At 42.9% G+C, this 520,765-nt stretch overlaps 4 protein-coding genes and 2 long non-coding RNA genes across 8 annotated transcripts; 4 read left to right on the plus strand and 2 right to left on the minus strand.

The window, feature by feature from the left end:
- Window positions 1-60,502: 60,502 nt before the first annotated feature.
- Window positions 60,503-176,236, plus strand: Far2 (fatty acyl-CoA reductase 2). Of its 2 annotated transcripts, none has more exons than XM_052719105.1 (12): window positions 60,503-60,997; window positions 137,008-137,235; window positions 150,871-151,046; window positions 154,616-154,795; window positions 160,350-160,527; window positions 160,839-160,883; window positions 161,850-161,968; window positions 162,607-162,674; window positions 169,797-169,968; window positions 171,307-171,436; window positions 172,732-172,859; window positions 174,478-176,236. In XM_052719105.1, the coding sequence occupies exons 2-12, from the start codon at window positions 137,047-137,049 to the stop codon at window positions 174,638-174,640; spliced, it is 1,548 nt and encodes a 515-aa protein (XP_052575065.1). In that variant the 5' UTR covers window positions 60,503-60,997; window positions 137,008-137,046; the 3' UTR covers window positions 174,641-176,236. The 2 variants fall into 2 exon arrangements, with proteins under 2 accessions (XP_052575065.1, XP_052575064.1); XM_052719104.1 differs by having other exon boundaries at window positions 60,504-61,023.
- Window positions 176,237-181,291: 5,055 nt separating this feature from the next.
- On the minus strand, window positions 181,292-214,594 carry Ergic2 (ERGIC and golgi 2). 2 transcript variants are annotated; one of them, XM_052719106.1, is made up of 14 exons: window positions 214,481-214,594; window positions 207,759-207,901; window positions 206,074-206,182; window positions 203,815-203,861; window positions 203,238-203,308; window positions 200,815-200,855; window positions 197,319-197,420; window positions 196,510-196,605; window positions 190,055-190,110; window positions 188,636-188,734; window positions 186,442-186,539; window positions 183,349-183,511; window positions 181,989-182,071; window positions 181,292-181,844 (listed from the first exon to the last, which is right to left on the minus strand). In XM_052719106.1, exons 2-14 carry the CDS (start codon window positions 207,862-207,864, stop codon window positions 181,782-181,784), a joined length of 1,134 nt encoding a protein of 377 aa, XP_052575066.1. In that variant the 5' UTR covers window positions 207,865-207,901; window positions 214,481-214,594; the 3' UTR covers window positions 181,292-181,781. The 2 variants fall into 2 exon arrangements, with proteins under 2 accessions (XP_052575066.1, XP_052575067.1); XM_052719107.1 differs by lacking the exon at window positions 214,481-214,594 and adding an exon at window positions 213,951-214,065.
- Window positions 214,595-214,711: 117 nt separating this feature from the next.
- LOC128098245 (uncharacterized) lies at window positions 214,712-234,912 on the plus strand. The gene is made up of 3 exons (XR_008214176.1): window positions 214,712-214,850; window positions 218,262-218,328; window positions 234,817-234,912. It is a non-coding gene; the product is annotated as an uncharacterized LOC128098245 (long non-coding RNA).
- Window positions 234,913-249,335: 14,423 nt separating this feature from the next.
- Window positions 249,336-474,902, minus strand: Tmtc1 (transmembrane O-mannosyltransferase targeting cadherins 1). Its single transcript, XM_052719103.1, is given in 21 exon segments — window positions 249,336-255,090; window positions 261,104-261,181; window positions 262,717-262,839; window positions 264,266-264,403; window positions 265,312-265,456; window positions 265,942-266,077; window positions 268,044-268,146; window positions 280,840-280,948; window positions 296,513-296,656; window positions 315,889-316,002; window positions 324,370-324,537; window positions 334,587-334,708; window positions 351,921-352,110; window positions 367,827-367,930; window positions 368,454-368,535; window positions 442,773-442,903; window positions 442,905-442,977; window positions 444,366-444,542; window positions 448,082-448,155; window positions 457,043-457,220; window positions 474,589-474,902. Coding segments are annotated over 21 exon segments (2,829 nt in total). The 5' UTR covers window positions 474,888-474,902; the 3' UTR covers window positions 249,336-254,949.
- Window positions 384,392-385,387, plus strand: LOC128098243 (40S ribosomal protein S4, X isoform-like). The gene has a single exon (XM_052719108.1). It carries the CDS (start codon window positions 384,407-384,409, stop codon window positions 385,286-385,288), a length of 882 nt encoding a protein of 293 aa, XP_052575068.1. The 5' UTR covers window positions 384,392-384,406; the 3' UTR covers window positions 385,289-385,387.
- Window positions 469,239-486,617, plus strand: LOC128098244 (uncharacterized). Its single transcript, XR_008214175.1, has 4 exons — window positions 469,239-473,428; window positions 477,106-477,282; window positions 480,658-480,849; window positions 483,203-486,617. It is a non-coding gene; the product is annotated as an uncharacterized LOC128098244 (long non-coding RNA).
- Window positions 486,618-520,765: the final 34,148 nt, after the last annotated feature.

Consider the following 520,765-nt stretch of genomic DNA (forward strand, 5'->3'; position numbering starts at 1 on the left):
TTCCTGTTCCCTCCTCAGTGCTCTGTACTTGATATCCCTTCTCTACTTCAGCCACTGAAGTAGGCATTCTACTATTTGCAGCAAAAATTTACTACCATCTGGCAATCTATGGGCTTTCCTTTCTGACAACTCTATGGCTTATGAATACTCCAGTCATTTTGCTGTGCAATTTAAGAGTTCGTTCAACAAACTTTAAGAGGAAACCAGAAACTGGACAATGGTTCACTTAACAAAGGAGTGGAAGTGGGCATGGCATAAGGTGTTGTGCAAGGGTATCTTGATCAGATTTGTATTTTAAATGGATATTTATGTCACTCCTATGCAGAATAACTTAATCTCTATTTTACAAATGAGAAATTTTACCATTTGGAAACTCGGGTAAACTGAAGTGTCTAAGGAAGGGAAGCCATAATCCCTAATTCCTAACTTCCACCTCAGAATAATCACTGATTCTCAGAAAGGAAGGAACTTTCTTAGACTAAATTTTTGTTTGTTATTAAATGGTTTATTCATAAAATACAAAAATGCCTATTGTATGTTTTGCTAGGTTCTGGGAGTATAAAACTAACACCCACTGGGCCTGCCTGCCTTAGAGTTCAGTCATGTGTATCACCTCTAATCTGATCCCCAGTAAGCATCCATTTACCTAACTGGATCTTGTCTTTCCCCTCCCACTCTTCCCTGGTATGAAGGGTTAGGTTGATGAGGCACAAAGTTGGCTTTGTATGGAAATTGCCCATGTTTTAGTTTTAGAGAAGCCCGGCCATTCTTGTGGTGTCTAAATTGGGTTGGTAGACAAATAGGAAATTGACCGATACTTCCACTTGACGTTGTTTCTACCTCATGAGCAAGGATTCCATTACATGCCCCATCACAAAGTTTCCACAAGGGAAACGGGACCAGTGAAACTAGGAACCTTGCTGTAAAGGAGAGCTCACACAAAACACCCAATGGCTTCTCGAGCATTAAAATGAAGGAAAAGACATTTATATGTTATCAGGGGTTTAAACATTTTTATACTGCATCATCTCTAAAACTATTACATTGACCCCAGGGATAATAATGACAGTGTAGGCTTAAGAATTATTTTGACTAATCGAAAGATGATCTTCCACTATAAATAGCACTGGACCTTGCAACAGATGCATAAGAAATTCAGCAATGGAAAATCATGATTAATAGCACTAAACACTTAAGTAGCGTTTAGCTTTCTCAGACCACATTCATTTTAACCTTGTAAGAACTCTGTGGTTAAACGGGTGGCAGATACCCAGGCGACAGACAAAGAAACTAAAGCACAGGAGGCTAATAACTCATTTAAAGTATTGATGGGTACACGGGGATGAAAAGCCGTGACTCTACACTTCCAATCTCCATCCTTTTCATTAAATTCTGCTCATGTGGCAGGCAGGGCTTGGAGCTCAGTTGGTAGAGTGCGTGTCTAGCATGCAGGAAGTCCTGGGTTTTTGATCCCCAGCCTAAACTAGGGATGGTGATGCAGGTCCATCCTGCCAACACTCAGGGAGTAGACAAGAGGACCCTGTCTCTCTCTCTCTCTCTTCTCTCTCTCTCTCTCTCTCTCTCTCTTTCTCTCTCTCTCTCTCTCTCTCACACACACACACACACACACACACATACACACACACACACGGAGAAGTCCGCCTCAGGAAACTACCTAGTGAAGTATACTATTATGTTATTTGAGGGAGGCTCTTGGCACTGTTAAAATGTGTGTCATGAGAATCCAGGGCATAAACATGAAGAATGTACTCATACCTCCTTGATCTGTTCAGGCCAAATCTCAAATGCATACAAAGACTTGCCTCTTTGCCCATTCATTATTGTGATTTCATGGGTCTCAGCTATCCAGTTCACAATACGCCCCTCAAACTTCCCTGATGCAACTTTCTTGGTGCCCCTTGACATTGGCTTTCTGTAGTACCCAGTAGGACAACAGAAGCTGCTTCTCAAATGAGGTGTTTTCAGCTACCCAAAACATGGTTGTTTTCTGTACCCCTGAAGATAGAGACTACAAGTCTCTCATTGGGGCTTGACAAAGACGCCACACTTCTATATACATGTGAGACTTTATTCTAGTCCTTGCCATTTGCTATACAGAAAAATACCTCAAAACTCATCTAAAGTTCTTTCCAGCTATAATATATTTTAAGTCAAACACCCTGACTTATGGTGGTATGTGTTAATTTCTCCATACCACCAAAAGCAGTAATAGTCCTGCTGATGTATTTGGCTTTACTCATCCTCATTTAAATGGGTTGAGATCTGACAAACAGACAAGGAGCTCTCTTGCCCACTAAGTAGTAATCATTAGCCACTATGTGGTCAAGTTTATTTCCTGTGGTCTAGGAAGTTCTGCAGCTGCTCTTTACAGGTGTGAATCCAACAGGTTTAACACTTGTCCCTGAAGCATATTGTAGGTGTTGGGTTAACTCCAAGAAACTCCTTCATATCTAGAACCAGAGAAAACATTCAGGAATAACCCCAAGTGACCCCAGGACATCAAGCATGGCTGAGCAGTCATAAGAGTGTTGGCCATAGTTCCCTACGGAACTCCCTCACTCCACCATCAGTGAAGGAGTTCAATTCCATAACAATATTCTCACAGGTATCCCATTTTCTCTTTTTACAGCATGCTGATATGCATCGTGGATGTTTTTTAATAACTAAAGACAGCCCTTCCAAAAGACCTGGGCTCTATTACCAGCACCCACATGAAAGGTCATGAAGGTCTCTAACTCTAGTCCCAGGGATCCAATGCCACATCTGGCCTCAGAATGTAGGTGGTACACAGACATACATACAGGTCAAATGCTGATACACAAAATAACATAAATTTAAAATATTATATGTGCTTAATTTCTTTTGATAGGAACACTGTTTGCTAAACAAAATGCAAAAATTTAATCTTGATTGTCTTATGACTAGGCTTTCTTTAATTTTGCCAAAGTAACTAAGCAATAACAACACTTTTCTATTTTGATATCAACCTATGTATTTCTCTTAATCCGCTTGCTATTCCCTGAGATCCAAACTTACCATCTCTGGACACTAGTAGCAAGTTTTCTCCACACCATGGATCACGAAGATTTTGGATTTAAGACAACGGATGAGTTGTGGTCATTTAGACAGGAAAAGGTCGTTTGAATTTGTTCCTATTATAGTCTCTTTTTTCTCCCTCAAAACCAATCCAAATCATCTCTCTATAAAAGAAACTAGGCATCTTTTCCAGCAATGCTACTTCAGATACCAACAACACTAACTGCTCCTGTGGCAGGGGCCTTTCATAGGAGTTGTTTATGGTTGCACACTCCAGCATATAACAACCTCCAGAATTGGGACTCATAGGTGATGTTACAGCCAATGCAGAGTGATAAACCTAAAACATATCCAAGGCATGTTACAATACTAAACAACCCCAACAGGTGGCTACCTTCTTTCCACAAACAACTTTCAGAGCATAGGTTGCAAAACACCATTATCTCAGTTACTACATTCTGGAGCTTTGGTCAAGGGTCAGTACCATGCTTCTGGTAACAGTCCAGCTCAGCATGCAATCAATGGATCCAGTCTAGCCGGGTTTAACCTATGCAATATGCTAGAAGTAAAAAAATGTCCATGAGGAAACAGAACATACATATGTGACTTTTGAGGATATAGATAGTCTGCATTTCAAATACCAAATTCTATTTTTGCTAGAAAGCAGCATGGACAATTCTTAAATAAAGCTATCTGTGTTTCAATAAAATTTTAACCATAAATTAAGTAGTGGCCCATAGTTTACAGCAAGCTAATTCCTACTACAGATTACAGTTTCTCTGTGTAGCTCCATCTCCTCCAAAGGCAGTGCTGGTAAATGCATTAGCAATTAAAATAAAGCAGTGAGCCCACAGTTAGAGTTTACTGCCCACTACCCAGAGACCATCATGACCTTTCATGTGGGTGCTGGTAATAGAGCCCAGGTCTTTTGGAAGGGCTGTCTTTAGTTATTAAAAAACATCCACAATGCATATCAGCATGCTGTAAAAAGAGAAAATGGGATACCTGTGAGAATTTTGTTATGAAATTGAACTCCTTCACTGATGGTGGAGTAAGTGAGTTCTGTAGGGAACTATGGCCAACACTCTTGTGACTGCTCAGCCATGCTTGATGTCTTGGGGTCACTTGGGGTTATTCCTGAATGTTTTCTCTGGTTCTAGATATGGAGAAGTTTCTTGGAGTGCTCACTAGCACAACAGTGAGGGAATTTCTGCTCCTAACTGGTAAGAGAACAAATTCTAAAATCCGGTTCTAACTGGCTTCTGGGAACCAGCCCTATGGCAACCTGGTTTGCATCCCTTAAAAACAGACAGAACATCATGAGATGAGGTGAGAATATCATGGATATGGTCCCAGGAGAAAAGAGCAAAGGAATAAGGAAAGGAGGATGAGGGAGCAAGAAAGGAAAACAAGCAGACCACCTCAGCTAGCTCTGTCCCCATGTGTGGACAGTTACTGAACTCTCTGAAATTTCTGAGTTTCTTCAAGGACCAAGCAGGATTGTGAAGGCCCCTGAGGAGCTTAGAAATCTCTGAGGGGAAAATAGATGTAAAGACACAAGGCATATTTTTAAAGTGGGATGCTGTCATTACTAGGTAATTCTATGGTTGGTTGAATTATCAGCCTCATTGTGGCTGGAACCTGACATGGGCCAACAGTAGTTACTCAGGATGCCAGAGGTATGGTTAAAGGGACAAAGGATACCTAAAGAAAAAGTATTTCATGTCTGGAGATTATGCCTCAGCAGTTTAGAGAATGTACTGTTCGTGAAAAGACCCAGGTTCAGTTCCCAGCCTGATGTGGGTCATCAGGCCATTTACAACTGCTTGTACCTCCAGGGATCTGGCACCCTATTCTGGCCTCCAAGGCAGCACCTGCACCCACATAGTAAACCTATGTATGCATATATACACATAAATATTTTAATATATTAAGTATAATATTTTAATACATATTAAATATGAAACAATATATTACTATAATATGTTGTTATTTTATATTTAATAAGGTATATTAAATATAAAACAGATATTAAATATATAACTAATATTTAAATATATAATATTAAATTATATAACACAATTTAATTTATGCATATATATTAAATATGTAATATATAAATTTATATGTGACTATTAAATATGGTCATTTATATATATTTAATATAGATGGCTCTGTAGTTGAGAGCACATAGCCCCAGGAGATCCAGTACCTTCTTCTGGCCTTCTCATATACCACACATACACATGATGCATACACATGCATGAAGACAAACTAACGCACATAAATTTTTTTAAAGAACTAAAATGTATTATTAGTGTGAAAAAAGAGCTGTTGAAATGTGTACAAGCTCCAGGGTGCTGAGCAGAACAGTAGAGGAGCCTCACAAACAATTGCACAAAAAAGAAAAACCTGCATGCTGTGGTGGGGTACGCACTGCTGGCTTGTACTTTCCATGTCACAATTACATTCCAAAGAGTGGTCTGAAGTTTGAGCTGTTTGAGCCCAGGGAAAATCCTGAGAGTTTCCACCTCTGTATGAAAAATGAGAAGAGCTTTACAAGCCATTCAGCTGTCTCCATGCAGACCTGCCCTTCTCCAGAGGACTCTGACCCTGAGCAACACCAAGAAAGCCAGCCTTGAGATGCCATCAGCCTCCTCCTGCCTTGTTCCGTTTAACCAGTAAACTCCTGCTTAGAGAACCAGAAATTCAAGACTGTACTCATTTGAGTTCTACTCTCTAGCATCTTCAGCATAAATATTAAGTGAAATGAAGTGGAAGTTATGAAATTTCTCTTGGCTGGGCAGTGGTGGCGCAGGTCTTTAATCCCAGCACTCAGGAAGCAGAGGCAAGTGGAGCTCTGTGAATTTGAGAACACCCTGGTCTACAAGAGCGAGTTCCAGGACAGCCAGGGCTACACAGAGAAACCCTGTCTTTAAAAAAGAAGAAGGAAAAGAATTAAACATACCAAAAGTGAATAGTCTGTTTTCTGTTCACTAGGGGCCTGACCCTCTTATTCAAGGCCACCCAAGAACACTGTGATGAGATGGAAGGACAGTGTTTTCAACATGGTCCCACAGAAACGAGAGCCCAGGTCTCCAGCTGGTGGATTCACAGGCTCATAGGCCCCTGTATTAAAAACTCAGGATGTCAGCAGATTGCAGATGAGAGGAGCACAAAGCTTGGTATAATTCAGACCAAGGACTTCTGAAGGACCCTGGCCCAGAGAGTGTTTGTGGTGCATAACGGATGGTAGTGTAGGAACAGGAAGATTTGCTGCTCTTGGGGATGATGGGGGAAAACAGGAATGCCCTTCAGTACAGACACATAAGTAATACATTCTTTCATAACATAGGAATGCAGCTAGCTGTGACTAATGTCTTGTGGTTCTTTCTAGTATAATAAAATATAATAATGTCTATGGAGTTTGCCTGCAAAATCATTTTAGTCTATTTCAGAAGCAAAGTCTTGGACAATATACTGATATTCTGACAAAAGGAGACCATTCTCCTGGTCAGTACCTCAGTCTCCAGCAAGCAAGGAGTCAAGACTCAGGGTTCCATAGGTATAATTGCAGACAGCATCACAGATTTGAGAGGAACCTCAGCCCAAGCAAAAGGCATCATGGCTTCAAGGCTTATCCTCTTTGTGGGACCAGATTTTGGGACAAGATTGGATGGAAAATGTTGTGACTGGAGATTGTAATTGCTGGTATGGCAGTGAATTCTGGAAGATTTCTAGGATGCCTCTCCCTTACTGTCTTTTTCCAGATTTCTACTCTCAAGCTGTCCACAGTCTCAGGAACACCTGAAGTGTCAGAAGGTGAAAATTGGAGCCCCACACCTCTGAAGTTATGTCTGGCATCCCCTTAGTTCAATAATATTTTTAGACTTTGGTTGAAAATTTAGCAATTATTTCATTCCGGGGCTGCTTCTGCTTATGAGATCACAGGATTCCTAGGTCTGTGAGTAAGAAAGTTCTGGGTCAGAAGCAACACAGAAAGGACCTGTTTGTTCTTTATGTAAAGTATGGGGCACCTGAAACTGGAATTTTCAGGATTGATATACTACTCACAGGGAAGAAAACTGGGCTATGGTGCTCACACCTGCAATCCAAGAATAATTCCAGATTAGGCTACAGAGTGAGTTCCAGGCCAGTCCAGGCTACATGAAATCTTGGTTCAAAAATAAAGAAACGAATAAAAAAATAAGTAGAAACCACTATTTATATTAATAGTAACAATTCTGTCTTCTTCCCGATGTATTTGTTCATAAGGATTTGATCAGAGTGCCTGCCGTGTGGTAGTACCCAGTGATGAACTCAGAATACTCTTACCTTGCGCTACCCACAGCCACTGAAAAACCTTTTTCTTTGGTTAATAGTCTCCCATCTTTCAACAGATATACTCACCTCTTAGTTGTTGCACTGTTTGGAGTTAATTTCCAGAGACAAGCAGGCAACTATCTGTGAATCTCCTTGCCTGGAGCAAATGACTTATCAGGAAAAAAACTGTGACATATTTTTAACATTATGAAGAGGCACCACAGTTTTATTAAGTCATCCACTCACTTGGCAAGGGATGGAGCGCCTAGCTCAGCTGGTGGGTATCATTGGATGGAACGGTTGCTACAACAGAAGGGCAAACACCAGTCATCACAAGTAACCAAGGTGAGCCGCTGAGTTCATAAAACAAAAGAAAATCACTGGAGTAGATCACTGGTCATCAGATTTCTTCTGTGTATGAAATACTCAGAATTCTTGTTTTCTGTCTATTCCAGTGAATATTATATCTCTTCATTTGTTCCTCTCAATCAGGTTTCTAGGATATAACAACAACTCAAACACAGGTTGTCAAATCTGAGCTCTTCAAAAAATAGGCAATTGCTGGTACTGGGATTAGAAGACTTTCAAGTTGTTCAGACCAAGAATATTTCAAGCCACCATGTATGATTTCTATTATTCAATTGCTCGAGAAATCAGTTCTATTACAAATAGAATATAAAACTCAACAAATACGGAAAAATTTAAGCACCTATAATGTGAAAGTCTTTGCACTAGGCACTGTGGAGACTGTCATTCTCTAAGATAAAAGATGCTGTGGATTAATGAAGATATAACTCAACATTTAACATACCAAGCAGCTCATGATAGATAACATGACATTCTACTGAAATATTTTGAAATAAATGAGCAAAGAAATGAGTATTTGAAGATGTCACTGGACAGTAGGCAGGATTTTTTTAGTGGGCAGGGATGGCATCCTGAATGGGAGGCACACTGAATAATACTAAAAACAACTGTGGCGAGGAAGGGCCACTTGTTTTCACCAGAATAGTAACAAGATAAACTGGGATATGAGCTCATACATGGACACCCTCTGGAAAAAAGCAGCAAAGAATCCAACTCAACCAGTGGCTGCCATAGGTCTAGGCAATTAATAGACCATTACGGTCAATTACAAATAAGGATGAGTTCAGACAAAATTGTGATTATGATGAGGAGGAAATCTTTCATTCCCATATTCAACCCTCTTCATTGTCATAATGCATCTTTCAGTTTTAAAATGTCTTCTTGCAAGAAATTGTAAAATCCTGGTTGCCCCCTTCAACTGTTACTTTTAAACAGTTCTGTACATTTTAAAACTATAAATAATGGCCAATGAATAGAGAAACTAGACATTTAAGCATAAATCAATAGCTAATTACAGAAGACTGAGATAATTAGTCTTCTCAGGTTTCTAAAGCCAGTTATGACATGCACAGTTAAAGTGGACTCTAATAGTTTGTACCTTAAAGTCCCAGGTACTAACTTTTCTCTCACATCATGTAAACACTGCTAATAAAATTTTAACTGTGGAAATGCCTCATGAAAGAGACAGTTCTAAGTATCTGGTAACAGGACCTATAGCACTATTGCTGATCACTTAGACAGCAACCTATGAACTAACCTTGCTCCTTTCTCATCTCTGACACAGAAGTTGAAAAACCTAAAATGATTTATCTAGCTTCCCCTGAAGATACATATGAACATGTTCCATCTTTCTGGCCAAAGTAACTGGAATAGAATTCTGATAGGCAACTTCTAGAAAACTTTCATTCACTTATAAAAGAAGTGGTCACAGTCAGAATTGCCTCTTCATGGCTAGAATATACCTGGTCTCTGAAATATAGGAAGTATGGTATGAAAATAAATGTCAAGGGAATTTCAGAGACACAAAATTGCTTATCTACAAGCTGCTGAACCAATACTAATTTCCACATACATCTTGTTACATAATAACCATTTTAAAATCAAAGCCACTATTGACTGGGTTTTCTGTTATTGATAGTGAAAAACCCTAACAACAAAAATTAGATACTAGAATCAATTGACAATTTCTACTTAAATATATTTGCCTTAAATGTGAAAATCAGAAGGGAGTGAGAGTAACACACAATTCCATATTGTGTGGTTTAATTGCTCTATATCAAATACCCTTTCCTCTCTTTGGAATAATCTGAAGTTATCACAAGGACAATGGAATCCTGGGGCAGTCCTAAAATAAGACATGACAATCAGTGGAATAGAACAGATAATCCAGAAATAAATTTGCACATGAATGGTCAACTGGTCTACCTTCTAGTACAGTGGTTTCTCTTCTAATTGATCTCTTCTGTAGTTGAACTCTCTGAATTCAATAATTCAGTATTCTACTGTGCTGTGACAGGGTTTGAACACTTTCTCTTTCATAAAACCTGTAGTATACTTTTGCATTGCTGACCTGATCATGGCAAGCATCTTGGTGGCTGTTATTTTGAAATCCATATCAGGTAACCCACATATCTACATTTCACTAGGGTTGATTTATGGATATGTATTTTTCTTTTATTTGCAGCATGTTTCCCTGTGTCTTCATTTTTGCTTGACTCTCTGTATTTTATTCAGAGACAACAATTTCTTCAGTCCTGTCTGATTGACCTCATGTAGAAAGAACTTACCAATCAGTCCAAGCAGTGATGCTAAGTCATCACAAGATCTGTGTTTATCCACACTGTTATCTGTTCTTAGTAGCTTCCAGTAGATTGGGACATGTCAAACCCTATCAAGTGGTGATTTAGGTGAAGCAGAAACAGATCTCCAGATGTGATGACTGGAAAGATCAAGGTGTTCTGTGCGTGCTTCAGTTTCTATGTTCAATGGAAAGTTGAGGACAAGTGTTTATCCACTTCCTACTCTGTCTGTATTAAGCTAGGAACGTCTGTGGCAAACATCTGTACTGGTTCCCACTAGCTCCTCACCAGTCTTGATGAGGTTTCAGCCATAGTGAAACACAGTGAATGGCCGGGCGGTGGTGGCGCACGCCTTTAATCCCAGCACTCGGGAGGCAGAGCCAGGCGGATCTCTGTGAGTTCGAGGCCAGCCTGGACTACCAAGTGAGTTCCAGGAAAGGCGCAAAGCTACACAGAGAAACCCTGTCTCGAAAAACCAAAAAAAAAAAAAAAAAAAAAAAAAAACACAGTGAATGTCACCTCTGTGTTTTAGAGATCTAGGGTGTCTCAGGCATGTAGAACCTAATTCTCTGAGCTAGGAGGTTAAGGAGCTCACCTCTTGGGTGGCAGCTGTACAAATTGTGGTGCCTGACAAAAATCAGCAAGTCTGACTTTACTGTTGCAACAAGCTGAGACGAAGCTTAGGAAACCCTGAGCTCTGGAGCCCCTTCTCAGGTGACAGAGGCCTATTTTCTTGACTCCCGAAAGGAGTCAGTTACAAGCTGGGCAATCAAGAAGACCCTAGAGTTTTACCTCTGAGGGGAAACTGGGATCCTGGCTATTCAGTCCCTGTTCACAGTGCTTCCTTGTGGTCTAGCCTAGGGAAGTTTTTAGGACTTCATTTAAAACCGTCTCTTAGTGCTAGTTCTACGGAGATCTGTGTCTGCTCTCCTTTACTTCCAGAGCTAGGAATTTTAAGATACAGTGCCTCTAGTGGGCACTATGAAAATTAGAGAACCCAATACCAGTATGTGAAAATACTTTTTCTAAGAAGAATTTGTAGCCATGTGAGATTCTTCTGCTGAGAATTCTCTGTTAAGCTCTGTAACCCATTTTTTAATTGGCTTGTTCAATATTTTGATGTCTAGCTTTTTGAGTTCTTTATATATTTTGGAGATCAGATGACCCCCACCTTGGCAATGGTTGAGAGGGTGTCTGGACTGGTCTACTCAGGTGACCAGTCTAGTGAATACCCTAACTGCCATCATAGAGCCTTTGTCCAGTGACTGATGGAAGCAGATGCAGAGATCCACAGCCGGGTGCCAAGCTGAGCTCCGGGAATTCAATCAATGAGAGAGAGGAGGGATTCTGTGGGCAGGGGATGTCAAGATCATGGTAGGAAAACATGCAGAGATGACCAGCCACACTAGTGGAAACCCATGAACTGTGGACCAATAGCTATGGAGCCCCCATAGGACTAGACTAAACCCTCTGGATACAGGAGACAGTTGTTTAGCTCGAACTGTTTCGGGGGCCCCCAGGCAAGGGGATCAGGATCCATTCTGGTGCATGGGTGGGCTTTTTGGAGCCCAGTGCCTAGGGTGTGACACCTTGCACAACCTTGGTGCAGTGGGGAGGGGCCTGGACCTACCTCAGCTGAGTGTGCCAGGCTCCGCTGACTCCCCATAGGAGACCTTGATTTGAAAAATGTGGGGATGGGGGGGTGGGTTGGAGGAGAAGGCTGGGGGTGGGAAGAAGGACAAGGGGGGATCTGTGGTTAGTATATAAAGTAAATAGAAAATTTCTTAATAAAAAAATGAAAAAAAGAAAAAATGTGATAATACTTTCCACCTTACAGTCTTACTTGGGATAGTTAATGAAGGATTGTAGATGGACCAGAATTTAATGTATAGAAAATGATAAATAAATGTTATTTTTAAAACAAAAAGTAAAAAAAGAATTTGTAGACCTAGATTTATCTCTGGGATGTGTAGGGAAGAATTCACAGGAAGTGCTGAGTTTTTATTCAGGATTGAAGATCCCTAGAGATTTTGGGTTTTGATAATTCCTTCATTTATACTAAGTAGAAGTTTAATTCTCAGCAGCAAGTGCATATACATGTAAGCCCCTCTGGTGAGATACATGGAACTGTGCTTTTTAATGCCCACTATGCACTATACCTGGGTATGTAACCCCAGGAGGCATTCTAAATTAATGATATTATTATTGTTATTATTATATATTACTACTACTACTATTACTATTACTACTTTGGAGACAATGTCTCCCTTATCTCAGGCTATCCTCAAACTCACTGTGTGGCTGAAGCTGGCTGTGAACTGCTAATACTCCTATCTCAGCCTCTGTAGTGCTAGGTGTGTCCCAGCACACCAACGACCCTTTGTACTATGGTCTCAGGAGATCCATGATGTCTAGTCCTATTTCCTTCAAGAAAAAAAAATCACCAGTCCTGTATTTGTTCCTGGGAGGTGCTGAGGAAGGAGGTCTGGAAGGGTTTGGTTCCCATTCAGGTGTCCAGGCTCCAGGAAATCTAATATTTGTGCTATTAATTCCAGGTACAGTTTGGTTAGAGGCCCTACTGTCCATCAGCACTGTGGAAAGGTGTACAGGAAAGTTGCTAAGAGAAAATGGAGGCTGTGCTTTTAAACTCTTTCTCTGCATCCTAAGGGTGTGAGGTCTAACGAAGACCCTGTGCACCTGTTGAAAATCAACCCTCAGAAGATAACATGTGCCTAGTTGTTTCTGTTCCAAATAAAGTGAAGTAAAACTCCTTCCAGAAGGGACTAGATTTACAGGAGTGATACAGGGGAGAAATCTCAGGAAATGAAAAACTCACTTTCAGGATAAAGAAGTCTATAGTTCTCTGAGCATCAAGTCCCTGGTGAAGGCTGAATCCAAGCTCAGTGGTCAGCAGCCCAGTGGGGAAAACGCCTGCCATGCAGAACCTGGAGACTTGAAAACTAGCTCACTCTTCCCTGGCCCCAACGTAAGAGAGTCCTGGAAGATCTTGCTTAGCTGAAGAAAGTGATTTGTTGAGTGCCTTAGCTCTTTCTACCTGGGTAAGCTGGGTACTCTCTCAGCTGCCCCGTGTGGCAGTGTCTCTTGACTTGTTCACTTTCTTAAAGAGAACTGACTGATGCATGAGCATTCAGTGCACCTGCCAGAGTAGGAAGGCAGGGTCCTCTGCCAGCAGTTAACACTCCCCAGCTTCTTGGCTCATTACACGGGCAGCATTTCACTTTCTACATGTCACCCAGCATGTGAAATGGACACAAATATTCACAGAAATTTCATTCATAATCCTGAAGAGATGGGAAAAGATTCAAATGTCTTTCAAATGTTATTACAGCCAGGAGTTCTTAAACAACAGAATATTCCTCAGGAACAGAAGACAAGAGATTATTGATCCCCTCCAATATGGGTGATGTCCACACTCATTGTGCTTCATGACATAAGCCAAATGCTACATACAGTGGTGCTGTGGCAACCTGACAGAGCCACGGGATAAACAGTGTGCATTTAACTATTGATAAATTACTCCCTATAAATCTAAAGCTATAGGATTTCTAGAAGACACATAGGAAAATGCCTCTGAAAGTTTAAGGTAGGCAAACAATGATTAGTCCTAGATCACAGTAATGCCTAAAATGCAATATACTAGACTTCATCAGATTACAAACTTGTCCTCATCAAAAGACATCTTTAGGAAAATCATTATGCAAGTCAGAGATGAAAGGAAATACACTCATCACATTCTCCTGATAAAGGATTTAGAATCAAGTAATTATAAAAGCAGAAACCCAGGAGCTAGAGAGTTGGCTTAGTTAGTAGTGAACTGGGCACACAAGCGTGAAGGCCTGAGTCCCCCAGCACCCACGTAAAAAGCTGGGCTTGGTGGTGTGCGCCAGTAAACCCCATTCTGAAGAGGTAGAGACAGAAGAGTGTCTGGGGCTTGCTGGTGAGGTAATCTTTCCCAATCAGTGAACTCCAGGTTCAATGAGAGACCCTGGCTCAAAAAATAAGGTAGAGAGAGATAGAGAGATGATGGGTGATGTCGCTCTGTATCTGTGAATGTGTTGCTCTGATTGGTTGATAAATAAAATGCTGATTGGCCAGTAGCCAGGCAGGAAGTATAGGCGGGATAAGAGACAAGGAGAATTCTGGGAAGAGAAAGGCTGAGTCAAGAGTCACCAGCCAGACACAGAGGAAACAAGATGTGAAGGCAGAACTGAAAAAAGGTACCAAGCCACATGACTAAACATAGATAAGAATTATGGGTTAATTTAAGTGTAAGAGCTAGTCAGTAATAAGCTTGAGCTAATGGCCATACATTTCATAAATAATTTAAGCTTCTGTGTGTTTACTTGGGGGACATGAGTGGGAGAGATTTGTCCCAACTGCTGGCCAGGCAGGACACAGGAAAACTTCAGCTACAAATGGCACCAAAATGTGGGGCAAGAGTTTCCACCTAATACCTGAAAAGCTTTAAAAAAAGATTCTAAAATGGAGCTAAGAACAGCTTTCCAGTTGTCTCTTTCAGGCCAGCCCCAGACTGCAGGCTTGAGCTACTCTATGGTGGGTTCATGGCGTGCAAGCTTGACCTGCAGCATGGTGGATTCCCATGCCAAACATTATGCTGCATGGTGAATTTAGCCTTTGCTAGTACAGACAAAAAAAAAAAAACAGGTTTTTGGACTACACACTGCTGAATGGAAGCATACACCCACTGCCTCCCAGAGTCGGTGGAGAGCATGGTTCCCCAGAGCTGGCAGTAAACTTAGTTCTGCCATGTTGGAAATCCAAAGTTGCCATTTCAGCCCTAGTAATGCAGTTTAAAGCAATAGATTTACAATAAGACAGATTCAGATGGGAAAAAAACAAACAGTTTACAGTGTGTGTAAAAATGTACATAGGCTTGGAAGAGAGAGGAAAAGGAATATAGACAGTTATAGAAATACAAAGTTTTAAAAAATAAAGTCTTTAAAGAGACAGTAAAGGTAATATAAAAAATAAGCCACGTAAAGATGGATATTACACAGAGAGTCTGGATTATATTGTGCTTGGGATTTTTAACTGCAGAAAGACATTTGATTATAAAGGCTACTCAGTTAAACTAATATGTATATTTTAAAGGTATCTTGACTTCAAAACTTGGATCTCAGGATATGCTGCTTTGGAAAGGAGGCTCTGCTTTTGTTTCCACAGGAATCCAAGAGGCTATGGATTTGTTCCAGGTTAGGATGGATCAGATTTGATCAAGTGAGACCTCCTGAACCTTAGGAGATGGTACCTATCTACAAAGGGTATAGCCAGTCTTCCCAGGACTTGACCATTATCTTGAATTTTCTAAGGATCCCCATAGGACTACCAGCACCCCTATCAGCAGGGAGTAGCCTAGAACACTATGCCCACATTCCCAAAAAATGGATTATGGGTGTTTGTCTTTGTTTAGATTGTTGGCCATAGTCAATCTCTTTCTAAAAGAAGAAAAGGGGATATAATACAGAAACGTAGGATATAGATGTGATAGGATAAAAGGGTAGATTATTGATTCTACTTTTAAAGAGCAACAACTTATTTTAAATGTTTTATATTGCTATGGATTTTAGTTTACTGATAAAAATTTAAAGTTAATTTTGTTATACTGTATGTATATTTCTACTCTTGTTTAAGGTATTCTGGTTATGTAACTCATTTAAATTATAATGAATAATTAAGAAATGCAGATTAATAATTAGTCATCTATGATAATCATACTTGTAGTCATGTTAGTTTAGTTTTCTAGATATACATAGATATATTTCATAGGTAGGTAATCTTCAAACACTTCAAAGACCTATGGAATATGGCATTTAAAATGTTTGAAAAACTTAGACTCTTCTGGACAATGAGACACATCTGCTCTTGGCAGCACCAAATACTTCAAGAAAGATAATGGGCATTGAAGAAACTCATTATGGAGTTTTCTTTCTTTGTGGCAAAAGTTAGCCCACTGGGTAAAAAAGTGCCCTTGTGTCGACTGACTGACAATATGTTATATAAACTGAACATGCAGGACCCATAGGAAGGTGACCACTGAACTTTGCAAGATGAAATGGTCCTTCAGGTTTCTGCTTCACAGAGGAGACTGCCAGATATTCTACAGGACACATGGAGAAGTGACTAAAAAACTCTAGGCCTAGAAGCTGAAGATGGATGCCCCAATGTTGCAGAGGAACTTTGGATGACTGTCCAGGCAACCAGCTGTCTCTGTCATTCTAGATTTTTGGAAGTTGCTTACAATGCACTTCTTATTTACTTAGGGAATATTATATCCTTCTGGAATGTTTGATGTAGTTAAAGACTGATAATTATAATTATGGTTTTCTTCAGTTATGCTAAGAGATAAAGTAAATATGAAACCTTAGACTCACAAATATAGGATAAGTGTAAGAGCTAGTCAGTAATAAGCTTGAGCTAATGGCCATATAGTTTATAATTAATATAAGCCTCTGTGTGTTTACTTGGAGGATACAAGTGGGAGAGATTTGTCCTGACCACTGGCTGGGCGGGACACAGGAAACCTTCTGACTACAGGGAGATAGCTCAAGGGGTAAGGTGCTTGACACCAAGCCTGACAACCCAAGTTCAATCCCCAGGGCTCACATGTTAAAAGGAGAGACCCAATCCCCACAAGTTGTCCTCTGACTTATGTATGTATGCAAGTACACACACATACACACACACACACACACACACACACACACACACACACACACACACACACATAAATGTACAAACACTAAATAAATAAAATTTTAAAAAGAAGAAAGAAAGATGAGGTTGTATAGTGGTTTGAACAAAAATGGCCCCCATAGGCACATAGAAAGTGAGTGGTACTATTAGAAGATGTGGCCTTGCTGGAGGAAGTGTGTCACTAGGAGGGTGGGCTTTGAGGTTCCAGAAGCTCAAGCCAGGCCTAGTGCCACACTGTCTCTTCCTGCTGCCTGTGGATCTGGTTGTCGAACTCTCAGCTCCTCTCCAGCACCATGTCTGCCTACATGCCACCATACTCCCCACCCAAGGTGATATGGACTAAACCTCTGAACTGTAAACCAGTCCCAACTAAATGTTTTCCTTTACAAGAGTTGTAGTCATGGTGTCTCTTCACAGCAGTGAAACCCTGAGACAGAAAACTGAGGAAGGCATCTAATATTGACATCTATCTGGCCTACAGACACACATGCAAACACACCTTTACATACATGAACATGTATATACATACACCACACATACATAAACACAAAAATATCCTCAATAACAGGATAATAAACAGAAAATAATATACATAATTAAAGAACTCACATTTTAAATTAGCCAGTGTCATATGTGAACACTTATTTCAAAGAGATGTATAAGCGGCTAATAAACACATGGGAAATGCTGTGCACTGTCAGAAGCCAGGGAATGGATTTCAAAAGGGCTGAACCCCTGAAGACTTGTATAAGAGTGTCTCTAGATGCTTCAGCCACAGCATCTCCAGCTGAACTGTCCAGAGTTCAGTGACAGGATACAAGCTGGCTTGTCCCCACAATGTGCTACTACTTAGCAGTGGAAATTGTGCTTGTGCTGACACATGCAGCATGTGAACTGGCCCTAAAGATGGTTCATTTGTGTAAAATTTCTGAAGGTGCAAAACTATCCTACAATTAAAAACAAACCCTGCATAGTGAGTAAGTGGAGAACAACAGGACAAGAAGGACTAGAGGACTTGCAGCTGATGGGGATGGTCTCTCCATCAGCCCTATGTCCATCAGCCCTGTGTCCATCAACCCTGTGTTCATCAACCCTGTGTTCATCAGCCATGTGTCCATCAGCCCTGCTTGGACATGAGGATCTTCACAGTTCACTGTATCTAAACTATACTCCATCTCACTTTAATTGATTAGGAAAAAAAAGACACCAAGTTAGGGATTTTGCTCTTCCGCTGGGTACGGTTTACTTTCCCTTGCTAAAATAGCAATTAAGTGACAACAAGAAATTTTTCTTTCAGCTACTGCCATGTTCATTTAGAACAATGCCCAGGACAAGTTGGGTTTCTTTAAGCAACTGTTTGTAGACTATTACTTGTGTTACTTGGAACTCTTAAGCCATCTGGGATCCATGCCTGCAAAGCCAAAGGCAGGCAGAGAGAATGATAGGGGCAGGGGAGAAGAAAGGAGGGAGGGAGGAAGAGAAAGGGAAGGGAGGGGAGGGAGGGAGGGAGGACTTGAAACAGTAGGACCATTGCATTACACAACTTGAAATTTGTCCTACACCAAGTTTTCTGTTAATATAAGATGAGGAATTTTATTTCTCTGTTGTTTGATTGATTTCAGTTGCTCTCAGAACTACAACATTGGCTTCATATATTTGTTGAGAAGAGTAAAGGCTATTATAAATATAAAATGTTGTATGTAGAGGAAAGGCCATCCATGCAAACTTAGGACACCCTATAGTAACTATTTGTCATAAGGTAGCACGTCTTCTTGAAACAGTATGGCAAATTATGCAATTCAGACATCGTGTGGAGAGATAAGAAAGTTGGGTAATTTCATTTCCTTTAATTTACAAGCTTGCTGGCTACTGTCTGTGTCCAACTTTCAGACACACAAATATCAGAACATTTCACTGAATTCAACCCTGAAGTCTCCTGCAGTGAAAATCATCCCCAGTTATACTGCCCAGGGAATGCCCGCCATTGCTCAACCTTGTGAACCCAGGACCATCTGCAGTGGCACTCACAAGAGTGTCAGGGTATGAGATTGGCCAATGTCCTGTGGCCTCCAACACTGTCTGACACACAGGCTGCTGGCTCACTGCTGGATGCTGGCTGAAGACATCTGGAAAGGAGAATATCAAATGATTCCTATTTTCCAAGAATTAAAGCAAGGTGGAACATTTCCGAATGGAGCCTGGATGTTGTTCCTAAAATCTGGGCCACATAAGGTTAGAGGCATATTGATTTTCAGTTTCAGGATAAATTGGCCATCTTTGGCCTTTCAGGAAAACAACCACAATTTTAGGTGATGAAGAACAGATGGCACAATCTGAAGCCTCCATTAGAAAGCTCCAAGCAGGCTTAATTGTCAAGGTAGCCACAACCACTGTGTCCTGCCACAGATTGACGGAGGAATGACAAATGCTTTAATGTGGTGAGGATGAGTCCAGCTGCTTCTCAGGGGCAAAGAGTTGAAGCAATTGCACTTGCCACATTCCAGGGCGGCCTCAAATCTGAGCAATTTCATGTTGGAATCAGGTTCAAGAAGAAAAAAAAATATTTTTAAAAGTTTTCTTAGAAGAATTGCTTTATGGTAATGTCCATGCCTAGCGGACCTGAAAGGATGAGTGTAGATCTGCCTTGGTGAGGTCTTCTGCCCTCCCTCTCTGGACCTCTCCCCTTTTTTTGGTAGCTTGTTTCAAACCACAGCCCCAAAGCTATGTCCTCCTAATTAAAACATGACTTCCTGTAGGGATGAAGGAGACTATTAAGAGCCAGTAAGCTACTGAAACTCAGAGGGTTCAGTAAGTGTGCAAGGCTGTCATGGAAAGGTTAAAAAGCTAAGTTCATGGGATTCTTCCTGGTATCATGTAAGCAGGAAGTCATCCTAAGAAAGAGGAAATTCTTCAGTGGAGCTGCCTAAAGCTGTGTAAAAGCTCTGGAGTTCATCTTTCAGAAATTATCAACTACACTAGGAAGGGGAATTTTGGTTTTAAACCACTTGAGATTCACCTGCATGCCTTGTAACTGTCCCTTTAAGCATGGTCCTTTAAGCAAACAAATTAAGCTTATCGGTTCACCAAGATAGACTTGGGTGAGACCATTTCTTTAGTCTGTCATTGGTGTCCTATGTGCAGGGGGGAGATATTGGCTCTTACCTCCCTAGGAAATGTATGTTTATTATTATATGTACATAAATCCATACTAAGTAACCAGTAATAATGGGCTGTTGGACTATTTGTCATACAGATAAATGATGCTTAAGTTTGGGACATGCACCACTCACTGATGGTTGAATTTCAGGCATATATGACAGGTTGGACAGATACATTCAGCTCAAAGTAGCTTGTTCTTATAGTAGCTACTAATGTCCTCTCTTTGAGCATCCTTCCTTCTATAAGTAGTGATGAAATTTAGGTCAAGACTCTTGCCTTCCAGTTACAATATACACACAAATAGTTGTTCAATAGCTGATATCCATTGTTTCAAAGGAATATATACAGGCTCCTACTCTCTCCTAGATGTTTAGGGAATGCAACTCGGACTTCCAAATCATGGGTCCATAGAAGACTTAGTGGGCTCAATGCATGAAGTTAGAACAAAGAAGACAATCTGACATTGGTCATCATCAGAGAATGTGCCAACTTACATCGGGCTTCTGCAGAACACTGACAAACAGAAATGATAATTTTGGAACAAGCCACAATTTCCTACAAGGTTTTCTTTTTTTTTTTTCCTTCAGTGCTGTGGATTGATCCCAGGACTTAACACACACTAGGCAGGTATCTTCCACTAAGCCACACCCCAGTCTTCCTGTTCTGTTCTTCATTCTCTTGTTTTTTCATATAAAGCTCAAAATAGACTGGGAGCAAGCCATGCCTATGTGCTGTGTGAGTTATGTTTTAAGTGCAGCAGCGGCCCTGGGAGACTCTAGCTTTGTTCAGCTTTCTTTCTCCTTGCTGCAGTAAGATTAAATTCTGTCCACTCCCACTGGGGTTATCTGGCACTTTGCTTTATTTCTTTAATAAAGTAAAAAGTGCTGCCCATAACTGCAGCCTCAACAGAGTCTCCAGGGATTATCCCCACAACACTTCTGCTTCCAAGCATTTCTGAGCTTATTTTCATAATAAAGTAGTTCAGCAACATCTCTGTGTCTGTAGAGGATGCGCTTCAAGTCCTCAGTAAATACCCCAAACAGTGGATGGCACCAAACTCTACATATAATATAGTTTTGTCCTCTAAATTCATACTTAGGGTAGAGTTGGATTTATAAGTTAGATAAAAAAACAAGGTTAACCATAATGTTCATCAATTGTAGCAGCCTCAACATACATTTTTTTCTTTCCTTATTAAGTCAAGAATGTTTAGGTTTTCATGGAAAAGATGCACCATTACCTTCTCTTTAGTGTGCCTGAATGTGTGGCATCACCACCCTTGCACTAATGTTGAACAAGCACTGTGATGTCTATAGTCATATAGCCAAGGTGCTTCCATGTAACTAATGGGGGATAACACACACAACATGGATACACTGAACAAAGGAGGCATCGCACACCAGACGAGATGGAAAAGAACAACGATAGATTTTATCATACTGTGCAAAAAAGCATCCCATATACAGTTTGTGAATTGTTTAGTTCTGGAATTTTCCAAATATTTTTAGACCATGATTGACAATGATTACCTAAAACCAGGGAAAATTAAAGTACAGATGAATGGGCAGAGGACCATACTGGTAAACATTCACAATCTCATGAATTAACAACTTTTGAATAATCTGGCCTTGACATAGGTGTATGAAAATTAATTTACAATTAGTATCACTAACCACACTTCACTGATTGCCTTAAATTATTAACTGTTTCTTTAAATGTTGATTTCCTATTTGTGTGTCAAGAATTTAGAAATGTTTCCCCTCCTCAAATGGATACAGAAATATGGGAAATCTCTTGAGAAAGTCATTATTATTGGTATTACTAGTACCTCTGGAAACTTCCATGAATCACTATATGTAAGACCGCTATGAAGGAAGAACTCATTTGCTGTGTAAAGTGCCACTCCCAGGATATGTGAGTCTTCCTGGCCCACACATGTGGGCCCCGCATGCCAGGATGGGCGCAGGTGGACTAGAAGGAAAACAATTGATGTTGGCATCAGACACTCACTAGATGCTTGACCTTTGGAAAGTGACCTCATTTCTCCGAATCTCAGTGTTCTTGAATGCAAAGTTGAGTCACTAGACTGTGAATCACAAACACATCACCCAGTGTCAGGTGATGCACTTTATGTACACATTTGGAGATGTTTTTCACTTTGTGGAAGAAAAATAGAAAGGACTAAACATGGTTCTTACGAAAGGAATCATCTTTGCCTTTCCAGAATTCCACACATGAAAAGGTGCTGCTTCCTCTGCATGGTGGTATTAGTGTTCCACCAAATACTACTGTTTACTGACCCTTATCTTCATTGATTTTCAAAAATCATTAATAATCGTTCAAAACTTTCTAAAATGCTTCTAAATGCTTCTATCTTCTGGGACAACTTTCTTGTTTGTTTGCTTGCTTGCGTTTTGAGACTGGGTTTCTCTGTGTAGCCCTGGTTGTCCTGGAACTTGTAGACCAAACTCAGAGACCCACCTCCCTCTCCTCCCGAGTGCTGATATTAAAGGCGTGCACCACCACCACTTGACTTGGCTTTTATCTTCTCACATAATACTTTTGTCTTTGTTTTGTTTTTTCCTAACAAAATATTTATGAAAGAGAACTTCAGACTTACCCAAACCAATTCATCAGATTGGTTTGGAGTCTCCCTTTTGCACTCTGATGAATGTCAGCTAATAATCATCTCTCCAATGTTCCCTCCTAGACTGACGTGTTGTACATGTGCCAAATGCAGTCATTTTCTTCAAAATCTATATTTATTATAGCATCAGAACTTAATGATATATTTGAAAAATATATAAACCATGAATGAGAAAATAAAGCTAGTATTTCTGTGAAAATTACATGTTTTGGGAAGTCTCCATAAATACAAATGACAATGAATACCACAATTACTTAAATGGAGACAGATAAATGTAAGCAAATTAAGATTAATAATAATAATAATAGTAATAATAATAAATTAGGATACAACATTTACAATATTTTTAAGTTCTTTTTTCATGGCAAAGAATTGGTTAATGGAGGAACTTCCTACAATGGGACCCACTTTGCTCTATAAAAGAAAAAAAACTACATGTAAAGATCCTTTTGTGTGTTTTAGGTTAAAATAAAATATTCAACTTCACCTATGTCACCAGTTAACTAATCAATTATAATTTCAATATACTTAGTTTTGGTTTGGAAGCTTTAGTAGTTTTAGGCGCTTCAGTATTCAATGGGATTTTACAAAGTGAAGACTCAGTACTATAATGCTACATTCAGTCAATAAGGAACCCTGTAGTAGGTATTCGTTCCACCCATGACCTTGAGCTATCTGGCCTGATCGAGGTGGTGCTTCTTGGCTGCCTATGTGACCTCTTAAAAGGGAAGGTAGAGGGGGTTGTGAGCTCTCTCACTCCCTGGTAGTGTTTGGCCCAACTGGAAAATACATATATTTAAAAGTCATATAATGAATATAATCTTTGAAATTATTGGTCATTGTGTTGACTGGCCTGTATTTCTAACATTTAGTCTTTACAACCTGTATGGGAATTTTATAGCAATTTATTTTAGACAAGACAGCTGCTTAAAAAGCCCTAATCTAATTGGGGTCTGCTCTGTAGGTTTTTACTTCCTGTTAGCCCTACTGCCTCAGTCATAAGGTAGCCTTATCATCATCAAAAATAAAATTGTATTGATAAAAAGCAATCAATTAATTATTCACTAAGATTTTTTATCTAACTTGAAATATGATTGAATTGTTCAATGTTAATTTGCTGAGCATTGACAGTATTCTGCTGTCTTAAATACTATTATACTCTACTCAGTGCCTTACAATATCAGCAGACAGCCACTTCAAATAAGCAATATCAGAAAATAGAATTCAGAGGATCTGGGCTTTCCTCTTAAGGAGTTTCAGTTGAAGTGAAAGCATAAAGTCAGGGTTTTAGCTAGATATCTACAATATAAATGCATTTCCCCTCCTTTCTTTAACTCTACCCTCTCTTTTCTACTAAAACACTGAGTTCCTAGTCTCTTGGTCACTTCTCACTTAGAGCCACAAGAAAACTATGTCTTATGTGAGCAGTTACTTTGTCTCTAGCACGTAAGCGGACACTTGACCAGCTTGTGGTGTCCTAAGCTGACGTGCAGCTGTTGGGAGGGTAAGCAGCAGCGTCTGGTCACCTCGCTTTTCTGATGTTACCCTTTGAGGTTTGAACTTCACATTTTGGTCTGTGCTCCATGCTAAACTGGTTTTCATGAAGGGGACACGATCTATGCCTAAGTCCATTTTTGCATGTGTGGGTGGTCAGTTGTTGCAGAACCTTTTGTTGAAAAGACCACTGTTGCTTCCTTGTACTGCTCTCGTCAAAGACCCATTGACTCCTTGTAGTGTATTCCTAGCTTTCTAGTTTGTTCCGTTGAACTTTCTGTCTGTTCTTTCATTCTTCCTTGATTACCACAGTGTCTCATCTGGGCTTCTGGAACAAATCACTATAGCCAAAGGAGTGTCAACCACACATGTTAATTTTTCAAAGTCCTAGAAGTCCAAGAAAACAAGGTCAGAGAGAGAGCCAGTTGGTGTCTGGTGAGGGCCCTTCTTTCAGCCTGAAGACAGCCAGCCCTTCTGCTGCATTCCACACAGTGGAGAAAAAGGTCATCTCTTCATGTGGCTTCTTTTTTTCTTTCAAATAGCTTACTATTTACATAATATGGTACAGATGATTAAGGTACACAAGGAACAATGTATATTTACAAATTACAAGTAATATTTTAGGACCACCAGTTGCGTGATATGAAGGTAGCACTTTTTAGATGCAGTTCTGTCTAATTCACCCCTTTTGACCTCCCTTTCTCATCTCCCCACTCCTCTCACTTCCACTCATGTGAGAAAAAACATGTGCTATCTGCCTTTCTAGTTTTGGCTTATTTTATGTATAATGAGATGACCTCCACTTGTGTGTCTTTTCTTAAAGGAGGGTTTCACACATATGACATCATCACCACTCAAACATTCCACCTCCAGATACCCTCATCTTGGGAAAGATGCTTAATGTAGACGTTATAGAAGACATAGCCCAAAACCACACACAGCTACAGAGCCTGCTGGGCAACAGAAGTCCCCCAACTTTGTTCTTTGATATTGACTTGGCTGCTTCTTGCCTTTTCATTAAAATATCTGTTACTATCTACCAAGTAACTAGCTCGGACTTGGATAACACAGCACTGAATCCATGAATCATATTGCCGATTCTTGACTCAATACAATATTGCAGCTGCCTATCCATGACTATGAACTACCTCTCTGTCTATTTGGTTTTTCTTTAGTTTCATTCATCACAATTTTGTGGTTTTCCTCAGAAAGACCGTGTGTGTGTTGTATTAGTTTTATATCTAAGTATTACATTGGTCAAGTACTAATATAAGCAATAATGCTTTCAGTGTCCTTTTCACTTGTTTATTCCTGGTATAATATTGCTTTAAAAAGATTTTGTTATTACTATACATAATATACAATATAATATCAGACCCACTGGAAACACTCAGAAAATCACAACAGACAGCCTTTGCTTTATATATACCTATCTAAATATCATAATGTTATCTATTTCTTTCTGGGCACTGAGTTTCTGAGATGGTAACTATGAACTGATGAGATATTGATATGAATTGCTATAGTCTGTCAATATTCCAATTGTAATAATTCTGTCTATTGACAGCTAACAAATTCATTAATTTTTAAGAAATTCTTCCAATTATGACAAACTTGTATTATGCTATAAATAAGAGGATCTGAGGAAGAGCAAAGCAGAACACAGCTTTGGAGAGCTCAAGGCAAATGGTTGTTCTGGGCCTAGATGTTCTTTGGCATCCATGGGCATCAGCTATTTCTCTGTGGACATGCATCAGCATCTCTTCATTTGAACCAAAAGCTAGCACAGACCTAAGCTACCTACACACAAGGGACAGATGCAGGAGCTGACCTGGATGGATAAAGATGAAGGTTATCAGAAGGGCTGTGACTGTCTGTCAGGAACCACTGGAGATCTCTGATAAAATCAGAGAAGCTAGTTAATTGGAAGGGAAACTGTTCACAGTGAGTCTTCAGCTGCAGTGTGGTGTGGCTCTTTCAGAATATGACAACATGGTCAGAGAACAATAGGGGCAACCATGTTGACTACAGACTGGTTCCACCAGTGCTTTGTGCCAGTTGTTAAAAAAAAGTACTTGGAAGAGACAGGGTTGGAATTTAAAGTTATATAAATAATATGCAGTGCATTTGGTTTTCTTGAATCTACTTACTATATAAATAAAGATGTCAAGGTCATGTCTGTATGTCAAACATGGCTTTGTTGTCTCAGCACATTGACTAGGGTATTACTAAGTTTCTAAGGTCCTATATACTCACCTGGTGTCTGATTGCATGTCATTAGCAATTGGTGCGCATCCTGATTTGGACATAATTCATTTCAGTGCATTTGCAAAATTTAGTTTTTTTAGGATTGTGTAGATGGTTTTTTAAGACCTAGCTCCATGGTGCACCGCAATCATGCTTCCTTCCTTCCACTTTGTCTCTAGCACCCGTTCTGCATCTTCCAGAGCCATCTTCACATCTTCTCTGACAACAGAGTTCCTTGTGATGCCTTTCGTCATCTTTTAAATGACATTCTTAGTCATTTCATCTGGGGAAGAATTCTCATTGCTAGAGAAACTGAATGCACCTGAATCCAGCACTTAGGGTTAGTTATTGATCTTTCTCTTGAAAGCCCTCAAGACAACCCTTCAGTGTGATTCATTTAAGTTATCAGCAAATATCATTTTTGAATTATGTTTTAAAAGAACAGATGCAAAACCTGAAAATCTTGTGAACTATCAGAGGTAATGAGCTACCCCAGGCAAGCACAGTTCTCATTAAAAGCTCCACTCTTCCTCTCCAGGACTGAAATGCTCTGAAGAAATGTAATTTCACAATTTAAAGTGACATTGGTAGGCTAGGGAGATGCTCAGTCAGTAAAGTGCTTGCCAGGCAAGCATGAAAACCTGAATTCAATTCCTAAGATCCACATTTAAAAAAGGAAAAAGAAGCTGAGTATGGTAGTACATGCCTGTGATCCCAGCTGGGAGATGCAGGCAACAGGATTCCTGCAGCTCGTTGGCCAGAAAGCCTAGACTACTTGGTTTTGGTCAGGCCAATGAGAGACCCACTATCAAATATAAATCTGGGCAGCACTTGAGGAATAGCAAAGTCATTGTGTGGCTTCACATATACACAGACACATGTGCACACACATGAGCATGTATGGGTGCACACACTGACACTGGCTGGAGCACTCAAAAAGCATTTCTCCAAAATCTGCCTCTCTGAGAGTATCTAAATTAGGAGCTGAAGATCATGATTTGAGCCCATATTTCACTATCCCACCCTTTCTGAGGACTTTTATTCCTGCTGTTTCTCACTGAGATATCAGAGTAAGTTCAGTAATCAAAATCAAAGTAATATCACTATCAAGTAATATCAGAATAAACTAATCACAGTGATGACACAAAGCACAGAAGAAATTCAAATCCATGATAAAAAGCGTGTGCCTGTTTGTCGCAGGCACAGAAGGTGTGAGATACACTGAACATTCCAGCACACAAGAATCAATCAAAGTCCCCATGTTCAATTAGTGGCCACCAGAGTGGACAGAAGTGGACACCTCCTTAGCCCATTAAAATAGCAATACTCCTCCCTGTGTGTTCATCAAACAAATAGGGTGCTGATGTTGTGGACATGAGAGAGTCACACACTCAGTGGGAAGTAGAGGACAATGATAGAGTAGCTCTGTCCCCCCGATTCTACAGGAAAACTCTCTTTTATGGTTCATTTTAAAGTGAGTGTTATGACCCTTTGTGACACTGTGATTTCAGCTAAGAAACAGTCAGAGGCCATCAAGCTTCTGTGATGCCTGTGGGGTGAGTTACATTCATGAATGTGCCATGAGATGCCCAGATATTTGGGCAAACATTTTCCTGGGTCCAATGTTTTATGTGAGATCATGATTAAAATTGCACACAATTAAAACAAAAGCTGACCCTTCCCAAGTAACAGGGAACCACCTATCTCCTGCCTGCCTTTAAACTTGGACCTGGATTCTCTGTCTTCAGATGTGAATTGAAACCCCAGCCCTAGCATGTTTCCATGCCCACTGCCCTTCAGTCCATTTGATTCTGTCTCCAGCTTCCTGCCTCCCCCTACAGACCCTGAAGCCCTTCTGCCTCCATCAGAGCATTAACCCATTCATTCTCAAACCCCCAAATCCAGATACACACAAGCTGTCAGCTTCAATCTCTAAAGAATCCTAAGACAAGTCCATGAGGAGTAATATAATTTTTTCTTTCCCCTTCCGTTCTTCAAAATATACAGATAGTTGTATTTGTCCCCTGAACATCTCTTGAAGAGTTGATTTAACTTCTTGGGCTATTTTATTTTTTATCAAATCACTATATACAATTTTCTATAATTTGGAGGCTTATATTCTATCTCATGTATCTATCTATTTACAATCCTAAATAACTCTTTTTTTCAATAAGTAGTCCTTAAGTCATAGTACCATTCTCTTTCAATTATTGAGATGTTATTAATCCTATTATATCCCAAATCTTTATTGCTCTTCTTTTTCAGAATTATATCAGGTGTTTTTCATTCTTTTTAAAAAAATTGAGTCATAATTTTAATATACTGAAATGTATATATTTTAATATAAGCATATATTTTAATATGAATACATATTTAAATTGGCAATTTTACTTCATTGTATAGTTTACACCCATTTCACACGTTGGATTTTGTTTGCCTGTTTTGTTTTGAGTAAATAATGCCCTTTATTTTTCCGACCCAAGGCTAAGAATGGCTCTGTCTTTTACATGACCACAACTCCCTTGTGTCATTATTGGAGAGTCACCAACCTGAGCAACTGCACTGTGTTTAAAGGTGCAAAAAAAACTCTTCTATGAAGCTGTTGAAACTTGGGGGTTGGGTTGTCAGAGCAGTTAGCATTCCCTAGCTGATGCTTAGACTCAACACCAGGCAGTTTGTATCCAAGATTCCAAAGAACTTGTTAGTGTAGATGAAATTCTACGAAGTACCACTAGGTGTCCTCTAGCAATAACTCCCCAGGAGCTGCTGAAGGGCAGACAGCAGCTTAGCTTTATCTCTTCGTTGCTGTTCATCTCTTCAGCCCTGCCAACTGAACTGGCCAAGAGCTGAATAACCACTGCACCCTCCTATCATTGCTGCTAACACACAGGAAAACTCCTCAGAGGAAAAAGAACCACTTGCTCATTTTTATAAGCATAGCTGAGTGTTATCACTGGGTAAATAGTGTAGATTTTCCTCATGTTGCCACAATAACCCACTGTAGAACATATTGTGATGGACCCAAGAGAGAAGAAGACATTGGATGGTGCAGACCTGCTGTCCCCCTCTCCAATGGACAGCTTTAAACCCCACCCCCAAATAAAGGTTTGAACTACATCAGGGATACTGATCGTTACAAAGCTGCAGTGTCATAGAAACAGCAGTGATCACAGAGAACAGAGACCAACTTTAGAGCCTCATGGAAGATACAAGGAGGATGAATGAGGCAGATCATGGTGTTGTGAGGATGGAGAAGGTGCCTAGAAGTCTCCAATTCTAGTGTCTGACATTGGGCTCAATGATACCTCCTGAGATAAAAAAAATAAAAAAAAAAAAAAACTGAAGACACGGAGGAAAGAAGACATATGTTTATGCTTTTCACCATGCTGATCTATTGTGATGGTCCTGTGCACATTAAAATCATTCTAAAGAAGAATTTCAGTTAGAGAAGCTGAGGTGGGGGATTTTATGTGTGCATCTTCTCCACTGAAACTCCATGAAAAGCAAACAGCAGAAAACTACAGGGGAAGCATGACCTGCCCTCAGTGACACATGGGAAGAAGACATGACCACAAGCCAGCAGAGGTCGAGACAAAGCTAACAGTGGAATGCATGGACAGCTCAGGCTCCTGAGATGACCAGCACACAGCATCTCCCAAGTTTACACCAGCAAGAGCCTGAAAACACTTGATTAGAATGATGGGCAACAAGTAAACTATGAACTCAGGAGGCATCTCAGGGAAATCAGACAGACATCCTTTACAGGGATCCAGGGTGACGTCTCGGAATACAGGGGGTCACAATGGAAGGGTAAATCTCATTAAGTAAATAGGTATATCTACCTTGAGAGAGAGAAGGAGGTAAGTGTTGGGGAGTGTGTGAGACCAGATACAGGGGTAGGCAAGGGCAGAGACTGGGGGCAAGGCGGGGAAGACTGGGGGAAGTGGGGACAAGAAAGGAAGTTTCACAACACAGTGGTTTAGCTAGGGAGACCTGTGAAGGTACAGTGGGGAAGGAGAAAGAGAAATAGTTAAGTTTGGATGAACATAAAGGTAGTAGCTTCAAATGTAATCACCAGCCCCCCTTAACTGTACTGTGTATGCATGTATGTGTATGTTTATAAATAGCTGTCTTCTCATGCATTCATGTATGTTTATAAGTAGCTGCCTTCTCATGCATGTATGTCTATGTTTATAAGAAGTAGCTGCCTTCTCTTTAAATATGGATAGTAGCTATAAAAAGCTAATGCAAGAAAATTCTGCCCAAATGGGGCTTGAAAGATGGCTTAGTGAGTGAGAGCATGAGGACCTGAGTTCAAATCCCCAGTACCTATGTGGGAAAAAAGCTGGACATGGCTGGGGGTGCTTATTTCCCAAGCATTGGGAGCTCACTAGCCAGCCAGTCTACCCTCAATGGTAAGATTCTGATCCAGGGAGAGAGTGGGGGGAGGGGTCTCTGCAAATAGCACAGCAGCAAAGTATTAATCCACAAGAGATAAGAAGACAGTTTGGTTCAACATGACTCAATAGCTGGTATTGGTTCAAACTTCTAGTGTCTGACCCCAAGTAGTTTGTTTTAGACATATTGAAGCACACCACAATCTGGGGGAAAGTTTCCTGGTGATAATTAACTCAATCCCATGTGCACGACAAAACTTAAGACATGGCAACATCTAAACTCTTTGTAAAGTACAAGTGGCATCTTCCATAAAGATGGGTTCTATAGGTTAACTGAAAAAAGAAGGGCTCAAGGTGTGGGTCTGGGGGAGGATCTGGTGTGGACTCACCACACAGACAGCACAAAGGTCACAGGTTATTAACCACTTCAACTCCCAGCCTTCTGGGTGGAAAACAGGGTATACATCTCTCCCTTTGAAGACACAATCCTGTGTATTTAAGATTGCTTGTTTCCCTAGCGCTTATCTGTACACCAAGCTTTTTCTTTTGGGCCACCAACCAGTTCCCAAACCATGACGCAGAGACTTATTAGTTATGAGTGCCCAGTCTTATCTTAGCTATTATTTTAATCTGTTTCTCTCTATCATATTTTGCCTCGGGGCTCTTTACCTTTCTTTCTTTATATCTTACTTTCCTGCTGTTGCTGTCTCTATGTCTGGCTGGCTGGTGACTGGTTTCTGGCCCCAGGAATACGCCTCTCTTTCTCCTCATTCTCTTCTTTCTCATTCTTCTTAAGCCTAGATTTCTCCTTCTCCTATTTATGCTCTCTACCTGCCAGCCCCACCTATCCCTCTCCTGCCTAGCTATCGGCTGTTCAGCTTTTTATTAGACCAATCAGATGCCTTAGGCAGGCAAGGTGAAACAGCAACACATCTTGTCATAATTAAACAAATGAAGCATAAACAAATGTAACACATCCTTACATCATTAAACAAATACATCCAAAACAAATGTAACACACCTTTCACAGTTAAAGTAATATTCTGCAGCATAAACAAATGTAACACAACTTTACATAGTTAAATATTCCTCAACATATCCGTGAGCACGAGGGCCTACATGCCTCCCACAGGAGAGATTCTGTCTCAAGGCAGTAAGGTGGAGAAAACACCAGAGGACTCCCTGACCTCCTCCTCTGGCCTCTGCACCCACATACTCATGTGCATGGAACACACACACACACACACAGAGAGAGACAGAGACACAGAGAGAGAGAGACAGACACACACACATAGAGACAAAAAGAGGCACACACACAGAGACAGACACACACAAAGAGACACAGAGAGAGACAGATGGACAGACAGACAGACAGATGAAGAGACAGAAGAAAGAGAGAGAATGCCAAAAAGAAAAAATAATTCAAGGTAAATTTTATTATTGGGTTTTCAAGACAGGGTTTCTCTGTGTAGTTTTTGTGGCTGTCCCAGGCTGGCCTCAAACTCACAGAGCTCCGCCTACCTCTGCCTCCCGAGTGCTGGGATTAAAGGGTGCGCCACCACCGCCCTAAAGGTGTGTTTATTTAATGTGTATTGGAGGTTTGTCTGTGCACCACGGGCCATAACTGGGGTCAGTGAATAGGGCACTGGGTTCCCTGGAACTGGCATTTCAGAGGGTTGTGAGCCACCATATGGGTGTTGGGAATTGAACCTGGGACCTCTGGGAGAGCATCAAGTGTTCTTAACCACTGAGCCATCATCCCAGCCAAAATTATATGTAGGTTTATTTATTTATTTATTTATTTTGGTTTTTCGAGACAGGGTTTCTCTGTGTAGCTTTGGAGCCTTTCCTGGAACTCACTTGGTAAACCAGGCTGGCCTCGAACTCACAGAGATCCACCTGCCTCTGTGATAATTCAAGGTAAATTTTATTATTGGGTTTTCAAGACAGGGTTTCTCTGTGTAGTTTTTGTGGCTGTCCCAGGCTGGCCTCAAACTCACAGAGCTCCGCCTACCTCTGCCTCCCGAGTGCTAGGATTAAAGGCGTGCGCCACCACTGCCCGGCCAAGGTAAATTTTAAAAGTATACTCTGCCCAATTACCCATGAAAACAGGTGACGAATGCTCTGCCTGAGAGAGAGAGACCTCACGACTCCTCTTGAGAGGACATCAAACGGTGCAGGAGACTTGTCATCTGTCCTTGCTGCTTCGGCTGTGGGTCATCCACTTCCCTTCTCGGGACCCACAGGGGAATTTTATGCTGGCTGTCATTCAGTAAAATTGTTTTGGAAGACACTGACCCAGAAGAAAGAGTGCTGACTGGAGAGCTGATGCCTGGACTGAGGAAGAAACCCAATCCTGAGAAAACCATGTTGAAAACTGAGCTCTTACTTGTTCCCTTTGCTTGGGCTTGAGAATGAGGAAGGACACGTTTGAAATATCAAGGCCACCTGGAACCACGAGCCTACTAGTGTTTGTTTTATGTTTAGATACGGAGTCTTGTGATATAGCCCAGCCTGGCCTGGAACTTGCCATCCTGCCTCAGTGTCCAGAGCACTGGGATACAGCCACCGCCACCACACTCTGGCTTCAGGAGACTTCAGATAGCCTGAAGACTTTCAGAGAATAAAACAGAACTTTCCCTGCGTGCCCTAGGCTAGATTTTCAAAGAATATATTGGTAAGCCAGGGCAAAGCTATTGAGACACTGATTCTGAGTTTAATGTTTTTGTGTATGTGACCAAACCTTTCCTTGTTTAAACAAATACTGAGAGAATGGTCAGAAATTTGACTAATAAAAATGTTTGTAAACAAAGTCAGAGGAATTCTGGGTTTTATCCTGTGTTGTTTCTAGTGTCAACTGATCATGTGCTGTTTTTAATGAGCTGATCTGCTGAAGAACCTCATGATATTAAAATTTCCCATCTCATTTTACTCTGCCCAGGATAAATTCACTGGATTATAGAGGATAACCACTCATTCATTCATTCATTCATTTATTCCCCTTTGCTCAATATTCAGCTCCACTCCACCTTGGCATCAGAATGCAAAATACCTTTGTCAGACTCTTCTCCCAGGCATATGTTCAGTTTAGTGTGTGTGTGTGTGTGTGTGTGTGTGTGTGTGTGTGTGTGTGTGTGTGTAGTGTATACTTGTTTGTAGGTTTGTACATATATATATGAAGGTGTATGGGTGAATGGTAGCCAGACGTGAATGTTGAACGACTTCCTGGATCACTCTCCACCTTATTTTTTGAGATGGGATCTTTCAGTGAATCTGGGGCTCACCTGATTAGTTAGACTGGTGTGTACTGAGCACTGAGAAGCTATCCTGTATGTCTTAGTGCCAGCTTTTACAAAGGTGCTGAGAATTCAGACTCGGGTCCTCCTGCTTGTATAGCAAGCTTTTGCTGACTGAGCCATCTCCCTGACCTTCTGTCTATTTTTTCATTTTGTTACATTTATCTATCAATCATCCATCCATCTATCCATCCATCTATCTATCTATCTATCCATCTGTCATCTTTCTCTCTCTCGCTCTCTAACTTTCTCTCACCTCTCTGTATATGAAATATATGCTCTTTCAGAGCAATAAAGCCCAAAGCCCTTAAACACACATTGAATGTAAAGCTTTCACCATAGTTAGGTGGAGGTGGCAATCAAGGAGCTGACAAGAGCATTTTAAATATAAAGTTAATTATGCTGCCTTGTTCATTTGTGGAAGCTACTAAGCAAACCCCAGACACAGCCTCCATATGCAGATCAAGGCTTGCTGAACCAGCTGTCCACACACCCACGATGAGGGCCGGCCTAGGCAGGACTGACATATTAAACACTGGTCCCTTTCCTGTGTTGAGATGTGAATCTATGTGATAAGCCTCTGCTTGTTTCTTGGCACTTTGAGCATGAGGTAGAAAACTACTTTTGCATAGAAAACAACCCTGATGCAAGGCTGTGGCTGCCTCCAGCATTTCTGGGTTTGAGGAGTCAGGAAAGGAGGTCTCAGTGGATGCTCTATGGTCTTTTTCAGGTCTTTTTATCCTATGCTACTTTGATCAGGCTTCTGTCTGAAGCCAGGGTTCATACACTCCTGCAGAAGCTAAAAGGCATCTCTCTCATTCTCAAAAGTGTTTCGTAAGTTGCCTCTCACCCCCATTAACTCACCTCACTTTTCTGCAGGCAAAGCCACAGGTAGGCGGAGACCACAGACAGCTGTTTCCTGAAGCCAGTAGTCTGCCAATCCTTTGTCCACTTAATCAGGGGAGATGAAAAACTGCACAAGGAACAAAGATTTCACTGTTGTGTCTGGTTATGGATGTTACACTCACTCACAGAAATGAGAATTGGGAGTAACTGTTTCAATGCACTATTGAGCCATGTTGGTGTTGACCCAAAGGAACTGAAAGCCAGGAAACAGGTATCTGTATGTCACTAGCCATAGTAGGGATATTTACAACTATCAAACGGTGAAAGTTACCCAAAGGTCCATTGGTGGAGTAGTAGATGAATGGATAAGCTGTTGTGTTGTGGGATACTTGTACGCTGTGTGAAGATGTATTGCTGGGATTGGTGTAATAAAGAGCTGAGTGACCAATAGCTAGGCAGGAGAGACAGGTGGGACTTCCAGCAGAGAGAGGGGAAGTTAGAGGGATGAATCTAGGCATTCTGGAGATACCAACAGGATGGGAACAAGTTGGACATACAGGGCAGAGGAAAGGTAACTGAGCAATATGATAGAACATGGCTTTATTGAGCTATAAAAGCTAATTAGAAAAAAGTCTAAGCTAAGTCCAAGCTTTCATAATCAATAATAAGTCTCTGTGTCATTATTTGTGGGCTGGTGGTCCTGATGAGAAAGCTTACTACAATAAACAACATGCACTGTGTGCAAAACACACACACAGACACACACACACACACACACACACACACACACACACACACGGATATTATGTGCCTAAATATTCACTGGAGATGGATCTTAAAGGAGCTTTGCATGTGTGAGTGTCCTATGTTCAAACATTATCACCACAAGAAAGAAAGAATATTATTTGCCTAAAAAGGAAATGAAATTCTAATATATGGAGACAATGAGAAGACAAGCCACAGATTGGTGGGGGGTCAGGGGGAACACAGCACATGTATCCAAATAGCCAAGACCTCAAACAGTTGTGGAACAATTCAAATGAAAAATATCCCAACAAAAAGAACTGAGCAGGAACCTCACCAAAGAGGGACAGCTGACAATGAGAAGATTGTTAGTGTCTCTGCAGGGACTGGGATGCTAAAGCAGCAGTGAGGTACCCCTCACTGCTCCTATCAGAATGATTGAATCCTGGCAAGGCTGTAGATGGGGTGTGCTCACCATCGCAGGTGGGAATACAAAATGGTGAGGCCACCATCAGGAGACATTAGGGTTTCTGATAAGTCAGCCTGCTGGCCACCTTTCTGCACAGCGCTTAACCACAGCAGGTTTGTTGGGGATGATGGGAATGCTCTAGTCAGCAAGGTGGTAAAGAAGAGGGTCTGTTGAGATACACTGCCCACTATGTATTTTCCACAACTGTTTATTGAGTGTACTGGAATGAGACCAATGGGCTGGGTGGTGACCAGAGCACAGGATGACTGGCTTTTGTTTTGTTTTGTTTTTATTCAAGACAGGATTTCTCTGTGTAACAGCCCTGGGTGTCCTGGAACTCATCTTGTAGAAATCCACCTGCCTCTGTCTCCCAAGGGCTGGAGTTAAAGGTTCGCACCACCACTGTCCGGCCTGGCTTTTTGTTTGTTTGGTGTCAGAACCTTTGAGTTCTTCTTTGTTTTGGATGCTGATTTTGCATCTGGTCTGTGTCTGATGAAGTTGCCTCTGTGGTTATTGCATTTTCCCCCCATTCTCTTAATGCTGGTGTTGGGGTCAGAGCTTGTTGTTTTGTTTAATCTTCGAATCTTAATTCAATCTATCATTTCCATTTTTTCTTTTATCCATTATGCTTCTTGGAATCTAAGAAGTTATAAACAAACCAAGGGCCACGTGGAATGTTTTTCTGCTGCCTTCCAGGAGGTTTGTAGTTCTGTGTTTAACACTTCATTCCTTAAAGTGCTTGGTTTTTGTTATGTTTGTCCTGACATCTAAGACTTCCCAGCCAAAGCTGTTCTGGCAGGGATATTCTTACTAATTATCTTTTTACTGCCTTTTTTATTCTTTAGATGATTTTAGTCTACTCATCTAATGAAAATGAGTACTTTTTGATAGGAAAAAACTACTTCCTTTCATTTAATTGCACAATCTAAAAATAGACTACAGAGAAACTAAAATTAGAGGGAGCTATTGAGCTCATAATTATAATAGAAACACATCATGGTAAAAACGACCCATGTTAGTCATCCTTAGAAAGACTGGCAGGCTCACGCAAGGGACTGGAGAGACAGCTCGGGGCTTAGGAGCAAGTGCCACTCTTGCCTAGGACCTGAGTTCAGTTCCCAGCACCTTTGTCAGGCAGTTCACAAACAGCCATGACTCCTTCTCCAGGGATATATGACACCCTTCCTGGCCTCTGCAGGCATGGCACTCCCATGCACAGACACACAGACACACACTCATCCATAAATAAAAATAAAATGAACATGTTTTTAAAAATTACTTTGCCAGGAAGATTATAACTGCCCAGAGTTTCATTTCTAGTTAGGACAGTCAAGGCTGGGACAGGAGGACGGAAGGGGGAGGTGACAGACTGCCACAGGCAGGGACAACAGTATTATACCCCAAGCGCTCCAGAAACTTTTCATTGTGTGATGCTCTATTTCCTGCACTTTCTAAATTGTGACTATATGCAGATAAACCATTTGTGGTATATACACAAATAGAATATTAGTCAACCATAGAAAGAATGAGTTCCCTGCTGTGCGGCACCAGGGATGAAATTGCCGATCATTATGATTGACACACGCAAGGAAACAAAGAGCTTTGATCATGATGCAGCAAAGGTGCCTTGAATATTATACACACAACATATGCAAATACTGCCTTAGTAAAAAAAATACAGAAAATGTTAAATATAGCAAATCAATTAAGATTAGATACATAAGTAAGTGATTGCATAAAGTGAGCTGGCTTATGCCTGTGCTCCACACTGTTGTCATCAGCCAGACAAGGAGAGGCACAGTGTGGCCTTCAGACAGCCAGAAGGAACTGGGGTTTTATGAAGCAATCCTGGAAGCCTTTCAGTGGGGATGGGATCTGTAGCTGCTAACTGCGTCACATGTTTCTGTTATCAGTGGACATGCTGCAGACATACTGAAGCCATTTTCAGTTTAACATGAGATCATGTCAGCTATTTAATGACTCTCATTGAAATCAGAGTTGGTTAAAGTACAGTCAGGGCTTATTTTACATAAAACAACTAAATTCATTTTACCATTTTAACTCTGATGGTTTTCATCTTGTTTAGTTATTGCTTGCTAAGTCTGGCTGGAATAAAGACAATTATGGTTTTAAATTGGAAGAAGTCATGGAATTTCTCAGGAATGCTGTTATCAATGGGGCTCATCAATCCCCATGTTATCACCTACTTTTCATTCTTCTCTTCATTGTATGATAAAAATGTCCACATCTGTCAAGTGCTAAACAACTCCCGGCCAGGTTGTGTTTATCATTCCATCAAGAACTAGAGGAAGAGTTTTACCTCCATCCCAGTTTCAAATGAAATGGGGTGTGGGGGACAGTGACTTACCCAGGGTCACAGCGTGGGGCCAGAATTCAAACCCACCTCAGTAAGCTCTGGGGCCTAGTGTCATGGGGTCTCCCTATGGTGCTGTGTTTGGAGCAACCTGATACTGAGACTCAATGACTGCCATCAATATCTCCAGATTGTTCTAGATAGCCAGCTGGTTTACTGTTACTTCCTGTGCTCAGTTACTACTGTGGCTGACAAAAAGGGAAACCACTTGCCACTTCCTGCCCCAACCCATGAAATTTCCTCTATCGCCTGTAGAAAAAGATCTCAGACCTTTAGCTCAGTGCCACCCACCCTCCTGCAGATGTCTGTGTCACCCCACAGCTCTCCCTTGTGCCTTCACACTGCAGTAGAGGAGTGGCCTGTGGATCCTCACATGTCCCTCATAATCTCTCATTTTGGAAGCTCTCACACTGCTTTCTTTTCTTCATGAACTGTTCTTCCCTCACACCTTGCCAAAGCTTTGATCTTTCAGAGACACACTCCCTACTCAGTACCAATAGGGCTCCCTTCACCAAACACTCTTGCATCCTGCCCTTGTCCTGGGACGTGCTTTGAATGCACCAACTAGCTGGACCAGGAAAGCTGGATCACAGCATTGCATTATCGTTCCAATGCTGCCTCTTCTGCAAGACTTTCACAGCTTCTTTGAAATCAGAATAGACCTGTCATCCTAGACAGACATTGGATAATACAGAGACCCATTTCTCAACCTGCCCTCATGTGGTTCTTTGCTACTATTTGTGAGTCCAAATGTTTTTGAGACACTGATGCCAAGAAATCTCAGGTGTATGGTAAGGAAAGCCTTGTATCTTTATATGTCCTGACCCTAACTGGGGCCAACAGCTCCTGGTGTGTCACCAAGGTCCCTGTGTGGTTTTGCTGTAGATAGGACAGACCCTGAAAAGTGGGGCATGAAGTTTATCAATCTGAGTTTGTGATCTCTGAACAGAACCAGAGACAGGGCACTGATCTCACGTGGAATCTTTGTCTATGACTGTTAGAGAACTGTGAACTAAAAATGCTGTGCTATTTCACTTTGTGAAATACCTAGAGATAAATCCCCACACAGCAGGCTTCCTGTTCCCCCAGCAAAGCAGAGTGCTAAAGACAAAGCAACCATGTTTTGTAATATGCAGGGTCCTGTCCCCCTCCATTTCTCCTCAGGAAAAAAGTATGACAATGTCACCTACTCCCTTTTGTAAAATGAACCCAATCCCTTTCATTTATCCACTGGCCTTAACAAGTGGCTTGTTTCCATTTGTAAGCTTTCTTAGGTGGAAGACTGCCTGTCATAGAACCGCTTTGATGACTAAAAAAGAAAGTCATCTTGTGGAGGAAAAGCCTTGCTATTTTAGTTTCCTTGTAGATGTGGAGACAAACCCTGCTACTGGCATGCACTCAGCTGATTTGAATATCAATTTATCCATCCCACAAGTGAGCTTTGAGTCCTCACATATCTATTACTATAAGATAGACTGGAAGGCTTGTTTACAAAGACCTTGATAAATAATCTCCTGAGATCATCGATTTGGTTGGCAACTCAAGCCTGGTGAGTGAAGTGACTATTTGGAGTTTGAGTGTTTACTCATTTTCCTTTCTACTCTTTTGAGGAGGAAGTTGACCTTCCAGCAAGAAGTAATAGACCTGTAAGACGGCAAAGTTATGGACTCAGCCTCGGCACCCATCAACTGATGAGTAGATAAAGAAAACCAGCTATAGGTACACAGTGGAGTCCTATTCAGCCATGAGGAAGAACAAAATTGCTGTTGATGGGGAAGTAGATGGGACTCAAGATTATTATGCTAAGCAAAACGAAGTACACTCATACAGGCAAGCACTGTGTGTTTTCTCTCATATGTAAAATTTAGAGAAAAAAAAGACACAAAACTTAACAATAAGATTGCCAAGGGTGTGAGAAGAGGAAGGAAGAGGATGAGGATGAGAGAGGGTAATGGGAGAATGGATGTGATCAAGTGTATGTGTGTATGATGTCACAATGAAGCCAGTTACTCTGGAGTGTTAATGTCTTCAAATAAAAATAACAGAACAAAGATATGGATAGATGTCTCAGTTAGTAAAGTTCTTGTCAAACATAAGGACTTGAGTGCAGATTCCTAGCACCCACATAAAAATTCAGGGGTGCTGTACATGCCCATAACCCTGGTGCCATAGGTGAGTAGAAAGGAAGACCCCTGGGGTTCTTGGTCCAGAGAGTCCAGGTGAATTGGTGAGATCCAGGGGCAATGAGAGGCTCTGTCTCAAAAACTAAGATTGATCCCTCTCTGCCCCATCCTACAGACCCCCTAGCTTCTCTGGGATCTCACTTGCCTATGCTGCCTGGTAAGCACCACTCCTACCTACCCCGTAAGCACCCTGACTCCACGCCTGGCTACCTCAACCTCTGGTTGACCAAAGCTGACTCAAAGTAGGGCATTCAGGCATGGAGAAATACTACTAGAAAATGACAAAGGAGAGAACCATCCAGGGGTGTGTTGCTCCTTGAACAGTGACTTCTGGAGCAGACAATAGTAGAGGACAACTAGAGATAGAATTTGCAGATATCAATACCAATCCCAAGAGGGAAACACTGTCTCAGACCTCTTACCACTAGAAAGAAGGAAGACTGCTAACAAACTCCTTCAATTATTCAAGTCCCAATTCAGAAACAAAATTAACATGAAAAACCAGGACATGTCTCTCAAGAATCTGAATGAAATAAGGAAATCAATCCAAGATATGAAAATAGAGTCTAATTTAAGAAAAAAACAGAATTGATGAAGGAAACTTAACCTAAAATCATAAAGGAAATGAAAAGCTCAGTAATCCAAATAAAAATCTCAGTGTAAGCCTCACAAATTGAATGGATCACAAGGGAAACAGTGTCAGGACCTGAAGATAAAGTAGAATTGAATCAGTCATTAAAGATTAATGGTAAATTAAAGAAATATGACAGAACAAAGGAAAACTTTGGGACACCCTGAAAAGACCTAACCTTCAAATTATGGGCATAGAAAAAAAGAGAATGCCATAGTGAAGGCAGAGAGAATATTTCAGTAACCTAATGAAAGAAAACTTCCCAAACATAGAGGAAGAGATTCCCATCCAGATACAGGAGGCATACAGAACAAATAGACAGTACCAGAAAAGTAACTCCCCACAACATATTATAGTTACAAATACTAAAAACATAAAGTAAGAAAGGATATTGAAAGCTGTAAGAGAGCAAGCTGAAGCCACTTACAAAGGCAGAACAGTTAGAATAGCAGTAGATTGTCTTCTAGAAATTTTTAAATCCAGAAGTGCCTGGAAAGATGTATTCCAGGTTCTAAAATACCACAACTACTTATCCAAACAGTTATACCGAGCTAAACTATCTATTAAATTTGAAAGATAAGTGTGGGCTGGAGGGATGGCTTCGTTGTTAAGAGCAATAGATGCTCTTGCAGAAGACCTGGTTTGGTTACTAGCACCCACATGGTGGCTTCTAATGCCCTCTTCTGGCCTCTAGGACACCAGACATACAGGTGCTGCACATACACATCTAAATGCAGGAAAAACACACACACATAAAATAAAAATAAATGAATCTTCAAAAGTAATTAAACTTTTTGAGAGATCTCAAATTAGTAACTCATTGATATACAATAAGACCTTGAAAATCAAGGGAAAACTTGATCTTAAAAGAGTAGAAATGGAGAAAATATCAAAATCAGGGCAGATTGAAACAAAATCAATACAAAGAATCAATTAAACAAAAAGTTGGATTTTTATAAGATTAAAAAAGATTGCCAAACCCTATCTATACTAATCAAAATACAAAGGGAAAAGATACAAATTAATAAAATTAGAATTGAAAAAGAAGACATTACAACAGATACCAATGAAATTCAGAAAATCATAAGGATATATTAAAAATCTTTATTTCACCAATTTGGAAAATCTAAAGAAATTGATTAATTTCTAGATATATACAATATACCAAAATTAAACTTGGAATAAATTAATGATTTCAATAGATTCATAGCTAGCAATGAGATTGAAGAAGCAATTTAAAAAAAACTAAAAAAAAAATCCAAGGACCATATTGACTCACTGCAGGATTCTATCAGAACTTCAAACAGGAAATAACATCGTATTACTGAAATTATTCTATGAAATAGCAAAGGAAAGAAGGACCTTAAATTCTTTTTATGAAACCAGTATTACCCTGCTTCTAAAACCAGATAAAGCCAAAATACTAATGCAGAGATTTTGGAAACTAGTCCAGAAGGTCCTCGAAAACCTCAAATAGAACTACTGGCTGTACCATTCTTATACTTCATACACAAAACTCTTAATATCCTACTGCATAGACACTTGCACATTCATGTTCACTGCTGCTCTATTCAAAATAGCTAGGAAATGGAATCAACCTAGACACCCATTGACTGACAGATGGATTGTATATATGTTCCACATATATACAATGGAGCATTGCTCAACTGTAAAGAAAAACAAAACCAGAGTATTGACAGGTATGAATGAATGAAACCAGAAAAATTATACTGAGAGAAATAACCCAGGTTTAGGAAGAAAAATGCCTCATGTTTTCCCTCATAAGTAGACCCTGCTTTGAATCTTGTGTGTGTTTAACATTAAGCACATGTGGAACTCAAGTCATTAGAGACAGGGCATTGAAAGCAGATGCATTAAGGGAGGGAGATGGTAGAATACAGGTGAAATGAAAGTAGAAAGGGAGACTACTGGGGGGTAGAAAGATTCAACAGGGAAGGGGTCAGGGATGAGGAAGTGGGAGTGGAGAAGGATTAATGGAACTGAAACATATGAAAACACTGTATGGAAACCTGCTGTGGATATGGCTCTGTATAAATAAAATGCTGATTGGCCAGTGGCCAGGAAGGAAGTATAGGCAGGACAAGCAGAGAAGAGAATTCTGGGAACAGGAAGGCTGAGGCAGAGAGATGCTGCCAGCTGCCGCCATGAGTACCAACATGTAAGATACTGGTAAGCCACAAGCCATGTAGCAACTTATAGATTAATAGAAATGGGTTAATTTAAGATATAAGAACAGTTAGCAAGAAGCCTGCCACAGCCATACAGTTTGTAAGCAATATAAGTCTCTGTGTGTTCAAGGATACAGCCAGAATGGAGACACATGCCTTTAATCTCAATACCAACCATAGAAGACCTGGAGGTCTGTATAGACAGGCAGTGATGAGGAGGTCATGTGGTTGGGTTTACAACCAATGAGAAGGCAGAACAGAAAGTCAATAAAAGGACAGACACACAGGAAGTAGACCTCTTTCTGAAGGGAAGGATGACAGCAGCAGCTAAAGGTAAGAAAGGCGGTTTTATGGATCAGGCCCTCTGAATGGGTGAGACAGTTGATTGGCTTGATCTGTTTGGGAGGCATCCAGGCAGTGGGACTGGGTCCTGTGCTCATTGCATGAGTTGGCTGTTTGAAACCTGGGGCTTATGCAGGGTCGCTTCGCTCGGCCTGGGAGGAGGGGACTGGACCTGCCTGGACTGAGTCTACCAGGTTGATCTCAGTCCTCAGGGGAGGCTTTGCCCTGGAGGAGGTGGGAATGGGGGGTGGACTAGGGGGAAAGGGAGGGGGCTGGAAGGGGGAGAACAAGGGAATCTGTGGCTGATATGTAGAACTGAACTGTATTGTAAAATAAATTAAAATTTAAAAAAAAAGAAAGGCGTTTTTAAATCTCAGCTCTCAGATACTGCTCTGACCTCTTGGACTTTTAACTCTACAAAAAAAAGTTATACTATATATATATTTCTATTCTCATTTGAGGTATTATGTTTATGTAACTCATTTAGATTGTAATGGATAATTAAGAAATGCAGATTAATTAGTCTTCTATGATAGTCAAACTTGTAGCATGTTAGTTAAGTTTTCTAGGTATACATAGATATATATCAGATAGATAGGTAATCTTCAAACACTTCAAAGACCTACAGAATATGGCATTTAAAATGTTTTAAAAATTTAGACTTTCTGGACAGTGAGACATGTCTGCTCCTGGCAGCACCAGATTTACTTCAGAGAGGAGGATAGGCATCGAAGACACTCTACCTGGAGTTCATCTTCACCTTGGCAAAAATAGCCATTTGGGCAAGAAACTGTTCTTGCCTGGACTGCTTGATCAACTGGACATGCAGGACCCATAGGAAGGTGACCACTGAACTTTGTTTGACAAAATGGTCTTTCAGGTTCCTGCTTCGCAGAGGAAACTGCCAGACACTCTACAGGACACAGAGAAAAGTGATGGAGAGACTCTAGGCCTGTGGGCTGAAGACAGATGCCCCAACTTTACAGAGAACTTTGGCGGTAAATTACCACCACCATGTTGGGAAGCTGAGGTGGGCAGAGCCAGCAGCCACAGCTACTGCAGTTTAAAGCAATAGATTCACAATAAGACAGATTCAGATGTAATAGTTTACAATGTGTGTAAAATATATGTAGGCTTGAAAGAGACAAAAAAGGTGATATATACAGTTATATAAACAAATTCATAGTTTTAAAAAATAAAGTCTTTAAAGAGACAGTAAAATTAATATAAAAAATAAGCCATGTAAAGATGAATATTACACAGAGAATCTGGATTGTGTTGTCTTTGGGAATTTTAACTGCAGAAAAACATTTGATTATAAAAGCTGTTGAGTTATGCCAAAACGTATATTTTAAAGATACCTTGACTTCAAAATTTGGATATAAGGATATGTTGCTTTGGAAAGGAAACTCTGCTTTTGTTCCCACAGAAAGCCAAAGGCTATGGATTTGTTCCAGATTAAGATACATCAGGTTTGACCACCCAAGACCCCCTGAAAGGTCTCTGATGACACCAAGGCCCAGACAATTCAACATCCAGAATGGTTTGAAGGCAACTGGCTCAGACGATACAGCCTCATGGACTATTCCATAATTCTAAAATTTTCTTTGTGTCCCCATAAGATACAGCACCCCCCTCCAGCAGGAAGTAGTAAGAGAAACTACGCCTAAATTCCCAAACTATATGTAATTTTAGTTTGTTAAGGTTAAAACCTTCCTTTTTGAAAAAAAAAAAGAAAAGAAAAGAAAAGGGGAAGTGCTATGGGATGGTCTGTATGGCAAATTACTCTGATTGGTTAATAAATAAATCACTGATTGGCCATTGGCTAGGCAAGAAGTATAGGCGGGACAAGGAGGAGAATAAAGCTGGGAAGTGGAAGGCTGAGAGAGAGACACTGCCAGCCGCCACGATGAGAAATAGCATGTGAAGATGCCGGTAAGCCACGAGCCACATGGCAAGGTATAGATTAATAGAAATGGATTAATTTAAGATAAAAGAACAGTTAGCAAGAAGCCTGCCACAGCCATACAGTTTGTAACCAATATAAGTCTTTGTGTTTACTTGGTCGGGTCTGAGGGGCTGTGGGACTGGCAGGTGAGAGAGATTTGTCCTGACTGTGGGCCAGGCAGGAAAACTCTAGCTACACTGTACCATAGAAGGGATCTCATGCCAGCTCAAAAGTCCATGACTGGGAATATCACAGGCCCTTGCAGGGAACCTGCTATTGTTGTTAAGTGGTTATTTTGTAAAACTACCTTTTAATATTTATGTTTATACCTATCCATTTGTGTTGCTCTCAACTTTGGTCAGAGAAGCTTCTTTTTGCAATGTGGGTCAATACAGAGACTCACATATGATGAAAGTTCTAAATGTATGTAACCATGATGTTCAGCTGTGGATGAATAACTTGTACTAACCTTCCCATCCAGGGTTCAGGGAACATTGCAGAAGAGTGAGCAGAAAAGAATGTACGAGCTGGTGACTGAGGAGAAGAGTTGGGAAATGCTGACAACTGGACATGGTATGGCTGTTGTACACATCTGTTTACAGAAGATGAAGTTGAATGAATAAGCACGACCTGTACAAGATAAAGCCCGTATGATCCCAATATGGATAGAAGAGGAGCCCTGAGGCCCCACCGTTGGTGGAGGAGCATCCAAAGCGAGTAGATGGCTCCTAAGGGAGGAAGAGCCATGCTTCTTTGGGGACATTGTTGCTGGTTGGTTGCTCATACCCAAGTATATGGCCCCACACCTCTGCACATATGGACAGCAAAATTGTACTCAGCATTATTAGTAACCAAAGCTAAGAAGAATGTGAAGATGAGAGAATGACTGGGTGGGGCAGAAGGGAGAGTTGGAAGGAGGCAGTGGTGGGTGGATATAATCAAAATACAGTGTATAAATACATGAGATTTTCAAAGAATAAATTAAATTTTCAATAATATTAATAAGTGGAAGGTGGATCATGATGGAGGAAAATAGTATCAACCTTTTTCTGTCCTTCACAAGCGTATGTATATATGTACACATGTGCACATGTATGCATGTGCACTCTCTCTCATGTACACACACACACACACACACACACACACACACACACACACACACGCATGCACGCACGCACGCACAAAGACCTCACATCTCTTTGGGTCTGATGTCTGATATCTAGCACTCAGCGACCTCACAGTGAAAGGGGCACACTTGCTGTCAAGTGTGTCACCGCTCATTTCCTTACAGCGAAACCTCACGTGGTAAACGTCATCACAGCCAAACGTATTGAAAAAAAGAATGTAAGACCTGATTTCCAAATAAACTGAGTTCTTAATTAATTGTTCTATTATCTTATTTATGGAGTAAAAAGTTCTTATATCATTCTCTGATTGATCAGTTATTTCAAAACCTTGAAGGGAGAAAAGTAGTTTCACTTACATTCTTATCACATACATACAAAGAAACACATGTGCAAACTCACAGATACATTTACACACAGAGAGATGTGCATACATACACAGAAAAACATGTGCACACTAACAGATACATTCACACACAGAAAGACATGCATGCACTCACAGATATGTTATCACACACATACATACAGAGAAATAAATGTGCACACTCACAGATACATTCACACACAGATGTGCATACACACAGATACATTCAGAGACATAGACACACATGTACATACAAATGCATTAACACACACTTATTTTAAGTTATGAATACAACCATTCTCCACCACCACTAATTTTGAATCCTGTTTTCTAAACATGGTCTATTAATTAATCTTTTTCATTATTTCAGCTAGGAAAACCAATAATGTCTATTTCCTAAGACTGTTTTAGAATCAATGAGCAGATATGCAAAAGGGCATGGGTAAAGGCTGGGCTATACCTTCAGGGACAGACCTGGGGTGGAGGCTGGACAGATAATCTTCAGAGTATGCAACTGGGTGGAAGTTAGACCAAATACCTTCAGCAGCTGGATAGAGGTTGGACAGTTCACCTTCAGGGAATGGGGCTGGGTGGAGGTTGGACAGTTTGCTTTTAGGAACAGGAGCTGGGGTGGAGGCCAGACTGCAACCTTCAGGGGCTGGGGCTGGGTGGAGGTTGAATTGCATCTTTCAAGGGCTGGGGCTGAGATAGAGGCTAGACTGTAGCCTTCAGGCAATAGGTCTGGTGGAGTTTGGACTGGGTACCCTCATTAATATGGCACACAGCAGGTGTCATCAAGTGGTAGCTATTCTCATTCATCTGCAAGCTGTAGTCAGAAATTGGTCTTTGCCCACAGTTCAGATGACATGACAACACGGGCTGTAGGAGACCAAACCAATCTCATCAATAATGAATAGCAGTATAGGTAGTATAAAAAGAAAGTGCTTCTCCATGAAAAGATGATGCTAAAATGAGGGTAGAGCTGTCTATGTGGAACTCTTTGTGTGTAGACTATAGTCTTATCCAGGCTTAAAAGTGGAGTCTATTTGTAGGATGATTGAGATGTCCCAAACAGTAAAGGCACTTGCCATCAAGCCTGACAACATGAGTTTGATCCTCCTCAGAACCCATGTGGTAGAAGTAGAGAACTGACTCCAAGTTGACCTCCGATCTCCACACGTACTCACCCAGACATCTGAGCACACATAACAAATGAATGTTAAAAAAAAAGTATATTTGTGCTGTCTTGAAAATGAACACATGTACCATGGAGATAACATGCTAATGATATAGGTGATGTGGATTTAATGAGTCATTTGGAAGCCCTGGCCTTAGAATTAGTGTCAAAAAGCTAAGTAAGGCCAGTGAAAGAAACACAGTTTGGCTCAGATCAGAGCCATCTCTGCCCCTGGCCAACTGATCTGTGAAACCAACCAATCACCGAGCAGGAAAGTAGCACCCTGGCCCTGAAGACCAGCACCAGGGAAAGAAACACAGCCTGGGTTTGGGACCGGAGCCAGAGAAAGGAACACTTTATCCCCAAACCCAGAACAAGGAAACATGCCCTGACTCTGAAACCAGTACCAAAGTAACATCCTTGGTCCCTAGAATCAGCATCAGTGAAAGAAGTGTGCCCTGACCTTAGAATTAGTGTCAAAAAGCCAAGAAAGGCCAGTGAAAGAAACACAGTTTGCCTCTGAAATCAGGGCCATCTCTGCCCCTAGCCCACAAAACTGACCAATCCCTGGGCAGAAAAAACTAACCAATCCCTGGTTGACTCTGCCCCCAAGAAATCCTATATAAACCAACCTGCCTGGTCAGTTGTAGGCTGTTCTTTCCACCCTAATAGAGGCAGCCACCCTCCTGGACTCCTCCTTCTCAAATCTCTTTCTCAAAAGAGTTTTGGGTGTGAAGATCTTCATTCACTGACACAGAGAAGAACCTTGCTGAGACGTCCCATAGTGGACTGAGCAAGGGGGAGCTGAACAGAAAAACCTTGCTGAGATGTCCCTCAGGAGACTGAGCAAGGGGGAGCTGAAAAAGTAACACTTTTCTCTGGAGCTGGAGGAGATTGTTACATTTCTGCAGGGGTTTTCCCTTTTGCAGAGTGAAGAAAAAAAAAGGAAGATCTTAGGCTGGAGAAGAAGCAGACCTCTGCTAGGAAGCCCCCTTAAATGGAGGCTGAGCAAAGCTCAGCTGTAGTGGCTCTCCAGGAGAGGAGCAGGATTGTTATATCCTGTGGGGAGACCATCTCCCACCACACCAGGTATAGCCTGACTCCTGAACAGTCAGGATACCCTTCCCTGCTGAGCTGTCCTAACAGCTCCAGGCCTGACTTTCCCACGCAGTCAGAATACCTTCCCTTCCAGGGCTGAGCTGTCCCATTGCAGCTCCAGTTGTTAGAGCCATTCTAGCAGCTCGAGGTATCCAGGATACCTCACCCTCCAGGGCTGAGCTGTCCTAGCAGCTCGGGGTATCTGGGATACCTCGCCCTCCAGGGCTGAGCTGTCCTAGCAGCTCAGGGTATCTGGGATACCTCACCCTCCAGGGCTGAGCTGTCCCATTGCAGCTCCAGCCATCAGAGCTGTCCTAAGCAGCTTGAGGTATTCGGGATACCTACAGGGCTGAGCTGTCCTAGCAACTAGAGGTATCCAGGATACCTCACCCTCCAGGGCTGAGCTGTCCCATTGCAGCTCCAGCCATCAGAGCTGTCCTAGCAGCTCAAGGTGTTGCCTGACTCCCCAAGTAGTTAGAATACCTTTTCCCAGAGTTGCAGAACTCACATTTTGGTGCTGAAACCCGGGACCAAACCCACAGAGTTGCAACACAGTTACTTACAATTGCTCCCTTTTAATACTGAGCTGACTGTTCTCAGGTTTTGCCTTCCAGTGTAAACTTCAGAGTCAAGTTGTCAGTACCCACAAGATAATTTGTTGGTGTTTGCAGTGGTATTTCACTGAATTTATAGATTGAGTTGGAGAGAGCAGCCATCTTGAAGTGTTCCATTGCAGAAGGAAGGCTCTCATGGATGCCACCACTATGTTTCTGGATGTTCTGGCATTCAGAGCTGTAAAGAATAGATCCTCTTGCTTTATTAACTGTCAAAACTCAGGTGCTATCTGGGTGATATGTAATTATGCATTGTTTTATATTTAATATTCTCTCTATTTCCCTCCTCTCTCCCTTTCTCCTTCCCTCCCTTCTCTTCCAACTGGAGGGTCTTCACTTTATCTATTTACAGAACCATTTCTTCATTTTGTCGGCCTTTTCTGTTTCTCCATTTTAACTCACTGACTTTAATTTCTATTATTGTCTTTCCTCCCCTTATTTTGGACCTGGCTTGCTTTTCTGTTCCTTCCTAAGGAGGAAGATTGGATTATGGACTTCAAAACTTGTATGTTTTCTGCGATGGTGTGATAAATCTCTCCATAATTACTGTCTTTGCTTCATACCACACATATCATTAAGTAGTGTTTTTATTTTCACACATTTCAAAATAGGTTAATATCTCTTGATATTTCTTCTTTGACCCATGTGTTATAAGTCTGTTAATGATTTGGAGGTTTTCCAACTATATCTTTCTATTATTAGTTTCCAGTTTAATTCTCTTGTGCTCTGAGAGCCAAGTGTGATGTCTATGCTCTTTAGTTAGATGGCTATCTTGTGTGACCTAGATGTGGTCTATCACAGTAAACATTCCATGTGAGTTTGAGAATGTGGATGGTGGTCTTTCATTGGACAGAGCATACTGAAGATCCCATTTATATCCATTTTATTGATGGAGTTCCAATCTGAGTTCAACCAACTTCTGCTTCTCTTCTTCTTGCTAAATCTGCCCATTTCTGAAAAATCAGTGCTGAGATCTCCAGCTCAGGGTGATTTTTGGTATTCTTCTTTGGGTCTATCAGTTTTTGTCTCAAGTGTCTGAATATTCTATAATTTTCCCCAATCTTCACATGGTTAGGTCTTCTTTACGCACTGGCATATTATCGTTACCTGTTGCCCCCTCTGTTCCCGAGAACTTTACTCAGTCTGAGGTCTGCAGTGTGACAGGAGCAGCACAAGGGCACAGACCTTATTTTGGCTCCTAGATTAAGGGAGTCAGTCCACCACGTTGGGGAACTCATGGCTACAGGAGCATGAAGTAGTCGTGTCTTTGAGTCTACATTTTATTAGTAAACCAGTCAATGAAGTGCTTCCTGCATTCTGTGAGGTCATTAATATACTAATTAAACTCTAGGAGGGCATAATGAGTGCTCTCCCACTAGACTGTAAGGGACAACTTACTTGGAGCTTTTGTCCTATCATACAGAGAGCACTCTTGTGGACTAAGCCATTAGCACAAACGCCCTGACTTCAGCTCCAGGCAGACAGTGTCAGCACTGAATTTGAGAGCATTCTGTTGGTGTCTGCTGGAGAACTGTCTGATGTGTGGGGAGGGACATGCATGTCCCACATCAGAAATGTTGTGTTAGTGTGTGAAAACATGAAAAAGTTTCTTTTCTGTTGCTATACTGCCTTCTATATTTTGCAAGTGATTTTCCTGAAATATGGAACAAATTTTACAAACTTCACATCCATGTTCAAACATAGAACATTGACATCCATGTACAACAACACAACACAACACCAGTGCACAGATGGTGTGAAATTTATACTGACAAAATGTTCTTAATTTCTCCCTCCTGTCCATCATTTTATTGTTGCAGTTCATTTCATGTACACACAAGTATGTAAGTATATATATATATATATATATATATATATATATATATATATATATATATATATATATGCTGTGGGATGGTCTGTATGTCAAATGTGTTGCTGATTGGTCAATAAATAAATCACTGATTGGCCCGTGGCCAGGCAGGAAGTATAGGCGGGACAAGGAGGAGAATAGAGCTGGGAAGTGGAAGGCTGAGTGGGGGAGACACTGCCAGCCGCCATGATGAGAAACAGCATGTAAAGATGCCGGTAAGCCATGAGCCATGTGGCAAGGTATAGATTAATGGAAATGGATTAATTTAAGCTGTAAGAACAGTTAGCAAGAAGCCTGCCACGGCCATACAGTTTGTAACCAATATAAGTCTGTGTTTACTGGGTCAGGTCTGAGTGGCTGTGGGACTGGCAGGTGAGAGAGATTTGTCCTGACTGTGGGCCAGGCAGGAAAACTCTAGCTACAAATGGCGCCCAACGTGTTGGCAAGAGTTTCCACCTAAAACCTGAGAAAAAAGATTCTAAAATGGAGCTAAAAACAGTTCCTAGTTGTTTCTCTCAAGTTAGTGGCAGCCTGCATGTTTGAGCTACTATGGCGGGTTCCTGGCATGTGCACTCGACTTGCAGTATGGCGGGAATGAGGCCTCTGCAAGTGGCATATTAAGCTGTGTGGTGGATTTAGCCTTTGCTAGTACAAAAAAAAAATAAAGAGGTTTCTGGGCTACACACTGCTTTGATAGAAGCACAGACCCACTATTTCTGAGAGTTGATGGCTCCCAGAGCTGGCGAAAAATGTACCACCGCCATGTTGGGAAGCTGAAGTGGGCGGAGCCAGCAGCCACAGTGCCAGTGCCGTTTCAGGCTTAGAAGGCTGCAGTTTAAAGCAATAGGCTCAAGGTAATATAAAAAATAAGCCACGTAAAGATGGCTACCACACAGAGAATCTGGATTATGTTCTCTTTGATATTCATAACTGAAGAAAAACATTTGATTACAAAAGCTGTTGAGTTATACCAAAATGTATATTTTAAAGGTACCTTGACTTCAAAATTTGGATGTAAGGATATGTTGCTTTGGAAAGGAGGCTCTGCTTTTGTTTCCACAGAAAGCCAGAGGCTATGGATTTGTTCCAGATTAAGATACATCAGGTTTGACCAGCCAAGACCCCCTGAAAGGTCTCCGATGACACCATGGCCCAGATGATCCAACATCCAGAACCGTTTCAAGGCAACTGGCTCAGACGATACACCCTCATGGACTACTCCATAATCATAAAGTATTCTTGTGTCCCCATAAGATACAGCGCCCCCCTCCAGCAGGAAGTAGTAAGAGAAGCTACGCCCAAATTCCCAAACATACCAAGCTGACTTTGGAGATGTGTAAAGGTTAAAACCTTCCTTTTTAAGAAAAGAAAAGGGGAAGTGCTGTGGGATGGTCTGTATGTCAAATGTGTTGCTGATTGGTCAATAAATAAAACACTGATTGGCCAGTGGCCAGGCAGGAAGTATAGGCAGGACAAGGATGAGAATAGAGCTGGGAAGTGGAAGGCTGAGTGGGGGAGACACTGCCAGCCGCCATGATGAGAAACAGCATGTAAAGATGCCGGTAAGCCATGAGCCATGTGGCAAGGTATAGATTAATGGAAATGGATTAATTTAAGCTGTAAGAACAGTTAGCAAGAAGCCTGCCACGGCCATACAGTTTGTAACCAATATAAGTCTGTGTTTACTGGGTCGGGTCTAAGTGGCTGTGGGACTGGCAGGTGAGAGAGATTTGTCCTGACTGTGGGCCAGGCAGGAAAACTCTAGCTACATATATATATGGCTGTTGAAAACCTTACTGCTAGCATTATTGTACACGAAAATTTGTTAGACCAATTAATAAGAGAAAATGTTTTAACTTTAATTCACCAGTGGTCTTCTATTCTTTATATAGATGTACATTTCTCTCTAAAAATTTATTTTAATATTGTTTCCAAAGCAGAGCTACTGTCAATAATCACAACAAAACTCATTTATGTTTGTGTGAGAAAGGTTTTCCCCCTTTTTAAAGTTGGAGAGATTATTTTCGCCAACAATGTAAGTATTTTTCTCTACTTTTTCTTATAGCATTTCTTTGAAGATGTCAGATGGAACTCTTATCTTTGGTCCCTTCATCATACGGAGTTTTTCACCCCTTTGGCTTTGTCTGAGATTTTTATCTTCAGTGTCCTAAAGCTTAGATGTAATGTGCATAGCGATGGGTCCTCCCTGCTTTCAGTTTTTTTTTTTTTTTCATTTATCTTGCTTAAAGTTTTCTGTGCTTCATGATTCTGTAATTTGATATCTGACAATAACAGGAAGGTAGATTTCGTCACTTCTGCTTCTTTGTTCTTTTCCTGTGATTCCCATTGTGCAGGTTTCATGTGTTCCATAGTCCTGCAGTCCTTCGCGATGTTCCCGTGTTTCCTTTTCTCTGCTTTTCAGTTTTGATAGCTTCCAGAGCTGTGTTCTCTGGCTCAGAGACCCTTTCCTCGGCTGTGCTCTGCATCCTGATACAGCCTATCTGCTAATGCATCTGAAATCTCTAACACTTCGGAGATTCTTCCCTGGTCATTCCACCTCTGGCCCACAGCATCTGTATTTGCTGTCTTCTGCTTTTTCTACTGAAGCCCTTAGCATTTTACTCATACTTTAAAGTCCCTTTCAGTATGACAGTCTCAGTACTGTTGCTATGTCTGGCCCTGGTTGGAATGCTCATCCTCATCTTAAACAGTTGCCCTGTCCTATTTTTGGTTTGGTTTGTGTTTTAGTAGGCTGTACAGTCTTGGGTTGTAACACGGTCACAAAATGCCTTTTAAATGCATCTGCTTTGGCAATGTGGTGGTAATTGTGAGCTTTTGAAACTTTAAAGCTCTCCCCCAGTGACACACCTCCTCCAACAAGGCCTTGCCTCCTAATCCTTCCCACACAGTTCTACCAACTGGGGACCAAGTACTGGACAGCCAATGACTGAGCCTATGGGGGCTCTAAAATCACTGCAGTCCATATAACTATCAGCTCAGAGGTCACACAGTCAGAAAACTCAGGAACAGTCTTAGTTTGTTACATGTTCATACTTATCAATAAATTTTCAGAGAGTTATCCATGTCCCCAAGAAAAAGAAGACAAGAAAAAAAGTCGTGGAAAACATACAACTAGAGCTAGGGAGAGAGTTCAATGGTGGTTAGTGCACAAGCATGTGGACGTAAGTAAGCAGAGGCTGGGTACCCAGAACCCACGTAGATGCTGCACTGGCGTGGAGGCTTACCTGTACTACCATTTTAGGGAGGTAAGACAGAGGATCTCTGGAGAAAACTGGCTAGGGAGATTAGGGTCTGGGTTTGATTGAGGAACCCTGTCTCAATCAATAAGGTAGAAGAGTAACTGAGGAAGATTCCCAATATCAGCCTCAGATCTCTGTGTGTGCATGTGTGCGCACGCGTGTGCGTGCACACACACACACACACACACACACACACACACACAAATACACACAAATATGTACCTACACATGGATGGGTAAGCATACATGCGCATGCACGTGTGTGAACACACACACATCTCACACACATACACATTTAAAAAAAGACAAAAGAAACCTCCCCACATGTAGCTGCTTCACAAATGGTTAGGTATGAAAAATAACTTTCCTCATGCAGAAGAAAAGAAAGTCACTAATGAAAGAGAGAAGACCAGTGGGTTTCCCAGCTCCAGTGGCTGTCACCCCAAGTGACTATGGTAGGAAGAAATCTGACATGGACCAGTTTCACCCCGGCATCATCCATACCCTGGAGTGGGGTGCAACCGATGGTATGTTACACACTAAACATCAAGTTTCCAAATCAGTAGATTAGTTACTCAAAAAGGGAGATTGTCCTCAGTAAGCAGGGCTCACTGGGCATCAGCCTTAAGTGACATTTTAAGAGAGAAAGAATGAATTTTTTTTGCTGACTTTAAAGAGGCAAACAACCATGGTGGAACAGGACATAGAGCTGGGACCTGAGTATGGGCTCAACTTGGAGCACCCTTGGCCAATAGCGAGCAAGAAAATGAAGACCTCGGTCCTAGAAAAGCAGGAACTAGCTATAAATTCTACCCGCCACCAATTGGGGGAAGGCTCCCAAGAGAACTCTGAATCATAAATCACTGATGAGCTGGAGCTGAGATGGCCACCTAGGAGCAAGGACTCCAGTTACACATTACTTTACACCTGGAATGCTTGATTACCTGCAGGTCTTTGAGAGAACAAATATTCATTCCCTTAAATAGCAATGTGATGGTAGTTATTCAGCAACAGAGAACTAATACAGTCACCTTGGACAAGAAGTAAAGTCTAGTCTTACTGCTGTGAAATGAGATGGTAGACATAAGTCACCAGCTTTCTGGTTATAAAACACTACATTTTTATCGTTCTGTGTAGATAAAAATCAAAGCTGTTTTGTGATAATATCAGCGGAAACTGCATTACTGAAGCAGAAAGCACTGGGGAGTAAGATTCCTTTGGAGCACTGATTTCATCCAGATCTCAGGGTGCTGGCAGAATGATCTACCATACAATTTTATGTCTAGAACATCTTGTAGGTATTTTGCACCATAAATAAGAACCCCAGGGCAGATTTACAAAGAAGTATTTGTTTTACAGGGTTGAATGAAATAGTAAGCCATTGAGCAATGGTGATGGAGAAGGATTTGAAGGTGTAGATTAGTCAGTGTGAAATCGGTTTCTCAATGCTGGCCAGGAGCAGCATGGAGTATGAGATCAAGTCTTGCACTGTCATCTTATCAAGCTTCTGTGAAGATGAATTTGTGTTGGGAGAAATTGCATATATGTGGGTACCCAGAGCAGTGGAGCCCACTGCCCAGGCCAGCATCTTGTCTCAGACTTAGCTATTGGGAGAAGATGGTTTGCAAGAACATGACAATTTTAACATCTCTACTCGGTCCTTCAAAAGCAGATTAAGAATCTTAAGACAGCAGCTAAGAATTCCCACATAGTACTTGCACTGAGTCTTCACAAGACAAGGCCTGTCAATAATCAGACATGGACAGAGGAGGGTTTGCAGAGGGAGGGGGAAACCCCTCACTGCTGAGCTATTTGCTAATGATAGATTCACAGAGAGGCCGAGGAGGTGGGGGAGGACAATTGTTGCTTCCGGTTGTGAACCTACTTGTCACTCCACTTTGCCAATCCAATGTTCACTCAGATGTCCTTGTTCACTCAGATGTCCTTGGTTAAACTAAATGGGTGGGTCATAAAACAAACTCATAAGTGTGAATCTGGGGAAAGGACAGATAGGGATTGGAAAGGGGTTGATAGCAATGGAAAGAAGGTAAGATCAAGTGGGGAGAGAGTAGTCCCAATACATTATATACATGCATGAAACTGTCAAAGAACAGTATTAGTCAATCCAAAATAGGTAAAAGTTAGTGAACCATACAGCTTTCTTTAAAAATAAAAAGTTAATGCATAGAATTCAACCCACGAAAGTTACATGTATTAATTTCCTGGACTGACCAAAACATAAATGGCTTAAACAACAGAATTTATTCTCTCACATTTCTGGAGTTTACAAGTATGAGATTCAGAGAAAAGCCATACTACCTTCAGAAGCTGTAGGGAGGGCATTCTTTGGCTCTTTCAGCTTCCAGCAGTCCTTCGTATTTCTTGGCCTCTTTGGGATTCATGTTATGTTAATGTCAGGTATTCACTCTTCTTCCCGGGTCAGTGTATGTCTGACGACTGCTAGCCTTTCTCTCATAAGCTGACTTGCCATTCAACCTAGAGTCTCCCTGTGTAGCCTCAGGACAGTCCTACTGCACGATCTCTGGCTACCTGGGCAGAGCCTCCATTTCAAGTAAGTCAAATGCACAAGTTCCATGCATTTGCAAGACCATATGCCTTTTCTAGGCCTCCACTCAGCACACACACATGGAAATGTGTTCACCTCCTTCTCAAGTATTTGTTGAAGCTTTAACCACAGCAATCCAAAACATGACCTTCTTTGCAACAAGGTTGTTGGCAATGTCATTACTTAAATAAAATGAAGGCACTGGGGGAGATCTAACTCATTATGACCTACAAGGGGAAACTTGGATGAGGACCTGGGCACACAGAAAGTGGCACATGAAGATGAAGGCAGATGCTGGCTGTGATGGCTTGTCTTGGAGTCAACTAGACTACATCTGGAATAAACTAACATTCAAGTAGCTGGGCACACTTGTGAGGGATTTTTCTTGATTGGATCATTTGAGGTGGGAAGACTCACCCTAAATCTAGGCCACACCTTCTGGTATCATCTCACATAAAAAGACACAGAAGAAGGAAGCTTTTGCCTTTTTCCCTGCTTGCCCTCAGTCTTGCTAGCAAGTCAATCTACCTTGCTTCTGAGGCATTCCTTCACTGGTTTTAAAAACCACTTCTCCAGGATCACAACCTAGACTGAAGACTAGCAGCTCTCTTGGAATCTTCTGGGGTTCCAGCACCAGATTGTGACAGCAGAGGCCAGATTCTTGGCCTCTCCATCAGGAGACAGCCATTGTTGAACTAGCCAGATCACAGCCTGTAAGCCAGTCTAATAAACCTTCTGTGTGTGTGTGTGTGTGTGTGTGTGTGTGTGTGTGTGTGTGTGTGTTCTCTGTTCCCCTTTCTCTCTCTCCTTCACTCTGTTCCAGAGACCTCTAACACAATGCCTTTATATTTCTGCATCTCAGTATTACCAAAGATTGCCAGGAGACCACCAGAAGTATGCAAGCATCATGGAATCAACTCTCCCTCACAGCCCTCATAAGGAATTAGCCCTGCAGATGCCTTAGCCCTACAGCCTGTAAAGCAGCGCTGTGGTGATGATGTTTGCAGTTGCAAGTCACTCAGCTAGGGTACTTTACAATAGTGTTTCTTGCAGACTAACCCATCATATAGATGAGTATCATTCACATTATGATATTTAAATTATGATTTTTATTTTACAGTAATGTTGCATTCACTTATGAGCATTCCCCAGAAAGTGGCCCTTTTTATTTCCTACTTTACAGGTAACTATAATGAGCAATTGAGTCTCCACACATTTCTCATTTTGTGCATTCTTTTGGATATGCCCTAATAAATAGAAATCCTTTGTCAAAAGGTCTAGAAAAATAAAAAGGAAATGTGCTACTAAATTGCTTTTCAAAAAAAAAAACTTCCCCTTTTGTTATCTATTTGACTGGTGATTTTTGCATTTTGTATTTATTTTGTAACACTCCAGGTTGAACCTAGGGTCTCATGTGTGGTAGGCAAGAGCCTAGTATGCCCCTGAGCTACATTCTCTGCCCATTTTTTCTTTTTCTTTCTTTCTTTCCTTTTTTCTTTCTCTCTTTCTTTCATTCTTTTTACTTTTTGTGACAGGATCTTCACTTTATTAGCTAGACTGTCCGTGAACTCTCCAGGTAGCCCAGGCAGGCCTTGAACTTGCCACCCTCCTCCTGGCCCAGCATACTGAGAAGGTGGGGTTGCAGGTGAAATATTTACATACCTTGTTACCATCACTTTCCTGGATCATTTCAAGTACACTCACAGGATTTGAGTCTGAAAACACATTCAGATCTTTTTTAAGTGGGGTGTGTGTGTGTGTGTGTGTGTGTGTGTGTGTGTGTGTGTGTGTGTGTGTGAGAGAGAGAGAGAGAGAGAGAGAGAGAGAGAGAGAGAGAGAGAGAGAGAGAGAGAGAGAGAGAGGAGAGAGAGAGATCCTACCTATTTCTTTCTCTTGTTCTCACACAGTCACCTCTGAAAAACTGCCACTATCTCCAGGTTACACTTCCCTTAACACACTTAATTAAACAGAGTTCAGAAGCAGAGAATTCAAGAGAAGAGTGAATTTTTTAAAGGATGAAGTCGCTCGCTTCATTCATTTCAACTTTTCGTGATTCAAAACTGGTGTCTTTAAGTGCAAGCTAGCCTTCATAATGAGGAGAGCAACTTTGGGGTCGTATTCTTTCCCGTTTTCCTTAACTGGCTGTAAATTTGGAAGACTATCTTCCACATTGTGCAGAGAACTGAGGTGAGCATTGGCCATTTTCGCTCTCTCCCTGGTTGAGGGGGAATTCTGCTCTCCTGCCTGTCCATCATTCTCCGACTTCCTGGGCAGCTGTGGGGTTTCTGTCTAAGATTTATCAATAACTAAATATATAAAAATTTAAAATCTACCAAGAGGAGAAAGAAAACATTATCTGGGGAAGTGCCAGAGATTGCCTCTGCCTGCTTCTCCCACAGTCTGGCATCTGATCCCTGCCCACCAGATAGCTACCAGGAAGAGCTGGGTTTCTGCTATCCAAACCCGACCTGGGAAGGAGAAAATCAAGCCCCAGCCCTCCCTGCTCACCAGCCCTCCCTGCTCACCGCCCCCCTCCCCCCCCCCCCCCCCCCCCCCCCCCCCCCGCGCGCGCCTGCGCTCGCTCTACCCCCCCCACCCCCTACCCCCCCTACCCCTACCCCCCGCGCCCGTGCCCGCACCATAGGACCCCAGACTGTTTAAAAGCCCCTGAGCTGGTGGGTCCCTGCAGAGCTCCTCCACAGCCTCCATCCACCTGGAGTCTGGTGCGGAAGAGCCAGATAAATGGGATCTGGGGCGTATTTTGTCAGTGCAAAGGGGAGTGATTTTTCCTGCAATGAATCAAATCAGACTCTTTCTCTCTCTTCCCCTCCCTCCTTCCTCGGCTTTTCCAGACAGGGGCGCCCTCCCAGTCAACTTTCCCCTCACCCAGCGATGCACACCGAGGGGGAACCACCCGAACGCAGCCCAGGCGATGCCATCTTCAGGGCCTGCGCGCCCGAGGCCCCTGCACTGCTCCCGCCCCGGGCAGAGGCCGCGGCTGGGCGCCCAGAGGCGACCAGGAAGGTCGGAGGGAGGGTGCGCTCCTCCCGCCCCACACCCAGTCTCTGAGCCGGATATATAGAGAGTCACGTTTGGGAGCCCCGAGAGCAGCAGCGCGGTTCAGAACAGCTTGAGAGACTCCAGCATCCCTGGGAGGATCCTGACCACCAGCCGGTGAGCCACCAGCACTGAAGCAGCAGGTACCTAGACGCGGGCTGGGAGGCCAGGAGGCTGGGCTGGGGAACCTGAGGACTGTGGCTGCACAGCAGGCGGGTGCCAACAGAGAAATGGTGGCCCTGCAGAGTCCCTGGCTACTCATCATCCTCTGGGGTCCTGTAGGCGCGGGGCATCTGAGTCCTCCTAGGTGAGATGAGCAGCCAGTGGATAACTGGGAAAGGCTGATCAAGGTGAACATGGGGACCTCTCCAAGGGGCAGAGGCATCTGACTTGTCCCACCCAAGCCTCTCTGGTCTAGGGGCTATTCCTAGAGACAGTGTGCATTTCCAGGCCATATGTGCTATGGTCTCCTTTCTTGTCCTCCCTTGCCCCACCCCAGGCTGTGAATACCCAGACCCTCCCACTCAGACTTTCCAGGGTCAAGTACCCCAAGTTGAAAAGGACTTGGGTGGCCACGTAGGGTCTGTACCCTGTCAGAAGTTTCTGATTTCCCCAGGTGACTTGGGCATCATGGAGAGAACAAGGGGACAGGTGGCTTAAGGAAGGCTCTAGTGGGTGACATTACCCTCAGGCAATTGCAGTCAGAACAATTCATGCCCAACCTAGGATGCCTTCTACCTGCCAGGCTCCTGACCCCAGTCTCCTTCCTGTCTCCTTTTGGAATAAGATTATGAACTTTTTTGTCTTCCTTACATTATTTACTGAGTGCTGAGCCACCATGATTATCTCTTTCTCTGCAAGACTCTGACTACCCTTTGAACCTTGTTGAGGCTCTACTGTTTGTGAGCAAGGGACCAAGTGAGCAGAGAACTCAAGAGCATTGTGTGTTTCTGCTTGTTTGAGGCTGTATCCAGAGTTTGACATTGCAAATGGAAATGTAATACTCAGCCTGTAGTTCCACAACTGGTCTCTCTGCATCTCCATTTATGTGAGCTGGATATTTGACTTGGGGCCATAGTTGCTCTAAGTCACAAAGTAGGGCAAAGAAATTAAATAAAATTTAAGGCAGCTTACAAACTGTACAAGCAATCAATCTCAGGAAACTTCACATCTAGGGGTGCCAAGAGGCTTCTCCTGACCAAACTTCAAGGACAGTGATTTCATTCATAGTATTTCTGAGGGCCTGTGTCTTTACCTTACCCTTCCTTTATTTCTAAGGGCATCTTCCATGCCTGTCTTGAGACATGCCTCCTTCACTCCAAGCCATCGTGTTGGGCTGCAATTGTCTGTCAGCTAGAAGAAGCTCACAGTGAGCTGGTCAGTATCAGCACCACTGGGGGGGGGGGGGCGGATAAGTGGTGACAAACTCTCCCAGGGAACCAAAATGTGCCCCAGCTGCTGAAGAGAGATTGCTTCAGAGGGCTGAGAAGTCAATAGCTCGTCTGTGTGTATCACTTCAAGGTTTATCAAGAATATAGACATCTTGGGGGCTGCAGAGATGGTTCCGTGGTTAAGAGCACTTGCTGCCTCTCTTAGTCAGGGTTTCTATTGCTGTGAAGAGACACCATGACCATGGCAACTCTTATAAAGGAAAACATTTATTTGGGGCTGGCTTACAGGTTCAGAGGTTAAGCCCATTATCCTCATGGCAGGAAGCATGGCAGCATGCAGGCAGACATGGTACTGGAGAGGGAGCTGAGAGTTCTATATCTGGGTCAGCAGACAGCAGAAAGAGAGGGACACTGGCCTGGCTTGAGCATTTGAAACCCCAAAGCCCACTCTCAGTGACACATTTCCTCCATCAAGGCCACACTTCCTAATGCCTCTCTCTCCCTAAGCATTCAAATATGAGTCTATCCGAGCCATTCTCATTCAAACCACCACACTGCTCTTGCAGAGGACCTGAGTTTTCAGTTCCCAGCAATCACATGGGAGCTTGCAACCATCCATAACTCCAGTTCTGGGGGTATCTGATGCCCTCTTCTGGCCTACTTGGGTACCTGGTGTTATTACAATATACATGCATGCAGGCACAATGCTTATACATATAAATAAATTTAAATAAATAGAATTAACATGTTAAAAAAAGAATGCAGATACCCTGATCATATCATTTTCCTTCTTTTCCCTTGAAGATCCATATTACGTTTCTTTCTGGCAACATTTGGTCAGCCATAAGAATTCACTGTCTCAATGTATTCATTCATCCATCCATTCATTTTTGGCAGGGTCTCATGTAGCCCAGGTTGGCCTTGAACTTTCTCTATAGCTGAAAATGACGTTGAATATATAACCTTCTCGTTTCTACTTCTGGAGTGTTGAAATTATAGGCATGTATCACATGCCCAGTTTATGCAGTGCTAAGGGTGAATTCAGAACTTCTGTGTGCTAGGCAAGCACTCTTCCAACTGAACTACTCTCTAGGTCCTAAAGGCTTCACAAGTACCATCTCAGAGAATCATACCAGAGATCACTAGCCTACTTGCTCCTGCCAGCATGTTCTGATGCTGTGGGCTCTGTGGGAACATTCACTAGTGGCAAGGACACACTCTTCATGTTTTGTTTTGTTCACAGACCACTCTAGGTGTCTAATAAAGAGTTATAAAATACAAAACCAAACACACTTTTAGAAAGTCACAGCTTCCTGATGCCCAAACATCCACATTCCATATGTCTAACCACTCTTCATGGGACCGGTTTTGTGGAATTCAGACTCAAGAGTTGAGCTGAGCCCCACATCTAGAAGGTTACTTGGCTTAACCTTGGAGCTGTCACTACTGTCTTAAGAAGAGGCATCACATCTTCATTTTGCACTGGGTTCTCATTGTACCCTGACCCCAGATCAACAGCCCCGCTTTAGAGCTTATGAGTATGGTGTTTTCTCACAGCAACCCTAATTCAAGTGAGTTCCCTATAAGGGCTAAAGTTAACCTGTGGGCCCCACTTACTGAAGGACAGATGAGTTCCTGGAATGTTGGGGGATGTGGCTCTTGTGAAGTAACAAGTCATGTATTTTCACTTCAGTAACAAAGTTGCTTGCCCTAACTACATAGGATGTGCTTGATCATACTTAGGTAGGAAATATGAAGACAGGAAGTACATCATGATGGATGCTTACCCCCGATTGGACAAGGGCAGAAAGTACCATAGCCTTGTGGGGGTTTGCCTTTATGAGCACCTGACTGACCTAAATTCAGGGACCTTTCTTTGGGAATTCCAGGTATGGACCTTGCCAGTGTCCATCTTCCTGGCCAATACTAAATAACGCTTACTTCAACTTGATAATTGTGGAGTTGGTCTTTCTCCTCACGATTTTCAGGTTGAACATTTCCCACCACAGACTGAGAATTTAATTGCTTCCTTGGGTGCCTTTGAACACATCACTAAGTGTCTCTTTATCTCAATTTCTTTACTGGTATGAGTATGACAAACTATTTATCTTAAAGGTACATGAATTACCTTTGGGCAAAAAAGAGATAATTAAGCCATGCATGGTTGCATGTGCCACTAACTCCAGCACCCAGGATGTAGAGTCAGTAGGACCATGAGTTCAAGGTTATCCTCAGCTACACAGAAAGATCTAGGCCAACCTGGCTAGCTAAGAACCTGCCTTGATTGAAAGGGAGAGAGATAACAGCTGCAGATGGGCCTACTGACCTTGAATAGTTTCATGTTAATAGAGATGGAATGAATGGAGACCTGTTTACTACATTTCTTATGAGTAGCTTTAGGAATATTGATCAAGCTCTTTTAAGGGATTGTGCAACCTTTAGACCGCTTATATTTTGGTAATAAGAAAATCAAATGAAGAACAGCTACATAGTAGGGTTTGATATTTTAAATATTGACTAAATGTTATGTGTACAAGACTGGAATTGCCAGTTGAAGGTAAAGGATAACTTCTTGGAAGATACTTGCTAAGATGAACTTAGCCTGAGTGATTCTCAGACAGAGCAGAGACTGAACAGTGAGTTACTGGTAACATTTTCTTTAGTAGTGTTTCTGTCTTCTTTGGATCATTTGATTATCTAAGAGCTGTCAATCAATTCAAAGCAACTTTTCCCTTCCCAAGTTGTCCTCTGTAACTCTCATGCCTGCTAAGGAGGAACTGAGGAAACCCTCCCTTGACAACTTGTCTCTGATGTGGGACTTTTAAAAATTTCTTCCACAGAGCTTCCTGGAGCTTTGAGTCTGTTCTGGTGGGGTCCATTGAAGGCTTTTCAGCCACAGGCTCTGCTGATCTATATTTTAAGGAAGTAAATCTATGAAAAATCAATAAGGAGAAGGGGCTGGAAAATGAATGATTAGAATCAGGGAGTGTTCAAGGGGAGAGTGTTGTGAAAAAGGTAGAGAAAGCCGGGCGGTGGTGGCGCACGCCTTTAATCCCAGCACTTGGGAGGCAGAGGCAGGTGGATCTTTGTGAGTTCAAGGCCAGCCTGGTCTACAGAGCAAGATCCAGGAAAAGGCGCAAAGCTACACAGAGAAACCCTGTCTCAAAAAAAAACCAAAAAAGGTAGAGAAACTTGAGCCTTGAGTGCCATTTGCAAGTCTGAGTGAGTTAAGGGGTGAGGGACTGGAGGTGGGATGAGGTAAGAGCAGCTTGAGATTAATTCTTCTGCAGATACTTACTGCTGAGGGTTAAAGACTTCATTTACGTATTTCTATTTTTAATTGTGTGTGTGTGTGTGTGTGTGTGTGTGTGTGTTTAGGTATGCATATGAGTGCCAGTGGAAGCCAGAGCATCAGTTCCCTAGGGCTGGAATTACAGGTGGTCATGAGTTGCCCTGTCTAGGACCTGAGGACCAAACCCTGCAAGAGTAGTGCCTATTCCTCCACTGAATCTTCTCTCCCGCCAAATGCTTAAATTCAAAGCAGTGGATTCGCTGCCACTGCATTTCCAGTGCCCATAAGAACAGAAAAACAAAACAGAACTGATGATCCCTGTTAGTAACTCTGAAAAGGACACTGGCTGAACAGATAAGTGTGTAAGAAAGGAGAAAAAGGTTGCATTTCAGGCTCTTTTGCTGTTTAAATTATTTTTAAATCCACACTTGCATTTTATAATTTTTAAAGGTTATCACCACAACAGATATAGCTCCTGTTCTTCTGGCTTGAGCTTAGATGGGATATGTTATAATTTCCTAAAATGGCAAGAGCTAGGGAAGAAAGGACTGAGCCTCATCAAAGGGTTTGTTCTAGAACACTGTTCACTTACTTAAAACCCTTCTCTCCTTTCTGTCAACAGAAGTGCCCCCCAGACTGTCATTTGTAGGACAGTAGTTTCTTGGGATATTAGCAGTTAAGTAAAAGAGAAGGGGAAAAAAGCTTTGGTGGTCAGATAACTCTGAAAAAATACTTGATTTAACCCAGTTAAGAGGTTTTACTATAGGAATCCTCAGAGCCGATGATATCCTAATGAAGATTGAAAATCATCAAAGGTGAAGCATGTCTCCTGTGGTATTTCCTAAACCTATGCCCTTCAAATGCTTCTGGTGGAGCATCTAACAGAGTCAGCCTTTGAGAAATCACAGTGTGGGAAATCCTGTGGGAAGCACTGTCCTATATTAACAGATTAGTCTTTAACACCCACCACTGGATGTTAACTGTTAGCCGCTCTCTACTCTTTAATGCTTCTTCCTTGGGCAAAGCAAAGGCATGGAATCTTCCCTGTTAAGTGGGTATGAAAATACTTCCACATGAGTGAGCAGGTCCTGCAGTCTAATGAGAAGGAAACTGTTTTCTTCCAACGTTTGTTTCCAGAATCTGCTTTCCTGATGAGGCCCTGCCGGACCTTACTGAGTCTCATTTAGTCTGTTGACATTTAAGGGGAGGGACTCAGGAGTAATGAAGACTTCTCAGGCAGGGCCTTTGGTTTCTCACAGTCATGTTTTCATCTTCTGGGCCTCATCTGAGACTTAAAATCTACCAGGTTGATGTGGTGTGGGCATTTAAGCAGCAATGGCTTTTTAAGTCTTATCCCTCCCTTTCCCTATTATCTGTAATATGTTGGTGGGGGTGCAGGCAGGAGCACAGTCTGTTGACTACAGAATCTTGCAGTGGTGACAGTTCTTAAGGGGTCCATGCAGCTTTGGACCTCCAGTTTCATCTGCTCAGAACTCAAGTACTGAGCCAACAACAGCTTGGGGGGGGGGTCAAATTTGACTCCTGATTTTGTATGTCTTTCAAACTAGAAATAGTGCTTTTATTTTTTGGAAGTTAAAAATAATCACGACTATTCTGTGGTATGTGTAAATTACATGAAATTAGAGTTGATTTTAGATGAGGTCTTTTTTCCACATGCTTGTCCCCACTTCAATCTGTTCCTGGAGTTGTTGACCCTGGAGTGGGTCAGAGCACAGGCTCTCATGGGTCTAACAAGCAAGGCTTGGCAAACCATCTTCAATATGCCCAAAAAAGAGACAATAGTGGAAAGCAGAGAAGAGAGATTTAGTTAATGTGGGTGACCTGGGAAAAGGAACACGAGAGGTCATGGGATGTCTCTAAGACCCTGGCTCGGAGGTTAGGTTTAAAAGGGAAGATAGGAAGTACAGCTAAGAGGACAGCCCCAATAAGGTGTGGTCCGTCCATCCTCATTGTCCCAGTCCCAGTCTCTCCTGTAAGGTGACAGCCTGACACATTGTAAGAACTGTATGAAGTCTTTCCTTGGGAGGCAAGTTCCTCCTCTGGCTGGCACCAGGCTTCAGCCTTTTCCTTCACCCAGCATGGGATTCCTAGGGAAATTCCAATTTCTTGGAGACCATTGTTTCAATAGTCAGATAGCAAGGGGAGGGGCACCAGAGTCTGTCCAGGACATCCGCATCCCAGCCAGGATGGTTATCATTCTGCACTAGAACCAGAGCAAAGGGTGCAACGTATTTCTTTGTGTAGCCAACAACATAACTAAATAAATAATGCACACACTAGTCTTGCCTTAATTGTCAGGCACAGAGAGTCACAGTGGTTCACAGTGGTGCAGTTTCAGTCGTGGTTTATGGAATGTTTTGTTGGATGTTGCTCCCTTAATCTCTGAGTGGAGCAAAAGCATTTTCAAGCTGCAGTTGATACAATATGTCCTTTATGGCTTTAGGACTTAATACCGTTTGGGGTTTTTTTTGTTGTTGTTGTTTCAGAAACAAGTTTTATGTCATTCTTTTAATTTTTTTCATTTCTTGAGATATTTTATATATGTATCATATAAATTGTATTATATTATAAATACATTACAATAATGATTTTGAGATTGTATCATTTCCTCCTACCCTTTCCTCCTTCCAAACCCTCCCATATACCACTCCTCATTCATTCAAATTCATGGCCTGTTTTTTCATTAATTGTTGTTATATACACACATAGCACATACATGCACACACACTCACTACACACACACACATACACACACACACATACACACACACACACATACACACACACACACACACACACTCCTAAATGCATAAATACAGTCTGCTCAGTCTATGTAATGTTACTTGAATGTATGTTTACATGACTGACCATTCAGTATTGGATAACATTTGGTGTGAACTTCCCTGGGGAAGAGTATCCCTCCCACTCTTGGCATTCCTTGGTTGCCTGTAGTTATTCTGAGGCTTCATAAGCTCCCGCTATTTATGTTAGCATATCTGTGGGTATCCTCATTGCTCAGCCCATGTTTAGAAGGTAGAGTCATATTGGTGAGCATTTATAGGTGTAAACTTCTGACATTCCTAGGAGACACAATCTCAGTGAACTGGATCTGACCTGAAAGCCTCCTCCCTGAGGACCAGCTAACATGGTACCAGAAGATACCATGCAAGCTTCCAAAGGAGGGAAGCAACCAACATTCTTACTCAACTATGATGCCCATAAACCATATCAACCATATCAATGACCAGTATGGCACACTAACCCTAAGGGTGTAGTAGTGGCAAATACATATTAGTGGAAACAATATCTTTCTAATTGGATATAAGACCTGCTCAACAAGAGGGAAATCATGCTTGGTACTGGAAACCGAGCCAACTACCCAGGACTAGTGAAGTCGTGAATCTTGGAGGAGAAACCACAAGCACTACTTTACTAAACCAGCATAATCCCTAACTACATTCTAAATATCTGTCCTTATACTCACAGATAAATGTAGTCCTCATCCCTCATCAAGAATACTGTTTTTGTTTTTATGACATTTTAACTTCCCAGACTTCTCCAGAGATGACCCCTAGTATAGCACAGCAGAATCCTTAAGATGGGAAGGGTAGGCAAGGAATTCCTGGGGATTTGTTGTGAAAAAGCAAAGATATCTACTTATCCTCAGTACAACCATTGTTAGGCCTGTAACTTTACTGGATAAAAACAGGATAACCGCAGGTGGCAAAGCAAATACTCTGAGAACCAAGGGACCGGACGAAGTCATTGTGGAAATGCCCTGTGTTTTAGGTCATCTTTCTTAACGGTGCATGGTTCATCATAGGTCACTGAGAGGATGCATTCCACAAAAGTCAACACAAGCCCAGGTTTATTGAGGTCAGGATGCTTGGAAATTAGGGAGACTGTAGCTAGAGTTTTCCTGCCTGGCCCACAGTCAGGACAAATCTCTCTCACCTGCCAGTCCCACAGCTGCTCAGACCCAACCAAGTAAACACAGAGACTTATATTGGTTACAAACTGTATGGCCGTGGCAGGCTTCTTGCTAACTGTTCTTACAGCTTAAATTAATCCATTTCTATTAATCTATACCTTGCCACGTGGCTCGTGGCTTACCGGCATCTTCACATGCTGTTTGTCATCGTGGCGGCTGGCAGTGTCTCTCTGACTCAGCCTTCCACTTCCCAGCTTTATTCTCCTCCTGGAGACCATTAAATTATGTGTCCAGCTCCAATATACTTAAAACTACCTGTGCAGTTATGCCAGCAATTCATGACAACATAGTCAAGAAAACCTACAGCAGTTTCTGGTAGTCTGAAGGTGTTTGTTTCCCTCAACCAAAATGAGTGCCTTTGTTGCTGTTTCACCAGCAACTGGTGCTTGTCAATCTCTCTCCTCGGCGGGATTATGCCTTTGCCTCTTCCTTTATCCTCTGCCGCGATTTGGGTCCAGTTCTGCCCAGGCAGCAGCTATGCCGGTGCTACTGGGTGTCTGTAAGATCACAGGATCTTTGTGCTTTGGATAAATTTAGGTCTCAGCTTCTCTTAGGATGAATTGAATTTCCATGAGCCAATATTACTCTGTATCACACCCCCTTGCCTACAATACATAGCACACACTGCACATAGCTTGTCTTAGCTAATAATATTCACACCTCGAAAAGTAGATTGTTTGAGGACCATATCTTATATTTGGCTCAATTCTCTTATCTTATAGAAGAGAAAAACCTGTCTATTTAATGCGTGTGCATGTAGACTACAACGGAAATTTTGTGACTACAGAAGACAGGAGCACTCCACCCTATTCAGATATTTATTCTTTGGTAATATTTATTAAATATTTCCTGTGAGTCAGACAAGTTCCTTAGCTCTGCGTTCATGGCGAACTAGTTGTAGTACCTGCTCTCAAGTGTTAGTGCCCTCTAGTTTTGAGCCATGCTAGTCACCAGTATAAAAACACAGAACGCTGGTAGAACCTTACCTACTCTTCTTCATTCTCCTGCCTAGCATGCATGACATGCTGGCTTTGACCCCTAGTGCTGCACAAAGTGTAGTGGCAGAGATGGAGGCAGTATATCAGGAGTTCAGGGTCATCACTGGCCACATGCATAGTTGGAGCCCCGCCTAGGCTACGTGAGACTCTGTTTACAAATCAGTGAAAGGACATGATGGAAGGTAAACTAAAATACAATATGAGAAATTCCACTGGGAAGAATTCTCCTTTAACCAGAACAGATTCTGGTGGTTAATTTGCCTGGGTTCCTGTCCTCTTATCTACCCTTCCCCAGTCTCCTTTTTCTCCAAATCTGACTGACTAATACCTTGTATTCTCCAACTTCCCCCTTCATGTCTGTCTTTAAAGATAAGCACAGAAACCCTCTGTGTCTATAAGTAATTTTCTGCTAATAGTGATGGGAAAAGTGAGAGAGGAAGGACAAAATTAATGCCTGTGGGGAAGTCACAAAGCTTCTGGAATGGTGCCTTTGCACATTGGCAGAAGCTGCCCAGTGAGTGGACAAAGGGAACTCTATTACCTGAAGTCAGCCCTCTAGACTTCTGGAGACTAAACAAAAACAAATCTTCTGCCTTAAACATCCTTTCCTATATGGGCATCTGTGAAAGTTTGTATAGTATAGTCCTTAGAAGTCTTCCTCTATAAGCTAGGGGACAGCTGCTTCAGGAGCTTTGAATGAACAGATGTGGACTGGCAATACAAGGCCATGGGAGTATTTTCATCATCATTAGAGGCAGTCCACCTGCTTGAAGTATATCCCACCTAGTTCATGAAGTACAATCAGCAATTGCCCATGTTGCCCTCTTCTTTCCCCATGCTGTGGTGTAGACAGTCAAAGCCTTGGTGGGGCAGCTAGTCCACAAAGGACAGGTGTGTTCACCTTCATTGCTGACACCTACAGCCATTTTCTGGATTCCAAAGCCTCTGTCTAGATAGGCCTTGGTTTCCCCTACAAAGGGATATTTACACCGAAATCCCTGGGTTAAAGCCAGCTGCTCTTTTTAATTCCACCTCTGCCCCTTCCCCACTGGCCCTTGGTATCAGTAAGCCCTGTCCCCACACCCTATGTGGTATGTCATTGATACACACTGGCCATGAACTTCTCAAAGCTGCTTGGCAGACTCCCCGTTCAACCCTCAGGGGAAGGAGGCAGTAATTACAAGTGGTCTTGAGTAGAGGCTCAAAAGGGAGGCTGGGCAGGGGGGAGATGGAGAGGACTCCAAGCTCAGCCAGAGATCGGAGAGCAGTGCAAGTGGAAGCTGCTGAGGAGGCAGCACGGTTCAGCTGCACGACCACCACCAAGTGTGGTCAGTGTCGTGAAGGTGTAAGTGGGCACGAACTGATCCCTAACAGCTGGGAAGAAAATAGAAAAGATTTAAAGTGTGCTTCTCCTGAGGTTAAAAAAAAAAAAAAGCAGTACTCTGCTGCATTTTCTTACAAAACTGTTCCCAGCTGCTGCTAAGGGCCAACACCTATGGCCATTTGGCATATTACCAGAGCAGGAAGTGTGTCCTGGTTCCCTTTTGCTTTCTTGGTGCTGGTTTGTGAAAGACAGAAATGGTTACTACAAAGATGAACTTACCAAATGTTGCCAAGGTTATTTCCTGTGTGTTCCACATTTGAAGCCATTAACTGTTGACCTGTCCTAAGTCATGCTGTGGCCTCAAACTCATGATGTAAGTATGGTCCATCACCCTGGTGGCACATTTCACAGAAAGGAAGGAGTGGGGCTATCAGTGATTGCTGGCTAAACTCACCCCTAATGCTCAGAAAACATTCACCAAGTACATGTCATTGTGTTACAAAAAACTGTCTCCCATTAGCCCTAGAGATCCCATATTACACACATGTGATAACTAAGACCCATGAAGTTTTAAGTACAGTTACAAGACAGACATTACTATTAGAATACAGCCATTATTGAAACACTTCACCGAAGAGAGAGACTTCCAACTTAAAAATCTGCCTTGAGAGTTCTAGCATGAAGGATACCTAGGTTATTAAAACACACCAAATATATCTGGATACTATGATCATATTTACTTTTAATGTAGCTCACTGTTTCCATGAAAACTTACTCTATGTTCAGTTCTAATGAACCAACTTCTCATGGATAGAGCTATGGGTTTCTTCTTATTACTAAGAGTTTGAAAATAATCATACTAGTAGATAAAAATGTGGAACTTGGAAGAAGAAAACCAGCTCTGAGGTTAGTCTCCTTGACAAGCCCATACTTTAGATTGTCAGAGTTCTGCTGCTGTGATATGTGATGGGAAAGGAAAAAATGAAGGAAGGAAGGAAGGAAGGAAGGAAGGAAGGAAGGAAGGAAGGAAGGAAGGAAGGAAGAAAAAAGATGCACACCTTTAATCTTAGCAATAGGGAGGCAGGGGCTAGAAGATTTCTGTGAGTTTGAGGCCAGCCTGTTTTACATAGTGAGTTCCAGGAGAGCCAGGGCTATGTAAAGAGACCCTGTCTTAAAAAAAAAAAAAGAGTTGAGGGTTATCAACTGTGCAAAGTGCCCTAGGTGCTATCATATAGAAGGAACAGAAAGCTTTCTCATTACTGACAGTAGCTGGATGACTTCAGTGTCTTTCAATGAGCGAACTGGTCAGACCATAGAACATGGCAAGAGCAGAGAGAGGTGAACTAATGCATGCCTGCTAGTGCTCAGCTTACTTTCTCCACACGTGTTTGTTTGTTTGTTTGTTTTCTGAGACAGGTTTTCTCTGTGTTGTTTTTGGAGCCTGTCCTAGAACTCACTCTGTAGCCCAGGCTGGCCTCGAACTCATAGAGATCCTCCTGCCTCTGCCTTCTGCGTGCTGGGATTAAAGGTGTGTGCCACCATGGCCCAGCACACTTTCTCCATTCTTAAATAGTCCGGGGGTCTAGGTGATGGTGCCACCCACAGTGGGCAAGTCTTCCCACATCATTTAATGTAATCAAGACAATTCCCCACTGAAATGTGCGCAGCCTAGCCTGACACAGAAAATGACCCATTGAGACTCTTTTCCAAAGTGATTATAGACTGTGTCAAGTTGGCGATCATCACAGTCCCTGACCTTGTCCTCAGCCAGTCACTAAAATGTCTTCTTTTCTCAGTTTGATTGGTAAATGATAATCACATATTTTATATCCCAGGGTTCTTGTGAGAAAAGACTAAAGTGTGTACATGAAATGCATGAAAGCTTGTTAATGTAAGAGTTGCTGGTGTGCATAGGAAGTGGACCTGAGGGTGGGTGAAGGTTTGTGTGTGTGCGCACACGCACACATGCTTTACGCAGATAACAGCCACATAATCCCATGCTTCACAATCCTCCCCATTGTGACTGTGTTTTGCACTCCTTGGAGGACTTTTATGTGCACCCCAGAATATGAGTCAGGGTAGTCTTCCTTGACCATGATGCCAACACAGACTTCTGCTTTCTCTTCCAAAGGAAATCTGTTTGCTGTCAGCTGTGGCCATTCCTTGATGTTTGGTTTTCAGCTCCATTACATTCCCACTCCTGAGAGTACCCTGACAGCAAGTTCCAGAGATCCCCAGCACTGCAACCTTGCATCTCTGCCCATTTTTATTTTGAGCATTAAAGATTCCTATTTTTGGAAATCTACATGAAAGGACAGCCCTCATCTCAGCACCACTCTGCATGGTGTTCTATGAAATCTCTAAATCTGACAGTCACACTTGTGCAAGGACACTATTTTCAGATGTTTCTTTCTCACTCTGTTCTAGGTCACATACTGTCATTCATTTGACTCCTCAATACACACATAAACACATAGGCAAACACACCTCTCTCAGAACCTGAATCTTCCTATTGATCTTAGCACCCCACCCCACCCCACCTCTGTGTAGCCTACATTGTGAATCCTTCCTTAATGAGGACCCTATTCTTTTCCATTCGTTCTCTCTAAATTTGGATGTTTTAAGATTATTTATTAACTTGCATGTGTATATGCCTGTGTGAGTTTACACATAACACATAAGAGCAGGTATTGTCAGAAGTCAGAAGAAGACATCAGATCCCCTGGAGCTGGAGTTAGATGGGTGAGCTTCCTGCTATGTGAGCTAGGACCCAAACCCTGATCCTCTGCAAAAGGAGTGTTGTATATCTCGGAGCCATCACTACAGGCCCTGAATTTGGATCTTGCCAACCACCTGTATTCTCTGCTCCAACTTCATAGAAACAGTTGGGTGTTACTAGACAAAAACAGATGATATTTATTGGAGACAGAGACAGTGCAAACGCATCTTTACCCTCAGGTGGACTTCAGGCTGCTGTCAGCCTCTTCATCGGTTTCTGGCATGTTTCACATCTTGTTTGGAGAAGTTACAGACATTTACCCATCTCCAAGCTCCCTTCCTTTATCCTCAGCTCTACTGGCAATATGGGATGCTGTCCCACCCTCCACGGAAGCAGAGAGCTATGGCAGGTTCTGTTCAGTCCACACATTATTCGGCTCCCCATCAACCTCTACTTCTCTTCTTATTTGAGAGAAGAAAGTTACCTCCTCCAGTCCAAGATTGACATTTCTCTTGTTTCCTAAAGGTTGTGTGAGTGTGTGTGTGTGTGTGTGTGTGTGTGTGTGTGTGTGTGTGTGTGAGAGAGAGAGAGAGAGAGAGAGAGAGAGAGAGAGAGAGAGAGAGAGAGAGAGAGAGAGAGAAGGGGAGAGAGAAGGGGAGAGGGAGGGAGAGAGAAGACCAGAAGACAATTTTAAAATCCCAAAATGTGTTATTTTTCAGGAGCCTCCCTCCCATCATGTTTTTTTTTTCAATACAGTTCTCTTATGAGAACTTTCTTAAGTGTGCTAGTTTCTAGCCAGCAAGCCCCAAAGATCAACCTGACTCTGCTTTCCCAGCACAGGGATCACAATCATGCACCGCTGTGCTGTGGGATGTTCTGTATGGCAAATGTGTTGCTGATTGGTCAATAAATAAAGCACTGATTGGCCATTGGCTAGGCAGGAAGTGTAGGCGGGACAAGGAGGAGAATAAAGCTGGGAAGTGGAAAGCTGAGTCAGAGAGACACTGCCAGCCACCATGATGACAAACAGCATGTGAAGATGCCGGTAAGCCATGAGCCATGTGGCAAGGTATAGATTAATGGAAATGGATTAATTTAAGCTGTAAGAACAGTTAGCAAGAAGCCTGCCACGGCCATACAGTTTGTAACCAATATAAGTCTCTGTGTTTGCTTGGTTGGGTCTGAGCGGCTGTGGGACTGGCAGGTGAGAGAGATTTGTCCTGACTGTGGACCAAGCAGGAAAACCATAGCTACACCGCTGCCCTCAGATTCTTCCTCTGTGCTCTGGAAATCAAACCCAAGTCCTTGTACAAGGCAATGACTGAGCTCTCTCTAGCCCATCTTTCCCCAGCCCATCTCTCCCCAGCTGTCTCTCCCCAGCTATCTCTCTCCAGCCCATCTCCCCCCAGCCCATCTCCCCCCAGCCCATCTCTCCCCAGCCATCTCTCCCCAGCCATCTCTCCCCAGCCCATCTCTCTCCAGCCCATCTCTCCCCAGCCATCTCTCCCCAGCCCATCTCCCCCCAGCCCATCTCTCCCCAGCCATCTCCCCCCAGCCCATCTCCCCCCAGCCCATCTCTCCCCAGCTATCTCTCTCCAGCCCATCTCCCCCCAGCCCATCTCCCCCCAGCCCATCTCTCCCCAGCCCATCTCTCCCCAGCCCATCTCTCCCCAGCCCATCTCTCCCCAGCCATCTCTCCCCAGCCATCTCTCCCCAGCCATCTCTCCCCAGCCCATCTCTCCTATCATTTTACTCTGAGATTCAACAGAACCTCAGCTACTTAGTCTTCCCCCTTCTATCTTGTCTATTCATCTCAGACAATGTATAAACTCTTACATCTCATTTTACTAACAAATGACTTTCCACACACCTTTGTATCCTTTTATTCTTCTGTTGTTACCACACCACCCCACACCACTTTTCCTCCTATAGCTGAATTCTCCCAGAGGTGATTTCCTCTGGTTGTTTTGATTAAGTCATCTGTTCACAGAGTTGTCAAATAAATACCACATCCAAAATACAGCCTATGAATTATTCTAACTCTTAACATGCTGATTTATTTAGTGACTTTCCTCTACATTGACATATGTTGACTTACTCAATAAGGACATTTACTGTAGATGAGTAAGTGGACCTGATGTGTGACTGTAACCTGTGACAGGAGATAGTCAGCTTGCACATGGTTAAACTTCTTTTAGAGAGCAAGGACTGCTGGGATAGTGCTGGAAACTGGGTGAGTAATGCAGAGTTCTTGAAGAGATGACGCATCACAAAGTCGGAATCCACAAGTAGTTCTTTATGTAGGATTCCAGAAAGTACCAGAAGGTAGGATCCTGATAATTGGGTCAGTGAAGAGCAAACATAGATGTTGGGGAAGTCCCCTCCTCTGATCCTGGCTTAAGGCCAGATCTCCCAGGAGTTAGTGAACTTTGGTTCAGCTCTACGGGAGGAAAGAGTGGTTAGATGTACCCTGGATTGGTGGAGGAAAAGTACTGTGATTGAAAATACTGTGAGGGGACAAGAGGACCTTTGGCTACTGGCAGGTGGCCCTGGGGTGTCCGGGTCATCCACTTCTGGACATGGAGAATAGGATCCTGATGATGAAGTGGCCACCAAGAGACTCCCATCTTCATCCAGAGATTGTCTTAATGTCTCAGAAGCTCGGGTCAGGACTGAACAAATAGTAAGTCATCTTGATTAAAAACAATGGGATTTCCATGTTCACCCAACTGAAATCCTAGAGTGAAAATTTAAAAAATGAAACAAAATCCCAAAATGTAAAATCTAGCTAACCACGGCAACTGAAACTTTTAAATGATGGAAATTTCAAACAGGGCTTCCTAATGCTTCCTTGTTAGCTCCAAAACTGCTAAACACAGGAGGTAACTGGTTTTTAAACTTTTCTAGATCTTATGTGTATGAGTGTTTTGCCTGCATGCATGTCTTCTGTGTACTACATGCATGAAATGCCCCAGGAAGTGAGAGGAGCACATTGGATCCCCTGGAACTGGAGTTATAGGCAGTTGTGAGCTGCCATGTGGGAGCTGGGAACCGAACCCGGGTCCTCTGGAAGAATGGCCAGTGTTCTTAAGTGCTGTGCCCCATCTCCAGCCCTGAGATAATTGTTTAATATCTTCATCTCTAAAATGTCTCTCAACTACTGTTTCCCTATATGAAGCTTTGTGGGGAAGCTTAGCAAATTTGTTTAAAAGGAAGGTTTGATTCCCATTAGATAAAAAGATTTTTGGGCTTCCAGTAACAGCAAAGCAGATTACTATTACAGGAAGGAGTCCAGGGTGGGAGGGCAGTTCTATGAGTAAACCTCTTGCCACACAATCATGAAAACCCCAGCCCCCATGAATTAAAAAATGGTCATGGCAGTGCACACTTGTAATCCCAGTGTCGGAGAGGTAGAAACGGTTATCTTGTAGAGCTTCCTTGGTCAGTCACTCTAGCCGAATCAGTGAACTCCAAGTTCAGTGAGAAACCTTGTCTCAAAAAACTAGGTAGAGAGAAGCTGAGGACACCTGCTGTTGACCTCTGGCTGCTACATGCATGTGTGCTATGTGTGTGGGGGCAGGGGTTTGCACACGCGTGTGCGCTAAATACATGCCCCCAGAATAAATTTTTAAAGGAGGAAATCCTTTTGTTTTAATTTCCAGACTCTGATGTGTCTCTCAGAGTCACCTGACATTACACCCTTTGAAGCTCAGGAATCAGAATTCCAGCTGAGTTTAAACATGAATAGTGAAACACGTCATCCACCAGAGGCAATATTGGGAATAGTTTGGTGTAGTTTGCCTCATGTTTCCCAAACTTGGAAAGAGAAAACTCTTTAAGGGAAAAATAACTTATTTTCATGTAGAGAAAATAAAGTATAGGAGATCTGGCTAAGGACCCTCCTAGAAGCTGAAGTCAGAATGCTCAACTGCCCTGCTTCCCAGCTGTCATCGTGATGTCTGAAGACATTGCAGTGAACACATTTCACACGCCACAGACACGCTGGGTCCATGAGAAAACTGCTTGCCACACAAGCGTGATGTCGCTGAGACCGTTCATCTGACGTGCAAACATTGAAGCTAGTTTGCACTCTGCCCTCCCTGCTCTGTGTCCATTTGGGCTTGTTTTTTTACCCAAGAGAATGTAACTGAAAACAATGATAGAGAATGGGCATATAGGGAGAGGGGGAAAAAGAGGCAGGAAAAGATTGATTTGTCATAAATCACATTAATATTTTTTCAAAAATACAAGTGATAGGTTTGGCTATGGAAGAGGCAAAACCTATTTGTTATTATTAGTGGTTTTTTGGGTTTTTTTTTTTTTTGGAGACAGAATTCCTCTGTGTAGCTTTGTGCCTTTCCTGGAACTCACTCTGTAGCCCAGGCTGGCCTCGAACTCACAGAGATCTGCCTGGCTCTGCCTCCTGAGTGCTGGGATTGAAGGCGTGCACCACCACCACCCGGCTATTATTAGTATTATTATTTTTCCTCAGTTCTGGGGCTTGAACCCAGAGCCTGTGCAAGCAAAGCAAGTGCTCTTCTCCACTGAGTGTCTTCAATCTTTAAAGCTGTATTCTTGAACAAACTACCAGAGATCCCATTTAGCCATGCTAACCTCTTATCCTTCCTTAGTCGAGTTTTGCAAGATTGACAGGTAGCCTGTTTTATCTCACCAAATGAAGCAACAGTCCATCTTTCCTGGAACAGAGACCTTCTGAAACTAGTGACCTTACTCTACTGACCCAGGTCAAGAGCCCGAGGATCTTTGTGAGTGATGCAGCACTGAGTGAGCCAAACCATTTAGAGATAGAACTGGAGGCCTTTGGTATGAGCTGACCCAAATCTCACTCACCATATTCCAGCTGCATTGAATCTGGGTGAGGGAGCCAGGATGAGGCCTGCTGAATAAACCCAAATAATCTTCTGTAGATTACTGCTCTGTGCAAATGAGCCATCTGGCTGTGGCCATGGCCTTCACAAGAGCTTTCTAAAGTGTTCTATCCTACTCTCTGTCTTTACTAGAACAGACTATTGCACAAATGTCTTTGTGGGCAAATGAGGACAGACTCTGCCCAGGCACTGCTTACCCCAGATCCACTGGCATTTTTTAGGCTGAAAACTGGGATGTGGAGACATATCTAGTTTTCTAGCAGCCATTGTAGGAGGCCGATGGAGGAGCAGCTGCCTAGAGTTTTCTCCTACACATAGAAACTTCACAAGGCAGAGAAACAGTAAACGTGGCTTCTGGGAGGGAGACAAGAGTGCAACTGTTGTACCTAGCTCTACTATCACCAGTTCACACATGTGTATACTGGGTTTCACGGGACATTTTGGTCCTCACATCACAGATACACCATGTACAGCCATCAGCTTTGAACTGCAAACCAAACACAACAAGCCTGAAACATTCAACAGTGCCTTCTCTCCAGAAGACAGATCTTCACTATGAGCAAAAGCCATGAAGGGAAGAAGGAAGCCAGGTGTGGCAGTACACATCTGTGTTCCCATTCACTCGTCTCAGGAACCCTTCAAACAGTTGCCAGCACCTTCCATGATGCAGGCTGAAGGTCTAACCAGACTTCCTAACCTTCTGACAGTGATTCAGGCTCCGTGAGGACTTCTGGAGAGAGGTACTTGATCTAGGGAACCACGCCTTTCTTCAAGCCCCAAGATGTCCCTAAACTTGCATGAATATTTAATGAGGAGATCCACCCATCTGCCTGCCCATTAACACTATTAATATTCACAAAATATCCAGGGCTATAATCCATCCATCCATCTATTCACCAACTCCACTTACAGTCATGAAATACAAAGGTTTGCAAATGTTGGAACTTCCCGAGAAAGCATATGTGTTTTCCCTCTTACTAATCCTGTGCATAGGAACAGGATTATACCACCACCATACTTCTGGTGTGGAAGAGGGAAGAAAGTACTTGTTCTAATATTCCAGGCATTATATGTGTCTTTGTGTCTGTGTGTATATGCATATGTGAATATGTATATACATAAATATGTGTGTCTGTGTGTAAATGTGTATATGTATGCTTGTGTATTGTATGGATGGGTGTGTATGTGAATATATATGTGTGTATATATGCATGTATATGATGTGTATGTATGTATATGTTAATGTATGTATGTCTATATATGTATGTGAATGTGTGTATATGTATGTGTATATGTGAACATGTGTATGTGTATGTGTGTATGTATATGTGTATGTGTGTGTATCTGTGTATATATGTGAATGTATGTGTGCATATGTGTGTATATGTGTATGTATGTGTATTTATGAGTATATATATGAATGTATATATGTATATATGTGTGTATGTGGGTGTATATGAGTATATGTGTGGGGGTAGGCATGTATGCAAATGTGTGTATGCAAATATGTGTATGTGTGGAATGGGGGTATATATGCATGTATGTATGTGTATATGTGTGTATATAGTCTATGTATGTATATGAGGGGTAGGAGTGTATGTGAATATGTGTGAATATATGTACACATATATGCATGTGCTTGTTTTTTGTTTACTTGCCTTGAGAGAGAAAGGAGTCTTTTAAAGTCTGTATTTAAAAATCCTTTGTTGAAATTAAATTTTCTACAGTTAAGAGTATGCTCATTCCTTCTGTGTGCTCATTCACACCTGTAAATCCAGCATTCAGGGGACCAAGGCAGGGCAATAGCTATAACTTCCAGGTCAACCTAGGGTACAGTGTGAGACCCTGTCTCAAAAATCAAACTGATCTTGGATATACACACAGTGTTTTTAAGTATTACATATTTTCATTATTTCTCATGAGCTGAAGTGGAGTAGAGTTCCTCCAGAATACTGTCTTATCAACAATACCCACATTTATCTTATTACAATTCATATATCAAGTACTAAAGGCACAGTACTTCCACTTTGAACAGCTAACTTAACTCCAGAGCCTATACCAGCTCAACATTTTAGAGGAAACTTTATAAATATAAACTAACATGAACTAGTACAGAGATTTGAAAAGTGGTAAAGATGATGGCCTATGCCATTGTGAATGTACTGAGTTAACCATGCACCCTAAGGTGATATTTTATGGCATAAGAATTGACCTCAAATATCTATACCAGCACAAAGGTCAAAATATCTCCAAGAGGCAAATCCTCCTCTGTAAGGACCTTATGTAACTCCACCGGGATAATTACCTATCCAGGGCACAGAAATCAATTTGAATCTGCAGTCCTGGGGGAGATCAGGTCAGGCTTAGAGTAAAGATGCTGCGGGCAAGTTAAGCTGTTTCCACTCTTTACACTCTGCTTGCAGCCAGGGAGCTGTGCTTCTGAGCCTGTTTTCACACTGCCTGAAATTATCCACACAGACCAGAGACCCATGGTGAAGGTTAATTTGCCATCTTTGGAGAGGAAGATTTTTAACCTTGGTTGACATTTTCTGCTTTCTTCCTGCAGCCCTCAAAGTTTATGATGCTCAGTTAAAACCCTCTCCCAGCTTTTAAAGCCCTTTCCTCTGGGTTAAATCCTCAGTGCAAGTAGAAAAAGAGTGATACCAACCCAGTCACACCCTACAGTTTACTCTACCCTCTTTCTCTAAGCCTTGGAAGCTCATCCCCAAATGTGATTCTCAACTATCCTTATCTCCCTGTCTCTGGTTTCCACCTTTTTGCAATATCCCTATTTTCCACCTCATTTAGTAGGTTTCTAACCCGTATACAGCCATATTGTATACTATCACATAATGGAACTTTTCACTTCCCTTCCTACATACATAATAATTCCATCAGATAGAGCTGGGATAATGAGAATGCTCACACATTTATCTCATTTGTTTTTTGTCTGTACAAAGACTGGCTTAGGGCATTCCTCGTGAGTTATACTGTGTCAGAGGCCCATTTGAATCTTAGAACTTTGGCTTTAACAGTTGGATCTGATGTATTTGAAGTGCGGATTTTACTGAGAAACTGAGGCCCATCTCACACAGTGGTAGCTGACTTGATGTCACAGTCCTCATGGAGGCTTCCCATTTCGCTCACATCCTTTTCTCACAGATCCTGTCTGAGGGAAGGTCAGTCAGCACACCCAGTGCTGAAGAGCAGGTCCACCAGAGTGGGCATCAGAGGACCAAAGACGCTCAAGGTCAAGCTCTCCTGCAGCCTCGTTTTCCCCTTAGCTAAAACATCTGCTTTGTATAGTTTTTCAGTTCCTAACTATATGAAGTTATATAGTAATTTCTTACCCTGGTAGGATAATTCCCTGCCCTTACAAACTCCTGTTATATTGTGTTAAATGTTGTATGGATGGATCTCAAATGAATGATATATTCCACACCACATCATTGCTGACATTAAATAACACTAGGCATTTTTACTGACCCCCCCACATTTTCCTCCCTTCTTGTTGGACCCCCCAGTTCTCCCCCAAATAATCTCCTCTTTCATGTCACATGCATTCCATTATCCTGTCTTCCTCCCATAATCCCCCTTCTGCACTCAATGTCATACATATATACGTGTGTGTGTGTGTGTGTGTGTGTGTGTGTGTGTGTGTGTGTGTATAAAATGTGTATAGGTATATAATTTGGGTAATCAAATTTAAGTCTGAAATATATATGTATATATTTAAATCTAGTTTTCATCTATTAGAGTAAAACATACAATATTTGTCTTTCTGAGTCTGGCTTATTTTACCTAACACAATTATTCCAAGTTCTGTCCATCTTCCTGTTAATGTCCTAACTTCATTCTTCTTTATACCTGAGTAAAGTTCTGACGTGCACATGGAGCTCATTTTCTTTTTCCATCCATGTGTTGATGGACTTTGATGCTGGCCCATATTTTGGTTATTAAATAATAACATATTAACCCTATATATAAAAATAGTAATTTCAACATGCAGTTGATTTAACTTCTTAGTGAGATGTTTGGTGGGTTTTATCAGTGTTGAAATTTTTGAAATCTGGTGTGCATTTACATTTGACAACACATTTCAGTTCAGAGTGACAGCTGATGCTGTAGTTTTAGGAGAGCCTCTATGGTCCTCATGCTTCATGCCATAAGCATCAGGTGACAGCCACCAGATGGCCCTGAGCGCTGTTCCTGTCACCATCACAGACAGAAGAGACTGACTGCTTTGCAGAAGGAGGTCGAAGCTGTGTTCATTAGAGCTGTGTCTCTTCTGAGCATTGAGAGCTTGCAAACTGACTTCTGTAAGGAGTCACTTGAGGGTGTTCTTTGTAAATTGACCATTTTGTAATTTCAGGCTTGACTCAAAGAATATACAATCACATCTCCATTTGCCATAATCACTTTCCTCTCTCACACTGGGTGGGACCTGAACCTAGGCCTCCATGTGTCTTCTCAGAATCCCCATAGCCTTGTCCTTCTCAGAGCTGCCGTGCTTTGGAGCAGCGTTTGCCTAAATTTTTCTCTATGAAATTTGCACACATTGTCCCCTTACACCCTCCAGCAAACAGACATGCTCATGTCATTGCCCACCTTTATTGTCTGAGACTGAACCTTCCGATGGAGCCCAGCCTATCCTGGAACTTGCTATGTGGCACAGGCTAGCCTCAAACGCATGATGAACCTCTCCATTTTAGCCTCCCTGTGCTGGATTGCAGGCATCACACCAGGATTGTGTGAGGCACCATACCTGGCCCATTTTTTTACAAGAATAATTTTATATCTTAGTTCTTTCTGGTACTTCTTCACATTAGATCAAATTTTTCTTCATTTCCTTAAAGCTTATCTGAAAAATGAAAACATTTGATTTGCTGTATTCCGTAAGTCTCCCATAAATATATTTAATTTTTTATAAAAATATCTTTAACATAAGAAATACCTATATATATGTATGCATTTCTACATACACACATATATTATGTGTATTCCATTCAGACTTCAAATCTAAGGTGTTAGAACTTCAAGTCTTTAAACATAACAAGTCACAGATATTTAAGTGGTCTGAGATATAAGCATCAATGTACATTTCCAAATTATGGAGGAAAGGTGATCTTATCGCTAGTCTGAAAATCAGGGGTTTTTCTTGTGTCTATAAGGATGGTGTGTGTGGATGCATGTGGGAGGTGTGTGCACATGTGGGTGCATTCCTGTGGAGGTCAGAGGTCGACCCTGAGTGTTTTCCACACACACAGGCTTTCTTGCTGAACACCAAGCCTGGGGATTCGGCTAACCTAGCTATCCAGTTTGCCCAGGAACCCTTTGTCTCTGGGTGCTGTGAGCTGAGATTACAGGCCAGCCACCACACCCAAACTGCTTTTCCCAGAGCTCTGAGGATCTGAACTCAGGTCCTCACTCTTGCATAGTCGGTACTTCATCCACCAAGCCACCTGGTCTCTTAGGTGAAAACTTTACGGGAAACAATGTATTCTCTGTCTAGCTGGGATTTGGTGGATTTGTGTCCTGAAGGAGATACGAGATGCTCGTTCCACTCCGGGGGGTGTCCTACAGCTGTGTTTCTTCTCAATGCTGCCAATAGCACCTCTGTCTGCTCTGTGTGTTTTCTAGTGAATTTGTTGGAAAAATCCACATCACAAATATTTTAGACTCTGGCAAGTCAGTGGTTCCCTCACAGCTGCTAGGCTCTGCCTGTCACTGTTCCGTGACGGCAGCTAAGATGATATGCAAATTAATTTGTCTAGCTGTGCTCCAACCAAATTCAGAACAGCAGGCTGTGGGCGGGATCTGGCCCCTGGGCTCAATCTTGCTGGCCCTTGTTCTACATATTTCAGACTGACTCACTTCACTTTGACTTGATCCTGTCTTCTGACAGCATTGTTTCATTGACCTTTGAATATAAAGAAGGCAAACCCAGGGATTCCTCATTCTGGCCTAGTAATGAAATGTATTTATTGTCTCTGTTGTTCTTCTGCTGAGAGTATCACATGAACTGTTTACATCTCTGCTTTTAAGGCATTAAATTTATTAAAGTACTAAAATGTATTCTGAGTTGACATTGTTGTCATTTTATTATAATAGTTACATCAAGATTTCAGCTTGATTTTGGTCCAACTCCTGAATGTATGTGTGTGTGTGTGTGTGTGTGTGTGTGTGTGTGTGTGTGCGCGTGCGCGCATATGTGCATACTTGTGTGTGTGTGTGTGTGTGTGCGGGCATATGTGCATACTTGTGTGTGTGTGTGTGTGTGTGTGTGTGTGTGCGCGCGCACGCGCGCGCGCGCACGCAAAGGTCAACCATGAAGATCATTCCTCAAGAGCTATCTATTTTATTTCTTGAGCCAAAGTCTTTCCTTGGGACTTGGGTCACTCCACTTAGGATGGTTGACCAGTAAGCCTAAGGATCCTCCTGTCCCCTACTTCTCCGGTGTTGAGATTACAGGGGTGCGTTACCACAACTGGCTTTTTATATGAGTGCTAGTAATGGGACTTGGGTCTTCACACCTATATGACAAGCACTTTACCAACTAAGCCATCTCCCCAGCCCTAGCTCCTGACTTTGAACCCTTAATTTTCTAATTGTGTCCATTTGCAGAGTGGTGAACAACCCTGGATTTTCTAACTTGTGCTGTTCTGACAGCTTTCTAATCTACCAAAGACTTGTGTCAAACACTACTCCATGAACGTATAAGGATGCATCTGTGATTCTATAAACCAAAACCAACAGCTGCAATGTTGTGTATAGTTGAGGTTGACCCCATGAGAAACTGAAGTCATGATGAAAAGCTTCTGGTGGTTAAAGTTAAATAATGCTCTTAAGATGCTCACATGATGTGCCATAGACAAGTGCTTAGAACAGGAAAGCTCAGAGGTCCTGAGTGTGCCTTCCCTGGTGCCATGTTCTCCACTGTGAGGCTGCTGTGTGAAACAATCAAGATACGAGTGCTATGGGAACTCTGGCTGAAACTTGGCCTTGACATATTTACTTGTTACCATGACATAGCTTTTACAGGCAGTCACACTGAGATTCCAGGGTGTTTGCAAGGGGCTTGGTTTTTCATTTTCAAAGACACCAACTTGAACTAAAGATTGTTTGAAGAGGAGAAAAAGAGTTCAATTCATTCTTTTGGAGTCCCTAGCACTCTCAACAACTGTGTTTACTTCCCAAAACTGGCTCGTCATTGCTTTACAAAATGAGGTGATGAATTCTTGATTCCTAAAGAGACTACTCCTTTTTAAGGCTATGGTAGGCACACAGTTTATTAGAAAACTGGTCGGACTGTGTGGCTTGATTATGGCTTTGGTAAAACCTCTAGGCAGACAGATTCCTACAGTAAGAGTGATAAGTTTTTTTATACCCCGATAAGCCTCTCCACTGACACAGCAATCCAAATCAGACCGAATTAGAAAAGCCCAGGTTTAATGTGTGAAGTATTCCCAGACAGTTCTCTGGTCCCCTCAGAGAGGAGATGGGGAAGAGACACTAGAAAACCATGTGTTTGTTTACGGGGATGTAGCTTATATACCCTGTGGGAGTGGTCTTGAGCCTCGCTGGGGGAGGAGCTGTGTTTGGCAGGCTTTGAAGGGGAGAGTTTGGGGAAAGAGATGGGGGGAGGGGGGAGTTGAGGTGGATCTTTCACCAGAACAAAGAGAATAGAGGTGGCAAGTGAGAGACAACTATCATGGACTCTCACCTTCTGGGAAGGTGGCTTGGTGGTAGAGGGCTTGCCTAGCATGTGGGAGGCCCAGGATTCAGCTCTTAGCAAAACACACACACACACACACACACACACACACACACACACACAGAGAGAGAGAGAGAGAGAGAGAGAGAGAGAGAGAGAGAGAGAGAGAGAGAGAGAGAGAGAGAGAGAATAATCAAACTAATAAAGTCTGAAGTTCCTCCAATATTTTTCAGGTCCTAAAACCCAAAGGACTCAAGAAGAATTACTTAAAAAAGAAAAGAAATCCATACCTATTCAGTTTTTGCTGGGTATCAGGCATGACAATGTATGCCTTATGTATACAGTCTCCTCCAGACTCTCCCAACTAGTTAGGAGCTGATAGAGCACCCATCCAATCTACTTCTGATAACTCCAAAACCCCAGTGGTCTCTAAACACCATCTGCCTGTTTTCAGATTCCAACTGAACAACCACGTTTGTTATGTGTTTGACGATGGAGGTGTCTAAGTTTATTTAAGGGGTGAGGCCATTAACTGAGCAACAGTTTTATGGCAGTTAATGATGATAGGGGACTACTCTGACCAACATTAAAATGAAAGAGGAAATGGAAAGCAAAAAAAAAAGTCAAGACAAACACTTGGGTTTCTTCCTGGACACTGCTTTTGCATTTATAAACAAATGCACCTTGGGTTCCACATTCAGCACCTGAAGGGATTTCTTTTCACGCCATGAGAACACAGCTAAAGGCACATCTTCAAACCAAGTCCTTGCCAGGCGCCTTGCTCTTGGACTCCTGAGCCTTTGGGACTGTGAGCATTATTTCATTTGGGTTATTTGTGAATGTTTGAAAAGAGATTTATTTTTAAATTGTGGTTGAAATTCTTTGTTTTGTTTTCTGAGACAAGCTCAAACAGGTAGTTTATATTCTCATACTTCTAGCTCTGCAAGTTTTGACCTTAACATTTATAGTGTGGCAGCAAAGCTGGCCTCACAGTACACTGATTTTTAAGACTATTTGGGGGAGCAGTTTCAGGTTCACAGCAAAATTGAGTGAAAAGTACAGAAAGTTCCTACATCCAGGCTAGGGAGACACAGTCAATAAAGTTCTTGCTACACAAGGCAGAGGGCCTGAGCTCATGTCCCAGCACCCACACAGAAAGCTGGCATTATGTCTGTAATTCCAGCGCTGTAGAAGCAGAGGCAGGTGGACTCCTGGAGTACATTCAACCTAGATAAAATAGTGAGCTCCAAGTTCAGTGAAGAGCCCAAAGTCCTCCATGCTTTTTCGTGTTCTCTCCCTGATCCAGTCCAGACACTGATCTTTTCTGCCCCCCAGAGTTCTGCCTTAGGCAGTGTCACTAGCTAGACACACAGAGTTTGGTCTCTGTTACTGGCTTCCTTTTCTTTTTCATACTCTGGGATCTTTCCTCCAAATCTTTTCCTGGCTTGGAAGCTCATCCTTTTTAGTGAGGAATTCTCTTTAATCTAGATATACCATAATCTGTTTATCTATCCCTCCAATGAAAGTTTTCCTGACTACTGTTGAGTTGGGGCAACAACGAATATTTGAATATTTGTTCACAGGTTTGAGTTTGGATGTATTTTCAATCCCTTTGAGTAAACACAAGGGTTCTTATGGATGATCTATCAAGACTATGTTGAATTCTGTAGGAAACCACCAGAGAGTCTTCTCAAGTCCCTGTTCCACACGTGCTGCCTGAGCAATGCCTGAGAGTTCCTGTTGCCCCTGGGTTTTTATGGTGGTTTGTGGAGTGGCTGAGGTGAAGGCTGGAATATGTGATAAGAAATGACAGCCGGTGAAAGAGAACACCTGGCCTTTCTTATCAGCCTGCCCTGATGCAGAGAAGAAGAGGAAGAGGGAGAAATCTGGCTTAAAACAAGAGTCTGCAGTCAGACACCAAAAGCTAGAGTCATCGTGCTGGGTCTGTAAGAAAAGACAATTTGGCTAATACGCACGGAGGAAAAGAAAAAGTAGCTGGCACTCCAAACCTGGATCACAGGAGGCATGTTTCCCAAAGTCAAATCTCTGATAGATCGAGTCCCTGTGACTTCCAGAAGGCCAGGATTGTTTTTTAAGATGTATTTATTTTATGTGTATGAATGTTTTGCCTGTGTATGTTAACTGTACTGCATGCATGCCTGGTGTCTCGAGAAGCCAGAAGAGGGCATTGGATCTTCTGGAACTGGAGTTAAAGATAGTTGTGAACCACCATGTAGGTGCTGGGAACTGAACCTCAGTACTCTGTAAGAACAGCCAGTGCTTTTAACTGCTGAGCCATCTCTCCAGCCCCCAAAACCCAGGTTTTGTGTTTCTTTTTCAAAGTCTTGATTCTTCTGTTCGACTTTTTCTTTACACCTTCTTTGGCAGCAGAGACTTCAGTGGATTTCCTCACTCAGGCCTTCTCACACTTTTCACCTGGGAATTAATACATCTGTTTGGTGGTTCCCCCGAGTATCTAATCCCATCCACTGGGGGTACGGCCAGCCTGTCTGCATAGTGCTCCACCATCTACAACCACTTTCAAGTTTGTACTAAACCAAATGGCAGTCAGTATTCCTTATTACTACAGAGATCCATCCTGCATATCACACAACACTAAGACTGGCCTCTGGCTATCTTTTAAAGGGGAATAATATGCATTTGGGAAATATAGAGGGAAAAAACAAAGAAATATGAAAAAAGCTATGGATGCATTAATAATAAAGAGGTATGTCTTAGGTATTTTCTTTAATTGCTGTGAAGAGAAACCATGACCATGGCAACTCTTATAATGGGAAATACTTAATTGGGGCTGGCTTACAATTCAGAGGTTTAGTCCAATATCATCCTAGTGGGAAGAATGGTGGCATGCAGGCAGACATGGTACTGGAGATGGTAGCTGGGAGTTCTACATCTGGATTGGCAGGCAGCAGGAAGAGAGAGTGACACTGGCCTGACGAGCATTAGAAACCTCACAGCCCACCCACAGTGACACACTTCCTCCAACAAGGCCACACCTACTCCAGCAAGGCCACACTTCCCAATAGTGCCACTCCCTGGTGACCACGCATTCAAATCTATGAGCTTATTGGGTCCATTCCTATTCAAAGCACCATAAGATAATACCAAGATCAATTCAGAATGCCTGTGACCAACTCTTCTACGGATCTACAGAGGATCTAATACAAGAACACACTCAGCAGCAGGAAAGGTTGGGAAGACAATTGAAAAAAAGCTTTTCTAAAAGGGTACCATGGGAATCTCCAAACAATCCAGGCTGTTGCCAAGGCAATAGGTTGCTTTCCACAAACTGACAGCAAGGCCCCATTGCTGAAGACAACACTCACGTAACTCATTGAACATGGAGAGGTAGAGCTGGTGCCTCCATAGAACCTTTACCCCTATGTTCTAGTGTTTTGGGTATGGGAAGCTGCTTTGCAGGCTGCCAAAAGAGAAGCATATACACCAACGCATACACAAGAACTTTGATCTACAATGCTGTCCCCCCTCAAGATACGCTGGTGCAAATAGCTTGTGGGAGTAAGTAACCAATATTTGATTTGACCTACGGCCCACTCCATGAGATAGAACCCATACCCAGTACTATGTGGGTAGTCAACAACCAGAGATTAAATAGCCCAGGTACCTAGGGTAAAATCAAACACTAGTGGTCAAAAAACAACAACAACAACAAAAAAGGGGGTAACAATAAACTGATATTCTGCTATACTCATAAACCAGTGCCTTACTCAGCCAGCATCAAAATCAAAGAAGCATTCTCCTACAGAAAATGGGAACAAATACAGAAACCCACAGCCAGACATTGCAAAGAGGGAACACACAGCTTTAATTAGGAAGTCTCCACTAAATCCCTTCAGTCAGAGCTCTGGAACCCCGTCAAAGAGGAGGCAAAAAGAGCGTAAGAGCCAGAGGAAATGGAGGAGCCCAGGAAAACAAGCACTCTGAATCAACTGAGCAAGGCTCATATGAACTCACAGAGAAGGAGCACGCACAGGCCTGCACGGGTCTGCACGGGTCCTCTGTGAGTCTGTTATGGCTCTCCAATATGTGAATGGGTGGGTCTCTGATGTTTGTGCCTGCTCTTGGGCTATCTTCTTTCTGCTGTTTTGTCTTGTCCAACTTTGGTGTGAGGGTTTTTGTTTTATCTTATATTTCATTTTATTAAGGAAAGAAAAAAATTTTCCAAAATCCAAGATCCAGAGAGGAAAGCTTCCCATTAAAGGCCCCATTTGAAAATGTTTAATCTTTAAATCTGCTTTTAAGTAGACTCCACCAGTTAGATGAGTGATTCTTGCTGTGTTTGGGATCATAAGTCTATTAAGGATTGATGGACTTCCTTGGTGGAGAGAAAACTCACATAAAGGAATGTTTTCAATTGACCTGAACTGTTCACTAAGCTATTCATGCAAAACTTGTTCGAAGGAGTAAGGGGTTTTGTCACAGTCTGACTCCTTACAAGAGCCATTCCCTGCTGTTGACCATGTTCTTTTAGATTCCCGTTTATCTCTAATGGGTCCTGAGTTTCTTTACTCAAATAGCACCTGATTTCTTAAACTGAAATATTAAGGCGTGTGGTTGTATTTCTAGGACCAGACTGAGAGTGTCTCTTAGCCATGCTCCCAAGAGTTAGATATGCAGACAAAGTTAATAGCAGCGTTTGAGTGATTTACCCTGTGTGGGTACAGAAAAAGCAGTTAATCCTCCAACAACTTGACAATATGGACTTTAATCTCATTCTGTTGATAAACTAAGATTTAGGAGGGTTAAGTACCTAGCCTAAGTATTTATTAAGCAACTCTTTAAGTGGCTGGCAGTATGTAAGAGAATCCAAGTGAAGCAAATTGTGGCCTTGGTAAATTTTTACAAGCTATTGTTGGGAATAGTAATGACACTCCATGGGTAAAGTGTTTCCTGTATAAACCTGAAGACCTGAGTTCAGATCCTCAGCACCCATGTAAAAGTTGAGCAAGGTAGCACATGTCTATGACTCCATCACTGGGGAAGACAAAGACAGGTGGATCTTGGGGTCTCTGACCATTCAATCTAGCCAAGATGGCAATTTCCAGGTTCAGTGAGAGTTCTTGTCTCAAAAAATTAGGTGGAAAATGATAAAGATACACTAAGTCAATCTCTGGCTTCCACATACACACACATAGATGAGCAGAACTTCACACATGTGCGTACACACATACACACACACACACTATGCAAAATAAAATACACAAATTTGGAATGCCAGCACTCAAGAGACAATTCAAGATCACCCTCAGTTATGTAGTGAGTTTCAGGCCAGCCTGAGCTACATGAGGACCTGCATCAAAAAATAAAACAAAAACAAGCCAAAACAAAATTTGATATTTTAAAATATCTGTTTGAGATTATAAAATCAATATTTAGACTTATGATTTTATTATAAACCCCAACCTAATGATTCAGAGGTCTGGCCTCCTCCCAAACTCTGGGTGCTGACTTAAGAAATTTTGGCTCTGGGTGCTGATTTCTCAGTTTGTCTTTTTTGGATGGGTTTTTTATTCCTTGGTTTCTATTTGCTCTTTGTTCTTCTCTTCTTTGTGGTCTATGATTGAACAGGGGTTCTCATCCCAAGTTGGGGCCTTGAAATCTTGCAGTGTTACCTTTGTTCCAGCAGAGAGTTATGGTGATATTTTATTTGTATTAAAATGTTATTTGTATGTTAATAAATAAAGTTGCCCGGGGGTCAGAGCTATTAGCAAACCATAGGAAAGCAGGGCAGTGGTAGCGTACGCTTGTAATTCCAGCACTTGGTAGGCAGAGCTGGGTAAGTCTCTGTGTGTTCAGGGATACAGCCATTATTGGGTACACATGCCTTTAATCTTAATACCAATCATGGAAAACCTGGAGGCCTATACAGACAGGCTGTGAGGAGGCGGTCATGTGGTTGGGTTTACAACCAATGAGAAGGCAGGACAGGAACTCTATATAAAGACTTTAACACAGGGGTAGCTCTGGTTTGGAGAGGTAGCACCACCGCAGGAGGAAGGGTAAGGCTCTGACCTCTTGGCTTTCTTCTTTGCAAAAAAAAAAAAAAAAAAAAAGAAATGAGGCAACCATGACACCTAAGCAAAAAACATACCCTGGACACTTGAACTTGAGACAAAGCAAAGACCTGTGCACAAAACAAGAACATGTAAGAATCACAGATTTGTTTCCTGATTTGTCTGTGTAGAATGATGAACACAGCTTCCTGTGGCATTAAATGTGCCATCCATGCATCTGTCTCCACTTTCACTGTGGTGTCAATTACCCCGTGGCTAACTACAATCAGAAAACGTTGAATGGAAGGTTCCAGAAACAAACAATTCTAAAGTTTTAAACAGCATGCCTTTTTGAGAACTTGTAGTGCCCATCTGAGAGAGAACCAGCCTTACTCCTCACATTAACTCTGCATATACTGCCCATTGGTCCTTACTCTCTTAAACTTCACAATGCTTTCCTTTGACATCCATCACTAACACCCACAGCTTTTCAGAGGAGAGAAGCTTTAGAGCTTTGCTGCTTTGAAGTATATTCCCCTCTGTGAGCAGTGACAGAGGACTCTGTGATCGTACCGGCCAGGACAGAAAGAGCAGGGCAGGTTTTAGATCTGAAGATGCATTCATGTCCCAGCCTCTAGTTCCCTTCCTGTCCCACGTCCTCTTTGTCCCATCCCTCCTGATCACCCAGAGGCATTGACAGGTGTTCATTTTTCGATCTTTCCCTTCTCTTTGACCTATGCATTCATTCATCTACTTGTCAAGCATTTATTCATAGTGCCAGGTGCGAGGCAGACCGTAGAGATAGAAGGATAACATCGTACAGTACTCCTAGTCTCAGGGCATGGAAAGTCTAAAAGAAAGACAGATTTGGAAACTGTTGCCATGTTCCTGGCAAATTCAACTGTGCAGTGGAGGCTGTTGACCTAGTCCCTGCAGTGACACTGGCCCTGGTAAGGAAGGCAAAGGTGATGTGTATGACCAGAGTGTAGACTTGATTTGGGACATATTGAAGCATGCACTTGCCAGTCTGAGTAACTGTGCTTCACAGCACTGTGAGCATTTGGAGCCCATCCCACAGGTGAATTGGGGAAACTTCAGCAGGTATACATTAATTTTAGAAAGATCAGCCAGCAGCTGTGTGGAAGCCGAACAGACCAAATGGACAAAGAGAGGGTGCAGGAAATCTCAAGAGAGAAGTTAACAGGGGCAGACTCTTCAAGGCTGTAGATTGATCTTAGGTGAGGAATGAGTGATGTGGAGAGGAGTCTCATATTTCTGGGGTGAGTCACCAAGTGAATGGTGGTGGCATGGATTAGGACTGGAAGCTGGCTTACTTATGGGACATGGCAGGTGTAAGTCAAGGGTTTGGGAGAAAGACCTGGACAGTAGCTCACACAATGGAGCCAGATGATGGAATGATTGGAACATAAATGCGGTCTTAGGGCGGCACTAAAGGAAAGTGGTGCCTTCTTGGGCCAAATGCAGGAACTTGGGGTGGTGTAGTGCCTTTGCGTGCCCTTGCTAACTTCTTCACTGCCATCGTAGGAGGTCATCAGAATACCGTCTGTGCTATTTTTGTCAAATTCCATGTGAGATCCCAGGGATTTGTGGAGGCAAGGCAGTGTAAATGGTTGTGTACTTCAGAGCAAAATGACTTTGGAGGAGCTGGTGTTCTGACACACTCAGCACTTGGTATCCCAGGAAAGCAACACACAAAGTTTGTTTTCAGTTTTATCATAAAGCTCTTGTCTTTGTTTTGCACACCACCACCACTAATTCTGGTACTGGACTCAAGGCCTCACACATGCGTGTGGATCATATGCATTAGTGATTAACAAGTTACCAATAATGCACTGGTGTCACATTACGGAAAGAAATAAAAGCACTTCCCCTAGGAATCATTTAACCAAGAGAGTCCAGATTTGAATTCTTTACCTCATGCTCTCCCTGTGTCTTCCATCTCCTGCTACTTGCATCATTGAATCTGTGCCACCTCCTGTCCCTGTGTCTGTCCTTGTGTGTCTGTCTGAATGTATCAGTGTGTGCTGTGTGTCTGATCCTAACAAACAGCTTTTGCTCTTCTGTGTTTTTGGCTTTGACCAAGCAGTATACATGCATCATTCTGCATGGAAGAGTAAATAACAAGATATTGCTGTGCCTTAGTTCAGATTGTAAAAGTTGACTGTACGGGAAATCCAAGGCAAGCAAGGTTGATTGTTGCAGCTCTCTTAAGAGCAGGTTAAACAAACAGGCTGAGTACACAGTAGGATAACTGTCTTAAGTGACTTTCAGGTGTGTGATTAGCTCTGGCTGTGAGGTCCAGCAAAAGATCTAGTTTCTTAAACAGTCAGAGATATTTCCAGAACACTGAGCTACAGCCCACCCCTCCTTTTAATTTTTGAGTCAGATTTCACCAAGTTACATAGATTGGTCTCAGATTCTACCAGTAACCCTTGAGATCCACCTACCTCAGGCTTCTAAGTAGCTGGGAGCACATGATTACACCAGAATATTTCAAATATTGTAGAATATTTCAAGTCAGGAATCATTATTTTAAATCAACCCTCCCTCAAGAAAATAAAGTAGCTCTCAGTTTACAATGTATGTCTAAGCCCTGAAGAATGCTGACCTAGGAAAGGCTGGTGGACACAGTCTTTGGTTCGTGTGGAAGAATTGCTTATGAGTGACATCCCGTGTGAACCCTGATTAATGAGAAGGGTCCCAAAATCACACTGTGAGTCCTATGTAATCTTCCTCTGAGGGCATCAAAGATATTTCATCCTCACCATATTACTTCATGCGCATGAAAAACTGAGCCTCAGTATAGGAACAAAGGTCACACCTGCATAGGGTATGTGGTAACCACCAGCAACTCAAAAACTGCAGACAATTCTGAGTTCAATGTCAGAGGTAAAGTGGCATCTTTCATCAGGTCCCACAGGGAGAGGCCCTGCAAGATCAGTAACTGAGAACTTACAAAGCAGCTATTGGATACAACACCACCTTGTATCTCTCCTCCTTTCCAAAGAATAAGGTCCTAGGCAAGAGGCCTGGGTCACTAGGCATGGCAGCAAGTGAGGAACTGGCCTGCATCTAACACAGACAGGAGGGACTGGAGAGAAGGCTCAGAGATTAAGAGCATTGGTTGCTCTTATAGAGGACAGGGTGTTGGATCCATACATGTGGATCACAACCTTCAGAAACTCTAATTCCAGGAGATCTGATACCTTTTTCTAACTTCTGTGGGCACTATGCATGCACATCCATACATGCTGGCAAAAAATTCATACACACAGAGTCAGAATTAAAAACCCAAAGACCAAAGTCCATAGACACGAGTATGTTTCCCAGAGAGATACTGAAGGCTAGCTTTTCACTGTTTTTATTTTTCCTAAATGTGGATGAAGCTGACCTGAGAGAACATGATGCCCATGAGGATTTGAAGGACACAGCCCCTGTGAGGACATGGTCCCCTGAAGGGCACAGTCCTGTGAGGAAACGTGCTCTGAAGGAGGTACAGCTCCTTGAAGAAATGGTTCCCAGGAAGACACAGCTGTGTGTAGACACAGGCCTCTCACCCCTGCCCCTCAGTGAGGTCATGGCCCCACTCTCTCAGGGCTGATACTGTAATGAGGCCGCTGACAAAAATGTCATAAAAAGAAACAATGAGCATTTTATGGAGGAATTAACACACAACTGACAGATAAATGAGGACTCTCTTGTGGGATAAAAGATGTCAGAGAAGGTGTCTGGGAGTGTGATGCTCAGCTGCTGAGATCTGCAGAACAAAGTGTGAAAGAGCTTTTGATTTTTATTTTATGTGTGTAAGTGTTTTTACCTGCATGTGTGCATGTGCACCGTGTGCACAGTGCCAGCAGAGGCCAAAGAAGGCCTCAAATCCCTCAGATTGAAGTTACAGATGATTGTGAGTCATCATTTAGGTGTTGGGAAGCCAACCTTGGCCCTCTGAAAGAGCAGAGCCATCTCCAGCCTGGGGAAGAGTTTTGAAAAGCATGCACTCATTGGAGTGGTAATGCACACCTGAGGCTGAGACCCCAGGCTGGCTTGTACAAGGGACTATCTCAAGGCAAACAGAAGAGGGCCAAGTGTGTTCTTGGCAGAGGTGCAGCAGGAGCTTTGACTCTGAGGAAAAGTGGAGTTCTGTACCTAATGAGGCCACCTGCTCTTGCCAGGTCTTTCTTGACAGACACTGTCTGGTGATTTCTTAGCAGCCTAAGTAGTTACATATCGTTGTCATGTGGCTCCAAGGAGAAACCTGAGGTTCTAGGTTGAATGGGTTCATCAAACCCATTCCTGAGTCCCTACTTATTTTACTTCGTGAGAGTCTCTGGTGATTCTGAGGTGCCTTGCCTAGTGCAATCTGGTCATTGTACTATGTGTGGATAATACTTCTTTGAAGTCCTCCCCCAGACCCAAATTCTTGCAGAGGTCTTCAGAGGTTAGGGGGAAGGTCTGTAAACTAGGAATGAAATGTGCCCTCTGTTCCCAGCACAGCCTGTGCCTAGTTAGTTCCTGTTGTAAGGGTGTTATGTAAACATTGGCTCCTTCACCTACTGATTTGAAGGCACAAAGCAGCCACTTCACAGTGCTACATCAGGGAAACGTGGAAGAAGTGTGGTGCTCAGATCAATTCCCTATTCCGAGCTCTCGATGCTGTGGTCAGTATGGTCTGTCTAGATCAAGTGCAGACAAGGCTTCATGTGACCCACTAAACTTGAAAGAAAGCCAGACTGGAAGGCCCTCACACGTCCTTAAGGACTGGGAGGATCTTGGGGTCTCATCAAGTCTCAGTCCCGAATCCTGGACAACTGAGCCAAATGACTGAATGTTAAAGGAGGCCCAGATATTTAGTGTTAAAAGGATCAGAGATTAATCCTATCTCTGAAAAACATTGTTTTAAATTTTCTGATTGGAGACCACCAGGATGAAAAGTTTGATTTTCTGTTTATTTTTTTTTTTTTTTTGGAGGCAGGGTTTTGTACAACCCATCATGATACAAAATGAATACCTTGCTGAAGATGACCTACCTTCAATGTCTGATCCCTCTGCTTCCACCTCCCAAGTGCTAGAATCACAGGAGTGGACCACCATCCCCAGCCAAAAGCTTGTTTTTAAAATGTGAACTCCAATTTTGGTTAGCGGCATGGTGTTACTGATCCCATCTCTAAGGAACGAAGAGCTAAGTGGAGGCAGACATTCTGACTGGTGCTTCATGTTTCCTCACTGGGATTCCTAGTGACTCTCCAAAGCATTGCTGAGAGAGCATGCTCCCAGAGGGGTGTCTCTCCTCCTCTGTCTAGCTCATGACCCTTGTGTGGAACTGAACAATGGGCCTTTCCTTGTGCTTCAGGTTTTGTCTCACGTTGGTTTCAGTTGCTGATTGAAACATTCAGATCTTTGCTATATTCCTATGCATGTGACTTTAGGAGCAATCAGGACACTGTATCCAGAAGTGGCACCAAAGTTTACTTGACACAGGTACTTGGCTCTTCAAGGTGGATTGGGAAACTGCTGATGACTCTGAACTGTTGACTTGTACTCAACCTGGCAGGCATGCCACAGCCCCATGGAGCATGTGACTTTCCCACCAAGACTGTCCATGACTGCTTGGGTAAAATGGCGGCCTGGTTCTGCTTCAGGGCTTCTGGTCTGTTTTCAGCAATCAAAGTGCTTACTGACTCTGAACTAAATGGAAGGTACCTTGGGATACAACCTGAATATATTTTTGTTTGGTTTTGTGTGTATGTGTGTTCATGTGTGTGTACCTGTGTGGAAGTGTGCATATAATGTGTGTGCATGTACATGGGGAAGCCAGAAATCAACTTTGGGTGTCCTTCCCAATGAACTCTCTGCCTTATTTTCTGAAATAGGGTCTCACCCTGAACCTAGAGCTCACCTATTCACCAGCCTGGCTAGCCATGAAGTTTCAGGGATCCTGAAGTGTGTACCTCCCAGAGCTAGGATCACAGGTGCACATAACAGCACCTGCTTTTTACACTGGTACTGGGGATCTGGACTCGGGTCCTCATGTTCCCTTGGCAGGTGTTTTACTGACCAAGTCATCTTTCCAGCTTTGTTGAGTCTTTTTGAGACAGCGCCTTAAGAAGTAGCTCAGGTTGGCCTTGAACTCTTGACTTTATGTCAGCCTTGCTGAGGACTACAGGCATGAGCCATCACACCCAGGAGACTTCTAACTTTTCTTGGGTAACAAGCACACTGACGTTAAAGGGTGGAAAGAATAAGGCGTCTGGTGCTAAGCAAGAGCAAAAACAGAGAGAGGGAGACGTAATATAAGGAAGTTGGTAACTATGGAGAGTGCTGCCTCAGCAACAGTGGCCGCAGTGGGTGTGGCAGGAGGTGACAGCCAGTGAGGCAGAGTAGCTCATGCTCACTGTGGGCCAAGTGGGCCTGGGATAAATCCGTGATTCTCAGCCTTCTCTGGACATGAGGGCAATCTGGGGAAGGATTTTAAAATGCTAAGATGGTTTGGTTGTCTCTGTAGGATTCTCCATCATGATCTTGATTCCCCTTGCTCATAGAATCCTTCTTCCTTCTCTTCAACTGGACTCCTGGAGCTCAGTTTGGTGCTTGGCTATGGATCTCTGCATCTGCTTCCATCAGTTACTAGATGAAGGCTCTATGATGATAGTTAGGGTATTCACTGATCTGATCACTGGGGTAGGCCAGCTCAGGCACCCTCTCCACCATTGCTAGTAGTCTAAGCTGGGGTCATCCTTGTGGATTCATGAGAGACAACCAAACCAAGCTAGTGGGAACTCATAAACTTTAGACAAACAGCTGTGGAGTCTCTGTGGGACTGGACTCTGCATAATCAAGACAGTTATGTAGCTTGATCTGCTTAAGGAGCCCCCTGGCAGTAGGATCAGGATCCATCCCTGGTGCATGAGCTGGATTTTTGGAACTCACTGCCTATGGTGGGACACGCTGCACAGTTGTGATGCAGGGAGAGGGGCTTGGACCTGCCTCAGTTGAATGTACCAGGCTCTGCTGACTCCCCATGGGAGGACTTAACTTTTTGGAGGAGGGAATGGGGGACGAGTTGCAGGGGGGGAGGGGAGGGCTGGAGTGGCAGGAGGAGGGAAGAGAGATCTGTGGTTGGTATGTAAAATGAATAAAAAAATTCTTAATAAAGAAAAAAAGAAAAAGAAAAAATGCTAAGATGGGGCCACATAGCCAGGCATAGAAAAGGTGTGGTAACTTTAGGGTTACAAAGGGAAGCTCTAGAAACCAGGACTGCTTGGTTATGGTAAAAGCCTGGTATCAAGCAGAACAAGAGAAGGCAGAAGTTAGGTTTTATCTAATGGACACAAGGCCTCGCAGGCCAGACCAAGGGGTTTTGGGAACGACCTGGGCATGGACTGCCAGGGTGCCCTACTCTTCCAGCTAGAATATCCCAGACTTAATGCCTCCCACCATTCCCTTCGTCCCACTCTGCCTCCTGACTTGGAACCTCAGTTCAACAGATAATAAGTGTAGACTACTGCTAGGACCTCATTGGTTCCTTATTCTCTAATATATAGGTCCTTAGTGATAGCACAGTGATGGGACCCAGTTCAGCTGCCTGTGTAATTCCTCTAAAGGCCATGAGAGGGCACCACAAAAAGCCACCACAAGGTGAAGTGACCACCAAGCACCTTTCAGAAGAACAATGGGTCCTGGCGATGGTAACACTTCATCATCATGCCCTTTGCTACGGTGGTTTGTCTCATAGTCTCTACGTTTCTCTTCTTTTTCTTTATTTATTTTTGTTTATTTTGTGTATGAGTGTTTGCCTGTGTATATGAATGTGTACCACCTAAGTGCCTGGTGTCCCTGGAGGTCAGAAGTCAGAAGATCCCCTAGAACTGGAGTTACTAATGATTGTGAGCCACCATGTGAATGCTGGAAATTAAACCTGCAAGACCTACAAGTGCTCTTAACTCCTGAGTCATTTCTCTATCCCCCTTTTCTTTTTAATGGTGGGCCAGGGTTAAAATTCTGACTCTACTGTGGTTAACAGTGGGTTGGAGCAGCTGTGTATAGGGACGGATGGATGGTTGAGTGGAGATGTACAATGGACAGATAAAGGATAGATGTTTTAGTAGAAGGCTGTCTCTCTAGAAAGAAATTAGTCAACTGCCAACCAGCATTTTTTAAGACTGTAGATGAGATTCTGCTAAAGCTTGAAGGATATAAATTTCCCATTCCTGCCCAGCTCACCAAATTGAATACAGTACCTGGACTGTAAATCTGATTTTTATTATTTGTTTTTTGTTATTTATTTATATTATATTTATCATTTTATTTATTTGTTTATTTTTTATTTATCTGATTTCCATTTATTTGTTTATTATTTATTTTTATTTTACTGTTTATTGCATACTTATTTAATATATTTCATTATCATTATTTTTATGATGGAATTTATGTAAAACACTGCTTCAAGCTAGGTTGTGTTTTAATGGCACAAGAAGTGAACAGCCCCAGTTGAACTCTAGGCTCAGCATTTCCTGACTGTGCAAGCACATGGGCATAGTTGCAGCTCTTCAGCTGGGAGCAAACATAGCAACTGAAACTCTGCCATGCTTCCTGCTTCCTGCAGAGGCACTTCCAGAGCTCCAGGGAACACCCTGGCTCCTGCTTTCCACTCTCAGCCTTGTGATGCAGCTGTAGCCAAAGCCGCCTGCGTCTGACCACACTAACTGGTCCATGGCAGCAAGATGCGCGCATCAGAGGCTGGGAAGGATGCTCCCTCCTGATTCTGTTGTCATTGTTCTTGTCCAAGCACAGCAAAGGACTGCTGAACTGGGTCTCCACGGTGACCGCTTGATCTTACTAAAAGGCTGTTGGTGAGTTTTGTAAGGAACGTAATCCCTTGCTGATACCAAATGGGTATCAGAAAGTTTATTGAAAACGTTGGTGTTGAGCAGAGTCATAGAAAAGGAAAAATAAAGGTGTGGTTTGGACTCATCTAGTTCTGGAGACAAAATTGTGAATTCTGGAAGTCTGTGAATGCTAAGGTGAGAGGTGCTTATGACATCTGAGATTTTGGAAGGGAAGTAAATTGCCATGTGCACTAGAATGGCTGTTGGCACACTAGTGAGGTTAATTTCTTAAGAGTGGGAGGGAAATCAGCAGAACCACAGAGGAGTGTTCAGGGGAGAACTGCAGCTTCCATGTGGCAGAAGGGGAACTGAGGTGAGAAAAGTGCACAACACACTCTGGAGAAGGGTAAAGCTAGACGTACTCGGGCTGTGAGGCAGAAACTCAGGCAGGAGATGATTCAGAATGAATCGGATGAAGGAAGAGACCCGAGGACGTGCTCAGTGGGAGAGTCTGGGGATCGCAGAATGCTTGCTTCCAATTTAAAAGGTACATGGGTTCAGCGGGTGAAGGTACTTGCTATCAAGACTGACTTGAGTTCAATCTCCAGAACCTATATGACCCCTGAAAGAGTTCTTCTAACCCACACATACACGCTATGCCATTCAATATTCACACATACACAAAATAAAATGTAATATTAAAAAGGTACGTCTGAGGTCAGTTTAATAACAATGTGTCGCCATCAGCATCATGTCATTAGCATGTGTTGCCTCCAGGGCTGCCGTTGGCTTCACCGCTGTGCCCTGTGCTTCAAGCCTTTCACTAACTTTCTTTCTGTAAGTGAGGTGGATCAGGTCAAACATTATTGACTTTATCCCATGTGGGAAGAACCTAGTCCATAACGTGAATGAATGCATGTCTACCTGCCGGCACTAACCCAGGCCTCCCTCTGGAGTGTCCATTTGCTTGGTTGGGTTGTTTGTTTGTTTGCCTGTTTGGTTTGGTTTTGGGGGGGTTTTGAGACAGGGTTCCTCTGTGTAGCCCTGGCTGTCCTGGAACTCACTCTGTAGACCAGGCTGGCCTTGAACTCACAGAGATCCACCTGCCTCTGACTCCTGAGTGCTTGGATTAAAGGCATTTTAAACAACCTTGACCAATTGGTTTTTATTATTATTATTATTATTATTATTATTATTATTATTATTATTATTTCAAAGGTAAAGCCTTCCTTAATGTGCTTTATTTCTTTAACATTTAGTCAGAAAATATATTTCTTTCTTGCCAATCAAGGAAACAACATACATTCTAGATAGAATTCCCTTGTGTTCACAAATTATTTCTACCCCACCTTCAAGTAACATTGGAAAAAAAGATTCATCTTAAGACTTATGACTTATTTATACCTGTTCTACAACTCAGACTTGTCCTGTTTGATGGACAGATGTGCAAGCCCTCTGTGTCCTCCTGTGCATAATGATGCTGATCAATATACTCTTCAGTGTGTGTGTGTGTGTGTGTGTGTGTGTGTGTGTGTGTGTGATCAGTATACTTTGCAATGTATGTGTTCAATACAAATTGTGCATGTACATGTGAGTATGATCAGGATACTCTGCAGTGTGTGTTCAGTACAGATTGTGCATGTATGTGTGTGCATGTGTGTTTTCAGTATAGATTATGTATGTACATGTGTGTGTGATCAGTATACTCTGTAGTGTGTTCAGTACAGATTATGCCTGTATATGTGTGCGTGTGTGTGTTCAGTAGCAAATTCTGCATGTATGTGTATGATTTTTAGACTCTGTCTTTGTATTTGTATGTGTGTGTGTGTGTGTGTGCGTGTGTTTATTGTATGTGTATATCATGTATTTCTGTGTATGTGCTTGTGTGCGTGTGTGTATATGTGTGCATAAGCATATATATGATCTGTAGACTCTGCATGTATATAAATGTGTGCATGTGTTCATGAGTATGTGTAACAGAGAAGGAGCAAGGAGGAGGAAGATAGAGAGGGAGAGATCAATAGACTCTGGGTGTATGTTTGAATATTTCCAATGTCACCCTCTGGATTTTGATGTTATAAGAAAAGGGTTTAATTCATCTTTTGTTAGTGGCTATAGTAATAATGCAGTATCTTGTGAAATCCATCTTCTGGCTAGAAATCTATCACAGCCTAAAACTGTAACTCCATGTAAAGGAGGAAAGTACGAGTCACATTCTATTTCCATTTCCCCAATGAATTATTCAATCTCCTAAAATAACGTGGTGTCTTGGGTTAGATGTCCTATATTTAGAATGAGGAGATGACACCTCCCTTCCCAGGACTCATAGGGAGGTTAGAAGCTGATGGTATGTGTTATTAAGGTGCTCTGTGAATTAGAGTTCAGTTGTCTCAATAGTAAATAGAAATTCCCTGTCTACCAAGAAAAATCAATGTTTGAATTTTTTTCCAAATAACTTGCTTGCAAAAGATGTGTTTGGATTGCTTGAATTCTCTTATAACTTGATTTACTATCAAATTAATTTAACCATAGTTATTTTAATATGGAAATGTTTTGTGTTAGCCTTTTCTTTTTAAAATGAAACACAAAGCTTCAATTTTCTATTTAAATGTCTATTACAAATTCCAAGACAAAGCACCAAAGCCGATGTACAGACGGTTCTGCTTTAGTGACATAGAATCAAAGCACATGAATGAACTTGCTGCTCAGGCCATGGAGTGATAATGGACCTTGATTAAAGGTCCCCCCTCTGGTTTCTGTTAGAATACATACTAAACTTTCCTGAAAGATGCTAATGTGATTATGTTTTTCTAAATATCCTTAAACAAAATTGAAAGTTTTTATTGGGACATGACATAATCTATAAATCACTCAAAACCATAGAAATGTTTTTAAAAAAATCTATGCAGAGACATTTGGTAGCTATTTACTATAGCACACAGCTTGGATGGCTGTATTATATACTGTGGCATAATATGAGACTCCGTGTTCTAAAATAGTTTAACATGGTGCTTGTGGCCATATGTTATTTTGAAGGACATCCAACTTTAAATAGACTTCTCTATTATTTCCATAAATGTACTCTTGCTTTAACCAGAATACAGGCTGTGCATATTTTTCCACTTAAAATTTCAACATTTTAAAATATTATTAATTACAATACATCTGTTTTTAATAGACTTGTAACATTTCGCCTCATGACCGAACTAATTGCTTTAGTTTCCTGTTATGCATTCTGTTAGTCTTTTCCCTTGTTATAAGCAAGGCCGTGATGAACAAAGATAAAAATTTTAAGGAGAATAGAATTCTATGGCACCTGAGACAAACCCTTTATGTCTCAGGAAATGAAGAAAGAGTGTAAACCTGAGTGGAGGGAGCCCTAAAAATAAAATACTTATGAGAAAGGTACCAGGAGTGGGGTAAAAATGTAGCCTCATGCTGTACTCTTTCCCAAACCTACCCTTTATTTGTGGGGACGATTGTAGCTAGAGTTTTCCTGCCTGGCCCACAGTCAGGACAAATTTCTCTCACCCGCCAGTCCCACAGCCACTCAGACCCGACCAAGTAAACACAGAGACTTATATTGGTTACAAACTGTATGGCCATGGCAGGCTTCTTGCTAACTGTTCTTACAGCTTAAATTAATCCATTTCCATTAATCTATACCTTGCCACATGGCTCGTGGCTTACCGGCACCTTCACATGCTGTTTGTCATCGTGGCGACTGGCAGTGTCTCTCTGACTCAGCCTTCTACTTCCCAGCTTTATTCTCCTCCTTGTCCTGCCTATACTTCCTGCCTAGCCAATGGCCAATCAGTGTTTTATTTATTGACTAATCAGCAACACATTTGCCATACAGAACATCCCACAGCAGACGATGCCCTAGCTCTCACAGGAAAATGGAGAGTCATTTTCATTTGGTCTGAGTGGAAACATATTTTACAAATCTGTGGTTGACAAAACCTTTCTTTGCCTTAATGAGGAACCTTTAAGAAAAGGACATCCTAAAACATAGATGTTTAGAAATATTTTACTCTGGTTATTGAGAATATATATATTTTCATGAATTTACTGTGAATAGCAGCCTGTGATCTGATCTTGAAATAAGAAGCTAATGTCTAAAATCCATGGCTTCTACTGCTGCTTTAAAAGTAAAAGAAATGTGTTCTCTCAGGGAAAAAAAATAATTTCTAATCTAGTGCCCCATTTCCAATGCATTTTTCTGTTCCCCCTGTTCCCTGAAACCTTAATCACCATCTTTCCTTGATGGCTCCACAACATGACATGGCCTTTGTCATTATCTATTACTCTCTAGCCTTGATAATGACATATGTCATCTTCTATACACAGGGTTCCTTAGAATATCATCTACTATACACATTCCTGCTGCCCTCATATTCTGTCATGTGACAGCCCACTCATACACAGGTGACCCCAAATATGCACAAACCCCTAATTCATCCCAGATCCCAGAATCCAGTCTAAGATTCTTCCTTTTACACTTCTCAACCTGTATCCTGTAGCACGAATTCTAATATTGTCTTTTAATTAAAAATCCCAGTGCCAGATATTGGGGTAAATGCTGAAAGATCAGAGAGGCAAAGAAACAAGCCACATCTTACCTCTAGGACGCCTCAACCTGAAAAGGCCTCTAGCTTTTTCTAGAAAGGGATGCTTCTGCCAAAAAGCCTCAGCCAGTAGGCCTCTTATGATGGTATTTTCTTTGTGTACCCCAATACAGCTTATCTGAGAATCAAAGGACAAAGCCAGCCACTGTATTAAACATAGAGATCATGCAGTGGTGGCACACGCCCTTAATCCTAGCATTCGGGAGGCCAAGATCCATCCGGATCTCTGTGAGTTCAAGGCCACACTGGAAACGAAGCCGGGCATGGTGGAACACACCTTTAATCCCAGCACTAGTTAACCATAGAGGTCTGGAGGTCTGTACAGACAGACAGGAAGTGATAGAGCTGGGCAGAAAGAGGAAAGTGATGTAGCTGGACAGAGAGAGGAAGTAAGATGGCAGGGCACAGAAGGGATATAGGTGTGAGTATACAGGAAGTAGCTCTCTTTGGCTGAGGATTTGCTAGCAATAAGAATGTGGCTGGCTTCTTTCTGCTCTCTGGTCTCTCAGTTTTCACCCCAATATCTGGCTCTGGGTTTTTATTAATAAGACCTTTTAAGATTCATTTTACATCCTCTAGCCAAATAAGCTTCCTCAGTCGAAAAGGCTTCTAGTTCCTGTCTTCTCACACCTTATATACCTTTCTCCACCCACCATATCACTTCCTGTCTCAACCTCTCTAGTGCTGGATTTAAAGGCATGTGTGCTTCCCAAGCAAAGGCATGAGATCTCAAGTGCTGGGATTAAAGGTGTGTGGCTCTGTTTCTCACCTAGACTGAGTCAATTTCACATAGTCCAGGGTAGCTTTGAACTCACAGAGATCCAGACAGATCTCTGCCTCCTGAGTGCTAGGATTAAAGGTGTGTGCCACCACTGCCTGACATCTATGTTTGATCTAGTGGCTTGTTCTGGTCTCTGATCTTCAGACATATTTTATTAGGGTACACAATACATCACCACAGTACCCCTTACCAACACTAAAAATACAATATCCAGATAGTACCTTTCCCCATAACACTGCATTGCCAATGCTTGTCACCAAGGCTGCTTTTCAATCACTCTTCCCTCCTCAAGCATGACAGTCAGTTGGTATTGCCTCATGGTGAAGAAGGTACTGGCTCTGCAAGAGTCAAACTTGGGTTTGAGTCCCATCCTGCTTTCAATAGCTGAATGCCTCTAGCATGTTTTTTATGTCAGAGATCTAGTATGGATCCAAACAGCCACATGTAAGATAGCTGAATAACTGCCACACAATATACATAATGAGTAATTGTCACTTCTGCTTTGTGCTGTCATTTTTATTCATCCTTTGCTCATCCCACACAATGACAGCTGGTTTTATTTCCTTCTTTCTTGCCTAACAATGGCAATAATGTACTGATTGCTCTTTCCTTCTTGTGTCTCTTTTTCTATGTGTCATGTATATTCCATCAAATTCACCCAAAAAACATATCTGACCTATGATTCCCCTATTTGTAGTGGTATTTGATCCTCCCATGATCTTGGGCTATACGGCCCAAAGGAGGTGCTGCTTCCTGCCATTGTTTGTGACCTCTGGTTAGGAGTTGGAGAAGGGTCACATGCCCCTTCTCCCTACTCCTGTCTCCTGCTTGCAAGGTGAATTTGACGCCCTCCCCCCAACAGATCAGAGGACGACTTCTGCTGTCTACTCCATTCTGTAATCGTGAGTGTATTTCCTCAATTTATATCTTAATTAATTCTGTTACCATTTTAATAGACTCGTGTGGGTTGATCGTAATACCTATTCATGAGTATTTGATGTCCCCCTTGCAGTCTAACAAAGGCTAGAGCCCTTAGCCCCTGAATCACCATAGCTATAAACAAGCAGAAATGTCTCATGATAGTTGTTACTGGAATAGCATTTCTGTGGGTAAAACATAGAAACATAGAAACATCCAATTTTAGAAACTTATTGAACATTAACAGGAACCCAAGTTGGGGCAGATACGAACACAGGTGCACATATCCTCTACCACAGATGGCCATGGTAAACTATTCTGTCCATGAGCTATTCCCCCACACCAGCCCCTTCAATGTCTTCTACACAGCCTGTTCTCTCTCACACTAAACTATCTCCAACCTCCACATGTTAAAGGTCTTGAAATAAACCATTCATCTGACTTCACCAAGTTCTTTTCAAATAGGCCCAGGGTGGCCATGGTAGGAGTCTTCTAGAACCAACAGTCTGCAAGAAAACATCAAAGGGACTTGAATTGAAAATACATATAATACAACATTCCATTTCTTAATTACTCTTTTAAATCCTTGGCTCAGATTGTCTTGCATTGTCTTCATAAAACCATCATGTTTGAGTGTATTCAACCACATTTGAGCATAGCTCACCCTCAAGGCCATAGATTCCTGTCTCAGTATTTCAGCCTGTACTTTAAGAGACTGTTAGTCCCTACTCATAAATCCAATAGTAATGACAGAAATGATCTTCTGGTTGGTTTCGTAGTGTTATTCATATTATTTGAGAATACTCGTTCTTAATCAAATGTTGATGTAACATTTTCTCCAGTCAGACTTTAGGTCTCTTCACCAGGATTAACTAGAACCTATTATATACTATGTATACTAGAACCTATTATATACTAGGAGAAAGAGAAATCACTAATTCATTTTTTATGTCTACTGTATTCTAGGAATTGTCCAAATTGCTGAGGAAACAGGGGTCACAACAAAGTGGATGATGTTCTGCTGTAGTAAATATTACAGTATTTGGGGAGAGTTCATCTGGCAAATAAGCCAATGATAATATAAACATAAGTGATATTACAGAAGATTGTTAACAGAGTAGGGCAGACACTTATGTTTGTGTTGGCCAGAGAACATCTTCCTTCCTTGAAAAGTTGAATGTTTGAGCTAAGATTTGAATGTATAAAGAATAAACTTGCTAAAGTCTAGTGCAAGGATATTCTATTCAGAGAAGAGCAAGTTCAGAGTCCTTGAGGTGGAAATGAGCTTGGCATGCTCCAGATGACCTAGGCTGTCATTATGAAGAAGGAACAGATGTGAGACAAGATTTTTCTCATATAGGCCTTAAATTGCAATGAAGGGTTCAGAGAGATTTAAATATAAGATGTAAATACATAAAGTACAGTTAAATTTTTTTAATATATGGCTCTTACTATACTGCTTAGGAAAGGACCACAGACAAACCTGTTTATTGAAAACCAATCAAATAAGAAATATAACTGCCAAAGAAGCAAGATCTCAGGTCTTTTGGAATTATTTACTTAGATGCTAGTAAGAATGACTTGGTGACATGCACTTTCGTTTTGAGACCATCTGTAGTGACTTCTTAAAATTGCTTTTTAGTAATCATCGTGTAAGTTTTAAAATCCAAACCTAAAGTCCTGTTTGGGTTCTGTACTCGACAAGGCCTGAAACAGTCATGTTGTGCCTGTGGCTTGCAAACAGAATACATATAAAAATGTAGATGACAAGAAGTTATTACACAGCACAGACAAAGGTATATACTAATTATTTTTAAAAGTTGTTTTCCTTATATTCCTTGATCTCCAAAGATAGCATTTGATGGTTACTCCTGGCCCTGCTCATCCTCTCTGAGCACCCAGTGTTTCAGCATTCACCCCTCAGCATCCTCCTAGACGATTTGTACTGTATGCTCAAGGACTTCCTCAGCTGAGTTCTTTGTCCTTCTGAACAAGGAAGTTGTTGCTTCAGTCTTTAGCTAGTCTCCAAAACCACAAGATAGGACCTGGTGATGCCTCCAGCGTCTGAGAGTTAGGGTTCAGCTTGGAAGCATCTCTTTTCTGATGATGTTCACTTCCTGACTACTACACAGTAAGTTTCTTCATGGGGATCTTGAAGAGCACTCTCCATTAGCAATCTTACTCAGAATGCCTACTCAGTGACTGCATATCTACTTGATGTCCTCAAGTCGCCTGTCAGTATTTTTGGGTTTTATATCATCAAGAACTTCCTCCAGGCCAACACCTATTAGTGCTCTAGTGGTGCATAGTTCACTGTGTCCACATAAGGCTCTGGTGCTTTTGCAGTCTTCCATTGCTCTTGTGTGTACCAGAACAGTCATGAGACCCAAAGGGGGAAATACCTCAAGAAAATTCCACGAGAGAACACGTCTATGACTGGATGTTTTTAAACCCTGCTAATCCTACCCCATGTACTTTGCCCCCACTGCCTCACAACCACCCAAAACCAATAGGAAATGGCAGGACAGGAAACTAATAACTTCCACTTATTAGAAGTTTCATATCCTAAATTTCATACTGTACTGCATTTCAAGCTAATCCCTAGCATCTTAGTTCTTAAAACACACACAAGCATGGAAAGCTGGTGTTCCCCTACCATGATTCCAAATGACTTAAGCTCACATAACACAGGAAAGCTAGCCCTACCCAAGAGTCACAGAGCTAGCTTCTGTACAACGTGAACTACTCTTGATAGTTCCAGTAGCTTGCAGGAAGGACAGTGGAGAGCAGTTAGCAAAGTTGCCCCCTGTCTGCCATGTGTTAAAGTGGAAGGGACTGTAACATTCTGGCTAAATGAGTGTGGGGGAAATGGACACTTAAAAACATTTTTACAAAGCATTAATGAGAATAATCTAGACTGAAAACCCAGAAATGAGAAATGGAAGACACTAGTAAGCAGCAACCTTGGGTACACACACACAGAGGCAGCAGGCATGCTGCAGATGTGGCTAGACAGGTACAGAAGGGTATCCACTGACTCAAGGTACCTACGGTCCAAAGCCATACTGGAGGCAGGAGCCCATGGCACACATGGGCAGATTTACTACCAAAGATGCTCGAATCAGACAGCAGTTAAACTTACTGAAGGATCCCCTGCCTCGGTGCAGCTTGGCTCTTGGTTGGCAACCAAGTAAGGGGGCCCAGACTTGAAATCCCAGGACTCTGTACGCTGAGGTAAGAGAATTGCAGTAAGTCAGTGTTAGCCTGAGCTATAGTTTTCAAGGTCAATCTGGCTCACAGAGTGAGACCCTGTCTCAAAAGTATGAAAACAACAACGAACATCCTAACTGGGTTGATGTGAATGATCTCTTGCCAGCTGTCCAACAGAAGAGAACTGCACTGTCGTCTCTGGCAAAAACATGTCCACTGTTCGGTCTCCACGGTTCTTTTCAACACCGTGCTCCAGCACACAAAGAGTGTTAGGCAAGCCTTAGACTCTCTCCCTGGCATCCAGGTTCTGTGATTTGGGGAGTTTGCTTGCTTTTTGGCATTTCAGTAGTTTTGTTTTTTAAATTACATTTATTTACTTGTCTGTACCATGGGGGTGGTGATGGATGCGTGTGTGTGGACATCCATATTCATGCCGTAGTGCACGTGTGGAGGTCAGAAGGAACTTGTGGGAGTCGATACTCTCCTTCCACTCCATGATTCCTGGGGGTTGACTCAAGTCATCAGGCTTGGTGCCAGGCACCTTCACCTGTGGAGATAGTTCACCAGTGTTCAGGGTTAGTTTTTAATGGGTCAAAAGAAATAGCTTATAAAAGACTCAAATGGTAAAATTTATGGGCAGGCTCTTTAAAAATCAGTGCTGAAAAATGTTAAAGAAATTAAGGGAAATGAAACAAAAACGATTTAAAGTGCAGGACTCAAATAGAGAAAGAGAATTAAGAATTTGGAGAATGAGTTCTGTACCCTGATGGCAAATCTCCAAAACCAAGGTAGACTTGAGAGTGCGCCATCACAGAAGAAGAAAGGGGTGTGTAAAGCTGAAGATAAGCTAATGCCAACAGAAATTATCCAAATGGAGGAACGAGGAGAGAAAGGAGTAAAACGTGAAACTGAATGAGACTCAAGAAGCAAATTCTGAGCTATTCTAACTTGAAGTCTTGCAGTGGGGAAAGTGAGGAGCGGAAAAGAGACAGGGAAAAGAAACATTTGAACAGATGCCACTAAGAATGTGACAAGATTGATTTTTAAAATGTCAATTTACCTGCTAAAGCATCTTAGTCAAAGCCAACCAGGGTAAAGAAAAGAACCTAGAACATGGCTAGAAAACAAATATAAAGAGAGAAATCTTTAAATGAAGCTTAAGAATGAAAAGATTATACTCAGGAAAGCCATTATAGGGATAATGTGTGAATTCTCCTTAGAAACAATAGAAATCACCAGATGATGGAATGATACCTTTAAAACACTGCTATAAAATCATCCTGATTTTAAATAAAATTAACCCATTAAACTCTCATCTAGACTCTGAAGGAATGGACCTCCATCATCAGAAGTATCTGCTGTAGGAAGCATTTTTTTTCCTTCATACTTTTCTACAAGGAGAAACTACTATTATTTAAACAGCACAGCTGAAAAAATAACAAAACAGGAAAACTCCAGTAGAACCCATGCTCTGTGAGAACAGGAACCTTGGATCCCACTACACCTCAGGATCTGAACAATGATACAGATTAGCTCACTCATACCACTAATGTGGCAATGCTTTTCCAGTGGTAATTTACAGTGATGTTGTAACTCTGAACAGACTAGAAAGAAAACAAGAGAAACAATTAAACAATTAAAATTCATGGCAGTTTATCCCTTTAGGAGTCATGGTTGAGGTGGTTCCTTCGCTGGACATGAAGCTATTCATGGACCAGCTCCTGCAGAGAACAGTAAAGGCTTCTTTTGTTTTCTTCTCTTCTAAAGCCTTTACTATTTCTTACAATTCAGACACAGAAAGCTTTTCCTTTCAGAAAAATCAAATTAAAAACAGAAGCATACATGTCAGATTTAGAAACAGCTCTTTTCTCTTAGTGCTTAAGTATGTACTGCAAATCAAAAGAATATTGGAGTGAGGGGCTTGGAAGTTTCCCAGCAGGAAAAGTGGTTGCTGCACAAGTATGAAGACCTGAGTTCAGATCCCCAGCATGCATGTAAAAAGCTGGTCTTGGAAGGATGCGCCTTGAATCCCAGCACTAGGGAGACAAGAGGATCATAGGAGTTCTCTAGCAAGCTAACCCAGCCCTTTGGTGAGCTCCAGTTTCAGTGAGAGACCCTGTCTCAAAAAGATGGAGAGAAATCTAGGAAGACACACAAATTCCACCTCTGGTTTCTACACATGAATGCATGGGTGCAGGCTCCTGTACGCACACACACATGCACAGAGAGAGAGAGAGAGAGAGAGAGAGAGAGAGAGAGAGAGAGAGAGAGAGAGAGAGAGAGAGAGGAGAGGGAGAGGAGTGTGTAACAGTGAGTAGGACACTCAGAGATCATGGTAATTCCTGAGTCTTACACAAGCCTAAACTCCGCTAAGGCTGACACCCAAGCTTTCGTCCTTGGTGGAGGACGTCAGACACAGACGGAGAGAGCAGCAAGTGCAGAAGATGGTCAGGCTGGTCTCTTCCCATACGCTGAAGTTTAGCAAGCCTGGGCTAAGTGTCCTTACGCACAGAGGAGGCTTCAGTTTGTTGTGATGGGAATGAAGCTCTTCCCAAGTGTTTGCTCTGTCTCTGCTGATACAGCTGATGACTTGACATTGGTGTGGAGAACTTTCTAAGCTCCATGCCCAGGACTTTTCACCAATTACAAGTACTTCTTTCAGGAAAGCAGTGTCTTACCAATTGAAGTACTAAATGACCCAAAGGAAAATCTTTTACAGTGATTAATGTGAATCCACATTTTCATTGATATTCTCTCTCTTTCATCTTTCTTCTCCTCGCGTTCTCCTCCCTCCCCCCCCCCACTCTTTCTCTCTCTCTCTCCACCCCTATCTCCTCTCCCCCACCCCACTTTCTAACCATGATTCTTAGAATCTGAAGTATTCTGGACACAAAGGTATCATTTTCAAATGGAAAGACACAAATACCATTATTCCTTACAATCCCTTCTCCTCTAACAGATACCTCAAGCTGAGCTGAAATGCAGTTCAACTCCCTCAGGTAGTTGCTTTCTTCACAAATTAAAAAATTGTTTAAGGCAATTGATTTCCTTCAAAACGATACAATTCACAGTTTTTTCTCCCTATTCTAGGCATTATGTTGAGGGGTGGGGGGAGATAGAGGATGGAGAGAGCGAGCTCATTACATTTACCAATAGTGTTAGAAAACAAGCTTAGTCTAGGGTCAACCTGATCAATCATAAAACTTTTATTATTTTATGTTTGTGACAAAGCCTCATTGTAGTACAGGTCTTAAACTTGCTATATAGCCAAGGCTGGCTTTGAGTGCCTGATCTGTCTCCAAGCCCTTTTATTTTCTATGAGAAATACAACTGCAGATGAATGCTTGGGATACTCTACATCCCCTAGGCTGGCTGTTGTCCTCTGCCACTCTTCCCCCCATGACCCTCCAAAGAAAATCTGTCTGAACATCATAAACCCCCCTAATCAGTTTTCCCATTGCCTGTGTAGAGAATCAATCTTATTTCAGGCACACTGATATTTTGACTTTTTGATTACTAAAGGGGAATTATTCTAACACTTGTTCAGTCTTTATTCAAGACTATTAACAATAGGTGAGAGTGAATTCAAGTTCAGATAAAAATAAAGACAAGTGAGTATTTGGAGGCAGAAGGGAGGAAATGGAAGGTTAATAAAAGGGAGCTAATTGAGATATCAACAAGGATGGTATGGGAAAATGAACCTCTTTAGATGTCAAGAGTGCCTAGCAACATTTGTCGCTGAGACTAGGTTCAGAGGACCCTCACTGAAACTTGGTCAAGGGCAGAGTCTTTGAAGATTCACCCACTCCTAAGACTCACTTGATAGTAATAGCAAAGCATTAGCTGGGTAAATCACCAGGACCTGAATTCCATTCCCAGAACCCAGGATAAATATCTAGGCATGGTAGCATATGCTGTGATCCCAGCCCTGGACAAGCAGAGACAAGAGAACACTGAAGCTTGCCGGCCAGCCAGCCTAGCCTCAACAGTGAGTTCCAGGCCATGAAGAGAAATTGTCTCAAAAATCAAGGTGAGAAGCTCCTGATAAATAACAGCCAACGTTTACCTCTGGCCTCCACAGACTTTGGATACTCCTGCGAACACAGGTGCACCTGCATGCACACATTCACACAAAGAATGCAAGAGGCAGTGCACTGTTTTTTAAACTCTGGAATAGCCAGGAGGCAAGAAGCAGGGTTGATCTCTGTGAGTTCAAGGCCAGGTTTATCTACATAATGAGTTCTGGGCCAATGAGGGCTAAATACTGAGACCCTGTCTCAAATAAATAAATGAATTAAATAGATAAATTTAAACTGACAAATATAAGGTTCCTTTTTATTCATATGCTATTGTAGATGGCTGTCACCAGCTGACACCTCTGAATGAGATCTTTTAGCAGAATCTCTCTCTCTCTCTCTCTCTCTCTCTCTCTCTCTCTCTCTCTCTCTCTCTCTCTCTCTCACACACACACACACACACACACACACACACACACACACACACACACACACGTGTCCAAAGGAGACTTAGGACATCTAAACGCCAGTGGATGGCAAACATGCTTAAATATTGACATCATACTAATCATTTGCTGCCCCCTGTCCCAAACCATTCATAGAAATTGACCTCTTTAATCTTCCCAGAGTCTTTGGGTAGAAGGACTATATATTATTTTCACTTCAGGATTACAGAGAGCTGAAGCACACAACTATTACAAAGCTTGTCCATAATTACCCGATCACAACAGAGCAGGATGTGACTGAAACCCAAGATCATGTTGATTGAGAGGACTCTCAGTAGTGCCAGCGGGACTCTGTGAAAAACACACAGGACATGGAAGGGGGGAGGAGTAAAGGGAAATGGGGTGGCTTGCAAGTGTAGGTGTCTATATATTCTGTCACATTTTGAATTCCTTATCTACAAAGTCCAATATGGTATTTGATAGAGGGCAGGTTATCAGCCCCTTTTTTTAATTAACTGAATGACTGGTTGGTTGAACTCCTAAGATGACTGTATATTCTGTTCTGATCTCTAAAAAGATAGGAAGACTCTGTTTCTCAAACCTGGGTGTGCTGAAGGCCGCAATAGCAACACTAGGACCAGAAGGCACTGTCTGTGTCACAATAGAGACAGGATTGCAGGTGTCCATGGGAAGCCCAGCCCACAGAGCCTTCCAAGCTCAGCTGGGGGAGAGCCGGACCTCAGGCAGGGATATAATGGTGCAGTGAGCCATTCTTCTGGAGCCTGGTGAAAGCTGCTGCTCCTGGGATGCTGTGAGAGGCTCTCTGCTCTTTGGAGGTGATTTCAATTCTGTCACATTTCCTATTCAGCCTTAGTCTCACCTTCTGGTCTCAGAGAAACACAAAGCCAGAGGGGGAAAAAGGACAGAAAGGTAAGAGAGACCTCAGCACATGTGGAGGCTCAGAGGTTGCCACGGTCAGACTTGTAGATGTGATAAGCTGAGGCGGAAAGGACACCAGTGTCTTCCTCTCATTTGCACGTTTCCTGGCTCTCCACCATAGCACAGCAGGCCTCATTGACTAATTTTCAGTGTGACAGATGGAGCACTCCACCGTGTTCTCCACTTGTTGAAAACGAATGCTTGGTTTACCGTGTGCTGTGAAGTCTAAGCCAATTGATTGGTCGAAGGTTAAGCATTTGAATTAAAACCAAACTGGAAAGGTTTGCTATGTCTGTATGCTGCTGCGCTAATGGGGAGGGGTTCCTAGAGGAGAGGAAAGCTGTTGGCTCGAGACTATGAAATGCAGTTCTGCCATGAGAAAATGTGTGCTACCAAGGCTTCCTTTTGGCACATCTGGGCCACATTTAGAGTCTGAGGGTTTTCATGTGGGATTTAAACATAGATTAAAGAAGAGATCTAAGAGCTCCAGGGAAGAATATGATATTTCAATTTCATTTGATCATTTTATTAAATTTGCCTAGAAAAAAATCAATTAAAGGTCGAACTTAGTTTTCATACCCAAAGCACAGATTATACATTCCAGCTTGTATCTAACAATGGAATTTTTTTGTCTTTTCTTATTAATCAAGTTCAAAGTACTCAAAAGGCTGGTTGCTCATACTCTGGTGGGTATGGGGAAATCAGAACAGACTTCCACTTCATAGAAATTTCACTTATACACCATCCCACCTCTCTGTAGGACATACCTGAGTTCTATACATACCACAGTGGTAACTGAATAAACTCAACGGTAATTAATAATCTTAAGAGTCTGTCCTGGGTTTAAACTGCAGAGAAGAATTGGCATTGTGGAATGAAAGATATTTGACCATATGGGACAACTGGACTGAGGCCAGTCATTGGTCAGCTTCGTTGCCTGAGTTCCTTCACCTGTACAGATGATGCCTGCCTCAAGGGTTGTTATAGGACTAAACAGGATGGTCTGTGGATGTCTTAGCAAGGGGCTGGCACAAAATTGTCTAAGCTGCTGCTGTAAACACTAGAATTGGGGAGTGGGTTGTGCTTTTGATCAAAGATTAATTTGCAGGATAGCACCAGTTACGTAATGTTCTAAATAATTAATGTGAATCTTTATTCAATTTGAAACCTGGGTGAAGGTCACTGGGCTCTCAACAGTGCTGTTTCTTATGGGAGTCTGTCTCAAGGCAGGGGATGTAGTCAGAATCCATGGAGACCCCTGGTCTTTCTAATGACCCAATAAGATATCAAAACAAATGCTGCTGTGGAAATCCAGTGTCAGAAGTTAGCAACAGCCCTGGCAGTCCCTTAACCCACAGCTTTGCTCAACCAATATCATTTTAATGTACCTTCAGGTAACTTCAGACCTTATTTTGCTCCAATTCCAAAAGCAACTATGGTTTCTTTCGTTTCCAAACTGACTAGCCATGCATGGAGGTGAAAGTTCACACCCTTCGCCCTGCTCTCTCTGCTGTCAGACTTACACAAGGTCCTTAAGCCCTCTGGGATGAGCAGTGTCTTCTGCCACTGAAGTTACTGCAAGGATTGTATAAGACGATGATGCCATGGTGTAGGAGACATTGCGTACACCATAGCAAGAGCTCAGCAAGTGCAACTGCCCTTATTATTTCATTTTTTGGAAGATATTTGCATTGAGAAATTAGATGTCACTCTGATTTTATTATATATTTCTTTTGACTCACAGAAGAGGAACTTGGAGAAAGAATAATCTGATGCCTTATTCCAAAAATCAAGTCAAAACCTCTGTGCTTGCATTAATTTAGTAACATAGGCTCTGGAAACCTTCTTCTGGTTAAACTTCCTGTGAGAAAGAGAGAGGAGAGGAGGGAGACGGGAGAGAGGAGGGGGAAGAGAGAGCACCTGGGAGATGCACAGAGGCCAGAGATCAACAGTGTGTGTCGTCCTCTACCACACGGTGTAGCTTTCTCATCAATGGACCGGATACTCCTCACATTTACAGCATTTCCCCAGGCTTTCTGTACCATCCTTTTTCTAACAACTTCTCTCTAGCAATGTTACAACTTTTTATTTTTTTCTAGACAGTTTTTGTCTACCAGTCAATCCTTTTTCAAAAAAATAGATTTTATTAGCCAAGGAAATGTCCTAACAGCATTCACTTGGCTAGGTAGGATGTGAGCATCACCCCACTCAAGGAATTATAATGTTTCACTTAGTTTCCCACAACAATTAAAATCTGCCCTTCAGTAGACTTAAAACTAGAACAGAATAATATCCAAAACCCACATACACTTTATTGGTTCACTTCATGTTGCAGGGATAAAACACTCTGACAAAAGCAACTTAGGAGATGAAGTGTTTACTTGGCTTATACTAAGGACTATAGTCCACCACTGAGGAAGCCATGGCAGGAACACGAAGCAGAACCATGGACAAACTCTGTTTATTTGCTTGCTCTCTGGTTCTTGCTCAGCTAAGCTTTCTTACACAGCCCAAACCCACTACCTAGGGATGGTACCATCCTCAGTGGGCTGGGCCATCCCACATCAATCATCAATCATCAGCCATCAGTCATAGATATGGCCACAGGCCAACCTGATCCAGGCAATTCCTCACCTGAGATTTCCTCTTCCCAGGTGACTTCAGGTTGTATCAAGTTGATAATAAAAACTAATCAGCACAATTGGTGCACTTTGCTAAAGTCAAAAATAATTAGCTTCTTTAAAAAACCATTTTTATTACATTATTTATGTCTGTGTGTGTCATGCACATGTGACAGAGGACAACTTGGTAGAGTTGATGCTCTTTTTCTACCTTCACAAGGTTCCAGGGATTGAACGCAGGGTGCCAGGCTTCTGAGGCAACAGGAGACCTTGACCACTGAACCATTTCAGCAGCTCTCACACTTGTCCCACTTCCATTTTTTAAGTAGATATTTTTCAAAACTTACAGTTAATAGTAAGAAAAATTATTATTATACCATATATAATAAGATATACTAAGTAAATTATTACCTTCTCAGCAAAAATAGTTTCATAGTCTCACATCTGCCTTTGCTGTTGCTTGTCCAATCTCCATAAAACAAACAAAAGGATTTTTTAATCTTAAAGTATTGGGGTAATATCTTCTGGAAAATGGAATTCTCAGTATTGCATTTACTTTGAAGATCTAAATTTCAAATAAGTTATGATTTCAAGTGTTACAATATCAAAAAACTTCCTATGGAAAACCTGCTATAAAATGATTATTTTTATAATGATTCATCTCATATCATATTTAACAGTTACCAATATCACTGCAGAGATGTCTCTATCAGCATTCAGTACTAGAATGAAAACCATAAAAGAAGGACAGAAAATGCACAGAAACTATGAAAGGTTTTTTCCCCCTCCATGTACAGGTACTCTGTGATATTGTCTGTAGTTACAGTTTGACTTTCTTTGTGGGTAGATCAACACTGCTTGTTTTTATTTTTCCTTTGTGTGTGTGTGTGTGTGTGTGTGTATAGAAACGTGTGGGGGCACATGTGTGTAGGTATGTATATACATGGAGACCAGAGGTTGATGTTGAGAACCATCCATCATTCTCCCTCCTCATTAAGGTCTCACAATCAAACCAAGTTCTGGGTGATGTGGTTAGTCTGGCTAGCCAGCTTGTCCCAGGGGTCCCCATCTCCATCTTCCAAGGCTTGGATTACAGATGGGCCAGCAGAGCCATCTGACATTAATGTGGGTTTTTGGAGATACAGTCTCTAGTCTTCATGTGTGCAGAGCTCATGCTTTAACCACTAAATCACCCCTCCAGCTACAGACTGTTTCTGGAAGCATTTCCCATCCTATAAAAGAGTAAGTTCTAGAACCCATGTGATAAACTAGCTTTGGTTTATTTTACCATGGCAGACTAATTCATACACTCTCCAGCCATCATGAACTGTAGAATTTGCTTTTTGATCTTCTGATGAAGGAAAAAAAAACAAAGACAAGAGGTAAATTTCCAGAATGAGTCTAGTATTTGATTCATACAAAAACTCAGGAGTTGATTTGGAACTTTTTTCCTCTCTCTCTCTTTCTCTCTCTCTCTCTCTCTTTCAACAGGTCTCACTCTGTAGCCCTGACTGATCTGAAACTCACCATGTAGACCAGGCTGGCTTTGAACTCACAGTGATCCTCCTTCCTCTGCCTCCTGAGTGTAGTGATTTGAGCCCATCGTTTGGCACCACATCAGGTCTACGTGGTGTTGGGGATCAAGCCTTTGCCAACTGGAACACACCCCAACCTCTATTTTTCTTTGAATCCAAGTTCCTTAGACAGAAAGCAGCCAGCCTCCCTGGGCTACTCACCTGCTTACCCAGCTCCCATACCACACTTTCTTGCCCCTCTGCTCTGTGATGGCCATGTTCTCCTTTTAGTCCCTGTCTCCATTTTCTACCTGTCTGACCTACTCTTTAGTATCTATAACTTAACCAATTCTAAATTTCACACATGTTCATGTTACTGCCTTTCCTTATTCCTTTCAAGGGCACACTTAGACTCCAAGCCAGTTCATCTCTTCATGACGTGACTCACACAGTCCCAGCTATTACCTCTTACCCTTCCAAACACAATTACACACTCTGCTTTGGGGATGCCCCTATATATATACAGCCCTGCCTATCCGCTATAGTTTTTCACCATCTCTCTCAATGAGTTTCTTGTATGCCAGTTGCTCTTCACATACTGGTATATTTCACCGCAATAAGCTGAGTATGTGCTTCCCCTGGATCGAGTGTAGCAGCACTAACAACCTTCACACAAGCTCTCAGCTGCCAGCATTGTTCCGAGTGCTGTGCTTGTATTGCCCCGGTCGGTCCTCACAGCAGCCTTTGCTCAGCCTTACACGGCAGAAATCAGTCATGCTCCCCTCACTCTCGCTGCCCAGTGTCTGCTGTGTAAGGGCCTTCCATAACTGCCCCTCAAATGAATGCCTGGATGAGTGGCCACAGTCCACAAGACCTGGGAAAGATGTTTTCAGGGAATCCAGACAACAGGAGCAGGCAGAATGGAAAGACAGACTCTGAGTCACAGCGATGACATTGCAAACAATGGCTGGAGTTTTTCAAGTGCCTGTTAGAAAATCCCATCATATATGCACTGGCACACACGGGGAAGGCGCAGTTGCAGCCCTCTGTATCCTGGAAGGGTTCTCTTACGTATCTCTTGGCATTTTCTCACATTCCTTCACTTGAAGGCTATTACTGGGCTACAGCAAGAAGACAGACCAATAGAAAGTGTGCATTTTCCAGTAGTTAGCTTCTTTTCTCCTGAAATGAACCCGAAAAGCACTCCAGAGCTTCCAGCAGCCATTAGCATTTTGGGAGTGCTCTGTCTAGGAAGCATCATGCTTTTGGAGGGCCTCTGGGGAGATGTGGGTGTGAAGGGAGCAAATGAAGTAAATGCAACATTTCTTGTCAGGTGAAAAAGCACCACTGGCCAATAATATTGTTTCTCAAAAATTGCAGCAAATTCTAGGCTATGTTAAAAAGGAAGAGGCCTTCCTGGGGGAATCAGGCTTCTAGCGGAGGGCATGGCTAGTGGGACAGATCTGCCTTATGATGGTGACATTGTATAACATTCAAAAGAATTGTCCTCAATTTCTTGAAGCACCAAAGTATATCCTGAGCCAGATAACTGGGACATAAGTAGGAAAAGCAGAGATTCTGGTTCTGCTGATCACTTAGGTTTTAGTTTCTGGTTTGGGAATTACAAATTAGAAATGCCTAACATTCTGAGACAGGATATTTAGAGCAAGAGGATGCCAGCTACATTAAACTGAAGCTAGACTGTTACTTTTAGTCAAAGTTGGATCTTCTCTGATCACTAGCCCATAGAAAGAAACCTCTTTGCTGCCTTGTCTTAGTGCATTTATACCATGAAGGTTTACTTCTGTGCTTACAAGTACAATCAGCATTTCCTTCGGGTCTAAGAACACCTGAAGAGCTCTAAACACAAAAGAAAAGTACTATTAAGTTCACCATGATGGAGCTGAGGACTAGCTCAGTTGGTAGAGTGCTTGCTGAGTGTGCCCAGGAACCTTGGATTGGATACCTAGCATGATCTAAACTGACTGTGGAGGTGCACACACTGTGGAGGCAGGAAGTCCAGAAGCTCAGAGTCAGTTCTGAGCTACAGAGTGAGTTTAAAGCCAGCCTAGACGCTAGAGATCTTGTCTCAATAGCCACAAGTAGTAGCCACAAAATCTGCCCTGAACTAAGCGAGGAAGCTATTGAGACACTACCTTCAAATTGGAAGTGTGATCTGCAACTACCAGGGTAAAGACTGCTTTTGTGGATGCAGTGATAGGTTATTTGCCTTTCTTCTGGGTTGGTATTTGTGCCAACACAAAATCAGTAGCAAGGTAAAGGTTACCACAAATTGACACAATGACTCCAGGCTGCACCTGAAGTCACTGTCTGTCTATCAGAGGACTTCCCTGAAGAATGTCTTTGAAGTAGTTTAAAATAAGTATTTCTGCCATCATATCGAGCTATGATGTTACTGTTCATTGTCAAGTTGACTGAAGGTGGAATCACCAGGGAGAACAGGTCCCTAGACATCCCTGGGAGACACTACCTTTATTACCTTGACTGATGTTCACAGACTTGGGTGCCTCCTTTCTCTAGACAAGAAACACTGGACCATTTAAGGGTGGACAAAGCTAGTGGAGCTTTGCACACGTGCATGCATTCGTCCCTCTTTGCCCCTGGTTATGGCTGCCATGTGACCAACTCCCTCAAGTTTCTCCTGCTGTGAATTCCCTGCTTTGATGGACTGTAGCCAGAACTGGGAACACAAGTAGACCCTTAAGTTGTCTTTGTCAGAGCTCTCTTGTCTCACAAGACACACACAGAAAGTTTCAGCAGCATAGCAAGCTTGGATAGTCTTCCTCCGATAGTCACCCGACATAGGCCAGACCCACTTCATATGTTCTGCCAAGGATTTTTCCCGTATTTCTGAGGATTCTGGAGGTGTCGTCTCCCTCCGAATTCTGCTTCCCTGGGCTTCTTCCTCTCTCTGCTGCTTTCTTGCCCACTTCCATGACAGACCCACCCTCTTTCTCTAGAGTCCCACTGACAGAAATGTATTCTGGAAGGTATGAGGTAGCAGAGAGTGTGTACACCACAGAACGGGGACTATTTCAATTAAAATTTTGTCTTCTGTGTCCAGCCACTCCATCCACCATCAGGTTTTTCCATGAGAATAACCTGTTCCTCAGAGATGGCTTCTTCCTTTACCTTCAGGTGCCCTTGCTCCTCTCTGGGGTGAAGCTAAGCATGATGCTTATTAACTTTGCACTGTCGGAAAGGTAACAGGACTAGAGATGGCTCAGGAGTTAGGAGCACTGGCTGCTCTTGCAGAGGACCCAGGTTCAAGTCCCTGCATACACACAGCAGCTCAAAACTGTCTGTAACTCCAGTTCCAGGGGATCTGGTGCCCTCTCTGGCTTCTGAGGGCACTGCACACTTATGGTACAAATACATACATGCAGGCAGAACACTCATACACATAATAAATTTTTTTAAATGGTAATTAAAATATCATGAATCTAAAATATGTATTTATTAAGTGCTAGGAATGTCACTGTCTGTAATTATTTAACTCTGTGTATGTGGTGTATACACACATACATGTTTATTTGTGTGTGCATGCTTATATGAAGGCTGAAGGCTGACATCAGGTATGTTCCTAATCACTCTTCACCATTTTTTTTAGAAAGGCACTCCTGCTGAATCTGGAGTTCACTGGTCCAGCTGGACTGGCTGGCCTACAAACTCTAGGGAGAACTTGCTTCCCCCTCTTCCAGCCCTGAGTTTACATCTCTGTGCCTGGCTTTTTACAAGGATGCTTAGGATCTGAGTTCAGGTCATCACACTTATAGGGCCAGCACTTGACACACTGGGCCAACTTTCCAGCCCTAATTATTTCAATTTTTAACTGATATACAAAAATCATAAAAGTTTACCATGTAATGTTCATACATATATTTCCCTACATACTGCTTTTAAGCTGGTCAAATATTTATCTCTTCAAATGATGTTTGGGGCAGAAATTCTCCAATTCCTTCTGTCATTTTTGAGATGTAGTCTGTGGCCATTATCTGCAAGTCGCCCACTGTGCAGTTGTGCCCCAGAGCTTCTGCTCCTGACTACACCTTGGTGCCGACTGAGCAACTCTCCACACCCCAGCTTTCCCCGATCTCCTGAGTGTCTGGTGACCTCTTTACACTCTCACTGCTGTTAGCTCTCACCTAACGTGGGATTATGCACCTTTGGTGCCTGACTTACTTCATTTAATGGTATCTTTCTCCACTTACAGTATGGCAATGAGAGAATTTCGTTCCTTTTAGGCTCAATGATATTCCCTCATGTGTAATACCGCCATTACATTGTGTATTCATTGGTAAATGGTTGTTTCCATTTCCTGACTGTTGGGAGAGCTGTTACAGAGAATGCCAGAGTGAAGAAGCCACTTTGTCACACTGACGTCATTTCCTTCAGCTGGATCATACAATCATCCTACTTTAATATTTTCAAGAGCACCCATAAACACCTTCCACGTGTCTGTCTTGACTCACAATCCTTTTCCTCCACATCCTTGCCAACATTTGTCATTGTAGCATTTACACAATAGCTCTTTGCTGGACTCGGGTTCTATCTTGGGATTATAACTGCCATTTCTCTACTGACTAGTGATGCTCCACAACTTCTTCCTATGTCTCTGGCTATTTGTATGTCTTCTCTTGAGAACCTATCCTGTTTTGAGACTTTGAACATTTGCCTTTTTGCCCACTGTCTGTAACTGGAGAGAAACTCCAGAAACTCAGAAACCCACCAAGCCCTGGCAGACCTGCAGCCCACTTATAAAATAAACACACAGACTCTTATATTATTTAAACTGTTTGGCCTAATGGCTCAGGCTTCTTGTCATCTAGTTCTTCTATCTTAAATTAACCCATTTCTATAAATCTATAGCTTGCCACAAGGCTCTGGCTTACCAGTATCTTACATGTTGGTACTCATGGCAGTGGCTGGCAATGTCTCCTGACTCAGCCTTCCTGTTCCCAGAATTCTCTTCTCTGCTTGTCCCACCTATACTTCCTGCCTGGCTACTGGCCAATAAGCATTTTATTTATACAGAGCAATATCCACAGAAGCTGTCTACTTAAAGTCTGGTTCTGACTTCACAGTGAGGTGTGTGTGTCTACACTTCTTGCTTGTCCGGGCCCACTACGCAGGTGACTGAAGAAAAGAAAGTAAGCTCAGGGCACTGCCTCAATCACTATTCAAAAGTAACTTCAAGATGTGTAGCTTACTGGTAGGTTTTGCCTGGATAACATAGGAAGATAAAGAATTGGAGTTACACTTCTGACTTAATTAGAGCTTGTTTACTTAAGTTTGTTATTTTGTACAGTCACTCCCTAGAGCTGCTTCCTCCTATCAGAAGTGACCCTTTGTCAGCTGCTTTGAGAGCAAGTTATTTACTTAAGATAACTGAGACCACCATTCCTTTGCATCTTTGAATTTGCAAAGTTGCACAGATTAACTTGGGGTGGGAACCTAAAGACTGCCTCTGTATCAAAGCATATGTAAGATTCTCACACTGTGTAACCTGCGGAAGATCTGGTCAAGGCCAGACCCTCTTAAGCACCAGCTAGGACCAGTTACAAACTAGTGGAGTTCTATTTCTCTGAGTGTGCAGGTGAATTCCTTACTGGATTGGGTCTTTTTCCCATACGGGAGCCTTTGCCACCAAGCATGTGCGAAGTCCACCATGCATATGTGTGGCTCTGCACTGTGTCCGTGGACTACCCATGCAGTGTGAGTGCTCTGTGATGTGTAGCTGCGATTAGAATTTCTGTCTTACATTTGATAGGGAGCTACAGAGACTTTCTCATAAAGATGTGGGAATAACTTTTGGAAATTTTAAATATATCTTACTTGGACTCTGTACATCAAGGATTCCCCCTTCTTTTGTTTCCAAGATCCTCATGTCTTCTATTTCCACAACTGGAGATGGTTGCCATTTTTATGGTAGCCTGGTGATGCTCTCAATGTTTCTTTTCTTGTGGCATTCCAAGATACTTCTCCCACAAGCTGTACAAAACATAAAACCTTTCTCCTTTCTTTCTGATATCAACACTTGAAATAAGAAACAAGGCATGCACTGGCCAAGCAAACATCTCCTTTTCCCCTTGTGTATCCAGCCCCAGGTCTGGCATGGCCAGATTCTTTCTTTCCTCAGGAGATGCCTCAGCTGCTCTGGTCGGTGACCTGTCCAGAGGGAATGACTGATGGGTGTACTGAGTGCTCTGGGGGGTGTGGCAGAGCCTGAACCAACACCCCATTTTCTTCTCTAACTTCTCTCTAGAGAAATCAGTCAGTGTAGGCTGCCGCAGCTAAAGGTGGCAGCTGTGGGGTATCATGGGCTTCATGTCAGAACCTTAGCAGTCCACCCCAGTGGACATTTTCTCTTCTAGTGAAGTTTGGGACCTTTAGCTGGAACTGGTAATTTAGAGTAACTACAGCAGTCTAGGTGTCCCTGAAACAGAAAGCTCATGTTCTGAAAGTTTGTAATTTTAGTAGCTATTCTTGACCTCTGTGCAATGTCATGCGAGCAGCTTTACCTTTCTAACTCAATGTGTGCACCTGCCATGGCCTGGGGGCAGGTAAGCAGAAGCACGGGCCTGGGTGCTTGTCTGGGGCTACTGTGGGCCTTCTGTGGTTCCTGCTAAGCTGGAAGTGGGGGCAAACATTGGGAGAGCCATCAGTTACTAATAGGCAGCTAAGTATTACAGAAGTTATTGTTTTTCTTCCTGGGTTGTCACCGGCGTTAGCAGTCTGGCTTCCTGCAGTTTTAGGACAGCCAAGGTTCCTGGTTGTTTGTTATACATACATATATATATATATATATATATATATATATATATATATATATATATATGTATGTATATATATGTAGTATGTAGAATGGCTCAGTGGTGCATATGTTTTCCTGTCAGTGACTGAGTTTGAATCAAAGATACATAGATGAGCTGAGCTTGGTAGTATACATCTATAATCCCAAGTTTTCAGGAGCCTGAGGCAGAAGGACTGTGTGGACTACAGAATGACTTAAGTCAAGCCTGAGCAACTTAGAGAGGCCCTAAGAGGGAAAAGGAGGCCAGGATATAGTTTGGTGGTAGGGCCCATGCTTAGCATACAGGGGGATCTACGTTCAGTCCCAAGACCTGGAGGGGTGCAGAGAATGCTTAGATTATACAAGCACAGTTTTTTTTCCTATGATGTGCTGTGGGATGTTCTGTATGGCAAATGTGTTGCTAATTAGTCAATAAATAAAACACTGATTGGCCATTGGCCAGGCAGGAAGTGTAGGCGGGACAAGGAGGAGAATAAAGCTGGGAAGTGGAAGGCTAAGTCAGAGAGACACTGCCAGCCGCCACGATGACAAACAGCATGTGAAGATGCCGGTAAGCCACAAGCCACGTGGCAAGGTATAGATTAATGAAAATGGATTAATTTAAGCGGTAAGAACAGTTAGCAAGAAGCCTGCCATGGCCATACAGTTTGTAACCAATATAAGTCTCTGTGTTTGCTTGGTTGGGTCTGAGCGGCTGTGGGACTGGCAGGTGAGAGAGATTTGTCCTGACTGTGGGCCAGGCAGGAAAACTCTAAGCTACAATGATGTAGGTAGAGTTTTCCTAGGAAAACTCTAAGCTACAATGATGTAGGTAGAGTTTTCCTAGGAAAACTCTAAGCTACAATGATGTAGGTAGAGTTTTCCTGCCTGGCCCACAGTCAGGACAAATCTCTCTCACCTGCCAGTCCCACAGCCATTCAGACCCAACCAAGCAAACACAGAGACTTATATTGGTTACAAACTGTATGGCCGTGGCAGGATTCTTGCTAACTGTTCTTACAGATTAAATTAATCCATTTCTATAAATCTATACCTTGCCACATGGCTCGTGGCTTACCGGCATCTTCACATGCTGTTTGTCATCATGGCGGCTGGCAGTGTCTCTGACTCAGCCTTCCACTTCCCAGCTTTATTCTCCTCCTTGTCCCGCCTATACTTCCTGCCTGGCCACTGGCCAATCAGTGATTTATTTATTGACCAATCAGCAATACTTTTGACATACAGACCATCCCATAGCAGATGCCAGAGTTGGGATTGTACACTTGTCATAAGCAAAACACTATTGAATTCCTTCAGGGAAACTGAAATTTCCCATCCAGTTCACTGCATGTCTAGGAACTGTCCAAACTGGAGGAAACAATGGTCCCCAAGAAACTGGAATATTGGCAGGAATCTTACACTGGGAGAAGGAAACGGGAAGGCAGGAGTGTGGGTGTAGCCAGAGAAGGCTTGCCTCCCAGAAAGGAATTCCACACAGTGCTGACAACTTGTCAGACCATCTTACAGGAAAGACAGAGCTGAATTAGTGATGAGTGACTGATGGGCAGGACCACACCCTGACCAGGACTGCTTAGCTATGCATACCTCCTGCCCTCTGTTTAGACCTAAACTTCATGTCAGGACCCCACAGATGGACTAGAGGGAGTCCATGAATCTCTCTTTGTTTTCTTCTAAGTATGGCCTGGCTGAATCCCCTTTCTCTGATTTCCACTCTTACTTCTTTTAACTTACCAAGTGAGGGGATATATGAGCCTAGCTTATTAGGGTTGCCAGTGCCCTAACAGTGTTGACCCTAACAGCTCTTGAACATAACTCCAGAAAGGAAGTTTTACATCTTTTGTGGTATGTCCTATGAAAATTTTGAGAAAGAAGTGACTTGAAATGCAGAAGTGTAAGAAGGTATTTGGGATAGTGGATAATAGTTAAGACGTATGGTGTGTAAACTCAGCATAAAGTGTGGCCGTGAACAAAGGGAAAAGCAAGGAATCCCAGGCTAACAAAGTAGATGGCAGTAGACTGGAAAATTCAGTGCTAAAAGAGCTAGGTGTTTATGGGGGCTAGGATTCTGTGCAAAGCCAGAAGATAATGTCAGAACCCCTGGAACTAGAGTTACAGTTAGTTGTGAGCCAATCAGTGTGGTTACTAGGAACCAAACGGGTCCTCTGGAAGAGCAATGACGCTCTTAACCATTGAGCTATTGTTCCAGTCTGTGTGTCCTTCTCACCCCAAATGGCTGTATGAACCAACCAGCTTGAAATATATTTCTGTGAGATCCTTTGAATACTGAATACAGTTATTATCTGATGTGAAAATCTGGTGCCATTTCATATGGATCCTAGTGCGAGTCACCTTCATTTTCCTACCTGTTCACTGGGCAAGGATTTGCAACAGCACTTCATGGCATTGTTGTCCCAGAACTGTGACATTTCAGGGGTGAGGAAATGACCAAAAGTCATACTTGACTTTGACTGTACAATGTCTACTAGAATAGGCAATGGGAGAGGCACAGCGTCTTTCTTTAGAATATCTTACCTCCTGCCAGAGCAGTTACAATTAACTTAACACTTTCATATTTTGTATGGTTATATGTGCCATATATATATTACACACACATATAGAGAGAGACTATATTATAAATCATTGTATGTATAAATAACATTTGCAATTTTCCCTCAGAATATGTGGACTCTTCCCTGTGGGAGACAGACCTTAGAAGATAGGCAGGCATCTTAGCCTCATACATCAAGTATCACTTGAGGTGTGTTAATAGAAATAAAAAAGAAAGCAAATTGTTTATTTTCAATCAACTAAGTAAACATGGGCTCCTGCCCTAGGTATAAAACAAGATTACTGTAAACGGTATCAGCATATAAACACAGAAACAAAGACTTAAGCAATGAGTGACAGGGGTCAGATGGTGCAAGAGTGGTCCCAACATTCAATAAGAAAAGAACCCTCTCCTTGTCCACGGAACCATCCAGAAAAGGTGCATTTTATAATCTGTTCATTGCTCTGCAAAGTGTGACCACAGAGTTTATCTTAATTATCATCATAAAAGAAAGTTAAAATCAAGTTGATAGACACCCAAATAACATACTCGAGGGAAGGAAAACGTTTGTGAAAGTTAAAACATGAAGCTCTGGAAGTCTCCCCACGTAGCTCTGATGGGCTCCCTTCTCACTAATCTGCTTTGCTGTAAGAGACATTTACTTTTCTTCTCTTGTTCTAATGCCACTACCTGCAGCTCCATACAAATGGGAAGAAATGTCCCCAGATCTGTAAGTGCCTTTTCTTAAAGACAAATGTCAAACGCCCTCCTTGATTTTCTCAATAGAACTCACTGTGCCTTTTCAGAGAAGAATGGATGCTGCTGTGGCTTGCCATTTTTCTGGCAATGAATGGGGTCCCATGGAGGGAATTTTGACAGGGAAATTTCTAGCTTTGACTCAGAGCTTAGTTCTTTCTCAAGACCTAACTGTGTATTTCCAAATAGTATGCTTGTAATTTTCTGATGTTTCCTGAGAGATTGTCAGTTCATTAGCACAGGGTGTGTTCAGTAGTTTATGTTAAGAAATATGGATTTCCAGTTCACCAATTGGTATCCCTTTGCATTCAATCAACTAACTTTTGTAGTAGCCTTTTTAAAAATACAACTTCTCATGTTGATCAAAGAATAGTTGTGGCAATGGCCAAGGTCCTGGAATCTCAGTCGGACATGAAGAGACTAATGCTGTGTCTTCACTCTGAGATAGACACAGTAAATTTGTATCTAATAGTTGTCACTAATCAATTCTGACAACCTACATACTTGTGACAGAACCACTAAGACCTTTTGAGTACAGTGTCTGGCAATTTTCCAGTGACATTCTATAACTCAATAATCTTTTTGGTAGACTGAATTCATAAACCTAAATCAATATCCTTTTAATCAAGGTTTGTTATGAGATTTCACACCTACCAATGGCTTTGTTAGTCAACCTTGGATGATTAAAGGCTGAGATACAGATGTATGGACCAAGGAACTTAATATCCTCTTCTGGCCTCTGGAGGCACCACACATATGCTTGTGCATACATGCATACACACACACACACACACACACACACACACACACACACACACACACACACACACACACAAACCTGCACACATACACACAGGCACATACACATAGACAGAAGGCACAACACATGCATGCATATAGACACACAGGCACATACACATAGACAATTAAATCTTTAAAAAAAGTAAAGTGCAAATTACAGAATCTTTCCCACGTGCTTTACTAGACAGTCAAGGCAATTTCATCCCCAACATGCAATATCTAAAATCATTCTGTCTTGCTTAGACAACTTGGAATGATCCCTTCTATTTCTTTATTTGATTCTCCTGGCTATTCCTTTGATTATTAAAATCATTCTCTGTGGTCGATAGAACAGCAGGGACACTTGAGTCTCAGCATCAGGATTAGAGATTTGGTTAGTGGCCAGTTAGGACACCAGGTTTCCCAATTCCTGGAAAAATTCTTCCCAGTGTCTATGCTCCACTTCGATTTATTTTGTTGTGACTTAAGCAGAAAGAGCTTAAAATAAAATTTATTTTCATAATGAACAATTCTACTAAGAAAAATAGAAAAGAAATAGTTCCCACCTGGGGCTAGAGAGAGAAAGCTCAGTAATTAGGAGCACTTACTGCTGTTGCAGAGGACCCAGGTTCAGTTCCCAGCACCCACATAGAGGCTCACAACCACCTATAACTCCAGGTCCAGAGAATCTGAGGCCTCTCTGACCTTCATGGGTACTGCATACAAATGGTGCATATGTATACACTCAGACACACACACACACACACACACACACACACACACACACACACACACATAAAATAAAATAAATTTGTAAAACATCTACATATGTGTTTTTTGCCATAAAACAAGAATTAAGCCCTAAAGGTGTGAGGGTCATTCTTTACATGCAAATGTGTCTGCAGAAAGTAGAATTAATATTATGTGAACTTAGTTGTGCCACAGAAAGAAGCCTGAAAAGGGAACGGCTTCGTGCCTGAGGAGCCCGTGGGGCGGCTCCTGCTGTGGGGCAGACCTGGCAGTGGGCATTGCTCCTGCTGGACCCCAGGCTAGTGGCAACCCCAATGCTGGCAACACTGTTGGTGTGGTGACCACAGGGGCAAGAGGGTCAAAGCAGCCATCAGAATAACCTGACTTTCAGGAACCTGGGGTGTTGGCTAATCATCAGGATGCTCTTTTAAAAAGATTTATTTTTATCTTTATTAATGTATTCCTGTGTACATTTGTGTGAATGTCTGCTATGTGTGTGCAGTTGCTGGTAGGAACCAGGGAAGGGACCCCTGGAGCAGGCAATATAGGCAGTCTTAAACTGCCCAGTGTGGGTGCTGGGAACCCAGCTCAGGTCCTTTGGAAGAGCAGTACTTGCTAAGCCATATCTCCATCCACTCCCCCATGATGCTCTTATAAATGAATTAGGAGGTATGGCACTTGATCTGCATAGCCAGAAAAAGTTTTAGGACAACTGAATAAAAATCTAGCTACAAACATAAAACAGATCATCAAAGCCCTTCAATAAATTCTCAGGACTGCAACAATTTGTGAATGAAGGGAAGTCTGGGCCTCCTTAAGGAAGAACCCTAATACAAGACCAAAAAAATTGTTCTATTAACTTTTTTCCAGTTCCTCCCAATGTGTCCTCTGAGAAGTGTGGCTTTTTACAAGAAAACTGTGCATATCAGACACCAGCCTTGAAATGAAATACCTCTTTTGAACACGGGTTTATGGAGGTCAGGTGATTTGGCCTTTTAGCCAGGTCCTACTCACAGTGAATCAGGGCTTTTCCAGGACCAACGTGGTGATTTTCTGAGCTACAGATGCATAGTGGAATAAACACACTCCAGAACAGGCAGAAAGCTTGTCTTGCCTCACTACCTTTGAAAGAATATAATGGTAGGCAAGGCTGAGTAGAAGCCACAGGAACTCGCCTATCCATCAAATCATGTTCCCAAAGCAAGAGCATATTCCTGGAGAGATTACAGAAATTAGTGCTACCATAAAGAGTGTGAAAGATGCAGGTCATGGTTCCCACCACATCCAGATTCAGTTTATCCATTTAGTCTATTCAGAGTTCAGGTTTAGAAAATGGCAACTGATTATCCTCAACTTAACCAAGCAGGGGCCTGAACCCCGTCTGCTATATCCAATATACAACTATTGTATGTTGCTTGAGTTAATTCAGTCAGTTACCTCATGGAACAGTTATCTCAGGTTAGTACACTGCCACTGTCTCCATTACCCTTAATAAAGATGTGATAAGCAGTTTAACTTCATCTACGAAGGCCATCAATGTCCTCAGTGTCCTGCTGCAGGAACAAACCAGCTCTCCAGCCCTGCGATAAATTTAATTAGCCTGAATCTTGACTGCTTTTCCTTCCACAAGCTGTCACTCTGGTCCATTATGTTGATGACATTATGCTGGGTGGATCTTGTGAACAAGGCATGGCAAAACCTAGGGCTGCCAGAGAGCAAGTAAATGACAAAAATCCAGGGCCTTCCTGTCCGGTGAAGTCTCCAGGCACACAGTTGTTTGGGGCAGGTAAAGACATTCCGTTAAGTTAACATATAAGTTGTTCATCTAACCCCTCCTAAAACCAAAATAAGAAGTGCAATATTCTACGGGCCTCTTTGGATGTTAGGTTAGCTATAGCTCTCTGTCCGAAGTGCCTGGCTTTGAGTGAGGCCCAGAGCAAGCTGTACAATAGATACATGTACTGCACGTGCCGTTTGCCACGTGGTAATACCCAGCAGATCCAATATGCATGAGTGATCAGTGGCTGCTCTGGCGGGCCACCGCAGCCACATCACAATGGAGGCCCTTAAAACTTAGGTGCAAGAGTTAAGGAGATGGCGCAGGCAGGAAATACTTGTCATACAAGCATAAAGATCCACAACCCTTGTAAAGCTGTAATCCTAGTACCGAGGAGGGAGGCAGAGACAGGTGGGGCTGGAGTTCGGACAGCAAGCCTTGTCTAATTGGCAAGTTCCGAGCCATGGGAAGATCCTGTCACACACACACAAAAAAGTCAAAATACAAGATGGTGGACATCTGAGGAATAACATCCAAGGTGGTCTTCTGACTTCCACATACATGTGTACACATACATGCACACCAAAGGGACGGGCGCAGGGGAGAGGAGAGAAGAGAGGGGAGAGGTAGACAGACAGACCAACAGAGATTTAGGATACCATCCCTTTAAGAAATGGCTCATGGCCTCTTTCTGGGCCTTAATAGAACAATTAAGTCTGGATCGTTATCTTAACACATTCTTAACACTCATTTCTGAGTGTTGCTTGATCCACTAGATCATGAACTGGGATTATTCGTTACATGACTTTCACACTGAACTAGTGAAGGTGTAGATGGGCTTGGGCAGACCCTGCAGATACAAGTTAAAAAAAAAAAAGTAGCTCAAATTCCTATGATGCTGTTCCCACTGTACTGCCTTCTATCTCCACAGCAGGCACCTGTGGCATCATGGGGATTTGGAATGAGTCTGGCCTGGTCACAGATGCTTCTGCATGGTGTGCAGGCACTGCCCCAACGTGTGCAGCTGCAGCACGTTGTCCCTTTCTGTGTCCCTCCCATGGCAGAACTTGGAGTGCCTGGTCGATCGTTTGGCTAACTTGGAATATGAATAGAAAGTCATCTGTTTACTAAAAGATTTTCATTCTAAGCAAAGTATGAAAAGTATGTTGGTTTACGATTGATTCAGTTGGATTCCCATTCTCATTGGGTTAATAGATCAATTCTCCCTTAGTTTGTAATGTTCCTCACTTTACAAATCTCCAAATGGAAAGAGAAACACCAGGATTTACGTGTGCTTGGCTTTTTGGATGCCATGTTTGACTTTATCTTAGAGACACTGATGCCTTGCACTGTGGTTCATGCTTCAACAATAGATAGGTTTACATACTTATTCACATAAGTAGAAACTTGGTGCATTTAATCAACTATATTGAAATGAAGGCTGGAGAGATGGCTCTGTAGGTAAGATCACTGTCTTCCAGAGGACTTGGGTTCAATTCCCAGCACCAACATGGCTGTTCACAATTGTCTATAGCTATGATTCCAGCAGATCCAATGTTCTCTCTGGCCTCTGAGGGCACCAGGGACACACATGGGCTGTTGTCAGTCAGTCTCCCACTTGGGATTGAAGAGGACAAATAATTGCTCTTTTACAGTCTACAGGAGGTCTTCTCATCAGTGGCCACAGAGTCTGTGTCACCTCTGGTCCTCAGATAACTTGTCAGCTCTTTTCCTGTGCTCCTGCAAATAGTGATCCCAAATGGCCTGGGCAGCTGCCGTGCCTGCTGCTCTTTCTAGGTACCCCAAAACCAATGGTTTCAGGCTTCTCTTATAAAACTGCTCTTTATGTGTAAATGGCTGAACCCCTAGAGTGGCACATGCAGGAAATGATAGCCACCTCTTTTCAGCCCAAGGAAGAGAACAGCATATATACTTAGAAAAGGCAGTAGGACAGGAGCAGGAGCACCAGGTATCACAGCTATGTAAACCCTGGTTTCTAAAACCAAAAACACCCTTGCCTCAGCCCATGCCTGCCTTCAACTTAAAGTCACCACCTTCCAATACTACCACTGTCACCACACCTAAGTCCTCAGCGCCTGCCACCATCCCACAGCCATGGTCAGTGCTCCTGTTTTCACTGGCCACGTTGTATTTAATGGTCTCTCATTGTATCTATGTCCTGCATTAGACTGAGGGCTGTGTCACATTCAGCTTTTTTCCCATGGTCCTCAGCATAAAGCCTAGGATATAGAGAAGGTTCAGAAATGTTGACTAGGGTGCATCTTGTGGTTCTCACAATTTTTCCTCCATTCGAAACCTCTGGACATATTACAAGTGGTTGAGAATTTTAAAATTTCTGAGATTGTAGCATGTTTTTTCTCTTTTCAGGACCCTCTTCCCAGACCATATAAGAAAAACAGAGGAATCATGTCCATGATCGCAGCTTTCTACAGCAACAAGTCTGTCCTCATCACAGGGGCCACAGGCTTCCTAGGCAAGGTGCTGATGGAGAAGTTGTTCCGCACCAGCCCCCATTTGAAAGTCATTTACATCCTCGTGAGACCTAAGTCTGGACAAACACTGCAGGAGAGGGTTTTCCAGATCCTCAACAGTAAGGTATGTCCTGTGGGATACCTTGTATGACACGTATGATGGGCAAGGAGTGACTTTGTTCATGTTTCCTTACAGCTCTGTAATGTTAGTGTTAACTATCATCTTGACAGGAACTAGAGTCACCAGGAGGCAGGCCTCCAGGTACATCTGTGAGCGGTTATTTAGGTCAGTTTAGCATGCCTGTGGGGGATTATCTTAATTAGGTTATTTGAGATGGGTAGCCTCCCCATTTGCTGGGTTGGGATCCTGGACTGTATGAAGATGAGTGAGCATAAGAATGTACAGCTCTCTGCCAGGTTGTGGAACCCGTGTGACCAGTCCCTTCAAGCTAGCCCCTACTGCCTTGACTTCCTGGCTATGGTGGACTGTACTTTCAATTGTGAGCTAAAGTAAAATCTTTCACCCTCAAGTTGTTTTTTCTTGGGGGGAGGATTTTATCAAAGCAACTGTTAAAGAAACTAGACAAACTCCCAACTACATGCCAGAGCATACAGGGGACAGAAAAAAAGAAGACAGACACAACAGTGACACCTGTGTGTTCCCCAAGGAGGGCAGAGGTGCTTCAATTATAATTGGACAGGAAAGGAAATCATCTTTGTAATGGTTTGAATCTCACGTGTTCCCCACTGTTCCTGTTTTGGGTACTTGCTCTCCATTGGGGAATTTGAGAGGCTGTGGACCCAGCGAAAGTTAGGCCAGCTGGCAGAAGTGGATCAGTGGAGGGCAACCTTTGACATGGATGGCTCTATTGTCCAAGCTTGGCTCTCTCTTGGTGTCATAAATACAGTTCTGGCAGTATCCCTTTTTAATTTCTTCTTGTCTCACAGCTATTGTCCGGACGATTGATGGTTCTAGAAATCTAAGTATTCAGTAACTGGTTACTACTCCATTTAGCTCTTGAATTTGCACAGGGAATAGCATAGACAGTAGAGTAGAAAAGGCACCAAACACAGAGCCCAGCATGGAGAGCTTGCCACAGTTGCCTAACCCGGCCACATCGTGTTTATCTATACGGTGTATCAAATAACAGGATTAAATGAGATACCAATGCATAAAATATTATGTTGCATACTATAAAGATGTTATCAATGACCTCTGAGTTCTTTTACCCAGACAAGCTCTTTTGTTCATTATCCCTAAAGCCAAATCATGGATTGCCTAAACCAGTTTCACAGCCATCAAAGACACATACATTTCCACATTCTCTTCAGTTTCACAGCCATCAAAGACACATACATTTCCACATTCTCTTCAGTTTCACAGCCATCAAAGACACATACATTTCCACATTCTCTTCTGTATCAGTTTACCACGACTTTTATAAGAGGTAAAAATAGAAATGAATGAGGGACTTTTTTAATTACTATTGTGTTTGAGATGGGGTCTTGCTATATGGCCTAGACTGGTCTCAGGCTCAGAATCTACTCACTCAACCTCCCAAGGGCTGGAATTCCAGGGCTGCACCAACCATGCCAGGCTCGTAAAAATCTAAATCTCCCAGATTTCACAAACCTGTGATGTATCTGTTAACATTCACATGTGCAGCTGATCTAGCCATTGTCTCTCTAGCCTATGTGAATTAAGGGCATGTGCTGAAACAGCCCCCATCCTCCCTGAAAGCCAGCTGATAGAAGAGGCAACACACTAGCCATTTAGGATCCAAGGTGATTGATGGAGAGGTCGCCATCTGTCACACATTGCCCCCAAGCCAGTGAGGTCTCCATGGATGACATTAGCCAACTAACAATGGGGACAAAGACAGGACTGATTCTATAGGAAGACATCTGGTCTTGGCAGGAAGTAGTGCCCCTAACTCCTGTCCACACACACTCTGCAAGGCTGCCACTGGGCCACATCCCATGGCTGAGAAATACACAGGTGGGTGCCCATGAGGAAACGCCCACTGTCTTCACTTTAGGTCACAAAATTCCTTTCTGCCTTACCCTTCATGCCATTCTTGAATCAGAGTCCATGTTTCTGGGGAACAGACCATTCCTTCTTCCAAGTGCTGAGACATCAGCTTTTGGTTGGCAGTCTTTATCACTAACTGGAGGGCCAGCCTCCAGCAGTCCAGGGTATTAAAAAAAAAAATCCACGAATTCGGCAAGGGTTAGACATTTCTATCTGAAGGGAAAATAAGGAAACATACATGCTTTCTGATGGTAACTTTCTCTTTTACTTCAATCTTTAAAAAGATCCTCTGTCTGAAAATCTCAGTCTCCACATAGTTACATTCTACATTGTTATATTCTCCATACATTCTCCACACAGCCACATACCTCTTTTGCACAGTTACATCTCTTTGCTATACAGCTTCATTTTCTTTGTCTCCATACAGTTACAAATCTCCACACAGCCACAGCTATACATCTCCCTTGCATAGCTCCTTCACTATACAGCCACATCCCTTCCTGCACGTACATCTCTCCTACATACACGTTTCTCTTCTATACAGCTACATCTTCTATATCTCTCTGCCCACTCAGCTACATTTCTCTTTCAGTGTGCGCACACACACACACACACACACACACACACACACACACACACACACACTTCAACTGCCAAACTCTGGACAATTATGTTACATTTTCAGGGTCTGACCCATTCTTATAACACATGATAAGTCACATAGTTTCTCTCAGGTTAAAGATGTCACATTGACTGGCCAGTGCATAACACTTGGCTGTGCATGTAGCCTGAGTGGTCAGGGTTCTCAGACAGAAAGCGACATTGAAACCCAGGCTCTAAGCAATAAACAATTAGTTGGCTGAACCTTGAGTGGTAAGGAGTATTGCAGAGAGTCAACTGCTGAGAGAATTATGTTCTACTAAAGTTGCTTTGTGCCTGACTTTGGTTTGGTAACTTGTCCTTGTGTATTCTCTGTAGGGGCAGCTAGTCTTTTTTGAATTTGTTCTGAAGTCTAAAATTAGCTGTCTTTGTGACTGGTAATACTGTTACTTCCCTATGTCAGTTATGAAAAATATCCTAGTATTATTTCTATTCATCAGAATTATACAGCTTAAGCAGAAATCATCTTCCTGACCATCCACAGCTATATATGTGCCCAAAAGAAGGAATATTTTCCCTATCTGTTATTAGGGAAGAAATGTAGTGGCACATGAGAAAAATTGCAGACAGAAGCAACCAATCCTTTACAGCCAGCGACCTCACGGCTTTGCCAAGCGGGGCTCCCCATCAGAGAGTTGCTCATCTGGTGGGTCGGCATGCTGAGCACTGGTTGTCATCTGCTGTGCTGCAGCAGCTGCCAGCAAGCCGTATAACTCGAACTTCACATACAGCAGTAGGACAGAAACAAGGTAACTATTTAAGAAAAAAAATTAAACGAAGAAAGCTATTCAAAATGACGGGTAGCAAGACTGGGCTGTATCTATTAAGAAATATGCTTGTTAGGAACTGAGAAGACTCCTTTAGAAGATTATAGAGTGGAGTAGGAAGAGGTCTCTTACCTGATCTCTGACTGGTCTCTCTGGTAAGAGGTCTCTTTCCCATCACTTTTTGTGGACAATTACTCCACCTTCTAGAAGGTTCTTCCCTGCCCCTCTGTTGCTGTGGTGGTTGGGGAAGGTTGTCTTCTCCTTGTCTTCAAGAAGGTGGGAACCAGTGGATGTATGCAGACTTAGGGTCAAGTGTTCTTTGAATCTAGAAAGAAAAGGAAATCCCATGGTTAGTGCACACAGTAGGTCAGCCTGTCCCAAGTGAAATGCATGCATGAAACAGTTGATGAGTAAGTACAAGAAGGAATGGGAATTGTGATAAGATCCCAAACCTTAAATCCTGGAATGCCCTGAACTTCTTCATTCAACAAAGACAGGTTGAGTATCTATTGCCAGCATTGGGCTATATGTGGAGGGAAGTGAATGTTAATGAAAAGGTCTTACATCTCAAATTACAGAGGAAATATAGGGGTAATAAATGTAATAGTGGCTTTGGCAAATCCATTTGAGTAAAGGTGTAGCACTTGCCACTCTTGAAACAGCATTATTCTCACTGAGTCTTCAACTAAGAAAGCATAAAAAGAGGCTAGAGAGATGACTCAGTGGTTAAGAGCACTTGCTGATCTTACAGAGGGCCCAGGTTCAGTTCACATGGTGGCTTACAACCATCCATGCAGAGCTCCAGTTCCATGGGTTCCACTTCCCTTTTCTGGCTTCTGTGAGCACTGCATACACATGGTGCAAAGTTTGCCTCTGATTATCTATACCTAGGATTATGGTGGAGAAGAGTTCGGTTCTGTCCATCAAAACTCATATATTGCTTTCTTCTCCTTCTGTGGCATATATAGCTGCTGCCTCCCTCTTTCTGTTTTCCTGATTACAGAGAGAGACAAACTTTCAAAGAACTTTTTAATCCACTGGCCACAGAGAACCAGAAAAGACTCGTTTTCTTACTTAGAGCTCCTAATTCTTAAGTATTTTCACATTTTTTGAAATATTTTTTGAGATAGGATCTCACTGTGCAGCCCTGGCTGGCCTGGAAACTGCTACATAGACTAAGCTGTCTTTGAACTCTCAGAGATCTTCCTTCATCTGCCTCCCAAGCACTTGGACTAAAAGCATGGGCCCACATACAGCATTATGCTGTATTTTATAAGCCAAATCTGTCGTTTGGCTTGGTACATTGGACACTATGTAAGCTTCCCTGGAAAAGCAGAATTTACTCAATAAGCTTTCAATTGTCCTTGAGGCAAATGAACTTTGAAATACAGAGGATGATTGCAGGCAAGGCTTACAGCCATGACCTCAGCTCACACAACACAGCTTGATTTGAGACAATGGAAAACAATGTTTTAAGAAATACTTCATTGAGTCCTTTTATGGCTATCACTGCTCAGCAGTTCATAGACGAGACAATTAATCCCTAACAGGCATTTTAAAAATTAACTGAACAAACAAACAAAAAAATACCAACTCTGAATACACTCTAGGTACACATACTTATATGAAAATAGCTGTATATAGCCTATTATAATGAAATAAAAATGATGTATACATTTTAGAGTGGCTAAATAAAGGGATTTGACATAAAAAACACTAACTTTGAATTAAATAATGCCTGAAAATAGAAAAGTAAAATCTGACCTTGTTAATTTAGATGATTTTATAAAGAAACCAACAACATTCCCATGGTTCTCCAGCCCACCCTGAGAGCTGGGCTTTGTGACTGTCATTAATAGTTCTATTAACTCTCTCTAGATGAAACAAAGACAACTGGAAACAAGAAATTGTATTTTAAACTCTCAAAGCCCGTTTTGTCCCATTATTGCCTCACTCCTACCCAGGAAACTGTCCCACAAAAAGGGAGAGGCTTCTTGCTGGGGGTGTCACCTGATGGCAGAGTGCTGGGTGTGACGCTGGGTTCTACTTTAACACTACAGAGACAAAGGCAAGAAAGCTCTATAAATGTGAGATAACTAGAAGAAATACTAACATCACAGGAATTCCAAACATCTCATGGTTTACTGTTGGGGGACCTACCCTCACTTTTTCCCCCAGGGTACTCCTGAGCAGGGAGAAACGAGAAATATTTAGATAAAAATATAGAGGAGAGAAAGACAGTTAAAAACATAGGATAGCCTTGGGAGGGTCTGGGTCAATTCCCACCAGCCCCTTCTGTCTCTACTAAAGGACTTTTAAAGGAATGCCAAGGGGTAGAGCATAAGACTTCCCCCGCAGCACAGTCAAGTGCAGACCATCCCAATACCTGGTGACCACACATGTGGTCAAGCCATCCCCTAATGCAGCCCTGCTGTATAAAGCAAGCACAGATCTCACTAGAAAACCTTTGTGGGCTCCCACACATCCTTCCTATTAATTTTTTAAAGAGCCCCTCAGGTCCCATCAGATAGACTGAGGTCTATCTTAGGTCGTTCTCCATGATTATTTCTTCCATTATCCATCATGGAGATATGCTTTCCATCGAGCATACTCTGTCTTAGGCTGGAAGCTATCAAGAGCAAGTTGCCCATCCCTGACCCTCAGCCTCTGGCAAGAGGGGGTACTGAGTTTAATTTAGCTCTGGCCCAGGTTCCTATTGAGCTTACAACCTCCACAGTGATCTCCATAGCTGCCTCACCTCCCAGTACAGGAGTAGAGGATGATAAAGATGGCATATCTTTTTTGGAATGGATTTAAGATGTCTATAACAGCCTTAGCTGTGCCAAGCCCTTTTTAAATCAATAAACTCTTGATGCAAACCTCATCAGAGAAATATCAAACTTATATTCAAGAGGAAACTCTATAGATCTATTTTACAAACTTATATTCATAAGGAAACTATTTTACAAGATTTAGCACATATCTAGAAGAGATTTCTTAGAAGGCCTACACTAGCAAGCATCTAGAAGAGATTTCTTAACATTTAAAAGAGATTTCTTAAACTAACATTTAACAAGACAGGAAGTGTGCAAATCATTTCTAAAGTTCAGAGTTTATAGTCAGCTTTGCTATCATTCTGAAAGTTCTTGAGAGTTCTAAACAAGACCCTAATTTGGCAATGGCTCTCTCAACCCTGGGATTTAGTGAGTTCTGTCTCTATGGAGTTGTAACACTTGTTGCTAGTGGCTGTAACACTCAGAACAATGCCACTCCCCAAAAGTCACCTTTCCCGCTGGCTCTTCCAGCTGTTCCGGAACCAGCACAGATGCACTCGGTGGCAGACAGTTTCTAACTAGGGGCTGTCCCTTTACCCAACTCATTGCAGCTCCCCTGTGCCACAATTCAGACAAACATTTCTGTTACAGCAGAACTTTCAGTTTGCTCTACCGAAAAGCCTCACATCAGGGCAAGGGTAAAATTACCATATTGAGCTACCATAAAACTCTTAACCAAAACTCCTTGCACAGCTATTAGGCATTGTCTCAAATCTGCATCAATTTGCTGCTAGTCAAACAAAAGCAGTGTGGCTCCAAGCTTAACTAAGGTTAAAATAGTGGCTTTTAGACTTGACTGAGGGTAAAATGGGGTAAAATTCCCTCTTCTTGATTTTTTAAAGCTGTATTTGCCATGAGTTCTTTAACAATGCTGATGTGTCTGATAGATTTTTATTAGCCCAATATTTCTGGCAAGGTTATTTGTTCACCAAAACTGCTACTGTCAAAGGAGTCAAGAACATAGATGTTTCATGAAACACATCCTTCATTAGCTTACTCTGAGGAAGAACATTTTCATGATTTAGTATTTTCACTTCATTCATTAGCTTCTCAACCCCTGATGTGATTTCTATTAGCAGCTGTGACATACTCTGACCATGAGTTATTTAACTCAGACTGTAGTTGTAGCTTTTTAGCCTTTAGTACTTGGTACATTTTTCCTATTCTCACAAACATCAGTGCATTTACTGAGCAAACATTGATTTCTTATAGGCAACTTGCAAGTGAAGCAACTACTTTGTAAGACAGCTATATTTTCTAAAGTTTGGTCCCCTTCTACAAACCAGTTTTCCAGTGTACGGACCACTTTCCCTTGGTTTCTTAAAGTTTTCAAAGTGACTTGCTGACAAATGGTACTAGCACTTTAATTATCTCCTTAGAGGTAAGTTGTTCACCTGTTCTTAGTTCTCAGGAGGTAGGACTAAGCTTTCTAGCATTGCTTTGAAAAAAAACTTCACTTGCAGCTGAAAAAAAATACTTTTGGGGGGCAGTACCACCATTTTTAGCTGAAAACTTTGTTTCCCAGAAAGCCTTTCTCTATAGAATCATGCTATTACTACATTTCCCATGATGCCCTTTGGGTTCACCACACTCCTGTTCCTGCCTACATGGTTTGTTTTCCTGCTTTTGCTTTTTTCAATGGGTTTTTGAGTGAAGATTTTTGCTTTTTTATGACAGGAGATCAAGAAATTTCTGTTCTCTCTGAGCTGGCAATGACAGGTGTTTTTCCTTCCTGATACAGTCCCCAGAACTGAGTCATAGCCACCTGCTCACGCGTATTCAGGCAGGTCCTTTTGTGCTTGAAGCAAAATTCCTTCAGGGCTTGCTCTTCCACCTTTACCGGGTTAGTGAAAAAATGATAGTACTTAAAATAAAGCTTTTTTTCACAGCCTTTTTAGAGAGACTTTTTTCCCTGATAGGTCTTTGTTTGTCTTGTCCCCGCTTGTTCCTTCCCCCAAGATGCAGAGCCGCAGATACCTCAGCTGCGGCTCTGCTCCTGTGCTAACTGCTTCTAGCTTCTCTCCCCAATCTGCCTCAGCTTTTCCCATGCTGCCATTGCAGCTGCTGCTTGGAACTTAGACCCTGCTTTTCTGTGCTTGCAGCTTTCCCCAGGTCCTACACCTTTCGGGGAGGAATCTGTCCCCGCTCCATTGCCTGCCTGCACTCTTTCTCACCAGGCCCTTGCCTCAGGAAACTGGCCACTGTTTTTCTCTAGCTTAGAGAGACAAGGCTTAGCAGAGAGAATTTGCCTTGTTCCAAGAGGTCTTTGTTTTTTTCTTAGAGCAAACCACAGGTGATTTTCCCATAGATTTCCAGGTGAATCTATTTTTTGCCATTACAGAAAGAGAAATTTCTGAGAAGCAAAGATCTGAAAATCTTTTTAGTATTTTTAGAGAGAGATTAAGTATTTCCAAGAAAGCTTTCATTTTTTGAGGGAGAAGGACCACCAAGTTTTTCCAAGATGTCTACTCTCTAAACTTTTGGCTTCATAGTCAAGAGGAAACTAGTTCTGATGGTATGGTGTTTCCACACAGTGGCAGTGTCAGCAGAGTGAAAAGTTTTATTTTACCTGTATCTGTCTCAGGGAAAATTCTTTTCCCTGCCACCTGGGACTTAAACTGTTCACAGACCAAAAGCTTCCCACAGGAAACTTTTTCTCCCTGTATTTTCTCCTCTTTGATAATTTTTTTTCTCTGACTTTTTCCAGTTTGCGTTCATAGCCCCATAGTTCCTCCATCTTATTGTTTATCTTATCTAAGACTTCTTCCCAATATTCCTACTCTACTCTAAATTTTTTCTTATACTATATTTTTACATTCTACCTTCCTTAATTTTTATAGATAGAATTTTAAGAAAGAGAGAGAAAGAAACCTAGATAGAGAGATATCTACGCTGCAGCCTCACTTTGCAACACCGGCATTTCACCGCCTCACTATAATTCTTGAGGATAAAATCCCCCTGCCTTCACTTTCACTACAAAACCAGACAAGTCCAACTGCTTTTGGTGGGACTTTCTCCCCAAACTTTCACCAAGTCCCTGGGTCTCTGTTTCTGGCACTATCTGTGGGAGGCTTGCCCTCACTTTTCCCCCAGGGTACTCTTGAGCAGGGAGAAATGAGAAATATTTAGATAGAAATATAGAGGAGAGAGACAAACAGGATAGCCTTGGAAGGGCCTGGGTCAATTCCCACCAGCCCCTTCTGTCTCTACTAAAGGGCTTTTAAAGGATGCCAAGGGGTGGAGCATAAGACTTCCCCCCAGCACAGTCAAGTGCAGACCATCCCAAACACCTGGTAACCACACACGTGGTCAAGCCATCCCCTAATGCAGCCCTGCTGTGTGAAGCAAGCTCAGACCTCACTAGAAAACCTTTGTGGGCTCAGTTTACAAAAGCATACTTTTAAAAATGTAGCTGATCTTCAGTTAGATCTTCAACTTACATCACAGAGCTTCTTCAACACAGTGGAAGGTAGTGAGGAGAGAAGAGAAGAGAGGGAGAGGGGAGAGAGAGGAGGGGAGAGGAGAGAAGGGGAGGGGAGAAGAAAAGAGAGGAGGACTCCCAGCTTGACAACTTTGGGAAATACAGAACATTAAAATCAGAAAGAGAGTTTCCTTTGTTTTAGGGACCTATTAAGTGACGTGTGTTATGCTAAGCACTGACTTTCATTATTATATTTAATCTTAGGAATCCTTGTGACGTGTTTATTCTTATGTCATAGATGAGAAATTAATCCCAGAAAACTGTCCTCTCCCCAGGGCTGTGTTATCTGTGCAGAGGAGGTGACGAAGCAAAGCTGGAAGGCAGCTCCTCTGGGACCATACGTCCTCCGTGGCACTCTTACCTCCTCTGCAGGAAGAGCCTGATTCCTTGGTGACAAAACCATTAGGAGGTAAAGTGTTGCTGGACCCGTCTAAGTATCCATCAGCACCTTCCCTTCTTAATGGTCCTATTAGAGCCTAGAAATAATCTTATGGTTGGCCTCCATCTTCTAGCTAATGCCTTTCTGCCCACATACTTATTCTCAAAGTACACTATGGAACCTACCTTGTTGGGATAAAGAACAAAAAGGTGACTAATGAAATATGTGCCACCGTTAGTGCTGATTATAGGTTCTTATGAAAAGTGAACTGAAATTCTGACCAGTGAAAAGCTGTTCTCAAGAATAGCTTCACATATTTAATCTCTAATTCTCTAAGGTCACAGGATGATACAGTTCCATGATTGGCATTTTAAGTAAATGTGCAGAAAAGGCCCAGAGAACTTCACAACTTGTTCTTGTTACTTGAACAATAAAGAGCAGACTGGGGATTTAGCCCAACCCATTGTGATGACAGAGGATCTGATGTCTTTCCAGAATACACAGTTCTGGTACACACCTGTAGTGTGTCATTTGCCATAGTCATTACACACCTGGTACCAAGCACAGGTGCCCAAGCTGTTGATCCAGACCCTTCTATACCTTCCAGGCAGTCCTAACCACATGCTCATACCACATTGTCTTGTGGTGTTATAGCAACGGTCCTCAATGAAGCAATTAAAAACTTACAGATTGACCCTTTATAGCCTATGGGAATAGCTAGCAATGAGTAAGATCCTGATGCTTTGTGGTGTGTGTGTGTGTGTGTGTGTGTGTGTGTGTGTGTGTGTGTGTGTGTGTGAGAGAGAGAGAGAGAGAGAGAGAGAGAGAGAGAGAGAGAGAGAGAGAGAGAGAGAGAGAGAGGAGAGAGACTTTAAATTAGATGTATAAGTTCTTCAGTATGGTTTATATGGACATACTTAATTGCCCTGCACCTGAACTGGAGCTAACACCCCCCACATCTCCTGATGTACTTTTTAATTCAGCACCCTGAAAATTCCTTAGAAAATTCTTTCACTTCAGAGCTCTTGGACAGTCCACAGTCTACCCTTTAACTTAACAGACCTCACCATTTCCCCCCACAGAATCAAAGTAGTAACTAAACAAGTACTGGTGTGTTACTGGGACTAGATAGTAGAAGTCTATTTGAAGAGAGGGATTAAATAGAAGGAATAGAGAGTAAAGGCCCTCATGAAAGATTACATTCAGTGATGCCCAGAAAACAAAGCCAAACCTCCTGTGGATGCCTCCCAAATGAGGCCATGGGGGTCACCCCTTCATTGTAAGAGTCCAAATTCCAGCCCTGAACTCTTCCAAAGGCAGTGCACAGGTGTGATACATTCACTCTCCACCCAATACATGCTCCTCTCCAAAGTCAGTGTCCACAGAACCACAAACAAGTTAGTGAAGAAAATTCTACCATAGACTCAAAGATGGTTATATAAATTCAGTTACTAAAACAGGGAAATTGCAAACATTTCACACAAACTTGTACATTTGTTGTATGGCTAAAAAGAACTATCACAGGGGAAACATTTGATTGTAAAAGCAAACATTTAGCATATTTATAATTGATCAAGATTAGAACTGTTAAAGTTCTGTCTCCAAGAGCTAGAATGACCTCTTTAGTGAGATTGAATATTTTATCAACCTTATCTATCCCAGATGTCAGAACAAAACATCGAGGACCGGCCCAACCTAATTATCTTCAGAACTGTAGTGGTATCTCTTGATAGGCCAGCCCTTCCACGTAGAAAGTAGAAGCTTGGGGATGGAAGCATGGCGCGCGCTGGCTGCCTGTGGAGCTGAGGGGATGGAAGCATGGCGCGCGCTGGCTGCCTGTGGAACTGAGGGGATGGAAGCATGGCGCGCGCTGGCTGCCTGTGGAGCTGAGGGGATGGAAGCATGGCGCGCGCTGGCTGCCTGTGGAACTGAGTTCCTTCCCTAGTCATCTTCATCCAGCTCCAAGGATGTCTTTGAGCCTGCTCTTGCCTGATGCAAATAAAATATGATTTCTCTGCCTACCTGAATTTTTTGCTGTTGTTTTGTTTTTGAAATAGGGTCTCCTGCAATCCAAGCTATCCTCAAAGTGGCTAACTAGAAGAGATGACCTTGAACTTGAGTGCTGGGATTGTTGATGTGCATCACCATGCCTGGTTTTATGCAATGCTGGGGGTCAAACCAGGGCCTTGTGCATGGGAGGCAGACACGTTGCCAACTGAGCTGTATCCCAAGCCCAGATTTAATGTTTTATTACTCAACAAAAGAGCCTGCTACTATGAATCAAGTAGCACACTGTCTTCAGAGTCTGCGGACAAAGGGGCCTGTCTCTGGTATTGCCTTATGCTTAAAAAACCAAAGACAAACTTTGCCTGTTCTTAATACTTCTAAACATTTATCCCCATGGATGCTATATGGAAACTCCACCTTAACAAAATGTTTGGAAACAAGATTGTTTTCACTAAAATGGTGTTTTCAAAACAATAGAAAATGCAAATTGAATCTAAGAATCTGTGTGGTGGGGAAAGCAGAGAATCAACCCACTTGAGTAAATGTAATAAGAGCTAAAATTGTTGTTTTCATCTCTTGTCCCTTCAAAAATAAAAATGCTAAAAAAAAAAAAAACAGTTAAAATCCAGTGCAAAAGTACATGAGCTCATGTAACCCTTGACATTAACTGCCATTGATATTAGACTATGATTACATAACATTTCTGTTTTACTCATAAAATGTTTACCTAATTTTTTATTTTCCAATTACATTAGTGCTTATATCTTTGTATCTCAGCCCATTAAGCAAGTTGTTTGCTAGCTTAATGTTGTTTGCTAAAGGCCAATAACCCAGCCCTGAAAACCATTATTTCTCATATAAAAAGTAAAAACTATCCCCATGTGTAAATATGAGACTAAAGGATGAAGGGAGTCAGGTAAGGAGGAGGTGACTTAGTTATGGCTTTTGTTACTGTGATAAACACCATGACCAAAAGGAACTCGGGGAGGAAAGGGTTCATTCCACTTACACATTACTGATCATCACTGAAGAAAGTCAGGGCAGGAACCCGGAGGCAGAAAGTAACACAGAGGCCATGGAGGAGTGCTGCTTACTGGCTTGCTCTACAAGGCTTGCTTAGCCTGCTTTCTTACAGCACCCAGGATGACCGGCTCAGTTTGTACCATCCACAACGGGCTGGGCCCCCTACATCAGTCACTAATTAAGAAAATGCCCTACACACTTGCCTACAGCCCAGTCTTATGGAGGCATTTTCTCAATTGAGGTTCCCTTCTCTCAGATGACTCTAGTTGTGTCAAGTTGGCATGAAACTATCCAGTACAGTGACCATCACCCCTTCATCTCCAGGGCAGAGTTCAAAATATGCACCTGACTGATTATTAGGCATTCCTTTTTCAGATGTTCCTGGAGTTAAGAGGATCCAAATTACACCAAATGCATGTGTAAAATGCGTAGGACTCTTGACTGTGGAGACACCTTCGTTGAAAACACGAGTATTACAACTAAAACCAGGGTGTGAGTGCTATAATGAAAGACATATACACAAAGCAAGGCTTTGTGGTGTTAATGAGGCTCATGGCCTGTGAATTTCTGTTTCAGCTGTTTGAGAAAGTCAAAGAAGTCTGTCCAAATGTGCATGAGAAAATCAGACCCATCTCTGCAGACCTCAACCAGCGTGACTTCGCCATCAGCAAGGAGGACATGCAGGAACTTCTGTCTTGCACCAATATTATCTTCCACTGTGCGGCCACTGTGCGTTTTGATGCACATCTGAGGTATACTCCCTCTGTACTCTTGTGGCTTATAGCACTCTCTGTCTCTCTCTGCCTCTGCACAGTGGGATATGGAGACAGGTGTGTGTGTGTGTGTGTGTGTGTGTGTGTGTGTGTGTGTGTGTGTAAGAATCTTCATAAAAAGGAAAAAAAGAACCACAAAACATGCCAGTGAAAAGTTTAAAAAGAAACATACAAGAATCTTCAGAACGTCTCCATGTCCCACTGTGCAGAGGCAGCAGTCTATCATGGCGGGCACACACACACACACACACACACACACACACACACACACACACACACACACACACCTTTCTACCGGCTGCTGTAGTTATGCAGACATGGGCTCAACTTCAAAGAAAGGGTGTTGGAGCTCCTGTTGGGAGCATTCTGTACCCTGTCCAGTGCTGTTGGAATGACAGTGGACATGGTATTACATATTTTTCTTTATTTCTTTGATGATTAGAAAGGTTGACATGCTTAAGTGCTTATTGATATTTTATTCTTTTGTGAAATGCCTGTTCATGTTGTTTTCCTATTTCAAACTGAGTTTGTTTTTTTTTTTTTTTACTGATTACAATTTCACTTGGAAGCTTCCACATATTAACTTTAGCTTTTATAAAGCTCAACATATTTCAGCTTACCTGCATTTTTTTACTCTTTGTTACTTAATGTACATTCATAATTTCTTGGATTATTATTGTAATTTTGCTTTTATATTTAGATATTTGAAATGTCTTTATTCATTCATTATTATTTAATCATTTATTTTGAGACAGGGTCTCTCTATATAACCCTGGCTGTCTTGGAACTCACCACATTGACCAGGCTGGCCTGGAATGTACAGCTATCTGCCTGCCTCTGCCTCTTGGGTGCTGGGATTAAAGGTGTGCACCACCACAGCCAGCCCCTTTTAAATGCTTTTAACTATGAACAGGAATGGTCAGGGAAATTCTACAAAAATAGTGAGTTGGGTATGAAGACAGTAGTTTTCCTTTTCTCTAATCCTTTGAGATGGTTCATTCTCAATCAATGCTTATCAAGGGGTCTAGTTTTGAATCTATGAAACCAGATTCTTGTCCTAAATTACTAGCCCTACTTCTTCCATTGATCAGACTTTCTCAGAAAATATCACACCATTTTAAAAACTAATTTTGATTAAGCCATGAATACTCATAGAACCCTTTTAAAATAGAAATAGCACACTATTCTCATGTGGTGCTATTTATTTAAATTTAGTGTAATTTTTCCAAGTTACCTTCAATATATAGCTTCATTTAGAAAAAGCTAACATTTTAAAAATACCAATTCTTCTCATTCAATGACAATGTATTTCCACTTATTCCACTTTAATACATGAATGAAATTGATGACGTTTTATCTATCCCCTTATGATTCCTTTAAGTACAGGCGCTCATTTGAATGTGTGCCTTTAGGCCACTGTATGTTCTAGTTTTCATTTAGATATAGAATGGGATTTTAGCATTTTGCCATAATTTTTAGTAAATATTTTACTGAATGGATCCTCTGGATTCTAATTTTTAAGCTTCTTTTGCTTATTTTCCAAATACATAATTTTATATTACAGCAATTTTTGTGACTGGGTTTTCAGTGTTTTACATCTGTTTATTAATTTTGTTTTTCTTTCCAGTAACAAGGTAGTTCCTTGTAGTAACTCCAAGGACTAACTGGCAATGTCTGGAGGCATCCTTCTTACCCTTGAAAGGCAGTACTCCTATCCTCTCACCGCAAAGCATAGCTTTGGATAGAACTTGAAATGTGTGCTCTTTTATCACTTCATTAGTACATTTATTTAAATAGGAAATGGATATAAAATGTCATTTAAATTTTTTTCAAAAAAAAAAAAAGCTGGAGAGATGGCACAGAGGAGTGTGTACTGCTCTTGCAGAGGATCCTAGTTTGGTTCCTAGCACCCACAGTGGGTGGCTCACAACCACCTGTAACTCTGCTTCCAGGGTATCCAATGTCTCTGGCCTGTGTGGGTACCTACACTCAGATGCGCACATGCATACACACACACATACACACATACACATACACACACACACACACACACACACACTCACACACACACACACACACACAATAATGTATGTGGGATCATATAGTTTTCCTCCTCTTTTTGAGCTAACTTAGAGTAATGAGTTTCCTGATATTGAATAAAGCATGTGTCTCTTAAGTGAATTCTGGCCATGTAGCTTGAGAGTTTTCCTGCCTGGCCCACAGTCAGGACAAATCTCTCTCACCCACCAGTCCCACAGCCACTCAGACCCGACCAAGTAAACACAGAGACTTGTATTGCTTACAAACTGTATGGCCGTGGCAGGCTTCTTGCTAACTGTTCTTACAGCTTAAATTAATCCATTTCCATAAATCTATACCTTGCCACATGGCTCATGGCTTACCGGCATCTTCACATGCTGTTTGTCATCATGGCGGCTGGCAGTGTCTCTCTGACTCAGCCTTCCACTTCCCAGCTTTATTCTCCTCCTTGTCCCGCCTACACTTCCTGCCTAGCCAATGGCCAATCAGTGCTTTATTTATTGACTAATTAGCAACACATTTGCCATACAGAACCTCCCACAGCATGGCCATCTTACTGCTTATACTGAGTTTATATAGCTTTCTACAGTATCAGCTACAATTTAGGATTTGGCATCAATCTTCATGGCTAGCCTGGATCCTTACAACAACAACTTATATTGTTCTTTCAAATATCTACTCTTAGTTCTCTCCAAGTTATTTGTATTTTTCACCTTCTTGAGCTAGAGTCTTCATTTGTTTGGTTTTGTTTTTTCAATGGCCACTTGATCAATTCAGAGGACTGTGTTCTCTGTTTTACTGATTAGAATCATGTAACCTCTAGACACAGTACGTCCAGTGCTTCAGTGATGAGGACGAAGGACCCCACATGCCAGGAGCACATCACAATTTCAAGTGTCATAGAATTGTGCATCTAGGGACCAATTCTTTTCTTGTCTCTGATGTGCCACCAATACCTGAGCCATTTACCTATTACTGAAGTAAGTATAGTCATTGCACATACACCAGTTAAAGCTTGGTACATCCGCCACTAGGATAAGTACACTCGCAGTGTGGCACCCTCGCAGTGTGGCACCCCAGTCACTGCAGAAGGTACACTGGCAGTGTGGCACACCAGTCAATGACTGCAGGAGGTCCACTCGCAGTGTGATACACCAGCAGTCACTGCAGGAGGTACACTCGCAGTGTGGTACACCAGCAGTCACTGCAGGAGGTACACTCGCAGTGTGGTACACCAGCAGTCACTGCAGGAGGTACACTCGCAGTGTGGTACACCAGTCACTGCAGGAGGTACACTCACAGCGTGGCACACTGGTCAGTCACTGCAGGATGTACACTCGCAGTGTGGCACACCGGTCAGTCATTGCAGGATGTACACTCGCAGTGTGGCACACCGGTCAATCACTGCAGGACGTACACTCGCAGTGTGTACACCAGGTAATGGGGTAGATGTGGCAACACAGGACACTGAGTGTCTTTACTGCTTCTTTCTGCTTCGTCCTCTCCAGAGAAGCTGTGCAGCTGAATGTCATCGCCACCCAGCAGCTCCTGCTAATGGCCAGCCAGATGCCAAAGCTTGAAGCCTTCATCCACATCTCTACTGCCTTTTCTAACTGCAATCTGAGCCACATAGATGAGGTCATCTACCCATGCCCTGTGGAGCCAAGAAAGATCATTGACTCCATGGAGTAAGTTGGGTCAAATGAAGGAACTGGGTGGCAGCACGTGGCTTTCTCTACGTTTCTTTGTGATTCTTAATGAAGTTATGAGGTAGGACACTTTGAAAAAAAAAGTGCTTTGGAAAAATGCTTCACCTGTCATTACTAGTCCCTTCTTCCAGTAAGAAATATGCCCCCAGAGGGAAGGAAGATAGAAGATGCATATGTGTGTGTACTAGGAATTGACAGATAGAAGTGGAGCCAGAGCCTCTTCCACTGAGATGTATCCTCAACCCTGAAAATCCCTAAAGAAACACCTTGTTGAGGATAGGGCTGCAGAAACATTAGACCATGAATGTATTCACCTCTCAGCATCACTAAATAATACAAATGATCAGGAGAGAAATTTTGAAGTTGGACTGATGTGAGTTCAACTCATGGCTGATAACTTTCTATGTAAACTGGAACAATTGTTTTAGCCTTTCTAAACCGCCCTGATCCTTTTTTGTTACTTTTCCTTTTGCTGTGATAAAAATACCCTAACAAAAGCAACCTATGAGGAAAGGGCTCATTTGGGCTTACAGTTCTAGGGCAGTCCGTCATGACAGGGAAGCTGTGGCTGCAGGAGTGGAGAGAACTAGCCACATTGAGTCCACAGTCAAGAACCAAAAAACAGGACTCCTCCCGACCATCTTGTCATCTCCTGTTTATTTTGCTCAGGAACCAAGCAACCACCTCAGTCAACGCAGTCCACACAGCCCCTCAGATACAGGCCCAGAGGCTAACCACCACAGAGCTTACCTGACAGTTGTGACGATGAGCAAATTATATAAATCAATTACTATGGTTCTGGGGAGTAATGGTTTTTGGTGAAGAATCTAATTCTTCCAAAATCTGGCAGGGGACAGTCTGGGGACAGTATTCTGCTGATATACTTCCCTACCTTTGCTGAAGTGGTCTCCAGTCTGTTTTATCACCAGTCAACAACAACAACAACAACAAAATCACTTTCTTCATAGGATGTGGTTCTAGTTGTAGAAGTTTATTTCTGTTTTCTGCTTATTTGGCTCTAACTACTTGAGTTTTATGTCTTTTAAAGACTACATTAAAAAAAAAAAAAGGTATGGCACAAGCCTAGCAGTGGTGGCACATGCCTTTAATCCCAGTACTCAGGAGGCAGAGCCAGGAGGATCTCTGTGAGTTCGAGGTCAGCCTGGGCTACAGAGCGAGATCTGAGACAGGCTCCAAAACTACACAGAGAAACCCTGTCTCGAAAACAAACAAACAACAAAAAAATTTATAGCACAAAATGACTGTTCCATGGTGAATCTGCCAGTGTATAATTTCATGCAATACTGTAATTGCATTTAAAATATACTCCTTTTTAAAAGTTTTAGCTAAATTGGGAGCTTTTTCCCTTCATTTCTGTCTCTCCTGGCTCTGAGACTGGATGTTTTTACCTGTCACTTAAAAATCTTCAAAATGGAGGTCATTTAGAGGAACTGGCACAAGGGAGCATTCCAAGTTAACGGTTCCTCAGAAGAGCTGCAGAAAAGGCACATGAGGTTTAATGCCCAGGTCAGTTAGTTCATCTGTAGAAAGCCCGAGAGCATGTTCAGTATGAATTGATGCTTGTGACTAAGCTTCCCTCCCAGGAAAAGGGCCCACCTGCTTGATTCAAAACCAGAACTGAGTTCCCAGGGCCTCATCCACTGCCCTCCATTTTGGTGTCTGAGAGGGGACTATGCAGTTGGAAACCTCTGAGAGTTCACCACAGACAGGGGAAATAGCATTCAGCTCACCACAGTGAAGGGCTCCTCGTACCACCTCCTCCTTCCAAACTGTATGCAGATACTAAATACTCCAAGGCTAGAAGGAAGAACTTTCCTCCCAGAAAAGTGGTCAGCCTGCTGTCTTATCTGGATACATCACCAGGAAAAGTCCATAACTTACAGTCAGTAATTGGGGTGGGTGGTACTCACAACAAGCATTATGCTTAGAAATTCCTTCTTCCCTGGAAAATGTTTAAATTAACTGTGAAACAAATGCCCTAAATTGAGGGTGATTGGCTTCCACCTTTTTGTTCTCAGCACTCCACCACTGTGGCCCATGTTTTCACAATTTTGCTTCCTTCTCTATAAAAGCACCCCTTTCGTTCTTTGACATATCTCCCCACAACCCCATTTCCTTCTGAGTCCACCTGTTCTCTTGCATCTCTATCCATCCCTGCTTCCCTAAACCTTACAGAGTGTAGAAACTGACCCTCCTGAGGGCATGATGAAACATCCACTAAGGAAGCAGGGTTTCAGGACAGAAAGGTGATGAGACACATGAATAATGAGATGGAATCACTGCTCTCTGGACCACTGTCAAGAGAGAGTCAGATACATGCCAAACACATAAGCATGGTGGCTACAATAAACATAGCCTGAGTAGGGAAGATGAGAAAAGGTCATCACAGAACTCCTACCATTCACTCCCAGAAGATACATATTCCTCATTTCACTCAACTACTGTGTAGACAAGAAGCTACTAATACCATAATTAAAAAGGATAGTAAGTTAGAAGAGCCTGTGCTGTGTGTAACTGCATCAGACATACACCTACTGCTAAATCTTCAATGACTTTATGCTTCTTTTGAAGGAATTTAAGTAGAATTTTAAAATTGGAGACTCATGGAAAGAAAGTGAAGTCAAATTTGGGAGCTGGAGACTTGCAGGTTCAAAACATGTCCTTGAATATACTGCAGGACATTTAGTTGATTTCAGAAATGTATATTGATCCATGCAGTATCTTTTTTCCATGCAAATTTACAGATTTGAAGAACTAATGGGAAAGAGAATAGCAGAAATTGGTAACTGAACGCAGGAGAGGGCCTCAGGCAGCAGTGGATGGGCATTTGTCACACTGCCCTCCCCTCTGAATCCAGGAAGGGACTAGATGAAACAGGAAATGGTCAGAGGGACAGTAGAAGAAAAGTTACTTTAAAATCAACTAGGGGCTTGCTTTATTAATACAGAATACCACCACTGGCCTGGGAATAGAGTATATGCAAAGCCCTGGGTTCATTTCCTAGCACTGAAAATGAGAGAGGGATAGAGAGGTGGGAAAGAAGGAAGAGAGACTTCTGTTTTATTGGCTCACTCATAGGTGCATATATCCATGCTTGTCCTCATGATAATCCAAGAATATAAACAGATAGAACAAGCCATCTTTCCTGAGTAAAAATGGAGGGAGCAAGAACAGAATACAGGGGTACACAGATGGAACTGAGTAGTGGGGACAAGCCTTCTGCATATGCAACAAGCTCTCACACCCACATCCCTAGGAATCTACAGAGTCAATATTCTCTAAGACAAGCTAACTTTCTCCACTTTGTAGAGCCCTCAGCTATAATCCTTTGCAGTGAGCAGCTGTTCCTTGTGGTGTGGCATTGACTCCCTGTAATTTCTAGGTTCTGATGCTCCTTTTTCCTGCATCCTTGTTGAAATTAAACTTGGTTTTTATAATCTGTATTGGTGTAGGAAACTGGTCTTAGGTTAGTCAATTCACTACTTACCCACAAATGAGATCAAATGACAGTGGTGGAGCTGCCCTCTGTGTCTGTGACTTTCCATCTTTACATTCAACCAACTGCTAATCTGAGTCCTTGTTCCTGCACTGAGCCTGTACAGGCTTTTTGTCACTACTCCATAAACAATACAACAAACACTTAGACTGCATTTACATGATTCTCAGTGTTATAGGTAATTTAGATGGTTTAAAGTACACATGAGGATATGCATAGGCTATATGCAAACCAGTTCCCCTTGGATAACAAGTGGAGTCAAGGTGGGTGGGGGATCCTACCTTGTCTATTACTCTTCCAATTCCCATGTAGTCACTTAACTCTTTTTGACATGTATATGTGTGTATGGTGTACATGTATGCATGTTCACATGTGTGAACCCACAGATGTATGTACATACATGTGGGTGCATATGGAGGCTCAAAGTTGATGCCAAATGTCTACCTTTCTCAATCACTTCCATAGTATATAACAAGGTGGAATCTCTTGACTGACTTGGAGCTTGCTGATATGGTTAGTCTAGCTGGACACTTGTTCCAGGGAGTCTGTCTCTGCCTCCCCAGTGCTAGTATTATAGCTAGGACACCAAATTGGCTTATGTGGGTTCTCAAGAGCCACACTCTACTACTCAACACCTGTATGGCAAGTACTTTATACACTGAGGCATCTCCCCAGTCCTGTCTTCATATTTAATAGCCTCTATTTCTCTGTGTGTTTGGAGTTTTTTTCAATTCTAGGGAAACCCAAAGGCATTTGTGTGTCTGGGTTATATTCCGTACTGACAGAAGCCAAGGAAGGAAAATGGAGCCATCATGGCCAGTCTTCGTATTCTACACCACTATCAATGAGAGTGATTAAAATATAGTCAGGACTCTGAATAGATCTTAGCATCAGACACAGAGTTTAACAATTTATCATAGGAGTGGAGGGATAACTGCTAATGTTTTCTACAATCAAAATGGGACGGTTATGCTTTCTCCTATAAACTAGGAACAAATGCACTAAACACGTTAGTTTAAGAATCACATGAGCATGACTGGCAAGCTGACCCAGTGGATAAAAGCACTCCCCTCCAGGCCTGGTGACACATGGAGAAGGAGATGAACAGACTCTTACAGGTTGTCCTCTGTGGCAAACATGCACTCTCCAATCATAAACACAAGATGAATATAATTTTTAAATATTTTAAAAATAATTACATGAACGTATTCAGGCAGCCTAAAAATTTTAAATTATATCAACATTTAACCAAACAGCCCTGCTAACTAAAAGAAACATTACATATTTAAGTGACAATAATGCTGCTCTTAGGGAAATATCAATAAACATGGGATTATTACAATGGTTCTGGCATGTTTTTTAACTAGGCTGATACTCTGGTAATGTCTGTCACCCCAAAGTAGAGCTATTCAGTAGCTGTGCTATTGGTGCTGCCTCAGCTCTCTGGACTCACTCCACACCAGAATCCCTTGAAAGCCCTCAGCAGTCACTGAGTTGTTAGCTTAGATTCTAAAGGAATCTTCAGAATATGTTAGGATTATGTCTGCCAAATGTAGCTGCTTTATGGAGACAGTGAACTTTTAAAATTTAAAAACTACAGGTTTAAGACTGGTACAAGACAACTTGCCTTGTCTCCTGAATGAATGAAGCAGATTGGAAGAGGAGCCCCCGAGCTAGGGAGCACAGTACTGGCTTTCTCTTGGACATGGGCTCATTACTCATACACATACATGTTCAGTGGACAAATTAATGAGACTGTAGAAATAAAGATAGGGGTTCTATGTGATGCACTGAATTACATATCCATAGAAATAATCAAGTATCTGGGCGCGGGGAACAGACTTTTAACTAAGATATGAGAAGGAATGATTTGAACATACACACTTGTCCTTGTGACATTAGGATGGTTGTCTTCCAGATTCAAGCCAGGTGCAAGTTTTGTTTGACTGGCTGTGTTTTCTTGTTGTTTCTATTGTGCTGGAGATGTTGCTAGAATTTTTTTTCCTCTGCTTTCAGGTGGTTAGATGACTCTATCATTGATGAGATCACTCCCAAGCTGATTGGGGACCGACCCAATACCTATACCTATACCAAAGCCTTGGGAGAGATGGTGGTACAGCAGGAAAGTGGGAACCTGAATGTGGCCATTGTCAGGCCATCCATAGTGGGAGCAACCTGGCAGGAGCCTTTCCCGGTGAGCACCACACTTTTCCTGCTCTGCTTCAATCCAGGTGCCTTAAAAACCAGCTTCTTTCTGATTGTCCTTCTCCTCTTCTACTTTTAATGTGTTCATTCCCCCCTTCTCCCCTCTCTTCCTTTCTCCTTCTCTTTTCCTACATTCTTTATGACCAATTGGTTAGTATTATAAATGGGTGTGTGGGTGTGTACACAAACACACATATATATGCACACCCATACACCCTGCCACACACAAACAGATTGGGCTGTCTAAGGGTAACTAACAATTTTCTGAAATGTGTAACCAACAGAGATCTTTCTTTCCAGGGTTGGGTTGATAATTTAAATGGACCCAGCGGAATCATTATTGCGGTATGTACAAAGATGAGAAAGTAACCCCTTGAAATGGAGAACCAAACAGAGACCCTGGTGTCCACTTGGTGTGGTGATAAAGGAAGTAGCTTATCTAGAGTTACTAGTGGGAAGAGGAAAGCAGCAGAAAGTTGCTTTTATCATCAGGACAGACATGACTGACATGCTCAGTTGCTATTCCAGAGTTTTACTTTGGAGATGTTTGCATATCAAAAATTTTCCTTTGGTCACCACAAGGTGGAGGTATTTTCTTCTCATTGGTTTATTAATGGCTTGAACTAATGCATTTAATCAGGTTTACAGGAAAAATATTAGCCTCAAGGGCCAGGGATGCAGCTCAGCTGGTAGAATGCTTGGTCTAGCATACTTGAAACCCTGAGTTTTGACCCCCAGCACTTTATAAACTGAGTGTGTGTGGCAACTCACACCTATAATCCCAGACCTCAGACAGGCAGAAGAATCAGAACCTCAAGGCCAGCCTGTGCTACATGAGACCCTGTCTCAAAAAAAAAAAAAAAATTATCCCAAAGACTATGGAATGCTTGACATTAAAATACACAAGCTTGTGTGCACATATTGTCTTACTTTACTTTTCCAATCATCCTCTTTCTATTCCCTGACTGCTTTCATTCCCATGACAGTTTAGATGGGAATAAAAATCATGTCAACATGGGCTAGAATCAGTCTTATTACAGTGCACACCAGCACACTGACTCAAATTCCATCCACTTCACATTATATTTTTAGTAGACAAAGATGTAGCTAGACACACACAGAGACAGACAGATAGACACACACACACACACACACACACACACACACACACACACACACACACACACACACACCCCTATGGATTCTTACAACAAAAGAAGGGACCTAGTGTCCAACCCCCATACAAAGTGGCTAGTCCCAGCTGTGACTTCATACCTGATTTATATTCTATGCTCCATCTCTCCTGAGCAGGCGGGGAAAGGATTTCTTCGGTCCATAAAAGCTACTCCCATGGCAGTGGCAGACTTGATTCCAGTTGACACAGTTGTCAACCTCACCATAGCAGTAGGATGGTATACTGCAGTTCATAGGTAAGCATGCTTATGCAAACTTCTGAGAGGAGATGGGGTTTCAATCCACAAGACTCCACAGTGATAGGATGTTTGTTCCAGGATCTCAGAATTCCCGATATACCTCTCTATATAGGCAAAGGTGCATGAATACTGATTAATACTTGGTGGGTCATAAAATAATTTGCTATTAGACCACTTACCATGGAATTTTTGAATAACCAAAAAGCTTTTCTATCTATTCAGTATCTTAAAATAAGAAACTAGTCAATGAAAGGGCAGCACAGTTTATATTTTTGTTGAACTGCTGTTTCATTGCTGGTAAATGCCAAGAGATAAGACAGGAAATTTGCTGACACGAAGTAAAGGCTATGGTGCCTGTGTGACTGTGGCTCTGTTAGTAAATGCCAAGGAAAAGGACATTTTTCTCATGTGAACTCAGGCATGTGTATTCCACAGGTCACACCTATTTGATATATTGATGTGTGTACTTTTTCTTCCTTTTTTCACTTTTCCTATCAACCCAAAGAACAGAGAATCTGAAAGTGCTGTGTAGACTGCAGTAGCCACAGGAACTCTGATACCTGCCTCAGTGTTACTTCCCTTTATTTCTCATTAGTTATCAATTTGGTCATATTTATTTAACTTTTATCTTCCAGACCTAAATCAACATTAGTCTACCATTCCACATCTGGTAATCTCAATCCGTGTAATTGGTATAAAATGGGTGAGTGCCTTTAACTATGTAAGTGCATAGCTACCTGTGTTGGCCAGGGAAAAACAGTGTGTCTTGCAGCCAGGAACACGGGGCTCGGGGGAGCCAAAACAAAACCAACCTTAAAGAGAGAAAGTCTCTGCAGATTGTAAATGTGTTGTAGTCAACTAGAATGTACAGTGATTAAATAAGAAAGTGGGCTGTGGAAAAACATGCAGGATTACATGGAATGAAGTCTTACAGGAAGTTTTAAAAACAATGAAGTCAAGCAAAAGTTGGCAAGATGAACAGTACTGGTGGCAGTCAGCACCGCCGACTCACAGTGGCCGTTTCAGAAAGGTCACACAACAGTCCACCTCTGTTATCGAGCAGTGGTATTGCTCATCCATTTGTGCAGCTGCCAGCCCCCGCCCTGCCTCAACTGTGCAGCACCTGGGATGCTAAAAGTGTTCTGTTGGTAACAGGTCTCATGTATCTAGGAATCTGCCAAACCAATCAACCAATGGTGCACACCTTTGTTGACTTAGGAGTTAGTTTTCTTGCTAAAGTCTGAGATTTAAGACCCTCTAGCTGTTGTTCTAGTCTTATTCCCATGCAGAGCACGCGTGTGCGCGTGCGCACACACACACACACACACACACACACACACACACACACACACACACACACTGTGTTATTTGCACTTGCAAAGTTGCAAATGTGGAATTATCTGTGATCAAGTTCTTTTCATCATAAACGCAGTTATTTAGATCACATATCTAAATTAGAATTGATTTCAAAATAGTAAGAAATCTGTCTTTGCATCAGTAATGGGAGATATCTAAGATCCCACCCATATACATTGATAGTAACATAAGCAAATAAGATATTGGAGACTCAGGCAGGGGAGATGGCCAACAGTTGAGAGTATGTACTACTCTTGCAGAGGATCCAGTGTGGTTGCCAGCACCCACATCAGTTGGCTCACAATTGCCTCTAACTCCAGCTCCAGAGGATCTGACACCTTCTTGTGGCCTCTGCAAGCACCTATACTCAAATGCACATACCTACACACAGACACACATACATGCACATAATATTAAATGTTAAATATTAAAAATAAGACTTTTAAAAAGAGTTTGTAGGATATAGTATTTTTAAAATTTTTCTTCCTTCCTGAAAACTCTCATTTTATGGAATTAGAGATGATTACAGTTAAAAGGACCTTAAAAAGAATCTAGGGTGCTCAACTTACATGAGGCCCAGAGAGTAAATGAGCTTTTTGGATTCATAAAAGGAGCTAGTTGGTCCCTGAAATAAAAGTGAAGCCAGGTCTCGGGCTCTCTTCTGTGTGAATAACCTTTCCACTAGTAATTTATAAAAGAAAATATGTCACTTTTAAGACAAAAATAAAGCCAGAGTCCTTGGTCGAAGACCTTAGGCAGTGCCAAGGAAACATCTATGTGATTAGCAGACTTCTCAGTCTCTGCTTTAAGAAACCCACACTACACAAACTCTATTGGCTGCATCTTAGTCACTGTTCTGTTGCGATGAACAGACACCATGACCAAGGCAATTCATATAAATGAAAGCATTTGACTAGGGACTTGCTTACAGTTTCAGACGCTTAGTCCATTATCATCGGGGTGGGGAGCATGGCAGCAGACAGGCAGGCCTTGTGCTAGAAATGTAGTTAAGAAGTACATCCTGATAATCCTTCTAATCCTTTCAAATAGTGCTACTTCCTGGTGACCAAGCGTTCAAATATATAAACCTATGGGGCTATTCTTATTCAAACCACCACATTCCACTCTTCGGTCCCCATAAGCTTATACTCATATCATAATGCAAAAACACAATACAATTTCAAAGGTCTCCGTAGTCTTTCAGTCTCAACACTGTTTAAAAGTCCAAAGTTCAAAGCCTGTTCTAGGACTGATGACAATCTCTTAACTATCACCCCCTGAAAAGTCACAATGAAAAAGCTTATCACAAACTTCCAATATACAATGACACATTTCCATTCCAAAAGGGAGGGAAGGGTACATAGTGAGGAAATACTGGATCAAAGCAAGACCAAAACCCAACAGAGCAAACTCCAAATTCTACATCTCCATGTCTGATGTCAAAAGTACTCGTCAGATCTCCAACTCCTTTCAGCTATGTTGAGTACAACATACTTCTTTTCTTGGGCTGGTTCCACACTCAGTATGCATCTCTCCTTGGCAGGTTACCATGACTCTGGCATCTCTGATATCTTGGGGTCTCCAACACAATCCAGGCTTCGCCTTCACAGCTTCACACAATGGCCTCTCCAGGGCTCTATGCAGGGGCATCCCTGCCACAGGCTTGGCTCAGTGGCTTTCCTTAGATGCAGATGCAGATTCCACAACTTTTTTCTTGTATTCTTGACTCTAAAGCCAGAAACACGTGGCTGAGGCTGCCAACTTCTGCTACTTGACTGAGACTGGGACAAGGCCTCCCTCATTTAGTTTCTTTTGCATCTGCTCTCTGTTTTCCGTGGTTTCCTTCAATGCTTGCTTAAGCTTTTAATTCCTTTTCACAAGTTGGAAGCTTAGCTGGGTGGGGTCTTGCCCTGAGGTCACTGCTCCATTTAACAGCAGGCTTTTCTTTAAGCATTTCATCTCTTTGAGCACTAGACTTAGCTCCATTACATTTCTTGGTAATCCTTTTCTCCTCAAACAGTACATTTTATATTTCTCCTTGCCCCACTTGCTCCTTTTCATTGTAGATCTGCATAAAAGTGACCACTAGTAACCACATGACAGTCAATACTGGGCTGTCTTGAAACTGCCTCTGCCAATGTCATTAATCCAAAACTCTTCAATTTAGCTTCTGGCAAATTTTTAGGACAAGGGAAAAAAGCAGCCACATTCTTTACCAAAATATCACTAGAATGGTCTCGTGGCTATTTACTAATTTCTTCCCCTCTGAAACTTCTCAAGCTGGGGCCAAGCAGTTGAAATCACCCTCAGCGCTGTCGTCCATGCTTCTACTAGGAGGACCCATTAAGCCACACCTAACGTGTCCAGCCCCTTTTCTAGACAAAGACCAAAAGACTTCTGTATTCCTCCAACAAAGCAGCATGGTCAGGCCTATCACAGCAACAACCTAGTGTTTGGTAGCAACTTCTGTTTTAGTCACTGTTTGTCATGACACCATGACCAAGACAATTCTTATAAAAGAAAGCATTTAACTGGGGGCTTGCTTACAGTTTCAGAGGCTTAGTCCATTATCGCCATAGCATGGTGGTAGACATGGTGCTACAGAAGTAGTAGAGTTACATTCTGACCCACAGGCAGAGAGAGAGGAGGGGGAGAGGGAGAGGGAGGGAGGGGGAGAGAGAGAGAGAGAGAGAGAGGAGAGAGAGAGAGAGAATGTATGCATGCTTGGGCCTACCATGGGTTTTTGAAACCTCAAAGCCCACCCCCAGTGAAACACTTACTGCAACGAGACCGCACTTACTCCAGTTACACCACATCTTCTAATCCTTAAGTAGTACCACTCCCTGGTGACTAAGCATTAAAATACATGGGCCTATGGAGGCCATTCTTATTATACTAACACATATTGTCTATACACAAGGGACTATATCTATTCAATGCCCAAGACCCATGGAAAAGAATTTAAATACCTAACGATGAGACAGAAGGTTAAGGAAGACAATTTGGCTATCCTACATGGTGTGAGTTCCCAGTGACAACCTCCCTCTCTGTGTTACACAGTAATTCTATGTGCTTCAGTGGTGCTGTCTGGGGAACACTGCCACAGAACTGCCAAACCCCTGTGGCTTGTTGTATGATAGGCTGTAACTTGAGGAATGCCTTTTCAGGAATGATAAATACTTGATATACATGCTTCTCAGCCCCTGACACCACAGCAGATATGCTTAGCTGGTCATGTCCTTCATCCAGTGCCAAGCCTCTACACAAGAAGCCTAATACAGCATATTAGGACTCCACTACCCACTAATTCAAATTTGTTGAGTTTCAAACTCATTTATGCTTCATGACAGGGCTATTAGAAGTGATCCAAATGCTACTAACTGGAACCACTAGCAATGTCACCACAGGTTGAACATTTGTAGTTTCAAGTGACAATGCAGAATAATTGACAGCTGGGTGGGTGAACATGCAACATCTCTCCATTTAGTTATCTTTGTTAATGCCCTTCAAGAAAAAAATTAAATTCTTTCCATATAGTTCTTAAGAAATTTTATCAGATTTATACATAGGAACTAGGATATGTATACATTTTGTTAATAATTAATGGTATCTTTATAAAGAATACATTTTCTAATGGTTACTGGGAAGACATGAAAATGACTAGTATATTGATCTTATACCCAGTTAAACTATTACAGGTTAATCATCTAGTCTGAAAATCTGTTTTGGTGGCATGAGGTCACTGTGAAAAAAACTAAAGAGTCAAGATGGACTTAGGAAACAGAAAATTATTATGCATTAATGAAATATTCATTCAGTCCAAAAATATTCACTGAGCACCAGCTGCCTGGCAGTCACTTCTCAAGATCTAAGGAGGCACAAAAGCAAACTTACATATCAGATATGGTTAAGTGCTTTAAGAAAAATAGAGTGGGGTAAGAAGGATGCTTTCTTATATGAAGGCCAAGGAAACAGCTCTGGTAAGGTGACATCTCAGCAGAGACCTGAGGGAAGTGAAGGCCTGTCAGAAGACAGCTGAAGGAAGTCTTGTAGGCTAAAGGAACCATCAGTACAAAAACTCTATTCATATTCAAGGACAGGAAAGCCACCTTGTCTAGAGCAGACACAACCAGAGAGAGAATGGCAGTAAATGAACCCGAAGGATGGGCATGGGAGTGAGGATGCAGGAAGATCCTGCAAGGCCTTGTCCATGTTGAGCATTGTCTCTCTGTATGAGAAGATGCAGGTATTACAAGGTCTTACCAACTGGACTAAGGGTTTGGCTCCCCTCCAAATAAGAGGGTCCATCTGAGCATTTTATAAAAAAAAGAAGTAAATTCTGAGTAACATTTTCAAAGACTCATTCTAGCTGTTGTATGAGAGCAAACTACTGGGGGACAAGAGCTATAGCGGAGTCCAGTGGTGACACCATCCCAATATTCCAAGAACAGGAACAGCTCCTACCCATGGCAACAATGGACATGGTGGTGCTGGATTCTTTTCAAGGGGAAGGCCAATTACTCTGGTTTGCACTGTTATGAGAGTTGTTAAACAAAGAGGAGCATCAAGATGATTCCAATGGTTCTGGCTGACTTATTGAAAAAGACCATTATCATTTAGAGATTGAAAGTTTTTTTAAATGTGTCAGGAAAGGGCAGCTAGTAGTGGGAGTATCCAGAGGACAATTTTAGAGCTGTTAAACGTGAATGTTTATTACATTGCCAAAAGAAAATGTGGAGCAAACATGCAGATACATAGATGAGGTCAGTAATAACGTCATAATCTCCTGTGTTTGGCTTTTATTTTCTTTTTCAAGTGTAGATGCCGCTAAATTCCATGCTGTGATTTCATTTATGTTGCCTTGATAAAACACACTGACCAAAATCAACTTAGAGGAAGAAGGGGTTTATTTTGTTTACAGTCCAAGTTACAGTCCATCATTGAGAGAAGGCAGAGCAGGAACTCAAGCAGAAACTTGAAGGCAGGCCTGCTTGGTTTTCTACAGAGCATTACTTCTGACCAAGGAACCAACTCACAGTCAATGAAGCACAACAGAAATCATGGAGGAATGATGCTTGCTCATCTGTACAGGCTATGCTTAACTTTCCTATACAATTCAGAACCACCTACCCAGGTGTCTTAGTTACTGTTCTATTGCTGTGAAGAGACACCATGACCACAGCAACTCTTATAAAAAAAAAGTATTTAGGTAGGACTCGCTTACAGTTTCAAACGTTAAGTCCATTATCATCATGGCAGGAAGCATGGAGGTGTACAAACAGGAGAAGTAGCTGAGAGTTCTACATCCAGATCTGCAGACAGCAGGAAGAGAGGCACCGAACCTGGCTTGGGCTTTTGAAACCTCAAAGACCAACCCCCCACTCCTCCACCCCCATGACACACTTCCTCCAACAAAGCTATACCTAGTCCAACAAGGCCACACCTCCTATTCCTTCTCAAGTAGTGCCACTCCCTAATGACTAAGCATTCAAACATATGAGCCTATGGGGGCCATTCTTATTCAAACCACCATACAAGGGATGGCACTGGGCCCTCCTGTATCAATTAACAATCAAGGAAATCCCCTAGAAACATGCCTACAGTACACTCTAATCCAGACAATTTTTCAGTTAACTCTGAGTTAAAGCTAACCAGGAACATCTACATTTTACATGTTCATTTCCTGGTGATATATTTTGAAAAAGGTAATGATCAAATTACCACAATAACTGATAACTTCATAATTGAATAATGAACTGCATTGTTTAAAAAGATCCAATTAAGTCAAAATTGAATTTAAATGAATGCTCTAAAAGAACTATTGAATCTATAAATATTAAAAATTTAAACTAAGCTAATCTAAAAAATAGGAACATAAAAAGGCAATTATAAAAATTCTACTAGTGAAAAACTGAGTCAAATACACACATAGAAAAGCAAGACTATCAAGGCAAAAGAAGCTGTGGTATCTAAAGTGAACCACACAAAAAATCCATCCGTACACTTTTATGCAAGCCTTTGTTAAGAACATTTAACCTGCAAGGGATCCTCCCAGCCTCCATCTCTGGCCTTTCAGAGTAGACTTGAGAACCTGGAATGTAACACCCTTCTGAATAACCTGTCCTTGTATTGAACAAGAAATTTCCCCAATATGTGAGAGTAAATGTTTAAAGAAAAGGCCAGCAGTAGTGGTGGTCTACAAGGCTAGCCTGGTCTACATAATGAGTCTCAGGACAGCCAAGGCTACAATAGTGACACCCTGTCTCAACCTCCCACCCCACCAAAAAAGTATCCACTCTTAGTACAGTCATACTGCTTAACTGTGCAGATGCCACGCATAAAAATCTTCTTAGAAACAGATTCTTGATGCTATACAGCAAATACTGTCTGTCATTCTGAGCTGCAGATAGCTTGCACTTATAATGGACTTACATTCTCTGAGATTTAGTACTTCCTCTTTTTGTTCCAGGATTACAGGTCTTGGCAACCATCGAAAAGATCCCATTTGAGAGTGCTTTCAGAAGGCCAAATGCTGACTTCACCACTAACAACTTCACCACCCAGTATTGGAACGCTGTCAGTCATCGGGCCCCAGCCATCATCTACGACTTCTATCTGAGGCTCACTGGAAGGAAACCCAGGTGAGAAGTTGCAACATTGGCTTTAGTAGTGTCATTGCATGGAACCCAAAGTCCTTAATCCTCCCTACAGCTGAGGAATGAAGGAGACAAGTCTCTCTCTCTCTCTCTCTCTCTCTCTCTCTCTCTCTCTCTCTCTCACACACACACACACACACACACACACACACACACACATTTTTCTCATCTTTTTTACCTATTGTGTATGTGTGTGATCTTGAACATAACCTTTCTGTAAAGTTAATACAAATAAATTCTGACTACATCACGGTCCTAGGTGGTTTCTAGAGGAGAGCTGTTTCATGTTCTGAGCATAGAGCTAGAAAACACAGTCCATTGCAAGAAATGGACACAGGGCATTGGGACTGCAACAGCAGAGGTTCTCTGGGGTTGGTCAGAACTTCGTGGGAGTTTGAATGCTGACCCTCTAAGGTTATGAACCATATTCAGAAAAAATGTGGGCAAAGACCTACCTACAAGGCTGTTAGGAAAATCAGCAAAGATAGTATTTTCTAGAAGTGTCAATACTGTCTAACTTTAAGTCTGTCTTCCTTAGGTATGAATTACAAGCTTTTGCTTCACCAAGTGCTAATATAGTCAACACTCTGCCAAAAGTTTATATATTAAGACCTGAGACCCTATTTTTGTTTTACAAATTTAAGAACATACAATAAAAAGAAATTAGCTTTCTAAAGATCTGCCTCAAATCAGTAAAACAAAACAAAATAGTAATCCTTTCAGGCAAATAACTAGCTCAATTTTGAAATGTCTAATGAGAAAGGGATGGGTGTTTGGGTAGGGGGGTTGTAAAATGTCTGACTGTTAGCTTCATTATTTCCTTTAACAGAATTAAGATGGAAAGTGAGGAGAAATGATAATTCTAACTTTCACAGAAATTTGTAAGCCCTTCTAGTACCACAAGTAGAGCAATTTGTTAGATTTATTGCTGTCTCTCATGCACATGAAGGAAGGGGTAAGGTACTTTACAAAAGATTAAAGAGAAGCTTGATGGTAGAAACTGTTATTGTTGTTAACTAGCCAAAGGAGGAATGTCACCAAGAAACTGAAAAAAAAAAAAAAAAGCATTCTGGGAAATTGGAGGAAAGAGGGATACATTTTTGTCTTGTTTTTTTTAATACTTTTATTGAATGATCTCAGTAAGTAGCCCAGGCATATCTTGATCTCATGTGTGTCTTCCTGCCTCAGCCTCCCCAGTGCTGATATTACTGGCATGAGCCCACCAAGGTTTGCACTTCCTTGATGATACTGGGCCACCCTTCCCCGTGGAGGAAGAGGCGGTGTGCAGGGTGCACTGCACTAGCTGTCTGGTCTCTCCCTCAGGATGCTGAAGCTCATGAATCGGCTCCTGAGAACCATCTCCATGTTGGAGTATTTCATCAACCACAGTTGGGAATGGAGCACAAACAACACAGAGATGCTTCTGTCAGAGCTGAGTCCTGAAGATCAGAGAGTAAGTATGGCTCTGACTCCAAGCGCAGGGACAGTGCACTCTGGGAACTCAGGATTATGTGACAGGTTGTGGCAGGAATCCTAATTGGTCTTAATAATAAAAACCTGGAGTCAGATATGGGGTAAATGCTGAAAGATCAGAGAGACAAAACAAGCCACACCCACCACCTCTTACCTTGCCAACTCCTCAGCCTGAAAGAGATTGAGCTGTCTCCTCCTTACTTACATTCCTCTCTCTACCCAGCCATATCACTTCCTGTCTCCACCTCCCTAATGCTGGGATTGATTAAAGGCATGAGATCCCAAGTGCTGGGATCAAAGGTGTGAGCCACCACTGCCTAGCTCTGTTTCTCTTTTAAACTGGATCAATCTAGTAGCCCAGGGTAGCCTTGAACTTGGAGATCTATCTGCCTCTGTCTCCCGAGTGCTGGGATTAAAGGTACCACTGCCTGACCTCTATGGCTAACTAGTGGCTTAGCTCTGCACTCTGATCTTCAGGCAAGCTTTGTTAGATCACAAACAAAATATCACCACAACCAGTAATGCTGATGAGGAAGATGGTTTTTTTCCTAAGGAAACCAGACAATATCTGTTGTCCTTTTTTTAATGGTTGCTGCCTTTTAAGCCACAGCTGTCTGACTCAGCAACTGCAACTCTGCTGCTACCAACAGCCCTTAGTTAGGCCACAAGGACCGCACAGCTGGAGGGAAATCCATTCCCTCTGGCTCCAACTCTTGCAAAGCTATGAAGGGAACTTAACTAAACCTCTCTCCCTCTAAAGAACTCAAGATTCAAAGGTTAAGGTGGAATGCTACTCTTCAGAGAGGCTGAATAGCAAGTAGCTCACCTCCTCTCCTTGCTCGAGTCCTCCAAAAAGCCCCCATGCTTCTCCTCGACCCTCCTTATAAACCCTTTCTCGCCTGGCTCCTCTTTACCATTTCCTGTCTGCTAGTTGCTGATGCAGCCTTCTGACCGCAGGTGAATTTTATTTAATCAAACACAACTTTGTGTCATTAAACAAACATTCCAGAGCATAAACAAAAGTAACACACCTTGAAATAATATTCTACAACAAAATCAGGAAACAAGTTTACTGCAGCTACAACTAGTTTGTAGATTGTGATGAGACCTTCACTGCTGCTGGATGTAGTGGCATGCTTGGCAACCCAGTAATGGGGAGGTTGAGAGAAGTGGGGCCAGCAAGTCTAGCCATATTGATGAGCTCCGGGTACCCACACTGGACCAGGTGACAGCTCCGCAGTGCAATGCTGACAGCCCATATCTTTTGCTTCGTAGGTATTCAACTTTGATGTACGCCAGTTGAACTGGCTTGAATACATTGAAAATTATGTTTTGGGAGTTAAGAAGTATCTACTAAAAGAGGATCTGGCTGGTATCCCCAAAGCAAAGCAACACCTAAAAAGGTAGGTGCATTCCTTGGTATGTGTGAGGTGTTACTGTTGACTGACTTTACACAGGGTTCTGTATGTAAATTAAATCACCCTGCCCCCATTTATGCAGTGCCAATTGTGAGGCTGGATTCACACTTGAGCATTAGAAACCCTGCATCCACACTACCCTGTAATACACAATGTTGAATTTAGACCTCACTGCACCCCTGAAGCAGGTATTCTTTTTGTTAGCCCATTAATACAAGAAGTACTTAGTGTAGCACGAATCTTAGAAGGTCTTGTTAATGAAATCAATCCTGAGGCCAGTTATTGGGATGAATGCTGGAAGATCAGAGAAGCAGAACAAGCCACAGCTACCTCACCTTGCCAGTTCCTCAGCTGATCCTGTTTCCTCAGACTGGAAGCCTCTGAGTCCTTATCCAGAATGAATCTCAGTTGAACTGTACTGCTCAAAGCCTAAAAGCTTAACTAGGCCAAAAGCTTCTAGTTTCTGGTCTTCACGCCTTATATATCTTTCTGCTTTCTATCATCACTCCCCGGGATTCAAGGCTCACTTTCTGGGATTAAAGGCGTGAGTCACCATGCTTGGCTATATCCTTAAACACACAGAGATCCAGAGGGATTTCTGCCTCTGGAATGCTAGGATTAAAGGTGTGAGCACCACCATTTTCTAGCCTCTGTATCTAGTGGCGGTTCTGTTCTTTGACCCCAGATAAGTTTATTAGGGTGCACAATATTTTGGGGAACACAATACCACAACTTAGGGAACAAAAAAGACAATGTTGTTCATAGAAACAAATACTGGAGCCGGCTCAAGCCCAAGTTTGTTTCTTCTTGTGCACTCTATCAGTGTGACCTAAGGAATACCCAAAAAGCAGATCATGCTACATAACTTGGAAAGCCATGTAACTACTCTTCAATTCTTATAATTCCTACTTCTTTTAGTCAAAATTCCTGACAAATAAATTACAGGATTTAGGTCATGATTCCTGCAAAAACTAAGGTTTGTAGTCGAGGTGGTAACAGTGGAAAGGTAGACAGCCAAGGAGGAAGACACTTGAAAAGCAGGCTGCAAAGTTCATTATCTATCCTCTAGCCAATAAGCGGTTGAAGGCTTTTAAAAACTATGCATGGTGTGTGGATGTGCATGTCATAGCCATGTGGAGGTCAGGAAACAACTCTGTGGTCTCAATTTACATGTGGAGGTCAAAGGACAACTTTGTGGAGTCAAATTCCCTCCTTTGACCCTTACATGAGTTCCAACTCAAGTTCCAGGCTTGCTCCAAAAATGCATTTACTCAGTCATCTCAGTGGCCAGAGAAGATTTTCGATATTGAAAGGTCAGAGTGCATTCTAAAAATATTACACTCATCCATGAATCAATCATGCTTGTAAAAAGAGCTCCAAACAGAAGTAGAAGAAAGAGTAACAAACTAGGAAAACATGAAGGAAACATGATTATTCCAGAATAGGAAACGAAAGACATAAAGACCTAGGAACACCAGGCCATGCCGTGGGCTCTAAAAACTAGGTATTTGCTGGTAACAGACAGGAGGAATACATTTACACTTCAGGTAACACAGCTGGGTACAGGTGCTGTCTTAACTGTGCTTTTGTTTCTGTCCCTCAGGCTCCGGAACATTCACTACCTCTTTAACACCGCCCTGTTTCTTATCGTCTGGCGCCTCCTCATCGCAAGGTCTCAGATGGCTCGGAACATCTGGTTCTTCATTGTGAGCTTCTGTTACAAGTTCATCTCCTACTTTAGGGCCTCCAGCACACTCAAGGTCTAAGAACATTCCACCAGCCCATCATCTGGAACCTCAAGATACCTCTAAGGCAGTAAACTGTGTCTTAAACTAGGAAGTAACAAGAAGCTTCCCAAGCTTCCAGTCAAACTTGCCGTTCCATCTTCTTTTCTACTTCTTTTCACTGTATTTTTCTTAAAAATTTGGTTCAGTGAGAAGGAAAGTCAGCCTCTAACTGCATACATTTATGAAAACCTAACTTCCAGATTGTCTTTACATCATCCACTCTATACTATCACACATGAAGCATGAGAGCACCCCTCTTCCTATACTTAGCTTTCCCTTCCCTGACACAATTTCAACTTCCTGAGCACGGAAGAACACACGACAGAAGCCTAAGCAAGCTAGAGAAAGGCAGCACTAACCAGGGAGGCATGCTCAGTAGCAAGGCAAAAGCTTCCAACCATGGTGAACGGAGGAGGGCAGCTCAGCATCCTGACAATGCCACAGAAGTAGCCTACTATATTAAAAACTAGAGTCCTGGTTGAGTTGAGGGGTGGGTGATGGGAAAAATAGACTCACGTCTGCCCTGTTTCTCACTTGTGTCTGTATCTTACACCAAATATGAACTTAATCGTACATACACCAGGGAGTCTTACGTACTTAAACATTTATAGCGTCTTATGATTTTGACATCCCTTAGTCTAACTCTTTTTAATCGCCATTGTCCTGAAAACCCACTTAAGTTTCCTTCTCACTTATTGATATTGTCAAAGCCCTTCTATTTAAGTGTACTTCACTCAGACATCAGTCAGCAAGGCTGATGGGGAGAGGGAAGTTCCTAGACTAGAACCATGGAAACGCTCCAACCTTTGCCAGTGAGGAAAGCAAAATTTCAAATAAAATTTTAAGTTCTTGTTTTTGTCTTCATGTGTGGAGCTGGGAAGAGGACGTTCCTGCAGCACCTGAGGCCCCTTGGACCCCAGTCATCCCAGTCACATATTAATTGTATAATGTACAGAGCTCAAAAACAGAAAGTGAAGTTTTTGCTTAAATATTTTAAATACAAATACAAACCTTTATACATTCACAAATTCTCATATTCAAGCCATCACCCTAGTCTTGCTCATATTTGAGATTTAGACACACTGGACTGCAGGATCTCTGCATGCTAAAAACATGAAATATTCAAATAAGGTGTTTGGGACCTAAAAAGTAACCACCACACAAATTGCTGAAAACTACACACAGATAGTTAACGTGTTATGTTTATATTCTGATGGCTCAAGTGTGCCCAGTACTGAGTTCTCCTCGGCTTCATGGGGAACATGTTGAGAGGGCCCTTTCTGGTACTGTTTCTGTAAGTCAGATTCAGGTCAGGGACTACTCTCCAGGTGGAAAACTCAACTCTGAAACAAAAGCACTCATGGGTCCCCCATGTGAGACATGTGCAAGACACTTCTGAGTCATATGAAACACACCAGGTATGGATACAATAAAAATAGGAACTCAAGATACAGGATTGGATTTTTAAGTTCTAAAAAAAATGTACTACCTTTTGATCATTGTTTCATCAATCCAAGAACTCCAGGGATTTAATATTAGTTTGAACTTCTGATTAAATAAAATTCTGAATTACCAGCCTCTTCTCAGTGTTCTTTAACTGCTGACCACTTCTTCCCACTACCCCTCTCCAGGAAAAAGGAGATAAACTTAAGCTACACACTGATGCCACCTTTTCTTGCCACACCAATGGGATTGTATTTGCATAAGTGTTCTGTGGCATCAGAACTGTGGCACAAATTTATCTTGCAATGCCTAAACAGGAAAAGTAACTATGTGAAAGAAGTTCCCACCATTGAGAAATCCACCCCAGGACCAATTAACTATATGAATCCCAATATATACACAATAGGAAAAAAAAATCTACTTGGGTGCAGAGTTAAAAGTATACAGGTACATGCTTGAAAAGAAGTCCTGATAAAAAAGGAGGCTTGATTACAACCAATGTCTTCTCTACATTTGAGAAAAATGCCAACATGAACCATTGTATTTTATTCTATTAATATAGACTAGTAAAAACATACAAATAGGAAGTCTTGGGAATGTCTAGTCTGTACCCACATGGTATTTGATAGTGATCAGACAGACAGCCACTAAGGCAACTAATGCTGACACACACTTCAGAAAAACTTCATACTTTTGTATTCACCTAGTACGTCTAACTCATTTAAATAATTTACAATAGAAGTAAACAGGGAACTCCAAAGAATATTTGTCTTAAGTCACTGTTCTATTGTTGTGAAAAGACACCATGACCAAGGCAACTCTCCTATTTAATGCTTCCTTTTATACTTAAGAGGCTATTATTATCATGGCAGGGAGCATGGTGTGGGAGCAGTACCTGAGAGCTACACCCTTATCTGCAGGCAGAGACTGGGCCTGAAATGAGCTCACCCTGTTGACAAAATTCCTCCAAAGCCATACCTTCTAATCCTTTCACACTTCCACTCCCTGGTGACTAAGCATTCAAATATGAGCTTATAGGGACAATTCCTACTGAAAGCACATTATTATAACACAACCAACATAAAAATTAAGTCAGATCTACTTTCTAAAATCATCAGTAACTTTTAAAGTTCACAGGGCTCATGTGGCTACCTTTCTGAACTGTGGTCCTGCTATCTTGGAACACTGAAAAGCAGTGTTGGTCTCTTTATGTCCAGAGAAGTGTAAAAAAAAAAAATTACTGCCTACAATCAGCTTTAAAAACATGGTTAAAAAGTTAATAAAACAAGCCTAGCAATAGCTAGGTTTTGGATATTATATGACAAAGTATGGCTACTTCTATGGCAAACAGTGCTTACCTGGAATTAAGTTTAAGCAGAACCATGTATTCTGCCATGGAACGTTTTTTAGCATCTTCCCATTTTACCTAAAATACTGAGTCCTAGGGTCAGAGACATGAGGTAGAACAACATGCGTCAACTCTAGAAAAAATACACTTTAATAAAAAGCAGAGCTGGTGGCGGGGACTTCTCAGCAGCATAGGGACCCCAAATTCAACACCCAAATTGACAGGAGAAAAAACTTACAGCTATCCAAGTGACCTGTAAACAAGTGTTCTGAAAAACAAATCCAAAGAATTTCCACAGCATTACTAGTGATAGATGCAGGCCTGCTTGGCATCAAGCCTATATTAAAGGGATCTCCCTGCGCCGTATGAGTTCTTTTAAGGTATTACATAAAGTGCACAGATGAGTTACACTAAGAATTTTAGAATACTATTAGAAGACCCCAAACACTTGCTTTACTGACTGTAATCCTGTCAATTGTCTACAAACTCACTCATGGCTCATGTTTGTGCTATTAATATGTACGTGTACCGTGTGTGGAGGACAGCAGTCAACGATGGGCGTCTTCCTCCATCATTTTCCATTTATTTGTTCACACAGTGTCTCACTGAAACTGGAGCTTGTTGATTCAGCAAGACTAGCTGGCCAGAAAGCCCCAGGGACCTCCTGTCTTTGCTTCCCCAGTGCTGGGACAACAAGTGCATGCCACACCAGGAGGACAAGTGCATGCCACACCAGGAGGACAAGTGCATGTCACACCAGGAGGACAGATGCATGTCACACCAGGAGAACAAGTGCATGCCACACCAGGAGGACAAGTGCATGCCACACCAGGAGGACAAGTGCATGCCACACCAGGAGGACAGATGCATGTCACACCAGGAGGACAGATGCATGTCACACCAGGAGGACAGATGCATGTCACACCAGGAGGACAGATGCATGCCACACCAGGAGGACAGATGCATGTCACACCAGGAGGACAAGTGCATGCCACACCAGGACAAGTGCATGCCACACCAGGAGGACAGATGCATGCCACACCAGGACAAGTGCATGCCACACCAGGACAGATGCATGTCACACCAGGAGGACAAGTGCATGCCACACCAGGAGGACAGATGCATGCCACACCAGGAGGACAAGTGCATGCCACACCAGGAGGACAAGTGCATGCCACACCAGGAGGACAGATGCATGCCACACCAGGAGGACAGATGCATGCCACACCAGGACAAGTGCATGCCACACCAGGAGGACAGATGCATGCCACACCAGGAGGACAGATGCATGTCACACCAGGAGGACAAGTGCATGCCACACCAGGAGGACAGATGCATGCCACACCAGGAGGACAGATGCATGCCACACCAGGAGGACAAGTGCATGCCACACCAGGAGGACAAGTGCATGCCACACCAGGAGGACAAGTGCATGCCACACCAGGAGGACAGATGCATGCCACACCAGGAGGACAGATGCATGCCACACCAGGAGGACAAGTGCATGCCACACCAGGAGGACAAGTGCATGCCACACCAGGAGGACAGATGCATGCCACACCAGGAGGACAAGTGCATGCCACACCAGGAGGACAAGTGCATGCCACACCAGGAGGACAGATGCATGTCACACTAGGAGGACAAGTGCATGCCACACCAGGAGGACAAGTGCATACCACACCAGGACAGATGCATGCCACAGCAGGCTCTATCATTATCCTGGTAGTGTTATAAAGAATCTGAGAAGCTTATACAAGAGAAGCTACAAGATTAAATGGCATGCTGAATGCTTTAAAGATCTCAAGGTTCTGGATCATGTATTTCTTATACCAGAAAAAAAAATGTATCTAAAGTACAAGTGTAGACAGAATTTTGAAGTAAAGGAGTTACATGTAAATTTACTTCCTGGCATTTGAATGACAACACATCTATCAAAATATTACATCTTATATGCACTTTAAAGTTAAGACTGTAAGTTGTTTCAGATGACAAATTCTGATAATGAAATAGACAGCTTTTCTGTGTATCTGATAAAAAAAAGAAAACCAGAAGTGTCCAATACTCTTCTAAGTTGAGAACAAGTGGATCTGCCATTCTAATATTGAGTCAGGCTATCTCAGGAGGTAGATAGTCAAGGGTTTAAACACTTGACAGTAATTTATTCACCTAGTTATTTACTGTCTTTACAGTCAAGGTATACAAATACAAACAGTATAAAAAATACATTTCAAGTAAATGAGGCCTCAGACTTAAAAATATTAGGATTGAACACATGCATGCACACACGCATGCACGCGCACACACAGACTATCTTAAAAATATTAAAAAGACTGGATTGAACAGACACTTGGGTATCCTGGCTCCAGACTATCTTAATAAAATTAAAAAGACTGGATTGAATAGACACTTGGGTATCCTGGCTCTAGGGATCCACAGGCATAAGGAAGGCTATGGCAGGTCAGAGAGGGATATCTGGCATGGAAAAAAACCCTGGTAAGGCCAAAAGTTCTCTCCACAAATCCTAATTGTAGCTGCCTTCATCACCCAAACAGATGGTCAGAATTTTCATTCTTTTACAGACAAAAATGTGACCCTGACTATTTGAAAATCAAAGTCTTAGCTTTTAAAATGGAAATTAATGGCAAAGAAAATTTTGCTTTGAACAAATTCCTGTAGAGTCAATTTTAATGAAAAAGATACATCCCAGTAAGATTTTAACGTGGCACGTAAAAAACATGGAAACAATTAAAAATAATTTTAAATCTTTTAAAGACATTGTAATACTGAAAGTAACTCTAAATCAGTATTTTCTTCCCTGAAATCTGACTGAATTTTCTAGCAGTAGACACAGAAAAGCAACATTCCAGTTCTTACTAACAAAATTCTTCTGGAGAGATGTTCTGTTTCTAGCCCAACTATAAAATTTAAGGGAATAAACAAAACCAAACAAACAAAAAGCCACAAAGAAACAAAAACCTCAGAGAATTATCTGAAATTTCCTGGATTATTTTAAAATTTAAAACATTATTACATTATTAGTCAGTTAACCCCTAATTGTTCTTAATACTGTGTATTTTAACCAAAAATTTTATTTTCTACAAAATGCCATTTTTCATACACTTAACTGCTGCGTGCTTTGCTGCTGTCTCTCCACCTGATTGCCTACTCTCTTTCAAGAAAGCATTTTTTTTTTTAATCTGTAAAAACATTCACTTGAAAAAACAGTAATTTGTGACAGGCCACACCAGAAGCCTCCATTGTTAGTATAGTCCTGGGTCTGACAGCGACAGAAACCCAGTTTTCTCCCTCAGTCATTCATCCTCCGGAGACTAACCGATGCTTCTGCTTCTGCCCTCAAGCCTCCCAAGAGGAAAACCGGCTGGCACACAAAGCCAGCATTTTCTAACAGCACCGACAGGGCTCCCTCAAGTTGCTTTAGCTTCATTAGTTCTGCCCAGAGCCCCAAGGGCGGCACTTTGTTCCTGGTGAAGTTTTACGGTGGTGCCTATGCTGCTCAGAGCTGACAGTCTTGTACACAACACCGCCTCATCCATCTGCTAGCTATCCTTGTTTCAACTCCTCACAAGCATACTTTTCTTTCCCTCAGTCTTTTTAAACTGGGCTTTCTTCTCCCTGCAGTGTCCCATGTACAGCTGTGAGTGGTACCTGTTACATATCATAGCACTTATATACCTGCCCTTGGGAAACTTCACCTTAATCTCTAAGAATTGACTGTTAACAGTCAGGAAAGTCACCAACTGGAGTTCAAAGGAAAGCAGTCACCTCCACCAGAACCCAGTACTGGACAACATGGTCTTGTCAATATGGCTTAACATTAATATGGCTGTAACACAGGGCCAGCCCCTGTTTCCTTTATTAACCACATGAGCTGATTACAGTTTTTTAAAGTCTAGACTAGTTTTCCATATGTTTTACACATTTTATTCTGACATCTTTTAAAAACAAAAGGACGCACACGTTTGCATTTATCAATGCCCTTTTCTTTAAATACGGTCTCACTTCCGTCCTCTAGGCTCTGCTCTCCATGCTGTCCGTTTGCTGGGAGAGCATCAGAGGTGCCGTCTTCTCCTGGCACTCTGGCTGGGCCTCCAGTTAGCTGCATAATTTCTTCTAGGACATTTGTAACAGACACAACATATACAGGACGACTTCAGTTTGTTTTTTTCCTTGGCTGGTTTTTTCCTTTTTTTAAATAAGCATGTTTCCCGGTTCTCATATTTTCTTTTCTTTGAATATATTGCACAACATTTTATTATTAGAAAAGGTTTTACGTTTCAGGCAAAAAGTTTTTTTTCCACCCAGGAGGTGCTAATGCGTATTATTTTCTAAAAGAGGTAAGTGGTTGTCTGTGTGGCCATCTTCAAAGGGGACCTAAGGGGAGGAGAAGAGAAGACCAGAGTGTTAGTTCTACTCTATAAGACATCTCTATCACCAGGCTTTATGGGGGCAATCCTTTCTATTTAGACTTAAGGACAACAACATGACTAAGAGACAAACACGTGCAGTATCACTTACAGAATGGACGGGCTTGTAGGATCCAAGTCTGAAACGACAGCAAATTATTTCCACTATAAATTTTCCAATTCCATGTAACATGCCTGTAATGAGCACAATAAGTTAAAATTTTTAATTAAACAGCTTTTGAAATTGCTATGTAAGAATAAAATACTGCAGATAACTGTAGAGGAATAGGTCATGAAATGCAGCACAGCAGCCTGCAGCTGCCTCTGAGGCTCAAACCTCGAGAGGGTTGGATTTAAAAACAGATGTTTTATCAAAATTAAGTCACATACATAACTCACAACCCTGACACAACCTTTGCAAGACTTTCTCACATAACTCTGCAAATAACATAGATTTAAATGAACTAAAATAAAGCATAAAGGGACCTGCATAAGAAAAGCTGTTCACTTGTTCTAGAAATATGAATCAAAACAACACAGGGTTCGAAGAACATAAATAACTTGCTAGCTCAGACTAACCAAGGGTTGAAGATGGATCTCTAAAAAGATTCCAGAATCTTGGGCTAAACCCAAAAGCACTACTGATTTAATCAAAATGCCACACAATACGACTTCATACAGTATATAGGGAAAGAAATTTATTTACAACTGTGATGCTTTCTGGGCATTTGCTCATTTAACCCCATAGCACACTTACAAACCAGTTACATCTCAGAAAAGGTAGGGCCTGGCGGTGGTGGCGCACGCCTTTAATCCCAGCACTTGGGAGGCAGAGGCAGGAGGATCTCTGTGAGTTTGAGGTCACCCTGGTTTACAGAGCGAGTTCCAGGACAGGCTCTAAAGTTACACAGAGAAGCCCTGTCTCAAAAACAAACAAAAAAACACAAAAAAATAAAAAAAAGAAAAGGTAGGTGAACCATCTAAGGACTACCAAGTCAATGGCAGAACACGGATTCCATTCTAGCTGTGTCTGTGAATAACACCCAGGACACATGTGGCTTACCACATTATCTTCCTATATTACTGAATCTGTGAAATAGGTGTGCTTACAGGATAGGAAATATATTTTAGAGTTTTAGAATTTAAAGAAGTCTCCAAATATTAAAACATGAAAATGTGTATATTTTTTGCTGTCTTTTAATAGAGGCATTTGTGTGTGTGTGTGTGTGTGTGTGTGTGTGTGTGTGTGTGTGTTTTGGTGTGTGTGTGTTAGGCCTTCAAACGTTATGGCATACTCCATCAGTGAAATATCTTCCTAACATCTTAAGTTTAATAAACACTTTTAGAAATCAGCTAAAGAAAGCAGGGCATGGCCACCAGTGCCTACAATCCCAGTGAGAGACACATAGTAAGAGTTTATCTCAAAACAAAAAAAAAATAAAGGGAAATTAGACAAAGAAATGAATGTTAACCTGTTGTTGAAAAGATTCCTCCAATAATACCACAGAGTCTTACAAAAAACTGCCAGAAAGGCATGTGTTCCTCAGTGACTGTCACCATGAGAGAACTGAGATCATATTTCATAAATATTCCGGAGACTCCGTGGCTGCCTGCAGCATGGTTAATGATGCGTTCCTGAGAGGAAGGGGAGAGGAGGAAAGAGAAACAGAATGCATGTCACGTGGATACTAACACACATGCTTTATCAAGGTACAAATGTACACATAACACCCTACTTTCCTCAGGGTGAACAACCCTAGAATTTAAGCTCTTCAGAGACAACTACCAGTGTTCTTGGTAGGGTATGCTTTTCAAAGAATAACCTTGATCCTGGTGTGGTGTTGCACATCTGTAATCCCACACTAGGAAGCAAAAGCTGGAGAGCCATGCATGAAAGAACAAAGCACTGTTCCGAAAAGAAAACTGAACCCAGAACTGAACTATTCTTAACTATGTTTGGAAATGGTCATCTTAAACATACCAGTTTATTCATGCATTTACAACTAACCAAGCAATAAAAACCAAGTTTATATTGCAACATGCTCTTGTATTGTTTCTTTGCAATTACTTCTTGTCATCTTATTTCTACTAAGCTGAAATTAAACTGTAAGCATTAAAAACACATACACTGTGGTCAAAATCCCCTCCCTTATTACTAACACAGAGACCTTATAAATGAGCCACCAATCAAGTTTCCAACAGTGAATTCATGCAAAAATTCTGATGTTCAGTATCATGTCGAAGGCATGGAGATCCTATGACCACCTACAATAAAGCAAGCTATCTTGTGGATCAGGACATCCAATAACATTGGAGAGACTAGGAATGATTAAACTGGGCTTCCAAAACTGACAGTGGCCAGCTCCTCTCCCTTCCTGCACTGTAAAACTCAATACAATGATTAATACTTTAGTCACATATAGCAAACACCCCTTACGCAACAGACTTTTTTCTTTTTTATTTCATTTCAAATATATCCTGGAGATGATTTCACATTCAAATACTATCCTTTTTTTATAGTTGCATATCCTGCTGGGTAGATTTATAATTTGAGCTGTTTCTAGTCGTCTACCACTATAGCACCACAATGAATAACCTCATCATGCGGTTATTTTTCTTCTTTTTCCCCCACTGTATCTTGGAAAGGGGTTACTAACACAAGGATAGCTTAACAGAAGCAATGCACACACCAGTTTGAAAATGTAGCCAGATTCTCTATAGCCCACAGCAATTCTATAATCCTATACATCTGCTGGCTTTGCCCAAGGCATTGCCAAACCTACACAATGTTTCTTCCCAGGTGTCTGTCAGTACTGCTGGTGAGAAACACCTTCCTACCCTTGTAGAAATGTTGGAAAGTACAACATGTACTTACCTAGTTACTGTGCATGTGTGTACATACACATATATATATATATATATATACATATAAATACATACCTGTGTTTGTTCCCTGAACCATTTGAAAAGTTAGACACTTAACACTTGTGCTCTGAAATAACGTAATTAAGACAACTAAGGGGAACCTTGTTCCCACTGAGGCCTTAGTTATTATCAACTGCAGCATTATCACATGAAGAAGAATGGAATGGAAAGCTCTCACATGCCCTGGAATTCATTTGGACACCAGCTTTTGAGTATTACCAATTTCTTTTTTTTTTTTTTTTTTTTTTTCCAGAAGGACAGAGGCTGTGGCAGGCTGGAGAATGGCCTTCAAAGACATCCACATCCTAATTCTGGGACCATGAACATGTGACCTCTGTGGCTAAGGGACATTGCAGGCATGGTTGTCAAGGAAGATTCTAGGTTACTGAGCATAGTCTGCCACAGGGTCTTTGTGAGGAGGAGGCAGCAGGCTCGCGGAAGGGGCTCTGTGACCATGCCTGAGAACTTCCCCAAACTGATTTGCAACATTATAAATAAATATGATGGCAGGAAGTATAAATGCCTCTAGATTCTGGAAATGGCTGGGGAAGGGCCCTCTAGAATCTGTAGGGAACACAATCCACACGGACCTCCAGAACCACACCCTGGTCTATGTGCATTAGGAATTTTACACTGCCTTGATCATCACTGTGTTTCTGGCAAATGTGTCCCAGCAGCAGCACAGAACCAATACACACAGGCTGGTGCCAGCAGCTGCCCTGGTTTTGATCCGGTGGGCCGTTTCTCTGACTGACTACTGTTCCTCTTTCAGCTGGTGTGGCCCTGGCTAAAGAGTGATTGCTATAGAAGGAAGGAGGGCTCCTAAGAGCATACAAAATAGAAAGGTAGCATCTTCAGGCGTGAGAGTGGGGAGCCTTTAGTTCCTGGAAGTGAGGCAGTTCCTCTGTTCTCTCCAACCCAGCACACGTGTTGCAATGTGGTGTCCTAATCCAAACCTCTGCTGTGGGTTCCACAGTTAGGCTGGTAGGGCAGCAGAGCCACAGATGACCATGACGAAGGCATGAGCCATGGCAGTACCCCTGAGTATCAAGTGTATTTAGTGCTTCTCCAAGTCATGGCAGACGAGGGGATAGGAGTATTACCAATTTCAAATTTGATTTATAATAATGAAATACAACCTAGAACAGACACTGTTCAAACCTGCTCTTCCTCTCCATGAAACCATTAAGACCCATCTACCTGAGGCTGGAGAGCACCCTTTTAATCAGACCCAGCTGCATTGAGGGACTAGCTGAGAGCAGAGTTTGTGCACATTCAGCGAGGAACACTTACAAAAAACAACCAAGAAACCAGAAAACTTGACGATAGAGGCAGATTAGGAGCTGCTTACATCAATAAAGAAGAATATACAAATTGAAATTCATAAAGTAACTTCTGCCATCATAGTTTAATTTGTAATAAAGGCATGGTCAATATTTTTTTTTAATCTTTTTAAACTTTAGAACATGCACACTAATATCCATTTCTGGTACATTTTTGCTTAAAATGTTAATTCATTTCAAAACTTCTATAAATTTTTAAATGGGGGGGGATGCCTACTAAATTTCCAATCTTACCTTGCAATTGGGGAACCATAAAAAAAAATCCCTCCCTCAATCATCTTAGCGATTAGGACTCACCCTTTCTGTCACAGAAAACTGATGGGTGTCAGCTGAAATCTTGTATGTGTGTAGCTTTGTTGGCACAACTGTAATGAAATATTGGAACATCTGGTTGTCTATAATAAAAACAAAATATGTCTTCTCATCAATCTGGTAGCAATAGAATACTATCAAATCTACTCTTCTTTTAAATATGACAAACTTGAAATTTAATATTACCATTTGCTTTAGTATGTAGTAGATAAACAGTTTTAAAAGAAAGAAAAGCTGATGAAAACATTATACTTAGGACACAAGAAGTGAGGGGGTCCCCATGCTTGATGTAATAAGTAATTTTAAGAACTGGCCATCTCCTGTGGCCAGGCAAGACTACCAGTGGAGGGACTGGGACACCAACATAGCCACATAACCTTCGACCTACAGTCTGTCCTGCCTTTGGAATATGCTGGGGTAAGGGTGGCACAGAGATTGTGGGAGTAGCCAATCAATGACTGGTTGAGACTGAGATCCATGCCATGAGAGTGAGCCCACCTGACATTGCCTGAAGTGTCAGGACCCAGAGGCTGGATGGCCCAGAGAACCAGGATAGAACCAAACCAGACAGGAGGGGGGAAAAAAAAGTCCATACAATGATGCCTAATGATATTCTACTATACTCATAGATTTGTGCCTAGCCCAACAGTTATCAGAGAGGCTTCATCCAGCAACAGGTAGAAACAGATGCAGAGACCCACTGTCAAACATTAGGCTGAGCTCGGGGAATCCTCCTGAAGGGGGAGAGGAAGGATTGTAGGACCCAGAGGAATCAGACACAAGAAAACCCACAGATCAACTAACCTGGGCTCACAGAGACTGAACTGACAACCAGGGAGCCTGCATGGGATTGATATAGGTCCTCTGCATGTATGTGACAGTTATGTAGCTTGGACTTCTTATGGGACTCCTAATAGTGGGAGCAAGGGCTGTCTTTGACTCTTTTGCTGGTTTTGGGGATCCTATTCCTCAGACTGAGTCGCCTTGCCCAGCCTTAATACAAGGCGAGGTGCTTAGTCTTGATATGTTACGTTTTGGTGATATCCATGGGAGGCCTACCTCTTTCTGAACAGAAACAGAGGAGTGGGTAGGGGAGGAGACAGAGTGGAGGTAAGGACTGGGAGGAAAGGACAGAGGGCAAACTGCAGTCAGGATATAAAATAAATATTTTTAAAAAGTGAAGACAATACAGTCATATTTGGTAAAACAAAGCCCAAGTTAAGACATACAAGGTGTGCAGGTGCTCATATGTTCAGGCACTGACAACCATGAACGGGACGAAAGAAGGCAAAGGCAGCATCTCTTCAGAGTAGAAACATTGCTGGAACCTAGATGTCATTGCAACAGTAATCGTAGTTCTCATGTCTGCTAATCTTAAATATATCAGTAAACTGAAGTCGAATTTGCCAGATACTGAAAGTGACATTACAGCAAAAAGGTAACTAGACAAACTGTTCAGTGATTACTGTTCAATCAAAGGGTCAGTTTATGGTCACCGGGCATCACCAGGGTTAATGTAAGTTACAAAAAAAAAAAAAAAATCAATGTCCAAAACCAAACTCACATGTAACACAAGCTTGTAATCCCAGAAGGATTGCTGTGAGTTCAAGGTCATCTTGGGCTACATTGCTACTTCCAGGCCAGCCTCATCTGAACGGTAAAACACTATCTCAAAATAACAACAAAGTCACCTGAAAACAGGCTATGCACCACTTGCTATAAAACTAAGAAAATAATCCTCAGTGCTCGAGTAAGTAGAGGCTTAAAAACAAATGTACATGACTGCTGTGACACCACACACCTGATTATATACACAACACCACTCCACTCTGGAGTAACTCTAGGTTTCTTGAGTTGGTGACATTCTGCAGGGAACTTCCTACAAAAGCACACAGCATTCTAGAGCCTTGAACCTGTGACAAGAGAACTTCTTTCTCTGGTGACTGTGGAAAGGACAGTTACACCATTACCACCAACACATCAACCCTCTTGTCCTTTTAATCTTTTCAATCTGTTGTAGGACTTACTTTTTAACATTCTAATCCCATTCACTTCTACCACATACTCAGCAGCCATTTAAAGACTAGCTTCACAAGATAGGAGTAAAAACACATCAATATTAAGGTTTTAAGAGCAACTTCCTGTATGTAAATTCTAAAAGCAATTATTAAATACTCACGATCTACAGCAATCTTTTCAGTTCCATCCAAAGGATTAATAATTCCCGGAACAAGCTCTCCAAAAGACAAATGATCTATTCTGTGAGAAAAGTTGTAAGCTAAGATAAAAAGATAAAGGTGGAGAAATTATATTACTCTTTAGAGTATCATGCTACAGGTGGTTTTATACTCTCACTTACTCTCAAAGTCACCTAAAACTTCAAGCTTAATAATACTTAAAACAGCATGTTAAGAAAAACACACAAAATAAGCAAATCCAGATAAAAATGCTGCCTTAAATCTTATGGTTATATATAAATTAATTTCTATTACATGCCTTGTTTAATCCTGATGTCCAAAACATAAACTTTCTTGATTCTAATCATCGCATATAAACAAGACCATGCCAATAAAACACATAGGATGATGTTAGTCAAATAATGAAAATGATCGCAGATATTTTCAATACACACCATTACTATGACCAACTGATTTTTATAGAATTTATTTTGCTCTAAAAGCAAAGTTTAAGAAAAAAGTCTTGCTTGGTACAGAGGTACAAGCCTGTAATCCCAGCACTTGGAAGGCAGATGCAAGAGGATCAGCTGTTCTAGGTCACCCAAGGCTATCTGCAGTCTTATATTAACCAGGCCACATGAAAACATGTTTCATTCAATTCTACTCTCCAGAAACACTTAAATTTTACAATAATCATTGTACTGAAGTAATTGTAATTGTGTGTGTGTGTGTGTGTGTGTGTGTGTGTGTGTGTGTGTGTGTATGTGTGAACACGACTGTATCTGGATCTACAAACTGAGGTCAACTTCAGATATTGTCTCTTTGTTATTGGATGTGTACTGAATGACACAAAGCACTCCTGGGTTGCCCGCTAACTGCAGGGATTTCTGGGCAGTGAACAAAGAGAAGTACTGTGAATGTACCAATAGAATAGACTTGAAGCAATACTTTTAATTTTTTTCTCCTCTAGATGGATACCAAGTTTTTGTTTCTTTTTGGATATCAATTTTTAAACAGCTTACTTTATTTGTTTGGCTTTTGCTTTCTGTGACAGGGTCCTTCCATTCACTGACATGATACTCATTATGTAGCACAGGCTAACTTCAAATTCATGGCAATCCCCCTGCTTAAGCCTCCCAAGTGCTGGGGTAACAAGTGCCGACACACTTAGCTAACATTTTTATTTACTTATTTTTGAGACTGAATCTCCCTATGTAGTCCTGGTTGGCACAGAACTCACAGAAATCCACTTGCCTCTGTCTTAGGGTTGCTGGGATTAAAGGTAGAAGGTGTGTGCCATCAAGTTTACCTTTAAAGCTCTACCTTGTGTTTGCACTAAAACAAATGAAAAACACACACACAAAAATTAACTTCTCTTGAAAACTTTTCTACACTGAAACAAAATCTCAGAAATTGCTCACAATCATGGTTGACAAGTGCTGCCAAATGTGCATGCCCTCGAGGATGTGGGATTGCCCTGCAAGGAGGAAAAAACAAACACATAACCAACAAGAAAGCCAACCTTCCCTGTCAATCAGCAGCCTGTATCGAAAAGTGAGAGTAGTACATCTGGCCCATAGCTAAGCCATCTCAGCAAGGCGATAAGCTGAGAGCTGCAAAAAGCCAAGTGGAAAACATGTGAAGTATTTATGAGCCCAGATGATAGAAACCAAGGGTATTACATGGTCACATAATGAGAACACCATTTCATAAACAATTATCAATGAAACACAAAACCCTAATAATTGAGTTCATTCTGTAGCTCACGAGTGCTTTCCAGGGAAACTTCTTTGCTCACTGAGGTTTAAAGTTGGTGTTCCTAATTTCAAAAATGATCTCAAATGTGTGTGGTAATGACCTAAAACATTTCACATTTCCTCTCTGAAAACACAAATCCATAAGCATGCTTCAACTGAGCCCATTCATTCCCTTGAAGACATTTCTAGAATACTATTAAGAGTCTTCTCTTTATATTTTGTATATCACAGATCAGCAATTTCCAACTTAAGGCACTGCCACACCAACTCCAGTGTCGTCCGTGTGACATGAACAATTATGTCAATAATAGCAGACGGGAGATACGTGTCCCACGGGACTAAGCTCCCTGGAGGTCCCTGGCAGAGTGCCCGTGTTATGCTTCCTTCTTGAAGGAGACATGCTTCACGGATCATGAGCTCCCTGGGCTATGGGTTCTGTATAACTGCTTTTCTGATAATGTTCTAATTAATCTATGAAGCACAGCCAAAATTAATGAATGCTTGGGTTGTGAACTATGGAGGAAAGGGGAAGCTGGACATGGATCTTAATCAGATATAGGAGAATGAGCTATTTTTTAAGACACCAAGCTGCTAGATAAAGAAAGTATAAAGGTTCAGACACTTCTAGGGAATGAACACTCACCCACTAGGAATCCTTTAGGAATCCCAACTAAAGTGATTTATGGCAGAAAACGTTATCTCATAGGAGGCAGATGGTGGGCCCCTCTGTTGAGGAAGTTCAGCATGGGAAACTTAAGGACTACAGCAGAACCCCTTCCCCTTACAGGCAAAAAAGTACAAGAGTCCATATTCCAGCAGGTAAAAAGGTTTGATATTAGAAGAGATATGTGGTGGAGAACTAAAGAAAGACTTAGAGAGGGTCTGCAGCATCCAAATTGGCTAAGTGGGTCATGAGAACCAGAAAAGTAGAAGTGTATAATAAACTAGCAAGCGGCTGAGATAAGATGAAGGACACAGCTGCAACCGCAAGAAGTCTACACTAGGGACTGTACTAAGTTTAGAAATCACAAACTGCTCTTTGGGTCATAAAGTTCTTGTGGATGAAGGGATATGTCTAGCGCCAATTAACAATTGTGTGCTTGCTGTTTTTTAAAGATGATGTAATTGAATTATTGCCAAGCCCTTGTTGTTCCTTGTATGACTTGATAGTTTTCTTTTCTGTATATAAACTACTGATTTACAAAAGTAAAATTGCAGCAGATTCACACCACTTCTGAGTGTGTTGTCTGTCTACCCAAGCCCTGGTTCCCTTACGGTCATGGTACCCCCGATGGGCCAGTCCGTGGCAAGGCAGAATTTCCTAAACTGCCCAACAGATTTTTAAAACTTCCTTTGTACTTGCTCTGGTGTCTGACACCTGGAACCACAGTCTGAGCTGAGACATGCTAGATCTGAGACTGGAGGCCTTGATTCCCACAGCAACTTCCGCATCAGTCTGCTGAAGCTCCAAAGGCTGGAGGAGCCACGCAGAGCCACCACACCACATTACTGCAGCAACTCTGCCACACCACCAGTTTATATGTAAATACTGTTTTCCCTGATGATTTTAGGTTAAATTTATTATGAAACATTCTATCAAGCATTCACAACGTTTAATATCTAAAGCACTGAACAAAAACAAAAAATGTAATAAAACTTTGCAACCGCTCAAGCATCCAGCTGCTGTGCAGAGGCCAAACTGGAATGCTGAGCTTTTATTTTTAACAAAAGTCACAGAAATGAACAATATTAAGTTCACAAGAGCAAATGGAATGACTACTAGTTAACAATACATTTCAGCAGATGATACTTCAGGCTGTGGAACTGGAGGTCTCACTTGTTAAAACAGCCTTCTCTCAGCTATTTAACACAGACTATTTACAGACACTAATTACAGCATTATTTTCAACGAAGCACTGATTCGTCAAATCCACTAAACAACATGCAGCACCTATGCCACACAGGATCACAGGAGGCCCAGCCTGTCACCTCTTTTGCTTTTTTAAAATATGTATGTTTGATTTTTAATCATATATGTTTATGTGTCTGGATATGCATGTGAGTGCAGCACCCTTGGAGACCAGAAGAGGGTGTCAGATCCCCTGGAGCTGAAGCTACAGGTGGAGTGTGAGCTCCCCAATGTGAGTGCAGGAAAAGAAATGCATCTCTCTGTGGCAGCAGTAGGTAGCACTCTGTACCACCGAGCCATGTCTCCAGCCCTATCTTGCTTCTTGATTGACTACTGGGTACTAGGCTCACTGTCCTCAGTTGCTGAAGCACTTTCTCACTGAAGCTAATGGTCCAAGGCCAACCTGCCTATAATGAATGTGTGTCTTCAGCTGCTGCCATCAAACACACTTCACTAACCTAGAAGTACAGGATCTTTCTTGCTTGGCTCACCAGTAACACATGCAGACACTTGACTGTAACTTCATTTTTACTTAGAAATTCTACTAAACATTTTACTTCAAACTTTCTAACTTCCTGACCGCTGCTTTTCTATGAAGTTGGGACTACTGTGATGAGTGCTTGGTCAGCCTAATAGTAACAACATACATTGTGTTCTTTAAGTGCAGCCACAGTGTCACTATATTTATCACAATATTCTGTACCCAACTTAGATGATGATTTAAAAGTATGACAACTATGCCGGGCGGTGGTGGCGCACGCCTTTAATCCCAGCACTTGGGAGGCAGAGCCAGGTGGATCTCTGTGAGTTCAAGGCCAGCCTGGTCTACAGAGCAAGATCCAGGACAGGCACCAAAACTACATAGAGAAACCCTGTCTCAAAAAATTAAAAAGTATAACAACTGGAGCCTGCTGTGGGATGTTCTGTATGGCAACTGTGTTAATAAATAAAACACTGATTGGCCAGTAGCCAGACAGGAAGTATAGGTGGGTAACAGAGAGGAGAATTGAGGGAACAGGAAGGGAAGGGGGAGACTGCCTACAGCCGCCGCCAGGACAAGGAAGATGTAAGGAACCAGTAAGCCACGAGCCATGTGGCAAAGTATAGATTAATAGAAATGGGCTAAATATAAGAGTAAGAGCTAGACAATGATAGGCCTGAGCTAATGGCCAAGTAGTTTAAATAATATAAGTGTCTGTGTGTTTATTTTATAAGTGGGCTAAGGGACTGCCGGGGCTTGGCGGGACCCGGAGAGAAAATTCCAGCTACAGGAGCCTGGTTTTTACATGGTAATATAATAACTAAGTGCAGTAGTGTATGACCCTGGCACCTGCCCTGTGGTGCACCAAGCAACACCACTGCGCACTGAGACCACTACGCAGTCAGGTCAACTGCTCCACCCTCAGTATGACACTGTAACGTAAAAGGGTCCTGCAGAAACAAGTAAGAATGGCTACCTTTCAATAAACTTCATCTCTTGGGCAGTAGGGGAGTGAGACAGAAATCTCACAATGTAACTCTGGCTGGCCTGGAACTCACTATGTAGACCACACTGGCCTCAAACACAGAGATCCACCTGAGCATTGGGATTAAAAGTGTGTGCCACCAGGCCCAGCTAAAACTTCACTTTTTGAATGCAAATCTGAACTTCTCTCAATAATGAAAAAGGTAGTAGGCTGCATCTGGAATCCATGCTGTCATCTACTTACTTGTGATAAGCCTTTGTTCTCTCTCAATTTTAGCCTGTTCTTTATTCTTTTGGTACTATTAAGAATAACAACTATCCTTTCCTGCTCTTGTTTAAAAATAAAAAGTTGAAACATCACTGTGAGGATTTCCACATGCTATTCTTCATTTGTGCTTTACGCAGTAATTAATTTTAGCAACTAAAACACACACATGAAATTTTCCATAATGCACACATCTTTCCTGATTAGTAATAATGTCATTATCAAGTTCTAGTGTGCCCCAACATGTCTTAACTAGTGTCTACCTTGTTCTGCAGAACAGACACTTTGAAAAGAGGCAATGTAATGGAAATACATTACCATTCTATACAGAGCACTTCCATATTATGAGAAGGATTACTAGCTCCCTCTGGCAGTTGCCTGCACTTGGTTGAGTGCACTGAACAGACACAGTTCTGTCCCACTGATACCATCGCTTTGTGTTCCTACTGTAGGCTTCAAATTTAGGGACAGGAACTTTTCTAAATAATCAAGTAACAAACTATAACATTATGGTTGACGTCAATAGTCTCTCACAACCTAAGATCTGTGAAGAACTCAGAATTGTTTTAGATTATGTCTTCCCCTTTTTTTTAGAAAACATAAACTGAAATTTTATGGATTAGCAGCATAAGCAAGCACCTCCCTTCAAAACCACAAATGTTAAAAACGAAATTCAGTTACCCCAATGCTGATGACACTTACTAAAAATGCTTCCATTTTCCTGCCTGTTTTCTGACCTATTATCTAACCCATCGGATGGGACCCAGCAGTGGAAGGAGAAAAGTTCTGAACCTCCATAAGGTTGAAGAATGGCTTTTGGGTTGTGGCACTTACCGGTTTATGAGGTTAGGGATGCTACTGGCATCCATGAACCACAGACAGGAAACAAAACATCCTGCAGAGAACCATATCTCACACAGAGAACTCTCAGGTGCCCTCTGAAACAATGCACACATGAGAAACTACTGACCTGAGCCTCAACTCTGTTCTGCTACACAGAGGACCCATGGTTGCTTGAACATATGCTAGAAGCTTAGGAAAGATTCACTATCCTGTGTTGTTCAGTGTTCAAATGCCATCCCATCAAAAAATATGGCACTCATCATCTGAGTAGCCTGCACGTTTTACCTGGTCACAACTCTATGCCTAAATGCCAAGTATATGCATCTTCCTTCGGCATTCTGGTGTGCACATGTCCAAGCACTTACATACTGAAATTCAAACACCATACTCATGCCCTTTGAACAGCTAGGTCTGTCATTGCACTCAACAGTAATAGGATCAATACTGAGCTTGACAAAGCTAACACCAAAAAATAAAAGGTGAGTCTACGTGAGTTTATGAGACACAAACAACAAAAGCTTTTCCTCTGGGGTCTGTTATATATTAAGTTATCATCTGAAAGGTATGAAACTGGGGGAAAAAGAGCCAAAAATAAAATATAGGACATAATACATATGCTCATATTAGGTTTCCTTCTGAACTAGGACACTGTTTACATGTAAAGCTATAATGAGCACTCTCCATCAAGTGCTGCCTCATGGTGCCAAGGTTTCAAAGTCCCCAGGACCATGCTGCAGATGGGTAAATGAGCACTAAACAACAAAGTTTGAATCTGCAGGAGAAAAGCACAACAAAGAAAAAATAAAGTTTGATCTGATCATTATAGTCAATGATGTCTTTCCTGATAAAAATCTAATGTCCTCTCTATATAAACAAAAAAGCCCAAAACCACCCTTTGATCAGGTTCTTTTCTCTGACATGCTCTCCTTTACTTTATATATAAATTCCTAACTCCCCATACAATTGCAGACTATGTTACATAATTTTTCTTATTAGCTATAATCTCCTTTAAAGCCTCAATACAACTATAATTAAGTAATACCTAATGTATTTACTGGTCAAAGTTTGAATATTCCAGTAGGGCTTCAGCACCCAGGGGGAGTAAAGACTTCCCTATTTTTCCACTGTTTGATCTCCAGACTAGTCCTCTGCATACAGCAAGTATCAAAACAACGGCTTAGACAGTGAAGAACTCATCAGCTCTCCATGGAAGGAGGAAGCTGGGGAGGGGGACGCTCTTCCATGGTGAAATCTACCAAGAGCTTTTTGTGACACTCGATTATATTCAGAGGAGTAAGTGACACTTTTCCTAAGCTGCTACCTAAATTACTTCATTCTAGATACCAGTAACGTTTGACTTTTTCTAGAATTACTTAAGGACTCATTTTGATGAGAATTACCAAAGGGCTAAACAAAACAAAAACCTACTCTGAATAAATGAACACACAGATGAAGCATCTAGGGTCGGGCTCTCTGGCTACAGAAGTTACCATAAGAGGTTTTAATTCCTATTTACTCACAGACAACACTTTAAGTGCCCTTTGTGGCTACCTGTGCACTACCTGATCAGGAAAAGATATGATTTTAATCAAGCTCCAACCCCATTTAAAGAACTTCAGAAAGTGAAAAGAACATACTTGCCCACAGTTATGTGAAAATTCCCTGCTACTTTATTGACATATAGATGGCCGTGGATTCTGCACGCATCTGGAGTCAGTGATACATCATCTTCCCTGTAAAGCAAGACACATTCAGGTGTCTTAATGCACATCTGATACAAAGACCATGTACCGGTGTGAAAAGGGCACACAGGGAAAAAAAGACTCCTTAAAGACAAATTTTTAGCTAATGTCCTAAATGTCAAGATTAAAGTAGTAGTTTAAATCCACTTGAGTTGCTATACAGCTACTATATTTACATAAATACACATCATTATGTATCTTCAAATCTACCCAAAGGATTAAGTTCAATGCAGGAGAACTCTGAAAATCAAAGAAGAGTCCAACAGCAACATTCTTTTCTCATGTATTTCTGGGACTGTGGTGCAGGTGGACGGGAATGAAACTGAGGTCAGGAAAAGGCACCCAAGTGCAAACTGGGATTTCCTTCCTAAGCCAATATAAGCCTTTGCATATTTTAAACTTGAAAAATCTTCTTCATGATTATAACAACTCGTTACCTACTCTGACACAGGAGTAAAAATAAATTCTTAACCAAAATATATACAGTCTTATTTTTTCTTAAAACTAGTAGAATTTTATACAGAGATATACCACACATACAAAAGTAAAGTAACTTGATAAAAAGCTCAAAATGATAGGCTAGAATTTAAGGGCAAGATACCTTAAATGTATAAAACACTTTCAAAGAAAGAACAGCAGACCAATACTAAAACTACATCAAAGTAAATTCCTGGTAAATAACAACTTTGAAGTACCTCTCTCACCTTGGTGGCAGTGCTGTTGATGCACTTTTAAAAGCACTTTTGAATATCACGTCTTGAAGGGAATGCTCTTCTTGCAGCCTACTCTGAATCAGCTGCAGCATCCTAAATGTGACAGAACAGTAAAACACACACCAAGCCAAGACTTGTTCAACTACAACAAGGCTTCTGACTGAGAAAAACCATGCTTACTACAGGATTACATTCCAGAACAAAGTTTATCAGCTTTTCTCAGGAAAAGTGAGGACGGCACAGGTAGTCAGAAGCACCAAAAGGCGACTTTTGCTCCACTCAGTATCTAAGCTTACCTTTCACATATATTACAAAGTTTTGACTTCTGGCCAGCACTGAAGTAAATGATGTGGATATGAAGAACAAATAACTGCAGGCCATTCAGCAGGGTATTGGATTGGAGGCCGCAGATTATTGAGATACAATCCCAAGGCTTATTATAAACTAGGTCATGGCACCTTTTAATATCACCTGGTGTCTTCTTTCCCAAAAGAAGTAAACTTTATTCTACAGGACCATTCTAAGCAAATATTATAATTAGTCTTCATATAAGTTTTAAAAGAGTCAACAGGATTGTATAAAGTAAAGACTGCATTTAAGAAACAATGCTTAAGGGGATGAAAAGATGACTCAGTGGTTAAGAACATTGGCTGTTCTTCCAGAGGACCTGGATTCAATTCCCAGCACCCACATGATGGCAAACCACCATTTGTAACTCCAGTTTCAGGGCATCCAATGCCATCTTCTTGCCTCTCCAAGCACCAGACACACAGGTGGTACACACATACATGCAGACAAAACACCCATACACAGAGAGCTGGAGAAATGGCTACAATGGATAAGAGCACTTGTTATTTCAGCAGAGGTCCTAGGTTTGATTCCTAGCATCTACATGGTGTTCACAAATGCCCATAACTCCAGTTCCAGGAAGTACATGGTACACAGACATGGATTAAAACAGACACATATGAAATGAATAAATCTAAAAATTAAAAAATTTTAAAATATTCAAATATACACAGTAAAATAAATAAATTTTTTTAAAAATGGAAACAATGCTTAGATTCATCTCCTTTAACATGATCTTAAATAAGTACCGAGATATCTCAAGTCATAACTTAGCAAGCACGAAGACTACACACAGTGGAGAGAAACAATGACTAAGAGAACGTTTAGGACAATGAAACTGCTCTGAAGATACAATGGTGGATGTGTGACATCACACAACTGTCCTCTCAAGAGAGTGACCTCCCAAGTGAACTATAGACCTTGGGTAATGTTGGGGCCATGCAGTCTCATCAGTTATGACAAGTAAGCCATTCTGGTGCTTGATGCTGAAAAAGGAAAATGAGATATGGGAACTCTGTACTTTCCACTCACCTTTGCTGTGAACTTAAAACTATTCTAAAAAATATTGAACTTGAAAGCAGGAAAAAACTTACATGTAAACATATGATCTTAAAAAACACAAATATTTATCTCACAATATACCATATTTCATCACAATGGTAAAAGTATTGTATAAACATAGAAATGAGAAAATATTTATGCACTATCCATCTAGAATACTGGGTTAATGGGCCTGTTTTGTTAACATTAAAAATCAAATTTACACAGTAAACTTAGTTTGAAATAAACCTTAAATCTAGAAAGAAAAAAGCAGACATCACAAAAGGCTGTGTCCAGGTTTGAAATTTTCTTCTAGAGATATTGCAATCCTAATTATTTAAGGCAAAACACCAACTGAGAGAGCCAATTCCCAAGGTAAAGAACATTTTTGTATGTACATTGTTAGGAAGTGACAAGGCCTTGCAGCTCTCCCTCCATACTAGAATACCCATTTAGAAGCAGAACATAATTAAGAAAGATCTAAGAAATAGATCTCATCTTCAGATTTATACATCTAAAGACATAAACTTTGGAGCTAAGAGTTTGAGGAAGCTGTGAGACTTCTGCTTGGAACATACCAACCAATAGCCAAGTGTGAACTCTGTATGAAGGTATGCAGAGAGCTCAAGCATGATGGGAAAGCCCTCTCACTTAATAAAACAGTCTGTTTCCAGTCATTACTCCTCTTCAATACTTAGTAGAATCCTAGATAAAAGGAGCCATCTTGGGTCAGAAGAGATGACTCGAGGGTTAAAAGTGCTTTCTGCTCTTCCAGTAGTTCAGTTCCCAGCATCCACAGCAGACAGTTCACAACATGGCATACACAGAGGCACACATATAAATAAAAATCTTAAAATTTTAAAGAGGAGACAACTCATGTTAGTATTTCTGGGTGGGTTATTTGGTTGTTTATCTGTTTGAGCTTTTTGAGACAGGGCTTCACTATGCAGATCCGGTTCTGAACTACTGATCCTCTTGCCCCAGTCTTTTGTTTTTTTTGTTTTTTCTGAGACAGGGTTTCTCTGTGTAGCTTTGGGCCTTTCCTGGAACTCACTCTGTAGCCCAGGCTGGCCTCAAACACACAGAGATTTGCCTGCCTCTGCCTCCCGAGTGCAGGGATTAAAGGTGTGCACCACCACCACCTGGCTTGCCCTAGCCTCTCAATTACTGGGATTTACAAGTATGCACACACACCTGACTCTCACTTCAATATTTCTGGATAAAAGTAACATATTTCATTTCTAGATAGAGCTTTCTAGTAAAAATGCTAGAAACCCAGAAAGCCCAAATATTCACTGCTTTCTTCAACTATATTCAATTTCAATATTAAGATTTTTCCAGCTAGGAAAATTGGTAATTAAAACGAAAAGATTCTTCAAGTGTAGTGGGGATTAGAAAACAAAATGTCTATAAAAAGTAAACAAACAAACATTTAAGTACATTTTTGGTAATAATCGGAAATTAGGTAACCTTAAATATAAGCTATCTTGGGAACAAAGAGGGGATGGGGAAGCACTTTTTCTGAGAACAAACACCAGGAACAATCCCACCTGTCCTCCAGACAACACCAAGACAGCATACTGACAAATGAAAAACTTGGACACAAAGTTCCTAGGGAGTCACATGTGGTTCTCATCACTCATGGTTTTGCAGTTGCCAGAATGAGAAAGCTTTTCCTTTATGCTGTTTATAAAATGAACCTTTTGTCTGTTTCTGAGACAGTTTACATATTTAACCCATGTCCTGAAACTTACTATTTAGCTCAGGAAAGAGGTAAACTTAAGACGCTCCTGTTTCAGCATCCCAAATGCTGGGATTACAGGTATGTATCATCATACCTGGCTCCAAACCAAATTCTAAACAATGTTCACATATTTTCATAGTTAAAATTTTTTTAAGTTAATTAAAATTTTAAATAAAAACTAAAATTTATTTATGATTCAAAATATAATACAGGAAAGATTATATATAACTTTCCTAAGATCAGATATTTTTTGAGTTCGTAAGGATTGTTTATATACTAAAATATTTTAACATATGCATAGCTTCCACCAAAAGCGGTCTAGGTTTCTACGGTGATGACATTGTTCAACTTTACCTCTGCCATTCTCTCTGCTGGGGTGAAAGGTCAAATACTGCCTGCAAAAGAAGAGAACACAGTCACTGGCAAATAAATCCCTTGCTGTTCACATAGCACCAGTTTAAGTGTTTTTCTATGAAGAAGAAACAAACTTATAGTACTGCAAAGATATATTTATGATTTAATCTGTAATGTTTTATTCCAAGATAGCATAAAGAAGCTTTACTAATGATAACTATTTTCCTGTGTACAGTCACTAACATTTATAGGAACAAATGCAAGCTGACAATCAATCAGTAGCACAAAATGGGTATTTTAGGACTTAAAATCACTCAAGCTCACCATTACTGAAACTGAAAACTAATTAAAACTGAAAGGGCAACACTGGTGATGGGGTAGGGAGACAGGTAACAGATAAGACACAGCCTAAGTGAGAACTCGAGCACCCATAGCCCTTCCTCCTGACAGGAAATAGTCACAAAACAAAGCCACACACCTTTGCTGAAAAAGAAACCTCAAAACTTCCCCCATAAAATGAAAAACAAAAAAACACAAAATAAAGAATAGTAGCGAGGGCTGGAGAGATGGCTCAGAGGTTAAGAGCACTGGCTGCTCTTTCAGAGGTCCTGAGTTCAATTCCCAGCACCCACATGGTGGCTCACAACCATCTGTAATGAGATCTGGCACCCTCTCCTGGCCTGCAGAAATACATGCAAGCAGAACACTGTATACATAATAAATAAACCTTAAAAAAGCAAACAGTAGGGAGCAAAGGCCACAGGGGCAAGGGAGAATGCCTGCCTGGGAAAGCACTTGCCTTGCAAGCATGAAGAACTGAGTCTGATGCAAAACAGCCAAACATGCAGCATGTGTGTGTGATCCCAGCACTGAAGCAGACACAGGTGGGTTCCCCAGAGTCGCTGGCTACCTAGCCAGCTTAGCCTAATGGTTAAGTTCTAGGACAGCGAAAGAGATCCTTATCTCAAAAAACATGGTGGTCAGCACCTTTCCCAATGACACCAGAGGCTAACCTCAGGTCTCAATATGCATGCACGTGTGTAAATAAGTACACATAAACTATAAAAAAGCACTATAACTGAATATTCTGAAAACAGTATAAAATGCAAATGTCACAGTGTCCAAATGCTGGGATTTGGATCCAAATCTTCAGATCATACTCTAATATGTTGTAACAGTATCTGAATTTATAAAGTAAGTTACATTTACTTACTTCATGTAAAATACTATAAAATAAACTTTGTTGGTGGAAAAATAGAGATCAGAAGAGGGGATTACAGTAACAATAAACTATTTTTCTATCACCATTTCTACTTTAGGAATGCTTTATGGTCTGAATATTAACTATCTGCCTCAGGTTTCTAAGTAAAACCCAGGACCTCCACTAATGAATGGTACAACTGTGGAAGCCTGTAGAAACTTAAGGAAGTAAATCACTGGGCTGGTATTGACTTCAGGTGTCTTATCCTGGCCTTTTCCTGTCTCTCTTTGTCACCCGTCTGCATGGGATGAAAGCTCCTCTGTCATACATTCCAGCATCCATGATGTTCTGCCCAAGTACCAGAGGCCAAGGAACCATGGCCTGAGCCCTCTGAATCTGTAGGCCAGAACAAACAGCTCCTCCCTCAAGTTGCCTCTGACAGGGATTTTGTCACAGTGACTTAAAAGTAATGAAAACAAGCACTTATCAAAGACAAACATTATTTTCTTGCTGTAAACTAAAGTTAACTCAGGAATCAGAACTAGTCCAGAGGTTTTCTTGTTTCAACCCAGTCAATGAACTGAATTCTACTCTTGTTCCATCTTCAGTCATTATTCTGCAAGTCTGCTCAGTGACAAGAAAATGAATTTAAAAATGAACAAGTAAACTACAGGCCATGGGGCCAGTGGGCCCCATGCTTTTTCTGATGCTGTTTTAGGACTAGTTCTGATCAGCTACTATTACAAGCATACCTACCCTGTAATGTGCTATGTGGTGAGTCAGCTATGTTAAGAACAGCTTGTACTTTGAAACTAATCAAAGTATCAGCATTGGAAAAGGTAAATGCCAATGAGATTCCCTCAGACTGTGATAAGAAAGGTACAGATCAAATGTTCTTAAAGATTTAGGCTTGGTGAAAGTAGCATAGGTCATAAAGTCCTGAGATAATTAAAAAGTACAAACTTCCATTCTTATGGCAAATACAAAAGGGAATCTAATGGGAAGCAGTAACTTGAAATATAACAGACAGTAGAGGCCTATCCAAAATGCCAGCTGTAGTTATCTCAAGTATTTTATATTAGGTATAACTTTTCTTCATCACAAGTTGTTCTACAGAGAATTTAGATTACTTTTGAAATAAAAAAAATCAGACAAAACTAAGAGCAAATGTCTAAAGTATTTCCAGCACACATTTTTTAAAAACCATATAAATCAAACTTACTGGTTCATAAGATAGACCATCTGCAGATGCAACCATGGTCTCTGCTAAATCCAGTACATCTGCTCCAACATCTGCATTAAAACAAAGTTTTTACACTCTGCACTCCGATCAAAACTAACATCTGCTATAAAACAACTGAGATAACTTTCATTTGTTTAAAAGTTAAAACAGTAGTATTATGTAGCTTTTGTAGACAGTATTCTGAAATTAAAAATTATTTTATTTTTCTCCTTTTTGCTCTGAAAAAGATGACACATTGTTAAAAAAAAAAAAAGAGCTGAGGTTAATTGACTAACATGTCAAAATTAAATAGCCTCTAAGTACTAAAGATGCTGAACACAAAATCAATCATAAGAATTACTTTAAGGATTCAAAGAAATTATAAGGCAAATCTACAGAGACTTTAAAAAATAGGAAATTTTACTTTGAAAGGCTACAATTTTAATGGTATTTAAATATTCAAGTATGACATATATTGAGGATCAGTGAGAATTCAAACTGTAGTTACAATGGACTCCTTATCTCTTAAAACCACGAACAAGAACACTGAAACTGGTGGCAGCGAAGGTGTACTCACACTGACACTTCATGGCAACAGTAACGTCTATGTTGATTCTCAACTTGCTGAAAGAGAAAAGGGCAGCCATCAGTACCTAGCCATCAGCAAAACACCAGAAATGAAAACCAACACACCTATGAAAAATATGGATTTCAGACAGTAAAACACAAGTTAGAACTTGCATTCCTTAAAATCAGAACAAGAACATTAAAAAATAATTCTCTTTTGTGTAAACTACCTGATGTGGGTATGGGGAACTGAACTCTGGTCCTCTGCAAAAGCAACGTGAACTCTTAACTGCTGAGCCATCCCTCCGGCCTACTATAAGTTCCACTTTGACTATTCAAAAAACATTTCTGCTTATCCATGTTTAACAGTCATCTTTGTTAATAGTGGCTCCATAGCCAAAAATTCCAAGAAACTAAGGTTGGCCTATTTAAACTTCAGATAGAACAGTTCTTTAAGGACATGAAACCTGAATCAAACAGGAATTCCAAGTTTTTTCTTCCATTTATCATAAAAACCATACATCATACATTAAGCTGGGTATCCTTCAACGCCGTTTCTTTAACTCTGGAATGGAATTATCAAGTAGATGCTCCAGATTCAAGTATTAGTGCTCAGAGGAGCATACATGCCCAACAGAAAAACAACCACCCTTAGACCAGGCCTGGGTCAGGACAAATGAGAGCAAACCACCAGGAAAGCATCGGATGCTTATGGATTTACAGCCCTTTCACTTTGAGATAGGCTCTCACTGTGCGAGAACTTACTATGTAGATCAGGCTGGCCTTAAACTCAGAGATTCATTTGTTTCTGCCTCCAGAGTGCTGGGATTAAAAGTGTATACCACCACAGCTTGGCTTTACATGGCCTTTAAACAAGATTCAATCAATGCTTTATTTGCAAATGGCTAGCTCCTATAAAATTAACTTTCAAATACCAGAATTAATTAAGCATTATGTGGTGGTTTGAATGAGAAATGTCTCCAATAGACTTGCATATTTTCAATACTTTGTCCCAAGTTTGGTGAGATCTTGCTAGTAGAAGTACATTACTGGAGGAGGGCTTTGAGGGTTTTATGTAGCCCACACCCACTTCCTGCTCATTCTCTTGTGTTTGACAATGTGATCAGCTAGTTTCCGCTCCTGCAGGCATACTGTATCTTCTCTGGTATTATGGACTCTAACCCCTGGAGCTATAAGCCAAAAAAACTCTTTCACAAGTTATTTTTAGCCAACGTATTTTATCACATCAACAGAAAAGTCACTAATATACATTACTAACAGGAGAACAGCATAAACATTTAGTTCTGTGTTTCCTATCAAACTTTTTGCTTCTAATGATTTTTTTTTTCAACTGATTTCAATAGGAATTAAAATTTCAGAGCATCAGTCTTAAAACTGTCTGGAACTCAAACCACTCGATGTCAGTAAATGTAAAGCTCAGGGAGAGCCGAAAGAACCAGGTGGAGGCCAAGAAGACAGACTCCTGACCTACCTGAGACCACAAACAAAATCAAGTGTTTCAATGATGCTAAACACAAAGGAAGTAAGAGCATCAATAAGGTTCCGGAAAAGTAACCAGGACCTTGAATAGTAACAGATGAGTGATACTACAGGCAAAGAGACGGAGGCCGGACAAGAGTTAGGTGTATGACTAGCTCAATGTTATGCATCATCTACAAATTTCGAGTTATTTAGGTCATAAACTCATAAGAAAAGTTCTATACTTACTATTTCTATTTTACAGAACAGAAAGTCAAAGCACACACAATATAGATTTAGTGACATTGCCCAGAATTGTGTGTATGATATAGCCATTAGCAGAGCTGGGATGTAAAAGAAGAGTAAACGTATCTCTCTGTCCATTATCTGCAACCCATCAGAAACATCCAAATAAAGCAACTGAATGACTGTCAAGCTACATTTGTCTCTTAGTACTTTGTCTTCAAAGGTTTAAAAGTAATTTATATCAAAATTCAGCTTAGCTTAGACATAACAGTCACCACATCCCCAGGCTAAGGAAAAACATGTTTTTAGGTGGGTTTTTTGGGGGGAGTATGGGGCTGGGGTTTGTAAGCAAGTGCATACTAAACCTGTTTTAGAATTTAACCAGTACTTAGATTCTAAAATGCTTCAACTAATACAAGCAACTAATGACAATTTCCAGTGCTATTTCTTCAAAAATACGATAAACCAAAACAATGGATATTTTCAAAGGATGTTATTTTTTAAAATGTGAATCTAAGGGCATCAAGAAGAAAAACTTTGTTACCTAGAAAAATCTTTGTCTACTTCATATTCGTACTTCATCCACGTATCTTGATACACTGAGAATTCCATTATTGTTAATAAAGCCATAGTGGTAAATGCTATTAGAGAAACTGAGGAATCAAAAAAAAGACAAAAAGAATTAAAACAATAAAAAGTAAATAGCTATCTTAAGCAGCATTAAACGAGGGAAAGAAAAGTGTCCAATATGAACATTATTTGAATAAACAGTATAAATGATTTCTCTTAAAATGTTATCGACGTTTAAACCAGCTCAGAAATGAAAACCCAGAGCGAGCACAAACAGGAACACAAACATCTGCATACTGAGAGAGAATTACTTGTCTTCAGTGTCAACAGCGTCCATCACCAGACAGACAGCAGTTAGAGGGTAAGTAATAAAAATAAGCATGCTGACAGTGCCAACTTAAAAATATTTCCCTCATTATTAAGAAATACATGTGCTCAGAACGCAACTTAAAACAAACTAGGTCCTGAGATGCCATAACTCTGTGAGCCAGAAAATCGAATAAGCTCTCCAAGCCTCTAAAATATTTTCATCTAATTTTGCAATACCCTAAATATATTACTACATTGCAAAATAAAAACCTCATCAAAAGAATTCACTAAATAATACAAGATACAAGGCAGGCTGTGCAACAAGAACTGGCACTCTTTTCACTCACAGGGGTTAGAACTAGCAAGCCATTTTACTGCACTTTATTTTATTTACTTGGGCTTTCTGTTTGTTTGTTTTGTTTTGTTTTTTTGAGCCAGAGTCTCAAGTAGTTCAGGCTAGGCTACAACTGGCTATGTAATCAAGAATGATCTTGAAGTTGAGATCTTCCTGCTTCCACCTCCCTAGTGTTGGGATTACAGGCATGTACCACCATGCCCAGTTTATGTGGTGCTAGGGTTCAAAGCGAGGGCTCCACACATCCTAGGCAAGCACTACCAACTAAGTTATATGCACCCTACAATACACATTTTTTTTTTACCCAATGAGGTTGCAATAGCATATGAAATGTTACCTTATTAATTCATCATGGGGAAAAATAATAGGAAGTATTATTATAGGTATAGACTTTTCTTGCATATTTTATCACTTACTTTAACAAATACTTTTATTTGTACCAAGTGTTGCTCTAGGCACTTAACACATAAAAAGTTACATAATTAATACATTAACCCCTAGTAATATAAATACTAACATCCTCATTTCACAGAAGAAGTAAGACAGATAGATGTAACTCAACTAGCTCTCACTCCACTCTGGGGATCTTCTTACAGCAAGTCTTTACTGTCACCCAACACAGAACAGGAACAGGGCTGTGTCAGCAGCCTTTCCTACCTCCTCTCACTTTCAAATCCATTTATATGTAAGAATATAATATATATTATATGTAATATAATGTATGTAATATATATAATAATATATAAACACAGTAATGCACAACTGGAACAGTACCAAAATGTAAACTGTACTACTTGCTCACCAACATTTAATAAACACTGCTAAAGGCACAGAGAGACTGCCAGACGCTACAGAGAATACAGATAGTAAAGGCAGAGCAATCTGGCACAGGATGAGCAGTAGCAAAGGCACTGTAAGGCCCAGCGGTGAGCTCATCCTCATGGCCGGCACCCACATGTTGGTGATCAGTAAATCAGAGTCTGAAGCTAGCTCACCTGTTCCCCCACTGGCTGATGTCTCCACATAGCTGTCAGGAACCTTGGGAAAGGCATCTAACTCTTTCACCAAACTTAAGGTTTTTTTCCGATTCAGTCGCCTCATCTTCAGAAAAACTTTCCTCTTCCTTCATATAGTCATGCTAAGGAACAAACAGATAAGTGAAATATATGACCTATTTTCTCAGAAAGCAGTATTCCCAACTCTCCTTGACAAAAAAAAAAAAATTATTACCACTCTGACAAAATTATGAGTGAAAGACAATACACAAACACACACTAAAATGAAAAACAATCAAAAGTGGGAAACTGTCAGGAGGTGGTGGTGCACGCCTTTAATCCCAGCACTCAGGAGGCGGAGGCAGGAGGATCTCTGTGAGTTCAAGGTCAGCCTGGTCTACCGAGTAAGACCCAGGAAAGGCACAAAGCTACACAGAGAAATCCTGTCTTGAAAAACCAAAAAAAAAAAAAAAAAAAAAAAAAAAGTGGGAAACTGTCACATTTTTAACATTCAAAAAGTATTTAAATTTGAATGTTAAATTTTAACACTTAGAAATTTTATTTTGTATTAAGTTGACAAATTATATATAATTTAAGTAACACAAGCTGTGACTAAGTTCTCAGACACTTACGATATTAGGAACATGGAGAGCTGATTACACAGACAGTAAGGAAATACACAGTGCTCAAGCTATTTCCTAAGGTGGCAGACTTGCAAATGATCCCAGCACATCTTCTTCAACACATTTAAATCATCTCTAGATCACTTTCAAAACCTAAGCAGAAACCTAAGACTGGCACTGCAATCATTCAATCTCTATTCACTGTATATGACTGAGATTTGTGTTTATGTGTGTATGGTGCATACTTGTGCATCTGCCCATGCATGTACATGTGTACATGTGTATGTGGAAGCCAGAGATCAATGCTAAGCACTGTCCTCAATCTCTCCACCTTACTTTTGAGACAAGGTCTCCCACTGAACCTGGAGCTAATCAATTCAGATAAACTGGACAGCCAACAAGCCTCCAGAAGTCCTCTTGTATCTGTCTCCTCATTGCTGGGATTAGAGGTGCATGCATGCCACCACACAGCTTTTTAACATGGGCACTAAGGTCCAAACTCTTCAGGCTTGTGCAGCAAAATACTACTCTCCCCTAAACTCAATCCAAATGTAAGTACAGATCTCCTCTGATAGCACACCGACAGCCCAACTCTATATCTCATTCCTTCTCATCTCCTGACTAAACTGGCTCAGGGTTGTCATCTTTCATGGTACTAAGTCCAAGAGAAAAACTTCAAACTGTAGTTTTGTCTACAATGTATTGATATCCATATTCTCACTCTCCACCCGTGTGTGTGTGTGTTTCGTGTGTGTGTGTGTTTCGTGTGTGTGTGTGTGTGTGTGTGTGTGTGTGTGTGTGTGTGTGTGTGAGAGAGAGAGAGAGAGAGAGAGAGAGAGAGAGAGAGAGATATCATCTTCCTATGAAACAGTCTCTTACCTTGTCCTAAGAAATTCAACAAGCACCCAAATCTCAAAATCAAAAGCTGAAAAGCCAAACTGCTTCAAAACCCAAGATTTTGGAATTGGACATGATGCTCATTTTTCCAAGTGATTTCCTGATCCCTCATTTTCCATCTAGATTTGGATTCCTCCTAATCTTCATTTTCAGCTATGACCCCTCAGAAGACTATCTCCTTGCCTTCTACAATATATATTTCTTTCCCAGTCCAACACTGAAATACTTCACCACTGGTTTTCCTCCACTTTCTTGTCTTAATGATTAACAACAACAGTACACACCAAACTGCACAAGCCAGAAACACAGGTTACACCTTCAGACTTAACCTCTTCCTAAGTTTCTTTATTTGCTTTCTTCCCAGGGGCTCAGAAGTCCCTTACCTTAGTCTCCATGGCCACAATTTGTGGCACTGCTTCAATTCACTTCCCTTACTACTATGAATCAATTATTGACAGCCATCAGATTGCATATTATCTCTCCTAAAGCCCTTGAGTCACTTCCCATGACACAGTATTTAGACCATCCTAAAATGGCTTCAGAATCCTTCACAAACCAAGTCCGTCAAACCCCATGTCTTGCTGTCTGAGTTCTAGCAACACTGAAAACCTTTCAGTGTTCATTCTGCTCTCTCTGCCAGAGTTGCTTGTCCTCTCCCCCCAGTTATCATGTGACTGACTCCTCTTCTTACTCTTCTGGGCCTTGTGTGCCTAGAACTGTTTCTAGCCACTACCTGCATATTCTGTTTTCTCCACAGGACAGAGGAAAGAACCCTATCTAACATCACCTCTGCAATGCCAATGCCTCACACAGTAGGCAGATAAACACTGAGGGAAGGAAGGGAAACACCCATAGCAGCATAGACAGCAAATCCAAACTGTCATATTTGGGTAAATGAACATCTAGAAACACTATCCAGGAGGAACAATTTTGTTTTGCTCACTAGAGAATCACCAGCTCTGAACAGTAGCTGTATAACGTTGAAGAAATAACTACTTCCAAAACTTAAGTATACTTTCAAAGTAAGCTTTATAAATAAAGTTTAAATTATACTATCAAACTATGGCAAGTAGCTGTTAGTCTCACAAACTCCAAGAACAAACACAATCTATGCATTTCCCCTCCCTTGAGCCAGACAGTACAGCCCACAGGGCTACCACCAAGTCTCAGGCCTCCTCCATGACTGTTTCCTAGGATTACCATTTTAGAAGGAAGCAGGCTGCCAGTCTACTACTTCTCCTGTCCCGTTCCTGCAAACTCACTACTTCCAAGAACCCATTCCATCTCCAACACTTGACACTGTATATGCCACTGCTGTGACATGAACAAGGTATCCAATTGCTGGTCTTTATGAAATCCTACTTCTTCATCTTATAACTCCCATTCAATATTTCATTCCTAAGACTCTTGGGGTAAAAAGTTATGTGTTCTTAATCATATTTCTCATCCCACCTCTTCTCTTTGATAATAATAGCCCTAATAATAGCAGTTAAGACATACAGAACAACTAACTTTCATGTTAGGTACTACTGAATACACTTAACATATTAACTTACTCTTCTATACCACAGATGCTATTTTTATTCCTTCTTATAAATAAGAACAGTCATACATTTTTCCCCAGGAAGGTGCAAGTGGTACTATGTAGAACAGGGATTTAGTTCCAAGCAGCCTGGCTGCAAAGTCTGTTCCCAATTCCAGTGCCCCTGCCTTCAGGACTTGTTGCCAACTTCTATGGATATCTAGGTATATTCATAACTTCCCCATAGCTTCTGTACCTGGATCAGTAAGTACTTGTTTTTTCTCCCCTTATTCCACCATTATCTGATGTCTCCAAAGAAATCATGCACAGTATGGTGTATGCATGTATGGTGTATACGCATACACATAGGCAAAATACCCATACCCATAAAATAAAAATAAAAGAAGAGATACAGTAGATAACATAGGGTTTTTTGCTTTGGATATCCTTATTTAATAAAATTAACACTGTAATTTTATCTATTTCCATCTTCAAACCCAGCCTTCACTGGCATTATTCTTGTATCTATTTCCATATTGTTCTACAAAATCCAAAGACTAAGGAGTCTCTGCATGATGTTTCTGTTCACCGGTAGACACTGTATGTACACTTTAGTGATCTCTAATACCACTTCTGCTTTCTTTGCTGTCTCCCCTAAACTGTCCTTTAAAAAAAGTAACAAAAATTAAACCTCAAGGATGTGCTGATAGCAACTAAGACAAGACTTGACCAACTGCTTAAGAAATAATAAACCTCTTCCTGTTGAAATAGACACCAACACTCCTGAAAGCAGTATATAGTCTCCTTTATCATATCAATTTGAATATAGTGAGATAAAATACAGAACTCAAGAAACTTTATTATATAGTCTGCTCAATTATTTTAATTACATTTATCGGGGAGGAGCATCTGTGCCATGGCACACATGTAGATGTTAGAGAACAATTTGTAACAATCAGTCCTCTCCTTCTACCATATGGGTCCTGGGGATGAAAAGCAAGCACCAGGCTCAGTGGCAAGCACCTGTACCACACGAGCCATCTCATTAGCACAAGAATATATCTTCTGTTACCAATGTTTTATGAATTACCTGCTATTTATAATGTATACTGCTCAATGAGAAATAGTTAAATGATTAGCATACCACTACAATATGGATTAAACTATGTCTTCAAAGAGATATTCGGAAGTCCTAGGCCTTGGTATTTGTGAATAAATCTTATATGGAAATATCTGGAACCTTATTTGGAAATCACAGTGGATTAGAGTGATCCAAAAAAGGACTGGTGTCCTTTCAAGACCACATGGTGAAGGCCCCAATACTGAGTGGAGAATGTCATGCAAAGACTGAGTGTAGAGTGATGTGTTTACATGGATTGTTCAGAAGCCAGGAAAGCAAGGAAACATTCTGTCTCAAACCTTCAGACAAAGCAGGACGCTTCTTGGTTTTGGACTTTGACGCTTGAAAACTGAAAAGAATAAATTTTCACTACTTTAGGCTCCCTAGTTTATAGTAAATAGGTTTAATCCCATAAGTTTCTTAATGATAAAAAGTTCACTGGAGAGACAAGTAATATGCTGTGCAAGTTTTGTGATCTGAAAAACCAACCAACCAACCAACCAACCAACCAAACTACCTTCTAGGAACTTACTAGTTGTTACAACAAATGTGAAGATCTTCAACTTCTCAGAATTCCTTACATATTGTTATCTAAGAAAGTAGTACATATGGGCTACACCAGGTATTAATCAAAATAGAAGTGAGGTATTGAGTAAACGTTAAAAGAGACGACCGACAAGTGTCATTCCAACAGGAGTCTGGAAGTAAGGACAGGAAGTAAGGACAACAGTAGCTACTCAAACAAAGTTCCTAAGACTAAAATAAGGACATACAACTAGAAAAGGTCAAGAGCACATGAAATAATCTACAATGTAAATGTTCTGCAGGAGCAAGAGAATAGGTTAGCCGGGCAGTGGTGGCGCACGCCTTTAATCCCAGCACTTGGGAGGCAGAGCCAGGTGGATCTCTGTGAGTTCGAGGCCAGCCTGGGCTACCAAGTGAGTTCCAAGAAAAGGCGCAAAGCTACACAGAGAAACCCTGTCTCGAAAAACCAAAAAAAAAAAACCAAACAAAAAAAAAAAAAAGGAGAGAATAGGTTAATGAAGAAGTCAGAGAGCATTACTGATATAAACACGACTGGAAGGAGCCACAGAAAGACAAATGTGTGCATTACTAATTAAGAGGGCAGCAGTTTTCCAAATCGAGGAAGACAAGTGTTTAGAGTTTTCCTATTACCCATACCCTTCAAGTGTTTAATCAATTTTAGGGGTTAGAAAGAAACTATTTTTTCAAGGATCTTCTTCAGTCTCTATTGTGCCTAAGTAGCCAAGCCACAGGAAACTTCAGAAGCCAAAACATGACAAGTAACAAAAGCTTAAGAGCAGTATGGTAGGCACTGTTCTAAATACTTCTATTATCTGAAATACGTACTCTTCCCAACTTTTTATGAGATAAGTATTACCTCATTATTCTCTTTTTATTGATGAGAAAACTAGTACGCAAAAGTTAACTGATAAGCTCTCTGGCATTAAAACAAATAATTAAAATCTAGGAAAACTACTAAATAGAACTTGTAGCACACAAAAACCAACTTCTGCTTAAAAAATGAATTATTTAAACGACTAACCCCGGTGAAAATAAACTTGTTAATTTTTTTCTAAATCTTTGTTGTTCTTGTTCTAGAATACAGTAACTTCCTTTCAGAGATCTCTTATCTTGCCATATTTCTGTAACATGTACCACGAAGCTGTTACAATACTCAGTAACGTACTGAAGTTTACTATCAGAAAAAAAGTTTCTCCTCCTCCCAACCCTCACTATAAAAACATGAAACTTCTACTTCTCAGGATCTTCCTCTACAAAGTGAAAAACTAAAAATAACTTAAGGTAACTAATAAATAAGGTAGGCAATAATCCCTCCTCAAACCAGCAGACTCGTTTCTTTAGTTATGTACGCTGGAGTTCTACATATTAGGTTGAAGAACTGAAATTTGGAATTACAACTTCAAGCCAATGAACAAAGCCTATTTTAACTGTCTTTAATTGCTTCCGAAAACCTATCTCGCAACATCGGAACAGCTGTTACTTGCCTATAGTCTGCAGGGCACTAAATTCCACACTTGAAGTTAATGAAACGTTTGCTCACGGAGCTGTCAGATCCAGTCTATGGGTACCCATGGAAGTCCTGGAGCAGGAGCTGAGCCATCCCCTCCCGAGAGGGTCAGCAATTGACGACAGGACACACACCACTTGTCTTGGCGTCCGCGCCTGGCCCGGCCCCTCTCTCGGCCTGATTTTTAATTTAAAAGACAGCAAGAGTAAGCACGGTGCTGGCGAGGCCGCCACTGTCCACGACAGCCTGGACAAGACAACGGAAGGCGCGGCCGGCCAGCGAGGAGCCGTGCAGCGGAGCTCCGGGCCGCGGTGCGCGGACGCCGGCGACACTCGGCAGGAACGCCCCCAGGCAGCGGAGCGGCTCCGCAGCCAGCTGCTCCCCGCAGAGCCACGGAGGTCCCAAGCTGAGCCAGCGCCGGGACTGTGAGCCCTTCGACCGCGCCCACGTCCCCATCCGCCCGGAACTACCGAAGAAAACGGCCCCAGCGGGGTTTCGGCGTCTTACCTAGTGCTACGGTCCCAGCCCACCGCCATGTTTCACAGAAGCCCGGGTCGCCCGAGCCCGGCGTCCACGAAAATATCGCGAGAATAAAAGTAATTCTCACAGCTGATCGAGTTCGAAGGGAGCGCAAGTGGAGACCTCGCGATATTTCCTGTGTTGATGGCGTGTGATGTAATCAAACGGCGCGGTAAACCTGAAAGGGGCGTGGCTACGTAGAAATGAAGTGAAACCACGAGGTCTGTCCTTTTCCAGGAAGGGAAAAGTTAACCTTCCGACTGACGACGTGAGGAAACAGAATAGAAAGGTTCTCAACTCTTCGGACCGGAAGTGGTCATGATCCACCTTAAGGCATCGGCAGCGCTTTCTATTTCAGGTGGTTAAGTGGCCTTTGTCTTTGCGTTTTCATTTTTCCTAGTCAAGAACACCTAAACACCCCTTGTTAGGGAACGGTTTGAATTAAACAGTCAGTGTGCTTAATGTTTTCCTAAATCTTAGACCGTAAGAAAACAAGACACCGTTGCTCGTGATCCTTCTCCAAACACTTCATCTTCTCCTGTTCCTTCACAGCACAGGACGTAATAGAGGGGCTTTGGGAAAGAGGCTGACGCGCAACAGTTAGAGAGGGAGCCCATTCCAGCTCCCTTTTCATCCGTCTGCTACCAATTTCAGTCATGTGTTGTCATTTAAAAATGAGGATTGCCCAAAGGAAAGCAGAGAACAGTTATAACAAAGGCGTGTTTATGACGAATGCTTAAACAGAGAGCAGTTTTAAACATTTCTGTCTCATTTAATCCTAACATTATTATTGCAAAATGATACCATTATTTGCTTGCTTAGTAGGCGAGGAATTTTAGTTTTAAGAGGGGAGTAAGGAGTAGCTAAGGAAGAACTGCCAAAGCGAAACAGGCTGGGAAGTCTTGACTACAGTACTAAACCTTACACTATGTGAACAACAGCCCAGCCTCTAGCCTCTATGCAAGTAAGAGCCTGTAAACTCAGACCTGGGGAAGGGACAGGGACCAGGAATGTCTGTTGATGCCTTTATGGCCAAGATTATAGCTAAGATAAAGTTGCGTTTTAGACACGTATTAACTCGACACATTATTATGCCCACTTTACAGAACGGTACACCACCTATTCAAATTACAGTGTTTTACTTTGTGAATACCCTTTACTGAGAAAGGAAATCTCATATACCCCAAACCAAGAACAGATACAGGCCCTCTGACAGCAACTTAATTTCCAGACTTTCAAGATTACTCCAATTAATTGAAAGTTCCCAGTTGACTTACTTAAGAAACATAGTTGAATGGATATAAACACAGTCTCTGAAGCCAGGATTTCCTAGGTTAAAAATCCAGTCTGACATCTTAATAGCATGTGACTTGGAGCATATTTCATTTCTTTGTATCTCCATTCCCTCATCTGAAAAATGGACATAATAATGTGTTAATATGTATCTAAAATGCACCTTTATCTCAGCTATAATCTTGGCCATAAAGGCACCAACGGACATTCCTTGTCCCTGTCCCTTCCCCAGGTCTGAGCGTACAGGCTCTTATTTGCATAGAGGCTGGGTTGTTGTTCACATAGTTACACCTGATCCTTAGTCTCCAGAGTAAGTTTCTTTTGTGGTAATAACTATCCCCCCAAGAGTTAGCTTTCACAATATAGAAAAACTAACTAATTCACTCCTACTATTTTTAAAAAGCCACAGTTCTCAAAGCTAATATGAACATAAAAATAAATTTCCCCCAAAGAATGAAACTTGTTAATCAATCGATCGTCTTTCTTTGTTGTTTTTTGTTTGGTTCTTGAGATCAAACTTGGGGCCTATACAAGTTAGGCTGCACCACTGAGCTACACTGCCAGTGCAACTTGCCTAATTTTATAGGTTAATTTCCATGTAATTGGTGGTGTTATACCTGGAAAAAAATCTGCTTTTGAGAAAATCCATCCCATTTTGTTTCACTTATTGAACACAGGTTTTAGTGTAGGTAAACAACTGGTTCAAAACAACCTGTATTCAGTGAAAATGCTCAAAGTAAATTTTCAGGCCATCGTTTTGCTGCTCTGTAGTTTGGGTATGAGCTTTAGCAAGTAAATAACAAAAGTAAGAGAAAATGATATTTCTTTACTATACAACGGCTCACATGTCTCTCAAAAGGATTTTGTGTTTTATTCCTAGCCCAAATCTATTCCTTCTCTATATAGAAAAATAAACATCACCACCAACCTCAAATGTGATTGGATTATAGTCTGTGTTCCCTTCCTCTCCCTAGCTGCCAATCCCAGTGGTCAGTTTGTTCATGAAACTCTTGCCAGCTCCTCAGCTGTACACCAGCGCTCCCTTTTCATGTGCTTCAACTGTAGGTGATTGCTAGTTTTCTACTCAAATTCTGAGTAGAAACTATGTGAACAACAACCCAGCCTCTATGCAATAAGAGCCTGTACACTCTATCAACTAGCTTTTGTTTGCTGAGACAGACTTGACCTGTATCCCAGGCTGGTCTTGAACTTGGGACAGATCTTCTGCCTCAGCCTCCCCAGTGCTGGGATTAGAGGTGTGAGCCACCATACTTAGCTGTGTGTACATTTTCAGACAATGTAGATTATGTACTTCTGTCATTTTTCCATGTACCGATTTGGAACTTGAAAATCTGAGTTTACTTATTTATATGAGTACATATGTCCAGCTAGGTCCCATCATCTGTTTGTTTGGTTTGTTGTTGTTGTTTGTTTGTTTTTTAGTGTTTATGCTAAATATCTGGATGCTGTCTGCACCATGCTTACAATACTATAGTGTCCTGAGTGTGCATCATATTCACTCTTACCTTGTTTTACAGTCTTGTGTTTTCCTTCTTTTCTTTCCCTTCCTTCCCCTCCTTTATTTCTCTGCTTCTCTACCCTCTTTGACATGATTTCTTGTAGGCCAGGCCGGCATTGAACTTGCTATGTGTAACCTTGAACTCCTGACCCTGCTGCATCCACCTCCTAAGTGCTAGGAGCACAGCTGTCCTGTGCTCTTAGAATGCTTTAATTTCTGCTTCAGTCTGAAGAACTTCCTTTAGCATTACTTCTAGAACAGGTCTAGACAGATGCACTTGGCTTTGATCTGGGAATGTCATTATCTGTTCATTTTTACAGAATAGTTTGCTGGCAGGTATTGTTCTTCTTTACCATGGAATCTCACAGCACTCCCAGCTCTGCTGGGAAGTGTACTGTTAGGTGAATTGGGTCTCCCCTGCGTGTTCTTTCTTGTTCCTTACAGCCTTAGGGATCTTCTGCCTTCCACCTGTAAGAGCTTGCTTGATTATACCATTGTGGGGTAGACTTTGTTGACTTAAATTTGATCGGTGACTTTTGCCTTTTCTATAAGATTTTTCTGTCCTCCAGGTTTGGGAACTTTCCTATTATTATTTCTGTGAATCGACTTTCTTCTTCTTTGGCATTCACAGATCCTTCTTGCACCCCAACATACTTGTTCTTTCAGTAGTTCCCAGTCTTCCCATCGCTTTTTCCCTTTCTCATTCTTTTTCTCTCCAGCAGTGCATTTTAAGTTCACATCTTCAAGTTCACAGACTCTGATTAACCCACTTGCTTTTGATGCCTTCCATGAGATTCTCAATTTCACTGTGAATATTGTTTACATTGGGAACTTTTTAATTGCTTTCAGCTTGATGAGTTCCTCTGTTAGGATATTGAAATGTTTCTGTTCCCTTAAGCTCATCAAATTTTCTTAAAACAGTAATTTCAGCTTCTCACTGAGACTTCTCCCGTGCAGGTTACTGCCTGAGTCCTACATGAGCCCAGCATTGGTGCGAGCTGGTGTGATGTGTGAGCATCCAAGGGTAAGGTGTTTACTCTAGTCCGACTTCCACTGCACCTGTCTGTTCCCAGGGAGGCTGATTTTCTCTGAGCTTGTTGTCACTTCCCGTGTTTTAGCACTAGATGGCACCCTGGTGCAAATTTGCTGGGGTTCTGCTATGGGTGTCTTGTCAATGTTGCAGTTTTAGATGGGAATCTAAGCCCAGGTTTGTTCCTATACAGTCTTGGAGTACTGTTGAAAAAGAAATTAGAGATCTAGGAATAGCCTGCCTCCTAGAAATGATTCAAGATTCTCTCTGGTACCAGGTTAGGGTAAGATGCCTCTTCCACAGTTACTGGCCTGTGGTTAGTCTCCTGGCTGGATTAGCCCTCGTCCGGGCAGACTCACCTCCCTCTCCTGTGTCACATATGTAGCCACCACTTCCACCAAGCTGTGTGATACACCGAACCCACAGCCTGACAAGATCAGTACAATGATTGAGTTAGGACACAGACTCTCACTGCTGAGATGGATTTGTATGGTGATATTTTATTTGTGCTGAAATGTGATTTTAATTGTATGTTATTAAATAAAGTTGCCTGGAGATCAGAGGTCAAAGCAAGCCATGAGCAGAGTCAGGCGGTGGTAGCACACGCCCTTAATCCGATCACATGGCAGGCAGAATCTCTGTGTGTTCAAGGACACAGCCATGTGTGGTGACATAACCTTTAATCCCAGTACCAACCATAGAGACCTGGAGGTCTGTATAGACAGGCAGTGACGAGGAAGTCATGTGGTTGGGTTTAGAGCCAATGAGAAGGCAAAACAGAAAGGCAATAAAACGACAAGTCAGACAGGAAGAAGCTGTCTGGGGAAGCTACTTCTGGTGGTAAGCTAAAGTTTGGCTGTTGCTCTGATCTCTGGCTATTTCCTCTGTATTTGGCTCTGTGTTTCTTATTTACTAAGACTATTTAGAAATTCGTCTACAGATTTGTGGCCCATGACCATTGGAAATAAACACAGGCTAAAGTAGCTGGCCTGGCAGTCCAACAGACTTAGGGTGCATGTCCTCCCTGGGTCTGCTGCTGTTCCAGAGGCTTTATTGGCAGGCAGATCTGGTGTCTGTGTGTGGAGGGGGTGGTTTTCAGGGTCTTCCCAGTGTTGAGATTTATCAGCACTGCACTAAGTTACAAGGCAGTCTCATGCTTACAATCTTGCCCCAACACTAACAAATAGACGTAGGCGCAAGTTTCTGTCCCGCCTTCCAGTTTCCAAATAGCTGACACAGAAGCTTAATATTAATTATAAATGTTCAGCTGATAACTCAGGCATATTACTAACTAGCTCTTACAAATTAAATTAACTCATAATTCTTATCTTTGTATTGTCACATGGCTCGTGGCTTTACCTGCCCTCTAGCATGTCTTGCTCCCTCTGTGTCTCCTGGCAACTCCCCTGACTCTGCCCTCCTTCCTCCCAGCATTCTCAGTTTGGCTGTCCTGCCCATACTTCCTGCATGGTTACCAGCCGGTCAGTTCTTTATTAACTGATGAGAATAATATATATTTAAGTGTACAGAAAGATTATTCCATAGCAGATAGGTCTCAGGCTGTGCTGTTCTATCCCAGCTTGGGACAGCAGCACTCTCCCAAGAAGACACTCTGGGCCACCTATGCTAGGGCTAAGCTGGGTCATGCCTGAGTCTCACTGCCATAAGTACTTAGTCTTACAGACACACTGGGGTCACACCACAGCTGGCTGTGATGCAGGCCAAAACAAGTCTGTCTACTGGGACAAGGTCTACTGACACCAGAGAAGTTCCAAAGCCTGACACATGAGTACTGGTGATAACTGTGCTACCAAGTTGGGAGACTGGCTGTGAGGGAAACTACTAAGACAGGACACACCAGAGTCTTAAAATCTCCAGGGCGTAAACTGTTTGGGAAGGGAAGTGTGTGCCTCAGCTCCACTCCAAAGCTGAAAGTGCTAAGACCAAAACTCCAATTTGTGTACCAGCTCACAGGCCTCTGCTTGATGTCAGAACCAGGCTAAAGACTCCATCTCTGAGCTCTGACCTGCACCCAGAACCTCCTATTCCTCCCAGGTGCCCCGGCTCTCTGTGGCAGACCTAGCACTGGGCTCTAGTATAAATTCCTGTTCCTTTTGTGTTCCATGTGTCACTGCTAGAGGCTTGAGCCCTGCTTTGCTGGCATAGGTTTCAGGAAATGGTAGAACCAAAGAGCATCTACCAAAAGAAGTTAAGCAGCTCAGTCTACTGGAGTGACCTAGAAGTAGGGACCACAGAGCTCTCCATAGCGCTAGGTCTCACTGGTTACAAGTCTGAGCCCAAGTCTTTCTTTCTCTCCTGAGTGGAAGGTATCTCTGCGGCAGGCTGTGTGGAGCCTGAAGCAGGATGACATGGCAACTTCTTCCCACCTTATTCAGCTGCCTGCTCATCTGTTTCAGTAAGCACAGGTACTGTGCACACTTACCTGATGCCCTTAGGTGCTGTGAGCTAGTTTGGTGGGAGAACTGCTGTCCAGTACTGTGTCAGCCACCGTCGTGCTCTGCCACTAATCCTTAGTGGGAATTTTGAGAAGAATAATTAAAAAAAGGAATTGGAGACATGTGAACTGAGCAATCAGAAAGATGTCCTGAATTCTTGAACAGTGCTGCTTAATATATTCAAAGCAATTTAACCCAGTAACAAAAGACAGTTTGATTCCTAGACATAACAATCTTAATGTAAAATATTTATTGCCTGGAAATGTAAGAGTTATAGTTGATTCTTCTCATCCAGAGGAAAAAAAAACTGCTAATAAAAGCTCTGTAACTATTTCAAAAATTGAATTAAAATTTTATACCTATAAAACAAACCCATTGAAAGCACAACCCAATGATTTTAGTAAAATTGTAGCTGTGTAATCATATCGAAGTTTAGGACTTTCTCACAAGGTTATATATATTTGTGATTCAAGCTGTAGCTTTCAGCGTGTAAGTGCCAGCCTGAAGCAAGACATGCTTTTCTCCAAGGTAAGTCACAGAAACGGATCATCACCTTTCTGAATGGAGCAACATAAGTCCCCATTTCAGAAGGGATCCTGCTCCATTTCCAGGAAGAAAAAAAGTACTGTACAGAAAGGTCATCGTGTGTGTATGTGTGTGTGTGTACCATATGTAAATGAAATATTCTAAACATTAAAAAGGCAAAATAAAGTAGAAGGATTTAAACAAGAAAATATAAAATGAATTGATGAGTGGTTTGGCTGAAAAGGAAAAAGAACTAGCCAACAAAATAGAATACAGATGCAAACTATCATTTTTATATTCTCAAAGTTGGCAAAAGAAGGGGCAAATGTGAGAGCAAAAAACACAAAGAAAAAGGAGCTGTGTGGACTGCTGCTGGGAAGCTGTGATTAGGGACCCTGGCTTTGGGTAACTCAACCACAGTGAATTGGAGACATCAGAGTACTTAGACTCAACTATTTCTCTGGATATATACCCTAGAGCATTGTTTTTGAGATGACTGTAATTAAGTGTAAATATCTGGGGTAAATTTAAAGTCCTATGTGATTCTAAGCTGCAAAGAGGATAGACCAATATCACAGAAGAAAATGATTTAACCATTAGACTGAGATATATATATATATATATATATATATATATATATATATATATATATAAACATTAATATCTGCAAAAATCTGTGATTCCAAATATTCACTACAGAAACACGGAGAACAAATATAAAATACTCCACAGCAGTGAAACACAATAGCCCATAAGCTTTTTGGGTGAATCTTTAAAACAATGCTGAGTTTACAAAGCAAGTTAGACTCGATACCAGAAATAAATACAGTAAAATGTTTTGTTTAGGCTGAAAAAGGGTACCTGGTGGGATGGGAACTTGCCATGTAGCCAGGCTGGCATGACTATCTTCCTGACCCTGTTTCCAAAGTGACGGACTGCAGGTTTGTACCACACCTGGCTATTGCTCCCTTTTAATTGGTTTACTTAGATTTTTTATTTTTACAGTTTGTTTGGAGTTACTTATATATTCTAGATATTAACTCTTCATCAGGTAAATATCAACAGGCATTCTCTTTCATTGTGTTGTCTTTTTGTTCTGTTGATTATTTTCTTTGTTGTACATAAGGGTTTTTTTTTTTACATTAGTTTTGTATAATTGTATCTGTCAGTTTTGCTGTTTTATGTGTATCTAGGGAGCAGCCAGAAAACAGCCAGCTGTGCCAACCTCTTGACAGTTCCTCCATGGCTTCCCAGTGGTCCCCAGAACTTCAGGTCTTACCTTAATGTCTTTTATCCATGTGCTATAGGCTGAGCTGCTGGTCTCAGAGGGCCATCTCCCCACTACCCCCGTTCTGGTGGACAGGGCTCCCTTCCCCTACAGTGCAAAGCAGTCTGTGGGTTGACTCATTGCCACTCTGCTGAGCCAAATATGGTTCACAGTCTCTGCCATTTTTTAAAAATCTGTGGCCTTGGGCACATTCCTTAACCTCCTGCTCTGCCTTGGTTTTCTTTTACATATTTTTTTGAGATTATAATGTAATATAATACTTAAAGGGGATTAAACCAATTGATGTTTACAATGAATCATAAGTATTTGTTGGATAAAAGTAAACTTCAGCAAAATGTAAAAGCCAAGTGTTAGGCAGATGGATTTTTCAATACTAGAAGGGCTCAGTGGTCGTGAGAAGCCAGCACAAGATCCTTAACATGCCACATTAAATTAACCTAATTTCATTTTTAGAAGATTTAATTACAAGGTGGCTAGGGGAAATAGGATTAAGTTAATGAATTCCAACTTGAGTGAAACACTTAATAAATGTCTCATGATGCCTGTGTAAGCAAAGAGAAAATAGTAAGTAGATAATTATATGGCTGGGAAGTCTATTAACTACCAGATGATTAAGTAGCCATATAAGAAATGTTAACCTGGGGGGAGTGTCTTTTTTTTTTTAAGATTTATTTTTATTTTTTAAGGGGAGAACTCGAATGCAGTCCCCCTCCACCACCATCACAAGCCGTACAGTTGAGTTTCTTAAGTTTGGGGAACTCTCAATGGGCCAGTACATCCAAGCACCACAGATGAGCCTCACCCTAGGAAACTCCCTCCTGATCACAGCACACGCGCACGCGTGCGTATACACACACACACACACACACACACACACACACACACACACACACACTCAGACACACAGGAAATGGGGGGACCATTTAGGAGGTGCAACCTTATAGAAGAAATCAGAGCCTGGTCCCACCACCTTGCCCTCATACAAGGATCCACCACAGGCCCAAAGGGACCCTGGCCTCTAAAACTAAGAGCCATATTCGATCCTTTTTCCTTTTTTCCTGTTCATCTCAGGTATTTTGTCAGAGGAATGGAATGATGGCTAATGAAGTTTCCTTCTTATCCTGCTGGATAGTTACAGTCGCTCTTAGTTTTTAAAATAGATTTCTTCCTGCTAGTGGACGGGGGGGGGGGGGGGGGGGGGGGGGGCACCCCAGAACCACCAGAAGTGAGTGTTTTGAAACCTCTCAACCTGCTTTAGTGACTCGAGGGACCATCCAGACTCCCCTTTTCCCACACACCCACCTGTATAGGATACCTTTTTAACCGTCAACACAAGAGTTTGTGGCTTCAGTATTAAGTAAAAATCCCAACTTTCTCTTTAGATATATCAAAGATAACCCAGGGTTTCTTGAAAAAATCAAGGCTGTGTTAAAAGGAACCGGGCAGACTCTTGGCCTTGTCAATCTTCACTTTCTGTAGAAGAAACTGATAGAAGTCATATATACCTGCTCCCTCCCTATCCTGGGGACTTTGAGAATTCCTTTTTCCAGTGTTGCTGCTCACAAAACACACTGGTTCATCCCAGCTCTGCTGGTGACTGGGAGACCTCATGCCAGGGCCCTGGGGCACTCGCCTGTAATGGTCCCCTTCTTTCTTCATCACAGTTATCTGGAATGTACTGGAAGGAGACTCCCAAGGGGGACCTCATTGCCTTCCATTCTGTGGCTGCAGCTTCAAAGCCATCTCCTCCGTTTGAGGAAGTTTAGCTTCTAGGCCCACACTCAGAAGCTCTGGATATCAGAAGCATGATGGGGCATGAAGGCTGAGAAGAACCTTCATCTTGATAAACATTCAGTGTTGCCCTGTCTTTTGGTCATTCTACTTCAAGACAAAAGTCTCCCTTTAGTCCATGGTCCTTCCTCGTCCAAAGCCTCATACTTACAACCTTCTTCATGGCTTTCTTTCTCTTTATTGATTCTTTCCTTGTCATCCCCTTAAATCTACATTTTGAAACAATCTCTATTCTTTGTATACAGAATTAAAGGTATTATTTAGAATGTTACCTCTTAGTGTTCTTGCTTGTTAATGAAGACAAGGAAGAAAGCAATCTTGAACTGTTTCATCGTATGCCAAGAATTGGTATAAACACATGACTAGACCCAAATACAATGCTTTTTATAGGATTTACATAGCCAAGAATATATAGGCTTTTGTTTCACATTACTTGAAAATAAGTGTAACCCAACTGCTTTATCTCTGTCTCATGAAGCATATACTGATAAACATTTGCTTACATTTACCAAACCTGTTTTAATACTTATTCCTAGATTACCCGCAAAAACTAAAAAAAAACCAGATAAGTACAATCAACATCTCAGGCTGTTTTCTTGTTAAAATTTTTCCTTGTTCATTGTTTATTCTGAGTTTGTTTGTTTTAATGCTGTTGTGAATCAGATTGTTCTCCTCACCTTCTTTCAGCATGTTTGTTACTAGTATGTAAGGGGAAAAGCCGCTGATAACAGTATATTGATTTTGTAACTGCTACTTTTCTGAAAGCATTTATCAGATCTGAGAGTTTTCTGATGGAGCACTTCACATCTTTTAAGTATAGGATGAGCCTCTTTACTTTTTTGTACCAGGAAACGTCTATATCCCCACAGGAAAGACTCCTCTTTGCACGCAGGGGCAGCTCATTCATGAGCATGCTCAGTGCATGGGCATGTGTTGCCTGTTCAGAAACATGGGGGCTAATGAAATGGCCGAATGGAGAGTTTATTATAGTAAACAGGGCTTACTCCAAGTCACCTGAAATCGGGAAATTGAGGGTTCTGGTGATTCTCGATGGTTCCTTGTTTCCCTGGAGGCTCTAATCTGAGAAAAAACAACTCAAGGAAGCATTGGCTGCTACTGAAGTCTCAAGCCTCCCTGTGTCCTCATCTGTAAGCATATGTGATTTCCTCTAAATTACTTGCCTAGTGCCTAATGGCTACCAGACTTTTTTTCCTATTCAGATAAGTTAAAAAAAAGTAGGGATTTTGAATTTTCTTTACAGATTTTACACACACACACACACACACACACACACACACACACACACACACTTGTTTTTTAATGAGAGTCTCATGTAGCCCAGGCTGGTCTTGAACTCATTATGGAGCCAAAACTGGCCTTTAACTTCTGATTCTCCTGCCCCTACATCCCCAAGTCCTGGAATTACAGGCATACACCACCATGCCAAATTTATGTGGTTCTGGGGGTGGAACCCAGGATATCCTGTATGCCAGGGAAGCACTCTACCAGCTGAGCTATGTATCAGCTCATATACTTCTTTATTTTAGGAATTCTCCAATCTCCAATCTAAAAGAATTTCTAGTGTTTTATATTAGAAGTAGCTAGAGGTAGATTAAGGTCATAGTCAAGGGTGGTTTGTAGGATTGATTATTCAAATCTGCTTTTTATTGTAAGCCACTACTAAATTGATCACACCCAAGATCACACCCAGTCTTATCACAGTTTAGGGCCAATGATCCTATTACAGGAACATTTTGACCTTGTGAACAGACAGGCAGAGGATCAATCTCATTGCAACAAGAAACAAAGTAGTCGAGGCATTTGCTTGCTTGTTTGGAGGATGCTGACTATGAAACTGAGGGCCTCCTGAATGCTGAGCAGACCACTCCCTCAGCCCAAGAGATTCAGTCTAGATTGTGTAATAACTGGTACAGAAATGCATGCTATCATCAAAAGAGGATAATAGCTAATTCTGTGAATCATTTGCTTTCAAAAGCCCTTTTAGTCAACAGTTGGCCAGCTACTGGGTAAAGAATCAAAAGATAAAAGTTTTGAGTCTCTAGTTTAACTTTAAATCTGATCAATATGATATTGATGGCATTTGGAGAATATAATCTTTATAGATTAAAGCTTTTTCAGCATAGATTTACAAACTCCCTATATGAATCATTTCAATATTTTTCAGAACTATTGAAAACCCAAGGTTTACTGGTTTAATTTTTTTCTGTTGAAGAAAAATTTTAATTACTTTAGCAATTATTGATTTTTATTTCTTTTATATAAAATAACTCACATTTTTCCATTTTTAATAACATGAAAAACATTTGCCCTTTGATCAGCTATTTTATGGTCTGCTATACCTAGTGATATGTATCTCCTCTGATGTGTTAGGACAAATGTCACCATCTCCAATATCCTTGGGCCTACCCCTTCTAGTCCATTGCCAATCACATGGCATTTCAGAAACTAGTTTCAGTTGTCACTGTTTTATAACAGGTTTTATCATGGGATGAAGCAATTCTCCTTGCTATCTAGCTGCTCACTGGCCTGGAACTTGCCAAGTAGATCTGCCTGTCTCTGCCTCTCAGCATTGGAATTACAAGTGTGTGTCCACTACACCTGGCTTTTTATGTGTGTGTTGGGGATCAAATACAGGTCGTGATGCTCGCAAGAAAGGCAGGCACTTTACAGAATGAGGTATTTCCCCAGCCTTGAAGTTATATGAAGCTTTTCCTAGAGGTATATTTCCCATGAATCTGAAGATTGAGGGTTTAACTCTTAGCTGGCTGATTTGCTCTGGACAATTTATTATCTCTGTATCAGAGTTTTTTCTTTATGTTTACATAAAAGCAAAAGGTTAAAATACGTTTTAAAAACTAACTATAGAAATGTTAGGTTGGAGCATGGCTGATGAATGTGGTGATTCTTGTCAGATGATACTTGGACCGTGTAACTGGTGCAGCCTCTTAGTTCTCAATACATACCAACCTTGGAAGGACTCGGGAGTTTCTTATAATGCTTGAGTATCATTTTATATTACATTTAAATGTCACCTATTCAGAAAGATTCTTGCTGATTTACGACATATATATCTTTGTGACCCTCATACCCTTATCTCCCCTCTGCTCACACACACACACAGCTATGGGCCCTCACTCCTGGATCCTCCCTCCCTGCTCACTCCACTCCCTTTGGTGTTTCCATCTAACATATGTTTTAATTTATCTTACAATGCCTCATCTCCTTGTTACACTTTAACCTTGGTAAGGACAGGGATTGGGGTCCATTTGGTGGTTTACTAAGTCCCTGGCCCACAGTAGATACTCCATAGATAGGGAGGGAGGGAATTATGCTGAAGAAGGAGAAAGAAGATAAGCATTCATTGGCATATTTGAGTCATTGACTTTGAAATACTAGTTGAAGAATGATAAAATATTTCCTTAAACAGTAAGAAACTAATGCTACTCTTGAATGAAATGTTAGCTCCCACAGGGAGAAACATGGCACTTTATAGTACAGGATGTTACACAGAGCATGGACGAGGTAATATTTCCATTACAGCTGTGCAGGTCTGCTAGCAATAATCTGAAGAGACAACAATTCCATAAGGTTCTAGCTGACAATTTCATATCACAGAAATGCTAGGTTAGAAAATTGCAGGGTATTTTCAGTGATACTGCCACAAAGTCAGTTTTCAATAGGCAATATAAAAAAGACATATTTCCCAGGAAACTTATTTCTGTATGAGAATCTAATATACGGAGAGTCCTATAAGTTGGCAATGGGATAGTTTTAAATTTACATTTATTTTGTGTGTGCATGTGTGTATTAGTTACTTTCTCATTGCTGTGATAAAACCCCATGGCCAAAGCATGGCGGCAGTAGGAGGAAGCTGAGAGCTCACATCTCAACTATAAAACATAGCAGAGACAGAAAACCAGAAGTGGTGCAATGCATTTCATCACAAAGCCCATCCCCAGTGATGCACTTCCCATCACAGGGCTGTGCCACTGAAACCTCCCCAAACAGGGCTACTTGTTATGAAATGGTGAGAGAGGCCTTGGTGGGTGTAGCCTAGGTGCCCCACAGAGAGTGAGAGACAGAGATGCCAAGCCTAAGCCTTGACAGCTGCCCTGAGGTTACCGTCCACCCCTCAACACACTGACATGGGGGACAAGGGAAGTCAACCATGAGACTCCATCCCACTGAGGCTCAGCCCAAGTCAGCTCCACCAGGAGCCTGCGTCAAATGCATCAGATGTAGCCTGGGGCCACTGGTCACTGTATTGCCCTGACCCTCAGCCACCCACGAGGCCATGCCCTGTCTGCCGACAGCCTGGACACTGGAGATCTGAATGCCCTGTGCAGGCTTGTCCTCTATGCCACGCCACAGAGGTCCAGCCTCACCAACACTCGCATCTGGCTTCTGACCTTTGAACTCCTAAGCCTGCTGGAGGACTGTTGGCGTCTAGACTTGGTGACTCCCATTCCTTCTCTGAGCCTGGGGTAGCACTACAGGTATTTGATAAGTCCATTAACCTTCTACTGGACTCAGGAGCTACCTACTCTGTCCTAACCTCTTCCTCAGGGCCCACAGTTCTCTCACCAATTCCTGTCACTGGGTGGATGGGACCCCCCCTTCCCATTTAAAGAAACCTGGGTGTGGCAGAAATCTTAAAAGTTCTTATTAATAAAAACAAACCTGAAGCCAGGTATTGGGGTGAATGCTGGAAGATCAGAGAAGCAGAACAAGCCACAGCTACCTCACCTTGCCAGTTTCTCAGCTGATCCTGTTTCCTCAGACTAGAAGCCTCTGAGTCCTCATATCCGAATGGATCTCAGCTGAACTGTTGCTCAAAAGCCTGAAAGCTTAACCAGCCAAATGTTTCTAGTTTCTGGTCCTCACGCCTTATATATCTTTCCTTTCTGCCATCACTCCCTGGGATTAAAGGCTCGATTTCTGGGATTAAAGGCGTGAGTCACCATGCCTGGTTGTTTCCAGTGTGGCTTTAAACTCACAGAGATCCGGATGGATCTCTGCCTCCCAAGTGATAGGATTAAAGGCGTGTGTGCCACCATTTTCTGGCCTCTATGTCTGTATAGTGGCTGTTCTGTTCTCTGACCCCAGATAAGTTTATTAGGGTGCACAGTATTTTGGGGAGCACAATATCACCACACCTGGGACTGCCTAGCTGGAAAGCTGTCTCAGTTCTGTTCACTTACTCATCCTTCTCAGATCTGATGGTGTTTGATGACCAGGATTTGTCAATCTTACAGATCTCCCTCAACCCTGGGCAGCTCATTAATAAGTTTCCTGTCAAAGGCATAGGCAGGTGTGCCTCATTCACAGACTTCATGGTTTAGGATAAAACTGGTTTCAGATATAATTTCAGAGGTTCAAAATTTTAACATTGATAAATACAGTTTTGATAAACTGATAGAGCACTGATTACAGTTTTTAAAAGTCCTTAAATTTCTGTGGATTTTACTGTTCCCAGCTTTTAGAGACAGGCTAGCACTGGAGAGAGTAGGGAAGCCTCCCTCCTCCTTCACTCACTCTACCACTTCCATTCAGTAAATTTCCTCTGGTTCTAAATTTAAAGATATGTTTCATTGGGCTGAAACCAGGCCCTAGAGAATGTTCATGCCTTTTAACCCAAAGCCATAGCTTTTGCTATGACACCAAGATGTAAATCTGTTCCAGTTGTTTTATAGACACAGGTCCCTGCACAGACCCACCCCTCTTGCCAGACTCATGCCAAGGCCAATCCACAGGGGGTCCTCCAGATACACTAGCCCCTGCACCAGCTCCGAGGATGCCAACCAGGTGAATACTGGCAGATTGATTTCACCCTCATCCCTGCTTATAAAAAGGCTCCATATCTCTTCACTCTTACTGACATGTTTATAGGATGGATACACTCCCACCTCTAGAGAAACAGCAGATGTGATAGCTCATGTGCTCCTGAAGAGCACATCATCCCTCAATTCACTGCTGGTACCACCTCTCCAGGCTTAAGCAGGTACCTACCTAGCAACTGGAACCCAGTTTTCCAAGATGTCCCAATGAAAGGCATATCTGCTCTTATGCCTCGCTCATTCACCCTTGCCTCTTCTGTATAACCAGGGCACTTCCTTGTTCATTCTTTTTGGCAGTTATCACTTTTCCCATGGCTGGCACTGATGGCCCATGATAACAATCTATTTTTCTCCTAGCAACCTGCCATCTCAGCTCCCTCAAGGAGCAAATGCCTGAGGATTCAATGATGACAGACAACTGAATGCTTCCTCACTCACACCTCCCGCCATGCATGACCCTGACTCCCAACTTCCCCTTCCCACTTTGCCCCTGTCAGCAGGAAACAGTCTTAAGAATTCAGTGCCCTTATTCCCTTTACTTGCTATCCATAACTCACCCAATTTTTTTAAAGATTTATTTATTTATTATGTATACAGTGTTCTGTTTGTATGTATGTCTGCACACCAGAAGAGGGCACCAGATCTCATTATAGATGGTTGTGAGCCACCATGTGGTTGCTGGGAATTGAACTCGGGACCTCTGGAAGAGCAGTCAGTGCTCTTAACCTCTGAGCCATCTCTCCAGCCCCTCACCTTTTTATAATAATAAAAAAGGAAGGAATGTTAGCATTCAGACCCACTTCTTGGAATTCTGGCCAACAAGCAGATAATACCCTGGCCTGCCCAGCATCCTGAGGTCATTCTACATTCCCTTTCCCTCTAAGAAAGGGTTCCTCCCCTTTCACTCTCTCTCTCTTGCCCCTCTAGCCATAAGGTAGCGTGCACCTCTCCCTCTTTCTCCCTATCTCTCTCTTTCCTGCTCCCCTCTCTCTTCCCCCCCACCAAATGAAACTCTCCACTGAGTGCTGTCTGCATGGCATCTCTGTCTCACCTGCCGTGGGGCACCTTGGCTCCACCTGCTAAGGCCTCTCTGTCACCATTTCACTACTGATTGGGGACCAAATGTTCAAATGCCCTATACTATAGAGGATATTTCTCAACCAAACCACCACATTCCACTTCCTGGTTCACATAGGCTCATGACCATATCATAATGCAAAATGTATTTAGTCCAACTTTAGAAGTCCACAAAGTCTTTCACAGTCATGACATTGATTAAAAGTCCAAATTCTAAAGTTTCTTCTGAGACTCAAAGAACTCTGAATTGTAACTCCCTGTAAAACAAAAAACTAGACAATATACTTCTAACATATGGCACAGAATATATACTTTTACCATTCCAAAAGGAAGGAATAAGGCATTGCTGTGGGATGTTCTATATGGCAAATGTGTTGCTGATTAGTCAATAAATAAAACACTGATTGGCCATTGGCTAGGCAGGAAGTATAGGCGGGACAAGGAGGAGAATAAAGCTGGGAAGTGGAAGGCTGAGTCAGAGACACTGCCAGCCGCCATGATGACAAACAGCATGTGAAGATGCTGGTAAGCCACGAGCCATGTGGCAAGGTATAGATTTATAGAAATAGATTAATTTAAGCTGTAAGAACAGTTAGCAAGAAGCCTGCCACAGCCAAACAGTTTGTAAGCAATATAAGTCTCTGTGTTTACTTGGTCGGGTCTGAGTGGCTGTGGGACTGGCAGGTGAGAGAGATTTGCCCTGACTATGGGCCAGGCAGGAAAACTCAAGCAACAAGGTATAGGAAATACTGGACCAAAGCAAGACCACAACCCATCAGGGCATACATCAAATTTTGTCACATCATGTCTAATGCCTGGGACTTTAATTTCAGATTCCTATGGCTTTGCCCTACCAGCTTTGCTGCCTGCAACAGACTTCTCTCTCTTGGATGGATCCCACTTCCTTTGTGCAGCTTTGCTTGGCAGATCTCATGGCCCTGGCATCTCTAACACCTTAGGTTCTCTACTGCAACCCAGACTTTACTTGTATAGCCTTATTCAATGGCCTCTTAGGGCCTCCTTCCCTCTCAGGGCCTTCACATAGGGACTTCCCTACTACACAGTGTCTACCAGCCTCAGTGACTCTCTGAAACCACAAAGAATCCATGACCCTTTCATGTTGGGAGCCATGTGGGGGGACCAACAGGCAGCATTGGAACTCATGGAACACAGATGGACCGTTGGCAAAGCCATGCCTGAGTGAGCCTTGGAGAGGCAAAGCCCCAAGAGTACGTGTAGCCAGAGGCTTTTCTTTGTCCTGCCCAGTCCCACAGCCACTTATAAAATAATTACTCAGAGGCTTATATTAATAGTTTGGTTGGTGACTCAGGCTTCTTATTAACTAGCACTTACAACTTAAATTAACCCATTTCTATTAGTCTATATATTGCCATGTGGCTGTTACTGGACTGCTGGCATCTTGCTCCTTGGGCAACTGGATCGTGTCTCCCTGGCTCTGCCCTTCTTCTCCTTTATCTCTGCTTGGATTTCCCACCTAGTTCTTATCCTGGCTTGCCATAGGCCAAAGCAGCTTTATTTATTAACCAATGGGAGCAACACATATTCACAGCATACAAAAAGACATCCCACAGCAACTACATGTCCTGGGGACCTCATGCTGTTACTGAGCATAGCTCTGATTGCTGCTTTCTCGGTCACCACATCTCTCATAATCTATGGGGTATATGAAAACTCTCAGAGGAATTTCTGGCCCCTCGATGGGCAGTGTCACTGGTACTTACAATAACAGTGATTGACTGTAGCTAGAGTTTTCCTGCCTGGCCCACAGTCAGGACAAATCTCTTTCACCTGCCAGTCCCACAGCCGCTCAGACCTGACCAAGTAAACACAGAGACTTATATTGGTTACAAACTGTATGGCCGTGGCAGGCTTCTTGCTAACTGTTCTTACAGCTTAAATTAATCTATTTCTATAAATCTATACCTTGCCACATGGCTCGTGGCTTACCGGCATCTTCACATGCTGTTTGTCATCATGGCGGCTGGCAGTGTCTCTGACTCAGCCTTCCACTTCCCAGCTTTATTCTCCTCCTTGTCCCGCCTATACTTCCTGCCTAGCCACTGGCCAATCAGTGTTTTATTTATTGACCAATCAGAGCAACACATTTGCCATACAGAACATCCCACAGCAATTGACTTTTTCCAAGCACTGCTGCTGAAGCAGATTAATGATTCAACCCCCACCCTTAGAAAGAATTTAGACATACAGAATTGTTAGTAAGGTTAGGTTAAGATGCTTTTGTTAATGACTTTGAGGTAGAAAATCTTAGAGAACAATTTAAAGTTTATAAAGACACACTCTTAACAGTTGAACAGTTCTTAAAGGAACTCATTGAGGTCAGGGAATAAAACAATGGCAGCCTGGCTATTGCTGGCTGATGTACCTTTCTTGCTATGATGGGTTGGTGATCAAAGGCAGTGATTAATTCCTTGTACCCACTTCTGCCCTCAGCTTCCTGATATAAAAAACTGTTGATGAGTGGTTATGCACCTGAGGATTTAAAATAGAGCTGACTAGTTGTTTTTCATATATAAAAGTTTATATTTGTGATTCCTTTAAGATTTTTTTTATAAGATCACCCTTTGAGACAAATAATAAAATAATTGATCCTTTCTTTGTAACTGCAAAATGCAGCCTGCTAACAAAATAACTGGCTGATAAAAATACCCTGCTTGCTTACACTCTGTTAATCTATAACAAGTTGCTTGGGCATGAATGTATGTGGGTTCTTGGGACAACTTGTTTTTCACCTGAAATACATAAAATGTTTAATCATGCAAGGGAGATGAAAAACATGTTTTGTTTTGTTTTGTTTTGTTTTTTTACTTGTATTCATTTTAATCATTCACTTAAAAACCAAAATGTAACCACATTGTAACTTTTATTTACTCGAAAGATTCTGCTGGGGTATATAAGCTGTAAGGGAAAAAATAAAGACAGGAGAGAAGGAGAACACCAGGTAAGATGTAGAAAGAAGACATCAGGAAGCAGCTAGAAGGAAGACATCAGGAGAGGCAGAAGGGAAACATCAGGGTAGAACAGAACAGAAAAAGAACAGTAGAACAAGCAACAGAAAGAATAATAGAATGAAGATCTAAGCTTTGGTCCTCAGAAAAGTCCTTGTGTCCGTTTGTCTGTCCAGTAGTTCGCCTGCTCTGCATTTCCTCTTCAGTTTCTCTGACCAGCTGAAGGCTTGGCATTCATCAGTACCCTAGGTGAGATTCTGACATGTGGGAGGCCGGTGTGTGTGTGTGTGTGTGTGTGTGTGTGTGTGTGTGTGTGTGTGTGTGTGTGTGTGTGTGCGTGTGTCCCTTTTTCACCAGCCCCAGAGAGTTAAGTTTTACTCCCTCAGATAGAAAAGTCAAGTTGAGTGGTTAGTTAGCTGACTGAGTGTATCACCCACTATCCCTGAGCTGCTGGAGGCTGGTCCTCATGGAAGCAATACTTTTACTCTTGTGTCTTTAAGGTGCAAGGAGATTTCAACATGTGCTCCTGTGATGAGAAGTTTTAAGTGTCATCTTACCATAACCTCGAACCATCTGAGAAGAGAGCTGCAATTGAGGAGTTGTGTAGATCATGCCTCTAAGTGTGCCTTGGGGGGTGGGGGTGGGGGTGGGGAGGATAGTCTTGATTGTTAATTGACTTGAGAAGATCCACTCTGAATATGGGCAGCACCATTTCTTGGACTGGATCCTGCACTGTGTAAGAGTAAAGAAAGCTAGCTGAGAGAAAAGCAAGCAGGCAGCATGGGTGCGTCAGTTAGTTTCTCTTACGGTCTTGATGTGTTTGTGCTTTGATTAGCTGCTGAGAGTTCCTTCCTTGACTGTCTCTCAGTAATGGACAGTGACTGAGAATTGTGAGATAAAACAAGTCCTTCCTCTCCAAAGTGACTTTTTGTCAGGGTGTTTTACTCCAGTAACAGAAACAGAACCAGGACAGCTGCTAAGGGTTTGAATGCAACAGAAGGCCTTTTCCCTAAAGCCCCAGTCAAACAGACAGCTACTTATCTTTCTGGGAGGAATGATTGGTTAAAATCTGGCAAAGGAGAATTTGTTCAACATGCTGAGACATCTGGCTTCCTTCCAAATTCCAGGGGTCTGTTCCACTGACTGCCTTCAGCGGCACTTTGATCTGATAACCTCATGCATCTGAGATCCTCCTTATTCTCCTATGCCTGTTCCTTTAGGACAGAAGTTGAGCATTTATAGGGTGAAAGCTCTGATACAGTCACACCTAACCCATTGCCTGCTGTGCTGTGTGAGAGAACTCAGTATCCAGCCTTGGGGGTGAATGGGGGTGAAATGTGTGAAAGTCTGCATACAAACAGACTTTCCTAAACAGCAGAGTGACAGTAGGCCCAAGGGAGATGAAGAGCTGCAGGGATTGAGGGTTCTACTCTAATGCCTCCCGCTGTTATTTCAGAACTCTTTTTATTTGGTTATTGTCACCCAAGCAGATATTCCTTGGTCTGTTTTGGTCTAATGGTAAATGAAATGACCCCCTAGTCTCTATTCTTATTGTACCTTGTCCTCTAGTTTGGATATGGCTAATAAAGCAAAATAAAACTAAGCAAAACAACATGTTTGTATAGATAAACATGTCTAAGTTCTCTGCCATGATTAAGAATTTCTGAGCATATACAACACAGAAACATCTGATTTACCATTTTCAATGCTAATATTTATTGACCTGAATAGAGTAACTCAAAGGACACACTAAATGACCCTTACCACCACTTACTGACCTCTGAGTGATCACACAGGAACTCAAAATCATTCATTTACTGGCCAGCCTGAGCTAGAGAGTAACATGCTGCCAAGAAAAACCAAAAAGTAAAATAAAAATAATTCATTTAACTGAGGACACAGAAATCAAGTTTAATGGGCTTTATCCATCAGATTTGTAGTCTATCTTTCCCCATCCCTAACTCATCCTCATCCTTACTTCATTCCTTCCCCATCTTAAACTGAAATAATATATCATTTTAATCACTTTTTTCCAAACTCTCTGAACTCCACTATGGCTATACCTACTTGGGAAAAACCTCCCTGTGATTAAATCCACTTTCTACTGGTTTTCGTAAGCCTCAGTGTCCCCAGGAAAGCAGACAGCTAAGTGAAGTGGGAAGTGTTTCTCTCCACATTCAGTCACTCACCTTTGAGTCTCCACACTTCTCATTGATCTTGCTCTCCTCTATCTTCTGACCCAGGCACTCTGTCATAGAGAAACGCTTCATGGTTTCTCTGTTTTCTCTTAAAATTCTCTTAAAACCTCTTTCATAAGCTCTTTCATCTTCTGAGAAGGTAGCAATCCAAAGTGAGACTCCACAGGGCTCACCCTGACCTGCCTCTGTCTAAGCACTTTGCTCCTAACACGCCATCCTTCAGCCCAGACCCTTTCTGCTACTCAAGGTTATACCAGCAAGTCTACCTTCCCTGTTTTGCATACTCTTTGGTTTGCTTTGTTTTGAGACAGGGTCTCTATGTATCTCTGGCTAACCTTGAACTTACAGTGATCCTCCTGCCTCTACCACCAGAGTTAGGGATTACATCATGTGCCACCATACCCAGCTGGCTTTTTTAGTTTTCTTCTACTCCTCCTAATCATCATCTGGAGTTGAGTGTGTGCATAGGTCAGGGAGGGGCAGAGGTGGGTGAAACACTTGTGAAACAAGGGTAGTGGACTACAGAACTTCCATTTTCCTACAAGTTTATTACAGACACCTAACCCTCCATTCACTATTAGTTACTGACTAAAATCCAAAATCCTACAAGCGAAGACAATAGAGGATTAAGAGCAGAGTTATTCTGATGACAGTCCTTGTCATTTCATACCCAGAATCTTAACCTTGAAGATACCCAGGAAGCTGAGGCCATTGCTCAGGTAGGAGTTTAAACAATTCTGTGCACTTCTCTGACAACCAAACACCTATTCACAGCTGCAAGACTTTTGCCTACAAAAGCTATGCCTCTGGACTGGAAACCATTGCTAGATGACTACAAAGACTCTCTTTTCCTCTAGCTCCTACCAACCAGAAGGAATTCACAATTTAAGGTTTTCTAAAGAAAATTAGATTTTGAGTGTTGTTTCCTGAATACTTTCTAGATAAATCAGTGGATCGCCTGAACAGTTATTTTCTCCAGAATGACAGCTCCTGTTGTTTTGCTTCTATTTTTTGTCTACATTTGGGTAGGATCTGTGTTTGGTGAAGGATGTATTTAAAACACCATGAAAAGCTGAGGACAATGTGTAGTCAGTACAAGAGCAGCCTCTATCCAAGACATGCAGGCTTGCAGTTACAGCAGCCACAGTCTGAGAGCTGCAGACCTGAGTTACTGCAGCCACTGAGAGCTGCAGACCTGAGTTACTGCAGCCACTGAGAGCTGCAGGCCTGAGTTACTGCAGCCACAGTCTGAGAGCTGCAGGCCTGAGTTACTGCAGCCACTGAGAGCTGCAGGCCTGAGTTACTGCAGCCACTGAGAGCTGCAGGCCTGAGTTACTGCAGCCACTGAGAGCTGTAGACCTGAGTTACTGCAGCCACTGAGAGCTGCAGACCTGAGTTACTGCAGCCACAGTCTGAGAGCTGCAGAGCTAAGTTACTGCAGCCACTGAGAGCTGCAGGCCTGAGTTACTGCAGCCACTGAGAGCTGCAGACCTGAGTTACTGCAGCCACTGAGAGCTGCAGGCCTGAGTTAACTGCAGCCACAGTCTGAGAGCTGCAGACCTGAGTTACTGCAGCCACTGAGAGCTGCAGGCCTGAGTTACTGCAGCCACTGAGAGCTGCAGACCTGAGTTACTGCAGCCACTGAGAGCTGTAGACCTGAGTTACTGCAGCCACTGAGAGCTGCAGGCCTGAGTTACTGCAACCACTGAGAGCTGCAGGCCTGAGTTACTGCAGCCACAGTCTGAGAGCTGCAGACCTGAGTTACTGCAGCCACTGAGAGCTGCAGGCCTGAGTTACTGCAGCCACTGAGAGCTGCAGGCCTAAGTTACTGCAGCCACTGAGAGCTGCAGGCCTGAGTTACTGCAGCCACTGTCACAGAGCTGCAGGCCTGAGTTACTGCAGCCACAGTCTGAGAGCTGCAGGCCTGAGTTACTCTGAAGCCACTGAGAGCTGCAGGCCTGAGTTACAGCATTCACACATACTCTGGATCTAGATTCTATAGCCACTTAACAAGGTGAATTTTCTAGAGCCACCCTAATTTCTACACAATGCCAAGAAAAATGAACAAGACCAAATATAAGAAGTTAGGAGCCGGGCGGTGGTGGCGCACGCCTTTAATCCCAGCACTCGGGAGGCAGAGCCAGGCGGATCTCTGTGAGTTCGAGGCCAGCCTGGGCTACCAAGTGAGTCCCAGGAAAGGCGCAAAGCTACACAGAGAAACCCTGTCTCGAAAAACCAAAAAAAAAAAAAAAAAAGAAGTTAGGAGGTGACAACTGAAATAAAGAAGAACCTCATTTCAAAGGCCATTTTAAACCCTCAGAGACACAGGACATAACTTATGAAATTTATATGCAAGATCCACTCTGTGTTAAAATGAAAAACATCAATACTCATGAGTTCTGAGACATGTTTATAAATGTTAGACTAAGGATTTTCAAGTTTCCTTTGTTCTAAAGCTTAGTTCAGATCCTAGTAGAATATATCAGAGTGACCTTGAGATGTAGAACAAGGAAGAAAGCATTTTCTCCCCTGATCATGTTTTCACCAACTCAGACATCTTGGGAAAATTTCAATTGATGTCTTTCCATGGTTCTTTCTCAAAGGATCCAAACTTTGGGCATCACCACCTACCCAGGAAGTTATCCCAGTGAAGGTCCATGGTGTGAGAAGCATGGGGGCCATGTCTTCATGTCAGCCTTTGCTCCTCTTTCTTGAGGGCCAACAATCCTGGTTCCTGGACTGTTGTATCCTTCCTTTCAGTCATGAAACGTCTTTGGAGCCCTTAATAAATACCACCAGACAACTTTTAGATTGAGAAGGAGAAAATGTAAGGCTTATTTGACAAGAGTATTAAGACTACATTGCTGTGAGATGGTCTGTATGTCAAATGTGTTGCTCTGATTGGTCAATAAATAAAACACTGATGGGCCAGTAGCCAGGCCGGAAGTATAGGTGGGACTAACAGAGAGGAGAATTGAGAGAACAGGAAGATGGAGGGAGACACTGCCAGCTGCCACCATGACAAGCAGCATGTGAAGATGCCGGTAAGCCACGAGCCACGTGGCAAGGTATAGATTTATAGAAATGGATTAATTTAAGATGTAAGAACTAGATAGCTAGAAGCCTGAGCCATTAGGCCAAATGGTTTAAATAATATGTGTCTGTGTGTTTATTTTATAAGTGGGCTGTTGGACTGCCGGGGCTTGGTGGGACCCAGAGAGAAAGCTCTCCAGCTACACTACATAAGAAAAAAACTGCATGAAAATGAGATAGCGTGTGGTCTAGGTTTGCTACTACCCAGTCGCCAAACCATGTCTGACAGGGCTGCATCTCAAGAGGGTACATTTTATCAAGTCCTAAGAACCCAGGAAGACAGGCAAAACTCACCCATGGTATTGGGACCCAGGGCACGTGGCTACTTCTAGGGGAGTGACGAGTCACAGGGGTTGATCATGCTGGGACACTTTGACTCTCGATCCAAGTGTCAGTTACATGGGTATGCACTTTGTGAAAATTACTCTACCTATAAACGTACGATTTTACCGCTTTTCATAGCATTAAAGTGATGTCAAAAACTCAAATCTACAGCTGCAGAATGTCACAGTGGCTTAGAGCACTTGCCTTGAAGAGGATCTGGTTTCAATTCCCAGCCCTGACATGGCAGCTCCCAACTCTAACTCCAGTTCCAAGGGATCTGATCCCTTCTTCTGACCTTCTAAGATAAATAAAGCAAACATGTTTTTTTGCAAACATACATACAAGCAAAGTAATCATATACACAAAATAACTAAATAAATCTTTTAAAAAGTGAAGGAATCGATATCTATTAATTTGCCATATCAAAGCCTCCAAATGAAATACCTAGGGACCGAATCCATCAACAGCCAAGCATACACTGGCACTTCTGTTTGTAGACCAACTCTTACATATTTCAAGACTGTCACTGAAGTTATTTTTCAGCACTTTATTCAAAGCAGGTTCCTGAACACAGGCAGGGATCTTGGTTCTGGCCGTAACTACCTCATTTCCATTTCTCGCATGATGACACTGACTCAGTCACGGGTTTTGAGATGCCCTTTATTTAGAGCAGTAGCACCAGTTACTGAGTGTCTTGCAGATGTTAATGTCTTCATAACCGAGGCCATTACATGGCCATTATCTGTTACACACTCTAATAAGAAGATTCAATTTTATTTTCAAAGTCACCCTTTAGATTATTGTTTGGTAGTAAAGAAACTTAGTTCTTAAGTTACGCCTTTTTATTTTTATTTTTTTAAAGACAGGTTTCTCTTGCTGTGTAGGTAGGTCAGGTTGGCCTTGAACTTGGAATCGTTTTGCCTCAGGCTCCTGCATGCTACTGGGATTACAGGTATGTTCTACCATGCCTGGCTCAATTCTTGTTTATGTACATGCGAATACACAGAAAGGCCTGAAGGTATAAGCCTGTAATCCTAGCTGCCTGGAAGCTGAGGCAGGAGTATCCCAGATTCAAGGTCTGTCTTGGCTATAGAGAGAGTTCAAACCCTCACAGGAGGTGGTTCAACACTGCTGTCTTGGAGCATCACCAACAATGCCAGCTAGTCTGGCATCTGGTGACCCTCAGTGGAAAGGGAGTCTGTAACGGTTTCTGATTCTATCTTATCTATAAACAAATGTCCCCTTTCACATGGCAAGTGAAGTCCTGGAAGCCTACAAGGTTGGTAATGTTGAGGCAGAGTGCAGCAATACTGAGCACCTGAGTTCCCACAAAGATAGACATGAATATAACAGGTCAGTTTTGTTATACGAGAATATTAAGGTGTATGGTGAAAAGATCCATCTACCTCTAGGGTTAGCTTTCAAAAACTTTCCTCTGGTTATGGAAATGAAGCAAATGATGAAAAATTTAAAAAATGAGGCACACAGACATTTCCCACAACTAAAAATACGGTTTAATGGCATATGTAAAAAAAAAAAAGTATAAAGCAGTTATGTGGTAAAACACTTGCTTAATGCCGGGCGGTGGTGGCGCACGCCTTTAATCCCAGCACTCGGGAGGCAGAGCCAGGCGGATCTCCGTGAGTTCGAGGCCAGCCTGGGCTACCAAGTGAGTCCCAGGAGAGGCGCAAAGCTACACAGAGAAACCCTGTCTCGAAAAACCAAAAAAAAAAAAAAAAAAAAAAACACTTGCTTAATATAGAGAGATGGCTCATGTTCGGGTCCCAGCACCCACATGGAAACTCACAACCATCTATATAGCTCCAGTTCTAGTAGGCCTGACACCTTCTTCTTGGGCACCAGGCATGCAGGTGGTACTCATATATAAATACAGGTAAAACACTCAAAAACATAAGACAAAATATATATATCTGAGAGGGGGGTATCAATGGTCATGAGGTCTTAGACAAGTTTATATATGCTGGCCTAAGCATTTTAAGCCATTCACAGGCTTCCTATTTTCTAAGGCTTGGTTCAGATTTTAGCATAACACATCAGAGTGCCCTCGAGATAGGGAACAAGGAAGAAGTTACCCCTGTGATCTTGTTTTGTGTGATAAAATCCATCAACTCAGATACCTTGGACAGGGGACGATGATATCCTTCCATGGTTCTTCTCAGAGGAATCAACCTTAAAGCGCAGCCCAGATGCCCAGGAAGTTATCCCAGTGAGGGTCCATGGTTCACTTCTTTCCCTACAAACCAGTGTTCCTCCAGACTCCCCCTTTTATGAGCAGAAAGAACACATGAAAATATTCACAGTTAAGTCCTGGATGTCACCAATCACATCTAAGTGTCAGCCTTAGGAGTTTGCTCCCATTCACATCTCCTACTTAATGGGAGCTAAATTCATCTTTGGCAAACAGATCCTGCTGTAAATAAAAAGAGGAACCAGTTTCAACAGGATGTGAAATGCAAAAATCACTCACACTGGGACTCATTAGATTTCCATAACTGTCACCTTACTTGATTCAGTGAGGTTGGGCACATTGTGGTCACCCTGCTCCCAACACCAAAATAAAGATACGTGAAAACAAGAATGGTACCAGAATAGGACGGAGCTCTCTCTCTCAGAGCAAGCCAACTTTCTCCATGGAAGCCATATGGAATGGATGAAGGGAAAGGAACTTTGGAAGCAGTAGCTCCCCAAAGCACCAGCCAGAGGGAAAGAAAGGCAGAGCCCAAGCTCACTGCCAGGCTGTTATATGCCAGGTCCTCAGCCATATGCTAGGTACTTAGCAGCCTTCTGGTCCCATGGGGAGGCAACACACAGCATGGTCACACCTAGAGGCAGAAGCATCAGGGCCCAGAGCACTGTCTTGCGTGCTCCACCATCCATGAGGGGAGGCTCCGAGTCTAGTGAAACGGACAAGCTTTCTGAGGCTGTAGGGAGAGCTGCAGAACTCCCACCTGTCTTTGTCAGATGAGTGGACAAGTGATTTATAGAGGACTTTTTGAAAAAGAAATTCACCCAATTTCAGTTAACAGGCAGTTGTGGCCTTTTTCAATTTCTGTGTAAATGTTTACCCAAAAGGGAAACTCGATATTTATAAAATAATGTTTTGTAAAACTCTTTATTTAGGAAAGCACAGAGCCATCTTCAAGCTCTGAGAGAATCAAAACTGTTCATATTTGAAGCATATAATATGTTTGGACATACGTATTCTTGTGAAAACGATTAACTGTCCTCAACACATTACTGTTGCTGGGGGTCAGCTCCAGAGGTGGACTGTGGTGGTATTGTGTTCCCCAAAATATTGTGTACCCTAATAAACTTACCTGGCATCAGAGACAGAACAGCCACAATATTAAACATAGAAGTTTGGCAGTGGTAGCACACACCTTTAATCCTAGCATTCCAGAGTCAGAAATCCATGTGTTCAAGGATACAGCCAAGCATGGTGACTCACATCTTTAATCCCAGAAAGCGAGCCTTTAATCCCAGGGAGTGGTGGTAGAAAGCAGAAAGGTATATAAGGCGTGAGGACCAGAAACTAGAAGCAATTTGGCTGGTTAAGCTTTTAAGTTTTGAGCAGCACAGTTCAGCTGAGAGCCATTCAGATATGAGGACACAGAGGCTTCCAGTCTGAGGAAACAAGACCAGCTGAGAAGTTGGCCAGGTGAGGTTACCTGTGGCTTGTTCTGTCTCTCTGACCATCCAGCATTTCACCCCAATAACTGGCCCTGGGTTTGATTTTATTAATAAGAACTTTTAAGATTCATGCTACAGTTGACAGGTCCTGAGAGGAGGTAAGGAGTCAGCAAGGGAAGGATGAGCCAGGCCACGGTGGTTGAAAGAATCTTATACCCTGACTAGCAGCCGGAGTGCTTTTTTATTTATACAGAATTCAGTAAGCAGAAATAGATTCATGTTGTTCCAAAACATAGGTCATATCATTTTTGGTTTTGGACATGTGTTTCACTTCCTCTTGCTCATCTTTTAGTCATTAATGATAAACTGTGACAGAATAGACTTATCTTTTCCAATCATTTCTCCTCAAGTTTTGACATCATTGATAAACAGAGTTATCTTTTATAATCATTTTTACTCATTAACCCCACAACCCAATTTTTAAGAATCTAGAGGCATATGACATCCTGTTCTCAGGGGAATAGCTTTTGTGACTTCAAGGACACTAGAGCAAAACAAAATTCCCAAGCCAGTCCGGGCATATTGCCATGCCCCAAGCAATGTATTATTAACTCTTAAGGTCACAGTGCCCAAGAAAAATCCTCAAGCCAAAGATGCTGCAGTTATTATTTAAATTCTGGCAAAATACAATGTTTACATTTTATATATTTATAGAATTTTTTATATGTCTAATCCTGGCATTCTGTTGTTCCATGGCCCTATGACACCACAGTGAGTCTGCATGTACTAACTTTCTAAGAGAGGGAGGTCCTGACATCTCATTCTTTCATCATCTTTCCACTCCATTCTTTGCTCATCAATATAAGTCTCTGTGTAGGGCAGAGGTAATTTCAGCTAATCTAACTTTGTTGCTGTATATGCCATGTAATTGCCTGAGTGTACAGTGGGAAGAGGCTAGCAATCTGATCTGTGGCCAACTCCTCTAGCCCAACGAATCTTGTTGACTTTTTAAAGTTTACTTTGTTTTGATTATCTTGCTCCTGGGTAGTGCAGGGACAGACATTTCAAGAATGTTTCATAGCCTCATAAAGAGACCTCTGGCTTCTTTATGTGCATCACAACCTACAAGGTAAAAGGATATCTCCCTAAAAGTGGGAGGGGTAGTATGTTCTGTCCTAGGGAAGCTTAGAAGCAGCATTCCTGGGAGAAGGCATAAATGATTCATAAGAAATTTTCCATCAATCCAATATCCCCAAATTGTGAAAATATTAAAAGTGCCCCAAATGTGCAGCAGGTGGAGGTGAAAACCAAAGGTGGCATGGCAGCCATCATGCGGCTCAGCTTTGCTGGATCTTTGTCAAGCAGCTGTGCTGGCCTTACGACTTTTGCCGCTCCTATCAGATATGGCTGTGCCATGGAGTGATGGTCTGTTCCCTCAGCACACCACCTATTAGGATTTACTTCAGCTGCTGTGTGTCAGTCCCCAGAACTTTTGCCTTGTATGACTGTGTGAGGCCCTGGCACTTACCCTTTACCTTTTGGTTCTTGGTTTAACTTTATAAAGCACTACAGTATTAAAGATGGAAGGGTTTCAGTTTCCTGCTTACTCTCTTAGCCTTTATGTAGCAAAATCACCGGTCTTTACTTTGTCTGACAAACCAAAACAAAATGACTGCAGCAGGGGCTGGGTGTGGTGGCGCACACCTTTAGTCCCAGCACCTGGGAGGCAGATGCAGGTAGATCTCTGAGTTCGGGGCCAGCCTGGTCTACAGAATGAGTTCCAGGACAACCAGAGGCTACACAGAGAAACCTTAACTCAAAACAACAAACCCCCTTCCCCAAAAAAAGACAGAAGCAGGAATATTGTGAACAGCCTTTTTTAACGTGTGAGACAGCTATGGGGGAGACCGCTGGCAGTCTTCACTCGGTGAACAATTAGAAAGGAAGCAAAGGATAAATTTGTTACTCAAGGGCAACACACTGCGCCTACTTTCTCTGGACATATAGAGTCCTGGAAAATGCATTAAGTACTTTTAGGGGGCTGGAGAGATGGCTCAGGAGTTAAGAGCATTGGCTGTACTTCTAGAGGATTAGGGTTCAGTTCCCAGCACCCACATGGCAACTCACAATTGCTTAACTCCAGTTCCAGGAGAACTGATGCCCTCTTCTGGCCTCTCACATACACATACATTAAATCTTTTTTTTAAAATGAGCACTTAAAAAAATAGAAAGCAATGGATGTCACTGTTCTGACCTACTATCCACCAACTATCCAGCCTTTACAGCTACTAATTCTGAGGAGTGCAGATTCCAGGCCAATTCCCCTGCTTTTCACATCAGATACCTGGATTCCACACCTCAGTGCTGCCGGAACCCACACAGGTAGCTATACTCACATACACAGCCTGTGTTTCAGACTTCACTTTGTCAAGATTTCAGCCAGATTCCCCAAGCCTGGCACGGAAGCTCTGAAGTCACTCAGCTTTAACCCCGCCCTCCCCCTTAACTTTCTTGGGATTCTTTTAAGAACACCCTACAGTGTTCAGACCCCATGCTGCCCTAACAAGAGAAGACCCAGGGCAGGAGAGAACCAGCCCTACCTCTGACACTAGATTTAGTTAGAGAACTGAGTCTGCGCTGAAGATACCAGGACCACCAGGCTCTAAGGTGGAGACACCTTAGCAGAAAGCCCCAAACTCCCAATTCAGAGCCTTTCACCAAGGCAGGCCTCCCTCTGGGAATTTCTGGGCCCATACTGGCCACAACCATAGGAAATCCAGAGCAAGCCATGGAGACGTGAGCCTCGTCTGGTGGCAGATCTAGGGGTCTTCACTCACCTAGGTTCTGGGAGTGACAGGTCAGCAGCAGCAGTCCATCCCCGGGCAGAAGCTCCACGGTTTCCATGAGATCTCTGAATTCTCCTTGCCCACAGACTGATGACACCAAGTGAGGAAGGTGAGCTGAAACTGCTGTTTTAGTTCTCTCAGGACACTATAGGACTGTATCTGTTGCAATTCCGGGTTCAGGTGTCCCTCATGATCATTCTGCTTCACTGTCACCCTGGTCATTCTAGATTTCCTAGTGCCTCCTGCTCCAATCTGGCCCTAGGAGAGGTGTCCCCATGGCAGGAGGTCCCTCTGTATGTCAAGGGCCCTGCAACAGATCTAAGGAACACTGTGGCTATTGCCTTGGAAAGCCTAATGAAATCAGCAGACTAGAGTAGGATGCAGAGATGGTGGCACTGAACCCAGGAATCCATGCCAGACGCAAGCAAGCACTTCTCAAAGCAGGAGATTCAACACTTAACTCCTGTTGAGCTTCTAAGAAACCTGCCCAAGCTCTCTACCCTCAAGAAAGTTCACATTCACTACTTTCCTGGGTTGCAGTATTTACCATCATCTTCAAAAGCCAGAGCAAATGCTGTGTGATCTGTTGTTTACGGTAAGTACAATTAATTCATTAGTAAGATACCATGTCAGTATTTTCTCCATCAATATTGTATGGCAATAAGCCTGAGAATGGGAAAGGAACAAAAACCAGACTATTAGTGAACTTATGTTTAATTAGACTCTTAAGGGCAAGCCTAAGAAGACACTCTGAATGCATTAACAATCCTGGGCTCCTCTGCCCAGGGCTCTACTGTCTCTTGGAGTTGGGAGGGCAAACAAGTGGAAGCAGACACATGTACTGGGGAGCAAAAGACACTCAAAATGGTAAGCGCAGGTGCAGGCACCCAAGACTGCTATGGGATGTCATTCTGTATGCTGTGAATGTGTGTGGCTCCCACTGGATAATAAATAAAACTGTTTTGGCCTATGGCAGGAGAGCTTATAGCTAGGTGGGAAATCCAAGTAGAGATACAGAGAGAAGGGCAGAGTCAAGAGAGACGCCAGCCACCACCAAAGGAGCAACAAGATGCCAGCAGACCAGTAACACCATGGCCACGTGGCAGCATATAGATGAATAGGAATGGGTTAATTTAGGATGAAAGAGCTAGCTAGCAGGAAGCTGAAGCCATAGATCATACAATTTGTAATTAATAATAAGCCTCTGTGTGTTTACTTGGGACGAGTGGCTGCGGGACCAGGAAGGACACAGGAAAACTTCCGACTACAAAAGAGTGTTATTTGATTTTTATGATCCAAGTCCAGAGAAATGAGGGCTGTGGCAGAGCTGGTAAAATATTCAACTTCCCAGCTTGCATCCCCTCTTGGAGCATCCCAGTGTGGACTGGTTGGCTGGTGGCCCGCTGAGTCTTTCCTCCCAGAGTTGTGCTTTCTTTCCCCAGTGTCATGAGGATCGCCCACTGGGCCCTCATGCTCACCCCAGGTGCACACTGTTTTCTAGTGAAGCTCAAAGTCCCACACAGACTCAACATTCTGTTTCAGTTAAGGGTGATATAAAACCCGCCCAAAAGCCTTTGGAGTAAAGCCATGTCGGCAGTGGGGCACCTGTGCTGTGTAGTAACTGCAGGGACACAATGATCCAGGTCTGCCCATGCCATGCAGACAGTCTCTCCAAGTGGTTCCCAGACCTTATCCCCTCACTCTCCCACATGTAGTCCACACAGCTTTGTCTATGTCCTCTGGTTCCTTCCATACAACTGGGCACAGTCTCATTCCTTGTTACTGCACAGCCTGCTTTGTTACCAGAATTGAAAGCCCTTGGTCTTATGGGAGACTTTATCCTAATGTAGAGAATTCATCCAGTGCAAGCTCACCATAACAAAGCATTTCCATTCATGGGAAAATGAATTATAATACAGAGTGGCAAGTGGCTAGTTAATTTAAGATCTACTAATAAGATAATGCATGGCAAGTAGAAATTGTCTATGGTAGTGAAGAAACAGTCCAATGATACTTAAAATAACATAACATGTAGATAAATAAAAGAAGGAAAGAACATTAGTCTCAGGGAGGGGACTGGCCTGCCCTGGGGTGAACTTGTGGCACATGGGATATCTGCCTTTGATTTTGACACGTTCCCTAGAGTAGCAGTTTGCTGTTCAAAAAGTGTGGCTGTATTCTCGCACTTTCCGAAGTTTGATTATCAGCACAAGACCAAAGTTGGGCTGCTGACATCCCACCATACAGCAGGAGGGGATCGTGATGCCCCATCCTCTCCGGGGATATAAAGGCAGTTAATGATTGCTGGGGGGCAGGAGAGACAATTTTTTCCTGTGGTATAGCTACTACTGTTGAGGTTCCCTGCCCCTGTCAACAACCCTGAGTAAACATGCCAGGTCACCAAAGAAAAAGTGTGATTGTGTGGTAGAAAAAAATGTAGCAGCTATTGATGAAATGGAGGACTAAAGGAAGGATTTTTCCTTGTTTTTGATGGAGATTGTGGTGTTTTCTCTCTCCCCTTTTGTGCTAGTGATTGAGTGCTTGTGTCTCCACCCATTAGTGAGCTTTAAGACAGTCTGTAAAAGCCAACAAATGGAGGTTAATGCAGACAACGAAGTCTTGAGCCCAGAGAGACACTTGGTCCAGGTACAGCAGTGGGTGGAGTTCAGGGTATTGGGGGGGAAAACTTGCCTTCTAACTTCCATTTGCACCATAAAGGCCCAGGGGCACCTACCAAGCAGGCAGAGTTTAGCCTGGAGGTAGAGTCTGGTGTGGGTGAGAAGTAGATAGTTATTGTATGGCCTGAAAGATGATGGACAGACCATCTTTGCTTTTGAAGCTCAGGCACACTAGCAAAATGGCTATTGGTGGATTCTAATCAGAGAACTTCAGAGACGAGGCCAGACAGAATTCTTATTGTACCATGTTTTATATAAAATAGACATTTACATAAATTTTATTTTTGAAAGACTTAGGCAAAGTATACAGTCAGACTTAAACAGAGAAATATTTTAAGCAGCATAGCAAAAATAACACAGGTGTACATTTATATATAACCAAAACAGGAACGTTGAGCAGTAGGAACAAAGGACAAAGTCCTGACAGCAAACACAGCAACTTCCACATACCCCTGGCTCCCACAGACACCTCAGTTCCCTAGGAGAAGACATTATCTTTTCTCCCAGGAAACTGACAGGGTCACCATAAGGACTTTAAGCACGACTGTAAAGTAAGAGTTACTTCTACCATGTTAACACACTTAGGCAGCCTAGTCTCCCCAAGGTTGTTGGTCTGCATGTTTCCTTGTGGTTGTTAGTAAGAACAGTCAGGAATAAGATCATTTTCTTCACAGATAAATGGTGCCTTTTAATGCATTTTGGAGGCTCATGGTATTCCTGGAAACACTGGACAGGGCAGTGCTTCATGGGTGACAAACTCCACTGAGACTCGGACTAACCTGCCCTTGTGAGGTAACTCCTTAGAGTGACACTAGAATTAGAACTCGGAAGCACTAATCTTGAACTAGTGTGTCCCCACAATGGGCGGGCCAGCAGCTAAAGGATATGCACAGCAGGAACTTCCAGACTCACTACAAATACAAACAGTTGCCCCTGACAAGGAGGTGATATCCCGGACCTCTGCATGCAGACATTTCCAGTTAGGAATGACTGGCAACCCATGTTTTCACTCAGACCAGGGCTGTGTATTATGAGGTGCTAGGTTTTTGTTTTGTTTTGTTTTGTTTTAAGTTACATGCCCTGATGGTTTTAATCGGAAGAGCCCTGGTGATGAACATTGACTATTTTAATATGAACGAATTGATGGCTCCAGATATTTTATCCATCCTGTGGTCCCACTCTAATATGAAGCCATGTTTTGTACTATGGTTACTTTATCTCCTATCTCAGAACAAAGAACTCACAGAAACAAAAAATATTAGAAGTGTTTTCAGAACTATACAACATGCTTTGCAATGAAAACTGAGAACAATGGTAAGAACTGTAATATTTCCAATACTGGTTTTTGGTTTTCTAAAGTCTTAGCTTATACAGCTGCAGTCTGAAAGAAAGGTTTGACAGCCATTACATTTTTTAAATGTAAATGGATGGCATTTAGATACTTGGGTTTTGCTGTATTTGGATGATGCCAGCCTACAATCAAAAGTGTGATTTGAAAACAAGAAAGAGAAACAGCCTACCTCTACCATAGCTACATGCTCTCGGTGTCAGTACTAATCTAAAGGTTTAGTATTCCCTTGGGTGGATCCACCACAGACAAGAGCAGGCAGTTTTGCCCATGATTCTTTTTTTTTTTTTTTTTAAAGGAGGGCTTTTTTGTTTGTTTGGTTTGGTTTTTTGAGACAGGGTCTCTCTGTGTAGCCTTGGCTATCCTAGAATTTGCTTTGTTGTAGACTAGGCTGGTCTCAAACTCAAAGATCTGCCTGTCTCTGCTTCCCAAGTGCTGGGACTAAAGGTGTGCACCACTACATTCAGCTCATCAAAAACAGGTTTTAGTAAGTGCAATCAAGAACTAAATAACAAAGCCCCAGTGTCTGTGTGCCAGGCAGAAAGAGACAAACTGTGCCATGGATACCTTCTAAGAGTAAAAAGATATCAGGTTTTTTGTTTATTTCTTATCCTTGGCATCTTGCCTGGTGTGTGCAAATGGCAAGGTGGTGCCTCTCTATTTGACACCCAAGCATTTTCTAAATAGAAGGACAAATTGTAGTCCAGTTACCACAAGCATAAAGCCACCCTACTCAGCCACCTGCTGGTCAGTCTAGGAATAATGGCCTTGACCAACCCATGGGGCAATGACTCAGCCTTTAGAATTCTTTGGCTCATTTTAGTCCAGTAGCTAGAAATAAAAATTTCATGATAATAGCCACTTCTCCTTGGTGGAGAGCCTTGTTCAAAGCAGTCATCCCTGCAGGACTTTGCTGGCACCAGAAAGCTCATCTTAGGGAGTTTGGAGGAGTCCTAGCTGTTCTCTAAGGGCAGCCAGTGCTGAGAGCCCTGTACAGGAGGGAAGGCCTCCCTCCGGCCCCTGCTCTTTGTGATCGGAAGGATGTAGACTCTCTGCTAACAATCACAAGATACGGGACATTTGCTTTCTTTTCTCCCTCGGTTCAGTCACCTTAGGTTGGATTCTACAGTGCGGCTTGGAATTTTTTATTTAGTCTTGGCTGAAAGCTGAAAAGGGCCTCTGAAATTCTGCTGCAGACTTCAGAAGAGAACCTGCATACTGATGAAGACCAGAAACCTCTTTGCTTTGTCTGGGGCTGAGATGTCTCTGGTAGCAAGTGACAGAGGGAGGGCTTGCCTGGCACATGGAGTTCTAGGCCAGAACCACAAAAGCAAACAAGGGCCCCAGCCCCTCAAAGAGCACTTCCCCCCTGAGTTCCACCACCAAATCAGGTTTTATAAAGGACATTAATAACCTGAAACATCGGAATCATTTTTGAAAAATCCTTACTAAATAATCCCCAAATTTGAAGTAAGCCACCAAAGCCATTCCCGCAGCTACTATGTCAAAGGGCACATGAATGGACTGCCACCGGGTGGATTTCATGACAAGCACTGGTCTAGGGACGATGATGGGCAGGCCTGACAGCGAATGGTGGGGGAGGGGCTCCAGGGATGTGAAGGGCTCTATGTGTAACAGAGGAAAGAACCCCAGAAACTCCATGCTGGGGGCTCAGCCCAGGCAAAGCAATTCCTGATTCATTCTTTGTCTCCTCCTTACTACCCACGGCATGTTACAGAATTCTGAGACACACACTAGACTCTTGTAAAAAATAAAACAAAACAAAACCCTAAGAATAATTTTAGCTGAGAATAGAGCTCAGTGGGAGAGAGTGCTTCCTGGTATGTACAAGGTCCTGGGTCCAATTCTAAGTACCAATGATGAGGACAATGACAATGTTAGAATTGCCAGCAGAGTATTTTCGTGCACAAAGCTAGCTCTACTCCTAGATTTCAGAAACAGCTCTCCAGTCACTCATGAAGCACAAGCCTGCTAATGACAAATCAGATGCATTTTTACATCCAGGATCTCTCTGTTTCTACTGTAATAAGGATGACTCCCACGGATTAGTCCACGTCACAAGAACCAAACAGCATGTTACAAGATACACTCAACAGCTTTGAAAACACACTTCGTAATTGATTTTTCTCCCAGGCAACATATCTACCATGGAAACTCTCTCATTGGCTCATTCAATATCCGAGCCAAAAAGCACGCTGACTTTGTTTCTCTTTTTAAACAGTGCTTATTTTTACTGCTCAGGGAGATGTCAGAGTGGGCAGACAAATGAGAAAGGAGAGGCCCCATGCAGCAGTCTCTAGACGCCATGTGGCCTTTTCTCCTTAGAAACGTCTATGTTGTAAATACCTTTTTAATTATTCCAACAAGTTTACATGGAGACCTTCTGTAGCACTTTACATAAGGCAGAATTATGTCAAACTTTGAAATTCAATCTGTCCCATTAGTTTTTAATGCACCCATTTTGGTAAATACTATTCTACAAAGTGGTACTAAGATGTGACCAAGGACCCCTGCTTTCCAAATTAGGGGCTTGGAATTACTTTATAATAAACACTTATAGTACAAAGTTTTTACCTTGGTACTAAAGATGTCTTAGATGGAAGAAGAAAATAAGATTCTGGATCAATTTATGATATGTAACACTGACAGACAATTACATACATCAGGTGACAGTGACAAATACTGGCCCCCAAAAGCAGGTGTGCACTGGGTCAAATGCCCTTTTTGGGGGGTGGGGTCTCTGTGTAGCCCTGGCTGTCCTGGAACTCACTCTGTAGATCAGGCTGGCCTTGAACTCATTGAGATCAGCCTGCCTCTACCTCCAAAGTGGTGGGATTAAAGGCGTGCGCCACCACCACCTGGCTTCAGCATGTCTTTTCAAATAAGTTTTCAGCCATTTATTTCAACTTGCAGGAAAATAGCATACAGAGGCACTGCATCCTGATGCTGGGTTGCAAGAAGCAGGGGGGCTTTCCCTCTGGCTGTGCAGGTGGACGCTTTGCTTTCCAGCTGTCGTGTGTGTCCGACAGCTGGCTCAGCATCAGGACCTGCATTTCCTGTGTCTCTGTTTCCACTGATAAGTACCAGTAGGAAGCAGGTACTCCAGCTCCTTCACTGACTACCCAGACACTGAGCTACCCCTAATTCCATTAGCTTTAAGTGGCAAATAACCAGTATTATTTGGGGAGACTGTTAAAGCTTTCTTATTTTGCAGTTTTCATATGATTGGTTTTGAGAGCTGCTATCAAAATGACTATGTACAGAGAAAAAAAACAAGACATGTGGATATATATTAAATATTTTATAAGTTATACAATAAATAACACTAAAAATAATGTCAAATTATGATTTCAACTTTGCCTTCCTCATTTTTAAATATAAATATATTTTTAAAAAATTATGAATTTAGACTTTACCCGAGAGTTTTAGAGCATTCTCCATGGAGTCTGCAAACTTACTCAGCAGACGGTCTGCTTTTGGTCACTTGTCTTTTAAGTACAGAATTCCTACTAAAACTCAAAAGTCAATAAATAGAGCTTTCTTCCCTTAACTCAATCTGTGAGGAATTCTGTAACACAATGTAAAGGTTCCTCAATGTTTCAAAAATAATAAATCTTACGACATCTTGACCTTACCAGAATAAAGGAGAGCACTTCTCTGGACTGATCCCTTAACACTTCCATGCAGAGTGCACCCTGCCGCTCCTCACCTGAGCAGCATATTTCAGAGTAGGAGTCTCCTGGTTAATGCACTGAGAAGTTTCAGCGTGGAGACACAACTCTAGTACAATCTGGAATACAATTCAAACATTTTCATAAAGAATCAAGGATGCTCAGCTCTTTTTTACTGCTCAGGGAGATTTTTCCTGTAGAAATAAAGATACCCACATACCATTCTAGAAGATCCCCTCATGTTTTAGGCACTGGAAAAGCATATATCAGAGTGGAATTTAATGTACTTCTCCAAAGGTCCTTAGTGATACTCTTGGGAGTTGTTAGACCAAGCCCAGCGATCAAGTGCCCTGTTCCTATGACATCCACAAGACTCTACCAATGCTCTTCACCACCCATTCCGGATTCTTGAGAATGAATTAGAACTTCCACAAGTAGACTTTCCCAAGAGCTGACTTCAGAGGACACATCCTTCCTTATGAACAGCTGTCTCCTCTACAGAACTCCAAGCTTCTGTGTTTCTGGGCTATAGTAAGAATGGAGTTCAGTGTCTGCATCCTGGGACCAGGGACTGACACAGAGGAACCTGTAACAGGCTATTTCCCTTCCCTACAGGTGGCCTGCTCATCTTGGCTGTTTGTCCCTTCATGGAAACAACTCAGCACAGTCCCCAGCAGCTGTCTCGCTGTGCCACCCACCAGGAGGGGACTGCCTGGCTGGCAGAGTCTGCTGTGTGTAAGCAAGACCGCCCTCACTCTGTCCTCTTCCAGCCTGCTGAGTCCCACGTGACTGTGTCCTCGGAGCTATGTTTGATCCCTTTCTCGGACTTCTTGTAACCTTCTCTCCAGGCGATCCAGCTTGGCTAGATTTTCCTTCAGCAGCTTGCTGTCTGGAACCAGCCTCAGGGCTCTCTCGTAATAGGCCCTTGCAGACACATAGCTTCCCTGAGAGGGGGTGGGTGTAGAAAAAGAGAAAGACTGCTCAGCACAACCCTCTGAGGATGGGAGAAGACCCCCTTCCTCTGACTGCCAGTTAAGTTCCCCTAAGGAAACCTTATCTGTGGATATTGTTATCCTTATCTCTTGGGGTGCTTTAGGGGAATCCATTTGTTTTAAGAACCAGACCAGCTGGAGAACATGGAGGCTGATGGCTACACCATAAGGTTCAACGGCAGAAACACAGATTACAGCTTTCTTACTACAGAGAAGGAGACTGTTATTTTGTAGTGTTCTCAGGAGGTTAGCACGGGGCTGCTGTTCTTTGTAAGCAAATAGGCTTGGGGTGGGGGTAGAGACGGAGGGAGAGCAATAATTAAACAGACATCCATTTTATCTTTAATTTGCTCTAATTTTCAACTGAAACACATAAGCAGCCTGTGCCTAATGCCAGTTTTACACAATGCATGACTTGATTAAAAGATGGACCCAGGGCTGGAGGTATGGCTCTATGGTTAAGAGCACTTGTTCTTTTAGAGGACCCTGGGGTTTGGTGCCATTCACAGCACACACATGATGGCTTACAACCATCTGTACCTCCAAGGGATCAAACACTCTCTTCTGACCTCTGTGAGCACTTCATACATGGTACATATACATATATACAGATAAAAACTTATACACATAAAGCAAATAAATCTTAAAAAAGAAATTTAAAGATGGACTCAGGTTTATCTCCTAGCCAGGGTATGTTGTGAAAAGCACCAGCCAGACACTTGCTGCAGGAGGGGAGAAGGAATGTGACCTCTGACCTGCTGAGCACACCTGCTCCCACTTCTGTCAACATTGTTTAATAACATGTGTGCCTGGGCCCAGCTGATCACTGACCACTGGTCACAGCTAGTAGCTTTTCCTATTCCCTTCTCTACGGCCTAATGCATCATCTTCCGCCTCTGGTGCAGCCTTGCACACCTGAGCTCTGCAGAGCCCCAAGACTCAGACTGCTACAGAGCTTTTGTTGTCTGTTTCCTCTGCTCACAAGGCCCAGGAAGCTCAGGAGACTTGCAGGACTCCTGAGGCCCCTCTCTGAGGTTACATAAGCAGTAAACAGTTGCTGGAAGTTGAGGAAGGAGACTCAGGTGGCTCAGACTCATGGAAGTTGGGCAGCAGCTCTGGAGACACAGCTGAGATGGGCTTTCAGTGAGTCACACACACTGCTGTGAGTAAAACAGAAACTCACTGATTTACCAAGCTGGACTTAAGCAGGACTCTTTCCTTGGTCTGCCCTATCTGAGGCATAGATGTTTGCACCTTCCCCAGGAAGCTGCCCGATTTCTTCCCATTCTAAAACAACAAATTGATTTTACGTCATCCTCAGCTGCAGCTCCCATGTGGGTGGACACAAGAGATGTTCTAAATTTCTATCACAATTCAAATTAACACCTCTCCAAGCTAGCAGCTAATGCTTACCAAGGTGTAACTATCTTCCCACGTGTGTGTGTGTGTGTGTGTGTGTGTGTGTGTGTGTGTGTGTGTGTGTCAAGAGCTTAGATGCTGCCTGACACAGTGAGACCTCAACAGAATGCTGGAGTTACCCCCATCACTGGGTAGACTGCTCAGTCTCTATGACTCACGGTCTAGTTCTCATGGTGTTTATGTGTACAGCTGGTGTAAGAGGGTGTGGAAATGCTGAAAAAAAAAGAAGGAATTGTCCACTGAGAACCCAGCACTGGCTTGTGTAGTTATATTCGACAATTAATGCTGATGAAAAAGGCCAAACTTACTTGAGGCAAGGATCTCAGTTCTGCTGCATTTCTGTTACCGCCAGCATCCTCCTCCAAGTCTCTGGTTTCCGATAAGCCCAGTGTACATCTGGGTGCCTGCACACTTATGGGTCCAAGAAATCGCAAGATACTCCACACGCAGGCCTCCAGCCGTCCTTGGAGGCTACCCTGAATCTAGGCCTCATTCTTAATCTTGGCATTGTTTCAGATCACTGGGTTTCTGCTTTTTTGCACAAAATATGTGTGCCCTCTCTCCTTCAAATTGCTCTATTCTTGATTAAACTGTAAACCCTGTTTATTTTTTAAAATTATATCCCTTGTCAACAATTCTAAGTCTATGGTATATATGAACTGTAACAATCTGATTTCTAGAACTGAATTTTCATTAATTAAGACTAGAATCCATCTATTAGTCATACCAGACAGATTTCCTGTGCCCAGTTGCTGTGGCTCCTTGACAGTGAAGATACAGAACATGCCAGAGAGCTCTACTAGACAACAATATTCTGCAAAGCATGGGTGGCCATCATGAAGCCATGCTGAAACAGAACTTTGAAATATGGCTTGGCTAACAGGAACTCATGAACTTTAGACCAACAGCTGTGGAACCTGCATGGGACTGGACTAGGCCCTCTGCACAATTGAGGCAGTTGTGTAGCTTGGTCTTTTTCAGGGGACCCTGTCAGTGGGATCAGGATCTATCCCTGGTGCATGAGCTGGCTTTTTGGAACCAATTACCTATGGTGGGACACCTTGCACAGCCTTGATGCAGGGAGAGGGGCTTGGACCTGCCTCAACTGAATTTACCAGGCTTTGCTGACTCCCCATGAGAGGAGGAGGGATGAGAGGGGGATCTGTGGTTGGTATGTAAAATGAATAAACAATTTCTTAATAAAAAAAAAAGAAATATGGCTTGGATGATGAAATCCCATTAGAGCTTGAAATTCCAGCCCATCTCCTTACTTCATCTTGTGTAAAAGTTCAGGGAACATAACTGTGAGCATCCCTCACCCCAAAATGCAAAATGTTCAAAGTCCGACACTTTCTGAACAGACAAGATACCAAAAATAGAGGATTCTGTAACTGACCTCATGGGATGGCCTACCTGTCAAACTGCAGACACACTAAAAATATCCTATACAATTACTGCAGGGGCTGCATGTAAGGGCAAAAATGTGAGAGGTGAAGTGAATTTTGCAGTTAGACTTGACTGTCTACATCTGAGGCACTTCAGGTCACAGGACTGACCTTAGACACATGGTGTGATTGTGTCCTTCCTTCCTAGGACTACCACAACCTTCAGTGTTTTTTTCCCCCATCTCCTATGCCACCTCCTTGCAAAGCCTTATTTCAACTCTTCACTTCCATAAGCCTTGGAGGCCTATACTCCCCAGGCACAGGGCAGGCAGGAGCCAGGGCCAGCATGGGTGATATTGTGATGAACACTCCTTGCAAAAGACACAGGAAGTTCAGGATTGTTCCTGCACACCCAAGCTGTGCCCACTACACACATTATTCAAATTTATCCACAGACTTGTTAAACTATGAGTATGGGAGTTTTCTAAGCTCAGGCTAATCCATGATGTCTGCAGTGACAAAGGCTGATCATTTTAATGAATGTCAATTACATTTTGCTGCAGGCCGCAGGAATATATCGTAAGAACTCAGCTGATTATGGCAAAGTCACTACCTGGAGAGATCAAGGATTTCCTCCAGAGGAAGCCAAATTCCAAGGAGCTTTTGGTGTTATTTGGCTTGTGATATATCAGCTGTATTCTGTTATGAAAATCATGTGTGCCTTCATAGTTTTCCCAATTGACTTTTCCCCAGGAAGGGCTAACAGTGTGGACTGATCACTCTCTGGACATACACATTCCAGGACTTTGGAGAACAGCCTCAGGAAAGGCTTTCTCTGGAATCAGATATCTCCCTTAGCCACTTTCAAGGACTAACAGTGATAACAGTTCACATGCTAGTCACCTGTCTTAGGGTAAATTCCACAAGGAAACACTGCCTAGGTCAGGTGGACATTAGGTAATAGCTTTACACAATGTAGCTTGGACTCTCCCTTTTTACACTGGGACTTCGAGAGAACAGGACGAAGAAGAGAAAAGAGAATGGAAGAACTAGATGGGTAAGAACTTGAGAGGAACAAACTGAGATGGGGAAGAACTAGATTGAAGGGCTAGAAGAGAGGACTAGAGGGATGAGATGGAAGATGAGGAAGAGTCAGGTGGGGAAGTACTAGCTGGGTAAGAACAAGATGAAAAGAACCTAGATGAAGCAGAATTAAGATGAGAGAATTAAGATAGAACTTAGAGGGATCAATAGATAAGTATAGAGAGAAATCAGGCAAGAAAGGAGCTAGGCACAAGAACAGAACTGAAGCTGGGTATAAAGGATGTTATGCCAGAGGAATTAAAGCAAGTGGACTATAGAGCTCGGTGTGCTGAGATTCTATTTCCCGAAAACAGTCCTCGCCGTTAGTAGTTCTCTCTCCTGAGCCCCTGGGATATATACTATTAAGGCTGGTCCCTCTAATATTATACAAGAACATTTGAAAACAATATACTCAGTAGATATCTCCAGAGCTCTGTCCTGTGAACATACAGCCTTGAGTTCAGATACATAATAATTATACTATTTTTCCTTTTGAATGCTCTTGGGTATATTCTTTCTACTTCAAATTAACAACTGAACTTTAATTTTTGTTATATTTCACCTGGGAAAGTTATACATTATTCTAAAAAACAACTGTTGAATATTTAAAATAATGCACTATTCTTAGGAAAATCCACTCTGTTTGACAGATGTTGCTGAACATCCCACAGTACTGTGGGTCTGTGACTGAGCAGCAGCTTAGATTCCCCACAACAAGGAAGACGTTGTTCCCTTACCCGAGCAGCTGCAAGCCCCTTTCACTCTGCTGTCTTTCTAAGAGTGCTCAGGTGCCGGTGGGAGGAAAACACTGGCAGGTCTCCTGGAAATTCTCATCACTACACTATCCCTCATCCCTGCAGGGTCTGATAGAAGCCTGAGAGTAAGTTGGCCCACAAGTCATACCCTGGCATCTCTGTGAAAAGTCCTTCCAGGACCCAGCTACTTGGCACAAAAACCCAAGCTCCAGGAATCGCTTTTAGGCCTCACTCTCGGGCCTCAGCATCCACCATCTCCTTTTACCTCCTCTGACCAGTCATGCTGCCTGCTTACCATTTTCCACACACACCAGCACCTTCAGCCTCAGACCTCTGCATGTGCTCTTCATCTGTCCACATGACTTGACCCCTTCAGATCCCTGCATTCTACAGGAGCCTTCTCTAAGAGCCCTGTCAGCACCCCTCTCCTTTCCTTTTTTTCTTCATACACATCTTACTATCTGACGTGTGTACATGTGTACTTATTCCCTGTCACCCCAAACTAGAGCATCAGTTCCACCAGGACAAGAGTTTCTGTCTTGTCTGATCACTGTTACATGCCCAGTATCTAGACATGCACCTGGCATACAGGATGGATGCTCAGTAGAGATGCCAGTCAGATGAATGAGTACATGCACGAATGAATCACAACACATCTTTGACTTTATTGGCTACAAACAACGCCTAGGGTCACTTTTGATCATTCTTGGCAGAAAGACTCACCCAAAGTTAACTTTAGGGGGCGGGGACCAAAGCAGACAAACATGTTTTCCACTAAGAGGTTAGGGAATAAAAAATGTTTTCAACATGGAAAATAAAGGGGCAGGAGAAATGCTTCACCAGTGAAGCATACTGCTCTTACAGAGGACCCACGTTCAGGTCTTAGCACCCATGCTGGGCGTCTTACAAAGGCCCTTAACTCCAGCTCTGGGGGCCCACCATCACCCTCTGCTGGCCTCTGAGGGCATTGCACTCATATCCCACAATCACACATAATGAAAAACAGGAAATAGTAAAGCATATTTAAATTAACAGTCTGGTAATGCTGAGGAGTTGCCAAGCTTCACAGGGTCAGTGCACACAGACCTCAGCTGCTGTCCGATAACCCTTCTTTCCACACGTGATTTTCCTTATGATCAGCAGTATAATGGAGTTAAGCTTATAAACATTTAAACAGGTCCATAATATTCATGATTCAGAAAACATAGCTCTTCTGAATTTTACTTTCAGAATGCCTATGTTTTAAGTATTCAAGTGATTTCAAACAGAAAATGAACAGTGGCTTCTAAACCAGGATGAGAACACAATGAGTGCCACTCCTACCTGGATGTGCCGGATGCCACCCATGTTCATCCACGCCTGTGCCTGGTCAGGATCCAGGGTCACAGCAGCCTCATAGCTCTGAGCGAAGAAGGAAAGCTTCATGTTAACACATGAGATGCATCTAAGACGCCACAGAACTGGACAAACCCCAGCCCACATGGAGATCACTAACAGCCACTTAGCAGCTGGCAAGTGCAGTCTGCTATTGTTTTTAGAGTTGATGGTTCTGAAGGGCCTCGGGGGCTTCTACGACAGCACATATATGGCATGCCACTGGGGAGCCAGGGATTTCTGGAACAGCTTGTTTCTCTGATTCTGCAAGAAAGCTGTGCTTGATGGTCTTCCTCATCCATAAATGAGCTGATAAGGAACACTGCTGTCAGGATTACAGAATCCAAGGAGGGTAGTTCAGTGCAGAACACAAGCTCAGCCTGTGTGAGGCCCTGGGCTCCATCCCCAGCACTCAAATATACAAACAAACAAACAAATAAGTAAATAAATTAATTAATGAAAATCAGAGAACCTGAGGTTCTCTTCTAGCCGCTCAACCATGGCCCAGCCCCTTCAACCTCCAACTTGTTGCTAAGTATCTAAAGCAGCATGCTTACATTGTTTTATAGGGGTCACGACACCTGTTTTTTTTTTTTTCTACCTTTTGGAAGCTCTTCAAAGCTGAAATGTAGTGGCACACTCCTGTAATTTTAGCTGCTCAGGGGCAAATGACTGATAACCTTAATGATGAATGTTTACATTTTTTTCTTTTGTTTTTTTGAGACCAAGTCTCTCATTATAGCCTTGTTGCCCTGGAACTCACTGGCCTTGAACTTATGATCCTATTGTCTCTGCCTCCAGATATATCACCACATCCTGCTAACACAGGAATGGTTTTAAATATTTGTGTGTATGTGTGTGTGTGTGTGTGTGTGTGTGTGTGTGTGTGTGTGTGTGTGTGTGCGCGCTCCCACACATAGGTACATGCATGTCATTGCAAACATGTGGAAGTAGAGGCCAACTTGGGAGGAGTCAGTGGTCCCAGGTGGTCAGGTTTGGAGGCAAGTGCCTTGACCCACTGAGCTATCTGGCCACCCCTGACGTGATACTCACTAAGTTTCAGAAGAAAAGTCACTGCAAGATAGATGGTCTAGAGGGGCTTCCTGGGGAAGACTGCATGACCCTATGTAAAGAGCCCTGGGAATAAGAGGAAATCCAGAGGTGATGGCAGGTGTCACAGACACATAAATGCCCAAAGCTCCTTGGGCTCCCGTCCAGCTGTGATAGAGGTTCTTGCAGACAAAACAGACAGTGTAGGTGGCTCTTCAGAATTCTAGAATATGAAATGCTTCGAATGTTTTCTAACCATGAAACTTGAAGAGATAATTCAGAGGTGTTGTGTAGGTGAGTCATCAAAAACCAGAGGCTTAAAGGAAAGGAGCCCATAGCACTGTCCGCTAATCAGAACGTCCACAAACCGCCAGTGACAAGAGCCAACTGCCCAGACTCCCTCATGGCTGCAGCATTCATTTAAACCCGGAGGGATAGCTCAGCCGTTAAAGGCTAGGCTCACAACCAAAAATATAAACCTGTACATTTAATGGCAGTTTGGCTCGTCTTACCTCAAAAGCTTTATCCAGAAGGTTCTGCTCTCTCAGCTGGTTTCCTTTTGTGAAGAAAAGTTCAGATATGACTTTTGGGTCCCTGGGCTTCAGCTGAAGAGCCCTGTCTATAGCCTCGAGCGCCTGCAGCAGGGGGAAATGTAGGAACCCTAACTTAGAGTGACATTACACCTCTGTTCATAGCCATCTGCTAGTGTGACCCATGACAAACAAAACATACTTTCTACACTCCCATTTTCTCATTGGGAATTAATGGCCCCAGAAAGATCATTCCCTGTGCCTCAGGTTCCCTATTTACAGTTGAGCAAGAATCAAACATCTTGATCAGTTTACAAGAAGGTTACACAGTTGCAGTAGGGTTTGCAGGACTACTGGCCCCTGGTTCCTGCCCCACCTTTACACACAGGCATTGCTTAGAAGTACAATCCTGCCTTGTTGTGAAGACTCCAAAGTTTATCCTAGATCAGGGATAAAGCCCATGGCCTTTCCCCAGGTGTGTGGGTCTAGTCACGTTTGCACCTTCAACCGTGTGCTCTGCCCCTCCCCCACCCTTCGTGCCTTAGGCACACCTGCTTCTGTTGTCACAGGCCCATTTTGCTTGCTGACCTCTTCTTCTCTAGACCCTTCCCTCACATCTTGCCATGTAGAGACCTGACCTCAACTAGCCAGGTGCTGATTCTCAGTGGGATGCTTGGTGTCCCTCTTTCTGATCTCACCAATCACATTTGTCTTATGATTTCTTGATCAGTGTCTGTCTCTTTCTCTAAATAAGCTTCCTTAGGCCAGAGCAGCATTTTTTTTTCCATCCTCCCTATGCCTGGAGTCTACCATAGTGTCCAACACTTTGTAGGCATTTAATAAATATTTTCTTGAGTTTAATGAATTTAATGGTTATGTGATTTTTCAACATACAAATAAAGAGTCACAGTTCTGCCTCACAGGGCTGTCCTGAGGATTGCATCAAATATTACAACTTGGAGAGCCAGAGGGCTGGGCGTGGAGGGGCTGGACATTCAGGGGCTGGGCATGCAGGGGCTGGACATAAGGGGGCTAGACATGTAGAAGCTGGACATGCAGGGGCTGGACATGCAGGGACTGGACATATAGGGGCTGGGCATGCAGGGGCTGGACATAAGGGGGCTAGACATGTAGGAGCTGGACATTTAGGGGCTGGGCATACAGGGGCTGAACATGCAGGAGCTGGGCATGCAGGGGCTGGGCATGCAGGGACTAGACATGCAGGGGCTGGACATAAGGGGGCTGGTAATGGTGAGATGAAGTATCTGAAAATCAAGGAGGAGTCAAGGATGTACTATTTCAAGATGTGTCAGGAGGTAAGAGGGTGTCTGAGAAAAGCTCCCAGTGGGTAGAATGTGCAGACCAATGCTCTCAAGACTTCGTGGCATTGTGAACATGGCGCTGGAGGATCTTTTGGCGTATGCTATTTTTCTATGTAAACCCCACATGGCTCTAAGAGCCCTTTTCTACCTCATCTTGGCATTCCCACTTGCTTTGGTGGTTGAAAGCTTGGAAGAGAGAGCTTCCTTACCTTCTCATGGTGCTCCTGCTTGCTGTAGATTGCTGATAGGAGGCGGTAGCATTCCAGGCATCTGGGTTCCTCGGACACTATGTGACTGGTCATCTTTTCAGCTTCTTTGGTCTGACCCATCACTGCTAAAACCTGTGCCTGAAAAACCACAGGGCACCAAGCTTAGAAGATACCTGGTCACTCCTTAGCAGATGAAGCAACATCTGCAGAGAGGTATGTACAAAGCATCCTAACACCCAACACAAAGCATTTTAGAGAAAGCTGAATGCCACAGCAGAGAGTCCAGCATTTGGCTGTAGTAGATTTCTGCATGCATTGGGTGCCAGTGATGGGAGTGCCATAGACACTCATCAAACAGCTTGTGACTCTCAAAAAAGGTGGCAAAACGTGCCAGGAGGTAGTTCCCTCACAGAACACAATGATGTAAGAAAATGACAGATCTGATTTAAGAAGAAAGCATGAAATTCAAAACACTGAAATTAAAATGTTGGAGGTGTTAACTGCCCTGAGTTTGATCACCACCCTGCGGGTATATGAGACAACGTCTTGACTTATGGGAATCATAGGAGCAAGTGACAGACAAAGCAGGCGATATCTACCACAAACTGTCACGCCAGGAAAAACAGGCCACATACTAGAGCATGCAGACACACCTAAACATTTGCTCGTACACACCCGTCTATTGACACTCACACACAGGAGGAGTGACAAACAAATGCATCAATGTGCCAAGTATTCCAGGCAGTTTTTGTTTGGTTTGGTGCTGGTGATAGAACCCAGGCCCTGGGCATGCTGGGAAGTCCTCTGCCAGTGCCCACAGCTCCCTTGTAGCTTGCGTTGGGAAATTTGAAGTTATTTGGAAACAAGGAGCTTCAACAGCGTCTGTGTCTTGGCCTTGTGTGACAGGTTGCCCCGGGAGTCACCTGACAAGTCACACAACAGCCCTCCAACAGTGTTTTCCTTTCAGCTCAGAGGCTCAGTGGTGTCAGCTCTCTGTTTGCAAGCTGCACTTACACCCAGTATCACTTTATCTCCTCTCTACTCACCAGTGCCAGGCGGAGATCCCTCTGGGAAGGCTGGAGTGAGACAGCTTCCCGGTACACTTCCAAAGCCTCCTTGTGTCGGCCAGTGTTGTAATAGAGTGCTCCCAAAGGTGACAGGACCTCAGCCGTGCGGGCCACCTTCAGGGCACTGCAGGGAGAAAGGCAGACAGGTGCTTCCTCTGGTGGGCACATTTCCAAGGTCTGCACTTAGGCAGTGGGAGGACTGCCCAGTTAGATACCCATTTGAATTTAGTCTGTTTATAGATCAAAGTCATCCTCTATCCTGGGTGAATGCCTCCAGTGACCCACCAACCCAGCAACTGGGTCTCAAGAGTCTGTACCAGTCATAATTGACTTGCTCAGGTTCTGACAAAGTAGCAGCCTTACACCTGTTTCTAGTATTGAAATGGCCACTTCTTCCCAACCCTGACTGAGCACTGTGGCCTCACCAGTGGGGAAGTTTCTGTGAGCACATGACTACACTGTCATGCTGTTCTGGAAGTAAGTTGCTGTCACCTGAGCCGGCCACATGTGCTCCTGTTCTGAAAGGCTGTCTGTCCCAGTAGCTAGGGAGCCCGTGAGAAACTGCTGATGGTTCCAAGAGGCTAAGAAAGCGAAAAGAAGGGACTGTACCGTTTGTACCACTCTTCTGCCATGCTGTTTTCTCCCAAGGACCTGTAGAGTCGGCCCAGATTCACCACAGCCACGTGATGGCTTGGGCTGAGCTGGATGGCCTGCTGGTAGTGAGCCACGGCCTTCTCTGGAGAGCCTATAGTATGATGGGGTGGAAAGAGAACAGACCACAGGGATGAGGGGCATGGCTACCAGTCTCCCTTCTGAGGCATGCCATTCTTTCTCAGCATGACAGCATCATAGCATCAGGTATGCAGTTTGTGATCAGCTTGATTTTGGGCCTCTTATGCTTGCCACTGCCTAATCTTGACCCGTCACTATTCACCAACACTTCCTAGGAAATTAATAAAATGTTGGCAGTGATTTTTTGTTTGTTCAAATCAGAGTCTTACCCTTTAGCTCAGGCTGGCCTTGAACTCATGGAAATCCCACAGCTTCAGTCAAGTGCTGTGATGACAGGCATGAGCCACCACAGCTGGCTGTGGTTATGTATCTAAGACATTGTTGCTTATCATTACACACAAGGTAGAACAGGCTACTGCAGAAAGAACACAGGTCTCAGTGATTTCTAAAGGTCTGTCTCAATTTTCAGGATAAAAGAGTGACAGTGCTCTTTTGAAAACCTGTAAATCACACATTTTATTGAATGGTGTGTGTGTGTGTGTGTGTGTGTGTGTGTGTGTGTGTGTGTGTGTGTGTGTTGCATATACTCTTGTGTGCATGTGTGCACAGGAAGGTCAGAATGAGATCAGTTTCTCTCCTTCCACCACACAGGTCCCAGGAATCAGGCTTAGAGGCAAGTACTCTTACCCACCGAGCCATCTTGTTGGCCTCCATGGTATGCATTTAATGAGATTTTAAACACAGCAGTTATGTCACCTTGTATTTGCCCAGTGTATATATTAAAACCTCTCTGCTCACATGGCCTCCGCAGTTGTTTAGGATCCTATTTAGCTGCCTCTTGGGATTTAAGAGGTACTTTTTTAAAACCACCAAACAAAATTATCTCTTTACAGATGTAGACACTAAAGTGCAAAGACCTTAAGGGACTGGATAACAATCCCAGGGCAAGTAAAGACAAAAGCCAGAGGGAGAATCTGGTCTCCCTGGTCTGAGAAGGGCCCCCCAGAGAAGCTTCCTAGAAACTAAATAAGTGACTGAATTTCAGAGCAGCCCAAAGTGTCACAGACTGTACCCACAGGTCCACATGATCTCCCCACTACACTCTCTTTGAACACAGGTTTATCTAGGACCATGTCAGGGGGCTATCAGTGATTTGACAGGGTTCTCTTCAGAGGCTCATGTGGGACTGTTGTTGAATTGAAAGGACAAGCTTTAGTTCAGGCAGGTGAACAGGTGCTCTTCTTACTTTAATGATGTGGTATCATGTGTCTAATGATCCAGCAGGGGGCACCACACAGCAATTTATATGCAAAAGCAGCTTGCTTTCCCTCGATGATAAAAACACAAGCTTATATTCTATTAAACAGAAAAGCTTCACACATCCTAGAAAATGAAAATCCTTTCAAGCACTTAATATTGAAAAATAATAATCAGACTGAATTCTCCTGCAGGGCAGACAGTCGCTGAGCCAATAGCACAGGGAGCCACCTTTATATTAAAGCCAAAAGTCATCACATTACTTCTGAGGATTCCCTACACATGAACAGTGTATGGGGCTCTGTATAAATCACAAAGGAAATAGAATCTGTGCCCAGTTCCACCTGTCACAGGAGGCCACTGTGTCAATTGCTAGAACGCATTTCTGAAATGTACATCAAGGAAAAAATTCCAAAGGCTTGACAAAGTCAGTTACAGACAGCAGCCACCATTTCCTGGAAGCAGGTTTGGAGGCAGGTTCTTCCCTGAGGAGGCTTTTGGCAGCACTGAGGCACAGCCCTGTGGATGTGGTGTTTAGAAAGACAAAGCTACTTCCTGCTCCGGGACTTTTCTTACAGACAGGATGCTGAGCTGAACTTGGAGATTTAGAAAAATGGCAGCCCTACAGTTCATGGGTGCAAAGTGTAAGCCGCCTGCACAGCTGATAACTGACACCAGTATGAGAGAGAAAAGGGATCTCAGCAGAGTGGCGGCTCACTCACCAGAGTCAACTAAGAAAACTGCGTAGTTGTTGTGTAAATCTGAGCTGTCTGGACAGTTCTTTATTCCAGCCTGGTAGATGTCCTCAGCTTCCTTAAATCTTTCCTTTAGCAGAGAACAAAGAAAAATAAAGTTTTATAAAACCAGCAATACAGTGAAGATTGGGAGTGAGCAGGGAAAAGAGAGAATGCTTACTGAGCCTTGATTATATACCAGGAACCAAGAAAATCGCACAAGCTTTGCCTGAATCCAAGCCAACATTAACTGCACACAAGTACAGATGTGCTTAGTTCCTCTGGTGCAAACACGCTAATACTTACGAAGATGCAGCATCTGGATGGATCCAGACCTGTATGTGGAAAAGGTCTGAGAATGATTTTTGGAATGGGGTTCCTTCTTCACCTTGGTGACTCTAATGGAAACGCTGAATATCGGTGCAGGTGTTGAGGCACAGAGGTGGTCCCTGGGCTTGGAGGCAGAGTGCTAGGGGATTGACAACTGCATTTGACAGAACAGCCCCCAAGATTTGCTAGGGGAGTTTTGCTGTGTGTGTGTGTGTGTGTGTGTGTGTGTGTGTGTGTGTGTGTGAGAGAGAGAGAGAGAGAGAGAGAGAGAGAGAGAGAGAGAGAGAGAGAGAGAGAGAGCGAGCCCTACTTGCTCTGTAATCCATGTTGACCTAACCTCATAGCCCAGGCCAGTCTCTTAACTCACTACAATCCTCCTGCCTCAGTCCCATGAGTGCTGAGATTGGGGGCAGGTTTTCAGGCAGGTGATGAGGGGCCTGGTGCAAGGGAAACAAGGGCTCTGTCTTACCCCTTCTCTTCTTGAAGTATTTTGACAGTTCACCAAACCCTGTGCTCCTTGTCTTATTAAATCTGTGCTTTTAGGGGGCAGGAAAGATGGCTCAGCAGTTAAGACCACTGGCTGCTCTTCCTGAGGAACCAGGTTCAATTCCCAGCACTCACAAGGCAGCTCACAACTGTCTGTAATTCCAGTTCTAGGGGATCTGACACCCTCACACTGTCATGAATTCAGGCAAAAATCAATGCACATAAAAATATTTTATAAGTTGGATGTCCAATATTAAAAGATTATAATTTACAAAAAATAAAATAAATCTGTGCTTTCTGAGCTGGCTTCTGCAATGGGATTATCTGTCCTCTTGAGGCATATGCCATACCAGTCACACACCTCCAATGGGTCATTTTCTAACTGCCCTCCTTCTCTATGTACCTTAACATATTTTAATTATTTACAATCTAATAACGTTTAATTCAGAACATAATAACTTATAGGTATTTTCCACAGTCATCTAAAATCATTGTATCAACCTTTCTTTTAAAATACATGGATTAAAATTATGTAAATAATCAAAGGTTCTGAGAATTATCTGAAAACTATAGTTAACTATTTTATATCCTAGTACTGCTGTTAAAGTTAGGCAAAAGAAACCAATCCAGTACAAAGCACTTTGCAACTTTTCCTTAAGATGCTAAACATTTATCATGTTATCATGACATCATCAGCAATGTGAAAATGGACACCCCAGCCTGTAAGTGAAGGTATGTGGGGTGGTCATCTTCCATGCTGCTCAGGAAGCCAAGAGACTGAGATCCAGAAGCTGGAAGGGACACCGTGGGTTCTTCACCTTATGGAACCACCAATGCTATCTGTCTGAATCTGCACCACTTCAGCACCATTGAGGAAAGGAGGATGTTTACATGTGACAAACGTTACTTATTGAATCAGACATCCATGGGCCAGCAAAAAGAGATGCACATTTCTCAAACACCTTCTCTAACTGCCACGTTCAATAAATGTCAAACTCAAAGAAGTTAAAGATGAATGAAAATCTCAAAATAGGTACTTTTGATCTTAGTAAGCCTGAAAGAAAGCTTTTGAAGACACTGTGCATTGAAAAGTCGATGAGTGGTTTGTGTGTGTGCGCGCGCGTGTGCGTGTGTGTGTTAAAGGACAGGAAGAGTGTACACTACATCAGATTCCAATCAACATTTAGAAAGTATCATAGGGCCTTTGTCCACTTATCCACAGTGTATCACGGTTGCAGCAGCTATAGGAAGGAGGGCACATCCATCAGGAATTGCCCCCTGGGGCCTGTGAGGGGCCCAGTTGGTAAAGGGGTCTGCGGCAAGCCTGACAGCCTGGGTTCAATCCCCTCAAATAGCAGAAGGAGAGAACTGATCCCCTCAAGTTGTTCTCCAGTCTCTACACCCACGTGGTGGCCAGCGCGCGCGCACGCGCGCGCGCACACACACACACACACACACACACACACACACACACACTTTTACATATATAAATAACTTCATCTTTACCTATAACGTTCTGTCATGGGTGGGAAGGGGCTTATAAGGTCTCCTCCCTTCTTGAGGAGCTGTAGGCAGTTCATGGTTGTGGGGAAGGAAGACTCTTATTCCTCAGTGATGCAGCTTATTGAAAACAATAAAGTCTAACACAAATAATGCCTTTATATAAAAAATACCTTCCAAAGCAAAAGAGGATTCTATAGTGGCATTAACTGAGATATTTATTCGATTATTCTGGTTGTGGGCATACTGGGGTCAGAATTAAGAGCCTCACACATGCTAGTTCCTGAGCTATCTCCTGGCTCCATTAAATTAACTCTTTACGGATCTCTTTGATGTTTGACCTAGTAGAGGATATCTGGATTCTCATACCTGCTTTTGTGCCAGTGCGTTTTAAGTGGTTTCTGTTATTGGTAGTTGAAGTATGAAGAAAATGTAACCTGACAAGCTGAAAAAATGGAAAGGGGGCTATCATTTTAACAGCCTTTTCTGAATTTCGGATATACCACGTGACTACAGAGAACTACTGTAAATTTACAAAAGAATGAGATCGAAAGGCAAGTTACTTTTTCATATTCGTAGGAAAACTGCATTGACCACTGTGGACCCCGGGGGGCTCCCTCAACACCACTGTAGTTGGAAACTTAGAGGACAGTCCACAGCAAGGTGTATTTAATATTTAGGAGGTGTACAGTGGGTTCTCCTAACCACAGAAAAAGTTCCCTGACACAGGCACAGGTCTGGACCCCATTCAGAAATGTGTTCATTCTAACTCTGAAGCAAAGCAGTCGCGAAGTGCCTGTTCACTGGTCCAGCACTGGGAAGCTGAGGACTCATGGATATGACACTCTGGGACACAGGGGACAGATAAGTCTAGCAGCTTTAGGAAAATGGATACCTGGAGACTAAGTTATAAGACATCCCTGGGAAGCTGGGGACTGACAACCCTGACAGCCTGTGGCTTCCTGACATCCTGCTGACTTTGCTAAGAAACTACTCAAGACACAGCAGCCCCGGAGAAGAAGACATCCAGGGGCTTCCTCGTCACTCTCACTACTGCTGTTTTCTTTACAAAACGGTGAACATTCAACTCCAAGTGATCACAGGACAATTCTGAGAAATATGCTATCAATGTCTGATGTCTCATTTTCCTTCATATCCAACTGAAATGAATCAGTGTGCTTGGTGCTCTTCCTCCCTGAGGAAATGTTGGCATTTCTAATGCTGCATGTCTTTGTCTCCCAGCAGAGTGTGAGCAATGCCTGTGTGGTAACAGAGCGAAAGAGAAACAGCCACTTCAAAGAGGAAAGCCAGAACAGGAAAACAACAATGAAGAGGACATGGTGACTGGGAGGGCTAGCAGAACACATGGATACAGAAGAAGGAGGAGGGGTACAGGGATTAAAGTGCTAGGCTGGATGGAAGCAGGGGGATGAGGTAAGGAATGGGTTAACCAAAAGTAAGGATTGTGAGAAAGCCTTATGGAAACCCACTAGTAGGCAAGACAATTTCAAAATATGATTTTAAAAAAAGTTCAGCCGGGCGGTGGTGGCGCACGCCTTTAATCCCAGCACTCGGGAGGCAGAGCCAGGCGGATCTCTGTGAGTTCGAGGCCAGCTTGGGCTACCAAGTGAGTCCCAGGAAAGGCGCAAAGCTGCACAGAGAAACCCTGTCTCGAAAAACCAAAAAAAAAAAAAAAAAAAAAAAAAAGTTCAAATGGAGGTACCATGCACAAGTGGACAATGCAGCTTCCAAGAAATTACAGAAAACATCATGAGACACCTCCCTAAGAGACAGTCGATAGCCACCCTGACTGAGGAAGAGTGGGCGGCTGATAGCTCCTGGGGAGGGAGAATCGTTCTTTTACAGAGGCTGTCCATTCTCCAGTGGAGTGTGTCCTTCCCCCCAGTGCTAACTGACTAAATAAAGAAAAAGGAGGACAGGAAAATGGGAAAGAGGTGTGTGGGGGGAATGGTGGCAGGGAGGACAGGAGAAAACAGGGATGAATATGATCATATTACATTGTATACATGTATGGAATTCTCAAGTAAATTAATACACACGCACAAAGAACGTAAGAGCACATCTCTACAGGAAAGAGGAGACCCACATGTGCGAACAACTGAAGTGTCCGATTCCCAGCCTTTCCTGTCATTTTGACCCATCCTCTACTCTTGCAGATGTAAGATCCACATGGTCTTCTAGTCTTCTGGCCAGAAAGGTTTTCCTCCTCAGCTTCATGCATTAGCTTATAGCACCCGCCACACCCTTAGCCACATCTTTTGGCTCAAGTCCCCATAACACCCTCCCTAGTAGTTGCAGGGAGCTCACTCCCTGCTTCCAACTCCCCTCTCCATGACTAGGTTTCAGGAAGGCAAGATACAGGCCTTGCTATTTGAGGGATCTGTGGTGTTTGCTGGAATTCGCATGCTCAGTCACCATGATCTAAATGATTAAATTAATACATTCTCACATTAGGGTTCACTCCAAGTTGACTTAGCCCTGAGTGTTGAGTGTGACTGACCCAATTCATGACAGCATTGCAGGAGAGACACTGAGTGTATCCTCTTACTAACTCATGTTAGGTCTCAATATTCTTTCAAGACAGGGTTTCTCTGTGTAGTTTTGGTGCCTCCCTGTAACTCACTCTGTAGATCAGGCTGGCCTCGAACTCACAGAGATCCACCTAGCTCTGCCTCCTGAGGGCTGGGATTAAAAGTGTGCACCAGCACCGCCCGGCTCAGGTCTCAATATTCTTTCACTCTGGTATTAAATAAAATCACATCCCTAAATACATGAAAGGAAAATATTTTATAAATGTTTTCATATTAATTGAGTTTTTCAATAGACTATAAACCTGAGGCTAGTGATAATTTACAATGGTCAGGATTATAAACAATGTTAATTTCATTGCCTTTACTGCTAATGTAATGCCAAGTTTTATTCTGTGATAAGAACTAGGTGGTTACAAGTTCCTACGGGCTCAGGAACTTCCAGCCCTGTCTGAGAAGCTCAGCATCCACCTCTGAAGCCAGTCTCCTGCCACCCTAAGACTCTCCCCTTCGGCTGCATGGTACACAGAGGGGTGTTTGCTTTCTCCAGTACACCTAACATTTCAGAAGCAAACGTCCAGTATTTTCCTCAGTTTCTGTCCTATTTTTGGAGCCTGAGGCTCACAGATGAGGCTGGTCAGCCAGTGAGCCTCAGGGATCCTGTTTCCACCTCCCCGGTGCTGGGATTATAAACTCAGTTCATCACACCCTGCTGTTTACATGAGTTCTGGAGATCAGACTCCGGTCCTCATGCTTGTTCAACAAGCACTTGATTGAATGAAATATCCTCCCCACCCCCACAATGCTGTTCTTTACTTCTCATTCTGAAAAATCACCTGCTCATAATATGGTTTTATTTGTTTGAAGTCCAAAGTCACTTTCCTATCCCAGGTGTCCACCCACCCATCTTATACATGTGGGATTTTCATTTACATGCTTCATGTGATTACAGGTATGCTACAACACCCAGCTCAAAATATTGTTTTTAAAAGACTGCCAGAAAGAAAAAGTTTGCTGTTATAGAAAAAGAAGGAGGAGGAAGAGAAGGAGGAAGAAAGAGAACCCAGATGACTAACAGCTGGTGCCTTAGTATGCAAACTACAACACATTATTTTTAACTAGTAAGTAGGCATTAAAATGATACTTGTAGGGAACTCTGAGTTGGCTCAGCAGGTAAGGGAGCCTGTTGCCAAGCCTGATGACCCAGAGTTCAATCCTCAGAACCCATGAGATGGAAGGAGAGAACAGATTCCCTAGGGTTGTCACCTGACCTTCACAAACATGCCATGACACATGTGCCATAATACATGTGCATCCACATACATACACAAAATAGTGTACATTGCTATTCATAAGCTAATGGCAAGGGAAAAGAACCCACTCAGACTACACACAAACCTGTGTTAACACAAATGCATATAAGAATTCTGAATGAAGCAGGATGACATTGTTTCTAGATATTATTACACTGAGTAAGGGACACATGTCATTTCTCTGATTTTAATACATCACACTCATTCCTTGTGTAATAAGATGTAGCATGAATCTTAAAAGTTCTTATTAATAAAAACAAACCTGGAGCTGGGTATTGGGATGAATGCTGGAAGATCAGAGAAGCAGAACAAACCACAGCTTCCTCACCTCGCCAATTCCTCAGCTGATCCTGTTTCCTTAGTCTGGAAGACTCTGAGTCCTCGTACGAATGGATCTCAGCTGAACTGCTGCTAAAAGCCTGAAAGCTTAATCAGCCATGTAGTTCCTCGACCTCCCACCTTAAATATCTTTCTGCCTCCTGCCATCACTTCCTGGGATTAAAGGTGTGAGTCACCATGCTTTTAATATTGTGGCTGTTCTGTTCTCTGACCCCAGATAAGTTTGTTAGAATGCACAATATTTTGGGGAACACAATACCACCACAATAAGAGAAAAGGCTGATTTCATTTTCTGCGTGAGTTTGCTTTTCTCTGGCTTCTCCATGGCTAAAAGTGGCTGGGAGTGATCTCCCTGTTCTGGAGGTGCCCTGCCGGGGTTCTGTGTCCCTGTCCTGGAGGGGTCCTGCTGGACTTCTTGTGTTTCTTTGAGACTCTCAGGCTTCTGTTCCTAAATACTTGGGTTATGAGCCTGAGCCGCTCTCCCCATCGCCATAAAGTTTTTTTTTTTTTTTGTTTTTTGGTTTTTTTTTTTAAGGACATAAACAAATAATTGAAAGTTACTGTTCTCAAATTTCCCCACTGAAATAGCTAGCTGGAAAGAGTAATTGATAACTTTAAATGGCAGAAAAGACAGGATTAAAAAGTCTTAGAAAATCAGAAATTTCAGGCAGAGACAAAGAACTTGGGTAGGAACATACCATTTTGTGTAATTTTAAAAGCCATTTTGTGTAACTTGAAATATGATACCAAGCTTGCCATCACCAGTCAGCTCTGTGAGGAGTTAGGCCTCAGAAGCAAGCCCCAGGCAGCTCAGAGAGGAGCCTAGCTCAGGACAGGCCTTGGTATACTAACCAAGTGACCCCAAGGTAGTGTTGATGTGCTAGTGAACCAGTCCCAAGCTGTGAGCTCTGAAAGCCAAAGCTACTGCCCAGTGAAATGATACAAAAGTTGTAACTTTAGAAATGGCCTCTAGGATTGCCCTGCCTTGCTCTGGAGAGCAGGCTTCTCTAGTCTCTATGTTGACACTCATCAGCAAGAAGCCTCAAAACTCTGTGTATGGCCTTGCTTGGTACTTCTGGACTGTCGCTGGTCACACACAGGCCACTAGTCAGTCCCAGCTGCTGGTCTATGCTCTCAAGGGATCCCTGACCTTCATCGGTGCCATGCTTCCTGTCTGCCACAGCTGAAGGACTTCACCGTAGACATAGGTCGAGCCTGCAAGCTTCCCAAGTGTTCTTACCAAAGAAGATTCCCCAGTGGAACCCTGTAGCAACATTTTTTTTTTTTTTTTTTGTCCAATCAACTGTTCCCGGTTTGGTAAGATGTCTGCTTAATTTTATATTAGCCTAATAGTATAAGGGATGTTTGTATGAATAAACCAAGCATATTCAAAAGACAAATCTTGTATGGACCCCCTAATTGCCAAGTGCCTTACAGCCCATAGGCTGTGCTCTCTGCAAACTTGAAATTAAATACAGATAAATGTGAATCCTTTCACATAGCCTCTGGAATCTTGGCTGCACATGGGAGATTTTATTCGATCATTATTTCTTTTAGTATGACATTGGTCCACAACCACAGTTAGCATGGGCTGTGTGTGTGGCAGATGGTAGCTCTGCTCAGGGAGAGGTGAAGGTGTCACATGTGTGTACATGCTGACTAAAGTTTAAGAATATTGCTTCTATATTTTTTGGTGTTTGAAAGGCTAGGATACTGTGAGAGTGGGGCCACCAGGAAAGGGGGGCTTCAAAGGACGTCAGGTCGGTTGATTTCTGACCTCAGAGTTCATACTGTGTGATTCAGAAACTTGTTTCTTCCCAAAAGAATTCCAGACATTCCGGTAAGATGTAGACTAGGAGAAGGGAGGGGCCCTGAGTTCCACCTAACAGCTGTCTTGTCTCTTTCAAGTTAAAACCAACTGCCCTCAGGGAGAAGAACCCTTCAGATTTTTCAGTGAGATCCTCAGATCCCAAAGCATTTCACGTACACCAATACCCTAGAGTGGGAAAAAGGCCAAAGGATGTGCCTGTCAGAAAAGATGGAGGTCTTCTCCAAAGGATGTGCCTTTTGCCTGTCAGAAAAGGTGGAGGTCTCCTGCATCATCTGTTTCTCTTCAGAACTGTTGAGCTCCAACTGTACAGAACGTGATAACTTATCACATCAGCTTGCCATATTTCCACAGAAAATAACTTAACCAGGAAATCATTTCAAATATCCCATCTGACACTCTTGAAATTCAGCTAAGGAAAAAGCATATATGTTATTCTTTTAAATTTTTTGCCTGAAAAGTGCCTTTATTTCGTTAAAACAAACAAACAAAAAAACAACAAACTACCACTTGGTGTAAGATCTGCTTACTGTACTAGTGATGTGACAGTCCTGGCGGGCTAACACGTCTCAAGGTCCCTAAACATCTTGATTACTTTTAATATCTTTTTTTTTTAAAAAAAAAAAACTTTTTATTTATTTTTATGAACATTGGTGTTTTGCCTGCATGCATGTCTGTATGAGAGTGCCAGACCCCCTGGAACTGGAGTTACAGACAGTTGTGAGCTGCCATGTCGGTGCTAGGAATCATACCCGGGTCCTTTGGAAGAGCATCCTGTGCTCTTAACTGCTGAGCCATCTCTCCAGCCCTAAGGTAGTATCTTTAACTGCACTCAGTTTAGAAAAGGAATACAGCTGAAACTTTGGGATGCCTACTAGGGACCATTATTTTTCACAGCATTAACACATCAATGTTTTATTTGCATATAAACAATAACACTAATTAGAGTAGAGCCAGACAGCAGGGGAGATATATCTAAAACATGCTTTTCCTAAAGAAACCTGTGGTCAGGGGAAGATGAGCCTGAAACACTGAAAATCAATACTTGGTTTAGGGTTTTTTTTTTTTTTTTTTTTTTTAAATGTGATGTAGTGTGCATGTGTGTGTATTCACACTTGCATGTGTATGTGAGTGCATGCACTTGTGGTGCACATGTTTATGTGCATGTGCATACACATTTGTGTGAGTGCATACATGTGGAGGCTTAAAGCTGACATTATGTGTCTTCCTCGATCATGCTCCCCTTTATGTATTGAGGCAGGTTTTCTCAAGTGAACCTAGCCTGGGGATCTGCTCTCTCTGCTTCCCAAGTGCTGGAATCACAGGCAGGAATAATGCTTGCTCCACTTTTGATGTAGGGTCTAAGGATCTGAACTTTCAGGCTTTCACAGTGAATACTTCGCCCACTCAGCTGTCTCCCTGGCCCACGTGGTTTAAATTTATCTCAGGATACTAACCCAAGAAATGAAATAAATGATGAGTTTGTATGCTGATGTCATGGCTCGGGGGTGAAAGGTCCCTTACAGGACACTCAGTTCCCAGCTGGTGCGCCCGCTCTCTAGCAGCATCTCTACATAGAGGAAGGGGGTGTTGGAAGCAAGTCTTGAGATTTATAGCTGGGCTCACTCTCTGCTTCCTGGACCACTGAGATGTGGACAAGCAGTCGTCAAATATTCCCACCACCCCAGAACCACTTGCTACCATGCCTTTCTCTCCATGACACATGGCACCCCCAAACTGTGAGCAGAATAAACCCCTCCTCTTCCTCTCTGAGCTGCTTTGTTGGGGTATCTGTTCACAATAACAGGAAAAGTGATGAACACAGAGATCTCTAGAAATATGACTCACCATAAAATGGGGAAGTGGAGAAAGTTTGGGCAGGAATTGGAAACTGAATTGTTCTGGAAGCAAGAAGGGATTTAGAAAGAAAGAAAAGATGGTCCTGAGAAAGGTGAACTATGTAAAGAGATATCAGTCTATCAAGAACTCCCAAGACAACAGGCTTGGTTATCACTTGTAGATGTAAATGGGTCATTGCTTAACGATGTGGTGTTTTTCCTTAAGAGCAATTCAGTGTCTACTGCCTGGCTGGGGAGCTGGTAAAAAAGATCTGAGCTGGAAACTATTAGTACAATCTTCACTCACACCTCATTGTTGCATAATGAAATCAAGGCAGGAACATGAACTGAATCTGAATTAAGGGAAAAAACAAAAAACAAATGTAGAAGTAAAAACAGCATAGGAGAGAAGCAGCTAATACAGTCCAGATGGTTGTCAGTTGAGGAGAAACGGAGTGGAGACAGAATTGACCTTTCCAGAAAATAAAAAATCTTCATGTACCGATTAAAAATAAAATAAAAACTTAATGTAATTTAGGAGAAACATATATAGGCTTTCTAACACTGAAACACAGATCTCTCACCCTCATGGCCTCGTAAAGACACAGTGAATGGTGTAAGGGATGGTGGCCACAGCCTCATGATTGACAGTCTGGGGTCACTATGAATAGTACCCCATGACTGCTTCTCGGACTAGTCCTCACGCAGGGCGGATCACCACACTGAGGCATGATTCAATGAGAGTCATGTGACCCCCAAGTCCAGGCCCCTGTAATGCAGGAGAACAATCTAGAACAGGCTGTGGAGTGGGCACTTCACATTCTTCAAGTTTATTTACTCACCATCTGTAATCTACTGACTGCGTGCAGCCTGGCAGGTGTGAAAAAACTTCGACAAATACAATAACCATCCTTACAGAGTCAGACATTCTGGAGGTGGGTGAGAGACCATTAACACATAAAGCGATGTTAGATGGTATAACATTGTAGGGAATGGAAAACACAGGACAAGGTGATGGGAGGCACAGCAGAAGGTAGGCAAAGGGTTATCACAGAGGACCTCAAGATATTGTGGGGGCAGAAACTAGCAAGGCAGGAGGAAATGGATCTGTGTCAGAGATGTGTGGTGGCTGAGGAAAATGCCGGCACAGAGGGTGCTTGACATGACTAGGTCACAGGCCGAGGCAGTGGGTGTGTTTCTGAAAGATGAAGGAGCCAGGGTGAAGTGAGAAGACGTGATACTAAGGGATGCAGGCCATCTTTTCTCTAGAAAACTCCTCAGTGTCGTCATTAAACATAAGTTAAAGGCTGTCCAGGACTGAAAGCATATGTCATGAAGAATCACCTTAATTTAAAACACTATATGTCAACATTCAAGAAAATCAACTACCCTGATAGACTTCCTGTCTACAGCCTGTCTATGCTGTTCAGAGGACACAGGTAACTTCTCTATCTGCAGGTTCAACAAACCTCAGATCAAACACTCAGAAAAGGGCAAGGGAGAAGGCTCACTGGGTAAGAGGATTAACTGTGTAAGCTTAGGGACCTGAGTTTGAATCCCTAGTACACACATGGCCACATGTGTCTATGACCCCAGTGACTCAGGTAAAAACAAATCCTAGAAGCTCACTGGCCAGCCAGTGTAGCCAAAAGAGTAAACTTCAGGTTCAGTGAGAGACCCTATCTCAAAGGAATAAGGCAGGAGGTAACAGAGGAAGTCATTGGATATCCTCTTCTGGACCTGGTATACACACACACACACACACACACACACATGCACGCACTCACACATGCACGTACGCACGCACACAAAGAAACAATTAGAAAACACTGTGTCTCTACTGAAGTTTCTTGTCTTTATCCCTAATCAATGCAGCATAGCAGTTATTTGCATGGCTAGTGTACACTGCACTAAGTTTAAGTAATTAAAAAAATACACACAAGAGTTATTCACCTATAATGCCATTTTATATTTGGGACCCGCAAATCCAATCTACAGATTTCTGTGTCTGAGGAAGGTTCTGCAAATGGCTGTATAAAGCATAAAAACTAAGTTTATAATTTCTGTCACTTGAATATTCATAGTCTATTCTAATTTTGCTACTTGTTGGAACTTTTGAAATGTTTAAAATGCAGATTTTACCTTCAGTAAGTGATGTGTGGGATCAAATTATCCCTTATGTTTAAGCCAAGAAGCTGCTGCAAGGCATCTCAGTTTGTTCCTTATACATCGAGAAAACTAGACTTCTGTGTTAGTCAAGTGCACCTTAGCTGACGTAAGACCCAGTGTTTGACTGGAGCTACCAATTATTAGTTATGTCATTTCTATAAAAACCTGCGATGAAGGGCTGGAGAGATGGCTCAGAGGTTAAGAGCACTGGCTGCCCTTCCAAAGATTCTGAGTTCAATTCCCAGCAACCACATGGTGGCTCACAACCATCTGTAATGGGATCTGAAACTCTCTCTTTCATGCATGCAGACAGAGTACTCATACCTAGAAAGTACATAAATAAATAAAATTGAAAACCTGTGATGATATTGGCAGATGCACTTGGCGGTATCATTTAAAGAAATGCTTGTGAAATTAAATGGAAACAATTACCTGCTCAGCCAGGAGAGAAGCCAAGCTCGAGTAGGCATCAGCAAAATCTGGACCATACTTAATGGATTCCTTCAGCAGCATGATGGCTTCTTCTGTTTTCTCCTGGGACCTGCAGACGGCATGGGAAGGACATCTTTCATTAGCACTTTAGTCCTCTGCTCAGACTTCAAATGTTCATTTCTTTTAGCAAAGATTGGGTGGTTCATTCTGGATTTTACTGTATCGGTATATATACTTGTTATGCCAGGCTGTGCCGAGGTCTAAATCTCTTCTCATGTCTGGATTCTCACTGGAAGGCACTGTGAAGGCCCCTGCCTCCTGCTGCTGTGGTTTGAATGTGGTCTGCCCCCACAGGCTCATGTATCAGAACATCACTTGGTCCCCACCAGGTGCTGTTATGGAAGGCTGTGGGTCTTGGAGCCAGGGTGGAGGATGGGGGCGGGGCATAGATCACGGGGGGGGGGGGGGGGTGGGGGTGGGGGTGGGGGTGGGTGGGTGGGTGGGGGTGGGGGTGGGGGTGGAGGTGGGGGGTGGGGCGGGGGGGGGGGGGGGGGGGCAGGCCCTGAGGTTTTACAGACCAGACTACTTCCTGTCCTTTTTACTGCTTCTTAACTGTGGATACAATGTCACCTCACACTCCTAAGGCCATGCCTTCCCTAACCAAGATGGGCTATATAACCTGTTATAATTGGGAACCTGAAGAAGCCCTTCCTCTCTTAAATTTCTGCTTGTCAGGATTTGGTCTTAGTGAGCGAGCACACCTGCCCTGCTGTGTTGGGGAGTTCTCCTGAAGAGTCTTCAAGTCTGTTAACAAGAAACACTGACCTCAGGGCAGCACTCTGGGCACGTCACCTGTTGGCTTGGACCGAGTATAAAGATGTGAAGATGGTCTGTGTCCTTTCTAACAGCACCACAAGCCAAAACCCTTTTTAAAAAGTATTTTTATGTTTATAAATGTGTATCACCATGTGCAGGTACCTACAGAGTCCAGAAGAGGGCACTGGATGCCCTGGAGCTGGAGTTACAGGTGTTATGAACCATTCAACATGGGTGCTGGGCACTCAGATCCTCTGGCAGAGCAACCAGTATTTTTAACTACTGAGCTTCACAAGCTGAATTCTTAATGGTGACTACTGGCCCAAAACATCCATCTATGGTTTATATCCAAGGAAGAAAATGTCACATACAATTTATGAAATTAGAAAACACTGTGACCACTGGCTGAAAAAGGATAGTCAATGCGCTGTTATATCCTCACTGTCTCAACTTTTATTATTCAGTCTTCTCTGGGACTTGAAGTCTGGCAATCTGCAAGTCCTAACCTTGGGTGAAAGACCTGTTTCCTGTTGGTTTGGTCCCTGGATCTCTCTGTCTTTGAAGCCAAAAAAACTCACACTTAGGCAGTAATAACTTTGTTACTGAAACAACTTCCACAGACACTGATGTTAAATGCCAGATATTATAAATGTAATAAATACAATGTAGTATGAAGAACAGGATCTCTGGAACCACAGACAGTCCATGGCCTCAAGGATCTAGGTCTAGTCCTTGGGGGCACCTTTTCCCATCAGGGACCAATACAAAGTCTGGTGCATGTGTTTTCACAACTCAACTTGGTATTAACTGTGTACCGGGCATTCTCATAAATTCTCATAGCATTATGAGTTCAGTTCTTACAGTGGCCCCATATGATAGATACTATACTCATCTTTCTAATTTAAAATTTCACATGCAGGAGAGTCAAATGGCTCTAGTTATGTTCACATCCTCTTCCAAATGCTTCTCCATTGTAACATGACCGCTTCATTTTCTTTGGGATAAGATCTAACTCTGTATGCCAGGCCACCCTTGAAATCAAATCCCTTGAGGAAAGATTCCCTATGGTGATATTTTATTTGTACTGAAATGTGATTTTAATTGTATGTTAATAAATGAAGTTGCCTGGGGGTCAGAGCTATTAGAGTCATAGCAAAAGTTGGGCGTTGGTGGTGCACACCTTTAATCCCAGAACTTGGTAGGCAGAGCTAGGTAGATCTCTGTATGTTCATGGATACAGCCAGCATTAGAGACACATGCCTTTAATCTCAATACCAACTATAGAAGACCTGGAGGTCTGTACAGACAGGCAGTGATGAGGCAGTCATGTGGTTGGGTTTACAACCAATGAGAAGGCAGAACAAAAAGTCTATATAAAGACAAACAGACAGAAAGTAGGTCTCTTTTGGAGAGGTCTCTTGGCTGAAGAGGCTAGCTGCAGCAGGCGGCTAAGGCTCTTAGCTCTGCTCTCTTGGCTTTCTTCTTTGCATTGGTTCTGTGTTTCTTATTTAATAAGACGGTTGGTTACATCTACAATTCCCGCAGGAGACCACTTTAAAATAAGACACTAGGGTCCTAACACTCTGAGTGTGTGCTCTCTGTGGCCTTTGTCTTGGATCTTATTCATCTTTTTGGTTTTTTGTTTGTTTGTTCATTTCTTTTAGCTAAGATTGGGTGGTTCGTTCTGGATTTTACTGTATCGGTATATATACATGTTATGCTAGGCTGTGTGGAGGTCTAAATCTCTTCTCAGAAGTCTACCCTCATCCCCAAGAGCTTTCTATTCAGAGTGTGATTCATGCACTAGAGTGAATGTCACCTGGCAGCTTGCTGAAAATATAGAAACTCAGGCCTCATCCATACCTCCCAGGTGATCTATGTGGGCACTGAGATCTCAGCATACCTATGCCATGTGTACTCAAGGGCTGCAAGGATCAAGGTCATTCATTCCTAATACCAGGCCTTCTCTCCTACCCCTCCGCAGGTCCAGGGTCTGTAGAATGTAGTTTCAATGCTTCAGTGACTGAAGCAGCTTGTTACCAGTCAGTTTCACCTAGAAGGTAGATTCCTATCATAGACTTGGGAGTAAAAAGTCACAGTTTTAAAAGTCCTTGGAGTTAAGGATTCAATTTGGTAGATGTGGTTTCAATGACAATGGCCTCCATAGGATCATAGAGAGTGGCATTATTTGATGTATGGCTTTGTTGGAGTAGGTATGGCTTGTTGGAAGAAGTGTGTCACTGGGGGGGTAGGATTTGGGGTTTCAAATGCTCAAGCCAGGCCCAGTGTCTCTCTCTTCCTGCTACCTGCTGATCCAGATGTAGAACTCTCAACTCCTTCTCCAGGACCATGTCTGCCTGCACACTGCCATGCTTCCTGCCATGATGATAATGGACTAAATCTCTGAAACTATGAGCCAGCACCAATTAAATGTTTTTCTTTATAAGAGTTGCTGTAGTCATGGTGTCTCTTTACAGCAAACAGAAAATCTAACTAAAGCCAGACATGGTGGTGCACACCTTTAATCCCAGCATTGGGGAGACAGAAGCAGGCAGATCTCTCTGAGTTCAAGGCCAGCCTGGTCTACAAAATGAGTTCCAGAACAGCTAAGGCTGTTACACAGAGAAACTCTGTCTCAAAAAACCAAAAAGAGCTGGGTGGTGGTGGTGCACTCCTTTAATCCCAGCATTCCAGGAAGCAGAGGCAGGCAGTTCTCTGTGAGTTCAAGGTCAGCCTCGTCTACAAAGAGAGTTCCTAGACAGCTAGGCTGTTACACAGAGAAACCCTGTCTCAAACAAAAACAAAAACAACAACAAAGAAGCCCCCACAAAACCAAAAAGAAAAAAAAAAGAAAGAAACCTTAACTAAGACAGAAGTTGGTACTAAGAGTGGGGTATTGGTATGATGGGCCTAACTCTGCTTTTGTTTGGAAGAATGTAGACTTTGGGACTTTGGATTAGGAAAACAGTTAAGTGCTTTAAATGGGGCTTAATGCACCATACTAGTAGGAACTTGGGAGACAGTGTTGCTGAGGGTGATTTGAACTGGGGAGAGCCTTACTTATGAGGTTTCAGGGGAGAAGAATATTAGTGTGTGACCTAAAGACCATTCTTGTGATATTTTGTCAAAGAATGTGGCTGCTTTTTGCCCTTATTAAAAAAAATATGCCTAAGGCTAAATTGAAGAGTTATGGATTAACAGCATTGGCATAGGAGATTTCCAGAGAGCCTAGTATAGACTGTGTTGCTAGTGGCCAGTCTTATGCAGATCTATAAGGAAAAGGAGCAAGCTGAGAAAGGAAAAATACAAAATGTACAGTTTGAGGAGAAAAGGGAAACCAGGAAAAGTTTAAAGAAAAGCCTGATGCTAAATAGAATAAAGGGAGTGGTGACCTCATGGCAAGACCCCACCCAGCTAAGCTTTCAGCTTGTGAAAAGGAATTAAAGTAAAGCTTGATGGTGCATGCCTTTAATCCCAGCACTCAGAGAAAACAGAGGCAGGCAGATCTCTGTGTTTGAGGTCAGACTGGTCTACAGATCAAGTTCCAGGACAGCTAAGCTTAGACAGTGAAGGAAACCATTGAAAACAGAAAGCTGGTGAAAAATGTATTCGCATGAAGTGGCCATGTTCTAGAACTCCCACATCAATCAATAATCAAGAAAATACCCCACAAATATGCCCACAGGTGAGTCAGATGATGGCACTTCCTAAATTAAGGTTCCTTCCCCCTGAGTGACTCTAATTTTTATCAAGTTAATTAAGCTAACCAGCAAAGGCAGATGCTGTCTACCTCTTCTCCTCACTGTGATCTGGTTAGCTCCTAATTGGCTCTCCTGCATGCATGCTCCAGACTTTGATAGCAGGGGGTTAATAGCCCAGTCCTTCAAGGACTCATCCTTGAACTGGGGCCTTAAAGATGAAAGTTATAATTCTTGTTGATTCACTTGGTCAACAAGAGTTCATGAAGGTTGTGCACTACTCTATAGAGCTTGTGAGTTTTCACACATGTATGTTCTCTCACAAACACACTAAAAGTCACTCTTCCATTTGTATATTTTTTTAAAGCAAAAATGCATTTTTTAACCCTGTAATTTGACCACTGATTTTATGGTTAGAACTCCAAAGAGTCTTCACTAAGTAGAATTTAGAAATGCTGCTTGAATCTAAGGGAACATATAGACTTATAAAATTAAGGCAGAAAATTAGTCCCTACAGGACATTATTTAGCTGGAAATTCTTCAAAATCAGCAGAGGGGGAAAAAACTACAAGAATTTTATAATAATGGGTTAGTGGCTTTCATTTGTAATAACTCATGTCAGCTAAAATGGAAACTTAGACCTTTCATAAATGAACTCAGAGAGATTAACTACCACTTAACACAGCCTATAATGTAAGTCCTCGAGGACTCCATTAATGTCCATCTGAGTGACACAGAGGAAATAGAGACATCAGGGCTTCTCCTAGGGAATTCTGCGAAGCAGTGCAACAGTAAATCCCTTGAGGAAAAACACCCACAAGGATCCTAACACCCAGAGTGTGTGCTCTATGACCTTTACTCAATTTTAAGCTCCCCTGTAAGTGGACTTTGGATCTTTGTGGTGGTTTGAATAACAATGTCCACACACATACCCCCCCCCCCCACACACACACACAACAGGCTAATAGATTTGAATGCTTGGTCACCAGGAAGAGGCACTATTAGGAGATGTAGCCCTGTTGGAGGAAGTGTGTCACTGTGGGTGGGCTTTGAGGTTTCAAGTGCTCAAGTCAGGCTCAGTGTCTCTCTTTCTTCATGCTGCCTACTGATTCAGATGTAGTACTCTCAGCAACCTCTTCTGCACCACCATATCTGTCTGTATGTTGCCATGCTTCCCATCATGACAATAATGGATGAAACATCTGCACTTGTAAGCCAGCCCCAAATTAAATAGTTTCCTTTATAAGAGTTGCTGAAGTCATGGTGTTTCTTTCCAGCAATTGAACACTGACTAAGACTAAGACAATCTTACTAATCATTTGTTGTTGTTGTTTTTAATCCCAGTCCAATGACCTGCATATATTAAAAAACCATCAAAGTCATCCCCAGTGATGGATGGATTAGAAGGAATGACAAGGGGACACTGCCACTTTCTCTACAGGAGCTCTACAAGAGTGTCCTCAACTATGAATCACATGTACCTTGCTTAGCACCATGTTATCCATGTAAACATCAAACATAAATACACACCTTTTACAACTTTGCAGTGGGACTCAACTCTCTTAAATCGCCCCTACCCCAGGAATTTCCAAGGTTCCTCAGAATGGGTTCCTGAAACCAGCAATACCCTCAGAATGGATTCCATAAGAAAAACATCAAGTGGAAATTAGATTTTGCTCAGAATGTTAAGATTTTTGCAGCTCAACATCTGTGGTTTCACAGGGTACTTCCCTCTTACTGTGCTTTCCTCTGTGTCAAGTAAAAACACTCCCATAGGCTCACTTTCCTGGCGCCATCTCAATGGTAGGTATTTAGCAGAGGCATTAAGGATTTGACATATTTTCTTTTAGTAATTAGAGATATGTTAAATTTGCTATTTTACAAAATTTTCTCGATTTCTCAACAGTCCCACATTCATCTCAACAGAAGTAACTGATTGAGTTAGGAAAAAATTGACACATGGGGTGAACTTGGAAAGTGTCAGCAGCAGATACAGAACTGGTGACTCACCAGCAGCAATGGAGTTTCTCAATAGTAGATGCTGTCTTAGTTAGAGTTTCTATTGCTGTGAAGAGACACCATGACCATGGCAACTCTTATAAAGGAAAACATTTCATTGGGGTGACTTGCATTTTCAGAGGTTTAGTCCATTATCATCATGGCGGGAAGCATGGCGGTGTACAGGTAGACATGGTGCTGTAGAAGTAACTGAGAGTCCTATATCTGGGCCTGCAGGCAACAGGAAGGGGTCTGTCTCATGGGTAGCTTAAGCATAGGAGACCTCAAAGCCTGCCTCTACAGTGACACACTCCAACAAGGCCATACCTCCTAATAGTGCTACTTCCTTTGGGGGCCATTATAACACAAATCTTAAAATGGTATTATAATGAAAAACCTAGGGCCAGATATTAGGGTAAATGCTGAAAGATCAGAGAGACAAAGGAATAAGCCACTGCCATGTCTCACCTCACCAACTCCACAAATCCTCTGACTGAAATTCTCTGAGTCCTCATCTGAAAGGCTCCAGCCAAAAAAGCCTCTAGTTTCTGTGTCCTCATGCCTTATATACCTTTCTCTGCCCAGCCATCACTTCCTGGGATTAAAGGCATGTATGCTTCCCAAGCAAAGGCATGAGATCTCAAGTACTGGAATTAAAGGCATGTGATTCCCAAGTACTGGGATTAAAGGTGTGTGCCACCACTGCCTGGCTGTTTCTCCCCTAGACTGAGTCAATCTCATGTAGTCCAGGGTGGCTTTGAACTCACAGAGATCCAGACAGATCTCTGCCTCCCGAGTGCTAGGATTAAAGGTGTACGCCACCACTGCCTGGCCTCTATGTTTAATCTAGTGGCTTGTTCTACCCTCTGATCTTCAGGTAAATTTTATTAGGGTACACAATATATCACCACAGGCCATTTTCTTTCAAACTACCACAATGGCCATCAACACACAGACCTATAACTGGTCAATGCATAGAGAATAAGAGACTTCAGAGTTCTCAACCATGAATGGGATGTCTATATCACACTCTACCCCCCAACCTCAGGGCTGTAAGAGCCAGAGGGTGGTAGATGAGTTTAAGGAAAGGGTGTTTTCCAAACACAATAGGATAGGTGCATATACGAACTCACAATGATTGTGTCAGTATGCACAAGACCTGTGCAAGCTCAAGTCAGACAAAATCCCAGCACAGGGTTTGTGGTGGTGGTGGTGGGTGGCCACAAAAATCTTATCCCCAGCTAAGGAGCTATTGGTGTTTGAATGCTGCTGGGAGAGGGACAGTCAGCTTTCTTCAATATGATACTGGATATAGGACCACAGTCCAGGGCAGCCCCTCCCATAGCAGTAGTTGGCTAATATAAACTAGAATGGATGGGTTTGGGAAAGAGGGAGAGAAAGAATGAGAAAAAAGAAAAGGAACCTCAGCCTGAGCATGGAGTGAAGGGTGGAGGCAGCAACAGGAGGTCCTCTGTGTTACTGAGCTCCTGTTAGCATATCGTTGTGCTTTGCTGTTACTGGGTCAAAACTGATGTTTCCCATAAACAAAGAAGATTTTTAGTTCTACTTTTATGGCAGGAGACATTACCAGTTCTTCAGAAGAACTGCTGTGTGAAATTCAAGCTACAGACATCTCAGGAGATGGTCTTTGTAAGCATGGGCCTCCTAGGGCTCTGCTTCCCACACAGGATGGGAAGGACTCCTGACTGCCCTGTGTAACTTCAGGATGCCTGAGTGAACTGTGGCCAAAGCAGTGTGTAAAAGCATCTGGCTGGCTGCAGTATGCACTTATTTTTCTGCTTGATTTTTATAAAATTCATGCACAACAGCCCACAAAGCACATTCTTGTTATATAACAGTGAAGATTGGAAAACTGATCAATTCAGATCACACTGCTGGGCTGGCAAGATGGCTCCATTGGTAGTCTACTGCACATGAGGACCCGAGTCTGATCCCTACCAGGCAAGTGTGATTGATATCAAACTTGTATTCCCAGCACTCAGGAGATGGAGACAGGTGGATCTTTGGGGCTCACTGGCCAGCGAGGCTAACCTACTTGGCAAGTACCAGGACAATGACAGGCTCCATCTTAAAAAAACAAAGTAGACAACCTAAGAGGTTGACCTCCGCCCTTGCCCTTCATGCTCATGCATACACATGTGTACCCACATACAGACACTCACTAGAAACAGACACATACATACAAAGAGCTACTCATGACAGCTAAAATTCAAGGACAAGATCACAGTCGTACCTCATCTCCTGTCACTGCCAGACAGAAAGTAAGGCATATGTGATGAAAAACTCAAACATGAGCATTCACAGGGCAGGAGACATGGTGGTGGACACAAAGCACAACTTCGGAAGCTTTAGTCCTGAGTCTCTCTTCACAGGTGTGGGGCAGACCTTGATGTGCTTAGCATCAGCCCTGTGAGGTCACTGCAGTGTGCCTGTGCAACAGGACACCTGTCTCCTGTGACCCTGTTCCTGCACATACAGATATGTGAAGGTGGGCTGAGGTTCTGGTGCCACCTGCTCCTGCACATACAGATATGTGAAGGTGGGCTGAGGTTAGTGCCAAACCAGTACCACATCAAGTACAAAAGCAGTCCCAAGGTAGCATGACTTGGAAACACATGCACATCCCAAGCCCTCTGGGAACTTCAAGAGGGCACAAACACAGTTCCATCGCTGGGATCTGGAGGAGAAGGTAGTTGAGAATGTCCTGGTTTAGCAAGTTGTTATCCACAGCTGGAGGCTGAGTGGATGAGTCATTGTACTGTGTCCCTGCTAGTCACTGGGCTGAGTGCTGTTTCTGTCCATTTCTGCTTCAGTTGCTGAGCAACATGGGTCAGATGTGATCCAGAACCCCTGACTGTGTGGCATCTCAGCAAAGGTGGAATGCCGTAGCAGCAAGAGAAAGTGAGTTTCCAGCTCTCTAGCTATACTTCAGTTAAGAGACTAGATGCCCTTGTCATAGGTAAGCTGCAGATGCTTATAGAGAGCTCTCTGGGACCTGTTGACCCATCTTCTACTTAAATGAAGAGATCTGGGCCCCAGCAGCTGACTGTCATCTAAGCTGTTTAACTAGTGTCATGAGTAGAGTATGACTGCCTTATTAGTGCCAAGAAGCCAAGCTTCAGATTGGACATGAAATACTACATTCCTAGGTTACAGTCACAGCTAATATCTAGTTCATCTTTATTGGGTGCTGGGTCCTATATTAAGTGCTTATATGTATTACATTTAGTACTTAAGAAAAGTGCAGTTTCTAGAATTATTTCTACTTTACACACAAACAGTTGAAGCCACAGCAAGCTAAAACTGTTCCCTGCAGTTACACAATAACCAGAGATCAGTACACGGTAGCAGCTACCCGTTTTAAGAAAGGACATGGCCTGATGTCACAGGAAGCACTGGATGTCAACGCCCTCTCTGCACTTCATTGGCATGTGATCCTGTCCTAGTCAATTATTTGTCTGGACAGGAGAGTTATGGGGGTGGTACCCAAACTGCTCCAAGTAGACAGAGTCCTAAGAAAGGAGTGAATCAACCATCATTCCTGTCAATTGGAGGAAGGTAACAGGAAGGGTGAGGGCAGAAAGCCCATGTGCTACCCAGCAGACAGGCTGGGGAGACTGGATTCTGTGGAAGGCAGAAGAGGAAGGAGCTGGCAGAACTGACAATGAGTCCCTTAGAAGGGAAGGCATCCTTAAAAACCAAGTTTCACCTCCCCAAGTGCTGCCTGGGATGGAGCCTGCAGGCCATAAGTAGGTGGGAGAACACACAGCACACACACACATGTTCCTCTTTCTGTCCTTCTTGCTTCTCTTTCTAGTGTACAAAGAGCATTTTAAAACTTGAAAGCTTTTTGATTCCTCCAACAACCCGAATACGAAATTGAGGTTTTGTGCCAAAGAGAAAGCCTGCTGGACTGACTCAAGATAAAGGAAGTGTTGGTGTCTTAAAGGATGACCGTGTCTGCAAAAGAAGTCCCCAGTGACTGGCATGTTACCTTTAGACTTTAACTGGACCATTCCTTCCTTAAGCCACCTCCCTCAGGGCCTGCCCTGTGGGGCTCAGAGCAGCTCTACTGCAAAGGCACACAGAGGAGAGTGCAGGCTGGAGGTTCTTAAAAACTCTTATACTTGACAAGGCAGTCAGGCCTGGCACATTATCTTTTCCTAGAAATATCTGTGCAGGGACAGTGAGTGACAGTCCTTCCAGAGAATGTAAACAAAGCCCTGGGCTCCTTTAAGACTGCTTCCTGTGGCACTCTGCTCTGGCCTGGACTGTGTTTATCACAGCCTGAGAACTTCACTAAAGATTTAAGAGCCAGGAATCATGGTACGAGCATAGTTGTGGGGTCAGTGTTCACAGAAGTACGGTAACGGTCTGCTGTGTTCTCAGTTAGGGGTCGTAGCACACGTTCTCATTTCCCAGATGAATCTGCTGGACAGACACTGGCTGTGAGTGGAGGAGAGTGGAAATGGGGCATATCCAGTGAACCAGAATAGAGTTAACTAAGCCTTACGAAGGGCCTTAGTCGATGTGGTCTGGCAGGTGTCTTTCACACACTGACAACTGGTCAGTATTCGCTGGGTCTGGGCTCACCAAGGACAGCAGAGTGGAAATGAGTGGTGAGCAGTAAATCCTGAATGCTGAAACATTTGGACACGGTGCCAATGCAAAGGGCACAAGTGCTCCCAAGTCCGTAGAGAAGGTGAAGAAGACTAGGTATTGGATAAAGGAGCAAAATAATGTCATACGACCTATTTAATAGAGGGCATCTAACAAAGTTGCCAACAGGCCAGCAGTAAGGGTATAAGGGGAGAACTGCGCTCATCACGGAGGCCTGATAACAGGAAAGTCTGGAAAGAAAACAACTAGAGAAGAGAGACAGAGAAGGGCTACAAGATGACAGTTCATAAAGGTCAGCAGGAGTGAAGAGAGTGGGAGAAAGGAAAGGTGCATGAGCAGAGGTAAGAGGCCAAAGGTCAAAGGTCAGAATGCAGGAACTATGGAATGGAAACACCTGCACTCTTAGAAAGTTAGTGGCACAGCCATGTTGGAAAGTACCCAAGCACAGTGGAGATGAACAGCCTTGGAGGGGAGGATGAACAGAACCTAGGGATGACAGGTACTAAAGTTCACTAATGATGGCAGCAGAGATTGTGGAACAGTGAAAACTACTGCCTGGTACTCAAGACAGGGATGACGGAAGAGTGTAGAGAATACTGTGAAGTGCAGAGATGAAGATGCAGGTGGCAGCATGAGACACTGAGCTGGGCTTTGGAAGCCGGAGAAGATCTGCAGAAAGGTAGGCATGAGTTAGGCTAACATGAGTAGGGAAAGGCATAAGGAATTAGGCTAGAGATAAAGACAGAAGTCACCTAACTACAAATAGGTAATTATGGTGGTGAATGGAGGATTTCAGGCCAAGAGGGAGAACCATAACTTGCCCACTCATAGCTGATGTGCTCACAAGGTAGCAGCAGCCAGGGAGAGTGCACCTTTACCCACTAACCTGGCATTTGGTGCTGAAGTTAAAAAGTGAAGGTTTTTGACTGAAATCCCAGCACCTAGGAGGCTGAGGCAGGAGGACTGCCATGAGTTCAAGGCCAACCTAATGTACACAGTGAAACTCCATCTCAAAAGAAAACAACGCTGAGAAGTAGAGATCTACCATCTTGTGCACATACAGATGTCCTTTCATAAAACATTGTGTGGCCAGTGAAGAGGGTGTGAGGAAGCATGCCCCAAACACTGAAGATTTTATAAAATAATAGTTATGTTTCTATGCCTTCACAGTCATTAGAAGGTCTTCATTTTGAAGGAGCTGATTAAAGAAGATAAAACACACACTGCCATTCAGTTTATCACACAGCTAGCTCCATTGATGGACGTTCTAGAACATTCTGTCATTGTTTTCATCACAGATTCAGAGAAACACTCTGGACATCCTCTAACGGCAATTGGGAGAGGTATGACATGAGTACTTACATTCTGTTTTTCATTTTAGTAACAAATACCATTATCTATTTTAATCATGCGTTCACATAAATGTTTCCCCATACCCTGATCTTAAATATTCTGTTGTGCCCTCTTGATACACTGGGGACTTCTGTAATCTTTGCCCATAAAAATCACAAGCTTTTCTTGCTTCTTTTCCTTTTTTCCTTTTACCATTTTGATATTTTAAGTCCCAAGAAAAGCCATTATTAATCAATATGAATTAGGGGCTGCTCCTCAGTATTCCACCATAATATGCTGAACAGACTCACAACTGAGAAGTTTCAAAGTATCAAGAAATGGCTCAAATGAGACCACACAGGGTGGGGAACCCTTGGAGTCTACTACTGAAGCAGGGGTCATATAATTCCAAGAATCTGAGCAGCGTGCAGTGAGCTGGCTGGCATTCTCTGACAGAGAAACTTCTCATTTTTAGACTTTCAGGCATGGACAAAGGACCTGTGTTTCCTTCAAAGTCAAGGTTATTAGTAAAAGTCAGTGTTGGCAAAGAGAGAAACCATTCCACGTGTAGTTACTGCACATTTGAAGTATAGTTGCTCTGAGATGGGCTGTGAGTGTCAAATATATATTAGATTTCACAGATTTAGTGTAAGAAAGCATGTCATCTCATTCATATCTTCAATGTTTTATGCTAAAATTTTAAACCATTGTTAAATATTAATCAAACACTAAAATAATAATTTAGACATATTAGGGTTTAACTAAAGATATGATTAAAGTTAATTTTTATATGTTTTAAAATATGACTTCCTGACATTGCATACACAGTTCTCAGACAGTTCCTATCAGGCAGTTGGTGGCCATTCTACAGAGGGCTGGCACTTTCCACATGAGCCACTAGGAGGCAGTGGTCAGGGCTGCTCAATTAAAAAGACAGAGGTTTCTCTGGTCCAAACTATAGTGTCCTCATTTATTAAATAGGAATGGTGAGTGGCTGCCTCTTAGGAACAGTCAGACCTATGCTGCTCATATGCAAAGAGTGAGCATTGCATTCTACACTACAGAAAGAAGCATGGTTTTATAAAGCAAACTGCAATAACTCAAAAGCTGAATCCAGAGAGGATCAGGGCACAGATGCTGAAGAAACAATAAATCCTGGCACTTGACCCCACATTTGCAACATTCTCACCCTTTTCTTGATTTCTACTCATTACTCCTGGCCCAGCAGCCCATTAGGGGAGCAGAGGTCAGCTCAGATCTGGTCTACATGCAGAGCAACCCTGCAGCTTTCTGCACCACCTTCCTCTGTCACTCAGCAAGCAACCTCCACATAATGAAAATAAACTGAACTGTTTCCTTCAGAAAGACTATTAGGAAGTCTACACAGGGCCAAGGCAGGCTCTTATACAGCTTTATATTATGTAATCTGAAGCTGGGGAACTATTTAGGAAAAACAGGAATGTAGCATAAACAAGACAAGGAAAGTGCAGAGTTCAGTCCTGGGTCAGTCACAAGCCTAGGTCAGGGTCACATAGCTCTTGGAGGAGCCTTGGGTTCCTTATCTGTAAAATGAGATGAAGATGGTAACCCTCTCAGCTCAGGTTGTTTTAAGAATTACATAGTATAGCTATACACACACACACACATATTACAAGTAGATTGTATATATAACTTACGTTAGTTAGAAAGTACTACACAAATGTTAGCTATTAACATGTTTTCATTCACTAGATTCTGAGACTCACACTAAGACATGGCTGCTTCTCCCTATGCATGGCACTTCTTAGAATCCCCATTTCCTCTTCTCCACTCACACTGAGGTCTCATTGGAAGAACACCATTAAAAACAAAAGGCCCCAGAAACCATTCTAGTCTTACATGGATGTAAAGCCATACTACTGATCTGGGTGATAACTTATTTACTGAGAGGGGGAAGCCTTATGCCGGTAACTCTGTAGCTTTCCTCGCTGCAAAGCAGCCATCACTACATTCTAAAGCATGCTTTCCTATAGTTTTAACTCAGACGTAATTATTGAAGAGGTCAGTGGAGACAGACTGGGTGGAAGATTAACATCTTCAGCTTGGTCCCCAGCAGGAGGAAACAGGACAGAACCACTGCCACAGAGCTATGTTGTCCAATTTGAGCACAGAACTCTGGAGAGCATTCTTGACAAGGAGTCTTACTGTGTAGGCAGCCATTCAGGTTAGCTTCTTAGGAGAAAAAAAAAAAACCTCATTGAAAAGATTTCTGAAACTAGTGCTATAGAAGCTAATTACCTAAGGAGATATCTGTGAGATTTTCTACCCACTCACTGAGCCACAAACAAAGCACACATAGACACTCTAGTAACGTTCAAACTCAAGTCCTTACAACTTCACACAAAGACACAGTGTTCACAGAGGCTCTAAAGTGAAATAAAAGTGCTGCCTGCAGCTAGTTAGCTGTCTCAGTAACTAGACTTCACCCTTCTCATGTGTTTTAATATGTTTTATTTTATTTTTTAAGATTTATTTTTATTTATGTGTATGTGTCTGTGTATGTTCACACATGTGTGGGTGCCTGTGGAATCCAGAAGATGGCGTCAGATTCCCTGGAGCTGGAGTTACAGGCAGTTATGAATTACTCAAAGTGGGGGCTGGGAACTGAACTCTGGTCCTTTGCAAGAGCAGTTCCTGCTTTTAACCAATGAGCCATCTTTCCAGCCCCTCCTGAGAATTAGTCTAACTCCAAACAAGCCTGGCTTTTTTTTTTAAACTTTAATCCACACTGAGCATGAATCCTGGTCAGGACCTTCATTTTACACTCAGAGAACTCTGCTTTCCTGGAGGTCTATTGTGGAATGTTCATCTTGGAATGGTTGTACCCCCTAGAGTCCTTCATAAAGGTTCACAAGGGACTAGAAGCATAGGAAAGCTCTTTGTAGCATCCCCTTCTTTGTAACACAGCACATGCTAAGTTTCTTTGACTTTGTAACCCTTCTCCATTCCCTGTGACAGACAACCAATCTATGGGCTGATCCCAGAAAGACATTCTGAGAAATATAGCTTTTAACTAACAAGAAATAGAATTAATTGCCAACGAAAGTGTGAAAACTATTCATCGCTAGGAAGAGGCATTGGTAGCACAATGAAACAAGTGTCTCTGGAACTCTCCAGGCCACCCAGCCAGCAGAAGCCACTCTCCTTACTTCAGGAGATTCCCCAGATTGAAGAGTGCACGGTTGTGCTGTGGATGGAGCTGCAGTGCCCTCTGGTAGTACATCTTTGCTTCTGCCATGTCCTTTGTCAGTGTCCCAAGGTTGTTCAGCGCACTTGCATGGCGTGGGTACAGCCTGGAAAATCAAAGTGTTAAACTTAGACTTCTAAACAGGTATCCCAAGCATACCACAGCCCAAATGCACCCTGAACGTTTCCTTGTAATGGGATGTCTGTGTTATATCTAAAGGCCAAGTGCTTTTGCAGCTGTAGGTATCTAAATAAATATAGCAAGAAGCAAAACCTTTTAACTCAGAGGTGTAAGTAAATAAACCCCAACACAGCAAGAGTAAATAAAATGTTAATTTATATCAATAAACACATTTCAGTCCCTCAGAAGCTGATTACACTCCTTTGCCAAAGAATCTTCCCTGCCCTGGGTGGGAACTTTCTGTTGAGGTCACACAGCTACCCTGTTCAGTGCTTTCAGCTGGTGTGGGGTCCCCCCTCAGGGAGGGAGCTTTTCAAATATCTTTGGATCAGAACCTAATAATACTGCTTCAACCAAGAAAGGATGGAACTCACATGTTTCCTCATAAAAAGAATCACTTGTTATGGAATATTAGTTAATGATGTGTTACATTCTTTTATGATGTGGAGCATTTGTTTAATGATGCAAAGATGTGTTGCATTCTTTTATGTTGCATTTATTTAACTTTGTGAATCTGTGTTACTTTGCCTGCCTAAAATACCTGATTGGTCTAATAAAGAGCTGAACAGCCAATAGCAAGGCAGGAGAGAGAAATAGGTGCGGTGGCCAGGCAGAGAGAATAAATAGAAGGAGCAAAAGAAGGAAAGGACTCCAGGGGCCAGCCAGCCACACAGAAAGAGATGGAGTAAGAAGTAAAGAAAGGTATATAGAAAGATAAAATCCCAGAGGCAAAAGATAGATGGGATAATTTAAGAAAAGCTGGGTAGAAACAAGCCAAGCTAAGGCCAGGCATTCATAAGTAAGAATAAGTCTCTGTGTATTTATTTGGAGCTGGGTGGCGGGCCCCCACAGAGTCAGAGAGTAAAAAGTAAAGAGTAAAACCAGCTGTATTTGACCTTGACCCTCTTTCTCCGTTCTCCCTCACTTTCCTTCCACTGGGCTTGATATGGTTCTTAAAATCCTGAGAACTTAAAACAGCTCAGACACAAAAATTAGCATGCAATGAAGTAAAAGCCAGCCTTCCTAAAATTCAAAAGAAACAAAAAGCAGGGTGGCATATGTATTAGCAAACTAAATTATCCATACATTAAGGGAGGGAGGGGTCAGTTCAGTCTTTCATTCAATATGGTAGAACCACCACACAGTCAGCCCTTTCTGACCAATCTGGAATGGACATACTTAGCAGGCTAGAAGACTTCCTCCACCTGTCATTTACCCATAGAGTTGACTTTTAATGCAGAAAAGCCAAGACAATGCTCACCCCAGTATGTGCTAATGCAAATGCAATTTGCAATTTTGCTAATGCAAAATTTTGAAGCATTTTCTCATATATCACCTCATTTAAAAATTCCTTGTGTAACGCTTTACCATCAAGGAAAGGAAGGCTGGGGAAAAATGAGCTAAAGCAGCAGATCTCTCTCGATCTCTCTCTCTCTCTCTCTCTCTCTCTCTCTCTCTCTCTCTCTCTCTCTCTCTCTCTCTCATACACACACACACACACACACACACACCCCAGAAACACTTGTTCTCTTAGGTGTTAAAAAGGCAAATTATTCCTGCTGATCCATTTGTTTTCCCAAATAATATACGAGTCACTCAACCCTCAGCAAATAAATGAATTGCTATGAATTAGAGCTTCTATTTAGAATATTTTTATTATTTCCTCTGAACAAGTTGTGGTGTTACTGTGTTCCCTGAAATATTGTGCACGCTAATAAACTTATCTGGGGTCACAGAACAGAACAGCCACAATATTAAACATAGAGGATAGGCAGTGGTAGCACACGCCTTTAATCCTAGCATTCCAGAGGCAGAGATCTACCTGGATCTCTGTGTGTTCAAGGATACAGCCAAGCATGGTGACTCATGCCTTTAATCCCAGAAAGTGAGCCTTTAATCCCAGGAGTGATAGCAGAAAGCAGAAAGGTATATAAGGTGTGAAGACCAGAAACTAGAAGCTTTTGGTCGGTTAAGCTTTCAGGCTTTCGAGAAGCAGTTCAGCTGAGATTCATTCTGAATGAGGACTCAGAGGGATCAGCTGAGGAATTGGCGAGGTGAGGAAGCTGTGGCCTGTTCTGTTTCTCTGATCTTCCAGCATTCACCCCAATACCTGGCTCCAGGTTTGTTTTTATTAATAAACCCCTTTAAGATTCCTACAACAGCAAGTCACTTAAATTATGACCAAAGAGGAACTAGTTCTCAGAGGGGGAAGTGAAATCAATGCAAAATGTAAGGGGATGGCTTCAAAAATACTTATTTACTACAAAATATTTGCCCGCCCCCCATCTTAAAATCATCATGACTGTTAGGTCCAAAATAAACTCCACACAAATGGCTATCTGTGGTGCTGTTAGGATACCAAGCACATGCTGGCCACCAGGCTCTATCTGTTACTGAGTCTGGTGTGGGCTATTTAATCATACTGTGACACTCTGAGACTGTTAATAAAATCAACCTTGGATCAGGTGTGGAGCCAGCGACTAGTTGACAAGAATTAGTCATAGAGAGTGTGGAGGACCCAGAAATATGGATAGGGAGACCCACAAAAAGGAGTAGGGAGGGACTTAGAGAAGAAGAGATGCTCTCTTGCTGTGTCTCCAGCCAAAAAGGAAGGTCAGTTGGTTGCTTCTCGGCTTCTCTGAGCTAGCAGTTTCTCACCCCAATATCTGACTCCTGAATCTTCTTGGTAGATAGAGTAACTTAGATAAAAATAACAGGAGTCCTTGCTGGCATCTGTGAGAACCAAAGTTACATTCTAAGTTTTAATTACAGTGCCTATGAGATCCATGAAACAAAAACACCTCTGATCTGCAAGCCTCTTGCCTAAGGACAGATACTTCCTGAAATGCTGGAGGCTGTTTTTTATGGGAGGTAACAAGGCAAGTCCATTTGACCCATCTGTGCCTCACATGCTCGATCACATGTGGGCAGGAAATACGTCAGGACGTGCGCTTACCACTGATTGGACCCCATGGGAAATGTGGTGAATCATGAGTTTTGCCTTTTTAAGCTCCAGCAAACTGTGACTTGGGGCTATATTCCAGAAACCCAGAGATAGATCTGGCCAGAAAGTCCATCAACTTGACCAATATTTAATTAAAACTTGCTTCGAATTTGGCTTTAAATTGTAGTAGTGGTCTTATTCTCCACTGGTGGGATTAACACACCCTGGCTCTTCTTGGCTCTTCTTATCCATTCCCTACCCTAAACCTCTCCAGCTCATGGGCTTCGCTTCCCTAGCGTCGCACTCCCTCATAACCCTACTGTTTTGGCCACATGCTCTCTTAGCCCCTCCTCCGTGGTCTCCTGCACCCTTATTCTCTGTCTCCCTCTCTTGTTCTTCCTCTCTCTCTCTCTCTCTCTCGTGAACAAGTCCATTTCTGCTGGCCATGTTCTGTCTGCTACTTCCTCTCCCTGCCCTGGACACCTCCAGATGGCTCTGGCTATACTCTCCTTCATGTTTACAATAAAAACCTTCCCCTCAACCATACCTTGGAGCGGTCATGTCCTCAGTTTATACCATTATCTCTTCAAGAAGCACACACTGTTTGGGAACTAGCTAGAGTCAACAACACTCAGTAGCCCATAAGAAGAGAACTCCTGCTTTATGAGTTTCTGTTTGTAAGGTTTGTATGTGTATAAGTGTGTACATGTAGGTGTGTGCATGTGTCTGTGCAGGGAGGATGCTTAGTGTCCTGCTCTATCACTCTCTGTCTGATTTCTTTGAGGCAGGGTCTCTCGCCAAACCTGGAGCTAGGCTGGTGGCCAGAAGCCCCACTAATCCAGTCTCCACCCACACAGTGCTCTGGGGTTATAGGCATAAGCAGCCATACTTGGCTTTTTGTGTGGGTCATCACCCTTGCTCCTCAAGAACTCTTGCCCACTGTGCCCTGTCTGTAAAGGCCCATAGATATAGCTGTTTGAGATTAAAGTCTGGGATTATATTTTGCTTTACTCATGTATTTTAAAATTTAAAAGTTAAAAATTTAAAGGTTTAAAAGGGTAAGTTTTACCCTTTCAGTACCTTACCAGTAATTTTATTGTTCAAATAACATTGATTTATGTGTTATAGTTTGCAACTCCCTTCCAGAGCCATACACACCTAACCAAGTGTCTGATTTTCATGCCACACATAAATTTATTTGAGGTTAACTAAGGTTGGTTGTTTATTTTCTATTTCCAGTTGAGAAAAAAATATCATAAAGGAAAACATGACTAGGAAAATCTACCTCTACAAATGAAGCTCAATTTCACTTCCCTTCAGGCATGGACAGACTGTTAATTCTGCATATTTTAAGAGCTTGGTTCCTTCTGTGCCATCAATTCAATCATCCTGTCACCAGCGGCCCTAGGTGACACTGGTGATCTTCCCAGTTGGCTTCTGACTGTATGAAATGATTACCAGCACTTAACCTGCACTGCTGCTTTCTTCTCTGACTGTATGAAATGATTACCAGCACTTAACCAGCACTTAACCTTTTTTGCACTGAGTTCCCGACCCCTTGAAGAAAGCCTTAGGGGCTGAACAGGACCTCTCACCTCCTTCACCTCAGTGACCTCAGGGCTGCTGTGGAGGGACTCCACCCAGGGGTTTGGCTGAGGCTCCTCAGAGTGAAAACATTTTCTCCAAGCTCTCAGGAAGTGAGTCACTTGTAAATGGTTGTATTGTCCTGATTCCAGAGGTTTCACTTCTAAGGGTGGGAAATCTACTGAACTAACACTTCTCTTCCCTTTTCAATAGGAATGGGTGAGAGTGATGAACTTTGGATTGAGTGGCAGAGTGAACAGGAAACTGGTCCATGGGGAAAATACTAGACTAGGGGACAGATGTCAGCAGCATGATGCTGAGTATGCGTGTGAGTAAATTGCTTCTATAAAGTTTCCGTGTGAATGAATGAGATGATGGGCATAAAAACACCCATCATCACAACTGTACTTTGAGGTCAAATGCAGGACCCTGGTGATCACATGCCAGGCTGGGGCTCTCCTTCCCTCACATCAGAAACATCACTCTCAGACTGGGGAGATAGTTAGTAAAGTCCCTGTCACACAAGCATGCCAGTCTGAGTTGGGATTCCCCAATACTCATGTAAAAGCTGGACATGGAAGCTGGGCACGCCTTTAGTCCAAGCACTCGGGAGGCAGAGGCAGGCCGATCTCTGTGAGCTCGGGGCTCTCCCGGGCTACAGAGTGAGATCCAGGAAAGGCGCAAAGCTACACAGAGAAACCCTGTCTCGAAAAACCAAAAAAAAAAAAAAAAAAAAAAAAAAAAGCTGGACATGGTTGTGCATGTCTGTAAACTTAGTCTTTGTAGAGCAGAAACAGGTATGTTCCTAAGGCTTACTGGCTGCCTACTTGATACAGTCAGTGAGCTAGCTCTATGTTCAGTAAGAGACTGTCTCAAAAAACAAAACAAAACAAACAAAACCAAGGTGAAGAGAATGGAGGAGAAAGACGCCTGACTTCAACCTCAGGCCCCCCACTCACCTGCGTGGGTGAACATACATGCATATGAAGAAACACACACCACCACTCACCCTCATCGTTGCCTCTAGGAGCCTTTGAATTGCTCCTATCAGTCAAAATAACATCTACTCTTTCTCCATCACCAGCCCAGTGAACAAACATTTAAACCAGCTCCCATACATCTGTTCTTCCTGTGCTGTGCCCTCTCAGATACTAAGGCTAAGGAACCATTTCCATTTTGAGAATATAGAGGTATCGTCAATTCTTCACAGTAGGAATAATTGATCTTCACAGGCCCAGCAGCATTTCCAAAGCTTTTCCTGTTTGCTCCACACTAAATGTAATTCTAGACTAATTTAAAGCCATATCCAAGGTCAGGGGGTCATTCAAAGTCCTGTGTGCCTTCTGAGTGACAGGTTCACATGTCCCTGGGTCTTTGCTGTAATGGCATTTCTTAGCATGAACACACACTGGCTGGGCTAACTCAGAGACAACAGTGGGCAGGAAGATATGTCTGTATTCCTAATCAACAACTTCCAGCTAAAGAGATCATGGGGTGGGGAGGGCACATATTCTGAATGTCCATCTTGAGCGTTGGGGATAATCACTGGTACACAACTGGAAGCAGGCAGGCTGGGAAGTATCTGGCAATACCCAGATCAGCCCTGTACCAGGGAGAGCTAATCTGCCCTCACTGCCCACAGCGCTCTGAAAAGCACCACTTGACGGGTCCAGAAATACAGAAATATAAAATTATAAGCTTAAGAGATTAAAAACTGACAATCATCAGCTCTAAAGGTTAGCTGCTAACAATGGCTCTCTGCTTTACAGCCAGCTCCTCTGTCAACAGCCAGGGGTTAACTTTTAATCCCTTTGCCCCTTAGAGCCAACAACTGCCTGGACCAAAGTTAACTTTTAATAGTTGTTTCTACATGACTTCTGGCATGCATCCCATACCTGATGTTCTTACATAACTCCTAGCATGCACCCCGTGCCTACACTATAAAAGGGGGGCAGTACCTGCCTCCATTGCCACAGTCTCAGAATTCCAACATTGGCTGTGGTCTCAGCTAGCTGATAAGCTTTTGTGCCCCAGTGTTTTGCTTTTTTAATTTTTCTGGAATAAAGTTTGCTTCTAGTTTAAGAGACTTTGGTGGTCTGTCCCCCATTACTGTGAGACCCCGACCCAACACACTCAGCGTGGTGGGGCTGTCACAAAGTGTCCTGTGACTGAGAAGTTATACACTGTTGTTACACAGGCTTCCTCTCTACAAGTATTTCTTTTTTTTTTTTTTTTTTTTTTTTTTTTTGTTTTTTCGAGACAGGGTTTCTCTGTGTAGCTTTGCGCCTTTCCTGGAACTCACTTGGCAGCCCAGGCTGGCCTCGAACTCACAGAGATCCGCCTGGCTCTGCCTCCCGAGTGCTGGGATTAAAGGCGTGCGCCACCACTGCCCGGCTACAAGTATTTCTTAAGCACCTACAGTGGGCCATGCTCTCTGTCAAAGGCCTAGAACAGCAAGACAACCTGCCTTTGCTTCCAGCCAGTAGGAAACAGACAGAAAAGGCGGAAACAGTGAGCTGTGGGGAGCATGGAGAACACATGCCTGGGGTCTCCGTGTTCCTTAAGGTATTCCATAGTGAAGACGGACAAGGAGTGACAGTGACGGTGGGATTGGGCCTGATGAAGGGGCAAAAGCAGGGAGAGAAAGGAAAGTACTGTGAGGGCTAGCAGTACATTGTTAAGTTTTAATTACTATGCTTAAGAGATCTAAAAACCAAATCCCTCTAACCTGTAAGGCCCACTTGCCCAGGGACAGATAACTTCCTGTGATGCTGGGGGCTGTTGTTTATGTAGGATAACAAGTCACGTTTTTCACTTCTATAAACAAGGTTGGTTGCCCCAACTGCACAGGATGTGCTTGATCACACATAGGCGGGAGGTATGCAGGCAGGAAGTAAGTCAGGATGTATGCTTGGCCCCTATTGGACGAAGGGAGGAAGTACATAGTCTTGTGAGTTTTATCTTTGCAAGTACCTGACTAACATAATTCGGGGCCATTCTCTAGGAATCCTGGGTACAGAACTGGTCAGTGTCTATATTCCTGACCAGTATTTAATAAAGCCTGCTTCAAATTTGGCTTAAAAATTGTGGTAATGGTCTTGTTCTCATCCAGTGGGATTAACAGTGTTCTGACAGAACAGTCCATGAAAGAAGCTATGTGAGAAGATTTCTGAGAGCTTGTGAGAAAACTCCAAGTAAATAAGAGCCTTGTAACCTCTGTTCCTCATGGGTTGTTCTTGGAATGTGCTTTCGTGCCCCTCCTGGGTGTAATAGTAGGATCGGGTTTACTTCAGATTACCTGTCATCTTACCCATTATTATCCAGAATGATGTTCCCAAGCACAAGTACAAGCTAAACTCATGTGACCTTGTCCTGTGACTGTATACAACTTGAACTCAAGTGAACTTTGCTCATATGACTTGGCCTAACCCTCAGAACTCCCTCAGAATATAAACGGTCCGACGCTCTGAATAAAGTTGGCTATTGCATGAGACTTTAGTCCGCCTCAGTTTTAGGCTCCACCCTCTCAGGCTCACACTGCCAACTAGAGTGGCAGCAGTGTTCCATGGAAAGGAAGTAAAGCCAAAGAACTCAGGGAATCGGTGGAAATGGGCAGGCTGCTCTGCAGAGACGGTGAGCACTGGGTGTGCAGTGCCAGAGGGAAGGATGTGGAAATGCCCTGCGGCCTGCCAGGCACATGAGGCAATAGAGGGAAGACAGGAAGTGCAGAGATACATCTAAGGGCTGAGCAGCACAAAGAGGCGAAGGGAAGCTTTCTGAAACAAAGTGAATACCCAGAAAAGAAGGAAGCCCAGCAGAAGAAAGGAGTGGGAGAACTGTTTATGAAGGGTTTTTCAAAGGAAGAAGAGTCTAAGGAAATACCAGGGAGACCAACAGCATGTATCATCATGCTCAAACCAAACCAAGTAAAGAAGAGTGTGCACTTTGAAGATAAGGAAAGTCAAATGCTCCAATAGGTGATTCCACAGGCCCATCTGCTGGGAAGCAGCTGGTGACACTGGAGAAAGCAGCCCCAGGGGTCCCAAGAAGAGGGTCTGAGGGAGCAGAAGGACACAGAGAAGAGTCTGTGGCTCTCTAGGAGATTGTGTCACTTGAGAGGCAAAAAATGAACAGACCCACTAGCCTACATGGCAGATGAAGAAGAAATAGAGACAGACTTATATGCAGGGTTGTTTAAAATTGGAGCAATTAAAGAACATTTACAGAGCAACAGGTGCCAGATGAAGGACAGTATAGTAGTTTGAATGTAACTGGCCCCCATAATCTCATAGGGAGTGGCACCGCTAGGAGGTGTGGCTTTGTTGGAGTGGGTGTGGCCTTGTTGGAGGAAGTGTGTCACTGTGTGGGCGGGCTTTGAGGATTCCTATGCTCAGGATACCACCCAGTGTGTCAGTCGACTTCCTGTTGCAAGATGCAGGACTTTCAGCTTCACCACCACATCTGCCTGCACTCTGCCATGCTCCCCGCCATGATGGTAATGGACTGAACCTCTGACACAGTAAGCGAGCCACCTCAAATAAATGTTTTCTTTATAAGAGCTGCTGTGGTCATAGTGTCTCTTCACAGCAATAAAAACCCTAACTAAAAGCCGGGCGGTGGTGGCGCACGCCTTTAATCCCAGCACTCGGGAGGCAGAGCCAGGTGGATCTCTGTGAGTTCGAGGCCAGCCTGGGCTACCAAGTGAGTCCCAGGAAAGGCACAAAGCTACATAGAGAAACCCTGTCTCGAAAAACCAAAAAACAAAACAAAACAAAAAAAAACAAACAAACAAAAAAAAAAAAACCCTAACTAAGACAGGCAGTTACAGAAACAGATTTAAAGAAAGGATTACAAGTCAGATCATTTCAACACTAGATGTGATAGGATCCTGAGCACAAAACAAGAAAGAAGTAAAGGTGTAGAGATACACTGGTGGATAAAATTCTTGCTGCTCAAGTATAACAATCAGAGTTTGGGTCTCCAGAACCCAAATAGGTGCCAAGTAAGCATGGAGAGACAGGGAGGCCTCAGTGCAAACTGGCTAGCTAGACTAGCTGTATCGATGAACCCAGGGGTCCTAGCTCAATGAGTAAGTTGGACCTTGTCTTAGTTACTTTTCTCTATGATGAGACACCACAACCAAGTCAAATTATAGAAGAAGAGTTTATTTGGAGCTTACAGTTTCAGAGAGTTAGAGTACATGACCATCATAATAGGGAGGCAGATTGACAGGTATGGTGCTGGAGCAGTAGCTGAGAGGTCACATCTTGAGACACAACCAGGAGGTAGAGAGAGAGAGAGAGAGAGAGAGAGAGAGAGAGAGAGAGAGAGAGAGAGAGAGAGAGATCAAATGACAAAAATCTTCTTGAAGCCTCAAAGCCCACCCACAGTGACACAACCTCCTCCAACAAGGCCACACCTTCTAATCCTTCCCAAACAGTTCCACCAACTGGGGTCCAAATGTTCAACTATCTGAGATTATGGGAACCATTCTCACCAAACCACCACAGACCTCAATTAAGGAAGATTCCAAACATCATCCTTGGGCCTTTACACCTGGTACACATATGTGCACATACACCTGTACAAACATATGTGTACATACATGTTCAAACACCACTCACATACATACATGCCAAAATAAGAGGGAAAAAGAACACAATCTTTGCAGAGAAGAAATTTGCTAAAGGAGTTGGCTCATTGGCTTGTGGAAGCAGTAGGAACAACTAAGTTTGAGTCCTGAGGCAGTCTTCCGGTGTGGCAATCTCTGTGAGAACCTTCAGCTCACTGAAATGAGGTTCACTCACACTATGCTGCGTCATCTGCCTGACTCAGAAGCTCTGGATTTAAGCTTGAATCTCATCTGAAGGAGATCACCTCACAGAAGCATTGATGGTAAGTTTTGAACAAGCTTCTGGACATAATGGCCCAGACAGACTGATTAAGTGTCCCCACCACAAGCCCATCTCCTGGCAGTGTGGGTCCAGGAAAAGGAGCAAAGACCTGGCGTAAATCTCAGCTGTTTGTTAGAAACTATAGGTTTTATTGATAGTTATTGCAGTCTTTTAATTTTTACACTATATTTGTTAGATTTTATAAAAATTTCACGAAATTTAGGCAGTTTAAAACACAGATATTAGCTGAGCATGGTGGTTGTGGTGGTTTGAATAAGAACGGCCTTGCTGGGCAGTGGTGGTGCATGCCCTTAATCCTGGCCTCTACAGGCTGCTCAGGCACTTGAATGTTTAGTAGGATTAGGAGGCATGGCCTTGATGGGGATGTGCTTTGCAGTTTCAAAAGCCCATGCCAGGCCCAGTGTCTGTCTCTCTGTCTCTGTCTCTCTCTCTCTCTTCCTGCTGTCTGTAGATCAGGACATAAAAACCCTCATCTCCAGGGCCATGCCTGCCTGCATACCACCATGCTCCCCACTATGTATGATAATAATGGACTAATACCATGAAACTGTAAGCAAGTCCCAAATTGAATGCTTTCTTTTATAAGAATTGCCTTGGTGACTGTGTCTCTTCACAGTAATAGAACAGTGACAAAAACAGAACTTGGTACCAGGGACTAGGGCCTTGCTTTAACAGGCCTAGTATTGACTGTGTGTGTCACGTTATTATGCAGATCTACAGTAAAAAGAAGCAAAGAAAAATACAAAGCACAGTTTGAAGAGAAAAGGAGCACATGGAAATGTAATGTTGGAGACAAGTCTAGTGCTCAAGGATATACAAAGTTTAAAGAAGGCCTGATGCTAGATGGAATAAAGGGAGTGGTGACCTCAGTGTAAGAACCCACCCAGCTAAGCTTCCAACTTGTAAAAAGGAATTAAAGAAAAGCTTAAGCAGCAAGGGAAACAGAAAGCTGACACAAATGTAATTGAATGAGGTGGCCATGTTCTAGCCCCAGAAAGCAGCAAAACTTGGCAGCTTTAGCCACATGACTCTGGCTTTAGAGTCAAGGATACAAGAGAGAGATTGTGGAATCTCCCTTCGTGGCTAAGGGAAGCTTCTGAGGCCAGGTATGCATCAGGGATGCCCCTGAATGGAGGCCTAGACCAGCCATTGTATGAAGCTATGAAGGTGAAGCCTGGATTGCCTTGGAGACCCTGGTAATATTCTGATCCTGCCCCTTGGGGCCACCCTGTGTCCTGATGTAAAAGTCTCCTTTTAAAGAAAAACTCCGCCCCTTTCTCTCACTTCTTCAGCCTTTTCCTCTCAGAGGTGTGCACCCCCTTCTCTCTTTCCCTTCCTCTCTTTCTGTCTCTCTGCCTCTTTATCTCTCTATTATAATAAACTCTCCATGTGGATGCATTGTCTGGGTTGTGTATCACTGGCCACTGCATCTGCCCAGCACGTTTCCCTGCACAAGCGGGGTACCCTGGGTGTGGGGGGGAGAGTGTTGTATAATAAATCGTAACAGACTCCAAGATGTTGGAGATGTCAGAGCTGTGGGATACCTCCTAAGAAAAGCTGTAGACTGGGTTTGGAACCAGTCTAAGAAGAGAGAAGTGTATTACAGTCAACAAAACTGAAAGGAGTTGGAGATTAAAGAGCACTTTGACATCAGACATGGAGATGCAGAGTTTGGAGTTTGCCCAGCTGGTTTTTGGTCTTGCTTTGGTCCAGTATTTCCTCATTATGCTCCCTTTTGGAATGGTAATGTATATTCTGTGCCACTGTATGTTGGAAGTATGTGATCTGTTTTTTCATTTTGATTTTACAGGGGGATTACAGTTAAGAGAATGCTTTGAGTCTCTGAAGAGGCCTTAGACTTTAAACAATGGTAAGACTGACATACATTATGGGGTCTTTTGAAGTTGGACTGAATGCATTTTACATTATGATACAGGTAACAACCTATGGAGGCCAGGGAATGAAATGTGGTGGTTTGAATAAGAATGGTCTCTTCAGGTTCATGTATTTGAATGCTTAGAAGGATTAGGAGGTGTGATCTTATTGGAGGAGGTGTGTCCTTGAAGAGGTGGGCTTTGAGGTTTCAAAAACCCGTGCCAGGCCCAGTATCTTTCTCTCTCTTCCCTTTTGTCTCCCTCCCTCCCTCCCTCCCTCCCTCCCTCCCTCCCTCCCTCCTTCTCTGCCTATAGATCAGGATGTAAAGCTCTCAGCTCCAGGGCCAGGCCTGCCTGCATGCCACCATGCTCCCTACTATGATGATAACGGACTAATAATGCTCTAAAATTTTAGGCAATTTCCCAATAAAATGCTTTCTTTTATAAGAATTGCCTTGGTCATCACGTCCCTTCACAGCAATAGAACCATGACTAAGACAGTGGCGGGCAACTATAATTCAGTAGTGGGGAGGCTAAGGCCGAAGGCTTGTTCCAAGTTCAAGGCCAGCCCGTGGTCTCGGTGACAGGAGGAACAGTAGGAGTGGTGACTATGGTTAGAATTTGTCTCTGAATGCTATGTGATGAGTGATTTGGACATTATTTTAAGCCTGCTACAGGAATAATAATGAGATCCGCCATCTGTTTGAAGTAGGTGGCAACACCATCCTCATTAACACAAAGTCAAAACTCTGTTCTGATGAAATGTGATGAACTCTGAAACATTGAAGGTCCCATACATTTTGGGTAAGAGTTACCTCTTCTGTAAAGAAGCAGTATGTGCTGTTTGGAGCACGTGCCTTCAGTTTGGAGGCACTGTTTCCAGCTGCCAGGTGTGGGTGCAACCAAGGCCTATCTCCTCTCCACCAGACACCTGGGGTGTAGTGCCTGGTGGCAAGTGGGTGTCTAGATTGATGTCTGCTCATGACTACTCTGAGGGTTCAGCCCTGCTGCAGAAGTGCTCAGGGTCAGTGAGCCTGGTGCAGTTCAGTGCATCCCCACGCCCTTGTCCATCCTGCTCTCGGCTTCCTTCCTGAGTTTATGAGAGTGCTCTGGATGGATTTCCTGTATGCAAACCTCTGAAGACTATGTCCTGGGAAGCCTCACCCAAGCTAGTCAAACGGAAGTGAGACACAGGGAGAAAAAGGCAGCCAGAAAGCACGGAACCTGCCTGAGGATAAATAATGACACTTTCATTTTGAAACTCAGTTGATAAGTTGGCCACAATTTTACTAAAATTCAGTATTTTTCTAAAGTAATGTTAATTCCTTAAACTTTATGAACATGAGACATAATAAATAACATCTACAGATGTGCATATATGTGCATACATGCATGTGTGTATCTGATATATGTGCGCGTGTGTATGTGTGTACACGTGTGTGTGCGCATGTGTATGTAGATTAAGAAGGTAATTTATTCTTAGTTCATCAGCAGGAAAAAACAAAAATAATTTCAAGCACCTACTTGTGATATTAAAAATTTCTTTAGAATTTCACAGATAAAAATGCCACACCAGCCAAAGAAACCATCTCCTCCAGGCTAAACCTGGTTAATAAACAATATTAAGATTTTAATTTTTTTCCAGAGACACAAGGCAGATAGTGTCATGGTCACAAGAAAGACATTTAAAAATGTTTCCTCAGCACAGATTGTAAAGGAGCTTTTAGAAACACTCCTGACTCCTGATTTTTAATGACCAAACTCCAGCAGCTTATAAACGGAATTTTAAAGGAATTACATGGAGCTAATGCCGACAGACTGGATGCACCAAGCACAGTAGTTAATCAGACATCTCAGGTTTCCTCAGACTCTAATGTCAACCATGGTTCTTCAGTACTCATTCCTCTAGTAGTTCGTTTTCCCACAGACACTTAGCTCAATCTAATGGGATCTCCCTGTAGAATTCCAGTCATCCCGTGAAGAGGGAAATACAAAGAACTACATCAATGGGCCCTGTTCTCCTGACGAGTCCATACACTAAGCAAACTGCAATAGATTTCAGTTCAATTCTTTCTCGTGTGTTAGCCAATCAAACAGTTCCCTTTCTTGCACCTGTGATAAAACACCTGACAGATGCAACTGAAGGGTGAAAGCCTGGGGAAAGGAGGCTGCTTACTTGTACCTGGCCCCAAAGGGTAAAGCTGGCACTTAGCCAGCTTCCTCCTGTTCCCTTTTCATTCAGTTGAAGACCCCAGCTCACAGAGTGGCCCCAGCTACGTTCAGAGTAGGTTTTCCCTCCTTGGAAACACCCTCACAGGCACACTTAGTGGTGTGCCTCAATCAGTCAACAATGGAGATCAACCATCACACTGGAGATGTCTTTTGTACAAGAGAAAATTTAGTTATCCAATAGAAAAGAGCCTGGTCCATTGTGGGAGCCTTCCTGTGGTGGTCTGAATAAGAATGGCCCCCATAGGCTCATATATTTCAATGCTTGAAGGGTTAGGAGGTGTGACATTATTGGAAGAGGTAAGTCACTGGGGTGGGCTTTCAGGTTTCAAAAGCCCATGCCATTCCCAGTTTCCTAGTTAGATTTTTTTCTGCCTTGTGTTTGTAGATCAAGGTATAAACTCTCAGCTACTGCTTCAGCACCATGCCCACCTGCCTGCTGCCATGCTCTGTATATGATGGTCTTGAACTCACCCTCTGAAACTGTAAGCACCCCCAAAGTTGTTTCTTGTATAAGCTGCCTTGGTCATTATATCTTAGCATAGCAACAGAAAAGTAACTAAGACATCTCCCTATGAGTTATTGATCAGGAAACCCCAGAGCACCCCACCAAAAAACCCAGGCTATTGGTTGCCCACTATAACTAGATGGTAAGAGCCTATTGCAGATACAACACACTTTGGTTGTAGGACACAGAGAGATCAAGCTGGAACTGATCTGAAAACTTCTTCCCTGCAGGCTAGCTTTCTAAGTGCCAGAAATGCTGTGTAGGCTATTGGGGGAGAAAAACCCACCAGTGGAATTATCCTGTGATGAACACAGCACTGTATACAACAATACTGCCTCACCTGCCAGGTCAGATGTGCACAAAGGTTATGGATATAATCAATCATTTTGGACTGACTTTAAGTCCTGTTCCACAGAAAGGGAATTCATGCTTGGTGCTATAAACCTGGTCAAAATGTCCACCTGAGTGCCTTCAGTTTGGACATCATATCACCTGACTGCATTGTTGGAATTGTGGTGGCTAAATTTTAACTGTGAGATTAAGATGAAGCCATTCTTGTAAAAAGAGTTACCTGAGTGGCAGAGGGTTGCAGTCCCTCTGTCAGCATAGAATCCTGCACATAGAATGTGTCCGGGGATGACGCATCTGAGTGAATGAAGGTTCCATGGAACTTTCCTTCCTCCCTCCCTCCCTCTCTCCTCCTACCCTTCTCCATCTCTCTTTCTATCTCTCTATCTCCCCCTCCTTTCCTCACCCCATTCTCCTTTTTTCTTTCTTTGGGGATGGGAATGAGAATTTGGGCAATTCTTCACCATGTAGCTCTCTCTGGCAGGCCTAGAACTCACTATGTAGACCAGGCTGGCTTTGAACTCCCAGCGGCACTCATGCCTTTGCCTCTCACATGCTGGGATTTCAAGTGTACATCACCTTGCTCAGCCAGAAGTCTTTCTGATTCACCAGACAAAGGCAAACTTTAGTTTCTGTTCCAGGTGCTAGTTCTTGACCAGCACAGTTTAACAACCTGAATTTAACCATGCAGCGATTTAAACAGTGAAAAGCAGATCCCATAACTATCACCTGTAGTAAGACTGCACTTCAAAAAGCCTGTTAATTATACTATCAGATCTCTAGATAGCTTCTAAACCAAGTAAATGCTAAAACTCAGATGTGTCTAATAAAGGTGGTTTTTTATTTACAGTATTCACTGCCTTGAAATATTTTACAAACAGGTAAAATATAAGTGTGGAAAGAAAACATAAGGAAAGTAGATAAAAATTAGAAATACTAAAAAAAGAGGGTTTGTTCAAAAAATTGTCACTGATTTAGATGTGAAGCAACTGTAAAAGACTGGAGGAAAATAAGACAAAATCTCAACTAGTCTACTCACATGACTGTAAGTACCTTTAACTTGTGTTCTATTCTAAAGCAACAAAACTGTAATGACTAAATATGGGCACCGTCACTGTGAAATTGAATCTGCAGGCTCTTAAGGACTTTTTGTTGTTGTTGTTGTTACTAGAAGGCTTGTGAATGAATGCACATTTGAAATTTCAAGGCAAGATAAAATACTAAGAAGTGTTCATGAGGCTGGCTGTGGTGCATACCTATAATCCCAGCTATTCAGGAGGCTGAAGCAGGAGAATTGCAATTTGAAGATCAGCCTAAGCAACTGAGACCCTGTTGCAAAATCAAATGTAAAAGGTGACTGGGGAGAGAAGGGGGGGTGGGGAAGGAGGAGAGAACAGGGAGGAAGAGGAGGGAAGGAGACCTGTTTTATGATTTTGTTTTTAACTGACTTTTACAGCTAGTCAATAAACACACAAATCACCAAGTACCCACTCTACATCTCCTGCACATTGTTCAGGCAGGGTCACCTCCTTCTTCTAGACATACTGGAGAAGGCATTGCTTGGGAGTTCTTAGGTGGGAACAGCACAGCTGGATTGTTGGGAGGTCTCTGAGCTTCCCTCCTATTACCTGCCACAAAATGGCAGGAATCTATTCCTATACAACAGAAAGTTAGAAAGCTTGGGAGGTAGACAGTAGATACACCCATGTTTTCTGGTTCTCTCAGATGAGAGTCTCAGGATTTAGTGTCAAAATTAAGTGTGAACTGGAAAGCTGCCCCTCACGGCAACACTTACATGCTTGGCATTTGTTCAAGACTTAAGGACAGGTTTCTGAGGTGGTGTGCACATGACATGAAATGGCCCCACAGACCCAGACGTTGGAACACTGGTCCTCAGGCGGAGGTGCTGTTTGAGCAACTTAGAGACTTTCTAGGAGGTACGGCCTCACTGAAGGAAGCAGGTCACTGGATGTGCTCTGAGGCTGACACCAGGCTCAGCTTCCCCTCTGCTCTCTGCTCCCTGCCAACACAGTAGGTAAATGCCACTGCCTGTGGCGTCTACATGCTCATTTCAGCAGTTAGGGGGATTGAGGAACTGATTCCAGACCCCACTGCCTTTAATTTGCTGCTTCCCTAGTCACTCTCTCCCTTGCTGTGGTAAATACAGAGATAATCTAGAGTTGAAGGAGAAGAGCCATTGGGTAGGAGACGAGTTGAGTCCCTCTTGGCAATTCCCACCAAGGAATAGCAGTATGGGAAATCTTCTATTCACCAAAGATAAACAACTGTCTCGATGATGAATGGTCTTGGGTTTTCCTTTTTTGTCTAACACGAAGAGTGACAACTTATTTTAAAATAGAAAGTAAAACACTCCTATCTGCCAAAAGTCCATGGCAGAGGAGTCCATATAAAAATGAGATTTTAAATCAGAAATGTCTAGGATCCAGGTTGAGAGCATTAAGTAACTCACTAATTTCAGCACTGGTTTTAAGCTTTGATTGTTATCCCCCATTCAGGGTGTATATTTCTTCTAGAAACAAATATTTATTTTTGTTGTTTCACAGGAAAGAAGCAGAAATAGCAAACCAGCAACTATAATTTTGTGGAATCATCTGCCAGAGGATTTCACTTCGTATAAACCCTTGGCCCAGCTGTGGATCAGGGTCAGCGTTACTTTTCTATTTGGAGCTGACAGAATTTGTAAATGTGTAGAAAGTCTTTCTCGCACCAACACTGTTGGACGGACTAACTGCCTATTTCCTCCACTCAAGAATGTATGAGAAACCACGAAACATTTACCATTAAGGCCAAAGCATACTTTATGTGTACCTGTGATGGAATATATCTTCTTTTTTTATTTTGGCCTTTTTGAGGCAGGTCTCAATGGCCGATTAGTCTCATCTAATTGGCAATTTCTAGGCTACTGAAACTGTTTCAAAGCATAGTGTACAGTGCCTAAGGAATGACATCTGAGGTGGATCCTCCATCCATATCATGTGCATACATATGCACCACCCCCAGCATCTATATACATAGAAAAGGGATGAGAGAGGTCTACAGCTTTCAATATACACACTGTTAAAAGTTCATTAGAACAAGTATTCTTCCCCAAACTTACCAGTGTATTTTTAACAAGAAACTTCTGTTTTACATATTTGTATCCAGCTGAGTTTCACTCCACTGTGTTATGTGTAGCAATGACAGTTTTATTATTATTTTTTTTACAAGATGTTGAACATGGAAGGTGTAGAGGGTAGCTGTTCCAGCTTTGACCTGAAAGCACTACCCCCATTGAGGTTTCTGGTAACTGTCACACCTACAAAGCGGGGCCGAGACAGGAGCCCTTAAGACCTGAGATCCGGATGAGATCGAGATGTGCCAGTTCTCTTGGTTCCTGGTAAGCCTGGATGTTGGATGGTAGACTGAGCAGAGTTCTCCAGAGAACACTGCTGGACTGCACTTCACCTCTCCCGGACCCTGTAACCTATCCCTTTACTTGTAAGTTACCCCCCCAAAATAAACCTCCCTTTTAACTACATGGAGTTGCCTTAATACTTCCACCAATCAGAAGGAGAAACAGCATTGAGTCCATTTGTGACAGACTTGAATACTGAGCCCAGAGACTCAGAATTCAAGAGCCTTTCTACCTCCAAGGGTGAGTTCACTGTCAAGAGAAATGACCACCCTCACACCCTGGGAGGAGAAGGGTAACGTGACCAGTCCTTGTTATAGCTTAAAGCCTTCTGTGGTGCTTACTTGAGGGCGGTTCTGTAGTGGTAGATGGCTTCCTTGTTCCGACCTTGGTCTTTTAGGAAATTGGCATAGTTGTAATGAACCTTTGCATTGTGGGGCAGAGTCTGAACTCCAGACCTACAATGGATATTAAAAAGAAAGAAAACAAGAATCATACTGTTGTCAGACCCTTTTGTATTTTACTCTCAGCTTTATGAAGCTGCCTTTGAACGTCCTCTGCTTTCATCCCAAACAGGCTTCTGCATTTTGTGAATGACATAAGTGACTACATAGGGAAGGAGTGAAGGCCTTGGCTAGGTGTGCACAACTGAATGCTCTCTGCAGGGAAGCACGGGACCCTTCTCTCTGCTAGAGACACACCTGGGGCTGGTAAGGTCGGTCAGCTTTGCTGAGGCTTTTTATTTGGGATGTAGCAGAACCCAACTACAGACATGAAGGGGAGAACACGGCCAGGACACAAAACCTCGGACTGTCCAGACCAGTCTGTCCTTCCACCTTCAGGTGCAGTGGGCAGAGGATCTGACACAGGAGGTAGCCAAGTCAGACCCTGCAGAAGGTGAGGCAGGCACTGTCCCTTGTTGAGGGATCCCAGCCCCAGGCAGGCCCTTCTCTCTCATGTCTACCTCAGGTGAAGGCTTTTTTAAATTTATGGCTAGAAAGTGACACAGCCTCAGTGATTTTGTGTGTGCAATACAAAGGTACAAGAAGGCAAGATGAGATGGATTTCATAAAGTGAGAATGCACAGCCCAATCACCAAACCGCCCTTTAAGGCACGAGGCGAGATCTGACAAGTGCTGTCCTTGCTCTGTGCCTGGGTCTAGAATGTATGGTCTGCATTAAAGGCAGCATCCCAGAAGTCTGGTGGCTTAAAACAAGTTTACAGAAGTAAATGCTACAGTCATTCAGTATCTATGTGGTGCTGCCCCAGCACCGTGCTGTGCTGGGTGTTGGAACATAAAATGGCCAGGGAGCTTGTTCTTGGGATCTTACCGGGGTGGGGACATGTGGGTAGTTAGGAAATAGAGGTAGTGAAAGAGCCTCTCATAAAGTGGGTAGGGTATCAACAAATCACCAGGAGCTTAGCTCAGAACAGAAACAGAACTGAGCAGGCAACAAAGCTGAGGCTTTGGAGATGAAGAGGAGAGCTGGGTTAGCAGCTAGAGGAAGAGGCAGTGCCATGTACTAAGCAGATGTGGTCTGAATGTGAAATGTCCCTCAGAGCTCACAGTGCTGCTGTTCTGGAAGGTTGAGGAGCCTTTAGGAGGAGGAAGGCAGCTAGAGGAAGTGGGTCACTGGGTCAAGAGTGGTGGTGAGACATGTGAGGTTTTATAGCCTGATCCACTTCCTATCTGTTCATCTGTTCTTTGTTTCCTGATGGCAGATGCAATGTGACTGGACACCTCTAGCTCCTGCTGCCATGCTTTCCTGGGCATGATGGTTTTTTTCCCTAAACAGTGAGCCAAAATAAATCCGTCCACCCTTAAGTTGCTTCTCACCAGGCATTTGATCAGGGCAACAAGCAGCCTAGAAGATGCAGGGAGATGAGAGCAGGACCACTGGGGGTAGGAGAGCTGAAATAAGAGGTACCTGATCACGAGAGACCAGACAGAGTGAGGAGAGCAACAGCCTAGTAATGGAGCAGAAAACTCTGGGCTTCATTTGCAAAGCAGTGGGGAAGTCAGGGCAGGGCTTTAAGGACAGAACTGATACCAACAATTGAGTGCTGGACAAGGAACACAGTGGCTGCCTTATGGAAATGGACTGCAGGCAGGGAAGCCTTCTGGGCAACTGCTGTGGAAATTGCAGAGGACAGAGGGAGGAAGCAGGGTGGGAAGGAGAGAGGGAGCAGAGGTTGGGTGTGGCCAGAAGGGGGAGGTAGCAGAATCTATGACAGTTTCCATTAGAGAAAACCTGTACCTACAGGTCAATTCCAGTTTTGTTTTTTTCCTTCCTTCATTCAGTTAGCCCTTCTTTTTGTTTTCTTTCTTCCTTTCTTTCAGTAATTTGAGATTGGTAAAAAAATGAATCATTCAGAGAGATGAATGTAGGCTGACATCCCTATTGATAAAATTTATCGAAATTAATATTGCCATATCAAGTCTATGCTAACTTGAATTACTGTAGGAATAATTATTCTATAATTAATGAAATGAAGATTTTGGAAGCATCAAAAGCCTTGCTTAAGCAAGTGATAAGCTGGGCAGTGGTGGCGCATGCCTTTGATCCCAGCACTTGGGAGGCAGAGGCAGGTGGGTCTCTGTGAGTTCAAGGCCAGCATGGTCTACAGATCAAGTTCCAGGACAGTCAGAGCTACAGAGAGAAACCCTGTCTCAAAAAACCAAAAACCAAACCAAACCAACAACAACAACAAAGCAAATGATAGTTTGTTCAGCCAGCCATAGTGAAACATCACAGTTTAAGTGGCTAAAACAAGAAATTTCTTTCTCTCAATTCTGGTGATTAGAGTCTAAACTCAGGTATCTGGTCAGTTCACTGTCTGGGTAGGCCCTGCTTCTGGCCTGTGGACATCTACTCTCTATGGTCAGTTCACTGTCTGGGTAGGCCCTGCTTCTGGCTTGTGGACATCTACTCTCTATGGTCAGTTCACTGTCTGGGTAGGCCCTGCTTCTGGCCTGTGGACATCTACTCTCTATGGTCAGTTCACTGTCTGGGTAGGCCTTGCTCCTGGCCTGTAGACATCTACTCTTTAGCTGTGTCCTACCATGGCCTTTCTTTGTCAGTGTGCCCAGTGAATAAGCTCTCATGTCCTCTTCCTGTAATAGCAACAGACCTTAGGTCAGGGCCCCATCTTAATGACTTCACTCATTAGCATTTCCCTCCCAGACTCCAATTCCAAATACAATAAAATGGTATGCTAAGGTGTCAACATATGAATTGAAGTTGGGGGACTCAGTCCACAAAAATCACACCGCCTTTGCTCTCAACCATAAGTACATAATGATTATCAATCAGCAGTGAGTGTGATTGGCACGTCCACATGGCTAAATACCAATGCTGAATTTCCCATTAGACACTTGCCTAGAGCTGAGATCATAGGCCCAGGGGGACCTCTAAAGGGGGATCCCCAAGCTCTGAAGACAATATAAGAAGGATGGGACCAGGAGAAAATCAGCTTGTTGTGTGCATCTGCTGCATAATTTGACTTGAAGAAGACCAGACAGCAGGTAAGTGGCAGGGAGGGGATTCAGGTACAAGGTGTTTGGGTCTGGGGCCTGTTCCTTTGCCTAAAGGGAAGTGGTGGCAGGACACTCTTGACAACAAAGTGGAGAGGGCAGAGGACTATTCAGAAAGAAAACTTCAGGGATTTATTTTGACTAAAGGAGAAAGGGAAACAGTTGATGAGAACAAGGAAGGATGACAAGATGAGAACCTGCTTTGTAGGCAACTTAATTGTACCATATCACCTCTCTTAGATGAAATTTCCATTTAATGTTTAAACACGAAGATAATATTAGTAGGAAAATTCCACGCACTGTATACAACCCACTGGGGAAATATAATAGGACCAATTTTGCCAAAATCACAGCCTCTTTTTATTTTGCCTCACTTAAAGTCTTCTGGCTGGGGCTCAAGCAACTGTAGAGAGGTCTGATGGGGCCATGGGAAGCTAGAGACCATCCATCCCAAAGGACAGGTCAGCTAGACAGAAAAGAAGCCAGATTTCCCACCCGTTGCAGGGGCACAGATACTCCAAGTATCAGTCTCACTTCCTGTGGACTTATTCAGGGACACACCCCCGGACCACACGGTGAGTCTATTTGCAATCCTTTGCCAAACTTCTATACTGTTTCTAAGGATGGCTGAACTGGTTTCCATTCCCACCCAGAATCTGCAAGGGCTCCATTTTCTTACCAAGCCCTTGACTGTACTTATTCCGGGCATGTTGGAAGCAACCGTTCTATGGAGCCCAAGCTCTCAATTCACAGTCCTGCTTTCTGATCCCAAGAACATTACACTCAGGTATAGAAGCCTTGCAGGTTCATGTAATCCCATTTCTCCATTTTTGCTTTTGTTGGCCTGTGCTTGCCCTTCATTGTGACATCTAAGAAATCATTGTCAGGGTCAGTATCAAATAGCTTTCCCCTTATTCACCATAATCAAGATATGTTAACATAAGGCTCATGAATAGATGAACAAAAAAAGAAGCTGTGACATGTATGTACAATAGAATATTATTAAGCTTTACAAATGGAGATTGTGCAATATGTGACACATGAGTAGGCCTAGAAGACATTATAAAAGCCACATATAGGAAAAATGCTGTGTGCATAAGAATTCATACCCATAGGAGCAGAGAGCAGGATGGTGATAACAGAAAGTATAGAGGGAGAAATAAACTGAGACAGAGCATTCAAGATGAAAACCCAGTTAGGTGGGGTGATCCTAGAATTTACTCTGGATACCCTTCATTAAAACACTGTAATCTTGTTTATTTTTATCATGTCAATGAAAGACTTGAGGAGCCATAAAGTTCACCAAAAATAAAGTAGTGTGGGTGTGCACATCTCCTAAGTGCTGAGATTACAGCAGCGTGCCAACCCTCAGCATTTTGTTTTATTTTTTAAGACTTATTTTTATGTGTATGTGTGTTTTGCCTTCATGTAGTCTGTGCAGTGCCCTCAGAGACCAGAAGAGGGAATCTGATCCCTTGGAATTGGAGTTACAGATGGTTGTGAGCTGTCATATGGGTGTTGGGAATCAAAAGTCCTCTGGAAAAGCATCTAGTACTCTTAACCATTGAGCCATCTCTCCAGCTCTTACCACTCAGCATTTTAACACATGCATTTCACATGACTCCCTCATGCCTCTCATTTGTAGATGACTTGAGAAGTAAAAGAAATACTAAAAAAAAAAACAAAACAAAACAAAACAACAACAAAACAGCCACCTTCATCAGATATCTCTCCTGGGGTTTAGAACATCAACTTATTTTGTTTACATTACTGAATAGCATAACTAGAGACAAAACATTAAAGCATCACAAATAGCAGCTAGCGCATCAGAGCAAAGGAAAGGAGGAGAGATCTCTCTGTTTTGAATCCTGCTTTGGTCCACGGTTTCACACTGCCACCACAGATGGTGATGTTTGCATACCACTCACCTTCAACCAAACACTGGGTCAAGTGCCCACCTACCTATGTCATCATTCATTCCAGGGCAGATGCTAACTATTGTGTCCTACACTATAGATGGAGAGGCCAGAGTCCTGATCAAGCTCATTCCTAAAGTTGGTTAGTCTGATGCTGAGACAGAGACTACCAGTAACGTTTGCTCCATGCTGGCTTCCAGACCCTCCAAGGAGTCCTTCTCTCCCAGTCTCCTTCCTCTCATTCTGGCAACCTGTGTCTTTCTCCTCTGTTATCCCAGAACACAGAACACAGTTACAATCTGAGAACTTTACACAGTGTTTACCCCACGGCGGACATTGTTGGAGGTATTTCTCAGGTACTGTTTCATTCTTACATTATACCTTGGATGATAAACACTGTTATTCTCCATTTTTCAATGAACTTTAAAAGATTTGCCCAAAAGCAGGCAATTAAACAGGTGAACTTTGCATGCAGTCAGCAAGCCCAACTCCAGATGTGACCTTCAGTCACTTACCCTGTCCTACCTCAGAAGCTGGCAGTGAAGTGTCCAAGTGAGCTCAACATCATTTCTCACAGATGAAGACACAGACATATCTAGCCTTAAAGAAAAAAGACTCTACAAGCCTCTAGCTTCTCCCAGGACTTAGACACAGTCAAAGTTTAATTTAAACTATAAGCTATTTTAATTGTACCTGACACAAAAATTCACCCAATCTTCAAAGGCCTCCCAGGCCAAAGTCCCTTCCAGCACAGATGTGGGATGGTTGTATCTTAGTAACCAACTTCCAACACACTTCCACCAAAAGGGACAGAAGGTCCGGGATGCAAAATCAGTGTGCTTTCCAGTTTTATTGTTGTTGCTGTTTTCACTTATTTTTTAACTACTGGTATTATTTGCAGAGAGTTTGAACTCTAGCTTATTATCCTTGGAGCAAATGCTGCCTCCTACCCCCACCATGTAAGTTGTTTTTTTTTTTTTTGTTTTTTTTTTTTTTTTTTGGTTTTTCGAGACAGGGTTTCTCTGTGTAGCTTTGCGCCTTTCCTGGAACTCACTTGGTAGTCCAGGCTGGCCTCGAACTCACAGAGATCCGCCTGGCTCTGCCTCCCGAGTGCTGGGATTAAAGGCGTGTGCCACCACCGCCCGGCGTAAGTTGTTTTGATTAAGCAGTAAACATCATTAGCAGATGCCATTCCCAGTGTATGGCTTTGTCCAGGAAAAGTGTTCAACACAGTAGCAGAATGGATGGGAAGTGTTTCATAAAAAATCAACCACTGAAAGTGAGAGAAAGATTAGACCAAGAGACCAGGAGGAAGTTCTGTGTCTGAACTTCAATGCTTCCAGCCTGAGGCATGGGGAAGGAGGGGCCCCTGTGTTCTATAAGGACCACAGTGAATGAGGAGGGCTGGAGCAAACCCCGAGAGTTCCAGGAGGTAGGGAGAGACTCTCTCTTCAGTGGTGTAGCATTGGATAAAGTATTTACAACCCTATAAACAAACCTTCAGCTGTCAACAGTCCTAATGGAACTCACGGTGTCACCACAAAGGGGGAGCTGGAGAGGCTCTGCAGTTCAGAGCACGGCTGCTCTTACAGAGGACCTGTGTTTGATTCCCAGCACCCACATGATGGCTCACAACCATCTGTAACGCCAGTTCTCAAGGATCTGATGCCTTCTTCTGGCCTCTATGGGCACCAGACATGTAAGTAGTGTGTAGAGATACACATAAAATAAAATAAAATAAATATCTTAAAATTTGTTTAAAAAAAGAAATGGAAGTAGACAGGTATTAGTTTGGAAGAAGGTGATCAGTGGACCCGAGACAAAAGACTGAATGGAGAGTGATTGTGGTCAAAAGCCCTTATGTTCACACAGAGTGTCAACATGAGACCCATTATTACGTCTGATAAACAAAAAGAAGTCTTGTCCTGCAGCAGTCCTTATATAGGAACCAGGGCTGCAATGACATCATGTTGATAAATGACACCCAGACAGGCACACCAAGTTAACTACATTAAAAATGTTTATATTGTTGGGTAGTAAGATTAAACACATTCTTTTCTTTTTTCTCTTTTGATACAGGGTTTCACTGTGTAGCCCTGGCTGTCCTGGAATTCTCTGTAGACCAGGATGGCCTCGAACTCAGAGATCTGCCTGCCTCTGCCTCCCAAGTGCTGGGATTAAAGACATGTACCACCATATCCAGCCTCAGACATAATTATTTTCAAAAAGTAGCGGAGTCCAGTGAGCATTTGCCTTATTTATTCATTCATTCATGCATTCATTCACTTCTTCACAACAAATACTAATATTCATACTTTGGGACAGGCTGGAAGCTATAGATGAACACATATACAGATATATGTCTATGTAAATATGCACAAACACACAATGCACATATGTACATGTGCATACATATATACACATATGTGCATATATGTATGTTTATGTATATATAAGATGTGTTTACATATTTGTAAACATGTATACACACACTCACATATATGTATATATACACATAACATATATACCTATGCACATCAATACACACAATCACATATGAATGATGTAGGGATCTAACCTAGTGTGCTTGGCAAGTGCGCTCACTACCCCTGAGCTGCTAATACCAACCCAGCAACAATGCTTGTATTCAGAAAAAAATTCCATCACAGAGGAAAAAAAAAAAAACACCAGAAAACGGAAGTCTTTTATTTTCTCACCTAAAATTAATGTTTAAAATAAACAATGATAAACACTGAGATCACAGACCATGACAATGCTCTGGAATATTCCAGAGAGATTTGCCATCTGTCTTGCTCTCCTGCTGTGTGCTCACCTTCCCCTTGCACCTGGCTGAGTGATGAAATGTGGCGTGGAGATTTTATTTGGTGACTATTTTTACAGCCCAGCTCATCAGTGGATATTTCCACCCAAATTCATAGACCCAGAATCTTCTTACTCTCACAAATCCACTTAGAGTGAATTTATATCAGATTTTTTTTTTTTTTTTTTTTTTTTTTTTTTTTTTTTTGGTTTTTCGAGACAGGGTTTCTCTGTGTAGCTTTGCGCCTTTCCTGGGACTCACTTGGTAGCCCAGGCTGGCCTCGAACTTACAGAGATCCGCCTGGCTCTGCCTCCCAAGTGCTGGGATTAAAGGCGTGCGCCACCACCGCCCGGCTTATATCAGATTTTATATATCACTTTGAAAAACCTAAAATTAAACCCCCAAATAAAATTAATATCGTTCATTTCAAATTTATTAAAAGCAATTTTCCAGGTTAATACAAACTACCACACCCATGTTACTTCATTTGGAAATAAATCTGTCGTCAGTGAAAGAGTGGGAAGAGATATACATTTACCTGCTTAATCATACCTGAATAAGGACTCTCTTGACAACCAAATTTCATTCTGCTTCACAGTTTTCCAGGAAAAAAGCAGTAGCAACAACACAGTAGACGCCATCAGGGAGGTGGCTCCACACCGGCTCAGCCCAGCGCAGAGCTTGTTCAGTCCATGCACGAAGAGAATGCAGTAGCCCATGCTGGAACACAGCAGAAGAGCAGGGTCACTGTGGGTAAGAGGTCATTGTAGGTCGGTGAGTCACTGTCTGGGGGTGGCTATGGGTAGAAGGTCACTCTGGTGGTATTGTGTTCCTTGAAATATTGTGCATGCTAATAAACTTATCTGGGGTCAGAGAACAGAACAGTCACAATATTAAACATAGAGGATAGGCAGTGGTAGCACATGCCTTTAATCCTACATTCCAGAGGCAGAGATCTACCTGGATCTCTGTGTGTTCAAGGATACAGCCAGGCATGGTGACTCATGCCTTTAATCCCAGAAAGTGAGCCTTTAATCCCAGGGAGTGATGGCAGAAAGCAGAAAGGTATATAAGGCGTGAGGACGAGGAACTAGAAGCATTTGGCTGGTTAAGCTTTTAGACTTTTGAGCAACAGTTCAGCTGAGACCCATTCAGATGAGGATTTAGGATTCAAAGGCTTCCAGTCTGAGGAAACAGGATTAGCTGAGGAGTAGGCAAGGTGAGGTGGCTGTGGCTTGTTCTGCTTCTCTGATCATTCAGCATTCACCCCAATACCTGGCTCTGGGTTTGTTTTTATTAATAAGACCTTTTAAGATTTGTGCTACAGGTCACTGTGGTGGTTTGAATAAGAATGGTCCCCATAGGCTCATGTATTTGAATGCTTTGTCACCAGAGAATGGCACTATTTGAAAGGATTAGAAGGATTAGGAGGTTGGAGAAAGTATGCCATTGGGGGGGGGGGGCGGGGGTGAGGTTTCAAAAGCCCATGCCCAGCCTAGTCTCTCTCTCTGCAAACATTTCGGGGTGTAGCTCTTGGCTACTGCTTTAGCATCCACTCTTCCCACCATGATGGTAATGGACAAAACCTTTGAAACTATAAGCAAGCTCCCAATTAAGTGCTTTGTTTCATAAGAGTTTTCTTGGTCATGGTGTCACTTTACAGCAACAGAACAATGACTAAGACCGGCACTGTGGGTTGGGGCTCGTTATGGATGGGTAGTTCCCCAAGCATGCTCTTTGGACAAGCGGGCTTGTCCTGTGCTAGAGGAACAAGTATGAATTCCCCTGTCACAGACAAATTGTCTAAGGCACTGGCTCTCACAGGATGGCTCAATACTTCTCCAGCAATGATGTGAAGCCACAGGCTCCAAGCATCAGGCATGGAAGTCCTACATGGGATCTGAGGGGATTCTCTGGCCCAGGCTTCCTCATGCCTCCATCACAAGATGTGGCAAGGTGTGTCTGAATTCAGAGCCTGGTCCACTGCAGGTCCTACCCCAGCAGCCTAGAGGATGTCTGGGACGGATAGCAGTCATCAAGAACCAGAGATGTGCCACCTACAAGGCCTCCCAACAGACCAGCTAAGGTCCCTCCATTTTCCAAATCCACCCACAGGCTGCCTCCTGAGCTGGACTAGCAAGGTTTTCTCACTGGCTCTGCCCCAGCTTTCCCAAGTTTTGGCATAGCATCACATCTCTGAAAGTACCTTTCGCCACTCACACACTCTGTCTTTCCATGGATGCTGGGGATCAAGCTCACTTGAGGGCCAGCCCTCATTCATTATAATTTACTGAATACTATGTATATAAGACTATTACAGACACCAAGAACTTATCAGTGAAAAACAAGCCTGTAATCATAATCCTAGAACACGGGGAAGAACAGTAAATGAATTAAGTAGATTAAATACAGAGCATGTGTGTTATAATATGCTGCATGAAGAAATCAAGCAATGGGAAGATGGGTATTTCAACATGGATGGTCAAATAAGAACCTGCAGACATGTGAGTGAAGACCTGAAATCCATGGAGAATATGCCATGCAGACATTTGCATTCCCAAGCTTACTCTCCTCTACATAAAGATTGCTAGGGGGTAGGGTATCTTGTGCGGCCAGCACTGTCTATATTTGACTAGGCACCATGGCTTCTCACAGAGCTACAGGAGCCATAGGCTCTATCTAGTGCACAAAGGGCCAGTGAGACTAGCCCAGGAACTCAGACCCAGCACCTTGCCCCACATGCTGCCCTGCTGTAGGGTTTTTGATGTGACAGGCTGGATCCTGTCCCACCCACTATGTCACCTATGTTCATCTTAGCTCTGTATTCACGAGACCTTCCTGGCTGTAGAAACCAGAGCTGCCTGTGACAGAACAGCAGGAAGGAAGAGGGTGGGATCCCAGGAGCTGCTGGCAGTGCACAGCAGTGTCAGCAGACAAGAATAATGAGGACAATGTCTGAAACCATTACGGTTTGTATATCCAGGTGTTCACAGGTACTTCCTCTGTGCCAGGCACTGTGCTAAGAGCATCATCTGAGCTCTCAATAGCATTTGCAGGGCAAGGATAGCACTCTGCATATGTCTTCTAACTTGAACTTCAAATCTTGTGTCATTCATGTCCTAAGCGAAGAAACTAAAAACTCAGATGAGTTCAAGAGCCCACCGACAGCCCCAAAGCTAGCACACAACAAGCCAGATATGCAGACTCTGACAGAACGCTAAAATTGAGAGGCTTGCAAACTCCTTCTCTAAAAGGCTAGGCAGTAAACAGTGCCGATGTTTTCTATATTGGGACTCACAAAACATTCCCCAAGTGCCTTGCATTTACCTGCTAGACTGGAGCAGCAGCCTCAAGGCCTCTCTGACCTTCCCCATCCCAGCCTCCTTTCTTCATGTCTCTCAATCCTATTTTCACAGAAACACACTGGGCTTTCTTTGAGTTCCCGTATCTACCTAAAGACTGGATTAGCCAAGGGGAAATGCAATTGCCTGTAAGCTCCTTAGGGAAATGACATCAACTGAGAAAGATTAAACTCTTACCATAGAAGAAGAGACTGAAAACCAATCACCTCACCCAGAGCACTGTCAGCCCACTGTCCACACCCAGAGCACTGTGTCACTGTCCACACCCAGAGAGCACTGTGTCACTGTCCACACCTAGAGCACTGTCACTGTCCACACCTAGAGCACTGTGTCAGCTCACGGTTTCTACCTAGAGTCCACCGTCTGCACCCAGAGCACTGTATCAGCGTCTACACTCAGAGCACTGTGTCAGCCCACCATCCATTCTTTGGGTCTCTCATCTCCTTTCTAGACCCACCTCTGTGCCCCACTGGCCTCTTTCCTAAGAGGAGAGTACAGAGGCTTTAGCCTTCTCTGAGCTTCTGCGTTAATGTGTTGTCCGTGAACATTAATGCATCTGTTTGCCTTTACTCCTGTTAATCTATTTACTGTCAATTCCTTTTATCAGACATAAATATCCAGACCATTGGAGAGTAGAGGGTAAGTTCCTTCACCTCTATGTAGGCCACAATGCCTCTGTCATCTCTCCTTCACTCTGTTTGTGAGAGAGCAAGCACACACCATGTAAATGCATGAGCACGTCTGTGCTCCAACAAAATTTATTTGTAAACTGTAGAGGGCTAGACCTGACTCATGGGTCACACAATTTGCTGGCCCCTGCTCTGTGAGAATGAAGGAGAACCTCTCCTTACCATTTGGCATTGATTTTTGTATCAAATAACATGATAAATTGTTTTTCCCAAAGTCCTTGAATTGACACATGGCTTCAGAAATGTTAAGCCACAGAAAGCACCCTCTGCTGGGTTTGCAGTTTCTTGGGAACCATTAAGTTCTTTCAGATACAAACACTGCAGCAAGTGGCACACTCCTCCATTCTGAAACTTCATCCTTCAACATCTGTTTTAGTGCATTCCCAGTAGCACGCAAAAGAAACATGTTCTTTCTATCGCCAGGGGCAGGATGAGGCCTCGCAGAGAAAGTGGAAAATCAAGCAAATGAGAAACTACATGCTTTTTTCTCCAGGGAGATGGAACCTGAGACTACCTTGCTCTGGTTACTCTGGTTAAGGAACCTCTGGGCTGATGATCAGAGATTTCCACACAGAGCACACAGAGGAGCCCTTATATGCCTAGCACCAGACAGCGTCTGAACCTACAGAGCCATCAGTGAAGAGCTCTAGTCATCACTAGGATTCATTTCCTCCCTCTGTCCCTTCCTTCTTTTTGTCTTGAGACACAGAGAGAGAGAGAGAGAGAGAGAGAGAGAGAGAGAGAGAGAGAGACAGAGAGAGAGACAGAGAGACAGAGAGACAGAGACAGAGAGACAGAGGCAGAAACAGAGAGAGAGAGAGAGAGTAGGTTCTTGTGGGGGTAGGTTCTCTCCTTCTACCACGTGATTTCCAGGAATCAAAATCAAGTCATCAGACTTAGGGTCATAGTCGGGTTTGACCACTCATCTTCAACAAGCCAATTAAAAGAGCTAAGTAAGTGAAAAGCAGAAGAAAGAGATTTAATTAATGTGGCAATACTAGAAAGAAAGACTGGGGGCGGGTAGCTAGGATCACAGTCCCGTACCACCAAGCACAGCTGAAGTATACCTAATATGTGAACAAGCTCCAACAATCCACTGAGATTATCTAAAAATAAAACTATTACTACGAGCCGGACATAACCCTTTAGTTGGATCACTTTTTTTTTCTTTTTTTTTTTTTTTGTTTGTTTGTTTTTTTTTTTAATTTATTTTGCAATACAATTCAGTTCTACATATCAGCCACGGATTCCCTTGTTCTCCCCGCTCCCGTCCCCCTCACCTTCCCCCCAACCCTCCCCCCCCCATTCCCATCTCCTCCAGGGCAAAGCCTTCCCCACAGACTGAGGTCAACCTGGTAGACTCAGTCCAGGTAGGTCTTGTCTGCTACTCACATCACCAGGGAGGCTACCTGGAAAACAAGACCCCAAGACAGACACGGGGATCACCCAATGACAGAGAAATGGAATGAGATCTACATGAACAGCCTGGACATGAGTGGGGGTAATGAAAGGCGAGGGTCGAGGGAAAGAGAGCTTGGGGGAGCGGGAGATCCCAGCTGGATCAACAACAGACTGCTGGCAATGGTCGAGAGACAGCCCGAACTGACCTACTCTGGTGATGGGATGGCCAAACACCCTAATTGTTGTGCTAGAAACCTCATCCAACTACTGAGGGATCTGGATGCAGAGATCCATGACTAGGCCCCGGGTGGATCTCTGGGAGTCCAATTAGCGAGAATGAGGATAGTTGGATCACTTTTAAGCACTCTCTCTCAAGGGTCTGAAGGAATGTGTCCTTTGACTTCATTTTGCTCTGCTGAGGCTTCTTCTCACAAGTTATCTCACAGTAAGCTTTTATTCCAGTTTTCTGGGTGTTATCCCCAGATGGTTCAGAAGTAAAGCCTGGGACACTCAGCTGAGAGCTGGTGGCGCTTGTGCCCCAAGCCAGTGGCGACTATTCAGAAGCTGCAGGCTGCTGTGAGCCAATACTTAAGAGCATCCTCCACTTCTGCCTTGTTTCTTCTCCATCTCAAAGACTTGATGGGAAATTCTCCAGAGGACTGAATGTATTTGGAGGTGAGAGTTTGTTTGGTAAGAAAAACATCCCAGTGGAACTGCTGGTCAGTTCCCCAGTCCCCGCATGAGGTGCTGTGCTCCTGGGCTGGGATGGACAGTCTCTTCATGTGTGAGTCTCTATGAAAGACTGCTGTGTCATTTTCCAGTGTGTCTTCAGGACAACCAGGGCAACTGTCATCGGTTCCCACTTTGATAACAGACATAGTTTTCTCTTGGGCTTTTTGCAATACAGTGCTTCCTTTTTCTTTCATAGTTCACCTAACAGCACTAAGATTTATGAGGCCTTTCCTGGTGAATAAAGCCAGTCTCTGAAGTTGGACAAAATCCTTGGTCTGTATCTCAACCCTGACACTTGTTGATTTGGGGCCAAATATTTAAATTCACACGCTCTTAATTTCTTTCCTTTCTAAAAGGACATTATTTTAGGCTGTACTATGCCCACTGTACATTAAATAATAAATAATAACATTAAGATTCTTGTGCTGTAATAATATTAGGAGTAGGTAGTTAGTTTCTGCTGAACAGAGGGGTAGGCAGGAAATCTATAACATTTGTATACGTTCCAGGTCAAAACAGTTATCTTTGCACTAGTGTCCTAAGATCTCAGGCCATTAGCAAGTAGAGGGAGTGCAGGAGTCCTAGGTGCAGACTGTCTGGAGCTTCAGGATGAAGGAAAGGGGACTCTTGAGAGATTCAAGAATCAGAAACAGTCATGAGAATCCAGCAGTTCTGTGGTCAGAGATGAGTCCTTTAACCTCCTGGAGGCTTAACTGTGTGTATTACAAGATTAATATTGCTTGCAAACTGGTTTCAAACGGTTGCATGAAAGAGTGTATGTGAGCATGTTTCATGAACTGAGTAAAATGGGAGAAGCCATGTTGCCATGCAGAGTGTTTTTGTGTTCATGAGTGCTGTATTACTCTTGGAACATGGATAAAGCATGTGATTAGAGCTATAAATAACCCAGTTTATCAAAGTCCTGCTTGAACAAGACAATTCCAAGCATTTAAAAAACACTCATGAAAAATATTCTTGAAACTACAAGCTCACTTGTACAGTAGTATTTGCTTCAAGTACTGTGTTTATCTATGATGTTTTATGGTGCAAATGTCATACAATGTAAGATAGACAGGTAATATGTGGATACATGTGGTCATGTACTTATTGGTATTTACATACCTCAGAAACAAACACATAAGCAATCTTCCCTCACACCCATTTTGATTTGGATATAAACCATTCCCACAAGTGCACATTTGAATACTCTCTAAGAGTGTGGTGTGATCTTTTTCTTCCACTCAGACTCATACCACTAAACTTCTGCCTTCTCTGACTCCTGTGGCGTCTGTCCCCCTTTCTGCTCATATAGGCTCTCCCGCAGCTGCTGGGGGTGTATTTTCTGCCCCCAGAGTGAAAAGATCTCAATTGGCATGAGGGTGAATACTCAACTGCTTTCTCTAAATTACCTAGAGCTTTCATCAACTATTTTTGCTTCATCAATTCTACAGAGTTTAGTTGTTTTTGTTTTTTCCCCTTCCAGTGTGTGTGTGTGGTTTTTTTTTATATAAAATGCAAGAAAGATAGCCATAAAATTATATGTTTCTCTTGGAGTCAGGATAAAAGAGAAAATTTTCATGGAAAGAATGATTTTAGCCCCAGACTCCCTTGCCTGCACAAATACGACATGCACAAAAGTGACATTTATCAGAGCAAGAAAATGTTATTCTATTCTATGTGTTTTGATGGTAAAACTTTGACCCCAGAAGCCAAGCAAATAGCCAAGTTCTCTCTCTTTTATCCAAAGATTTCTGGCAGCAAATAAGATAAGGGCCTTTTCTGGGTTAGGCTGGAAGGAGAGCAGAAGCCAGAAGGCTTGAGTGACGGCGTATGCATTGTTAATCACAAAGGAAGAAGATGAAAGGGCACACTCTGAGTCGGGCACAATCCGGCTTTTTCTAGTAACATAGCCAGATCAGTTCCTCCAGGCTGCTGGACCCAGGCAGGTTTCTAGGAGGCTGGCTGGATTTCTCTGTGATGTATACTGGGTAGGAAGCTCAATTTCTCCAGGAACACTGACAGCTAAGTTTCTTTCCTTCCTTCCTTCCTTCCTTCCTTCCTTCCTTCCTTCCTTCCTTCCTTCCTTCCTTCCTTCCTTCCTTCTCTGCCTTCTCCTTTCTTTTTTCTTCCCTTTCTCCTTCCCTCCCTTCTTGTAGTTACAGAGTTTCCTTTTGTGGGTCCTTAGTCCATAGGACTTGGAAGGAAACTTGAGAACAATTTTATTGGAGTTTGGAAGAAAACAAGGGGGTAAACAACCTTAAATTTCAGCAGTTGCCAGAAGGAGGGAAATAGAAAAGAGAGAGAAAATCATGTCATTTGAAAGCAGTCATATGGTAGAAGATGTGGGAGGCTTCAGACAAAGTGAGAAAGCCCAAAGTGCTCAATATTGACTATGTGTTGGATCCATTCTTCTATAGGTGCTGACCTGACCTTTAAGGGTGCAATTAGCTTTTTGCATTCTAAATTAGCATTTTCAAAAGCCAAAGATTCAACTGGTGAAAGTGTGTGCAGGCTTTGGGAAGGGAAGAAGGATAGAAAAAAGGAAAAGGGGAAGTTATACTTCTCTGAGTAACTCAGAAAAAGAGGTAAGTTTAGCAGAGCTATATGTCAGGGTTCTTGTGAGTGACTGCACAGGGCTACAGTTTCAGGGAAGGATTAATACTTTATCTCATTAAAGGGATAATTATTCCTTCCATCTCCTCACCATGGCTTTAGGTGTCACATTCTTTCTGAGGGGTGGTATCTTGGTGAGGTGATTGACAGGCCCAGCTACATTAACTTTTTTTTTTTTTAATGCTGTATTATGTCTAAAGGGAGGACACAATAATGTGTAATGTAATCTTTGGAGCAGATCAGAATGTTATGTCTCCTTGAGGGCCAGAGGTATATTCTATTCTTTTAACCAGGAGTTAATGGTTTTCCCTTCCTGGGCCTCAATAAGCCCCTGGAATCCATCTACAAAGACTCTTAAGATTGTAACAGGTCTTCAAGAGCTGAGACCCTCTCTGGGTATGATGCTACATGCCTTTATCCCCAGTACTTGGGAAAGTAGAACCAGGCAGATTTTTCTGAGTTCAAGGCCATCCTGGTCTACATGCTAAGTTCTAGGCCAGCCAGTGCTACATAGTCAGACCCTGTCTCAACAACAAAAAAAAGGAGTTGAGACCCTAAGATCATTCAGGAGATGGGTTGAAACTGGAAACTAGATATAACTTAACTCCATTGTGAAAACCCAAAGCAGTTCATCAGAAAGGATTCAAGTATCTGGACCCTCGTACCTCCAGTGCTCGTTTAGGAGAAGAAAGACAGCAAGAAGCCAGAGTCCCCTCATGGCAGTCCTCACCTCTGGCCAGGGACGTGGAAGGTGCTGCTGTGTTCTGGGTCCCTGCACTAAAGCTGCCAGATCTCTCCACCTCACGTCCTCATCAGCTCAACTCACTTACGGTTATGAAGACTAAGAACTCAAGGGAGGGCTGGAGTCCCCCGGCCTTCTATCAGTCTCAGGAACATGGCTCAAGGGCAGGAGGACAACAAACCTCTAATCAAGAGGCCTTGGCATCTGCCGAGACCATCCCTCTGCAGGGCCAGTAGCCATGCTGAGCACAATGGTGGCATGGGCAAGGTCCAACAGTCGTTGATAGGAAGGAGTGCTGCAAGGTACCCAGGCAGGGCCTCCGAGAGGAAAGGATGGTCATCTTTGGGACAAAGGCTAGGTACTGACACTGGTGTAAGACTCTTGGCTGAGTCTGACATAAGCAAACCCAGGCTGACTCCCCAAGGCAGGCATTTGCTCTGGGAAATACTGACATTTTCTTTATAGTGCAGTTTTATTTTCACCCGAATCAGATGAGCCTAAAGTAACTGGGAACTCTGAAGCCCTGTTCAGGACACAACAGCACAGGGCAGTTTGTTTTGTCTTGTGTAGCACTGGCTGCCCTTGGACTGACACTGGTCAAGGATGACCACAAACTCGGGATTGTAGATGTGTATCACCAATTTCTCCCTTTGATGTAAAAAAGCTTCGTACCTTGCTCAAGGTCACATAACTAGCAAATGTCAGAACAAGACTGTCCCCTGACTCAGTGACATTTCCAGGAAAGTGGCCCTGGGACAATGACATCGAATAAGACAGCACACAACAAGCTAAAACAAAGGGCAGATGTGCAAAGCTAAGCGACCTGGAAGCCACAGCTAAATATTTTTTGTCATTTCTGAACCATTTTCTCCAAAGATAATTTTTTTAAGTTTAATTCCTACTTTCTAAATTAAAAGGGGGGGAGGGATAAAAATAAACTGAATATAGTAATATTGGGTAAATCAACAAGTATTTAGAAATATCACAAGTATAATTATAAAACATATTTGGACAATGGCAGTTTGGTAAGCAACTGCTGCGTATATCCCTAATATTGGAAACTATAATTCCTGTCTCACTATGAAGCTTGTACCTCTAAGCCTGTGAGTCAGGGCACATGAGCAAGCCTGGTCGCTGGAGATGACAGCAGGGCTCAGAAGGATCCACTGCCTTACAAAGGACTATCTCTCTGGAGCTCTCAGGGTTCCTGTGATAGATGAAGGTAATTACCTAGGCATGTACAGGACTCTCTCGGCCACCACAAAGCCCACCCTGAAGAAGAGGTTGCTGGCTGGAATGAACGGGAACACGAGGAACAGCAAGCCGGCCAACACTTCCTTGTGCTCCAGCCTCTGAAACACACAACAGGGAAAGGACATGTGGATCTCTGTTCAACTCTGCCTCAGACAGCATGTCACCAGAGCCCTCAGGTTCTCAGTTGATAACTGACATCCTAGAGCTGAACTGACCACAGGAAGACCCAGTTAGAGGTGCTGGCTTGTCACACACCCATCTGTGCCCAATACACACCTGTCACCAGAGACATCTGACATGAGCACAGTTGGTGGTGATCACTGCCCACCACTCTGGGAAGCCTGAGAACTTTACTGCTCAGTCTGTCCCCACCCCTCTTCCATGGCCTCAGGACTGTACAGAGGGCAAAGCAGCTGGGCAGAGCCAGGCATTGAGTGGTACCCTCTCTTAAAGAAGAAGCCAAAAGGTCACTAGCAGGAGCCAAGTTTTGCATAAAAGAGATGCTGTTCTGATGGCAAAATTGAGGGTGCCCATGAGGGTCAGCTGAATTGCAGGGTTCCTGGTACCTCTCAAACTAAGGTAAAGTGGACTTTTATTATTATTTATTTATTTAATTTATTTAGAGACAAAATCTCTCTGTAGTCCTGGTTGGCCTTGACATACAACAATCCTTCTCCCAAAGCCTTCCCAGTACTGAGATCATAGGCATGGCTACCAGGACTGGCCGCAAAACTTTTTAAATTAAAAAACCACTATGAGCTGGGTGGTGGTAGCACACACTTTTAATCCCAGCACTCAGGAGGCAGAGGCAGGTGGATGTCTGTGAGTTTGAGGCCAGCCTGGTCTACAGAGTGAGTTCTAGGACAGCCAGGGGTACACAGGGAAACCCTGTCTCAAAAAACTAACAGAAAAAAAAAGAAGAAGAAGAAAAGAAAACTCACTAAATTGGTAAAGGTAAAGGTAAAAATTTTCTTAGTATTTGTAAAGATATTTTTTAGTCTTTGTGTAACTAAAATTAGTGAAAATTAACTTGTAATGGTTCTATTAACTAAAATCTCTCTCCACAGAGTTGGGAACCCCGTAGGAGAAAGAGGAGGCAGAAAGAATGTAAGATCCAGAGAGGATGGAGGACACCAAAAAAACAAGGCCCTCTTAATCAGCATGAGCAAATCTCATATGAATTCATAGAGACTGAAGCAGCAAGCACAGGGCCTGCATGGGTCTGCACCAGGCCCTCTGTGCTTATATTACGGCTTCTGGTTTAGTGTTTCTATAGAATTCCTGAGTGTGTGAGCAAGTGGGTCTCTTTTTCTTGTGCCCTCTCTTGGGCTCTTTTCCTTATGTTGGTTTGTCTTGTCTGACTTTAATGTGATAGTTTTGTTTTATCTTATTATATTTTATTTTGTATATTTTTAAAAAATGAATGAACGAACGTAAACCTAGCACTAGGGTGAAGGTTAACAACAGCACTGTTGTCTGCACCTGCTAGGAAAGAGAAATCAACTTTCTCCAGTGGAGTGGCACAACTAAAGCTGGGTGGTAGGAAGGAGGAGGAGATCTGGACAGACTTGGGGGAGGGGAAGAATACAATCAAAATACACATAAATTTAAAAATAGTTTTAAATAATAAAAATAATTTTAAAAAAGAAAAGTGGCTTTTTTATATTTACATGTTGTAATAGACACTGTAGATGGAACTGTACTTCCGTGTGTTTATATGCAACAGATGTGCTTGAAGAGTTTTAATTAAAATACACTTGAGGATATTGAATGTTGTTAGTTTAGTGGTAGACCCTGTAATCCCAGTACTCATAAGGCAGAGGTAGGAGGACTGCTGCCAGTCCCAGGCTAGCCTGTGCTGCAGAGGGAGACTGTTTCAGAAACAAACAAAAGCTTCAGAGTAGAACTTGGTCTACAGGCAGCTAATGGTTGCTAGGGGAGGAAGAGGCATTTCCATTGCTGGTATGGCCACAGGTAAGCAGCCTCTACTCCTGTAAATAAACACTCACCCAGGATCTTATAAGGAAACTGAATGAGATAAATTTTTTTTTTAAAGCATGAAAACAGAAGAGTACAAGGTGGGAAGATCAGTAGAGGGAACCGGGAAAGGAAAATGGAGGGCAAAGTGCTAAAAATACATTATATAATGTATGAAAATGCTGTAATGAAACCCATTATTATGTATAATTAACACATGCTAATAAACAACAAAGAAGGAAACCAAGTAGAACTTTCCATGTCACATACTGCATCTTTAATGACTTCCATAAATATTTAAAGTACTATATTACTTTTAATAAGTAGAAAAGAATAAGATAATATCAAAAAACATAAATAAAATTCCCTACCAGGAACTACAAATACTCTAAATATGCAAAGTAAAAGATTTGTCACCAGGATTTTATTAAAATCTTTGTCTTATTAACTATCATGTGCAGAGTAATGAAATTTCTTGGAGAGATTCCCTACGATTTGAACAGTTTCTCTCAAATGATTTCTTTCTGTTAGTAATAACCTACAGGAACCAAACTCCTTAGACGAAAAGGGATGAATGTCATTTTAGTGGCTTCCAAATCAGGTAGGCACAGAGGAATGTTATGTGTGTATGCATCATGCACATATACATACATATGTATATATTTCTAGGATCTCCCCAGATTGCCAAATAAAAATGTGAAAAAGAAGAAGAAAACGAGGAGCCAGTTGACTGTGTTTAAAAGCTACAAGCTGTCTGTTTTAGTTTTCTTTCTGTTGTTGTGATTAAACACTCTGACCAAAAGCAACCTAGAAGAAGAAAGGGTTTATTGTGCTTACACATCCAAGTCACAGTCCATCACTGGAGGAAGTCAGGGCAGGAATTTGAAGGCAGGCCTGATTGCTATTCTACATACCATTATCTCTATCCAAGGAACTTGGTTCACAACCAAAGAAGTGAGACAGGAACCAGGGTGAGGCTTGGTGGTCAGAAGGTAGGCTTATGCTCAGGTAGCTTTCTTATGCAGTTTAGGACCACTTGCCTAGGGAATGGTGTCACCTACAGTGAGTTGGGTCTCCCTACATCAATTAATAATCAAGACAACTCCTCACAGACATGCTCACAGGCCAGCCTGACCTCAGAAATTCCTTAATTAGGATTCTCTTCTTGGATAATTCCAGACAGTTAATCAGGACACTGTCATTCTCATTCGGGCAACAGTCTAAGGTTGCCAAGGGTATTTCAGTTCAAGGACCTGGACACATAGCAAACAACGAACACTCACCTCAGAATCCTGTTGTACCAGGTCAGGGATTTCTCACTAGCAAACACTGAAGATAAAGCCCAGAGTGAGTGCCTTCTCTATTCTCAGCTCCTCATTATCCTTGAATCTATACTGAGTACCTTGAAAATAATCTTTTTAATTCAGTTTTAGTTTGTAGAGATTGTTGACTTTCACTTTCAGCTCTTTGAAAGCTAACGTCCAGAAGAAATCAATCTCTGATCTCCATTTTAATAGATCTAACTCTATGATTCATTCAAAACACCACAAAAGCTGTTATGTGTAGTAATGCTTTTATGGATGGAGATAATAGACTGAGTCAGGTGGCTGAAAGACTGACCTTACCCTCAGCACTCTACTTCAGAAACCAAGAACACTGTTCCAGACTGCAATAGACCATGCTGAGGTAGATGGATCAGAGAGTCTATCTGCTCTGCACAAAGGACCTTGAATCCATTCCCCAGTGAAGCCACTGACAGTCACATTCTGGGTGGCTGTTTACATTCTTACCCTAGCAGCCTTTCTAGCCTCTACTTTTCTCTGGCAGTGACTAGCTTGCCTATCTATGGCACAGCTCCTGCCTAGAATTTTTATGTTAGTCTCTGAATACTGATTGTTCCTCCAGGCTCATGCGTGACTTAATCCCAAGGCTCATGTTCAAAGTATTAAGAGTATGAAAACTTAACTTGATAATGGCATTCAGAGGTAGAGTCCTGTAAAGTGATTAGATTTGATGTAGTCATTAGCATGAGTGAATCCTTTAGACCTTATGAAGAAGACCACACAAATGAGCGCTATATGCATACTTCCTCCATGATTATGATACAGGCAAAGAGGGACCCTCACCAAAGTCTGTGTCATGCTGTGTGGACTTTGAGCTTTCAAAACTGTAAGCCAAACAAACCTCTTTTAAAAGGAGTTAGCCTCAGATATTTTGTTATGTCAACAAAAACCAGATGAATTCATTCTCTAAGCTGCCACTCTCACCCTATGTGTCCTGCTGGGACTCGGGCTCAGGGCAGCAGGGAGAAGGCTGCAGGGACAGAAGAGAAAGCAGCTTTAAGGAAGATCAGAAGTCTGGCACAGGAGCTGGTGAGGCTGGCTCCAGAACACCCAAACATGTTCCTGTCTCCACATAGTGTTGATCACTGCTTTCCTGTTTGGCTTCAGCCCTTTGGTAAACCTCTTATTTTAAGATTAGTGAAGCTATAAACATAGCATCTAAAAACCAGAAGGATGGGGTCTGGAGAGATAGCTTAGTTGATAAAATGCTTGCCTTGTAAGCATGAGAACCTGAGTTGGATCCTAACACCCATGTGAAAAGCCAGATGTCATAGTGTCCTGTAATCTCAATGCAGGGGGAGTGGAAATGAGTAGACCCCTGGGGTTCACTAGACAGCCTGCCTGACCTACTCGATGAACGTTAGGCCAGTAAGAGACCCTGTCTCAAAAACCAAGGTGAGTTGCCAGAAGAATGACAGTCAAACTTGTTCCTTGGCCTCCACATGCTCACAGACACACAAACACAAAATTCAAAGCCAATTCCTGGGGGCTGGTTACAGTTGCCTCCCTCCTCACTCTGCACACTCAGTCAGGACCCCTGACAAAGCTCTAAGAAGGTGGGTCAAGGATAGTCTCCTAGGAGATGAGCATACTCCATATCTCAGGTTGGACTACTGTTGGTTCTCCTAGACTGATATTGGAGGGACGAGTTCAACCGTAGCAGGATGGGTTGAACACCAGTGTGGCGGCCCTGTACTCTGCCTGGCTCAGGCTGGTGGTGTCATTTCCTGACTTTCTTGAGTGCTGAGATTTCCTGGTAAATGCTCACAGAGTGAAAATATAAAGGGGGAAACGAATGGAGAGATTATACTCGCTCTGAGACAAAAGGAGAGAGCATAACTCCACGCCTTCTCTCAGCCAGTTTAAACACTGCTTTTTCCCAGCCCAGACTCCTGGCCAAGAGGCACTGCCAGATTCTCTAATGAACAGAGCCGAAGGCGGGCTGAATCACAGCATTCAAAACCGACATTTTGGATTTCTGGTCTTTGATTTTGAATCTTGGTTGTTTTTTCTGAACAAAGCTTTGTGTTTGATTTGTACTTAATTAATGGTCTGAACTTTCTTGCCAACACTGGTTCCTGAGATTTCTACTTCTTATCTCATTCAAGTGTACAATTATACAATTACACTGCAGGGTTAAATGAGGTGGAATGCTGAAGTGCTCAGAGTAAGGTAGTCTGAGCATAAGCTAATTTATAACTTTACTTGGAAATGTAAAGTCAGATTTTTACTTAAACGTGTTGTTAAATGTTTAAAGAAAAATCAAGGCAGACATCTTCAAAGGTAACTTACAGGATAATGAGTATAAAAGCATTCATTTGCTTTAAGCTAGGCAAGCACCCAAAAGGAGTTCAGAGAAGTCAGAAAAGTAGAAAATGCTGCTAAATAAATCTTCACCCAATTAGAATGAAAATATTTCAGTAATTTAGGGAGGCACGGGGGAGTCAGAAATGACTGTCTTCATTGCTAGCTTTGGTTCTGAGCAAACATGAAAACAGGGAGTAAAACCTACATATTTTTGTTTTAGAAAGGGTTAGACTGGAAGGAAGTGGCAAGATGAACCATCTTCTAAGGGTCTACTCAATTTACAAATCCCTCTGTGACCTGCTAATCCGCATTAGTGGAGGACAGGAAGAGGCAGGAACATATGCTGGGGGAAAGCTGCCATCAAATTTCAGGATGTGGCTTTTGGCAGTTACCTGTCAATCCAACCAGTGGGAAGTGAAGGTTTCAAACTCAGGCTGAAAGCTAGGCATGGCTGTGCACACCTGCCATCCCAGCACTTGGGAGTCCAACCTGGGCTACATAGTGAATCCCACCCCCCACCACCCCCCGCCCCGGCTCTGTGTGTGTGTGTGTGTGTGTGTGTGTGTGTGTGTGTGTGTGTGTATGTGAGGAAGTGTGTGCTCACCAGTAAGAGCGTGTGTGGAATCCAGAGGTCACAATGGATGTCTTTCTCTACAGTTCACTTCTTTTGAGGCAGTCATTCAGGGAACTTGAAGCTGAATACTTGGGTTATGCGGATGTCCAGTGAGCCCACAGGCTCTACCTAGTTCTGCCTCCCGGCACAGGGGTTACCAGCACATGCCACCATGCTGGACTTTTATGTAGATTCTGGGAGTTCAAATTCAAGTCTTCATAAGCACTTGACCCACCCAGCCATCTCTCCAGCCTGAGAGACTCTTAATCCTAACCACAACAAAACAAAACAAAACACCTGAGATCTGACTGACTCCAAAGCCTGTCCTTTTTTTTACAGCCAACTTCAAGTGTAGGTAGAAATGTCAGGGCAGGAACACCAACAACGGTCAGGTGCTTTCCCGTGGAGGAAGCCAGATGAGGTGCTGCATGGTCTACAAAATCTCACCCCTTCCGGCATCTAACAGAGGGCACCAGAAGAACACAAGCCCAGGTGTCCTACAGTCTACACAGCACTGTTCCTTGTCACATGTCCTGCTCGAGGGAATCAAGGAATGGTTTGAGGTGGCCATTACTCTCCGGAAACCCAACATCCGAGACCAGACACCTAACATATACATGCTCACTGACTGAAGCCAGTTAAGACGTAACATTTGGGGCCAATGAGACGGCTCCATGAATAAAGGTGCCTCCACCATGCCTGACAATCTGAGTTTGATAGCTAGGATCCATGTGGTCGAAGAAGCACACTGACTCCTACAAGCTATCCTCTGACTTCCACACACATGCATCATGCCCACAGGTACGAGCTCACGCACATGTACGCGCGCGCACACACACACACACACACACACACACACACACACACACACACACACATTTTTTTTAAAGGCAGATTTCACAGACTTTGGTTACTGAATAACAAATTATTGTTATATCTGAAAAGGACTGTAGGGCAGATAATGATTACTTTTGACATGACAAATTAAACACTATGATAGAATTGTTCTTAGCAAATCAAGTAAAAGAAATTAATTTTAGGGACCACAGAGATACAGAGTAAGCTGAGGGACAATGGCCTTCTTAAATCTAAATCTTGATCTTGCTCTAAACAATTTACAAACTGCTGAGCATGGTTCATCTAGGACTGTAATGTGATTGACAGTCAGGGTTCACTCAGACAGAAGGGACTCAGGAATGAGGAGGAATTTGGAGAAGTACCGTAGGACCTCATCAGACACCTAGACTTCAGGAAGTGGGTCACATGTGCCTAGGCTTGTTTGGTAGAATAGCAATGACCCATGATACAAGGAGTGGTATTATGTTAGTCAGATATTTGCTACTGTAACAAAATGCCCCAGAGATAATCAATGGAAAAAATAAAAAGTTTATTTTACTCACAGTTTTGGAAGCTTTAGTCCATCATTGGTTGGATTGCTGCTTTTGGTCCTATGGGAAGGTAGCCCATCACTGAAAGGTCTAAGCCCATCAGAGTGACCAAAAAGCAAAAAGAAGAGCAAGGGGAGCCAAAGCTCCAGTGGGCACACCCCTAGTGACCTAACTTCCTTCCTCTAACCTCCTACCTAAAAGCTCAACTAGGTTCCATTAGCACTTCAGGCAGGGACCATGTCGTTAATACATGACCTTTGGAGAACATTCAGATCCAAACTCGGGTAACCACAGAATCCAAGGTCAACAAACTTAGTTCACAAGAGTGTCTCAGGAATGGAGGGAAGGGGAGAACAGTCAATCATTCTTCCCTTTGTAAGGACTCATTGAGGATCAAGGATGGATTTAAATACAGCAGAGTGATGACTGGATCTGCCTCTGCTGGGGTTGAGGAGGCAGGCAGAAGAGGAGTCAGATGTGCTCTAAGTCACTTTGTCCTATGGATGGGTGTGGCTGGCAGAAATGTTTTCTTACCTACCACACTTGTGAGGGGACTTCTACTAAGCAGGCACCCCCCAATGCAGGATGCTGTCAACATCTTTCAGTGACAAGAAGCTTTTCTTGTCTCACTTGCCGAGAGCTGTGTTTCATCTACCCACATGGAACTGCCTCAGAGGATGAACACTTGTCCTGTGCTCTTCGATTAATCAGAAGGAGGAGACATAAGGAGCACATGGCTGTTCTAGTGAAGACCCGACCGGCTTACAGGAGCATCTCTTAGCAATAACTCACCCTGCTTTCTCAGACAAACTGCAGAGAAGGGTCTGGCTTACTTCAGGTCACTCTGTAAGTGGATGACAAGATTAGGAATCCTCTTTCCTAAGCACTAAAGGAAAAGGACACTGAGATTGAGGCATCATCAGGTAGATTTGGTTTCTGTCTCCAGTCAGTTTCCTCATCTAGAATCAAAATATCTTCTCTACCAAAATGCGTTACAATTCAGGGGATATGTCCTGTTTTCCTGTTTCTGGAGTATGTGATAGTGAAAGCCTGGTGGATAATTCTTTTCTCACAGAGGCAGTTAAAGTGCTCTTTTCACAAATTACTGGCCTGGCATTCTTCCCTCATTTTTCACTATGGGTTCAACTCACCACAGCTTAAATTTACTGGACTAATAACATGGGGCAAAGGATGGAAAACAGGCTTTATAATTTAAATTGGTTTCAAACACCTGTAATTTTCCAAATCCAGCCACGTACATACCAACTTTCTTTGTTTCAAAGCAAGAAAGAGACACCCATCAAAGGGCCTGTTTCTGTCAAACACCCGGCCGTTTAATGAGAGGACACTTTATCAAAAGTAAAATCTGACATCAAAGAACAAAACAGACCCACAGTCATGAGATGGGGGTCATGCTTTTCTTGGAGAATGCTTGTGATGTTCTAAGAGAAAAATATTCTCCACAGAAAAACCAAGGGTAATGTGTTTCTTTAGCAAATGTTGGTGTTCAATTATTTTCAAGTGAAGATGCTGATATGATGGGAGCCTAAATGTATAAAAACTCAAGTTTACTTGCCAGTTACTCAAATCCAAACAAGCGGTGGTGCCTGAAACAGAGGGAATTTTCAGGGCAGTGCCAAGGAGGGCAACATTAGTAAATGCTGTTTTTTTTCCCAATTAATCATTGTTCAATACCAAATGCCAGACTCCTGGGTTACAAGCCCATAGCCAGTTTGGCCCCTTGAACTGGCCAGATCCTCTTGCAAACACTAGAGGCCTCTGGCAATCAGAGCCAGATTGGTTACAGAAAAGAAAGTATGCCTTTGACAAGACTCTGCCCCAATACAATCACTTATTGGAACATGCTGGCTTCAGGAAGCTCCAGGGACTCCCTCCTCTGCCCTCCAGCTCTCCTACCAAAATCTTCCATCATCCAGGGCTGGTAACTCATGTAACTTTGTAATCTTAGCATGTGAGGGCCTAAAATCAGAAAAACCCTAGCTCCAGGATAGCCTGGGCTACATAAAACCATGTCTCAAAAAATAAGAAGAGTTTTCCAGGAAAGGTGCCCTCTGCAGTGACCATGCAGCAGGGCACTGGGGACCCTCCAGATATGCTCTAAAGCAGCAGTGAAGCAGGAGAAACAGCTTTTCCTTGTTCTGGGTGTGGTGTCCCTTTGCTCACACTTCGGAAACAGCCGCTCATAAAGAGTGGAACTGATATTGGAGTTGACATTGCCTCCCTGGACTAGTATTTAACAGATGGCTTTGTTAGCCTGGGCATATCCTGACCCCACAATCACAGCAACACTGTGACCAACACCCCTCCCCACCCCCACACTGGGGTGGGGAGGAAAGGAGGTGAGTGGTAACAGTCTGTACAGAATGAAAAACAAAATTCTGTATTGAGAAAAGGCTGAACCACAAGGCAGAAGTGAGGAGGCCAGTCAGGCCAGGGCAATAACTTAGGGCTTACACCTTGAACCAGGTAATGGCAGGAAGAGGGAGGAAAAGTGCTCACAGTGTGACTGACATGAATTAAGTAGAAATGCTGCAGTCAGGGAAGAGGAGGGAAAGAAAAAAAACACAGAGAGGAAGCTTCAAGAATTTTGGCTCAGGCCAACAGTAGAATGCTCTGGGATGGAAAAGGCTGCTGAGGAAATAGACTGATGAGTTCACTCAGCAGTTAATCAGGGATGGTGGACTTGAGACGAGATGCACACACAGACAGCCCTTTCTTCTATTAGCTTACGATAGTGAGATGCCCTAAACATGATTTCATTTATCCTTAATACACTGTAAGTGAGAAAGAAGTTCCATAGAATGTACCATGTGTAAGAACAGAGACAGAAACACTAAGACTCCTATTACAAACTTGCTTTCCAGTGCCCTCTGCTCTTTAAGCAATGTACACATAAAATGCATATTTCCCTTTTAATGAGGGGTAGCTGTTCCCACGCTGTACTCATCCATCCCGTGGGTACTATGACCCCCCCACCTTCTAAAGAACCTGATAATCCATCCCTGTCTCATATTTCCCAATTCAATAAGCAACACAACAGGCTTTTTGTTCCCAGCTTCCTGTTTCTATTACTTTTAACTCTGAAACTCATAATTTCATATTTTGTGGCTGAGAACAGATAAAAATAATGTGCTCCTTTAAATAAAACTTTATGTTCTGATAGAAACAGAAATGACTGAATGTCCCAAGGAGTTACAAAAATATATTTGACATTTTAAGTTTAAAATTATAGGAAGTGTCTTACCGCTACATGGCAACATTAGTTCCATAGACTGGTCATTCATTGAAGTAAGAGGAATAACAAGTGTTAAAAAAGAAGGTGACAGGGCTACAGAGACTGCGCAGTCATTACCTTTCAAACACTAAGTCAGGGCATTGACTGAGGACACTAAAGTTCAATGAGAATCACACAACATACAAATCAAGAAAAGCAAATCAAGCTGTTAGCAATGCATGAAAACTTCTGTTAGTAATACACACACTCTAATTCTTCTATTAAGACACTCGGTGAGTCCTCCAGCTGAGGCATAAACATCAGAGCGGTAGGTAGGCCGTTTGCCTATTAAGTAGTATGACTTGTGCGAATGTGATTGCCCTGTGAAGGCAAAGAATAAAGAAAATTATTTAATGATGTGGAAAAACTCCTGTGGGCCCAGATCAAAGGCAGAGCAGAGAGCGCCAGGAACAGGCAGACCACATCACACAGGACACCTGGAAACATGATTTGTAGGTTTCAACTCCAGAGGAAGGAGAGCAGAGGGGCTTCACAAGTGGCATAGCCATCAACCACAAACAGAAAGCCGTGGGAAAGGCTTGGCTGTTGGCCTCTGGTTTTCAGGTAGTCACTGAATAAAAAGACGTATTTCTAGTGTGTTTTCTGCTCCACTGTTTACCACAGAGGAATAGAAGACAGTCAGCAGCCGCAGTGTCTAGAGGACTGAGAAGCAGCTGCAAAAGGAAAATGAGGACTGGGCTGGAGACCAGGCCCCAGGAGACCCTGGACTCAGTCTCAGTACCCTTGCCGGGCGGTGGTGGCGGCGCACGCCTTTAATCCCAGCACTCGGGAGGCAGAGCCAGGCGGATCTCTGTGAGTTCGAGGCCAGCCTGGGCTACCAAGTGAGTCCCAGGAAAGGCGCAAAGCTACACAGAGAAACCCTGTCTCGAAAAACAAAAAAAAACAAACAAAAAAAAAGACACTTTCTTAAAATTAATTTTTGATAAAATTTCAAGTACCTTTAAAGACATTCATTACATCTCTCAAGTTTAAAGACCATAAAGATGTGACTCCAGTGTCCACCTATTTCCTGATGCTAACTGTCCTCTTCCAACTCTTGGTTAGCATTCAGCTATAACTACCAGGGTTAGCTGGTTAATGTTAGGTCTTTCAGGCTGTCCATATGTCTAGAAATGAGCTCCAACTGGGCTATAGGAGGACTTCTGGTGAAGAGATAAAAGCCAGCATTCCTCAGGAACTTGTGAAACCAGTTCCCATCTGCCAGAAGGAGTCATTTATCTTACTTCTGGCAGAAGGGACATATGGTTCCATTGATATGTACCTGTGGCTGCATATCAAAGCCCATGCTGGCCTCCAGGCTTCCTTAGCTCCTACTCACAAGTACTTGTTATACAATTTTTCCCCAAAGTCCATGATCTCATCCTGGCCCTCTTCACTTCATATCTTGCTCTCTTTATACCCTCTGTCCTTGGCTATACACGCTGTTCTCACTAGTCTCCCCGCCCCCAATTGCGATATGCTCTCTTTCTGCTATTCTCCCTTTTCTCTCGAATACAGCCCTGACCATGTCTAGTCTGCTTTCTTTTTTCTTTACTCTGGACTCTTCCAGATGCCTCTGAATATTTTCTCTCTCTTATGCACAATAAAAACCTTTCCCTTAATCATACCATGGGATGGTCATGTTGGCAGTTTCTTTACAGTGCCACCTCACATACAGTTAAACTAGTGATTTTGCTCCTGCCCTTCTGTGACATCTGAACACAGAGACTCTATACACATCTGGAGTGGTCCTGTCATACGATCTGAATTGGGAATGTCACCCACAGGTTCAAGTGTTCCAACTCAGCTATTCTGGGAAGCTGAGACTTTAGAAGGCAGAGTCCAGCTGGAGGAAGTGCTTTGCTGGGTGGAGGACTTTGGCTAATCTTCTCACCCCATCTCTGCCCCTTGATCTGTCCAGATGTGAGCAGGCAGATTTGCCTTGCTGCCACAGCTGGGCCATAATGGACTGTATATCCAAACTGTGGATTTTTTCTCCCTTAAGTTTGTCAGTGTGAAGAGAAAAGTAACCCATGTAACAATAAAGGGCAGAGAGCGGTTGTTAGAATTTAAAGATGTTCTCTTTCACTGGGGATAAAGGGAGCTGGGTAAGAGGGAGAGGGTTGATGCTCATAAATAACAATAACTTTATATACATTCTCACTGTTTGAGCAAGCATGGGTCAGTGGTTCTCTTTGTTATTAATTCTGCTGTTTATACACAGGAGCCCTTTTGTACTCCTGGAGTTGAGCTGCAACACTTTCAGGATGATGGTGACCATGACAATGACCAGACTCTGCAAATGGCTGGAATGTATTCATTGTTCCCCTGTGAGGGCTACTGTGCCGTGTCAGAGGTCGTGGGTGCCCTGGTCTGACCTCACAGCATGGTGCAGGAGGGGAGGGGAACAGACACAGGTGAGGAACAGCAAGCTCATCACCAACCCTGGCCTAGGACTTGAGGTAGCTCTCCTCTTACACCTCCAGCACAGAGGCCAGGCTTCACTTGGGCTGTGTGGCCATGAATTTAAAGTGTGATTACCATATAAAATTAGAATCACACAAGAGAAGCCACATCTTTATCACGTACGGCAACAGCAATGCAACAACATGAAATGAGGCCGGAGAGCAGCAGAGGGTCTTTGATTAAGCTCCACAGCAACACGTGTCTCTCCCCACACTGGATGAGAGGAGAGGGTAAGTTTACTTTCAAATTCATTTCAGAAAAAGGTTACAAATGAAATTCCAGGTCTGTAGTGCTGGTCCAGGGCAAATCTGGAAGATAGCTACTGAGGTAGAAACCTTCGGCCCAAGGTCAGTGTGGCCATGGTAACATGGCGGCAGAAGGAGGAGCCAGCAGAGACACAGGCCGGAAAGCTGCCCTGGCTGTGACCACTTTGGAGCTGACCTCACACATGGGACCTTGGCAGCACAGTTTAGAACCTCAACTACCAAGAGGCCCCAAACACACTATCTAGAAAGACGGAGTCCCTGTTATCCTGTGAGGACTTTCTATGAATTAAGAAAATGTGAATGGGAAGTGCTGCGTGCAGAGAATGGGAACTAAACAGATACAAGCCAATGGAGGGGAAGGAAAAAGCAGCGTGGGCGCAGACCACTCACTGTTAACGCCATCTTCATCCTCCAAGCTCACTGCTATTTTGCCACTCACTGTATTAAAACACGATGCTCAATTCATCAGGTTTTGTAAGGAACGTTCTAGAACCCAGTGATCCACGTGTCACTATAATATGATAGTCTGTTATTCTGATGAGCAAAATGCAAAATAATTTCTAGCCATCTGGAATTATGCCTAGTTCAACGGTATGGGTCTATGGTATAACAATTTTATGCCGCAGGGTTGCCTAATTTATGCTTCAAGGATAGAGTTGTGACAGATCACACGGGCAGCAACACTTCAAATATCTTGTTCCTTAAAATAGGAAAAAGCAACAGCAAGATGTGCCTTCTTTGGGGTGTGTGTGTGTGTGTGTGTGTGTGTGTGTGTGTGTGTCCACTTGACTGCTCTGAATCCTGTTCTCAATGAGGTTGGGATGTCCATGTGCAGATAACCACTTTTGTACTCTAGCCTTGCCTCCTGGTTGAGAATGGGGGCCTTGCTCAGAGACATTAGGTGGGAACCTCTGCACACTAGGTGACTACTCTCTGGGGAGTAGAGAGGTGAGGACTGTGATGTGGACTAGCAAGAAGCAAAGAAAGGCTAGGAACGGACACTAAAGGAAGTCCCAGGAGTGACTGTAGCCACCTCTTCAGGTGAGGGGTGCAGGGCTTCCCTCCCCAGTCTGCCTCCTCCAGTCCTCACTGCAGGCACTTTCACTGCTACAGGACTGCAGCTACAGTGTCATCCCCCTAAGGACCTGAGGACTAGGTTTGTTTTCCAGGACTCAGAGCTGCAGCTGTGACTTGAACTGATCTCAAGAAATCATCAGGAAACTGAGATAGATACACAAATAGGCACAAACCTATGGCCTCTTCCAGAAAAGAAAATTAAAAACCCCTAGAGGCCCATGCTCAGAGCAGGGGCAGGAGGCTGGAACCTCTACTTCATGACCAATCTTTGTCATTGTGAGGCCATCAGCCAAGCCAGGTGACCATCTTTTCTCCTCCTCCTCTTTTTATGCGGTTTTCCTTCTATAGGGATGCTGCAAGGCTGTAAAAGTCAGTAAAAGTCCTTAAAATTTCAAGAAGACCTGTGAGGATAACATGAAGAGCCCATATCAAACACATTACTCCCGAAAACCACTGGGCAGCATTTCCCATCACTCAGTGAGGCCATTTTAGAGGACAGGTCATTGGAAGGAAGTTATTGGGAGGAGGCCCAGAGGAAAGAAGCCCCCCAAACACACCATGTCAGAAGGGTGCTTTTCCGACGATGTAAAGTTTGTACAAGCCACAAAGAAAAGCCCATGATTCTCCTGGGGTAAATTCCTTCATGGATGGAACACCCTTCATCTCTCCTGTACAGACATACCTTCAGAGGGACTATCTCACCATGTGAGGGAAAATTAATAACTTTAAAATTTGTTGTTGAGGAAACCATTTTACTTTAAATTTTTGTTGGAAAGACCTTGAGCCAATGATGAAAAAATTCTAGACTGTTCTCCATATTCTGTAACAGAAGCTTGAATGTCTACCTGGAGAATACAAATACAGAGGAGGAGGAAGAAGAGGGGAAAAGGGAAGATGGGGAGAGAAGAAAGGGAGGAGAGGAGAGGGAGGAGGGAGACACAGCACTGAAGGAGGAGACACTAACGGGTGGGATATGACACAGGTCAGCCATTGCATGGGCAGGGACAGTCTGCACAAAGTTAAAAATCAAACTTTTACATGAATCAGCAATACGCCCAAGAGAAATAAAACATATGTCACTGATTGACTAGCATGTCTGACCAGCAAATCCAGGGGTCCTCCTGTCTCCATTTCCCTAGTGACAATACAACAGACACATGCCACAGCAGCCCTGGAATCCAAGCTCAGGTCTTCGTACTTTCACCGAAGGCACTATAACACCTGAGTCGTCTCCCAGCCCTGCATGTTTTGAGAATGCTGAGATTTTTGGTCAAAATTTTAAAATTGTTGCTATTGTTTCTTTGTTTTGGTTTTGGTTTCTGTGTGGATCTCTGGATATCATCTCTGCTGTGCCTGGCTGGTTTTGTGGCAGCCAATGATTTGAACAAAAATTATACAGAGATAAATCAGATTAGTGAATGTTTGCTCTCCACTGCTGAACCTATGTGCGTGGGAAGAGTTCATTCAGAATTGCCCCAAACAAGTCTCTTTCCAGAGTTTCATATTTGCATATAATGACCTAGCAGTCACCGTGAAGGCGTGGAGAGGCTTTCGGGCAGCCTTCTACAGCTTTCTCACTTATACAACCCCCCCCCTTGAATCCTAGCTGCTAGCCGTCATGGTAATACTTGCCTGTAATCCCAGGATTTAGGATATGGAGGCAGGAGGATCAGGAGCTCAAGGTCATCCACAGACAAAACAGAGTTCAAAGCCAGTTTGAGCGACATGAGTCACTGTCTCAAAGCATTGAACAAACAAAAATTCTAGGTGCTTTTGCTTTTTTCTACAGTTCAGCTACTTCCAACCAGGAGACTTGTGAATTTTTACCACCAGGTCTGGGAGGATGAGAATAACCCAGATGAGAGGCATGTCATCAATGTAGTGGCAATTTCCCATCAATCAATATTTTCTAGTTTTGATCATTTTTTAAATAATTGAAGTTAATAATTTTGTCCAGTTTTATATTTTTTTTCTGATTGAAGAAGGAACCATCAAATTTAAGTGGATATGGAGTCTCAATCATACCTTAAACATTTATAAGTATCTTATTTATTATGACATTATATCAAATAAATTCCTTCAAATATTAGCTAACCATTCCAGGAGGAAATTTTTACTGTTACAAAGTATCTAGACATAATGAAAGAAATTATACAGAGCTGGAGAAATGGCTCAGTGGCTAAGAACAACTGCTATTCTGCCAGAGGAGTAGAGTTTGGTTCCCAGCACCCAGTCAGCCAGCTCGCAACCACCTATACCTCCAGCTCCAGGGGATCTGACACCTTTTTCTGGCCGACACAGGCACCTATACACACATGGTATACCTACACAGAGACACATACATATACACATAAATAAAAATAAATCTTTTAAATAAAGACATGATAAAATTAAGATGGGCATGTTCTATTAGCCCTGCTAAAGACTTTTAAATACTTATTACCTATTAGGAAAACTTAATTTGCAAAGTTTTGTGAGTAACATGTGATTTTGACCCAGACCCCCATTACAAAAAGAAGCAATAGTGACAGAGATGGTCTGTTTTCAATATGAGAATCCATTTGCTCTTAGAGATTACCTTGAAGGCTGCCATGCAGTGTAGGCTCAGTAAGGCCATCACCACTGCCAGAAGGATAGTAGCAAGGTTCCTCACATCCCATATGGTCTCCACCAGAGGAATACTTCCCACTTGCCAGTCGTAGCACAGGGTGATGGGTGCCAGCAGAAGCCATACATTGAAGGCCAGGAGGTAGGCATAGGTAAGGAACCTATGAAGAGAACAGTTGTGAAATACAACTTCCCACATTTTGCAAACACTTGTTTACCACAGTTCTAGGAAATAGCATGTCTGTTCTGTCATTGTTTGTGGTAGAGGAAGACAGGGAAAGACATCAAACTGTCTACTAAACTGATTATCTGGGAACTTGTCTCACAGCTTCTAGCCACTGTGTTGGGTGCTGACTTCAACAGAATGCAAACAAGACATAGTTCCCATGGAAGATATTTAAACTTACCACACAAGTAAATACACAAAACATGGGATAAATGCAATAGGAAACCCTGATGAAGGTAAATGGCAAACACATTCTTGCTTTGTAGGAAACCCTGTCTCTTAGATCGTCTCATCTTGTTATTGTCCAGAATCTTACAATATATTTGAAAATATCTCATCATCTTGATAGTAGATTGATCCACATTAGACTATTTCAGAAAGTAAAGTATTTGTAGTAGAGATATTAAATCTCTTATTCACAGTTGGTAGGGTAGGGGATATAGGGGCAGGGAGACACCGGGTAGGTTCTTACCCCCACTTCCTGCCTAGGACAAGGCTCTGAGGTGAAGTAGATGGCATTCTACTTGAACATCTTCTTTGGGGTTAGAGGAAAGTGAGTTTACCCAAATTCACTTAGCCTACACAGTCATTAAGCGACACCCAAGGTTCTTGAGAACTTCAGGGCTCTCAGCACAGATACATTCAAACCTCTGCACGAGGAGGTAAGCAACTGCCACATGGCTTCTAGCTCCACAAAGCCACACCCAGAGACATCCACCACCCCAATCTCCATTAAAATGCTTGCCTGAGTTTCTGAATGGCTGAGCAGAGAATTTGTTCTTTGTTCTAGTCAACACCCAACAGGCCTCTCTAAGCATCCCTCATAGACTTTGTATAAAAGGGGTTTAGGATTTTGACTGTGTAGACCTTAAATACTGGAGTGAAGGAGACAGCTTAGCAGGCAGAATCCTTGACACACAAGCATGAAGACCCGAATTTGATCCCCAAAATCCACTTTAAAAAGTCAGGCATAGTTAATACAGGTGCTGGTGTGGTGGAAACAGGGCAATCACCAGAGCTCTATATACAGCCAGCAAAACCTAATGAGTGCAGTGAGAGACCCCCATCTCAATGGAGGTAGACAATGTTTCTAAGGTAGAAGGTGACCTCTAGCCTCCAAACACACATTTATTCCTATACCCACAGGCATATACACATGCACACATGCCTGTATTAAACAAACAAACAAACCCAGAATTATCATTCTCTAGGACCTAAGAGCCATGCTTGAAACTCCAACCAATGAGGAAGGCCAAGGCATCTGTCTCCAGTGCAGTGGGGGACAGGCTTCTCACTTAGTAACTGCCAGCAAGCAGATAAAGATGACACCTTCATGCAAATTAGAATGGACTCAAATCTTCCCCCTATTGTCAACAGTTACTAAATAAAACCTGTTCTTACCACTGTAAGTGATGGAGAACCGAGTTTGCTTATGACACCCATATGCAATTAAATGGAAACAGGTAACAAACACCTTTTCTCAAAGGACTATAAATACAATAATACAAATGATATACCCTGAAAGAACAGGGAAAAGTAAGACGAATGTCATAAGAGTACAGGGCCCAAAGAGAAGCCCTCCCCTCAGAAGGGATTCTTGGAGTGGCACAGAGGTTAGAGCAGAGTTTCTGTGTTACCTTCTGTGAACTTGACAGGATTTAGACTCCCTGGGGAGTCATGCTTGTGGATGTGTGTGAAGGACATTTCTACAGGAATTTAAATGAGGTAGTAATATGCATCTTGAATTTGGGATGTATCATTCTATGGGCTTTGGGTACCAGACTGAGTAAAAGGGAAAAATTACACTGAGCACCAGCATGCATCTCTCCCTGCTTCCTGATGATGACTGCAGGCTTACCAGCTGCCTAACAATCCTGCCACCACATCCTTCCAACCATGATGGACCATTCCCTCAAAATGTGAACCAAAACAAACCCTTCCTTCTTTCATTCCTCAAGTTTTTCTTGTCCAGTACTTTCCTCACAGCAACAGGAAAAGCAGCTAATACAAGTTCCATGGCTGTGTCACTTTAGTGTGAAACCCATCAACCCAGTCACTCCAGTTGCCTCTCCCACCACCTCTTCCATCCCTTCTTTTGCAGTGAGAAATCCCCCATGTCAATGAGGAAAAACACTCTCAGATTCTTACACAGAAACAGGTGGGAGTGGGACGGCCTCAACAGTAGTTCCCACTACTCCCCTCCCCTGTAATTCTTAATGAAATGCTAATAAACAAATAGTAAAGACCGAATCCACTTAAGTCTTGGGCTTATGTGCTGTTACCTGAGAATGCTATCTCACAGCAAACCAGCAGCATTACTGTGTACTGCTTTCTCTGCATGGGAGCACGATGCTCCTCCCTCCAGTTCAGTGGAAAGTCTCTGCATGGCTTGACTGGTGGATGCTGAGCCACACATTTCACAGACAAAGCAGTTGTCATTTACACCCTCCTCTTAAAAATTGCTTAAAATATTTTCCATTTGAAATAAATATATATAGAATAGCTATCAATGACTGCTAAGCATATTAGGTTAGTGGCACTATATGATGGAGGGATCAGGTAAGTGCCTATAGCCCCAGCACTCAAGAGGTTGAGGCAGAAAGATAGCTCTGGGTCAGAGGCCATGCTAGGGTATCTACTGAGTGAGAGACCCTGTCTCAAACAACAATAAAACTAATCAGATACATAGAGCTCACTAATTCATTTTAATGTCTTAGAGAGAGAAAGCTTATTCAGACCCATGATGAAATAATCTTGTAAAAGAAAACATGACAGAAACAAAATCTTGAATTTGAACCAGTTCTAAAGCCAACTACTAATACAGAATACATACAAGAACCATCAGAACACATTACATGACATGTTGGGGACAGAATGCCCAGGATGTGGGAGAAATCACTGCACCAATGAGCTAGTTTCTTAAACATGCATATGGTAATGGGGGGCATACATAAATTAAGAATGGCCTAAGAGACCTCCCAGAGGACAGAATCTATTTATGTACTATGATGGCTGATTGCCACTTTGACAGGATCTAAAATCACCCGAGAGAGGCCTCCAGGCATATCTGTGAGGAATTATTTAAATTAGATTAGCCCCTTGGCGTACCTTATGAGATTACCTGATAAGGTGAACTGAAGTGGGAAGACCCAATCTAATAGTGAGTATCAGCATTCCCTCGGCCTCAGACTTGGACTAAATATGAAGGAGAACTGAGGCTGAGCAGTCACAGCTCTCCACTTCCTGGTCCCAGTTTGATCAGCTGCCCCAAGCTCCAGTCACTGTTGCTTCCTCACCATAATGGACTGTACGCTGGAACTCGGAGCGGAAACAAACTTTCTCCCTTAAGTTGCTTTTGTAAGGGAATTTTAACACAGCACTAGGAAAAGTAACTGAGAAAGAGGCTTGTTCAAGGAAACCACTATTAAACTAAGCTTTTATCATATAATTGGGAAAAACTATAGTATTAATGGATAATAGTGCTGGATACAGAGACTCACCATTAGGTTTTAAAGTGTGATAATGTTATATAATGGGAAAACACCATGAGAAATAAACTAGTTGAGTTTATCAAAGTCATGGTTTAGGATTTGCTTCAATATAACTGACCAGGCACAGAAGAGAAGAAAGGGTGGATGCTAATGGACCAGACGGCTGAGGACTGTGAGTGCGCCAACCGACCACTACGTGGGTGTGGGCATACCACCTTCTCCACTTCGGTGTGTATCTGATATCTTTCATGATAAAAACCTTAAATAGAGGGAGGTGAAAGAACTGCTCCAACATCTTATTTCTAGCCCCCTTTGGCTCACAGGATGTTTGCTAACTACGGAGGGCTTCTTACTTGAAGTCCACGTTTGCTTTGCCCTGCAAGTTCCCCCCCTTGCTTGTCTTCTAGGATTGCAATGTTGTACCAACTAAAGGAAAATTAAGATTCATGTTGTTTTAAGTTATAATCTTAATGAGAACAGAGTAAATCACAGATGAGAAGCAGTCACTGATTTCCAATTTGTACGGATTCTGATCATGTAGCTAGCAAACTCTTTAAGTACTCTCTGAGATACGGACATAGCAGTGGAAAAATGTTTTGCAAATATAAGCAACAAAGAAGCCATTTGGAATCACTCCAAAAGCTAATTATCTTTTAGGGAGGGCTATTTGAGCTAACTGTGATCAACAATTACAGACTTTCTTTTTAACTCCTTCTCTGTGAATTACATTCGAACTGCTAAAAATTCAGAAATGAAATAGCCTGTGCAATATTCCTGCCCTGCTGGGTTCTCATTTTTTTTTAAAAAGGCAAGAACAAAAACAAAATGAATTATTTACCAAGTTTCTACTATAAATCCCATTAACGGTGGAAACCACAAAAATGTCTTGCCAACTCAGAGAACTGGAAATTCAATGTAAACAATTTAATGATTCATTTTTATTGAGAACCCAGTAATGATTGAAGGAGGGTTTCATAGTCAGAAGTGAGCAGCTCACGCTTATAATCCCAGAATTTGGGAAGCTGAGGCAGGAGGGTCACTGTGACTTTAAGACCAGCCTGCACGACTGTCATGGTTAACCTTAACTGCCAATTTGACACCATCTAGAGTCATCTGAAAAGGAGAAGCCTCAGCTGAGGAATTGCCCAGATCAGGACGGTCTTTGAACGTTAACTATGAGGGATTATCTTGAATCCTGGTTGATAGAACAGGACCCAGTCAACTGTGAGCACCAGGCCAGCCAGGGCTAGAGTGAGAGGCCCTGTCAAAAACACATAATGACAGAAAGAGATCATTACAGAAATGCACAGGAAGGATAAGCTTCTTGGAGAAGAGCACCCACCAAACCACCCCTACTGAAACTGTATGTAGCTCTGGAACCAAACTCTTCATTTTTGTGAGGAAAAAAATTAAAGTGATTTAAAGGCAGAAATACACATGGCTTGTGCCTTTGCCTTTGAGTGAAGAAAGAGGATGGACCCACCACACTCCTTGTTGAGACAGATGCCTGTGACTGGGACATAGGAACAAAACCACACTACAAGCAGTAGCTCTTGCTTGTTTTACGTAATGAACATTGCTGCTAGAATCATCCTCTTCTTCACCTATGGACCTTCACCCATTCTCCCTGTTAAACAACCTCCCTCCACCAAGGCACTGAATCTCCAGTAAGTGGATTTCTGGGTTGACTTTGTCTTGACTGTTAAGGATAGTACTGCTATGAACTCGGTTGAAATTAGATGCTAATATCACCTAACCACTGGGCATTTAGCCCTGTTGGACCCACTGGATTTGGGGTTCAGGGTTGTGGGTTTTGGTGATCTTTTCTGTCCCTCTACTGCAGCTGCTCACGGTCACCCTTTCAGCTCCTAATAGCTCCATTCTTGCTTCAGTAGACTGCCTCAGGTCCCTAGACCCCAGGAATGACAAGGCTCTGCAGACACAACCTGCTCAATATCATCTCTAAAACCTTTTCCAGAACATCCTAAGAAAGCCTCTTCCTATATGGCCTTTCTCAATTCACAAGAAATCTTCTCTCAAGATTCAGTAAAGGGGTTGGGGATTTAGCTCAGTGGTTGAGCGCTTGTCTAGCAAGTGCAAGGCCCTGGGTTCGGTCCTCAGCTCTGGAAAAAAAAAAAGATTCAGTAAATATTAACTCATTTTCCATGTGTATCTTAGGTGCTGAAGATGATAAGCTCTGGCCCTGATTCTCACCAGGGTCTTTATACTGCACTGGTGGTAAAAAGACAGTCATGGATTATACGGTTGAATGGCGGTATTTAAATACCAAATTTCAATAAGAGGGGTGTATGTGTCTGAGCCGGGGACAACTGGGCCCTAGACTCAATAATGTATACTGTGGGTTAACAAAATGGATGGGGGTCTGTGAGGATCTGTCAGAGACCAAACATGGACCATGGAAAAGTACTAGCTAAGCCAGAGAACAAGCCCCTACCCTAAACCAGATGCCCCCAAGATAAAGAACAGGTCAGGCAGGTCAGGTAGCATAGCAACAGAACAATGGGCCCTGACCAGTGACCTTACCACCTAGCAGTCTCACGACTTGCACGACTTGCACATAGTCCTTCACCTGCACGTCCCCCTTCACCTGCATGTACGGCACATCGTGTACCCCTTCCCTCCTCCCCTCCCCCTCCCGTGCTATATAAGCCTTGCTGAGGAGAATAAAATTTGCAGCTTGATCAGAACACACTGTCTTGCTGTCGTCTCTCGTGTCTCCCCCATCCCTCTCATTCTCTCCCACAGGTGGGTCGCCCCCGATGATACCCCGCTGGCCGGGGCAAGGATCCTACCAGATTGAAGGGTTCTGCTCTCATGGCTCATGCAACTAAGAATATTTACTAACAACAAAATACCAAGGAAGAGTTTGTTTCTAAAAAAGTTAGACCTCAAACTGAATAAAACAATTCTTTTAACTGTGTTATCCATCATCATTTTAAAAGCAAACACCATCATGGGCCCTATCAGGCATATCTGGTAGGTATTCGTATCTGATAGGTATTTCTGCCAGGCATGTTGGAAACATTGTACTTCCAGCCCTCTAGTAATTGGGTGGGGCAAATAACAACTGGTGTGGGCAGAGGTGATGGCTTCTGAAAGCTGAAACAGGAGTGTGGTGATATTTTGTTCATGCTCTAACAAATAAAGCTTGCCTGGAGATCAGAGTGTGGAGCTAGCTACTAGTTAACCATAGATGCCAGGCAGTGGTGGCACACACCTTTAATCCCAGCACTTGGGATCTCATGCCTTTGATCCTAGTACCTGGGAGACATATACCTTTGATCCCAGTACTTGGGAGGAGGAAGCAGGAAGTGATATGGCTGGGCAGAGAGAGGAATAGAAGGCAGGAGGAGACCGGAGATAGTCTCCTTTCAGACTGATGAGTTGGCGAGGTAAGAAGTGGCTGTGGTTTGCTCCTTTGTATCTCTGATCTTTCAGCATTTACCCCTATATCTGACTCAGGGTTTTTTATTACTAAGACCAAATAGAATTCGTGCTACACAGGAGCAGTGTGGTACACTAATGCTGTTATAGAATCACCAGCTACTGGGGGGTGGCAGGTATCATGAACATGTTGTAGAAAAAGATAGAAATAATGATGACTGTATTGATATTCTATCCACGACAAATTTCAAAACAGTACAGCATTGGTCAGGAACAAGGAGAGAGAGAGAGAGAGAGAGAGAGAGAGAGAGAGAGAGAGAGAGAGAGAAAGAGAGAGAGAGAGAGAGAGAGGAGAGAGAGACTGAGACTGGATGTGGGATGTGGGTGGTTATCAACACAAAACTGAGCACTCTCATGAATGCTGAAACTGGGTAATATCCTATTACAAGGGAGCTTATCATTTTATTTCTACTCACTTTTGTGATATGAATTTGAGAGCTTTAATGTGAGAGGTGTGAGCCCCACCAGCTTCCTCTTCCTCTGCCACACTGACTTAGCTGTTCCAGTTGGTAAAACTATGAAATGAAACTAGCTCACAGCCTAGAGCCACCACTGGGAAGGGAGCAGGATCTATAGCCTCCCCATGGTGAGCAAAATCACACCATTCTTGGGAAACCTCAGGATTTCAGGTTTGCTCTCAAGTCAGCACAGCCTAGTCTCATCTTGGTGAAATGCAGATGGATTCAGAGATAATTTGATTGCCTATATGTATATCTCAAGGCTGTATAATAAACTATCTAGAGTGTGTTAGGAAGAGGGGGAGAAGGAGGAGAAGGTGGAGATAAGCAAAGAACTGAGGCACCAGTCAGTAAATAGATAAGTAAATAAAAAAGCCAATGGGATGGCCAGGGCTTGGGGGCCTTTAATCCCAACACTCAGGAGGCTGAAATAGCTTGATCTCTGTGAGTTGCAGGCCAGTGAAAGATACAGAGTGAGATCCTGTCCACACACTCCACCACACACACACACACACACACACACACACACACACACACACACACACACACACACACACACGAAGAAGAAGAAGAAGAAGAAGAAGAAGAAGAAGAAGAAGAAGAAGAAGAAGAAGAAGAAGAAGAAGAAGAAAACACAAAAAAATAAAAATAAAGCCAATGAAAGTTCCTCAGGGAAAAGCTACTGAAAGATTCTGTGTAGGATCACAACCTAAGTTATGTGTGTTGTGCATGTACAATACAGATCTGTTCCTTTGTCTCAAGATTTTGGTAACGTTTAGGAACAAATGTCTTGTATGAATAGTATCTATGAAGATGTTAGCACAAAAGGTTTATACCCTGCTCATATGGTCAGCACAGACAGGAAACAGGAATGTCAAGGGTTTTCTTGATCATCTTTTCTTGATGGTAGAAAAAGGGTCCATCCAGGGAAGCAGGAGATCCTATCACCAGGAGAAACATCTGTAAATTTCCTTAAGTCTCAAAGAGGAAAAGCAAAGATGATATTGCAGTTCTACAGTGATGGGCTTTCTGTAGGTTCTCATGTGAGTGATTCCAAGGACTTTAAGACAGGGTCTCAGTTCTTAAGAAATCCCCATCTTAGAACAAGGCATGATGGTAGGTGCCTTCAGTACTAGCACTAGAAGGCAGGGGCAGGCAGAGCTCTATGAGTTTGAAGCCAGATTGTCTACATAACAAGTTCCAAGCCAGCCAAGGCTACATAGTGAAACCCTGTCTTAAAAAACAAAAACAAAAAATTCCCATCTGTACAGTAAATGGAAATCAGCAAACAGTCCACAATAAAGTGTATCTGAAAGCAACAGGGCACCCCTAAGGATTAAGAAGCCTCCAGAAAGGTCTTACAGAAGACAGAGAGGTCAAAGAATGGAGGAGAGGGTACTGCAGACTGGAAGCACAGACAGGAGCACAGAGGAGGCTGGACTTCCGGAGCTGAGGCAGTTAAGGCCAGTGGATGTCTGGGGTTACAGGGAGGTGGGGAGGCGGCAAGAAGAATGTCAGGAGTGCAGCAGTGGACAGAACCCTGACTCCTTATCCTAAAAACATTAGGAAACCACCGACCTTCTAAATACTAGGAGTACAGCATGGAGCATCACAACCTGAGTGCTAACTGTGAGAGAGACACACAAAGGGAAGCTGTATCAGTGGCACAGGTGGCAGACCACAGTGAAGATGGTCTCATTGAAGACCGAGCAAATGAACGATCTGAGGAACTGCCTCCATTGAACTGATACGTGAGCATATCTGTGGGGGCATTTTCTCGACTGCTGATTGATGTAGGGGAACCCAGCCCACTGTAGACAGTACCTGCCATAGAAAAGTAGGTCTAGGTTATATAAGAAAGTACACTGAGCAAGCCAGGGGAGGCAAGCCGCCATTCCAGCTTTGATCTGGAAGTTCCAACCCCCATTGAGGCTTCGGTAACTGTCACGCCTACAAGGCGGGGCCAAGAGAGGGCCCTGAAGACCCGAGATCTGGATGGGCCGCTTCTCTTGTTTCCTGGACCCTGGACGCTAGAGGTAAAAGGAGGAGAGTTCTCCAGAGAACACCGCCGGACTGCGCTGCGTCTTTCCCAGAACCCGCAACCTACCTATCCCTTCATTTGTAAGTTACACCACTAAATAAACCTCCCTTTTAACTATGTGGAGTGGCCTTTATAATTTCACCAATAGCAGCATTTCTCCATAATGTCTGCTTCAAGCTCCTGCCTTGAGTCCCCGCCTTGGTTTCCCTCAATGACGGTTGTAAACTGTAAGACGAAATAAATCATTCAGTTGCTTTAGGTAAAGGTGTTTTATCACAACAGCAGAGAAGCAAATTTAGAACAGTACACAAGGGGAAGAAAACCACACTTCTCCGGTGTCCCTCCATTAGGGTTCTAAGATGACAGCTGTAGTACAGAGGCAGCAGTGATGACATGGACCATAGTGAGCCAGGGTCACCCTGGAGACCTCTGTCATGTTCTTATACCTTAGGTAAGTTTCCTTTTCATTTTCTCATGATCATCCCATGGTGGCATTTTGTCTCAGATCAGTCAAATAGGGAGAGCTGAATACATGGGAAACACACCATCTCCAGAGCCACAGGAACTGTTCAAAGACAACATGCAATAAGTAACTACAGCCACTACAATGGAGAGACACTGGTCAGTGTCACTGGACGAGGGAGTAACTTTTATACCTGCTTTAAAAGAGAAAATACTTCTGAGAGGGAAGCAAAGATAACTGTGAAAGTCATACAGAGTTTACAAATCTAGTACAGGAAGTGGCTTTGGACTGAATGGGGCCAGGAAAACCGCATCTTCGGAAGCGAGCTCTACTTTCCAGTGCAACTACTGGAGAGCTTACCAGGAGGATAAGGTCAAGTGAGGTCACAAGGGCCGTGTCGCTCACAGGCCCATATGCTTTCATTTTTGGTTCCCAGACACTCGTGCTGTTTTGGGAAGTTGTGGAATCACTAGGAGGTGGGTTACTAGGGGTGAGCCTTCGCCACTCACAGCTTGGCCTAGTTTCTGGCCTCTTCCTCCGCTCCCTAGAACAGCCAACTACCACTTGTTCCCAGAGCCATGGATTAAGCTACCCCACCAAGCCTTCCTCTGAAAACATGAGCCAAGATAAACCTTTCTTCCTTTAAGCTGTTTCTGTCAGGATTTTTGGTCTCAGTGTCAAGAAAAGTAACTGATATGGGAGGGACTCTAATTCATCAAGAGTGGTTCCCTGAAAAAATAGATATCAAGCCAGTAAAATGCTAGCCATGCAAACAGGAAGACCTGTGTCAGATCTCCAGAGCCTGGGTAAAAAGGCTGGGTGGGTATGGCCGGGTGGTGGTGGAGCACGCCTTTAATCCCAGCACTTGGGAGGCAGAGGCAGGCGGATCTTTGTGAGTTTGAGAACAGCCTGGTCTACAGAGCGAGATCCAGGAAAGGCACAAAGCTACACAGAGAAACCCTGTCTCGAAAAACCAAAAAAAAAAGGGCTGGGTATGGTGGTACATTCTTCTAATCCCACTGCTGGAGAGGCAGAAACAGGTAGACCCTTGGGGGTTGCTTGCCAGTCAGCCTAGCTGTGGTGATATATTGTGTACCCTAATAAACTTATCTGGGGATCAGAGGACAGAGTCAGCCACTAAATTAGGCACAGAAGTCAGGCAGTAGTGGCGCACGTCTTTAATCCTATCACTTGGGAGGCAAGGCCACACTGGGAACAGAGCCAGGCATGGTAGCACACACCTTTAATCCCAGCACTTGTGATCTCATGCCTTTGCTTGGGAAGCACACATGCCTATTATCACAGGAAGTGACAGTGGTGGTGGAGAATGGTATATAAGAGGCGAGGAGACAGGAACTAGTCAGCAGTTCAACTGAGACCCTCAGGGGTGAGGACTCAGAGGCTTTCGTGAAAACAGTCTGAGGATTCGTGGAAACAGGATCGGCTGAGGAGTTGGCAAGGTGAGGTTGGCTGTGGCTTGTTCTGCTTCTCTGATATTTCAGCTTTTACCCCAATATCTGGCTCTGGGTTTTCTATTAAAAGACTGCTTAGCAATTTGTGTCATACCTAGCCTAGCTTACTTGTCCAATTCAAGTGAGTCGGAGGCCCTGCCTCAAAAAAACAAGGTGGACAGCACCTGAAGAAAGACACCTGAAGGCCTCCTCCACATGCATGTGCTCCTACACAGACACGCACTCCAGAACTTGGAAAAAATGAAGCAGTGAGTAAGCAGCTGTCTGCCACGCAGGAACAGATACCTCACCACACACCAATTCTGACTGCTTCTTGATTTGGGACTTCCAGCCTGAAGAACTAAGAGGGGCTTACATCTGTGGCTCAGGCCACACAGTCTAAGTATATTCTTCTGTCAGTCTTGGCAGATGAATGCAGAAGAATTTTTCAGTAAGGCAGACAGACAAAGTCAATGACAAATTGGCACCAGTAGAGACAGACTTCACAGCTAAGTCAGGTGATCAGGAGCTAGCTTAGCAAAAGCAGGAAACAAACCAAGAAAGTTCGCTAGAGAAGCATCAGCATGCCAGCAGCAAAGTATGTGCTCCCAGGTGGTGTGATGGAGGCATGAACAGGTCTCTTTTAATGCTGTCACCTTAGGAGAGTGTGGACACTGTTGTCACTGGTCCCTGCAACCCCAGGACCTACATATTTGAAGTCTGAAACTCAAGAATGGAAACATATTATTTAAGATAAAGAAGAATATAGCCAGGCATGGTGGTACATGTTTGCAATCCCAGTACAAGGGAGACTGAGGCAGGAGGATTGCTATAGGTTTGAATCTAGCCTGGGCTACAGAGTGAGAGCCTGTTTCAAAATTCCGAAAGAAGAAGAAAGAGATAAAGGTAGAGTAATTGAGACATTCTGGTCTATCCCTTTGTGTGGACTGAATTACCTGACTTAGATGGAAAGTGCTGCTGGCAATGTATATCAGACCTCACTGAAAAATTATTTGTATCTTGTGAGTAACTGGCAAGACCTGGCAAATATTTGGCTAAAATCCTAAGTTTGCCAGGGATTCCACCAGAGATTGTTGTCATTAGGCCACCAACCAGAAGAAAAATTACAACCTCATCATTTTGTTGGCAGGGATAGTACAGCTAGGAAGGCCATGATCAGAGATCAAGCACCTTATCCAGACACTAGGACCCTGAACCAGGCCCTGGGGTTTGCTGGTTCATAGGACACAAATGACATACTCAGATGGTGAGTTGAAGCAGCATATTCCCTTTCCATGTCTCCTGAGTATTTGTTCCATCTCTATCCAGGCTTAGGTGCTCCTTGAAAGTCTTTAAGTCCCTTAGGAGTATTTGTTTCAGCTCTGGTGCAGTCCTCATCAGTTGACGAGCAGGTAACTGACCCACCTACCAGCTGGACTGCCACCATCCTCTGGATTCTGACCCCCCAGTATTCTTCCCACCTCATCATCCTCCTGGAGGCCAGCCCTTCTTCACAACTCCAGCACAGTCCACGCCAGACAGAAGGCTAGCACCTCCTCCCCTAGAATCCATATTATGGTCTACAATTTCAGATGAGGACTTTTATCAGAGGCCAGGCTGGATCTAGGGACCCAAGGCCCCCAAACCCCAATGGAGACACCCAACTGGACCCGAAGACTTGCCAGTTGCTAGAACCCCTGGCCACTTAGGCCAAAAGACCAGAGAGGAAACATAAAATAAAGGAACAAAACACCCATCCAAAAAAGACAAACACAGCAATCAATACTTAGACCAATAACCATCCCAAATCCAGATGCCTAAACACCAGTGCAAGAACACAATCAATAACACAACGGTAAATACAGCACCACAGAACCTAGTGATCCTACGACATCAAGACCTGAGCATTCCAATGCAGCCGAAGCACAAGAAAACGGCCTTAAAAATAACGTTTTTAAAAATTTTTATATAATTTATGAAGATGATAGAGGCCCTCAAAAAGGAAATAAAAAACTCCCTTAAAGAGATGAAGGAAAAAACAAACAAAAAACAGGAAGGAATCCATCTCTCCATTCTGGCTTAGTTCATGGAGTAGGCTACATCTAACTTCAAAGCCAAGAGTGGCCTCAACTCAGAGACAGAAAGCTTGGTAGGAGATCACCCCAAAGACAAATAACATCACCCTAAAGCTGAAGGGAAATCATCCCAAAAATAAAGGACATTATCCCAACGCTGAAGGATAAGTATGGTGGTTTGAATAAGAATGGCCCCCATACACTCATCAATTTGAATGCTTAGTCACCAGGGAGTGGCACTATTAGGAGGTGTGGCCTTATTGGAGTGGTGTGTCACTGGAGATGGGCTTTGAGGTTTCAGAAGCTCAAACTAGGCCCAGTGGTTCACTCTCTCTTCCTGCTGTCTGCCTATCCAAATGTAGAACTCTTAGCTACATTTCCAGCACCATGTCTGCCTGCATGCCACCATGCTTCCCACCATGATGACATTGGACTAAACCACTAAACCTGTAAGCAGGCCCCAGTTAAATGTTTTCCTTTATAAGAGTTGCTGTGGTCATGGTGTCTCTTTGTGCCAATCACAACTCTAAGACAGTGGGCCCACCAAGCAAAAACAGACCTGATGTCCTTTCTCTTAAATGTGGAAAGTAGCTGTTGAAGAAGCCACAGACCAGAACTGTTCATCCACGAACTGTCACATCTAAAAATACCCAGACAAAGAGCCCAGAGACTAAATGTCAGTGAGGGAGATCTAAAAAGGACAGGCAACATTACCAGAGAGCTGAATTGGAGATGGCAAGCTTAAGACTGAACAACATTTTGAAAATGTACAAAACTAACAACATTACAAAGTTCTTATACTACTTTAAGAGGTAAGCTAACGTCAGAGATTTAGGAAACAGTATTCAAGACCATGAACACAAACGTGTCAAAGTAGTGAAAGCAATTTTGACAGAGTCTTTATTATAAAAATATGTCAGTAGTCAGATTGGAAGATTTTTTTTTTGGATACTAAAATAAAAGGTCTACATGAGAAAAGAGGGGCAGGCTGTATAGTTCAGGACTTGACCAAACTGATCCTCAGCACCAAGAGATAAAATCTACGGATTAAAAATTTAAAAATAAAAAGAGGAAAATCTCACAAAGCATAAGAAGAACCATGCAGGCAAAAACAAGTAATGAAGCATGTTGATTAAAACATGTACACTAAACTGATGGGGCAAAAACTGCTGTTTGACATAAAACTAAGGTCAAAATTCTGTTATCTCTAAGAAATACAAATAAGCCCAACTACAAATCAGTTACTTATCAAGTTCAGTTTAAGATTTATCATAAGTCAAGGGTGGTGGCACTTGTCTGTCATCCTAGCATTTAGGAGGTTGAGGTAGGAGGATCTTGAGTTCAAGGTCAACCAATGTTATATAGTGAGACCCTACCTGAAAACAAAAGATTTACCATGTCTTATAACATATTACAAAAATATAAACACCAAAATAGTAAAGGTTACTATCATAAATTTACTATTAAAATGATATAGCATTATAAGATATGTATAGCATGTATGACTATGAAAATAGTTGAACATGTCATCTTAATGTTTAAAACACTATGGAGAATATGATCTGAAGCTATTAAAATTGGCAGATGTGATTGTATCTTAAAACTTTAGCAGTACAACACAGCAGATAAGCAGTCAAACATCTTCCCCGAGCACAGGAACATACATCAACATCACTTCCCAACTCAGCATCTCTAGAGCTTCTGAGGACGCATAAAGCACCATTAGCACTATTGTTGCAAATACCGCTCCTGTTTGTTGTTCTGAGACTCCCTGGATTTTAGGTTGTGCTGTCTAACCAATCTCTGCCCACATCTCTGTTCTCTGCTCTGTAATGCTTGTTTTAAAAGCCACTCAATAGATATGTACATCACATATAATAAGCATCTAATAAAATACTTGTCGAATAAACAAATATATGACAGTGAGAATCATATCCACAATCTTGCCCAGATGGTCACATGGGTTGAAAAGAATTCCAAATATATAAATAGTGCTTCCCTTCCTGTCCTCATACTGGATAGTTCATGATCATTATTTCCTTGAAATGCACAGCTGGCTTGTGATCTAATATTATTGACCAGGATCCAATATGTATGAACTCAGTGCAGTGAGACTTGCTCTTTTGTAAAAATGATTTAAGGCAATAAAAATGTCCAACAAAACTGCTAAGTACCAAATAAAGTTTACATAATGTATGTCCACTGACCTTGTAAGGATGTAAGGTGAAAACGAAGCTGGGTTGTCCTGCTCTGAGAAGAGGGGCATAGTTCCTCCCATTATCCACAGGCGGAAATACAAAATGACAGTCACCTTGGAGGAACAAGAAAACCTGATGAAATGTCCACCTACATCTCTTCCATCTTTATTCATGTATTCTGATCCTCTATCAAGAAGTGGAGTCAGCTGTCCCCTCCCCTTACAGCTGATAGCTAAGCCTGCCTGTGTAACCCCAGCCCCAAATCATGACATGGGGAACCATTCAGCTGAGCTTCCAAACTAAAGCCTCCTGGACAAGCGGCAGTAGCTGTATCTACACCTCTGGGTACTGGGACTGGATGCTGTGTCAAGCAGTAGACAACTGATACATCCAGGTCACTTTGAAAACACTTTGAAAGGGACTTTAAAACCCTGTGTTGTTCACACTATGCCATCAGGTTCCCGTGTATGCTTTCACACACACCTTTGCTAAAAAGCAACATTTACCACCTGTAAACCTTCCTTAAGAGATGATGTTGATAGTGAGTTTATTAAGTAATGTGGAGCATGTCTCTGAGTGGAGACTAGGTGAAAATACCCTTACTAGCTATATTCGAACTATACATTATATACTTACATAACTGACGACCAAAATGGCCCGTTTTAAAAACGGTCTCAGGGTAAGCAGGAAATTCCCGTTGCTGCTTCCTGTCAGACACCTGAAACAGGAAAGGAAAGATGAACATCTAAGAGCGACCATCTACAGCACAATGCTCCTGTCTGTGAAGATGCTGAGTTCTGAGAAGACATCAAGAGCTTTGGAGCCAGAGCATGTGGGTTTCAACACCCCATTATGCCGATTGCAGCTTGGGGAGTGGGAACAGGTGTCTTCATTTCTCTGCACATCTATTTTGCTCATTTAAATGGCAATAATATCTACTTTGTGGGAACATTGTTAGGAATAAGTGAAATAATAAATGGAACAGGACCTAGCATTGTTAGCTATAAATATTGCCATTTGCCCCTGATTAACCTACACACTGATAGCATGAGTTTACATTTACCTGCTTTGTACAATTTAGGGGCACAATGTCTTCAAAGTATCTCACAATTGTCTTGTCCCTGAAGAACAAGGATGCCAAGATTATGTGAAGTGAAATAGACTCCGCTTCTGGGGTGGATCAAAGACAGAGCTCTCACACACACTCAAGAGTTTTCTCACTTGCTTACTGTCCTCTGTCCTAGGAAACAAATTAGACTGCAGGAATGTCAGCTTCAGAGGTCAGAGGTTAATGGGCACCCTGCATCTGCCACAGTCCCCACTGGTTCAAAGTAGGAGCTGCAGCTTTATGAATGGGACTGGTTGGCTTCTGTGACATGGAAGCAAGAGCTGCGGTTAACAAGCCCCCTGTGAAAACATAAAGGGTCCATCTTATCCTCCAGCAGGCTTGCACACTTTAGTCAAAGCAGAGAAAAGAAGTTGTACTGAATCATATAATCCCTCTGGCATTCCCCTCCTTATTTTCCCTCGCCCTTTTCATTTAGTTCTTTCACTCCATTTAATCTGTTTCTTCCCTCAAAGGATTTCTCTACTGAAGTCTGCATTTGAATGAGGGCTCTTCCTTAGAGAGAAACTTTGGTCCAGACAGTGCCTCTTCAGTAAAACCCAAGTGGGCTAGTGTCCTGCAGAGATAGGTCTACCTTGAGTCTGCTTACTGAAGATGTGTGGCCCCTGCCCTGTAGTGTAGCAAGCATTTTGTAACTGCAAGGAAGTGACAGCTTTACTCAAAAGCAGGCCTCTTCCTCAAGACTTCTCTTTCTGGCTCATAAGAATATCTGGAAGCGACGATGCTCAGAACTGGCTAGTCAAGCACTTGATGATTACAGAAAACGAGCAGGGGTGAAGCCACCAAATGAAGTTTGCTGCTAACAAGTTCTGCATAGGCCCACCTTCTAGAGCAGCTCCGACCCCACCTTCTAGAGCAGCTCCGAGCCCTTTCTTCCCTTCTGGGACCACAGCAGAAAGTTTGGCATGAGGCTAGGCCAGAGTCACTGCGGCTGCCGTAGGAGGGTGCACAGAGGCTGTCCCTGAATGGGCTTTAGAGAATCTGGAGTGGTACAGGTGTGTGTGTGTGTGTGCGCACATGTGCGCGCATCTGGATGTTTTACTGGGCAGCTGGGTCTATGACTCTCACAGTAGTAGTACAAAAACACACATCCTTCTCTGGTCTCTGCCTCCTTCTGACTACCATTCTCAAGTAAATTAAACCAAGACCAGACCTTGGAACTTCTGTTTCTCCAAGGATGCAGGACAACTCTCAGCAGATAGGTAAAGGAGACAGACGGGCCAGAAAGGGTGCCCAGGAGGGCAATGGGTGGGAATGTGTCTGAACTTTACAGCTAGTTGCTCTTGGAGACTTCATTTCTCAAGCTCCCTCTCCAACTTGTTTAACACTGGAAAAATTACATGTGGCTTTCCTTTCTATAGAGCAAGCCACACAGTTAGGGGTTTTTCTTGAAGTTAAACTTAGACGAAGCTATCATACATCACTTCTGACAGTTTGATACAATGGCTATTTTAGTAACTGTATTTATAATGCTTCCCCTAGTTCAGTGAGTCTTGGTGAAATTCTATTTCCACAAGAAGTTAGGATAAGAGTAGCAGATAATTTACTCTCAAAATATAACATCCTAAGGTCACACAAGTTTGAAATGGTACAGGGATTCTTGATGGAAAAACAAGATGTCAAGATTTCTATTTGAAGCTGTGGGCCCACAGTGAATGGCAAAGTGATACATATGGCATGGTGCCATGTCTGGAGAAGCACTAGCTAGGTGGAGAGTGTGCCATGGGCTCTGTTCTCTACATTTCCTTCTCCACTCCACCTCAGAGCTGGACAGTGGGATTTCCCCCTTGATTCACTTCTTATGTACTATGGAACAGACCTGAATAATGACCAATAACAATAGCATTAATAAAAGCAACAACTAACAGTACATGTCAGACATGTATTTTGATTTAAATATGACAGCTTACCTACCATTTAGAATAATTCCACGAGATCAAAAAATTAGAAGCGACAATTTTTAAACCTGATTTCTCAGCTATTCATTTCAATCGTAAGAAAAACATGCTAAAACTACACTTTATTTATCTTTGTGTTTATTTATTTTTGTAGACAGGGTGTCACTAAGATGTCTGTTGTGCCGGGACTCACTAGGTAGCCCAGGCTGGCCTCAAACTCATGGCAATCCTCCTACCCTAGACTCTATTATCCTAAGAGTACAGATGTGTGCCACCAAGCCTGGCTAGGGACACTTTAATTTTAGCAAATTCCCCATGGAATTTGCACATTCCTTACAAAACTACAGAAAGTACCAACAACAATCAATTCCAAGCCACTATGAAAGCACAAGAATAAGAACCATGGATTGAGGCTTCTGTCCCTTTGTGTTCTCGACTTACATCAAGACTACAGGCTCCCAGTTTTCTTCCTTTATCCAAGAGTTAGTTAAGTAGCCTTGGGGGCCCCTAAAAGACTGGATGTTTTCATCAATTGATGACATCAGAAATCACTGAAGAAACACAGAGAAACCAAATTTCAAGAAAAAAGGATGTCATGGCATCCATGAAGAAATACTACTTAGAAGAGATAATTAGAACACTCAGTTGTACTTGATGATTTAGCACCAGCGTAGGAGACTGGTATTGTCAAATGAAGCATTTTAACCACCTTCAACTTTCACCACATAAAAACAAAAGATCGCCGGGCGGTGGTGGCGCACGCCTTTGATCCCAGCACTCGGGAGGCAGAGCCAGGCGGATCTCTGTGAGTTCGAGGCCAGCCTGGGCTGCCAAGTGAGTTCCAGGAAAGGCGCAAAGCTACACAGAGAAACCAAAAAAAAAAAAAAAACCAAAAAAAAACAAAACAAAAAACAAAAGATCAAGATTATCCGAAGTGATTCCCCCAATTTTTGCTCCCCTACACTGCAGGTCTTCTGATAAGTGAAGCAGGCAGACTAGCACACCACTGCATGTCCAGGGTGGCATTTCTTTTATTTTCAGCTAAAACTTGAAGGTGAAAGCTGAGCATGCTCAGAGGTGCTTCTGTCTGCCATGTTGACTTTGAAGACTTTGAATTTAGCATTCTTCAAAAATGTCTGTATAGTCCTCGCTTCTCAGGAATGTGCTCACTTCTGTGTGAATATGTACACATAGCTCCCAATGAAATCCCCATGTTTCCCATTTAGAGAGAATGTTGCTTTGTAAATGATTCTCTTGCTTCCCTTGACTGCAGCACATGATGATCTTTTTCCATCTTTTATTTTGTGTCTGTTCTCCATTTGGCTTTGTACTCACTAAGACTCAGACCCATTGTGTTCAGTTACACATCCACTGTCTCAGTTGGTTGTGTTAAATACTCAGTGTTAAAACTGAAACTCAACCTTCAGTTGCTCAGCCCTCATACCCTGTGGAGAGACTTTAGTAGAGACCAAAACAACAGCGACACCAAATCACCCACCCAGGGTCTGTGCGTCACTGACATTTGTTAATGCAGTCACCAGTTGATAGATATTAATACAGGTGATAACTATCCAGGAAGACTCCAGAGTCAGAACTTTCTTCTAGGTCTGTCTGAGTACTTTCTTGTAAATTTCATTTTCAGCAAGAACCCTGCTATGTCAATTTTCCAAGACACCCCCACCCTGTGCTGGTTAGTTATTATTGTCAGCTGACACAAATTAGTTACCTTGGAGGAGGGAGCCTCAGTTAGGGAAGTGCCTCCATTAGATTAGCCTATGAGCATGTCTGTGGGGTGTTGATTATTGATGTGAGAGGGCACATTCCACAATGGGTGGTGCCATTCCTAGACAGGGAGTCCTAGAAGGCATAAGAAAGGTAGCTGAGAAAGCCATGAAGAACAAGCCAGTGATCAGCATTCCTCCATGGTCTCTGCTTCAGTTCCTGCCTTCAGGTTTATGCGCTGGTCTTCCTGATTTGGACTCTAAGCTATAAACCAAATAAACCCTTTTCTCCTCAAGTTGGTGTTGTGGGATAACCCCTCTGTATGCTGTGAATATGTTTTATTGCTATTGGTTAATAAAGATGATGCTTTTGCCTATAGCAAGGCAGGATAGAGTCAAGATAGAGCAGAGATACAGAAGAAAGGCGGAGTCGGGTAGATGCCAGGCAGCTGCCAGATGGTAAAGCCATGAGACACATGACAAAATATAGATTAAAAGAAATGGGTTAATTTAAGTTGTAAGATCTAGTTAGTAATAAGCCTGAGCAATAGGCCAAACAGTTCGTAATTAATATTAAGCCTCTGAGTGGTTACTTTAAAAAGCGGCTGCAGGACCAGGTGGGACAGAAAAGCCTCTGTCTACATAGGGTGCCCAACGTGGAGCTCAAACCCATACCCTGGGATTAAGAGTCCCATGCTCTACTGAGTGAGCTAGCTGGACATGGATCTACATACGAGCTAAAAAAGCTTTTTAAAAGGTTCTAAGCATGAAGAAATGGAGCTACACTGGGCTTCCCAGTCTCTCATGCTGGCCACAGTACAGAGACGCCTCTCAAGACAACTGCCTATGAGGTGGAGTGGGCCACCAACTGCCATGAGCTAAGCTGCATGGCGGGTTCCCAAAACCTCTTACACAGGCTACAGTGAAGAGGTTTCTTTCAGTCGCTGTCTGTAAGCTTGAGAGCACCAGACATGTGGCAAAGCATAGATTACTAGAAAAGGGTTAAATTGTAAGAGCTAGTTAGTAACAAGCCTGAGCAATAGGCCAAACAGTTTGTAATTAACATTAAGCCTCTGAGTGATTATTTTAAAAGCAGCTACAGAACTGAGCTGGACAGAAAAGCCTCTGGCTACACGTTGGTTTTGGTCAGTGTTTTTACCACAGCAATAGGAAACTAACTAGCCCACCCTGAGTATATTTACTTGCCCTTGTAACCTGGTGGATGTTCTTCATTCTCCACCAGTAATGTCTGACCACCCTGGCCAGTCTTTAGTTATTTCATTTAGACAGAATTCTTTATGCACAATGTTTTCTTTCAGGAATTTTCTAACCTTTACCCTCACTGCCAACCCTGTTCTTTGCTATAGACTTCCACTCACAGCTATAGTCAGGGTTAAACCCAAACTCTCTTTCTTACTACAGAATACCTTCCCAGTAATTCCTGAGCATGCCTCAATAGGCCTGCTCCACCTTGAAGACAGTCTTCCTCCACAAGCACTATCTGAATAGATTTTCTTTCATATGCACATCAAGAAGATCAATAAACCCCAGTAACCTAAGCAGAATTCTAAATGTCCTTCCTTTTCCACCTCCCGACTTCCTCTCTTGTGCTTTTCTTATTCCTCAGCACTAGGCTGGTGTATAAAATGTCTGATTTGGGATGTGGACAGCAGGGTGGAGGATGACAACCGTCTGGATAGCACTGTTTCCCTTTTTCATAAATCCTGACGGCTGGAATGGACATTATATTAGATTCTCCAGCTCTTCACAGAATCTGTATATCACATAATTTTTGCCTAAGTGTCAACTACAGATGGCGAAACCAGCAGCGCACTGTCACTGCTCAGCAGCACACCAATCACATACACAGCTATCAGAAACCCTTCTAGAATACCAACCACACTAACTTAATTTCCTTTTTTGAATTTAAAGCAATAAAGGATATTGGTAAAGAATCATATACTCAGAGGGGAGAAAGAAGTTAAATTCAGATCTTTTGGAATAAAAATCCCAAAATACTTTTCTTTGAAAGACAAGAAGAAAACGTTCTCACTTTGCTAAAAGATAGCGAAGACACAACTCACATTAGAAAAGATTACCAGCTAACCACATACCAAAGAAAACAAGATCCTTCTTTAACGCACTGCCTTGGACCCCAGAAGATCCTCCTTTAAGTTGTGTTAGCAGCAAAGGCTCTCCACAGAGTCAGGTTTGCATGTTGCCCTTGCCAGCACCATGATTCTGACGGGAGATGGAACTGTTCTGAGAATTCAGTGGTGCGTTCAGAAACCCAAATCCACCTTCCATGCCCAAGTCTGCAGCTCTGGTGAATGTATCTTCCAGAAACTTCAAACCCTAAAATTTCCTAAAGGACCCTTTACTTAGATTATCACACAGAATGGTGGAAATGAAACTGGAGACTACAAGGGAGCATGGTTTTCTGTTCTCTTAACCATTCTAAATACCAAACCTAGAACTAGAAGGGAACAAAACACTCAGGAAGTTTTATAGTTTTATAGGGTGCAGGCTGTACAAGTATGAAGACCTGAGTTCAGTTTCTAACACATATAAAAAAGGCTGAGGACAGCAGCACTTGTGTGTAATCTCAGTGCTGGGGCTTCAGAGATGGAAGGTTCTGGGGCTCATTAGTCAAAGAATCTATCCAAATAGACAAGTTCCAGGTTTAGTGAGAGACCTTGACTCAAAAAATGTGGTAGAGGAGAACGGAAGAAGACATGTTATATTTATATCTGGCCTCTGCATGCACACGCGCATGCACGCGCACCAAGAAACGTGAACTGATTTGAAGAAAGTCATGGTCTTTCTATGTCAAAGATCAATGAAATTGGGCTTCATTAATTTAGTCAGATAATCAATTTTATACTTCCTTCACAAATAATTTAGTCAGAATCCCTGGTTTTTAATTCTTTCTACAGGGAATGGTAAAATTCCATTTTGGTGACATTAGTCTTGCCTTTCAGCCACAGTCCCACAAGTGCATTTGATAGGTGTCAGTCACTATACTGAGTATTCCCATCTTCTTCCCATGTTAGCCATGCTGTGACAGGACCAGGTTGTTCTTGCTAAAAATCATGGACCTTCACTTGGGCCTGCAGACACCCAATGCATAGCTTAAAACAGGTGAGAACATGACTTCTCTGTCCTCTTTTCGATCTGTCACTTTCTTCCTTAAATGTTAGCAACTCAGCTATGAATACAGACACATTAATCACATAAGGAACATCTGTTATAGACACAAAACTACAGTGCTCACCTCAAAAGGAATAAGAGATGGTTTATTCTGGAAGACAAATATGAGTGACCTTGGCCAGGAAACACATTTGTTTACTCCAAAATCCATGTTCCAACATGGAAACAGTTTAATGAAGTTTTTTATACTAACATAACAAAGAAAGTCACAAATCAAAGACACTTTTCCAATACATTGGTGGGAAACATCAGGTAGGCAAATTACAGCAAAGTGGGGACATCTCTGCTATTGGCCTTGGATGCCATCTGACAATATGCTTAGCCTTTGAGTTGGTGTGCACCAGTGTCTGCTGGACACTGCAGAAAGGATTTGCCCAATGGTGACAACATGGATTTTAGGTAAAACACAGAGCTGGGTGATTAATCGTGACCCAGGAGACTAAATATAGCCCTAAATAATTCGGCCTTTGGATCTGTAACATTCAAGCTGTCCACAGTCTCCAAAGCTCTTTGTCAGTCAATCAGCTTTGTACAATGTACACAGACACAGCTTTTCCCCTGGAACTTCAGCTCACAATATCTAGAAGCTGCTAACACAAGGTTGATTATCCCTAACTTTTACTAGGCTTTCCTTCTCCCTCTTCAAAATTGAAGACATCAAGAGTCATTGCAGGTTTAACTGGGACCCTGTTGTAAGTTCCAGAACATTTATATTATTAAAAGGCATTTATGGATGTTAATGACATCATACTTTTAGTCTTAGTCTGTATGTGAAATAAAAAGATTGGATAGTTTATGAAGAACAAAAACCTATTTTTACAGTCATGGAGCCTGCAAAGACCAAGATCAGTGCCGACACTGGTGTCTGGTGACATTCTTTGTGCTCTGTCTACAGTGGCAGAAAAGGCAAGAAAGGTGAGCTCACCAGAGCCTCTTCACAAAGGCATCAAGAGCTGGATGCAGTGTCTCACACCTGTAATCCCAGCACTCAGGAAGCTGAGGCAGGAAGATGGATGTGAGTCTGAGCTATGCTATGAAACCTGTCTAAGAAGCTTCAACAACTCCGGAACACTCTGCCTCAGAAGTCAGCCAATCTCCCTAAACCTTCATCTCTTAATGCTTCTACAGGGTAAGGCTCACCTGAATTTGGATGCTGGGACTCAAATACTAATTGATTGATACAACTTATCAGTTTATAGAGGTCTACTAAGGTTTTTCATACATGTGAGCACAAGTTCTGAAATGCTTTTTAATGAGTATCCCTCAAAGGCCAATGTATGAAGGGTGCTGAGGTTGAAGATTTATAATTTCCTTATGTTCAGAGGTGACTCAGAACATCCATGTGGGAAGCAGTGGCAGGAAAGGAGGCTGGGCTGGCAACATCACTGAGTCGTGAGATGTCCAACCAGCCAGCCTCACAGAGATGAGCAGCCAGTAGCAGAGTAGATTAGGGTACACAATTGGAAAATATAGCTGACACCTGGGAGGAGAGAAAATGTTGGAGAGGGAAAATACAAGAAGTACACAAAAAGCCTAGGACTGGGAGAGCACAAACCCAGAGGAAGAGGGTAGTGCCGACAGAGTACTGAGAACACAGGCTGAGGAGACCAGAGTGGTGTCTGGGTTTGTTGTCAAAGGTTTTGAGTTGGAGGGGTGTAGGTTGGGGAAAATGAGACAAGGCCTCAAGCTTATGATGTAGCCAGGGCTGGCCCTGAACTACTGATTCTCCTGCCCCTGGTTCCTGAGTGCTAAGATTACAGGTGAGAGAAACCATGTAGGGTCGATGTTTACACAGAAAATAGTCACAAAGGAACTTTGGCAGAGACAACTGATTACCTTCAGCAGCCCAGCCTTAGCACTGCTAGATGCTGACACAGACCCATTCTGAGGTTGATCACAAAAAACAGTCCTACAGCCCTAGAGGAGAGATGAGGAGGACCAGAGAGCAGACCAGGGTTGGTTTGGAAATTGTGCAACACGGACTCATAAACAGATAAAATGTTCACGTCCAAGCCAGTGGAGACACTTTATTATAAGAACCAGTGAGACAAGGGTGAAAATAAGATTTGGGTGTTAAATATCTTTTTAATGAGTTTGAATCTTTAATGAATCAGATATTAACTTGAAAAACATAACAGCTTTTTACTGATTAGAATATTAAATTTACCCAAATATGAACCTTTGGAGGGTAGAGAGATGGCTTAGTAGTTAAGAGCATGTTTTGGTCTTGAAGAGGACCTGAATCCCTGTATCTACATCAGGCAGTTCACAACCACTTGTAACTCCAGCTCCAGGGGACTGAAACCTCTTTTCTAGCCTCTGTGGGCACCTGTACACAAATGCACACCCCCCCCAAAAAAAAAACCCAGACATAGACACAGACAGACAGACAGACACACACACACACGCACACACAAATAAAATGAATATTAAAAATTAAGTATCTTTTGTGAAATGGCTATAACATGTATTTTTAGTATAGCACTTATGTGTCAAGGAGCTTGTGGCTGTCCATCCTAGCCCTTAGCCCCTGAGAGATCCTCGAGGTTGCCAGAACAGAGACCACCACCCCAGGTGACAGATCCAAACCACATGAACAATCTCAGACCAGAACGGAGTTGCATGATAGACAATTCAATGCCTTTCATTGAGATTATACATTCCCTTCTCTGACCACACACTTTCTTCTCTCACCGTGTATTCCCTGTTTCCCCTCATTTTCACCCACCCACACTTGTAGCATACCAGCTGTATTAAGGGATCTGTGCAATAAGATCATGGTAACTTGCAAATATATACCACCTTACAGTCAAACCTTAGCACTAAGAAAAAAATCCAAAGATAGCTAACAATGCTATAATATTTTCTGAACCTTATTAGGAAACTTGGACTGGATACAACTAAGCTAGTGAGAGGGAGTATACAATATTAGCACTGTCTGGGCAAACCAGCAAAGTACACTTTAGGTTACCATTTAGTGACTGCCTACTGTGTATCCTAAGCTAATACATATGGCCCTGATCATGCTCCTACAAGATAGACACTATTAATATTTCCTTTTTGCAAGAGGGGAAATTGTGGCATTAATGCCCCAGTACTTTGTCCTAAGATCTGACCGGAAGTAAGAGATTGGAGGCAGAACACAAATCCAGCCTGTACCTTTGCTACACACATTCTGCTGCCTTTCCAATCACTGTCAGCAAAATTGTCTCCATCTTCCTAAGATGCCTGAAGTTGGGATACATCCCTCTGGCTTACAAGCGTATCAGGTACACATGCTGAGACAGATTCAAGCTCGGAGTACCAAGACATACCTGATCAATTCGGGAAATGAGAAGAACATCTAATACAACTTCATCACTATGAAAAATGACAAGTTACTTACATAATGATATTCAGTTTGACAGGAAAAATTCCAGGAACAGAGCCAGGCCCTAAAAGTATTACATGAAAGGAATAAATGCATAATCTAACATTTAAATAAGAGTTAATGTTAATAAGAGTTAATAGTGATTGGAAAGGCAGCAGAATGTGTGTAGCAAAGGTACAGGCTGGATTTGTGTTCTGCCTCCAATCTCTTACTTCCGGTCAGATCTTAGGACAAAGTACTGGGGCATTAATGCCATAATTTCCCCTCTTGCAAAAAGGAAATATTAATAGTGTCTATCTTGTAGGAGCATGATCAGGGCCATATGTATTAGCACACAGCAGGGGCCAGAAACTGCTCCAAACACTTCAATCTTTATCTACATTCATATAATTAGGAATCAAGTGGTACTAGGGAAACTGAGGCATTCAAAAGTGAACCAATCATCAGCAGAATCAGGGTGTGAATCTGTGTATTGTCTCCTAGCCACCCCCAGCTTACTATTCTGAAGGGCCACAAGATGAAGGGCTACAGATCAGAGAAGGAATGGATATGAGCCGGGAAAGGAAAAGAAGCTACAAAGGAGAGGTGATGCTTGGCCTGAGGCCAGAGAGATACTGAAGACATAAGCATATGGAAGGTGAGGGGCCAAGAGGAAGTGCCCAGGCAACAGTTCAGGGTTGAGGATGAGCAACAACAAGCTCCCTGCTAGCTCAGTAAGGCAATAGCACTCAGCACACTCCTGTAAGGGTCTCAAAGCTGAGCCTCAAATCAGAATAAAAGGATGGTAAAAGGGAGGTTCAAGTCCTGACAGTGGGATAGAAGTGACATACCATACATGATTGTGTTGATTCTGGCTCCATTTTGCTCAGCTTCTTTTGAGGCAAGGTGAACTTGCCTGGAAGCTTTTTGTCTCCTAGGCCTGTCTAGTTCTTGACGGGTGTCACCTGAGCACTGTACCCACTCAGAACCTGCAGCAGGTTAGAGAATAAACTCATCCTCTGTTTCCCATGTACCTGAGGCTGATGGCTCCCCAGAAGATGACATGATCAATATCCCAGACACTGCCTAACCACACTGGTGGTGGGAGAGGTCACTGCCCCTATCAGTGTCTGTGATGTCTTGTCCATTTGTTGTGTCTATACAGATGAAGGTCAGGATGGTCTGTTTTGTCTGTCTTTCTCCAGCCCACTTTTATAGTTGACACGGGTCTGGGGTCTGTGCTACAGATCTAGTCTGCTGACATTTAAGGCAGAGAGAGGAGAAAGTCTCACCCGACCACTATCAAGCCACCTTTTACAGGTGTGCTTTCTGTAAGAGCCACTCCAAGCCCTTCTCACCTCAACCTACATAAACTCAAAGCCTCTCATATACCCTGGCTTCATGTGTTGAGTTCACCAGTAGGCCAAGCAGGACATTTGGCAGCCTGGCCTTCCCTGAGCAATACATGCCCTTGCTACATATGATCTACATGGTCTGTAGCAACACAGATGTCTTAAGAAGCCCACACTACTTACAGAAGCTATCAATGTGGAATTAGCCAGCTTGATCCCACCCCCAACCCCAATTCAATGGGCAAATACCGAAAGGATTCATTGTCTGTTAAGGTTTGTCATTTACAGCCTTCCTGGAAGGAGAGAGAAACAAAGTGTTTTCCTATAAGTTAAAGATTTAATTCATTTTCATGGTGTTGTGAATTCACCATGGACACACAGGGCATGCAGTGACTAGATTGTACACATGCAAGGATGCTGACTGAGGAGGAGCTACTGAGGTACTGAGGTAGCCCAAGCTTCTTCATCCATTTGTACTCCAATGGCCATTTACTTTTGTAAGGAAGGGGAACCTTTTCCTAGTGCACTCAAAAAAGCAAAAGGTGCCTTGGACCTAAAACATCATGCTGCCCCCGGGCCTCATGCTTGCAGCTTGCTCCTTCATGAAGATATCCCTGTGTGGAGCAGCAGCCCTGATTTCTTATTGGTTAATACTCCTGCTGTAATAATGGCTCTTCTGGAGACTTGTTTAGTTTGATACTTCTATCTTCTTGGTAGCAGCTTGCATTTGCTCACTGGCAGTCTCACATGTTGCTGGATTTCTAGTCACTGGGCCATCGGTAAAGTTACCAAACAACAAATAGCACTGTTTTTTTTTCCTCCATCAGAGGTGTTTCCATACAAATTCAGCTCAATGTTTTCTCTTTTTTTCCCTCTTTTCTTTTTTTGGGGGGTGGGGTGGGGAGACAGGATCTTTCTATCATATAGGTCTGGTTGTCCTGGAGCTCATTATGTAGATCAGACTAACCTTGAAGTCATAGAGATCCACCTGCCTCTGTCTCCTGGGTACTGAGATTAAAGGCATGAGCCATTGTACCTAGCCAGCTCAATGCTTTGAATGGTGGGATTTACTGCATCACACTGAAGTTTTAAATCCCTAAGCATTTAAGTTTTATACTGCCTTTTACAGTTACACCCCACTGATTGCAAGGTCTGACTTTAACAAAATGTATTCTCCCTATCCTAAATTTCATCCAACTAAACGTCTTCTGAACATCATCCAGTATAATGTTTCCATATACAAGAGGTTTTCATATATGAGGCTGGACTGTCCTCAAGAATGGCAACCAGTCCAATCTGCCTAGCACTTGGCTTTCAATGCTAAGCTGGAAAGTCCTGGGAAACTTAGGAGGGAGTGTCACCCCTAATGACATCATACACAGCTGGTACAGGGCAGTGAAGTAAAGTGCAAAGGAGGAAGCCAAATCTTAATTCCCAAAAATTCAAAGAAGAAATGAGTTCGTTTTTTTCTGGACTCTGGTATTCACATTAGTTGCTCCTCTTTCTCTTCCTTTTCTGTTCTCTTCTGTCCCTCCTTCTCTTCTCCCCTTCCTTGTAAGAGTTAAAAAAAAAAATCCCAAGTGCTTCTTTGGTGGGAGCCACCTATTAATAGGTTCAACTTATTAATTCTAAACAGATGCAAACTAGAGTTTTCTCATCTCTGCTTTCCCGCTGTCTGGCAGATCTTTGCACCTAACCTGATGAGCTAATAGAAGGCATTCTTTATCAGCATCATTTTTGTTTAAGTAGCAAAAAGGAAAGGAGGGAAGAGAGGGACAAAGTTCAACAGACACCGGGGTGGCACAGGTTCCCTCTACACAAGAAACAGAATGGTCTGATCTAGTGCACTACAAAGCTGATGGGGTTGATACTTCAAAACCCGTTTGCATCAAGCTTACTCCTTAATTACAAGGAGTCTGAAGTCTAGATTTTAAAATACACCACATGCATAAATGATAAACATAATGGTACTTAAATAATCAATCTTATCTATAGACAACCAAACCCAAACATTATCAACACTAAAATCCCCAAACTTGGAACTTTGACACATTTACCTGTGTATGTCAGTGAACACAGGTTGTCAGATACTCACTTTCATTTTGAAATACTGGTAATACTTAAAGTTCATGGAAGTTTTCCCATAAGCTACTGTTTGGAATAAAGGGCCATATGGACCAGTTTATGTTTAGATAACACAGTGCTATTATGGATACCCAGCAAAAGTCAGCTAAAACATGGCTGACACTGGCTGTCCAGGGAACCCCCAAGTAAACCGTGATGTAATCTGCTATATATTTTTGGCAGAGAGCTACTTTTATGTGATTCTAATGTAGCCTTGAGGTCAGAGGCCCAAGCCTTTGCCAGCCAGCCCCCGGCATGTCTGTCTGTAGGCGTAGATGCCTACCTTTGAGCAACCTGCATGCCTGTGCCTTCCTGCACGCACTTCATGTGTGCTGGCCTGTGCAGGGTTCTTGCCAGCAGCTGCCTGCCCAGCAGACTGTGTATTGGTAAATAAATTATGTTTTATCTGCCCATGATTCCCTGAAATCTCTTTAACCTCCCAGGATCTTCCCTCTTCTTTCCTGGCTTTGGGCAATGGACCTCACAGACACTCTTTCTTTTGTCATGTTTCCCAGGAATCCAAAATTTAATCACTTCAGGGTTATCTAAAATCATTCTTCTTACACATGAAGGCTCCAATATGCTGGGTCTCATCACTATGACACTTACACTGCCTCTCACACGGCAGCCACACTAACAGCATAGAGAATACTGCAGACTGACAGCCATAAAAAAGTCCATCACAAGAAAAATGATCACGAGTTTGAAGACAGCCTGTGCTATATGAGAAAGCCTTGCCTTAAATGAAAAGAAAAGAAAAAAAAAACTAAGGCGGGGGGAATGGAAGGAAGGAGATGTTGAACCCTCATTGTAGTTTGGAGTGACTATAGCTTAGAGGTTTGGGATAGGCAAGGGTCATCATCTCAGAGAAGCCATAGGTAAGAGAGAGCTGGGCTCCCTCTGAGCAGGAAGTAGAGGATTAATGGCAGCTTTCAGGTAGGAATACAGAATATCCAGATCTACATTGCTGGACAACCCGATGCTATGTCAAGTTCACTCTTCCCTGACACTTTGTGGCAGGTGTCACAGGCATATGACACAGGAAGCAAAGGGCAAGGTGTTAATATTTGCGCAAAGACCTTACATCTCTGCCCTCACTATAGCCCATGCCCTCCACTGTCTGCACAGAAGATGAGAAAAAGGTTTGTTGGACCTTCCCATCACTTAGTAAGGGGCTGGATGACCGACCGCAGGGTGTCTGAAGGATGACGCAGACAAAACACGTTTAAGAAATAGTAAGGGCTAGTGAGATGGCTTATAACAGTATAGGCATTTTGCCTCTAAACTTTAGGACCTGAGTGCAATTCCCAGGCCTTACATGGTAGAAGGCAAGAATGGACTCCCAGGACTCACCCTCTGATTTCCACACTAACATACTAAAAAAACCCAAATGTAACAAAAAGAATAGAATAGAATATGTATCCAAAGCTGGGCAGTGGTGGCACACGCCTTTAATCCCAGCACTCGGGAAGCAGAGGCAGGTGGATCTGAGTTTTGAGGCCAGCCTGGGCTACAGAGTTCCAAGACAGCCAGAGTTATAGAGAAACCCTGTCTCGAAAAACCACAAAAAAAAGGATTCAAGTGAGGTTGTTGATCTCGTGCTTCCCTGTACGGCCAGCTGCACTCTCCCAGAAGGCAGCTAGCTTATCTCCTCCATCTCGGTATTCTCGGTATTTCCTGCCCAGCCCGTACGGAGCTCAGGCACTGAGGGAAAGGTCCCATTACCTCCCAGGCCTCGCTCCGTCCCGCTCCTCCGGCCTCCCGCCAGCAGGTGGCGCTGGGCGGTCCCGCCCACCGGAAAAGACCCGGATGGGCGGGGGTTCCTGCCGCTGCGCGCGCAGCCGCCTCACTCCGCTTGTGCTCTGGGAAGGAGAAGGCCGTGTTTCCGTTCGCTCCTCCGCCATGGCCCGCGGTCCGAAGAAGCACCTGAAGCGCGTGGCTGCCCCGCGTCACTGGATGCTGGACAAGCTGACCGGCGTGTTCGCGCCCCGGCCGTCCGCCGGCCCGCACCGCCTGCGGGAGTGCCTGCCGCTGAGCATCTTCCTCAGGAACAGACTCAAGTACGCCCTCACGGGCGACGAGGTGAAGAAGATCTGCATGCAGCGCCTCATCAAGGTCGACGGCAAGGTCAGAACCGATGTGGCCTACCCAGCGGGCTTCATGGATGTCATCAGCATCGACAAGAGCGGGGAGAACTTCCGCCTGGTCTACGACACCAAGGGCCGCTTCGCCGTGCACCGCATCACGCCCGAGGAGGCCAAGTACAAGCTGTGCAAGGTGCGGAAGGTCTTCGTGGGTACCAAGGGCATCCCGCACCTCGTGACGCACGACGCGCGCACCATCCGCTACCCGGACCCGCTCATCAAGGTCAACGACACCGTGCAGATCTCGCTGGACACCGGCAAGATCACCGACGCCATCAAGTTCGATACCGGCAACCTGTGTATGGTGACGGGAGGCGCCAACCTGGGGCGCATCGGCGTCATCACCAACCGGGAGCGCCACCCCGGCTCGTTCGACGTGGTCCACGTGAAGGATGCCAACGGCAACGGCTTCGCCACCCGCCTCTCCAACATCTTCGTGATCGGCAAGGGCAACAAGCCGTGGATTTCTCTTCCCCGAGGAAAAGGAATACGCCTCACCATCGCCGAAGAGAGAGACAAGAGGCTGGCGGCCAAGCAGAGCGGGTGAAGTGGACTCCGAGGGACATCGGGGCGGTGGGAGACGTTTATATTGGTTTTTACTTCAAGTTTTAAACAGCATGTTGAATTAAAAAGGAAGCAAACTTCATTCTGGTGTCGGTGTTTTTTCCCTTACCACACTTCCTCGTCATGGGGGAACCACCTGGAGGTGTGGTCACCTCATTTTGAAAAAGATGGGTACATGCAGGGTTTGGTTACCGTTGCTGACAACTAATGTTATTTCATTGTTCCGTTAATATTCCAGGGTTGGTATTTAATGCCTAGAGGCCGATAAAATCAGTAGAAACTTTAGACTTTTTTAGGTAAGCCTCTTTAACATCAATCATCTCCCTCCAAAGCAAATGGAAATAGAGAAACCCAAAAGTTATGAGGTCTAAAAATGGGATTGTTCAGCCAGGACTACACACAGAGAAATCATGTCTCAGAAAACAAACCAAAAAGAAAAAAGGTGGGGGGTGGGGGTGGGAATTAAAGGGCCTGTTATTCTAACCCCCGGGCAAGTAATTTAGAGAATATGGTGAAATGTCACCCCCTTCAAGCTTTCTGTTGCCAGAGTATTTACAACACAAAGTGTAGCTATAATTTTCTCTTTCAGAAAACCCCAAGTTTATAGAAGTGGCAGATTCAAAACAAAAAACACCACTAAAGCAAGGCTTGCAAAGAAACTAATTATAAGAGAGTTCAGTCGTCTTCATAACAGCAGCTTACACGTAAAATAATTTATTTCTTAGCACTTTAATGCCAGTGAGCCAGAAAAATAGTTTTACAATTTTGCCCCTTTGCTGAGCTCAAACAAGATTTCCAGGATAGTTCTACTGATAATGACCAGAGAAAGAATACTTGAATTTCAGATGTTTGTGAACTCCCAATTAAAGGAAACTAATTTTTTTCCATTTTAGAAGCTTATTTATGATACTATACACATCCAAAGATGAGACTTTTTACAGATTTGTGCGTGGGCAGGTGCCCACAGTGGTTGGAGGTTGGAAAATCCCTCAAGATGGGTTATAAGCAGTTGTGAGCTACCGGATCTGAGTGCTGAGAACAAACTTGGGTCTTCTGCAAAGAGCAGTGTTTCTCTTAACCACTGGGCCATCTCTAGCACCAAAGATAAGGATTTTCTTTACAAAAGATTGCTTTTGCTTTTCAGTGCTAAAATTAGAGCTAAATTCCTTTGAATAAACTGGCATCTGATTAGTTTGCTAGTGCTAAAACTAAGGTCATGGTTAAATATTTCTTTTTCTTGCTGAAGATACACTGATCAGCTTCGGTGTGAGGAGATGAGGTCTGGGTTTTGGGCAGCTTGATGGGAGAGTGCTTACATTAGCAGACACAACATAGTTGGGTGGTTTTGTTGTTTGTTTGTTTGTTTTTTAAATACATGTGAATGTTTGCCTGGTGTCCTGGAAGACCAAAAGACAGTTCCTGGAACGAGCTACAGATGGTTGCTAGGAAATGAACCTGGGTCCTCTGCAAAAACCACAAGTGCTTTTTTTGTTTGTTTGTTTTTTTTCGAGACAGGGTTTCTCTGTGTAGCTTTGCGCCTTTCCTGGAACTCGCTTTGTAGACCAGGCTGGCCTCAAACTCACAGAGATCTGCCTGGCTCTGCATCCAGAGTACTGGGATTAAAGGTGTGCGCCACCACCGCCCGGCTCACAAGTGCTCTTAAATACTGAACAATTTCTCCAGCTCTGGATTTCAGTTATTTACTAGGGGGAAGCTTGGGTCAACTCTCACAAGTGGAGATCAGAGGAAAACGTGGGAGTCAGTTCTGTGTCCACCGAGTGGGGGTCCTGGGGATCGAGCTCAAGTCATCAGTCTGGCCGAAGTTGCCTTTATCTGCTGAGCCATCTTGCCAGCCCCATCCTAGATCACTTCAATTGCTAGCACTATGGAAAATAATCTCTAGAGGCAGACAGACCTGGATTTAAATACTGGCTGCTTCCGCCTAGGTATGAGCTGCCGGTTGTAGCAAGAATAGGAACACAGCACAAAACAGGCATACATGTGCATGTGCACACGATTAGCACTGTATTCTAACAGTCACTACAAATGATTGTAGTGATACATAGACTTTTTTCTAACTCAATAGTAGCATAGAAAAGCCTGGTTCAGACACGCTATTCTTTGTTCCATAAAACTTAACCTATTCTTATTTTTTAGACAATCTCCCTAGCTCTCAAAGGTTTTAAATTCTCTGTGTAGCCAAATACAGCCTTGAAATGATTCTTTTGTCTCCTTGGTGCTTGGGATTATGGGCTTATTTCCACCAGGCTAGGTTTGTGTGGTTCTGAGGATTGAATCCAGGGCTTCCTGAACACTAAACAAGCACTTTACCAACATAACTACATCTCTAAACGACATAACGACATTTTAGAATTTACAGTTAGGGATTAGAGATATAGCTCAGTTTCTTAAGAGTGCTTGCCTAGCACATGCAAGATACTAGGTTCAATTCCCAGCACTGAGGGGGGAAAAACTAGGCCTAGAATGGTAACATTCGCCTCCGAATGATTATTTTATAAACAGCTGCTGGAGACCACAGATGGGAGAGATTCGTCTGGACCGCGGGGCCGGCAGGACCAGAGAAACTTCCTGCTACAAAAATGTACTTAAAGTTCTTGTAATGTACTTAATTCAACTGTAGGAAAGGTCATTTTTATGGGCTATCGGGGATTAGAATCCTAAGGGATTGATAGCAGGCAGTCCCAAACTGGATTGGCAGGACTGGAGGTAAACAAACATGGCACTGGCCTGGCTGCCCTGGAACATGAGCCTTCAAGCTTCATTAAATTAGAGAAAAATAAATTAGCACCCAAACCTGGGTCCCAAGGGTATCTTTACTCAAATAACACATACAGTGCTGGACTGTGAATGGTTTGGAGATAGTCTTGCTGTGTGGACCAGGCTGGCCTCTAACTCGGAGATTAACCTGCCTCTGCCTCCCGAGTGCTGGGGACAAAGGCGTGTAGTATTGGCCCGGTGTTTTCTAACTAAAAACTCTACAAAGTACACGGACCAGGACACTGGGAATTACAGCCTTTTTCCCCCCCTCTTATGTATGCATGTGTGTGCGGGTTTTTTTTTTTTTTTTTTTTGCTTGTTTGTTTGTTTTGTTTTTTTGCTTTTTGCTTTTGCGCAAACACCAGCATCCTAGTGCGCATGCCTGTGGAAGCCTGAGGCATCAGCTCTTCATGGAGGCAGGGCCTCTCAATCAAACCCGGAGCTCACCGATCCCGCTAGTCTTTCCAGTCAGCCTGCTCTGAGGATCAGGTATCAGCCTCCCATGGCTGGAATTACAGGCAACCGCCAAACACACTCAGCATTCCAGTAGGTCCTGTGGGTCTGAACTCCTGTCCTAACACGTTCATGGCAAGCGCTTCCATCACAGCCACCTCCTGGGCCAGGCACAGGTGGGTTTGCTTTTTTTTTTTTTTTTTTTTGGTTTTTCGAGACAGGGTTTCTCTGTGTAGCTTTGCGCCTTTTCCTGGAACTCACTTGGTAGCCCAGGCTGGCCTCGAACTCACAGAGATCCGCCTGGCTCTGCCTCCCGAGTGCTGGGATTAAAGGCGTGCGCCACCACTGCTTTTAATGCTTCCCCTAAATCTAGGACTTTAGAATGTCGAGTCAGGATGGTTGCAGGGACATTGGAAATGAATAATAATTACCTTCCAGAATTGTTAAGTACCTGGCCTCTTCTATGCCCTACCATCTGCCGGGAACCCACGCTCTAGCAGCTGTTCTCTTGGTGAGTGGGATTAAGAAGCTTCGTGAATGCTCACGGCTCAACTGCAATGTGTTCCTGAACATATTAATTATGGGGTGGAACACTGAAGGGTTAAGCAAGCCCTTTATTTGAGCACGTCTGCACCCCCAGTATCATATCCACACCCCTGTTGGTCTCTGCTGACCCTATTTGGTATTCCAGTCAGTGATATGAGTGAAACCCTAAGAAGCCTTTGAAGCCAAGCCCTTTCAGCCTAACTATCATTGTAAAACAAACAACAACAAAAAACAATTCATTCCCTAGGCGCTTAGAGCATTTTTGTAATATCTAGTGAAAAAAGGGGGGGTGCCTTGCTAGTAAATTCACGGGGAGAGTAATGGACTCTGAGAACCAAACGCTGCAGGCCCAGCATTCTGTGCTTTAAACATACGGTTTTTCTTATGAGATGAGATGGGAGGAAAACATGTAATTCGAATCTCAAAATAGCCTAAACCAAGCACCAGGCAATGTGTGAGATAGGAATCTCTATTTATTTATAAGCCCAATTACTAAGGCATATTGCTATAGCATCTTTTATATGAAGTGTGACAATAAAGAAATGAGATCAGTCTTTTGTTGTTTGGTTCATAAACTGGCACTGATGGAATTTTCAAAGTAAGAGTTTCTAAACAATATTAAGGAATTCAAAATGAGTGGAGCAGTTTATAGCTAAGACCATTGTGATGTAGCTCTAATTTCCGTACTGAAACCAGTCTTAGCACTTGATTTCCACAGCTCACATATAATGTTAATTTGATAATAAACACAAATGCTGAAGAAGATATGCTCCCCCAACACTTTTTTTTTTTAATTTTTTTAAGTCCTAGTTCAGTGTTAGGATATTTGTTTGGCACGCTCAATCTCTGTAATATTCTTGTTACAATAAGAAGGTCCTTCAGATATAAATGTGTATGTTTTCTGACTGCATTGGGGGCGGGGGAATGCCATCCTTTGAGACTAGGATTAAACTGTGGCTGGTGAGTATGCTCAGTGATGATTTATAGTCTTCCATTGAGATCTGTTCCCAGCACCCATGTAGGGCTGTCATAACTGCCTCTAGTTCCAGTTCTGGGGGTCTGAAGTCCTCTCTGGCCTCTGATGGCACTCACACTTAGACATGAATAAAAAGTATAAAATTAGACCAGCTGATGTAAGATGAATGGTCTAAGATCTCCTCTGTCCATATTTCCTCTTTCTTTCCCCTCTCCTCCCTCTCTTTTTCTCTTCCTGACTTCTTCCTCGCTTTCATTCTTTTTTTGGTACTGAGGGTTGGACATAGGATGTCACCATGCTAGACAACCATTCTACCAATGAGCTATATCCCCAGCCCTACCTTTACACTTATAAAAAATTGACAATTGCCTAAAGTGTGTGTGTGTGTGTGTGTGTGTGTGTGTGTGTGTGTGTGTGTGTACCATATTCAGACTCCAGTCTCTTCTCTCCCCAGCTCTATTTTGTACTTTGTATTTTGAGACAGATTTTTAATAGGTTGCTCAGGATGGCCTTGAATTCACTCTGTAGCCCAGGCTAGTCTTGAATTTTTGATCCTCCTGCCTCAGCCTCCGGAGATACTGGGACTACAGGCCTGTGCCACCAGGCCAAGCTTGAGAAGTCTAGGTAGACAGGGCAGCAACAGGCCAAAGAACAATTCTAAGTATGTGTAGGTAGATGAACCAATGAGTTTATGGGGTGACTTACCGAGGAGGATGGGTAGAATCTCAGGAGCACAGCCAGCTAATGGGCAGCTACACCATCAGAGTGTCTCCTTTGTGTATTAACTGTCAGTGCTTGCACATCCTAGGAAGGAGCTCAGGTGCTCAGTGTTGTCCTCCCTTCCTCTCGGAGGGAGTGTCAATGAGCCCAGCCTAGCCAGAATCTCATTAAGGTAAACAGAGTGCTGCAACACAACTCTAGCCTCGGCTCAAAGGAACTGTCCGTCCCAGGAGGTGAGCCAGAGCGCCGGTACATGGTGTCAGTACTCTGGACACAGAGCTTCCAAACTAACCATTCTCACTGTCTTACCAGTGTCACTATGAGTATGTGACCTGGCTTTCAAAGAACTGGCTTGTATTCTTTTTTAATAAAATGTCTTCCTCCCTGCCTGCCCACATCACACATCTGCTTTATGCTCATTTCTTTCCCTCAATATCTTCATTATTTCACTTTTCTCCTTAATTCTTCCTATCACCTTTTTCCTTCTCTTTTAGTATGCAATATGCCATTCTTGGTTAGGGAAAAATATAATTAAATGTATGCATGCACACACACACATACTTAAGGAATGATAAAATGAGTTAACAATGGAAGTCGCCTGGATGGATTAAAAGGACCCAGTCAGTATCTGTCTTAGGGTTTCTGTTGCTGTGAAGAGACACCATGACCACAGCAACTCTTATAAAGGAAAAACATTTAATTGGGGTGGCTTACAGTTTCAGAGGTTTAGTCCATTATTATCGTGGTGCATCATGGGTGTGCAGATGGACATGGTGCTGGAAAAGTAGTCAAGTGTCCTACATCTTGACTTTCAGGCAACAGAAAGTCGTCTCATTGTCACACTATGGGAAACTTCAGCAAAAGAGACCCCAAAGTTGACCCCCACAGTGGCACACTTCCTCCAACAAGGCTACACCTACTTCAACAAGGCCACACCTCCTAATAGTGCAGTTCCCTTTGGGGGTCATTTTCTTTTAAACCACTACAGTGTCATCAGTCATTAGTCAAAGTGAGACACCACTTGGCACCCATTAGGATGACTGGAACAGATAAATGAATGAATGAATAAATGACAAGGAGTTCTAATGAAGATGGGAAAGAATGAACTTTATATATTGGGATATGACAACTGGTACAGCCTTCTTGAAAGAATTTGGGGGTAGAGGAAGACCTCAGTCTTCATTCAGCTCAGCATCTCCTCAGTATTTGGGCATCCTATTATTATTATTACTATTATTAAGAGATTTTCTATTCATTTTATATACCAACCACAAATTCCCCTGTTCTCCGTCCTCCCGCCCCCCATCCTTCTCCCCCAACCCACCCCTCCTTCCCACCTCCTCCAAGGCAAATTCTCCCATATCAGTTAAGGCAGATCCAAGCCCTCCTCCCTGCATCAAGGCTGCGCAAAGTGTCTCACCATAGGCACTAGGCTCCAAAAAGCTGGTGCATGCACTTGGGATGGGTCCGATCTCACTGCCTGGGGGCCCCCTAAACAGTTCAAGCTAAACAACTGTCTCACCTATCCAGAGGGCTTAGTCCAGTACCATGGGGGCTCCTCAGCTATTGGTTCACAGTTCATGCATTTCCACTAATTTGGCCTGGTTGTTTCTGTACTTTTCCCCATCATGGTCTCAATGTCCCTTGCTCATAGAATCCCTCCTCTCTCTCATCAATTGGACTCCTGGAGCTTGGCCTGGCACCTGGCTGTGGATCTCTGCATCTGCTTCCATCAGTCACTGGATGAGGGTTCTATGATGACAGTTAGGGTATTCAGCCGTCTGATCACCAGAGTAGGCCAGTTCAGGCACCCTCTTGACTATTGCCAGCATCTCCTAGGTATTTGGGCATCCTTACAATAAAGAAAAAATAAGACCATTTGTTCTGGAATGAATAGAGCAGTATTATCCAAGTGTCCATGTTCTGAACACAAATAAATACTATTAACCATGAAAAATGCAAATATTAATAGTACTTTGTACAGACCTCAAAAATACTAAACCATATTAAAGAAACCTGACACAGCAGATCAAACCCTTTCTTAATCAGTTTATGTGAAGCATCTAGAAAGAGCAAATTCACAAAGACAGAAGCAGGTGCTAGTTGCCCGGGACGGGGCTGGGTAAGAGCTGAGTATTCCTGCGGAGAGGGATTTCTATGGGGTGGTGGGGTATTCTGAGACTGCAGTAGAGTTTTGTTGTGGAATATTAGTTGAAGATGTGTTACATTCGTTTATGCTGTGGAATATTTGTTTAATGATTCAAAGATGTGTTTCTTTTATGTTACATTTGTTTAACTCTGTGAAGCGGTGTTACTTTGCCTGTCTGAAACACCTGGTGGTCTGATAAAGAACTGAACAGTGAATAGCTAGGCAGGTGAAAGGATCGATGGGGCTGTCAGGTAGAGAGAATAAATGGAAGGAGAAATCTAGGCTCGGGGGAAGAAGGGAAGAGGACGACGAGCAAGGAAAGGAGAAGGAGAGGAGGACGCCAGGGGCCAGCCACCCAGCCACACAACCAGCCATGGAGTTAAGAAGTAAAGAAAGGTAATAGAATATAAAGATAAAAGCCCAGACGCAAAAGGCAGGTGGGATCATTTAAGTTAAGAAAAGCTGGCTAGAAACAAGCCAGGCTAAGGCCAGGCATTCATACGTAAGAATAAGTCTCTCTGTATTTATTTGAGAGCTGGGTGGTGGGCCCCCAAAGAGTAAAACAAAAAAACAAAAACAAAAAACACAACTCCAGCATTTTCACAGCTCTATGGATCCATTAACAACATTACATTGTATATTTAAAACAAATGGATTTTACAAACTAAATTATACTTCATCAGAGCTTTAAAAATACTCTATTAGTCTCACTTTATATGAGAGTGGTAAATACTAGGACCTATTCACCAGTTTCCATTGTAAAATTAGAGAAATAATTTCATGCAGAAAATCAGACAGCCTGGAACAAAACTAGGTTATTAAAACGCCCAGGTTGATTCATAGCAGGTTGACTGTTCTAGTTTCCCTCTCTTGGCATTTGTAGAGAAAACTGACCCTTCATGCAGTATACTCATCTAACTCAAATGTTTGTTATTTACTGCTTGATTTTTTTTATATATTAATAGGTATGTCAAGAGTAACTTTTTTACATGTTTTCCTTCTAAAGCAAGCACTGCTTGTAACTTACCTAACCTGCCTTGTTAAGGTTAACAGTGGCCTTATAGCCTTGGTTGACAGGTCAAACTGGATGGCAGTGGTCTACCTCATGTCTATACACTACCTCTGTGTAAACTTACAGCACGGGAGCCATGCCTCCAGTAACCTGTTTGCAACTAACATACAGTTATTCCTAGGAGAACCAGTGCTGGGCCCTGCATGTGTTAAGTCCTGTGGCTACTGTAACAAATTACCACGAACATGATGGCTTAAAGCCACCCCTGTTTGTTTTCCCTCATTTCAGAGGTGAGCTGCTATTAGGGCCTGCTCCCTCCCTAGGCAAGAGTCACTCCTGCCCCTTCCAGCTCCTGGTGACAACAGCACATTCCTTCTCTTCCTCTGCCTGCAGCTGTCACTCCAGCCTCTGCCTCCCTCTGCCCTGACTGCGCATCTGTCTTCCCAGGTTAGGACAGTCCTGAGGAGCAGTAGGAATACAGTGGGTAGTCCAGGGCAGTATTCTCTCATGACCCAAAGGCTTAAACATCTGCAAAGATTCTTTTTCTAAATAAAGGCACATTCACGGGTCTTTAGATTTGGATGTGGATGGATACTCGGGGAGCTGCCACTTAAACCACCACACTATGTAAACAAAATCTATTTTAAAAATATCAAAAAGCAAGTCATCATTCTGGAGGGATGGCTCTGAGGTACCGTTTCTGCCTAGCTTTTGTGGGTTTAGTCCTCAGCACCAAAATAAAAACAAATTAAGTGGACAAATCAGTGTTTCTGCCGTGCTGATTTATCTCTGACTGGGAAATAGCTTTCTTTTTAAAGCCCAAGTCTTCAGCCTGAATTATGGAGGAGGGTTTTGTAATGGATTTGAGTATGGCCCATTGAGAAAATAGGAAGCAACCTTTTCCATGACTGAAATAAATAGCATTCACTGAGGCATGAGCTGGCTGCATTTCCTCCTGTACCTTCTGATTTTCCCATCTCTCTTTGTGACTGATGGCAGTTATTTTCCAGGACTCCTGTTTCTCTCCAGTGGTGTTTTTCCAGAGGAGGTGTGTTTGCATACACCTCAGGCTGGAATAAAGCACGGCAATGAACTGTGACAGTCTTTCTTTATCACAGCCTTCAGTACCGAAGCATTATCATCTCTGTCACCTGTGCGTGCAGCAGTGCATCTGGGGGAAAGACGGAAGGGGCCACACACAGCTGGCTTTGAGTCACTGCAGAGTGGGAAAACAGCCCTGCTGCTTTGATGGGTTAGAATCAATGACACAATAATGTATTAGCAAATGTTTCGAAAACGAGAACAAATGAGAAGGATCTATAGCCCTAGAAACCTAAGAACTCACAGCAGCCCAGTCTGACTACCCGTCTGTGAAGCAAGAGCCTCACCTGCGCTGGACACACCAGCTACCCCTTTCATGTCGATGTCTGAAGAATCATATCAATTTGAAGACTATTAAAACATTTTGGTTTGCAGAGATCTGAGGGCACCTCATTAACCCCAATGCAACCCTTTTCCCACACGGTCAGTGCTCAGCATAGAAGGGAACCTTTCTGGCACACACGATTTCCAAGCAAACTAAGGATAGAGTGGGTTTTTTGTTTGTTTGTTTTTTAGCACTTCTACATCATTTGTTTTCAAAGATAAACATGTTACTTCTCCTGGATTTACATGATTCCAATGTTGCATTGAGTACTCAGGTGGAAGATCTGTGTGAACCTAGGAATTATCATCAACTTAAAACCTACAGTTGTTACTGGTTTTGTTTTCTTACAAAAAAGCATTTTAAAATTAAGGCTTATTGGTGCCTTTTATTTTTAAAGTTTATGGTATGCATAGCATGAAGCCCAACTTCAACTTCAGCACTGAGAAAAAGAAAAAAGAAAAAAACATGTTAATGTTTTCTTGGGACTAACATGTTACACTAGACTGCTAGCAAATATTGGGGTGGAATATGACTAAAAAGGGGGTATTAAGGTAAGAAAATATTAAGAAAAAATTCTGATATATGCAAGAGGTATTCCATATGAATTAACACTATTTTTAAAGTAGAATTTTCATTCTTAATTCATATTCAATATATGAAGAACTTAGCTCATGACTAACAAATGAGAGGAGAAATATTATTCTTTTAATAGAAAAAATGAAATGAAAGGATGTAAAAGCTTTAGAACATGAAAGCCTATAGAAATAGTATCTTGAAGACCTTCCTCACTCACTGTAGAAGGCCATTCATTTGTCCGTATGTGGCTTAGACTGTGAATGCTCGTTTCAGGAGAAACAAGCTACAGCCCAAGGATCAAATCTGACTTGCTACTTGTTTTTATAGTAACATTTTTATCAGGATGAAAAAAAAAAAGACTGTAAATTCCTAGGAACATGGGAGACCTCATTAACTTTACTGCCTCAGAACTCAACTGTCTGGCTGTGATGGTTTCTCTCTGAACCCCCACCTCATGCTTTGAGCACTTAGGCCCCCAGCTTGGGGCACTACTTTGGCTGAGTCTTGAGGAATAGGGCCCTGGCTGTCACTAGGGACCCCTCTAAAGACTGTGCCTGGTAGTTGCAGCTGCATTTTCCATTTCCTGTTTACTGCCATGTAAAGAAGCCATGCCCACAAGTCCCTGCTGCTGGACTCACTGGCTTGCTTTGCTTTCCACAGGCCTGTGATGGCTCAGGAAATAAAGGCTCTTGAGGCCAAACCTGACAACCAGAGATCAACCCCCGGGGCCCACATGGTGGAAGGAAAGAACCTATTTCCCAGAATTGTCCTCTGACTTCCACATGACACTGGGGCATGTGTGAATGTAATGTGAATGCATGTTTGCACATATATACAAATATGTAAATAAATAAAAATACAGTAAAATCTTAACATTGCTTTCCTCAGCATTTGTCAGAACCTTCCAAAGCTACCTAACACACCAGGTCTCATTACACATGCTCTGGAAGTATCTTAGAATGAATGTCCTATAATTCTCATACTTGTAAGTCACAACTAGACTTTGTAGAACAAGGAGAGTCTCATTATTCAGTCACTCCAGCTGATGATTTAACTGACTCCCCTAACACAGGAACACTGCAGCCTCTGTATTCTTGTCTGATATTGAGGCCTATAGTAGGTGCCAAGAATATAGTTAGTTGATAGAGGGCTTGCTCGCCAGCATAGCATAAACCCAAATGAATGTGATATGGTATCTGTGCCTGTATCCCAACCCTCAAGAGCTAGAAGTAGGAGAGTCAGAAATTCAAGGTCATCCGTGGCTACACAGTGAATCTGAGGCCAGCCTGGGCTACATGAGATCTGTATCAGAAAAACAGCAACAAAAGGAAAACAAAAAACCTGTGGTATTATTCATTAATTTGCCATCAAATCTAGGTCAACCCTCCCTCATCTTACATGAGCATGAATGGGTGTTCAGGATCCTTTTATATAAACCTGAGTATCTGTTACAGATCCCTGGGGTCTAACTCCTATTTTTAAAGCCAAGAGGTAATCAGGGAAAGAGTTAACTATCACTGTGAAACCAGCCCTGCACTCCCCAGCTGCGAACAATCAGGCTTGGCAGATTCCCTCCAGGAAACTCTTGCCGCTTTACTAGGATGGATGGGAAACAGGATTTTGACTTTTTGATAGGTGAGACTGTAAATCTACCATCAAGACTGCAGAGGACCAGCTGGGCTTATGTACACAAGCTGCATCTTTAATTACAGACCCCACAAGATGTTGAGCTCAGGAATGCCCCATTGTGTTCCAAGCGGGGAGGGGAGGGAGGTGGGCCCATGGGATAATGGCCAAAGATTCCATCTTTTAAAAGACACAAGAGAAGGGCAGGAGAAGCCATGCAGAGAAAGGCCCTGAGTACCCCAGTATTTGCATATGTACTGTTCTTTCTCATCATGAGTCACAATTTTGTGACTTTCTCTGAATTTTATGTCTAATTTAAAATTTATCTTTGGCATAAAAATGAATAATCTACCCAGGCATAATGGTGCACACTTTTAATCCCAGCACTATAGTGAGTTCCAGGCCAGCCAGGGGCACCTAGTGAGACCTTGTATAAAATAAAAAAATAAAAAAGAAAGAGAAAAAAAGAAGAAAATCTAGCTCTGAGAAAATTGTGTTTTGGTACATCTTGCTTTTTTGTAATCTAGTTATGTATGTATGAGGGCGGCACATGTATATCGTGGCACATGTGTATGGAAATCAGAGGACAACTTAGGGAACTAAGTTCTCTCTTTCCTCCACATAGGACCCAGGGATCAAACCCAGGTCTTCAGACTTGGCGCAAGTGCCTTTGCCAACTGAGCCAGACTGAGTTGCGGTGAACCTTACGGGAGAAAAAAAAAGAAGGAATACTAGACTGCGGAGATAGCTTGGTGGGTAAAGTTCTTGCTGGGCATGGTGATGCACGCCTGTAATCGTGGCCCAGGGAAGGCAGAGACAAGAAGGTACCTGTGACTCACTGGCCAGCCAGTTTAGTCAATTCCCAAGCATAAGGTCCCAAATGAGAGACCCTGTCTCAAAATCTAAGGTGTCCAGCTCTAGAGGAACAACACCCAGAGTTGACCTCTGGTTCCCATGCACACATATGCACATGTATGGATGCACACAAATGCACACAAAGTGTAATACCATATAATAGAATAAAAAAAGTAGGCAGAACTGTCTTCTACAACTATTTTAAATGTTCCTTTGTAAGAACTGGAGATTGAATTGAAATAAAAGCTGAAATAAGATAGAGTAGGAATTTACAGAATTAGGCATGCAAATGGTTGTTTTTAAAAATCTGCCCTTTCACTGGTCAAAAATTTCTGGCTGATATAATACTTTTGTGGCATATGCAGTGAAAGAAAAGTCTTTAATTATTGAAGTATCAGCGCAAACTATTTCCAGCTGTCCACCAGGTGGTATTGAACCTCCTCCTACAAGAAACCCACATATTTATTCTGTGATGTTCTTACTGGGTTTGACAGCATTTTACTTGGTCTCTTTAAATCCAGCTAGCTCCTCAACCCATAGTCAAACAAGGACTGTGCATGTTGGAGGAAACCTGACATTTCTGTAGCTGTACATTTTCATAAGAACATAGCTCAGGGGCTGGAGAGATATGGCTCAGTAGTCAAAAGCGCTTGCTGCTCTTGCAGAGGACCTGGCCTCAGTTCCCAGCACCCACATCAGTGAGTTACATTCACATGTAACTCAATTCCCCCAGGGAATCCAGTGCCCTCTTCTGGTCTCTGCTGGTGCCAGGCTCACACACATGAATAAATTAAAAAAAAAAAAAAAAAGGACATGGCTTATTAATTCCATGCCTCTTACAATGGGCTGTTCAAAGAAGTCCTCAAAAAGTGTTGAGTGCATTAAACTGAGCTTTTAATTTGACATTAGACAGAACCAAGTGCCTGCTGAGAGGACCAAGCAATCATGGAACCTTTCTGTGCCCGCCTGTCCTCTGCTTTAACACAGGGACACGGCCTGGGTTCAAGTCCTAGCACTACATAAGCCAGATGTCATAGTCCATGTCTGTAACCCAGAGAATTAGTAGTATGGAGTTCAGGGCCAGCCTGAGATACATGAGAACCTGTCCCCAAAAAGAATAAACAAATAAACAAACAAATGAATAATAAAATTGCAACCTTCCTTCACTATATATGTGGTCAGGGCTGGAGAGATGCTCAGTAGTTAAGAGCACTAACTGAGGACACTAGTTTGTTTCCCAGCACCCACATGGCAGTTACATCCTCCTATAACTCCAGTTCCAGGGGATTTGACACCCTCTTCTGGCCTCTACAGGTACTATATGCATGTGGTGCACACAGACACAGAAAACAAAAATAAATACATTTTTTTTGAAACTATGAATAAAGCTGTTAGGGCAAAATATATGACAGTAAACCCAATGCCTGACACACAGCACCCCACAAAAGTCACCCCACAAACTTACACTGTGCATCACTGGGAAGAGAAAGCGAAAAGCCACATGTGTGCAGTAAGCCCAGACACTTCACAAGTTGGTGGCTTTTGAAAGCTATTTTAAGTAAACTTCTTTATTCATAAGTGCATCTCAAACTAATGATACTTACATGGAAAGGCCTAGCTCACCAAAATAAGTTCATAAGATTTTGCTCTGATAGGAAAATGAATAATTAAAAACACATGCATGGTAAAGTGTGGTGGCACATGCTTGGAATGCGACCACTCAGGTGGTTCAAGGCTGAGGCAAGACAGCAAGACTCTCTTTAAAAACAAACCAACAACTACAACAAAACGTGAGAGAGAGAGAGAGAGAGAGAGAGAGAGAGAGAGAGAGAGAGAGAGAGAGAGAGAGAGAGAAAAGAAAGAAAGAAAGAAAGAAAGAAAGAAAGAAAGAAAGAAAGAAAGAAAGAAAAAGAAAAGAAGGAAGAAGAAGAAAACAGTGAAATGAAGTACCTTCAAAGAGAACTGGGGATGGACACCATGTATGTTTACCACTAAGGCCTACCACTTAGACCAATTGTAAGCCCCAAATGCTCCCCCCTCTTCTCCCTGAATGGGCTTGGGTTACAATTCTCCCCATCGTCCAAAGCTGGGCCAATAGGTGATTATTCCTCTGCCTCCCAGACCCCATTAGACTGGTCAAAGGACTGCTAGGCCTGCCTGGCCAACAGCCTGGAACTCTTCCTAAAACACCCACCCCCCCATCTTCTCTCACAGGCTCTTCCTAAGCACACTTCTCCCTTCCACTCTCTATCACAGAGGCCATACATACTAAAAGTCCTAAAGTGCCTTTCATCTCCTCTGGTTCTTTCTATTTTACCCTAAAAACTATTCCACATTAAATCTCATCTTCTTGAGTAACTCAAGTGAATGTAAGAACTTTACAAGAAAATATATTAAATATGTATGCTACTTGTCAGACAAGAAGCTAACCCCAGTAGTCCACATAGAAATCTCTCTGTGGATTATATGAGACATGAGGTAGCCGACTTTAACAGGGGAACTATTCAATTAAATTCATCATGGCAATAACTTCAGGACAAGGGCATGCTTAAAAGCCCTAAGGCACTTAAACAAATGTAAGTAAATGTCCCTTCTCTAACTTGTTAAACTGTGTCTCATATTGAATGTTTTTCTCCTAATATAACCACAGGTATTGTTTAAGAAAACAACCTTGAGAGCTGTAGTTGATAGCCTAGTCAACAAAGTGCTTGCTATGCAAGCGCGAGGACCAGTTTGATCCCCAGGCACGGAGGCATGTGCTTGTAATCCTAGCACTGGAGAGGTGAAGATATACAGATCTCTAGAGATTCCTGAACAGCCAGCCCACCTAACAGACCATCTTCAGGCCAATGAGAGGCCCTGTTTCACACATCGAGTGGACATCTTTTCTGAATAACAACATCCAAAGTTGTCCTCTGACCTCCACATGCAAGTAAGTACACACACAAAACAAAACAAAAACCAAGAGAAAAGGTCAACATAACTATTACATGCTCATAACCACTCTGACAGCATATAATAATATGAAATGCACATTATATCTTATTCCTGAAAGAGTCAGATGCACCAGGAATTCACTTTTAGCTCCATGCTGATTAATAACCTTTTAAAATTCCTACCTTTATGAAATACCTGTTGGGCTTTTTGTTTGTTTTGAGTTTTTTCCTAAGACAGGGTCTTGCTCTCTAGCCCTGACTGGCCTAGCACTTAGTATGTAGCCAAGGAAGCCTCAATCTCATAGTCATCTTCCTGCCTCAGTTTCCCAGAATGATGGGAGTATAGGCATGCACTGACTATCTGGTCAGTCCTATTCTTTTTCTAATGCGAATATTGCTTATGTATTTTTCTGATAGATGAGCCACCTAAGACTTCCCTTTGGTTTTTTTTTTTTTTTTTTTTGGTTTTTCGAGACAGGGTTTCTCTGTGTAGCTTTGCGCCTTTCCTGGAACTCACTTGGTAGCCCAGGCTGGCCTCGAACTCACAGAGATCCGCCTGGCTCTGCCTCCCGAGTGCTGGGATTAAAGGCGTGCGCCACCACCGCCCGGCGTCCCTTTGGTTTTTTTTATATTTGAACACCTGATGACAGCAATATCCAGAAAACAGGAATACATCATTTACTGAACAGTTTGTGTTAACTATCTATTTGTATATAACAGATTACTTCAAAACCTATCTTCTCAGACACAGAAGGATAGTTCTCTGTTCATTCATGGTGCATAGGCCAAAGCCAGCCCTCTCACACTGTTGGCCCTAGGCCTCAGCTCTGTGCTGGCTGATCACTGGAGACCTCCCTCATTCTCTGTCACATAAGTCTCTCGAATCTCTCAGAGCAAGAGAGTAAGAAGTAGCTGTAACTTTTATGACTTAATCTCAGAAATAACATACCACCGTGTCTTTACAACAAAAGTGAGTCACGACATCCAGCCCACAGTCTAGTGAGTGATTATACAGGAGCACAAATGCCAGGAAGCAGCAACTATGGGACTAACTACCCACCCCCAAACCATGTACTATGGACACTGGCTTTAGATGCTTTGATTGTATTCTAAAGATTGGCTCATTAAAATGAGAAAATTTTTTAAAGTCACAGCAAACAGCTAAGGATTGTGTGTCCCCCCCCCACTGCCTCATTTCCTTTCTTCTTTTTCCTTAAAAAAATTCAAAAAGTAATAAAATTGAACAAATGGGCCACTCTGGAAATACACACAGAAAAGAATTAAATAAGGAAATCTGTCTTCTCAAAGCACGAGTCATGTGAAGTATGCAGAAAAATAGGGCTTTGTTCATATATCGACCTAGAAAATCCTCTTTCAAAAGGATGAATTTTCTTTTAATTGATAAAGCTCTGAAAAAGCTTAGGGTTGTCATGATCAAGACAAGAGTTTAAAAAACAACAGTGTATTCCATTGCTTGTTTCCATGATTGATTTAAAGATTCTTAAAGCAATTTGCTGTTGGTGGAATCTAATTCAGCATCAAAATGCAGCAGGCTTGGCTCTTTATTGATTTAGAATAATCTTATGAAATAATTCTATGGTTTTCAAAGATAGTATTGTTTGCATGAGTATGAGTCTGCCCAATGTCAAGCTGCATTGTGGGCCATGGTAAGCAGGTGTGACAGTAAAATACAGACACTTGTTTGCTGAGAAGAATTCTGGAAATCATCACTTGGAGCCCCTTATTGCACAACTCTCCTGGCAGTAGTCCCTAATGCTTACCCTAGTTCAATTTCTCTTCAAACTTTCAGGCTCAATAATTCATAAATCTGTATGAGGCAGTTCTCAGCCTATTAAAAACACATCATGCCAAGCCCAGAATTTTAGCATCAAAAATAAAAAGACTCAGTTTTAAACAATGCACTTGAAAGGGGAAATAAATTAATGACATGTCTGTGTGGAAAGGAGTGAGTGCCAAGGTCATGATCAGATGACGTCATCGCACATGGGAATGGCCTACCACGTTTCTTTAACATCCACAGCTCACAGAAAGGGTATAAGGAGGCAGAGGAAAAGTGGCAGTGGTTACTGGAATGGAGGATACAACCAAACTCCAGGAGATTTCAGACAAGAACAAGAGCTCAAATCTAACACACCAAGATTTAATTTGACATTTAACTGCATTAAATTTTAAGAATGTCCAACTTTACAGGAGAAGGGCAGAAGTGAAAGAAAAGAAAGCTAAATTTACTAAATTAAGGTCCAGGCTACATGCTGCTCTAAGGCCAGTAAGAGGGAAAGTAGACAAGGAGGAGCAAGTTTATTCAAAGACCAGCTATCCTAGGCAGATGGAGGGACTCTCTCTTCTTCAAAGCAATATGTGGAAGGGCTCAGCAGCACAACATGCTTTCACAGGGAAGGAACAGGGAGTGAGGCAGGAAGATATCACCATGTAGGGCAGAAGTCTCCCTCTCTGCCTGCAACATCACGACAGACCCAACCTCCTGTTGCTGGTTTTTTTTGTTTGTTTTGTTTTTTTCGAGACAGGGTTTCTCTGTGTAGTTTTGGTGCCTGTCCTGGATCTTGCTCTGTAGCCCAGGCTGGCCTCGAACTGACTGAGATCCACCTGGCTCTGCCTCCTCAGTGCTGGGATTAAAAGGCGTGTGCCATCGCTGCCCAGCCTGTTGCTAGTTCGTACATTTAAAACAAACTAAAGACCAAGGCGTGGTATGACAGAAGTGATTAGGTAGTCTAGGTTCTGTCCCTCCAAAGAAGGATATATAGGCAGTGCTTCTCTTTGAATGCTGAAGGCCCTGAAAAAGGGAGGAAGTATAAGGTTAAAGAAGTCAGCTGGCATAGTGGTTCACACCTTTAATCCCAGCACCTGGGAGGCAGAGGCAGGCAGACCTCTGTGAGGCCAGCCTGGTCTACAAGAGTGAGTTCCAGGACAGCCAGGGCTACACAGAGAAACCCTGTCTTGGAGTAAAATAAAATAAAAAATAAAGAAAGAAGAAGGTTAAAGATGCCATAAACAACTTTACAGAATGGCAGAGTATGGGTGAAGAACAGCTCCTAAGAGCTGGTGGCCCTGTTGCAGATTTTGAGGAACTTTTCTAACAAGGTTTCTGCTCTTCAAGTGTGGATCACTAGCTATGACCAGGCTACCTGAGCAGAACCCACCCAGAAGTGAAGAATGATAGTTTTAGACAAAATAAACAACTGCTCTGTGCAAGAAAATGCTGACCAAACTGAAGGCGATTGTCCGGGAAAAGGAGTTATTTAGCAAATGCAGCCTGCTGGTAGAAGAAAAGTCAAGGTGAGACAAGTGTTCCTCACCCCAAGCTCAGGAACCAGTCCACACCAGGGAGGAGGCGCAGGGGCAGCACATGCTGCCAGGCTGCTGTGGGGAGTGTTAGCCCTATTACTCCCTGGGCCTCCTCAAACCCCAAGGGCCTGTTCTTGAGCAAACTCAAAGAGGGCTGTTTTTTTTTTTTTTTCTAGTCATCCATTGCTAGTATTCTTAGGCTGGCATATGTTACCCCAAAATATGCCTCTAGGATAAGGCTTATTTTGAGCTAGCTATTCTGAGAAACTGCAGACATAGAAAAAACTTTGCAAACAGAAGAGAAATAACCCTTCTGTAAGGAAAACCATGCACCCACAAAGAAATCTCCATTTATAAGTGTGTCTCCCTCTCTGTTCCAGGAAAAGAAAGACCATTAAATCTTCAGGGGCAGCAATCAACTCAGAATATCACTTGGCCTGACGCACCCTGTCCTCCCAATGCTATCCCACTGCTAGGCTTCCCCATCCCGCCCTCCTTCCCTTCCTTTCTTAATTGAAAATAGTTTTTCAATTAAAAAAAATTTACAATATATTCTGATCCCCTCCTCCAACTCCTCCCCTCTTCCTCATCCACCCAACTCCACACACTCTTTTTTTTTTTTTTTTTAGAAAACAGGCAAACTAAAAAACAAACAAACCAGAAGAGAAAAAAAAGAAACATACACTCACATGCCATATATATATATATATAAACACAAAATCGGAAACCATAATATACAACAATCAAAAGATCACTAAGAAAAAAAACAAGGAAATATGAGGAAAAAAGTCTACAAAAATACCACTTACTTTTGTTTTGTATTGGCCAGCTAATGCTGGCCATGGGGTGTACCCTTAAGTATGGTTAATATACTCAGTGAGACTCCACTGGAGAAAATTATTTTTCCCTTTGCAAGTAAATGTCAATTACAGATAGCTTCCTGGTTAGTGGTAAGAGGTCATGTCCATTTCTCCTTCTCAGCATGGGGATCCCATCTGGCTTGGACAATGAACACTGTCATTGTTCCCATGTGCACCAGCCCTGTTGTGTTTGGAAGACACAGTTTCCTTGATATTATCCATCTGGTTCCTAAAATCTTTCTGCCTCCTCATCTGCATAGCTCCCTGAGCCCTGGCGTGAGGGGTTTAGTGAAGATATTCCATTTATAACTGAGTTTTCCAAAATCTATCAGTCTCTGCACATTGTCCAGTTGTGGGTTTATGTGTTAGCTCCCATATACTGCAAAAGAAAGCTTCTCTGATGATGGCTGAGCAAGTCACTGATAGAGCGAACTGTCATTAGGACTCATTTTACTGCCATATTCCTTTAGCAGAACAATAGTATTGTGTTTTTCCCTAGGCCCATGGTCTATACAGTCTTAGGTTCTTGGCTACTAGAGGAATGTCAGGCATGGGTGTTCTATCTCACGGAATGAGCCTTAAATCCAGTCAGAGAGTGGTTGGTTGCTAACACAGTATTTGTGCCATTATTGCACTAGCATGCCATATTAGCAGGTCACCACTGTAGATCACAGGGTTTGCAGCCATGTGGGTGTTTATCTTTATCCTCTGGTAGTGTGAAGTGTGCCTTCCAGCACTATGAAGTATATACTATACTAGTCGGTAAAAGTTAAGGCTGTAGTTAGACACCAGCTCAATTTCTCCATGTTCAATGAGGTATGTTTGTGGAATGTAACTGAGAGCCTTGTAAATAGCATGAAATGTTTGGAGGTTTCCATGGGGGTCTCTTTGGCCAATGGCTCAACTAGATGTAACAACTATTCCTGGCACTTGGTGGTGAAAGATGTCTAGTTGGGGCACTATCTCCCCCATTATTTGGTGACTCCATTTAGATTTCTTTCATATATGAATATATTTTACAAAGCTTCTTTGGTAGTAGGTTTCCATATAATCCCTCAAATGGCCCTTAACCCACACCATGTTTTTCTTGATTGAAGGTACTGTGGAGCTTAAGCATGAACCCAAATCCTGGGTTTTCATATTCACTCATTTTTCTGGGTATTTACATTTGATGCCTGCTACACAACTTTTGCTTATTTTTCTATTGTTTTATTATTATATTTATACAAGTGGAAGTCAGGAGACAGCTTGGGGAAGTAAGTTTTCTCCTTCCTCTGTGTGGGCCCTAGATCAAACTCAGGTCATCAGGTTTGGTAGGAATCACCTTTATCTTCTGAGCCATCTTACCTACTCTTGTTTATGTATCTTTTGTAATAGGGGTTCATCCCAAATAAGAATTCTGAAAAGAAGAGAAAATCCCATTTCTTCCCTTACACAATGTCTGGCCTCCTTGGGAGACACTCTTCAAGTGAGGAGGGTGATTCCAAAAAGCCATATGTTCTATTTCTTACATGACAGAACTTTTCCAACCCTAGCAGTATTTGCTTTGGGTAGAATAAAGTACCAACATGTAAGCTATAACCAGTAACTGAAGCGAAGCTACATCTGGCTATAATACAGTTCTTACCCCATCATGCTTTCCCAAAATATGCTTCTTATAGCTTTCCCTATATTCCATGAAAGTAAAATCAATCTACTGCAGCTGATGGTATGTACAGCACACTAATTCAAAGGGAAATAGAATTCTTCCATGATATACACTGAGTCAGTTGTGTTAGTCAGGTTTGTATCACTGTGACACATGCCTGAGAGGCATGACTTAAAGGTGGGATGAACTGATTCAGCTCACAGCTTTGGTGGCATCAAGCCACAGTGGCTTAACTTCATGACTTCTGAGCCCATGATTGGTGGACTAACTTTACCTCCTGGTAAACAAAAGGCTAAAGATTGACATAGATGGGGCTCTGGACAAGATATAATCACCACCTCCAACTCCCACCACTGCTGCCAAGGACATAAATCTCTCTCTCCCTTGTAGAACGAGGCCTGACCTCTGACAGTTCCCATTACTTTCCCACAATGCTATCTGATTATAACTCTGGGTGGGTTTATTCACTGACTAGGTCAGCATCTCATGATCTAATCACTTTTCAATGATTAGACCCATCAGCAAGGGACCATACCTTCAACATCCGAATCAAGAATTCCACAAATGGGACACTTCATATCCAAATCATGAGTATGGTACCCAAACTACAGTGCCACCACAGTTCAGAGAATGGTGTGATGAGTGTTGAAGAAAGTATTTGTGGAGAGACTAAACTCTGGGCCAGACATGTAGAGAAAGGCTTAGTTAGATGTAGTAAATGGCATATGTTTGAGCAACCAAGAATACTCAATACCGAAAACTGCACTCAAACCCAGCACACTCAATACAAAGACAAGAGCAAACACAACATTATCCCATCACTCTTTCCTATGTGGAGACATAAAAGGAATTGCATTCTCCATTTTCCCTTTGCCTGACCACATCACTGTCATTTTCTCTCTTACTAATGAAAGGCACACATGACTTCTGAACAAGCCACATGCTAGTGGGGTAGCACCATTACCATCGAAGCTGAGAGGGGTCTCTAGAGCCACTGTCTTCTTTGATTAGTATAGGGATGTGAAGAAGTAATTACAGAAGCACTTTATTCAAGAGGGGTGGGTGCAGATATTTCCCTCTGGAACACTGACCAGAACCTTATAAACTAGTTGGGAGCAGACATTCAGCAGCAGCAGCATCTTAACATTGAAAAGGCTAGACTCATTTCCCTGGAAGTTACTCTGAATTTTGCCAATGACATTACATATGAGTAGCTTTGAGAAAACTTTAGTTTCTGTTGGAGGTGGCTGCTCTAACACCATTTTGATGATGATGATGATGATGATGATGATGAGTGTAACTATAGAGCTGCATGCTTAAAAAAGAATAAGGTAAAATCTAACTTAAAAGCAGCTGATTATGTGGTGGGGGTGGCAAAAAGAAAACAGAAAGAAGCAAAATGAACTCTGAATAACTTTTCATTTTGGATGTTGTGGATATGAGATGTGGGTTGTGAATATGCAAGGACTACCTCAGATTTCCAACCATGTTATAGGACTCTCTGTCTGTCTCCCATCTAGCCCCTAGGTTCATGATGCCCCCTCCTAGGAACAGATTCTGCCCCAGCCATTTGTACTGTGGTTTTTATGAAGTCCCCCAGCCATGGACACAGGGAGGCCAAAGAGCCTTATATATATATATCCTTTACAAGTAGGTATGCTTGACTATGTGCTATTTATTTGTGAATATTGCCTTGTGTGATCTTCACCTTGGCTCTCTGCATGCATGCCATTCCCTAGCATTTTGCCTTTCTTGCTGTCCAGCACTGTCCACTGCACATGTGGCTAGCCTACCTTACTTACTTCTAGACCCTGCTCTCCATCTGAGTCTGAAATGTCCTCCTGTCTCCCCTCTTCCTGGGGCTCTCCATCATCTTATTCCCATGAAACCTTCCTTGTGGCTGTCCCCTCTCTTCTTGTGTTTCATCTGCCATAAACGTGTGTGCTTTCCTCCTCCACAAACAAACAAGGCCTTTGAGGCTGAGTACTGGAATTCCTCATGATTACTTGCCCACAAGGGATATTGAATGCACCGTGTTGCAACACTCTGAAGCAGCACAAGATGTCTTTGCTCAACAAATATTGCCCCAGATCATTTCCCACGTCAGGCTGTTGCCTGGCACTGTGGAACACATTATAGGGCGAATAGACAGCAGTCTTGACCTTCTCCTGAGGGGGACAACACACAGATGTGCAATTACCAAGTGTGATGACAACTGAAATGGACCAGTGCAGGTCAGCATAATGAGTATTTAATAAGCTGATCTGATTTTCTCTGTGGGACAGAGCTGCCTTAGTACTGTGCCCTACACTATAAGCACTTCATAAATAAATGAGTGGACACAGCTGAGGAGCAAAACATTAGACTGCATGTTAGTAAAGAAATACACATGAATGGCACAGACAGAAGGGCAGTCACAAACAGACTGAAACCCACAGGAATGATTTGGATGAAAGTCACTTCAGAGATCACTTGAACGAGTTCCTAACCAACAAAGGCCCTCTGAAAACACAATGCCAACATGACCAACACCAATATAACTACCACCACTACCACCAATGCCATCAGCAACACCGCCAACACCAGTACCACCATCAACAGCTTCACTACCATCAACAATAATGTCAACAATGCTACCACCAACAATAACAATGACAATACCATTGTCACTACCACCACCACCAACAACAATGAGAACAGCAGCAACAACCACTGCCTACCTGCTTCCACAGGTGTTATGCAGGACTCCTTAAGGAGTTTCTGGACTCTGAGTAGGGTCTGTCAGTTTGAAGGCATTTTACCCATAATGCCTACTCCTAGACAGGACACAGAGAACTTTACCAAACACAGCACGTAGACTGTAGGTGCTATGGAGAACTTGGGTTTGTTCAAAACATTCTAACAACAAGAGCTGCCACATTGGAAACACAGATACAAGCAAGCACAATCAGAAGCACAGATGGTGCTCTCCTGAGCTCTCAGACTGACACCCGGAGATACAAAGGAGCAGCCTGTGCCTCTTCAGCAACTGAGAGGCCAGATTTGGGAACTCTGTGACTGGAATCAGCATCCTAAATGAATGGCCACACCCAGCATCTACCTCAGCTAGCTTTCTCCTAAGACATGAAGTGATTTCTTTTGCTCATTCTCATGGCAAATAAGAAAGTGCTATTTCTGCCCAGAGTATGCCCTTCAAACAAGACCTACCTACTAGAGAAAAAGAAATCACTTAGAAAGGATCAAAGGGTCAGGCCAGGGGTGGCGGTGGCACACCTTTAATCCCAGCACTCGGGAGGCGGAGCTGGGTGGATCTCAGTCAGTTCAAGGCTAGCCTGGTCTATAGAGCAAGATCCAGGACAGGAACCAAAACTACATGGAGAAACACTGTCTCAAAAAACAAACAAAAAAAAGGATCAAAGGGCCAAAAGTAGAGATGAGGAAAAGAATTTAATTTCTTTTTATTTCATGTATATGAGTATTTTGTTTGCATGTATATATGTGTACCATGTACATGCCTGGTGCCCCTGAACTCCAGAAGAGGACATCAGATCCCCTAGAATTGGCATTATAGATGGTTTCGAGCCACCATTTGAGTGCTGGCAATCAAATCAGGGTCCTCTGCGAGAGCAGCAAGCATTCTTAACTGCTGAGACATCTCTCCAGCCCAAGAAAAGAAAAATCAATGCTGTTTTGTTTCTTTGTCATTATATATCATAAAGTGAAATTTCTACCCTAACCCTGACATACATACAAATGCAGACAAGAGGAAAGCAGACATTCAGTGTGGTAGAGATGTTTAATGTGGGGAGCAACCAGGCAGAGCAGTTGTGAGGACTTGGGTGCCTTAGTCAGAACGCTGAAATTCACAGAAGAATGCCACCAACTTGGACTTTGAATTACTGGACATTCATCTTCTTAGCCTCATTTTTTGTTCTGTAAAATGAGAATACTAAAAATATTCATAGAAATATTTCAAGGTTGTATGTATTTTAATAAAATAACCTGAGATTGATTGATTGATTGATTGGTTTTTCGAGACAGGGTTTCTCTGTGTAGCTTTGCATCTTTCCTGGATCTCGCTCTGTAGACCAGGCTGGCCTCAAACTCACAAAGATCCGCCTGCCTCTGCCTCCCAAGTGCTGGGATTAAAGGCGTGCGCCACCACCGCCCAGCGAGTCTTATTTTTTATTTTTATTATTTTGTGAGGAGAAAAAATTGAGAATGGGTCTTACTCTGTAGCCCAGACTGGTCTCAAACTCATAGTGATACTCTTGCCTCAACTTCCCAGGTATTTGTATTGCAGGCATGAGCCACCACACTCAAGTCAAGGTAATCCATGTAAAACAACTTTCCTGCAATATCTGAAACTTTGGAAGTTGAAATAAACAACATAGACAGGGGGGTGGAAAGGAAAAAACTCAAGGAAGAAAAGATTCTCACACCAGACACAAGTAAGAAAGAGTATAAAAATGCATTTCCATTAAATAAATAAATTGAAATTTTTAGACATTCAGAGCCTGGGGATTTAGCTCATTGGTAGAGTGTTTGCCTGTTGAGAAGGTACAAGGACTTGGGTTCAAGTCTCCACACCAAAAATAACAATGATAATTTTAAAGTACAAATACATTGACTTTTTTTTTTTCAGTCTTGAGGACTGAGTGTAGGGCCTCACATATGCTTTGCAAGTGCTCTGCCACTGAGCAACACTTAAGGTTGTTTTCTACTTCTTTGTCTTGAGACCAGGGCTCCCTAACTTGTTCAGGCTGGCCCGAAACTTATGTTCTTCCTGTCTCACCTGCCCCTCCCAGAAGCTAGGATGATAGGTACACACAACAAGACCCTGTTCAGATGAAAAAAATTGAGCAAAAATTTTCAAACAGTTTTTCAAAAGAAAGGGAACACAAACTAGACAAGAAAAAAGGATAAATCCCCACTTCCCAGAGCTTCCTTGTCTCTGCCTGTCTTTTCATTTCAGGAACTGGGTTCACACAGCACTGTGGCCACTCAGCTGGAAGACGCTTTTCTAGATGTACAACTGCCTTCCGGAGTGTGCCCAGAACTCCCTTCCTTCATAATGCCTTTGTATTTACACAGATTTTACTACAGGCTTGCCAGTAACTTGCCTGACTTGTTCTGCTAACCTGTAAGACAGGTTCATTAATCGTCAAGGTCAACTTGACTAGATTTAGAATCACCTAGGAGACACAGCTCTGGGCACATCTGGGAGGGAGTTTCAAAGGAATTTTAACTGAGGAGTGAAAACCCCCCCAGATGTGGGTGGCACCATCCACAGGCTGGGTTTCCTGACTGAATAAAAAGGAAAAAGTGGGCTCAGCACCACATTTCTCGCTCTCTGCTCCGAACTGGTCACTTCCACAAAGGGGCCAGCTGCCGCACGCTCTGGCCACAGTGACTTCCCTGCTAGGATGTACTGTACTCTCAAACTGAACCAACACCAACCAAACACTTTCCTTCCTTATATGTGCAGAATGCCACTCTCCTTATTACAGAGAAGAAGATGATGTTGAGGGAGTGTCCACAGCATGAGGGTTAAATGCCAAAGGGGAAAGACGATCCTGGGAAGCTGTTCTCAGCTGTCCACCTTACCTTGCTAGCGGACAGGTCCCTCTCCATCTCCAGTGCATGGAATTTAGTCTGTGTTTTCTTATTTCCCATTGTGTAACCAGCAGCCAACACAAAGCCAGCTGGCTTCGGACTGAACTTCCTTACACTCAGCCAGCACCACATTGCCAAGGTCTGCAGGAAACCTCCAGGCATTGGAGGACACAGCAGTCCCTTGTAAGCCCCTGGCTCCTGGAACTCCCACCGTCTGCCAATCAGTCTGTGGCAGCTTTTTCTCCGCAGTCATCAAACCAAGTTCCTATTTCAGGGATCTCTCAGGAGCCAAGAGACAGAAACCAGAAGGTGCAGGGATCAGTGTGTATCACTGACTACTGTGACCTCAGACAACTTTGGTCTAACCTACCTGAGCCCTACGAAGGTTTTTTTAAGGAAAGAAATAGAAAAGTTACTATTTTTCAAAGGCTAAAAAGTGGGGTTTCTTCAGAAGGAGTATTACATGATGACTCTGAAAGGGAATAAAGGTTTATTAAAGCAAAAACATCTTTATTAAGTTCAAACTGGGCATCCTACTCTCTAACTGCACCAGTATGGGGGGCACCACCTTCTGTGTCCCAATGCCAAAACCAGGGACTTTCAATATCTGGCTGACATCAGGGTCACTGGCAAATGGTGGGCCTTATCTAGTGATTAAGGCCTTAGGAGAAAACTTGGGTCCTCAAAAAGGAATCTTGCCTCTAAAGAAGAACTCATGCCTTACCAACCAGTCCTTAGAGCAGGACTACTCCAAACTTGCCAGCCCCCCAAATTATGACTGGACTTCCCTTGCACCCCCTCTCCCTGTTTCCCTCTCCCCTCCTCTGGCCTCTCCTCTCCCTCTCTCTCCTCACTTACCCAGTGATCTACTTTTCATCGCCAGTATCTGTGATTGGCCAGTTTCCAAAAGTCCATTTTTCTTGCTGGAAAATCTGAGTCTCAGCACTATACATAATACTGTAAACTGTTTTCCTATGACGTTGGCTTCATTGCTCATCGAGAGAAAATGCAGATCATGAATATCCATCCACATCTGAAAAGCCACACAGCTTGACTTTGCCCCCAAAAGTCACACACCTCAGATTTAGTCACTTGTGCTGCAGTGTTGAGAAGTGTGGGTGAATGGGGGGCAGCTGAAGCATAGAATGGCCCCTTCATGGATGAACTGGTTCTCTCCATTTGCTCTCTAGATACAGAAGGACATACCATTATTACTCCTCTCCAGTGTTCAAGGTGCCATGTGGAAACAGAGAGACAGAGACCTAGCCTGCTAATGCTTCATTTTTAATTCCCCAGCATCCAGATCTCTGGGAGAATGCACTGCTATGCTCTATAAGTTACCTAGTCTGTGGTATTATGTCATAGCAACACAAAAATAAAGACAGTTTTTTGACAGTGAGTCTAACAAGTGATGTTTTGTTAATGATGTGACTAGCCCGGCTTGTAACTAAAGCAGACAACTGAAGTCCTGAGTCTTGTCATAGCTTCTTTTCTGGTTGCTTGATAAAATACTCTGATAGAAGCAGCTTTTAAATGAGAAGGCTTTGCCAGGCGGTGGTGGCGCATGCCTTTAATCCCAGAACTTGGGAGGCAGAGCCAGGAGGATCTCTGTGAGTTCGAGGCTAGCCCGCGCTACAGAGAGAAATCCAGGACAAGCACCAAAACTACACAGAGAAACCCTGCCTTAATCATCAGAGAAATGCAAATCAAAACAACTCTGAGATACTACCTTACACCTGTCAGAATGGCGAAGACCAAAAACACTAATGACAGTCAATGTTGGAGAGGATGTGGAGCAAAGGGAACACTCCTCAACTGTTGGTGGGAGTGCAAACTTGTACAATCACTGTGGAAATCAGTATGGCAGTTTCTCAAAAAATTGGGAATCGATCTACCTCAAGACCCAGCCATACCACTCCTGGGCATATACCCAAGGAATGCTCAATCATACCACAAAGATATATGCTCAACTATGTTCGTAGCAGCACTATTTGTAATAGCCAGAACCTGGAAACAACCTAGATGCCCGTCAACTGAAGAATGGATTAAGAAAATGTGGTACATATACACAATGGAGTACTACTCAGCAGAGAAAAACAATGGCATCATGAGGTTTGCAGGCAAATGGATTGAAACTAGAAAAAATCATCCTGAGTGAGGTAACCCAAACCCAGAAGGACAAATATGGTATGTACTCACTCATAAGTGGATTCTAGATATAAAGCAAAAAACAATCAGACTGCAACCCACAGAACCAGGGAGGCTATATAGCAGGGGGGACCCTAGGATAGGATGACTGTGGCTTATAATAAGATTTGGTTTTACTCAATTACTGGGCAAACCTCAATGAAACATTTCACTATTAGGATAAGAATTTATACTGTATCAAGCTGATAATAGATAAATAAATAAATAAATAAATAAATAAATAAATAAATAAATAAATATGAAAAAAAGAAACCCTGTCTCGAAAAACAACAACAAAACACACACATACACAAAATAAACAAACAAACAACAATAACAACAACAAAAACGAGAAGGCTTTTGTTTTTGGGGTTAGCTCATTGCTCCAGGTTACAGTTCATCATGGTGGAAGCCATGGCAGGAGCTTGAAGACACTGGTCACATGACATCCACAGTCAGAAAAAGATACCTGCCTATCATTCTCCATTTTACATAAGCCAGGATCCCCTGCCTAGGGAACTGTGTCATCTGCAATGGGCAGGTCTTTCTGCCTCAATAAACCTAATATAAATCATCTCCAACAGTCATGCCCACAAACCCATTTCCCAGGTGATTTTTAACTTCTGTCAAGTTGACAATTTTCAATAACTATCACAAGACTTAATCATTTTGTTTTTATTGCTTCATTAAGGATATTCTTAAGGGAAAAGAGAAGAGTTTGATCCTCAGGATCCACAAAATGGAAAAAGAAAACTATTCTCAAAATGTATCTTCTGATCTCCACAAGTATACCGTGGTGTGTGCATGTGTGTGTGTGTGTGTGCGTGTGTTTGTGTGTATACACATGTATATGCATAGATACAAAATAAATAAGAAAGAAACAGAGATAGAGAGACAAGAGACAGAGAAACAGAAATCATTTCTCAACTGCAGTAGCTTTCAATTGAATCCTTTGAACAAAACTAAAGTAAGATAAAATGGCACTGTTCACTGACAGGTCATTAAAAATGATCTCAGAGAAGATCAGTAAGTGATTTTTTGGCATATAGCCCAAAAGGAATTCAAAGAATTTTTTTTATTCTATCTTATTTACTTATTTATATAAAATATTTCTCAATGTAAACACATATAAAAAATATGGATAGCCACAATTGAACCCAGATTCATCCTAGTAATATTCACCACTGACACATGAACTGATTTTTATTATGTATTTATCTTATAAAAAAACATGTCAGTGACTGTTCACTTTCAATAATCATGGCAAGAATAATAATAAAAATACCCACACAGTATTTGTTACATTTAACTATTCTCAGTTGTCACATAAACTACCTCCTAACAATCCCACCAGGTTCACATTACCTTTAATCTCCATTTTAGAGAGCAACTATACTTAGAGTTGGGCTCTGAACCATTTATTTCAGCTCCCAAATCTGTGCTTTAACTACTGTACAACATGGCTTCAACACATTTCAACAAACCACGTTAGTACTGTTTTAAAGGTTGCCTATTAATAAGACCCATAATTAATAGAGTAGTGAATTAATAATTAGTGCCCCCCAAACATGGCAATTTTAAAATCATACTAACTTATTTGCAGATTTTATTTAATGTTTTGAGACAGGGTCTCACTATGTGGCTCAGGCTGGCCTTGAACCTGCACCAGTCCTCTTGCCTTAGCCTTCCACCTGCCGATTCCAGACAGGACTGGATGATGACAGCTCTGATGTGCTGTGCAGTTGATCCAGTGATGGAGCCAGCTGACTACAACTGAGGCCTCTGAGACCATGAGCCCAACAGATTCCTCTGCTTTAAAATGATGTAGCATGAATCTTAAAAGTTCTTATTAATAAAAACAAACCCAGGGCCAGGTATTGAGTTAAAACTGGAAGATCAGAGAAGCAGAACAAGCCACAGCCACCTCACCTTGCCAGTTCCTCAGCTGATCCTGTTTCCTCAGACTGGAAGCCTCTGAGTCCTCATCCAGAATGGATCTCAGCTGAACTGCTCCTCAAAAGTCTAAAAGAGCTTAATCAGCTAGTTCCTGGTTTTCACTTCTTATATACCTTTCTGCTTCCTGCCATCACTTCCTGGGATTAAAGGTGTGAGTCACCATGCCTGGCTGTTTCCAGTGTGGCCTTGAACTCACAGAGATCCAGAGGCTCTCTGCCTCTGGAATGCTAGGATTAAAGGTGTGAGTGCCACCATTTTCTGGCCTCTATATCTGTCTAGTGGCTGTTCTGTTCTCTGACCCCAGATAAATTTATTAGGGTGCACAATATTTTGGGGAACACAATATCACTACAATGTTTCCTCCAGTATTTGTGACAAGAACCCTATCTAACACACCATCACATCCCAAATTACATAACAAGCCCACGGAATAGAGCCTAGAGAAACCCACAGGATGGGAAAGGCAGATTTGTCTGAGATTTCTAAAGAACATCCAGAGACCACTGTAGTGATATATTGTGTACCCCAACAAATTTGCCTGAGGATCAGAGGACAGAGCCAGCCACTAGGTTAGACATAGAGGCCAGACAGTGGTGGCACGTACCCTTAATCCTATCACTTGGGAGGCAGAGATCCATTTGGATCTCTGTGAGTTCAAGGTCACACTGGAAACAGAGCCAGGCAGTGGTGGCACACACCTTTAATCCCAGTACTGGGAAACACACAAGCCATTAATCCCAGGAAGTGACGGCAGAACAGAGAAAGGTATATAAGGCGTGAGGAAACAGGAACTAAGGCAGTTCAGCTGAGACCCCCAGGGGTGAGAACTCAGAGGATTTCAGTCAGAGGATTTGTGGAGTTGGTGAGGTAATGGGTGGTGGCTGTGGCTTGCTCTGCTTCTCTGATCTTTCAGCTTTTAACCCAATATCTGGTACTGGATTTTTTTTATTAAAAGACCATCTAAGATTCGAACAACAGGCCACTATGCAGATTCATTTTCAGACTGCAAAGTCCTCAGAACAGTTTTTTTCCCTTAAGATATGCACCCTTGGTTTAAAAAGATACTCAGCTGCAATTTTAAAAAGGAGTCTCAGGCTCTCCATGGCCTGCAGTTAGAAGCCAGAAAAGACAGGGGATTTCCTTTCCTAGCAATGCTGCAGAGAAATCCACCTGAGGCTTCCAAACAAACACAAGGGGACTGTGAGAGCAACCAATGAGCAAGAATGTGGCACTGAAACCCAAGAACACAGGACCCCTGATGGCAGTCAAAGGAGCCTCCTGTCCACAGTTAGCTGGCATTGGAATGGCTGCACCCTCACTGTCAGTATCCTGTGAGGAAACTCCACTGTTGCAGGCACTGATGTGGGCTCGGAAAGAAATAATCCTTTTGAGAATTTGTAATCACACTATCCAGAACAAGGTTTTAAAATTGGAATCCATACTACTGTGTTCTATAAAACACTTTGTATGCACTTGACGTATTCCTGGGTGTTACATTATCCCCAGGCAAATGAAATGAACAGAGTCATGTAGTCCAAACATCTAAGCATTCACACAAAGCCCACAGACAGATGAGATCAGAGCTAAGAAACAAGCCTCAAAGTAAACAATACACCAAGGATCTATAGAGCCACAAAAGTCCATAGATCAGAACTATCTAAAACAGAAATACAAACTGTCAAATTTTACCAAATCTAAAATGCCACAGACACTCAAATGTACCATGTTCTTATTTATAAGGAAAATTAAAAAAAAAAACAACTTTGAAATTACAGTTGGAAGCTGCACCGCAATTTCAGGGAAGTCAAGATGTGGGGGTGAAATGATAGGCAGCTAGTTCATAAATGTGGCTTGTATGAGGCTGATCTGCTAAAGGCTGGCATATTTCCATGGAACCCTTCCAGATCTAAGCACTGGTCACAGTGAATTCTTGCAAAGCATAGGGCAACACTGAGGCCATTAGCATGAAGATGGAGGAGATGGAACACAGCAGAAGCTGTGGTTATAGACCACACTGCTGGAATGTTTGGACCCATTTGTTGGTCCCACTAGGAAAGCTGTGGTATTACCCCAACTTCACAGCTTAAGCATTCCACAGCTTAGGTTTACATACTTTCTCCTCATGCCTTTAGAAGTTAACCAGACCTAGGCATAGAAACAGAAGCAGAAGGATCTTTAAGAGTTCCAGTGTATCCAAGGAACATAGTGAGACCCTGTCTTAAAAAAAAAAAAAAAAAAAAAAAGTTATGCAGGATCCTAGACCATAATCCACAGGCTCTTGTTTTCTATTACTTTATCTTGAGGCAAGGGCTCCCTAAGTTGTCCAGGCCAGCTTGAAACTTGTGTCCTTCTTGACTCACCCACCCCTCCCAGAAGCTAGGATGACAGGACTCTTGTTTTTTGTGTTTCCCCAGGAAACATGGCACCAGACGGGACAGTGTGTGTGCTTTTATATAGTTCAGTCTCTTCCTCTATAGTGTCTAAAGAATTGGCACACACACACATACACACATACACACATACACACACACAAAGCATGAAAAGAAAAATCATAAAAAGTCTAAGTGTGTCTGAATAAAACAATTGAGGGGTCTAAAAATTATAAACTAAGCCGGGCGATGGTGGCACACGCCTTTAATCCCAGCACTTGGGAGGCAGAGGCAGGTGGATCTCTGTGAGTTCGAGGCCAGCCTGGTCTACAGAGCAAGATCCAGGAAAGGCGCAAAGCTACACAGAGAAATCCTGTCTCAAAAACCAAAAAACAAAAACAAACAAACAAACAAAAAGATAAACTAAAAATAAGGGACATGCAACTGAAGCATAAAATTCCATGGACAGAATTATGAACTGCACAAAGAAAGATGAAAGAATTGATGAAGTAGAATCATCAAGTCATGTTTCTATCACCCAGAATAAAACAAAAACAGATATAAAGATTAAATGTGAGAGCAGGGTAAGTATAAATGGAAGAAAGGTAAGAAAGTTTAGCACATTTAACAGGAGGCCCACAAGGAAAAACAAGAAAAAAAGAATGTCTCAGAAGAAACACTGAAACATAGCAGTATTGAATTTCCAGCCGGGAAAGAGTCCAGTCCTCAAGTTCATGATTCCTGACACATCCCAAGCACAAAAACAGAAATCTACACACATCTCACCTTTGAAGATGAACATGTACGAAAACGAAAAAACAAGATAAAACCTTTGAAAAGGAGTCAAACAGAGGTTGGAAAAATGGCTCAGTCAGTAGAGTGTTAGCTTTGCGATCGTGAGGACACAAGTTCAGATCCCAGCACCCACACAAAACGTCAGGCATGGCTGCATGGGGTAAAGCAGAGAAAGCATTGCTGGGACCTTCTGGCTGCCAGTCTAGCTGCGGTTCAGAGAGACCCTGTCTCAAGGGAGTAAGGCAGGAGTGGTAGAATAAGAGATGCTCAGTGTCCTCCTGTGGCCCCCACATGTGTGCACATGTGTACACACACACACACACACACACACACACACACACACACACACACACACACCACTCTCCTACATCCAGAAAAAGTATATAGCCTAGTCTGTGTACACACACAACAAACGTGCTGCTTGTGACAGGAGCTCTCTGGACTGTACTGGAGAATGAGGGACAGATGTGCTCTCCAGTCTATGTGGCATCATACAGAGTATCATACAGCTGTGACAGATGTGCTCTCCAGTCTATGTGGCATCATACAGAGTATCATACAGCTGTGACAGATGTGCTCTCCAGTCTATGTGGCATCATACAGAGTATCATACAGCTATGAAGAACATGGAATGTCACTACCACTACTGCGATTTTGAGAGGAGGGTAATGTGGAGGAAGGGCATTCAACACATTATTTAAAAAAATAATTTAAGCATTTAAAATTTCTACTCAAAATCCAACTTTTATGGGAAAACATTATATAAAAGTAAAACTATGATCATGAGCTAAAGAGCCACATCATTGAGGCTGTTTTATTACAAATAATCTAAAATTCATAATAAAACTCTTTGCCAAGTCCTTAATGAAGCTATTTCTCATTCTGAATTATCAGATCATCATGTAATAAAGGCAGAATTGAGAAACACCGGTGAATAATCGTGTTTATAAAATGCTGAACCAAATAAATGTGCCACAAGCTATATAATTTATTTCTTGTTCATAATTAATTATAAATCTGTAGAGACAAGATGCTTCGGCAATAAAGCCTTTATCATTTCAGGAAAGATAGTTACTGTGTTGGCTACTCCATGGCCATCTGTCATTGGCCATAGGACTCAGGCTTCCAAAAATAGATCTGAAAGTCATTACTGGACCAACTTCCAGTGAGAAAACAATGGCATTTAAAACCTAAGATAGTAAGTCTATTATTCAAACTCAAAACTTTGGCTTTGCTTTCTGGGACATACATCAGAAAAGTATCTCTGACTCCCAGGACAGGCTGCCCCCTGGAAGGAAACTTCCATCCTGGCTTTTTGTAGCATTTTTTAAGATCTAAAACTTTACAGAGAGACCCACCTAAGTCCAGAATTCCACAGTTCAACTGAGTATGCTGCCAAGTTCTCAGCCTGAGCAGAATTTAAAAACATACATGGTGTTCTGGAGCATCCAACTCACCTCTGGAAACAATGAGGCCCAGGGACACCACCCACCCCCATCCCCCCAGAGACCTGAGCCTGCCCTTGGGAGGCCTCTGAGCCAGAGTTGTAGAGAACCACGGTGGGGACGGAAGGAAGAACCCTAGATCTCCCCTCAATAGCTGGACTTGATATTTTTAAGACAAAAACAATTAATTTAAAAGCCATCCTTAAGGATATTTGGAACATTTTCTCATAGAATTTACTATTAGTAATAGATTCACTCCATCTCAATCTTAACACAGGCCCAATGTCTCCTTAGATTTTTAATAAAGACCTCTTCATTCTCCAGGAAATAAGTAAGGCACAAAGCCAAGGCAAACACATAGCAGAGGCACCTACAGACTGCCCCTCCAGGGGGCAATCAAGCCCAGACTCTGTCCTGCTGTTTCTGGAATTCTTCCTGTCTTCTCCCACACTCTTCACCAACCTTATAACCAAAGCTGACAGCACAGCTCACCTATCCAGTAACAACCTCAGGATTCCTGCCCCAGGTTAAATCCTGGGCACGCCAACAAGGTGCTCATAAGCCTCAGGAAGAGTAGTCCTTGGGTAAGAAAAACACTCCTAAAACCAGAGCAGAAGAATAAAAAAGATAGCGGCCTCAACACAGTCATCCTGACTTATTTGTTTAGGAGGAGACATTAAGTACACAGAGAGGGGCAGGCTGAAATGGTAAAGAGCTACTGTGCACACGAAGACCTGAATTCAGTTCCAGTACTGGTGTAAAGAGCTGGGTATGTACGCTAACTCCAGGGCTGGAAGGAGACAAGAGGGTCCCTGAGGCTTGTTGTTTAAGTAAGCTCCAGTGAGAGACTGTCTCTAAAAGTAAGATGGAAATCAATGAGGGAGGTACTTAACTTCAACCACTGGCCTCCACACACATATGCACACAAACTTGCACACACAAGGTAAATGTACTTGGAAAAGATCATCCCTTCCAAATACTTGGTCTGTGTGACTTCTGTATAGCATGGATGCAGTTAGGAGATGATGAATTCTGCAAACAGGGTAACAAGACAGTCAGCAACCTTCTCCCTAATCTTGCAGGAGGATCTGCTGGGCACAGCAGGGGTAGAGCCCCCCCACACACACACACCGCTGGGTTCTGATTAGACAGAGAGCAGTTTCAGCACAATTAACCCCCTCCCTGACTGTCAAAGCACAGCAAAGAAGCCATCACACATGATGTGTAATGGCACAGGAGTGGTGCACAAGGAAAGACTCAGCCTGTGATTGATGGAGGCTGTGTGGTTCAAGCAAAGGAAGAAAAGTGGGGAAAGAAAGGATTAGCACTGTCCTTGGCTGCTTTTCTGAAGTGCGTTGAGGTTTTGCAAATGGCTAAGGAGCCCCAGATCATAGGTAGAATGCTTGGGAACATCGGGGACCAGATGCCCATGTCTGCTTCAAATGTTAAGTAGGAGTGTTGTTTGTTTGTTTGTTTGTTTTCTTTTGTTTTCCATCTACAGTTACTGTGGAAGCAAATGTCAATCCCCTGGTAATGAGAAGGGGGCGGGGGCAGGTCTAAGAATCACTGTCCATCCACACAGCGTAATTTTATATTGTTACTCTAATTGTAGGAGCCCTTTAAGAAAAGAAAGAACTTTGTTAAGATGTAGAGAGAGAGGTCTTCATAACAGTATTACAGTTTGGGCTTGAAATTCCAAAGTGTAAAGTAAATGATGTCATCATAAGCATCAGGCTCTGCTTCTGGACCCAGTGACCTACTCAGCTATGACAGGGCATGAGAATCTAGGGACAAAAGAAACAGTGCCAGATGTTGGCAATGCCTGGGGCCTGGGAAGAAGCAACTGACAGCATGGCCACACTGCTGGTCATAGGCCTTAGGGTGGGCATCCAAGCTCAGAACACCAGGAGGAGGGAACCAGGCAGGGAGGGGCAGGCCAGTATACTTCCATGGAGTCTATTGGAACAGCTCAGGAGTGTGGGGTTAGGAGTCCAGCCTAGGATGGGCCTTAAGTGTCATTCACCACTGATGGGCCACATCAGTGGAGCAACTCCTGGACCATCTCAGGACACTTGAATTGGATACTATTTGTAAGTACAGGCCCTGGAACAAGTCCACCAATGTGAAGGTGTGCACAGCTCTGCATCACACCAGTTCTAGCTCAACCAACCCAGCAAAGCACAGTCAGAAACACACTTCTTAGTTCAAATCTCTGCCCTTGGCTTACTGTTGACTGGGCCCAGTTATGTTCTGGAACTCTTCACCTCTGTTTCCATTAGCAAAGTTATCTCATCAGGATCTTTGATGTTTTTCACTATTGCTGTTGGTTTGGGGAGCACTGAAGGGCCACAGTCTCCTAATGGAACTCAGAAGGCCTGAAAATCCACAGCCTCCTGCCTCAGCTCCCAAGTGTTGGGACTACAGGCATAACACACTATGCTCCACCTCAATAATTTTCAGTTATTGCTCAATTGCACGAAAATGTCTGGTCATGCCTTTGGCCCCTCACAAGTAGGAGACCCTTGGTGGCTAAGAAGCCCATCTGTGTAGTGTTGATCCTCCCACAGGACACCCAGAGGTCTTTCCCACCCTGTTAAGTCATCAAAGGTTGGCCCCCAGTCAGATTTTCTGCAAGCATGCAAAGATTAAACCTTCACAATCACCTCTGAGAAGGGTCACCACAGGAGACAGCTCTTTGCTTGTACTAGAAACTGTGGTATTAACAATAAGAAAACTTAACTCTTTCCCTATGTCAACAAAGGGATCCATATCCATTTACTCGATTTTTTCCAGCTATTTCTGAGGAGAATAAAAGTCAGTAAACCCAGTAATACCCTTTCTTAGATTCCAAAATGTTAATAGTTAACTTACTACTAATCTACTTTGAGTACAAGAAAAGAGAGGGACCACAATTAGAAGTTCCATTTATATCTTGTCCAAATAGGAAAGCCAGCCTCAGGATGCCAACATTTCTATTAGTATTTGTGGGTACTAAGCAGGGGTCTCTTTAGCCCCTGCTTTATAGAGCGGCCATCCTGTCAACACTGAACAGGTGAAAACACCATGCAATTTTTAAACATATTTTTATTTTACACATATTGGTGTTTGTCTGTAATATATTTGTGCACCACATGTGACATAGTGAGCCATCATGTGGATGCTGGGAACCAACTTGAGTCCTCTGGAAAAGCAGCCAGTACGCTTAACCATTGAGCCATCTCTCCAGCCCAAACACTACATATTCTTGAGGAATACCACAAATTGGAATTTTGAGGAAACAGTGCCTAATTAGTTGTAATAGATTAATAAAACTATTTTGGGCAGCAATTTTCTCTCAGTGTGATCTGGTTCTTACTGCAAGAGAAATTAACATAACAAGGTGGTGGAGGAATAAAGTCTTAGCAAAGAGGACCTTAACAGCATAAAACAAAAGTAGTACTTAGTAAATGTTATGCTCTTGAAATAAAATTAAACAAAATGATAAAATGTGTAGGGGCAGCTCCTGCTTATGCAACTACTACTAAATAAAATGTAGAAAAGTCTCTGAATTTAATGTTATTTTTCCTCTCATTTACTTAAAGGAGCTAGCTAAACAAATATCAATATGTAAAGGATATGCACACATTAGCTTCCTTAAAAGAATGCTTTTCTACATCTACACTGAGGTACAGCCGGCCCTATACCATGTTCTGTTGCTACAGTTAACCCCTGATACAGGGTTAAAGATTCCTGACACACAAGTGATCCAATTCTTCCAAAGTGCTCACATCCCACATGGTTTCAGAGTACTCTTTCTCTTACTATACCATTTTCCTTAGCTATTATTTTCTTGTAGTCCTTTCTTTTTCTCTGTTACAACATTTGGACAACTTTATTCCAATTTCCATAAACTGGGATATGGGTTGGGATTACATCTTTTGATTAGAATATTCCCTCCTGAGGTCAGTCAATTGAATATAAAAATGTAAATGATGTGTACAATGTGGTATTAAGCACTGCTGGAATTCGCCATAGAGATGTTAAAATCCTTCATACAAAGGATATTACAAATATATGGCAGGCAAGGACCAATAATAATTCAGTTTATCTTAGAAGGAGGGAAACCGAACTATATCAATGCTTAGGCAAAAGCTTTCACAGGACTGGCTTTAGAGGGCTGAGCTGTGGCTCAGTGGCAAAGAAAATGCCTAGCAAGCTTGCCAGGCACATCTCTGGAGTTCATTCCCAATGCCAAGATGGGGTTGAGCAGGCTTAAAGGAGTGACTAGATAAGGATCATTGAGAATGGCTACAGTGGTGGTACCAAGGCAGATGAGAAAAGAAAACCATGACATCAGGAAATGTAGGCACATTTCAGTAGTTAGTCACTAGGCTGGAGCAAACTCTCACAGTATGAAGGCACAGACACACAAGGGCGGAAGCTCGGCCTGAAGCCAAACCACCTATAGACACCAAAAGGAGGCTCTGTAGAACAAGATCCAGTGCTCCCTAACTGTGGCCATCACTGCTTCCTACCTGGATGCCCACATCCATGAAATGTTGATAATAACCGAATCCATCTCAAATAGGGATTTATCTATAAGCATTAAGCTGCGAAATTCTCATCACAAAGCTTAGCACAAATCAAGCCAGCTAGTCCTGTGGCATGGGGAGGCCACAGCCAAGGTCCCTGCTTCTCCACACAGCATGGCTCCTCTTCTCCCAGAATCAACTCATTCTAATAATTTCCATCTTCTGAGTATATCCTACCTCCCTCTTCGTGTAGATGAAATGACACAATTTGTGATCTGGACAGCTTTACGCCTCCCTGTGAGCTTGAATTTCTTATGAGCCTCTTCCTGATTCTCCTCATCCCTCTCAGCTTCTGTGCCATCAACAATTCTGCACTCAGCATGCCACACTCTCACTTTACCTGTTTCAACACTGTTCTGCTTGCTCTATTGTTCTATCAGGAACTTTCTGTTCCTTTATTTTGACAACCCAAGGCTATTTCTTTTTCATGACAGTTTCCATAGCACATTAATGCACTGGAGTTGTTTACTTATTTTTCTTTGAAGACTTACACCTAATACTTGCTGGGGAAAGTGGCTTGCTTCTGCTCTGAATGCACAAGCCATTGTGCCTTCCACAGCATAGTGATCCTGTGTTCTTTCATCCCACTTCAGAACAAAATGTCCTGAAAACCATGCTGTAGCATCCGCTTTCTTGATAAGCTCACAAAGTTCATCCATTAAACCATGAGTCTAGGGGTTGGGAGATGGCTCAGTCCATAAGGTGCTTACTGTTCAGGCATGAGGGCCTGAGTTCAGTCTCTCTATAGAATCAATCATGTTCTGGGCTTTTAATCCCAGAGCTGGGAAGGCAGAGATAGGAGGATCCCTGGAGCTCACTGCCAGCCAGCTGAGCCTTCTTGCCAAGTCCCAGGCCAGAGAGAGACTGTCTCCAAACAAAACCAAGATGGGCAGCACCCGAGAAACAACAGCTGAGACTGACCTCTGGCCTCCACGTGCACAGACGTACACTGATTATCACTCCCTCACACATGAAAATATACAAATTATATACATGTGAACACACAAACTCTAGTCCTTTCCTAATGCAATGGTGTCCTTTGTCTTTGTAATTTCTGTATTTCTCTTAACCTTCAGGAAAACACAAATGTGATGTCCCACAGACACAGTTTATTTCTTTTGGAACACCTGCTGCTTTGGCCTTTCTCTAAGAAATGGAATGCCCTTACCAACCTGAAGAATAGCTGCACGCTCTGATTCTTTCCAGTGGGCCCTAGGAGATGCAAGCATTCCCATATGGATGACCCCTGACCTCTGCCTTTGACTCCATCCTTCTTCCTGTATTTCTGACATTTGGCATACCCTCCGAGCTGCTATAGCATGCAGACAGATGGCCTGTGCAAATAAGCCTAGTGGTCACAGGTTACACTGACAGTTTTACAAGCCGAACAGAACTATTTATGTAGCTGTAAAAACACCCAGGAAAAGATTTTAAGAATTTACCTCCTTTGGCAGGAAGGCAGTTCAGTTGGTGAAGTACTTGTGGTGCACACATGAGGACCTGAGTTTAAACCCAGAACCTATGTAAAGAGGCCAGGCACGGTGGCAGACCATAACCTGCACTGAGGGGCAGAGACAAGAGGATTCCTGGGGCTCTCCGGCCAGCCAACCTAGTTCCAGGACAGTGAGAGACTCAGTACTCAAGGTGGACATCTCTTGAAGCATGACACCAGGGTTGACCTCTGGCCTCTGCACGTGTGCTGACACATGCACACAGAATACAATAATAATGTTCACAGAAATGTATATGCCACACTTCCAAAGCTTTCATACAGGGCAGCCTCGGCCCAAGGTTTGTAAATTCCTCCTTAGTTTTGGTAATGTGGAGCTTTTGTTTTCTTGTTTTGCTTTGCAGAACAGAAGTCATGATGAGAAACAAGTTCTCCGTGATGAAGGGGAGCCTAGGGGGCTCTGGGGCTGCGCTGGCTCCTTGTAAACATAATCTGTGGATCTTTTGAATAAGCTTGCTCTTGTTACTGCTGTTCTTCATTTTTGTTTTGAGCTTGCTTCCTGGCAGTGTTTGGCTTCCATTATAAGTACCAGCTTCTTTCAGGCTAAAAATATCTAGAAGTTTCAAACACTGAGTCGTATTCCAACCATGTTTCCATTCAGTCCCAGAGTGAAGGTGCCCTGCGTCAGGGGAGCAGAGACCCAGCCTAAGACACTCACTCAGAAGGTCCATCCTTATACTGATGAGGGATGCTTAGGGAAGCTGTGAAATTTCCCAGAAGAATTAGCCTCCTGTTTATAGGGCAGAGCAGGAAGGGGCCCAGGGGTCTCGATCAGAGGACTGTCTTCAGGGAACATTGCTACCCACCCTTCCTGGGTCTCCATGATGGAGTCTGCAACACACACATGTGCACACAGACACACAGACAGACAGACAGACACACACACACATACACACACACATACACACACACGTGCTCCATAGAGTCTAGAAGGGACTCTATTTTGGACTTCGATATCATATCCAATAAAAAACTATAACCTCATCATCCATCTGGTATTGAATGAATGCCAGAAAAGGTACAGGAACCACATCAGCAGACACGGAGAAAGCTGACTGAAGGTGTCAGGAGAACTCTGATAGTGTGGGTTGAGTCTGTTGAGAGCCACTGCTGTCTCCAGTGGCTTTGACACTAGAATGCAAGGAGAGCAAGGTTTGCAGCCGCTGTAAGCAGGTGGCTAGGTGACTGGAAGTAGAAGAGATGAAGGTAAGGGAGTTAGCTTTGTATAATTTATGGTTGCCCAAAATTAGATCTCTCTAGGTTATTAAAGATTCAAAGAAAGATGTCCCTCAGGTCCATCACAGCCTGAAGGACCAGAAAGCACTGGATGGAACACATTTCCCTCCAGGCCACACACACCTTTGATCCAAATCTTACTGGAGATGCATTGCAGGACCAGATTTACCAGAGGATGACGCTTTACTGACAGGGAGGAGGTGGCCCAGGCAAACATCCTCTTATACAAATGGCACTCGGTCCCCACCCTAAGAGACCGACAGCAGTGCAGTGATGAGGCACTTTCTGTCTTCTACTGTTTTATTTCTTAGAGAAAGAAAGAAAAATATTGGAGAAAATATGATTAAATAGGAACATGGAAATCTATGATATTCTTTCTCATATTCTTAATATTTTAAATTTCTCAAAGACAGAACAGTAGCCTTTCTCATTTTCATCATCTTGATTTAGAAAAGGATGGTGTAACACGGTGACAAGAAGCATGGTTTGTACCCACATGGAATTCTTCCATGTCCATAGGGAGACAGTAACGAGCCCCACAAGCCATCACTAGAAAATGTCACTTCTGAGATTCCACAGCAGGGCAACATGACCTTCTGACACAAAGCTCAGAAGGAAGAACAGGCTGGGCTGCATCTGTCCTTAAGCGCCCAGTGCACACTGCCCTGAAAAGCTTTTAAAAATGTGAAATGTCCTGCCCAATTCTTTGCTTTATGGTGAAGCGTCTTCCTCAGAGTGTACAGCCAGGAGCTCTGAATAGACAAGTCTCACCTACTCACCTATTGACACTAACGAGGAAAACAGAGCTGCCACTCAGGGGCCACCATTTAGGCCCCTAAGCAGCCAAACGCTGGCAGTAGATCAATACCCACAATGAGTATCTGCTTTCCCCATGATAGGCCTTTCAAGAAGTTGTTCATAAATCTTTGCAGAAAAATACTAGGTGGGGTTTAACTTCTACAATCTGAAGAAGCCTGGAGGTTAACAAACAGGTATGGGTTCAAATCCAAGATTGTGCACTTTCTGGGTGTGCACTGCTATGCAGATTACACAGCCTCTGGGCCCGAGGACCTTCGTGGCTCTCTGGGCCCAAGGGTCTTCGTGGCTCGCATACAACCGTGGTGGACCCCGAAGTCACATGAGAGATTGAGTCTGAGATGCAGCAAACACCTTGGATCTTCTGATTGCTGATTTATCGAGCAACTAAAAAAAATTGGCAGAGATTTTACAAATGACACAACCACATGAAGAGTCTGGCATGAGGCTCCGCTTTTCATTTGGGGACAGTGGTGAGGAGACCTATGTCCCAAGGGTTTGGTGACAGTTGGAGCAGGGGTCAAGCCATGTAACAGACATCCCCCACTGGTTCCTTTTTACCTAAAACTATAGCGAGACAATGAATAACAATCCCAAACCCTGAAGATACTGAAAAGTAGAGCCTGGGGTATTAAACAATGTGATCCATCCTCTGTCAGCTCCAACTGTGGAAGAGACTAGGCATCTTCAGACAAGGAGCAGGTGACATGCCATCTATAATAATCAACACTAGCCATTCTTTTGAAGAACTCTAGAAATCAGCTAATGTAACATCTACTGCTACTAAACGAGAAATCTCCTTTAAATCACTTTTGTGTGACTCTGGGCTCCATGAACCACTGAGCATTCTGTGGTGCTCCACCACTGCATGTGAGCCAGGAAGAAAATTCCAGAGAGACTTTTAAAACCATTGCATCTGTGGAGCTCTTCAGGACAGCACACTATTTTCCTTATGTGACCTGTTCCAACCTAAAAAGGCCAGAATCTGACACAAAGACTCGGTCAGATTTGTCTTGGCCACAGAAAGCTCCCATAGCAGCTGCCATTGGACATTGGTGCATTAACTCCGCCACTGTGAAAAACCCAGTCAATACTGGACCACAGAGCTCCTGATCAATCAGGTCAGAAAAATACACCCGCTCACTTCTCTGCCACTTAGGAAAGTAATTATCTGTTCCAGTATGAAATACAGCAGCTGCCCAGGCACAATGACCATAAAAAGAAATAGGGTTTCAAGTAGAAACTGGGAATCAAAATTATAAGTTAAGTATACTTAATGAATGACAGGAAGGGGTTAGCAGCCCACTGGGTTCTAGTGACTGTGCTCTTTGGGAGGTGGTCATGAATCGAGAGGGTTTAACTCAATGAGCAGGTGGAGATAAATGATACTCTGTCCCCGTTATAGTTTCTATTGCTGTGATCAACAGTCTGACAAAAAAGCAACACAGAGAAAGGAAGGGACTATTGGGCTTACAGTCCCAGCCCATCACTGAAGGGAGTCAGGGCAGGGACTAGAAGCAGCTACATCCACAGTCAAAAACAGTGGGAAATGAACACACCCATGCTGCCTGCGAACTGACTGCATCTAGCTTTCTCCTGTCTGATATAGTTTAGGACTCCTTGCCTAGGGAATGGTGCCACCCACAGTGAGCTGTGTCTTCCTACATCAATTAATAATCAATACAAGCCCCTACAGACATGCCCAGAGGCCAATTTGGTCTAGGCAGTTCCTCAATGAAGGCTCTTTTCTCAGGTGATTCTAGGTTGTGACAGGGTAACTTTTAAAACTAACCACTGTAGTCTCTTACTGAAGGCCAAGAAAGAATTGCTCTCCAAGGGTCCTGTCAACTTCTCTTAAATATGAACATTCCACACACACACACACAAAAAAAATACAAAACTCTAAGAACAAGTGAACCCATATTTACAGACTGGGCCAAGAGAATCACTTCAATTTTGATGCCAGCCTAGGCTACATAGTGAGTTTAAGGCTAGCCTTAGCTATACAGTAAGGCCCTATCTCAACAAACAAAAGAGGCTTTTATGCAAATAGAATACATATATCTACTGTGGAATGTTCTGTATGGCAAATGTGTTGCTAATTAGTTAATAAATAAAACACTGATTGGCCATTGGCTAGGCAGGAAGTGTAGGCGGGACAAGGAGGAGAATAAAGCTGGGAAGTGGAAGGCTGAGTCAGAGAGACGCTGCCAGTCGCCACGATGAGAAACAGAATGTGAAGATACCGGTAAGCCACGAGCCATGTGGCAAGGTATAGATTAATGGAAATGGATTAATTTTAGCTGTAAGAACAGTTAGCAAGAAGCCTGCCACGGCCATACAGTTTGTACCCAGTATAAGTCTCTGTGTTTACTTGGTCGGGTCTGAGTGGCTGTGGGACTGGCAGGTGACAGAGATTTGTCCTGACTGTGGGCCAGGCAGGAAAACTCCAACTACAAATGGCGTCCAACGTGGGGCAAGAGTTTCCACCTAAAAACTGAGAAAAAAAGATTCTAAAACGGAGCTAAAAACAGCTTCCTAATTGTCTCTCTCAAATGAGCGGCAGCTGCCTGTTTGAGCTACTGGTGGGTTCCTAGAGTGCATGCTCGACCTGCAGTATGGCGGGAATGAGGCCTCTGCAAGTGGCACATTAAGCTACATGGTGGATTTAGCCTTTGCTAGTGCAAAACAAAAAAGGGTTTCTGGGCTACTTGCTGCTTGGATAAAAGCATAGACCCACGATAGCTCCCAGAGCTGGCAGTAAACCACTGCCATGTTGGGAAGCTGAGGTGGGCGGAGCCAGCAGCCACAGCTGCTGCAGTTTAAAGCAATAGATTCACAATAAGGCAGATTCAGATGTAATAGTTTACAATGTGTGTAAAAGATACGTAGGCTTGAAAGAGACAAAAAAGATGATATATAGAGTTATAGAAACAAATACATAGTTTTAAAAAATAAAGTCTTTAAAGAGACAGTAAAGGTAGTATAAAAAATAAGCCACGTAAAAATGGATATTACACAGAGAATCTGCATTGTGTTGTCTTTGGGACTTTTAACTGCAGAAAAACATTTGATTGTAAAAGCTGTTGAGTTATGCCAAAATGTATATTTTAAAGGTACCTTGACTTCAAAATTTGGATATAAGGATATGTTACTTTGGAAAGGAGACTCTGCTTTTGTTTCCACAGAAAGCCAGAGGCTATGGATTTGTTCCAGATTAAGACACATCAGGTTTGACCAGCCAAGACCCCCTGAAAGGTCTCCGATGACACCATGGCCCAGATGATCCAACATCCAGAACGGTTTGAAGGCATCTGGCTCAGACGATACAGCCTCATGGACTATTCCATAATCCTAAAATTTTCTTTGTTTCCCCATAAGATACAGCGCCCCCCTCCAGCAGGAAGTAGTAAGAGAAGCTACGCCCAAATTCCCAAATTGTATGTAATTTTACTTTGTTAAGGTTAAAACCTTCCTTTTGGAAAAAAAAAAAAAAAGGGGAAGTACTGTGGAATGTTCTGTATGGCAAATGTGTTGCTAATTAGTTAATAAATAAAACACTGATTGGCCATTGGCTAGGCAGGAAGTGTAGGCGGGACAAGGAGGAGAATAAAGCTGGGAAGTGGAAGGCTGAGTCAGAGAGACGCTGCCAGTCGCCACGATGAGAAACAGAATGTGAAGATACCGGTAAGCCACGAGCCATGTGGCAAGGTATAGATTAATGGAAATGGATTAATTTTAGCTGTAAGAACAGTTAGCAAGAAGCCTGCCACGGCCATACAGTTTGTACCCAGTATAAGTCTCTGTGTTTACTTGGTCGGGTCTGAGTGGCTGTGGGACTGGCAGGTGACAGAGATTTGTCCTGACTGTGGGCCAGGCAGGAAAACTCCAACTACATATATCCATTTGGCACAACCTTAAAAGAAAATATGAAGCTTTCACAGCTACACAAAATCCAGTCATGGTTTAAAGAAGTCTAGAACTATCATTAAGACATTCTGAAAACTAAAAGGCTGTACTGAGGCTGTCCCAGAGAGAAATCTAATTCAGACAAGCCCACATAACACGCTGCTCAGCCTAAGCAGGGTCAAGGTGCCCAAGTGCACTCCAGCAGATCTCCACTGCCTCAGTCCTGAACTGCCTACGCTGTGCTTTCAGCCTGGAGGGACCACGCCACCTTCCAGCTCACTTGTCTCATCATAACAGACTCAGCCAGACTTCCCAGGTTGCCAAGGTGACCTCTTTGGTGTACTCTCTCGTTCTATCCTTGTGTTTCCCACCCACAGGGAAACAATCCCTTTATTTGCATGATTTCCTACCCCCATGGAAGCTAGTCCAGGCTGGGCCAACTACTTTCTTTACTGGAGAGAGTAATCACAGCTCATATTCTATATAAAATTGAACTGAGAGGGGATATATAAAGACAGAATGAGTATAGAATGCAATACTCAAATAATCAATAAACAATAATCAGTCTTTAAAAGGAGGGAGGGCTGGCCAGACTGTTCAGGGAGTAAGGGAGCTTGCTGCCAAGCTTGATAAGAGTCTGATCTCCAGAACCCACATGGTGGAAAAAGAGAAAAGTCTTCCACAAGCTGTAGTCTGACCTCACATGAGTGAGTGCTGTGGTGTGCACCCCACATGCATACACACAAAATAAAAGATACACAAATGCACTCAAAGGCTGAAAAGTAAAACTATATATTTAAATAAATAAATCAAATGAGATACCAGGAAGTTCCAGAAAGGCAAAAGCAAATAAGTATGTGTCACTGTGTCCAGAAACCAGACTCAATATAAAAATCCACATGAATCCTTTCTGTAAATGATCCTAAAGATATGTATGCTGTGAGTGTATAATAAATGTGAATTATTCCAATGAATCAGTGATCTGACCGATGCTTTAAGGACAACTAGGAGGAGTGGAGGCAGTGTATTTAATCTTTAGAAGTTAATCTTTTTAATGTTGACATTTTCCATCAATACGTTTGACCTAAGTTTCAGAGACTCAGGCAGTATACGAGTCTAGAATGGAAAAGGAAATGAGGGGGAAAATGACAAAGTGAACACAGCAGAAAGACTTCCTCCCGTCTGCTCCGCGCTCCCGAGAGCCACTGTGGGACTCATTTCTGGATCAGCCTCCAGCTTCAGTTCCCAATATCACAGTGCCCAGAGGGTGGTAATTAAAGCAGAGGAAAAGCGACCCCAAGGCCTCAGGAGAGATCCAGGAAAGCAGATCCGAGAGGAAATGCCAAACCATACAGCCCAGCGCAGCCCATCCACCCTGTATCTTTTCAATGGTAAGAAAAAATCAAGGTAGAACACAAAACACATGTGGTAGACAGAGCTGACTCCCACAAGCTGTCCTCCACCCCACACATGTGGACTGTGGTGCACACACATGCACAAATATCTAAGTGAATGAAAAACAAGTATGAAACCAGGTGTGGTGTCCCACACTTGTAACGACACCACTCAGGCGTTGCTGGCAAAAAGACTGAGTTTGAATCCAACCTGGTCTACATAGTGAGATGCTGCCTCAAAAATAAGTAAATAAATAAAGGGGTTGGAGGAAAGAAAGGGAAAAGAAGGGGGGAGTGAGGAACAGAAAAGGAAAGAATACAAGAAAGGGAGGGAAAGAGAGGATAGAGGGGGGAAAGAGAGAGGAAGGAAGGAAGGAAGGGAGGGAGGGAGGAAGGAAGGAAGGAAGGAAGGAAGGAAAGGAAGGAAGGAAGGAAGGAAGGAAGGAAGGAGTGAGAGCGAGAGAGAGAGACGGGAGGAAGAGATCAGACCAAGATCCAGAGAGGTCAGCAACTGACCCAAGAGACACGCTGACATTGGAAGCCGGGGGAAGCACACACAACCTCTCCTTTCTTTATCTGCAGCTCCAGGAAAATCTGGAAATAACTAGTTCTCCCAAGAACAAAAGGCAAAACAAAACAAAATCCAAACACTCATCATGGTCTGCATTGTTCCTGACTTTCATAAACAATTCTGGCAATGCAATAATGAGTGTTCACATTTAAGACATTCTGTTCTGAGCTGCCCACTGTAATCACACTTAAATGCCTGGATACCAGCATCTCATCCATTTACCTGTCCTTCACAGCTGCCGAGAACGGAGGAGGCAGCTAACTGGGAAACCCCAGTCTCTCCTGGCTCTGTCCAAGCAAGACCATTTTTCTAATCAAAGTTTTTCATCATCACATATTGTAGATACTCATTCCTTTCCAAAGCTACATTCCATCACAAAGAGAACTCACTTGGAACCAAATACAAAGAATGAAAAAAATCTATTAGAAGATTAACTGTTGGTGACAACACACTCCATACCACTCAAGAACCAAAATACCAGTTATTGACTACAATATATCCAGGACATGCTGAACTCTAACACAAAGCACAGCATTAGTCCTCTCTTCCACAGAGCTCTGGCTGATTGTTTTAAATTTTTTTAATTATGCTATATTAATTGCTTTTATCCCCTAAAAATCAATACTTAGATTTCTTTAAACACTTTAGCAATAGTTGTGCAGGCTAAATCATTAAAGGCAAATCTGTAATGCTGGGTCTCTTGTGGAATCAGTAGCTTGGGGTGATTTCAAAATCAATATGCATCCCCAGCTTATAGAAAGAATACAGACTGTTGTTTGAGCAATATGAATAACATGAAAAATTTATAAATCCATACCATGAAGCACATTTTCCTAAGGTTATTAGGTCATCTATTTAAAAAACTCACGTATCAAGTCTTCCTTACTGGATTTCCATTCTGATTTGTTTGTTAAAGCAACAATTTATTCAGTCATAACTCTAAATGCATCAGGATTTTTAATTAAACTGGACATCATAATGCCTGTGATCCCAGCACTCAGGAAACTGAGGCAAGAGGATCAGGAGTTCAAGGCTAGCTTTGGCTACATTTTTTTTTTTAAGTCAACAGTCTCAGAAGCTAAGAATAACAAGAATTTTGAAGTTCTAAGGAGGACAGCTCGTATCAATTAATGAAATACAATCACAGTCTACTCCCCTGTTAAACATGGACAACTTCCCACCACGACTACAGGAATGTTTGTCTTTCATTTTCTATTTCCTTCTAGCATATTATAAGCTCATAAAAAGGAAGTTGCCAAACACTATAAATAAGTCAAGCCAATACTATACAACTTCCCTTGTAAATACGGCAAAGAAAAAGTGATGGTTACAAACAAAAAAAAGGGTTCCAAACACTCTTTTCACACCAGTCTTGACATAAAATGACATGTGTGTGATCTTCACACTTGTGAAAAATCACAATTAAGAGTTACTCTAAGCTCATTTCGTATTAACTCATTTGCCCCCCACCCTGACTCCAGAGGGCAAGCACCAGGGCTACAGTATTTTACACAGGGGTAAACAGAGTTGAAGGGATATGCAGCTACTCACATACCTGGCAGACCAGGCACTCCGAACCTCACACACTGCATTGAGAGTCCACTGCTTACCTCACAGGCTTTGGTAAGGATTACAGCTCAAAGTTGTGTTTAACACCTGTCACGTGGATGCTACCACCCACAAGTACTACCATAATGCCCATAATACTGATAATGATGAAATCATGATCTCATCGATTACTCTCCCTTATAAGAGAATTTTCAAACCATTTGCATTTCCATAATTCTGTTTTACTTCCATTAGAAAAACTAACTTCAACACGTTTCATGAATTTTTGTTCCTTTCAAGCTGTGTGTTGTTTTAAGATTTGGCCACATTGATGGCATCTGCAATACATGGTATCTGATCAAAACCCATGCTAGCCAACTGTGAAAGCAACAAGCTGAAAATCCCAAAGAAATGTCTGAAACCACAATAACTTATGACCTGGCACAGAATAATATCTCATGAAAGAACATTTATACATCCCCTGAGCATTCATATTGTTATAATGAACTAATACTGCTTCGTATTACAATCATGCCATGGGCTACACTGCAAAAGAGAAAGAAGGAAAAAAATCAGCCAAATGACAAAGGAATTGACTAAAAGAGCAAACAGCAGCAAATTGCCAGCAACACCCTACGATCTCTCTCCAAGCTCAGCAGAAGAAGAGAGAGCTGGTTGGTGGCCTTGAAGTCACAGCTGCCACGCTTTGAACCATAGAAGCCAGACGCTGGATATTCCAGATGGTGTCTGTTGGGCTGCTAGAAAATCAGACAACCTGAGACCTCTTCCAAGAGCCCGTTGTGATGGTGACGGGAGTGAGTGCCAACCAGAAATGCCTGCACCCGGGTGGCTCTCTCCTTCAACATATGTCCCTGTGTCTCCACTTGGAATCAGATGCCTAGCTTGATGGCTCTATGCTGAGAAGGGAAGGAACTGATTAGCCTATGACTGCTATTCACAGGGGACACAGAAAAGCAGCAGCCAGTCGGGGTACAGCAGCATGAAGCCAGGACTGTCAGCCCCTCCAAAAGCACCAATGGCTCCCATAAATTAAAGGAGTGCTGCTTCCTGAGTGTGTGGTGTGTGGGAGGTGCTTTCTGTGCTGAGCCTCATAAAGCCAGCCAAGGGTCTGTTGAAGCCATCCAGTGCTGCACTGAGCTCAGCCCAGATGGAACAGGAAGTCAACCAGCTCTGGGGGAATGTGCCCAGGCACTCGCTGCTGCATCACGCACTGGGCCTGCCCAGGCACTTGCTGTTGTATCACGCACTGGGCCTGCTTGCCATTCCTACCCATTCTCAGTTCACAGACAGGAAAGAGTTAAAAGGAAAAAAACACCTTGTGTTCTTCTCCATCTACAGAAGAAAATTATTTTTCTGGTAAATTTCATATTTGAAAGATATGACTTCAAAGTCACTAAGAACTTAAATTTTATACTGTCTGTGAACACACAGTTCATGTTAAATGCGCCTTGTGACCATAATACCATCGGGATATTTTTAAATAAGATTTTTATTTATTTTTAAAAATTATTTTATAGCAAATTTCTTGCTGGGTAGGCATGATGGTGCATGCCTCTAATCACAGCATACAGGAGGCTGAGGCAGGAGTGCCTTAGTCCACCCAAGAAAATTAGAGACCACCATGCATATGAGGTCAAATAAAAGTCCTTTACTCAAACCGGTGATGCTGAGAACAGGCTCTTGACACAAAGAACTCTCAGCCCCAAAGCATTTTTACAACACATCATTCACCAGCAAGGAAGGAGGAACCCTTTGATCTGTTGAACATTTTACAAGCATTGTTTCTCAGAAGGGAGAAAGCTTATTTGTCTGTCATGCAGGATGTGTCTCTGGAGGGGAGGTGTAGGTCAGAGTAACCTGACTTCTCCAAAGCCATTTCATGAGGATTTCAAGTTCAAAGACAGCCTAGGCTATGTCATGAGTCTCATGCCAGCCTTTGCTATATAAGGAGAAACTATCACAAACAACAACAAAAATGTAAATAAAGACACAAATTTTTCAGCATTTCTTTACCATCACTCAATCAACTTTCCCAACAAATCATGTCCTTCTCCATAAGAGGACAGATGCCTGCAATAATAACTCACCTTCCCCACTCCAAACTAGAATTTATCACCTATCCTGAGGCCCAAGCACAAGAGTATAGGGGCCCAGAAAAGTCCAGGTTAATATACTACTCTAAAGAGAAATCAACAAGCTGTGAAGACACTTGGGGTCTACAGGACTAAGATCAGAAAAGGGTATTAGGTAATACTGAGCCCAAGTGATAGCCTCCTAGATATAAACAGGTTTAAAGCTGTTCGATGGTAAATGAATTCAGGGTCAATGAGGTGGTGTAACAGGTTTCGGCATGTTATACACACCTGACAACTTGAGTTCAATACCCAAGATCCACATGGTGGAAGGACAGAACAGACTCCCACAAGTTGTCCTCTGGTCTCTATACTCAGTGGTGTGCACACCCCCAACACACATACAAATTAAATGAAATAAATACATATTTTAATATAAGTAATTTCAATTATGCATTGATTTGGTCACTGTCATTACTAATTCCATGTTCTCAGCACTAAAAATAATGTCTAGCACGCACAAGAGGAGCAGGGTGCATCAGGATGAAAGAATGACTCCACCAGGTGTCAAGGAAAAGGAACATGTGCAGGGGATGTGTACAAGACACCATTGTGTTCAGCGCCCATCGTGGCCACTGTGGCCTGTCTATGGAATTGACTGGGTATATACACAGGAAGAACAAAGATGCGATTTCTTTTAGCACTCTCTGAGCTTCCTAACATGAAAGAGAAGGTATGCCTCTGTACACACATGCAAGTGTGCATGTGCATGTGTGTATTTGATGACTTTAAGACATGAGAGGTTTGTTGGCAACCAAAGCATTTCACATACAGTGGTTCAGTACATGGTTCTACTAGTGAACTGTGATCTGACTCCAGGGCGTGGGCCCTTGGCTCTCCATCTCCCCCTATACCTTATTGCAATCAATCCACATGAATCTATTAAATGGGTAACAGAATTTATTAAGATATAAATTGAGGAGATACACTCATGAATACAGAATGGAGTAGACAGCTGAAATTATCCTCTGATCTGACCGGGAGTGAATCCACCTCACAGGTAGGAGCAGGGAGAAGTGGCATGTGACCCCTCTCCAACTCCTCATAAGAGGTCACATACAACGGCAGGAAGCACCGCCTCCTTTGGGCCACAGAGCCCAAGGTCATGGGCAGAGCAAATACCACTACATTACCTTTTACCCATAAGAAATCACATACAAAGACAAGCCACCAAATCAATGCCTTGCTGTAGGCTTTTCTCCTGGGTTTGTATTTTTCTCTGAATTAGGAAACTTCTGAAAACAACACTTTAAATGACAATTCTTGATTCAACTTTTGTCAGCTTGAGATATATATCCTAGAAGTTAAACCAAACCAGAAAACTCCCACCCAATCTCCCTTCCTGCTGCACATGGCAGGCTCACCACTCAGACTGTACCCTTCCGTTCGGAGACCCACACAATCACAACACAGCATTCACAGTGCAGAACTGTGCTAAGCTCCTTTTGGGGCTGTGATAAAACATCCTGACCAAAAGCAGCGTGCGAGAAATGGTTTATTTGGCTAACACTTCCAGAGATGAAAGCCGACCATTTGGGAACTCTGCTGAACACCGGCTCCCTAGGAGACTTATGCCACCTTTCTTATCCAGCTCAGGACCAGGTGATAAGGAATGGTCCCACTCACACTGGACTAGGTCCTCGTACATCAATTAATAATTAAGACAATTCCCTGCACACATGCCTACAGGCTAAACTGATCTGAGCAATTCCTCAACTGAATCTTCCATCTTGGGTTGACTTTGGCTGTATCAAGTTGGCCGTTAAAGCTAGCAAGGACAAGAACTGACAGTAAGGATGCAGAGGTCTGCCGCATAGCAGAGGAACATGGGCTTCCAGGCATCAATTTCCTTGTTCTTGATGTTCAGGACAGATGCTCTTGGTCCTGATAGCCAATCTGGCATGGTGCTTTTAGGGTAACAGAGAGTAAGCAAAGGAGCTGTGGTTGAATGTCCTCTCTGCAGAGCCAGAGGTCTCAAGAGGCAGGATGCCATTGCCTCCTTGAACTCAGTGGCTTTACCCAAATCACATCTGACAAAGGTATGAGCAGAGTTTCCAAAACCAATTTTAATAATACATTTACACTCAAATACATGAAACATCACAGCCTTCCTTCCCCAGAAGGGAAAATGATCCTTCCATACAAGAAGGCTGACCAGGTAAGAATGTGGTCTACTTCTAGAACACAGTGTCCTGGATAGAAAAACAGTGTAATCTACAGAAGTATGTTACCTAACTCTCACCCAGTTCTCACATGTGGACCCAAGGACGACTGCAGGAATCATTCCAAACCCAGAGCAGTGACAAAGGAGCCAGGATCACACAAGCTGGTCCAAGTGGGAACCTCCACTCTGGCACTAAGTGCGCACCGGGATCCTGCACTTACAGTCTGACAAGTGGTAGAGCTCTGATCTAGTGACCCAGCCCAGCCCAGCCTCCTACATGTGCTGCCTTTGAGCATGGGCACAGACACTGTGATAGACATAAAGTAGCAGTAGGATGTGCAAGTGTCTCCCCTACCCAGTGAACAGCAGGTGGGCAACAGATAACAAGTTTGTTTCAGCTTCATAGTGAACCTGCTCCCTTGGTGTTCAGGAGCTAACAGTGGATTGGAATAGCAGTTGACTTATTGTTTAGGAATCTTGCAAGCCAATTATTAAAGTCAGCCATCATTAAAGATCAACTTAGATAAGCTTAAATAAACTACACCAAAAGAAATATTAAGTATCAATTCTGGGCATTTCCTAGTTGGACTACACAGTGCACTGGCTCTTGAGATGCTGAATGTCTATGTCATCTGGTGAAACTGCAGAGTGGCAGGCACCAATGACTCCACAGCCAGTGATGTCATACCACAGCTTAGCATAGCTTAGCACAGCTTAGCATCAGCTGTGGTGGGAACATTTACATGGAAATGAGCAGACATAAATCAGGTACCCTCTTTGGAGAGTCAGTTATTAGACAGAGAATAAGAGCACGCCACCCGTGTGGGTTTTCATCTGTATGTGTTCTACTCTGCTGTCTTTCATCTCTCTGTATAGTTCATCTGCACACATATGGGCCTGCACCCTACACATGAAATTTAAAATAAAAATGCAAACAAAAGCCTAACATTCTTCTATTTAACATCTTTTCTTCCCATTATGTCATTGCTAGTTCTATCGAATTTTTTTTCCTATGGTTGATCCCAATCCATTCTTATGGCTCACTTTTTTTTTTAATCTCACAAACATTTAAATAACTATTAGCCAAAGACTGCATTAAGAACTTAGGATCAACTGCCAACAACACAGAGAAAGTTTCCACCCTCAAGGTGTTCACAGTCACTCCAGACTAACTTCCCAGCCCACCATGAAAGTCCCCAACCCACAGCCAAGACCCCTGGGGGAAGGAGGCTGTCCCAAAGAGCTTACTCAGTACCTTAGCTCTGCAGACACCCTGGGCTGCATCACTGGGCAATTACAACACAAGAAAGGAGTACGGTGGAGAACCCAGCCCAGTACCTACCTCACCAGGGACCACACTGCTCCTGGGGACACAGGGAACCCGCTGCTCTTGGGCTCCGGTGGCAGTGGTGAATGGCAGCCTCCCCAAGAATCTTTGTGTGAGAAGCGCTGCTTTCTGCTCTCACGGTGGGGGGTGGGCATGCTGAGAGGAGGGTTGGGGGTTCCCTGGCTGCTGTGAGCTGTGCTGACAGATCACCCCATTGCTCCTAATAGTTCACAGAATTGAGGAAAAAAACAGTCAGACAAAATGACAAGACTTGTAACAAAGCAGCAGCCACCCCTTGCTTGCCTAGCTGAGATACCTAGAAGGATGTGCTTTTCAAGTCTCCAAGTACCCCGTGTCTGCTGTTTGCAGCTACCTACTTTCATAAGCATAACTGCATTTCAGTTTTCCTTTTTCAGTTTTATTTTTACTGGCACATATTCACTGTGCTGCTAGGTTTCGTGAGGATATTTGCATGTAAGTATATGATGCTCTTTAACATATTCCCTCATACCCTCTGACCTTCCTCTTCTCTCAGTTTACTCCCCTTCATTCCCAAGACAGTTCCAAGGGAATCCTACATGCATACATACATATATATACAGCTATATAACCACAAATGAGAGGAAAATATGTGCTAATTGTCTTTCTGACTTAATTCACCATATATGATGACCTCCAGATATACCCATTTTCCTACAAATGATATAATTTCTTTCTTCTCTATGGCGGAATTCCTTTGTATATAATTAACTTTATAGAGTCCTCTGTTGATAGACAACCTATGTCGATTCCATACCTAGCTGTTGTAACTAGTGCTGTACTAAAGATCCATGTGCTAAGTATGCTGACTTAGAGTCTTTCTGGTAAATATCCAGAAATGGTCATATGATAGATCTATCTTTGCTTGTTTGTTTGTTTGTTTTTATGTAACCTCCATACTGATTTCCACCGTGGCTGTGTTACTTTGCAATCCCACCAGCAGTGTATAAGTATTCTCTTATCTCCACAATTTCATCAGCATTTGCCACTTGTTGTTTTCCTAATGACTACATGTAAAACTGTAAGAATTATGGGTTTGATTAGGGAAGAAAATTCTACATGCTTGAACTCCAGATATTCCCCAGTCACTCTGAGCATCACAATCCACACACAAAACAAATGAACCTTTTCAGTTTTAAGAGGAAGATGGGGTACTCAATAAGCTTTCTCTTAAACTGGAAAATGACATGACCTGTGAGTGAGTACACATGAATAGCCAAACCTGGTTCCCACCAACCTCTTAAGGCTCTTAGGTTATGCAACTAGAGCAAGCAGATAGGAGCTCACTCATGAGTAACAGCCATCAGAACTTGGGGACTCAAAACAAGCTGCTAATACTTGCCGTTCATAACATGATTTTCTTTGTGAATCAGGATTCCCTCAGCAGGACACAAGCAAAACAAACCAGGGGTGCAGACTGGCATTCAGTACAGCTTCTTTGAATTCCAGATGTGGCAGTCTTAGAAACCATGAGTCAGAAAAAAACCCTTCCTCCTTCAAGTTACAGTTGTCAGGTTTATCATAACAAGAAAAGTCACTAATAGGACACCGAGGTTGGAAATCACTTACGACTTGTCCTGCTGGTGGGAGGGGGAGAAGAGGTCATACACCAAACACACTCCAAACACAGTGACGCCCGTCTCCTTCACCAGCATGGCACAGGTCCCCAGAAACAAGCTGAGCAGCAGGAAGAAGGGAGAAGCCGTGGCGGGGAAGCACTGCCCTGCACAGTCCTGATCCAGACTCCTGCAAAGCAAAGTGGGTGTTTCCTTGTGAACACAGGGGTTGCTATGACACAGTACCTTTAGAGATGCATCTAGTGTAGAACAAGGCAGAGAGCAAAGGTCCCTCCAAGAGCATTTGCCATCAACTGCTGAAAACTGTTGAGATGGTGGGGACGGAGAGGTGGTTCAGTGACTAAGAGCTCTCGATGCTCTGCCAAAGGAAGGGAGTTTAATTCCCAGAACCCTCATCAGGCAGCTCAGAAGCCCCTGTAACTGCAGCTCCAGGAGATCCTATGCCTTCTTTGGGCCTCCTCGGGAACACACACACACACACACACACACACACACACACACACACACACACACACGCACGCACACATTTTTTTAAAAATTTTGTTGAAATGGAAAAAAGTCCAAAAAATATCAACTTAAAACTACATTACAGTATGCAAATTATGATGCAATATGGTTTATAATGAATGAACACTAAAAAGACATTTCCAACACTAACATAAGGGTAGATTTAGTAGATAGAAAGATGTTTAAGTGAATATGTTTCAAGCAAATAACACACATTACTAACAAATACGCATGAACTAAGAAGCCAAATTCCCTGGTATAAACCACAGACATGCAGTTAGCAAACAGGACACCATTCCTCAGAAATGGGAGAATTAACATGGTATCGGGCAGGGAATGGATAAGTGACAGATGTCAAGTGCTCATCACCATGATTAAATCAAAGTGTTTTTACACACATATATGCACAAAACAGGAGAGATATATGTAAATAGTATTTCTCTTGATGATGGAACAATAGGTTTTAAGCATTTTTCTTTTCTCTTGACTACTCTATCTGAATTTACTTTCAATATACATATAATGAGTAATTTTTAAAATTAATTATTTGTATATATGTGTGTGCCTGTGTGTGGTTTTGCATACATGTGAATGCAGTTGCCTATGGAGGCCACAAGAGGCCATCAGATCCCCTGAAGCAGGAGTTACAGGCAGTTGGGAGCCACCCAGTATGGGTGCTGGGAACCATTCAGGTCCTCTGCCAGAGAAGTGTATGCTCTTAACTACTGAACCATCTCCGAAGTCCTGTAATCTTTATTTTTGATCATAATTTCATATAGGAATTTTCAAGATGTTTTCAATGTTATTTTCCAAATTATAAATGGAACTAGTCCTAGGAAACATGGCTATTTCCTCATATAGGTGCACAGTCACCGGCTCACTCTCCCTTGAAGGGAGTGCCCATACTCTGTCTGTATTGTGACAGCTCCTCCTATGTATTGCATCTTGGAAGAATTAGATAAAATTACATGCAAAATTTATGGTAAATATACATTTTTCCATGGGGTTGGTCCAGAACTTAAATTTCCAAAGGTAAGCAGGGCACACACAATCAATCACCTGTGATGATCTGGCTCACACCCACACAGACAGGGGCACACTGCAAAGCTCATCATGTTCTTAGATACATCAACCAAACAGAAAATTTTAAATTAAATCAATAGATTGATTCTGGTCCAACACCAGAGCAAAGAGAAAACACTAAATCTGACCTTAAGTTTTAAGATGTCGTAACAGTGTTCGCACGATTAGGATGTTGCAGACAGTGTCAAAGCTCGGGCCTGGCGATGAACACTGTACTAGTCCGGCTCCACTCCTGTTAGCAACATCTCCTGGAGCTCCATGCATCTCACCCCAGACCCAAGGCCTCCACTGGACTATACCAGTGTCCTCTGCCATATGGTATTTCCCTGCCAGATGATTCTTTGTCGTGAGGTCTGTCTTATGTACTGCAGGGCGTCTGTCCAGGGGCATTTTGACTCTCTATCTACTAGATGCCAGTGGCACTTCTCCAGTGTGACAACCGAGATGACTGATATCACAAGGGCTCTGGCCTAATCAGTGCTTTAATATATCAATGGATTCAAAGTCTGAAGAGAGTACTGGAAGATGGAAGACCTGAGGGAGGTGGGGCTTGCTTGGAGGAAGCAGTCACTGAGAGTGTGTCCTTGGAGGAGGCTATCTCATGCACCGGACCTGTTATTGCTTCCCTCTATATCCTGTCTGCCATGAGGTTAAGTATTCACTGCCACATGCTCTTGCATTCTGTCTGGATACATGGGGCCGAGACCCCTCTCCCTTTCACGTACAATGGCAAGAAGCACAGCCTCCTTTGGGCCATATAACCCAAGGTCATGGGCGGTGCAAACACCACGACAAACAATTCTGTCTGTATACATGGGCCAACCAACCATGACTAAAATTTTGAGCCAAAATAAATAATTCTTCCTTTAGGCTGTTCTCTTGGATATTTGGGTCACAGGTATGCAAAAGCAGCTACTATACTCAAGGAAGAAGGGAAATGGTTGATAATTCAATACCCCTGATTTAGAACAATGTTCTTAAAAGTCAGTCACTGGGCTTTGTAAGTTACAGGTCATCAAATTGATCCAACAGCCAAGTTTACAAATCCCCAGCCAGCATCTATCTCTCCATGAAGTCAGCTGATAGAGTTGACTTGGCATCTTTAGGAAGACACCCTGAGCTCTCTATTCCAACTCACATCTTTCTGACTCATTCTTCTCTGCATGTGGTATGTCACAAGTCAGTTAAAAATGCCTTCACTTTGGGGATAAAGGCACAATGTCATAGAAAGAGGTTTCCTGTATTTTGACAAAAGGATTCTAAAGTACAAAACTATAGTTAAGAATCAATACTTTCTAGTCAACCTTGTTATGTCACTGTGAATGGCTGTTGTAAGAATAATAGAAAAAGGTAAAACAGGGACAAAATGAGGGTAAATTAAACAAATCAAAGGCAAGTAAAATGGAGCACTGCAAACATGACTCTCCATCTATTTTTGTTCACAGCTAAAGTTCCATTCTCAGCCAGGATCAACAAGCAAAAGAATCAAGCTCTTAGATTCCCGGCACAGGGAATGATAGTCTTTTAACGCTGATGTGAGGGATGGGAAATGGTTCAGTGCATAAAGTGCCTGCTGCATAAGAAGGAGGCCTGAGTTCAATCCCTAGCATGCATTAAACGGGGGGAAAAATGTAGACACCACGTCTGTAATCCCAGCTCTGGGGGAGTGGAGACAGGCAGATTCCCAACAGGTTCTATGGGAGACCCAGCCTCAAAAGATACACTGGACAACAATCAAAGAAAACAACCAACATTGGCTTCTTGTCTCCATGAGAACATGTACATGCATGTGTAAGCACTACACACACAGAGAGAGAGAGAGAGAGAGAGAGAGAGAGAGAGAGAGAGAGAGAGAGAGAGAGAGAGGGAGAGGGAGAGGGAGAGGGAGAGGGAGAGGGAGAGGGAGAGGGAGAGGGAGAGGGAGAGAGAGGAGAATATTAAATGCTTCAGAATGGGGTTGGAAGACAACAGATCATCAGTGGATAAAAAGAGGGTTTCTCTCCCCAGTACCCACTGAGCATGTTACAGCCCACAGCCTCCCTCCGGTCATGCAGGGGTTTAGTGTATATGTGGTAGTATGTGACAAAGCCACAGAAGGGTTTGTTTATCCTCACTCACCTGTGGTAGGAAAGAAAGGCAAGCAGGAACAGGAGACATGCTAACACATCAGCTCTGCCCACGATGCCAGCCACCTAGAAGGTACAACACAATGAAATATGTAAAACTTGGAAAATGATTGTCACGGTATCTTGTGGAAGTGCATCTGATTGTAGACATATGAACAGCACAACAGAAAGCATGCTCTTTACAGATGGCAATCTATGGCCAAAACCTCTGATCACCTCTGATGTTACAGATGCTCCATGGTACACTGACAGGAGACAAGGAGAAGCAGAGGGACATAGTTTCCACACTTAACCTTATTTCTAAGTTCTCTTCCACAGAGGATCAATTCCCAGCATAAAAGTTTGTTCAGTTATTGACTTATTAAAACATACTTTAAGGGTTGTGGGCATAGCTCAGGGGTAGAGTGCTTGGCTAGACTGTACAATGCCCTGGGTTTGAGTCTCAATAAACTCTATCCTCAAACATTGAGTGTCAGTCACTGTTCTCATCACTGGAGAGTGAGGTATGATGGGTCACTGAGTATTCACAGAGTGGAAGAAAAACAAAAGCAGAGAAATCAATATTTTTAACAATGGGGGAGACTCCTGATTGCTACAGAGTATATGTTTGTGTGTGTGCATGCATGCACACAGATGCATGTGTCTGTGGTTTCATAAGTCTGTCAATGCCCCATAATCCACTGCTCCACCTCAGACAAACACTGGCTCCCTAGAAAAGAGTCTTATTCTAGGGCTGAGGCTTAGGGAAACTCAAGAGCAACAAGAACCATTGTCTCATGTCAGAGTACAAAAGCACTCAGAAAATGTTAGTCAAAAGGAAAAAAAATCCAAAGAAAAGGGACTCCCGCTGAACAAACCTGAGAAAACTTGATTAAAACAAACAAGGAGCCTGATATATGAAAAACCACTGAAGACAGAGAAATCCACATCCACACAGATGACACATTGGTGATAAAGGTCACAAGTGCATAAACACAAACAGCAAATAAATGAGTGAACAAGCGGGAACTCTGCTCCTCTAAAAAGCCAGTCAATGTGTGCGGATAGAACAGCCAAGCTGGAAAATAACCATTGGCTCCTGGAAGAGCAAAGGTTGGAGGAAGCAAGAAGCCAGAAATACCAATTGATCTGGGAGGGTAACTCAGCAGTGAAGCACTCTTATCCAGAGAACCCAAGGCCCAGGGTTAGATCCTCAGCACCACGAAAACGAACATAAACAAGAGAATAACAGATGGTAACTCTAACTCTAGGACATGAAAGTTTTTTGAGATGCAAGGTATCTACATGACTTCAAAACATTTCCTCACCAACTTAATTTTCATAAAAATAAAAGAGTGAAGACACTATGGAGAGGATGTATTAAGGTGGCACACCACATCCGCCAGGAAATCAAAATGAAAATTATCTTCAAAGACACGACAAAAACACCATGCAGGCCTATTCTAGCCAAGGATATACAACTAATCACATGCATGAGAAAAATCAGACAAATTCAAGGAGAGACACAATCCATAAGAAGGAGGATGTAAACATGTTACTAAACATAAATACATACTTTAAATTATAGCATATTAATCTGCATTAAGATCTGCATTACATTTGTGTTACATTATATTTTTACTTATTATGACTCCTAATTATGTTACTACTTATAACTTATTATAATAGAAAATCATAAACTTATAGGTCTAGTGTACATATATGTGCATTATATACTGATAATGATATTAAATTTTATACACTTAAAGTATGTATTATTTATTTAGATATGATATATATTACTTTTATTTTCAAGGCATACATTTTAATATGCTGTGCCTCTAAGAAGTATTTGTGTTATGAATTATATAGTATATATTTATATAACATTTATAAGTTGCACTCAAATATATTAAAAACATTTTCTACTACATACATTTTAATATAAACTCATATTGAAATTTATATAATATATGATAGAAAGACAGTGTTCAGGACTGAAAGAGATGAAACCATGAATAATTCTCTCCGTGTTAGGAAATACACAACTGAATTATTGATGTGTGGAGGAGCATGAATTATGCAGCCTTCTCTAACTGCTTCAGAAAACAAACAATATTTTTGTAGAGAGGGAGGAAGAGAGGAACGACAACACAGAGCCAGCAAAAGTTAAACTCAGTGAGCCTTGATCAAGACCACAGAGCAGTGTAAGCATTAAGTGCTGAGCATTAACTTGAAGTGCTGCTTGAGAAGCTGGATGGGCATGCAGGGGCGATGAGGGATGCTTTACAAACCAACATTATTGTGTCTGTACGGTGTGTGTGTGTGTGTGCGCGCGCGCGCGCACGCATGCACGCTCGTGCATGTTTCTCTTTGTTTTTTAAGATACAAGATATAAAATTGTAAAGGAGAAACAGGGACATAGTTTTAAAAATATTTCTGTTCTAGTTCGCTTTCTATTGCTGTGACAAGGGACCCTGACCAAAAGAAACCTGAGGAGGGAAGGTTTGTTTCCCTTTACAGCAGACCTCAAGGAGGAACCTGGAGGCAGGAAATGAAATAGTGGCCACGGGAAATGCTGCTTTCTGGCTTGCTCTCCATGGCTTGTTTCTTACACCACCCAGGACCCTGCCCAAGGATGTCACTGCACCCAGTGTGCGGGGCCCTTCCACGTTAATCATCTATCAAGAAAATGGCTTGCCTTCGGGCCAAACTTATGGGGGCGTTTTGTTAACAGAGGTTCCCTCTTCTCAGATGACTCTAGCTTGAGTCAAGTTGACAAAAACTGAACAACACAATGTCTCAGGAAGAGCTGGGCCAGGAGCTGTTTACATGGGAGATGAGTAAGGCTGATCTCTCGGGCACAGGAAACATTGTCACCCATGTCGGAGAAGACCCCAGGTCCATGTGCACTGTAGAATCAGCCAATGTGAAGAGAAAATAATGTTCAGGGGATCTGAACCACTAACATACTATGTTATGAGCACACTGTACAGTCACATGAGAGGCCATGGTGTGGGTGTGGAAGATCACCTGACTTCTGAAACCCAACTGAGACCCCAGTTTGTTATCTCATATGATAACACCTGACTGCTGTTGCCAATGAGGTGACATGTGAAGATTTTGGAGAAAGTTTTGTGAAACTCTTACGTCCAATGTAGCACTTCCTGTGTGGTTTATAGAAACTATCCTACATGATATCTTTATTTAGCTTTATTGGGTAGCTTAGTGTGTCTATCAGTTAAAAATCTAAAATCAGAGCAGGTCACATTCTGGGAAAATTTCAAATCCTTCCTATACCATGAGAAACCTGGACACAGACCAAGAACCGCAAGGGCACAGAGCGAAAGCTGTGACCTAGCTGCCTGAACCACACACGGTGTTCATTAACTGGCTGATCTATAAGGAGCTTGAGAGCCATATCAGAGAAGGTGTGTGACTCTGAGGAGGTAGGCAGTGTGCACAAAGGTATAAGAGTTCAGATTCAGGCTGAGCAAGGACTGTGCACGTCCCATTGAGACTCAGATGGACTCAGTGACCACTGCTGTCTTAGAACATTTAACTCAGCATACACTCAAGAAGGTTAAGAAGACAGCCCACCCAGCCTGCCATGAAGCCCTGGGGCAAAGCCTAAAGGGATACTCATCCCAGACAGATGATGTGGCCAACAGCAAGCCTTGCAAGCGGATTCTGAGTATAGCAAGGTGGAGTACAGAAGTCACACGCTACACAAGCAGAACTGGAACTTGCAAAGTGTCTTGAAACCCTGCTCCTCACTCTGAGCCAATCTGGAAAGAACAGAAGACTGTGCCAGTTGAATACACCAAGACATAAAGAATATACTAACTGGGTATGCTGACTCCTGCCTGTCATCCCTGCACTGGAAGGCTGAGACAGGAAGGTCACGAGTTCAAGACCTGCCTGGGCTACACAGTAAGACCTCACCTCAACAACATCATCATAATGTAGAGTCAGTTCAGAGAGGGTGTGACAGTGTTAGTGCTGATGCTAACAGGCTGCTCAAGAGGCTAAACCACAATGTACATATTAAATGCCTACTCTTGTACCCCTTGAGCTTTTTCCTTTTTATTTCTTTTTTACATTCAGACACAAGGCCACATCTATCACAATGAGCAGTTGTTGCCAGAAAAGAAAAAGGTTCTGGCTACAGGATCTGGGAAGCATCACAGAAGGGCAGCTCTGCAATCCGAGAGGTAAAGAAGAGTCAAGGAGGATTTTGGGAGTTTAAGACTGGGGAACATGACCTGCAGCCAGAAAAGGCACTCCCACTCATTCCTCTTGGAGGGTAGGAGACCCTGAGGCGGCCGTTCTGGAAGGGGAGGCAGAAGTGACGGCGCATGTGCAGTCAATGGAGCGAACGCTGAGAACCACACGCAGCAGAGGTGTAAGGGTGAGGAGGTGAGGCTAGCTATGGTAATGGGGATGAACCTGCCATGTCCGGACATAAAGGAGCAGTCGGGCCACTCGTGGTGAGTAGAAATACATACACATTTCTCAGCCACAAGCTTCAGGCCTTCATCACTTGGGGCTGTTTTGTTAAAACCCTGTTAACACACTGGAAAGTGCTAGTGAACACAACTGAATAGAATCTAAAACAGATGAGTCTCTCATACCCCAAATGCTTGACACCAAAAATGTCTCAGAGTTTGTATTTTTTAATTTTTATTTTTTTTTTATTTTAGAATATCTTCATGCACAAGCAATAAGGTGTTTTGGGGATGGGACCTAAGACTAAACACAAAAAAATTCACCTATATTTCTTTATACTTTATACACACAGTCTGAGGGTGAACTTATACAATATTTTTAGCATTGCCATGTTTCAGTTGCGACCTGTCTTGTGAGGTCAGATAAGGAATTTCCCGCTTGTAAAAAAGTGTCAGGCTTTGGAGAATTTGGAATTTGAGATTTTTAGGTTAGGGGTGTCTGAGCTCTAATGGGCATGTGGACCTGTCAGCCAGGATAACAAAACCACAGGTGGAAAATGCCCATTAGAACTTCATTTGCCTTCAGGTTATAATGTGTTATTTTAGGAATGCTATTGACAAGGTTTATATCAAGTAGACTCTGTATAGAGTTACAAATATTTGTTTTATCTGCAAGAATGAGCTCCATTAGCATCAGACAAGGCCAGGAACGTGGACGAAACATGTGACAAAGGCTAAGAGCCAGACCAACTGATTAGATCAGAGCCAATCTTTTCCTGAGCCCTCCTGTTCAGATTCTAGAAATGCTGGCTTTAATCTTCAAACTCTTTGTGCCTGATCTTGCTTTCACTTCTGCAAACCAATCTCTATGATGCCCAAATTTAAATTTTCATAGGAGAATCACAATAATTTCCCCAATATTTTTCATGATTCAGAATTCAGAAAGGCATAAATTTTCAAAGAAATACAACATTAGGAAACCTGCCCAAAAATATCCCAAGATCTGCCCAAGAATCTCCAGGGCTTAAATGAGGTAGTCTAGTCCCCTTCACTCCCTGCCCTGCAGGACACTACCCCACTGTCACCATATGCATTCATTCAAATGTTAGCGGAAAGATAAGATTAACCAATGTGTCCCACGAGCTTAAACGTGAACTAACTTTTCTCCCCTGTTTCTCTTACACAGATTTGTGTGTCTAGTCTCGGGCTTTCTGTGAGCTTGTGTATAAACCAGGGGAGGAACTCTGCTCCCTATCCCTACAATCTCCTGGCACCTACAAGCCTAGACTCGTTAGCTATTTGTTAACTGTCTCACTTATAAAGCAAGCCACATCAGCATGCTGACACACAATCATATCGATGCTTCTAAACCAAATTCCACCCCCAAATTTAAATTTTCCATCCTTCCTGGAACAATGTGACATATGGTCCCATTTTCAGTCTTTTTTGACAAAGATGAGTGATTTCCCAAGACCCCCGTGTCTTACTGTGCATGTTTAATAATTTATCACTAATTGTCTATGAAGTGCATTGCTTCTCCTGTCTCTCTGTCCTCCTCCCCAGAAACCCGAGCTTCAATCTATAATTAAATAGGGACTCCATTTCGCTCTGTAGTGTAAATGGTACGTTGGGTCAGGCTTGTTCACCTCTTCTTCACAGCTCCTTCATCTTGCAAAAACAAGTACCTTCCCAGTATCCTTTTCCAAATAACGGCCCAGCTCTTCAACACCTCTGCCTCTTTAATTGTGTTACTATGGACTTTTTTATTAGCACAAAAGCCCCTGGAAACCCCTTTCTAAAGGTCATTCTGCTAATAGGATTTGCCTGTTTTTTTAGAATCCATCTTAACCTCTGTCAGCTCGTGATCACACTGCCCAAGGTTGCCTGGCATGTGCACTCTCTCTCCTCAGTCGCTGAATTAAAACTCCAACCACACAATCGGTTGGTTTTTCCTGCAGTAACTGTCCTTAAGCACAGTACAGATCTGGGACTGTAATTCACAAATTGTCAAAATTATAATATCATCCTGGCATTCAAAATGACCAACACTGCCAGGAACAGAAATCTTTGGTTATTTTCCTTCATATCATGTCCACAAAGTCCATTGGAAAGTTAGGTGCATTTCTCATCTACTTAGGTTCATACATAAAATTGATAATCATACTTTTAAATACTAAAAGAATCTAACCTCTCATATACCATAAATACTGACATTTTTAAATTAGGCTTTATTATACCCAAGGGGGCCTGAGCAGCTCCAGCTGCCTCATCTTCTGCCTAAACAAAGGGGTGTTTAATTATTTTCTTTTCTTAGTTTGTTGAGACAGCATTTCATGTACCCTAGGTAGGCTTAGAACTCTGTACTACATAACCCAGGATGACTGTGAACTCCTGATCTCCCTGCCTCCACTTCTCAAGTGCTGAGATCACTGGCCTGGGCCATCACACTTGCTAGGGAGAGCTTTCTTTCAGTGGACACCTCTGGAGCCTTCTCTTCCTGTGAACTTCTTCAGCGCTATTCCCCTTCAGTATTTCCTCTTGATGCATTGCAGACTAATGTTTAAACATATTTTATTTATCAGATTACCTCTCTATTGAAAATGCATATGGATTCTTTTGGTGCGTGTATGCTGCAAGACATGGAACTCAGGGTTTCATACACACTGGGCAATCACTCTACCATAGAGCTCTATCTATCTATCTATGGTCCTTAATTATCTTTTAAATTTCCTGGGATAATCATAAATCTCTACATATTATATTTTAATTATGTATTAGTATTTTGGTTATAATTAGCATCATGATGAAAGTAGAAAAATGTTAAGCACTAAACACGAAGGTGTACATGTTATTACATGTGGCTGGTTTTGGTATCTGTGGCTAGTCTATCTTTTTGTAGAAGATTAAGATAGTGTGCAACACAATTCCAAGTCTGATTTCCACCTTTTAGGTGGTTCACATGCACGAGAATGGAAGGATGTGTGCTATAGGCATGGCTTAATGCTCTGAACTCCAAAGTCAGAGACAATTACCACTTAGGGATCCACCATCTCATGTAATGTTTTATGATCCACAATCTAACAAGTCAGCCATGTTTGACTTGAATTTGGACAGAAGCAATGAATGTAAGTACATTAGTCTTTATAGCAATCTGCCATCAAACTCTCCTCTCACTGTAACCATTTCACAGAAGTATAGTAAACAGCTTTACCAAGACACCCTGGAGGACTGTTACTTACACGTCAAACTCTTCCACTTATAGGAACTTTGCCCAGTCTAACACACACACACACACACACACACACAATTTGTCAAACCTCAAGCTCAGGGATTTAGAATTCTGCTCATGAAAACATAGTCATCATATGCCAAATTGGCAAGACCAGTCCTCACAGTAATATCAATTAATTGAATCAGACTTCTCATGCCAGTTCAAATAAACATTCCATGAATCCCTGTGGACACTATTTCACTTCTGACTCAGAACTTTAACACAGAGTACCACCCAGTACCTCTAACACCAGGTTGTATTCTTCATGGATATAGGCATAGCCGGGAAGTCCTTCTCTACAGAGGCATCGCAACACCCACACATCAAACTGTCCTTTGCAGGGGTCCCAGAGGTGTGCACTGCTGGGACACGGTCAGATCACAGTGCATGAGCATTCCTCATCCAAATGAGAGAAGGACAGATGAGAACAACTCCAGAAGAGACCTAATGTGGCATCTTTACCAAAAGTGTGCTCTTGGGTAGATCTTCAAGAAAGCATCCAGGTGCCAGCAGAGGCTCCACAAGCCATTCTTTGGAAGCCATAGTGCCTATCACCTACTGGAAGGCTTCATTCTCTGAAAACCTTGGTGCCTGTGCCCCGTCAGAAAGCTTTTACCTACCCATAGCAACACATATAAAAGAAATCAGCCACTGCTACTAAGACTTGACACAGTGGCTTCATGACACCATCTCGTCTGGTACATGATGAATCAAACCCTCTTAAAAGAGCCACAGATCCAAAAGCAATACCTTCTGAACAAAGTCTTCCTCACACAAAACTAGTAAACTTCTTATTGAGTAACTCAGAAAACAATTTCTAAGTCCATCCTTGTAACTTGGGAGAATGTCATCTTTCTCTAGCTTTCTTCCTCCAGCACCTGTAGTTTCGTAACATAAACACAGGCATGAAGCAGAGCAGGGATGGTGACATTGTGGTAGAGTTTTCATAATGCCCTCTGCTATCTAAAAGCACACAGGATTTAAATTTTTTGCAAATAAAAAATTGGAAGTATCCTTTACCTCTTATAATAATCACAGCCCCTGTGAAAAGAAGCAACTGAATGCTGGGCAGAGCCGATATGAACATTCTAAAAGCAGCATTGGCAAGCAGAAGTGCACAGAGGTCAAGCTAAACATGACATGGGTCTTTCAAGTCATGAGATTTGAAAGGGGAGAAATGACTGGTTTAGCTGATATATGCAGACAGACGTTTGGCTGCTAGTGGTCATTATTTCATAGCGCCCATTATACTCACCGCCTCAGTGTGGACCGGGTGCACTGCAAACAGCAGGGCTGTGACAAAAGCCAGTCCACGATTCTTGAAGACTGTTTTATCACAGGTATACATCAGCACGAGGGTCACCAGGCAGTGTAGAATGACATTCACCACATGAAAGTAGAAAGGGTCCATGCCAGTCAGAAATATGTTTAGCCTGTAAAAATTAAAAATAGAGCAGTCTGTACGAGCCATAATCACAATATGAGCACAAGAGATCCATCCATCATTTAAGAAGACAAGCTATTGGATAATAGCTTCCAGGGACTCTCAACACTTTATGCTTGTGGACGGTCCAGTTTTTTCCTATCTCAGAACTGGCTCATCTACAGAAATCAATGCAGAGACAGCACACTGCTATTCAGGGAACTTGGACCTCTCAAGGAGGCAAATAGACGGGCATCACTCCATGACTCACCAAAGCCCTCCCTTCCTATTATTCTTGCATTTACTTCGAGCCCAGGGGAGGGTCCCAAGTGCTGGTGTCAAAGCCTTGGCCCCTGGAGATGAACAGAAACCAGGAGGCTGCAACTGTATCTCAGCCAGGACAAACCAGGCATGAACGTGTACTCTCAGCCACGGTCCCACCAGGAACCACATTTCCAGGTCCTACATCTGGAAGCTGAGTCTCATTGCCACCGCACACAGGGCGTTAGCAATGCTGGTTACTCTAAGCTGCAGCTAAGACAACACAAAGGGCAAACTCAAGTGAGGTTCCGGTGTATGCAGGGTTTTTCTTAGTGTTTATTTATTTTGTATGTGCACGTCTGGGGTTGGGTAATGGGGAGGGTAGGTGCATGTGTTCACACATGTATGCCACTGTGCACATGTGGAGGTGAGAAGACAACCTACTGGAGTCTTTCTTTCCCAAAGAAAGATGAAAGTTCTCTCTTTCCACCATGTGGGCCTCCAGGATCAAACTCAGGTCATCAGGCTTGGCAGCAAGCCTTTATCCACTGAGCCGTCTGGATGGCCAGGGTTTGTTTTTTAACACAAGCTCCCACTGATCTGAGAATCTGATTGTTAACACTATGATAAGCCAACTAAAAGAGAATCACAAACAGAAGGGAAATCAGGTGCTCATCATAAAAAAAATGGCACCCAAACACAGAGCAGATACATCTAAAGGTCCCCTTTAATAACAGGATACAATGTTCCCAACTAAGTCTGTAGAGCAGTGGTTCTCAACCTTCCTAATGCTGCCACACTTTAATACAGTTCCTCGTGTTGTGGTGACTTTCCTTGCTACTTCATAACTGTAATTTTGCTACTGTTGTGCATTGTAGCGTAAATATCTGTGTTTTCCCATGGTCTTAGGTGACCCCTGTGGAAGGGTCATTTGACCAAATGGGTCGCAACCCACTAGAACTGCTGATGTAGAATTATAGGAGAAAAAAAAAAATTCCCAAACAAAACCTCTTGCTGGGCTTGGTGGCACAAACTGGTAATCTCAGCACTAGGATAGTTATGGAAAGAGGACTGGTGTGAATTTGAGACCAGGGCAGGCTACAGAAGTAAGCCCCTTCTCAAAAACCCAAACAAAAAAGTACTCTTATGCAGGGCAGTATGCACACAATAAGTAGTTTGATGGCCCACAGCTGGCTGCCCTCCAGTCCATCACACCAAAACAGCAATCCCAGGTCTTTATCCCAGTGCTCTTGACCTGCCCCTCTTACAAAACCACCCTCTTTGTCTAAACAACCAATCAAAAATGTACAAGTCACTCTTAGAGATGACATATGTGGGTTCTAAACAGCTGGCTTGATTTATGCACAGTTTGGACCTTCAAAACTAAATATCCCAAACTTCATTTGGGCACATGAATCTAAACACCACAGTTACTGGTTGTGTTGGTTTGAGAAATATCACTCCCATAGCTTTGTGTCCCCTGTTGGTGGCACTGTTTGAGGAGGTTATGGTGAGGAGGTGTAGCCTTGCTAGAGGAAGTACTTGACTGGAAGAAGGATTTGAGGGTTTATAGCCTCCCTTTACTTCCTGTTCCAGCCATTTTGCTACCATGCTTTCCCCACCACTGTAGACTGTACCCTCTGGAATTGTAAGCAAGTGGAGATGGGAGTCCCCAGAGCAAACAGGCTAACAAGACTAGCCATTCTGGTGAGCTCTGAGTATATAAGGAGCAGAGGACTCCCTGAGTGGATGTGTATTGTTGACATGGGCATGGCCATGCCAAGGACCCCAATGCCTCAGCCCCATGGGAATGGCAAAGCCTTACCCAAGTGATGTTCACCTACAGAGACTTCCCCTACAGAGACAGTGTGCTATACCTAATAAGCACACTGAGGTTCTGGGTAGCCAGGGGTGGTAGATGCCTTCCATCCCTCTGATCCCAGCTTTCCTATACCCACATCTGTGTATCTGTCCTTTCTTCATTCCCTCACTGCTCATAATCAGGGTTCCAGGACTGGAGCAGTGCAGGTCATGGTATCTAGGTTTGACTGAGACAGGGTCTCAATCGATAAAGTAGAAGAATGAACTAAGGATGACTGATTCCTGGCATCAATCTTGGACTTCCAAAAACATATTTACACACACGTCTCATAATGTTATTTATAAAATAGCAAGATCTAGAATGTGTAAAAAGATAGAGGTACATAAGCTTGAGACAAAATGCTAACAAAATTTTCAAACATAACCTATCTGGGAGCAGAGAGCTGAGTCTCTGATTCTGGAAGCCAATATGAGTGTACAGAAGAAAGGGAGTTAACTGATTAAGTTTCATAATTTAATAGAAGAGGGGCTGTGATCGATGCTCTGCATCTATGTCTTAACAGAGACATCCATCAAAATATCTTGAAGTCTGCCTGCATACATGACAGCCCAGGATGGATTTGCAGCCAATACAGAGTGGAGACTAATACATCAATGTCCTCCAGGACTGAGATCTCCAGTGCCTGTCACAGTGCCCTGGTGTTATCTCTGATCTGCCCAATGCCACTGCCAATAGCTCAGTGTAACTACAGAATCCACACTTACAAAGATTACACACTGTCTGCACTAAGAAGGGGAAGGGGACACTGGAAGACTCACTGAGATTCAGGGGCAAAGTGGCCACAACTGTTCATGTCAACACTATGCTGAGGGCTAAAACACACTGGGTACAAAAAAGAGCAAAATACTTGCATCCAGATTAGAACAGTATATATCCTATGGCCCAGAGGGATTTGTTACCCTCACCTGAAAAAGTTAATGTTCTCCAGCCACCAAAGCAGGGACAAATCCAACAGAGAGAAAAAGAGCCACAGAACTCAACAGTTCATCATTTCAGTTTATTCAACAAAATTTGCTAGGTGCTGACCACATGAGGCAGAGCCCAGAGAGACAACAAGAGATACGGTGTCTACTCTTAAAGGGTTAACAGAGTAGTGGGAAGAAGAAATGAACATGCACAGAACATCAATAGTGGCAGAGCTCTGGCAATGGAAGGACCTACCAGGTCAGAGCTCTCAACGAGGGAAATGTTCTCCAAGTGGAAAGAGAGGCAAGGCAGATGGTACCCAATGTGGGGCAGCAGGGCTGAGAGAGCATCTTAGACACTGGGGTCACCTGCACGAGGGAGTTCCAGGATGGTGGGGGTCCTCTGAAATGGAGTCTCAGGAAGGTGGGTTTGGGCACATGGGGGATGCTCAAGCTAGAGAGGGATGGTGAACAGTGTGCAAGGGACATGATGTTTGTGGAGCTTACAATGTTGCTCTCCAGTGTCTAGAGCAAGTGTCACTCATGGTTGTTACACAGTAAATATTGTAGTAGATGATGGATGGACAGATGGATGGATGAATGAAACGCTGAGACAATGCACTTACTTACTCTAAGTCTACCCAAGGAAGAAAGCAAGATTTAATTACATTAGAAACAAAATCTCCCAGGCCAGGCTCCCCCCATAAACAGTTTCTTTTCATCTTTATACATCTTTTCTTTTTTAATCAGCTAATATTTTTTAAAGATATTTGTATACAAATACTTCAAATTTAGTTTAAAATATTAGAAGACTTGACAGCTCCAGGCTGCCTGTGCTACATGGGAATATGTGGGTACCAGTTTCATTAGGGCAAATACTCACAATTAGCCATAGTCTCTAGTGTGCTTCTAATGAAAGCCACTCATTTATGATGACATGGGAGACTAAAAAAAAGACAGCATGACTTTTGTTTAAAGAAAAATAAAGTAAATTCTTGGAAAAGAAGTTATTCATGTACCTACAATGTAAAGTACTATACACCAAAGAACAAGTCAGTCCCCCAGTGACCCAGTCAACTGACACCTTCAGCAGCTGAGATTTCAACCTTTAGAGGAAAAGTACAAAGAAGGCCTCAGTTCAGAGAAAGTGGTAGCATGGAAGTGTGATGTTCTGTCTGGATCATCAATTTGATGGGATTTAGAGTCACTTAGGGGACATAACTCTGGGCCTGTCCATGGCACTGTTTCCTGAAAGGGTTGAGGGGAGACACTCATCCTCAAAGTGGCTGCCTGCTTCTGCTTCTTCCCGAGTGAGTCCGTGGCTGACATCAAAGCTTCTTCAACCTCAGCAGCTCTGCAGGGACCATCACATTGGGACTGCCAAGGCCTCTAGATTCAGGGACTGAGCAGCTTCTCCAGCATGCAGGTGGCCCTTGTTACCTAGCTTCTGCCATATAACCCAACCTAACAACTCTTTTACACTACGCATACATCCTATGGGTCCAGTGCCTCTAGAAAACTCCAGTGCAGATGGTAAACATTTGAAATAATATGTGTGCCTGGATGACCTAAACTGTCCACAGGAGTACAGTGACAGTCCCTTAACACCATCTAACCAGAACAGTGTCTCAGGTTCCAGGTCACCCTGACAGTACCTCCTTGAGGCACTCGTTAACAATTGTCTTCAGGAATTATGAGCAATTTTTCAGAGATTTAAGAAGCTAACTTCTCTCCATCACTGGAATCCATTGCATTCAGCACACAATAGATTCTAAAACAAATCTGTTGAATAAACAAACGGATTTAAATTATACTGGGAGTCGGAAAAGCCCATCTTTCCCTTTCAGCTCTAAGAATCGCTCATTTTATTTGGCTTAGTCTTCATTTCTCATTTAGAACTAGGACAAGCAGTAGGAAATATTTTTTTCTGAAATAATCTTAACAGGAATCTCTGACCAGCCACGAGCCTCTCAGTTTAATGGACTCCCCCTTCCTCTTCCTACACAGCTGACCAGGAGAATGGGGCATGAACTCAGAGCACTTAGATGGGCTGATCCAGGACAGCCACATCGGGTCCCAGGAAAAGTCCTAATGCCCAATCATCTGACACCAAAGGAGGACAAGGCAGAAGGGGCATGAGCTCCTTGTCTCTTCCCTCTCACAGTCAGGAGCTTCAGATAAACTCTCATTTCCTTTTAGTATCATTTTAAGAAAATATCCTGATCTAGGGGAAGAAGCAAAACCAAACTCAATCAGGATGGATCCCAGAAAGAGAGACTTGTGCTGGGGGACATACAGGGTCCATTCTCAGAGGCCCCTGAGTGTACTTCAGTCTGAATGCTCCAAATCCATGAACGAGCCAGGTCTGGAAACTGGGCTAGAAGGAAGGACTCTCCACTGTGGTAGCTCCAGTCCGCTCCTGTGCACCCACCACCACCACACACACCTGTATTCCCCCGGTACAGGTCAAACAACGTTCTAGATCAGTCTCTCTACTTCATTCAGCTTCCTTGGCATGAGTACCTGCCAACCCCACAACCCTGGTGCAGTCCAACAACTGAGCACCAAACTTGTTTGGCTGCCTCTCATGGAAGTGACGCCTGGTTGGGCACTCAAGCCCTGAGACTCAGCCTCCTGTAACCTGGGGTTTCTTTACTAACATCTGAAAGCCCCTCTCCGTGGCAGTCCCCCACACATATGTAGATCACAGTCACCTTGCAGGAAGGAACTGTCCCACAGCTTCTCCATTCTGTAGTTGTCCCATCAATAACAGTCTAGTGCCTTGGTGAAGGCAAAGCCGCCCGACGCTCTCTCCTCTCGGGGGGACTACAGTGGAACAGAAGATATGAGTGCACGCAGCTGTAGATGCCTGGAATATGAGCTACGTTGTACCAAGGACAAGGTGACATTTGGACCTCCCTAAGCATAGGCCTCCACAGGGTGCCAGTGGTCACCAAGCTTCTCTGTGCAACCTTCAGCTATGACTCCCTGCTCCTATCCCATCTCAAGAGAGTCAGAAGCAGATCTGAGAGGAAGCCTGAGATCTGCACCCAGGCAGAGAACTAGCAGAGCTAAAAGACATAGGTCTCAGACCTCAACTGAGGGCACACAGGGCGAGCAAGTTCAACAGAAAACGCAGTGTGCTCGAGAACTCAATCAGGAAAGGGGAGAGGGGTCAGTGCACTTCCTTCATCATCGTTTCTGGTGTGCATGTGTACCTGTACGCGAGATACCGATGTGTGTGCATTTGAAGAACCTCGGCTGTCATTCCTCAGGTGCCATCCACCCTGTTTTTGAGACAGATCACCAAGTAGGCTAAGCTTGCCAGCCAGCGAGCCCCAGAGACCTGCCTGTCTCTGCCTCCCCAGTACTGGGTTAATAAGCATAGTATTGCTACTATGCCTGACCTCTCCACTTCTTCCTTTCTTTCTTTCCTTTCTTCCTTCTTTTCTTTTTTTAACATGGGTTCTGGGAGATTGAACTCAGGTCCTCATGCTTGCCAGCAAGCATTTTACCTTCTGAGCTATTACTCCAACTGTATCAGCATTTACGATACTTTTCCTGGGTGTCCACAGCCCAGTACGACCCACCGAACATGCCCATCTTCCCTTGTTTCCATTTCCCCACCTCTAGCTGCCCTGCGGTTGTCAGGCTTGGGAATGGTTTCCATGGTCACCTTAGATCGCTCAACCAATACATAAGACCTGGTTCAGCTTGTCTCCCCTCTAAGGCGAATCTCATGGGCGCTCAGTCATTCTGGCTCTCTTCTCTATCCCTCCAGTTCTGGACAAATCAACAAATCATCACTCCATCCCTCTGAAGAAACAAACTATGCAATTGATGGCACCACAGGGTGGAGGGGATCCGGTTCTGACTGGATCCTCTCCTCACTGGGCATGAGAAAGCTGCTGCCCAGGAGAGGCGCCAACCACCATCACTGTCTCCTTGGCACTCTGAGTGATGACAGACTAAAGGGAAGACATTAAGGGGGACCCTGGGCAGGAACACTGGTGAGGGCACAGGAAAGAAAACATGGTCAAGAAGAGAACTGTCAAGAGAGAATCAGCAAACAGCTAGAAGAGCCCAATGTCACGTGTCTTAGTGATACTGTAACTAAGCTGCTAATTTTGCACTTACTTTCTTCAGGAAGGGTGTGTTCTCTAGCACCGCTGGGCACATTGGAGTTCTGACAGGGTCTACCCACAGTTACGGGAAATAACCTAGAGTTATCTCCTCTTGAGACTCCAGACTCCAAATATCCCCAAAGCACCTTCTGACCAACTGCTATAAAACCAGGGCTTGCCCATCTCCCTCCAGTTCTCCAAAGCTCCTGAATGCCTCACAGGATTAAGGAAATTGCTGCTCTACAGGAGTGTTAGAACAAAACTCAGGACCAAGGGCAGCTAGCCATGCCTGGCAGAAGGCCTGGAGAATCCTAAACACACACCTGCCAAGCCTCAGACGCACCCGGCTCAGAGCATCAGGGTGGCATAGAATCTACCAGGGAAGTGTGAGCGGACCCTGGGCTGGGGTTTTACTGGGGCTTTATTTTTTGGGCTTCATTATTTGGCCCATTTGATTGACATAGGACTGAAGTCAATCTGCAGTCCCCTTCCCCTCTTCAAATGGGAGGTAGAGCCGATATCACATAGCTCAAAGCCCATCTCTAATCATTACTGGTCTTTTTAGCTCCATTTAGAGCATAGGGCCCACAGTGTGTCACTCGCTCCTCAGGCGTGGTGAACCCATTAGTCTACACCCTGAATAATACGAAATTCCTCACATTGAGAAATCCCAAGGGTTTAGAAAGAAGGCTTCTCTGAAGGAACCCAAACCAAATACCAGACCAAATCTAGATGGCTGGACCATCTGCTTCCTTTGACAAGACTCTGAGGTTCCTGTGCTCCACCTGGTTACTTTAGAGAGAGAAAGCAGGGCATTGGCATGAATGGATCTTAAGCCTCCATGGGGAAGAGGGGAGGGTACAACCTCAGAGGTACAACCCCTGCCTCCTGCTCTGAACTTGCACCATGCACTCTGCAACTCTGTGTGCTTCAGTGGTGTCCTGGGGGAAGGGGAACCATGTCAGACTAAAGATCACCATTCTCTCCACTTTATAACAGCCACAGTCATCCTACAGGCAAAGCTGCCCTTGACCTGAGGAACACAGGGCCCTCAGGGATCCTCTGCAATGTCCAAGGAAATACTCCTCTGCTCCCCTTTTCTCTTCCAGAGAGGAAGGAAAAAGGTGAATTGAGACAGAAAACTGGGCTGGAGTATGGTGATATTTTATTTGTGCCGAAATGTGATTTTATTTGTATGTTAATAAATAAAGGTGCCTGGGGGTCAGAGCTAATAACAAGCCATTTAGCAGAAGTCTGGCAGTGGTAGCACACACCTTTAATCCCGATCACATGACAGGCAGATCTCTGTGTGTTCAAGGATACCACCAGCACGGAGACATACGCCTTTAATCTCATTACAACCATAGAAGACCTGGAGGTCTGTATAGACAGGCAATGACAAGGAGGTCATGTGGTTGGGTTTAGAACCAATGAGAAGGCAGAACAGAAAGTCAATAAAAAGACAGACACACAGGAAATAGGTCTCTTTCTCAGGGGAAGGATGGCAGCGGCAGCAAGGGGTAAGAAGGCGGTCTTGGTCTCAGCTCTTAGCTACTGCTCTGACCTCTTGGGCTTTTAACTCTGCATTTGGCTCTGTGTTTCTTATTTAATAAAACCGTTCAGAACTACATCTACACTGGAGAGATGGCTCAGTGGTTAAGAGCACTTGCTGTTTTTCTGAAGAACCTGAGTTGGGTTTCCACTACAAGAAGCTTACAACCCATCACTCCAGCTCCAGGGATATCTAGCTCCCTGTTATGGCCTCTACGAGCACTGCACCCCAGTGCATATGTATACAGACACATACACATACATACATACATACTACACACACAGATGCACATACATACATACACACATATAGACACACATACATACACACAGAGACACAGAGACATACAGACATACAGACACACACACAGATACACACACATACACATATACAGAGACACACATACACATGCACACAGAGACCACACAGACACATATACATACACACACACATACACATATACACACAGAGAGACAAATAGATACACACAGAGACAAACAGATCACACACATATACACAGGCACATACATACACACATAGAGACACACGTACATACCCACATACACAGAGACAAACAGATACATACACATACACACAGAGACACATATACACACAGACATATATATACATACACAGAGAGAGACACACACAGACACAAGGACACACATAAATATAGACACAAACACACACAGACACACAGACACACACACACACACACACACACACACACACACACACACACACACACACATCTTTTAAAAAGACAGGAACCAAGCAGACTTCCCATGCAAAGAGTGCAGCCCCATGTTTAATTCTTCAGCCCTACTTCGCAAGCCAGGCAAAGTCTACATGTTATAGACAAACAGCTCATAGGCAAAGTCTGCATGTTATAGACAGCTCACTGGCAAAGTCTGCATGTTATAGACAGCTCACAGGCAAAGTCTGCATGTCATAGACAGACAGCTCACAGGCAAAGTCTGCATGTTATAGACAGCTCACAGGCAAAAAGTCTGCATGTTATAGACAGCTCACAGGCAAAGTCTGCATGTTACAGACAGCTCACAGGCAAAGTCTGCATGTTATAGACAGCTTACAGGCAAAGTCTGCATGTTATAGACAGCTCACTGGCAAAGTCTGCATGTTATAGACAGCTCACAGGCAAAGTCTGCATGTTATAGACAGCTCACAGGCAAAGTCTACATATTATAGACAGCTCACAGAGCAGAGGCAGAACACTGAAACCAGTGATGGAAAATGACATCGGACAACAGTGGGTTTATGGAGGGCTTGGATGAGGACAGTCCCTAGAAGGTTCTTGTGCTGTGTGTGTGTGTGTGTGTGGTCCCAAGATGGTGGATCAAACCTGTGAGGGGTGTTCATGCCTCGAGGGCTCTGACCTAAGCACGGATTTTCCATCACTTCACTAGTTATAGGGAGGTGGAGTCTAGCTGGAGAACAGATCACAGAGCACGGGGCTCTCGGGGTTCCATCTGGTCCTGGGCTCCTCTGCCTGACTCCCTGCTTCCCGCAAATGAGGCGGCAGCTCTGCCATAATGCTCTGCCTCATCACAGGCCCAGAAACCACAGAGCCAGCCAACCACAGACTGGAACTGTGAGCTACAACCTTCCTTCCTGCCTTCTCTACTCTCAAGCATGGTGTCACAGTGCCTGAAAAGTGACTGACAGATCAGAGTAAGAGACTAAAGGTGAAACGTTGAGAATGTTTAGATCAGGAGTCCTGAGCAGGCCTCCTTGACAACGTAATGTCTCGGCAGACGCTGAAGGCACAGAGGCCATCGGCAGCGGCAAGTCTGGTCTGTGAAGAAGCAAGGGTTCCAGGGTGCTGGGTGGAAAGGACAGCCTAGACATCAGCGTGGGAGGCAGGAGTCCAGGACTTTGCAGGCAGAAGCCACATCTTATCAGCGGGAGGAGACACACTACCATTCCTTTGGCATGACCAAACATTCCTCAGTCCTCATAAAGAGGAATGGCTAGACTGAAAGTCTGGAAAAAATAAGAGTGGGGCTGCAAAGGAAAATAGAAAGATACTTGTCAATAAAAACCGACTGCTTTTGAAGGCAATTCTATTATTTCCTTCAGGGACAAACTTGTAGAAAAACCCCACAATCCAATTCTTGGTTCCTCTCCTTTCCTGTTCTTCCTATACAGCCAGACTGAGGTCTAGACTTATCTATGAGACCATGATCACAATCTCTGCCTCCAGTGCTTTCTTAATTTAATATAGAAATTTCATTTTTTAAAAAATCATTTTCCCCATAGAGACTTTACTGCCTTCAATTCTTTTTTCCTTGCCTGTGTGTCCATCACAGAATGTCTGGGTACCTTAATCAAATATCCCAGGCCATCTTCACTCTTGTCTAGAGTATACAGAAAGCAGTATGACCCTGCAGAGAGAGAGACCTCAAAGGGGTCAGATCAGCAGGAAGAGACCCAAGATGAACAACATTTCAGCGTTCTCGAGTACAGGGCATGGAAGCTAACGCTTGCACATTCTCAGAGTTGGAAGAATTCTATGACTAAAGATGAGAACTACTGGTAAAAAATCTCACATTTTCAAGCATTAAAGCATTGCAGGTCCCCACAGCCACACATATTAACATATTCTATTTTTTAGCTCTGACATTTAAACCACCCACTTCACTCTTATGATTTATGTTAGTATCAGAAGCATTCAGTAAAACTTTAGAGCAAGTAATGATCTAATAGCCTAAACATGGAAAGGAAAACCCCGAGTGTAAGGTCCTGCAACCAGCCTAACTTTCTCCATCTTCAGTCCTGAAGACCACGGGTTCTTTGTTGAGTCAGGCTCCACTTACCGACTGAATGGAAACTTCCACAGGAACCTCTTCCCGAGAGGAAAGGGGAAAAGGATAAAATGAAAACACGAAGTACCTTTTAAATCAATCAAGGCAATTTTTCAAGGGGGAGTTATGGGTACTGTGGCCTTTGGTTCTGTGTCAGTTCAGTATCTGCAGAGAAGCTTAATGCATTCCTCCTGATTTCAGAGGTCATGCCCAGGGAGGGAAATGACATTACGTCCTTTACAGGAACATGGATGCAACTGGAGACCAGAAAAGACAAATATCAGATGTTTCCTCTTGTATGTGGAACTTGGATTTTATATAGATATAAAACCATATATATATATATATATACACACATATATATATGTATATATATATAAAATACACATATGCATATACACACAAATATATAACATGAAGGTATCTGTATATTTACTATGTAGAGAAGCAGTAGGAACTAGTGGGAGGGGCAGCCAGAAGAAAGGGGAGGGTATGGGCTGAATACGGTGAAAGTACAGGATGTACTTAAGTGAAAACAGTCTGTGTTAAGTCCCCCTCCCCCATTATGTACACTGATGAACACCAATAAAAAAAAAGTTAAGGATAAAAACAAGCAGAATCAAAAGAACGTGAAGACTGCAGAGTAAGTTTTCACATGCTTAGTTTTTTTTCTACTATTGTCTAAATATATTCCTGCATGTCCTTGCTCACGAGCAGAGGTGACTATTTGCAACACGTAGGAAGAACCCCCAAGAATAATCCAGAGAAAAAATATTTACAATAGCCACATGAGAGGTCACCATTACTTGTCTACAAGTCTGATGCTTGGGTTTGGAAGCCAGCAGGGCAGCCAGTGGGGAGAGAGGGCAGTGCAGAGGAAAGCCAGGATGAGCAAGAATCACAGACAACACGCTACATTGCTCTCTCTCTCTCTCTGCCTCTGAGGCCCCACCTTAACAAGGCAAACTTGCAGAAGGCCTGACTCTTCCACTCTAGCTGCTCACACCTGTGCTGGCATTCCCAGCCACCAAGGAAGAGCTCAGGGGAGACTGGAGGCCTGTGACCTGAGCTACTGCAGTCCCCACCAGGAGCAGGCAGCACTTCCTGCTCAATCTACATGAGACTCTGGATCTCAGTCTAATCATGGCCACTTCCCTCCCACCTTCCAAACCTCTCAGAACTGTCTCCTGGGGTCAGCCCTAATGCAGAGCCACCCTGGGAAGAGGGATCTAGAGACAGTCACAACAGAGTGAAAGTGATGGAGTATACAATCCTGTCACACCTTGTTTCACTGCTGTAGGCTCTGCAACTAGTATCATCTGGTCACCTTGTCCTCAGTCAACTTCACCTTTTATGTGAGAAGCATGATAAGGCTCTTTACTATACAGGTATATGTTGTTGGTTGTTTTTACTCTGTGGTCTTTTGGGGAGGCCTGCCACCCAGCTCCCACATAAATCACACAAGGAGGCTTATTCTTCATTATAAATGCCCGGCCTTAGCTTGGCTTGTTGCTAACCAGCTTTTCTTAACTTAAATTTTCCCATCTACCTTTTGCTTCTGGGCTTTTTTTCTTTTCTAACTTCTGTATATCTTACTTTCACTCTTACTCCATGATTTGCTATGTGCTGGGTGGCCGGCCCCTAGCATCCTCCTCTCCTTGTTCTCTCATGCCCTTTCTCCCTTTTTTCTCCCAGATTTCTCCTTGTATTTATTCTCTCTGCCTGCCAGCTCCACCTATCCTTTCTCCTGCCTCGCTATTGGCCATTCATATCTTTATTAGACCATCAGGTGTTTTAGATAGGCAAAGTAACACAGCTTCACGGTTAAACAAATGCAACATAAAGAATGCAACACATCCTTGCACCATCAAACAAATGTTTCATAGCACAAACAAATACAACACATCTTAAATTAATATTCCACAGTAGGTACAGCTGTTATTCTTTATATACAAGCACTGGTCCAGCAAAAGAATTATGTATCAATTGATTATGTTTGTTCTTACGGGAGTTTCCATCTCTCAGTATGTGACATACATTTAATATAGAGAGGATATAAACTTACTTTTACTAAGAAAAAGAAAAAGGTTTATATTTTGATTTGGGATTCTATGAGAACAAAAAGTAAGGTACAAAAATAAGAGAAAATGGATAAACCTTGGGACATTTATAGAGCAGACTACCACTCAGAAGTGAAAAGGAACAAACTCTTCATTGCACAGAACCACCTGAATGAAACTCCAGAGAAATGCTGAGACTTTAAAAAAAAAAAGAAGAAGCCAATCTCAATAAAGTGTGCGCTAAGAAATTTTGCTTATATAACATCAAAATGATAAAATTATAGAGATGGAGAATTAGTGGTCAGGGTGGTAGTTTGTGGGTTAAATGTTAGACTTCAGGTGCGTTGCTCTGATGAGGAAGTATAGAGTTCACGTGATGGAGTGTTCTAGACTTTGTAACTATAGTAGAATCTCAGAAATTGACACCTGTCATAAAACTGCAGAGAACTAAACACACATCAAAATAAATAAAATAGCTGGGGGGGGGGGATCCTAAGGATTATATCAATGCTATTTCCTGCACTCAGGACCACTAGCCCAGAGGTAGCTACACCCACAATGGGCTGGGTACTCCCATATCAATCACTAATTACGAAAAAGCCCTTCAGGCTTGCCTACAGCCCCATGTCATGGAGGCATTTTCTCAACTGAAGTTCTCTCCCTCACAGATGACTCTAGCTTGTGCCAAGTCAACACAAAAAACAGTCGGGACACTAGGCCAACGCTTGGTTCATACCAAATGCTCAAAATGGCTCTTTCCATTCCTTTTTGCAGGTTCAGGTTATACAGGTCTAACTAGACATGGCAGCTCACTGAATCTGTAATCTCAACACTGAGGAGGCTGAGGCAGGAGAGCGGCCATGAGTAAAGAACCATCCTGGGCTACATAGTGAATCCCAAGCCAGCCTGGGGTATGGAGTGACAGCCTGTCTCAAGAAACAAACAAACAAAAAACAGGAGGAAGAGGAAAGGAAAGAAAAACTAAGTGTCTGAAGTCTTCAGTCCACGCTACGGCACTAGAACATGGGTTGCACCTCATTGACTACTCAAGAGGTGGCCACTCCGATTGAAACCGACCATGTGAACAGGACTGGTCTGCTTCTCTTCTGGATAAGGTAACTATTCCAAGTCATACCCTGTTGCTCTCTAGACTCACAACTCAATTGGCCCATTAAAAAAGAGGAGGGGACATTGCTGTGTCTCTATTTGCTTTCTATTGCTGTGATGAACACCACAACCAAAAACAACCTAAGGAAAAAAGGGTTTATGTGCCTTACATGTCTGGACCACAGTTCCATCATTTAGGGAAGTCAAAACAGAAACTCATGCAGAGACATGGAGGAACACTGCTTACTCAGCTTGCTGTGACCACCTGCCCAGGAGTGGCACCACCCACAGTGAGCTGGACCCACCCACACCAATCATTAATCAGGAAACTGTCCACACAGGCTTACCTACAACCAGTCTGATGAGAGCATCATATTCTCAATTGAGCTTCCTTCTTCCTAGATGACCCTAGTTTGTGTTAAGCTGACAAAAAAACAAAACAAAACAAACAAACAAAAAACCTAGCCAGCACTCATCTAGCAACCCACACAGCAAAGGGCCATGTCTTAGAAACCAAACTTCTCTGCATAAACAATGAACACCCAAAAGAGGTTGCATATTCCCCCTTCCCCTGCTCTGCCACCCTGCCCATCAACCCCACCAACTCCCCCTTCTTCACTAACTGCCCCCACCAGGGGTTTGAAGTCAAGAGGTGGAGTTTCTACACAGCCTCCCTCCCCTCCTCCTCTGCCCTGGCAGAACTCCTGTTAGGAACTATTGAAAACACTTGGACAGTCAGCACCGTATATACGTACCCCATCCTCCAGCAGGCATTCAACCCAGGCCCTTTAAATGGAAACTGCTCAGGCCAGGGACCAGGGCTGTAAAAAGTCTGCATATGGAGTGCTGTGAGCTTATACAGCTTCATATTAATCAACAGCCTCACCTATTCAATGAAAAAGCCCACCAAGGAAGCATTCCTATTTTTAAGATTAAAAAAAAAAACACTTGGGAAATTAAAAAGGCTGAGAAACTGCAGCTAAGGCTACCTTGGATTGAAAATCAACACAACTTTCCAAAGATAAATGTTTATAAAACATCCGCTTGGGAGTCAGACATGTTATTTTCTCAGTCTCTTTAAAACATTAGTTTATTTGAAAGAATGACGTGAAAAGCCAACTGCCGGGTTTCCTTTTCTAAGTCATGGGGCCACCTCTCCAAAGCCCTGGGCCTGAAGGTCCACGCTGACTGTTACTTTGCCAACTGTTCCCAGAGATCAGTGCCATGAACTACGGCTCAGATGACAAGGATTGGAAAGCAGGTTTCGGGGCTAATACCCTGTGAGCTGTTGTGTCCTACTCACTCACACCAGCTCAAATGCGGAGCCAAGTTACACTGAATGGAGTTCAGCTCTTGGGTTCCAACCCGTTCTTTCCCCAGAATTCTAAATTCAAGCGGATACCCCACCCTGCTAACGCGTACTTTCGGTCCAGATCAACTACTTCACACCAGAAACGCTGTGTCATGATTCCGGAGCCGGGGAAGGGTCTCTGCGACCCCAGGTAGGTGCCTCACCACTTCGCGCATATCGGCATGGGTCCCGGGGGCTGGCCGCAGCGTGACGGACTCGGAGGCTGGGGTTGGAGATGGTCGGGTTAGGGAGACTATCAGCGGCCCAGTACGCAAAGCCTGGTCCCTGACCCCTCTTCCCAGCTTCTACCTGAAACACTCACAGCCTAGCAGCTCCAGGCGCATCCTAGGCCACCTGATCCGGTCCCCTCTACGCCTCATCTGCCCAGCAGTCCAACCTCCCGGGAGAAGCTAACAACTTGGAGCAACGCCACCCTCTGGAACCCTCCGATCGCCAGGAGAAGACCGGGAAGGTTAGGGAAGGGTCGGTGTGAAGTCAGGTCTACCAGCCCTGAATCCTCAGGAACCTAGCAAGGAGAGCGCAGTCTCAGGAGAAACTCAGTTCCAACTCCGCAGCCGGTACCCCAGGAGCCAGGAAGCGCGGGAGAACCTAGGCTTAGCTGAGAGGACCCGGCAGAGCAGGGAGGTCCCTGAGTACCGCGGAGAGAACCCAAGACAGAAAAAACAAAAAACAAACAAACAAACAAACAAAAATAAACAAACAAAAAACCACACAAAAAAAAACAAAAAAACAAAAAACGGTGCAATGCTTGAGAACCGGGGCAGAGCCTTGAGAACCTGGAGCTGATCCTGGTAAGGACCAGAGGCAGAGCCAGGAGGACTCGGGACAGAGCCTGGCACAGCAGGATCAGGGTCAGAACCGGGAGGGTCCAGCCAGAGCGACGAGGTCCTGGGGCAGAGCGCAGAGACCTCGGTCAGAGAGAAGCCGGGGCTTCGCTGACAGAATACTAGACAGAGCCGGGAGGACCTGGAGCCGAGTAGAAAGCACTGAGGATAGAACTAGGAGCACCAAGCATAGAGCCCAGAGGACCTGGGGCAGAGCCAGGAGAACCGAGCTGAGCAAGGAGGGGCAAGTGCAGAACCTAGTAGACCAGGCTGAGCCGGGAGAACACGAGGTAAAGCGAGGAGAACCGGGCTGATGGCAAGAAGATCTAGGGTAGAGCCCGGCGGACAGAGCTGAAGGGGGGAGGGCACCCAAGAGGAGGTACAGATGGATCCGTCAGAAGTGCCCCCGCAGTGCCACCTCTTCTCCGGGGACAGGTGAACAGACCCCAGGGCGCACGGGGCTCACCTGAAGGACAGCACGCACAGCGGCCGATAGGACTTGTGGCTGGTGCTGTCCGCCAGGCCTTTGCCCCAGAAGTCGTTGGCGAAAACGGCCCAGCGCAGCGGGGTCCCGGGCCGCACGTCGGGGTTGTTCACGATCGCCCACACGTCGTCGTGCACAAACTCGCCCCGCAGTGAGCGGCCGTAGCACAAGCAGCTGGCCCCGGCCAGCAGCGCAGCGGCCCCGGCCGGAATCAGCCCGCAGCGCGGGCGCCGCGAGGGCGCGCGCTCCCCGCCGCCGCGGTCCCCGCGGGTCACCAGCATCGCGCCGCCGGCACGGCCGCTCCCGCGCGGCGCGCATCCTCCCCGGCCGGGGCCCGGGCGCGCGGCGGCCTGCGTAGCTCGGGCATCGCGCGCCCACTGTCCCCGCCCGGGCGCCCCGTGCTCCGCCGCCGCGGTGGCCCAGCTGCAAATAAACAGCGGTCCCCCCGCCTCCCCGGGCCATCGCCGCCGCCTCCGCCCACTGCGCATGCCCGCTCGCGCGCCTCCGCCTCCTGGATCCCGGGACCCAAGGTCCCTAACACCTGGCCTCCGCCCGCGGGCGCCGGGTCCCAAGCGACTAGAGCGCGCACAGGTGGAGAGGGGGCGCTGCTGGGCTGGGGGTGGGGGGAGCGACACGCGGGAAAGCCACTCGGGGTCCCTCAGGGTACGCCCAGCTGCTCTCCCAGACCTATCCCCAGTCCATCACAGCTGCGGAGGGACAGGTCTCCGCCGCCTCCTGGCCGCGAGCCGGGATGCTTAGCAGGTGCGCTGTCTGCACCCCAACACCGTCTCTCCCCAGAGAAGCTAGAGATTAGACACCCGCAGAACAGCGCGAGGACACGCTCCAGCGCCCGCAAGGCTTGAAGCCTTACACCGCGTTGCGCCCCAACCCTGGGAACGCACGCAGCCGTCCCTTCCCCGAAGCTGAGGGGTGCATGCCGGGCTGTGGACTACCTCCTTGCAGTGTTTGGCGCTGCTGCTGCTGGTGCTGTGCTGCTGCTGCTGCTGCTACGGTTTACAATAAACCCTGGGTTTGATTTTTTATTTCCATCCGGCTGACTCTTCCTTTTGTTTTTCCTTTAAACTCTTAAGCAATGAGAGGCGCCGAACACATCACTTCTGGCGTTCTTTTGGTTTTGGTTTTGAGACATTGCCTTACTCTGTCGCCCTCTGGCATTGGTTATGGAAGGAGTCAGGCTGTCCTCAAATCATGGAAATCCTCCTGCCTCAGCCTCTCTGGCCCAGCTACTTTACCTGCTGTCTTACTGGATATCTTGGGTGTGACTATTGTCTCCTGGGTAGTGCATGCAAGACTGCCAGCCCTGTTAATACAAATTAAAACTGCAGACCGCCCTGGCATTGCCTCTGACTCAGAAACTTCCTGTCTTTCCCGAAACTGTGCTACTTTTGAATGCCAATCACAATATGTAAATAAATGAGGCATTCCAGAGTAACACCGAATTCCCCTAGTATTGAAAAGCCTGTTAATTCTTTCAGGCCACTTGTGAACTGACATAGCTTTATTACTTAAGTTAACTGAGATTTCCATACATCCAGACCACAAACCTCAAAATAAAGTCACCATTAAAACAGACAGACAAACAACAACAACCAATAAAAAAAAAAAACTTTGGACAAGAAAGAAATTTGAAACGTAAAGGAGAATTTGTTCTTTGAGCCTTCCAATGGCTCCTTAATTTTTAACACCTGAGCACTTAATTCAATAGTTCTCAGATTAACAGGAATGCAGCCCAAGACGTGACAACCCATTTTACCTCTTTTGATGTTTTATTTATTGTTAGTGAATTAAAATTGGTGTCAGAGAAGCAAAGCCGAAATCCTGAGCCCTAGTGATGGCTTTACCAGAATATCTGATCCTCAATGGCTGCTCTAGCCAGACCCCACACACCTGTGTCTTTAGCTTCCTCTGTAGTAATAAAAAAATGGATTTACCTGGTATACACTGTGCTAAGGAAAGGTGGAGGCACAAGGCTGCTCATGTACTCTGTGTGTGTGTGTGTGTGTGTGTGTGTGTGTGTGTGTGTGTGTGAGAGAGAGAGAGAGAGAGAGAGAGAGAGAGAGAGAGAGACCATGTGAGAGAGAGACTGACTTGTATCTGTGTGTATGACGATAGGTGTATTATGTGAGAGACTATGTGTGTGAAACTGTGTGTGAGAGAGAGACAGAGACTGTGTGTGTGGTAGACTCTCTGTGAGAGTCTGTGAGAGAGACTGACTGTGTGTCGGAGCACTAAACAACACAAGAGGGACATTTCCCAACTATAACTGGCTCTCTAGAACAGTAGCAGCAGAGCCCTGCCCTGTAGAAATGGTCGCTGATGAGAGGCCAGTATGTGTGTGATGCACAAGAGCTATCCAGGGACAATACCCTAAACCCAGGAGAGACTCCAAACAGATTCTATGGAAGTTCACTTCCTCACAGCACTCCTGCTACCTTCTCAAGAGGCACGCTGCCCTATCTCAGCCATTTGGGTTTTTAGGTGGAGCAGAATCAGTGCTGTCAGTGATGGTGACCTTGCTGGAGGGTGACTGGAGCTGAACCTGCAGAGAGAGGGAAGAAGCATTCCGGAAGTGATGGTGACCTTGCTGGAGGGTGACTGGAGCTGAACCTGCAGAGAGAGGGAAGAAGCATTCGGGAAGCAGAGACTACCCCCCAGGTTTCGTGACGTTTGCACTCTTTACTTCAAATGTTGGATTTGAGGTCCATTCAAAATCAAAATGGTCCCTAACTTACAAGGTTCAGCCTAGGGCCTTCCAGTTTGTCAGTGATGTGAGAGCCATACACCTCACAGAAACCAAACTTTGAGGGTTGGGTTTGGTATTCCTGAAGCTCCAGGAAGCCCCACTGACACCATGGTGTTCAGGTTAAGCTTGAAGTTCCACAGGTTGGAAGTATTAAATGTGTTTTGATGTATGACATCTTCAACGCCCAACACATTGTTCACAACATATATTGTGAGCCCAGGAGCACCTGTAGGAAGATTCTCCTGGAGTCTCATTTCCTAACCCAATCAGCTCCATGCCGTAGAGTGCCAGTATGAGACAGCACCAGCCATCAGGCTGGCTGATCCTCTCTCAAGGTACAAAACACTCAGCTAATAAAGGGGCCCAAAAGGAAATTAGATTTAATATCTTGCTACTTAGTCTCCAATTATTGTTAAGATCTTGGTAACTACAGGAATACTACCTTCTAAGACATCCGTGTCCACCCAGAGCCATCTAAAACAAACAATCCCAGAAGTGCCCTTGAGGCTCAGACAGAGTCATTCATACACATCTCAAGAACAGAATTCCTGAACACTAGAAATAAATCAAAGGCAAGTCAATATTTTAATAAAACCGATTTCAAATTAACTACAAAGATTCTTTGCTTTGCCAAACCTTAGTGAGACTTCATAAGCTTATCCTAGGACCCTAGATTATATGCACTGCCCTAAAAAATTCAATTTTAGCAAAGAGACCTCTTAAATTTGATAATCATGAATATCTGATCAGGTTTATAGTCACCATTCACTCAGCAATGTCTGACTACCTGGACTACAGAATTATCCTGGCAGATCAGTTCAGATAGAAACTTCTTACAGCTGTTATTTTTCTTGATACTGTGATAAAATACCCGAAAGCTCAACCCAAGGGAGAAAGGGCTTATCTGGGCTCACAATGTGTGGAGATGCAGCACATTAGGCCAGGAAAGGCAGAGAGGTGAAAAAAAAGTGGCAAGATCATGCTCGAATCCAAGATGAGCAGGAAGCGGAGGTAGGATAGCAAGTAGGAAGGCCCGCCCCCATTGGCCCACTTCCTCCGGTATGGCTCCACCTCCTAGAGGTTTCACAATCTGCAGGAACAGCACCAAGCATTCAAATAATTGGGGCGGGGGGGGGGCGGGGGGGGGGGCGAGTATTTTGCATTCAGAGCCCAGCACCTTCTTAACTCTGATATGGTATTTTAGCAATACCCCATCCACTGACACTCCACCCCTCTCCCTGCACACACGCAGTTGGCTCCTGAATATCAGTTCCCACTCCACTCCTGGCTTCATTCAGGGTTGAGCCTGATCCCTTTTTCCACAGCAAGATCTTGTTGCCATGGTTCTATGCCTGTCACCATTATCCCGAATAAAGTCAGCCTGACTGTGTTTTAACAAGTATCATTCAATAATTTGTTTTTCCTTGAATAAGGTCCACTGTGATTTTTTCATCCTAACAATACTCCCTAATCAGGTAGGTTATATACAGGAGATCAAGTGCAATGTTACAAAGGCAGAAATTTAGAAAATGATTGACAACAATACTTTAAAATATTAATTTTTAATGTTTAGTGATTTAAATATTATCTCTTCTTCAAGACAACCCTGTAAGCAGCAGTGCTCCCAGACTTGCCCAATACCTAGCAGTGTGGAGAGCAGTCTGGGATGCCATGTCTGCAGTAGGAGCTGTGGTCTTCCTGAGTCTCAGGCTGGTGGCTGCAGAGATTGCATCCCCAGGAGATAAGATGGACTTTACATGGAAGTAAACTGGCTTCCCTTTCCATCCCTGAGGCTGTACAACAGTTTCACATAGCAAACAGGAACATGTCTCAAAAACATCTGTTATCTTTAACATTCCATCACTTGGACAGCAAACCTTGTCACCCTGCTCCTACAAGACAAAAGTACACATGTGAACATTGCCCTGTACCATGTAGAAGAAAGGAAAATATCTTTTTCCTCCTGTCCTTTTTGGCTTTATCTGGGTCTACACAATAGATTGCAGATTAACAGGAAAGGCTATAAACTGATTTAATATATTATTTGAAAGACCCAGGAGATATACAAAAATGAAGACCCAAAGACAGTTGAGCATGGTATATCTATATTTTTTTCATTATCTTTTATGTGAATAGATGTGTTTTGCCGGCATGAATGTCAGCATACCACGTGCCTGGGACTTGAGTTACAGAGAGTTGTGAGCTGCTATGTGATGCTGGAAATCAAACTCTGGTCCTTGAAAGAACAGCCAGTGGGCACTCTTAACCACTGAACCCCTTTTATACCCCAGCCTGGTGATTTGTTTACTTGTTTGTTTTATTCAGTTTGCTGGAGACTAGAAGATCATGGGATAGAATCATGATAGGATTGATGGTGTGAGTGACGGTAGTAACCAGGGAAACTTGGCAAGGCTGATCTGCCACCGCTTTGCACAGCTCCTAAAACTAGACCTGACTGGGACAGTGAGGGAATGAGGAAAAGACAGACACAAGGACGCACAAAAAAGTTGGTATCAGGTGGGGAGAGCTCTCTGATGGAGAAACCGCAGCACCCTGGAAGCTGAGAGAGTTTAATATATATATATATATATATATATATATATATAGTTGATCAAGGAGGCAGAGTTATTGCATACAGCCTAACAAGAGGTGGGGTTATTATACACAGCTGAACAAGGAGGCAGGTTTAACTAATCTTAGTAGGAGCAGGCTCTGGAGGGGAGCAGACTTTAGGCCATAAATATCTGGGGGGAAGAAAGCTGTGCTGGTCATTTTCTGCACACACTATCAACATTCACATTTGGATCGGGAGGGAAAGCTTTGCAATTTCCCATGGGTCTGAGGCTTTAGGATCCTAGATGTGTGGTGCCCATGTCTGTCAAACCATACACACTCATCAGCACTTCACACACACAGAGGGCTTCCTCTGCTCCCCACACTAATCCAGTCAGGTTCACTCTGGTGCCTCCATGTTTGGAGACTGACACCTCTCCACCTCTTAAGTGCTGGCTGTAACTGCTCAGAGCTTCAGTGTTGTGTTCAGTGACAGTTCAGCACAGTTCCCCAGTGTGAGGCCAGGTCCAGAGGGAGGTGTGAAGTCAATGGGGACATTCCCTCAAGAAGGGGTGGCCCCTGGTCCTTCTCTTCTCTTTTGTTTCTTCCATAAGGTGAGGGTGTTTGTCCCGCCACACACTTCCCACCATGACCAGTCTAAAGCAGTGGGGTCCACTGACTGGGAGCTGCAGCCTGGGAAAGTGTGAGACAAAAATAAACCTTCCTCTTTGAAGTTGATTGTCTCAGACAGGAGCAGTCCTGTGACCAGCTTCAGACAAACGCCCTTCTGTACGTTCAAGTGAAATGCCCAGTGTACTGAGGAGCCATACCGTGGAATGAATGCCCTGATCCCCATCAATGAAAAGACTGACTGAGTTCTCCAGAGAGTTTGGAGTCTCTGCGTTTGAAACTGCTGCCACATACAAGTAAATATCCTCTGTCTTGGAACTTAAATTTAAGTCATTATGCACAACAGAAAAGAACACTGTTTTCACACGAGCAAGTGTTACATGCATACATTTTAATCTTACACTTATAAATCAAAATGCTACTTTTAGTTTCTCATACACCAGCTACAATTTACACAAAATGTCAGAAGCTCTAAAATGCCATTGTATAAATTTACACTTAAAATTAAATCCAGAGTCACACAGAACAAGGTTGTACGAAGAGTGCAATTTATAGGTAAAACTCCTGGGTCAGGTTCATGAGCTCTATACAAACTTTATATTTTGAGATAATTTATCAGACATTTGGCCCAGTGCTGCCGTGGCCTGTAACACATTCTCAACAGCTCTTGTAACCACTGGACCAGTAGAAAGAAGTATCTCAAAGTCAAAGATGACCAAAAAAAAAAAATTCCTGATCATAGTATTGATCAGGTATTATGCTCACTCAGGTCCACCTTGTGCTACACAGAGACATAGAGAGAGCCTCATGGCAGTGCTCTACAGGGTTTCCAACAGGTGGAAACCATCTGTAAATAAGACCAAGAGCTTAGGAATAATAAGGCAACTTTAAAATGATAAGTTTTGAGCATTTGTTGTTAGTGGTGGGTAAGAGGGAAGTCGAGACACAGCTGCGGTTTGAAGAGATCTTTTCAGAGACGTCTACTGGGTAAAGTGGGATTCTTCAACACAAAAAAGAATTTCAGGATAGGTCAGTATGAAGCAGAGCTTGAGTTTATTAAAAGAAATTTTAGCATAGACTCAAGCACAGGCATTAACAAAATAAGAGGCACACAGGAGAGGATAATAATACACATATAAGGGAGAGGCCATGTATGTGACATCTGAAGTTACATTGTTCAAAAAATTTCTGAATCTCCCCCCCACTCCCCCTTCCCCTCTCCCTCCCTTCCTCTCTGTAAGTAAGATGCAGGATGGTTCCTGAAGCACTCCAGACAGCATTGCAGCTGTCAAGGTAAAGGCTCACAAGAGGATGAACAGGGCAGTTAGGTCACTTTTTAAAAAAAACTACAAATAAAGTTCATAGTTTTGTTCATGAAATTCCCAGAAAATTGCAAATTTATGGCTTTGAAAGGAGTTAAGAGCATACTTCAAGGTCATGTGCATGCAAGCCTTAAACATGGCTCATTGCTATTTTAACATTCTTATTTGAAAATATCTCTATATAAAAGGAATATTGTGTCTTTGTAAACCACCTTCACAGCAAATGTTAACTGTACTGAATTATTGACTCTCAGCTGGTGAGCTACTGGAACCTAACTCATCCCATGTCTCCTTAACTTCCTGTCTTTCTATCCTCATTTATTATTTTCATTTTTAAAACTTAATTTTTGATAAAGTCCATGTTTAGTATCTGGCTCATAAAATCCCTCAGTTGACTCTATTCCACCAACAGAATAGTATTGGCTGTGATTGGAGTTCTAGTTTTGTAACTTTGAATTGAATGGTAAATATTGGAAGGTTATCATATTTTTTTTGGAAGAATGAAGTTCTCCACAGACAAGTCTGGCCTTTGACCTTGGCCCCTGGGGAGTATCTAGAACATTCTGCCTCACAGGAGTCTCTTTGCTGGTGCTTCAGTGCTGGATCATCTAGCGTGGATTAAGGTGGGGTTTGGATCACAGCCAGCATATCATTTCTGATCTCTAGGGAAACTAGAGACAACAAATGTGCTGGAGACCCATTGATGGAAACTCAAAACAAGCCTCTCTGGCATCAGGATTGTTTGGGGCTCAAGGCAATGAGCTCTGGCACCCTTTCTATCCAAAAGCAGGACATCTATGTCCATTTCTAAAGACAGCTATCTCTAACAGACCAGGAAAGGAGCTCCCCGAAGACTAAGGACTGTTAGTGTCACAACAGACCTTACTAAACAATCCCTACCTGCCACATGTTTCCTCCCTTTCTTCCAGAACCTTACCCCTCTCAAAGAACTCCTTCTTTTTCTCTGCTGTAAAGTTATATTAACAGGGGCCAGAGAGGCAGTGCAGCAGTTCAGAGCCTGGGCTTCATTCCTAGCACCCACATGGTGGCTCACAACCAAGTGTAACTCCAGCTCCAAGGGATCAAACACCCTCTTCTGGCCTCCACGAGCACCAGGCACACACATGGTACACAGACATACATGCAGGCAAAACACCCATACACATAAAATAAAATAATCAAAATAACTTTAAAAATAAAGTTGCATATAGGCTCTAAGTTTAACTGCCTTTTTGTGTTACAATCCTTTGGAAGCTCCCATGCAAATATGTGTAATTAAATCTGCTATTTCTCTTATTAATTAGTCTTTCTGTCATTTAATTTGCAGAGTGCTTGGACAATGAACCAAGGAAGGCAGAGGAAGAAAATCTTTCTTCCCTACAGGTGTTAGCTCCAGTCTGGAATGCTGAAGACTGAAGGTCAGCCACACACAGATCGTGTGACACCAAAGCGTCAAGTGAACCTCTGGGTTGGGAGTAATCCCTGCACATTGTCACATAGGAGAGTGGCAGGTACCCAAAGAGCAGCAAGTCCTGGCTCTGTGGGGGAACACAGGAAGCCTGTGTCCATCTCTTCTGGATACCACCCAGTGTGCTTCTTCAATTGGCTGACCTTCATCTGTGCTGCTCCCTGTAATAATCCATGGCTGGGAGTATAACGTTTTCAATGAATTCTGTGAGCACTTCTAGCAAACAGCCAGATGGACCATGATTTTAAAAACTTGCAATTATTGTCCTTAGCACTGTTTCTCTACTTCTAATTTTTTTCTATACTACAAAAATGTGTGTGTGTTTGTAATAGTACTTTTCCATCTGAACCACCAGCCCACAAATAATGACACAGAGACTTTTTATTAATTATAAAAGCTTGGTCGTTAGCTTAGGCCTGTCCTACTAGCTCGTATAACTTAAATTAATCTACTTTTATTAATCTACGTTCTACCACATGACTCACTTATCTCTACTCTACCATATGTCTGGCCTCTTCCATGTCTCCCTGGCATCTCCTGCGTGCCTAGAATCTTCTTCCCTCTCTATTCTTTCTCTGCTAGGAAGTTCCACCTATACCTCCTTCTGAGCTTTTGGCCGTTCAGCTCTTTATTAAATCAATCACAGAAATATATCTTCACACAGTGTACAAATATCTCTCATCATGTGTTCAGTGTGTGCGTGTGCGTGTGTGGGGGGGGCAATATGTGTGCATATGCATGTAATAGTCACAGGTGGACTTTAGCAGTCATTCTCCAGGTCTTGTACAATTTATTTTTTAAGACTGTTCTCACAGGCCTAGGAGTCACCAATTTGGCTAGTCTGGCTGGCCGCTGAGCCCCAGGTACCTGTCTGCCTCTCCCATCCCTAGATTACAGATATTTGTCACAATCTGGCTTATTTTGTGCAGGCTCTAAAGGATCAAATTTTGGTGCTCATGCTCATGAGCCAACTGAGCCATCTCCTGAGCCCAAAACAAAAGGTTTTTAATGGGTACCAACCCAGTCCAGAACAAAGATACCCCCCAAACCTGCAGTGTTAAAATCTGTTCTTTTTCACCACTGAGAGTCTCTAGGAAGAGTTTCAAAAATAAACAAAGCTTAAAAAAGTAAATAAACACCCCCTATGTGGGCTGCTGGGGTGAACATCGAGTTTGAAGAGGAAGCAGCTCAGTTCCAAAGGCTGTTGCACAGAGACTGGACAATGAGAGCCGAGAGTCTGGTCCGTCTACATAAAATATTTATTGCGCTCATCAATATTAAGTAGGTTGTGTCCCAGTCTGTACAGTCAAGCTCTGTTTTAATGTATTAATTTAATGCCACCTCTTTACATTTTATTAAATTACAAAAATGATCTAGTTAAGGAATGATTCCCTTCACAGAGGGTCCCAGGGCCCACTCTGCCCCAACATCACCCTTTAGCAGCTTCAGAGACATCATTTGTGGAGCCTGTGTTAAATGAAGATGAGAGAACCCTTGTTTCAAAGTCGCTGAGTTTACTTCTGTGACCGTATAACTGACCAAGAGACCATTCCAAACATGCAAAGAAAACAATAACTCTATGGCAACGGGTAAGGCTGTCCTTGGTGCCAATATATAGCTAGGACGACCTTGAATGACTGATTTCATGCCTCAACCTGCTAAGTTCTGGGATTACAAGTGTGTGCCACCATGCCTGATTGAACTTGGGGCTCTGTGTATGCTAGATGAGCACTCTCCACACTAAGCCATCCCTGGGTCTTGCAGGTTTACATCATAGCTCACCAGTTAGAATGGTCTAAGCTATGAGCTCAAATCTCCCTTCCCAGGCTGCTGACAGGAGTTTGTAGGAAGAGCAGGGAGAGATGCTGCTTCCTGAGTGGATGATAAGAAGAGAACTTTGCCATACAGTGTCATTGACCAGACAACCTGGCTTCTGTGAATTGTCTGTGAAGGGCCTGGAGGCTTCTCCTGATTGGCAACCCAAGGAATTCCGTCCAGGTATGCCCAAGTCTTAGCCAGTTTCAATGGCAGGCATTCCACCAATAGTGGAAGCCTTTTGAGCACTGAGTCCACTGAATATAGCATTACGATTCCAGACTGTGTACACCCACAAGGCCAGGATTGCTTCAGAGGGAGCCCTATGCACAGAATTTTCCAACTCAATCTTGGGGCATCCAGAATTAATGGGCTTGGGGAACAAAGGATCCGATACGGTTCCCACCATAACTCAGTGTCTGGCTTTCCACCCTTTTATTAAAGGAGATGGAGAGCCCATCACAGGAGTTTATCGCTGCTGAGAAGTGAAGGTTATATCTGGAGATAAACCTCTCCCCTTGGGAAATAACTGTCGGCCATCTTTCCTCACTGTGTTGCCTTATTTCTTGGACTATTTTTCCACATGTGAATGAATCAAAAGAGATGGAAGTGACCTTTCAGATCCACTGTAGCTTATAAGAAATGAAAAATGTCTTTCAGATTCATTTTTGAACATTTTTCTTGTTATTATTTTTTTCTTTACTTCTTTTTATGGTAGTTTTAAATGATTTTAATCTTTACTCATCTCAGATGAGAGCAGAATATTGTGTCTTTTCTGAGTCTTGCCTCATGGTTGGTCTCACAGACTCTATTCTTTCCTGTTTTTCTATGATTTTTGTTTCCTGGTTGTTTGTTTGAGGGAATCAGGGAGGGATTTAGCCAATTGAAAAACTTATTTCAAAGAATGAACATTGCACCTGCCTCTAAGAAACTGCAAATAATGCTGCTCACTGCTGATGCACTGTGCATATGGAAACACCTAGTTATTATTTTTCCTGCTTATGTTCTGCCCAGGATTCAGATAACAGCTACAGAATGGCAGCATCCAGAGTGGTGGTGATGTAAACCCATACCAGAACCTTCTTGTTCTCTGTGCCCATAAAACACCCAGCTAGCTCCAGAGGCATCGTCACAGCCAGATCCACACACCCTATATGGATATAAAGTTAGCACCTAGTACTCTCACATCTATGTACTGTCTGTGTCTGCCATCTACTTCATGCTGAGCTTTAGATGTTATCAGTGTCGTTGGAATAAAGGTATTTCTACTAAAATTTTAAACAGGAATAAGAAGATTCTAATTTGGTATTTTAGAGGCAATTTCCATAATAAGTTTTCTGCTATTAAGTTGCCATATTTCTATGAACAATATACCTAGAAAGTGAGAAACTGCATAAAAATACCATTAAGAACTATTTTTAAAGACATTTCTGCACAAATAAATGCTCTTACAGTTGACTCTGTCTTCCCCACAATTAAAATTTGTTCTTATGGATAAAGATGGATTCCATTTTGTCTCTGTTCCCTTATTGCAGTGAAATTTTGATCCCCCAAGTCTCACACCTGCACAGGAGCTAATTGCTCTCTTCTGTTTCCAGTGTTTTCTGGGCAAGCTGTACAGAGAGCAAGACCTCCTGGCCAGATCGCTGCCAGACAGCACTCTGATCTATAAGAGAAGCTGGAGTGCGCTAGGCGGTGGGGGTGGGGGGAAGACAGCAAGAATTGAGCAAAGCCAGGAGCTTTGAGGACGGCCTGGCTTGCCGCTAGGTGCTCAGAAAGGCAAGCTTTGATGGAAGATTATGATCCTGATAGAAATTCAGTTCCCCGTTTTCTCACTGCTTCTCTCTCTCATTGTCTCTGTCTCTCTGTCACCCTCCTCCCTCCTTCTACATTATTGTGAAATAGAGAACCTACTACAAAGCAGTCCTGAGGTGTCTGCTTCCCAGTCCCAGACCATTCAGTTATTTTTGAATGACAACATGGCTGCCCACCTACCTCAGCTCCCAGGGCCAGGGAGTATGTTCCTCATCCATGAGTCACTAGGCTTCTCTGCTTTTCTTTCTTCCTTCCTTTCTTTCTTTTTTCCTTTCTTTCTTTCTTTCTTTCTTTCTTTCTTTCTTTCTTTCTTTGAAAGTTTGAAGCCAGAATCAATGTATTATCTCACCCTCAAAAAGTGTGTCTGTGTGTGTCTGGGGTGGGAGGTACTTTTTCCTTTCCAACGTATTAGCCTTTACCTTCATGGCTTGAGTTTCAAATGGTCACTTCAGAGGCTTGTTTTCATATCCCCTCAGTTATAAAAGCAGCATATTTCATAACACACTGGCAACACCCTCCACTATTTTTTGTTTGTTTGTTTGTTTGGTTTTTCGAGACAGGGTTTCTCTGTGTAGCTTTGCGCCTCTCCTGGAACTCACTTGGTAGCCCAGGCTGGCCTCAAACTCACAGAGATCCGCCTGGCTCTGCCTCCCGAGTGCTGGGATTAAAGGCGTGCGCCACCACCGCCCGGCAACACCCTCCGCTATTTTATCACTAACTTCTACTCCATTTTTTTCTGCTTAATTTTGAAAATCCTACTAAAGCTGAGTGTATGGTAAAAATAAGCTAGCATAAAATAGGAAGGAATCATTGCCCAATGTCAATTCCATTCCTAGGAATTTCAAGAAAAACTTGGAGCTTTAAAAAAGAAAGTTTATTTTATATATGTTTGCTTGAGTGTATGTTTATGCACCTTGTACATGCAGTGGCCATAGTGGCCAGAAGAGGGCATCGGATCCTGGGAACTGGAGTTAAGGATGATTGATTGTGAGCCACCCTATGGGTGCTGAGGACTGAGCCCAGGTGCTCTGCAAGAATGGCAAGTACTCTTAACCACTGAGCCATCTCTCCAGGCTGGAGCTTTTTATTTATTTATTTTCCTTTGTAATTTCAAATTTACAGCTGACTTCCCTTTGCCACATCCATATTAACTCAAAGGTTGGAAAAAAAAACAGCAGACTAAGACTCTTTGTACCAATCCCTGAAGAAAATGAAAATGCCCTGGGCAAAAACAAAATCAAGAGAGGCTTTCTCTCTCAGAAACAGGTCTAGATAAAGCAGACCAACTCTTCCTCTGAGGATGATAGAAACTCAGATTGAACAATGACGATGACATCTGCCTCGTGACTTCTGACTAACAACAGAGAAATGCCAGGTCAGGGGACAGTGGCTCAAACTCCATGTTTGTGGTCTCTGTTGTACTGGGATGAACAAGAGGCTGAGCCAAGCATGGCCAGTCCCAGACATTCCTCAAAAAGAAGGCAATTTACTTGTGCATTGTGGCATGTTTAAACCATCTTTGCATTACTGTAAAAACTATCTACAATGATCGCTTATGAATCAGAGGTTCACCTTGGTTCTCAGTTTTAGAGAACTGAGTCAGATGTTGTTGAACCACGTTGCTTTAAGGCTGTGATGGAACATCATGGCAGGAGCATACTATAAAATAAAACTTCTTCCTTCATGCTGGGAAGCAAGGAGAGTATAAGGAATCAACCAGGGTTCCACAGTGCTCTCTGAGGACATGCTCCCAGTGACCTACTGACCAGCAAAAGTCAACCAGAGCCATTGCTGCCAAAGCTCCAGTCATACACCCTGAGCTGTCACACAATCTTTCTTGGAAACAGTTGAGAGAAATAACCAAATTTCCCAAAGAGGACCATCTCATCTGTCCTGAGAATGCTGCTCCTCCCCGATGTTCCAAACTCAGCCGGTTTTCCGTCTCCCTTCCCCGCCCAGCGAGGAAAGCAGTATTTCCAGGCCAGTCTGCTTTTCTTGTTCTGTTTCTGAGTAAAATCATTTCTCTTGCTCAGTCCCTTAAACCACTCCATTTTATGGACTGAAGTGGTTTCCATTCTGGAGTCACAAAATCAAGACCTTTTAATTTATCATAATTTTGTATTTTGTTCTGACATAATTGACATAATCTGGGGAGAGAACAAAGTAGGAATTAGTTGTTGGGCTATGATTTACGTTATACAGCGATGTCATCTGTTTCTCAAAATGCACTCCCCCATTTTTTTAAGAATGAGAGGCAACTGAGCCAAAAGGGTTAATCGATACCAACAAACACCTCGTTTTCCTCGGCATTCCTTTTTAAAGAACCACCTAGTAAAACAGTGAATCCATTTTAAAGATAAGACCTGTGTCTTTTTCCTGGAATGATGAATGTAAAGCAACCATGATGTAACTATGAATGAGCTTGGTAAAAGATGCTAAATACAAATTGCCTAAGACAATAAAAATGTTAGCTTTTAACCAATACAACTGATTTATAACTGGAATGCTGGCTTTGCAGGTAGCTTTCTGCTTTTAAGCTTGCCAGCTGTGGTAAACATTTTTCTAAAAGCTAAACCACCAGTGTTGTTTTCATGTGCCCCACAGCAGAGTCAACTGTCTGTACACACGAGCAAGCCAGATAATTGTTAATTGACAGTATGGATTCATGTTTGAATATATTCACAAATGCATAGAAGGAAGGTTTCTGCAAGATTCGTGGCACTTTCTGGAGGCAGGAGGTAAAATTCACCATTTTAATCCTATTAAAATATACATTACACTTCTCTTCAAAGCTTAAAAAGTAGGAAGTATTACATTTATAGAATCTTCTGTTTCTGAGTGAGAGTGACTAAAACCACACCCAGGATGCATGCCACAGAAATCCCTGGGGAAATCCCACGCCCATGGTATGGGCAGGGGCTCAACACTTGGTTCTTAAGCTGGTCTCCAGGTTCCTAGCTGGAGTTGGCATTAACTCTTTATCATTATGAAGTTAGAAGAGGATGCTCACGTTGGTCAGTACTTTACAGAAGTATTTCAGTGCTTTAACAACCTTCCATACAATGTGCACTGACAGCCATCAGCCCCTCACAACCCTTGTTAACTGTCTGGGAGATGGAGGCTAAGCTAATGGACTGCTGGGACTGAGTTCAGGTTAGCCTTTCCTACCTGGATGGTCTTGGTAAGTTTGTGGCATGAGAACAAACTTAGGTAGTTCCTGCAAGGTGCTTAGAGGAGATTCTGACATACACACACACACAAAAAAAAATTCTCTTTTTAACCAGTATTATCTATAAATAGAAGTCATGTTCAATGTTGTGTAGAGCAGAATGTAACAATGCCATAGACTCAACACTTCCAGTCCAATGTTCAAACTGTTTACATGGATGTGCAGACCACAGGCTCAGTACCTCTAGACTTACCCTCAGACACAGCTTACAGGGGTCTGCAGACCATGAAATCACTGGAGATCCAAATGGGGACTCTAACAAAACACTTTGGTTTGGAGTGGTCAACCTTTTGACATTGTAACATGACATTGTCATCTACAAAGACATCATCACTACCCTGAGATGCATGCAGCCTATGGGCCATAGGATGGACACACCCGGTTAGGCTGGACATGAATTAATGCTGTGAACAACAGCCAATACTTTCAATGTAAGCCCTGGTAACTGAGAATTTTAAGACCTTGTCAGGCCAATATCTCCCAACAGATAAATTGTGCTTTGGTGATCATCTGGAAATGTTACAGGTTCTATTTTTTCTTTTTCTCTCTGATAGATTTCCAAAATCTTCATTGACTAAAGGCCAATTATTTATGAGTTCTGTTGTCAGCAATGGCTGGATTCTGCTTGGAGGGCTTGGCCCAAAGCTTTACAACTGACACCTATATCAGATCTTTGCAAGTTCTTATAGGCTGCCTCAGACTTTATCAATGTCCCCTTGTCAGATATCTTCATCTGACTTGAATTCTTACACATATCTTACAAAATCATACAAGTTCACCCAAGATAATTTGGAGTGAAAGTGGCCCCTCTATTAAATGTTCAATGTAACTGATATTGTTCATCTTAGAGATGACTTGGAGTGAAGAGGCATGATAATTTCTAGTATTGAATATTCTGCCCTTTTTTAATTAACAAGAAGAAATTTCTAACCCAAATTCTGACATCCAAATAGCTTCATTAAAGGGTATTTTCCCCAAAGCTATTTGAAAATGAAGAAAAACTTGTGACCTTTTGATTCACTAAACCTTTGTCATTTTCTAACTGCTAACCCAATTCTCTTTTGTGTATGTTCTTCCTGCTAGATGCCATTTTCTCCTGCTTTGATTTTTTTCCAAGTCCCTTTTCCTTTCTCCTCGGACCTCTCATTCTGACATATTCTCTAGCCCTGTGTCCCTCCCCTAAGAACATGTTTTTACAAATGTAAGTCATTCAAGAGAGGAAGAAGAAGCTTTTAAACAAGAGAATTTACCTTCGCCCTGAGAGAAAAGACAAGCATTCCCCAAGAATTTAGATCGATACCAACTGGGAACTTACCATTGTAGCCTCTCTGACTTCAGTCAACCTGACCATAGTGACAGACTCTTCGGATGCCAAAGCATGGCTCCACAATACTGAGCACAGGGAAGGATCTGTCTCTGACTCAGATGAGTAGAACAGGACAACAGAAAACATACAGCATGACACAGATTATTTACTCAGGTAGGCTTGTGTTTCTAGCACTTGGCATGAGTCCAGTTGACAAGTGAAGATGGAAAATTGAAAATCACCTTTTCAATCCTTTGTGACAACCTTCTGGGTAAACCCACAGGCTGCTGTTTCCAGTGTACCTATCTGTGCATGAACTGCAGCTAGCAACAGGAGATCTGGTTTGTAAGCTAGGGCTAGAATTGAAATAAGTTTCCCTCACATGCAAAATATTTTGAGATAGCTTTAGAATAAAGGGAATGAAAGTTAATAGCTTTGCAAATTAAAAATATATAACTTTTACTTTTTACTTTTTTCTATTTATAAGAATCACCATTAGTAAGCCAGGAGGCGATGGCACAGGTCTTTAGTCCCAGCACTGGTCTACAAAGTGAGTTCCAGGACAGCCATGGCTACACAGAGAAACCCTGTTTCAAACAAAAACAAAACACACAAACGAAAGCATCACTTTGTGATTACTCTGGGAAAACACCTCTCTCTCTCTCTCTCTCTCTCTCTCTCTCTCTCTCATAGGATGTTAATAATAAACTCTACTACTTTACTCATCCCCCTAGTCTCAAACAAAAGGCAGTTCTAACAGCCCTCAGACACCCCTATTCCTCCATTCACATGGAGCTCAAGTTCCATGCAAAACAACTACTTCTAATTACAGTGCTGTCCTTCAGTGCTAGCAATACCACACAAGTGGGAGCAAATATTAGAACTGTCCTTTCTACATTCCTATTCCTCGTAAAACTTTTCGACATCATCAAGAACCCTTCCCTCCTTGGATGACAGACGGTGGAAAACTGGCATGAATAACACTTTTGTCTTCAGCTGCAAGTAGACCCTCAGAGCACCGTTTGCCATGTGGATACCAAGCCTTGACTTACTGGTTACATACAAAGATGATTCATAACTATGGGGTAATAGTGGGAACTTTCATATTCCAAATGCCTACATTCTCTGTGGACCACACTTCACTGGTGTGTGCACAGGAACTACAAAATGTGAACTGAACAATATTCCAAAGATGTACCTAGTTTTTATTGTCACTGTCCTAGAGTGGAGATGATAAAATTGGTAAAGGTGTCAGAAACATATTATTTAATTTGACCAAAGTTGTAGGAGCTACCTGCACAACTAAACAAGCAGCACTAGACAGCTGGGAAGCCTTCAGCTCCTACAAGCTGACCAAGGCAGCTGTGCTGTTGCTAACACTCGAGGGAGATGGTGTCCGAATTTCTACGGTGAGGCCCAGGTAGACCCTGGTAGAGACAGTCTTGGCTGGGGACCTCAGCAGGGGATATGTGTGTTGGGAGCACCCTGACACCTGTCCATCCTCCTGTTTCCATTCTTCATGTGAGCTGCACTTGCCAAGTGTGGACTCGGTGGAGATTCAGCTGCTGTCATCAGTCACTGTCATTTGACAGAAGTGGCAGCAAGGCCAGCTTCTGCGCTGTCTCCAGGTGCTTATCAGAGATGACGTAATTATCTAGTAGGTCCAACAGGAGTGTAGATCTGGGATGAGATTGCTTTTGTAGTCAACATTTCCGAGAGTCAAAGAACAGGTAGAAGGAGGCTTCTGAGACGTACACTCCATCCACCGTTCAGTTCTAATCTCTGGGTGTCTTGCAGCTCCCACAGCCCTTCCTGTTCACTCACAGCCTCCTCTTGCCCACACTGACCCTTGCCTTAAGAAATCACCCACAGTGAGGACTGTTTCTGTCAGCTTCCCTTAAGAAGTTTCCCACCAAATCCACAAGTAAATTAAGCCCTAGATAGGGAGATGGAAATAAATGAAGGTGAGAGTGAAAATCAATGAAATAGATTGAAATAAATTGAATAGATTAAGGTAGTGAAATAATTAAAAAACATTCCTACAAAGAAAACTCCAGTCACAGCAGATTCCCATAATGAATGCCATCAAATATTTATGGAAGTCATGGTAGCAACAGTACAAATTCTTTCAGAAAATTGAAAAGGAAGATACAGTTTTCATTTCTTCTCGGTAAAGTCCAAAATTATGGTATTACCCCAATCAAATGTATTTTACTAAAAAGAAACAGACCAACAACATGTACACAGTCATAACTGTTGCAAGTAAAATATATTAAAATGGATTATGCATGTATTTCAAAGATTTATTTTATTTGTAATTGGTGGGCACAGGCACATAAGTGCAGATGCTTGCAGAGGTCAGAGAGGGTGTTGGCTTCCCTGGAGCTGGAGTTACAGGTGGCTATGAGGAGCTCAACACAAGTACTGGGAACCAAGCTCGTGTCCTTTACCAGAGCAGTGTACACGACTACCTGCTGAGCCATCTCTGAATTCTGATTCTAAAGTTATAAAGACCACAACAATCTAGAAAAAAGTGGCGAAGCTATAAGAGTTCTGATACTTAAATTCAAGACATCATAAAACAGTTTCTAGATATGTACCCACAAAGTTAAATATGTATGCCATAGGAGCAGAATAGTGTAGAAATAAACATACAGAGAGATGACAGCTTCTTAGTAAGTTAGATGTGGTCCAAGACTCCACTCCTAGGTATTCATCCATGTGAAATGAATATATCACAAACAGATCTGAATGCAAATATTTATTCAAAGCAGCTTTATAATCAGCCCCAAGTGGACACAGTGCAAATATCTATAATAGGTTAGTTGGTAAAGAGATTGACAGTCATAAGCTGTAACAGTAAGAGAAGCTGCTGACTGCCATGCTGTGGATGAAGAAACAGGTCTTTCTGAGTGAGAAGCCAGAGAGCAAAGCTACACACTTCATTGCACAAGTTACACTGGATTTTAGAGAAGACACAACTAGTCTACAGTAGCTGGTTGTTCCAGAGACTGAAGTTTGTCAGGAGATCAATTTGTGTTTTCACTGGGTACAGTGACAAGAAGATACAATGTACATGGACTTATTGTAGCTAGAGTTTTCCTGCTTGGCCCACGGTCAAGACAAATCTCTCTCACCTGCCAGTCCCACAGCCACTCAGACCCAACCAAGTAAACACAGAGACTTATATTGGTTACAAACTGTATGGCCGGGGCAGGCTTCTTGCTAACTGTTCTTACAGCTTAAATTAATCTATTTCCATTAATCTATACCTTGCCACATGGCTCGTGACTTACCGGCATCTTCACATGCTGTTTCTCATCGTGGCAGCTGGCAGTGTCTCTCTACTCAGCCTTCCACTTCCCAGCTTTATTCTCCTCCTTGTCCCGCCTACACTTCCTGCCTAGCCAATGGCCAATCAGTGTTTTATTTATTGACTAATTAGCAACACATGTGTCATACAGAACATCCCACAGCAACTTATACTCAAAATTGGATCTGAGCTGAAAACTATTTTGGAGGCCATGGCCAAGAGTGCTTTACTTACTGAGGTGTTTTCCTATAGTATAGTATGTATGAATGAATCCTCTGTGAGCTTCCAATCAAACAGTAACAGGCAATGTATAGAATCTAATAGCTGTCCCCTCTGGGGCACTTTAAATGTGTCATGAAGGCTAACTTGGTCATGTGAAAGGCTGGCATTGGGGTGTCATGTGGAAGACCCCCGTGCCACCATATATTCATGACACAGTAACACAGAGAGACTGGAGGTAGAGCAAGCAGCAAGATTCACAGTCCAGAGATACCCAACCTGGAGCAGAGGCCACTTTGGAAACCACTGAGGTCTTTCATCCAGGACTTGGATACTCAAAGTCCTCCCAACATGATCTAGATGCCATTGCTCTTGCTGCGATTTTCCTGCACCCACACTTGGCCCTCTCAATGCCAATTTCAATGAAAGGATCTGTTCTACCTTTATCTTGCTTATTTAGTAAACACAATAATGACTCATCAAAAAAGGATAAAATTTTTACCAGTCAAAAAATATATTTTTCTTTTCTCATTAGGAAGGCTAGAAATATTAATTTCTTACAATGACATTCTTCAGAAAATGCTTTGCTGGTTTTTGAGACAGTGACTTGCTGTGTAGCCTTGGCAGATCTGGAACACATTACACAGTCAGGCTAACTCTGAACTCACAGCCTGGCATTCTCTTTTCTCATCCTGTTGAGTCCTAGGATTACAGACATGTACTACCACACTCTGTTTCAGAAAGTTTCTTAATAAAGCTGAGAAAAGCATTTAAAAATCCCATTCAAAGTCACCCCTGAATTAAATACAGCATCACTTGCCTAGAATCAGCTTGTTAAAAAGCAAAAGCAATCAGAGTAATATCATAAACTTTAAACATCACCATGAAATTCTTATTTTCCTTCTCATGGAAATTGTATACAGTTCTTTTTGAGTTGGCATCTGGTAACCATACACCTCTAAGGGGTACAGTGCGGTCTGTCTACATATACACAAATGGAATGATCAGGTCACAAAAACTATTCATCCTAGACATACATCATGCCATTGTGTTGGAAACATTCAAACCCTCTACCAGTTATTTTCAAATATTCAACTAATTGTAGCAGGAATCTTAAAAGTTCTTATTAATAAAAATCAAACCTGGGGCCAGTTATTGGGGTGAAATGCTGGATGGTCAGAGAGACAGAACAAGCCACAGCTAACCTCACCTGGCCAACTTCTCAGCTGGTCTTGTTTCCTCAGACTGGAAGCCTCTGAGTCCTCATCCAGAATGGGTCTCAGCTGAACTGCTGCTCAAAACCTAAAAGCTTAACCAGCCAAATGCTTAATCAGCCAAATGCTTAACCAGGTCAAATGCTTCTAGTTTCTGGTCCTCACGCCTTATATACCTTTCTGCTTTCTAACACCACTCCCTGGGATTAAAGGCTTGCTTTCTGAGATTAAAGGCATGTGTCACCATGCCTGGCCGTTTCCAATGTGGCCTTGAACTCACAGAGATCCAGACGGATATCTGTCTCTGGAATGCTAGGATTAAAGGTGTGAGTGCCACCATTTTCTAGCCTCTGTATCTAGTGGCTGTTCTGTCTCTGATCCCAGATAAGTTTATTAGGGTGTACAATATTTTGGGGAACACAATACCACCACAACTAATTGTGTCCAACCACAGGTGTGGCTGTGCTAGAGATGCCCGTCCTGTGGAATGCACTAACAACCCTATTTCCATGTCTCCCTCATCCCAGACTCCAGCATCTTCTCCTTTCCATAAAACCTAATTGATCATAGAGTTCCATCCTGTGTTCATATTTCTACCTCAAAATGATGAAGAAATTAGTGGCAAAGAAGACCCGGAAGCAAACAGCACAGGTGTACCACGACAAAGACACAATGGAGCTCAGGACTGTGACAATCAGGAGAACAGATGCAGCCAAATTACTTCCCGGTTTCCTCAGGATTTTCCTAACACGAACTTTGCAGACATTCAGGTAGTGACATCAACTACAGGAGCAATTGGTTTTAAACAAGGACATCATAATGCCAGCTGAGGACTAAAGGAACATGCATTTGGAGCATTTCTAGTTTAAACATGAAGCTTGTTCCTCACAAGCTCATATGTGGAAGGTTTGGTGATATGAGAATCCAAGAGAGTCTGTGCAAGGATATCAATAATTTATTAAGATATAAAATGACGATAATACACTCATGGACACAGAAAAAAGTAAACAGCCGTCATTGTCCTCTGTTCTGCCCAAGGGTGAAGGGAACCAACCATCAGGTCTCTGGCCATCCAAGAGAGAGCAAGCGTGACCTCTCCTCAGTTTTAACAGTCACATACCCAGAAAGGGCCATGCCCATTGGACCACACAGCCTGAAGTTTATTGGTTAAACGGAATGAATTCCCGCAGCAGTTTGGTTCCCAGCTGGTAGCGCTATTGGGAGATAGAATCTAGTGGGAAGTAGGTCACCTGAGACATGACTTTGCAGGTTATACCTGGTCCCCAGTCCCTTTCCTGCTCTGTTCCCTGGTCACCAAAAGATGAAGAATCTTCTCTGGCACACATGTCCTACCCCTGCCCTGAGGTTCTGTGCATCCAAGGACTGACCCAAAATAGATCTTTCCACCCTCACGTTGCTCTTGGGTATTTTGGTATTTTTACTCTTCTTTTTTTCTTTCTTTATCTTGTCTTCTCCTCCTCCTTCTTTTTCTTTTTGAGCTGATAAATGGCATATTACTATGTTGCTGAGTCCAAACTCCTGGGCTCAAGGAATCCTACCACTGCAGCCTCCCAAGAAACTAGGATTACAGGTATACCCTACTGTACCTTGCTTGAAAATAGGTGTTTTTAAAAACTTGCCAGCTAAATTTAAAATTCAGATAATTTTTGGTATAATTGTAGTCCATGCAATATGTGCTATTTATCTGAAAATCAACATTAACTGGATGTCCTAGATTTATTTCTGTTTCTCTGATGATAAAATACCCTGGCAAAAAGGAATTTAGGTAAGAAAGAGGTTTATTTCAGCCATAATTCCAGGTTATAGTGCATTATTGTAAGGAAGTAAAGGAAGAAACACCAAGCAGCTAGTCTTACCACACCCATAGTCAAATGCAGAGAATGATGAATACGTGTTCATTTGACTTGCTTTCTCCACTTCATGTTGTTCAAGACTCCCTGCCTAGGGAACAGTGCCACCTATGCTGACTCATCAGTGTCAAGGTGGACTAAAGCTCATTATCACACTGGGTGTCCCTTTTTTGTTTTGTTTTGTTGTGTTGTGTTATTGTTTGAGACAGGGTCTCACTATGTAGCCCCCATTGGCCTGGAACTCACTCTGTAGATCAGGCTGGCCTCTAACTTAGAGATCTATCTTCCTCCCACCTCCTGAGCCCTGGAATTAAAGGTGTGTACCGCCACACCTGGTGCATTTGCTAATTTGTCAATGCTATATTTTGCACCTTCAATGACTGGTGTAATTCAGTGAAATAATAGCCTGTAATTCACTAAGTTTAATAAAACATACTTGGCATATTCTAGCATTGAAAAGAAATTAAATAGCTAGCTAGGTTTCTTCCCTAACTTTCCATTTAATTGTCAATGTTGCTTTCTGGGTAATAAATGCTACTTATGTGTTGTATAGATAATGTGAATAACTATGTCATAAGCTCCATTTGCATATGGAGAAATAACCAACAGCACCAGTTTAGTACAGATTGCAGTGTTTCTGGGTTGTATACGGTCCAACTTCAGAGAGGGGAAAAATGGATTCCCTGAAAGAGGTTGACAGCAACTACATTTTCATTTTCCTTGGAAAATTCCACAGGCATTTGGCTCTGACACTATCCTGGGGATACACACACACACACACACACACACACACACACACAGACACACACACACACACACACAAACACACACCATATTCTTTATTTCTTTTACAATCAAGTCCTGTGCTATTTTTATCTGGAAGGTGAAATGGGAGGTACCCTCCAGGCACAAAGAAAGGCGTTTGCTGGGACCCTGTCATTAGTGTCCCCACTGTGCTGAGTGGCCCCAGTCTCACAGGGGTTTCCACCCTGTGAAAGCTGATGGATGAGTTGACAGGCCTTCCAGACCTGGACTGCTGCAATGTGAGCTCAGGGCCTGGAAACAATAAACGTGCAATTTTCTGACAGATTTACCTGAAGAAGAGCCAGGAACATAAAAGTTCTTTCTGTTTTTTACCTTAAGCCTCTTCTCTCCTCTTAGTCTATGGAGGGGATCGGGAGGGCTGTACTCTTTCAGGTTAATTGAGGGTGACATGAAATGTAATCATAGCAGTCGCTGCTGTGTCGGCTGCAAGGGACCAGCGAGCAGGTGGAAGCCTCACGTTGGGAAGGGCAGAGGCAAAGGCCGTAGGGTTCAGAACTGTCAGCTGTTTGCTGTTGAACACTGGGCAAGCATCCAGTTGACATCTGACAAGGGACAGATCTGCCTCCATCAGGGTCTGAGAATCAACAGAATCCATGATTCCCTGAATTCAGGCTAGAAGCTACAGTCTGTTTTGGGTACAGTCCAGCGTGACTCTCAGGGTGCTGCTCCTGAAACTGAGAATTTCCTCATCAACGAGCAGGAAGGTATATCCTGTATTGTGTCCTCACAGGGCTTAAAGAAAAGAGGATGTGGGGGCCTCCAGTCTTGACTTTCCAGGCTGGTGTGGAGCAGCCACCAGTAAGCCCCAGTATGAAGAGAGCATTCTATGCATGATGTGCTGAACACTGTATCATTCCACATGCCCAGAAGTATCATTACTGCCCACCCTTGTCACTTCTTCTTGGTTGGTCTAGTAGTCATGCAGTAATTTACTTGCAAGTTCATCCTGTTATCCGTAATTCTTCCAAATGTTAAATCAACAGAAATTCAACTTTAATAATAGCCAAAGACAATAAAGTTAGATAGCATTGCTGAGTGGACTCCAGACTCTCATAAGAAGCAATTGTATTTTTTCTAGGTTGAAAAATTTAACATAATGTTTATAATGCTATCCTTTGCTGAGAAACTGGCCATGATTTCCTCCTGCCTTCAGGTAAGACTGTCACCACAAAAGAAGATTGCTGGCCCTCTCTCAGAAGTTACAAGGCTTGGTTAAGTTCACAGTCAGGACAGGTAAGAAAAGAACTAGGTGTGCTGGCACATGCCTGCAATCTCACAGAAGGAGGTAGAAACAGGAAGATTGGGAATTCAAGGCCAACTTTGGCTACATAATGAGTTAGAGCCGGTCTGAACTACATGAGGCTTCATCTCAAAACAACAGGAAAGACAACAACAACAACAACAAAATATGGGGAAGAAGAGAGGAGAGAAGTTATTTGTCTAGACCTCCAGGGGACAGTTAGACTCTCCTGAAACTGAAGAAACAGATGTTTGACCCTGGCCTTCTGAAGTCAGGGCTCTATACTAGTTAACACTTAAATACCTTAAATTCTTTAGTCCTTCCCGATGCCTTAGGAGATAAAAGGGCACTGGAAGGGAGGCACGTAGATGCCAGTGGAGAAACAACCAAGGTACTGCAGCCATCAAGACCCCAGCAAGTCCAGTGACTAAACCCCGTAGTGGCAAGCAGTTTTGGCTCTGTGTTTCTTATTTAATAAGACGGTTGGTTACATCTACAAGTTTCACCCTCGATGAAGACAGAAAATAAAGCACACCTGGGTTGGGATGAGGGTCGAGGCCAAAGACAACCATTTCCTGATTCAAACTGGACTATTCGCCAACATTCTACATGGAAGACAGGCCCACACCTTTAGCCTTGACCTTGTTATTGACTCCAGGGAACAAAGTATTGAGCAGCATCCACTTGACTGGTTTGAAATGATGAGAAACCCATCTGGGGGCATCTTTCTCAGCCAGTAAGAAGTACAAGGCAGGCTGGCCACAAGGAAGAACAGAATGGATTTCAGGGGCCCTGGCTGTGTGTCAAGAACTAAGGAAAACTCATGAACCCTGGCCAGATGTTGCCAGATCTTTCCAGAGAGAAACTCCAATTGTGCTGGCTCAGCTTTCCCATCTCTGCCTAACTTACCTCCAGGCATTTGCTGGTACCCAAGGCGCTTTCTGGACCAATCACTCCCATTAAATGACTTTCAGATGGTGATTTTCTGTTCCAAGGATGAGTGAGCATTTCCATAAGTTGCATCTAGCTTTACTATTGTCATTAGTTCCTCCCAGAACTCCATCAATCGTGCTACCTCATCTGTGGACTCCATTAATGAGCCATCGGCTCACTCTTCCAGATCATTATAGAGATGTTAGATTCTGTCCAGACCTAGTACCAGCTCCTGTGGCATGCTGTTGGCTGCCCCAGCAGGAGGCATCTATCACTCATTCTCTAACATGTGCATTGCAGAATATTTGTGTACACTGTGAAGATATGTCTTTGCCAAGGTGCCTTCTGATTGGTTTAATAAAGAGCTGAATGACCAATAGCTAGGCAGGAGGGAATGGGTAGAATTTCTGGGGAGAGACAGGAAGAACAGGAGGTATCTAGGTGTACAGATTATGTCAGGGAGTCACTGAAGAGGGTGGACATATGGAACAGAGTAGAGGTAATGAGCCATGTGGCAGAATATAAATTAATAAAAGCAGGTTAATTTAAGTTATAAGAGCTAGTGGGACAAGCCTAAGCTAAAAGCCAAGCTTTCATAATTAATAGTAAGCCTTCATGTTGTTGTTTGGGAGCTGGTGACCCAAAGATAGTCCAACAAGAAAGCTTGTTTCACATTTGCCTTCATCATCCCAAGCCAATTTTAAACTATTTTACCAGAGACAGTTCTGAGGACTTTGTTATCAATACATTCCCCTGGAACTCCTAATATTCATAGAATCATAACAGGAAGCCGCAAGACACAGCATAGCCTATGAAGCCATGAAAACGCAGCCTCCATTGAGAAAATAATGCCATCTCCCCACCCTTTGGGGTGTGTGTATGTGTGTGTGTGTGTGTGTGTGTGTGTGTGTGTGTGTGTGTGTGTGTGTGTGCAATATATGGGGGTTTATTGCATGTGGACGTCAGAGGTCAATGCTTCTTTAACCACTCCACACCTTAATTTTTGAGACAGGGTCTCTCTTGTTAAACCTAGGACTCTCCTAATTTGGCTAAACTGGCCAGTAAACCACAGGGGATCCTCCTTTCTCTGCCTCCTAGTGCTGAGATTTCAAGAGCACATCACTACTCCAAGCTTTTATACTGACCACTGGAATCTCAGCTCAAGTCCTTATGCTTACATAGAAAGAACTTTACTGACTGAGGCATCTCCCAAGCTTTCTTATCCATTTTTGTCAATGGGAAAATTGAAGGATAGCATTGTTCTGCTGGAATCCTATGTCTCCAGCAGGACCACTTGTGTATTGATTTGCCTTTCCTATCTGCCTGATGTGGGGACACACCTGTAGCCCCAGCACTGGGCAAGAAGAAACAGGTGGATACCTAAGCTCTCTATCAGTGGACTCTGGATTTGGTGAGAGACACCACCTCTAAAACAGTGTAGATTGCATCTAGATTGGCCTCTAGCTTTTACATACATGTGCACATATGAGCCAAGCATGGTAGTGCATGTCTGTTATGCTGGGACTTGGGAAATGGAGGTGGGAGAATCTAGAGTTCAAGGCTGACCTAACTCCATAGCGAATTTGAGGGATGTCTGGGTTAGAGACCTCTTCTCGAAAACAAATAATAACAAAAGGCCCAAGAAAGAATCGGTTCAGTCTAGCTAAGGAGCTTTGGTGTTAATGCCAATTCTTGTTCAAGACTGGAGCTACAATGACCCAGTAGATGAACTACTTCACTCCCCAGAGAATGATCTGGAGGATATGGAGCTACAAACTCTTGCAGCTTGTGATGCCTGGGAGATCTGTAGACAAATAGCTACCTTCTCCTGGTTCTGGGTAAACCAAGGCTCACACAGTGAAGTAAGTACAGACTTTTTGATGTTTGTCTCTCTCATACCATATCAAAATGAAAAGCTCAATGTCCAAAAGATTGCCACACACCTGGTCTCATGTGGGATACCAAAACACAATATAGTATGATTGCTTTGTAAAAACTAGAAATGTATTGCTTACGGTTCTGGAGGCTGAGAGGACCAGGATGAAGGTGCAGCTGAGTCAGTATGTAAAAGGGCTTGCTCTCTGCTTCCAAATGCTGCCTTCTAGAGGAGCACTCATGTAGTGGGAGCCCTTTATAAGGGCTCTGTCTGGGCCATGGGAGTGCAGGCTTCATGACCTAGTCATCTCTCAACATATTGGTTTTGGAGGGATACAGTATGCAGACCATAGCACTCCAAAAAATAAATAAATAAAAAAGAAAGAAAGAAAAGAAAAAATTGGAATAAGATGCAAATGTGCTGGTAAATATCCAGGAACTAGCTTCTAAGAAAGTCAATCATCTCTAAAAGCACAAACAGTGCCCAGTGGCTTTCAGGCAGTGGAAAGAAAAGAGGTTGGGGGTGTTTGGGATGTAGAGTTAATTTCAAACTGTTTAAAATGAGTTCAGAATGGAAAGCACACTGAAACAGAGGTGGGTTCATCAACCGTCTGTGTTTCCTTTGGACATGTTTTCCTCTCTGAAAGGAAAGGATCTGAGCTAAAGTTTCCTCTTGTAACATACAGAAAATAATATCATTCATCCTACTTTTTAAACAGGAATTTGATTGTCACATACAGCAAGCAATTTACAAGCAAATTGAAAATGAAGGGATATAAGTGGAGTTATTGATTCTCGGTACTAAAGACTAAAGAACGGTGGCAATTAGAGAAGGCACAAAGAGTAAGAGCTTTAGAATCAGCCAAGATAAAAGTTGGATGCTAACGCGGTTTCTACCCTGGAGCAAACAATGTCAGGGTTTCTATGCTGAGGTTGCCAGGTCTGTGCACACTTGTCCGTGTGTTTGTGAATTTGTCCATGAAGTTGTCAGAGGGAGGGAGAAGTAGTCACCATGCTCGTGGTACCCTGCATGGAAGCAGACTCTTAGCACAGGTGATGCTGAGAAGGAAGTTTTCTCAGGGTCGAGAGTAAAATAGTTTTGTGGAGGAGAGTGACAGCGAGTCAGAGGATGTGGGGGAAACAAGGACAACGGCTGTGATGGCATAAGACGGGAGAAGTGGAACGGGAAAGGGGCTTCCCCAGAGCTGAGGCCAGAGCAGAGTGAACCTGTGTTACCTGAGCTTGATAGTCTTTCCCACACTATGAAAGTAAAACAAACCAGAGGTGAAGTTATGTGGACTTCTGGGAGTCGCTCAGGGTCATGCCTTGGTCTCTGAAGTTGATATGTGAATTTCTGGATTGACCGTTACTAATCTGTTTTCTCTCAGCTCTGAATGTCTCCTCTATATTCAGCTCTGTGATGCTGGGTCTGTGATCTGCAAACCACATCTCTCCTCTACTGAATAGCTCTATCGCAGGCCATTTGCTTGAGTGGTACTAGAGGAAGAATGGAAGGCAAGGAAGGAGGAAAGATTGCTCCTTCTTCTCCCTCTGGGCTTCCCGCCTGTTGTCTTGTCCCTGGGTATCACCTCAGGGATGCATTCTCCCCTTAGCTATGACAAGTCTTTCTTGCAGAGTAGTTAAATCCAGTTTGGTATTTCTCTAATACTTGTAGATTCAACTGATACCTGCACCAGCTAGTCAAAGCCTACTGTTCCTTGGGAGTCTGTGAGATGGGCATGTAGAGCCAGCAGAGTCCAGTGTCCCTGTGGGCTACACTCACTGTCACTTCTCCTCAGTGTTGTACTCGACTGGCCACCCTGGCTGTGGCAAAAAAAAATGCCAAAAATAAAAAGAAAATTTTAAATCAGAAAAAGAACGCTGAAGATCTTTACAGGTAACAGAAATGTTTTAGAACTTCCTACCCAATTTACAAAGCTAGCATTAGAAGTGATGAATAAAACTACCAAAGTCACGGGATCAAGGTTAGAACAAGTTGAGTGTCACTAATCCAAAAATCTGAAATCTAAAATTCTCCAAATTCCAAAGCTTTTTGAGTGCTGATATGATACCCTAAGTGGAAAATTCCAGAACTGACTTCATCTAACTAGGGCTCAGTCAGAACGTAGATGTACCAATATGTTGTATGAAATTACCTTCAGACAATCTGCATGAAGCATAAATGAGCTTTGTATTTGGATTGGAGTCCCAGCTTCCAAACATTTCACTATCAAATGTTCCAGAATCTAAAACACTTCTGGTCCTAGGCGTTTTAGAGGAAGGATAGCCAAACTCTCTACCAAAATCATTTGCATTTTTAAAATATTTATTTCATTTTTAATTATGTGTATGAGTGTGTCTGTGGGGTGAGTATGTGCACATGGAGTTAGTGAATAGATCTGGCAAAGATACAGATGAGAGAAATGTCAGAGTTCAGACTTTCCTTGTTAATGATAGGCTTCAAGCAGGCTGCCTTCTGAAATGTGTCTAACATAATTAGTACTGGGTAACACTGACTAGCCATTGTGAGCTGCTTTCCTAAGATTAAACCTAAACCACAAAGTATAAAATGAAAGCTTTTAGCACATCGTCTTCTCACCACACCTCCATTTCAAAATGTTACTTGCTCCAGATCTTGAAGGTTTCAATAAATGTTATATTTTGAGTGAGTCAGCTTTCCATTACTATAACAAATCCCTGAGATAGGCCAACTAGTAGAGTGGAAAGGACTCACAGTGTTGGAGGTCTCAGTCCATAGTCAGTTGCCCCACTGGTTCTGGGCCTGTAGTGAGGCAGCACATCGGGAAATACCAGCAGAGCAAAGTCGTTCCCACCATGGACAGGACATGAATGAAAACCCTCTAATGGGCATGCTCCACTCCAGACGATCCTGCAAGGCTCCCCTCTTAAAAGTCTCACCACCTCCCCACAGCCCCACTCTGAGTAACAAGCCTCAGATACAAACCTAACACACATTAACTTCCAGGACAGAAGGACAGTGTGACAGAGACATGACTTTGTCTCCAGAGCTGCTTGTCACACCATACCTGAAAATGAAGAGCCTCTTCCTTTATGAAAACAGAATTCCTCTCTCTTCAGCCTTCCGTAGCTTGTAGCAGCTCTACCTGCTGGCTAAGGAAGCTGTTGGTAAGAAATGGCACTTGCGGATAACTGGGGTCCTAGGCCTCAGAAATTTGTAAGGAAACTGTAAAAGTGTTTCAAGTGACTCTAAGGAGAAAGGTGCTGCCTTGTTAGTAGGAAGAGGAACTTTACATATACCCAAACCATGCCACCACATACCCCAAACATGCTACCACACACAAAAACCACACCAGAACACAGCCACAACCATGCCACCACACAGGCCCAGTCACACCACCACACACCCCAACCATGCCAGCACACACCCCAACTACACTGTTAGATACACAATTCATTTATTGATTAGGAAGCCATCTTCCATTCAAATATCACTCAGAGCCAAACACTTAACAAGCCTTTGAGATACCTTCATTTGCAAGAACCCCTGTTGCATATGTCTGAAATAGTATTTGGATGCTGTCTGTCCTTGTCACATATCTGTCATTTTACTTTTCAGTCCTCTAGTTTACCAGTTGTAGTATTCAAGAATGTTCTCAGATCTCTGAGGTGGGTGTAAAACCTCTTGAACCTCTCATTTAAATCTAATTATCAGTCATGTTGTTAATTATGCTGCTGATTATGTCAGTGGATTTGTGAATGATCTAGTAGTTCTTTGTGGATGTGTGTTCAAGTGCGTGTACATGTGGGTGCACATGCATGTAGTTGTCTATGCTGTGTGTGTGCTTATGGAAGCCAGAGGACAACCTTGGGGGACAACCTTGGGTGTCATTCCTCAGGCTCCAGCCACGTTTGTTGTTGTTGTTGTTTGAGACAGGGTCTCTTACTGGCTTAGAAGTAGGCTAGACTGGCCAGCAAGGGAGCCCCAGAGACTCACCTCTCTCCTCCTCCACAGCAGTGTGAGATCAGAAGCACACATAGGCTTCTCATTGTAAGTGTGGATTCTGGGGATCGAATTCATGTCCCAGTGTTTGCAAGGCAAGCACTCAGCCAGCTATCTCCACAGACTGACGCTTTACCCACTGAAGTCTGGTTACCACCACGTGAGGTTCCCACGTATGTGAACTAGTTTCCTTACCTAAACCAGGAAAAAGACAGGAGGAGTCACGGCTGTGGACTGAAGCCATTTTATCTGCTCTTCTTGGAGGAAGATGTGTTTCCCAGCTGTCATTTGAAAAGAGGAGAGTGGATTTACGCTGGAAAATGAGAGTTTGGCAAGGATATGTTTTTAATGGTTATCTGTGGTCTATAATTGAAATGGGCTTTGTCATACTGGAACCCCTCAAAGCCTGCATAGTGACAGCATCCTTTTAAATGGGATGAAAAAATAAACCTGTGGGAGAATTGCTATGTGGGTCAGCTGAGCTGCTAACTCCAGCCCTTTTAACTTCCTCTGAAAGATGCTTTAAGAGCACTCAGGAGATCTGAGTAAGGGCTGTGGACGTGTAGAGGACTTCTGAAGCCCATCCTTTCTCAGGCAAAGAGGAGCTTTCTGCCGAAGATCTAGAGGCACTCAAGAGTTGAGCACAAGGTGAAGGAAAACAACGTCAGCAGATTCCTCAAGTAAGCTGATTCAGCACACTTTCTCAGCCACTTCTGGGACTTCCTCACCCGAGCCCTGTCTTGAAGTCTCAGAGATGTTGCCAAGAGAGATACCTGGAGGTAGGCAAGGAAACTGGAACTTTCATTCCTGGCCCAAAGCGTTCAGATGTGTGTGGCTAAGATTAGTTGAAGCAAAGTAGCCCATTGGCTTAAGAGACAGCTTTCAGCTATAACAGATCTTGAGAAACAAAATCCCAAGTCAGTTCATCAAAGCTGAGGTCGAGTGGGAGATGCCCTGATTTAAAACATCAAGGAAGTGCTGAGGAATCAGGTCTTTTCATCCTCAGCTGGTAAGAGAATAAATTAGAACAGCTATTCTGATAAAGTGAATCAAAAATTAATTGTGCATAGCATTTGATTAAGCAGTCTCTCTTCTGGGAACTTGTCTTAAGAGAATAATCAGAACTCAAGTGTTTACTGCTGTGCTGTCCCTGAAGGCAAGGTGAATGCCTTCTTAGGGCTCTTGACTTAAAAATGACCATACATGATTAAAAGAAACTTTATGGTCACTGGAAATGCCTGACGTGGGCTGGGGAGATAGCACAGTGAGTCATTTGCGAGCCTTGCAAGCATGAGGACCTGAGCTGGGAGCCCCAGAACCCACATTTAAGTCTATGAGCAAGAGAGGTATGAACATGAGTGAATCTCTAGGACTCACTGCCCAGTCAGTATGGTCAAAATGATGAGCTCCAGTTCAGTGAAAGACCTTGTCTCAAAAAAATTAGGTAGAGAGGAAGACGGGAAGACAGCTGAGGTTGACTGCTGATGACTATATACATTCACACACACTATATATCACACACACACACACACACACACACACACACACACACACACACACTCTTTTCTAAGAAATAATGAAGAATTAAGTTAAAAATTGAGAAAGGGAAAATAGAAATACCAATGGTGTAGGAAAAGACACACAGGTTTGTAGCAGGAATCTTAAAAGGTCTTATTAATTAAATCAAACCTGAGCCAGGTATTAGGGTGAACACTGGAAGGTCAGAGAGACAGAACAAGCCACAGCTAACCTCACCTGGCCAACTTCTCAGCTGGTCTTGTTTCCTCAGACTGGAAGCTTCTGTGTCCTCATCCCAATGGCTCTCAGCTGAACTGCTGCTCGAAAGCCTGAAGCTTAACCAGCTAAAAGCTTAACCAGCTAAAAGCTTCTAGTTTTTTATCTTCACGCCTTATACATCTTTCTGCTTTCTGCCACCACTCCCTGGGATTATAGGCTTGCTTTCTGGGATTCAAGGTGTGAGTCACCATGCTTGGCTGTATCCTTGAACACATGGATTTCTGCCTCTGGAATGCTAGGATTAAAGGCGTGTGCTACCACTGCCTATCCTAAGTATCTAGTAGCTTTTCTGTTCTCTGACCCCAGATAAGTTTATTAGGGTACACAATATTTCGGGGAACACAATACCACCACAGATACACATACAATATCTAGTTTCAAGACTTAGCTACACAAATGTAAGTGGTCTTTACTAGAGAAACATACATCCTTAGTTCTATGACATAAAAGGTTATGGCAAGCCGGGCGGTGGTGGCGCACGCCTTTAATCCCAGCACTCGGGAGGCAGAGCCAGGCGGATCTCTGTGAGTTCGAGGCCAGCCTGGGCTACCAAGTGAGTTCCAGGAGAGGCGCAAAGCTACACAGAGAAACCCTGTCTCGAAAAACCAAAAAAAAAAAAGGTTATGGCAAGTCTAAGACGCTGTTGGGGTTCTTCAAAAACACACAAGTTCAGAAAGTCTCCGATACCCGTTTACCCGGGACACAGCAGGCTTGGTTGGCATGGCAATAGATGACAACCAATTTTCCTCGCCGTTATTTCTAAGAATGCTTTCTAATGTCCTCTGCAGTGCAGAATCCCACTCTTCAGTGTGAAAATATTAAGAATCACTGACATGTCACAGGCTGACTTGTGCTGTAGTAATGTGTTTTCTTGTCTAATACTCCCAACTGGAGTGGCGAAGGGCCGGGACAATATATCCTTGTATTGACCAGTCCAGATCTTTCCATGGAATGAAGATGTAATTTGTGATTTATATTTCAGCTAAAATCCAAAATGGTATTTCCATTCTGACATGGCACCTATGAGAATTCAACATGCCAACGTGAAGCTGGCTCCTCACACTCACCTGCGCCAAACTGGCTCCTTCCCTAATCCTCAGTTGTATCCTGTGTGTAACTATTAACAAAGAAGACTTCAGGTTACATTTTAATGGCTCCATTCCCTACTGTCTAATTATACTCCAATTGTAGCACTGTTATTATAGAAACCTTGAGGTTATTTCCAAATTTCTCTTTGCTGAAATAATAGAACATCTTTAATCAATCGTCACAAGACAGTGGCTTTTGTTTATTGTTTCAGAGCCTCATCTCAGGACTCCATTGCCCACTTTCCAAGCAGAAATTTCAGGATCAGTCTCCTTACCATCACAACTGCTAATCTTCAGCTCATTTTCCAGCTCCTCACTCATTCAAGAACCTTCTGTGCTTCCTGTTCACTGTTACATTAAGAATGAACTTGTCTGCCAGTTTCCTAGGTTCTCATAGTCTGCCGCCAAAGACAATAATTCCTTGCCTTATTTACCCACGGGCTCTCAAGGTTCAGGAAGGCTCCTTCAATCACTTTCTGCACCGTTTCACATGAACACACACCCATGTTTTCTGTGGTCCTCCCCTTCTTCCACACTTCATCCAGTCTTACTTGAATACCCTTGGAGGCCCAATTAAAATGCCCCATCTTCACAGGAGCCCCTTACTGGTCTGCCTTTATTGGCACTTACAATGTCGTTATAGTTGTTAAAATGAAAAGTTTACAGAAATTAAACAGTTAATCTGCACAAAGAACAATTCTGGATAAGGAAGTATGAATCCTGGGAAAGATGATCCTCTGCAGTGTGAGCTGTGAGCCTATATTAGGCTGTGGTTGGATGTTAGTGAATTATTGACCATTCTGGACACAGTGAGGAGTTGCCTGTGTGGGTATGGTTGGAGTCCCTAGCAAGCGACTGATTGTTCACGTCTTAGGTTTCTTTTCACTGTTTACATTTGGAGTTAGTTTGCTTACAAAGAAACACACAGCACTTAGGCCATCTTAGAAAAATGAATGGTCTTTTAATTCCTGTGTGTGTGTGTGTGTATGTGTGTGTGTGTGTGTGTGTGTGCGTGCGTGTGCGTGTCTTTCTCAATGGCTTGCACCTTATTTTTGGGGACAAGACTTTTTACTGAACCTAGAACAAGACTAAGTAACCAGAGTCTCAGTGATCCTCTTGTCTCTGCCTCCCCAGTGCTGGGAGCACAAGCTTTTACCACCTCATCTGGTTCGTTACATGGGTCCTGAGGATGGAACTCAGGTGTTCATTCTTGTATGACAAGCATTTTAGCAACTCAGCCATTTACCCATTTACTCCACTTGTTTTGTTTGAAGCAATCCTCTTATTTAAATAACCAACGTTCTTTTATTAATGATAGATTAATTGGAACTTGGGTCAGTCTCCTCATGGGCTCATAATTCACAATGCTGACGGAGTTCCTGTGTCATTGATCTTCCAGTTGTCACCTTGGTCACAATAAGACCACCTAGAAATGGACAAGGACTGATAGCATGCTTGGAAGAGTACTGAGATAAACATATCACACTACGAAGATTTCAATAATGACTTTCTAAGGGACAAAACCAAAATACTGACTGAGGATGTGCCTCAATCAAGACCACCCATAGATGAGCTTGCTAAGATAACCAAAAGAAAAACAAAGATTTCAAGTCCAGTGGGCAGTTAGTTGAGGGTTCTAGGTTTGAGTTTGATATTTTCCTGCATCGAAGTCTGAATGTCTGTGTTGGGGCACCTGCTATTGCAGTGAACACCCTGAGTGGGGCACTCGTCAGTTGGACTAAGTGTAGTTAGTCCTCAGAAGCTCTTATCAAGTCACCCACGTTGGAAGCCTTTGGAGCAAAGGCTTTATGTAGAACTGTGGGTCTAGAGCCTGACAAGGGGTTTTCCTCAGATTGATACTCTCTCCTTACAGCCCCTTTCATTTCTTCTTCTTTGTATAAATTTCTTTTAAGATTTATTATTTTTATTATCATAATACTTTTATTGATTATTTGGGAATTTCACAAAATACACCCTGATCACCCTTACTTCCCAGTCCTTCCAGGTCCACCCTGCCTCCCCCATTGGCCTTCTACTCCCAAAAGAGATTAAAAAAAAGAGAGTTCAATTTGTTTTGCCCATGTAGTCACTGAAGCATGATCAAACTCCCTGCATCCAGCCCCTTAAAGAAAGTGAGTTCTTCCCCACTCCACCCCCACCAGTAGCCCTCTACTGTGAAGAACTACACTCCAGCATCCTTATGACAATTTTCAAGAGTTCTCTTCATTGGCTTCCTGTCTAGGGTGTTACTTTTGGGGGGAGGACCAGGGGGTTGTCACAGAAGCCTTCTATGTCCCTCTTTCTCAGCTGTGAGTCTTCAGTCATCCATACCACTGCAGAAGAAGCTTCCTTGTCCTTTATAGTCAGCAGGAGCTCAAATGGATCATGAACTTCCATGTGGTCTCTGGTGACAGCATGAACCATGGACATCCACCTGGCCTTTGGCATCAGCACATGCCACAGCCATCAGCATGTTTTCTGGTGGAAGTATGGACCATGGACACCAACATGATCACCAGAGGCAGCCTGGCCCACGGACATCAACATGACTTCAAGTGGCAGCACAGACCATGGACATCCCTGTGCCTTCAGTGGTAACATGGGTCCATCCATGTAGGCGGACTTTTCTGTGCCATCAGCCAGTTCCCAAATAACCACATGGAGACTTCTTATTAATTATAAAAGATCAGCCAACTAGCTCTTTTAACTTACATTAACCCATTTCTATTAACTACTTTCTACCTCATGGCTTCGTTAACTCTATCCCATTTTGTGTGTCTGACTCATTCTGCATCTGCCCCCCCCATCTCCTGGCATCTCTGTCCTTAATCTCCACACTCTCTTACTGCCTGCAAGTTCCACCTAGCCTCTTCCTGCCTAGTTATTGGCCATTTAGCTCTTTATTAAACCAATGAGAGCAACACATTCACAGTTTACAGAGAGATTATTCCACAACAGGTCCAGATGCAACAGGACCACAAACCCCAACATGGACTCAGGCCACCTTCATTTCTAATAAAAAAAAAATCACAATAAGCCCCAATTTGTTTATGAAATAGGCCTACTCTCATCAAATTTTATCCGATTGCTTTCATAAATGTTGTGACAATATTAACTATTTAGATTTAAGGTTTATTTTCCTGGAACTACTAATAAGAAATAGCAGGCTGGACTTTAAAAGCCTTTTAAAGTTAGGCAGTCAATTCTAAACCTTATTAAAATATTTTGCCTTCAATGCCTGCAGATTACCAAGGTTCCCTAATGTTCCTTATTCAATCTGCAAGACTGAGAACCATTAAAGTCAAATACCTGGTCTGGTAGTTTGAATGAAAATAGCCCCTATAGACCCATAGGGAGTGGTTTGGTAAAAGTTATTAGTCTTCTAAGTCAATATATTCCAGAAAGTTTTATATGAGATTCACAAGGATGTTAGGTCAGACACAGAGGTGGGCAATGTATAGTTACTGAGGAGATGAAAGATAGCCAAAGTTAATTTGGCTCTGAAACTGTGACATTCTAACTCCCCATAGTCACAAAGTTCTAATCAGTCCATCAGTCTTGTGGCATCTCCAACACAGTTGTGGCTTTTTCCTGGTAGCTTCAGTTCTAAGCAATACAACTGAATCCTATAACATAAGCTGCTGGTTGGTCCTGGTACATCTAAGATCTAGGATGAGAACACTACAGTACAAAAGCTTAAATTCTACAATTGATTGCAATTGGGTGGGTACCTTAATCAGGTTCAATCCATCTCTCTTGGGTGTTTTGAATCTCACCATAGAGGGCAAATTTCAGGGTTTTGTTGTTGTTGTGGTAGTGGTGGTAGTGGTGGTTTTGCCTTTTGAGACAGGCTAGCCTGGAATGTTAGGTGTACCCATGGCTGATCTCAAACTTTTGACATTCCCATTGCCTCAGCCTCCTGAGTGCCAGAAGTACAGACATGCACCATCACACCCAGCTTTAGCTAGTTCTGATGGAAAAGATGTGTAACATAAAACCATGAGTCTAAAGCTACAGGCAGCCTTGATGATGGAGGATTCAGGCTGATCACAGGCTGCTGCTTTCATGAATCAGTTTCAGTCCCAGCCACATACTAGTCAAAAATAAGTTGAATAGAAGATGGTTGCTCTGTACCTAATGTTGATCATAGGTAGACATTATGAAAGAACAACCGAGGACATGGAGATTGACACCAGCACACAGTAACATGTGTGGCAATCAGGTCATTATTGTCTATTTTCTGAAAAAGAAACAGAAGCTTTGAGTTTTTGCAGAGGTAAACATGAAAACATGGCCCCCAGTCTCACATCCAGGCCTGCTTGTTTTTCTCACTAGTCTATGGTTTCTGTCTTTATATAGTTGTTGGGAGGGTGAAACCTACAAACTTTAATTAACTTGAGAATTGGGCATGCCATGTGGATATCCACTGATCAAACAGATACCCTTTCAGTGCAGGGTGATGCTTGAAAAGCAACTGGGACCCACCACAGTTGAAGGATGCAACTTGATCAGTGTGGGGTTCTGAAATTGTTTTTGGCAGTGCTAATTAATAAAGTCTGACAAAAACATAATTGTGAACAGAAACAACATCTGGTTGTAATATAAGAGAAAGTGACATAGCATATCCCTCATCTACTCAGTCTGGCTGTCCCTGTGATAGCTGGGGGCTGACACTAAGATCTTCCTCACAGCTGGCTTCTGGTGTATCCTCAGCATTCCTCTCATGGAGGTGTGTGTGTGTGTGTGTGTGTGTGTGTGTGTGTGTGTGTGTGTGTGTGTGTTTTAATCACAAGAGTCACATGTTAATGTGAAACTAAACTTTGAAGACTGCACTGTCTACTTTTGTCTCAAATTCAGTTCAATGTGATCTAAGTAATTTTCAAATTATCCCTTCCCTGCTGTGACATGAGCTATAACATGTGAGGAGAAAGGGTGAGAATTAGTACAAGAGGAAAGTCATCTGCCTAATCCTGACTCCAGAAGAAGAAAGAGCTTTGGATATTCAGAGCTCTATGCTGGGGGATGAAAGGGCTGGACCCTCTTCCTGGATTGGTGTCTATGGCAACCAAGATCCTTTGGTTGCAAGTAATTGAACCAACTGTGAGCACCATGCAAGAAAGATGTGTTCTTAGGACAGTTCTGTATTTCTAGCACCCTCTTTGGCTACAGAAGTCCTGGTGTGGTGACGGTAGGTCACTGCAGCTGTGTGACACCAAGAGATGACAAAGGTATACTTTGAGTGCTATTCATGACGGGCAATCATTGTACCAAGTGTCCTCTGTGTCTCCGGTGGAGAGAGATTACGAAACATGGAGGTGTTTACTGGGGCTCAGTGGGAGGGCAGAGCCCTGTCATGAAGCACTGGGGTCAGGAAGAGCTGGCGTCAACATCTCATGGCTTACCACGGGGTTCTGGGTCCTTTTATCCCAGAGAGGGAACAACAGAAAGGCTCTGTACTCCAGAAAGATGATGTCCAAATAGAATCAGGAAAGGGCTGAGGTGAGGGAAGAATTTCTGGAAGTGGAACTGGAATCAGGGAAGGAAATCAAGAATCTCTGGTTCTCAGAGAACATGGAGCTTTGGACATTACATCAGAGTGGTGAGAGCTACTGACTGTCCCCATCTGTTCAGAGAGGCGTAGGCCCCTCTGCTTTGGAGTGCTCAGGTGAGAGAAAAGGGAGAGACAGTTGGTGAGACCTTACGCTGACACAAAGCCTTCCAAGACAACGGCAGACACAAGGCCCGGTGCCTGATTCTGGCAATTTGGTCCAAGTGGCAATCATCCAGTTAGGTGGTATAATATGACTTCACAATGGAAGACTTTGGGGATTTAGTTAATGTAAGGTCAAATTTGCATTTTGACTTTCCCAGTGTATTGATATCTTAAAAAGCAGAGGTGATAATTCTGCTTTCTCTCTCTTCCCCCTCTCGTGTGTGTGTGTGTGTGTGTGTGTGTGTGTGTGTGTGTGTGTGTGTGTTTAAAATGTCAGTATTGGGAATTGAACCCAGGTTCTCATACATACTAGGCAGATGAAATGCTCTCATCACTGAGCTACATCTTCATCACTAATTCTGCTTTCTTTACTCTTCCAAATCCCACTCACTCAGAGTATGGCATTTGGTTTGATTTGGGGAAAGTACCAAAAAAAAAAAAAAAAAAAAAAGAAAGAAAGAAAAGAAAAAGTCCTGAAACATTCAAAGGGAAGATTTCTGTTACATTTTCATTTATGTATAGTCTGTGACTGTATGTGGGATGAGGGCCATGGACACATGTGGAGGTCAGAGGATAACCACCAGGGCTGGCTCTTTCCTCCCATTATGTGGGTCTCAAGGATCACACTCAGATTTTTAGACTTGGTGGCAAGTACCTTTACCTTCTGAGCCATCTCTTCAGCCTAGCAAGGAAAGATTTCTTAGAATAGCATGCAACAGGGACCATGACAGGGGAAGCCACAGGCACTAACAGCTGCCTTCAGCTGAGTGACCACTGCTCACATGGGGAGACGTCCCCCATTGCCTGGCTAAGAGTAAGGAATGGGTAAAATTTTCATGGAGGTAGAATTTTGGGATTTGGAATCAAAAGAACTTTTGATGTGTATGCATTCAAGTACAGAATATGTAGTCTAAGAGGACAGCATTTTTGTCAAATATTAAGAACATACACAGCTGGGCAGCAGTGGTGCACGCCTTTAATCCCAGCACTTGGGAGGCAGAGCCAGGCGGATCTCTGTGAGTTTGAGGCCAGCCTGGTCTACAGAGAGAGGTCCAGGACAGGCACCAAAACTACACAGATAAACCCTGTCTCGAAAAACAAACCAACAAAAAAGAACACACAGGTACTCCTGGATCATACCATGTGTTGGAATAAAACAGGAAAAAAAATCTCTGAACTTATAGAATATACATTTGTGATGACTAATGTTTTATTTGTGTGTGTGTGTGTGTATACTTGAATGCCCACAGAAGGCATCACATTCCCTGGAGCTAGAGTCATGGGTAGTTGTGAGCCATTCCAACACCAAGGTTCTGTGGGGGATGGTGACTAGGTAGGAGGAGAGCTGAAGGGGTGACAGGAGAGGGAAAAGGGAGGGAATTGGCGCTCCAGAGCCCTGTGGGCCACAGCAGGCTTGGCTGTATGCCAGGTAAAATGGGGAGACCATGGAGGAGGGATTTGTCCTGACAGACCCACCCTGGATGCTGGGCAGAGGATGGAGTGAAGAGAGATAAAGGCAAAAACAGGAATTTCAGAAGACTATGCTGGACTGGACCAAAGTGCAGCTCCAGCCCACCTCCAGTAAAGTGGCTGCAGATGGACAGAACCACTGGCCGTACAGTTTAACAGTTACAGCCAAAGCCTGCTTCTGTGTGTATGCACAGTTGCTTGGGTTCCTTCCTGCTGTGGGATGTTCTGTATGGCAAATGTGTTGCTGATTAGTCAATAAATAAAACACTGATTGGCCATTGGCTAGGCAGGAAGTGTAGGCAGGACAAGGAGGAGAATAAAGCTGGGAAGTGGAAGGCTGAGTCAGAGAGACACTGCCAGCCGCCATGATGAGAAACAGCATGTGAAGATGCCGGTAAGTCATGAGCCATGTGGCAAGGTATAGATTAATGGAAATGGATTAATTTAAGCTATAAGAACAGTTAGCAAGAAGCCTGCCCCGGCCATACAGTTTGTAACCAATATAAGTCTCTGTGTTTACTTGGTCGGGTCTGAGCTGCTGTGGGACTGGCAGGTGACAGAGATTTGTCCTTACTGTAGGCCAGGCAGGAAAACTCAAGCTACACCTTCCCCTCCTCTTTCTCACTTCTTCCCACAATAAGCCACTGTCGCCCAGCTGACCATGTCTTTTCTCATCAACTGGGAAGAACAGGAGAGTAATGCACAAAGCGAGGAGACACCTCAGGGTCTGCAGTACAGCTCATCACCAGACTTCCTCCAATGAACTCTCTAGTTCTTGGACCTAGGAGAGAATTCTTACATGACCACTGTGAAGCACTGTGGCTGATTGTGACTCTTACTTTCTTAGGATGAAAACTAACACTTGGTGAACATACTAACACTAGAGCGGAAGCCAGAGAAAAAAAGAAAGTGGGGCTTTTAGTATAAGAGTGAGGGGGGAAAAGAGATGACAGAGAGATAGATGATTGATAGGTAGGTAGATGAATGAGAGATAGATGGATGGATGATTGATAGATAGGCAGATAGACAGAGAGATAATAGAGAGATAGATGATAGATAGATAGATAGATAGATAGATAGATAGATAGATAGATAGGAGAGGGTTGATTTTTGGTTTTTGTTTTTTTTTTTGTGTGTGTGTGTGTGTGTGTATGTGTTAGAATCTAAAGCCAGCAGTCACCCTCAGAGTCCCTGGAAGAGATAACAGGTCAGGAGGAAGGGGGCCAGGGGAGTTTGTAACCCTACCCACATCAAAACATTCTTGACAGGCATAAAATTGCTATTTATGAGGTTCTATGACTTAAAAGAGTACATTGTATATACAAAGAAAAATGCCACCCACAAAGCTAACTTTTTCGTGTGGAGAGGCTTATGAGTAAGAAAGCCAATTTCCCTAGTTTTCAAATTGTGTTTAACATTTGATCAGAGTTAGCTAACCACCTTTTTTACGTTGTGGTTCTTAAACTTTTTGGACTCTTCTGAGTATTTTATGAGAATTACTGCCCCTTTCTTCTGAAAAAAAAATGAGTGCACACATACAAATTTACATATATTATTGGGAATTTAGAAGTTTCTAAAAGAAGGACCAAAAGAAAGCAGTATCTTAAGAGGAAGAGGGAACGCTGATAAACGAGCCTTGAATCTCTCGTACTTTCAGAATTTCTTCTTTGCCGTTCTAGCAAAGGTGACCTCAATACTGAGATCCCCCACTCCTTGTCTTAGTTAAGGTTAGTATTGCTGCGAGGAAACACCATGACCAAAAGCAACTTGGGGAGGAAAGTGTTTATTTCACTCACAGTTCAGTATAATGGTGAGGACAGAAACTCACACAAGGCAGGAACCAGGAGGCAGGAGCTGATGCAGAGGCCACGGAAGGGTGCTGCTTATTGGCTTACTCATCATGGCTTGCTCAGCCTGCTTTATTATATAGAACCCAGGACCACCAGCCTAGAGGTGGCACCATCCACAATGGGCTAAACTCCCCCACATCAATCACTAATTAAGAAAATTCTCTACAGGCCTGCCTACAGACCAATCTTATGGAGGCATTTCTTAATTGAAGAAAGAGGTTCCTTCCTCTTGAATGACTTTAGCTTGTATCAACTTGACATCAAGCTATTCAACATACACCTCAAAAGTCTGCATCTGAGCCTCTTGGAAAGCTGTTTAAATGCAAATTTTGAGGTCTGTCCCAAAAAACATCTAACTCAGGAATTCTGAAGTGAGGTCCAAGAATTTGCATTTCAGCAAGCTCCCTGTGATTCTGAAGCAAGTTCTACACTGCATTTGGAAGACACTAAACTCATCTGTTTTGTAGATGAGAGTCTGACATTTCAAATTTCCACAGCTGTTCTTTGCTTCTATCCTGAGGATGGACGAATTCACTTGACCTTTTGCACCAACTTCACACAATCAATAGTATCCCAGAATGAGGCAAACTGGTATTACATCAGACTTTCAGATCTCAGGGACATGGTACTTGCTGATCCTTAAAAAAAAAAAAAAAAAAAAAAAAAAAAAAAAAAAAAAAAAAAAGACGGGGGGGGGGGGAGGGGTTGTAGTCATGTGACTTTCTCTTGTTTAGGTCAGTTCTCTCAAATACTTCCTTCTTACTCTGTCTCCTATGGTTTGAATTTTGAGATGTCACTCAAAAGCTTCTGTTTGCTGTGTCCCAAGCAGTTGGAACTATTTTGGGAAAGGAAGGACATATTTGGGAGAAGTGTTAGCTGGAGCAAGTAGGTCACAATAAAACAAAACAACCTCTGGAGGCATCATGATCCCTGACTTCAAGCTCTACTATAGAGCTACAGTAATAAAAACAGCTTGGTACTGGCATAAAAACTGACATGTGGACCAATGGAATTGAATTGAAGACCCTGACATTAATCCGCACACCTATGAACATACAATTTTTGACAAAGAAGCCAAAAGTATACAATGGAAAAAAGAAAGCATCTTCAACAAATGGTGCTGGTATAACTGGATATCAACGTGTAGAAGGCTGCAAATAGATCCATATCTATCACCTTGCACAAAACTTAAATCCAAGTGGATCAAAGACCTCAACATAAATCCAGCTACTCTAAACCTGCTAGAAGAGAAAGTAGGAAGTAGTCTTGAACGCATTGGTATAGGAGATCACTTCCTAAATATAATACCAGTAGCTCAGACACTGAGAGAAACAATCAATCAATGGGACCTCTTGAAACTGAGAAGCTTTTGTAAAGCAAAGGATATGGTCAACAAGGCAAAGTGATAGCCTACAGAATGGGAAAAGGTCTTCACCAACCCCACATCTGACAGAGGACTGATATCCAGAATATATAAGGAACTCAAGAAATTAGACATCAAAATGACCAACAGTCCAATTAAGAAATGGGCTATAGAACTAAACAGAGAATTCTCAACAGAGGAAACTCAAATGGCTGAAAGACATTTAAGGAATTGCTCAACATCCCTAATCATCAGGGAAATGCAAATCAAAACAACTCTGAGATACCACCTTACACCTGTCAGAATGGCTAAGATCAAAAACACTGAAGACACCTTATGCTGGCGAGGATGTGGAGCTAGGGGAACTCTCCTCCACTGCTGGTGGGAATGCAAGCTTGTACAACTACTTTGGAAATCAATATGGTGCTTTCTTAGAAAATTGGGACTCAATCTCCCCCAAGATCCAGCTATACCACTCTTGGGCATATACCCAAGGAATGCTCA

This window comes from Peromyscus californicus, unplaced genomic scaffold (assembly GCF_007827085.1).
Source record: "Peromyscus californicus insignis strain IS unplaced genomic scaffold, ASM782708v3 Scaffold_6__1_contigs__length_162567912, whole genome shotgun sequence".
Classification (NCBI taxonomy): Eukaryota; Metazoa; Chordata; class Mammalia; order Rodentia; family Cricetidae; genus Peromyscus; species Peromyscus californicus.

Coding starts and splice junctions, on each gene's coding strand:
- Far2 (XM_052719105.1), top strand. CDS start 137,047: ATGTCCATGATCGCAGCTTTCTACAGCAACAAGTCTGTCCTCATCACA. Junction 160,528..160,838: donor CCTGGCAGGAGCCTTTCCCG/GTGAGCACCACA, acceptor CTTTCTTTCCAG/GGTTGGGTTGATAATTTAAA. Junction 162,675..169,796: donor GTGTAATTGGTATAAAATGG/GTGAGTGCCTTT, acceptor TTTTTGTTCCAG/GATTACAGGTCTTGGCAACC.
- Ergic2 (XM_052719106.1), bottom strand. CDS start 207,864: ATGAGGCGACTGAATCGGAAAAAAACCTTAAGTTTGGTGAAAGAGTTA. Junction 188,735..190,054: donor AGCACTTGTCAACCATGATT/GTGAGCAATTTC, acceptor TTTTTATCTTAG/CTTACAACTTTTCTCACAGA. Junction 183,512..186,441: donor AGTTTTCTGTGACAGAAAGG/GTGAGTCCTAAT, acceptor CCTTCCTCTCAG/GAACGCATCATTAACCATGC.
- LOC128098243 (XM_052719108.1), top strand. CDS start 384,407: ATGGGCGGGGGTTCCTGCCGCTGCGCGCGCAGCCGCCTCACTCCGCTT.